The following is a 462,094-nucleotide window of genomic DNA, read 5'->3' as shown; positions in this document are numbered from 1 at the left end:
CATGATCCTTTGACCGAAGAATGATAGCTCGACATACACCCTTCCACTCAACGAGGCATCTGTGATAGCAAATCACCCTTTTCATTGGACAATCTACTGTAGTCTACCGGAGGTTGGGCAGGAGCATCTTAGATATAAAACACCGGAGTTCCTCTGTGCCTCGCCCTTCTTATCTTGAGCTCTACAGTTCAGAACTGATACATACACTCATATCAAGGGACTTTGTCCGTACAGGAGTCGAGTATCGAATCCCTATACATCTTAGTCAAGATGCCTTCAGTAATCTACAATACACCGACCTCCCTCCCAGTCCGCAAGCCAGCACCCTTCGTTATCGGCCCAACTAACAAAGCTCCCTTCCGACCTACCAACAAGATCCCGCAAGATGTCGTCGACACAGCTCAAGCCACACCCATTGAAGAGTTCAACGCCAAGAAGCACGTCAACTTCGAGTTCCCCAAGCGGACTTACACTATGAAGGAATGGGGATACGAAAACCAAGGCGTTTCTCCCATCGCTGCCTCCGACCCTTTCCCTCTATTCACTGAAGCTGCTGTCAAGCAAGTTCGTCGTGAACTTCTCAGTGAGGATGTTCTTGGGACGTGCCAGTATGCTTCAACTTTTACGAAGAACCAGATTCGAGGATATACTCAAAAGTACATCACCTCACACACAATGATAGGCCGTTCGACTGACATGTTATAGACAAGCACCCTTTGCTCACGCTCTTTGGAAGAGTCCCGAAGTTCAGCAAGCGGTTTCAAAAGTGGCTGGTATAGATCTAGTTCACGCATTTGAGTATGAGATCGGCCATTGCAACCTCCTCTTCAGCGATGGCGAAGATGAGAAGAAGGGCGCTAGCGACAACGTAGGCTTCTCTTGGCACTACGACAGTTTTCCGTTTGTCTGTGTTACAATGCTCTCAGACTGCTCGGATATGAGGGGCGGTGAGACTGCAGTCCTCAAAGGTGATGGTGAGGTCCTCAAAGTCCGCGGTCCAACCATGGTAAGTTGCACAAGTCACTTAACATAGACATATAAACTAATAATATTCTAGGGTACTGCAGTGATTCTTCAAGGCCGCTATGTCCAACACGCCGCACTTAAAGCCATCGGTAAAGAACGAATCTCCTTCATCACAGCATTCCGTCCCAAGTCTCCCTTTGTCAAGGACGAGATGGTCCTCACGGGTTCTCGACCCATAAGTAATCAGTCAGAACTTGTATATGACTACTGTACCTACCGAGCAGATGTTCTTGAGATACGGTTCCGGGAACACGCCAAGAAGCTTCGCGAGCAGCAAGCTGCGGGTATCAAGTTCAATCCAGATGCCGTGAGGGAGTTTCTTCAGGAGCAGAAGGAGATGTTGGAGGCAACACTTTTGGAGATGATTCCTATTTATGATGTTGTTGAAGTTGAGTAGGGTCTGTGTAACTATCGGCTAGCGAAGTATGGTTTCAATAAGCAATATCAGCAATGACCGATTGAATACGAATATATGGTTCACGTGACTTGACGGAAGAAAGTCCGGAAGTCTTGAATAGATTCCCCGAGCCTCGGCTCCGGGGTGGACTCCCCTCATGACTCCACTTTAGCCGGGGAAGCTTCTTACCCAACAGGGGCATACCCCAGATGAACTCCAAGCCTCGGCTTCATGATAAAGACATTAATAGCATCAAAACCCGCCTTTTTGTATTTTCAATCTACTTGACATAATACCACAGTTGCAAGTAGACACACTCACGTCATGTCTGACAAGGCTCAGAGTCGTATCAATGCCATTGGCAAACAGCTTCTTCCACCGATCAACAAGGTAGCTCCGGGATCAAGTAAGCTTCGCGCCGAAGGCAAAGTCGTCATCATAACAGGTACGTAAACACGAGGCCTCTTCCAAGCACAACATTGACTCGATATAGGTACAAACTCACCGCTGGGAATTGGTCGTGCTACAGCGCATCAATACGCTGAAAGCGGTGCACGAGCATTGTATCTCTGCGACTTTGACGATACGCACCTTGAGTCTCATAAGAAGGAGATCAACGCTGCGTATCCCAAGGTGGAAATTCACACGAGGCGTTTCGATGCAGCGGATGAGGACAAGGTCAAGGAGGTAGTCGATGACGCTATCCAACGCTACGGTCGCTTGGATGTCTTCTTTGCTAATGCTGGAGTCGTCGGCCGAACCACGTTGTTCTCTGACTTTAGCAAAGATGAGTTTATGTCGATACTCAACACCAACACGTCAAGGTATGCGAACCTCCCCACATTACATACTGGATCAGTATCATCTAAATTGCATATTGCAGTGTCTTTCTAGCTGCCAAATACGCGGCACCAGCAATGATGCAAACTTCTGCCGATAAGCCTCAAGCCAGCGGCAGTATCATCGGTACAGCGTCTGTCGCAGGAATTCGCTCCAACGCAGGTTCCACACCGTACTCAGCCTCCAAAGCAGCCGTGGTATCTCTCGCCCAGACGATATCATATCAGCTCGCAGGAACAGGTGTACGAATGAACGCCATCTGCCCAGGTCTCATTGAGACTGGCATGACAGCGCCTGTGTATGAAGCTGCGAGGGCTCGTGGAAGTGAGAAGAAGATTGGACAGTTGAATCCTATGAAGAGAGGCGGTCATGCTGATGAAATCGCTCGTGTTGCGCTCTTCTTGGGAAGTGATGAGAGCAGTTATGTTAACGGACAGGCATGGGCCGTTGATGGAGGGCTGAGTGCTGGCCACCCCTTTGTTCCTGGAAAACTGGGCTGATTGTCTGTCAAGGGGGAGTATAGTTCATCTCTGCTATACCGTCCAGGAAGCGGAGATAAAACACACTTTGGGATATTATCCACGACACTGATCCTCATGAGTAAGCGCTCGCATATCAGCATCTAACAGTGTTTCCGAATACACATATCATTTACGAGTTCTTGATCCCAGCATCAATCTTCCTTTTCTTGGAGTGTTTATGTGTGAATTCGATATTTCCTGTATTAAGCCCATGCCTAGGCATAAGACGCACTCCCTGTACCCATCAAACCCATCAAGTTGAACCGCTAAACGGCGACGTGTTTCTATTGAAACTCTTGTCGAGATGGTAACCCTTCGCGAATCCAGCTACTCGGATGTGACGAGGGTTCCGATGAAACTGAACTGTTTATCAATCGTATCATGACAGAGCGAGATGTGATGTTTGCTTGGCAACACGAGGCAAATATTGTTTCTATTTCTGCCTTTTTCGAAGATCACCACATGTTTTCTTCGTTTCTTTTGTCGCTATAATAGCCACTTTCAAATGCCTTTTTTCTCTCCATGTGCTACCTCGAGGTCATCAATTTGGTATGCTTACTGTTTACAACAACACTGTATGAACCACAGATCCATCAACAACGAGCCAACTGTTCTCAAGGCACAAGCTGATCATTGCCCTTAATCACATGCCGTTATTACTGCCGATAATTATATCCTTGATTCAAACAAAGATCACCAAATGACACCATCAGGAGAATTTAAACTTCTGGAATTCTCCGTCACACCATCACCAAAACGCAATAATCCACCAACGCCCATCTCTAAATTCCCCATTAACTCAAGGGATGGTATGATCTATATGTAGTTTCGTTTGACTTAAACATGTCCGTCGACTAAAAATATGGAGACCCAAGTTTCGGAGTACGACTCTAGTCGAAACCCGATCCTGACTCAAAATACCCCCTTAAAAGGTCCTGAAACACCCAGCGACGGAGAAACCCTTGAGCAACGGAGTTTCATTCCATGGAATAGCAAGGAAACATTCACCAAAAACGTGATTGATAAACGTGAGCCGCGTCATCTTCAAAATCGATTGCCAATAGGGCCAAGACTTAGACGCCCACATTGTCCCCGATATATCGAATATCGACAAGGTCTCTAAACACGAAACTTGAGCTTGTTAGCCTTATCCATCGGCCTTTTTTCCTGCAAACTAATAAACTCAATCCACCAGATCTTTCCACTAATGCAGTCAAAGGTTTACCCCTTGTCCCTTGCAGAGATCGCCAGGGGATCCAATCGTGGTTAATCAATTCCCTGCTTGTGTTTGTCAGAGCCTCTGGATCTTGAAACCATCAGCTTGCCATCGGAGCTGGGGTTCGCTGGCGTCAATATGGGGCGTCTACGCGAGTTCTGGGTTACGTTCGGTAATAGGAGTAGTTGACAGACGTTGACGTCCATCCCATGTTTTTGTTTCGAGGCACATTGTATATAAATGCCCGTTTCTCTGATGTTTCTGTTCAACTTCTGGTTCTCTCCATCGCCACTTTCACTCGCTCTTTTCTTTCATCACTAGACTTTCAGTTGCAGGCATCTGTGGTCAGTCTTTTTTTCACGATCTTTTCCCTCTTTTTTATTTCCTTCAAGTACATTATATTCCTCTTTCAAGATCAAAATGGCTGTCCTTAACCTTGTCACCTTGGCCTTGGCCCTTTCTTCTCCGGCCATGGCCCGTCCTCGCCCTCAGTTTGGCAACGGAGGCGATGCCCAAACACCCGGTGCTGGTCTCGGCGGTGCTCTCCCTACTACCCTTCCTAGTGGTGGTTCTGGTCTCATTCCTTCTGGTCTTCCAAACCTAGGAGGCGGTAATGGAGGTGCCATCCCAACCCCTGGCAGTGGCTTCAACTTGCCCGGCAGCGGCAGTGGTAACGATGCTCCTGCTACCACTCCAGGCACTGGCGGTGGCTTCTTTGGTGGCGGCCGTGGTGGTGGCATTCCCGGCCTTGGAAACCTCCCATTCTTTGGAGGAGGTAACGGAGGTAATGGAGGTGGCTTCTTCGGCGGTGGCGGCAACAACAATGATCCCCCCGCCGCAGCTCCAAGTGGCGGCCTGTCTGGAGGGAATGATGGCGACACCGGCGATGATGCTTCCGCCCCCGCTCCTATTCAAACCCCGGGCACCGGAGGTGGTGTGCAAGGTGCATCCAGTGGCTTCCGAGGCCGTGGTCGATCTCGCAACCAAGACTCCCCTCAGACCCCTGGAGGCAGTGGTAACTCTGATGGAGGAAACGGTGGCGGCCTCGGTGGAAGCCAGCCCGGCGGTGCCATCCCTACTTTCGTTGCTGGACCTGGCAACGGTTTCGGCGAGGGTGGCAATGGTGGAAACGGTGGAAATGGAGGAAACAACGATGCTACTGAGGCTCCTGTCGCTCCCACTCTTGTCCCCTCCCCAGGCAGTGGACTTGAGGGTCCTGGCACTGCTCCCAGCGGTGTCATCCCTACTTTCGTTGCTGGACCAGGAAACGGTTTCGGTGAGGGTAACAGCCCTGGCACCCCTAGCACTCCTATTCAGACTCCTGGCAGCGGAAACCAGCCTGGAGGTGGTCTAGGTGGAAGCCAACCCAGTGGTACCATCCCTACTTTTGTCGCTGGACCCGGCAATGGTTTCGGTGAGGGCGGCAACTCTGGCAGCCCTGACACTCCCGTCCAGACACCCGGCAGCGGAAACGGCAGCCTCCCTGGCGGTAACCAGCCTGGTGGAAGCCTTCCCGGTGGTGATCAGACTCAGCCCGGCGGTGTCATTCCCACCTTCGTCGCTGGACCCGGCAACGGTTTCGATGGTGGTAACGGTCCCGTCGCTACCCCTGCTCCCGGTGCTGGCCTTGGTGGCGGTAACAACAACACTCCCGATGTCCCTGAAGCTCCCGTCCAGACCCCGGGAGCCGGTAGCGGCAGCGGAACCCAGCCTGGCGGTGCTATCCCTACTTTCGTTGCTGGCCCCGGCCAGGGCTTCGGTGGTGGCAACGGCCAGGACGGAGGCTTTCAGAAGCGAGCTCGATCCTCCAAGTAAACGGATTCATGTTGAATAGACAATGATTTGATGGATCTTCTATGTTTAGGAAATGAAGAGGATAGTTCGTATTCCTATAATTCTCGGGTGAGAAGCAGGGCTTAGCACTTCACTATGTATCTACCTCCATGGCAGCACCTTGAGTTGTCGATAGAGCAATTTTGGCGAACATATCTTCCTTCCAGTGCATGTACTTTGTCCGTTTCGCATCGCTGAGAAAGTCGTACTTGTCTTGAAACATGGTGTCCGCCTTTTTTATTTGCATTTTTGGGATTGTCTCCTCATCCAGCATCTCGACGTCCTCGAGATGGCTTCTTTGAGTCAGCTTGACGACATCTGCGATTCCTTGATACCAGTCACCCGTGAGCCATGCTCGTTCGTTGACTTGAGCAACCGCATCGTCGAAATCCTTGGACTTGACGGTCGACCAACCTTCCCAAGCATCCTCCTCCGCCAGATCCTTAACTATAACTTCGTTTCGTGCTCTGGTGAGTAGAGCAAGAATCTCTTTTCGAAGAGGGACATACCCTTCCCTGTCAATACCTTCTCCAGAAGCAAGAGCTTTGACCCGCATAGTCACGAAAAAGTAGATAGCGGCAAACAAAGCCGTGAGATTCTGTAGAACCCACTCGTCATCCGTTCGTCGACCTGCAGGTGTTATGATGGTCTCCATACCAGCCAAAATCGTAGGAGCCAGTTTCTTGTGGTCAGTTTCTGCACATACCCATCTTGTGGTAGGTTGAATCCATGCATGAAGATTAACTCCGGCAAAAGCTTCCTTCTTGCGTGCAGATTTTGTCGGTGTACCAGTTGCCCCCTTTGTTGGTGTTCTGAACTGTGCTAGACTTTGTTCTTTTGTTGGTGTAGCTCTTGATGGCAGTGGTCGTGAGCCAGAGGCAGGTGAGTTATCGGCATCACGGAACCTTGAACCTGGCGTTCTTGTTCGTCCTGGAGTAGCTCTTGTGGGAGTTGAGTTGCCGCGCAGAATGTTATCAAGATGAGTGTAGAGACGCTTGTAGATACGGGGAGGAATTGGTGGTCTTGGTTCGATAGGTGGAAGATCAAGGGTGATTTTGAGACTGGTATCGTAAGCTTTGTATCCCGAATTAATCTCATACTTCATACCGATCACACGCAATGTTTGCGCAAGCGTATGTTCTAGCAATCTCTTCATCTGCCTTTAGGGTACTTGCTTGGTGCCGAGACTGGGCAAGCAAAGAACCTGCAAGTTCAACGAGAGCTGGAGGTAAGTCAGAGCCATAAGTTGGCATTAATGAGAGCAACGCTTGCTCAATTTGACGACTCATGTTGATGAGTTGGAATTCTTGTGGCCGCGAGGTTTGATGCAGCTTGAACAAGGAGTCAATATTTAGATGGAGAGCGCGGTTGGTATGGAGACGCGTTGGACAGAGGTTTATTTCTGACGCCAAATCACGGGATATGGACTGTGCTTAATTAGAATCCCCCCACCAGATGATGTTTGTAGATCTCTCGGTACAACAAGGAATGGAGATGAGTTTGTAGGGATCAATTTAGAGAAGTTCAATGAAGTCCAACCTAAAGTTCAGGTATGGCATTGATCTTACAGAAAGGTTGTTCCTGTTCTAGATCAGCCATAGAAAATATCAAAGTTAATTTACATACCTCCAAAGTTCAAAGAACGATCCAGCCCAAGTTCTTGATACTCAGCGTTGAGGCTGTCCAAGAGCCATACCGCTGTACCTGGAGTTAAGCTTTTAGTGGCTCAGCGGCTTGGGAACCCCTGGCAGCCCACCTCCAAATCCAGATCAATAGGGACCACGTTCGCTTGAGTCGTTGCTAGGTCCTTTCAGATTGGAACTTCACTCCTTTAAAGTCGACTTCTCCCAACGTCAATTGCCTTGTAATACCCGCATCGCGCAAGTCTATATTTTTTGCTCCTCTTCTGTGATTCTCGCGCCAGGTCTACAACACAATGCGCACCGGTGTCTTGCTCAGTGTCGCTTTTGCGACCACTGTCTTTGCTCATGGCGGCGCTCACTCGCAGAAGCCAGTTGTTGATGCCAATGCCGACTGGATGACCAAACATATGGCGGGTATGTTACTATGTTGTTCTCTTCAAAATGCGCTGTGACTATACTTACATGTTTCTTCCAGAGGAGCATCATGTTCAAGGCTGGGACGCCGACTCCTTCTTCACCCTCCACGATTACAACAGCGACGGCTGGTGGCAAGCTGCTGAGTTGATGCGAACGTACGGTCTCTTCGACGAATCAAACAAGGGCATGACCGAGAAGAAGAAGGACGAGGTTCGCGATGTTCTGCTGGGTCTTCTCGATAAGGACGGCGACTCCTCTGTCAGTCGCCAGGAGTGGATGGACTTTATCAAGTCTGGAAAGACACTCCCCGACCTAAACACTGGCCCTGGCCACCACGGCGACGATGAGTACGAGTATGAAATTCATCATTGGGAGAAGTACCACGACGACAACACCAAGCTCGAGGACCTGACACATCCCGAAGACATTGAGCATTTTAAGAAACATGACGAGATGGAGGACGCCCAGGAACGCCTCGAAGCAATGCAGAAGCTCTCCATCGTCGAGGCCAACATTCCTCAAAAGTTCCGACGACAATAGACGATAGAACGCGATACCGAACTGTATTTTACTTTACCTAGAATACCATGACTGGGGCAGGGACTCGGGGTGTGTGTGATAGGGGCGCATGACATCATGAGGGATGAAACTGAAATTCTATGTATTCGATATTATTGGGATAATAGGCATGATACGCGATATAGCTAGATCTTGTAAACATGAACGTCGAAGACGCAGTGCCAGACGCCTGGTGCGAATGTCTTGACAAGCTCGATATGCTCGGCCTTAGCTGCCCGATCTGTTCCTTGGCTCCAGTCGTCGAATTTGCACTGGATCTCCTGGCGTCTTGCTTCTGTGTCGTTTGCGCCAACGTTTTCGTGAAGATGCAGCCATGTCTCACTGGCTGGAGAAGAAATATCCCATGTGTCTCTCCAAGTTGGTTCGCTTGTGGGTAAGAAACCGCAGTTGATGTGCCGTACATCTTGTGCAATGCCATTGCCCTGTAGCGACTGTATCCTCTGTAGAGCTTTCTCATTGCTCTCCAAGAACACAATAATATGCTCTCCTCCGTTTAGGATCTCTTCATTTGGTAGGGCCAAGTCTGAGCCTTGGACAATTCGAACGCTCCATCGGTTTGCTTTGGCACCACGTCGTAGACCCTCGACACTCCATGGGTTGATCTCCCAGCATAAGACCCTCATGCCAAGTCGAGCATATGAAAAGACAAAGTATCCGATTCCAGCATAGAGATCAGCCGCCCATGAGCCCTGGAGTGTCTTGTTTCCCATGTCCAACAGTCTTGCTTTCTCTTTGACATTTCCCCGGCTGAACATTGTCCATCTGGGCGCCCATGTTTGTAATATTCCATTTTGCTTCGTCGAGACCCATAATGACTTTTCAAAATCTTCTTCAGAGGGTTCATCCGCTGAGGCATCTGAAGATCCAAAATCTCCGTAGAGAGTGCGAAGCCCACTTGGGCTTCTTCTCACATTCTCATCCGCCTCCTCACCTGCTTTATGTAGAGGAATGCCTTCATTCACGGCAAGATGAGTCAGTGGCTCCTTTGCTTGTGTCGATAGTTGTTCTAGGATCTTAGACCAGAGTTGTTGGCATGAATCTGGGCCCGCGTCTTGCAATGTGGTTGTCCAGGGTAGGGATGTGAAGCTTCCTGTGGGCAGCAAGACCATTGGTTCATAAATGGTAAAGCGCTTGGGTGCGCTGTTCAAGAGTCCGGCTTTCCATTCTTGATCTGTCTCGGTTTTGGAAATTAGCCCTGAGCCAATCCATTCGTTGATGGCATTTTGTATTGGATTGCTTTTGGGGGCCTTTGGTTTTGGCATGTTGGTGGGAGGTGGAGTTTTGTGAGTGATCCACCAAGAAGGGTTCAGATAACTTCTATCAAAACAGAGTTGACGATGTCATGTGGGAGGCCATTGAACAAAATAACCACTCTGCTCATTTAAAGAGCCAAGAAGCATCGGGAACTTCACAAATGTAATAAAATGAAGTGATCATACTTGCTCATAATTGAGGTCCCAACTCTACCCAACCCAAAACCATCCATTTCCATTCCCACTAAAATCACCGATGGACCATGGGTATTTTGACCCTATGCTATTCTACATGCAACATATGCCATTAAGTCCGTTATACGTACACCATCCTTCATCACAGGAAGTAATCACCAGGTCCCCTTCTGTTTGCCGGGACATGTCTCTGGTCGTCAGGAACGGCAGAGAAAATGCTAAACCTGGGGTTCAAGTCCTTATCCACAGCCATGATAGAAGCAACATTACCACAGCGGTAGCAGTAGTTGGGTGCCGACCAGACGGTCACTACTGAGTTCTCTGGGAAATGATACTGATGATCGTTAGTACAACCCTTGTCGTGATAGAAGGACGCTAAATACCTTGTAACCCTCGTTAACGAGCTGATGGGCTCGAGCAATCAATTTCAAACCGTTGACATGATTGAACTCAGTTGCAACTTTGTCTCCGAATAGCCATCCAGCGCCACGAGGGCTGATAGCCCACGTTTCGACATCTTCTGGATCTGACCACACCAAGTCACAGAACGCACCCTCGTGGGGAATCTCTTGCGCACGGGCAACAACTCGGATCTGATCAATCGTCCTAATCTCGGGACTCAAACCGCCGTGGACACAGAGAATCTCGCCGTCGATGATGGCGGCAAGGACGAGGAAATCGAACACATGACAGCATGCCTTCCAAACAGAGGCGTTGCCATACTTTTGCTGACACTCCTCGTAAAATCCATACACTTGGGTAATTTGCCGAGACTCGTGGTTACCACGAACAAGAACTATTCTGTCAGGGTATCTGTGGAATATGGTTAGCCAAGACACGCGACCAGCACCAAAGGCTGCTTACTTCGCCTTCAGGCACATTAGTAATGTGAAGGTCTCCAGACTGAAGTAACCTCGATCCACGAAATCTCCTAGGAAGATGTATCGAGTATCCGCACTCTGACTTGACTTGTTCACTGTGACACCAGACTCGGTTTGATCTGCCATTGTGGAATCAGGATCCTCCTCTGCCTCAACTGCCTCGGTCTCCTCCGCGCCGCTGGATGTTGCATTCTCGCCCGAAGACTTTATCTTCTTCCTCAACTTGGGGTTTGTAATCTCTGTTGGTGGCTCGATATCGTCAGAGGTAATGACTGTGGTAGCTGTCTTCGGCGCCTGCACGTTGGACTCGCCTGGCATACCGCCAGATACCCGGAAGAGCTCGAGAAGGTCGTAGAACTGGCCGTGAATGTCGCCGCACACAGTGACGGGGGTGCAAACTGGCTGAATGTTGGATTCTGAGATACCGAGTCAGCAGGTCAGCGGTGAATCTGAGTCTGACGGTCTTCACCTTCCATCAAAATCTCCTTGACCTTCTCGCACAGCTCCTTCATAGCGCGCTCAGGCAAATAATGACATTGTTTGGCCTCCTCTAGCCACTCATCGAGGCCGGCATTGGGCCCCAGATTCGCAGGGCCTGGTCGAGGTACGCCTGAAGCCATGATCTAGCATGCCCCTTCAATGGAAGATCTATATGGGAGGATGATGGCGGGGAGAGATATGCCAGCCCAGCGAAGCCTGTACTGCGATATGTGAGGTGTTGGTCGTAGTACTGGTACACATGCGGCGAATGGGGTGGGGCTTATGCTTAGGCCTGCTTGCCTTGCTATGGAGGGGTGCGATAGTGAAACGCCGGGAATTCTTCGGCCATCACCAGAGAGAGAAACTTTGACAGGATATTCACCTGCTATTTTGGTTAAGGTTATAAATAATTCTTACCCACTTCAAGATTCCTCTTTTACTAACTTACAGATTCCTTTTTATCCTTGAAAAGATCATACGCACCGATAATCGAGATCACACGTGAGGAATTCATCATTCGGTGGATAATCGCATATCTCTCCAATATCGCCCCACTGCCACTGGCGGGGCAGCAAGGCCGCGACTCATCGAGCCTTACAGCACTCACTTGAGCCTTTCGCTATATCGATCAACATAACGGTATTGTCAGTTACAACCTAAGGTATTTGCGGTATGCGAGATGTCAGCTCAAGCACCACAAGTCCTGTCTCGACGGGCAAACGGAGGTCTTCAGACATCATCAAATCAGACCTCAGAACCAACAAAGGTGATTAGTGACGTTCGGGACTAAGGGACATGGATATCTGACCTGTTTTAGGGAAAGGGGTCACACGAGAACAGTTCTCATGGAAAAGCTAGAGGGAGAGGCTCTAATGCAAGATCTACCGAGGCCAATAAGGTGATATTACAAGATTCGCGAGAAACGACGACACTCTGACTAACTATGATGAAAGCATGCGAATGAGAGCGAAACTCCAAAACCCACCAAAACCAAGGCTCATAACGAGGGTGAAAAGCTCGTGATACGTCGTCTGCCTCCTGGAATGACCCAGGCAGAATTTGTATCAATTCTTGGAAGTGAGTGGGAGTTGGGTAAGGGCAAGGTTGACTGGTTTTCCTTCGCTGGAGGAAAGATTTCTACTGAGTATGGCACTCAACGTTGCGACCGAGTTTTACATTACTGACTCCATTAAAAGCCCCTCGAAACCTTCTCGGCCTGGCCGCGCCTACGTTCATGTTATGAAAAAGGATGATATCTTGCCTATGAGCGATGCTGTGCGAACCGCTGTCTGGGAGGATGCGAAGGCATCTTTTAATAGCCCTTCTTTGATTGGTCCTCCTTCAGTTGAGTTTGCCATTTACAAGAAGGTCCCAAGCAATAAGAAGCGCACCGATGCTCGACAGGGAACAATCGATCAGGATCCTGAATTCATGGCTTTCCTGGAGGAACTAGCGAACCCAGCGCCGCCAAAAGAAACCGTCGAAGGAGAAGAGGGCGACGACCTTGGTAAGGCGGAGGCTAAAGTCACCACTACGCCGCTCATCGAGTACCTCAAGGAGAAGAAGGCAAACAAAGCAAAGGAGAGCTCATCCTCCAAAAATTCCAAACATGGGCAGGATTCTAGAAGCGGCAAGGGGAAGAACTCGTCTAAGGACGAAGACTCGGGTAAGAAGAAGGGCAAAGAGTCCAAGGCAGATAAAGTAGAAAAGACCCCCAAGGAGACGGTCAAAATCCTCACCAAGAAAGCAACTTCTGAGCCGAATGCGGAGACCTCGAAGACCAATACTAAAAGCCAGCCCAACGACTCAAGCGCCCAGGAAACTGCACCCAAGAGCCGACGTGCGGGAATTTTGGCTGCAGCAAGGATCCTTCAACGAGATCTTGGTCTCAGTCCCGGAAGTGCGCACAGAAAGGCGCGTCAAGACGCTGCCAAAGCAGATGCAGATGCAAAGACGCCAGAAAAGGAGAGCATATCTACTGCCGAAACAAAGGCTAGTGCTTCTGAAAGCCCATCTTCGCCTGTCAAACCAGCCGAGGCAGAAGCACCAGAACCGAAGGGACGAGGTGCTGGAAATGCCAACAAGCAGCAGCAGTCAAACCGCAGAACTCGAGGCGGAAAGAATGCTGAGAAGAGCAAGGAAAAGGAGAAGGGTAAGGAAAATAGTAAGGAGAAAGCTAAGGAGAGCACATCGGGTCAACCAGCTCCCACCCCTCCAATTGTGCTCCTCAAGAAGAAAGGTAATGATGCTGAATCTAACTCACCGACGAAGCCAGCGAATACCACAACGCAAGCGCAGGCCGCACAGGGAGGGAGATCGAAAACAGACAATGCAGCCGGTGGCTCTAAAGGCGGACCTAATAAGGGACCCAATGCCCAGAAGAAGCCCCCTACTGTTTCTCCTGATGCTACTCGTGGCTTTGTCAAGCATGCCAACCCCTCCCAAGGCGTTACTGAGGCGTTGCTCAAACAGACGCTCTCAAATTTTGGCACAATCACCTTTGTTGAGATTGACAAGCGAAAGGGGTTCGCTTATGTTGACTTTGCTGAACACGAGGGTCTTGTGAAGGCTGTTACAGCCAGTCCCATCACTGTTGCACAGGGTACTGTGCAAGTTTTGGAGCGCAAGGACAAGAAGCCTGCCAATACGAACGCAAACGCGGCCACGACAGCACCTGCACCAGCTGCTGGATCTGCTGCGTCGGAAAAGGCGTCTGGCCGTGGTCGACGTGGACGAGGTGGAGGCAATAAGGCAAAGGATTCTGGTCCTAACAATCAAGGGACTGCTGCTCCTCCTTCAGCTCCAGCCAACACTGGCGGCTGAGTGTAACGAGATGGTTTTCGGACTTTTCTCGAACATCTTACTCTTCTATCGAGCAGCACGATTTGCCCCGTTGTGCCGCTGTTTATGAGCCCAATGTGCAATCCAGTTGCTCAACAAGTCCAACTTATCTCAAAGCATGGACACTACGCAGCCAGGAGGCGGGTAGCAGAGCAGCTGAACCATTGCAGGCGGATAAGAGCACGACTCATTTCTAGTCTTTGTGCCTTTGCCTTGCGCGAACATGCTACGAATCCAATGCAGAGTCGATCTTTTGATAGACAATTACTCTAACGGAAAGTGGCGTTTGAGGAAGCGAGAGGTGGCACAGTGAGGAAGGGGGTGATTATGCTAGGTTCAGAGATCGAAGCAGCAATATGACTTTTGCGTCTACAGTTCGTATTGATAAGTGATTACATTGAGAATGTGGCTAGATGTGCGGCGTGGTCTTGGGATAAAACGTCAACTGGCACATACGGATGCTTCATGAGCTTTCCCAACCCCTCCCTCCCGAACAATGCAGATGGTAGGTCTTCCATGAAACAAGAAAAGGTCTCGATCATTATCACATTATTAAATAAATGCCGCAAGAACCTCTTTGGTGAATGCCGTCATCTGGGTGGTCATGGCGTACATAAGAGCATAACCCCTGAATCAAGTGCGGAGAGCCTATTATGACTCACGAGGCGTCAAGAAAGTGAGGGGGAATCAGACATTCAGATTCACAGAGGCAGAAGAGGAAACAAGTGTTTTAACAGAATATTCAAAAAAAGACTCTAGTGCTACTAATACTAATAAACTATCCTAACATGGGTGGTATCGTTCCTACACAGGCTGTTGGACCTGCATCCTGTAGCAAACGCGTTACAAATCTATCTGGTATGACAACAAGAAAAGCGAAAATGTGTATCTAGAAAAGAGAATAAGAACAACAAGAAAAAAATAAATAAAAGAAATCCAATCCCTTCGAGGGAACACCTTTTTAGAAAGCCAAACAACACTGTACTTTTTGGTATCCCAAAACCGAAAATTGCGCCGTTCCTATATCCATTCAAGCCTGAATCCTTGGCCATGACGCTGAAATCGCTCCAACTGAAACCATGACAACGTACAACAACAATGCGAGAACAAATCCAACTGCAATCGCTTCGCTTTGAGCAAAAACCTTCCTTGCATGCGCCTTTGCGTCCGTAAACCACAACGTCTCTCCCACGCTCCGACGAGCAGCTTTGAGTCCAGGCAAACCGTCCATGCTCAGCACGTTGGTTTCCTTATGATACTCCAACAACGTATTGTTTTCAACTCGCTTTGCCACCCACATATCCATTGTAGGCCTCTCCTCAAACACAGCCAGCTCATTCACTTTACCATCCACACCCTCGCGAAGGACTTGCTCGAGAGACAAGTTCTTCTCAGAGGTCTCATCAGGTGCATATATACCCCTCTTCACCCGGGGAACACCGAAGCCACAGCTTGTCTGGGCTTCAAACACATCAGCCAGAATGATGGCTCTGGCGCCATCAAATGTAGAACGCTTTCCCTTGGAGATTCGACGGACCAGATCTGGGAAGGCTGGGTCATCCCATTCGACAATCCTGGACCGGCAGAAGAAGCGGGCAATCCGAGGGGCGGGGCCGAAACTCATAAACATCAAACACAGGCGGCCATTATCGTATGAATGGGCAATAGTCTCACATCCGGAACCAGTGCGGTCGATGTAGGCACACTGGTTGGGTCCTAGGATAGCGAAGTGCGAGTCTGTAAGGCCTTTGGGAGAGACATTGATATGAGAGCCATGGGTAGGAGCAGAGCCTGTGAAGAAGACAGGTTGCTGCTGCACCCAGGCGGCGAGGTCCTCGGGAATGGAAGGGTAAAGCTTCATGGCGATGATGTAAAACGTATGTATGAAAAGCAGAGATCCCAATCAACTCGATTGGGGTCTGTGTATAGCTGCAAAAACCAACAGAAAAATAAATGTAAGTCTAAGTTGGGATGCTGCGAGTGAGATTGGATAATCCTGTGGGGGGCTTAAATATCTCGGCCGGCGTCGGTAACCATATTCCATGCGGGGGCAAGGCGACACATTAGTAGACTAGGCCTGGAACAACTCGCCATTGGAATTGAGTCATAATAGGAAGGTGACTGGCCAGAATCCGATCATAGGTAACAATTGGAAGAGATAAGAGGTGGAGCTTGGTGTAAAGCCCTACCTACTAGGATCTCACTCCTCGAGGGCGTCTCGAGGAGGGAGTATGCTCATGTGAATGATGACGATCCCCATGAGCATCCTGCTTTGACCTGTGGCCCATTCTATCTGGTGGCATCCAGTCAGAGACCAGGTAACCTTGAGAATGGCAGATCAAACAAGACAAAAGAATGATTAGTTAGGGATGGGGTAGGCATGGTAAGAACCATCCTCATACCGCTCATCATCGTATGCGCTGCTGTCGCTGCTGAAGTGACCATTGACAATGCTGGTCGTGCGAGGGACATTGGAATAAGCCCCGCTAGACACAACACTGGCGGCCTTGCGTCCTGTTGCCATATGGCCGTAAGCGTCAAAGTCGCTTGAGGGGGCATCATAACGAGGAGACCAACCTCCGGGACCCCATGGCTCGATGAAGCTGGTCTGACGAGGTGCCACGGCAGGGCGCTCATCAAACCGCTTCGACAAGCGTTCCTTGGCCTCGAATCTTTCCTTGTCCTTAGGCTTTTCGCTGCGCTGGGGGCGTCCTCGATCCTCCCGGTCGCGGTCGCGGCGCTCGCGATCCTCCCGGTGACGTCTCTCACGAGTGTGTTCCTCACGAGAGCTCTCCTCCCGTTCAGACTGGTGACGATCCTCCTGCTCACGGTGGCGATCCTCGCGAGGTTCTCGCTTGCTGGAAGACTTGGTAGAAACCTTGCTAGAGGCCTTGCTGGAGGCCTTGCTGGAAGGACGGGAGGGGTTCTTACGGCCCTCCTGTAGAGGGGCAGGAAGGGGACTGGGCATTGGGCTGGACATGGGGCTCGTCATGGCAGACGAGGGAGCTTGGCTGCTTACAGCATTGTGGCGCATGGTGAGGTTCTCATGCTTAGCCTGGAGACCGATGAAGCGCTGCTCAAGGTCATGGTGCTCGAACTTGACGCGCTCATTTTCCTCCTTGAGGGCCTCCTTTTCTTCTTTGAGTTCCTCGCACTCATTGTTCAGGCGGCGCTTATCGCCCTTGAGTTCCTCGAAGTCTGTGTTCAGGCGGCGGTTGTCCTCTCGTAGGACATCAGCCTCAGAGCGGACACCCTCAATCTGAGCCTTGAGCTCACGACATGAGATTGTAGACTCATTGAGCTTGCGGGTGGTTTCTTCGAGGGATGTCTTGGACTCGTTCAACTTGCGGGTGAGCTGCTCGATGGTGGCCTTGAGCTTGTCGTTCTGGGCGCTCAATTTGTCGTTCTCGGCATTGGCCTTGTTGAGTTCTGTGTTTGCCTTTTGAAGGTCGTCGCGCAGCTCGGATTCGATATCAAATTCATATTCGTAGTCATGGTCTTGTACTACAAAAGGAAAAGCGAGGTTAGTCAGCTGAGGCGGGGAACCCGAAAGGCGACCATTGAACATACCAGTCAATGCCCTTGATTTGGAGGAGGAAGAAGAGTTAGTGCTTCTGGCAGAGACAGTGCTCCTAACAGAGGAGCTGCTCCTCTTAGATGGGCTAGCAGAAGTCCGCTGGTGGAGAGGCATGGCGTCGGTTTGGACTGTTTACGATCGCCAACAATAAGAAAGAAGGAATAGAGAAGAGGCGAGAAGTGACGCCAAAGTCGTCTCGATAATTTGTGTTCGTGGTTATTTTGTGGTGTTAACTCTGTTCGCTGCGGTGCAGCTCTGCCCAACGACCAGCGGTGTAAATTGGTCTGGCAGGCGGGTAGAAGAGCGCGGGCGTTTTTGGCTGGAAGCTCTCTACTGGAGGGGTTGTAGCGGGAACGGGAGCGGGAGCGCGAGGGGCCACAAAGGCAAAAAAAAGTGACGTCGAGTTAAGAGAGATGAGTTGAGTGTTAAACTCAAGTTAGTTGTTAACTATTGCTTTACCAACAAGTAAAACAAAGACGATAGATAAATATCCTTTCTGCAACACAGTACAGAGTAGAATAGAATATTCGAGAGAAAAGGTCGGAATAAACCTGTGTGTGGTGAAAAGAGAAGTAAGTTCAGGTGCAGGCAGAAGAGGGAAAAAGTAGAATATTCGGGTTGATATGGGTTTTGTCAAACTCGGCTGTGGGAGAGAAAAAAAGAAAGGCGTACAGGCTACAGGTGTCTTAGTTGTCTGGAATGGGGGGTGGGCTATAGAAGGGGGGCGCAATAAAGGAAGGGCCAGGTCTAAGACAAAGCAAGGCAGGTAGGCAGACAGAGAGGCAGGGGATAGAGTATCAATATGGAAAGAAAGGAAATTGAAGTGAATGAGGTGCTCCTTCTAAGACATGGTTGTTGTTGTCTGTGCCTGCCTCAGAGTTCATGAAGTTACCTGCTTTTCATCTATCCTCTTACACACTTACACTCTTCTTTGATCTATGCTCAACATGGACAGATGACGACAAAACGCAGATGGGGAGACGATTATCTGCGGTCTGCTATGGTCTACCTTTACTCAACTGCACGTCTATGCAGAGTCGGTACATTACGGTGCACGCAAACGCGGAGAGAGACGGGAAAGGGACAGACAGACAGTATGCAGACTCCTCTGATCCTACGTACTCTGTAGTACTATACACACCCGCACCGCACATGCACCCGAGGGATAGGGAACAGGCATTTTCTTCCTCTCCATCCTCTTCGCTGCGTTACAAAATAGCATCAACCCCTGTCCAGACTGAGAGAATAAAGGGAGTTGAGGGTGTGAAAACCACCAAAGAGGGAGTGAAGGGGAACTCTTTTTCCAACCTCGTGATTGGAACATCAGAGACATGGTAAATGGAAACTGGGCCTGGCGCACACTCAGACTCGCATTTGCGCTTCAGACAAGCCATGGATCCTTTCTCAACACATTAAACCCGCCAGTGCGGTATACGCAAAGTCGATGAGTGAAAGCGTTGTGACGCCAACACCAGGGACCGCAACCAACGCTCAGTGCCCAAGGGGAGCCGACTAGAGCCCAATGCCCACTTCGCCCACACCTCCAAACGTTAAACCCCTGTCAAAGCCGGGGTCTTTTTCTGTTTCTCTGCCGGTTCGGCTTCTAAATTCTGGCCTTTCTGTGCTCTTATACCACCCCCGGCTCTTTGCTTGGACATTGATTCCTGAATCCCTCATATCGCCGAAAAAGGGGCATGATATGGGATATTATTATTGCTATTCCGCGGCCTGTGCTACGCCGTAACCTAGGCAAAGCAAAAGAAAACACCTGCAGCGGAAAAGCAACGAGAAAAGGCCTAGACAGAGGAAAGGGCTTAGAAAAGCGTTGCCGACATCGTCACCGTCTTTAAAAGCTACCCCCCAGTCATCAACCAGACACCCTGGATGACAGACAGGGGGGGTCGGAAACAGCCAGTTTGACTTCCGTTGATTGTCATGATATCCACGAACATTCTGCATTCCTCCCACTAACCACCCTCCAAAAAAAGATACGGAGGAAATTATGATTCACATTGTCGCAACGTTTGCAATACTGGTTCGCCAACCCCAACCTATTTTCGAAAAAAAAGTCGTGTTGTTGATTATCTGCTGGCCGACGACGACTCCGCTTCATGCCGCTTCGTGGCTAAGTACTGTCACCGGTGCGGACACCGCCATCTGAGCGAGCGACCAAGTCACTTTTTATGCCGCCCCTGGAGCGCCTCCGCCGCCCACAAAGCACCCAAAAGAGTCCGTTTTGGACGGAAGCTATAGGAGAGTGACTCATCGGGCTGGCGGAGGGAAGGATTCGCTTGACAAGCTAACATGGAAGTTTCGCCGTATCGTTGGTTGCGTTTCTGCGCCGTCACCCTTGTCGTCAATGCGAGTTATTCGGCACATGGAAAGAAAGCTTTACAACTATTTCGTGTGTGTGCAAACATCCATCCAATTTGAACTCCCGTGGTGCGTTACTCTGGACCAGGGCAGCCATTGATGTGATGTGTGTGAAACCCTCCTTATTCGTTTGTCTGTGGTTACCCAACCCTTTCAGCTCACTTTCTTGCATCCGCGAGCAGATGAGTGGCAGCATGGCTTCGGTTGGTAACCCATGATGTATTCTGCAGGACGTGCGATATCATGCGCATCATGAATGGAGGGAAACGATTTACACTACCTATGTAGGTACGATATCGTACTGCGATTCTAGTTGGTATTCCAACATAATCGTGGGGAGACATCGCTCATCAGGTCGGAATGGAAGAGCTTGTGTGTGGAGAGCAAAACCATTTCAAGTCAAGACCCATGCCCTAGTACTCGAGAAGCCGCCCGCCGCCCATCGCCGGTCGCCTGGGCCCGGACCCGGGGGACATCCGCCGGGAGGGCCTCCCGCTTCTGGGGGTTTAATAACCTAAACGCTCGAGCTTCTTTCCCTACCCGCTTGTCAGAACAAAATTGGGGCAGAAAGGAAATTTCTGACTCGGTGGGAATGGAGTGTTTGATATTGACTGGGGCTGGGTCATTAGACTCATAAGCGCCCCCCTTTGTTTTCGGCTCGTGAGGTGGCCTCGAGCTAGTTTGACTCTTGCTGGCATTCAATGCTTGATTATGAGCTTTTTTGTGGATTGAGTTGAGCGAGCTCCGTCATTATCGTGGGCTCTCCTTGCATTCCCGCATTCCGCCGCCAAGCTACCCCCCGTTACCACGTTTCCAGCCCTAGCTCCTTATGCTCTATTGCGTGCGTTTGAACTCCTACCCCCTGAATTTGGTTGTTTGTTGATCAATTTTAGATATGGAATTTTGTGTACCGACACGAGGTCTTCAGCCCCAAACCCAGTACGTACCCTGCCTTACCGACCCAGCGGGAGGAGGCTGCTCCCGTCCACCTCCACCCTCCAGGTTTCGTTTGCCTCTAAGGGTAACGGTCGCTAAATGGCTTGCGGTGCGGGTATATCACGGTTGACAGGCTTCGATGAGATTTCCGAACTCGGAAAGTAAACGTCAAACCTTTCACCGTGGCATCGCTAATTAAACTGCGGATCTACCCGCGCTTGCTGGCGACTCTCAACCAAAGACGTATCACATTGTCATATCGCTTTTTCAAGTCACGCACACTTGAGATCGAGGTGTGCCGTTTTTACAATGCAATTTGTTGATCAAATTGCCCGTCATTCCTAGACTCTAGACTATACACAGCCCCTGTTTTGATAAGCGCGACCAATTTATTCTGAGGCCCTCCATGTGAGTCAACTGGATAATGCTGTGAGGAAAGGTCATGTGAAAATACTGTACCCCAGCTACTTTACTTCACCCAGGCAACCCTGAGCCAGGCTTCGCAACCTCTTCGCACTGGTCACCCGCTTTCAGACTCACACCTCTTGGCGCCTTCATGTCCTCCACATCCGCCACGATACCATCACTACGGCTCCCTCCCGTCTACTCCACACCCATTCATTCACGGTCCCTCAAACCTCGATACTAGTTCGGTGTGCAGCCATTTTACCTTGTTACCACACCCTCATCAGACTGTTCTTTCGCGGATCAAGGCACTGCCATATGCACACATATTCTCAAACCGCTCCTCCACCAGTTCCACACATCAACATCCAATGTCTTGTCGGCCCCCAAAGGTTATCCTGGTCGCCTTTTTCCACTTAAACCAGGCGACCAATCCTTATGGTCCCAAAGTCCCCTTCTGCCTAGAATAGGACTTTTTCTTTCAACGTTTCCCGCCTGTTTTCTAACTTTGAGGCCGCCTCTATTGGTCATTACCCCTCTCTCCTTGGTTGCCTCGTCTGCCCCTCCATTCCACGTCGTCGTTGTCTTTGACATGCCCCACGAGTTTCGGGAAACGGTGCGCGATACCACGGAATATCGCGTTGCACCGCGTAAAGTACTCAGCTCATGTCAAAACAAAATGAATTTTAGTATGGTTCGCCAGGAGACAGCAAGGCATCAGTGTGCATATCGAGCTGTCGAGAACATCAGTCTTACAAAGCATGCGATTATTGCGGCTCAAATGCACTGCCATCATGCCACATTACGCCATGACAGTGTATAATGCTCAAATGATCAGAATCCAGCCTGTTCTTTTTGCTTCTAGTGAGCTGAGACGAAACTGTAAATCTCTAGTGACATTTTGGTGTTGCTAGTTTGCTTACCTGATGCTTAGTATCGTTGCAAAAGTGAAGTTTCTAAGACATTTTATGTCTGGATACTACCCTGAGTCGAGTCGAGTTCTCATGACCATTCCATCCTTTTTGTTTATGATGGGATTCGTACGTCACAAGATAGCATTCATGCAGTCTAACCTAGCCACGCGGTCACATAGAATCGTTATTTTTGTCAATTCATGAGGGGTGCAAGATGCTCTTAGTGGGAGACTATCATTCTCTCTACTCGACCACATAGGATATCTGTGTATGAACAAACTCCGTCCAACGTATTGCCATGCCTCCTCCTCTAGTAGAATGTAATCATTGCAAAAGATATAGGTTACGTTGAGTTTGTATGACCTGAAACCTAACTTTCATTCAGAAAGGGGTATATCCAACTGCGGAGTGTCAGTATATCAACAGATGAGATAGAGGTTTCTTTATACCTTAGTAACAAAGAAGAAGAAAAAAAGAAAGTCTCTGTGGAAGAAAAGAATAGCGCAAGGGAATAGTGCCAGATGATGGCGGTGTTAACAAAGGGGGGATCAAGGGCCCGTCTAGACCTTGACCATTGTTCTATTTGAATAATATCATGATGCTCATAACGAAACCATCTGAGGGTATAAAGAAGGACCAAATAAGAAATTAACAAACGCGCCGCCGCTTCAAAACATCATCGTAATACTCCGTCTTCTCAGTCTTGGACTCAACAATCGTAATCAGACCAAGATGTCGCTCCCGTAGTTCATCGTACTTCTTCTTCCAGAATCCAGATTGGTTTGTCCAGTACTCAATCTGCTTAGTCAAGTCTGCAACTCTGCGACTGAGACTCTGGTCAATCTGCTTAGATAGCTCGCGCACTCTAAAGCGAAGATCTCCATTATCATCTCGTAGAGTTTTGTTCTCCCTTTCAAGTCTGCATATCTTGGTGCGCAGCTTCTCTAGCTCGAAGTGATAAGTGTGAACTGGAGGATCGCAGGGTTTTTCGGCTGCACGACGAAGACACTCGTTCTCGCGGGAGAGTTTGGCGATTTGGTCGTTGAGAGAGGGGATGACGACGTGGCATAGTCGATGAGTCTCTGCTTCAGAGCTGTGGAGTCGAGATCGAAGGGTTTCGTTTTGGGAAGCGTATGCTTGGTTGGCCTCATCGAGAAGTTCGTTCTGTCGTACGAGAGTTCTCCATTCTTCACGGCTGACTTTGTAGTAGTCGCATGGATGGCGGTGGGAGTGGTGGTAAGATCGCGAGCGCTTGATGGTTACGAGCTGAGGACGTCCATCGGGGCTGGTCTCGACATAACAGCGTCGAGACATGTTGAGTCTATGTTTCGTTTCGCTAAGTTTCTTTCGTATTTGACAGTCGAGATAGTCCAGAGTTGCGTCAAGTTTAGAAGACAGAAGATCTGGGTTTAAGATAGTTGGGTAGGATGGAAGATATAAAGAAAGTGTCTCGATAACTTGAGACTTATGAAAAGGTCTTGAAGTGATATGAATGACCTATTGTTGTTTCAAAACAGCTCCCACGGATATAAAGAATGACAGTTGAAAGAGACAGTCGGGCCAATGCAGGTGATCAAAGAAGGTCAGAAGTGTTTGAACAAGGGAATTATGCCTACGAAGAGCATAGGCTTTTATAAGCAATCAGTTGGAATTAAACAATCATTAAGAACTCGCATTAAAGACACCATGACTTGGATGTTCCACTTTGAGAAGCACGCGGACGCGAAATTCTCAACATCGTGGCTTGTAGAAGCGTATGATGTGGTAAAGTGTAAGTGAGTGTCTGGTTGAGGGTTGAGCGTAGGACTCAAACTGTGGCAGAGCAATACATGGTATGGGCCTTTAACTTAGTATGGGTTGAAATAGAATAACCAACATGAGTAGTTTTAAGTCCTTGGAGTGGCGCGTGGCCATCTGCCGATTTTGTCTCATTGATGATGGTGGTCATTTTACTGAGCAGGCAGACAGACAGAGGAAGTCAGCAATACGCCCAGAGGACTTTACGAGATACAATAACTTAACGAGACAAGACTTATAATAGATAAAGCTATGTTTTTACATCGATCGGAGCTTACAAGTTCTTTGAGGTGATGAGTTGAGCTGATAGGCCAGTGTATTAATGATGTTGTCGAAGCGCGTCAAAGAGATCATCGAAATTAAAGCCCTGGCGGCTGCGACTAATGAATACTACTAAAGAAAGGCCACCTATAGAATATCAAAATCGCCATGTGTCGTGCATCTTTAGCTGAGTGACGTGCATGTGCAGGTGTTCGTCCCTGATGAGCGTGAGCGGGATATCGCGTGGTTGGGCTGATAGTCAAGAGACCCAGAGGGGACTGTGTATCTGACCTGTACACACTGTATTGAAGCCCAGTATTACTGTATTATGTACAGTGTGAAAGACAGAAATAACTGTACATATCCGCATGACAGGTACATCAGGCCTCCAGTCTCTCCTCTTCAACACCATCATCTTCAAAAAATAGGCATCGTCACCACGGGACCCCTTGCACTTCCGCTTGCCCTTGCAGAAAATAAAATGCAAGCACTTTATTCTCGGCTCGGCCCAGCCACGGTCGAGACCCTGCATCCACAATCGCATTGTCTTTGTGAATAGCCTCAATTTACATTCTACTCTATGTATCCCACCAAAGACCGCCCCCAACACTCAGTCCTCGTCAACTGGGGCTGAGTGCCTGGTTGAAATGAGTCACCCTTGGTAGCCTCACACTGCTCTACCCCATGCTGCGAATTGATTCCTCCTTGGTTCAGCCCAGCCAAACCGTCTTTGACGATACGGTAGTCCATCTTCATCATCTTCATGGTAATTTTGATTCCTAAAACCTCGAGGAACCCTTCCCATTCTGTCCCCATCACCATCCATCATCCTATTCCTATACATAGGCATACCGCCCTCATGAAACAAGCATCTATCCGAATCTTCATTAGCTTGCATAAGACAACCAGGGTGGCTGCAAGTATGTTGATCGCAAAACCGCGAGTCGCCATCTCTAATCCCGTGGAGTCGTGTACGCCTTGGGCGAGGACACCCTTCTATAGGGCACTCGTGATCAATGCAGAACTGAGATGATCGAGTCCTAGGGGCTGGGCAGTTGTGGACGTGACAGATGTGGTGTTGGCAGAATGGGCTGCCGTGTTCAGGCCTTCGGCCACATCCTCTTCTGTCGTGGATGCCTGGGCACATATCATAAGGATCTATCTCTTAGCATCTGAACCAGAAGTTGTGACAGAATGGATCAAGTGAACTCACCGTCGTCGTAGATGGGATATCCCATCCCTGGAGCCGGATATCTTCTCCCCCCAAATCCAGCCCCCATACGTCTCTTGTGACGGTCACAAAACCGCCCCTCCACCACTTCAGCGTTACAGCCATCATAGGCACACTCATGCTGCGGACAAAATTCCCTCCCAATCCTCCTCATCCGGCAGTTCCAATGCCTACACGTATGCTCCCTGCAATACTCACCAGGGTTCTGTCTGCCTCTTACACAGCCTGGCTCGACACACGTATGCGCATGGCAGAAAGCACCCCCGTCACGACCATCGTCACAATCATGTGCTTCGCAGTAATGCGCACCACAAAAAGGTGTGGGATGTCCGTTGTCGCGAGTATGACAGAGACGTGGACAGTGCGGTCTTAGACATTGACGATGACGTTCGCAGAACCGTTGAGGATCGTCTAGATCTGTGCCTGGAGCGAAGGCACCGCAGTAAGGCTCGCTGCAAGTATGAGATCGACAGAATACACCAGCACCACCGTCTCTAGGATTCCGGCAACTGTCGTACTGGCAGCGGTGGCCGTCGCAGAGTGGAAGGTATTGGTCACGGTGTCGTGATCTCAGATTCTGACAATCTAGGTACTCACAAAGATCTTTACTTATTAGCCCTGACATCAAAGAGAGTGAATGAGCTGTCTTACGAAGCTGTGGGCAGTATCTGTATGCTTCCATGTTCCCATTCTTGACCTCCAAAGCACATCTCGTTCCATTGTCTACTGCCTGACATCGAATGTCTGCACACTCATTAGTAATTTGATATCCGTCAAGAATTAGTAACAACCCACGCTGGGCGCAAACTGAAGCTCTGGGTAACTTTTGGATAGGACATGCTCGCCCACCCTCAGCTTGCATGCAGGCATGGAACTGGCAATACAGCGATGGAAGTATCTGCCCATCCACATGCAGGCTTGTTGGAGGGTTGTGACATATAGTCCCTGTCGCCGCGCAGGGCGCTTCATAGCCGCGCCTTTGTCGATATGGTATGTGATACATCTTGAAAAGGGCTAACGTATCTTGTCTCAATACCTCAAAATCAAAGCCCAACAATACGGGACCAAATGGTGGCAATTTATAATCTCATTTGTCGTGCTCATGCGGCTCTGCGCTTGAACTAAACGTTGACGGCACGTATCACAAGATAAACAGTCGAAGTCATGGGCTGCCACCAACGTGGATCTGTATCACCACTGGATGCAGGACACACGGCGAGCTGCATTATGAAACGAACCACTGGATGCTCTTGTAAGCTCCCGGCTGCAAGATCGCGAATAGGCGATTCGAGCGTCTTCAACCACGGTGGCAATCTCCAATCTTGACTCATCGTCAGTAGCACAACATATCACGGTATCAGAGTAAAATGTTTGTTGCGGGTTAAGGGTGATTCAATTGTCTATCTTCCGCTGTTTCCAGTCGTCATCTATCATTTCACCTCCTAATTCGTGGTATCATTCCAAGCCAGACCTCCACTTCACTGCGTTATCACTAGTCCTCTCTTCTCTCTTCTCTCTCCCCCCCTCCTTTCCTTTAATTCAGCCATCGAGGCTTTGGGATCTATAGAAGAATATACTTTTTTTACGTGGAAATGACTATAGCCAACTGCGCCTAGCACCCCCTGTGATGCGTCCCTAGTTGCCGTGGCTCGCTATAGAGCAACTGGTCCATCGTGAAATCAACATTTATAAACAGAAAAAGTAAACAGAAAGAACAAACAGAGTTTTGATCCTAACAAGGTTGCGCATAGAGATAGCCCACCCACTGTCTGTGGTATTTTCAAGCATGTTGCGCAACGTTGTGTTACAAAGACTCTGCCACCGCTGCCTGAAGCCCCTGCAACAGTGCCGCCTCCGCAGCATTGTCGTGCATGTGTTGATCCATATGTGTTTGCGTATCTGGAACTGGCACCTGACCATGTGCGTGCATATTAGGAGTGGCATTTGTGGGCGGAGGAGGAGAAGGGAATGTGAGCTGAGTATGTGGAGCAGGCGGGTAGTGAGGATGAGGATGGTGTTGAGTCGCGGGTTGAGGAGTCGGCGTATGTTTTGATGGCGGGGAGTGATGTAGCTGTCCGACGGGTGTCGACGTATGGGAACGAGCTTGAGCAGCAGCCTGGGCGTGGGTGGGAGAGTGCATGGCACTGTGGTGCTGCTGAGGTAGTTGCTGTTGCTGGGATCGCGGGGTCTGAGGAGACATAGACATTTGCGATTGAGGACGCGCTGCCTGATGGGGCGACTGTTGTGTTGTCGACATAACGCTTGGCCTTGACTGTGGCAAAGTTGATGGAGGATATCCCGATGAAGTGGCTGGGTTATACGAGTGGGCAGCTGCTTGATTGTGTGCCTGGCCTTGCTGGGACGACGCTGCCTGCGCAGCATTCTGAGCAGGCGTCATAACTCCCGAACCAACGGCTGACGCTGGCGTTCCTGCAGCTCTTCCTTGTCCCTGTGGAGAGTTCTGCAACCCTCCAGCCAGTGTCATGATTCCCTGAATCTTTGCCTGGTCCTCCTCCGAGTTCATCCTTGCACGTTCTTCAGCCTCCTTTCTCGCTGCCTGTGTGGGAGCTCGCGTCTTGAGCTCGCCAGTAACTGCCTGGAGATAATATGGCATCTCAGAGTTGGTCTTGAGGAAGAACAACTTGAGGTTGCGAGCCTTGTCCTTAAGTTGGACCTGTGTTCGATCTTTTAGTATATCTGATACTGTGCCCTGCGCTCCAAACAGGGTGAGTATTTGGCTCCAGTGGGGCCCCTTGACCAAGTCCAAGCCTGCCATGAGAGCCTTCTCTTCCTCCTGAGTCCACGGCCGACGTGTTGAGTGGATGCCTTCTCTTCTTGTATGAGATGCGTTTTTGGAAAGGGCGGCTTGACGAGCCTTATCGTACAACAATGCACTAGAGCAGGTTTGATGTGGCGGCAGCTGATGACCCGGTTCTTGAGGCGGTGGTTGTGGCTCAGGGATACTCTGTGTATATGTTGCATAGTACGGGTTTTGAGCCTGTTGTTGTTGGAGCTGGTTCAGATATGTTTGAGCTGCGTTCATATTAGCTAATGATTCTTGTCCTCTTCCGAGACCTAACTCACTCGTGCTTGTTGGAACTGTAGGTTGATAGGGTACCGGCGACAGTCCATGTAGTGTAGTCTTGACATAATGGTCTGTACTTTGGGCCACCAATGCCTCAAGCTCCTTGTAATCTTGTTGAGTGCATTCCACCTTGCCGTTCGTCTGAGGAGTCAAGGTGGGTTCCTTCTCGGGGCTCTTGGTAGGCTCAGCCGCTGGTGGCGGTTCGATTGTTTCGGTGACCGCGGGTGTTTGCTCGGGTTGGGGATTAGTGTTGGCCGGGGTGGCAGTAGTATCTTCAGTCAGTCCAGCCAAGGCATCTTGAACAAGCCCAGAAGCTGTCTTTTCAAAGAAAGATGAGAGATCGTCCAAGTCGAGGTTCGGATCGCCGGTCGTATCGCCCAGGAGGTCAACTGCAGTCTCTTCGCTAGATCGCATAGGATGGCCTAGTCTTGATCCAAGATCTGACATCAATGCAAGGCGTGTCTTTACACATGTTGAGACTTGTCGCAATAAATCATCGACCTTGTACTTTTCTCTCAAAACAGCTAGTACTGGTGAGTAAGAAGACCCCCCTCGTTTCGTACAAATCACTCACCAGATTCGGTAGAAGCTTCACCCTCGAGAGAAGTTTTCCTCGATCGGACGGAAGTGATAAACTCAGAATCGGCAGGCGTAAGATCGAACCCATTATGAAGCCCCCGTAGCTTTTCTTCCATCCCGTTGATTAGTGCCTCTTCCAAAACTTGCTCTTTAGATTGTTCCTGTGTTTTTGCAGCAAGCGCATCGATGGCGACCTGGGTTTTGAGGGAGAGGTATAGATCGAGCGCGTCGGAACCGAGGTCTGAGACTTGGCCTCTGAAAATCGCATGGAAGTGCTGATGAGCTTCGGAATAGGATGGCGTGGTTTGCAATAGCCAGATGCCGAATTGAGCCAGGTTCGCTAGATCGAGGATCGTACGGGATTCGTGGTCATGGAGGTCTGGGTCGTCTGCTGATAGAATGGGCCCCGAGGAATATATTTGCTTGATCTGCGCAAAAGAAGCTTGTAGGTCGCGAAATGACTTGGCGTGTTGTGAATCGGCATCTTGGATAGGTTTTATCGAGTCGTCGAATGATTGCGAGAATAAGAGGAGGACAGAAAGTGCCTATCCCAGCCATGTAAGCGCTGCGGTGTCTCTCAGGTCGCGCCACCTACCAAGTTGCCAAGCGCATGTCGACTGGCTTTGCGCAAATACTTTTGAGGATCGGAGAAGAATGAGACTGAAGGAGGTGAAGGAGGAGGGGGCGGCGGCGGTAGAGGGTGGTCGGTAATGCCATCAATCTCCATGGGATCGTTTGAGGTACTGAAGACGAAGTCGTTTACATTGCTGAGCGCATTCTGTACGAGAAGCGCAAGGCCATCTTCGAGTGATTCTTCGGCGCCTTGGTCGAGATCGAGCGTGTTCTGAGAGGGAGGTTCGGCTTCAGTCTTGACCCTCTTAGATGGGTCGTCGCTGTTGGACTCGTCTTCGAATGGTCGTTTAGTCGCAGCTTGCATGATGGAATCAAGGTCGAGGCCGAGGCCCTCGAGAATGTCAGCTTCATTAGTGGGCTCTTGCTTGATCCCTAGGGTCACTACAGTCAGCATTGAGCAAGGTTCGTCTATCGCGATCTGACGGAGAGCAGCGGGACATGTACGCACCCGTCGGGGACATTCCCGCGTTGAGCTCAGGCTGGCCAGGCTCAGCCATTATTTCGACTTCACTAAAGCATAAGCAGTGGGAGAAGTGTCCAAGGATAGCTCCAGGGTATTTCTAGGAGATGAGCTCGAGGCGTGGTGCTGTTCGGCGCGGCGGCGTAGTCGTCGATACGGCGGATGATGATTGTTGGAAGTTTTTGCCCTCCAAAACGGCCCTACGAAATCTACTATCGATACACAGAAGAAAACTGGGGCAGCAAAACTCGAAGAAGTCACCTCAAAACAGAAGAACCTCGGTGATATACGTATACAATGATGGGAAGATTCAAGTTGGCGTGTTGCTGAATCACTGAAGGTTTGTGAGTTTATCCAATTATACTCTTCTTGGATCAAAAAATTGTGTTTTTCTGGCAGGTCCATCAAAAGTTGGCCAGTACTTGCCTCGACTGAAGATTTTTTGACATGGGAAGGCGGGGATCGGCCATTACCAGCGCCGATTTAGATGGATGCAAACAATGGCTGGGGATTGGGATTCGAAGGTTTCATTGGTTACAAAAAGAACAAAGCTCTCTAGGGACAAGCTTTGTTAAAAAATTGCGTTCTTAAATTCAATAGAAGAGACGTGATTGGCCATTACTTGTCCGTGTAAGTGATGCCTGGCATATGATCTTTTATGTCCAATGGATTCAATGGACAATCATCGTCATACTTGTAGAGTTCTTCAGTTCCCCTCTCATTGGCAGTAGTAATATGCCACCGGAGGTCCTCTTACCAGTCTTAGCAACGGATGTGTTCACAAAGTTGACGGCTCAAGTTCCCCTCGTCGCCGGTCTGTTCAGTAAACTCTATGGGAAAAAAATGTTTGGGTTCACGATAAACAGCATGCAAAATCTAAAAATACAGTCAAATAAGATCCTTTTATTCCTAGTAGGATCATAAAAAATCCGTATCATCACAAAGTTGAGGGTAGTGTCTATGAAATTGTAATGGCCCCAGCATGAGATACCAGCAAAATAATCAAGACCTTTTCCGAACATCTTCTTCTAGATCCGTAATGATGGCCATGCCTCAATCCAAGCTGTTATAAGGCAAGATTGGAGGGAGAACGAGACTTACTTCATTCGTAGCGAAGTATTTCATACTTGTTAGGTAGAGGAGCTTTGTGAAAGATCCACTCCAGGTAAACACCGTCTATCTTAGCCTTTTTCTCCAGGGGTCAGTGTGTGTAGAAATGGGAGACTCGTAAAGAGTGGCCCTCCACTGTCTTGTTCATTGCAGGGGGCATCCAACGTGGTATATCCGGCTTATACCGATCCTTTCTAGCCTTGCACTTCCCCAGGCATCGTAAGCGGCAGAATAATATGTGTCTTCTTATGCTATCCAGAGTTTCCTTGATCGAACGGCTTATTGACTTGGATATAAACAAGAAGGTCGAAAAGCCGCCCTTCTTTAGTCGAGAGCCTGGGCCTAAAGAGAGGTAACTGTAGTTATGTTCAGGAGTAGTGAAATCTCCATGCCTCCAAATCTGAAGTTTTGAGCACTGAGAGACAGATGTGTCAGGATCTGTCTCGTGATCTCTCTCGCAGGTACTTCACTTCAAAAGAAGGGACAGAAGACGGCCCGAGAACTAGTGCTGATAGCCGTAGGCGTGGGTGTGGAAGTGAGGTGCAGATGGGCCAGTGTCTTTATAGTAGACGTCGAATAGAATAAAGTGACGTTATTTCAGACACCGAACTATCCTTTTGGTGCTGTTTTGTAGGTGATGGGTTTTATTATTGGTTGAGTCATCATTAATGGCGATGGCGAAGCAGTACCGATGCATCTTCTCTCATTCGTCCATAGCAATAATCTCAGGGGTTTCCCCATACCACCTGGGCTGGTGGTGGTAAGTGAGATACTTTGTATGTATATGCTATACGGTATAGGGCAGTAGTTACTGACAGGGAATTCAGCACACAATGTAATCTATAACAGTCCGGAGGTGATCGAGCAGTGTAGCCGGCTCTGAATCGTTGGGGTATAGGGAGAGTCGTTTATATAGTGTTTCTCGCAACCTCTGAGCTCTGCGGTCTCTTCCAATGCTAGCTTACCATTTCAGGCTGGGGAGTGAGAGTTATTGTCATATGAAGGAGAATCATAATATCCTGAAGTAGGCAACGACAGGTTGCTGGGAACAAGTAAAGAAATCATGGAGAGGTTTCACCTATCTTTGATAACGGAGTTTCCCTTCAGGGCAACTTAACTTCTTATTTATGTTCCCTTGTATTCTGCGTTGTTTCACTCTTCATCGCTGTGCTAAGCAATCATAAAACAACGAGTTGAAGCAGATTATATGAGGGATCACTTAGGCATCTTGATGTATGTGCTGTAATCAAAGATTGCGCCAAACAGAGACCTTTCTCGGGCATGAGACCACAACAGTCAAGGTTTTCCTGACTACCTTACCTATTGATAGTTCGTCTGAAGCTGCACCCCAAAGTGATGATTGCCTTGAGTAACTCCCAGGAATGGATATCTTATAGGGCGGTAATTGGATTGAACAATGCAACAGCAACTTATCATAGGTAGTGTCTTTAGAAATATGTCACTTGGTCAACACTTGGAAAGCCTTGTGATCAGAATGATTCCAGGAGCAAGAATTCTTACCATTTCGCAAACAGTTCCGTGGCTACCTACCTCATGCTACAAGAGAGTCAACTTGGTATGGAAGGTAGTCTAAACTCTGCACCTGCTTAAGGAAATCATATGATGTTCAGTGCTACCTACCCGGAGCTCAAGTTTGTTAGTGTTTTTTTGACTTGGAGGAAGAGATGGGCTTTTGTTTATTCACCTCAGCGAGAGGGAGCAATGGTTGACTTCGACAACTCCATCATCGCTTTCATTCATCCATCCGGACCTGAAACTCTACATTCAAAACTACTATATCTGCATACACACTCTGTATAACCTAACAACAATTCCATCAAGTCTATTCCACGTTCCTCGTCATGGGTGACTGCTCATCATCTATTGCACCACCACCACCACCACCACCAGTGTTCATACCACCAACAATCTCTGCGCCACCACCACGATGGAGATCCCGCAATCGATATTCACCCTGGGCTCCTCGAAACTACCAAGGAGGCTTACGTGGCCGACGAGTCAGCGGTACTGGCTGCACCATCATCTTGTCAATTTTCTTCGTGATCGTCGTCCTCGCAGTTGCAATTCCCTTCCTCACGAAGTTTTTAAAACTAAAAGATAGACCAAGCTTCGCAAAAACCTAACCAGTCCGTTTCACTTTCATCCTCAAACACAAGGGTAACTGACTAAACCGGTTAAGACCCATTCCTCTCCGCCACAAGGTGTCTTCCACCAAACATCAAACACAAACTACCGCGCCCTGACTGACAAATCTAACGAGGGCCCCGCGGAGTGCGTGATGAACACGAAGCAACGCGGGGATGAAGTTGCTGGTGGTGAGGGAACAACGTCTATGCCAAGAAAGATCTCCGCTTTGTTTTGGGGAGATGAGAATGAGGACAGTGTAACATGGCCCATCGAGGAAGAGGACTTGCTGAACAAGCTGAAATCGGGTGCGTGGCATGCTTTCCGACCAAGTTTGTTTATCATGCTTCTGCTTGTTTTCGTTGTCGCAGTCATTAATTAGACGAGCCTACATGTTTGCAGTGGACCAAGTCGAAGCTCAATATCTCTTATTGGATTAGACCTTAATGTTGAAGCTCTATCAAAAAGCCAAGAAATTGACTGCAACTCTGTGCTTGATTTCCTTCCATGTACATACTCTATCTGTATTCCTTGAAATATACCCAACCTAACCCTTGATGTAATGTACATCATATCCCAAACACGTCATTACGTAGCCATCATTAGTTATGAAACCATAATCGTTCATCCATCCATCCATTCAACCAACACTCTCTTCCGGATGCAGCACAGCTGCCCAGCTCCACCAAGGAATGTATCTCCAAACCATGAGCCAGCATCCACTCAGAGGAGCAGCACCGGAGTGGAAGAAATAACATAACAGGTTAATATTAAATGCAAAAAAGCCGACCCAGATAAAACGCCAAATCCGGTAGGGGTATCATAATATGCGCGCGAAAAAGTAAATGTTGTATCTCTCTGTATTTGTTTTTCACATCCACACAGCAAAGAAGAGCATGACGAGGACCAAGGCGATGCTAGTATAAGCAACGTGTTTCCGCCCTGAAGCTCCACTGCCTTCTTCGCTGGTAACAGATCGTGAAAATACAGAGTTCGTGCCGTTATTGATGTAATCGAGTACGTCGTTGGAAGAGGACGCCAGACCGAAGAGGAAGCTCATGCCACCATGCGCAAAGGCCTTGACATTGAGAGACGCGGTCTCGACGATGGATACTTTTGCGGTTGGGCCGATCATTTGCGATAAGGCGATTTGTCGCGCGCGGTCTTGGGCGTGAATGGCTCGGTCGCGGGAAGGTAATTGGGAAGTAACACCTTAACAATGTTAGTCTTTAAGCTTAAAGGACGAGATTAGAGTATCTCACCATGTGTCGCGAATTGAGACGTGGGAGCTCTGTTATTCGAGATGTGAACTTCAGCTGTAGCTGCTAAAGCCATAAATGCGCAGAGCAAGATGAGGAGCGAGATTGGTGACCGCATCGTTGACCGATATAACAATACCAGAAGATTTCCAGAAAAAAGATCGAACGGATAGGGCGTAGTATAAAGATAGTGATCCAAGACAAGCGAGGTTATTATGTCGCAAACGATCGATCGACAAGGTAATTAACCTTTTCTGTCTCCCCTCCTTCCAAGGTTTCTTGTCCCTGTCGACAAACCCCAAAAACTGTAACGAAGGTTGTTTGTAAAGAAAGGTGACGAGGCCCCGATTCAAAAGTCCTTCAAAGCGGGTGGATTTTCCTCCTGGCAGCCTCGCTTGTACACGCAGCCCGAGCTGAATAACCGTAAAACCGTAAAAGAAGTTGCAGAGAAAACGATTGGACGGGCCGGCCACGCGTACGACGGCTTAGAAAGAGGTGTGGTGAGCTGAGGAGTGTGTGTGTGGGCGTTCCGATCGTGGGGGGGTTTTGGTCCTGCTTAGAGGCTTTTTTCTTTATCGGGAGTGACCTGATTGGAGATGGCGAGAAGAGCTTCCTGATAAGCTTCGAGGAGAAGTCAATTTGTTGATGATGACGAAAAGGAGGATAATGCGAGGAACGAATAATCAATTAATTGACTGGGGGAGGGTAAGGGAGAGTAAGATATTAAAGTAGTTCAAGCTTTTTCGCTTACTCTCCTTGTTTTTAATAAAGAAGTGGATTAGGTAGATTTATGATCGTTGTTGGTTGACCCTTATCCTCATCTTCATTCATTCATTACTGTCAATCAATATTGGATCGACCCCCTGTGAGTCTCATTTTTATCCGCATCCCTTTTCCTGATTCGAGCTACGAAAGTTTGCATATGCAGCCTCTAAGCTAAAGCTCAAGTGGATCTTCCCATCACCCTTTTTAGCTTGGTATCCCGATAAAACAGTTTCAACCGATTGGACACTCTCGAATTTTCTTCTTTCTTTCTTGATTTTGTGCCAAGAAAAACCTTTAACGGCGCTAGAAGACGAGCAAGCCTTGTGCTAGTGTTTTCTTTTTAGTGGAACATGCTACTGAAGTTGAGTCAGATCCTTCTTTCGTTGGGCGGGCAGCCTTGCATGGGATTGAACAGAAGAAGTTCTACAGCTTGGAGAGCAGGGGATCGAGCAGGGCTGGGATTGTGGCAATGTAACGCTGAGTTGCATACTGACGACACATTCAACGTTCGGGCATTTCTTGATCAAGCAGAACAAGTCTCATTTCTGTGTTATCGTGGTCTACAGATTGTGGCCTCTGAAGGAAGTCCCTCGGGTAGGTAAATCCTCAGGAGGTTTAACGACTCATGGCAATACGCACAAAGCACTTGTTTGCCACAATGCCCCTGAACTACTGCTGCCTACTGGTCCAAAGCAGAGACGAGGCTGATCTCTAGCTGTCAACCGAAAACAAGAGGGAGCCATCAACAAACAAAACCCCTCATATGGACCCTCTTTTTAACTTTGTCTCCGTCTCTCTCTGTCCTATGACTGCGCGATAACCGCGTGTCCTCTCTCTCCTCTCTCTCAAGGTTTCTTCTCTTTCTTCTCTGCTCCTCTTCCATCCAGACCAGTCTAATCCCCCACATTCCCATAGCTCATGACGTACGCCTCGAAAAATTGCATCACGGTCCCACTATTGCGCCGATTGGATGCTCCGTAACTTACAGACCAGGGTATCCTGACTGAGTTTGTGTCTGATGAATAACGATCTGTCGGAGGACAAGCGTTTAATATTGTTGATCTTTATCTCCATCTGTATCATTAAAAACTGTCAAAGTCACAGCTTGCAGGATATTCTTGGCACATGTAAACACACGTCTTGTGTCAAGGCTTCATCTTATCTATCCATGTTTTGAAACGGTCTTGCATGATGCTTAACTCGGCAAGGCCCGAAAATTGTGAAGAACATCACAATTATGAAAATGTCATGCGTTGTTTCCTACTGCTACGTTGATGTTTTCTTATTAGTCAAGACATAGAAAGTCTCGAATCCTTCTTCGTGTTTCATTTTCACGCTTGTCTCAAACACACATGCAACCAACGTGAGGCAGACAGGACCCTTTGAGCTGAAGCGAAGCTGAACCCTGCATAAATACCGTGCATGCATACCAGTCAATCAATGTCAACGTAAGTTATGATGAAATTGAAATCGAAGTCTCATTCAATCGTAAGTCGTGCATAATTCCACATGACCAATCCTAATCCCATATCAATAGTCACCATCCAACCTCGTTTCACCGAAAGTTGATAATGATAATTTCTTTTTCCATTCCCACCTGCTCCGGCAAATAAATTCAAATGTTGGTATAAGTCAGCCTCATATGCCGTAAAATCAGCCCTGCCTCAAATAAATGAAGCATAAATTTGCTGACCGCATACGCGATGTAAACAGAAGGTAATAATCGCCATCTCGTTTCATCTCCTCAATCCTAATAAAAAGGATTCGGTCCCCACAAGCTCATCAAAATCATCATCCCGGGAGAACATCACATGTCTTCATGTAGTGTCCCATTGGCCCACAGGGTATTGCGCTACGCTCGTGTGCTGTGTATACGCGACATTGCGAGGCCATGAACCCTGAGTTCGTATCTGTTGGAGACCAACTGACCCTACGCTGTGTATAGCATCCATGTCGGTTTCGCTGCTTCCCGTCGTGCGGCTTACTTGTGAATATCCCCCACTGCTACCATTTCGGCTGTGTTCATACGTCCGCGGTGTACCATAGGTCGTGTTGGACCCCCCTGGCGGACTGACGCCCATCGTGTTATCACCAACAGTCTGAATCTGCAGCCCTCCAAACGAGGATTCGAGATCGTGCGCGTACTGGTGTACGCAGTGTGGCTCTGAGATACCGCAAACTTCGGTCAGAATCTGATAAATGCGTTGCTGCACTTCGATCGCTGGAGGTCGGTCGTATGGATTCATCGCCAGCATCCCCGTCACGACGTGGAGCATAGGGGTTACACCTTTGAGAATATTCGCGCCATCTTTGCTCGACGATGACTTTCTAGATGCATCTTTGGCAAGACCTGACATCCATGCTTCCACCTGTCCTAGGTTCTTGTGGAAAGAAGTATCCAACACCGCACCGCCTCGACCGGCCGTCTTGTGTTTCGCTGATCGAAAGGTCGCAAACTTGCTCGTCGTTCGTTTGACTAAAAATGATAAAAGTTCCAAGATGATACAGCCTACTGAGAAGATGTCGGCTTGCTGTCCGCTCAGCTGAGGGTTTGGTGCAATGAACATCGCCGTTGGTGAGCCGCTCGGATCGTACGTCTGCACCATTCCGAAATGTTCGTCAGATGGGAATCTATTCGTCGGACTCGTCGCCCCTGCGGGTCGAGACCACAGTTCTGGCGCAGCATAGTCGTACCGTTCGCGGTCAAACGACGATTTATCGGTGTGAAGAATCACGTTATCGGGCGTGAGTCGTGTTGAGTCGGAGTAAAAGACGTGATTTTGGTTTGTAAAGAAGATGGTCGAAGGCTTGATATATCCATGCGATTGATTCTTGCCGTGGAAGTCACAGAGTGTGTCGACAAGACACAAAATCCAGTTCATAACAAGCTCCCTCCGACGAGCTTTAGCAAGATGCTTGAACTGAGATGGTGTCGTCGCCAGGAATGACTTGAGAGTAAAGTCACCTGCTGGCGTAAACAAAACGTATCCATATCCATGCTGCGTATACGACGCCCAATATGAGATCATGTGCTCGTTCTGCAGAGCCTTGATCCCATGGACAGCATCGAGAAAGTCCTGCACAGGCATAGCTCCAGGACCATTACCCAGAACATATCGTCTTCGATAAAAGACTTCCCCTGGGATATTTGGAAGTCTGACCTTGTCGTTTCCGTGCGACTTGTGCGTTGGTAAGGAAGGCTTCTCGACCACGTCTAGGGGTACTACCTCGTTATCCTTATACGCCACGTGGTTCCCTCGCTGCAAGGGTTTAAGAAGGTAATGAAACTGGCGCTGGTAAAACTTCTTCTCGACTTTCTCATCACGAGTTGCTGTTAACAAGAGACGATCCACGTCTTCGAGGGCAATCGGTAGCTCAGCGTCATCCCAGCCATCGTCGACAACACCAAAGATCTGATCTGGCACACCGAGGTCGACGAGAATAAGGAATAAGCGAGGTGCATCATTTCGAATGCTCTCCCAGTATGTGCGCTCTGTCAAGTCCTCGCCACCAAAGGCAACGGGACGATCTAGGCGCTCAATCTCGTCCGGGAGGAGTTGGCTGGCGACATAGGACCGGGTAACGGTAGCTTCGATGCGAGAGTCAACCCACCACTGTCCCATTGTCGAATCGGCTCACTTGATGAGATGAAAGGTAGGAGAAGACCCCTTGCGGTGCGATGTTTGTGGTTTAGACCTGCATCTGTGGTTGTCGATAGAGAAGTTGGGGGCCGATTATATAGCAGTTGATTGAGTCTCTCATAAGGTGACACTAGGTGTATGTCTCGGCGACTAGGTTGATGTTGAGTTTAAGCAATATCAGTGTCTAATAGGTCAGAATACTCGGCGAGACGGTAGCAGTAGTAGTTGCAGTTGACAGGCAGTTGACAGGTTGGGAACAGGGGACATGAGTAGTTTCATATGAAAGTATGTATGATTCAGTTGAGTTGTGTATGTGATGTCCAGGGATAAGGGATAAGTATCAGGGTTCGCCTCATGGTTCAAGGCGTGACACGGACATACATGGACATGGCTAGGTCCAGAACAAAGTCCGTAGGATGAACTGAGTGACAGTGAGTTGCAATTGGATTCAAGCTGGAGCTGTATTTGCAATGAATGTAAGAAAAGGGCGTGGGAGAAAATGAAGGATGGATTGGACTGGCTTGGCTTATCTCTGCAGCCAAAGTGGGATTGCCCGCTCCGTGGCTGCGGGCAGGCCTGGGCTGGGCGCAGAATGTGATGGCGGCGTGATTGGATTGGTGGAGAAGGGTCAGATAAGGTAGGTCTAGCCTCTGAAGTGCAGCACCTTTAGTCTCTGAGACTTTGGTGACACTTGAAGATGGAGTTGAAATAGGGCAATCATCTTGTCAATTGCAGCAGCATTACAGAGTGTGTTGTGCTATGATGTAGTGGCTTGCTGTGTGACTACATGATTGTCTGATTTCAGATGATCATGAATATCCTTTCAAAGATTCTCGAACTCTGTGACTCCTGACTCTAGCTGTAGCGGGCGTTTTATGTCGCAAAGTAACGGAACCAGCGGGCGTATTACAGCACAACGGGTCGTCGGTCCCGATTCGATTTATAAGTAGTTTGTAGTTCGTAATTAATCTTGCAGCCAAGGGAAGCAGGGGCTTTGATCCAATGTTTAATTGTCGCGTGCTCATGTTCCAATATCGGATCCAACGTTGATAGTCTAATATTTCGACAATATCTACAATATCAGACATAACAATACTTGATCGATCCACATCTCGAGTGTATACTTGCTGAAAATACTTCAAAATCGATCCACCCCGTCAATGGATCAAGGTGCAGCTTCTGCGGGCGTAGACAAGGCTCAAGTGACATGACGTTTAGGTGTTTTTCCCCGCCAAGCAGGGTCTATATCCCCACCACCACTGACTGACAACCAACCTACGCCAGCCTCTTCTCACCACTTACAAAGACAGCACAGGCAGAAAGAGACTTTATTAGGCTTGCAAACTTTCCACACTCTCGGGACATTCCATGAAACCTCACCCAGCCTCGCTTCTTCCGTATTAACGGGCGCAATGTCATTTCCGTCACCGAAGGAGAACCAGGGCTGAAACATCCATTCCTGTACCATACTATAATAATGTACCGCCTACTCTCTTCTCAGCAACTCGTCAGACTCAACAACAAGTAGAAGCAACAGTCTCACCCCGTATCGAACATCAAGGGCCATTCCTAGCCTTTACCGGCATGTCCAAGCGACAAACCATACCATATGGCCAACGGCCGTACAACAACCTAAACAGCGCCCGCAGAGCTGCACAAGGCCTCTTCCATCTTTCCAGCTCATGATGTGGTGCGGTTCTCTATACCCGGCCGCTCAACCCGACCTGTCCAGAGCTGTCAACGGTATTAAACTGTCTAGAGCCCGGTTAGCCAGGGGTCAATCACTCGATCCCCTTTCTCGTCCTATAAGATGTCGTTCCCCCTCAAGGTGTATTGCATGTTTCATGCATTTGTAAGCTTAGAAGTTGTTTTCGCTTAGGTTGTCACGTAAGTGGTGGGCTACAACAGGCTCGAATATTCGAATGGTTTGCCTATAGGAGATATTATGGATCGGTGCTCTTCCGACAAACTTGACAAGAGTCAGGAAGCCTGTCAATTAGAATCGGCACATCTTCCATTGGCTATTCCCAGAACTCCATGAGCTGAATACCGTATTCTCATTCAGCCAAAAGGTTACTCAGGATCACTTCCTCAGGTTATACCCTCGTGCTGATTCTATATTAATGCTCCAATAAACAAGCTTCGTCTAATTTCACATTATTATTCTTGATCCTACTCAAACTTTACTCTTCCTATTCATCAAAACTGACGCCAGCGTCAAGTTCACTCAAGCTTTTGTCCCTCTCTCCCCACAAATGTCTTCATCCCACGATCCACTCCCGCTGCCCATCGTGCAATAGTTTGCACCCCCACAGGCAACACGTTAAGCCAGTCGACCCAACGGGCATACAATGGCATAGCAACTGTAGCACCCTTTCCACTATCTATAGCAGCAACAATCTCCTTGGCAACATCCACGGGCTCAACGACAGGTGCGAGGAAGGAGTTGGGTGTCTGGACCCCATAGAAGAGCGGCGTGCTCACTTGACCAGGTGTAACCAACACTGTTCGGATCTCAGGATGGCTCTCACGTAGTTCGGCTGTCAGAGAACGGTGCATGGCTGTGAGACCAGCCTTTGCAGCAGCGTAGTCGGTCAGCTGCGCGGCCCCAACCGTACCAATGACAGAGGAGACGTTGACGATGGTACCGCCTCTTCCACCGCGAATGATAGCAGGTAAGAAGGTTTTGAGGCAGTAGAATGGCCCGAGAAGGTTAGTTGTAAGACTCTTGTCAATCTCATCAAGCGACAGATCCAAGAGAGTCTTCCCAATAACAATAGCCGCATTGTTGATGAGCACAGTTGGTGTGCCGAGCTGGTCTTTCATTAGCAACGAATCTGATAGTCTCAAAAGCTCAAAACTTACATCCTTCTCAATCTCAAGCGCAACCTTTGTGACCTGATCCTTGTCGCCAACATCACACTTGTAGTACGTAACGCCTCTCGCCTCAGTATTCTCCATCTCATTCACATCTAGCACAGCCACCGTCGCGCCGCGCATGCCATAAACCTCAGCAACGAGCAGACCCATCCCACTCGCACCTCCAGTAATAACAATAACCTCCTCACTGAGATCAACCTCACGAGGGATCCCGTGAGCGATGCGCTGGTTAACCACGTTGGCCATCCAGAATAGCGTCACGACGGTAGCCCAAGCAATTGAGGCTACCATAGGCGGAGCCTCCCATTTTACTGTCTGCGCGCGGAAGCATAGCGGTATAATCCAGCAGACGAAGGGGTGAAGAAGAGTTGTGTTGAGGACCTTGAGGAAGAGGTCGATGGAGAGTGGCGCAAACCACGATTCTCGCTGCGGAGGCCGCGGGTACTGAGTAGGCATGATGTATGAGAAATGAGTGTGATACACAAGTAAGAATTAGGTGAGGTATTGTATATCTGTGAAGGGATTGGATGAGTGTAGAGTTCAAGATGAACCTTTTATGAGAGAAACGAAAAGGCCGAAAAGGCCAGAAAGTGGTGAAGTTAGCCAAGACTCGATAAACGTTAGCATGTGGCAGTGAAACTCATCTCTAACTTAAGCGCCCAGCTTGCTACAAAACACTTTACCCCTGTCGCCATGAGCCCACCTCGCAGAGGCTCTTAAACGAGAACCTCCATTGGCAAGGAGCAAATTCAACAAAATGTGATGAACCAATTCATTGGTAGAAACACTCCTGATACGTTGTTTATATGATCAGATTTTATACTGATTGTTTATACACCATTAATTTCTTCCGGGACCCTGTAAAACTGCATCATGATATACATTTCCAACATGCATAATTCATTTCAATAGTAGAGTAAGTTTACAACTATAGTACAATACACCAGCGCCGGTCTATATGCAAATCCCCATCATACCATCGTACATTCGCCATTTTCTAAGTTCTTCCTCGTCCATTTCGAGGAATTGATTGAGCAGTATGATCGTCGGATCGAGAAACTGACCGTGGAGGATACTCCCCAGATCGAGGAGTACGAGGCCTCGGACTATAACCTTCGGATCGAGGAGCTGACCGAGGCGTATAACCCTCAGATCGAGGAGTATAAGTACGAGAACGAGGGGTATAATCACCCCTGATCTCCATATCATCCCGCGCCTCTCTCTCACGGTTCCGCTCAACCGCCTCTTTCTTCCAATCGTGGTAGCTAGGATCTCGAGTGATACCCTCACGTCGCCACTTCTGCGGCGGCTTAATGCCCAGCGCAGCCTTCTGCTCCCAGACATCCTTTCCACGGCGTAACCATCGCGCATTCCGCTTCTCCTCCTCCTCGGGATTAGCCTGCCATTTGCTCCTCAGAATACGACGAATAGCCTCGGGTGATACTTCGAATTTGTTCGATAGCGCTTCGGTAGTGTAGACCTCGGGAAACTGGGCGTTGAGAGCGCGGATACCAGCCAGAGCATCGGGCGAAAGACGCTTTCGAGGACGCCAACCTTCTGGGAACTTCTCTTTCAGAGCCGCCTTTTGGATTTTCCAGTAATTCTCTTTTGGTTGTGGTTGTAACGAAGAGGGACCCTTCATTCGTTGGTTGGGATTGCCATTGAACTCGTTTGCCTCGTTATCGTCTTCTAGTTGCTGTCTCACGCTCTGGTTTCGGCGGTAATTCAAGGTCGTGAAATCTTCTGGCTTTTCTCTCCTCCTCCTCCGAGGCTTTTGAGCCTCATTATTGGTGCCTGGTTGTGCTTTCCAGGGTATCGACTCTGAATTGTCGTCTGTGGCGAAAGGGTCGTCGTTTTTCACAGAGCGATTTTCATCTTCCGATCGAATATGGGAGAAGGGGTCGTCATCTCTTGCGGCTGCTCCGGAAGCATCTTGTAGAGCCTTTGAAAAATGCAAAGATCGGGCCTGTCGCGCCAAGGTAAAATTATTCTGGTACAACGATGGTCGAGTGCGAATCGGAAGACGGAGAAGGGAAGGCGATGCGTCGACTTTGTGAACTTGAGATAGGCCTTGTACGAATATTTTCAGGGGCGTGGCTCGACATGTGCAGCTCATCATGATAAGTTGGATCGGCGAGTGCGATCCGAAGAGTGACGAGAAAAAGTGAACCAAATTTGGCCAACGCAAAGAGGCTTCATGATGGGAGCAAGGGTCCGGAAGTGGGGCCGAGGGTTACGGGCTTGACTCGATTTGGTGCGACGGATTTACATTGCCCCGTGACTCCAAACCTCCCTCTTGCAACATGATTGTTTCATGATTTCAGAATACGCCTACAATGTTGGCATTGAAGTTCGGAGATATCATCTAAAAACCCTTTTGACACCCACCTCACGATCACCAATGATTGAAAACAATGTAGTTCGATTCTTCTACACCCGCAAGAGAATGAAGTGTTCTACTAACACCACGCCAAGCTTCAATGCAATGCTGCATCAACTTTGTTTATAAGAGGCATCATATGAGTTTCTCAGCTTCTTTGTACTAAGAAGCGCATTAATCTTTTCTAGCAATAGGTTGGAATGACATACACCCTATTATCCCCTTTTTCCTGGCTGCTTGCTTGGTATCATGCTCAAGATTGCCTCCTCGTTACTTTCTCCTTCAGCTATAAGTCATATGATACGTTGCAGATCTTCCTTCGTTTCCTGCGAAATCCCATAGTTTTCACTATCGGGTTTATCAAAGAACCCGATGCTGTATCACATGCATGCTAACTATTCTGCAATACTACCCAAACCAACATTGAGATGTCGTTGTCATTGATCCCCCCTCACGACTCGAATTCCATTCCAGGGACGCTAAAAAGGAGCCCATCCTCCATTCGTTGTGTTGGTGTGTTGCATAAAGTCTCGCCACTTCATCTTCGGAGTCACTTCTCACTGTATGATGCGTTGTTGTATGCATCTTTCAAGTCGAGATACTTTCGTTTGCTCGTGTCGATACAAAGTCGGATAATGAATACCGTTGCTCGAGCCACGCTGTCAAACATGCCCCATCCATGCATTCAACCATTACACTTCCTCGAGTATATCAATGGCATCCGCCATTGGCTACACAAGAATCTGTCTAACTTGCTAAGTAACGGGATGACGAAGAGGCGAACCTCTAGTGTCTTTGATCGTGCATCGAACGCCCAGGAACTTAGCTTCAATATCAACTTCATTAGTCTCGTGCCCACTTCAGACTTGATGAAGCCTTGACTTTGCTGAAGTAGCTATGACTGTTAATATCGAGGCAATGCCATTACGATATATCGCTCATCATCAATAACGATGGAACATGATGGGGACCGGAGCTTCTTCCGGGTAAGGTGAAGCTAGCATGTGTCTTTGATCCGTTATAGACGCATCTCCGATAAGACATGTGTGTGTATGTGTTGTTCCCCGCTCCCATTTTACCCATTTTGCTTGTTTTTTGCATATCATTGGGCTTCTTTGTTCTCTCTAACGTGCCAACAACATGTCCGTTGAAGTAAAAGCCTAGCCGATCATCCTTAGCGCCGCTGTCGTTCAATATGAGATGGAGTGTAGGTTGATGTGGCAGAAACTATCTCTTGTCATGTGCTACTATTGGGTATATCGTCCTCGTCATGGAAGAACTCCAGTGGTATTTTAATGCTATATATCCGCAATGACAAAACCGGAGCTTGTGCAGGAGTACCGTAGAGGCCTTTCCAAAGTATCATGAGTCGTGGTCCGTCAAGTCAAAAGCTCAATTTCGTTCGGGACTGAGAGTCATTGCCATCTCCTACCTTGTGAGCTTGTGATTCAACTGAGTATATTCTTCACTCCTAGTTTATGATCCATGCCACATCTGACCATGGATTACTGCTACCCATCTTACTTCAACGACACCAGAATCATTGGTGGTCATAGATTCAACTGGACCTCGGGCCATAAGACCACTCAAGAACTTGACCACTACCTCTATTCATACGACAAGTTAGCCACAGATGCTCTCGATCGCTTAGACCTTATCTCTCCACCTACGACAAAGGAATGGAAGTGTCCTCATGGTTCTGGCCCGGGCCAGAAAGACATTTACGAACTACTTAAGAAACATGCCAACTCAGATGAAATATTGGGTCAGTTATGGGAAGAAGTCTCTACGGTCCCTGAATGGGTTGATTGGGAGCAGATTCAGCGTGGACAACGGGTCGTGTATCAGTTCAGTGGACAGATTCTCTTCGGCGTAAGTCACAAAACCTCTATGAAGAAGCAGATTTATTGACGGTCTACAAGCTCATGTATAAGTCATTATTGGGCGGAATGGGGGCGTATCGTATTGTTGAGACTCTTTCTCGAACCGGTGGTTTTGGCATCAATGTCACTAGGCGACGTCTTCTGGAAACACTCCAGCATTTTATGGAAGTCGTTGACGATCTCGATGCAATAAAACCTGGAGGAAAAGGCTACGTCTCTTCAGTACGAGTACGTCTCTTACACGCTTCAGTTCGAAGACGACTTATGCAACTGGAGCATCAAAACCCAGGATACTTCGATATGGAGAAATGGGGAGTTCCTATCAACGACTTACATACCATCGCCACTATCTCAGCGTACTCTGCTGCTATTGTCTATATGGCTCTTCCTCGTCAGGGTATCTACTTATCGGAGCAACAAACTGCAGACTATCTCGCTTTGTGGCGTTATGTTGGATATTTGCTTGGAACGCCTGTTGACTGGATGGCTACACCACAACAAGCCAAAGCCATGTTGGAGTCCATAGCAGTATCCGAAGTAGCTCCATCAGCGAGCTCTCAGATCCTCGCAAACAATATTCTCACAGCAGAAGCTCGAGCTCCACCACTAAACATGCCACGCGAGGTACTCGCTGCCCACGCATATAGGCTCAATGGCGATGAATTCGCCAGCGCACTCGGTATCGAAAAGCCAGACTTTCGATCCCGACTTGTCGTATGGATGCAGTGTACTATTCTCTTTTTCATAAGTTATAGTTACCCCTGGATGTCAGCCCACATGCAGAAGCGACAAGAACAAGTACGTATTCATTACTCCCCCCTATCTCCACGGTAATACGAACCCGAGAACCTTGTGGCTGACGCCGTGTAACAGAGATTCAAAAACTTTGCGTATTTCATGATCCACAATCATAAAGCGGGCGGTCTCGGTGAATCGAGCACTTTTGAGTTCCAGTATCTCCCGCGCCTCGGTATGCTCACTGAACTAGGCGTGCGCAAGGACCTTGAGGCAGAAAGGGCAACGTCAGCGGACTTCTCCAAGAGTATGACCATCTCGAGAAGGGCAGTGCTCTTAGTCGGCACGATTGTTGGAGCTATTACGGCGGTGAGCCTCGTCAGATTCGTGGGCGTATCGAATATACCGCGCCATTTACTCTCGGCTGTCTTGGCGCAGCAAAGCCTCGTCTGGGCTGATTAGTATTGTGTTTTGATCACTTGCTGGAAAAGGTTGTCAATAAATCAAATCATTTGGGCGAGGTTGGAAACAATATGTGTAGTATCATTCTGATTTCAGAACTGGTATTAAGCCACTAGCTATTTTATACAGTTGCGCCAGTAGGTAAAAGCCAACAATGTGTGGCACATTTACCGCCATTTCCGTGATAGTAACCCCAAAAGACATATTTTACCAACTCCTACAACACATGCTGAAGAGGATGTAATGCTCCATTGTAAACCTAGGTAGACAGACCGCTCGATCGTACCATCACCGATCCCCAGTTACCGTTATCAGTACCCTTAACGCCAGAGTAAATCACAATATAATTGAAGGTGTTCGACTGCGACTAGCTTAAGCATGGTGCATGAGCTCGACAGGAGGCCGGGCAGTGTGTGCCAAGATCGGCTTGGACTGCTCCACAGGGCTGACTTCCTCGGGCTCATCCGTCATGTCGTCGACGATGACAGCAGGCATGGTGCTTTTCGAATCCTCAGGCTTGTAGATGAGTGTAGAGGAGCGCGAGCGTGTTCGGCCAGGCAGTGCAGAGTCGGGAGGAGTGACAGGTGAGTCTTGGTCCTCATCCATAGGTCCAGGCCGGTGGTGCAGCTTAGCAAGCGCATCAGCGAGATCCTCAGCGTGGACCAGCTTGTTGGGCGCATCCTCGAGGCGCATCTCCCAGCCATGGGGAGGGCTAGGTGGCGGTGAGATGAAGAAGAGCTTGCCAGCATCAGGAAGCGCAAGGTGCTCATCGCGCTTATCAACAGGTGTAGGCATGCCAAAGTAGACACGGCATTGCTGACCCATGATAGCCTCGTTATCCCATACTTGGCGAACGGCAATAGCAGCCTGCTCGTCGAAGAAGGAGACGACAATACGGCGGAAGGATTTCAGCGGCGCGAAAGCGTGGATAGGTGCGGAATGGGTGATGAGGTCGCGGATGACTTGGAGGTTCTCGGGGAGGAAGATGGCCGGGTCGGTGAGGTTGGTGAAGAGGAGGGTGTTTGAAGGAGGCGTAGGCGGGGTCATGGGTGGGATATTAGAAAGGTCGAGAGTGAGGTTTGAGCGGCGCGAGGCGGAGGAGGAAGATCGCGAGTGTTGCGGTGAGGTCTCCATTTTGAATGTGGTTGTTGTGAATTTAGATGTAGAGGTGAGGTTGAAGAGCAGTTATGATAACTGGCTCTGGATGATGTTGGATAGAGATGGAGATGTAAATAGTGCAAGATCTGCCGGGTGTTCCTGTCGATCTGTTGATGTTTGAATCGAGTATTGGAATATCGTTTCTCTTGAATGTTTCTGAGTGTTTGAGTTGAGTTGAATGAATAAGACAAAAAGTGCGAAGGTCGGTGGCTATTATATTTCTATGGTTTTCCCACTTTCCAATGGAAGCGCCGCCTCCCGCCTCAGGAACACGACGACATGTCAACTAAGCCTCCCGGCGGCTGGGGAACTCGCTGCTCGCTCTTGTCCAGTGGCCAGGGCACGTACAGAACAGGGCTAGCGGACTCACAGGGGGTGTTGTTCATGGAGTTTGGGGGCTGTGCACTGCAAGGTCCCAGTATTTTGCCTCTTTTGGGCCAGTGAGGCCTTGACGGCTTTGGCGATGGCGATTCCACTTGGTCCGGGCCAGAACGTTAAGCTTTTTTTTTTCTCCTGCGATCAGTCAAAACGAGGAAGGCCCTTGTATCTTTTTTTCTGTTGAGGAGATCTGTGAGGGCTGTGTTAAGAAATGCCAATGCCATCTCGACTCATGTTTGTCTCCATAGAAAAAGTTACTGTCATGTCTTGCCCCGTCTCGACTAATGATAGTCCGTAGGACTAGAGACTCATGACTATCAAACAGAACCTGGTTGGCCAAGTTGGCTACTGTTCAAGGTATCTCAGATATGCTTTTAGAATAGGAAGTCTATAATTCCTCGAATTATACTTTGATCTTGGAAAAGATAAAAATAATGTTTTACTGAACTGATGAGTTGTCGTGTTAATCTATCACAGCCCTCGTACCAAAGGTTGACTTGTCTGATCTTATGTCTCGAAATGCCATCTTCAAACTCCATCCAAGCCATCTCATGTTTTACCGCTCATGAATCGATCCAACCATGAATTTGACACACCCACCCCCTGGAAACCTGCATGGCGCTACTGCAATGTGTTGCATTTTGACCCCGGACATTCAACCTCGATAGACTTTTGCCATAAACAGGTGTTACAAGAGATTGTACAACACAAGCTTAATATTTACTGTGAATAAGGTGTACTTCGAGAAGAATATGTCCATTCAAAGGCGTCTTTTCCTATTCGTAATGAGTTTGCAATACCCAAATGTTCTTAGATATCGACTGGACTGTTAACAAGGCTCCCTATCTAAACGCGAATCCCCCACGGCACATCAGGTGCAGCCAGTCACAGCTCTTAATCACCCAATGACACTTCTCAAAACATCAAAGGCCAAGGGGGCTGTGCAAGAGGAGAAACAACAATTAGAATCCCAATTTTCGGGCGAGCTCATTCCTCTTTCGTCCGAGACTCCCGAACACGATGAGATCCTCAAGTGTAATCCTAAGGCCATACAGCAAAGCCTAGAACATGTCCTAGGATCAATATTCTGTACTGCCTCCAGCTTTGGTCTTGTGGCTATATCTTTTGGCGAGATTGCGGTAAACCTCCGCCCTCTTGACTAGGCTGGGGTCGTCCCGAAACCGACGGCATTGTCTAACTTAACCCCATATTCAAGGCATGGCCTCGGGATATGGAGCTCTCTATGCCGAGCGGGGCTTCGTTTCGTGGGTGAGGCCTTGGCCAAGTCTTGCTGAGACTATCGTCAATGTCGTCACTTTTGCCAACTCTTGCAATGTCTACATTCCGATACGAGAGAAAGAGGCAGCTTGTCTCATGGTTCAGTCACGAGATCCGATTCAATGCTGCTCTCGATCACTGTCTCTGATCAACTAAACCCATGCGCCTCAAGCCAACATTAGTTCAGAATATGCCAGCATATTGATGTCTCTACACAAACAACTCCTCAATTTTGCCAAGCTTTACAATTGTCCCCTGCTTTACCCAGTGACATACAAATTCGAAATCCTTGCAGGGATATTCAAACGGGCAGTTATCTCAACACCAACTAGAGTGGAAAAGTCGTCCTATACCTTCCCGATCTGGAAGTCAAGACATTGGGACTGCAAAGGACTTTAGGCGAGGATTGAGGTGACTTTCAAAAGATCAATTGATCGACAATTCAAGTTGTTGCGATATTCTGCAATCAAGATAACGAGGCGGTTATGTGAGGATATCCATGGGATTTTGGGACCTCGATTTACGAACCAAGGTTGCTCATCTAAGGCTAGATGATCGAATCAGATATCTCGCGTGAATTAGACTTGACCAGAGTCCAAGTGAAAGCCTCGAGCTCGAATCTAGAATCAATACCAATACCTAGTGATACTTTCATCTATCCAACACCGAGGAATCCAATAACTCGTCGGCCTCCCAGCCAAATCTCTCCCTCCGAAACCAGCAACGCCACAACGCACAAGCCACCCGCCTCATCCCTGTTCTCGATACCGCCCCGCTGGGAGGCAGCTCAGTTCAGCTCATCTATGCAAGGAACCAAGAGCCCGGACCAGACGTGGCTCAGATCAACAATAACGTCACTCGAGCAAAGCCATTCATGAATCCTGCAATTTGCAATTACCACGCTTGATTCGTGGCTTGGCTTATGGAAATGAAGCCCGTGATTTTACTATGGCGCAGCAGCTGGGCTCGTGATAGTACGGTTTGATTACGTCAGAGGAGAGCTCAGCCCTTGAGCATTGGGCTTTTCATTGATTCATACAGAGGATACTATACAGATGCGACTAGTTTACAGATTATACAGTCTCACAACTAGCTCAAGGCAATCAAGGGTCCAAGCTGCCATGTCGAGCTGGGCCCATAAGCTCCAGCTTCTCCACACGTTTATTTCAGCTCAGCTACCCTAGCTCTAGCCCAGTCTATCGAAGCTCAACGCCCAGATCCTTAACCAAAGCTTTGCGCACATCCTCATGGAAAGCAATAGCCTCATCGTTAGTCAGAGTCCGCTCCAAGCTGCGGTAGACAATGCGATACGCCATGCTCTTGCGGCCCGTCTTGGGATGTGTGAACTCGTCGATCAGGCGCACATCCTCGACCACGTCACCCGCCACGTTACGGACAATCTCCATAACGTCGTTCTCGTGGAATGTGCCCTTGGTGTTGCCACCTGCTGCTGTCGTGGAGCTAAGCCAGAAGGACACGTCCTTGGGGCAGGGAGGATACTTGGAGAAGGGTACGAAGCGCTTGAGGCTGTCGAGATTATCGGTCACGCCTTCGAATTGAGATAGGAAGCGCTTGTCTTTTGACCAGAAGAGGCGAATGTCGGGGATCTTGAAGAGGAGCATAGCAATGCGGTCGATGCCAATGCCAAAAGCCCAACCCAGTTGGTTGGGTACACCAGCGTTGATGTAGATATCCTGCTTGACTACACCACAGCCCAGAACCTCGAGCCAGTCGCCGGCGTAGTAGACCTCCAGCTCCCATGAGGGGCTGGTGAAGGGGAAGTAAGCTTCTACCCATCGCATTTGCAAAGGCTCATCCACAAAGTTAGGGTCATCCTTAATCGCAGCAGCCTTGGCCCGGGAGAAGATATCGACAACCATGTTTTCTAATGACCTCTTGAGATGCGCACCGATGGCCTCGGCCTCAGCGGCTGTATGATGGGCATCTTGAAGAGGGTTTGTCTCAGGATGCATAGGAGGGTTCGGGTCATCGACCTTGACCCCGTGAACGGGTAGCTTCTCAAAGTCCTTCCATACCGCAGCAGCAACATCGCCATTGGGAACTTTAGTACGATCCCATGACATTGCACCCTCCATCTGATGGAATACAGGATAGTGGCTTCGGTCAATGGCATCTCGTCTGTATACATCCGCAGAAACTAGGTACCCCGCGCTCTGGTTAGCTCGGAAGGTGTCGGCCTGGTGAGCACTCGTATGTGTCCGCAGAAGTGTCTCGCTGTTCAGATAGTATGTGTCGGATAGTGCACGTCCAGGATGGTTCGCAGGAAATCCTAACGAATCGAAGTTCTGAGCTGTCGATACCACAGGGCTGAACTCATTGTGATACTTAAAGGTCGGCTCAGGAAAATTGGCCTGGATAATCTGGCGGGTGATAGACACAGGGTGGTCTTTCAATAGGTGAAGTTTCCTTGTAGTGGCATCGAGGACATTATCGGGTACATTGAACCATTGAGGATCGGTCTTGATGATCTGGTCGCGGATAGTCACGGAGCCTGGAGATCCCGTCGGGGGTGCTGCAACAAGGCCGAACCAGTCAGCGAGACGTCCATGCAAGGAATTGACTGGAACTAGACCGACCCGACGAGTAAGTCCTCACGGCGCAAGCTGTCCGTAGGAGAATAGAGCTCCGGGAAAGATGGGCAGCTCGCGGGGCAGAAGCCCTCAGGCATCGCATGCCCTGGACGTAGAGTCTCATTCTGAAGACTTGTGAAGCTCGACAATTACATTACAGGCCGAACGGGCCACGCAATAGACGCCAATGGCTGATTGATTTATCGTAAATTGAATATTCAAACGCCGAGGTGGTTCCACGATTGGTTGGTTGTATCACCAAAACTGCAGAAAAGTTCGGCGTTCGGCCTTACAGCTCCTCCGGATATAACCAATCCAATTCACTCACAATCAAACTTCAACTTCAGCTCTTCTCCAACGGCCTCGCATAGCATTAATCTAGCGCTATCCTTGCTTCGCTTCGGCGACTTGACAGCCGATCCCGCTCCGATTGTCCGGTTACAGTAGCTAAACACCGGGCCAATTGACAACTTTCCGTGATGTCGGTAGTAACAGCTGAGGCTCATGCACTTAAAAAAGCGAACCCTTGCTATCGTAGTAATCATAACTAACCGACCTTTTTCTTTTTTTTTTTTTTCCCTTCCCACATCATCCACTTCTTATCTCAACTTGACTTAACTTGCGAGACAAGTCAAGTTATGGACTCTTCAGTTGATCGACATTGAGCAGCTTAACTTTAGATAGTCTAAGCTAAACTCGTCTTTTTTCCCACTCTTGCTTTGGCTTGTGAAACTAAAAAACCAACGCACGTCATGGCCACCACTCAGGGAGCAATGAGCAAAACGACCGAGACGGCGCCTGTAAAGGCGGGAAAGGCGACGGCTGATGCGAAGAAGACGACGATAAGATATCCTTTTTGGTTTGGCGGAAGTGCCAGTAGCATGGCAGCTTGCGTTACACATCCTCTGGATCTTGGTATGTTTTGCGATCTCGAAACATGACGAAATCCAGCTAACATTGAACAGTCAAGGTAACTATTCACAACTTCTCGTAACAGTATAACAACTCTTACACTCTTCTAGGTTCGTCTTCAAATGCGCACAGGCAATGCGCCTAAGAACATGGTCGGCACATTCGTCCACATTCTTCGTCACGATGGTCCCCTCGGTCTTTACAGCGGTATATCCGCCTCCCTACTACGCCAGATGACATATTCAACTGTGCGATTCGGCGTCTACGAAGAGGTCAAGACACGTCTTACACGCCGTAACGAAGGTCGCGATCCATCCTTTGTAACACTCGTTGCTCTAGCCGCTGGATCTGGTTTCATAGGAGGTATTGCTGGAAACTTTGCAGATGTTCTCAACGTGCGTATGCAACATGATGCTGCGCTCCCTCCTGCTGAGCGTCGAAACTACCGCCATGCTTTTGACGGCATGGTTCGTATGGCGCGTGAGGAAGGGCCCAAGAGCATGTTCCGTGGTTGGTTGCCCAACAGCGGACGTGCCATGTTCATGACTGCTGGCCAGCTTGCCAGTTACGATGTCTCAAAGAGTCTGCTTCTTCAGTATACGCCCATGGAGGATAACCTCAAGACTCACTTTACTTCTTCGTTCATCGCTGGTTTGGTAGCTGCTACTGTAACAAGCCCCATCGACGTTATCAAGACTCGTGTTATGTCTTCCGCGTATGATCACAACATCCTGCATCTCATTCGCGACATTCACCGAACTGACGGTCTAATGTGGATGTTCAAGGGCTGGGTTCCCAGCTTCCTCCGACTCGGACCGTACGTACCTCCTTTCTCTACGTCAATTCCCAACTAACGCTTTCGCAGACAAACTATTTGTACATTTGTCTTCCTAGAGATGCACCGAAAGGCCTACCGCAAGGTAAAGGGCTTGGACACTAACCTGTAGACTTGACATGACATGATAGACCAGGAAGAAGGGCATGTTTTGGCGTTGTCGTTTTGTCGTTTCGTCACTCAAGAGCGGTGATCATTCTGTTGGCGTTACTGCTTTGTTATTCAAAATCTCTTATATGAGCTTCTTGTTTGGGAGAACCTGTTTTGTAAAACTTACTCAACATAGAGGAGGATAGGGGCGGGTATAGAAGTTAGCATTGTTGTTCAAAGCACTAAAATGTATACGTCGTACCATGATTTGTCTCCTGAAAAAAGATCCCATTCTAAGACCGTGCTATGCTGTTTTTTCGAGACTGTTACTAGTTTCCAGATCACCTCCTGTTTATACCTCCAAACCTTTCTTGATTACGAATTGCCTAACCCATCAAACGCCTCTGTCCCTTACTGCCAAGAAGATCCTCCGTACGGTGTTGTTCCGTAGGCTGTCATGCCGCCTCCGTACGCCGTCTGGCCGCCACCACCACCACCGTAAGGCGTAGTGTACCCTCCATCCTGCCAAGGTGTGGTACCGCCGTCCATGTTCATATCAGGACTTCGAGGACCATCGAAATCAGCTTCGTCACCGCCATACTTCCTAGGGTCCAGGCCCTTTAGAAGACCACCGATCTTTTGCTGCAATACTCTGATACCGTTTTGCACGATTTGATCAGGTTCCATGCTCCCTGATGTTTCAACCTCGAAGTAGAACCTGTTTGGAACTGCATCGTAGTCAAAGGGTTCGCCTTCTTGAGGAGGCTCTTCCCATTCAGCATATTTGCTCTTGGGCCTGAAGTACTACGTTAGCCATAGCCTCGAACCTTGTCCGTGAAACTCACCATTCAACAGCAGGGTCTGTGTCGTTCTCAAACCACCAGTCAATGTGGTGCAGCTTGTTATGAGGATCATACTCAAAGCCGACCGCAGATGTAGGCATCCACTTGGCGTGCTCCTTTGCGATTCCCTTCTTAGCAATGCAGCTAATCTTCAACTCTTGGCCCTTGCGCAGCTTCGCGATCAAGCAGCCGTAACCCTCTGGATCTGTGATCACAGGGCTTCCCACTCCATTCATATGACGTCCATCCACCACCAAATCCCGCGCATACACCTTCATAATCTCGTCCGACGTGCACTTCGCGTGCAGTGTCAGAGTGACACTGCATTGTTCGCAGTACTGCTCGCAGTCGCAGTCTCGTGAGTAGTTGAGCTCGTCAACTCCTTTTGAGTCGAGAGGAATAAGACCCAGGCGGTGGGCGATGAACTCGTCGGCCAGCACGGAGCTGTTGGTCTCGATCTCGACCAGGTCGATGGCGATTGTGGGCACTTCTGCCTGGATAATTCGCCGCACGGCATTGGCGAAGGCAAGATTCGTCTTCGATAGCTCGAAATCAACATGGGTATGATCGGCCTGAGTCGCATCAAATCACATCAGTTGAGTGTCCCCCGAAAGAAAAAAAAAAAAAGGTTCGGGAGCCTTCTCATACCGCAGAGATCTTCACTTGGGGCTGCTCTGGTTCCCCATCCATCACCATCGGGTCATAATCCATTCCGTCCATATTTGCAAGCGTCGCGCGCCTGAAAGAATCAACTAGCAAAGGAGGCGCAATATCGCGAATAGCAAAAACCGATATTGTAAGGTTGACGTGCGGGAAGGAAAAAGGATTCCAGACTGCGGGGATCAAAAGGTGAAGGTGTAAATGGAATAGAGAGTGTGAGTTTTCGCATCAATGCGAACTGAGGCCCTGACTTTAGACGTGCATATGCGATCTGCTGGTGTACCTGGCTCGGGCCCGGAACATAGTAATCCCGCCTTATCGCCCGTATTGACAAGGGTGCTTCAGCGATAACAGAAAAAAATATCCATTGATTCAGTCCCCGCCAAAGTTACCAGCCTCAAGAACAGCTACAGTCAATAAATTCAACTTTACAGGGCCATTCGATATGAAGATCAAGGCCCTCAGCCGCTCCGTATCGGCTCAACAAGCAGCCGGCTCAGATGTCACAAAGCAACCACGAAACCTCGATTCTGCCCTCCATCCTTTCGAGCGCGCACGCGAGTACCAGCGAGCCCTCAATGCCGTCAAGCTCGAGCGGATGCATGCGCAGCCTTTCGTAGGCCAGCTAGGACGAGGTCATGTTGACGGTGTCTACTCAATAGCCAAGGATCCCAACTCTCTTGAGCACTTTGCAAGTGGTAGTGGTGACGGTGTTGTCAAGGTTTGGGACCTAGCCGATAGGGATGAGATATGGCATGCGACAGCACATGAGAATATCGTCAAGGGTCTAGAATGGACTCGCGATCAGAAGCTCTTGACCTGTGCGGCCGATAGAACGATCAAGTTGTTTGACCCTTATAACACACCTAGCGATGCGGCTCCTATATCTTCGTGGCTCGGAAATGGTGCTTTTACCAGCTTGTCGCACCATCGCTCCAAGAACTCGTTTGCTGCTGCTTCAAGTGTGATCAACATCTACGACCTCGAGCGACACACCGCTGCACCTGAGATCCTCAAGTGGCCTACGTCTGTCGACACCATCACCGACGTTGCCTTCAACTACGTCGAGACTTCAATCTTGGGATCATGCTCCAACGACCGCTCCATCGTCATCTACGACCTCCGCACATCTACACCCGTCACAAAGACCGTCCTCAAGTTCGCCAGTAACCGCCTGTCTTGGTCCCCTATGGAAGCTTTCAACTTGGCTGCTGCTTCTGAAGATCATAACATCTACATCTTCGACATGCGCAAATTTGACCGTGCTCTCAACGTTCTCAAGGACCACGTCGCCGCCGTCATGGATGTCGAGTGGTCTCCTACTGGTGAAGAGCTTGTATCCGCATCTTGGGACCGAACTGTTCGTCTCTGGAACCGAGACCGCGGCCACTCACGAGATATCTACCACACCAAGCGCATGCAGCGTGTCACAGCAGCTCGCTGGACCCCTGACGCGCGCTACATTCTCTCTGGATCCGACGATGGTAACGTTCGACTCTGGCGCGCCAACGCCTCACGCCGTGAAGGTGTCAAGTCTGCTCGTCAACGACAGGCCCTGGAGTACAACGAAGCTCTTATCGAGCGTTACCAGCACATGCCTGAAGTTCGCCGCATTCACCGTCACCGTCATGTGCCCAAGGTCCTCAAGAAGGCCGGTGAGATTAAGGCTGAGGAGCTCAAGAGCATTAAGCGCCGTGAGGAGAATGAGCGTCGTCATACTAAGAAGCAATTCGAGAGACGCAGGGGAGAGAGAGAAAAGATGATTCTGGCGAGAGAGAAGTGAGGGAAGTGCAACAAGCCTCACAGTTGCAGCAATGAGAAAAGTTTAGTGGGATTACAAAGGCATGGAAGGGCATTGCAAGGCGTTCGGGTCGTCTATTTATGGGTAATCTAGATGACTTTCTTAAAGAATATACCATTCGTGATTCATAGACCAAACCTCAGTGCAAGATTACGGCCCTTCGGAACATGAGATATTAACTTGATTCAAGCAGGACATCAGATAGGCAACAGACTGAAGGAAGATATATATATAGAAACGTAAATTCTTATAACTATCAGATCTAGACAGTAAAAGATCCCTTTCGAACAAGCACTCAAAACTTCAAGTTTCCCATGAGCGGCATATCCGTCGGCGTGAGCGTCGTGCTGTGTATCTATCCATCACATTCCAAATCCCCATCTAATCTCTCTTCATTCCTTCATCGCCCGCGGCAAGGAGACAATAGGGATAAAACACAACACGTAACACCGTAGGTCGAGACCGACAACTTCCAAACATAAGCTGGTACATGACTCGACCAGAACCGCCCAAATCCATACAGTCTCAATCATTTAATATGAGAAGAATCCTAACCCCCTGAACGCCTAATTGAAATAACCGATGCAAATAATTGCGTCGCAACATCGGAGGTATCTCCCTTTATCAATCGAACGGAAAACGCCAGCCCTTCCTTTGTTGTTTTGTGTATGATGCCATTCCGTTCCATTGATAGTGTGGATAGTCCCTCTTTTGGCGCGTCATTCGTATAATATCATATCCCCGCTATAACGCCAAAAGAAAAAGATCCATGAAGGAAATGTCAAATCGTAGTAGTTAGAGTAAATATGTTGTACAAGCCGGTTGAAATCGGCAAACGGCCGGAAGCGATTAATGCTGTGGCTTGATGATGCTGTTACGAGCCGTCTTTGTAGGTTTGTAGTTGGGGAGCTCGTCAAACCAGCCCTGATCTTCATTGTATCGGTAAGCATGGAAGTCAAGGCCGTAAGGCTTGGGCTCAATAGAGTAGAGCATGCCAAGGGGAATGTCCATGTCTGTGATGTCCGCCAGGGATAAGTCCATGAAATAGGCCATCAGTACTCTACAAACAGAGCGATGTCCAATGATAAGAAGATGGTCTTCAATACGCTCAACCTCCCGAACCATGTCGCGCAGACGGCTCACGACCTGCAGATAGCCTTCACCGCCAACTCCAGGATAGATGTAGTTGAGCTTGTCGTGCGCTCGCTTGGAGAATTCCTCGGGCTCCTTCTGTGCGATTTCCGCATATGTCATACCCTCGAACTGGCCCGCGTTCATTTCGTTGAGCATTTCCCAGTTCTTGACATCGTAATCATCGTCGGCCTCGAAGTACTCAGCTGTGTCCACGCTACGATCGAGCATCGAAGTCCAGACACAAAAGTTCTTGTCCTCAATCTCCCGATACATTTCAGGGTAGGGAGGTGTGTTGTCACCGGGCACAGGAGGGAAAGTAGCCTGAGCTTTCTTGCTTTTCTGCTCAATAAGCCAGTGCTTGCGCTGGTATGTGATGAAGTTGTGAAGAGCTTGGCCGTAGCAATGGCCGCGCTCCGTAAGTGGTGAGTTTCCACCCAATCGTCCAAGCTCGTTGTCGACACTCTGGCCATGTCGGGTAATCCAGATCTGTCGAGGGGCAAGATTGAAGCTAGCGAGGTAAGTGCTAATACCACTGCTGAGGAAACCCTTGAGACGGTGCTGGATCAGTTTTCGGCCGACATCAATCATCTACACTTTGGTCAGCTACTGATGGTCAAAATCATTGCGAATTCCACAAACCTGGATGTATTGCAAGTCGTGCTTTTCCTCGTATTCACCAAGAGGAACGTACGCACTCTCGTATGCGGCGACTCGCTTCTTAAAATCTTCCAGTGACTTCTGAGGGTCCTTGTCACGATAGTCAGGACCAGACAGCTTCAGCCGCATGTTCGCCTCCAGAAGAGTAGGATCTTGACAGATACTCTCAATGAAAAGAATACCCAGCTTAGGCTCCCTCTGCTTGATGCGGTTGGTGATGTTCTTTCTTCGCTCGATAGTGCTGTTTGTGGCATCGAGAATGCCGACAGCGCCGCCTCCATCGAGAAGGTAGTCCAGCAGCTCGTCCAAAGTATCCATAGCACACTGCTCACGCATGGCCGCGGCAGTTTGGTTCTTGGGATCAAAGAACGTAGCGGACTGGTCCACCTCGGATTGAGCGGCATCGTTCAAATCAAGCTTCTCCGGCTCATCCTGCTCGGGACCAAAGGGTGCAGGGTTGCCATTTAGCAAAATGGAAGCCGCGTGCACAGGAGGATCCATGTGTTCCGGCTCAGGCTGCAACTTAGGGTGGACAGAAACCCTGCGTCCGGCAGCTACACGTCTTCGGTTTCCGACATTGAAGATGCGAGAATCATGCTGCTGCCAAGAAAGATATCTTTGAAGTTTCTTGGTGATGTAAGACTTTCCTCGGGCTGGCAAGCCAACCATGACAATAACAAGCTTTGCGGCAACATCACGAGAAGGAATTCTTCCATCGGGTGAGACTCTTGACCGGGTCATGCCCGGGATGTTGAGCGTTGTCGCATGTGGTCGGACTCGTGGTGTTTGATGACCAGAATTCTGTCGTAGCGGAGGACTATTTCCATACGTCAATTGAGGGGTTCTAAAAGCGGGATCGCCAGTACTAAAAGGGCCGAAGGTGGTGGGTATGTGGTTCGCGACCCCAACTGTGGAAAAAAAGAGAAAAAAATGACGGCACTTACATGCGTGGCGAGCTCGGCGCTGTTGAAGTGACGCTTCGCGCATATGTGGGGGTTTCGGTCAAATCGTTTAGCGATCGCAGCGCCACAGCCAACGAGGAAGGTGCATTTGCTGGAGGAGGAAGATGGTCATGGTCACCATCTGCTGGTGGAGGAAGAACCGCGTAGTTATTTGGGTTGTTTGGATTCGAGGAAGGATCTGAAGTTGGGTGTGAGGTAGGATTCGAGCTAGGATTCGATGTAGGTGGTAGAGAATCTGAGGATGTCTGTGGCGCTACAGACGAATGTTGCGCGGGTAGCGCTGGCGAAGGAGGTGATACACCAAGAAGGTTATGCATCACAGATTTTAACAGTCCGGACTGTTTTGATTGTCGGCGACCTGCGTCTAGATTTTAGATAAGTTTATGGTTGAGCGTTTGGTGTTTTGGAGTCCTAGATGCGATCGCGGAGGTATAAGGGGTTCAAGTTATGATAAACAGAATTGAAACAGTATGATTTGATCAAAGTAACAACAAGGTAGCAATGGATGTTGAAGATCTTTTGGAGATTCAAAGTTTGTATGAGGAGAAGAAGAACAACAAGAAAGATTGGATGTGTAGCAGCAGTTGAATGGCTAATAAAGTAAGAGAGAATGGCAGGGCAAATACGTAGTCATTGTTGGAAGGAGCTGTTAAGAAACAAGGCAAGGACAAGGAAACCACGACCATGTACGTACCTGCAGGGGCCACCGGAATCGCTGAAGGCATCTGAGTAACGAGGGAGACTAAACTCCAAATCGAGCAATTGGCGACAGGTTCTGAGTCTTCAAGAAACACGCCGACCAATAAACAATGAAAATCGCCCCAGTAAGGCCCGGCGTAGTGGTCCACAGGGGGCTCCTCAGTGGACTTTGGTGTGTGTTTCCTTTGAGGGAGGGGTCCCTTTTTCCTTTGCTGTACCTTTCAGTGGCGTCAATCTGTCGGGGTGCTCGGGGCATCCACTAGCTTCGCTTCCTTGACCTTTGACCGGAGGTGAGTCTGAGTCGAGTCGAGTCTTGGAGAGGTGAGATGAACTGAAAGGATGGACGGTAGAGTTGGAGGGCCTCCACCAGGTCGCAAGCAGCCCAGTCCCAGTGCAGTTGGAGGCTGACTTGGAGGTCTTGGGGGTGTCGTCGTTGGTGGGCTCGGTGGTGCCGTGCCGCGACTAGCAGTGGGGAAGAATGCAGGACCCTAAAAAGCTGCGGTAGTGGCGCTGGCTGTTGCTTGCTGGCTTCTTCACAAGCTTAGCCTAAGCTAATGTCGCCCAGGTTCAGGTAAGGTTGGCTTGGAGTGGGAATGGAGGGTCTAATCCCGCGGGAACTTGTTGAATCGATGGACGCTGGGTGGTTTGTTTTTGTAAAAGCCCAGGCCCTGAAGGGATAAAATGAAGTTGAGGTCTGGCTTGATAAAGATCTTTCCTTTTTTGGAGTTGTTGAGTTTGAGCCCTTGCCCTACTGTTTTTTCAGTCTCTTGGTGTTAAACAAAAACTCGGTGTCGATGAGTCGATAAACTCCGTGTGTCGTAACGTTCTGTGCTGTTATTGTGCTGTGCTGTATGCCTCGTCTTCCTATAATCTGAGCTAAGGCTTGTTGCTTCGTGTGCTTGGCGCAGTCGTTTTTTCCTGTATTTTTGCTGGTTGTGTCTGTTTGTTATACGTCACCCAGAATAGGCTGTGCCCATCAGAGGGTCTGCAGATCGAAACGCAGCAGGTTGCAATTATTATACTGGTAGCCTCGAAATGTGTTGCTTGGATATTTCAGTTGCCCTGACTAGGGTTGCTGGTACGCTTGAATGAATATCAGGAGAGCGACGAGGCAATGTGAGGTGATGTGAGCCCAGGTGGTTGAGGGCCCGTGTCGGTGGTTTTATTAACAGGCGAGAAGCTAGAGCCCGAGTAAATGGCCGCAGAGTCAAGTCAAACCCCCCCCCCCCCCCCAAAGCGCAGACAGGCACCTCAGGCTTTGGGCTAACTAAGTGTGCGGGAAAATCCATTTCTACTGTACCGCAATGTAAAGTTCAGGGCTAACTTGTAGGAATAGTCAATTGTCAAAAGCTGTATGTACCTATGGTGAAAGCCTGAAAGGTCAGAAGGAAAGCCAAGGTGTGTCTGCTGGCGTAGGGATAGTGGCTCGTGAGACTCGTCGCCCTTGGGTGGCGCTGCATTACATTGGATCGATCCCTCGGTCTTGTTTATACCGACTTACATCTTACATCATTGTACTTTTTTAAACCAACCTCAGCTGTGCATCCTACACACCAACTGGCATTCAGGTACAGGATGCCCTGCAACTTTGCATCAAGATCCCAAGTCACTTCCACCCCCTTTTGGGTTTTGTATACGAATGCACGTTCCACACAGACAACGAGCATAGGCTCATTCTCAACAATATGGTCTGGTTGAGGCACTGTATGTCCATCTTAAATGAAATAACATGTCCCGGGACCCGAGATCCTTGAGCATATGTACCGTCCAGCTGGGCCACCTTCACCTGCCAGCTCCTTCAATTAATCATGTACCGAGTATCCCGCCATATATAACAAAGTATGACATGTCAAGACCTTGCGTGTCCAGGACAAGGTTGTTCAAATCTACGGCATCTGGCGGTATCACAAATCCGAGATATGCTGCATGTATTTTTCAACGCACCTCTCGGATTTGTCCCTTTCAAGTAAATCTGGCGGCTGAGTTTCAAGGACTTCGGATTCACGACTCCGTGGCCATTTTTGGTTCTTTTTGTTAACTCTATCTACACAAGATTCCAGCGAGGATGCTTGTTACAAGCCCCCAAATTCCGCCAAGCTTTTTGGCTTTGAATGGTTCAATAGAGCCTTTGAGACACGGAACGGTGGCGCTTGGCCCTTGCTGGTACACTCGAACCAATGAATCTCTAACTCACCGAGCTTGATCTCTAGTTCGTTTGTGTCTTGTTGTGCTGGTGCTTGTCTCGCCTGAAGCGTTGAGGGCTGGAAGGGATAAAGCTTGTGAATTGGTCGTCATCAGTCTCCTTTGCATTACAAAACCTTTGCAGATGACATGCGCGTCAGTCGACAGCCCAGTCGTGGTAAGACATGTTCTGAAGTTGGATACCTATCACAATCTTCTTAAATAAATACTAAGCTTTTGTTTTTAAATGTTTATTGAACTGTAAATGCCATCCATTAAAGTGTCATCTTTTAACCAAAACCTTGCTTAGATTATACGACAAGTCTATTTCATATAAACTGTCGTCTCTGGTGATAGACTTCTGTCACAGAAAATCAGGGCTCTAGGTAGCTTGGGTCTATTCCATCCATGGATGCTTTTTTCCCTGCAAGCCACACAAACACATTCACTCAGTCTAGCCAGTCAACTCATCCTATGTCGTCTGAGTATCAAGATCATCACACTGAGAACGGAAGCAAATCTTTTAAGGCTTGTTACAATGAAATTGTGATTTTCAAGCTTAAATTTCTTGTCTCTCATCTCGAAAAATGTGCACTTAATCCGGCGGTACTTTAAACCCCCGAACCCTCTGTTCGCAGCTATGCATGGCACCCCTACCAAGCATAGACCGTCTTAGACCACAACGAGTCAAGCTCCAATAGTTCTTCTCCTCACCCAAAAAAACAGACGCCGCGCTACTGCAGTCCAAGACCTTCTTCTCCAGCGCTGGAAGCTCCTACAAGGTACAAGATCCCTGCCCCCTTTCACCTCAACCCAAAAGGAGTCATCTCTAGTGCAGCTTTCTCCGATCTCGCCGCGGGGGAAATTTCACAAGCCAAGCAAAGCGAAGCAAGCGATGAGCAAAAAACTAAACTCGCTTCTGCAGATGCATTGCATTGCATGAGGGGGACAGTCAACTTACCCCCACCGTTATCTTTGGTCTTCTTGTGGTTTCTGCAGTTGGTAGAGATACAGAATTACCCTCACAATATGCGTAAGACTTGGTCGTGTTGCAGAAGAGGAGGCGCCTCGTTTTCTCATGCGACATGTGAGATTCGATTCGCGGCTGAGCTGTTACCGTCACTGTCACTCTCACCCTGACCTTGCTTTACAGGTCAGTGCCTGGCTCCTTGCTCGTGTCCTTTCGTCTCATCGCCTGGTGAGATAGAGGTGAGACCAATAATGCGACAGTCATCTCGCATGACTGCCGTCCAATCTATCATTCCATTTCCCTTTCAACTCCTGATTCCCTACGAATCATGTTTACCCGTGGGCGCTTAGGCGTCATGAATTCGTCCGTGGGGTCCCAGTCACTTTTTGTCTCCCCGGCGCACTGGCCCTGAATATCATTCGAGCAAAGCCTTGGTTGGGTATCATAAACTATGAATGGAAAGCCTTGACCTTGCGTCGCTGTCCCTGTCTTTTCATGGCTTGCCACGAGTCTCAGTATGGCTCTTATCAATCATGCGAATATTACACGACCATGGCTCTGTTGGCTGCCTCTCTTATTCTGTCCGTATTTCATTCATGTCTATCGAACCATGCATCATGACACCTGAAGCAATGAGACCTCCTTGTTCTCGACTTTAATGATTGCCATTATTAGAGAGCACAGGCCAGTGCTATAACGCGGGGATGGTCCCGATAGGCCACTTCTCTTGCTCCTCAGCTTTTCTGGCCTTTTGTCTGATCGTACATGTACCGAGCGTGGCTGGTTTGTTTCTCGATGACCTATCGTCAGCAATGCATGGACACCGTTGCACAATGTCCCATAACATGTAAGCTCTTTATGCTCAACCCCAATGATCCTATTATTCTCCGACTCCTGAAACCATGTCTTGGTTCAGCGACTACGAGTACGATGCAATACTGTAGTATTCTTTTATTTGTTACAGTCGATCAAGCGCGGTCAATGCATGCTACCGCTAGTGACCTCTATTGCTTAATTATTCTGGGTGAGGCCGTGTAAGTGCCAAGGTGAGTTGGACTGCCGCCGGATATGTTCTATCCTGTAGTCCCGAAAACCGTTTCCAAAACTCCGAATTATGGCTTTGGTAAAATGCTCTCATCCTGGGATCCCGAAAGAGTATGCTTGGGGCGCACAGCATGTAACGTTTAGGGGACGTTCAGCCAGGCTGTGAGCTGTACGTTGAGCTGTACGTTGGGCATTGTAAGCAGCCCAAGCAACATGAGAGCTCACTTTGATTGACGGAGCACCAAACACTGCCTCTTTACAGTTTATGCAGGCAACCGTCTATCATATTCACTTCTATGTCTCAGTACTTGGAGGCCCATTCAGTACTTCACATGCCATGACTGCAACTGCAGTCTTGATCGGTTGACAGGTGCGTCGGCGCGTCGGCATCAGATGCTTTACATGGAGTGATTTCTCCGCATATTCAAAGTACGGGGGATGCAAGATCAAGTTGCCAAAAGAGGCAGCCTTAAAATCTATACCCCACGAAAGCGGTCATCCATCTCTTTATGGTGATATTCGGGGGGCACATCCGAACCAACGGAATGGCTCTTCTTCAACATGACATCTGGTGGGGAGACGCGGGGTTGATATGACATGTTTATCTCGCATGGTAGGTTGAAATGGATGATTATAGAGTTATAGTTGTATATGAACTTCATGTGATTGTTCTTTTGCACTTGGGGGATTGAATGTTAGAGCTCATGATCGTGTTATCATGATAAACCCTTGGTATGTTCTGTTGGATGACTGCCATGATGCCTTGCTGTAACCTGCCTCACGCGGACAAAACGACTGCCCGATATCCGTAGCCAGGACTTTAGGTACCAGTCAGCAAGCTCTGAAAGAACAGCATTGAATCACAAGAATTGCCTGGTGTGTTGTCTTACACAATGGTGGTGAAGCAAAGCCAGATTATATAGGGTAAGCTGGAAGAAGTGGCTTACGCCTCCCTAGCCACATATGCAGGTTCCTGCCACAATTGATCCACAGGGCAGAACTTATCGTCAACTTCAATGCCAACGAGTTGATGGGGATACAGGACTTTCTGAAAGCATAATCCAAGTGGACAATACAGAAAAGCACGATAACTCCCATACCGATGTTTCGTGTACTTACGAAGAGAATTTAGGCGTGGAAAGCTCGATCAAAGCTGCTTGCGATCGCAAAAGGGCTCTGTTTGTAGCAGGCCTTTTGAAGATCCTGCCAAGGCAGTGAAGAGTTGATTCACTTGGAAAGTGAAGGCGAAAAGCTCATTCATTCACAGTCTGGAATTAATAACAAACAACTGGTGATCTACGAAGTAGATATTGTCAAAGAAACCGCTAGTTACTGGGCGTTACTGCAGACATTTACTTGGCAGTTTCTTGCCAGGCGCTGCCACTGCAAGAGTCAAGTGCAGAAACCTCGAATAGCGAAAGACCCACAAGACTTATTCATTGGGCCTCTATTTGATTGCAAGATTCTTTCTCTTCTGCTTTCAAATACTTTCCCTATCTTTGATCTTTCATACCCAGAGACTTGTTTTCGAGGAACATAGTAAAGGGTAAGTGCCCACTGCAAATGGTTGCTATGAATCTGAGGTAGCTAGGGACAGTCACTAATAAAAATCAACAGGAGAAAGAACGAGAGACAGGAGAGTCGAGTCGGAAGTGAAGAGCGGTGCGCTCTTGCCTAAATTCGTCCCAACTTGCACCTTCTTTCGTCACGAGACCTCGCATCATAACAACATTCGTCGTCTCTTCATCATCTCCTCCAAGCTCAACTCTCCCAACTCCCTTTTCTCAACACGCAACTAATCTTGGAGACTTCGCCATCATCTACCATAGCACGGCATCAAACCAAAACGGCGCGCTTGATTCCATCCGAGTTCTTCACAGGCACGAAGACCACGTTTAGTATGCCGCGAACTCTGAATCTGTCTTGTTCCGTAGCTGACCACAGTTCATAGGCGAGACCAGTACTGCAGATGGATGCAACTCAAGACAACTCGGCCGCCGGGCCTTCTAGTGAGGTCTGCCAAACTCCTGAGCCTGTTGAGTCGTCTGCGCCCCCAAAGGCCGAACATCACGGCCCATCTGAGATTGTCTCAAACCCCTTGGTTGATGACTTGAAGGAAGGACATACCCGCCGCGGTGTCTTGATCCCCCTCAAAACAACCCAGGAAGTTCGGCAAGATCACACAATCACTCATGCGTACATCACACGGGCACCTACCAAACAAGCCAACGATGTCATCACGTACGCCATCCTCCAGACCCTGACTGTGCCAAATTAACATGATGGTTTTGATACTAACTACCGAAACCATATAGGGCCTTGCGTAACATGCGACCAGATGATAACAGCGCTAACCCCCTGCCTCATCTGCGCAGATGTTCCAAGCCCGGTGATCTTCCCGCCCACCTCAAAACTCAGTTTATGAATGACAGTGCGGTGGGACGTCAAATCCATACAGCTAAATCAACATGGATTTACATCATCATTGGGGAAGTCAAAGATTTTACCCGAGAGGAACTGGTAGAGGTTCTCTCGATTGTTGAGGGCGCCGAGAATGACCTCTTTATCGAGAAGATCCCAATTCCCCTGCTTGCACCAACATCTCAAGTACAAGCAGCTATGTGGTCTTCTCAATTTTGGCCAACTGTATATCGGAAGAACAACCCTTTGGGTCCACACCCTAGTATAGTAGCCCGGGGAACTGAAGATATCAAGGACGACGCCTCTGTATGGATGGCACTAGCCCATCGTGTTGCTTTACAAGCTAAAGAAACCGGGATCGGCGAAGCTGTCGGAGCTGTGATTGTCCAGAGGGAGGGAGGAAAAGTCGAACTAGTTGGGGTTGCTGGAGATGCTCGTTGGCACCAGGAGTGCGGCCTGCTGGAGGGTACCAGCAACCCCATGACGCACTGTGTTGTTCGTGCTATAAGCATGGTCGCCCAGAAACTTGTTCGACACGAGAGACGAGCCGCTGGTCTGCCTTTCAAGGCACCCAATCTCGAATACGACGCATTTCAAGACGGTCCCCTGCTTGAGATAGAGAAGCAATGCTTTGAACAAGAGCATCCGAACAAAGATGGATATCTCTGCCACGGGCTTGAGCTTTATGTCACCCATGAGCCTTGTGTGTCCTGCTCTATGGGCATCCTTCACTCTCGAATGGGAAAGGCTGTTTTCGCTACACACATGCCTCGCAGCGGAGGTTTGAGCTCAGACGATCGTCCGGATGGAGGTGGACGAGGACTGGGGCTCTTCTGGAGACGAGAGCTCAACTGGAGCTTGATGGCCTGGGAATGGGAACGTGATGGCGTACCCAACTTGCCTCCTCTTGACCCCATCACTCATGTTTAGGATTACCACCTCCGAGGTCGATATGAGACTCATCGGCTCCGTTGCTATATACGCGAAGCTAAAGTGACAGCAAAGCTCCCAAAGAGCAATGACAGAGTATTACATGCAGCACGATACTGCCTATGGACAACAATGATCCAGGCCGACAACATGATTACGATTATCTACCACTGCCTGGCAGGGTACGTTTTATGGACTTACTTGCAGCTGTAGCATTGGCTGGACAACACAAAAAGGGTTTAGATAGCTCTTTACATCCCAGGTGAGAAGTCAATTAACAAATATTGGCGTTGGTCTTGTAACAATAGCTTGGGCATGGAGGAGAAAGCATTGGAAGAAGTTGGACGTGGAACTTATTGTAGCATGCTAGCTTCATTTGCGCAACATGGTATGTATCAATTAACTTTTTGTTGTCTGGAATATGGTCTGCCCAGTCTGCTTTGCATTGATTCATGGCTGTATTGTATTTAGTAAAAGAGTGCCAGATGTGAATGGACCCTTGCTCCACGCGCTTCAGGACCTGCCCCTCTTTGTATATCCGTGCTGCACCCTACGCCTTTGACCTTTTAAACCAAACAACCCCTCTGCTTGCACTGTCAGACCCATAGCCTTTACAAAGAAGCTCGCCAGCTCCGTGGGTCTTTCAAGATTACCGATAAGCAGGGGGGAGTTTTGTTTGTTTATTGCTGCTTTGATCAGCAACATGCATCTTCTATGACTCGTTGGCCGCCGATTTCCCTCTTGTGCCGTCCTTCGTCGCGATAGTCCTGCCGTTGCAGTTAGCGCTGCATTCACAGCCATTTGTAGCTTCACGAGCGCCGTCAAAGAACCAGCAGACCATTGCGGCAGGCATATAAGCGCTTCGCGACGAGCTGCACCTGCACCTGCAGCGAGCAGAGGACCTGTAGACCTATCGGCTTTCAACTTTCTCCTCACTACACCAACGGTCAGGGCATTCGATCGAGACAGTTGCAGCACCGATTACGCCGATCCTCTAGACGAACACGACGCCGAAATGGTTAAGAAGCGCAGCGCCCCCAGTGGTGGGTTCGGGGCAGGTTCATCGTCCAAGATGAGGAAAACGGCAAACGCTTCAAAGTTTTATGCTGTCAGAAAGGGAAGGAAACCTGGCATCTATTTGAATTATGATGAATGCCAGGCACAAACGACCAAGTTCCCAGGTGCACAATGTGAGCAGCAATCCTACGGAAAAGCACAAAACCTAGCCGTTGCAAATATGTAAACTGACCATTGTCTCTAGTCAAGTCATTCAAAACAGAACAGGAAGCCCAGGACTATATCGATGGCAAGGAGAACCCATCGGCGGCTAAGGGCCCTCCGAAGTTCTATGCCGTGGCTGTAGGCCATGTTCCAGGCATCTATGCTACCTGGGATGAGGCCCAGCCACAAGTCATAGAGGTCGCTGGACCCAAGTACAAGAGGTTCACAACGCAAGAAGACGCGGAGCAGTTCATTAGAGAGAACGCCAGCTCGGAGACCTGCCGAGCTCTGGGTATATCACGTGGGCAAGACTCTTCGCAGGAGTACACTGGGGCCGCTTTTGAACCTGTAGAAACATCTACCAAGAGGGCCAAGGCTGAGCCTACCCCAGCACCAAAAGCAGCACCTCGCGCCGAGCCTAGCTGTGAAGAAAGTGGAAATTTACTCAAGATTTGGACCGACGGCAGCAGTCTTGCCAACGGTCAGGCTGACTCTCGTGCTGGTCTTGGAGTTTATTTTGGTCCCAATGACAAGCGTAATCTCGCGGAGCGTCTTCCTGGCGAGCCTCAGACTAACCAGCGTGCTGAACTGATGGCGATACTTCGGGCATTAGAGATTGCGCCTTCAACACAGGACGTTCAGATTGTGACTGACAGTCAGTACTCCATCAAGTGTGTGACACAATGGGCTCTCAGTTGGGAGAAGAAGGGATGGAAGACTGCGTCAGGAGTCGAAGTCAAGAACCAGGATATCATACGCGGTGTGTTAGCGAGGATAGAGGAGCGGGATGCAGCCAGGTCAAAAACCTCTTTCCAATGGGTGAAAGGACACGCCACTGATCAGGGCAATCACCAAGCAGATCGTCTGGCGAATCAAGGGGCCGGTTTGCGTTCAGTCGATTGATTTTCGGGAATTTCCCAAGAGAGATAGTCTGCTACGAGAATGTAGCTTATCTATCTCGGGAGAGGACTTTGCTCGAGGGTCTCTGGAGCTATTTTGCCAGGTCCATTCTGCTCGAGGCTGTAACAACGCCTGAGCTTAAAGGCAGAGAGCTATTGAGTCCTGTGGCCTGGGGCGGATATTTGGAGTCCGCTCGGTTCCCTTTATTATGATGGTGTTCTTTTGGTCTGTTCTCTTTTGTAATGATACCTGCCTGATATAGCTCATATCGGGCCACGAATAAATCAAACTCGTTCATATCCTTAACCCTGCTCACGATAGAGGGTACTTGATCACTTGTCTTGGTTGATGGTATTCACGATGATGTCGTCTTGAGCTCTCCATTTGTCCATAGGAGCCGCCCCAGTCCCGTGCTAAGTATTCGTTTCGTATACCTTCAACTAACACTCTCCTGTCAAGTCTGCTGTGCGATGTCCCTCATATAATAGAGAAACTGTTGATCCGGGCCGTTTCAGGACAAAATCAATGGGCCACCTCTGGACACAATAATCAAGAAGCTGGATTAAGCAACCCAAGCCTCTATAGATGATCAAATCAATGGCGAAACGAGTTACAGAGCTCTCTGCAACCATCACTTCTGATCACTTGTGTCCTGGTGCGCAGAGCTGGGAGCCAATAGCCTGACACGACTTATCCCTGAATATCTATCTATGAAGGCATATGCTCCCATAAACTTCCTATTCGACGTTCCCCAACCATGACTCTGGCCGCAACATATGCCTTCACGGCAAGCTTGCCTCCTCTGACCATGGCTGTACTATCTTCAAATATGCCCTAGGAACAATGAATATCAGACCTATTCGACTCTTCTCCTCGGCTCTATGTATATATTTACATTAATCCATCAATAACTAGCCTGGTATTGCTTGGTGCCATCCGGTGATGTCGAGTTGCTATCCAACGACAAGTTGAGCGATTGTCCAACTTTGATCACGATAGGACGATTTGATTCCTTCCGTTCGACAGGGGTTGAATACCACTTTCTCAGGCAGGGACAGGGTTGTCGTCGTAAAAGTCCTTGAGATTACTCTTTATGGAATAGCCAGGATATATGCTTTCATATTAAAGAGGCTCGTTGCCCTGTTCTCTTCTACAGAGTTTATACAATACGACACACTGAGTTTACATGACACGACAGCAATCAAATGGCACGGGGCTACCCGGATGTCGGTCCTCCAGTCTTGAGATCCCCTGGCCTCTATATAATGTATACAGCTCAAAAGAGGACATAATGCCGTGATCGCCTGCTCTCGTCTCGGCGGACAGGTTCTGCAAGACAACAGCTTAAGATGCGTCTTTTCAGCAGACTCGTAGCCACTGTTGTCTTGCTTCAGCAAGTCCACGGATTTAGTCCACGACAAGTCACGCACTTGGATACTTCACCCAAATCTCGACTACTCACCCGGGATGACGATACGACGGGCGTTGTTGGGGGTACATTCGACCAACTGATCGATCACGACAACCCTTCCCTCGGAACCTTCAAGCAGCGGTACTTGTATAGCCTTAATTATGCGAATGGCACCAACCCCCCTGTTGTGTTCATTTCTCCCCTCGATGCTGAAGCTGAACAAGTGAAATTCTGGTTGCACGATGACTATGTCATTGGTGGCATGATTGCACGACGCATCGGAGCTGTGATGCTGTTGCTTGAGAATCGGTATTTTGGCCAATCGTCGCCATATCAGCAACTCACGACTGAGCATATGAAGTACTACACCGAGGACCAAATAATGCGCGACAAGATATACTTTGCTGAAAACGTCAAACTACCATTTGCGAAGAATGGGAGTGCCAGGCCGGCCAAGGTGCCCTGGGTTCACACAGGATGCTCGGCGCAGGGAAATCGAGTCTTGTTCACGCAGAAACAGTATCCAGGTACATTCTGGGCAAGCTGGGCGTCGAGTTCACCACCGCAAGCGATCCCTGATTACTGGAGGTACTCTGACGCGGCTAAGGCGTATTTGCCCAAGAACTGTACAGCAGATGTCGAGAAGGTCATTGAGCATCTGGACAATGTCATGCTTCATGGTAAGATAGTGTTGGAATATTGAAAAAGTACCATGGTACTAATGCACTTGATAGGCTCGGCAGATGAAATCCAGCAAATTAAGGAAGACTTCGGGGCTCCTGACCTCAAGCACAACGATGATTTTATGAACCTGCTCAACCATGGACCCCAGTCTTATCAGACCGCTTCTCTGCGCATACACGATACGTGGGAATTCTGTGATTACGTCGAGAATGCCGTCAGTGTCACGGACAAGTCGAAGCTTCCAAGCTCAGGAGGCGTTGGTCTGGACAAGGCGCTGGCAGGATATGCCCGCTGGACCAAGGAGGTCTGGATCCCCGGAAAATGCGAGAATCGGGGTCCCTGGAAGGGGGTGAACAACACGGGCTGCTTCAACTTTGGTGACGCTGACAGCTTGGTCTACGCCAATAAGACATTGATCAGTCCAAGCATCGTCGAGACCCTGCAAATCCAATGGCTCTTCTGCAACGAACCTGAAGAGTACTGGCAGACGGGCTCGCCAGAGGGTACACCGACGCTGGTCTCACGCTTGGTGAACAAGGAGTACTTCAGGAAGACATGTGCGCGTTATTTCCCTCCCGGTCCTAATGGAGAGACCTACGGCCTGGCCAAGGGAGAGACGTCAGAATCATGGAACGCTCACTATGGAGGCTGGAGCGACCCTTCTCCCTACGTGAAGAGGACTGTCTTGGTTGATGGCCTGTATGATCCTTGGCGAACAGCAGGATTTGCTTCTTCACAGAGACCTGGCGGTGTACTCGGCAACAGCACCTACATCAAACACTTTTTGAACCCCTTGGGCAATCACTGTACAGATACGTTTCGCAATGCTGGTACTATTTGGCCAGAGGTCAAAGCGATTCAGGAGGCTGGCATTGATCAGATTGAGAAGTGGGTCGCAGAGTTTCCCAAGAACAAGTAAACTTTAGGGGAACGAAAGACGTGGATGTATGAATTGGCTCAGGGAGTTTGGTGGTGAGGCTAGATGGCGATGGGGAGGTTGCATCGCTGATCGACGCTGCTAGTGACTACGAGGACCTTTGATAGACGATCGTGTAAGTCGAAGCGTTTTATCTAAGACATGTCAATGAAGGGAGATAAAAAAAACTCTATTCCCGCGTCTAGAATCTAATCCTGGGCTTCACAATTCATCATTGTCTTGGACTTGCTTTTTATTTCTTCTTGTTCTGTATCTCTTAGACCGCCAGTTATACCACGTTGGTTGCTGCATCCCTTGCGTATAACCTCATTGGTTTCTCAATGATGAAAAGCTGCCTTAACTAGTCCTTTCAACTGGGAGTATCAGAAACATGCATAGATAGTTATTAAGAGCTGTCTCGAAATCCGTACTAGAACCAATCAAGCTGAGTCTAAATAGCCCGAGGATTTCTACCAGTTAATTCCTAACCTGCCATCCCGCAACATGCGGGCGTTGACTTGACGCAATTAGGCGCCCTTGCCTTGAACCGTTATGCAGAATGTCTGATAAACGCTAGTATCTCAACAAGTGTTTCTTATGTACTGACCCCTTGTATTACCAAGAGGAACCGTTATCTGGTGGCGTACAGCATACAATTCACTCTTGACCAATGCTACGCTGTAGAGGCCACCGAAATGTTTATGTTTGAAGTCAAAGCCACAAACACTCTTGTCTCTTGTTAATGTCTAGTCATTTCGAGGACACGCGGCAAATGCTTTATGAAACAGGGGTCGTTGGTATGGATTGTTGTTACACAGCATGCAACCGTTGACGCTCAGATAACGCACCTCGATCACATATTCCAAACCATTCCAGAGGCAATTTCCCCTTGAAGTGGTTACTAAAGAAAACTACTATACTTCTTTTTTAATCACTATCGTCCGGGATGTTTCCGTAACTTTTCGTTACTCGTTACAGATGCAAGATTGCGGCTGCATCTATACCAATTGGGTCAACTTTCAACCACGTCTCGCCAACCTTTTGAGGCACACTGAGAGATAATGCGGTACAACCACCAACCATATCAAAGCCAAATATGGGCTTTTGGTTACATTCTACACCAACGTTCGGCCGCGAGGATGCGACATCGGAAAGTTTTGATGTGGCTTTGCGGTTCTTTGACTATGATATGAGCGACTTTACCATCTTTGATATGTGCTGATAGACGATCCACCTCCGGCTACACTCCGAGTAGTTGGAGAGGGAAGAAAAACACCTCATTTGTCCTTCCTAATCTCTTTCTTTACTCAATTGAATCAACTCTGCAGCAAACGAGGCGTTTCTGAATAGTCATCCTGACATCACACTAATTACAAGTTGCAGACGGTAGGTTTAGTTTTATGATAGCAAGCAACTATGGTGCCATATACCCAGTACTAGTTTGTCACTGTTGCTGTAACTACTACCTTAGCTTTCTACCAGTTATGCCTCACCTGTCTCGGTATATGCAGACCGAGACTCGATGATTATGTTTGCCTAACTCACCGGGCCGATCTAAGTACTCGGGCCGCTTCTAGTTGGGTTTAGCAAGCTGGAGAATTCGACTACCAAGTAAGGAAACTTATATGTTTGATCTTATTCGATCGCCTGTGTTAGTTGATCTGCCGTGTATCGTAAGGCGAGAACTGAAAAAAATCTCTCATTGTCGTTCCGACTAAAATAAACTATGTGATGAACAAGCATCCAATCCATACTGAAAACACCATAATCAGAGTTTACTTCCCCCTCGCCCCTCCATAATCCATCCCCTCCTCCATGCAGCCTGCAGAGCTACGTTTTTCCCCGAACCCCAAGTTCAAGCCACTGGTACGATTCTCCGGGAATAGATGCAGTAGTAGTCACAAATCTGCAAAGGGATATTCCTCATTCCACCATGTTTCTGCTATGCTTTATCTGGTAGGGCCGTTTATGTGTCGTTGGCATATCTAGGACAGAATGGATGTTGCGGTTGACGTGATACTGGTTTTGATAACCCTAAGCACACTTCACTTACACTTGGCGTAACTCAAACTGCGCCAGCTTTTATACGATGGCCAAATAGAGAACTGACAAGTACAATAACACCCGGTCCGACGTTTTTCTTTTCTTTTCTACAGTGAGACCCTTTTGATAGATTCTGGGAACTAATAGGCCATTGCAAGTTAAATTTATGATTAAACCTGTTTCCCCCGCGTCAATCGTGTCATACGGATATCACGGTCAGGCCAAGCTGGCCAAGTCTGTATGTTATGTATGAGACAAACAGGGCAGTTGCAGTTTGTTGAGTTCATCAAGATAACAACTTACATATTTGTATTTCCCCTTTGGGACTGTTACGCAAAAGCTAGGGGAAAGCTGGGAGGTTTGCCCGCGGAGGCCGTAGCATCCACTGGGAGGACATTTAGGACAGTCATCGAAGCGAGCTTAGCATGTACGTACTGCGTGGGAGGGCAAAGCCTTATGGAAACTTGCAATTGAGGCTTGAATCATGGTGATTCGCTTATGCTTGGACGTGGGACTCCAGGGGAATGGGAAGGGGGAGTCTGAGAGCTGGGCTGGGCTGGGCTTGATCCATTCATTGGATCTACAGGGTTCTTTCTTCCAGTGGAGGATGTCTAGCCCACCTCCATCAATGTCTTGAACTCCACTTATAACGAGACAGTTTCTTGTGTTGGTTGTGTCTACGTAATGTAGGCGTTGCGGGAAGAGACAACATTGGGTTCTTCTTAATCAAGATCAAGATGTATGAGCACGAGGTGAAAGTATCTGGCGCATGGACACCCGGATGCCCCATGATAAAGCCCCGTGAGTCAATGAATGATTGATAGTCTAGAGGAGGGGAAAGACATGTCAGCGCGTCCACTAACAGGCCTAGGTCATCAGGTACCAACTATTTCTTACTGGAAGCTTGCTTTACCCTTGTATCATTGGGTCATCGTCCTGCTAAGTCTAAGGCATGGCACCCTCTAATAGTAATCAACAACCATCCTCATCCGACGGGACGATCGCCTTGTCCGAGTCCGTAGAATAGTTGAGATGAAGACAGGCTGTCCATTCTATAGCTTTCGAGTATCTGTTCATCTGTCGTTTTAAGAGTCACAGCTTGCGTAATACGCGAGAGGCCTCTGATGGTTTTTTGGTTTTTTGATGAGTTGCTCGATACAAGGATGTCGTCCATCGTCATTCCCCGCTTCCCGTTAATAAATGAATCTTGGGAGTGTGTATCAGCCGCCAATAACTCTTTCTAGATACCAATTTCATTCGTCATTGTTTACTGTGTCTTCCTGTCAATCAGTGCCGGTGTCTGCTGCCACCGGAGATCTGCTTGTCAAGCTTGGATCTACAAGGAGCTTGATACCGTACTGTGCGATTGTGACAGTCTGCAACTGCGAGGGAGATCCAGCGGAAGACCAGCCATGTAGCCCCGATAAGTGTGAGACCGGCGCTGATACTGTACGGATCGGATAAGGAGCAGGCAAAATACTCGTGTGAATATCTCCTCAACCGCACTGTCTTGCGCCGACAACGGGACCCACTCGGCGCTGTAGGTACATTTCGGATCAGATACCAGCCCCCGCCACTGACAATGAACTCGCAGACTCACCAAGTGAGTGAGCACACACCACTACCTACCAAAGTGTCTTTACCACGATTTGCCTGCAAGGTCAGACCCAGTCTCCACGTTTGCACACACTCTCACACACAATCTGACCAAAGTGTGGAAGAGGGGACTCGCTGGGCAAACGACCGACCCCGAGAGGCCCAGCTAAGGTACGGATACAACCAAGCCAAGGGAACAAGAACAACCCATTACCCACGAAGCTATTACATTAGCACAGTTCAAAGTCATCTCAGCCAGCAAATGCCTGCACTGTCGCTTGTTCTGTCCCTCTTTATTCATCTCCCATTCATCTCCACTCTCTTCTTTAGGGACACCAGCTAGTAACAGCCTCTACGGAGGTACTGCTAGCCCAGACCAGACAGGCCATCTGGAGACTCAGCGCATCAATCAATCAATCCCATCTAACTCTTTGCCTCGCTACCTACCTATTCTATTTCTCCTCATCCTCTTATCATCATCCCTTCCTTATCCCCCTCATACCTTACCTTTGACCTATACGAAAATTGTAATCTCTTTTCTTCTTCACTTGCCACACGCACACATACGCAGTACACACCTTTTAGCTGCGAACACGCACCTGGACCAGGGGTTATCTGACAACACAGGACCCTGACCGTCTCGCTCGTCCCGTCTCGTTTTTCCATTGACCGACCTGCCTGGCCTGCTTGGCTTGCCGACTGTGCCCGCTGTGTTCGCGTGCGTCTACTCCGTACCATCCAAAACCAAACCAAACCAAACCAACCCCAAATCACTAGGGGTTCGCCCATCCATCCATATTACGATCTTGCCCCAACAATCACGGATTACCGATTTCTCTGATTATCGATTCGACGCCCGAACTCGTAAGCAACACACTCTGTTCCTGAACAGAAAAACATCTTATTTTCGCCTACGACCAGCATCGACATTTTACTCGAGTTTGCAATTGAATTTACGTGTGTTAATGTCTTGAACGCTTTTCGCCGACTCCCCCGCGCGACGCCAACAGTAATCTGCGACGCCAATTTCAATTGAGCCTACCGATCACCACTTTTCCCGTCGTCCACCGGCGCCTACGGGTCGTTTCAGCCTCTCTTCGCTGGTCATGACGCCCGCTCCTACCGGCCCAGGTAGCCCTCTGATCGCAGGAGCTGCTATGTCGGGCGGCGATTTCAACGATTTTTCCGATGAAGAGCTTGCCGCTTCAAACCTCTTCGACTTTTCTAATAGCCCAGATACCCTCCAGTCATTCGAATCGCTCGGCGGAAACGACGCGAAAACATTTCTCACACCTCAAGAATTAACAGGGGCACCTCTTCCTGATTCTCCAAACGGTTCATACCAAGACTCATCATCTGAAACGGCCTCCTCTAAACGCACTGCAACCCCGACCTCTAAGACCGCTATGCACGCTGAAGCGATGTTGGAGGAAGACGAAATGAAGATGGAATGGGGAAACAGCCTTTTCAACGACGACGATCACTTTGTTTTTGGTCAAAACCACGACGATGCGTCAATGGAAATGTACCCTTTTGGCGAACCTGGAGATCCCATCCTCGAGCACCCTTACGATATGGACACCGCTTCTAGTAGCCCAGAAGGCCTCAATACCGAACAACCGGCTCTTTCATCTCAGATGCCCACAATCAGCTCAAAAGCCCCTATCAAAGATGCAACACCTAAGAGGAAGAAAGCACAGGGTCACCAGAAAGCCTCTTCAGTATGTTCATCGCACAATTTTTTCAACCAGACGAGCCCTTTGTTAACGAACTTGAAGCAATACTCGGTATCTTCAGCCATGAATGGATTAAAAACATCAGGATCACGAGAAGTTTCGCCAATGTCCAACATGGTGCTGAGCCATGGCAGTTCTCCAGCTCCTCTTTTCAATTCGCCCTCACCCAATACTCAATTAGATTTCTCCAGAGTTGTGAATGGAGGAGTGGGAGCACAGCATGTGTGGCCAAACAAAATCGACGTGGCAGCGCAAGCTGTACCCGACGGCTTGCCTATGCATTTTAGCGGTCAGATGAACCAGCCTATGCCTATACCGCAGCAGATGCCAATGCCCACACAATTCAGCTTCAATGGACGATGCCAATTGAAAATCATGCCTACGCCTCTCAAGTCGAGGGTCGAGACCCAGATTCCCATCAAGATGACCCTATGGCCATTGCCGCCCGGGGTCACCAAACTGCATCTGCCACCCCACACTATCTCAAAGCCTAAGTTGTTGTCAAAGCCAACGCCCGAGAAGTCCCCAGATATGCTCGAGCTGCATGTCTCATTAGTTTGCACGAGTGCTATGGATGAGCCTGGTGTCAAAGAAGCCGCGCTAAAACGGGCTGCATCCCACCCACAGGGCTATCTGCCTCCTCTGCCGGACAACAACAGTTCTCAACCAAAAGGCGGCGATGTGCGTATTTGCCAAGGCTGCATAACAAGAGAGCGAAAGCGCGCGGCTCGAAAAAAGATCAAGAAGCCAGAGGAAGAGAAGGTCTGGTTGGAAGATGAAGAGCGCCGTGTCATTGTCTTCAACACACAGGAAGTCAAGGATTGGCAACCTCCCAGCGGCGTCATGGAGTCAACAGTTCCTGAAGGTACCATGCAAGTTGATGCTGCGATGCGTATTGCTTGCTATTGTCGACACCACGGCGAAAAGATGGGATTCAATGTTATCTTCACGATTAAAGATTTCCAAGACAGAGTCGTCGCTCAAGCCATGTCAAACCCAATTATGATCACTGACGACCACAAGACTCACCCAATTGCCCAGGTTGCGACACAGCAGCCAGCTATCCCAGAACCCCCTATGCCATCTCTCCCCCAAGCAAGTATTGAGAACAACGTTCTTCTACCACCTACTGCCAATGGACCCTTCCGCATGTCGCCATCTAACGGCGATTTATCGAATATGCATCGAAACAGCCAGGCCTCGTACCAATCTAAGGCATCGTCAACAGGTACTCTTGGCAGGACACTCTCACGCCCGGCTTCGCCAACTCTTGGCGGCCCGATGGCAAAGAAGAGAAAGTCAAGCGCTTCGAGAGTTCCTAATGGACTTACCATGACCCGCCTGGATACCTCACCCTCTCCTGGTGCCGATGTCAACCAGCTATCTAATGCTACCTCTCCCTTTACCCCTAACCTTGGTGCCTTCTCTCAGGCCGATCCGATGTTTGGACAGCAAGCAATGGCCTTTACTACTGGACCTCCTACACCCAGCAACGAGCTTCCAGGATTCTACGCCAATCACCGCTCCGCGAGTATGGATAACATGGCCATGGCGCAGCTTTACTCAGCACCTGCTTCAGGCCACCCGAGCCGCGCTCCCAGCCCCAATGGCCTTCGAAACAGTATCGTTGGCAACCCGCAGAACCAATTTGCCCAGGCACTCGCCAGCACCTTTAGTGTACCCACGGGCATGACCCCGCTGCGAGCACCTCCGGTCATCCACAAGATCATTCCCAATGAAGGCCCTACAGTGGGAGGTATTGAGGTGACAGTTTTGGGTGCGGCGTTTTTCCAGGGACTTGAAATCTGGTTTGGCAACCACAAAGCAACGACTACTACATTCTGGGGTGAGTCATCAGTTGTCTGCTTGTTGCCGCCTGCACCTGGGCCTGGACCGGTGCCAGTCACTTTCAAGAACCAGAACCCACAGCCTAGTCAGGCTTTCCTGAACACAGCCAAACAGCCGCCTACTTTCAATTACTTGGATGACGGTGAGGACAAGTTGATCCGAGCTGCTCTATCTGTACTGGGGCATAAGATGTCGGGCCAAATGATTGATGCCATGGACGTCGCCCGAAGAATTTTGGATAACGGGAATGGAAGCCATTGGTCTGGTGGTTCTGATGGCACCCAGGGCGGTTCCTCATCAGGGGGAGCCATGTTCAGCCATGCCCCTTATGCTCATCTCGAGTCTCAACTTCTGAAGTGCCTGGATCTCATTGACCTCGATGACAGCATGCATAGAACCCGCCTGGATCTCAAGAGGCCCACCGGGCATACTATGCTTCACCTGTCTTGCTCTCTAGGCTACCATCGCTTAGTCGCCGCCTTGCTGGCCAGAGGTGCAAACCCTGACGCTAGGGACAGGGGTGGCTTCACACCTCTTCATATCGCATCGATCCACAACCACCCTGAGATCGTTCGAAGGCTGATGCTGAACGGTGCCGACCCCACCATCAGGAGCATATCTGGACTTTCCGCCTCCGATATTGCTCAATCGCGTGCTGTTATCCACGCCATCCGCCGTTCTCAGCGACATGCCCGATCCCGTAGCAGCGGCGGCTCCGGCTCTCTTCACAGCCGAGCCAGCAGTGCCACTTCCCTTCGATCGCTCTGGGAGCCTATGACCAAGATTCACAGCCATGAGGAACCAATCTCACCTGATTCCAGTGAGGAGAGTCCAGAGTACACATCGGGAGATTTCGAGGATGAGGATCCCGATGAGGATTCCTACTTGAGCATGAGAAGACCCAGCGGCTTCAGGCAAGATCGTGAGCGGCCCAATCTTCGTCGCCAGAAGACTAGTGAAATGGAGGAAGAACTTGCACCACCTGCTACAACAATGGCTGCTCTCAAGGAGCAGTTCCAGCAACAGGTCCACCAATTCCAGCAGTTCCAACAGTCGATTGCTATGCAGTTCCAGAATTTCCCACATTTCCCTCAGATGCCTCAAATGCTTGCATTGCCTAACATGCCTGATTACCAAGCACCCTTCATGCGACGAGTCCAGCAGTTGATGCCAGGTATGGCAGGTCCTCGTGCTGATGGCGAGCAGCCTCAGCGCTGGTGGGATTCGTCTTCCAAGGCAGCCGCGCCAGCACCTCCGGCTTATGAGGAGATCTTCCCCCAGGAAAGTCTCGACCAAAAGCATGAGTCAGCTGCCCGAGCTGCTGTGGAGGCTGAGGCTGATCAAAAATGCGCGGCCTTGTTCGACCAGACCACAACTACTGAAACCGAGTCGGCCGAAATCACTGAAGTCACCGAAGTGACTGAAATCAAGACTGAAGAGCCAGGAGTCCTCAAGATTGGCCGAAAGAACGCTATCACCAAGGAGCAGCAAGAGCAATTCCGCCGAGCACATGAAGTCAAGATGAAGAGGATTAGCAGTGACCACAATCTGTTCTTCATCTGGGTAAGTCACCTCGAAGTCTATCTCGAATGTACCTCAGAGCTAACCAAGATACAGATCCCCCTCCTCCTTGTAATGATTTGCGGCATGCTATATAGCTACTTCCCTTGGCTCTTCACCTTTGCCTGGGCTTTTGTTCGCTCACTATATCAGAACGGACTCACCAAGACACAGCAACTACTTCAACAAAACCTACCAGAGCGGGTTCTTGAAGGTATCGAAGTTTGATGATTTATGATGGTGTTCCTCATCACTTGTTCACAATCCCAAAGCGTATTTATTTCTTCTACGGATGGGCGTTTATTATTTGTTTTACCCTTTATGACCGATACAACCTGTTTCTCCTTATACTATTGTCACTCGTTCAGACCCTTTGGTCCCAGCGTACAAAGAACTATTATATCTCGCAGGGCTGCTACAATGTCCCAAGCGATCGACGTGGAATGGAACTGGAGGATTTCCATCAAGAATACGAAGCGCACAGCGGATCGACATGAACGGAGAACCTTTTTTTGAGCAGTATTTCCTGGGATGAACATGAACGGGCAATAGAGATGGTCTTTTTGAAATCGTGGTTTATCGACTGTTTTAACAAACAATTATTGGAAGTCTCCTGGGCAGATGGGTGATTAGGGAATACGAGGTGTTTATGTTTTCTGGTTATGGACCTCAGGTGAATGAAGTGGTTGAAGATCATGGTGGAATGTAAGGAGACTGTATGTATATAGGTATAACCGAAAAGACAGGAATGAACTGTCTTAATTGACTGCTATCCATCAATCGTCTGTCTCAGGTTTCATTGTGTATGATTCAACCGCGCCGGCCATTGACGCCTTTCTGATCCCAATAAACATGAAATAACTCATGCAGGTATAGCACTCTTGCAATGTTACTTATGCATTTCATTGAACTTCTTCGATATATCACACACACAGCAAATATCGTGTCATGGGAGATTCGTTAATTGATACACATATACCCCCAACGCCGTTACCCTTCCGTCGGCCTTGATCCCAAGCGCACTGCCTACTTATCAGACAAGGACCGTATTCCACCGCTATTTTCCCCCAATATCAAAACTTATACCCCCCTTCCCATCCGATATCCCAAGTGCAGAAAGCCTCCATATCCAACGGATGAGGAGACATCAGAAAGATCAGTCATGTCGCATGTCATCATGGATATCTCCCACGTGAATATACAAATAGTAATTCGTTCGTAAAAGTCCCAGAAACAAAAACAAGGTCGTGGCCGCGTCAAGAGTCGTTCGATCCGCCGCTGCAGAGCTTCTGAGCTCATGCTTCCATCTCACCACTGCCATTATCCGCTGTCAATAAGTGCCTCGCGTGCTGTTGTATGTTAACAATGATAGTGAAACGCCAAAGGTGCCACTCTCAGACTAATAACGATAGCGAATTGCTGGAACAATGTTTTCAGCGTCTTCATCGTAGGCGGCAAACTTTTCAGGAATATTAGGAACCTTTGGGATGCCCCTGTTAGCATTTGGTACAACACTGAGCCCTTCTGCGGCGCTCTTACGCGAACGCAGGATTCGAGTGTATTGAACCTCTTGCAGTGGCTGTCTAGACTCTTCAGTGCTCCTTCTAGAAGCAGAAGCAGGTCGGCGGTCAATGTCCAGGGAGCCTCGACCACCGCCTCCAGGAAGACGACCCAGGACACGGCGAGCGAGTGTGTTATACTCCTTGCTTGCTCCATGGGGCCCCGACACGCTACGTCGGGATGAGAGCATGTTGCGGCGAGAAGCGACATTTCGCAGTTTCGGCAGGGTGATATCTCGAGAAGCGGACTTACGCAGCTTCTTCTTTGGGGTTGGGGGGTCACGAGATGCACTCTCCTCTTCATCCTCGGAGTTAGAGTCAGCTGCAGCACGCTTGGTTCCTCGGGAGGAGGCACTGGCAGGTGATCGAATAGGAGAAGGTGCACGAGAAGTTGAGGGTGTTGCTGCTCGAGATCCTCTGGTTTGTCGAGGCGGCTGAAGATAGTCTCGCGACATACGACCGGTATAAACAGTTGGGGCTGGGGCAGCTCCAATGGGAGTTGGTGGTGGAGCACTGTCAGAGATCGGAGGTGTGAAGAACCCCGATGCAACGAGCTCTTCATAAGTAGCGGCTCCTGGACCATCAGGACGTAAGTGGTGTTTTTGCAAGTGCTTGGTCTTGGTAGGTGACTTAGGTGGTGAAGGTGCATTATAGTTTGGGGCGCGAGGGATACCGTCTTGAGGCGTGGTTGCTCGAGATAAGGCCTCTCTAAGAGATGTCGGATGAGGCGGAGCAGATAGGTGGTGTGAGGCCTGAACAGAACCGGGAGGTGGTTGTCGAGTAGACTGAATAGCATGAGACGAGAAAAAACCTGAAGCCATCAAATGGTGATAGTTGGCCAATATCTCTTCCCGACTCGGCATATATTCCCTAGGAGTCTCTTCAACAGTCTTCAACTCCACAGGCCCGTCTCTGGAACCATTCTCCCTCTCCCTTTGCCTACCCCGTTGCTCGGACTGATCTCGCTTACGGCTCCTCGACCTCTTTCTCGCCCCTCTTTCTTCTTCATTATCCCTCCTAAATCCCAATCTTCCTCTCACCTCATCCCAAACTTGGCCCAGAAGTCTTCCTCGCTTGACCTGCTTGTCGGAGAAGTCATCGCTCATCGGTCGCGAATTGTTGGATTTGATATTCGTCAGAGCAGGTCGCTCCAGAGCAGCGCGCTCTTCAGGACCCAGAAACTGCACTGGCGGCGCAGCAGAAGTCCTATCATTCATAGAGCCTTCCTGAAATCGACTCGCACTTAGTGCGCGACGACTTTTCGGCCGACCCATTGGGAAGGTTTTGTATGCGTATGGCGTATAAGTTGTGATACAGTCTTAACCACGATTACGTCGTTTTTTTCTGAACGATGGGGACGGGTAGGAAAAACGTTGAAGGTTTAAACTCAACACAACATGACGAGTTCAGAAGATGAGTAAAAAGGTGGCTGAACAAACAAGACGCATCTGTAAGACGTAGAGTTGGTTTGGTTTGCTAAGTAGCTTGGATAGAAAGCGGAGGATTTGTTGACATTGAAGCTTGGAGCACACGTGATTTCACCACGGCAACGAGCAACAAGGAGCGGGGATGCAACGTACCTGCAGCAGTAGCGAGAGCACTGACCTGGAATGGAAGGAGGTACAAGGGTACTTGAATCGTCGGGAAGCCAAAAGTGGAAATGCAACTCCAGGTGAATTACCGAAACGGAGATTCAATTTCCTTTGTTTTAGATGAACAAGGGGTCGAGTGACTCGAATCGTCGATTTCAGCTTTGGAAACGTGATCTTGGAACAAATATTATGACTTGGCATATTTCCACCGTTGAGCTAGAACAACTGTATTCATATCTTATTCCTGCCAAGCTGTCTATCCATTCCATCAGCCTGGCCTCAATTATCCAACATGGATTAAAATTCCCGAAGAATAAGCCTGTGGAGCATGCACAAGTTATGTCGATCCGACTATACAACCTAGACATGGATATCTGGTCGAGAATTCACTGCCCTTCTCCTCATCTTCCGTACCGATAGATTGGTATGCTTTATGACACTGGATCAATCATGGCGTGAATCAACGAATGATATGATTGTCTATAATAACTCGTGTTAAATACCGAAACCCTTCCCAAAACCTCAAACAATATCTTGCTTCCCCACCGAGAACTTGCGTGGATAAAATCTATCATGGTGTGCTACCAACCCCATCCATGAAGTCTTTGTTTCGAGTTTACCCCTGTATCCCAGCATTGTTGCACCAAGTCAGTCAAGTCACACTGTCCCAGACAAACGTCGCATATTGTGAAGTGAAATAGAATAACGAGAGAGTAAAGGAGATCAACGGAAGTAAGAGTCTCAGTAGCACCAGTGTTCAAAGTAGCCAAGGTAGGTCAATGTAAATAAGGATAAAGAAAAATAGCTGTCGTAGTATGTGATCGTTCGTGATCATAGAAAACAAAATCATCCTTATCCAATGGTGAATGATTTTGCAAAAGGAAATCTTTGCTGGATGAAACAATCCGGGTCCAATAAGTCTGCCGTTCCCAAGACTTCAAAGTTCCACAATTGCGCCTAAACTCCTTAACATTGCGGCTTCATGCGTCTTCCATCATTCCAAAATCGCCAGCAAGATAGAAATACATAACACTAGAACGCCAGAATCGATACTTTTCCAGTCAGGTCTTTAAGATGTAGATATCTACTCGTCATAGTACTGGTTGAACTGGACAGAGCTGATCTGACCATCGGCTCTCGAGTACCAGCCTTGGTCGTGCTCGGGGCTATAACCACGGTAAGATCGCCCGTAGTGAGGATCCATCTGTCGCTGACCATTGTGAAGTGGTCGGGTGCTCTGAGCGAACACGCTCTCATGCTTGCGCTTACCACCGACATTGATAGGAGGTAGTTCAGGAGCAGGACCAGTCTGTGGCTCAATAGGAGGCAGCGGCGAAACAGGAGATACGAGCTGGTCAATCTTGAGAGCTGGGAGGGAGGTCTGGCTATGCATAGGCCGAGGGCGAGGTGCAGCAACAGGCGTGGGCGGGTATGAGGGCCGCGAGTCTCGACGATGGTGGCCTTCCGTAGAGTAGACTGAGGGAGAAGGAGGAACGTAGGTGCTGGTAGATTGTCTGCGATCATACAATTCGTGCTTGACAGATGGAGCTGGCGAAGGGCACGAAGGAGGAATGTTACGGTTGACGTAGCCGTAAGGCGCATCGGTCTTGGAGTGTGGAGACTGAGCTGTAGGAGCATAGGAACCATTGGGCGGACCAGGCGTTATTTGCAGGCCAGGTTGGTGCGCATATTGTCGAGGTGTTGGGTACTGAGCAGCAGAGGAATCTCCGAAGTCGAGGTGGCGCGATGCAGAAGGGGCAGGCTCATAAGAGGGAGGAGGTGGTGGTGGAGGCGGATACGAGTCTACCATCGAAGGTCGGCGAGAAGCGTCGGCATAAGGAGTTCGATGTTCGCTCGAGTTGCTGTGAGATCGATTTCGGATGCTATGGGGGTCTTCTGATGCTGGAGTGATAGTCCTTCTGCGGCCAAAGTCCTCCTCCCGACGTTCGAAACTATTTCCACCACTGTTGCTGTTACCAGCACCGGGCTTGCTTTCACGCTTCCTCATACGAACATCTCGTCGAATTCGAACTCGGCAACCCTGGTCGGCAACAGTCTTGCTGAATTGGGTACTTTCCATCAATCCAGGAAACTTCTTAGCGCTGAAGACGCTGAATGGGGCAGTCTTAATTTCCATTCGATAGTCGACACCGGGTGGAAGATCGCCATCGGCGGGTTCCAGGTCGAAGTCTCTCTCCTCCTTAGTTGTCTCGAACAAGCTGAAGGTCAGTATGTAAAGGCCTTCGTGGCGGACAGAAAGGTCGGGGAAGATGAAATAACCGGCCTCGGTGGGACGGTCAAGATAGGCCATGCCAGAAGCGGGAACACCAGTCAGAATAGGTGGGTTGCCAGCGGCTGGAGTATTAACACGGCCGTGTGCAATTGGTCGGGCATGCTCGAGACTGGCGTAGAGAAAGAAGTTGGCGTTATAATCAAAAGTGATGTCCTTGCCCTCTTCAACACTAGGTCCCTCGATAATCCGAAGCTCGACAACGGGGGGAGGATCAACAGGTCGGCGGTCACTGTTGGCTATAAATGGTCAGCATGAAAGCACGTAGTGAGAATGAGAGGGAAGACGCCAATGTGCAGTCAAGACCCCTATTCCCATGTCAGTCAGCTTACCTTTTGAACCAGAACCGCAGGCTCGGGCACGCTCAGGTTGCTGTAGAACAGTCATCTGATACCAGAGGCTGCGGTTCCCTCTTGTAACTCTGTGAATCCTGTTGACAACATCGCGCTTGGGCTCGGCAGGAATCGAGGATGGTGTAGCCATATTCAATATTAGTGAAGCGCGTGAGAACGCGCTGACGAAGAGAACGATTGAGAATTGAAGTAGAGTAGAGTGAAGCCTATCAATCAGACGTTGTCAGTTTGAGACCCAAATCAACAACGGTGGACAGTTTAATCAGACGGGCCGAGCGGTCATGCAATCGAACAGAACCACTCGGTTGGTATTAAACAAGTTAATTGTTCAAACGGTTGAAAGAGGGTTTTGCACGTTGGAGGTAAGGAATGGTTGGTTGGCTTTTGGCAGGGAACTCACCCTCAATGTGAGACGCCCGTTAATGAAAAAAAATCGGGTCGGGTAGAGCAGAGTTCAATATGGAAATTGAGTGTGAGTGTATTGTAATTTGTCAATTCATTCACGGACGGAGGGCGACGACCGTGATTGAAGACGGTAAGAGTTTGTCGAGTTGAAGAGAAAGAGAGCGAAACCTCAACGCGACATACGAGAATTAGACCAGAGGGAGAAGGAGGAGTAAGGTAGGTACAAGTGTATGAACGAGTAGGGGGGAGTGAACAAGAAGAAGAAGGGGAAGCGAGGAAGCGAGAGGCCGGGGGCAGAGGCCGTTGAAGAGGCAGACCCAGGACCGAAGACAAGTAGCGTAGGGATAGCGTACGTTGCTAAAAAGCACTAACGAACAAGCCTGAGCAGGGGACTTTAAACTGGAAGGATGCGATGGAAGCAAGGCCCAGCCCAGCCAGCAGAGAACGTCCAAAGTTGGCTGAGTGGAGCTAAAGAGACAAGCTGAACAGGCCAGAACAGCAGCAAGCAGGCGAGATAAGGTACGTAGATACTGCACAAGCACTATTCCCGTCGGTCCAGTGCAGTCAGTGCATGCAGATTTGGACGAGAGAATGGATGGATTGGTAGATTTGGATGCAAGCGAGTACAGTGCGTGATCTTGTTATGCTAAAAGCCCGCGGCTCCGCGGGTAAATACGTCGTCGCTGATGAAAGTAAAACAAGATTCATCACTAGAGGCAGACAAGACCAGAAAATAGCGGAGTTGTTTCTAAATAGAGCAGAGTGATAGTTAAGGTTAGACTAAGCATTCGGGCACTTGACAGAACGCGAGAGAGCGAAAAGATGATGATGATGATGGGAGATCCATTCGAGGTGTGTGTGTGTGATGTCTGATGGAAGGGTCCCTTGAACCTCCGTGGGCACAGACAAGAACAGGGATAATCATGAATGGACTGGAAGTTTGAATAATGAGGATGGTGGCTTAATTCCTAGGCCCAGGAGCCTGGCTCAGGTGGCTACAGCTGACTCGAAACGCCCTGTAGGCCACTGAGACTGGCCAAGAGGAACAGGCTGGTCGCCTGGGATCTTTTGGTCTCGGGGTCTCATTGTTGGGGGGGTGTTCATCCATGGCCAAGGAGATGGGACTTGGGATCGACCCAATGAGAAGCCGTTGTTGGTTGAATGCAACCTTGGGGGGGGAAAAGGCAAGACGGGAGGCTTGAATGGAAGACCCAGGTTCCGAGATCCAGTCAAAAATTAACTTCAACATTCACGATTCGACTGTTTTTTCTGGAATTCTCAAACTGTTACTGGTGATCCCTTGTGTTTACGGATTCGTTAGAGTTCAAGGGCGCCAAGGCTTGTGGCTTTGTAGACTTTAGTACGGGCTCTACGGGCACCTTATCTTGGGTACAGTAGACTCAGCTGAGACGATCAATCCCATCAGTGGCGTCTGTACAGTGCCAGCCTTGAATTCCCTGGCAGGCACAGAATACGACAACAACGGTTACAGTTACAATTACTTGCGGCTTGGAATTGGAAAGGGGCATGATGTGATGTGATGTGATGTGAGATTTCGGGTCGGAGCATTTTGTTCTACTGCAAATCTCTTTTCACTTGCTTTGCCTGCTTCAGAGTTGGCAGAGCAAAAGTGCAACTGTAGCGTTGCAACCCGCGTTCGGCAACGGGAATACGTACCCGTAAAGGTGAAGTGCTCCGGGCGACAACAGCACATTCGTCTGGGATTGGTTTGATATCCTCGGCCTATCACAATTGCAGTTGCAGTTGCAGTTGCATTCGACGGTGCAAGCGAACCTAGCGAAGCACGCAGTGGCATCGCCAAGGATAGATGTGACTGGTTATCCCGCGTCCACCATCCCGCGTCCACCATCCCGCGCTAAAGGAGCCGGATCCCAGCCCAGCAAGCGGACGATTTCTAAAAGGGTACGATATTTGACGAGAAGCAAGATATTCGAATGACAGGAAAATAAAAATGAAATCCACGGCATAAAACCATGTTGCAAATCATTGTCAAGAGAGTAGCTGCATGTCTTGATCCCGATGCTGTATGTTACCGCACTATCCTTTATGCAAAGGAAGCTTGCTTCGGACAGACGGGAACCGAGATGTGAAAAGTGTCAATTTCAACGTGCGCCATGTCTCATTCATTATACGATGCGGCGGGCGCAATAGTTCAATATTTGATCTTCGAGACTTTCTTACACTTTCACAGCTGAATACTCTCTGTCACTCTGAAGAATATCATTTCTCTTTAATTATCGTCTCGCTTATTTGACATGTCACTGCCGTCGTTGTCAACCTCTACGTAAATTCGAGTTGTTCATCTTTATTCTCCATCTCCTCACGTCATCTCAAGGAAAAACACATCCACCAGCCTTGATCGACCTTGGCCTTTCTAGGCATAGCGCCTTGGCCTTCTCCGCTCTCTTGCTTTAGCGCCAGACTAAACATGCGGGATGCAGGACCCGGTGCGCGGGAACCCTCATGGATCTCATGACGCTAGACCATTTGCGTCTCAAGGCCACGGCCTGTCTCCTCTTTCCTCACTTGAATCTTGCCGTCCCGTACCGTATTGCGCATCTCCCTTTCATACTGTGCCGAGCACAAACAACGCCAGAGAATACCAATACATATTCACAAATACTGGTCTAAAGTAAAGACCGCCAGCCATCAACTTTATATCTCTGGCTGGTTTCAGATATAACTCTTTCGCAACGCAGGCAACTTGCGCTGGAAATGTTTGCTTGTGCAATGCATATGCACATATGCACATACGCTGATGCAACTGATGCAACAGCAACACACTAACGTGGGTTATGCCAGGGATACCCACGACTAACCTCCAGCCACGCATTCTCTGTCTTCCACTATCAGTGGCTAACTGTACGATGCGTATGCCCAACTCGACAATCCAATGCTTGGTCCAGCATCTCTGGAATACGACCTCATGCATCCATGTTTCAAGATTGGCTGCCAGTTGTAGCCCTTCAAATGCTGTGCACCACACCACTTCTACTTGTACCGAGCATCAACTGCCAGCGGCAATGGAATACGTACCAAAACACACGTTGTTAACCGCCAGCTAAGACTGGTTGTTTCAGTCGATTATTCCTCGGTTCACACAAATGCATCCATGTTCAGTTATGGATACTTGATCGTTTAAATACAACCTCGAGGGTCGCATTGCCCGGACAAGGGCTCCGGCAGAGTCATGTTGCCTACCATCCTTGACATTTCACAAGTCATGTCAACTCATCTCGGTACTTTATTCGAAACTGCCTAACTGTCAAAAACATCAGACATTCGCAGGTAGCCACAATGCGCTGACCAACTGGATCACGGCATTTGCCCCATCACGAAGTCTATCAGAACAAAGAAACCCAACTCCCTGGCCACGGCGCTGCGGGTACCATTTTCCTGCATTCCGGTCTCCTCCAGAAATTCACCGTGCGTAAAAAGGCTCTGTTGGGATTATATCTCTCGGGATAGGTTTCATCCGTATTAGACATACAAGGCCCAGACAAACCAGATCAGATCATGTCTTTCTGTGCCGTTAAATTGCCACGCTCTCGATTCCCTCCCTGCATTAACCAACACTAGATAACAGCTAACGTCTTGCAGAAGGGGGATCTCTTCTCGATTTACCTTGTCAGCGGGGAACGGGCCGGACGGGACGAATACAGCCTTGCAAGGTTGATTGTGATTAATTGCCCATCATCACCAACAACACCACATATTACTTACACTTCCATATGAAAGTGTTTATTCTCAACAAATAATGATGGATTACAGCCTTTCTTACTGTGTACTTACACTTACAACCATGTCTACAACGCCCGCAATGCTCAGCTCCTCACAGGACCCCCAAGTCTCATCCACTGAAATTGTTTGTCTTAATCTGTCGTACGCCACCAACACAGTCATCTACCCAGCCCTCTCAAATACCTGGACCACAGAATAAACGGAACGCCGCTTCAGGCTGGAAGCCCCGGGACGTCATTGTCTTTGCTTTTGAGTCACAAATCTCAAGTGATTTCCACGCGTTTACCCGCCAAGTGGACGCAAGCCTCCAGACCATTCCCGCATGACATTCCAATAATATTAGCTTTGAGACATCAACCCATTTTCCCCATCTCCCAGCCAAAAGGTCTGTATTTTCAAAAATAGGTTCTAAGGAAGATATGCTCCTGAGACAAGCCGTTTCAACTCAAATCCTCCCTTCAAGTCGGGACTGATCATATCACAACTCACACCGTTGACGATACCCGCACAAGGCTCATCTTTTGATGTCGAGGCTTAGCTACGTACTAGGCTTCAGTAGGCTATCCCTTCTCTCCCTGCACTGCCGATCTTGTTGGTCGTTGTCTCAACATGGCGCGGCACGACACGACGCGGGCTTACCTCTCGATCGGATACTTTCCCTTCTGTCTTCTTTGTCACTTGAGCCCAAAGCCAATGCTCAAGCACCAACTTGCAGATTCCAGACACGACCTTTGCTTTTTTGCTCGCTCTCGTCTATGGTTGCCCATTGCAAGCCATAATCCAGTTTCTGTCTCACAGCCTAGACTCTGATTACCCCTCTCCTTGGGAACACCAGCTTCTCGTATCACAGTAAACCTGTCTTGGTCTAATGTCTCTTATCGAGTTTCTTGTGTAAGGTAGCCAGAGGGAGAAGGCAGCATTTCCCCGCTGTTGGGCATCTGCAGCCGTTGGCATTACCAGCTCACAGGTTGGCCTTCTATGTGAGACGTTTTGGCTTCAATGATATTGGACGCCACTTGCAGTACACCGGACATATCCTCCGGTTTGCTTGACTGCCCTACGCATGCCACGAAGTTAATCGAGCCAGTGGCGCCTTTTTCTTCTTCGTTATTATTGATGAGTGAGTGGTTCTATCTATAAGCCCTTCAGTTATATCGATGTCTCGACAAGTGTCGAAGACGAGATACTGGTTTTGCTTATTATAGCCAAGCCAGTCTAACAAAGTCAACAACTTGGCTGAAACAGCCACAGAGTATCTCCTCACACTATTACATAATCCAATACACACATATCCGGAGTGCTATCCGCTGCATCTAGGTTTGATATGTTGAAGAAGCCTTCAGTTGTTAGACAAGGTCGTGTAGATCAGCAAACATGCAGCAACCCGCGAACAATCACGTCAACTCTGACACTATGCAGAGCCGTGTTTAGTCTGGCTGTTCCACGTCGGCAGGCTCTGGGGGACTCGTAGTTTGACAGGCATGGCATGTTGCACTGTGAGACGAAAGAATGGGCCGATGAGAGATGGCACAGTGAGTGAGTATCCGTCGAGTTGCTGGAGACGTCAGGCTTGACAAGCGATACTGAGGTATACATGGTAACTGTCACTTCCATGGCAATCAGCGAGTTTGTTATCCTTCTGTGAAAGACTCTAGTGTTCTTTAGCAGCTTCTTAGATACCAACCTCTTCTAATTCAAGGTAATGACGTCTAATTCTAAGTCCAAAGCCTTCGGGCTAACCCGTCTCTCTCAAATCTCACAGTAGTCACAACCTTAGTCTTCATCCCTGGCAATTAATCCTAGTACTCCCCTCCCACGTGGAGCTGACATACCAAGTTTCCTTTTTCTCGGGGCGTGTGTCTCAGAGCTGCGTGACTCTCATCCCTTGCGCAAGCCACAACATAAGAACGATGTAACGAAAACGCTAGGCATCAAAGCTTTTAAGGTTACTTGAACAATAGAAGTGCAGTAAATAAATGGCGTCTATTGTAGTTGCTGTCTAGGTTAGTGCCGGTTAGTTGATGTCCAGTATAGCAGTGGTTGAAGAAATAGTTGCTTGGCAACCGCGAGAGCGCGAAAGAGCGAAGTGGCTTGTCGTGGGGATAGAAGTGACGTTGATCCCGCTTCGCAGGGATATACTAGACTTGAGTTGTCTTGGTTTGATTGAAGGTGTAAGGGGAATATGTTTTGGCTGCATTGGAAGTTCCGGTGTGAGACATGTGTTCACCTCGTTGTGTTGGTTTGGTTGGTTTAGGGTAAATCCAAAGCCGAAGGATCACGATCGATGTAAGTCGTCGCTATTAATGAGAACTAGTACATGGAACTTCTTCTATGGTGATTACGATAACTTGAACTGTGATGGTAATGAATGTCTGTTGTTTGGCTACCTATTTCTATAATATAAACTCTATAATTGATCTTCACAGATAATGACTTGCAGTTGTCAATACGAGTATGAGAGAGTGACGATATTAATGATAATTAGTTATTAAGTTACATTCAACAACGTCAACAACCAAAGGGTATCCAACTCCCGTTCAATGAGGGTATCTCAAAAACAATATAGAAAGATATCTTCAACTTCCCCCACCAAGTCTGCACCATTATTTCCTCCCTATATTCTAAACGAGTGTCCTCATAGTCACGTTATTCATAAACGCACTCATCATTTTGCAGCCAAGCCAGATATGATTAACACATCTTAGACAGCAGCCGTAGCAGTAGCAGGAACAGGTTGTTCAGCAGCAGGAGCAACAGGAGCCCTCTTCTCAGGGAAGACGCCATTAGCAGCGTTGACGCGACCATACTGTGTAAAGTGCAAGTTGAGGGCACCATAGTCCCAGCGCTTGGACAAGAACAAGAAGGCAAAAGCGAGTCCGGGAATCAAAAGGACATCGAGGATACCAAAGAAGATGAAGCTTCCAGTGACACCAACCACGTTGCCGCCGTCAGAGATACCATAGGCGATGGGATACAGCAGCCAGAGGAGGTTCACCCAGCCTGCGAGCATGAGATAGTCTCGAGATAGGCCCAGACGAGCAGCGGATGTTCGGCCGGGATGGAGAGTCTGGAAGGCAAGCATGAGATAGGCGAATGTGCCGAAACCGAAGAATCCCCACTTGTACGAGGTTGTGGTGTATGCAGAGCAGAGGTACGAGATGATCCTGTTGTCGTTAGTATCAGTACAGTCATTGCAGTGAGAGATGACTTACCAGATCCAGGCGAGGAAGATGTTGAACAGAATAGTAGCCCAGCTCACGCCGCTCATGAGTCCCAAAGCCAGAATAATGATAGGGAATGCAACAACCCAGTTGATATACTTGGCATAGTAGATCTGATATGAAAGAGCACGACCGAGGTTACGCTGCGTGGGAATTACAGAGTATGCGATTCCAGAGGCGATGGAGAAGTAAGTGATTGCTCCGACGAAAAGGGCAATTGTAAAGAGGTAGTGGAAGATTCTCTCATTGTTGCGAGGCTTGAAGCTGAGGGCAAAGTAGGCGAGCTGTTGATGTGTCAGTGCTATGCAGTGATATAAGAATAGGGAAGACATACGAAGCTGACGATGTAGAGAGCTGTTACAGCCCAGAGCCAGTCTGAGCCAGCATCAGAGAGACGAGCGTCACCCGCTTGAGGATTGACGTCGAGAGCATCGTTTCGAGCAAAGATGATAGCAGGCATATTGAGTGTAACCAACAATGAAGCCTTATAACTTTTAGTGAACTCTTGTACAATTGATCGGTAACTTGTATGCTTTTTATCTCCAATGAAGAACGAAAAAAGAAATTCCAAAGCGAGAGGAGACACACTCTTATATAGAAGACACCCAATATCTAATCACCCAGTGAACATCATAGAATGCTCAACACATTTCACCCAATCTGAGGAATCATTAATTCCACCTGGTCAAGTTTACATCACCCGCTTAATCCAATTGGCTAGCGAGAAGAAGCAAAGAAACCCTCAGAGCGTTGCACTTCTTTTTTTTTTCTCTCTTGGGGAATGACGTGAAAGAGTCTCGTTGTGTATTGGGTACTTACATGTGCATGGCTGGACGAGGCTCTGCTGGGGTATGTAAACATCCTTGGCGATGCTCAATATGACACGGTCAAACTGTCAGCCAAGCTTGAATCTCTCGATGGGTCAACTTGGCGATTAATTCAATATTGAATCATGAATCTGATGACAAGAATTACTTCTCTCAGCCAGATCCTCAGTCAGATTCTCAGTATCATCCTCAGTGAATCATCGTCACCAAGAACGAGGTAACAGTAACAAACACCAAAAAAACATCATGTCATGCCACTATCGCATATCCATTACTCTAATTCCGTGGCTTCCGAGTTGTCATGTGTTTCCATAAACTAAACCCTACAGTCGATCCCTTTCCATGCCTAGCCTCGACCCTGCAGAAACCAAAAGAAGACTCCGGAGAGAGAGGTCCCACTTGAAGCCGGAGCATTTACACAGACAGGGCTGATTATTTGACGTCAAAGTGACTGCATGTCTATACAAGGGTTGTTTCAATATCTACCTTATTCTTACGACACATCACGCGCTCAATATCTACTACGTATTCGCATATCTAGACTCTTGTGTATCGAGATTCCTCCTTTTCAATGATGATATTTCTCTTAGGGTGATGATGTTACTGATACTCTTGATAAACCACCCGTCATTCTCCCTTCACCGTGTCATTCCACGTTTCATTGCATGGCAGCCCTCCATCATGAACTTGATCCAGCCCATTCATACACCCTTGTAACATATCAGTCACGAGCAATACACCCTTGCTCCTCTTAGCTTCTTAGCCCCGGCAGATATCCCGTCTGCCGTTAATTCCATGATATCACCCAAGGAAATGTGACTCTATGCGACGGAAATTGTGACTGCGGCTGCAAGCTTACCGCAATTCCCCCATCAAATATCATTATCCAACCACGCTATATCAAGAAGAAGCATAATATAGGTTACATCAATAACCTTTATGGTCTAGTATACAACACACCATTCCAATCAACGCCTTCCGACACCACCATGTTTTCTCCGCCATTACCTTACGACACACCTCAATATCCCGCCTGCTCTATCTGATACGCTGCTGTTTTCGCTCGCTCCCGCACATCCAAATCCCCATCTTGCTTTGTAAGAGCCTCCATCTTGGAGTAGAACCCGAGCTTTCGTAATTCATGTGCCCTGATAGCACAAGCTTGAGCCTCACCATCGTCGTCCTTAGAAGTCAGGTTGATGATGAAGTGACATAGCGCTACTCGAACTTCTCGATCCTTGCTGCTGGCCTGCTGCGCCAGAAGCTTCAAAAGATCTGTTTGCGCGACGATCATCTGTTGATGTCGTGAGATGCTCGCCGCTATATGCGCTAGGATGTATATAACGGCCACAATGATCTTGCTCTGTGGGTGGAACATCCTGGGCTCTCGGCCACTCGTAACTCGACGGGAGAAAGGTCGATGCACCTTGGGTCGCAATTTGGATGATAGTATCTCGAATAATCGTTCGCTTCCGAATTCATGCAGCAAAAAGTCGATCATCTCCGTTGTCTCATTCGTTGTCTCTGGTGACAGACCACTTCGAGGCCTTCCAATCAGGTTCCGAATCATGTCCAGCCCTTGTTCCTGGATCGCTACATCGTCGTTCCGTGCTCTCCGGACCGGGTTTAATTCGGATTCCCGCACCGCTGCGAGCTTGTCTTCAACTTGTCGCAGCCTTGAAGAGTCGGCAGCGTTGAGTTCTCGAAGCATTCCGTTTGATCCGTAAATCCACCGATGGGGCTCGTCTGATGGCTGCATATCCACATCGTCGTCCATATCCAATCCCGACGCTTCCCGTTCCTTCGCCAGCTGTAAGGCCAAGTCTTCTGTATCATCGCAAACCAACTGCTGTAGCCAGTGAGATCCAAGCTCTGCCAGGCATGCTTTTTTCAGATCGGGTCCAACGGCATCCACGAAGTGTTTGAGGGCCCATAAACCGTTCAAGCGAAGAGCCGGATTCTGTGAGTGGGCGTGCTCGCAAAGAACAGTCACAACACCATTCTCGGCAAGAAGCTGTGACGATTAGTTCCCGTACTCGCATCAAAATAGTTTCTCAAACTTACCTCTCGCACTGGGCTGACCTCCAGAACCAGGTTGCAGATAGCCGCAGTAGCAGCGATTTGAACATTGACGTCCGGATGTTTCATGAAGCGAAAGATGGGAAGAGCAACTCCGTGGTCGACCAACGATGTTCGCAGAATGCTGACTGACCTCGAAAGCATTCGAACAACATGGCATCCGGCAACAATCACAGAAGCAGGGTTGGCACCATATCCTGCCGTTTCCCCCTTTCTGGTAGACTCAGCGCTTGACTTTTCTGAGCCTCGCTCCTTTGCACTCTGCGGTTTTCTGGGGTACTCCGAAAGGGACTCGACAACGTAAGAAACCACATCTTCAGCCACAAATGCCTTTCTGTAGTCTTCCTTACCCCCTGCAAGAGCTGCGATGGCCTTCAATGTGCTTTCACGCACTTTGAGTCGGTGAACCAGAAGCTCATTCTGACCCTCCTGACCAAGTTGAGCCACTGGAGAGTTGTTCTCAACCTCCATATCGACATCTGCATGAGGTGACCAGTAATGCGGTCGCGTACCTTCCTTTACAGGAGTGTAGGCGTGCTTGAGAAGCCGACTTAACACAGGCACGGCTTCACATTCGTAGGCGGCCTTCTGGAGATACTCGCTGTCTGTAATCATGCGAGCCAAAACCACTGGCGCTCGCTCCAAAATAGTGCGTTTGACCGCATTGTCGATCTCATTCACATCTGAGACGTCTTTGTCGTTTTTGGCTATCATGCGAACGAGAAGGGGTACCACGAGAAGCCCCAGGCTCGTTTCTCTCAACCCTTTGCTAGCAACACCACCTTTGATAAGTGCAGCAAGAATAGAAGAGGCAAGGAGGCGCTCATATTCACCTGAGCGCCTTACTAGCCGGACCAGCCAGGGGATAAAGGGGCTCTCAATCTCCTCAGTATCTTCAGGACTCGAGCCCGTGGTTTGGAAACGAGGCGAATCCCATATAGCAGACGAGCTGAACTTGCTCAGAGAAGATCGGCTAGATGATTGCGAATCCGAAGATCCACCTGGCGGTAGGGAGCCGTAGGGGGATGTGGACTGGTTTCGGGGTAGGTTGATCGGAAGCATATACTCCATGGCAGTCACTGGATGCTGACGCATGCTGTTGAGGCCTGTTTGTTCAACGTCTGGGTTTCCTGCAGGCTCAAATTTGATCGGTGGGAAGACAGCAAGAATAGAAGGAGAGTTTGCCAGCCTATTTGCCCGATATTTTGAATCTCCCAGAATAGCACCGATAGCCTCAAGTATCGAATCCAATCTTAATGTCTGGGGTGCCGGGTCGGGGAAAGCTTCAAAAAGCCCATCGTTCTTTGCTGAAGCGTCAGCCCCTGGAACAACCTCTCCGCGAAGAACCGCCACGCTTGCTAGACGGGTCGCTAACGCATCCAATATTCCCGATGTTGCCAAAGCTTGTTGATGGCGCTCTTCACAGCAAAGCCGAGCTATCAAGCCTGCTGCGAGGGAGACTTGGGATTGTAGGAGCATATTCGTAGAAGTGATAGACAGCATTGCGCCAAACGAATCGAGATATTGGGTAGAGAATACGGTATCAGCTAGAGATTCGATATCGATGGGTGAAGATGGCGCCGCCAGGGTAGAAGCTTCGGCTATATCGGTCAATGCTTTGAGGGCCGCGACGACGAGTTGCGGTGCGTTGGTGAACGGCGATACGTTGGCCATGAGGGCAGGAATTGCGCGTGCCGCATGGAGGGGTGCAAGGAAAGCAGGACCTCCTAATCATGTCCATCAGTAACTATAACCAGGCGAAGTCGAGCAGTTCGTTGAGGGCATACCGTTCGCAAAGCTGGCCACCAGTTGAAGCGCCTGTAACCTTACATTCTCATCTTCCGATAACGGCCGCTGTGGTAAAGGAAATCGAGAGTCCTTCCCATTTGACTTCACAGGTGACCTGGCCGAGGCCAGTGTTCTGACAATTGGATCAAGAACACCCAAGCCAATCCATTGCTCTTTTCTTTGTACATGGCCGATAATTTCATTCTTGAGAGCTCGTAAAGCGTCAGTTTGCTCCGGCAATGTTCTGGCGTTTCGCAACTGAGTCAGAATCGGGTGGCTTTGCGCTCGAGCCATGATGATGGGTATTGTATTAAAATGAGATAGGTCGAGGAATTCGGAGTCGTGAAAGAATGGTGTCGAAAAGGGATTTTGTATGTAGCTGGATGGAATTACGTAGCTGTGGCTGCTATTCGACGGGGGAAACCTAGAAATCGAGGACACTGAATGATGTTGACGCCTTCACACCTAATCAAACCATGTGCGCTGATAACTCCTGGGACTTGTTTGAGAAGTGAAGAAGCGAAGACGAAGTGATTAAGATTGGTCGATGACGATAAGATAGTGAGGAAATTGGGTTTCGATGCTGCTGAAATTCAAATTATCAACCGTTTAGAAACATGCGAGTTGCTATCGAAGCCAGTCCGGGGAAACATGGCGTCGTAGATCATGTCAAGCAAGGCGGACTCCGAAAAGATGGCACGTGCTTCTATCTTATCGCAGTTATAAAGAAATTGATCGAATAGCACTGTGGCTTGAGCAGCCACAGGACTGGTCGTGAGCCACTGGTGTTGAGCCTGGTATAAGACATGATGTTGAAGCTATCATGAGTACTCTTTTAGCTTGTCTTGTTAAGATTTTCCCCTTCTTTAAACTAATAGGTTTCAGCCGAGTTTGTAAGGCTTTGTGTAACTGGCTTGCATTTGAAGAAACGTGGAGCTCAGTGTCTGTTCTATTGTACTGCTTGAGAAACGTGGGACATGGGAGCAGACATGATCGAGACTTGACCTAAGGGCTTGAGCAGCCAATTACTTTTACCACAATAATTTTTATGCAGTGATTTGCATCGTTGCCTTTAATTCAATCATAGTCCTAAAGAAAGCAAAGAATTTGAGCTCAAGTGCGATCGTTTCCTGACCATAAATAGTGTTGTTCTCGTCCATTCGTACCGCCATCAACCTACCACTTTGATACGATAGCCGTTGGTTTCACAACAACTGTTTAAACCGCAGAATAAATAGTATATGGTTATGGAAGTATCTGTGTTGAGAACTCTAGCATGGCCTTTCCTTGATGGATTTGAGAGATATCAATACTGGCGATGCACTATGAGGATCCATGATCGCCTGGAATCATAGTTTCACATACCATGAGTTTAATCTAACACTAAGTCGAGTTGAACAAGAAAAGAAATGGTATTTACGAGATGCCATGCGCGAATGTGGGTTTCTCTTTGATGTTGCCTCAACATAAAAGAAGTATCTCGACGGTCGACCCTGTTCGTAATTTTATGACAGGTATCAAACCCACAACGGAGGCGCCTCGGAGACGACACTATAAAACCTTCCTCTTTCATCTCAGCTAGCCGCGTTAACATCTAAGACCGACTGTTTCATAGCAACGATATCGCAATGTCTCCGCACACTCAATCTATCCTTCACCGAGCTCCAATTCTGGAATGATCCGCTCGCGGCATTTGAGCGATGATCTGGGCTGTGGTGATATGCTCTGACCTCTGGCGGCTTGTCGTTCCGTCCACGTTGTGGTTTGAGTGGCTCACGAACGTCGAAATACAGGGCCAGGCTGTACGAGGCTCTTTCTGGGGAATGAGGTGCATCTGGGGTAACGTAAACCTCCTTCGTCTAAGCAGGGACCTTTAATGTGTCTAACTAGTGGTCTAGTGCTTGAGCGGTATATCCTCATTATGTGCCGTGTCTTGTTATTGTGCTGATCATGCCATGGCCCAGTGCACAGTCTCGGAACTTGATATTGCTTTGAGAAGAGGTCAGTGATCAACCACAAGAGCACCTTGCCTACAGTCACCATACTTGCCTTTGGCTGGATTTGGTTTACTCAAACATACACTGACGCCATTCTTACACCACTAAGGATTCACCGTGGTCAAGAGATACATGCAAATTCTATACAAACCAAATCACCCAATTGGTGGCTGGCGTGGTTCAGGCCTCTTCTCTGGCTTTAAACCCCTGAAGAGGGGGAAACATCAAGCTTTGAGCCTGGACCTATTGAAAGATTTGCTGTTCAGTTTGCCATTCTACCCGAGTCATTCTGCCAAGGTCTGCCAAGGCCTCGTCCAGTGAGCAGATGAGCCTGCTAGGCCGTTGAACCAGTGACTAACAACCAGGCCTCCACTGGAGAGAAATTCTGCAGGGCAGCCGACCTAAGGGAGTGAGAGCGCGGTCCGGTCTCCATCCGGAGCAAAGTTGTACAGTTGCTTAGAAAAGTCTACGTGCTGTAACATCCGCTATCCATATCTTGACCTGTGGGCCCCCCGGCCCCGGGCTTGTCCGGTTGATTTATTACCCACTCACCTCACTTTCACCTACCAATGCTAGGCTTGCTAGCCCGCCTTCGTCATCCCAAACTCTTTGTGCGCGTGTCGTATCGAATCTGACAAACAGCAGCCACTTCCTCAATTACCAGACCACCCTCTAGTTACCGTGCCATACCATACCATCCATACCACCTTGAACAGCCCAGGCCACTTTAGGATCTCTGCTAACTCTCTAGCCTGGTATCCTTCGGTGAGCGTTCTTGTCCATAGCGCAGTTCCTCACACTGCAGATTGCGCCAGTGTCGCGCCCACATGGATGGAATCGATCAAACGCCATGATCTAATTCGCGATTCCACTAACCCCATACTTGACTTATCTACCGTATTGAGTTCAACCTCCAACTTCAACTCCTTCGCTGCCATTTTTCAATCTTGAAAGACCCTTGTCTTGCTTTACCGACATTCAACATCGCATCTTTTCAGCCCTACCAAAACGCAACGCAACCCAACCTAAGCCAATCGCACACTACTACTTCAACTGGTCCAAAACCCCTCGATCCTTCAACCGTCCCGACGAACCGACAGCTCGACGATGCGCCGCAAATCATGCTGAAGACGTCTCCAGCCTTGTCCGCCTCCGCCAATGCCTCGCCTACCGCTTTTCGATATGCGACGTCGTCTCCTCAGCACTCCTCAAAGCCTTCGCCAGCTCTCCGGCGACGGCCTTCTACCCGCTCCGACACTCCATCGTCCGCCGACGCTATGAAGTCTTCTCCAATACAGCGTCCGAGACAGTATGTCGCAAATGACTCTGGTATACATGGCTCACCCGAAGTCCAACGGCCGCCGTCGTCAATTTCTCAAAAAGCCTCTGCGCATCCTGCACAATCACCTGCCCCCTCACGCCCTTCTCAGGATCAGACTGTGCAGCAAGGCCAAGCACTAAGCGGGGTGTCACCAACTAAACGTCGAAGCTCTCCCGCTCCAACCAATCCAGATGCCGTTGCTGCTGCGAACTCTTCACCACAGACGAGCAAACGTGCAAAACCTGCTACGCCGCCACCAAAAGTCTTACCAGATCGTTATGAGCTCTGTGCTGTGGAGGACATGGTAGAGTTAGTTGCGCATATGTTGGCTGAGTTGATCGCTACAAATGACGCCATCCGAATTTCGAATGGCGGATTGACACGCTTTCACTCAAGGTAAATTGCGGCTCTGCTCGTCCAGATTTAACGGTTTTAGCTAACATGATACAGAACCGCACCTGGAATCTCGGTTCGAGATTACCTCCACCGTTTGGCTAGACATGCGACCTTGACACCGCCGCTCCTCCTGGCCATGGTCTACTACATTGATCGGCTATGCGCCATGTATCAAGAATTTACCATCAATACGTTGACTGTGCATCGATTTTTAATCACTGCAGCTACAGTCGCTGCCAAAGGGTTATCAGACTCTTTCTGGAACAACACCACTTATGCTAGGGTCGGTGGCGTTCGAGTAGCAGAACTCAAATTACTAGAGTTGGAATTTCTCTACCGAGTTGATTGGAAAATTGTTCCAAACCCTGAAGTCCTTGTGGCATATTACAAAGGTCTAGTGGAACGAACCCCTGGCTATGTTTTAGAATCGGATGGTTCAGACGACGACGACGAAGATGAGGATGACGACGCCGAAGACGGAGAGAATGAGCCTTTGGACAATTAGACTTGACACCAATTGGTTCTCTGTTTGGCACCGAGACAAACAATTCGTCCCATTTCTAGGATTATTCAACCAAGCTGGCTGTGCGGCCAGGAGACTTTTCATTAACGGAGCCATGAAGAGAGGAAAAGAGTTGATTCTGCATAGCACTGCATTTACAGGCGTTGGGGATAGGGGCGGTTTTATTCCGATTGATATTGAAACGGTACACGGATGGGAAGGGAATGCAAGGGTTGAATTGTGTAAACTTTTGTATGAGAGCGTTTAGACTCAACTGTGAGCATTCACAGCATCTTTTCTGCACTTCATGATTGTAAAAACTTTCTGGTTGAACCGATCAGAACTTCGCCTGATTTGCCTTACTGTCGATTGCCTCGTTGCAGATGCCGTTGTTCACTTATATCAATTAGCCGACAATCTACCGCCACATACCACATGTGTCGTTTCCAAGCTCCAGCGCTGCCATAATCCACCGTCCATCAACTACATCGTATCAATTAAAGGCGAACCATAACCCGCCGCTCACAATGAGGATCACAACCTTCCTCTCAACCATTTGTGCCGCCGCGCTTGTCGCAGCTGAGCAGCGCACAGCTCAAATTTACATCCAACCCATCCTATCCTCACCCTCAAAACCTCAACCCCTAGCTGAAGTCGCCTACGACGCCGCCTCACTCATCTCCACCGAGATCGTCTCCTACGAGGCCCCTGAGCTGCCCGAGACCGCATCCCTCATACGTGTTGGTATCTACGACCCCAAGTCTTCGCGCTGGATTGCCGGTACAACTGCTGCCTCAACGGAGAACTTTGACCGCGGTTACGCGCCTACGATATTGCTCTCCGTAGATGAGAGCGGTGATGTGCGCAGTGTGGCGCTTAAGGGTGTAAGGGTCGATGCTGGCCAGACAAGAGATTTTGGACCCAAGGCTGTTGTTATCGCGGAGAAGAAGGGGGCTCAGCCTGAGTTGAACAAGCCGATTGTGCTGTCACCAAATGGTAGAAAGGCAGCTGAGGAGGAGCCCAAGTCGTTGTTGCAGAAGTGAGTATTGTTGAATCGAAATGAGAGAGTGAAAAACTAACGTTTGAATAGGTATTGGTGGCTTATTGCCATCGTGGTTGTTATGTCGATGGCTGGTGGAAGCGAGAAATAGACTTACATATCCAAACAAACGACTCTAATCAACCATTTTATGCCAATCATATTCGTTCAAGTATCGTGACTTATACCATTGACGACTCAGGTATTTGGGTCTGTGGATTTCGCGTGTGCTTGTACCTACAGGAAAGTAATGATCTTAGCCAGGAGGTTGAGGATGATCCAGAAACGGGGTTCGTTTTTCTGTGCAAGTTTGAATGTCAAGCCCAACAATATCCATGGGTCTTCTCATTCCTTTACAACCAATGCTCATTTCACGATAGCATTTTAAAAGTGTCAGGTACGACAGACCAAGGTGCTACTCACCATGGCTCTTTCTTCCTCGCATGTGCCGCTACTTAGACCTTGATAAGTTGGGGGAAAAAGCGTAACGGAGGTACTCTGACTTATCATCATCATCGTCGTCGTCATTATCATCACCATCACCGCCCAGTATGCCTCCACCATGCTGGAGGACTTTACCACTTGAAATCCGGCACCAGATTCTTCGGCTTGCCGAATATCATAACCCTTTGGGCAAGGATGAGCTATTCATGATGTACAAAACGCATTGGAAGAGAGTCGCGTTAGACTCGAAATCCTTGGAAAAATTCGAAGAACTCGTGCGTGGACGTCACAAAGAAATGCTCAAACAGCTCTGGCTACACATTGGGCTTCCAGTGTATGGCTAGCAACTTGGCTTGGAAGACGAGCGATATGAAACCAAGAGGTTAAACCACACAGCTGTAAGGGAAAGCATTTCAAAGCTCTTCCGCATCCTGGGTAGCTTCAGCGAGGAGTATTCTTTTAACTTGGAATTCACTATGCAGTCTCGAAGCGACTCACATTATTGGTACTCGCACCTCCACTTTGGTGGGAATGAACACCCACGAATCCGTTATGTCAACTCGCTTCGGCCACGAGGGAAAGCGGAGTTGCGTAGCGACTTCAGCCCTGAGGAGCCCGAGTACTGGGGATATCTAGGAAGATTGTTTGCAATGCTGAACCCGACATTCCGGCAACTGGTAGTACCGGAGGTGCCTGCAGTCAAGAAATTCATCCTGCGCCGTCAGTCCCGCCGTCAGTCCCGCCGTCAGTCCCGCCGTCAATTTCGCCCCTGCACATTGAAGGTATTGCTGGCGAAGTTTCCTCGACTTAAGAGTTTCGTGTGGGAGCCATCACGTCTTCATTAGGGAAACTATCATCCCCTACCTCATGGTTTGCAGAGATGGAAAAAGACAAAAGGCTACGAAACTTACGGCGAAGGTAAGTTTATTATTCACTGATCAAGAGTGATGCAGTTGTCTTAGCGCCATTTGACTGACGTCTAATAGAGCTCGTATCTTTTTTCGATACTGGTTTGCCACCGAAGCTCAAGGATCTGCTAATTTTCGAAGATTTCAACCCAGCGTTTGCCTATGGCACTGGCCGGCCATATCCACCCGAGCATCTTCGTCTCATGGCAGATCCTGGAGTCGCCGCAGCACTCGCACGCGGAAGCGTTGGATTTACACGACTTCATATCTCATATATGATCGATGCCCGGGACTTCTTCATGGCCTACCGCAAAGGCTGGGAATGGCAGCACTTAGCCTCACTTCCGCCTTGCTCACTCCCTATTCAAGCAATGATAAGATCAGTGCGCTTCTATGTACAGCTAGCGAGGTTGCCCTTGGTATGCCGAAGCTGCAGTCATTTGCATTATAAAATGGACAAAAGGGTATCGCAGCAGGCTTCTTCTATCGCAAGAGAGACACGTCTATGATATGGCAGAGCGCTTGGAAAATGCACATCCAGCCTTGTGTTATAGAGGCCTGGGAACTAGCTCTTAAGGACACTCTCATTCCCCGAGAGGAGTTTTTGGAACCTAAATTGATCAGGTCTCATGGCGATGCCATCGCACAACTTGATCTGCCGGATGGTATCGTTGACCCAATATCTCTTGAGCAGATACGCGATGAGAATCAATAGGTAGCAGCAGCCAGCACGGCTTATCACGAGACAGAGAGTATGCATTCCATAAGAAAGAGTATTTGAGAAAAGACGACAATTGTACATAATGAAGTGAGCATCAACTTCGAAGCCAATATTGAGGCGTTCCCTAGGAGATCACGTGAGAGATGTTGAGTCTTGGCGAACAATTGGAGCTGCTAGTCCATATCGAGCTAGACTTATCAGCTCAACCTCCACTGGTTGCCATGGATATTAAGGGAACAAGATCTGGGTCGCACTTGCAGCTCAGCACCCGCATCTCGCGCCGCATTTCAACCTTTGCATACATCCACTTCGTTCACCTCTTTTTGCATTCACACCGCTGCCAAACAACATCGCGCTTTTCACTCCTTGACTTTTCGTAAAACCAATACCACCGCAACAATGGCCGACAACAGTGCTACTCTTCCCCAGGACCCCTCCCAGGCCCAGGGCGCTACCATTGCCGAGGAGAAGGGAAAGGGAAAGGCTCCCGCTGAGCAGATGACCGAGGACACTGCTATGGATGAGGATGACGACGATGATAGCGATGATGATGAGGAGGAGGTATGTGCTTTCACCTCCCGGTACTTGCCACAATTGCTAACAATGTTTTTATTAGGTCCCCGAAGCTGGTAATTACACGCACCTGCAGCACTTAGACCGTGAACCAAGCTAACCCACGTGTGCAGATGAGGAAGATGGCTTGGAGGAGATTGACCCCAGCAACATTGTCGAGGGTCGCCGTACTCGAGGTGCCCAGATCGACTTCGCCAAGGCCGCCGAGCAACACCCTGCCGACGACGAGGATGAGGAAGACGATGAGGACTTCCAGCCCCCCAACGAGGACACTAAGATGTCTGACTAAATGCACGTCATGACCTCCTCTGACGGACGTTTTACTGAGGGGACGGTACGATGTTATGAATTTTGGAACTGAGCAAAAAATAAAAAGGGCCCGGGCGTGGATGATTATACCGGTTTACCTAGGCTCTGGACTAGGGGATCTAGGCGGCACGGAGTCGTGGATAGCATCAGCCACCTTTAGCATTCAACTACTTTGCATATGTGCTGTACGCGTACAGTTACATGCATTTAAGAGCAATGCGAAGTGTCATTAATACAGTCAAAAACTCAGTGCAAGATCGATATTGTGATGCCTGTCACACGCTTATTTGAGGAGCTATAGCTGTGTTGAAGCTCTGCCTGCTCTCAGCTCATGTGCCATATTTGACTCACTTCTGCCAATCATCCAATGTGAAACCATCACACTCGTCATAATATACGTAATTAAGTGCCTATTTCAACAGCAAAATAATTTAATCATTACTTGTCCTCAAGTCGGAATTTAACATCGAGCTTCAGCAAGAAAGACCATGACACGGGATTGGACAGCCCCTCGGTACGTATTCTCCGTACTCCCCAATCCAATGAGCCAGACCGCTGTCATCAGCTAAGAGAACACCTAAGAAAAACAACCAGGGTATCGTAGGGGGGAGGACCCAAGATTCGCGAACCCCTCGATAATTTTTTAAATCTTCATCTCCTTAATACACAAACCCCTTCTTGGTTTTGTCTCCCCGGCTATCTGGTCTCGACTGAATAGTCATGGCGCAACGGTACGACACTCCTTAGCAGATAGATGGTGGCAAACCGAATCATCAAAATCCCAACAATCGATTCGAGACAAAATATTGACAGCGCATCATAGATTCGGTGCATCGTCGCTTCATCAGCGCGACTCTCGCAGCGCTCTCTTTGAGGGCTACACCGGTGACGCAGCATCTCGACGACCCGTCAGCGCAAGCCCAAATCGAGGATACGGCTACGGCGGATACGGAGCCCCCTCGCCCTCGCCCCTTGGACAGGGAGGTTTCGACGCTTCGAGGCCTGGTTCGTTCCGCTCTGCGACACCGAATAAGAGGGGCCAGTATAGCGATGCGGTACTCAATGAGCTTGAGAGCCAGAACGATGCGCAGGTGGAGGGTATTCTTGGCAAGGTCAAGGTGTTGAAGGATGTGAGTTTTACTCCTTTCCAAGGGTTGTTACTAGTGGAGGAGCTGACACTTGGGTGATAGATGACGGTTGCGATTGGAGACGAGATCCGCGAGTCCTCGGCGCTGGCGGAGAAGATGAATGATAGTTTCGACTCGACACGCCTGCGACTCCGGGGCACTATGAACCGCATGCTTGTTATGGCTCAGCGTACTGGTGTTGGCTGGAAGGTCTGGCTTATCTTCTTTGCCGCTGTGATCATGCTTTTCATCTACGTTTGGCTCTTTTGATGTCGAGCCCTACATACGATATGACCCAAATCATCGACTTGAGAGTACGCAGAGACATTGATTGACCGAGAAAAAGAAAAAGAGCTGTCCGATGTGCATTCTGGAATGGCGTTTGGATGGGCGTTTTGCAATTTACAATTATGCATGATAATCGAGGATCTCGGGCAGACACGGGAGAAGCATCACATCACGCAACGATCAAGTTGCCCTCTACAAAGGTTGTAATCACACTTCTGGGCAAGCCTGTGGCTAGCAACCTATCTTTCACTTACATATTGAAAGACGGGAAGCGCTCAATTTCAATTCTTCGATAATGAACAATGAATGGGTATATAACACTGCTGTCTGAACTTGTCTATTTGTTGATCGTGTCGCATTAGTCGTAAAGTGCTAGCCGTGACGGGCTCGTCGTCCAGCTGGACTGCTCTGCATGAAACTGCTGCCGTCTTGCGAGAGAAGATTACTTAGATCCATGCTGGCGCGTGGATGCGCCATGCTGGAACGGCCTTGGAAAGTAGGCGACATAGGACGAGGGAGGGTTGCAGAGCGAGGTGCGAAGCTAACGTCAACATCGTCTTCATCATCCTCATCGTCGTTGGATGACTCTTGTTCACTGCTAGAGATTTCGGCTTCAGAGTCGGTGTGCTCGTAGCCGCCGCTCTCAGCCTCGGGGATGTCTTCGTCAAGATCGGCGTTCATGTCCATGCCAAGGTCATCGTCTTGAGCGAAGTCTTCCTCGTCGAGAAGATGGCCGTTATCCTCTTCTTCTTCGAGTTCTTCGGTATCGCCATACATGTCATTAGCATCTGGCTCACCGCGGACGAGGGCCTCGCGAAAAGCATCGTCGCCCATTCTCATCCGTGCTTGCATGAGATCGTTCTGACGCTCTGCTCTTAGGGCTTCATCGTCTGTCTCCTCGCCATCTTCTTCGTCCTCTTCTTCTTCGTCCTCATCCCCGTCATCTTCATCCTCGTCATCGTCGTCGCCAAAAGCGTATCCTTCTTCATCAGCGTCAGGAATCTCATCGTCTAGATCTTGAGCTCCATCAAGCTGAACATCGTCCATTGTACCCTCTCCAGGCATACCCTCTGCTTCAGCTTCAGCTAGTTCTTGAGCTAACTGTTCTCGGCGCATTGCTTCTTGGTGCTCTTCTTGCTCCCGCTTCTCCTCACGCATCTGGTGCAATGTCTTAGGAACACCCGGGGGTTTCAGCCAGCCGCTGCCATAATTCTGAACGTTCAATCGTCGTCTCTGCATATACTGTTCATCTGCGGCAAGGCGAGCAAGAGCTGATCGCTCAATGAGCTTCGTCCGTTGTCGAGCTTGATTTGCACCATGTTGAATGCTAGGTGTATCACCGCCAAAGTCGTCGAGAGGTCCAGGTGGGGTGTAAGGGCGGCGAGAAGATCTATACCACAAAGAATGCGACTAAGTATGTCAGAATTTATAGTTAATCCCATCCGGAAGAGCCTTACGTCTCGCGGTGTAAAGTCTGGTAGTGTGGTGAACATGACAGCCAGGTCAAGACGCGGTCGCGTCAAGCTGTTAGGTGTAGCTGTTGATGTTGTATTGACTTCACATTTCCAGGACAACCTTAAGTTTCCTCTTACGAAATGGCGGGGCAGTTTACGCCATAAACGCGCCGAAGCGCTTAATAGCCGCCATTGGTGGGAACCGGTTGTCGAAACAATGCAACATTAAAAGCTTCACAAAATGTTAATGAGTTAGAAGGATTTGACAGGGTTCTTGATCAAAAAGTGATATATGAATTATGACACTTGAGTTTGACTGACTGTGAACATCTCCGGTCGACCAAACACTACTTCAAGTACGGCTGAATATTTTTCAGCGGCTAGGTCGGCTTGACATGAGCGGTTTATAGCAGAGGGCAACACCATGCTGGTTCTAGACTCATGTCTCTGATCTGGGAAATGAAACCCCCAAGGAGCGACTGCAACTCTGTCGATCTGAAATTGAACTGAACTCACCGCCTGGAGCCAAGCTTATGATTTCCTTTCGGAGACTTTCTGATACGATCAACAATGAGGCTGCAGGGAGAGTCGGTGGTTTATTCATTTTGTTTGGTAACCATATTATCGATTGCCGTGTGCTGTGCCCTGTTCTGCTCAAGCATTGGATGGATGGCATCTCGACAAACTCCTGCAACGTCGCTTGCATTACTGCCCTGTAACGCACAGCGCTAGACCCTTGCCTCATGCAAAGAATTCGTTCCATACCTTTGTAGGTAAAGTAGCTCGTAAATTACCTGTAGCGAAACTCGAGTTGGATATCGGAAGAAGTCGGAATCAGGAGTGGGAGGCTCCCTAGCAAGCAGAGAGTACAGCAAAGCATCCATAGCAACTCCGGAATTTGACCGCAAAGACCGTCGGCGTCTCTCCGTCGGCCTCGAATTGAATGAGGTTTTTTTGTTTTTGTTCTGGGTCTTCGGGGATCGGGAAGTTGGACTCTGGGCATCTCTGGTTCATAGGCTGAATGAGGCTATGTCTACGGATTGACGGCTCCGCAAGCCCGTAATGGAGATGCACTGCACTTGCTGCAGACAGCCCAGCCTAACAGCGTAGGCTACAGCATCTGGACAGCAGTAATAAGAGCAGCATAAGTTACATGAGATGCCGTTTAGCACCGCCGAACTCGCTGTGGTCCACAAGCAGTCTCCGCTCAAGGCAAACCAGCCAGCAACTCGCTTTTATTTATAATCTCTCAACTCTTGATTTGAGCTCCTTTCGGGATCCATTCGCCCGCCGCCGTTTTAGTATTATTTTATATGCGGTATCAACGCCGAGAGATAAGCAATTGTGGCACCCCACGCTAGGAAATACGGCGAACGCGAACGAGATCTGGTAGCATTGGACTGGATCCTCTTGAGTCTTGACTGTAATGCGACCGAGTCGAGTCGAGTGCGTACGTATTCGTGAAAGACATATGCTGTCATGTCTAACGGAGGACAAAGACCGTACTCATCATGCATCGGGGAGCCGTAACTTGAGATCCGTACAAAACTGGCCAGATATCGCCTGTCTTTCCCCAGACCACATGTTTATACAGCCCTGATGAAATCAAAGCACATCCCTTGCAACCATTGGCCTCTCAGTGTTGTACCGGTTCGAATTGCCCATCTCAGTGACGTCTTTCATGCAAGCCTACTGCCACTGCAACACCTCAGAGAACCTAACCTCGCAGGCAGGGTCCCCGCAGGGACTCCCGAAGCATGGTGAGACAGGTGCATCTGCGCGATGGCGTCGACTAAAGACGTCGCTAGACGATCTTCTACCCTTGGCACGCTTTGGCTGCCGTGTGTGGTGTGCACGGCACGAGCTTGTTCCGTTTTAGTGCACCTGGAGAGATAGTAAACGGTGATAGGCTCGAGATAAGAAACGACTTGACTCTCGAGCCTCTGATTGGTCGCCTCTCCCAATTTTATGTTGTCCATCTTTTGACTGTGAATCTGTGAGATAATGAGGTAACGGCGATGAACATCACACGTGTAAGTGCCTCCCATCAACGATCCAAGGCGCCGACTCTGACTCTGAGAACCAAAACGTTCAGGTTGGGGGTCCATGTCCTCGGCTGGCTCCCAGATGCGCTCGGCGACTCTCAGAAACATCCCGAGATCCCAGGGCATAATTTCAAAATCCAACTCCACTATGCAGTGTGGCCTGCTTCTCACGCGAGTCTAAGAAGGATTCCATAGCGGCAATGACCGTAGTTGAGGCAAATAAAAAGACAGGGAAACGGCTCTATTTCAAACGTCGTAATGTTTGTGTTGACGTGGCATACTGACAGGCAGAGACAAGCAAGACAAGGTGGAAGATCATAGCCAACCTAGAGCCAGGATGATAGTCACTTCACGTACCACACCAAATTACAACAAATAAGTATAACGTAGTAACAATCTGGCGTTTGCATGTACGCAGGGACATAAGGTAGTGGCACACGGACGGAATCACATCTCAAATCTCGCACAGCAGAATCCAGATGCAACATCAACATCCAGCTACTCGGACTGAAGTGTAGTGTAGGTAGTGCAGGATGGGGGTTGATAGACGAATCAGGCCCAGCTCAAGCTCCCCCGCGCAGCATCTGTACGTCAAAGGTCCCGCCCCAGGTTCACAAGCACGCTCACGCTCATGCTCATGGCTCATGGCTCCTCAGTGCTGCTCCAAGAGACGAGACAACGTGGGTGCGACATCGGACTAGCTGGGCTTTGAAAATGGCAAGCCATGATTGGTGTCGCAAATTGAGAAGTTGAGCTGATCCCTGCAGAGGAAGGTTTAACGTTCCAGCCGGCGTCGCACGGATTAACAGCATCTTCCAGCCATTCGGCGCCATCCATTCAGACCCTGGCACTTTAGCCATGAACTCGAGGCGCTGGTCGGGAGTCAGAGTGCGGTCGTAAGTGGTTGGCTCGTCGTTAGCGGCAAAGCAATCCATCCCTCGGCCGTATTTCTCTTACACGAAACCATGTTGCAAAGCTATTCACAGATTGACAGCTTGGCGGATAGATATGCGATAATAGGTAGCTGTAGCTGCCTATTAGCCTATGCTTGATTGGACGCAATAACGAGAACATGTCCTCTCCGCGTCGGTTAAACAGATCAGATTAGGCTCCATGAATGCGGAGAGCGGAGCATAGCGGAGAGGAGCTATTTCAACGGAAAATAGGAGCGGCGGAGGGTATTGCGGCTATGGTCCAGGGCGGGAACGTCGGAGAGGAAACAACAGCAAATGAGGCCATTCATGAATATTAATATGTATTAGAAACAAATTGACTGGCTGCAGGAGGCTGACCGAGCTATTGACCGCCAAACTACAATCTTACGGGGTTGCAGATGGAACGCACCTAGTTGTTAGGTCAGATCAATGGAGGAGGTTCAGAAGTCAGGCAACTATCACAGAGTGGGTTGATTCATAACGCGGGGAGTAAATACTATTATGAGGGGATCCATGGGGAATTACGGAGTACCCTGTTAATTAATCAGAATACCGTATGTATCGAAACAGATGCATCTTGCCACTATTCGATTGAGCGACGTGTATCCTTTCTTCGAAGACGTAGTTGTTGGCAGATCTCAACCCTCCAAGACTGCAGATCAGAAATGGAGGGCTGTAACAACACATTTCCCATTTTGACTCGTCTAATTTGCTGCGTTGTGCATCTCCTAGCACATTGATATTCAAAAAGATGTGCGTTTGCTTTCGCCTCCAAAGAGGAATCTGCCGAGGATGAAGGCCGATCTACGGAGGAGGGTGAGCGGAACACAGCGGACGGGCGCACCTCAAGACTTAAGTCGAGGGCTTCAAAACTGAGTTCGGAGGAATTTCCGAAGCGTGAGAACGGGAAGTCCGTAAGATGATTCTGAATAAAAAGTATGGAAAAATAAGGGATAATGGTATGGATAGTTGGGATTTGATACAAGGAATCAAAGCGTTGAGCGAATCGCAGAGTATGGAACGACATATACAATATGGTAAATTTGGAGAATAACACGATCCTTGAGTAATAGGCCATCCCTAGGCTTTAGCAACCCTTACAACTTGTGTAACAAGCATGTCAGCGGAAGAGATGCCGAGAGGAAGAGGTGAGATGAAAAGTCCCGAGCTTCCTAATGCTGATACATTTGAACGTGATGTTGCTCAAACAGTGGCATGTCAATGATAGGAGCGTCGTATAAATGCCTGTAACCTCATTTGCTTGCGGCTGTTTCCTGGCATGTGCGTTTTCCTCCTCCTCCTCTCCCCCAATTCCCGTCTACTCTACTGCATGGGGGAAACGGTAGGGAAATGGGGCCACGGTAGGGTCCATGCCGTGCGCCCACCTCGAGTTCGGAGCCAGCACGCCGAAGACAGACTCTTGAGAGAAATATAAGAGAATGATGGTTTGTGAGGACTGGTCTGGTTGTATTAGGAATAAGGCTGGAGAAAAGGCACAGCTAGACAAGACACAAAGAAATTATAGAAAGTCAGTTTTCATGTGAAATACCATTTCTTGACATCCAATCCAACATAACTTTTGTGTCTACAAACAGTGCTCTTCAAGCCATCAACATCATCAGCATCATCGGTCCCCCCCACTGCGCTATGCACAACCCCGGTGGTCTCGCTCTGACGCCGCATTCTCGACCTCGACCAAAGGCTCTCCTCAAGCCCTATTCAAGATACACACCCCTCCCGAACTAGCTTTCTCCTTATATACACCCCTCTCCCTGGCAGCCTTTCCAGGTTCCTCCCCCTCCACGCACGCCGTAGCCGCTCCATTGGATTTTTTTTGGTGTTCGCTTGTCCATTTTCCCTTTCGTGGGGCTTTTTTTTTGAGCTCCGTGGACCCAGTTGGATTGACTCGAGAGAAAGAGGCAGTGAACCATTGAGCTGTCACTGTTACTGCTAGAGTTACTCGAGCTGCTATTGGACTGGGTTTCTTTTGCTGGACGGCTTCGGACATCAATTCCCTTTCTCCCGTGCCCTCCACTCTCACTCTTACTCTCACTCCCACTCATCTCCCGCCCATTCATAAAAGCAGAGCTGTTGCCCTCCCCCTCCAACATTTTCTCTCCCCTTGATCTCTTCCTCCTACTGCCACTGCTCTGTCCTCTCGCGTTCGCCTCTCCTTAGAATCTAACGTGCCACATCCTGCCTGCTACTGCACTGCAAGCCAGTCGCCTTTTGATACCCTTTCGTTTTACGAATAACCTCTTTGGTGAAGAGGACCACCACTTGGTAAGTTTGTGATGAGCACTCCCTATCGAAAGCAACGATTTCCTGCCCGGAGCAGAACTGGATTCACTTTTGCATCTCCTACGACACTGGGTGCAGCTCCTCGACATAGAGCTACCTGGATAAACGACATTCGGGCCATCGCTACTCATTCTTACGACCTGAACTGGCGACACACCGAAATCACATGTCTCAGACAACAAGTGAAGACAACATTTCTGGCGGACTAGCTTAACAGACCTCTCTGATTGCGCCCCTCTGGCATTGGTGGCATTCGTTTCCATTTGCAACAGTTGGTGGCATCGCTGCAGTGACGTCCATCCCCAGGCGCCTCTTCGGCCCCCCCTTGTCTTAGCCGCATGGCTGCATGGTTAGGTTGTTAGCATTGCACAGTCCATCATTGGCCCTGTTGCTTTAAAACATCCCACTCTGATGCAGCCAGGACAAGGGCCCCGCCCGGCAGACCGCCGATAATTTGGTGGGTCGATGGCCCGAATAAGACAGCTCAGAAGCTTGGTCGAGAGCCTGCATTGTCTTGGAAGTGGATGCTATGAAATGGACACTGCCATATTGTCATGTCGCTGTTCGCTCGAGAGCGCTACGCAAAACCATTCAGCCAGAAACAGAGGCTGTAGTGAGAGCTGCGGGCGCAATTTGGCGGGGCATATTCTCTGGTGACTTTGAGTTTATCGTCAGATTTCCTTATCTCTACCCGATGCCGGAGCCACCAGCTTTTTTATTATTATTTGCGATCCCTCAATGAACAGCAAACCCCGGACTGCCTCGGCCAACCTTTCGGAACCTGTTTGAGCTCATCGGAACCGGTCCTACAGCCTATTACACGCAGCGCGTTTAATTGCCATATCTTCCTTTTATCCGTGCTAATTGATTTAATGCTAGATCTCCGTTAGAGTGGCTACAGCTGCTCTTACCAACGTGCCCCGCGATCCTACATCCCCCACCGAACTCCCCCACAACCCCACCCAAGTTCGATCGAATCCTTGCCTAGCATGGGCCTAAACGAGGACTTCGACGACCGACAGATTCAAACCGAAGCCGAGCAACAACCATACATACCTTATGAGTATCAGACTGAGAACAATGACTCGTGGGCTGGTGCCTTGCCGGTGAAGCAGGGTCTCTATGACCCTTCTTATGAGAAGGATGCTTGCGGTGTCGGCTTTGCTTGGTCAGTTACTTCTCAGATGATCATCATAGCCTCACTAACATGTTCTTAGCCACATCAAGGGCAAGCCTAGCCACAAGATTGTCAGTGATGCCCGTAACCTCCTCTGCAACATGACCCACCGTGGTGCCGTGGGATCTGATGCACGAGATGGTGATGGTGCTGGTGTCATGACATCCATCCCCCACCGGTTCTTCATCAAGAACTTTGAGAAGGAGGAGGACATTAAGCTGCCTCCCCTGGGCCAGTACGCCGTGGGAAACCTGTTTTTTAAGCCCGACGAGGAGACTCTTCAAGAGTCCAAGAGGCAGCTGGAAGATGTTGCCGAGTCGCTGGGCCTCCGAGTCCTGGGATGGCGAAGGCCTCCTGTCGACTCGACTCTTCTAGGACCTGCTGCCAAATCGCGTGAGCCCATCATCGCTCAGCCTTTTGTTGTCTTGGCCTCTGCTTACGGTACTGGAAATGCTCCTGAGATGACCGACCCCGAGAAGTTTGACGAACGCCTGTTCGAGAGACAGCTGTACATCCTTCGAAAGCGTGCCACTCAGAGCATTGGTCTTCACAACTGGTTCTATCTCTGCTCCCTTTCAAACAAGAACATCGTTTACAAGGGTCAGCTCGCTCCCGTCCAGGTTTACTCTTACTACCACGATCTTGTCAACGCTGATTACGAAGCTCACTTTGCTCTGGTGCACTCTCGTTTCTCTACAAACACATTTCCCTCATGGGACCGTGCTCAGCCTCTCCGATGGGCTGCCCACAACGGTGAAATCAACACACTACGAGGAAACAAGAACTGGATGCGCGCCCGTGAGGGCGTCATGCAGTCTGATATTTTCAAGGAGGAGCTCGAGCAGATGTACCCTGTTGTCGAGGATGGTGGTTCCGATTCTGCTGCTTTCGATAACGTTCTCGAGCTTCTGACCATCAATGGCGTTCTCTCTCTTCCCGAAGCTGTTATGCTCATGGTTCCTGAGGCCTGGCAAGGCAACCAGCACATGGACCCCAAGAAGGCTGCATTCTACGAGTGGGCTGCTTGCCAGATGGAGCCTTGGGATGGCCCTGCTCTGTTCACATTCGCCGATGGCCGATACTGTGGTGCCAACCTTGACCGAAACGGTCTCCGACCTTGCCGTTTCTACGTGATGGACGATGACCGTATTATCTGTGCTTCCGAGGTCGGAACCATCCCCGTCGAGCCTGAGACTGTCATCCAGAAGGGCCGTCTTCAGCCCGGTCGTATGTTGTTGGTTGACACACAGGCTGGTCGCATTATTGATGACAAGGAGTTGAAGGAGGCTGTTTCAAGTCGATACGACTTCCGAGCCTGGCTCGATAGTGAATTGATTACTCTGCCCAAGGTCGTTGAGATTATGGAGCAGGCCCTGGACCTTGCACCCAAGCTGGATGACAAGGCTATCCAGGCCGACCCCCTTCTCCTCTCTTACGGTTATACCCACGAGCAGGTTTCCCTATTGCTCGCTCCTATGGCCGCTGATGAGAAGGAAGCTCTGGGATCCATGGGTAACGATGCTCCCCTTGCTTGTCTGACCCAGGCTCCTCGTCTCCTCTATGATTACTTCCGACAGCTCTTCGCTCAGGTCACTAACCCTCCCATTGATCCTATTCGAGAGTCCATTGTCATGTCTCTTGAGTGTTATGTTGGTCCCCAGGGTAACCTGCTGGAGATGGACGCTTCCCAGTGCGGTCGTCTTCTGCTTCCCAGCCCCATCCTCTCCATCGAGGAGTTTAATGCCGTCAAGAACATGTCCAACAAGTACTCCGAGTGGACTGTCAAGACTATTGATCTGACTTTCCCCAAGAACCAAGGTGTTCAGGGTTATATCAAGCATCTCGATGAGATCTGTAACGAGGCCTCCGCCGCCATCGAGGCTCGCGACCGTGTTATTGTCCTTTCCGACCGCAACACCTCCGCCGACCGCGTGCCTGTTTCCGCTGTCCTCGCTTCTGCTATGGTTCACCACCACCTTGTCAGCAACAAGTGGCGATCCATGGTTGCTCTTGTTGTCGAGACTGCTGAGGCTCGTGAGGTTCACCACATGTGTGTCCTCCTCGGTTACGGTGCTGATGCCATTAACCCCTACCTTGCCATGGAGTGTATTCTCAAGTTGAACCGTGAGGGTCTCATCAAGAAGAAGACTACCAACGAGACTCTTATCCACAACTACAAGCATTCTTGTGACGGTGGTATCCTCAAGGTTATGAGTAAGATGGGTATTTCTACTCTAGCCTCTTACAAGGGTGCCCAGATTTTCGAAATTCTGGGTCTTGATGAGACCGTTGTTGAGCGATGTTTCAGGGGTACTGCTTCTCGTATCCAGGGTATGACTTTCGAGCTCATTGCTGAGGAGGCTTTCCGATTCCACGAGCGTGGTTTCCCCACCCGTGAGACTATTCTCCCCTCTGGTCTTCCTGAGTCTGGCGAGTACCACTGGCGTGATGGTGGTGAACCCCACGTCAACGACCCTACCTCGATTGCCAACATCCAGGATGCCGTTCGCACCAAGAACGACAAGTCCTACGAAGCTTACTCCCGCTCCGAGTATGAGCAAATCAAGAACTGTACCCTCCGTGGTCTCCTTGACTTCAAGTTTGAGGACTGCACTCCTGTCCCCATCGACCAGGTCGAGCCTTGGACTGATATCGTCCGCCGCTTCTGCACTGGTGCCATGTCTTACGGTTCCATCTCCATGGAGTCCCACTCTACTCTTGCCGTTGCCATGAACCGTCTTGGTGGCAAGTCCAACACTGGCGAGGGTGGTGAGGATCCCGAGCGATCTCAGCGTATGCCCAACGGTGACACCATGCGTTCTGCCATCAAGCAAGTCGCTTCTGGTCGTTTCGGTGTCACTTCTGCCTACCTGGCTGACTCCGACGAGCTTCAGATCAAGATGGCCCAGGGTGCCAAGCCTGGTGAGGGTGGTGAGCTTCCCGGTCACAAGGTGTCCAAGTCTATTGCTCGCACCCGTCACTCCACCCCTGGTGTCGGTCTCATCTCCCCTCCTCCTCACCACGACATTTACTCCATTGAGGATCTCAAGCAGCTGATCTACGATCTTAAGTGCTCCAGCCCTCGATCCCGAGTCTCCGTCAAGCTTGTGTCTGAGGTCGGTGTCGGTATCGTGGCCTCTGGTGTCGCCAAGGCCAAGGCCGACCACATCCTGATCTCTGGTCACGATGGTGGTACTGGTGCCTCTCGATGGACTGGTATCAAGTACGCTGGTCTTCCTTGGGAGTTGGGTCTGGCTGAGACTCACCAGACACTGGTTCTTAACGATCTTCGTGGCCGTGTTGTTGTCCAGACTGATGGTCAGCTCAAGACTGGTCGTGATGTTGCCCTTGCTTGTCTGCTTGGTGCTGAGGAATGGGGCTTTGCCACCGCTCCTCTTATCGCTATGGGCTGTGTCTTCATGCGCAAGTGCCATCTGAACACTTGCCCTGTTGGTATCGCTACCCAGGATCCTGAGCTTCGCAAGAAGTTCACCGGAACTCCCGAGCACGTCATCAACTTCTTCTATTATGTTGCCAACGAGCTCCGAGCCATCATGGCCCAGCTTGGTTTCCGAACCATCAACGAAATGGTCGGGCACGTCGAGGTTCTCAAGATGCGCGATGACCTTCGAACCAACAAGACAGCCAACATTGATCTGTCTCTCCTCCTGACACCTGCTCACAAGCTTCGACCTGGCGTTGCCACCTTCAACGTCCGAAAGCAGGACCACAAGCTCCACGTCCGACTCGACAACAAGCTTATCTCCGAGTCTGAGTTGACTCTCGACAAGGGCCTTCCCTCCAGAATTGAGTGTGACATTGTCAACACTGACCGAGCAATGGGTACCTCCCTTTCCTACCACATCTCCAAGCGATATGGTGAGGCTGGACTGCCCATGGACACTGTCCATGTTAATATCAAGGGCTCCGCTGGTCAGTCTTTCGGTGCTTTCCTCGCTCCTGGTGTCACTCTTGAGCTTGAGGGAGATGCCAATGATTATGTCGGCAAGGGCTTGTCTGGTGGCCGTTTGATCATTTACCCTCCCCGCTCCGCCGTCTTCAAATCCGAGGAGAACATCCTCATTGGTAACACTTGCTTGTACGGTGCTACTACTGGTACTTGCTTCTTCCGTGGTGTTGCCGCCGAACGATTCGCTGTCCGAAACTCCGGTGCTACAGCCGTTGTTGAAGGTGTTGGCGACCACGGTTGTGAGTACATGACTGGCGGTCGCGTTGTTGTTCTTGGATCTACCGGTCGTAACTTTGCGGCTGGTATGTCTGGTGGTATTGCCTACATCTTGGATGTTCATGGTGATTTCCACTCCAAGCTCAACGGCGAGATGGTTGAGGCCAGTGGTCTCGAGGACCCTGCTGAGATTGCTTTCGTTCGCGGTCTCATTGAGGATCACCATCACTACACTGGTTCTGAGCGTGCTGCTCGCATCCTTGTTGACTTCAACCGAGCCCTTCCTCGCTTCGTCAAGATTCTCCCTGTCGATTACAAGCGTGTCCTCGAGGAAGAGGCTGCCAAGGCTGCTGAGGCCAAGCGTGCTGAGTACAACCTGCCTGCTGTCTCTGGCGTCCAGCACAAGAAGTCTGAGAAGGTTGCTAAGCTCCAGGATCTTGAGGAGGCTGTTGGTGACAACGCTGCCGAGAAGAAGCGTGCCCTTGTTCTCGACAAGACTCGAGGCTTCAAGATGTACAAGCGCCGCCAGGAGAAGTACCGACCTGTCAACTCTCGTCTCAAGGATTGGGCTGAGCTGAGCTCTCGTCTTGACGAGGACGAGCTCAAGTACCAGTCTGCTCGTTGCATGGACTGTGGTGTACCTTTCTGTCAGTCCGAGACTGGTTGCCCTATCTCCAACATCATTCCCAAATGGAATGAACTCGTCTTTCAAAATCAATGGAAGGATGCTCTTAACCGCCTCCTCATGACCAACAACTTCCCCGAGTTCACTGGCCGTGTTTGCCCGGCTCCTTGTGAGGGTGCTTGTGTATTGGGTATCAACGAGGACCCCGTCGGTATCAAGTCTATTGAGTGCGCCATCATTGACCGTGGTTTCGAAATGGGATGGATGGTTCCTCAGCCTCCCAAGGTCCGCACTGGCAAGACTGTCGCCATCATTGGATCCGGTCCTGCTGGTCTGGCCGCTGCTGATCAGCTCAACCGTGCCGGTCACCTGGTTACTGTTTACGAGCGAGCTGACCGTCTTGGAGGTCTCCTTATGTACGGCATTCCCAACATGAAGCTTGACAAGCGTATTGTCAAGCGCCGTACCGACTTCATGGCCTCTGAGGGAGTCATCTTCAAGACTGGTGTTGCTGTTGGTGAGGAGGGCCACCCCTCTCTCAACGACCTCCGAGCCAGCAACAGTGCCGTTGTCATTGCAACTGGTGCTACTGTTGCTCGTGACCTTCCCATCAAGGGCCGTCAGCTCGAGGGTATTCACTACGCCATGGAGTTCCTCCACAAGAACACCAAGTCTCTCCTTGACTCCGAACTTGGTGACAACACCTACATCTCCGCCAAGGGCAAGGACGTTGTCGTCATTGGCGGTGGTGACACTGGTAACGATTGTATCGGTACCTCTCTCCGTCACGGTGCCAAGTCCGTTACCAACTTCGAGCTTCTGCCTCAGCCTCCTCCTGAGCGTGCCAACGACAACCCCTGGCCTCAGTGGCCTCGTATCTACCGTGTTGACTACGGACACACAGAGGTTCGCCAGCACACTGGCAAGGATCCCCGTGAGTACTGCATCATGTCTGAGGAATTCATGGATGATGGCTCTGGCAAGGTCAAGGGCATCAACACCATCCGTGTGGAGTGGACCAAGTCTCCTAGCGGTGGTTGGGACATGAAGAAGGTTGAGGGTTCTCAGCAGTTCTTCCCTGCTGACCTCGTCCTCCTTGCCATGGGTTTCCTTGGGCCTGAGGCTCGCGTTCTTGGTGACGAGATCGAGAAGGATGCTCGCAAGAACGTCAAGACTGCCCCTGGCAAGTACAGCACCAACCTTGAGGGCGTCTTCGCTGCTGGCGACGCTCGCCGTGGTCAATCCCTCATTGTCTGGTAAGTTTAACCATATATATTCACTTGAAGAAATATCACTAACAATGGTCTCAGGGGTATCAACGAAGGTCGCCAGGCTGCTCGCGAGATTGACCTCTATCTCGAGAAGTACACCAACCTGCCTGTCACTGGTGGTATCACCAAGCACACTGCGCAGGAGATTTTCAGCCAGATAAAGGTCGAGGCTTAAATGAAATTTGCATAGTTTCTTTATTTACTCTCTATTTGGGGCATAGGAGCAACGGATCGGATACAGGATGATACCATGACTATGGAATCGGATTTGATAAAGGTGTCTGTTAAGGAATGATGAATGTATTAGTTATACCAATTTGAAAGACTGTTGGCTACGACAGATTATTAGAATATTTGATTTGGCCATTCTCGGATCTGTGATGTTTTAGGGAGATTAGGAGAATGTTGGGAAAACCTTGGAAAGATAATCCTAAACTTAGGAAAGTTTATGTTTTCTTTAGTCCAAGACCCTAAGAAATGAAGTGTCGGAGCTAGCAACTTCGTGGCACTTCTCTACTTTGTGAGATGTTGTCTCGCTGAGGAAGCCCAGAGATGCAGTGTCGTTTTCTGTGTTTATGCGAGTATAGATAAACCGCTGCCATTGGCCAAATTCGCATCAAAGACAGGTCGCGTGCCCTCTTGTCAACTCGAGCTCAACTGGCATATTCACAAGAGACATTTAATTGGCAAACAAGTCAACCACGCAATCACCAAGAGAACAAGCATTGAGCCTGTTGGTGATATTGAGGCTGGAGGTTTGAGCAATGCAACGCAACTCACGTGCTATTGACGTTGCTAAGGAAATGATTTATTTGAATCTGGTTTAGCTGCAAACTCTAGTCAAAAGCCAATTTTTACCACAGAGACAGTGAAATGCCATGAAAGAGCCTGAATACGAAGAATCTTAAGGGGTTTTCATGACAGAAAATTCTTCAACTTTCTCCAACAAAAGTTATTTGATGCCATGAATTGAGACTATTCGGCCAATTCTCTTCACGTGCGTAGATGGAGACACATGAATGCACGCAGAAGCAGGGATTAGACAGACGGGAATGATATGCGCCTAGATTTTAGATGCATCCACGGCAACACGTGTGTAAGTGGTAAGTTCTGATAGGGCAATTGGAGACATATTCAACATGGGTTAGCAGAACCGAGGCGAAACGGGTATCAAGCTGCCAGGTCGTTTCCAGCGGGTTATGGGTCTGTTACGGTTCCATTTCCCACTGAGGGTTAGTTTCAGCAGCTGTTTTGGACACCGAAGAGCTGCTGAAGAGCTGTTTTTGTAGTGAGTGGATGCTGCCCATACTGTAGGTAGTCTAACGCTCACTGCCTTGCTTTCCGCTAGTGGGGTCCTGGCGTCAGGTCCAGGTCCAGGGCAGTCTGTTGATCCATTAGGCTGTTGCCCAGCCTTTTTCTCGTTCAACTTCTTGAAACTACAGCTGTAACTTATTTTGTGTTATCGTGCACCTTCATTTCGCACGTCACAACAACAAACTTCGATTGCCATCTCTAATATCGTCGTGTATCTTTTTTACCTCGAGCCTAGCATCTCTAGACATCATTATCTCGCTTCAGCCGTCTCGTCTCCATCGCCGCGTCTCGAAGCTCTAATCCGCTCTCGACGGAACTACATCATCATTGTGTCATGCGCTGCAATTGAACCTATTCCGAATTCCTCGACGCTTTACCCTTGTCTCAGGTACGATCTCTCGACGGTCTATCTCGCCCTACATATCGCCCTGTTGGTCGCCTGCTTGGAAATAATCGGTCTATCTCGCCGTGAAGCTCCAATTGCTATCCACCCACAATGCGCTTCGGTCGGACCCTCCGCGAGTCCATCTATCAGCCATGGAAGGATAAGTACATCGACTATGCGAAGCTCAAGAGCTTGTTGAGGGAGGATGTGGCCGATGACGATAACCAGCCGTGGACCGAGGAGGACGAGACTCGCTTCTGCGAAGAGATCTTCAACAACCAACTCGAGAAGGTCGCTCAGTTCCAAGAGCAACGCTTTAACGCTCTCAAGGAACGAGTTGATGCTGCCTTTGATAAGCTCAAGGAACTGGCTCCTGTCGAGTCCTCAGAAGACGATGGAGCTCCTCAAAAGGGCGAGATCTCGGCTTCCCGCTTGCGCACTCTGGAATCAGAGCTTGACGAGATCACTAATGAGGTCCGTGAGCTCAAGAAGTACAGCAGCATCAACTACACTGGCTTCCTCAAGATCATCAAGAAGCACGATCGCAAGCGAGGAGACCGTTACAAGGTCCGACCTATGATGCAGTTGAGCCTTTCTCAGCGACCCTTCAACTCTGAGACTGGTTACTCCCCGCTACTCAACAAGCTGTCCATTATGTACTTTGCCATTAGGCAACAACTCGAAGATGGCGGAGAGCAGCTGCCTCCCCTGAATCTCGAGTCTCAAGGCGAGACTCACAATGGCGAGCGCTACACAGCTCACAAGTGTAAGTCAAATTCAAGACATCCCCAGCTTTGTTGTACTATGCTAACTCAATTATAGTCTGGGTCCATCCTGATAACTTGCTCGAGGTCAAGACTGTCATCCTTCGGCATCTACCAGCTCTCGTTTACAGCGAGCAGTCCGCCAAGGAGCTTGATGGCAGCGACTCTCCATCTATCACTTCACTGTACTTCGATAATAAGCAATTCGAGCTTTATGGTGACAAGGTTAACCGCAAATCCGAAGCAACGTCCCTGCGACTTCGCTGGTATGGACAATTGGCTACTCGGCCCGAGATTTTCGTCGAGCAAAAGACTGTCGATGACAAGGGTGGCAGCCAGGACCTCAAGTTCACAATCAAGGACAAATATGTCAAGTCATTTGTGGATGGCGAATACAACCCGGAGAAGGCGATCCAGAAGATGAAGAGACAGAACTTTGCTCCTGAAAAGATTGAGCAATTCCAGGAGACTGTCAACAACATCCAAAAATACGTCAAGGAGAAGGGTCTCAGCCCTGTTCTGAGAGCCAACTACGTTCGAACCGCTTTCCAGAAGCCCGCTGACGATCGCATTCGTATTGCCATCGATACCGACGTGGCATTCATCCGTGAGGACACTCTTGATCCCAGCCGCCCTTGCCGTGATCCAAATGAGTGGCATCGTCTGGACATTGATGAAAGTGAGATGACTTATCCCTTCAAAAATATGAACCAGAGCGAGGTCAACCGTTTCCCTTATGCCCTTCTTGAGATCAAGTTGAAGGAGGATGGTCAACGAAAGCACCCGACATGGGTTGAGGATTTGATGTCCTCTCACTTGGTTCACCCTACCCCTCGCTTCTCCAAGTTTGTGCATGGTATTGCAGCTCTCTTCGAGGACTACGTCAACAACTTGCCTTTCTGGCTTAGTGATCTCGAGTCCGATATTCGAAAGGACCCTCAGAAGACATTTGAAGAGGAAGAGCAGCGACGTGCTCAACGGCATGAGGATGTTATGGCCGTGGGAAGTCTGATTGGAGCGGGTGCTAAGTCTGGATCCTATAAGCCGACCCAAAGCTCGCCAGTCAGTAAGTCCTATCTCGCGGAACGCATGTCGAAGGATTCGATTGCCCAAGCTCTTAACAGGCGGACGTCTACTCCAGCGAACGGAGAAGAAGCTGGCGAGAGCAGTACTCAGCAACAGTCAGAGCAGGAGAGGTCCTACGGAACGCTCTCGTCTGTTATCCCAGGATTCTCACTGTCCAAGTATTCAAGGGCGAAGCGGGCATCTCAACAGCCCTTGCCAGAGGGTGTAGTTGCGCCGACAGAATGGATCAAGAACATGGGCGAGCTTAAGGTTGAGCCCAAGGTTTGGCTTGCCAACGAGCGAACTTTCCTTAAGTGGCAGCATATCTGTATCCTTCAGGGCGGTCTGGCTGTTGGTCTTTACACAGCAGCTGGCGCGAACACAGTCGCTTCTGTCATTGGTCTCTTGTTTGTTCTCATTGCTATCTTTGCCGGCATCTGGGGTTATGCAATGCTGAGAATCAGACGAACCATGATTGTGGAGCGAAGCGGTAAGGACTTTGACAACATGCTCGGACCCATGATTATTAGTGGCTCACTGATGGTTGTGCTTATTCTCAACTTTTTCTTTGCGGTAAGTTGTGCTTTTCCTCTCGTGGCCGATTGAAACTAACGGTTGTTGCAGTATCGGGAGGCTTTTGGAAAATTCAAGGATGATAAGAATAGCCTAGGAGAACTTCTGTCTGAAGATCTCAAGTAATCCCAGAGTGGATGAACGAAAGAGATGGAGGGTGTATAGTATGGTCTAAGTTACACGGGCTTTGATAGGATGGGCGTTAGATGCTGCATACTCGTTGGTGTTTTGCATGATTAGTTAGAGAAAGGATTGGTTATTACTAGCAATAGATGCATTTAAGCAGTCTAGTTGTCTGTGTAAATGTTTCTATGCAAGTTTTGGATACCCCTGAGAAGCTGCATGCAGGTCTGGGGCTGGCCATGCATGTTTATACGAAGTGTGACACCTCGGCAGAAACTGGAGAGTTGGTTTGAGTTATTGATGAGACAAGGCAATCAACTGTAGATTGTCAAGGTCATTGTGTAATGTCTTGGCTCCAGTGCAGTTGCTCAGAGAGAATAATGAGGGTATCGCAGTGAGCAAACAATTGGATATCTTTGAATGGCTGCATGTTGACTGCGCGTCCGCTCGGCTGTGCATCAGACACTTTCTGTTAAAAGTATAACTTAACTGTTGGTAGTTTCTATAGCGACTTTGTTATTGGAGCGTCCCCTCTAACGTTTTGATTGACTTTCAACCTCCAACCACCTCTAAATTCAACTCCTGCTATATCCGATCCCTCTTATTATATATCTCGATACAACATCCTTGGTTGCCTCGAATCTCGACCGCCTCGGATTAACCATTTCATCGCAAATCTGCTGCAAGACGCGCCACTAAAAAAAGGGAACAGGCTGGCGTGGGGTCCCCCTGTTGCTTTGCTTGCGCATTGCCTCAACTTAACGCAGGGCGCTTCCATTCTCTTTCTTTTTTCTTCCACAGAGAAACAAACTTGAGAACTCTTCGTCTTTTTGTTGTGCTTCAAAGAAAAAGAGCCGGGGATAGCATCACATCGTCAATCATGTGCAACGTCAATTCTGCTTGCTAATGGGAACCCTTGTCGTCTATCATACTTTCCACGCTCATTCAATTCTCTGTGTCTTATCTCTCAGCGCGCCTTGGGCGTCGCGACCACGCCTTTGCGACTCTCGACTTTATGCGCCTCTTCTAAACTTTTTCAACTTCTTCTTTAATATCGATTGTCGCGTTGGAGTCGCGCTGCGCCTGATGACATCATGACGGATCAGGGCGAAAAGAAGGGTCTCTGGAGTATGCTCCGAAGGGCCAGCTCTAGAAGACATTCGACGAAACCTCCGGTAAGTAACAGCAACAACGTCCACAGTGGCGTTGATTTATGTTCTTGGAGCTCGATTTGGGGTTCTTCACATCGGAAACCTCGGTTCCCGAGCTCGAGCTCCAGCTGTAACACGTATGGAGCTATAGCTACAGCTCCGATCTCGCCGAGGCACAATGTTGACCATATCGCTAATACTGTCACTTATAGCCCAAAGACCTTGAGCCTAGAGAGTACCATCGTCCTCGTCGTGCTAGTAATGGCGACGTAGGCCATGCGCCATTTCGCCAAAGTATTGGTTCAGCTCCCGATCTTACCTACGATAATCAGCGCCCTCCGACTGCCGAAGACGAGTCCAATATGCGCCGCAGACCGAAAAGAGGACAACCCGAACCCGAGCCTGAACCCCGGTCTTCCCCAATACGGTCCAAGTCGTCCGGCTTTCTCAACAAGTCCCGCGCATCAAACGGATCTAGACCGTCGAATGGACGCCCGGTTCGCGCTCGAGATCCTCAATCAACATGGCCACCTTATGGCATTTCTATGAACGATGAACTACCTCATCAACATGCCCTGGAACTAGTTGCTCGCGGTGCTCCCTCGCATAGAGGCCACAAACGACCTATACCGCACCAACCTGAAGAATTCTACGCTCTTTATACGACGTCGAGTGGAAATCGAGGTGATGGCAAGACTTCTGACAATACCGATGTTTCTAACCTCCACGACTCCATGACACAGCTCATGACGTTACGCCTGATAGGCCATGGTTACGCAGAACGGCCATGGGAGACCCTCGAGCAACCAAGCTTCGCTTTCTTCTTTGGTCACCTACCTGGAACCATCACACTAAACGAATGGGCTTCAATGTCTAGTGTCCTTCCACCTTCAATTGCTCTCCGAGATGCGGGAGTCATGCCTCGCACCATGAGTCTTGAAAGTATATTCGATCGACTGCAGGAGTTACGGCATGGTATTGAGGACGATGATGAATCTTTGCTATACCGCGTTCTTTACAAGCGTATCTTGAGGGACCCCGAGAAGTTTCTCAACCCTCACAAGACCCTCGACAAGCAGATTACGGACCTTATCATGGTTCTTTCTCGCCCGGACTGGATCGATTTTAGTAACCCTCGGAATCAAGTTGCTACACGCTTTATCTTCGACAGAAGTCCAGGGAATGAGGAGCAGTTTCACAAGTTCTTTCACCAACTTCTGCTGAGTCTGGAGCTTGAGTTGCGCATTCAGTCAGATCAACACAGTGATTGGGCAAAGGAGAAGTTGACATCACAAATACCCCCGTCAATACAGTGGAATCTGGCCCTGGCTCGTCGTTGGCAGGATTTCGTGCGTGTTGATGATGTTGGCAAGACACCTGAAGAGAGTGAGTGACACCAAGATTCGATACCGACGAGAGTTTGCTGCTAACAAGCCCAGTTCTTCTCCGGTATAAGTTAAAGAAGCGCCAAATCAGGATGTTGAGGCGCTTTGCTCAGATGATGAGATGGCCCAACCTAGCCGATACCCTTGATAATATGAAACAGAAGGATTCGGAGTTGGCTTTGGATGAGGTCAGCTCTGATGCGTTTGCCTTCTTTAGTGGTCTTGTGCTGCCTGGTGTAAGTCCTCCTGCCTACTGATCGCCAAATGGTTCTTTCTGCCCATGAGTAGAGGCTGACTGAAAATAGCAAACGTTCCCCTTTTTAATAATGAACACTCTCCTGGATCTTGATCCGGACAGTGCAACTGATAATCTCGCGCTTCTTTCACACATGCACCCTCACTGCGGATTTCAGTACAAGAACAGCTACACATATTGGTCGGCCACTTCGATCGTGGGTAAAGTTTTAGCACCTACATGTCACGCTGTTGCTGGTTGGATCGGCCCTGCGCGCCCTACCAAAGATCTTGACCCGACCCAGATCGCACGAATTCGAAGCCGGAAACCGATACAGCGGATGAGCCCCCAGGATGTCGAATCGATGGGAGAGCGTTCTGATCCGCTTGGTCCTGCTGCTGATGCATACCCAGTAGAGGATTACCAGCCAGTGCGCCCGAAAGGCGGTCCTGAAGATGCTATTGACACGGTACGGATAGAGCTGTTAAGTCTCAAGCCAGCAGACGGACCTGGGGATGCCCCCACTGCGGCAGGGCTTTCGCGACTGTTTGACGCAACAGTGCAGTTTGCCATCGATGGCGTGTCATGGCCATTGAAACTCATGTACGATGTCTCATTCGTAGCTGCGTGGCCTTGCTCTGATGGGCCACATCCGCTCTTCTTTGACTACATCTACACGTCAATCCGTGTAGATTCTATCGTTGGAGTGCGAGACTGGGGAGGTTTGTATGGGGGTCCGCAATTGCATAGTGTGCGATCAAGCCCAGGGCCAGGCATGATGCGAGGTCCCTACCGGGACATGTTCAGTCAGAGCTTCAACCACAACCACGCACCATTAAACGGTTTCATGCAGACTGGTGCACTTGAGGAAGAAGATGAGAACGACGATGAAAAGGTTCTCGTGGTGGAAGCATTCGGAGTCCGCGATAATGAAGTCTTGGCACGAGCCTGGTGTTCACACTGGGGTCTCAGTGCCGTGGTGGCCGATATTCGGAGAACATGGTAAGTCTGATACGATGTGACAGAGGCGCATTGGACTGTTGCTAACGAGGATGCAGTATGGCATGTGCCATTCGTGAAGCGTACGCGGCAACGCTGACAGTGGTGATCCTGGTAGAAGGCCAGGAGTATCCCAATAATGAGTGACGAATTTATGAATTATGTATAGGTATTCGGTCTCACGCCTAGCAATGGGTTGTGATATGGACTGCCGGGAGTGATTTAGGCATGGTCAGGGGAGTTTGTGTTTCAGGAAGTAAGACCAGGGAGAGGCAGCAAAAACTCAAGACGGGGAATTGGATGAGAGCGGTGTGTTGCCTGTAATAGATGTTGAGGGCTGATCTGGCGTGATGGTTGAGGAAACAGTTCCTTCAAGCTGAGGAGATTGTCTCATGTGATAACCTTGACTGCATATGCATGGTAGTTGAAGGCTCATCAGCTCATGAGTTGTAAGATAACAGCGTTGGGAGAAGGGAAGATAGCATAGCATAGCATGATTGCATTTCGTTGACCATCGTGTGGTGTATTCTGTCTTGACCTATCCCACCCTATCAAGGTGACCAGATGCAAGGTGATACTCACCGCACAAGACACAGCCAAGCAAGTCACAAGATCTCGGTGAGCGAAGATCATCAAATGCCATTGGCCAATTGCTTCATGCATCACGGATGAACCGGATCTGGAATTCCGGACCTGATGGCTGGAACAGTTTCAGCATCCCGCTGTAATGTGCTGTAACGCTATAATAAGTGCGCTAAACCGACCCCTCGGGATGGACGATAGGAATTGCCGGATACAGTGGAGGCCAGATGATCCCTGTCCCAGGATCATTTGGAGGTCATCGGACACTATGAATTTTTTCTCTTGTCCTGTCTTGTTTCTCGTGTTTTCCACCCCGCTTCGGCCGAAAGAAGAGGATGGAAGTTAACGCCACATCATATCATCTTACTATGGATGATTATCAGAGGAGATATCAAAGTAGGCGGTGTGTTTTTGGTTAGTTGTAGTGGAGAGGTGTCGATCGTATCGTGAGAGTCGCTTAGACAATTGTTACTCTGAAGAGTACTGTATATCTAGAGTTTGGTGCCAACGGTTAGGTTTGGTTAGGCTAGGCAGTCGTTTAAGGGGTAATATCTTGTTGAGTTGGGCATCATCGTCAACAAATTTCTTGTGGTTTAAACCTAGATGGATATGGTGAATACCGATGTTTGTGATATGCGATTCGTAAGTCAATGGATGCTTAGACATCGGTCTCATGATTGGTGATCAACGAAGCAAGGAATAGTCCTCTTTGCTTTTTGTTTCTCTTGCCAAGTTGTGTTTTATATACACCCCATGTATTTGATGCTGTTATTGTTCATCATGAGTTCTCATAATGGTAATGGCAGATCATGAAATCTATCACTAGCCTGGAGATGGACTGATGGACCGTTCTGGGTGGCTTGGGAACCCCACCCAAGCTCAGGCAGCAACATTTGAACGGTTCAAGAGAAGAAAAGGGTAGAGAATCTATGAGAGTGATGCAGTTGAGGACGCCACTGAATAGTAGCACTGACGTTCAGCTGCAGAGCTTCTCCATCTTTGGGAGAACCTGCAGCAATTCTCAGCTTCTAGAGCTCTTGGTATCTCAACACACCCTCTGGCTTTGCCTCCCACGTCCTCCTCACTCTAGGCTCATGCATCCCGAGCATCCCCGCCCTGAAAATAGTGGGTTTTGGTGGGGGTTCCCCGGGCTCAGAACATGTCAAAGCTCCATCCATCATGGCAGACAATGGAGCTCTCCCCATCATGACTGGCCTCTCTTTTTTTTGTGGTGAATCGCGAGATGCTGAGAGAAGAAGAGAGAGTCCATAATAAAAAAGTGTCCACGAGCTTATTTTTGGGACGAGGTTCCACATCGTCTGATGATCGATTCAATTGTTTAGATCATAGATAGATATACATGAGGTCTCTTCTCTTGTCCTCCGAGAGCAACGTCATCTGTTTATTCATGTTTATGAATTGAGTTACCAAGCATTACAGACGAATTCAATCCAGCCCATCTCGAGCTAAGGCTGAGTGATCCATCACTGGCTACACACCCTCAGCTACTCAAAGTTCCAGACTTTTATTGCTTTTCGCGGGGTGACACCTCCGCCTCAGACGACGCCTCCTTTCTCGGCCTTCTGCTTCTGCTTCACACCTCTTCGAATCTTTCTTCCCCTCTCTCTCACTCATCGTCTTCCCCATTTGGGAATTTTGTTTTACCCAGCCCAAGCCCTGGAGCTTATTCATCGGACAAATAAACGTTGTCTCGCCGTGATCCAGAAATAAAACTATGTATAGCAACCATAAGCCCATCAAAGTCATGGAGTAGGTTTCTCTTCATCTCGTCGTTCTTTCACATTCCAAGCAACGCTGCTAATTCATCTTCTTCGCAATGGATAGACCTCCTCAAGTTTTGGTATGCGTTCATCGAAATACACCCTTCAACCGTTGGTGGCGGTAGTGGAAGGTTAACATCGTGCCATGGCTGACTTGTCTTGCGTAGGATCACTACATCGGTGTCGATGTCGGTACTGGCTCTGCTCGTGCTTGCATCATTGACGAAACTGGTGATATCAAAGCTCTAGCCTCAGAGAACATCAAGCTATGGCAGCCTGAGACTGGCTACTACGTAAGCTGTACTCGCAACCTCATGCCCATCGTAATCTGACGCCTCTAGGAACAATCCACCACAGATATCTGGCAATGCATCTGCGAATGTGTCCGCCGCGTTGTCAGCGAGTCCACAGTCAACCCCTCGAGCATCAAGGGCATTGGCTTTGACGCCACCTGCTCTCTCGCTGTCTTCGCCCACGACACCGACGAACCACTCCCCGTCACCGGCCCAGACTTCACAAACGATGGCAATGACCGGAACGTCATTCTCTGGCTCGATCACAGACCTGTTGAAGAGACCGAAAAGATCAACAACACCAAGCACAAGCTTCTCAAGTATGTTGGTGGAAAAATGAGCATTGAAATGGAGATGCCCAAGGTTCTCTGGCTCAAGAACCACATGCCGCCTGAGCTGTTCGCACGTGCCAAGTTCTATGATCTTGCCGATGCTCTTACACACTTGGCTACTGGCAACGAGACTCGTAGCTACTGCAGTGTTGTTTGCAAGCAGGGCTATGTCCCTGTGGGTGTCGACGGTAGCGTCAAGGGTTGGCAAGAGGACTTCTACCATGAGATTGGTCTTGACGACCTTACCAAGGACGACTTCAAGCAAATGGGTGGTGTCAACGGGGTGGTGAGCCTTTTCATATTTTCTCCCCTTGCTTTCTCTGCTTCCCCCTTCTTTTCATACACCAGAAGCTAACCATGAGGTTCACAGAATGGAACATATGTCAGCGCTGGCGAGCCTGTAGGCACTCTGAGTCGATTAGCTGCCAACCAACTCGGTCTTCCCATGGGCATCCCTGTGGGTAGCGGTGTCATCGACGCATATGCAGGTTGGATCGGAACTGTGGGCGCTAAGGTCGATCTTGGAGATGACGAGCTCAACGCTGCTGTACCCCACAATGATCTTGCCCAAGCCTTCACTCGTTTGGCTGCTGTTGCAGGAACCTCCACATGCCACTTGGCTCTGTCCAAGGAACCTGTGTTTGTACCTGGTGTCTGGGGTCCTTACCGTGATGTCCTCCTGCCCGAGTTTTGGATGGCTGAAGGTGGTCAGTCCGCGACTGGAGAGCTTCTGCGACATATGCTTGATATCCATCCCGCTTACAATGAGACATGCGCCCTTGCCAAGGCTGAGGACAAGCATATATATGATTTCCTCAACACTCACCTTGAGCTGATGGTTGAGAAGCACAGCGCTCCCTCAATTTCATACCTGGGCCGTCACCACTTCTTCTATGGTGACCTTTGGGGTAACCGCTCACCAATCGCTGATCCCAACATGAAGGGCAGTATGATTGGACTGGACAGTGACAAGAGCACCGACAACATGGCTCTCTGGTACTACGCCACCATGGAATTCATCGCATTGCAGACCCGCCAAATCATCGAGCAGATGAACAATGCCGGGCACGAGATCTCCTCCATCTTCATGTCTGGTTCCCAGTGCCAGAACCCTGTTCTCATGAACCTTCTAGCAACCGCCTGCGGCATGCCTGTCCTTATCCCACGTTACGTCAATGCTGCTGTCGTTCACGGCGCTGCCATGCTCGGTGCCAAGGCAGCAAGTCATGCCAAGGAGGGAAGTGAGCCTGAGTCTCTCTGGAGCATCATGGATCGCATGAGCAAGCGAGGTCGACTGGTCGATCCCAGCACTAACGAGGATGAGAAGGCTCTTCTTGATGCCAAGTATGAAATCTTCCTGGACATGTGCAAGGCACAGCAGGAATACCGCAACAAGATCGACAAGGTGGCTTCTAAGAGGGCACGTCTCAATGGTGCTCCTAATGGTGCTTAGTGGTTGAGCTTGTGTATTAGATGTGATATGAAGTTGATGAGCGCTGGGTTTATGCAATTGGCGTCGGAATTTGGTATAAAGGCCAGTAATTAATGATCTTACGTGCGTAGATACGACGGCGTATCCCTAAAAAGGGTGAAGGAAATAGAATAATTGATTTCTTTCTTTGTTAATTACAATGTATTATCTCGGTGTATCACAAACATTTCCAGCTTGAAATTTACTGGCTGAAAGCTGGAGCTCTAAGCATTGACTGCAGTTTGCCTAGCGTTGCCTAGGAGCAAACGATTTCTCTGATTGGACAAAGCTTCACCTCCAAGGATCTCATCCCAGCCTTGACCCACTCCTAAATTTCTAGATCCAAACGCGCCGCCTTTCTCTCTTTGTTGACCAGGCTTTTTTATATTTTCTCAACCACATATTCAGACATTTCGTCTGTCATCAACACTTCATCGTTTCGTATACAACCCGAGTAAATACGATCGCCTTCTTTCCGACAGTATTTATCGATAACGAAGCGCCATGTCACTCTTCGGACAGTCCACCAACACTGGTGGCAGTTCAGTGTTTGGAGGAGCCAACACGGGCGGCACAACAGGCGGAGGACTGTTTGGGTCAACAACACAGAATCAGCAGAGCGGAGCAACAGGTGGTGGTCTGTTTGGTCAAAATGCCCAGAATCAGCAGCAACAACAAAGCGGAACAACGGGAGGAGGCTTGTTTGGAGGACTGGGCGCAAACAAACCAGCTACCACAGGTACTAGCCTCTTCGGACAGCCGCAACAACAGCAGCAGCCGACCGGTAACACAGGCGGCAGCCTCTTCGGTCAGTCAACGACACAGCCAGCCAGCACGACCACGGGTACCGGAACTGGCACTGGACTGTTTGGACAAGCCGCGCAGACTCAGCAGAGTGGAGCTACAGGCGGTCTGTTTGGCGCTCAGCAGCAGCAACAGAAGCCATCGCTGTTTGGTTCTTCCCTAGCGCAACCTGCGGCAGCTGCAAAGCCCTCATTGTTCGGTCAACCGCAGCAGCAGCAGCAACCCCAACAGAACGCGCCTTCGATGCTTGGTGCAAGCACCCTTGGCGGAAGCACCCTGGGAGGAAGTCTTTTTGCCAGCCAGGCCCCCAATGGACAATCGCAATCACAGCCAGCGGGTGCATATTTCGACAGTCTCTTTGCCAAAAGCCAGAAAGCTGATGGTAAGGCCAACATGGAGGACCTCCCTAGTCTCGAGCTTGGTTTGGGCGATTTGCGACATCGATTGAAGAAGCTCCAATCAAAGCCTAGCGACAAACCTCTTGGTGGAAAGGCTCACTATCTCCTTGCAGCCTCTGGCGTTGATCCTGGTGTTGCTGCTAAGGATCTTGGCCTCCTTGATGTTCAGGCTGGTCGCACTGAGCGAACTACCCATGGATACGCCCCTAGCGAACTCGATGTCGAAACATACCTATCGAACCTCCAGACCAAGACGACTCTTAGCATGATTGCTGACGGAATCGATCGATCGGTTCGCGACTTTGATAACTTCCTCGAAGATAATGTTACAATGGAGTGGGAGGCGCAACGAAAGCGCATTTACCAACACTTTGGAATTTCGCCTCGCGAGGACGTTGCTACCTCTGGCCGTGAATCTCAGAGCGCTTTCGGTCGATCTAGGCGCAAGAGCCAGGCCCCTGCGGCAAAAACCGGCAGGGCCAGTGTTCTTGGCAGGTCGACACTTCAGAAATCTGTCATCGGAACACCTAGCCGAATTGGAGCGCATACAACTGATTTCTCAGATGTCGATCGCTCTTCTGAGTCTGGTGGTCTGGATGGTCGTGTTTCCTCTGACGATAGAGTGCTTCGCGAGAGGCAAGGGCGTTTGTCAGAGAAGATTCGCAACCTCAACACAGCTCGTCTTCTCAAGCGACCTTATCCCATTCTCTCTGAGCTCGCGGCTGTTGAGAAAAAGTCTCACGAACCCCATGCGCCACATCTTGTTGAGGCTTACCTTGCAGTCATGGAGATTGTAGGCGAGAACCCTGATGCCGAGACGACACTCAACAATGCCACGGCCCGGGAGCGCGAATTTGCGGATATGTATCTCAACGACAACCCCAACTCAGCCAAAGCTGTCGAGATGCGAAAGCGTATCCTCAGTGGCGCAAATGTCTTCCTCGAGAAGCAGTTCTTGCGCGAAGTTGAGTCCCTCATTGCTAAGCATCCTCACGAGGCGAAGCTCGGAGGTCTCCCCGATATTGTCAGCAAAGTCAAGGCGTACATCCGACTACGGTCTGCACGGAAGGATCTGGTTCCCGATAACACTGAACTTCAGCAGGTTCAGGGCGAATATGTTTGGGCTATTGTCTTCTATCTACTCCGTTCGGGACATGTCAGCGAGGCGGCTAAATATGTCAACGACAACACCAATCAGTTCCGAGGCATTGATAGAACCTTTGCTACGTACTTGAACAACTACGCTGCCAGTGAGGATCGTCGTATCACCAACAGAAAGCTTCTGGATCGTTGCACAAACGAGTACATCCAGCGATCGCGTAATGCCCCTGAGAACTCAATTGATCCTTTCCGCATGGCTTGTTACAAGGTTATCGGACGTATCGAGCTCGGTAACCGCAACCTAGACGGACTTAACACAGATATCAATGATTGGATTTGGCTTCAGTTCAACTTGGCGAGAGAAGGCGATAAGACGATCGAGATGGCTGGCGAGTCATATGGCTTGGCTGAGCTGCAGTCTAGCATCCGAGAAATCGGTCTGAAGCACTTCCCCAAGGCCAACTCCGAGGACAGCAATGGCAGCTTTGGCATGTTCTTCTACCTGCAGATTCTCTCAGGTATGTTTGAAGATGCCATTGCCTACCTGTATCCCTTCTCGTATGTCGATGCTGTGCACTTTGGTCTCGCACTCGAGTTGTACGGTCTGCTCCGACCAAGCGACGCTATGTCACCATCCAACGACTTGCGCAGCTACAGCACCAAGAACCTACCGCAGATCAACTTTGGTCGCATGATTGGTTACTACACTCGCGACTTTAGAGCCGCTGATGTCGTGTCTGCTGTGGACTATCTGACCCTCATCTGCTTGAACCAGGATCTTGGTGGTGAAGCTGGCCAGCGACACGGCAGCCTCTGCCACGAAGCTCTCCGCGAGTTGGTTCTCGAGACACGCGAGTTCAGCAAGTTGATTGGTGATATCCGACCAGATGGTCGACGAATCCGTGGTATCATCGAGGAGCGCGGTCCTCTCATTGGACTTGATGCTGAGGACGACTTTGTCAACACTGTCACACTTCAGGCCGCCAGTTTTGCGGATGAGAACGGCCGCACCACAGACTCTGTGTTACTGTACCATCTGGCTGGTGAGTATGATACTGTCGTTGCAATTGTCAGCCGTGCATTGAGTGAGGCTGTATCTTTGGAGATTGGCGAAGACCCCATGCGTCTCATGCCTGTCAAGCCCCGAGCTGGTGGACAAGACGCCGACGCCGGCAGCAGTCTCAGCTTGGCAGCAATTGATGATCCTGTCGAGTTGGCAAAGACCATGATGAGCATGTACGAGCGAGACGCCATGTTCTATAGAAGGATCCAGGACCAGAACAAGGTCGCTTGCCGGGTGCTACTCGAAATGAGCAGTATCAAGGGATTGGTGGAATCCGGACAGTGGGCTCAGTGCCTCGACGTGAGTTTACAAATCTCTCGTATAATGAATTATGCTAACGAATTGAACAGAGAATCCGAAGCCTCGAAATCCTCCCTCTGGACGCAGCAGGCGATGGCAGTACCATCCGAGCATACGCTTCAAAGTTTTCTGGACTCTCACAACCCGTGTCTATTAACGTGCCCAACCTATTAATGTGGACGATTATTTGCTGCGTTCGCCAGCGAGAGCAGCTCACAAGCGGCCAGTTCAGCGGCAACGAAGGAACACGACGATTGATGGTGGATCAACTGAAGCAGATGACGCTGGATTTGACGACTTACACCAGTCAGTTGCGATACAGATTCCCACCTCACCTGCACGAGGCTCTTGCAAGGGCATCGGCGGAGTAGACGTTGGACTTGGGAATACCACGTATTGGGTTTGTTGAATATAGGCAGTTGGTTGTATGGCTATAGCAGGGTGCTTAATGAGCTTGAAGACGAGACACACGCAAAAGGACAAGGCAAGGGATGGTAGAGATTTTGTGGGATAGGACCGCATGGATGTAAGAGGTTTGGAGAGAGGATATTCTTGTTTTGTTGGCGGCTTTATAGTAATTGTACCATCACAGTATTGATGCATGTGTTCTTTATGATGCAATGCCATACAACCTGGCGATGTGAAATAAGGAGTCCCCCAGGCAATAATTCCATGTCTCATTAACATTTCTTGATAGAACTCAGGATCACAGGGTAGACAACTTGAGATGAGGTCGAGATTGTCGCGGAACTACTACGCTAGTAGGTTAAAGAGACATGAATTACCTGCCAACGTTGATATATAATATTGGAAATTTTGGATCAACTCCACCTTCATCACGATGAAAACAATCAAGATCTCCTATAGAAAATGCATGCATGTCAGTGCGCTTATTCTCACGGTCATACTCGGTGCTATTATTCCCAGATGGTATCTTGTTGGGGGAGTTTTCGTTTAATTACCGAGTCACCTGATTCGACGGTGGCTCGTGGTCTGTGCGTTCATGGTTCACCCCTCAAGTCCAATCTTGTGAGTGTCCATGACTCGTTCTCAACCTGGAGCTGGCGGGCTTTATGAGTCAACAGTCCCCCCTCAGAAGCTGTGCCCTGTCTCTTTCCAGTTACAATTGTTTCCATGGACCCGGTCGGTCGTTAATCGATTGATTTGCTCTGGTTTGTTTGTGCCTGTGCAACCGACGCGAGTACTCGATCTAGCCCCTGGCCTGGCCTGGTCTCGCCTTTTCCTTTTTTTCTTGCTGCAGAGAAGAATCGAGTAGGGGAGTGACCCCACAGGTGAGAAGGGATTGGATACCTTCATCTTCATTACCGGACTATTTCCCCTAAAACTCCCCTTGCCGGGTCGTGTCGTGTCGTGTCGTACATTGCATTGCATTGCTTTGTCCTGACTCGTTAAGTCGAGCGAGCAAGTGAAGCAGACAGGAACGATTAGACGCGAGACGAGGCAGGACCCTCCTTGCCAGGTCGGAAGAGGTTTTCCTCTTGTCTGAAAGGCAAGGAACCTCGTTGAGGTAAGGTTGGCTCGCCGAGCGAGTGGATACACAACAACTCATCCCCACACTCTCAGACACAAACATCGGTTCCGTCTCAGTCAGCCTCTTTCCCTCTCGCCTCGGTCTTGTTCCGCTTCAACTGCCGAGGACAAACCCACTCCGAGACGGGGGCTTCTTCCCGCTTCCGCTCCGATGGCCTCCGGTCCCGACACCCCAGGCACCGTTCAGAGTCCCGCTGGCTTCGGCCCTGGCCCGGACGATGATTCGGCTTCCCTCAAACGCGACGCTGACGCGGTCAACCCTAGTTCACCCGCTGGTGGTGGTGATGATAGCGCAAAAAGGAGGAAGAAGGCAGGTCCCGGGAGTCGAGGTGTCGCCAATTTGACACCTGAGCAACTTGCTAAGAAGAGAGCGAATGGTGAGTGCAGTTTTTTCTTTCCTTTTTGGTGATATGACATATCAACCACCCTATCACCGTTCAGGCACTCATGCTGCTGACGAATAATGATCGTCTTTGTTCCTGTTGATCTTCTCATGTCTATCCCTTCCTGTCTCGAGACTTACCCCATTGGTCTCATCGTATTTGATAAGATATATTCAACACCGCTAACACCATTCTAGACCGTGAGGCTCAGCGGGCTATTCGTGAGCGGACCAAGAATCAGATCGAGGACCTTCAGCGCCAGATCCAGGAACTCACCAACCAGCAACCCTACCAAGAATTACAGAGCGTTCTTCGTGCCAAAGAAGCTGTTGAGCAAGAGAATGCCGACATCAAGCGTCGTTTAGCTGGCATAGTTGCCATGCTTCAGCCCATTATTGGTCAAGGCAAGCATCTCGTTTTCTTTCTCCCTTTATTCAGGACTAACACAGCGTGTAGCTGGCATCGAACAGGCATATGTATCACCAGCTCAGACGTATGCGCCCCCCGTACAGCATCCTATTACTCTGGCCGTCCACAACAATCACCACAACAATGCAAACGCTGCTTCAACACCCGGCAGTGTTGCGTCTCCTCCAAGTCATGACCCTCCACCAAGTCAAAGTCACTGGCATCACCAGCAGCACCATGCGCCTCCTCAACATCACCACTCTCCTCACCCGCCCACTGGACCACCAACCACTGGTGAAACTCAGGCTGCCAGCCAATTAACTCAACAGCGCCGCAATCTCCAACACGGACTCGATATGGGTCCTGAACGTCTTGGACTAGAATTCCTACTGGAACCATCTCAGCGGGTGAACCGTATACAGAATGGTGTTAATGGCGCCCAAGACACGCCGCAGTTCCGCCATATGCCTATGAAGCATGACTGGACAGGCGTGAATCAAGAGCGTGCGTTGCATAGTCGGTCGGCAAGCTGGGGCTCTCAAGGAAAGCCAGGCCAACCGTCACAGGAGCAACAGCAAGGCCAGCACCAACCCCCGTCCCATCATACACTGTCGGCTGCCCACACACCCGAAAGCTCGCACAGTCCTAGCTATAGTCCTGCTATGAGTACAGCTGGTGGACCTGTCCCTCGCAGTGAACCCGGCACTACCGACCATGCAACCCCTATCAAGAATTGCCCACCGACCTGTCCCCTTGACTCTTTACTACTCGATTTCCTCAGCGAACGTCGTCAACGTGCTGCGGATGGGCTGCCTGCTCAAGATGTTGTTGGCCCTCGTTATCCTTCTGTCTCATCACTTCTCAACCCTGCCAACAGCGCATACAGCCACCCTCTCTCCAAAGTCTTCACCGATATCCTCGCCACCTTTCCCGACATTTCGACTCTCCCTGAGCGCGTAGCCGTGCTTTACATCATGTTTCTTGTCATGCGCTGGCAAATAGAGCCTACTCAGGAGAATTATGATCGGCTCCCAAAATGGATGGCACCATGTCCTTCCCAGCTCACCATCCCACATGCTGCCTGGCTTGACCACATTCCCTTCCCTAAGATGCGAGATTATCTTGTTCGCGATCACAACCCGCTCTTACACCCCTTTGATAACTTCTTTGTCCCATTTACCACAACTCTTTCGTTGTCTTGGCCATACGAGGAAACCGACACGTTACTTCAGGACCCAGACAGTGATGAGCTCATGATCAATCCCGTCTTTGAGCGCCATCTACGGAACCTGGATAACTGGAAGTTGGGTGATGCTTTTGCCAAGGCCTTTCCTAAGCTAGTTGGAACATTCAACCTCAGCCAATCTACTTCGCCACGACCAACTTCGTCCAGCAGTCGATGACACAGGTGCTTTTCCAGCACTGCATCAAAAAACTACTCTGTACAACAATGTTTTTTTTTTCTCACACTCGGCGTCTTGTGTGTCTGTTCCTCCAAGACTTGGAGGTTTGACTTTGGCTTGTCTTTGTTCAAGGGAAATGGGATGCCGTATTGCGATGTGATTCCTGGACCATGGTTGTTGCCAGGCCAGAGTATACGGCATTTATCACACTTATGGGAGTTGTTTGTTTACAGAGCCACCAAAATACGTATGCATGCATGTTTGCACGCGCTATAAGGGTATAATTCCTAGGTTTAGGTAAATAAAGCAGCGGGTGACTTGGATGGTAGCCAACGAAAACCCCTTTGCTTTTTGAAAAGCTCGGGTTGCCCCAGGGGGATTTCATCCTAAAGTCTTCAAAAGCTGGCCTAAATCTAGTCTAAATTTATACAATCTCATCATAACGACCCTAAATCCTAGTCTAAGCTTATGGCTACCTGCCGATTGCCTTCTCATCCTCCGATCTGCGTTGTCTCCGCAACACCACCAAGCCATGCATACAAGATGCTTCCATCGCTTCCGAAGCTATTTGTCGTGAGGGTGTGAGCAGCGCAGATGTGATGTGTGTATGAGAGTGAGGACTAATAATAAGGGAAGCTACCGTCAGTCAGGCTTGAAGATGGAGTGGGTGCTGGATGCCTGAGGAACCCACGCAGCACTATCGTTCACCTTAAACAAAGTAATCCCGGATGAGGCGCTGGGCTTCCTTCTCGAATCTAGCAGGCCGCCATTCCTTACCACGGCTCTCAACCGGCTCACAAAAATCATCAAAGCCATTGCAAACCCGGAGGGTTTGTTGACAGTCGATTTCAGCTCGGTGGTTGAGCCCACACAAGTCGCTCCGTGGGAACATTACGGGGTATACGACCTCAAGACGTAAAGGGAAACACCCCTTAGGCACGTTGGCGCGGAAGAGAGGGATCAAAGGGAAACAATTTCTGTCTTTGGGCAAGATATTGTGGTATCCCCCCTTGGCCAAAAAGTTTCTGAGAAGCTGAAGGTCAGTGCATGATACATGCCAGGCCAGAAATATTGTCTCTGGTGCAATGCCGGATTCTTGTAACCTCTTCGCGACTTCGTGCACGTCCATCCGTGCCAATCCGCGGCTTCGAGCGTACACCTTTTTCCTGTGTAGATGACTGATAATATCGACCCGCTCTCCCTGTGTACGCCGGGTGGAAACAGTCGACTTTGTTTCTTCGGTATGAACGATCAGAGTGTTCAAGAGTGACTCGCCAGAAACCCGATCAATAATGGCTGTTTCATACAGCTCGTGCGTAATCGGGTTGAACTCGTTGTCAATGATGACAACTTTTCGGTGCGATTGTTCCCGAACTGGCTGCTGAACTCGCCGTTCGTAATCCTTGGTGCATGTCCAGGTTTTTGATATTGCGGTGGCAAACGTTTCGGTCAGGGCACCGAGACCACCTTTCGGGTCGAGCTTGGGAGAGTCGAATCGTTTGATCAACTGTCTAATCCTCATCTCTGAGTGGCAGCTCGCACACCGACTATCGAGCGACATGGTCGGGAGCCTTCTGCCCCGACTGCGTCTCATCAATGCTGTGTCGAAATCAATTATTGCGCCTACGGGGCAGCCCCCAACAATGAAATGCGTCGTTTCAAGGGCCGGTCCGGCGCATTTGTAACCCCTGGCATTGAAGGAAACGAGGTGATCTTTGTGCGACTCTATTTGGACGATTAGTTCTTCAATCTTCATCGAGGGCGATAACAAGTGCATACATACCCCACCAATCTTTGTTTTGCTCAAGGATATTGATATCCTTGTCGTCACTAATCAAGATCTCGTCTTCCTCTTCGTCCCCCCCCCTCATCTTCATCTGCGTCTTCTTCGGGCTCAGGCACAGCGTTGTCGAGTGAAGCAGACGCCAAGAGGATTGAGTGGTTGTTTGCCAGTATCGAACCAAGAATTGGAATGTCTCGGAAAGGCGGCTGTTTTGCATCTTTGAGGACCAACTCAAGCTCACCGGAAATGTGTTCCCGCTTGATGTGCATATTCCAATGCTTTACCAGAGAAGGCTTGTCTAGGACCTTGCCGATGATTGCGAGGCGACAATTCTTGATCGGGCATTCGTATAACTGTTGATCGCTGCGATGTTGGGGATCCTTCGCATGCTCCAAGGCTTCTTCAATGGAATTGAACCCTTGATAACAGCTGTTCCTTGGACAGGCGTGCTGTGTGTGTTTCTCCTCGTGTGCATTTTTGCTGGGAAGGAACTGAAACTTCTTACCACAGAAGCCGCAGCTGTACGGTAAGGGATCATCGACATGGACGCGCTTATAATGACTTGTGGCGTAATCCTCACGCTTGAATGTTTGCGTACAGCCGGTGGCTCGACACGGGAAGCGTGGCCAGTCCTCGTGAATAGCTTTGACGTGCTGTTTAACTCCGTCGGGAGTAGCAAAATCTACTTCACATTCGTCCTCTTCCTTGTAAGGGCAAGGGAGACGCACGCCTTCGTGCGTTGCCTTGACGTGTTTCGCCAAACTGTGACTGGGTATACTTTTTGGGACAGTCAGGACATTTGTAAGAGTTCCCTTCTTTTCCCTGGTGCTTCTTGGCTATGTGGTCATCCAGAGACCGCTTTTGTCTGAAGTCTTTGACCTTGCATCCCTCTTCTTCTTTGTATGGGCATGGGTAGACAGTATTCTCATGTTCGGCCTTGACGTGTGCATTCATCCCATTCCATTGAGTGTATTCTTTTCCGCATCCGTACGGGCATCGATGTCTCTTGTTCTTATGAGCGGTATTGACGTGCTCCCTCAGGCCTGACTGACTTCCATACGGCTTACTACACTCGGGACACTTGAAAGGCTAAACCCATAAGTCAGTTTCATGCATTATCAACTAATTCAAGCCTTGAGATTCCCAGTGAAGATGATAGTGTTTGGAGAGCTGCACAGAGTGAAGGGGCACGCTGTGGAAGCCTGAATGTAACAACTGACGCTGAAAAGGATATGCCACCATTCTTAAGCCTTTTCAGACCATGCCAGTCGATTCTCTGCAATATAAAAGCAGATTCATCCACCTACCTTTACCACTCCCATTGTGGAGTATCGACTAGCAGGCTCTCTGGGCTCGTTGGCAGTCGATTTCTGTGCAGAGGTGAGTGGAAAATATGTGATGGGAATTGATGGAAGGAATATGGCTCGAGAAAAGGAGAAAAATATACGATGAGAACTTATAGGAAGGATAGTTCAAAGCCAACGAGCAAACAGTCAAGTGAAGTTGGCAACAGTTGGCAACAGCTGGCAATCAATATCAACTTGGTTCCTTTTGTTCCTTGAAAGTGAAATCCTTTGTGGCATTCTATGTAACCGCACCTTTAATCCGTGTGACTACTTATGCAACCTACATTTCTGTTTGACTGTGTCCTTAATCCAGAAGGCGCAGCATTACCATAGTGACAGGTCAAGTTGTGCATAAGACCTACCAAGTTACAACAGGGCTTACAACAAAGGAATTGCAAACAGGACTGAGCGGTGAGCCAGAGCTAAAGCGAGCTTCCGTGTCATTTAGGCTTCAGTTATCTTAAGTTGATGTTAATATAGAAGATATAACCAATATTGGCGTTTTGCGAGGTTTGACTATGCACGGGCGAGCTGAGCTGTTGGATAGAGCCAAATGGGTGTCTTAAACCCTACCAGCTGCAGACTAGTGAGCTTGCCTTGTCTGATCAATACAGAGCGATCTTAGACGGCAAGGTCTTCATACATGGTCATGTGGTCAATCCATGCATCATTCGACAAGCCATCTATTCTCAAGACGCCTCGAGGCTGAAATTGATGGTCTGGTCAATTAAAGAATCTCACAAGTAATAGAGCTTTTCAATCCTGAAGACTTGCTATTGGTAAAGATTCGTCCTTGTTGGAGAGGAATTTGAACACGGGTCAACTATCAGCTTGCCAGATGTCACTCAATCGCCACGTCTTCTCTCATTTTATTTTAGCATCTCTCTCATATGCATCAGTATCTATGAAAATGGGCTGAAGGTACCCGCTTTTCCCGTTACCAGTCCATGTTGGGTGCCATATTGTGAGCAGTCATTCTCTATCAGGGGCTATTTTGATGGTTGTGGCGCTGCCAGCCATGACAGGGGAGTTGACACATCAGGCTTGAACAAGAGGAAGAAAATTCAGTCAATGACATTCCGGCGAAACAGATGATGGAAGAATGGTTTCTAATCCCTGGCGCCTCACCTAGTTCTCTTCGTATCTATATCGCCCAAGATTCAGTCTCAGGGCTATGTGACTGAGGAAGTGTCTCTACCGCGCTTTGATCCTGTTGCAAAGCTCACGATCTAAATAAAGTATTGCCACTAGCTCTATTCACATACCTCTTTTGTTTGGTGACTTTCTTTCACACTCTCATAAATAGTTGTTTGGGTTGATATGCTAGTTACGTAGCCCCTGGTAAGGGAATGAGAAGACTTGGAGTAATCCAGCATTGGAACACAGCTGGGCATACGCTGTTTGTTCATTGGGTTGATATCACTTTTCTTATGTCATTTTTCCTTTGGGTCGTGTTTGTTTTCCTTTACGGTCGGGTTATTATAAAGTTTAGTTTCCGTTAGATATTCCACCAAGACTTTCGTTTCCTCAAAGCCAAAACCTTACCTATGCCTTTGTCACGCAATTTCTGCAAAGAATTTTATCCTGGGACGAATTTCAGGCCTCATCATCCCTTTCCAATATTCCGAAGGAAAACTTCCTCAGTAAAGGCCCTTCCCCAATAAAAAGACTTGGCATCCTCTCTCTAGGCATCCTCTGGAACATCAGCGCCTTGACAGGCGTATCGACGTGAATAGTCTCGACAGCTGGGCAGCGTAGTTGACGGCCTGATCTTAGTGAAAAGAGCTTCATAGTCCCATTATCCTGTGCCGCAGCAACCACGTTCAGCTCCGGACTGACATCCCAACCAATGTGAAAGTGAGCCTCATTGCGATGTCCATGAAAATGCAACAGTGGCTTTGTTCCGCGTGGGTCACTTGAAAGATAGCGTACGTCGTAGAGAGCCATTGAGCTCTTCAATCCCGATGCCAGCACCTGATGGGGGTTTACACTCTTGATATGGGAGATGGAGCTTGCGTGATTCGCAAACGACCATTGTGGTTCAGGGGCGCGAAGATCTGTTATCCAAAGCCTAGGTTGCCTCCCACCAGTAAGCACAACGTTATGGTTGCCCTCCTGGAAATCTTGTGCAAATGTTTCTTGTGGGAGCTGTACACCGTTCTGGGCGACTCTGGGGGCAACCACCGAGACACTCCCATCGGAGTGCATTTTAAGGAGACCTCTGTTGGAGCTAGCAACACAAGTAAGGTCCGAAGATGGAGGGGCGGGTGTACTACTGTGAACCATCCATTCGCCACGTCCCTCGTGAGGGAAAGCGACTCTCTGGTAGAAAATTGCTGTTTACAAGTCAGCAGGGTTCAGTATATGGTCAAGCAGAAAGAATAGGTACATTCGCCAAGCAGCCATTGTGGGCAATTGCGGTCCCTATGATTTGACAGTCGTGGAGAAAAGAAGTATATTCCGCAGGTATTATCAGGTTCGCGCGAAGTCAAGAGTATTGTATGTGAAGGCTGGTGATACTTGATTGATGACATCTGTGGACATCGTACCGCCTCTGTACGGAATGATAGGGTCCTGCCAGAAGAGCTGGGTGCTTCTCGTGAGAAATGAATTCTGTACTATGTTAGTAGATTGAAGTATCTTCCGGCCTCGCAGACCAACTCGTCATTCTCATCTGTAGGAATATAGCTTCCCACCAAAGTCTCCTCATCCAAAGCTGGAAGGCAAGTCAGACATCATGTGTAAGTCATGCACTGCAGCAGCCCAATGACTTACTGGCATAAGAAGCCCCTAGGCCTGTCTTCTCATCTTCCCCAGAAACATAAAAGCATGGCATATTTGCATGTCGCTCTCTTGCAAAGCTTGGTGCAAAAGGGACGTTGCCTTTGGCTACTAAGCCTCTTGCCCACGCTGCAGCACCAAGGTCTTCATCCTCTACTCTACCACGGCCGCTCTCGGCGACATAGGGAAGACCGATCTCCCTCGTAAGGAGTGCAGAGGACACTGTATCTCTGGCGACGAAATGGCGCTTGATGTGTTTCTTTACTTGATGCGCTTGGCGTTCCGCAAGTTTTTGTGCATCGTGCTCGACTTTGCGCCTTTTCACGGCATCCGACGACCAAGCAGCCGACGAGGGCGCCGTATGCGTTTTTTCGATCTTGAAATACTTCTTTTTCTCATTATCTGCCAAAGTGTAAGTAAGTACGTAAACTTCAGTTGTTTGTCAGAAATTTGTACCGTAGTAATAGCCAGGGATTTCGCGATTCATAATCGTCCTTATGACACTTGACTGCTTCCACGCGTGCTTTTTGACAAGGACCGCGGAGTAATGAAGCTGTCAGGATTTGTGAAGCGGCAAATGTGAGCAGTTAAGACACGGAGGGGGCTTCAGGTTGCAAACTGATGTCACACTGAGTGGATGGTGCTTAGGCGAGGCTGAAGGAGAGGCCAATCAAGGATGGTGGGTCTGTACTGACCCAAATGGAAGGCCAACTTGTCGCAGGTGAGATAGCCAAGCATCAGGTGAGCACCGAGGGGGCAAAAGCAGACGACGAGCACAGATACGAATTAGATCATAGATGTTTCAGAGGACGAATTATTTATTTTACTTGTATTATTAGATGTCTAATAGACGTTCTCTAGGGGTATGAAAGTTTCCTCAACCACTCCAGGAGTCTTAATACTCGGGTGCGAGTAATACAGTTCAAATTTAGACAAAGCGAAAGTGAAAAGTCCGGTCGATGGTGGTCCGGGTATATACCATCTAGTTTACTGAGACTTCTCGTGCTGAGTCGAGACGCGCTGAAGAGAGACAACTGCAGTAGAGTTAGTGAACTGAATGTTACCGTCAAGTCAATGGTTGAAACTTACCGAAATCCTCAAGGGATCGCTGCTTCTGGTTCTGCTTGGGGGACTTGCCGTGCATCAGGTTGTCAAATCCAGTGCTGCCCTGCATGAAGTAGTAGAGACCACCCATGACACAGAAGACACCGAAAGAGAAAATCCAGATACGGACGACAGCGACGATGCTGGTCTGGCCGCCAACGAACCAACCGAAGATACAAAAGAGGGTGGCAAGAATATCGACGATCAGGATGGCACCAGACAGCTGCCAAGAGGGGATGGAAGACCAGAAGGGGCCGTTGGCACGGGTGATGAAGATGAGCCAGTTCTCAGTAAGAGAGATCTCAAGGAAGAGAACCTCGTCGATCTTACCGAAGTTCTGGACAATACCACCGTCCTCAGAGTTGGCATACATGGTGGTAAGAGCAATCCAAGTACCAACAGCAAGGACAACACCGAGGAGGACGGACATACCCCAAAGCTTGGGCAGGTTCCACTTGACGGGAGTCTGAGAGAAAGGAGCATTGTCGTAGGCAATGGCAAGGGTCGCAATATCGGCGAAGATGGCAATGAAAACGACAAGCTCAATGTTCAAGCTCCTGTTGAGGATGGCAATCCAAAGACCAAGGAAGATCTCCATGTGAAGAGAGAGAGCAATACGGTAGACGACGTATGCGTACATTCTATTGGAAGATTAGCAAGGCCCTGAAGTTGTAGGAAAAGGTTATACTTAGCTGTGGAAAATTTGACGGCTAGTCTTCAGAGCATCAATGATAGCACCAAGACCGGGGGCAAGGAAAACAATGTCGGAGGCGGAGCGGGCAGCGTCGGAAGCACCCTCAACAGCAATACCAGTATCAGCCTTCTTCAGAGAGGGAGCATCGTTGACACCATCACCAGTCATGGCAACAAGGTAACCACGCTGCTGGAGAATCTCGACGACGTTGTACTTGTGCTGGGGGAAAACCTCAGCGAAACCATCGGCAGCCTCAACGAAATCGTAGACCTCAGAACCAGGCATGTCACCACCACCACCGAGACCAAGACGCTCAGCGTTGTAAACGTTGGTACCAAGACCGAGCTGACGGGAAGTCTCACGGGCAATACCGACGGCATCACCAGTAAGCATCTTGATGGAGAGACCAAGGCGCTTGGCCTCGTTGATAGTGCGGGCAGTATCATGACGGGGAGGGTCAGAGCAAGGCATGATTCCGAGAATCTCCCAAGCACCCTCACCTCGCTTGCGGGCAACACCAAGGGATCGGAAACCACGAGTAGCGAACTCAGCGACAGTGTTCTTGTAGGCTGCATCAATTTCCTCAGGGATGGGGTGGTCCTCCTCGACAGTCTTGAGAACAAAAAGTGGGGCACCCTTGACACAGATGATTCGCTCGCCCTGAGGGGACTCAACAACGGCCTGGACCTTCTTCGAGACAGGGTCAAAGGGATGGAAATCGAGAACCTTGTACTTGGACAGAACGCTCTTGGCACGGGGGTAGTACTTGAGAGCCTTAAGGAAAGCCTTGTCAATGGCGTCAATACCCTTCTTCTTGCGGGAAGCGGCCAAACAAGCAGTAAGCATCAGATCATCGGGCTCAACGCCAGCAACACAGAAAGGCTCGGCAAGAGAAAGCTTGTTCTTGGTCAGAGTACCAGTCTTGTCAGAGCAGAGAATCTCGACACCAGCCAGAGACTCGATAGCTGAAAGCTTCTGAACAATGGCCTGCTTCTTGGCGAGGTAGGCAGCTCCGACAGCCATGGTGGTAGTGACGACAGCAGGGAGACCGACAGGCACACCAACGATGGTGATCGCTAGAGTGAACCGAAGGATGTCCACGATCCCATTGGACCTGTAAAAGGACGACACCCAAACGACAAGCAGAGTAGCGACGACCCTGAAGATGTTAGCTCAGTTTTGGAGTAGTTGGGGTTGGGCAAGTCATACAAAACCAGAAGGATTGTACCAATACCGTTGAGAACCTCTGTGAAGTGACCAGTGCCTCCAGCAGACTGAGAGACAAGGGCAGCAGCTCGACCGACGAAGGTGTTGTCACCAGTAGCAGTAACGATAACAAAGGCCTCACCTCGCTTGACAGCGGAGGAAGCATAGCAGTTGTCACCAGCGTGCTTGTCGACAGCCAGAGACTCGCCAGTGATGGCAGACTGATCGACCTGAACGAAGCAGCCCTCGGTAACGAAACGACCATCAGCAGGGATGATAGTTCCCTCTTCAACCTGGAGAATATCACCGGGAACGACCTCGGGGGCCTCGACTTCCTTGAGAGTACCGTCACGGAGGACAACAGCCTTGAGAGCCAAAGTTTTCCTAAACAGCGTTAGTTTTTACACTAGAGAACGTGAAACCGGCCTGGGAGAACGTCTAGAGGTCCCTCGGGGGTCTCTAGAAGAAAGGCTTGGGCAACTGACTTTAGTTCTTCAACAATACTGCCTGCTTGGAACTCTTGGATGAAACCAACACAAGCGTTGAGCAGGAGAAGCGCGCAGATGACGCCGAAGTCTATCCAGTCCTCAAGACCAGCAGCGAGGACAGCAGCAGCTTCCTACGAGTCGTTAGCTATAAAAATCACAAAAATTGGTGTAGAAATGGTCGAGTTAGACCATTTTTTGGTTCGTGAAAGTGGAATTTGCCTAAATAGGCAATGTGGGTCCATTTTCACCGCGCTAAAAACCTGGTCAACACAACACCATCTCTGGTATCGCGGCCAGCTTCGCCAAGAAACAAATTTTAGCAGAAACGACGTAGAAGGTGCTCCAAGCATCGTATTTTGCTGAAAGTTGGTTCAAAGTGAACAGAAAAACCAGGAGATTGCAATTGAGAAGAGAACAGGATACAAAAACGCCAAACGAGTGTCGGAGGGCCGGGAAAAAGACGAGCAAAGCATGAAAAATCAGGGTACGGTTTACGAACCATTACGAATTGAATTGGGCCCACGAAGAACATGAGGAACTTGAGGATCATGTTCTCTCTCTCTTCTTTCATCTGGTTGAGGCCCCATTTGCGTCGTCGGTTGATGACTTCGGCCTCGGTGAGACCCACTCGGGAGTCGGTTTGGAGCTGATCTTCGGGAACAACACGGCCACCTCCAGGCTGGGTCTCTTCTTCTTCGTCGAAGGCGTGGCCGTCCTCGGACTCGAGGTCCTCAATGAGGGCGTCCATGTCCTCGTCGGGCTCCTCATCCTCGGCGACGGGAGCCTTAGGGGCGTGGGTGGGGGGAGGAGCTTGTCCTCGCTTCTCATCGAAGCCGCCAGTCTCGATGTTGGTGTCCAGCGCAGGAGCGCCGGCCGCCTTCTCTTCAGCCATCGTTGGAGATGATGGAAAAGAGAATGTCGATTCTTAGGTTTTGTAGAGTGCGGCTATAGGTGGGCAGCAGATATTGGGAAATAATAGCTTAGGTTGGTACCGCTTCTGTTGTTGTGTGAGAGAAACAGAGGAACAAGGTAGAGTGGAGAGGAAAAAGGGAAGAAAGTGTCAAGCACCGCACGAAGTTAGGGTCGCTTATGAATGAAGCATTCGTGGGTGAAGAGGAAAGGAAAGAAGAGAAAGTTTGGGTTGGGCGAGAGCTTCTTTTTGAATTGCAAAGTGAGATGCGTGAGAAAGCTTGGGCTAGGTTCTTTCCCGGCGAGCTTGCCGGCCCACGCTCGTGCATGCGTTGCATGGCCCCTGCCAACAGACTTTCGGCCCTGATCAAAATGATGGAGACCCGGTCTTGAAGTGGGTACCACACCTCAATGCCTGCATATTTCTCCAAGACTGATTCTCCAAGACTGATTGTCTCTCACTTTGATGCACGTCGCCATCTTACTCGCTACTCACTGACTTTCTGTGGCCCCCCCATCACAAGTAGACAAGACAGAAAAGAAGAACACAGATGACCGGGGTCTCATCAAACGGGTCCTACGGCGACGCAGGGCTCCACAGCACAAAAGAATTATATGGGTCTTTTCCTCTTCCCAAGCCGGGACGGGTGGATTAGGATGGAGCCCATCAGTCACTTCCCACGAGTCTCGCGCAGGTTCCTGGCATGGTCTCTCGCGAATCCCAATATGCCCCAGATTATGAGCTCCATGCCGTCTCCAGGTACGACCGGAAGGTCCTCGAGGTACGAGCTAGCAACAAGGAGCCTCTCTTTCTTTCTTCTACTGTACGAATTGATCCGACCTCTCACGGCCCTGCCGACCCAGTCCAATCCATCCATTTCAATTGGATTGGCCATTCACTCATTCATTACACTCATCCATTGTTCTACTTCTGCCGCCATTATGCAGACCATAACCAGACTGTAGCCCAGTGCCATTTGCCATTCTTCCATATGCGCTCAATGTTCCCCCTTCTTTTTGGTTCTGCGTTGCCGACTAAAGCCCGCACGAGTCGGGATTAGCGAACGACATCTCAGTAGCTACTTAGAGATAATCACATCCAAGGTCACGGAGGGAAGAAACTTCATCACACCCTCTTGCGGTTTAGCTACACCCTCACCTACCCTAGCCTTCTCGTATCATTGGCCTGGGGAAAGTAAAGTGCGACGTGCTTGCTTTGAATTTGTACTTTAAAGCTTGATGATGTAGTGATTTTTTAGATTTTTATGCGCGTATTAACTGGAAAACTTATATCGTGCTGGCAGCGCATTAAACACTCGTTGAACAGAAAGTATGAGATGCTAGAAAGAAAGTCAATATCCAGATCAGGTAGCCGTAACAACCACCAAACACAACAATATCTGAGATCAACAAACCCCCATCTCAGTCAATACCATTCTAACGCAGTAAACAACGCAGTAGCATCAGCATCCACCTGGAAACTAGAGACAGAGAGTGTTAGCCAGCACGCCAGTGTAGGAGCTACCCTTGCCGTACCCGGTAGCGTCGGCTGGCTCAATTTTTTTTCACTGTTCTGCTAGGAGCTGGGTTCTCTCACGTCTCATCAAAATGTTTTTCTCTAGAGCTATGCCTGCAACTTTTTTCTCTACTGGGGAGTGTCAATTGAGCCAATCCAGCCCGTGCTAGGGTGTAACTCTATGAAACGTCGGTCGCTACATCTTGCAGACTTGCACGGTCCACTTTATGATGCCCCATCTAAATCGCCCTTGCCCTTGTCCACTCAAGGCAGCCTCTGCTCGTTAAACTGGTCCTCGGCCCAGCCCAGGTTCTTCCTTTCTATGCAGGTGCAGAGCACAGTGTGTGGCGCCCAGCGTGGGGAATGGAAACAAGACGGTAATCTCAACAGTGGGTGCAAAGGAGACGAGCATAGCAAATGCAGTGGGAAAAAAGAGATTGAGAGGGACCAGAGACCATTTTACATTTCATATGCAGCAAGACTAGACTCAGATAGAGACTCATGTTATGAGATTGCCCTGCCGATAGAGCACAAGGGGGGAAAGTGCTCAGCGTAAACAAGAGACAAAACAAAACTCAATTGAGAGCACGTAAACTGATAAGCGATAACTATTGGACGTGTCTCATCTATCTAACTGCCCGTGGCTGACAGCTGATTGATGGCTTACAATGACAATGACGACCTCAATATGATGACACTAACAATCAGTCATTCACCATCCATGTCACAATGAGAGCGATTCGCCTCGATCTTGACAAAGCGATGAGATGCGAGGAAATCAATACAAACAAATCAAAACAATAGCCTGCCTGCCTGTCTGGGTTGGGTTTATTTGACAGGGGTTGGGGGAATGTCCGCGGGATTGTACAAACTGTGATCGCGCGCAAGTACAGTTTTCACTGATTTAGCTTTACGAAAAACAAGACACCTGAAAAACCCACAGCTGAGCGAGTAATTTTACTTTCGTATCCAAACTTGCTTATCGCCCTGTTGCATCTGCCTACCTACTGTAATACTCTCCGAACTATCACCAAAGCATCTCCACGGCCATTTACAACACCCATGGACTTTTGGCATTAAAGTCAGTAAGACACTGTGCATCTCCCGGATCCCGTTGGCTTCCATCCTTAGAGCCCCGTTGTACATGTGGGATGGCTCAAAGCCCGGTCCTCGATTGTATCAACGTATTGCCTCACTAATGCTGGATTTTGCCTCAAGATAGCATCAAGCCATGTACAACTGTGAGTGTCTGCCTGCCATCGTCTGGACCTACTGAATACAAAGTCCTCTGGTGTCCTGTAGCGCGCTCTCCATACTGGGGCCCCGGTACCTCTGCTGTATGTCATTGCTGGCCGAGCTTGTACCTGGCGTCAAGCTCCCCGTTTCCGCTGAGGGATTTTCCTCCATGGGATGGCCCCCCTCCCCCATGCCCATGTGCTCTTTTTCGTTTTTCCCGCTGCGTATCGCTGCTTGTCGAGAATAATGACGACACTAACTTGCCCATCCCCGGCGGTCAGCGAAATCGCGACTCGCGACAACTGGAGAAGACAGAAGAAGTCATGATAGGCTCCGCTTCAGGATTGCCGTTTCTGTCAATCCATCAGCCAGCCTTGCCTTGCCTTGAGCTGCTGATTGAGACTCTTAATACAGTATCAATGCGAAATATCACCCTCATGGCCCCTGGAACGCAACGGGAGTCATTGTCCTGATGTGCAATGTTGTGCAATTACAATGACTCAGTGGCGATTTCACAATCGCACCGCAGCCATTGATACATCTCACCTGTATAATAGCATTGCATAGATCTTCATACCTTATCCCACCTTGTGCGCGGAATACACTTCCCTATGGCGAAGTTGCTATTTGCGCGCAAAGCATGTCGTTCAATTTCCCAATTTCCACCTTGAAGCTGGTAGTCGTAAATAACAAGTCGTGTTCAAGAGGTGACATTAAAAGCCATCCAGTTTACACAGCAAACGCACACTAAAGTGCATATATTTAACGATCCGCTGCCCCAATTGCAGCATATTTGAGACTCGCCCCACGCGATCTACCTCGGGACTGACCTGACTGGGAACTGGTCTGACAATCTCAGATGGGATAGCTTCATAGATCCCGTCCGATGACGACTACGCTGGTCTGTTACTCTGCATCTTCTCAATCCAGATTCCTTCTGCAAAATTCTTATTCGGCCGGCCTATCAGTTGTTGTCCCAAGTCTTGTTTGACCCGGACACGAGAAGGGCATGAGGTTAATTGAACGTAGGGGTCTCAGGCAGGACCGAAACGGGATCGCCGTGTTTCGATGAGTGGTCATGATAGTCGTCATTTTATGACAAGTAATCAGACGTATCGTGACAAGCTTTACTACGGTCTGCTTCGCCTTTGACTAAGTAGTCATGACTTTGAGAAGGGATGGCCTGTTATGACGGAACAGTTCCAGGTTCAACACAGAATAAGGACACACATGAGCATCCACTGCTCACCAGGCGCAAATTGTCACCGTTGAGTGGCTGCCATGTCCAATCGCCTTATCGGCAGCTGTTGAGCCTGTGCCAGCCTTGGCAGTTCGACAGTAGTGAATACGGTGCGAGATACGGTCTGGTTCACGAAACGACATGGGTGAGCTTCTGCAGGGCCTCGCCTGGGCTGGATCGGCTTGGCTGCCCTAGGCCTGTCTCTGGTCTTTTCCGTGTCCGTCTAAGAAGGACACCGAGGAGATTCACCTTGCACCTTCATCTTCCACGCATGAGATGAGGCGCCGCTATTAGCGTCTTCGATCTAACCTGCGGGTTAACGCGGGCGAGGGCTATTGGAGAAGAGTTGATTGAACCGCTGAACTTTCTTCATCAGCTACTGAATGGATCTCCATCCAAAACGGCAGGCTAGCATTTCACCAGCAGAGCAAGCCCTGTCCCAACGACGACGGGACCGAGCCTCGCTCAGTTTTAGCGTACAAAAAGAGCGCACATCAGAGATGCTTGACACAAATACCACGATGTTACCGAGCTCGGATAGTGCGGGGTTGAGCTCAATTGTTTCTGTCAACTTCCAGCATGTGAGGTATTATTTAGGATCACCACAGCTGTTGAAGCCGCTCATGCAGGTGTGCATAACTTATGGACCCAGCTGCACTAGCCAAAAGCCACGCATATTGGAATTTTTCTAGAAGCCGGCCTTTCCATGCTGACCTTCACCCGTTGATCCAATGCCCTTCCTCCCTATGGACTTGGCCACCGCTGTCAGTGATCACGAAGAACTCTTGTCGCCTCTCGCCAAGCAGCCAAGTCGATTCCAGGCCCGTGTTCTCCTTGTCTCTATTGCGCTTGCACAAACGAACCCCGTCAGCTTCAGGGCACCCCATGCCCTTACTCAAGACTCAAGCCTGTGAAGGTCAGTGCCCCAGAATCCCATCCATCACCAAAAGCAGTACCCTGACTCTCTACGTCATTGGAATGACTGAGTTCAAAAGAAGGTGAGACAGTCTACGACCAATGGCGGCGACTGTTTCTCCGATTTGCCTACCTAACCCAGCTCACTGTCCCGGTCCAGTCGGCCTCGCCCTTTCGCGCGGTTTTATTTCTCACCTTGCCATATCCACATCCACTTCGCATCGGATTTCATGTGGGGGGTACCTCCCATGTTTAAACTGGGGGACGTGGTCGCTTTCTTCCGCGGGCTTTTGGCTGGCTGTTCATAGGCAAAACAGAACAGGATTTGGTCGGCGCTTTTTTACCCGCGACCTCCGGTGAGTGGACTTCGGCGCCGATGCCTCGGTGTGTCAGTGGGCAACAGATAAGGACCCCACGGGCAATTCGCGGTGTACAAGATGTTTTCTTCTCGGTCAACCCTAAATGGGTCGTCGAGTGCCGAAGACGGGGCACGGCAAGTCCTTTTTGGTCACGAACTTCTGAAGCTGAGAATGAGAGTGCCTGAGTCGCTCGCTCGCTGGTAGCGGGTCTGACTCCGATCTTCAGCGAGTCGTTCACCGCACCGGTTTCCGCGCTCCGCTGTTGTTCCTGACTCTTGAAGATTCCATGTCTAGGTTCCATTCCGCGTCTTTTGCTGTTACAAGTTGCCTCATCCAGGGTCCAAGTTTTGTCTGCCGCGCCTATCGCTCTCATTACGTTACCGGGCGGTTGGCCTTACACACCAAACTGTATGCTTAAGCCCGCCTACGTAACTTCAACAAGCTTCATGTAACTTGCTGTTACGCTGTGTCCACGAGTATCTGGCCAATGCCTACCCTGTTGTTTCCGCGACGGGAGACATCCTTACACAATATCCGCCACCAACGACCCCTTGTGTTGTTTACTTGATACAGTAGCTATCCTACATCTTAATCCAACTTCGATATATCACAGGCGAGAGGCAATTGGTATTGCAAATGAGGAGATAAACAGCAGCACTAAACAGTTTGCAATCTTTGGAGTCCACTAAACCGCCGACAAGACCGGGTCCAAATTAACTACAGTGGGAGATTTGCATTATGCAGCTCTATCAGCGTGGAGCTACCGACTTACACGCACGAGCAAGTGCGTCTATTTTCTTCCAGAAAAACCCGGGGCGCATGAGTGATGTGTCCGCGTAAAGCGATGTCGAAAAACGATCAAGTCTCTCGTCTCACCATGTCACGCTCAATCGAACTCTACCCAATCCCCTTTCACGGTTGACGCCAAGTGAACGAGGCATTTCTTGACTGCATATTCGTGCATCTTCCCCATCTTTGCCCGGCTTTGGGCGGATCCGGGGTCGCCCGGGAGGCGCTCGAACTAGGAGGTTGGTGGACACGCACCCTGAAAATTGTCTAGGAAACAGAATCAATCAATTGGTCATAGTGATTGGTTGGTTCATCTGATGAGGGAATTCAAAGACCATGAAACGGTCCAAGCAAATAGACTCGACCTAGACTCCTTTGACTGGTAATATCGCTCACTCTGTTTGATACTCTTGCATAATAGTAAACGTGGACTCTGGTCATTGAATCATTCACCTAACCATTTTCGGGTAAAACCTCAGCATGGGCTTGTTAGACAGACAGTAGCTGGGACTAGGCAATGGCAATAGTGGCACGCTCGCTGCGTAGCATGCGGGATATTGATGAGCTTAATGTCAAATCTGGAAGGTCTCAAGACCAGTCATTGGCTGCACCTTCCACATCCTGAGATCTACCCCAACACAAACCACCTCCTTCCATCCCGCGGGAGATGATGGTGCCGGATACTTTTCTTCCTACAGCCTCACTTTTTCGCATCTCCCTCTTCATCTTCACTTACATACACACAACAGGCCAGCCCAGGCCAGACCGCACTATCAAGAACACCGCTTCACCCCAGTTTCCTTGGCGACAGCAACAGTGCACAATTGCGGAGAGCGAAGAGCGGCTTCCTTGAACAGCCAAGCCTTCACTCGATTCAAGGGACCTCACTGATGGAGTCGAGTGCTACCTTGACTGTCCCAGGCCCAGTCCCTGGATGTCGTTGTGTCTCCCAGCCTCCGCTCCGACTTTCTTATTCATGCACTCTCCGCCACAGTCCGGGGTAGGACTGTTCATCTGATAGGGGCTGTCGAGGCATGGACTTCACTTGATGGTCTTGTGCCTGTTTGCGCCCTGGGTGCTTGCGTCTTGTGTACCACAAAAGAAGATTCGTGAGGATCAGCATGACAAGCCAAAGTCGCATCATGTTGTTGTCGCCTCTGCTGACGTTACTTGCCAGAGGCTGAGGCGGTCTATCAACAAGTCATGGTTTATCCGAAAACGAAAAATGATACGTGAATCTGGCACGATGCGCGTACGTCACTCAAGATCCTGACCTCTATTTTCAAAGCGGAGAAATCTCGAAATCTCGCAGTGCTGTCACCGTCAAAACTCCGGTCTCATGATGATGGCACACTTGTCTGTATGTCTCACACATACAGCCGGCTTGATCTAGAGACGTCAAAACTAGAGTCTTCAGCCTGTTCTCCAAATCCAAACCCCAACGACCCCAAATAGCCACCGCAAATTGAAATGCAGGGATTTATAACTGCCCGCATGTGAGACCCGCTTGTACCGATCCACGCGATTTGGCTTGCACGCGACCTTCGGCAGTCAAGCTGTCGCACTTACTATTGGCTAGCCCTGAACAACATCCTACGCTGCGTTGTCCAGCTTTGATTGTCAATCACACTGTATTGTCAGGGCTCTATCGCAAGGCTCTGGATATCCCGGAAGCCGCGGTGTTTATAGCCTCTGGATCGCAGCCATGATCTGGCCTGCGATAATACAGACTGTTATCAAAGCCTCACCGGAGGCGGCGACGTGGCTAGGGCTTAGGACCGATAACTCTGGTTTGGAAAAAACTGACACGGTGCTCTAGCATTCTTGCTCCACCATGATGGATGGATGCTCGTTCCTGATATCCACTTCTTTTCCCTTCCACTAACTCAGCACGCCAACTTGCCGCCGCTGGCCGTACCATGTCTTCAAGGTACCGAGTACCAGCCGAGTCGAGCGCTCAGAAAGTCCAGGCCCTGTCAGTTGTCGGACATTACTTTCCCAAAGACAGACAGAAAGCACAGAGAAGCACTAAGCGCCCCAAGCTAAAGGCCCCAGACGCGGCTTTTTTTTTTTTCGGTTTTCTTTACGTGTCTGTTGTTGGTAGTCTTTGTGACAACCCACCTGCTATCACTTGTCCCTGCCAAAGTGCCTCGCCGTTGGCTGGCGCCAGTAAATGAGGCTCTTGCGCCCATTTCATTGCTCCAGCTCCCCATGACAGTCTCCACGACAGCCCCCGTATCTATCTGGCATCCTATCTATCCGTGCCGTCATTCCCGGAATTGCAAATTCATTTGTTCAATCGCGAATCGGATATGATGTCAATGCTATAGCTTGTCTGGAGAAATTGGACTGGAGAACCTGTTTAACCATTGAGTATTAAACTGTTACCTTAACCTATGCCTGAAACAATCCCGTCGGATATTCGACAACGGTATGTCCGCCTTTGGCACGATTGGGATTGGCGTTTATCAAGAGACAAGTCTCAATCTTGCTGGTCCTAGTTGATAACATCTATATCTTGTTTCCAATACAAGCTAGTGACCCTGTCGGTGCGATCGGCTTTTACAGTTCACGACAAGTCGCAGTGCAAAGATTGTAACGAGGCTCTGCCGCGACCTGGATAGTTGCGCGCCACGCTTTCACACCGTGTTGGGCCTGGTCATTCAAAGCATACGAGAAGAACCAGGATCAGTGATCGACGATGGACAACACCTTAGCGGTCAGCTTCCGATGGTGTCTTTGTTTGCGTCGCAATTGAAGAGTCTCCATCTTAAAAAGGAATTTCTCCAGGCTCCACGGGTCTCCAAACCTTGGTGTGGGATTTGATGGAGAAGAATCCTCTCTCACTGGCTAAACTCACATTTGGCTAGTCAATAACGAAAACTGGAGCATACGACTCGATAATGGATGGACGGACCTGAGGCTGCCGGAGGACCCTGCATCTCATCCTGACAACTAATTCACTCATACAATTTCGAGTGATTCATACGTGAGAATTGATACTGCGCGGGTACTCCATGGTGAAGCTGCGGAAGTCTGCATCATGGCCTATCCGTATTAATTCCGCCTCGAAACAGTCATGAAAGTTGTAATCGGGTACATGTTCCTAGACTGGGGATTAAGCGCGACTCGCGACTTGGGGAACATCACGGAGCCGAAGACGGACGTATGTCAAAAGCCAAGCAAACATGCTGACAACTCAACTATGGACCTCTTTGAGCCATCTCAATTGCTTATACGCAAAGGATGCCACACCCCGGATCTTGGCCGCAAGGCCACTTCATCTCAATGCTCGGCTTTGGCGGACATCAACTCGACTCAAAATCAGGTGTAGGTCTGTATTATCGTCAGCCATGTTCTCAGATGACACGAGACGCATGAGAGTATTTTGTCCATTGCCCACATTCATGCAGCTGCATTGAGGTCCAGAGCCAATCTTGACTTCCTTCTCTCCGGAGATGCCAAGAGTCTCGAAGCGAGGAACGACCGGTTGATGAAACAACTGGCCTCGGTCGTTGGACGAACAACTCAGTCGCTGACTGAAACGAGAGTGTTTCCTTTACACCAGAAACGTTGTGGCACGGCCAAGATGGATGTGCGTTGCGCAAAGTTGCGCGTTGCGACGAGCATATTCACCTCGACTTTCTTTTTAGGCCGCATGGTATTACGCGCCTAGTGCAGCCTCCCGTATGACGGGTGGATGGGCGGTTTTCACTTGCCCATGGGGTATACTGCCTGAAGAACATCTCCCCATGAGAGGCTGCAGATTGCTCAATCTGACAATGGCTCAATTTGCATGTATGCTTAATCAAGCCTCGTCTTACACTCATATTTATGACTTCCGAGCAGGCCGTTTTCCTCCTCATCAATAAGCCTTGCAGATGGGGAGCAGCCGCCGTAGGACATCACATATGTGTGTCCAGTAACACAGCTGCTGGTTTCGAGGAGGCCTCGTCATTTTTGTGTCGCCAGGAGTCGCAATTCCATTTACTTACCACGTGTGCGTCCATAAAATTCTACAAGCCTCGATGATTGACAACGCGTCCCGTCAATCTTGGAATTGGCCACGAACATAGTCTCAATGATTCTTGATTTCGGAATCCGATGTATGTCAGAGGACGTGCATTTCATCGTCCAGCCCTATTATGTTTCCAAGTCGATCATCCAAGATACCAAGACGGCGACTACCGATGCCAACACTTTTGATGCCACAGATATGAATCTTGGCTCTTGGCTGATGTTTTTCTTTTCCACACGCCCGCCCTTGGCCAGATGGACCAAGACTTGACAGCCAAGAGCCAAGATATGTGTTCTCGATGTTCGATTTCTGTTACCGCCACCAAACCATACGATAATTGTATGTCCCCATGTATTGTACCAAGACTTGGACTTGAGGCGCATGAGCTGGGCTATGTCGACAGGGTCTTCGTCTAGACTCACAGAGCAAGATGAGTATTTGTCCAGATCGCTAACATACATGCACATGTTTGCATGCTTAGCCTGGGCAGCAAAACCCATCATTGTCCAGGCCGTGTAAAACGACGTTATAGTCTAATTCCAGACTCTGTCAGTCCACTCTGAAGCTACATACGACGGGAATCCCCTTTCCGTTTTGACAACGATCAGGCAAAGTAGATGGATGATGTTTATAATTGAGCTATCTGTTATTCTGTCTTGGCCCGAGTCCGTCAGTCCCGTGGTGCTTCGGTTTCTCTGTGACCTTTGCTTTTTCTAGTCATGCAAGTGCGTGCTTGGTAGAAGGTTTCTGGATTGTCTTGGTATGGATGACATGCATGCACGATGAAGGGATGGATGGACCTAGAGTGGCTCCGTTAATTTCGGACTTGACAGGAAGCAGACGTTTGTTTTTCTGTCGTCGCGATTTGAGCGGCAAGTCAGTGGGTATGAAGTAAAATTACAGCGTACTTTGGGCGTGGATAGACGGCATAAGACTATGGTTTCAGTTCAGCGCGGAGTGTTTACTGTAATCGATTGATCGATTGATTGGTATGTAGTCGGATATTGCGCTGGAGCCAAACTGTGGATGAAGGGATCCATCCGCGTGACAATTAGTTGCATCTCAAAGGGTTTAGCACAAGGAATTTTTAATTTTGGGGCTTCGAGACAAGTGCGATATGTGTCTCTTGTTAAGTTGAGACCATGTTATTACGTAGCGGCAGATAATGATGGATATCCCTGCCTGAGCGTGTTGGTTGTTTATCTTTTCTGCATCACCTGAATGCGTAATTTCGAGGCTGAAGGGGTAGAGACGTCACAGCCAGTCAAGCTCTGAGTCAGTTTACGTACCTTGTCTCAAAAGATAATACTCAGAATACTAATATTTCCACATCAAATGACAACTATCATATCAAAGTCTGTATCTAAAAGGACCGTCGGTGATCAATCCAACCTAGTCAGGGGAAAATCTCGCACTATACCCCAATCGAGCCCCATGGGGGTTTTGGTGATAACCGAACCTTGTTTCTGACAACAAGGGAAAGGTAAAAGTAATCTATTGAAAACGATATTGATGAGTCGCTAGTCATGTGAATAGACAACATTAATGAGTTTATTGCTGCCTGATAGAATGGCGCTGTCGATCTGTCGACTTTATTTTAACTACCGACGGTGAAGGCTTCGATCGTCACGGTCTGTCTTGTCTTGGCGGTGCAAGTGCTGCTGGTGGATAGATTCAGGGATGAGACGATCGTGATCGCTTTGACGTGCTCGTGAGGAGATGCAGGGAGGGATGTAAGATTACTGCGACGATCGAAATGCTGGTGAGAGTGGAGTTTGGTGGTGATTTACCCTGTACCAGGCTGAGATAGAGCCACCAATGGCAAGGAGGGAGGATACTTGTTGCAACGCATTACTTTGGCTTTCTGTTGATAAATTATGTTATTGGAGATAAATTATACGCATGGGACGGTATGCTAAGATAAGGAGTTAAGGTTAAGTTTGGTTAAAGTGATATGTTGTGTTGTGTTAACGTGAAGAACTTAGTTCACATGACGAGGCTGACAGTCTTCTCGAGCTTCATGTATATCGTAGAATTTATCTAAATGGTGAATTATACTCGAATAAGAATGAGAGATGAGAGATCACGACTAAGTTTTCGTGTGAATTGCATTCATTTTGACGAAAGACCCTTCTAATTTCCCTTGTAGAACCAAGTTTACCAAGTTACAGAAGGACTATCCAGAAGTATATATCGCTCAAGATACTCAGTCTATCCAGGTACACGAAGAGGTCTCTATTAGAGAAGAAGTGTGTTGTTCTTGTTGTGTTATCCAGATCTCTATTGTCGAGATATCGATGGGATTTACACAACTTTAATAAGTTTAAAGTACATCCCCGTTTAACCATCAAACAAGACTCAGGAAGGAGCCATAAAGGCATTCATATATATGACTCACAAGCACGAAGATCTGAAGACGAAACCAAAGCAAACATTTATACAACAATGAATATTTTCTTTTTACCGTAACAAAAAAGCATAGAAGTGATTGAAAGCATGACAATGCCTCTAGAAACGAGTCTTCACTATTGAGACTTGGCATGGCTCTGTCGTGAGCGGTCGGGATATACCTGACGAGGGAAAGACACTCGATCATACAGAGCCACATGTTGCATATACAAACATAAATACCAAGTAAATCGAAGACTTTCACACAGAAGATCACGATTGTTAGCATTAAAAAGCAAATGGGATAAGTTTGTACAAACATGACAACGACCTTTGAGGAGGAGTGCTAAATTGACTACCCTGCAGACACCCCGGGATGCCGTCAGATCATGTAACTCGACGAGAACGAGACAGCACGACCCTCTTACAACATTTGAAGCATCCAGAGGAGGTTGATCAGTCTATCTAAGATCAACAAGCATAAAGACTTCGCTGCTGGGCACTGGTTTTATATCATGTAGACTAAGATAACGAGGGCTTTACTGCGAGGAGGCATGCTGCTATATAACAGGAAAAGGAGACCAAAAGCTTCAGAATATCTATTGGCCGCGTCGTTATGAAATGGTTGTGATGGAACATTCACCACGGAAGAATAATGGCAGCAAGCAACCACTGCAGAAGCAAGCGACACCTTGTGTCCAGACATAACCATATGTATACCACATTAAGAAAGGAAATAACTGTGAAAGGACATTATCAATATGGCAAGCCTCTAAAACACATGGCTGAAACTTGGGTGCACCGTGGGATCTCCCGGCGACTAAGATGACCTGATCGAATTCACGGGCATGACTTCACAAAGCACAAGTATTTAGTGGAACATCATAACTTTTCATTTGTAGCCAACATAGCTACGTGGCTTTAAGACCCTCATTAACAAACAAAAACACATCTGGTCGTCAATGCGCCTGCACGAAGCCGTCCATCACGACTGTTTGCCCGCCAACTCACGCAAGAAACCCGTCTTCCGAAGCCAAGCCCTTGTATAGACCTTGGAACCATGTTGCCAACAACGCCACCTTCTTCGCTGCTTAAAGCAACCAGGGAAATCAACAATAAAACAACAAATATACTCCCATTTCCATGCCTGGGTATCATCATATAAACTTGTGCGTCCTCCTGGAAAGAAATCCCTAGTTATTCGTTGGATCAGGGAATGTGAAGCCAGCGGGAAAGTTGGGCATGCCGTTGGGCAGTGTGCCAAGACCAAAGGGGAAGGAAGCAACCATGTTCTGTCCATCCTGAGGAAGGTCGCGGTGATCGTCCCGACGATGGTGGCCGTTGGAGCCGTTGTCTCGACTTCGGCGCCAACGGGAGAGGTCCTCATCCCGATTGCGAGTTGACTTGGGTCCGTTGCTACCGCCCTTGTCCGTTTGCATGCGTCGGCTGATGGCCTTGGATGAGACTCCAGCTCCGATCTCGATATCGGGCTCCTCCACTGACAGGCCAGTCTCGATGGGTTGTCCACCGCTGCCGCCATAGGGGGCGGTCAACATCCACTTGCGATCAGCTTCCGTCAACTTATGGATAGGAATAATGCTGACACCCGTTGAATAGTCGCTGCAGTCCCGAGGGCCGAAACCAACACCCCAACGAGTCTGACAAAGTTAGCTCGAGTCACAGTACCAAATGCAGACTACAGTTACTTACACGAAGCGGCACTTCTAGATTGCGGGAGTCCTCGGTACCTTGCTTGGCGTTGACAGCGTCCTGTCGGGTAAGCATCTTCACGAAAGCATGTCGCTTGTCCTTGTTAACAATGCATGTTTGCACTGTACCGAAGCGGCCAAAAATGCCGCGCAATTCACTCTCAGAGCAGCTGTTTCTTGGTTAGTTAATGAGATACGAATACAGATTAGGATACACCTACGTTACTCCACCAACAAACAATGTTCGGCTGAAGACCTTGATGTGTCCGGATGGAAGAGTTGGATCGTACTCGACCCATTTATCGGCTGGGCCTTGCTCATGAAGCGGGGTCTCACTTCGTCCACGGTGTCCATGAGGGCTACGCTGGCGATAATCACCTCCACGGCGGTCATCATGGCGGCCACGGTTAGGAGAGTCACGGGCATAGTCTAGGCGATCACGTCCATTTCGAGGAGAGCCACGACCACTCCAGCCACGATCAGGAGATCGCGAACGAGAACGTCCATGGAATCTAGGAGGAGATCTTGTATGGCCGTAGCCTGGCATACGTGAATCGTCTGGCTTGCCTGAAGGACCACCCCATGCAGGTTGACCGGGAATCTGAGAGTTCTGTGCATAAGGGGCAGGCTGCTGAGCTGGGGGAGCGCCAGCTGCAGCCGCGGCTCCTGCACCACCCATACTTTGAATGAGAGCAGGAATCTTATCAAATGGAATACCTTGGTCAGCGAGCGCCTTAATCAGCATGATTTGCTGCTGAGTGTTTGGATCAAGCCCAAGGCCAGGGGCTGCGGCACCAGGTGCTGCACCAGGCATGCCCCCGTTGATCGGGTTAGGTGGGTTACTTGGGTTGTTCAGAGGAGAGCCTGCATATCCATTCTGCGCCCCCATATGTGGGAGGCCGAAGGGAAGAGACGGCACATTTACAGGTTGCGACGCCGGAGGATACGATACAGGCGGCGTAGCAGATGATACTGATTGAGGTGGCGCGGCAGCAGGCAGGTTATACGGTGCTGTGGGAGCCAGTAAGGGGTTGGCAGGGGGAGCGGTCGTGTTTTGACGAGCGATGTTAGCCAAAGCCTCAAGAATAGATGTGCCGCTAGGAGCCGGAGGAGCTGAAGTCGTAGCGGGAGCTGAAGCGCTGCCTTGCTGCGAGCCTAGCACATTGGGAGGCGGGCTACCGGGAGGAGTTGTCGAATCGTCTGTAACATCACATGGGTTAGACTACAAGTTGATTCGAGGCAATAAAGCAGTACCGCTTAGGCATATGATGCCAGGCGTGATACTGCTTGCGTAATAAACGTACTCTGTGGTGGTGCGTTGAGCTTCTCTCTAAAAGACTCAAGCATTGGTGTAGGGAACGTCTGGCCCTTCTCCCAGATATCAAGGAGCTTCTTAATTTTTTCCTACACGGTGGACTATGTGTGAGTTACGATCCAATAAATAGTACGGAGGTCAAATATGTCAAGAAGTGAGAGGGTCGTCAACAGAGGCGCCTTGCAAGATGCTCCGGTATGCGCGGCACGTGGCAGTGACTGGTTGCCAGCTACATGAGGGTGATAGTCAGATAGTCAGATATGCGTACCTTTTGTTCTTCCGGGGCGGACTGCAGGATGTCATTCATCAAAACAGGCATGAGTTCTGTCACTCGGTTGACGCCAGCGGCATAGGTTCCATCCGGGGCAGAGCTGTTAATTGCCTGTGCCTGTGCCTTGGCTTGCTCGAGCCATTTCCGGGTTACAGAGTCTACGACGTAGAGTACCCCCAACTTGTGTGTGCCTGGTGTCTTTTTGAAGTGTGTGAAGATTTTCTGGATGAGGACGGATTCGGCCTGTTGAGGCAAAACAGTTAGCGATTGTTTGGCGTTGCAACAAATGGAGATGCTTGGTTGAACCTTACCTGAATGTTGGAAACGCAAAGAGAGGTCAAACTGGTGATGCGGGATCCGGATACACCTGGCGGCTTCAAGTTGAGCATAGCCTGGAGACCAGTCTCCAAATCCGCGACTGCGGACGCCATGATGACTTGATTTGATCTGAAGTGATTGTAATGTGTGTGGTGCTTGTCTGGTAGACTGGAGTAGTCGGCGAGCTACGCAAGATGCCTCAAAATGTGATGCACTCCAGATATGATCCGACAGCGATATAGCCAGAGGTGGGTGACGCCACTTGAAATAAAATGCCTGCAGCACGAGATAGAAGCGAAGCAAAGCGAAGAGATGCAGAAGAAGATATTTCTGTCTGAATCTAAATTTCTTTGTCGCGTTATTCAGGTACGAAAAAGCTTAAGCGGGTCCTTCCTTCCTTCCTTAGGTGGGCAGGTAGAGATTTTTTTTCTTTTACGCAGTCGCGACTGGCGAGATAAGTAGTAGTAAGTAATACGAGAGCAGTCCCAGTTAATGTAAGATAAGGTGATGTATCAGCTGGAAATATGCGGCGCAAATACAAAAAGAGAAGGCAGGCCTCAGGAGTACGGGTACGACTTGTGCGAGAGAAAGCTCTTCTACTGTTTGCGTCAGGAGCGCGACGAGTCACGAGATTGTGCAGCGGGCGATAAAGCCAACAGAAACCGTCAGGCGAGGAAAAAGCTGTCAGTACTAGAGACAAGGTCGGAAAATAACTGCACTGGCGTTGTTTGCGGGTTCGCCTCGATGGGCGTTGTCGTCAAGAGTGATGCTGCTCTTTTCTTGGTTCGTGAGGTGATGATGGATGAAGTAGGAGAAGAAAAGCTGAGGCGAATGAGCGTGACAGGTGGGGCAGCCTTTTTAAGTGTCGCAGTTTGGTTCCAGGTCACTCAAATCATTATTCCGGGCTTGGGTTTTGACAGTTTATCCGGTGCCAACCCAGAAGAGGAAAGCCTCTGAACCTCAACCAACATCACAGCCATTTAGTTGCTGCCTCGTCAGACTTGTGCTGCAATGTTCCAAGCATTCAATACATTAAATGGAATAAGGTAAGGTACCTAGTTCTCTTTTGTAACCGAATTCTGTTTCCCGAGTATGGCTATTTCATTGTTATTGAGATACTGCTCCACAGTACTTTATTGTATAAGGTACTCGATGGGACAAAGCAGTGGAATCGACCATACCCGAGCCATAACCATGTACCTTTGACTTATTCCTAGGTCATCCTCTTGGTTTCCGACACCTGATTTGGTTCTATGTTCCTCTTCTTCATACGGTAAGTTTTGCAGTGTGACGCCAGCCCAATTTTCCCCAGTAGACAAAGTTTTGACCATGAACATTTGCAAGAGGCGATCAACCTATCACAGGAACCCAGCACTCTGTCAGGGTATTAATTGAAAATTCCAATATATATAAATGTATCAACTGGCATTTCATTTTGTTGATGAAGCAGGTAGATACAAAAATGAATGCACATATATCTGCTACCCTGCTGGGTTACTGAATCCGAAGGGAGTCTGGCAAATCAAGTAGCGCCTGGTCTATAACAGAGTCAATTTTCCAAAAGAAGGTCATACAATGGAACCCAACATTGCGAAGTGATGTATTTGAAGCTAGAGAATCAGAAGCACTTTCGTGGTGTAGGTTGGCACTATATACATGATGGGTGTCCTTGTTTATGTGGAATTGCAATAGATTAGCAGTGTCAACTAATGCCTGCATCCTAATCTGGACTGGAATCAAGTGTAGTTACCTATTGGCAAATCTTAGATTTATATAGACATTTGCAATGGGTTTACACAGCCAGGTACTTATTGAACGATTTACATTTCCGTGTTGAATCCGTATGAAGCTTTTAGTGATAGTGGAGTGCATGATACCCTAGATAAGATCACAGACAATCTAAAAGGAAAGCAATTCCGTAAACGCGCGATTTCTTGTTGAGCTTATGTAGTCTGTACGTAAGACTCGATAAAAGGCATGCACTTTGGCCTAGACACTGCGGTAATGAGCAACGTATCTTAGTATCAAGGATGCTGCAGGCGCCTAGACCATGAAGCGGTACGTGAAACAGATGGTTAATAATTAATAATAGATTGTCGAGGGATCCACGATACACCGTGATTATTGAACAAAGGTATGACAAGAAACGCCAAGTTGCTGAAAGCCATTAGATGGTGCTGGGAGACAACATCACAAGACAGAATAGCCGATGTTGGTGGTTTTGAAACAACCGAGGCGGCCGGGTGATCGGAAATACCTTATCGAGTCGAGCGCTTGATTTAAACAGGTTTCGCGATCAGATGTGATTATCTCTTTGGAGAACGGCAACTATGAATTAGCTGTCCGGATGCTCCGTAGAGACCTTCTACTGGCCGGATAGAAGGGTAGGTCGGCAGTCCGAAGCCCTGAGGCGTTGGCTCGGAGGCCCGGCGATGGATCACGGTAGTTCCGGGTCGTCTTGTCCTCGTGTTTAATTCTAGGTCCGACGAACCCATCTTGGTTCTGACGTCAAATCACGGCTACGTCGATAATGGCCAGCATGACCGAGGTCCCACGAGCAATGAACCAAACAAACGTGTTGATTGTGATGGTATCTCCACTTGTTCTTTCACAGGGGCTCGTTTTGGTGGACCCAAGAGCATTTCCATCATGGAGACAATATTCGGAGGGTACACCAGTTCCGAAAGTTGTCATGATGAGAGAAAAATTCGACGTTGAAGGTAAACAACAGGGGTAGAGCCTGGCTGGGCAGATCTTGAATGCACCCCTATGGATTGCCTTTATTTCCACGCTCCCGCACATTGCCAAACATCAATCAACGCTGAGAAAACACACAGACAACATTGAATAAGTGTGTATCTGGTGCCGAGAAGCAGCCGCAAGCCCTCCCTGCCTCCCTCATCCTGTTTTGTTTGTCCTCACAAGCCAAGCCAACGCAACCCCCAGACCCAAGACACAAGCCTAGACTATCACTAGCTGTTGGGGTTCCATCCTGCCTCGGGGAGGCAAGAAAACTTAAGACTTCTATCCTGAGCGACAAAAAGACTTGGGTAAATTTCCTCTTGAAATAGTGGGACCTTGAGACTAGTTATTTTGGCATTTTGACTTAAGGTCCAAAGTTTTCTTGCTCCCTAAGGCCTGCATCTCGGCCATTTGGGGGAGGGCTTGGAGTGCGTCGAATTGGAGCTTGAGAAGGCGGGAGAGGGACAAGGATTAGGGCCAAAATTTTGGGGCTTGCAGATGCAGGTTGAGGGGGCCCGCGGTAAATGTTCCTCTAGAGTCGTAGCTCAGTCACTTTTTTTTCTGCCTGTGCAACCTCATCAAAATAAGAGGACAGCATGGCACTTGGATTATAGAGGGGACATGTAGTTCCGGTGAGGCACTATTATGGATAGTGATCGGTCAGCTGGCAGCGATACATACCTGCACTGTTTAAATAGAGCATAACCGAGGAATTAACAGATACCACCCAACTGGCAGTTGATGACGGAATACGGCTGGGTATGGTCAAAAAAGAGGGTGCTGTGCTGTGCTCTACTGTAGCGAGCTCTGATGTAATCGAGGATAGATTAGATTGAACTTGACGGGCTGAAGTCAATTCTCCAACACACAAAAATGACGATTTCAATGACAGCTATCAACCTAATGAAACGCTGAAGCTCTCCAACCCCGCAAAGATACCTATGCTCTACCTCTAACAGACAGATATCGACTTCATGATGCCCAGAACTGAAACCCCAGTAAGAAAAGCAAAACCAAAAAGCGTTGTCCCCAGAAACGTCACCCCTGGTAATCGGCGGAAAAAAAAAAAAAACTGGCTGAGGCTGTCCATCCAACCCCCCTGTAAAAGTCCATCCCGTAGAGCAAAACCGGGCTGTCTGCACTGTATCCTGCCCCATAAGTCCCGCTCCGCTCGATGCTTCATGCCCCCCGTACCCCCGGTCCCCGAGGTTCAGTACTCACAGCTACGGTAGAGCCAAGGTGAGAGGACAATGTCACAGAATGAGACGGGGTAGTCTACTTTTTTTTGTGCCTCCCTCTCAAGCTTGCGCCTTTTTTTTATCGACTTGACCTCTTGGCTTACTTGAACCTCTTCCTCCCCGTTACCTAACTTAACCTACTTTTTCCTCCCCTCCACTCTATCCTATCCCTCATATACCTCTCCTCTTCCCTCCGGCATCTCCGCCTCTTGTTCCTGTTCTTGCTTTTGCACTCGTATCTTCTTCGTCTGCATAACTATCTCTCACAATGGCTTCTGTCGCCCGTCTCAGCAACGCTGCCCTGCGGGCTTCCCTCCGCTCTTCTCCTATCAATGGCTCTGTCTTCAACGCCGTTCGATGCTATTCGGCTAAGACTCAGGTATGTTAACCTCGGATAAAGCACAAGTCCAAGCTTCATGGATCCAAAGACGTCATGAATGTTGCCCATTGATACTCATGATCGTCCACACAAACCACATAAAACCATATACTAACGATTATCCTCACAGACCCTGAAGGAGCGATTCGCCGAGTTGCTGCCTGAGAAGATTGAGCAGGTCAAGGCCCTCCGAAAGTCAGTCGCATTCTCTCCCCTCGGTTCATTGTTTGCCGAGCTAGGGCCCACGCCGAGCCTCAAGCTTGCAAACCACGGCAGAATCACCGGCAGTTGAACTTTCATAACTAACATTCACATAGGGAGCATGGTTCCAAGGTCGTCGACAAGGTCACTCTTGACCAGGTCTACGGTGGTGCCCGTGGCATCAAGGCCCTCGTCTGGGAGGGTTCCGTTCTCGACTCTGAGGAGGGTATCCGATTCCGTGGCAAGACCATCCCCGAGTGCCAGGAGCTTCTCCCCAAGGCTCCCGGTGGCAGGGAGCCTCTTCCCGAGGGTGAGTTGAGTCCAGTCGCATCAATGCGCACAAAACCTCACAATATCATGAATACTGACAAAACCGCGCAGGTCTCTTCTGGCTTCTCCTGACCGGCGAGGTCCCTACTGAGCAGCAGGTCCGCGACCTCTCCGCCGAGTGGGCTGCCCGCTCCGATCTCCCCAAGTTCGTCGAGGAGCTCATCGACCACTGCCCGACCGACCTTCACCCCATGGCTCAGTTCTCGCTGGCCGTCACCGCTCTCGAGCACACCTCCAGCTTCGCCAAGGCTTACGCCAAGGGTATCAACAAGAAGGAGTACTGGGGTTACACTTTCGAGGACTCCATGGACCTCATTGCTAAGCTCCCCAACATTGCTTCTCGCATCTACCAGAACGTCTTCAAGGGCGGAAAGGTCGCTCCCATCCAGAAGGACAAGGATTACTCCTTCAACTTCGCCAACCAGCTTGGCTTCGCCGACAACGCCGACTTCGTCGAGCTCATGCGTCTCTACCTCACCATCCACACCGATCACGAGGGTGGTAACGTCTCTGCCCACACCACTCACCTTGTCGGCAGTGCTCTCAGCTCTCCTTTCCTCTCTCTGGCCGCTGGTCTCAACGGTCTCGCCGGCCCCCTCCACGGTCTTGCTAACCAGGAGGTCCTGAACTGGCTCACCGAGTTCAAGAAGTCTGTCGGTGATGATCTCAGCGACAAGGCCATCACTGACTACCTCTGGTCCACCCTCAACGCCGGCCGTGTCGTCCCCGGTTACGGACACGCTGTCCTCCGAAAGACTGACCCTCGTTACATGGCTCAGCGCGCTTTCGCCCAGGAGAAGATGCCCAACGACCCCATGTTCAAGCTCGTCTCCCAGGTCTACAAGATCGCTCCTGGTGTCCTCACCGAGCACGGCAAGACCAAGAACCCCTACCCCAACGTTGACGCCCACTCCGGTGTCCTCCTCCAGTACTACGGTCTTACTGAGGCTAACTACTACACCGTCCTCTTCGGTGTCTCTCGCGCCATTGGTGTCCTTCCCCAGCTCATCATCGACCGCGCTCTCGGTGCCCCCATTGAGCGACCCAAGTCCTTCTCCACCGACAAGTGGGCCGAGCTTGTCTCCAAGCTGTAAGGAGTCTAAAAATGGAAGGGAAAAAGGAGATGGGAGGATAATGCTCAGAAGATGGGCAAAATGGATTGCCGAGTTAATGGCATTTGTACAACACAACGGGACTGTTTTAGTTTAGTAATGAGCAAGTCGTCGCGGCGCGCCGATTGAAATGAAATGATTCAACAGTTAATCTGCAACTTTCCTCGTGTCTACGAACTGATACCATGTCATGAATTACAATTGAGTCAATTGCGTGTTGCCAGACAACATATTCACTGACGCCGTGATAGCGTCGTTATTTCGAACTTTTTTTTTGGTGGAGAATGTTGACCCCATTGAAAGTTCCTTACATTAGCCAGCCTTGCAAGCCGGGACAACTCACCAGTAGAATGCCCATGTTTCTGGTTCAAACTTTCAGGGAGACTCAAGAACTGTTGAATTCTCTTTCCCGTCTGCAGAAAACCCCTGTATCGTAAATGTGACAAGCGAATAAGACGTACGTCACGTAGTCTCGGTGAGAGATTATACCGACAAAATCCTATGTGGGATCCATCCATTTCAGGGACCCGAGCTCTCAACAGTCTAGACATTCCCTCAATCGGTTGGGTGGAGGAGGGGCGTTGAGAGCTCCAGGTCCCTCTAATTCGGCGCCACATGGGGGCGAAAATAGAGGTGAGAGCTGTGATCTTCGGGGGGTTGGCTGAGGTTATTACCGAATGGGGAAGTAAGAGAGCTGCGAAGCTGTGGGATTGACTGTTGAAGATGCATGTTTCAAGGTGTAGTGAATTGTCTGTAGTTTGTGAGTGAGAATGAGATAGGTTAGTTGTTAGTTGTTGAGGTCTAGACTTGTGAGCTTATGATAACTGTGCTCAGCAGTTGTAAGCAGTCTGGAACCTTTGGTGTGAGTGAAGATACGGAGAGCTTCAGAAGTGGGTGGGCTTGGTCAGTCTTATGAATGAAGAAGATGAATGCACAGAAGGATCTGAAAAATCATTATCACAGGCAATTCTGCTCCCGCGGGATCTCTCTGTCGGCCATTGAACCCCAGGCCATCCACCCCCGGATTCCGATTTCACATGAGAGATCCAATCCAATCCACGGGAGCTGATCTGATCTCGGTGACTTGATCTCGGCGATCCGAGACTTTCGGAGCTGGAATCGAGTCGTACAAGGAAGAGAAGTCTCCGAAGAGGGTCGATTGATTATTCGGAGAAAGGTCAGCATCATGAAAAATTACAATAGATGATATTCGACTACATCTTCTTTCTCTTTCTCTCTGTTTTCTAAGAATAGTGTTGTGGCTCTCAGCTTGTTGAATAGCGTCGTCAGCCTTATAAACGTGCCAACATGAGCAAGTACAGTAGCTTCACCCAAAATAAACGAGACACACACCGAAACACATGCAAAACATGACTGATTAACTACTCTCTAAGCTCGGGTCTTCTCGCGCATGCCTATCTCCATTTACAACTTCAACCTCGGCGATTGACCTCCGCAACCGCAGGAAAACCCCATCCATTGTTGGTATTTCCCCTCCGATAAATCGGCTACTTCTCCGGGGGGCCCCCAAGCTTATTCTGCTTAGCCTCAGCTCAGCGCTTTTGCAGCCATCCATTCAACTGTTTTAATTGGATCTGACTCAGCATTTAGGTGTGCTTCAATACCGACCGGTACGTACCGACAGTCCATCAATCCCTAGCTCTCCCGGGTACTGCTCCTTCCCCCCACGTAAACCAGTCCTAGCACAGCACACGCCTCTAGCTCTCCCTTTTCCCTTTCTTTCCCGAATTCTTGTACACTTCTTTTTCTCCTCCTTCATCAACCTCTCTCAATACTTCAACGATCCCCCCAAATTTCCCCAGCGACGAAGCACCCTAATCCCTTGGTCAGGGCCCCTTATTCTACGACACTCCCAAAGTCATGGCTGCTACTATCCGTACCGATCTTCCAGGTCCCATTGGGGACAAGAAGCTGGAGAAGAAACCCATCAAGTTCTCCAACTTGCTTCTCGGCGCTGGTCTCAACCTCTTCGAAGTGACCACCCTCGGACAGCCCCTCGAGGTCGTCAAGACCACCATGGCTGCCAACCGAGGTGACAGCATGGCTGCGGCTTTGGGACGCGTCTGGGCCCGTGGTGGTCCTCTGGGCTGTAAGTTTATAACCACAAACTCCATGCACCCCTGACTATTTACTGACTCACATGCTACAGTCTACCAAGGTCTCATTCCCTGGGCCTGGATTGAAGCTTCCAGCAAGGGCGCCGTCCTTCTCTTCGTCGCTTCCGAGGCCGAGTACTACGCCCGTGTCGCCGGTGCCTCTGAGTTTGGCGGCGGTATCCTTGGTGGTGTCACCGGTGGTGTTGCCCAGGCTTACGCCACCATGGGTTTCTGCACCTGCATGAAGACAGTCGAGATCACCAAGCACAAGATGGCTGCCTCCGGTGTCAAGCCCCAGTCTACCTTCCAGACCTTTGGTGAGATCTACCGCAAGGAGGGTATCCGTGGCATCAACAAAGGTGTCAACGCTGTCGCTATCCGACAGATGACCAATTGGGGTAGCCGATTCGGTCTCAGCCGTCTCGCTGAGGGTTGGATCAAGTCTTTCACTGGCAAGAAGGAGGGCGAGAAGCTGTCCGCTGGTGAGAAGGTCATCGCTAGTGCTCTTGGTGGTGGTCTCAGCGCCTGGAACCAGCCCATTGAGGTCATCCGCGTTGAGATGCAGAGCAAGAAGGAGGATCCCAACCGTCCCAAGAAGATGACGGTCGGAAACACCTTCAAGTACATTTACGAGACCAACGGCGTCAGGGGTCTTTACCGTGGTATCGCTCCCCGTATTTCTCTTGGTATATGGCAGACTGTCTGCATGGTTGCTTTTGGCGATATGTAAGTTTCACCCGCCTTATTGAGATTCAACCGACACTAACCGCACCACTACAGGGCGAAGACTTATGTTGAGAAGCTGACCGGCGAGTCGGTCACCGCTAAGCATTAGAAGGCGTTTAGGAATCTGGTTTGAAAATATCGCTCATGGTGAGCTTGATGTATGGACTGTCTAATGTTTGGATTCGGATATCTCTGATGTAATGACACAAGCCTGTAAAAAGGTTGTGACAAAGGAGGTGCTCGCGCCTTGAAGATTATCTTTCTATGATATTTAGCTGTGCAAAGTCATGGACCCTGTGGGTTTGACTTGAATAGAGAAAACAAGTGCGCAATCTTTCATTCCTAATCACTAGTGATGACCTTTGTTTGGAGTATACGGTTCAAAAGACTGCAGATGACGCACACCATTTCAGTAAAGACACCTTACTTTTTACGAGTACTTTCGCAATTACCATGATATCTTTCTATCACGAAGCTGCCATGATATTGTTGAGCTTGAACCTATGAGCTCGGGTTGTTTCGGGTCTGAGCGTTGAGTAGTGGGGTCGTCCAGTTGAGAACGAAGCTTGCTTGTCTCACTTCTTGAACCTTACCTAAGGAAATAAAACATCTAAGTGCGGCTTGGGATTAAAATAGCCCCAAGTGTCCATATTCTTCCTAATTTCACCATCATAGGATTATAGGTCGGCATATAACGTTATTAAGGAAATTCAAAGTAGAATATGCTATTATTAGTTTATTTAAAGACTAACTACTGCATATAGGACTCTAAGATGCTGTTCTTCAATAGCTAGCACTTCCATCAAGCTTCTTCATCAGAGCTCATGGTTCTTCATATGTAAAGCCCCAATCCTCCTCAATACTTAGCAACGTAGCGACCTTGACAAGTTCTTTCACTTCACTATCTTCTAGCTGATTCACATCCAAGTCCTTGCTCGTATTTTGAGAATGGATGCTCTGAAGACCCTCATCCGGTGGTGAAGGGGTTCTAAGTCGACGCACTGAACGGCGTCTTCTGCCGAAACTAGCGGCTTCGCTATCTTTTTGTCGGCGCTCGAAATTAGCTAGGAGAGGTGCTGAGGGGTCTTCATCATAGTGGGCTTCTCGGCGGTAGAGGTTGGTGGATTGGTAGCAGGGACCTTGTACAACCCCTATAACTGGGTTTGATGTAAGCTTTAGACACTGGCTGTCTAAATATGTTCGTCTCGAATAATCAGCGATATCTGCGTCCGAAAGCTCATCATCGGTGAGCATCTCATCGTCGTCCTTCGCCGGGGTGGGTGGAGCCGGTTCCGGGTGTGGAATTAGGGGTATAGGCCGGCGCCGGCGCCGAGTGGTGCCCGGAAGTGTCATCATGTGCGATTCTGGGATATCCCGCTCATCAGTTGATAAGATGAAGCAACGGCCTGTGGCATCACCGATGGCAAGCTTGGAGTTGTCCGGTGAGAAACCACCCCAAGCGATCGGTCCAGGGGCTGTAAGAATATCACGGACAAAGGGGTTCTTGAGCTTGCGGACATTCCAGACCTTCACCACACCGTCACTCGATCCAGTGTAGAATCGATCAAGACTCGTATTCCACGCCGTGAACTTGACACCCGTGTCCTCCTTCTCGCGATCGCCGTAATACTCTTCGATAGGTTTTCCATGCCGCAACGTGTGGATGGGCTTGTCACCCTGTGCTGTATCCCATACGTAAACCTTACCATCAGTGCAAGCCGCAGTAACGTAGGCGTGTCCGGGTGAGTTAGGCACGATCGTCAGCTCGTTGATGTCAGAGGCATAGCAGTCAAGAGCCTGATGTTGACAAAATCCAATGCCATTCAAGCGATCCTTATCACGATGAAAGACGTGGACTTGTGTTCTGACATTGCGGGGAACGTTGTTCATCCCCGTAGGTGTTACCCCGACCAGGAAAAGTAGTAATATTGGATGCCAGGCGACTTCGAAGACGTTAGCCGTTGAAGCTGTCATCACAGGGATCCGAACACCCTGTTCCGCATCCCAGAGGATGATCTCTCCCGAGCTCCTCTTGTCCTCGGGAATGTCCAGATCGTCGCCTGTCAAGCTGCGAGGAGAATACCCAACAAGAAGCAAATGCTGACAGCCCTTAGCTCGTCCCCACTGCATTGTTGCTGGGAAGTATGCCCACTTGTCTGAGCCATCAGCATCGGCTCGCGAGCATGAGAACGTCTGGTAAGTACTATTCGACTTGTTTCCTTTTGTAATGGTGTAGATGCGCACGGCATCGGTTGGTGAATCTGCAGCCGTGGCCACGCGGCCAGATCCATCCTCTGCAGCAGCCACGAAGTTGACATTACCCGTGTGTTGCCATGTTGCAATGGCCTGCATGTGTTCCCCTTTCGGATCAACCTTCCATACTTTGACCGTCTTATCAAAGCTCGACGTATAAGCCAAGTCATCTTCAGCGCTGTAGTCGCATGACACGACTGATGAGTAAAGCCAGGGGTCCTGGCTCTGGCGCATGGCCTCTGTGGAATTCTCCCCCTTTTCGACCCGTGGACGAGGTATTCGGTGATCAGGGAAGGACCGCAGCGTACCCTTTCCAGTTGAACAAAGAAGCAAATTTCCAGGTCTGTTGTACTGTTGGTTATGTGTATCAGAGTGTGTAGTAGTGCCACATAGAAAGCTCTCTCTCGAGACCCATGCACCTGTGGTGATATCACCAGCGCAATTGGTGAACTCAGCTACAACCTGGAAATCGTCCTCGTGCAATCTCTTAAATTCGGTTTGGAAGTTCAGATATTCCCGTGTTCGTTGAAAGCCCTGGTTGCCTTCCATTTCTCGAGCCATCAATAAAGACGAAAGCCTGCTAGTCCTTCTCAATTGGCCTTGTCGTTTATTTGCTTCCTCCGTAACATGCTCTGCAGTAAACGAAAAGACTCGTGGTATCTCTGCGACCTTTCCTGCCCACAAGTCCGAGGCAAAAGCGCTCATATCTCGCATGGTTCGTCCGGGTATCGGTATCAGAGGGCGATTTCGTAGTCGGATCTGCTCTATCATAGATTCGCGGGTCGCCGGTATGCGCTTGTTCTCGTTTTGTGATATTTGGTCTGTAATCTCGGCGATCTCCTCAGGGCTGAAGTCCACATGGTAGACAATGGGTTGTCTGACAAGCTCATTGTTGACAGTCACCGTTCTCTTTGCTCCCTCCTCAATAGCCTTGCGATGCGCCACCGAAAGGTAGGGTCGCTCGGAAATCTGGTAATAGCGGTTATTGGGCCTCGGTTCCCTTCGCTCTCGACGTTTATAGGGCCTTCCTTCGACATTTCGAGGGAGTTCTGGTTCTTGTAGTGGCTGGGAGGTGGGCGCATCGTAAAATACGGGGTTGTCCGGGTCTTCGGACTCCCTCGTTGCTTCTGTATTTACGACCGTCGGTTGTGTTTGCACTTGCGGTCGAGGTCTCGGCGGTGACCTCGATGATGGTAGGAGCTGCGGTTCTGGTGTTTCTGAAGATAGTGGGGATATGCGAAACTCCTTGTAAATGTTAGCAAACAAGCTCCCGCTGCGGCTTCGTTACACCCACAGAACCCTCCGCAAGGCCCCTAACAACATCATGCGCCTGGATCGCAATCACGTCTAGGTCCTGCTGACTCAAGTAACCACCCGTCTCGTCCCATCTTCGCCTAAAGAACTTGTTGATACTGAGTTCCGTCACCGTCTAGACCCCTAGTTAGCCATGGAGCCTTCTATATACAGCTTTCTTTGTTACCTTGATCGCCAGGGCGTTAACATGGTAAACATCCCTCGGCAGATGTCCAACAGCCCTCTCGACAAGCGGCGTAACCTGGCTTAAGAGGCACTCCTTGACGCCTCGCTTTCTCTGTAAGCCTTTACTAACGCGTCTCCGTTTCGGAGGTGGTTCATCGCATGGGACCGGGAGGCTATTTAGTATAGGTAGAGGTGCATGTGGCACCTCGCCATGCTTGACGAGCGACCTTGTAATTGTTGTTGTTAGCCCTAAACCCATGAGGAAACGCGTCGAGGATATGAATAAAAAGGAAAAAGGGCCAAAAATATGACGTTAAACGCGTAAAGGACGTTAATCACTTACTTCATGGCCCCATTTGGCGTTGATGCGGCGATAAGGTGGGTTAGAAGCATTAGAAGGGTGCCTAGTAAGCTTAAAGAAGGGTAAACTGTTAATCCGGGCTATTATTTACAACTAGGGTTAAAATAGTTATTAAAATATTAAGTTATAAGTCTTTTAATATAAAAAGTAGCTAAATAGCTTATTTTTATTTATTTTAAGAGATTTTTTTACTTTTATTTTATTTTAAATTATAACTTTTAATAAGACTTTACTTATACTTATATTATAATATTAAAATTATAAAATAATACTCACTTAAGGCTTTATAAAGCTTTAAAGCTTAATATATAGATAAAATATTATAATAATGGAAACAGTTTTGATACAAATATTGATTTTAGACAAGATGTCTCTAGTTAAGAATAGCATAGTAGTCTAGCTATGGAGTACGCATAAAGGACGTAGGCTGTATAACACTTTCAAAAAGTCCAGTATTAGCCGGAAAACATATTCATGTAGTAACAAAGTATTAATCAATAAGTAGCTATGCATTGATAGTATACTATAATATTCATTTACAAGTTCAAGCCGCTCAACATCTCCAACATATATAGAAAATCTGGAATGCAGCTCTAACGCCAAAAATCACATCTTTGGGCTGATAATCACAACATATTTTACAGCTTGTTCTTTCCAACAGGCTCCTGGGCAGCAAGCTCCTCGTACATGCGGTCAATATGGTCCCTGTAGGCCTTGGCGGCCTGGGGGCGCTTAAGCTTAAGCCTAGTAACAACGTCAGCACATATACTCCAAAACGGACAAAATTGGGGGGAAAACTTACGTAGGGGTGAATAGACCGTTGTCGATGGTGAAAGGATCAATTTCAAGATGGGCATTGCGCACCTTCTCGAAGCTGTTGAACTTGTGCTTCTTGCCAATGCCGTCGAGGACCTTGAGGAACTTGGCTTTCACCTTGGGGTCATTAGCGGCGATGCGGAGATCAGCGACCTGGTGAGGTGCGATGGTCTCCTGGAGAATCTTGCTGGCGAAAGGAGCAAAGTTCTCAACATCGATACCAAAGATAGCGACCAATGAGGACTGAGTACCGTCGCCGTGAACATAGGCGGCGTTGATGAGGTTGGTGCTACCCATGTAAACGTTCTCAATGCGCTCAGGGGAGATGTACTCACCCTGAGCAAGCTTGAGAACGTTCTTCTTGCGATCAATGATCTTGAAGCGGCCCATCTTGTCGACCTCGCAGATGTCACCACTGTGGAACCAACCATCGGCGTCGAGGGTCTTCTCGGTCTCTTCGGCGTTCTTGTAGTACTCGCGGAAGATGACGGGACCGCGGAGGAGAAGCTCACCACGAGGGTTAGGCTTATCATTCACGGTGTAATCAAACTCGGGAACCGACTCGAGGCAGAGTTCCACACAGCACATGGGACCGCCGATGTTGCCGGTGGTGAAGTCACCGCGTGCCTGGATAGATCCGACGGCATACGTCTCGGTCATGCCAAAGCCCTGAGCGAAGTGGTTCGCGAAAGCGGCGCGCAGGAATTCCTGAACATCGGGATCAAGCTGGGCACTGCCGCTGACCATGCTGTGGACTCTGTCCATGCCCACAGCGGCCTTGACCTTGGGGGTCCAGATTCGGTCGTACAAGAAGTGGGTGTTGGAGGCCTTTCCGGGAGGGAGTCGCATGTTGGCCTTCTTGGTGTCAATGACGCGTCGTGAGAGAGCGCCTCGGACACCATCGGCTTCAATAGTAGCAGTGCGAATGGCAGAGTTGAAGCGGTTGAACAGTCGTGGAACTGAGATGAAACCAGTGGGCTTGAGGATCTTCATATCATCAACCAAGCCCAGAATGTCACCTCGGAAGAAACCAATGGCAGCGCCCTCAGCAACGGCGATCTGATCGATGAGTCGGCCGTAGATGTGGGCAAGAGGTAGATAGGACAAGTGAACGTCCTTGTTGCTCACATTGCCATTTGTTCGACCACCTGCGATGGCAGAAACGGCGTTTCCGTGGGTGATGAGAACACCCTTGGGGTTGCCAGTTGTACCGGAGGTGTAGTTGATGGTGCAGATGTCATTACGGCTGGGAGCACGAGGGGCACGTCCAGACTTGGCGCCAATCTCCTCAACCTGAGTCATGGAGTAGATCTGGATGCCATGGTGAGACGCAATCTCATTGAGGACGGAGGCCTTGGTGTGAGAAGCCAATTCACCCTGCTCAAGAGGATCGAGAGAGACAATGAGCTTCAAACCGGGTAGCCGGGGAGACATCTTAAGAAGAACAGGGATGTGGGGGAGGGAGCAGACAACACAGGCGACCTCGGCATGGTTGATGATGTATTCTGTTGTGTCGGGACCAAGAGTTTCGTAGAGAGATACCGAGTAAAGTGATTGAGAAGCAATACCGAAGTCTAGAAAAGAGTGTGTCAGCAACTACAACCACATGCTCATTGTCTCTTATGCAGGTTCACGGCACAAGAGGGGGCAACCTTACCAGCGATCTGCCACTCAGCCCTGTTCTGCGACCACAAACCGACACCGTACTTGTCAGGAGAATAGTTGATGGCCTTGTGAATCTCAACGAGACCAGCACCAAAATTCTTCCTTCGGACGTCGAAATCACCGTAGCTGATCCAGTCGTACTTGTCCTCCCACTGCTGAGTCGCCTGGTTCCAATGGCGGGTTCCGAGACATCTCGAGTTGGGCCACTTGCGCGCACTCCTCTCCAGGACGTCGTGTGTCGAATTGATACCAGGCTCTAGCGCTGTGACGAGGGGACCATCGCCAACTGCCCAGTGTCTGTAGGCGGCGGTGCGGTTAGGTCGTTCTGTACCGGGGACGGGAATGCCGTAGGGTTTTCCGGGGGGAGGAACTGTGGTGAGCTTCTTGTATAGGACGTCGTAGTCTTTTTGTGTCTGGAGAGCCATGGTGAAGGTCGGAGGCGAGGAGTTACGTTGTTGGAGGGGTTACAGTTTTGGCGAGGCGAGGCGAGGCGAGACAAGGACACAAAGACACGGAGCGAGTCGATTGCTGCGGGGAGAGAAGTATGCTTGGAGGTGTTCTGTTACCCAAACGAGAGAGTAAGTGGGAAAGGACAATGGGTTGGTTGAATGCAGGTATTCGGAGGAACACAAGCACAAGGAGCCAGTTGATCCCTTGCAGATAATTACTGGTAAGGTTTAACCACAGAATGAAAGCAAAAAAGGGAGGGAAGAGGTAGGAAAAAGAGAAACGAGATTAGGATTGGGTTTTTGAAGAAATTCAGTTCCAAGACTTTCTGGACAAGTTTCCAAGCCTGGCGAACGCCATCAAGTTAAGCGCAAAAGTGGAAGAGCGTAGACCGAGGCGCGTTGCAGTCTGGTACGCCATTACGCCCATGTGCCTCGGCAGCCCCAGATTTCGTGGAGTAGCACAGGTCTGTAGCTAGCAGAATATGGGATAGCGGCACTTGGAGAAGACCTGGGGGAGTTGATAAATTCCCCTGATTCATTCATTCCCCCGCGATACATCCATTGATACAATGTCTCTTGAATCCTTGAGGCGCGGGACGTGGCCGCTTTGAGTCAAGTGAACCGAGGATGTGATTATGGCATCCACAGTTGAAGCTGTGTATGGGGTTTATTGGAGAGAATGCGGGGGACCCTCTGAATACTCATTCAAACCCAATATTCAAAGCAATACTTTCAGCTTGTAAGCACTTGTGTCTCTGGCTTAAAGACACATCAGCAGCCAAGGACCAAAGCCAAGAACCAGAGGCAAAACAAGTATCACCAAACTACACATGTAGTGCCCGTAACACATCAAAATCCATCACTGGTTCTCGTCGTAAGCACCTTGTTGTACCCTCCGATCCAATTCAATGGAAGGCTCGGGCGTCCAACGGACACTAGCTCTCCCGAAGGCCTGGAGATCACTGTCGTAAGCTGCAGTTGGTCAGTTTTCCAGACCGGTACGTTCGGGTCTTTAACTTTTTTATGTTTTCGGTTACATGTGAATTTCCATCCACCGATGACAAAAATGTGGCTGAATATTGGATTGAATTGGTTCTTGGTGTTGCAGCCTGCTGATCTGCTGTTCCTCGTGATCCTTAACATAAGCAGTTTTTCATTGGATGTTGTTGATCCTTAACGATTGCTTTGTATCGTGCTACTGTTTTCAGTTCTTGGTGTTTTGTTATCCCAGGTAGACCTGAGCGCCTGCAACCGTAAGCGAAGTGTTTGACGTCTCGTTCTTCCCAACGTGCCTTTGAATTCTCTCTTCCTGATTTGACCAGTCTGAACAGTCATGAGTTTCGACTTTTCCAAACTTCAGCTCGCTAAGAATATCTTTCCTCTCCCATCATCTCTAACCGAGTCTCGAATTCTATGCTTAAAAATAACCTCGAAACAAAAATTGCTTCACTGCTAACAGTTACAGCCAACTGACACAGTGACATTCAATCCCCAAAACGACGTCATCACCATCAATTATGGATCACCTTACCTAACACCAACTCTTCGTTCACTGCCAAAGCGGCTCGCGTCAACACGTGCACTTCTTGATAGCACTCACGATATTGGATGAGTTGGCATAACCCGTGCCGATCACCATCACAAATTCGTCAGAAACATCGTATCTGGCGCCAAAAGCATACCATCCATCAATGCTCCGTATCACGGAGGTTGTATTCGGCGCTTGTTGTCTTGACGAAACACACCCGATAACGATGGATCGAGTGATCTTTCAGGTCAATTCAAGTTGAATGACCGCATTTGGACATGAAGCAACAGTATTGCTGCTGCAAAGACGTTTGGTCTGGTCAAAGTTACCACGTTCTTAAGCCTCCTTTTCAATGTCCCAGGGATTAACTGCCTAGGTATGCATAAATCCAAGATCTACCGAGATCTACAACAAGCCCGTCTCAAACACCGACACTCGCGGGGTTTCCCTTTTGGAAATTACAGTTGTTTTATCTACATGGAAGTGTTTGATAAGAGAAATATCCCTTTTATGCGGTGGACGGTGGCGGCCCCCTTACCACCATCAAAACGCTACGTTACACGGCATAAGATACAACGAAAAAATAAAAGAGGGACTGTTTCATATCGACCTCGTCCCTGTCCGTGTCTCAGGCCCCCTTCGTCAAAACACGACCTGATGCAGAGAACCGCCTTGACTCGACGAGATTGGACATGTAATCGTCAATGCCTTTAACCTAGAGTTTCGACGATGTCCTAAAAAAAGAAAAAGCTCACTCTCTTTTCGATTTTGTTCTGTTTTCTTATTAGTGGCCCCTTGACGGGTCCCACGGTCTCTCTCTCGGGCCATCTCCCTTGGATCGTCCACGCCCCCACATGGTCCCGAGAGAATGTCTCGTCAGCAGGTCTTTGGTTTTATATCTATCGATTCCCACGTTTTCGCCCATCGGGCCTATTTTCACGACGATTCCTGTCTTTTTTCTTTCTCTTATCTTATATTATCGTTGGGGTTGAACATCCTTGAGTCGTTATCAACTGTCGCATGAGCTGAACTTGTAATCTTCAACTTTTCCTCTCTCTGTCTGCGTTGTTTCTTGGACAACATAATATTGCCACTATGAGTCGGATCGCTTTTCTATCGCTGCGAGCTCTGCAGCTAGCTTTATCTATTGCTAGTATCGGTCTGAGCGCGTATGGTAAGTGAACGACAACCACGACAATCTTCTGTCGGGGAAGCAACTAACAGTCTCAGTTGTCAACGATTATAACCAGCGAAGCCGAAACTCAGCGCCATCGCCGTTTACCTATCTCATGGTCTCCTCCATATTCTCGATTCTATCCGTCGCCTATCTCTCACTCACTCCTCTATTCGTACCGCGCATCTACCACCAATATGCCGCCGTAGTCGTCGAATCCGTCAACGCCGCTCTGTACTTTGCAGGATTCATCGCTATCGCCGTGTTTATCGGATCGCTTATCATGTGTGAGGGGACTGTTTGCTCTTGCGCTCGTGCCGATGCCGTTATTGCTGCGGGTCAGTTCACGGCGTGGATTACAACAACTGCTTTCACTGCCAAGGACCTATTTAAAAAAGCTTTTCAAGAACCCAAGAAGGATGACGAGGGTCGAGAAATGGGGCAGGCATAAGAAATCGGGCAGACAGTACATGAACACCACATAACAAAAAGCCCGGGACTTGGTCCTCGAATGATGGAATTGAATCTGTATTGGAAAGGATAGACGGGCATTAATGACAGGCGTTTGGGCAATTTAGGAATGACAAAATGGAAGTGCTATATTGAGTGGCCTGGCTATGCTGTCAAAGGAGTATATCGGCATGGGAGATATCATACCCAACCTGAATTTCTGGGCTGGAATGGGAAACTCGGCGTTTTCTGCGTTATAGTTTCAGAGCCTGCTGTAGCAGAGGCTGATAGCGCGTTTGATATGAAAGTCAAAGAAGCTGTTGAGTTGGACTGGCTTCTAATTCATTCAACCAAAATCATTGAGGAATTCGTTCGGTCGTTTCGGTGTATGTGAAAGTCACGACATGTGTACGTACGTCAGTAGAGCCGAAGACCCCGAGACTCGGATCGAAAGAGGAAGACGTGAAGTCGTACGAGAAGTATATACTTATATAGGCTGAGGTAAGGTAGTCGGCGCCGGGTGAACGGGCCGGTCGGTGGCTTGAAGAGATATGTTTCTCGGTCAGTTTTTCGCTTGTGCAATGGTCCAAGAAGAGAATGGGAATGCAGTGCGTGGTAATTGCACCATTGGACCTGGACTTTGGGTCATGGTGGGGGACATGAAGAGCTGAGGATGCTATCGTCTGATGTTATATATTGCGTGGGAGGTGTAATATCACGTTCAGCTGATTGGGCTGTACACTTGTATCAAGATTATGTGACATTCTTTCTACTGCAAAGGTAAGAAGCTTATCTATTTCCTGGAAACCAATCGAGTTCTTTTCCTCGTATACACTGTATCATTCATCAACCCCGCATGTCACCATCATGACAAGCCCGACAATAATTATACAAAAATACGTAATTATTTCATCTCCAGCCGAGAAACCAAATCATAAACGGTTCTCGGCGGTTCTCGGTTATTGCACAATTCATACATTTGCAGCTGTCAAACGACGATCAAGCCATTAGCTTTCTCAAACAGTAAAGACAGCTCAGGCAAAAGCGTGGGGAGCTCGATGGCGTGCTACGCGGGGTCCTAATGAGCCATGCCCAAAGAGGCTTGGATACACTAGAATAAGAGCACTTGAAAGTGCATGTTGGATGAGCTGTGAGCGAGTATAAAGGGGAATGAGTTGATCTGTGACTTGTTGTTTTTATTTACCCTTTACTCTTCTGCTGTTCAGATAGATTAGATCTTTTGATACTGGAAACGTGATTCATCATGGCTGAGGAACTTAGCAAGAACTTTGAGACACTGCAGCTTCACGCGGGGTAGGTTTGTTCCCAATTAGCCTCGGCTCTGATGGTGGACTTTTCAACTGCTATACAGCTGCAGTTTATGGAGTGACACTATTTGGAAGAACTGAACTGACTGAATTTCTTTAGAGCTGTGGTCGATCCCACCACCAAATCACGAGCTGTGCCTATCTACGCTACAACCGTATGTTCTCACAAGCCACTTGCAGCTCGCACAGCCTCGCATCGTGAATTACTCACTAATACTGTATTTAGAGCTATGTCTTCGATGACTCTGCTCACGGAGCTAGGCTCTTTGGTCTTAAGGAATTCGGCAACATCTACAGCCGTCTCATGAACGTGAGTTCTCAACTCCCAACCCCGCTTAACTCACCACTTACACTATCAGCCAACTGTCGATGTATTCGAAAAGAGAATAGCAGCTCTCGAGGGCGGTGTTGCAGCCCTTGCCGCCTCATCAGGCCAGGCTGCTCAGTTCCTTGCCATCAGCACCCTCGCCCACGCCGGCGACAACATCGTCTCTACTTCCAACCTCTACGGCGGCACTTACAACCAATTCAAGGTCTTCTTCCCTCGTCTGGGCATCAAGACCAAGTTTGTCGATGGTGACAAGCCTGAGGACATTGCAGCTGCCATTGATGATAAGACAAAGGCTGTCTATGTTGAGAGTATTGGAAACCCCAAGTATAACATTCCTGACCTGGAGGCTATTTCTAAGGCTGCTCATGAGAAGGGCGTTCCTGTTATTGTAAGTCAAAAAACCTATGCTAGGCTACGCACTTCGTTAATTGTTATTTTAGGTCGACAACACCTTTGGTGCTGGTGGTTACTTCATCCGCCCTATCGACCACGGCGCTGATATCGTTGTTCATTCTGCTACAAAGTGGATTGGAGGCCATGGAACCACAATCGGCGGTGTCGTCGTTGACTCTGGAAAGTTCGACTGGGGCAAGAACGCTGCTCGATTCCCTCAATTCCACGAGCCTTCTGAGGGATACCACGGTCTCAAGTTCTACGAGACCTTCGGCAACATCACCTTCATCATCCGCGCCCGAGTCGAAATCCTCCGTGACCTCGGTTCAACTCTCAACCCCTTCGCTGCTCAACAGCTCCTCCTCGGTCTCGAGACTCTCAGTCTCCGTGCTGAACGTCATGCCCAGAACGCTCTCGCCCTTGCTCAATATCTTGAGAAGAGCCCGTATGTCAGCTGGGTTTCGTACCCTGGTCTCGAGAGCCACCCTTACCATGAGACGGCTAAGAAGTACCTCAAGAAGGGCTTCGGTGGTGTTTTGAGCTTTGGTGTCAAGGGTGGTGGTGCTGGAAGTGAGGTTGTTGATGGCTTCAAGCTTATTTCTAACTTGGCCAATGTTGGCGATGCCAAGACACTTGCTATTCACCCATGGAGCACCACTCACGAGCAGCTCTCCGATGAGGAGAAGCGCAGCTCTGGTGTCACTGAGGTATGTCTCTCCCCCAATATCGGATTGATGACCTATTACTAACAGACGGCAGGATCTGATCCGAATTTCAGTTGGTATCGAGCACATTGACGATATTATCGCCGACTTTGAGCAGTCTTTCAAGGCTTCTGCTGATGCTACCACCAAGGGCGAGAAGAAGGATATCCCTGTAGGTGACAAGGAGGCTGAGGCCCCTCTTGCCCCTTAGAGAGACGAGACTGAGTGTTTGAAAAGGGACTATGATTAGGAATGGCTTTATGAAATACCCACTAGGAGCTTGAAGAAATGAGAAAGCGATATTGTTTGATCTTGAAATTGTGCAATATTTTGTGGTGTGAGAATTCCCCAATAGTAAAGAAACAAGAACCATGAGCTATGAGATTCATTACTAAACTGGTTATTGCAAGATATTTGGATTCCACAGGAGCTTTCAACTTTATGTACTTAACCTGCGAGATACCCATTGGCTCATGAACTTGCTTAACAGTGACGAAAGAATATCCATTATTGCTAAATTGCCTCCTTGTTCATCATGTACACCCTGCGATGGTACTGTGTCCCTTCTCCTAAATGATCCTTAGTGTTTCCTTCTTAGAGGTTGTAACCGGGCTGCTTCAGTCCAAGCTTGCACCCCAACTTCACCAGCCATAGCACGCGCCTGATCAAGGGTAATGTTATCGTAGACACAACCCACCTCTTCATCAGGCTTCTCATTATCTAACCCCTCGACAGCTGTATCATGCTGATGAGCTCCCTCGCCCTTGGATTCATCGTCAGGAGAGACAGTCCGACCGACGATGTCAGTTGGCTCATCCCACAATCTCAAAGCAAGAACCATGTGAATACCAAGAGCATCCTTAACCTTTCCATTCATCTCAAACACCTTATCGGACTGGATCGAAAACCCATCCTGTTCATTTCCGAATATTCCAACCTGCGCGCACAAGATAGCTTCATCAAGTTTATCTTTAGACCTGATAACCCACTTGGGCATGGGTCTGAATGAATGGAAATATCTCTTCGGGACCATAGCATCTGGGCCATTCTTCTCTACAGCCTTCTTTTTCTTCCCGACTATTCGAACGGCTTCCCAGCTTTGATAGTGGACACTCCTGACTGTGCTCTTTATCTCTCTGATCACTGCTGCGGTGCGAAGCGACTCCTCTTGTTGGACGAGGGCGACCGACTTGTCGAGTTCTTCCAGTTCGATGGCGGTTTCGACGAGAGATGGAATGCCATCGCCGATTTCTGAACGGGCATTTTGAAAGTCTTGAATGAGTTTGCGAGCGTTTTCGATGAGCTCATCGTGGCTCTTTACTCTCCCAATGAAATGACCACTCTGCCATGACTGATGGATGAGTTAGTTTAACTTTTGTTAGGGAACTGTATCACGGTTTCATTTACATTTTTGCAATAATACTCCATTCTGTTATTTGAATATGAAATGAAGAATGCAGGATTCAAGATGAGAATTGCCACAGCCTCGTATGTTGGATGTTGATGCTGTGACTCACATTTACAATGATGAGATCTACAGTCCCGTGACCACTCCTTCAAAATCCTATCATTTCAGTCGTCATCCTGAGGCACTGAAACGTATTGAGCTGCCTGCAGGCGCTGTTAATAAGTGAGAGTCATTCCTTCGAACAAGGACATGGGAACCAAGCTACCCTGCATGTGCCAAGGTACAGCAATATGGTGGTGTCAAGATGACGCAGCAAACCAGAACCATCAACCACATGATGTTTTTCTTAGAGGTTATCAAACCGTTCGAAAGAGCAGTATTGTATTGTTTCTGCCAACTCATTTATAAGTAATCGTAAGTAGGGTGTGTCTGAGAATAAAAGAATGATAGCTTCTCAGTAGTCATCGGCAAAAGCAAGAGAAATTGATGAGACTGAAGACAACAAAGGTAAAAGACGAAATAATAACAGAAATAACAGTAGTACCCGGGTGTCTCAGGGCCTTGGTCACCGACAGCAAAACAATCATATCTGGTAGGTGGGCATGAGAATAACATAACTGGTTCATGCCAGGGTGATACCAAGGGTATAAATGACATTTTAGCAAATATAGCGAATGTAATTAGGCTGTTGGAGTAACGCAGAATTACAAAGAAATGAAATCAAAAGCTATGCATAAGAGTGAACACAATTATCTGTGTAATGAGCATGGCAAGTCAGGTGTGGAATATAGGTCAACTGATTAACAGAGAGGTAGCAAGGAGAAAACTTGAGCAAAGAAAGATGTAGCCAGAATTTTGAACTCAAATGAAACGTGAAAAAGAACATAAATTAGCCACTTGGCCATGCCCAAAGGTTTCAGTAGTTTCGAGCATCCATCATCCCAAGATACCCAGCAACACTGGGCAGACGAACAAGATACCTCCCTCGAGCCATACCATCACCGACCCTTTAAGGCTTCAAGTATAATCTGAAGGTTTTGCAGCAGTTTCACGCCCCATGGTCTGATTATGCGAGAACTGCTGCTTCTTCTGCTTGCCCCCACCCGCGAACCTGGAGAGAAGAAACCACAAAGTTCTCTCCATAAGGTATACAGAAGGTGAGGTTGTTACGTTGACCTTGGCCATGCTTAAGTAGCGACGACTTTTCAAGTAGAAAAGATTCAGAATATGGAAGAAAGAAGACGGGCGAGAGGCATGCATTTTGGGTGTTTATATAGACAGCTCAAAGTTTAGTAGATTCTTTCTTCAACGAATCACAGAAGTCAGTGGTGGTATAAGTATTTAGGTTCGATGTGACGTTCATTTATTGTGAGTCACTGCGCGAATATCTTGGCGAGTCAACAGGAAGCTTATCTGGAGCTCTCATGAAGAAGTGATGCTTACTTATAACCTGAGCACCCAGAGCACCTATATGGCGCTGGATTTAAGAAAATATAAACCCTATTCTATCGTTAGGAGGCTAAGAAAATCTTATGCCATGAAGCAGTCTGAAAGAATGTGATTAAGGCCCAGTCATGGATTACCCCGAGCTCGTTCCATGGAGGAGAAGCACACAGAGTTTGCAATTTCGGGCATATCTGAAAAGTCTAATGCGAGGACTAGACCAATTAGGGTCAAGAATTATATAAGAGCCGCAAATAGATTAGAGACAATGAATGATTATACGTCCGGTTAGGTTGAGAGCAGGTGGGTTGAGGGGGGGGGGCTTGTCAGTGGCTGGCCACTGTCTGGCACTTGTCGAGTATACTTCTTTTGGACCACTTGCAACCTTTTTGAAGCCAAGATATACTCATAGAGTTTCCTAGGTAACAGATGACTTGAATCCAGCCAATTCGAAGGGACCCTTGCCCATCTCGTGGTCTTTGAGCTTAAGGAACATGTGCACTCATCGTGGCCTTACCAACATGGATAGAAATAGAACAGGTAAGACTTTAGAGAAAACCATATATAGAAACCAGATTTTAGTGACTTGGTCGGCCATAATGACATGATGCAGTTGCCTGAGGGCTGCTGAACCTCCATAGGCGCAACCATATCAACGTCAGCATACTATTTTAATAAGTGCCAGTAAAGACATACCACTGATATACTATTGCGTTTTCTATGACATTGCATTAAATCACAGGAACAGAAGAAAGTTCAAATTCATCATTGCTTTGTTGATCTGATAAACGCGTACTTTTGGCCCCATGAGTCTGATATTGAATGACCATGCTAGGGGAGGCAAGAAAACTTAATACGTCTATTCTAATTGACAAAAAACGCTTAGGGAAGTTTAGTGTAGTTTAGTAGATGTTAGACTAGTTTGTTTTGTCATCTCACCTCAAGGTCAGAAGTTTTCTTGCTCCTTGAGGCCAGAATATAGAAACGCCAAGCGGCCTGCAGCTGGCTAGCCCTTGGATCCCTTGCTAAGCTATCGTAATTACTTATTAAGCTATCTCACCTTGGTTAGAGTACCTTCAGTGGTTAGTATTGAAGTTGATCACATATGCGGAATTCTGACGTCACAAAAGATCCAGATATGTTTTCCTCTTGAGATATGATATCTTCTGTACTAAAGCCACCCTGTGAATCTTGCGTCGAGATCTGAGATAATTTGACGTCATGGTAGGACCATTAAACAAGCTGTCAATGATCTTCAGGCCCCCACACGTAGGAGGGAGCTACCACTTAGATCTATCGCAACCCTGATAATAGATCAATACCGGACGTAAAACTCCGTCGAGTACTTAATAGAGGCGTATATCGGCCGTGGAGAGATAGTAAAAAGTAGCCAGACTTCGTGATAAATCACTTTCACGATGACAGTCACACATAAGGCGACAGATATAAAGTTACCTAAAGTGGTACTGGACACGACTCTCGATGACCTTTACCGAGCTGGATCTGAATACAGTAGCAAACGAATTGGCCAAGTGCTCGGTGGTTTCAGCGCTCTGGTACCACTGAGTTCCAAAATCCCTCCCAACCGCAAATACATCTACCAGGATGGCCCCTTTACAAGCAGCAATGGGCCACGTACAGAGAAGGAGGATTCAACAACCGCCATCAAGTACCTCTCGCTCGTGAACCAACGGGACGCCTTCATATGTGGCACAGCGCCAGTCATCTTCTTCCACATGGACGGAGACTCACAGAAGAGAGATCATGATCGGAAACAGGTCGTCAAGACATTGGCGACACTTCCCGATTATCAACGGCCACAACCAATCTTCTGTGAAGGACCTGATTCGATCCCTATCAAGGAGACAGGAATTGACTTACTCGCCTGTAAAGTCATCAATGACGATTTAGAGAGACACAATAACGTTGTTCCACTCGAGACACATTGGTTTCTCAACTCGAAGCGTGCCCTGGCAGACTCTGGTCTTCCTACACCAAAATGTGTCACCATAACAGTCAAAGATTTCCCTACAAATGCGCAGTCATGTTGCGCTATTTGTATAGGAAGTGGCCTTGACAGCTTCGTTATTTCAGACGACTGTACTGGTACCAGGGGAACATGGCTAAAAGAGCAGAGTCAGCGAATATACGGCGCACTCAAGTCTCACCCTCTTCCATTCGTGCTCAAGAATCAAGCAACCTTTGGTGGCGCAGGGACATTCATTGTAAAGACTGAGGAGCAACGCCAAAAGATTATTGATGACTTGGGAAAGGGGTTTCTCAGTCGGTTACTCTCCTCCGTCAACGCAGACAACTCACATCTCGAGCCTGCAACAATGCTTCTGTCCGACATGATACAAAATCCAATTGGTGACTATGGCATCACGTTTTTCGTCAACAAGAAGGGTCGAGAACCGGTATTTCTAGGAGTGTCCAAACAGATGATTCAAGATGGTACAGCTTGGGTTGGAAGTACAATCGACTACCGCCAACAGAACGAGTTGCGACTCAAATTCGAAACGCTCACAAACCAGATATCAGAGTGGCTTCAGTCATATGGGTATGTTGGTCCTGCAGGAGCAGATGTCCTTGAGGACGCAGACGGCTTTCACGTGGTTGATCTCAATGTTCGCACAACAGGCTCTTGCTGTCTGCCGTTACTACGAAAACATTTTACAAGCCGACAACTTTATGTTGCTTCAGCTTTCTCTATTGATATACAACAGCGTCGCGACGAGTTTCTGGGTATGTTCAAGTCTGAGTTCCAAGAGGGTCGTATGTGTGTCGTAAGCTGGTATGAAGACCAAGACACGGGGAGCAGTTTAGCAGAGCTTGTTATTGGAGGAGAAGATGATGATGAGTTGAGAGAACTCATGGATCGTGTTAATGAGACCTCGAAGAGTGTTACCTTTTAGCTTCAACTAATATGCTTCGATAATGTCGATGGATGATATGGGAATGTACTATCGCAATTTGGGAATGCCGTATTTTATCAGATGCAGATTCAGCTCGTATAGCAAATGCAGGGTCTCGACGGAGAATATGATCCGAATGTCATCGCAGGAGAGGTCAAGACTCAGTGGTTGGTGGAACATGACAGAGCGGGGGATCAACACCAGGCGGCCGACCCTTGGGTGTTAGTGGCATAAGACGGTCCAGAATAGCTTCAGCCACTTGAGCTCAGGAACAAATTGAAAGAATGTAACAATGATTACAAAGCCTCAATAGCCAAGAAATCAAGCATATTTCTAAGTCTATTTCCTAGTCTGAATACCACTCTTTTCGGCGTAAAGAATGATGTGTTTGGGTGGTGTAGCACTCAAGCTTTCAGCTTCAACCAACCTCCATAAAATAGCTGCATGCGCATGGCTTGGTAATAGTCCAGTCAGCTCTCCCTCATCAACTAGGCGCGGCTGAAACAAGGGTTAAAATCTCTATCCATATTAACAATCACACAAATAGAGCCTCCTCCTCATTCTTGTCTCTCGTCCATCTTTCAATTTCAGTTGAAGTAAGATGAACTGCAACGAGCTCCAAGAACACTCCAAAGCAGATTGCTTCCTGGTCAAAAAGCCAAGGGCACTGCAATGGTTCTACAAGGGACAGCTTATCAAGGAGAAAGAGGAAGAGCGCCAGGCTGGTCGCTTTGAGCTGTTCCTGGACCTTTTATGTAGGTATCTCCGTGCTATCATTCAGGCCTTGACTTACACTATACTCTGTAGATGTCGCGATTGTCGCCAACTTCAGCGATGAGCTTGCTGAGCATCCTGATGGCGCTCATCTGGCAAAATACATACTCATCTTTGCGCCAGCATGGCATATCTGGGCTGATCTTCGCGAGATCATGAACTCATATTATACCGATGATTTACTGCAGCGACTCGTGATTCTTTGGGTCATGGCGCTCCTGGTGCTGTATGCGAACAATGCCAACGATGCAGACGAGGACATTACAGCGATGCGAACTACTGTTGGAGCGTACCTCGTAGCCCGCTTCACTACCCTCAATGTATTCCTCATCACCTCGTTCGCAGCGTATCAGCACCGCACACAGGCTCGGATCATGGCTGGTTTCATGTTTGTCGGTCTCCTCATCACCATCCCGCTCTTCCTTGAGGACATAAGCATTCGCGCAAAAGCCGCTATCGTCGCCGTGGGCATCTTCTATCAGGAGGCGACATGGGCGCTTACTCTGAGTCCCTGGATCAAGGCCAAGCTGCATCTGACTTATAGTACTGCTGTTGACATTGCGCATGAGATTGACCGGATGGGTGCCTTCTTCATTATCATTCTCGGCGAGTTCGTGTACAGTATCATTGTTGGCAACAAGACAGGCATTGGTTTGACTTCGGGATACGCCAAGGCTGTCTGCACGCTGATTATTGCGTTCGTGCTGAACTGGGTTTATTCCAGCGGCGATGGCAGTATCCAAGCAACACATCCGATTCGACGATCTGCTTGGACAGCTTTTGGCTTCTTTCTCTTGCATCTACCGCTATCAGCATCGTTTCTCATCGGAGGCCACATAGCAGCTGCGAGCACAGCGATTGAAGAGTTTGAAGACGGACAACGCTGGCTACTCGGCGGAGGACTTGGAGTTGGTATGTTTTGCCTCTGGGTTTATGGCATGCTGTACCGGGTCGAAGGTGAGTGCACTCTATTCATGGGACAGACGACACGAATCAGTATGAGATTAGTCATTGCGATCATTCTCGTCGTCATCCCCGAGTCACATAATCATCTCAACGCAGAGAGCTTCATGTTCGTTATCATGGCTCTGTTTGCTTTTCTCTTGATATGGGAGACCATTGGAGGTTTATCCAGGACTTCCAAGTTCTTTGAGCCTTGGACGAATAGAAATCCACCGCCAGAGGAGGATGACAGAGAAGGGTTGGCGGGTGAGTAATGGAATTGTCAGGCATTTTTCGGAAAAGGAACTGGCATATTGGATCGTGTTCGGATCATGGAGAAGGATAGTGGAACCCTTCTCATGCAGGACATCGATTGACTTGAAGCTATGGTGCACCGCCACAGGGAGCGATCGCCACTGTCTGCGTCATACGTGGCGTATGCTATAATGAAGCTTTCTGGAAGCCGCGGGCTCAATTACGAAATGCGATTAAGACTTTTGGAAACTGGAGGAAAATGCCGTGAGGCAGCCTATGAATAGGTTGTCGTCCTTGCACAGCACTTGAGTGACATAACCCTGAATAACCGTTTAATATCCGAAAGAGCTAAGCTATTCCAGGGTCATCAATGCATGCGCAAGCAACTCCAAGACGTGACCTGCAGAACGCACTGTAATTGTAACTGCAGCTGTAATTTTAGGCCATCTTGGCGCATGCCGCCCATTTTACCTAGAGCATTTACTGCTATTTGGATGCTTCTAGAGTCAGTCACTAATGAAGAATTGGTCGGAGAACGGACGAGGAAGCCGCGGACAAGGTGGCTGTGCTTTCTACATGACAGCTCTTGCACCAATGGCGTCACTTGTGCTTCGCATGTTGGGGGAGGGGCAACCGGGGTTTCGGTGATTGCCCCTCCAGCTCAGATCCAAACTCATCATGTTCCTTCTTCTCCAAGTGGCGTTGACGCGAAACATTCAAGGTCACAAGTGGCAGGTGCCAGATTGCCAAGGGAAATAGGTAATGTGCTTAAATAGTCCCTCGTAGTCTTAGCCTTAGCCTTAACTTACCTTATCCTTGGCTCTCGTGTCTTGATCTCGATATTAAAACTTCCCCTCTTTACCTTGACCTCACTAATTTCTTGTACTACACTACCTACTTATACCCACCTGCTACATCATCGACTCTTGTGAATTCTTCAGACTTCGACCTACCACAAATTTCTCGCACGACATCGTTGTTGCACCCTATAACAACATCTTCATCGATCGCGTACTTTTCAAATCCTACTTCGATGGCCGACTTTGCTCCCCCATCTGGCCCGCCTCCTCCTAAGGCCCCCGAGGTTCCTGCCGGATGGGCCGTGCGATGGAACGACCAATACAAGGAATGGTGAGAACTTTACTATATCTACGCGCGCGCAGCGTCGCTAACATGCGCATTACAGGTTCTACGTCAACATCTACACAAAACAATCGCAATGGGAAAAACCCACTGCTCCCGTCTTCCCAGCTGATGATGCCGCGCCCGCCGGTCCTCCTCCCGGATACGACCAAGGCAATGCGCCTATCCCTACAGACACCAAGAAAAACCCCTACGAGGATCATCGCGACCAGTCAGCCGGTGGTCCTTCCGAAGATGAAGACGCCAAGCTAGCTGCGAAGCTACAGGCCGAGGAAGACGCCCGCGCTCGCAGTGGTCCTGGTGGTCCAGATGTTCCCGCGGGATATGGCGCATCAAATAGTCCATACCCTCAGAGCAACAGTCCCTACCCCCAGAACAACAGCCCGTACCCTCAACAACAAGGCGGCAGTTCTTATCCCACAGAACTTCCCCCTAGAGAACGGGGTGCTAAGAGTGGTGGAGGATTCCTAGGCAAGCTGCTCGGCAAGGGTAAGCAGATGGCTGGAAGCCACCAACAAGGCGGCGCTGGTGGTTACGGCGGCTCGCAGGGTGGCTACGGAGGTGGCTACCCTCAACAACAGTACTACGGGCAACAGCCTCAAGGCTATCCTGGACAAGGTCCTCCAATGGGCTACGGTGCCCAACCTCACTACGGCGGCGGTTATGGCGCGCCAGGAGGTTACGGTGGCTATGGTGGCGGTCCTGGTTACGGAGCTCCTCATGGCGGCGGCTTTGGAGGTGGTGGCCGTAAACCTGGCGGTGGTGGTATGGGCATGATGGGAGGTGCTGCTCTCGGTGCTGGTGCTGGTCTGCTTGGTGGTGCCATGATCGCAAATTCTTTTGATAACGATGAGCAAGACGCCTACCAGGATGGTTTCGGTAAGTTTCTATTTCCATTCTCCTTATATCTAACAGCGTGCTAACTATCGTCACAGAGGATGGTGCTGATTTCGGCGATGATGGAGGTGACTAAAGGCCGCCATACGTTCTGCATGGATTTGCTAAGGAGGGTTCTCAGTGTGATATCTCTGACTTAACTCAGATATGGTTTTGCTGTGATTTTTTGCAAACGGCAGGAATTGGGTATGGAACAAGGATACGATGACAACAGGCTGTGCGCAATTACGCTTTGGACTAGTAGTTAACCAAGGTTTATTGTACCTCTACAACGAAGAGATGAGGGAAGGTTCAGCGGAATAATGATCATTGCTAAATGCATACAATGCCATATCTCATAATCTACTTCTCTATCGCCCCGACAGTGCCCACAGGGCCGTGTATCCATCCAGCTATTATAGTCATGATATACCCAATAACTGCGCAAGATTTACCGTCTTACGCCCTGGTTCTTGGTGTTGCCACCGTTACCGCCATTGTTGGCTGGGCTGCTGCTCTCCTTAGGCTTGGAGCCGGCCAGGTACGCAGCCATGTCGAAGTTGGTAAGAGGGTTATCACCGGATGACTGCCCACTCATGGCGGCGTTCAGTGGGCTGTTCTTTCGCTGGGCTTCGAACTCGGCGCGCATTTCGGGGTCCACTGAGTCTCGTTATTATAAATTTGTTTGCAAGGGTGAGGGGGTACATACTGCTGTCCATGAGCTTGGGCATGCCGACCATGAGAACCAGACTGACGAGAGCCATAAGGATCATGGGGTTCTTGAGGATAGCAAAGACCGAGACTGTCATAGGTTAGCGTTGATCCCTTCTCGTAGTATCGTAGAGAGGAAGACTTACACTGCGGCCTCTCCATAAAGTAATTCTTTCCCCCAATAGCCCGCAGCTCAAAACCCCGTCCCTTGCTTCCCTCTTTAACCTGTACAACCTCCCCCTTATTTCCCCAATCATTACCCCGATACGTCTCCCACGCCCTCACAATTCCCTCCTCCCCATCCTCCGCAAGCTGCACATCAATCCTCAGCGGATGAAACGCGTCAGTTGGACAGTGAACATCGGCTAGGTACGAGCCAGGCGTGACGTTGTGAAAGACAAAAGTGTTGGCGGAGGACAGCGGCGCGGAGAAGTGGACGCCTGCGGAGGAGAGCGTGGCGTGCGTGTTGGCGGGGATGCTGAAGGGGTTGGGATTGGGGGGGAGATAGAGGGTTAAAGAGTCGGCGAGGGCGAGGGGGAGGAGCGCGAGAAGGGCGCTGGTTTCGAAGGTGAAGCGCATTTTGGGTGGTGGAGGGTTGTGAGAGGTGAGGTTGGAGGTTGATGTTGTGACGTTTTTGGTGTTGAAGGAGAGAACAAGTGGGCCAATCAGATGGGGGAGAGGTGCGGCTGTGGCTTGGGATGATGCAGCCACAGTTGAGGGCTTCTAAGCTTGATATCAAGACATGGTGAGATTAAATAGTCAATCGGCATTCGCGTCAAACAATTGTAACTACTTAGGATCTTATAATTGTCGTACTTAGCTGCTTTATAGATGCATTGTCTTCATTTTGTCATTCGCAACACATCCTGTTCCACTAACACAAGAACAAACTCCTCAATGTCTCACATATAAGCACGGGGAAAAAACCAAGTTGGCATGAAAAAGAGTGGCATAGACGCTCATCTAAATTACGCTCTTCTAAAAACTATTTATTGGGTATCGAGTTCATCAAAGACGCATAAGTCCACTCCTTCGTTTCCCGTGATATGAATCAGACATTTCAGTTCATCCGGCGTCACAGATCGTATAACAAACACTTTTTTGGTCTCATCAGCAGCATTATCCCTTCCCATTTGACAAAAAAATCCCTTTCACTTAAGCCTCAGATGTGCCGTTGGTCGTGGCGCTCTTCTCCTTGAGCTCCTTGACCTCGGCCTCGAGGGCCTTGACCTTCTCGAGAGCCTCGTCCTTCTCCTTGGTGGCGGCGGCAACGGCCTCCTTCTTCTCACCCTGGATGGTCTTGACCTTCTCGAGGGCGTTGCTGAAAGCGGACTGCGCTGTCTTTGTCTTCTCCTCGGCATCGGTCTTCTCCTTCTCCAGAGCAGCAGCCTTCTCCTCAGCGGCCTTCTTCTCGGCCTCAAGGGTCTTGGTCTTTTCATCTGCCTCCTTCTGCAGAGACTCAACCTTGGCGATGGCATCGGCCTTCTCCTTCTCAAGAGCTTCGACCTTCTTAGCAGCCTCCTCAGACTTGGCGAACTTCTCCTTGAGCTCCTTAAGTTCGTCCTCAAGGGACTTGGTCTTATCGGCGGAAGACTTCTTCTCAGATTCGGTAGCGGCCTGAGCCTCCTCGAGCTGCTTCTTGAGAGCAGACTCGGAGTCTTGAGCCTTCTTTGCGTCAGCCTCGAGGGCAGCCACCTTAGCCTCGGCCTCATCAGCCTTAGACTTCAATGAAGCTTCGGTCTCCTTGGCCTTAGCCTCAGCTTCCTCGACCTTGGTCTTCAACTGGGCCTTAGCGTCCTGAGCAGCCTTCTTAGCATCACCTTCAAGAACAGCAACCTTGGCCTCGGCCTCCTTGAGCTTGGCGTTCAAACCAGACTCAGACTCCTGGGAGTTCTTGGCGCTGGACTCAAGATCAGCGATCTTGGCCTCAAGCTCCTTCTTCTCCTATGCAAATGTTAGTGCCTTAATGGGTATGTATTCATGGTGAGTATTTACCGCTTGGGAAGCCTTCAGGTCCTCCTCGGCCTTGGCAGCCTGGGCCTTAGCCTCCTCGATTTGCTTCTCGAGCTCGGCAAGCTTTGATGTCTTCTCATTGAGCTGCTTCTCGACAGACTCGCGCTCCTCGGTGGCAGCCTTGAGCTTAGCCTCGGTCTCCTCCTGCTTCTTCTGGATGGCCTCGTGGTCGCTAGTGACAGTCTTGAGCTTCTCAGCTTGCTCGTCACGTTCCTTCTTGAGGGCCTCGTGCTCGTCGGTAGTAGACTTGAGCTTGGCCTCAAGGTCGGCAGCCTCCTTCTTGACCTTCTCCAATTCAGCAGATGAGTCACCCTGAGCCTTGGTCAAGGCAGCGGTGTGGTCCTCGGTAAGCTTCTTCTGGGCCTCCTCGGCAGCAGCAAGATCCTTCTTAGCAGTCTCAAGGTCCTTGGACAGACCATCGTGGGTAGACTGAAGAGAACCGTGCTTCTCCTTCCACTCAGCAGCAGCCTTTTGAGCAGCGACAAGCTCGGAAGAAGAGTTGCTCTTAAGAGACTCGTTGGTCTTCTCGAGGTCAGCAACCTTCTCCTTGAGCTCAGCAAGCTCCTTCTCAAGAGACTTGTTGGTCTCCTCGAGAGTAGCGTACTTTGTCTGGAGATCACCAAGCTCAGAGAGCTGCTTCTTGAGTTCAGACAACTCGTTCTCAGAGTCGGCCTTGTGCTTGTTGTGTGTTTCTTGAAGAGCATTTGTCTTCTCTTGAGCCTCGGCGAGGTCCTTCTTGGCAGTAGCGATCTGGGAGTCGGACTGCTCCTGGAGCTTGTCGAGTGTCTCTTGGAGAGCGGCGTACTTCTCCTCGGAACCGGCCAAGGCCTTCTTCTGCTCGTCGAGGGCAGTGACGGCGGCGGCCAGGTCGGTCTCGAGCTTGGCGTGGCTGGATTGTAGGGTGGTGAACTTGTCTTCGGAACCGGTCAGAGCCTGCTTTCCTTGCTCAGCGGCGCTGGAAGCGGCAGCAAGCTCTTCCTCAAGTGTGCTGTGGGCCTTGGTAAGAGTCTGGTGCTTCTCCTCGGCCTCGGAGATCTGGGTCTTGAGAGTGGCAATCTCCTTGGTGAGAGCAGCCTCGAGGGCCTCGCGGGCCTCCTTGGCCTCAGCAAGCTCTGCCTTGAGGCTGGCGAGCTCATCGGCAATGGATTGCCTCTCCTGCTCCAGACCCTTAAGCTTCTCTTCGGTAGCAGTCAGGCTGGTCTTAGCATCCTCGAGCTCCTTGGCGTTCTTCTCAGCAGACTCCTTGGTGGATCGGAGCTGCTCGGAGGAAGAGTCACCGCCCTTCTTCAACTCTTCCTGCAAGATAGCGATACGGGCGTGAGTCTCGTCAAGGGCAAGAGAAGACTGAGCCTCAAGCTCCTTGATCTTTTCCCTCAAATCCTCGGCATCCTTGGATACTGTTGTGCATTCCTTCTCCTTCTTTGAGAGGTCTTCCTCGAGGACGGCGATGGTTTCTTCCCTGTCGGCAAGTTGCTTCTCGAGAGCTTGTCGCGCTGCGACGGAGTCTTCACCGCTACTACTAGAGAATGCAGAGACAACGCCGCCCATATCGAATCAGTAATGGGGAATGTGGGGTGTTTAAAAAGTTTGAGGAGAGGAGGGGTCAGGAAGATGATCGGTAAGGTAAGAGAGGAGGAGAAGAGGGGAAGAAAGGAAACAGAATAGGGTCACTAGAAGATCGGGAATCTCTTAGAGTTTTTAGGTAAAAAAGAGACAAAGAGGTTGGCTCGGTTGGAGGTTGGAGATGCTGTTGTTGAAGTATGAGCTTGAGGTGGTGTTGCAGTAGCGGCAGCGGATTATGGAGACGTAAGTTATGGGGGACAAAAAAAAATCGTATCAGGCCAGGCCAGTCCGCCCCGGGCTCCAGTCCAGCTCCAGATTAGGTAGGCCACCAAACCATGCGCTAAACAGCTAACCACCAACACTTATCACCAGGCTGTGATAATTTTCTCAGGCGGTCACCTCGGTGATAAAATGAAATGGCTGGGCCGTGCCGTGATTTGCACTTCAGTTTACTGTTTCCTACTCCTACTTCGTTTACTTTGGGTAAGTAAAAGGTGCCAAAGGGTCAATTGACGGCCTTACCGCACTTTAGCATGGGATCTTTCGGGTCTGAATTTGCTACCCATCATCCAATATCCACGCAGCTTTTTTGTCCTCTGGTGGGGTCGTCAATGAACGACATGCCACCCTTGCAAGCTCCATCGCTCAGATTTTCAATCAACGTACATCCATATCCATATCCGTTCCCGTTTGTACCTAGGCAAGGCAAGGCAAGGCAAGGTATGCGGGTGGTCATCCATGATGTGGCATGCTTTACCGCCTATCATTTTATTCAAGAAATGTCGCATTGTTACGTTGGCAGTTGAACAACGAGCCCGAGAATTGTCAATCAGACTACCTCTACTCGACTCAGACTCAGTCAGAGCCCAATATTCACTCCCAATTCCTCACTCCCCTCCCCTCCTCTCCCCTGGCCTCCCAAGACAAGACCCAACCCCCCATGAACAACAAACTTTTTGTTTCGGTCCCGCCAAAGACTCCATGCTTTATCACCCGGCGACTCATGGGCCTCATGGGTCCCGGCCTCGCCATCATGCACCATTTTCTATTGTATCCGTGCATTGTTTGCTCTATGCTGGACATTTCGTCATTATCACTTGCATTGTTAGACCCTGGTGCTGCTCTTTCACATGCCTGTTATAGTCAAAGCTTTTATGTCGACATCCGTATGATATGCCTGACCCGAATGATTTACTGAGTGAAACAAATATTGAGACAAAGCTTCAACGGGTCTTGATGAAACATAACCTGCAGAATGCTACCTTTGCATATGCAGGTGCCTATATATAAACAAACATGTCTCATGCTCGCTCTTTCTGGCTCTCTGACTCACTTTTCTCTCGCCTTTTTTTGCCAAATTACTTTCCATATCAATCAATATCCTTCCAGGTAGATACCCAGCCGTAATTCCTCGGCTTGACCGTCAAGTAACCCCGGTTTATGCGATTCAAACTGGGGCCCCATTTGCTTTTTGCTCCGCCCAAGACTCCATGCGCTATCCTTCATGGACTCGTCATTACATGTTCCATTTCAAATCAAATTAGAGTAAAATCAATGCATTGCCAGCATGAGAGGGGAGTGATTCATGTGAGTGCGCCATGATAGGACTTCTGAGAACCCATCAGTGAGTAATGTCCGACCTTGGCGACCATGCCCAGCATCAAAGTTGAGGTCGTTTCCATTTTCAGGAAAATCTCAACAGACATCCTCTGTTTCAAGAGCAGTCTACCTCAATTCATAGAGGGGCTGGTGTGGTCAACTTCCAGGTTATGTCGTTGAACAAAAATCGAATATAGTATCAGAGTCCCAAGTTACTCATCTAAACGTAGCTCGAAACGGCCCTTCAACCTTGACATCCCTGATACCTTCCGGCATCAGTCGCAGCCATTCATTCCAGCTTTCGAGGTCGACGTTGTCATCGTCCAGTCGAATAGACAAGTGTAACTGAGGGCTGTTCTCGTACGAAGAGAAACTTCCTCGCGTGGGGCTGTTCTGGTACACAGGAGATAGAAAGATGGATGGAAGCCTTGAGTTGCCAGACATCATCATGTGGAGCGGCGAGGGGAAACTAGTCAATACTTCTTTCTCTGGATACTTGTCTTGGACCATCTTGGCGTAATGAGAGAACAAATTCGCGTGCAGCTCGGCAGCTGAAAGAGGACTCAATCGTGCTGCCCGGACTCGCAGTTGTTCAGCGAGGGCCCGAGTGAATGCACAGCGATCGAGATCGTAATAATGCTCTTCTGATACCGAAGCTGCAAGTAATTCTAGGACGCCCTGTTGTCGAACCATTCTGGACGATGGGTAGTACGCGGCATCCATAATAATCAACGTATCGGCACAAGCTTCTTCCAGAGTTTGCTGTATACCACCCCATCGGATTGTTGAGGCTTGTTCTGGACTTCGCGAGCTGTCAAGTCTTAGTCGGTATCAATGCAGAATTGGTGACAAATGACATACCTTGCCAGAACCATCTCACGATTGCCATCGAGGTATGTATGTCCTGCGTAATAGACTATCTTCAATACATCACGCTCATCGCGGTCCTCAACGAACTCGTTGAGTGCCCTTGATAGCCACCTCCATGAGCTCTTGCAGCCGTCAGAGGACGACGGGATAGCCTGAACTTGAAAGTTGTAGCGATAATACTTATCAAAGACCTCAGCGAGCTCCCGGACAGCGGTCTGAATTATAGGGACCTCCTCATCGTCTTGCCAAAACAGGAACAGAACCTGCACAGAACTGTATCGATCCCGACTGGGAGTGGAAAGCATACGCCCCACATTGGATTGGAGATCGTTCTTGAAGCTCTCGATGCCGGGTAAAGACAAGGACTTCTCGAGGCGAGGGCCCGATGGCAAAGGGGTACGGATTCGAGCGTCACTTAACGGAGGTCGGCCGGGCAGATTGGAGCCAGGAGTACTGGAATCGATATCCATCTCCTGGGTATCGTGGAACAAGGCCTGGACATTGGTGATCGCAGGGGCGGGGCTCAACGGTCGGCCGGCAGCGGCGAGAGAAGGTGCAATGTCCTGAATAGTCGGGCTATGCGAACGATGAAACTTGGTTACGACGTCTTCCCATGTCATATTATGATGACTGGGATGGCACTACAATAACGGAGACAAGTGTTGGCATATAAGTCCATATTAAACAGTTTGTATGATACATAGAATGGATATGACTTACAGCGACTCGTCGCCTCCTACAGTCGATGCATGCACCCAGCTTTCGAATGAGTGCAGCGCGTTCTCTGGACTGCTGAGAAAGGGGCCCGGTCCGTCTCCTGCTCGTGCGGCGGTTGTTAGAGACGTCGGAGCCATCCTTTATAGAAAAAATAGACTGGTGCAAGTTAGGAGAGGTGTCGGCACTGTACGATGTGTTATTGGTCTCTGTGGAGGCCAAGGTAGCGCTAGTGGCCTGAGTTGAGATGGAGGAGCATGTGTCCTTTCTCAGAGGCGGCGTAACGGGGTGGAGATTGTGGTGAGGATGATGGTGCTGCTGCTGCTGTTGGTGTTGTTCGAACGTATAATGCGCCGGCGAGGTCGGCGACGGTTGGCGGAGCGGGGGAAGCTCATCTGGATTTTGCGGGAGCGAGTGGGCGGAGACTGATGCGACAGCTGTTGCGGCGGCGAGAACAGCAGGCAGGGAGGAAGACTGAGCAGAGGGCGAGGAAATTGAGGGTAAGGACGGCGTCGGAGCGGTTTCGGATACAGAGGTCGGCTGCGATGGTGATGGAGATGGCGGAGGTTGTGGCTGTTGGTGTTGGTGTTGCATGGATGGAGCAGCAGGAGCTGGAGAAGCCTCGGCCATGCTGTGGGCGACAGAATTCATGCTGATAAGTAAAGAGATTATAGGAGCGCTAGAACTATTCAAACGCCCATTATCTCAAACTTGAGGGAGAAGAAGGGTTGAAGTAAGCAAAAACAGCTTGCAGATCAAGAAGCTTGCCAAGAAGCCAATTGCTTAGATATATAACTGTATTGCCAGTGGGTGTGTCAATTGTGTAGGTGCAGGCGCAAGCATACGGCACAGGCTGCACAAGCGATGGGCGCGTTGATATGTGTGCGCAGATGGTACCGTAAATAGAGAGATGTTCACCCCACCACCAGGTATTTTCAGCTTCAGCAAGTAGAAGCGCTAGTAATGTATAGATAACCGCAGCTTTGCAGGCGCACTGAACAACTTGTGGGTGATGGAGGAGGAAGATTCGCAGAAGCAACTGTGTGCCGAGATGGTGGTGAGCGGCGAGCTTCTGAAGGGCTTCTGAGTGGGGAGTCTTGAGTTGGTAAGGCAGAATAAAACACCCTGGGGCAAACTGAGAGATGCAGAGACAAATGGATAGAAGATCCTGAAATATTGGGCAATTCAATTGATCGCAGCGGAGTGCAGTGAGGCCCGGCGCAAGTAATGTATGGAGATTTGGAGTGGTAATAGCAGACCAGCGATGGTTAAGCCGACGAGGAGCTTCACAATTGGACCTTGAGCAAGACGAACAAGTGTATCAACGTCTAGCTGGGTGCGCGATGCAAGATAGCCAGTGGAGGATACCTCAATTCCTTGCGAGGCGCGCAGTTTCGGTTGCTAGCTTGTGGGATTGAAGGAAATGTTTGGTCGGATCAAGGCGACCTGTAGGCGAGATGGGAGTCGTATATACGAAAAGCCGGCCTATGATGTACTAAGACGGATTTCAAGATATCGTTCAGGTGAGCGGGAAGCGCAACGGTGAAGCAATGAAGCAGATCAAGGTCACTTGAACAAGACGGTGGGATGCTAAAAAGAAATAGTTAACAAGAGCAAGAAAAAGACAGCGCAAGTTCATGTCATGGAAAGAGACCGAGAGTGTTCCGTCGTCGCGAAGACTGACCTGAGATGAATGGAGTGGCGTGCAAAACGGTGAAAGCGGAGGGGAAGGGCGTGGGAGAGAAAGGTCCAGCTATGATGAGACCAATCAGAGAGTGGCTTGGAGAGTCTCACAAACGAAAGTGGGATGGGGAGGGGCGTGGGCGGGAGCAATTTAGGTACTAACTCACTCTGCACGGCGGAGAGGAGCGCTGCTGGTGACAATGCCCGCCAGAGGGGAAGTGGATTTCCCCGGGAAGCAGGAGACTAAAATGAGGTAGCTTTTCGCGGCAAATGCATGGACTAGGTACCTGAGGTGAGAGTAAGGGACCGGCCCGGGAATACATTGGCTTGTATTTTGGGGGACCTGAGACGGGGTAAAATGGAACGAGTTAATGAACAGAGTAGCCTTGACTTCGATGGTCACTGGATTCCTACAGTAAGGTGGGTTCAAGGTCAGTCGAGGTCAGAAGCCGAACATGGACAATCAATACCGAGTCGAAGTACCTGCCCATCCAAGCATTAACGAAGAGACATAAATTTGTTGGGGATTTCTCACGAGTAAGACTAAGATAACATGCATGTCTTGATCATCAGACAAAAAATCCAACATTTCTCAAAAGGCCAATAACAGACAAGTCGACCGTGGGATGAGGTTCATGAAGCAAGACAAGGTGAGACGATTTAGGCTAGACCCGGCTGTAAATCCCGGCCGAGGTGAGCGGTACATCTCGGTATAAAATAGAAAATGGCAGCACCTTCTGTTTGATATCACAACGGCTTAGGGAATCAACCTCGAGTCTCGAACGTCCCAGGAGTAAGGATCTTGACAACGGAACCGAATTGATCAAATCTGCATCCCACTAGACTGGTTAAGGTACAGTAGCGTTATGTGATGATACGCGGCTCTGGCGGCAAATGCTACCCTTGTTTTCTCGCTTGCTTGCTTTGCCCTGTCTGCGATGTACTGTACCTTCCCATATTAATATGCGCTTGTAACGTGACTGCGTGGGTTTCTGGTGTTCCTGCCAATCCAAACATCACATCAGCAAAGGACTTTCCTCGGAATTGCTTTCTTTTTCGGAGGCAGTACATCTTCATCTCCCCACTGAATTCCCCTCGAATGTGATCCATCTCTTCTTTGACCGTACCCAGCTATGTCGATTTCAACCGTATATCGTCTATTGGCACTTGACATGTCAAGACCAAGCAACATGTCAGACGAGGCGATATCGGCTCAGCTTCAATACAGGTACAGGATCTCAACAGGGCTCTAAATTACCCCGAGCATTAGGCCTTTGATCGAACGAAGCTGGTTGCGATCTTCAATACTCGAGTCCGTATTAATCCGGCCACATCAAGCTTCACCTGACGAGACTGAACAATTACGACGCACTACTCCATATGCACGCTAACATACCCCGGACATCTCAAAGAAGCAATCACCCACACTTTCTTCGAGGCAGAACTGGCAGATATCTATCAGCCAATATCAAGCAAGCAAAACAAGAACTCGATCAACATGTGTTGCGCTTGGATCAAGTTCAGAGATCCATCTGCTTCACTGAACCACCTCCCAGTTCAAGTTTAAGGCCAAACAGTCTGCGTGTAACCAGTACTACGGACTGACGGATGGCTAAACCCTGTTCGTCGCATGGCATGCTCCCTGTGAAGAGATCCGTGCAAGGACCCGTTGCCCAAAGCATCTGTTAGACCGGAGGTGCAACACCGAGCACAGACAGTACAACTCCCCTGGCTCTCAACGTCACAAGCTGGGACGCCGTTGTGTTCATCACGCCGTTGCCTTCGTCACTATCGCAAGCGAAGAGCTGCCCAGCATTCTCTTTTATGTCCTCCTTTGCAACCTCAAGGACATGCTCTCATGGCTTCTTAGGTTCCAAATTTGCTTCTACAACCATGAGTCCTGGCCCACTAAACGGTATGTCTCATGTCTGCATTCTACGTTTCCATCCCCATGAGGTGACCGGGTTCCGTCACCGGCGCGTGGGTGGTCTGCGGCCAGCCTCGTCGGCAGCTGCAACCTATATGCTAGTACATGGTATGCTTGCATGAGTGTTCTAACTCTACGTAGTTGAGAAGAACATCTATTGGCTTTCTCTACCGTCATCATCGTTCGTCTTGTTCTCATTTGGGCAGATACTTTGACTCCCAAAGCCGATTATTATCGACACCACCTACTCGCCATAGCATATTCTCGTTGGATTCATATCCTTTTCTTGATGACACAAGTCTGTTTGTACGTTGGAAACATTGTTGCCAACTTTCTCACTCGTAACATCAACCCTTTCAATACATCAAGCTCGACAGTGATGGTAAAATAGCGCTGTACTTGCGGCCTCGCTTCTCTCCTAATACAAGGACCAACCTTAAGATGACGTGCGGTATTGAACCGACTTCTCCCTTGACCATGCTTCTTCTCATGAGACAAGCCAAGTGTTCAATGCCATTGAGGCTCGATACTTTACCCGCGGTTAATCACTTACACCCAGACCAGCCCAACGCACCTACCACTCACACTACTGCGAGTTAGAGCTTAGCTTCCACAAATTGTCTCCATACACTCTAGGACTGCCTGGTTCCATAGGCGCGCCTCCATATTGCAGAAGCAGCTGTCGAGCCATCCAAAGAGAAAGAAACCACTCAGGCTAGCACCACACGGAGTGTTGTCATTCGCCGCCCGCCGAGCCCCGTCCCGGCTCGGTGAGAAGGACGTGTAGCCCCGTACCCACACTACAACGAAATGATTCGGCTGTGACCTCGGGAAGAAGCACCACAAACTCAATTTGTCAACCAGGCACGTTATTTGATGGCGGTTGTTAGTGAACAGTCAATTTTTCGCTGCAGAGCCCCAGGCACATGGCAAACCGTCCATCATCCATCATCCCGTCCCTCCAATTATTGTTAGTTATCGCCCGAAGTATTGACCACGCACCCTGTTTTATGTACAGCATACTGTTCCTTGGGGCATGCACGACAGAGCTGCCTCGCACTAAAATATGGAAGGCAGAAATGATGCGCAGAATTCTATTACGGCATTACAATTAACAAATCGACTCGATTAGATTGGACTGGCGGTGGCTGATTCCGCCCAACTTCGACATGAACAAGAATTTTTGTCCTTCAGGTGCTTGATCGGCTCACCTCACCCCAGAATTCGTGAAGAGAAATCATCGGCAGCTAGGGGACCTAGATGCCAAGGGCCCATTATCATTATCAGGGGTCCCTACTAGCCAATTCCAGCGTCAATTCTCCGCCCCCATGCTCACAAACCAAAGCAAGGGCCCAGTCTTTTCCTTCTTTTCTTCTTGCTGAAGCCAGTGGGCCCAACATACATCTGGGGCAGGTTCAAGCAGATTCACCGAGGTTAAGTCGAATGCTACCAAGCAAAGCCATTCACCTCGTACTATGGTAAGTGTACAGTAGATACAATGTCACTGCGGATGTTTTGAGAACAGTTGTGGATGTGCAGTTTTGTTACAAGATGCTAACTTAGACCTCCACATGGCCGCACACATTGTCAGTTGTCTGCCTGACTTCAAGTCGGTCATTCTCTCTTATGCTTGTGAGCATAGCAAGCCCATATATGATCCCATATTGATGTGCTTGAATCATTTCATGTCTCAGTATTCCTGCAATGTGGTGTATGTCAGCTCTTGGTACAAAGAGGGTGTTGTGACACACATCAAACTCTCTTTCACCCCAGTCGAACATGGCTCCGGGTCTTCACCGAGATCCCTTCGCGAGACATCATCAGATCTGGTCCACTTTTTAGTTCTCGTTGTTGGTCCAAGCTCAAGCAAGGACTCGTTGATTCATCAGCACCATGTTCCTTTTCGACGGATGGGCAGCCGACCCGACGTGACTCTCAGTCCTTTACAATCGGCCAATCGGTGTCGTGATCTCCACCGAGGACATCAGGTTCACCGATACAAGGCGTCTTCAACCGACGGAGAAACAATAAAATGCTCTTTACTTCACCAGTCCGATTCTGATTAATGGGTCGAAGCCGTTAGATCTACGAAAGCAACACATTTGAAAACAATGGCATCTGACGAAGCTCTTGCCTTCATTTCACGTCACATTAGAACGACGCTTGGCATGTGTCCAAATCACCGCACGCTGGGCTCGGATTCTGCTGTTACATACCTAATACATACCACACAGCTGTTGAAGGTCGGGCAGTGACTCCGGACTTGTCTCCGGTGCTGGTTCCCGAATATCGAAAGGCACTTGCCGTACTGGGCCCTGTACCCATGCGGGATTGGACAGAGCTTTCGTCTTATCGGTTTATCGTAGGCCGAGAAGACCGTCCCGGTGCCGCTTGGAAGCAGCCGCAGTTTGCGGAATGACCGCGGTGTAACTGCCGCCTGTTTCACGCCTTACTATGAACCCCAGCTGCCATCTGTATTGGAGTATGCACGAAGTCTACAGACTTTTCGATGTGCATCATGGGTGGGTGCTGCCTCCCACGCATCGAGACCTCCAATGGGACAAGCACTGGTCTTTTTCGAACTTACGGAGACTGCATGGCGACAATGTAAGTCGATCGGCATCCTTTTGGTATACCGCTCATGTGATCTTCGGTATTCTTGAATCAAGTTGTTAAGTGAGCTGTATACTTTGCAAGTTTGAGCAAGGTGGTTCGATTTAGCACAAATTTTCAGGGATCGAAATGTATACATTCATACTGGCATCCTGCTACATGACATAGCTACTCCAGCGGTGATTCTTCATAACCATGGAAACGAACAAATATACAAGAAACGCCAACAGAATATTAGCTCAAAATGAGATGGAGACACTCGCCACCAGTTAAATCATTATAATCACCATTTCTGATTCTTTGTCCATGGAGAATTCTTAAGCTCGCCCTTATCGTCCTTACTTGTCCCAATTTCATCACGTTTCTCATCAACTAACCTCCCCCATTCAAGCAGTAGTCTGAAGAGATAGACTTCTCTATCTTTTTCTCTCAGCGCTTGGTTTGCCCACTTGGCGCCCTGGTGTGCGATCCAGGCACCATCCTTAGCCAGCCCCTTCATGTCAGTATCGCGCCCGTTGAGGTACGCTTTCTTCTGTGTACCAGTAAAGTATGTCAGGGTGGTGTGCAAACCCTGATACCGTGTGTCGATGGGCACGAAATGCAGCCAGGGAATCAGGCGATCGCTATACCACGTACGGAAGATGGTGGAGATAAGAGGTACGCTCTTCGAGCGGAGCACGCGGAGAAGGTCGGGTGAAGGCCCGTTGTCCCTGTCCAAGAGGAGGATGTAGCGGTATTCGAGGGGTTCCTGATCCTGAGCTTCACTGACAATGGGATACGTCTGATGAAGAAGCTCACAATTGGGACCTATGCAGCCTGTGTAATTGTTCATGCCAACACTAGAGGGAAGGACAAGATTCGCTTCCGTGATTGGTACCTTTTCATGTTGATATACCGATGGGTCCTTCGCTGTTGGGAGAACCATTGAGACCTTGTCCTCGGGATTTTGGTTACCCAACATATGAAGGAGCCGGAATTTATGATTGCCACGCAAGGCCTGGTCTGAAATAACGCCATTGTCAGTTTGGCCACGCCAGAACATGGCATCGTAGCGACGGTCGAAGTTCCAGCCTATATCAGCTCTGTCGTCGTCTGCCTGTGGAAGAGGTATTAAGATATCAAGGAACGGCTCCGATTTGGAGAACCCAAACAACGGCAAAAGGTCTCTAATCGGTTCCGCGTGAGGACTTGAGAGAGACATGCCGTGGAGGTACTTAAGGTCAGGTTGGAAGCAGTACTGAAGTGATCGTTCCCAGTTGACCATGAACTGCGCTTTTGAGTGCCTTCGTACGCACTCGGCACAAAACTCTCCAATGTTCCAGTGTGGGTTGGTTCGAGTTCGTGAGCCAGGAGGGCATGCTTCAACCTGCATCTGGCGATAGTTGGCTGGGCTTATCAAGGAGGGCTGCTCAGTTTGAGGATAATCCGGCAGCGCTGGCAAAGGGGCGGGCACAGGAGTCTCTGCAGACCTGACTTCCTTAACTTCATCTGCGCCATCTTCTTTGACTGCCCTCTTCGATATCAGATTGACGATTGGGGTCAGGTCAGCTCTGCTGTGTCCATTCGCGGTCTCCCATGATGGAAGAATCCGTGGTGTGATTCCGAGGTTGACGGGGAAGAGCATGTCAGGTAGAAATTTGGCAAACTTGTTGATGGTTGCGACAAGGCCATCCAGCACCTCGGCATCATTACCAGTAACTTCAGGTAGCCTTGATGCATTACCGTCCTTAATACCGATTGTATGGATGCCAGGCATCTGAGACAATATGGAAGCTCGTTGTCGAAGCTTGTTGGGTGGAATGGCTCTGAAGGGGGCCAGGTCTTGGTCGATCTGATCAAATTTATCAATGATAACAGTATCTTTGGCCAATTCATACCAATCTGCAAAGGCCGGGGGAGGATCCCGTCCTTCATGTCGCTCCTTATAGATCTTGTGAGCGATGGGGAGACTCCTACTTGTGCTTGCTTCCTGCATCCAACGGTCTTGCCTGATATTGGCTCTGTAAATGAAATCATTGACAGGATGACGCTTGAAAGTCTGCGGATCTGATTTGGCAATGAACACAGTTGTGCCCACAACAAGACCAACGAGGAGAGCCATGAGGACGAATCTTCTAATGAAGATGACAGAGTGAATACCATGAGTGTAGGTGAAGATGATCATGCCGAAAGCAATGAAGTAAAGTGGCGTGATCTCATGAAGGCGTGTAGGGTGAAGGTAGTCTCCGTAGTTGAAGATGTTATGACAGGCCTTTGCTGTTCCTACTAGAAAGGTGATGATAGCGGATGGTGTAAGCGGTGATGTCTCACAGACCCAGAACGTAGCTGAGATCATAAGTGCTGCAAAGGCAACACTGTCGACGATGATATCAAATCCGTAGAGGAAGCCAAACCCAGCGTGAAGCACAGACGACCCCCTGAAAAGCCTGCTCCCCACCCACACAAGGCTCATCGATATCGAGGAAAGGGTCAAAACCGTACCCAAAGTCCGTAAACGAAGCTTGGCTGTGCGCGACCAGGCGAGCAAGCGCCAAAGAAGGATCACAATGATGGCATCAAGCATAAGTCCCATGCACTGCAAAGCAAGGGTTGACCGCTTGCTCTCGAGGAGTTCAAAGCAATAGTATGTGGAGCGCGTTATCCGGCTTGTGGCAAAGTACGTGCCTGTAGAAAACACCAAGAGACTAGACACCGCCATAGTAAGCATAACTCTTGGGCCGCTGAACCAGTCGACCAAGTCGTCAAAGCATGAGCGCCAGGGGTCATCGGGGTCTTCTGCTGGTGGAAAGCCCCATTTTCTTCGAGAAGTGAAGATCTCATATGCGAAGAAGAGGAGCGGCAGAAAAGACTGGGCGATTGTCAGCTTCCACACGATGCGTCTGTGATAAAGGGCATGGTCTCACCTCAAGGCCAGGAGTTGCGCATTGTTGCTGATAATTAACACGATGAAATATTTCCAGCCTTAATACAATGCATAATACAAGGACCGGAAGGGAAAGCCTTCTTGGCCTTCCGGGGAGATGTGTGTTCTGCCCCTTTTGAGCATCATGTGTGCCATCAAGTAAAGAGCCTTGACGACGATGTGTCGTGAAGCGTCCGTCTGCGCCAGGAAACCACTTGGTTATACAACTGACTCCATAACATACCAATCCAGAGAGAAGAAATACAAGAAATGATGATAATCTCGGACTCTCTGAGCGTCATCTCACGTTAGCTCTGGTTGCATATCTGGAATGAATGAGTTGGGACTAACCTGTTAGAGAATGGCGCTCAAGGGTTTGAGATATGTAAAAGAATGAAGAGGCAGCGCTATAAACAGTATCAGCTATTGTATCTTTTGAGACTTGATGAGAGGGGGAAATGTACCATAAGGCAAATAATTGAACTACCGCGTCTCCAGCCATGATGACTTTATCAGTGCCCTCAAGGCCAAGATAGAATGAAACAACAAATATCTAAGCTTGAAAACACCTCCAGACCACTCATGTCGTCGCAGTCCAGCGTTAGACTCTCAAGCAAAGCATAGAGATTGACTTCAAGTCAGTATTTTCATCAATTGCAGTTTCATATCGTCGTCATGATGTAGAAAACACAAGACAGCACCCCTGCTCAATTCTGGCTGATTATCAGGGGACTGCTGACGAACACCCCTGAAAATTACATAAGCGGCCTTTGATTCGCTGATTGTTCTAGATACAGCGGTTTGAAACAGAAACGGTCCACTAAATTTTAGGGGCATCATGGCTACCTGTCTACACCTATCTGATAACGACTGGCGTGGTGGAAGTTAAACCTTCATGTGATGTAACAGCTCAAGTTAAAGCTTCATCATGGCCGGCCTCAACGACGTGCCCTTCATCAAGGGTCTTGCCGTGCCCTCTGTATGCGCTCTGATCACATTCCTTGGCTATTTCTCGCAATTTCTCTTCCATTACTCGACGTCTCTCGAACCAGGTCCTCCCTCGCGCCGCGAAACCATCATCTTCAACACCCTCCTCTTCATACTATGGTTAACGTACTACCGAGCCGTAACCGTCGATCCGGGCCGCTATATATTCAAGGATCGTGTTATTGAGGCCGATGGGCAGCGATGGTGCAATAAATGTGCGGCGCCGAAACCACCTCGGGCGCATCATTGTCGCCATTGTGCGAGATGTGTTCCCAAGATGGATCATCATTGTCCTTGGACTAGGAACTGTGTATCAATGACTACGTTTCCCCACTTTCTACGCTTCTTGGTATACACGAACATATCACTTTGGATGCTTGGCTATTTTCTATGGCAACGCTTCTCTAAGATCTGGGAACATCGAAGACTGCCTGCATACCTAGGACCTAGTCTATCTGGACTAATCGGACTATCCCTGATAGCTATTGTCAACTTCTTTACCACTGTCGCCTTAGGTATCATGCTCATCAACACCATCAGGTCATGGACATTCAACCAGACTATGATAGAAGGGTGGGAGCAGGAGCGTCATGAAGCTCTCATGGATAAAGGACCTAAGGATTGGTGGGACGTTACAGGCCCCGACGGCGAGAAAGTCCGCTTCGAAAGACTCGAGTTCCCCTACGATATCGGTTTCTTTGGCAATATGGCTCAAGCAATGGGCACCCGCAACATCCTCATGTGGCTCTTCCCCCTTGGAGGAAATCCTACCATCGCTAAGGATGGCACTGGATCAGGCTGGGAATGGGAAGAGAACGGCTTCAACCGCGTCGAAGGACTTTGGCCTCCTCCAGATCCCGACAAAATTCGTCGAGCTGCACGGGGTTGGCCCGCTGCGAATCGCGACTACGCTGAGGAGCTTCGTCAAGCGAACATGAGCTCCAGCGAGTTCAAGGCTGAGTTTCTCAAGCGAAAGGCTGATGATGAGAAGCGCAAGAGACATCTCATGGCGGAGCTGGAAGAGGTTGATGACTATGATATGTATGATGATGAAGAGTATGACCGTGAATTTGATCAAGGTCTTGGATGGGTGAACTCAGACGGCGATAGACTGCGAGATTACGGTGTTGATGAGGAAGAGTCAGAAGCTGAGGCGGCAGACGAAGATGTGCCCCTTGCCGAGCTCATACGAAGACGAAAAGTGCTACAACGAGATATATCAGACGATTAGATGACACAACATGTATAATAGAGTATAAAAGTTTGAAGTCGAAATATTTAATCCTTCTAAAAATCTGTAATCTTCTTGCAATGAATATGAATATCTTCGTCCAACACTCCATCCCAGAACGACCCTCCCTACAAACGCTTGCCCAAAGCATCAAGAAAAGAAAACCAAAACCAAACTCGGCCGTGATTTATTTCTTAGCGGCTTTCTACACACCTCGGTTGCCCAGCACAGTCTTGTTCGCTTGTATACAACAGAAGAAAGCACACACTGTCATATATCATTCCTCCTCTTCTCTTGCACGCTGCGATATGTGTCATGTAATGCAGGTGCAAAAGTTTAACCCATCGAGATTTGTCTCATAATCAAAGTTCTTTTTTTCGACTCCTTAGTAACATCGTGAAGCATAAACTCGTTATGTCGACTACCAGTCATCGTCATCCTCCTTCTCCTTTTGCATAGCATTCTTCCTGGCCAGCAGAGCATCTGCCAGACTGCCACCCAAGCTGGGTGTAGGTGTGCTGCTGCGGCTATCTCCTCCGTTGGGCGTATTGAGGCTCATGCCAGAGTCACGCTGCTGAAGCTCGGCAGGCTTACGGTTAGCAGCAGGACGCTTGGCCGGGGGCGCAGGGGGTGTTGGCTTGGATCGCGGAGGAGCCGGAGGAGCTCGAGGAGCAGGTGGGGCTTGTTCCTCGACATATGCTGCAGGGACCCAAGCCTGTTGTGCAGTTTGAGGGTTCTTGGCTAACCACCAACCTGGATAAACATGTTAGTCATGTTCAAGTTTCTAATACTCAAGCAGTCAAACTTACCATTGGATTCCTTCTGCACAATCTCGACGATCTCACCAGCGGTGATGGTGAGCTCGTTCTCTCGTTGTCCAGCAAAGTCATACAAGACCTTGGCCATAACCTTAGGTGGACTTGGTGGACGTGCTGCTGCAGCAGGAGGAGGCGGTGGCGGAGGTGCACGTCCAGCGCCACTAGCATTGCGAGTATGGCTTGGGAGAGCATTGTGGGTGGCAGGAATTGGAGCAGCAGCGTTCGCAACAGGGCGAGGAGCGATACGAGGAGTGTTTTGAGTAGCAGCAGCGGGAACAGCGGCGATGTTGGAGACAGCAGTTGGTGGTTGAGGTACGGCTCGACCTGCTCCTGGTCTAGGCTTGGCGGTTCGATTGCCCTGGATGCGAGAAGGTCGACCGTTGGGACCACCAGGCTTAATCAGCTTACCTCGAGTGATGGGACGAGGAGGCACAGGCTTGCCCTTGGGTGTAGGTCTGGAGACTGAATTCGGTGGCTCACCGGGCTGTGTGTGAACAGCACCACTCTTATAGTAGTCGACTGGAAGTTGCGAATCCTTCAAGACCTTGACCTGCTGCATCTTGCCGGGCTTCTTGGCATACTCAATCGTCTCAGTGATCTTCAGGTTAAATCCACCAGGCATCACTCGCTGCATCTGGGTAAACATTTCTGTCTTGAGCATACAGTTCATCAGGGGATCAGGTTCTTGAGGGGAACCAATACCTAGTGAGAACCAATCATCGCGAGCTGATGAGGCACCGATGAACTTGATAGCTCCCAAGGGGACCGCTTTCTCAACTGAGATTTGTGGGTGGCCATTCACAAGCATTTGAGCAATGATATAGAACTTGTTGGTGGTGACGACGATGATTCGAGGGCTTGCTTTACTGGATCGACCAAACTTGGCCTCCAGAATCTCAGCACGGCATGAAAATACCGCCTTTTCGTTTGTGCCGATGTTGGCAGCGTTGCGAATCTGGGCTCCAGGGCCAGTGCTTGCGTTGACACCCAGGTAGTCGCCGAGGAATCGTCGGGAACCCAACAGACTCATACGGCGTCTCTCCTTGCGACCTCCAAGAACCTGGTGGCCATGGTCACGAAGCTGAAGGTATTCTGCTCCAGTTCGCTTCTTCCGCCAGAATCGCTGAATTCGGGTAGCCGACTCGGCTCGGTATGCGAGGTAAGCCCTCCACATGCGCTGGATTCGCGTAGCCATGTTGTGCCAGTATCTATCTCTCATATGCTCAAGGGCAAAGAGCGTCTCGGGGGCTTTGATAAAGGCCTTGGTAACACCCATTTGCCACTCTTCCTTAGGAATACTGGTATCCTTGAGGATCTGCTTTACAGCAGCCTCAGTTGTTCCCTCCCAAGTGAATTCACCAGCATATGAGGTAGCGGGAGACAGAAGGAAGAATCGATCAACGAACTTGTCGAAATCTTGACGGTAAGCAAAACCGGCACGACGAATGCGAACGTTTTCTTGAAGACCAAGATACTTGACCTGATGCAATACATTGGGGCTGTTATATTCTGTTGGCGACTTGTTCTCGTTGGGCTTGATGGTACGGATATATGAGGGCTGGCACTTCATCAACGTATCAACCAGGGCATTGGCGGAAGCTCGGATGCGATCTCCTGCAGAAGGAGGTTGCTTTCGGTTATCTTGATCGACGGGTCGAGGGAACAGGGTATGAACAAATTGGTTTCCACTGTGCTGGAAGAGGTTCAAAAGACCCTTTAGAAGTTGATCCTTGTTCTTATCCGTAATACCTTCGACAGTATATGTGACATCACCGGCATAATGCTTGATGATGAAGTTTCCTTGTCGAGGGGTAAGATGAGCGTGAGACATGCCGTTGATACTCTGCATGAATGTGCGATCGCAAGCAGCAGGGTCGGCGTGTGCAGTCTTGGTGGCATCCTTCATAGCAGAGAAGATACCAACTGGTCGAATCTGTTCGATAAGGTCGCACACAACCTTGTTATCAAAGTACTTAATAGGAGTCCATTGAATCTGTTCCCTGGCGTACTCCTCCTGCTCGGCCTTGAGAGTCAGTTGAATGAAGATCTGCTGTAGCTTCTCGTTGACGTAGTTGATGCATAGCTGCTCAAAAGTGTTCTTCTCGAAAATCTCGAATCCGTAGATATCCAGAATACCGATTGTGTTTGTTGTCGGTTGTCTCGCCTTGAGAGATTTGTTGATGCGCTCGACGATCCAGTCGAAAAGGTTGCTATAAATGGCCATTGCCAGAGCATCTCGGGTAGCCTGCGCTTGGGCAGGGTTGGCGGGCGATTCGATAACTTCGCCATTTCGAGGTGTCAGAATTCGGATTGTGATACCGCTGATGAGTTGGTCAGGGGTAACTTCTAATAGGTAGGCGGCAAAGTCAACCACTGATCGGTCAATAACCTCTGCATAGCCGCCCTGATCCTCTTGAAACTGGATGTTTCCAATCCATAGAATAGCCGCCAGCATTCGGAAAATCTCATCTTGCTCAGCCTGAGTAAGGCCAATAACCTTCATGGCATTGAGCGTGTCCTGAAATTCGGCGAGATCGTCGATACCGTCCACGTCCAAGCATTTTGACCGACTGGTATAGACGTAGGTCTCGGGTTTTTGAACACCGAATGTTTCTCGGTATTGTTGTGAGGCACCCTTTGCGAATTGGTAGAAAATATGGAAGTTTCGCTCGTTCGTGATCTGGCCCACCACTCGCGACTTTTCCAGGAGGTAGTTTGTGATGTCGGCACCCACGGGTTCGCCTTGGGTGTTGAAGTAGATTTGTAGATACTTGCCGAATCGCGAGGAGTTATTGTTTCGTAGGGTCTTTGCGTTTCCGAACGATTCGAGTAAGGGGTTGGTTGCCAGCACCATGTCCTTGATCTGCTTGATGTCTCCGGATTCTCCACCAGACACACTAGCAATGTACTGCATGATGCGCTTGGCCGCCTCGGTCTTTCCGGCTCCTGACTCTCCTGAAATAATGACACACTGGTTGTCGCTGTATGCCTTCATGTTGTAGTATGAGGCCTCGGCGATGGCGAAGACGTGTGGTGGCATCTCGAGTCGGTTCTTGCCCATGTAGCTCTCGAGGACCTGGTCGGTATAGATGCCCAGGTCCCTGAAGGGGTTAACGGAGACCAACACATGGCCAATGTAGGTATAAATTTCGTGGCCTTCGAATCGCTTCTTCAAGTTCTCGTTGATGGCTTCGTTGGAGACTTTGCTGAGCAGAGTCAGATCGGAAACACCAATCTCCTTCTTCTTGGTTGTCTCAAAGGTGGCCTTCTTGGGCTTCGCGCCTCCGCTTGCGCCGTCCGCGGCTGCACCGGCGCCCTTGTTCTTAGGGCGTCTTGATATTCCCTAAGTGAGGAAAAGTTGTCAGCGAAAAAACCGCTGATATGGAGGGTTGATACCGTACCATGATGTGCGACTTATGGGGGAGAGAGGGGGGGGGAGGGGGAAGTGAGAGATGGTTAGTATTTGATTTGTATCTATACGAGCATCAGAAGATTAATCCCGTGTTAAATAATTGAAGATCTCTGGTGTGAAAAGCCAGAGAAGAAAATGCGAAGTTTAATTCCAAAGGAGAGTCTAGAAGCTCAGGTAGGTTTGGTGTGGCTGGAGACGACTGGACTTGGGAGGTTGTGTTCAGTGATGATCTGGTGCCTGACGGGTGACGAAACGCCGACAATTTTCCGCCCAGCACAGCCCCCTGGATTACTGTGCAGCCTTACGCAATAAGTGGCGGTAGCAACTGTTAACGTCTGGCTATTGTATGAAAACGCGCGGCATTAAAAGTCTGCTCTAGGCAGCATAAATCACAAGAATTTGAGGTGAAATTGTTTATTCAGCTCTTTTGCGCTGTTCTAGGGATGATTCAAATAATATCCCGAGTCGGTAATCCCTGCGATAACGAATATTGCCTTGCTTTTTACTCGCTCATGTCCGATGTGTCGTCATTGTGCAGTGGGATAATTGGTCTTATCAGGGAATAAGATTCATCTTGACTCGCTGTCGAAGTCTTTAATACCTAACAGTGAGGAGTCGACTCATATTCTAGCTTTTCTGGACAAGGGAGTTGTTATCAATTGTCGGAGTGTATTTTGCAGGGATACTGAGGAACAGTGCTGGGGTTGGTTTGACAAAGATGACTTGATCAAACGGTTTCGTCAGCAGCAACTCGAGCTTACAGATAAGCAACTGTTAACTTGAGAACCAGACTTTCCTCTGTAAATCAAGCGTGATTCACTATAAGTTTGTTCAGATTTAACCACAGCGAATTGGTTTAGCTTTGTACACGTCTCAGTCCTTGAGATCTGATAAGGCCCTTCGTGGAGCTTGGACAGAAGATATCAAAGCATAAGTTGGATCAGAGTTTAGAATAGTAAACTCATGCAAATAGCATTTGATCTATGCAATCAATTACCAATAGAAAATTCAGGTGGCCCCTATCCACCAGATACTCCGTCCATCTCCAGCTTCAAGCGTCTTGGCCTGCATCTCGTCCCCGCCGAACAAGCTCCAGACCGATCTCATATCGATCGTGATGGTATCACCAACGGAAGAACAAAACATCCGTCCAGGAACAATTAACAATTCAATTCAATGCAGTTTAGCCAGCCACTGATCGTCCAGTCCCCTGTCCTCTGACGCGCAGCTTACAGTAGTGAGCTTCCCGGTTGCGGGGTAGCAACCACAAAAGGTGGCATGCTCACTAAACAGGTGAGCGGACCAAGCCAACCACGCCCGACGAAACATCCAATGCGCATAAACATGGCAATGCGCTGCCACATCAACGGCCCATTTCTGAGACCTTAGCTTGAGATCGTTGGAGTAGATAAACTTAAGACCGCCGCATCCGTTTCCTCTGAGACCTGTTTACCTTTTCCTTCTCCAAACTTTGCCGCAACCACTTACACCAATACTTACACTTACACATCACTCTGAACTTAATCACCCTGTTTACCAAGCTCAAACTTATACTATACCATCATGGCCGACACTGAGCAGCAGCCCAAGCTCGTTGACGAGTCTCCCATCTCTCCCGTAGAACGACGAAACTCCCTGGAAGCTCACCTCAAGCACCGCCCCGAACGCTCCGAGCTCGTAGAGAGTGAGCAGTCCCCCGCATTGCATCCTTGTGTGTACAATGCTTACATACCCTGAATAGAAAACATCCTTCCAGCCTCTACGGCAGCTCCAGGCCTCCAGGCGCATCAAAAAGAGGTGAGCCCACCATCAAACCATGAAGCCACAGTCGCTGACGCCCCCACAGCTTGAGAAGCACATGCTCGAGGATAAGCTTAACGACAAGATTTCACACCGTCCAGACCCAGAGGCTCTCATTAAGGAGGGTGTTTTGCACGACGACCCGCGTACTGTTGCCCAGGACGAAGCAGCGAAAAAGTACGAAGAGGCCATCGAAGACGAGTATGCCAAGCGTGAGGGTGGCGCTTGAGCATGATGTCATGCGAGGGGGGGTCATGAGCCTCAGTACTCATGATGCCAGAAATGGAAATCTCTTTTTGGTACCGAAATGACTTTTACTGTGAATGGATAGTTGTATATACAACAGACATGAAATGCATGGGCGCTATGAGGCCTTGGCTTGGGCCGTGGTAATTGCTATAGTATATTGACATTGTAAAATCCTGAACTGCCCAGACCCTTACACGACTGTGCACCAAGACGAAGCTTGGGGTGTGAGGATACAATTCTGACTACTGTCCATACACCAGTTGGGCAGAGACAAGGCCATTGATCCGCAGAAAGTGGGAATTCCATCTCATCTTTTTACAGTCTAAGCCATTTTAATGGAAAATTCCAACGTGGAGAAACTCTTCAAACATTTCCAAAGTGGAGGAGATATTACATATCAGAAGCTCTAAGAGACCCCTGCCACGGGTTGGGCTGCAGGTACCGAGCGGGAGGGAACCCAAGGGCCCCATCCACTCGCAGAGACCCAACCCAACCCGTCACACCATCAGTAAATTTTTGTGTCTTGGACCCTTTTTTTGAAATTTCCAAAAATCAAGGAAGAAGCACGGATGAAATTGGAAAGGAGCTGAAACAGCTGGAAGGTGTGTTGGAAATTTTCTTCCATGATCTCAAATTGGGTCGCTATTATCGGACCAGTCCGACAGGCCGTCTCATATCTCATCCAGCCGTCTCGGCTTGTAAGAGGTCAAGACGGGAGATTTGGCCCTTCTAAAAAGTTCAGCGCGGACCACAAAGTGCCCGACGCTGGAATAGTAAAAGTACAAAGAATAATACAGCCAGAAAGGAAAAAAGAAAAGCAGTATCGGCTCAATCCAGCCCGTCCCAGTGGCTATCAATCTTGGTCATCGTTGTACAATCCATGCTCTCTAATCCATGATACATCGCCATGCTGCGCTCAATCTTGCTTCATATTCCCAAATGTCAAAACGCCAGTCTATGTTGTGTATATCCCGTATCCGTTACATATCGCTGTTCGAAATCGATGAAACATAGGAAATCGAAAGTGCGGCCGTAGCCAAGTGTTGTTTAGATCCTCGTGTATGCGCCAGAATATTTTGGTGCTGGCGAGTCCTTCTCATAAGAGACTTTGTTGTGGTTGATGACCAAGTTTCGACCAGAGCTGGCAACTTGTGTAGTGTGCTTGTCTGCATCAAAGGTTAGAGTGGGGCCGAAGGAAGTGAGAGAGCCCGGAGACTCGGTGGTAGGTAACTTACCAGCACCGTACTCGCGGTAATCGCCAGGAGAAAGAGATCGAGGCGTTGTGCTGGTTGAAGAGCTGTACGAACCAGAAGAGTAGCTGTAAGAGCTGGAGATGGAAGGCTCCTTGGTGCTCTGGTGGATTTGGACAGTGTAAGGGGAGCTCATGGTTGCGGTTGGGTTATTTGTAAGGGGTAGTTGTTGTTTGTGAGAGTTGTGTTGTAGATGTTTGTTGAAAAGGTTGATGGTTGAAAAGACAGACTGGTCTGTTCTTTCAAGGCTTTATATTGTGAGTGTTTGGTGGGAATGAAAAAGGGAATGGCATAGATAGGAGGAAGGGGGTCTATATGTATTTGAAGCTTGATGATGAGAAACGATGGTACGTACTCAATCATTTGTAAGTGGATTTGACCCAAGACCTCACTGCCTGGAGGACAAGGGTTACCTGGCAAAGCGCAAGGCATCTCGCACGCTAGGTAGCCTTCGATATGGGGGGACCCAAGGAATTCCATCAAGTTCAGGGGAGTGAGTCAAAGGAGTCAGAGACCCGAGCAAGCACGTACTCCCGGGCCCGGCACGGCAAGCGGGCCATGCCATCTAAAGCACGACGGACGGGAGGGCTAGTAATGGACGGTGTGTGTAAATGGGAATGGACAATACGGGGTGCAGCATAATGGGGCGTATCAAATAATTGGGCATCGACTGGCTGTTCAGGGCAAGGGACCAGAGTCTAAAGAAAACATCCCGGCAAGACTCATTGCAATTGCAGAACATCCATCCCCATAGCAGAAACCTTGTGACAGCACTGCTCAGGCCCTCGGTGGCGAAATTCAGGTCAACAAGTGAAGGTTGGTGACGCTGGATAGGGCGGAGCCGTAGCGACGTAGGGCGAATGAGCAGCATTTGATGCAGGGCAGGGCAAAGGACCAAGCCCCACGGTGTGCGCGAGAGGGACCGACCAGGTCTGAGGGGATACAATTCGGGGAGAATGATTCAAAATAGACGAAAAGAGACAAGACGATAATATTTTGTCTGTTGTTGCCTGTAATTGGGGGCCACGAATCGCTTCTTCTGGTCTGTTGTGCATGCACTCGGTCTCTGGTAAATACCAACCCCCAGCACGACTTAGACTTAATTAGACCAGGGGCATTTTCACGATGCAACGGCCTTTGAGTGAATGCATGAAACACTCGCAGCGGCCGTCATGCTAGAGGTTGGAGTCCAGCCCAGACCAGGCACCACAGGCACCAGCGCCAGTAACACGTACCACAACCTTGGGATCGTGGAGTTAAGTTAGTGACCATGGACAGATAAAAATATCCATGGTGGTCGTCATGACTGGGGAAGAAAGGGAGTGAGGCTTCGCTTCGTGAATCTCACAATTCCACTCTTTGTCTCAGACAGCTCCCCATCCCACGCTCTGTTTCTTCTTCTTTGTTGACCCTTTTTTTTTTTCATTTCTTTGATGCAGGCCTCGACTCTCATGACTGGCATCGCCCTTGTACAACAGACACAACCAAATCCAGCTCATACCTATCGCTGCCCAAAACTTAAACACAAGTGTCTCTGAATTGTGCACCCGAGCCTATCGAAGCTCTATGCCGCCCACCGTAACGTAAAGGGGTTGAAAGGGGACTATCATGTCTCCCTGTCTCGATAAACAGCATCATGACAAGAGGCGAAATTCATCGTGAAGCGCATTAGCGTGTAAAGCGCTTGGCCCTGGGCTTCTCGGCGCTGGTGGATCTGACATCTGCAGGCTGGGATGTGCCCCCATCTGGGTTGCATCTCTGCTGCAGGAACTGATGCGCCTGCTCGAGTAGTACACTTGTCGATTGCTGAAGCTCTACACCATCTCGCCTTGATGCAGTCACGCGTAAGTACATCGGCGCCCTAGCCGCCGCAGCAGAAAATTCCTGATATCCTGAACACGGATGGATGGGCGGATGGGCCCGACACTGATTACTGGTCACATTAAAAACATGACCATCCAGTGACGTCGCTATGCTCTGTTTCGATAACAGCCTTGCTGTGATGAATCAGGGACTGCCAAGGGATGTTTCCTTTTTGCGCCTTGCTTGGCTGTACAGGACCCCGACTAATACAGTGAAGCGTCGTGTTATCGTCATGAGTCACATGGATGGTTTCGCCCTGCCAGACCGAAACAGAAACAGAAGATGTAAATGCAGATTTGTAATGCGTCAGATTTGCAACAGATATCCATATGTACGTAGTTGAAGGGCCAACGTGACTGCAAGTCCTCATGGATGGACCCTGTTGTTTCGATTCTGCTCATCCATATCTGGCATTGCAGCCTCCCCAGTTTCCAAATGGAGATGCGAGACGTGACAACCCAGAAACAGATCAAGGATGGGGTCATTCAGACGGGCCGGCCCCATTGACCAATAATAGGCTCCTTAGCTTGACCCTCCAAGCTATGACGCTGTTGTATCAGAAGCACGCGCTACAGTACAGAGCCTTTAGCCGCTAAACGGACACGTCGCAGCTTAACGTTAGAGAGGCCAACAACCCCAGGGCAGAGCTTCATCCATACAACGACAACCTCCCTCGCATCCCATTCACTCTGCCTCACACGACAAACCTACCACACCCGTCGACGTCACATCTCCGACGAATTCAGGCTTCTCAACGACTTCCACGCCGTTGTGACCTCCATTAACCTCACCAATTCCCCGCCCCGCATCAATCCCGACCGCCACCATGAAGGCCGCCCTCTTCCTCTCCGCCCTCGCCTCTGCCGCCGTTGGCGTTGTCGCCGAGGACCTCAAGATTGATGTTACTCTTCCCGTTGTCTGCGACCGCAAGACACAGAAGGGAGACAGGGTTCAGATGCACTACCGTGGCACCCTCAAGGACTCGGGGAAGCAATTCGATGCCAGTAAGTTCCTCCGCCTTGCATCTACATCAATGATCGTCACAAAACACATGCTAACTTGGACACAAGGCTACGACCGTGGTACTCCTCTTGATTTCGTTGTTGGCTCTGGTCAGGTCATCAGGGGGTATGCTTCATCACTGCGATGCATTCAAACTTGAGGCTAACGATTGTGTAGATGGGACGAGGGTCTTCTCGACATGTGTATTGGCGAGAAGCGGTACGTAAAGCATACAGCCACAGCCAGGACACCTCTTTACTGACCCTTGACTTAGACTTTTGACCATCCCTCCTGAGTACGGCTACGGCCAGCGAGCCATTGGCCCTATCCCCGCCGGCTCTACCCTGGGTTCGTTATTCCCACCAGTCCCTCCCGCTTCATATTCACCGCCTAACACTACAAATCTGCAGTTTTCGAGACAGAGCTCGTTGGAATTCAGGGCGTCCCCAAGCCCGAGAAGATCAAGACAAAGGTTGTCGAGGGTGCCGAGACTGCCGCCGAGGCTATCAGTGAGGCTGCTGAGTCTGCCGCATCTGCCACCAAAAATGTTGCTGGTAAGGTTGCTCAGGCTGTTGTCGATGCTGCTGATGCCGCCAAGACCATCATTGCAGACACTGATGACGCTCCTGAGCACGAGGAGCTGTAAAGATTTGATGTCTTCAATGGTCTACTTTGTGCACGACGTATCAACCCCCACCATACCATGTTCTATCTTAGACGCAGCCTTGAGAAGCTGGAAAACAAAACCCGGTCCTGTCAACGTTGTGTACTATCCGCTCGGGGCTAAGCCCCACGTTGGCCCTCTGTGACATGTTGGTTGCATGTGCATAATCGCGCTGTAGAGAGGGCCTACTGTCTATCTCGGGTAGTAGGATTTGTCTCGTAGATCTCGACGTCATTATACGATACCTTCATCTTGTTCTTGTGATGGCTTCGCTTCTGGCGGCTGGGTGTAGATGATGTCCTCTGATTTTCTGTTACATCAAAGGATGTTGATGATGGGCAGATATATGCAGGTATGACCGCCCGAGTCATGCGGATGCACTTGGTGATGTCTTCAGCATGTCTGATCTCTTACTACTGAGTTTGATATCTTGATGAACTACAGGCTTCAAGGGTGGTTTACTTCTTATGGGGTGATACGGGTCTGCCCCCGATCTTATTGCAACGGTTTCTGCTTTTGAGCCACTTGTAAAATGTTCGAGCTTATTATGGATGGATACTTTGTCCACTTGCAGGTGGGGTGTTAATAGCTCAGTCTCATCTCCAGCGGTGTAGGTCAATAACTACCCATACTGCGTCATTCCCTCTGTTCCATCATGATGATATTTGATCATGAGTAAATTATTGAAGATCGTATGTCATAGTTAGTGTAAGGTGCACAAGGATATCATGAACGACCATGAGTGCTAGAGCTAGGATTTTGTCGGGACTACGTGGACTGGAGATGGATGCCACTGATTTCAAATACTACCGAGTTGCTTTGGTATGCTTATGGGTTACTCAGACTGATCTGATCTGTCTAGAGTCCATTGCGACTGAGTTTTAGTGTCGAAGGCTAGTGAGCTTGATTTCGAAAGTGTAGGGTAGGTGAGACTCCAAAACGAAGTTTCATGACGAAGAGTATCATGAAACACCAGGAGCAAGGATTCGACACGAGTCCCCTAAAAAATCGATTATAGCTATATTCAGTCTTTACATCTCGTGATTTTACTTATTACATGTAATGTTTCTGAAACTTCAGCGCCGCGGTGCTGGCAAACCTCTGTTCACTTGTACTTTTCACTTCGAAACGGTGGTGATGCGCTGTACAGTTTTTGCAACAACGCATCAACTTACAGGCAAATGGGAACAGTGAACAACACTAAAACGGGGCTCTGTAGTTTCACTACATGTAGTAGACAATCCTTTCTTTCTCATGATAAAAATGGTAGTTGTACCACCAGCGAAGGACTGCTCCGATATCCCAGACACCAGTGACATTGCATTCTCACGTGGACTGACAAGATGAGACATTGATCGTGTGCTTATCGTAACTCAATTTGGGGCTTTTGTTTCCTCCCAAGAAGGTGTTACATATGGATGCAGGCTCAGCCACGAGCTGCAAGGGTCAATCCATGAAAGGGGAAGAACTGGATAAGGAGTGGAGGTTAAATTAAACATTATGATCACGTGAAGACCAATCTCAAGAAGGAATGAAAAATAGCAATGCTATATGACAAGTATCTAGTAATGAAGTTGATGCTAGCAGTACAAGTACATGTCTATCTGAGGGCAGAAAAGCAAGACTGACGTTGGCCGGCATTAAATCACGTATAAATGAAGCCGAAAGCATCAGCGTTCCATTACGATAAAACCAATGATATCGGCTGGCGGAACGGGCCCGTTAGCCCGTTTTAATGCCCCGGGAACTAAGGTAATTAAAGAGTTTCCGCTGCGAGGGAGTCGGGAGGGACGGGATGAATATGGAGATGACGGGCGGGAATGGCCAGAGACAAGCCCGAATCTAAACCTTAATAGAGCGTCAATTGTATCTCATCAAGTAATTGAGGCTTAGATAGAACTGTTTCTAGCCAGACTTGAGGATAGTGGATGGATATCAAAACATTGGCTCCCTCTTTGTCTGTAGCTTTGACCTTTCCATGATCCTCAACCTTGTAAACACAGTCTCTTTGTACGGAGTACCAGGGTCCAATTCAAACTCGCCTTGTGCTCACCGTTTCAATTGGGACGCGGTAAGCTTTTAGCGCCCGCTCAACCTTCGAATTTGGTGGTACCTTGCGCTTTCACTTGCACAGCATCCATTTGGATGGATCCAAGGGGCGCCGTAACTTGTCTCCCTTTTAGTTTTCGATTGATGCACTGCCAGTTGGCACCTTTCAAGCAGTTTCTTTGTTTCTTCTTCGGCATTGTCTCTCCTTCCTCGCGCCCGCGCCGTATAATCAGTCCTGTTTCTTCTCTTTCCTTGCATCTGCCGTCTTCCGTCTTAACCTTATCTGCTAGCGAAACTTATTTCTTTCTTTCACGTCTCTCTTTCACTCAACACTCATTCACTTGTGTACCCGGCATCACCGCGATTTCATCACACAATCATCTCCTCTAGCAATCGAAATGTCATATCTCTTCAAATAACGACGTCTGATTAAACAAACAAGCTTTTCTGAGGCCCCGCACCTATTGCTTATTGCTTGGGAGCCGACCCTTTCAGCTGGGGTACACAACTTGGCATCTCACACCCAACGCAACCACGACGATGCTCGACTCCATCAGATCTCGCTGGAAAGACCTTCGCGAGGAGCATCCGCGCCTTGATGCGGTCGCTACACAGGCTGGGAGGCTGGTACCGCCCATCAATTTCATCACCATTCACTACGCCTATTTCATCTTCGGATCCCTCTTCTTCTCACTTATCTTCTGGCTATCCAGCGAGCCAAGCCAGAGCATCCCCTATGTCGATTGTCTGTTCCTGGTTGTATCTTCTTTTTGCGATACAGGCCTCAATACCGTCAATCTTTCCGAAATCACGACATGGCAGCAGGTTCTGCTATATCTTCTATTTATTATCGGAAGCGCTCTATGGGTTTCGTTCTGGACGGTCATGGCACGAAAGCAGGCGTTTGAGAAGCGTTTTGAGGATACCGTTAGGACAGAACGAGAAGCGAGGAAACGACGGGCCGCATTGAGACGTGCCAAACCACTTGGGCGATTCCTCCCATTCGCTAAAGCGAGGACAACACCTGTATCAACTGAAACTTCTAATACCCTAACTGGTCTTGGAACAGTTCAGAGGACAGTAACTGAGAAACCTGATCCTAACGACTTGTTCAAGACAACTGCTCCCATGCGCCGCGCAGTTACTGCCCCAGCAGACTCTATCTCTGATTCAGACGACAACGATAGCAATACGACGCAGGTGGCAGTTCCTGCACGGAATGCTCCTATGACTCCAAACTCCGGCGATCATATCCAATTCGCAGATAACTTGTCGCCCCGAAGTGCCGGCAGAGACAGCGTGTCCATCTATCGACGAAACGAGAACGTGGAACCCAACCGACGACCTTCAACCTCAGACTCAGTTAACAGCGACGAATCAGAAGACTTTCTTCTTCACTGGAAGAAGATCCTCGGTAGTCACAACACGAGCAAGAGAGGCCAATTCTACGATCTATCATCCGATGAGCGGGAGGCTTTGGGTGGCTGTGAGTATCGCGCGCTGAAGATCTTGGCCGTCACTGTTCCCCTTTACGCCTTCATGTGGCAAGCTGTATGTGGAATTGCCCTGGGTGCTTGGATTAGCATCAACCGGCCGTCCGCGGCAACCGTAAATGCCATCAATCCCTGGTGGTGTGGAATCTTCTTATCGTCTTCGGCATTTAACAATGCCGGCATGTCGCTCAATGACGCAGGAATGGGTGCATTTCAGGATGCGTATTTTGTTCTCATCGTCGTTGGTATCCTTGTCCTTGCTGGGAATACGGGCTATCCGCTGCTCTTGAGATTCTTTCTTTGGTGTAGTCTCAGGGTGTTGCAACTGACGACCGAACCCAAGACTCTGGGACCATGGAAAGAGACGATCGAGTTCATTCTCAAGTATCCCCGTCGAGTGTACACGACACTTTTCCCGTCAGGTGCTACATGGTGGCTCTTCACTGTCATCGTTACCATTAACACGATTGACTGGGTTGCTTTCGAAGTTTTGAATATCGGGAATGATGTTGTAGAAGCTATGCCAGTGTCTGACCGTATCATTGCTGGATGGTTCCAAGCAATTGGTAAGTAAGAACCTTACCACTGTGTGATTACCTTACTAACACACCTCAAGCTGTTCGTGCTGCCGGTTTCGCGGTCGTTTCTATCTCAAGTCTCTACCCCGCCGTCCAATTGCTCTACATGATTATGATGTACATTTCCGTGTATCCTGTCTCAATTACGATGCGTCACTCCAACGTCTATGAGGAACGATCCCTCGGTATCTACGAGGACGACCCTCAAGTTTTGGAAGCAGAGAATGGAAACCACCTCTTGCCCACGATCTCTGAGGAACCAGAAAAACCTGCACTGCGACGAAGAGTCACAGCTGCAGCTCAAAAGACGGTTAAGAAATCTTTGACTTTCCATGGCGTCGGCGTGCGACCTCCGCCCAAAGGTCCAGACGACAACTCTCGCATCTCTTTCATTGGACAACAGATTCGTGGACAGCTTGCTCACGACATGTGGTGGCTCATCCTCCCGGTCATCATTATCATGATCATCGAGACCGACCATTTCCTTGAACAACCTCTTGCTTACAGTGTCTTTAATGTGTTGTTTGAGGTCGTTTCGGCTTATGGGTGCGTTGGTTTGTCCATGGGCTTACCAGGAAAAAGCTACAGCATGGCTGGAGGCATGCACCGAGGTAGCAAGTTTGTATTGTGCTTGGTGATCCTCAGAGGCCGACATCGAGGTCTCCCTGTTGCGCTTGACAAGGCTGTTAGATTGCCAGGAGAGAAGCTGGTACGTGAAGAGGAAGAAGACTCGAAGATCAGAAGGACGAAGACGATGAATAGGATAGCTAGTCGAGAGTCTAGAGTCATGTAAAGTTGCATATCGCATGTATACGAGCAAGGCGTTTACGGATGTGGAAACACGATTGATTTGGTTTGACCAACGGAAAAGTAAAACAAAGTTGGACGGGTATTTAGACAATGGTACATCATAGACCTGTCTGCATCATTCATTCATCAAATTCATTTCACCTATACTATCCAAAGAATAACTGTCTCTGTTTCGGATCAGGCACCTTCGGCCTCCCTCTCTTCTTCTCTGTCGTCCGTGGCTTCTTGATTTCGGGCGTCGGGTCACGTTTTGTTGACGGACCATCTGCTTGAACAGCTTCACGAATCGTCTGCCTTGATAGGCAAAGGTCTATATGTTCATTGAACTGCCGCTCATCGGCCGCTTGCGGTCTGCTGCAGATGGGACAGTCCCACCACTGCTCCTCTGCAGCGTTCTCTTTCGTGGGATTAGGGGCGATCTCCTTGCCGTGTCTTCGGCCTGGTGATTGATCTGGAGTGTCCTGGTTACTAGAAGAGCCCTCCACTAGACCATCCGGGTCATCAAGTTGAAGATCGGCTTCTGGCCACTGTTCCCATTCTCCGTCATCATCACTTGCTTTTCTTTTCAGGGTTCCGTCTTGCGGGCGGTCTTCTGAGTCTGACCTTCGTGGCCGAAAGCCGAAGAATGCCATGGTATCGGGCTTCTTGGTACTGACGAGATGTGTGCATCTCAGACCCATCAACCGAAGTTTCATGCCGGGCACTTCTTGTTCCAGCTTGGTGAGGATAGGCAGGGCGTAGTTATATAGGTCATCTGCGAGACATACAGCTCTTGGAAGGACGGCCTGCCGAGTGAAGACCTCGAATGTGTGAAGTTTAACTTTAAGACAGAGTGTACGGCCTTTACACTCAGCTCGCTTCATGTCCTGCTCCAACTCCTCCGCTGTTGCTCGTAACTTTTCTCTGAGCTGTGTAGGATCCGACATATCGCGGAATGTACTCTCAGTGCCAACGCTTTTGCGCTCGTACTCTTCTGCTGGCTGAATTTTGGTGCGACCAAGACCTAAGTAGCATGTGAACAGGAACTCTGAGGTTTTATCACCAAACAGTGGGTTGAGATATTGTCGGTGCTCGTAGAAATCACCACAAGTCTTGATACCAATCTCCAACAATTCTCTTTCGAGGACTCTCCCTATACCGTTGACTTTCCGGGTAGGTAGGTCGCGCATAAAGGCCATGATTGTTGGCCGATCGCTAGATAAAACGTATTGCCCATTGGGCTTGTTCATATTTGAACAGATCTTTGCGAGTTTTGCGTTGGCAGCAATGCCAGCAGAGACAGTGATATTTGTCTTCTCATGAACTTCTCGCCGCATCTGTTCAACGGCTTCCGCTGGGTCCATCTGGTGTTCCTGGCAGTATTCGGTGATGTTTAGGTATGCCTCATCGATACTAGCGCTCTCGAACCTTGGATCGTAGTTGACTAGAACTTCTCTCACTTCATGCGCTTTGGCATTGTATTTCTGAAAGTTTGGCTTTAGCAAGATCAAGTTTGGACATAATTTCTTGGCCACAAAGCCAGCCATGCCTGATCGACAGCCGAACTTGCGCGCAACATAATTGCAGGTGGTCAAAACGCCGCCACCAACTGCGAACGGGAGGTCTTTTATTTCCGGGCGATCGAGCTGTTCGACCGCTGCGTAGAATGCATCACAATCCACATGGACGATGTGCTGAGTGAGGTCGCGAGTGAGTTCAAGTTCGGCAATGAGACGGTCTGCGTTGCGCAAGTCCCGAGTCAGGTCCCTCTTCTCCAGTTGAGCCTTTCGTGCGATAATTTGTTCGATCTTTTGGGTAAGGACCTTGTCTCGTTCTTCTTCGCGATTGAAGAATTTGGATCCTTTGGAAGCGTTGTAGATGATTTCAGAAACCTTGTAAGTTGTCTTAGTGATAATTGGTTGCGCGGGCGGCAAGGATGTGTACCTTTGTTTGATCAACCTTATCTTGACCTGCTTTTAGTAGCGATGGCCCCAGAAGGGAATACTTGAGAGTTTTGAAAGCATCATCCTCTGCAGTCTCAGGGGTATCTCTGCTGACGCCTTTTGTTTCTTGTTCAGCCCCTGAAGTATCCTCTGTAGGTTGTAATGGAGGTTGCTCCTCCGGTAGATCAGTTGAGCTCATCTCAAGGGGCCAATAGCGGTGTCTTCATAGCATATACTGCAACTATTGAAGGCATCGTGAAGCTAGCCCGATGTCGTCGCGTCTCAGAGATGAATGCTGAAAGGTGACGTGACGGGAGCCCCCTCAAAATCCTGGACGCGTTCAGAAAACACACGAGGTCATGTGATTTTGTACCTTCGACTCTGTTTTAGGTGCTTTTAGTGCTGTCTTGGTTAGTGGGGGCCGCTATTTTGGTGGTGGGACGACTCTAACGACACCAAGGGTCCTCTGAACTCAATTGGCCAAAGAATGTGCTTCCCCTCCCCAAGAACAGGCGTTTAAGCGCCGACATGGACAACTTACATGCATTATGTCGTCTGTTGGAAACACAGAAGTTGATCAGTCGACGAGTCAAATGGCGCCCAGCTCTGAAATGAGGGTTGGACTCGGAAGGGGAGGGTATAAAAGCTGAATGAGGCCGCACATTTTCTTTCTGTCATGAGTCACTTGATTCTCCCCCTACAGGTCTTTGATCCTGTTCTGTAAGGTGAGCTCCCAGAGGAGAGAAACCTTTAATATGGCTGCGCGACCAGGAGAGGAAAATGTTGCGACACTGTGAGTTGCGACGGCTAAACTTGCTGAGGAGACGTCCCAATTTGCTGACAGACCCTCAATGAAGCTTCGCAGACATTCATTACTTCTATGGCCCCGATACTGTGAAGCCCAGACATCACAGGTTCGATAAGGGCTCGTACGTCTATCTTTTTGAGAACGCCAACGAGCGCCGATGTCGCATTGAAATTGCCAACCAGCCTGGTACTGAGGATCAGGATGCTTTCGAAGGATGTAAGACTCGAGATTTTGAGGTCGTGCATAGCTGAGAGTGACCATACTGATAAGCCGACCTGCAGACCTCGATCAGACACACGTCCGATACTCCTACAAGCAACAATGCAACGTCACTCTGACCGGACCTGAAGCTGTCGCGGACCAAAACGAATGGCACTTACCAACTTTTGATCCTCAGAATCAAAACAAATACCACTATAAGCTTCACTCACTTGACATCTACTTCTGGACCCAGACAGATGCGCTCCAGTTCGTTAATGGTGTTAGAAGAGTTGCTCCACCTTCACACGTTGAAGTCTTGGATGAGCCTGGCCCGCCTCCTCAACCTGCGCCCATGAGCTCTGTGGTTCAACAGTTGGAGAACGTTGCGATCTCAGATCCCCAATATGGTTCAGCCAGCGCTCCGAGCTTTGCGCCTCCTCCTAACGTCCCCGCCCCGCCTCCGGCTCCGCCCTCCGAGGCACCGGCCAACTTTGCTCCGATGGCTTACAACCCGGCCGCCCCAGCGGCTCCGGAGACGATTCAGCATCGAGAAAAGACACCGCCTCCAGATGAGGATCCACTCAACCCGCTTGCTGTTGCTGTTGCGTATGATTATCACAAGCAGCCTTTCACACCGGGTATGCCTCCGCCATCACAATTCCCTCCAGGAGGTGTGACAAGCCCTGGATTGCCTCCGCCTCAATTTGGTCAGCATCCTGGATTGCAAAGAGCTGCTACAATGCCTGCTCAAGCATTGGGAAGTCCATATGGCGCAACATTTCCAGGTTCACCTGGATTTGTATCTCCCCCGCCTCCTCCACAAACTCAACCTCCAGCCCAGACTCAACCCCACTCTCAACCAACACCCCCAGCTTCCAACCCAGGACTTCCTCCACCACCTCCAGGAGGCTTCACGCAGTACAATTATACCCACCAAGAGCAGCAGGCGCCAGCTCAGCCAGGTGCAGAATATTCAGTCCATCAGCAAGTTTACCGTCCGACGCAAACAGAATTGGCCAATTCCGAAATCTACTCGTTTACACCTAAGACGAAGGAGCCACGAGGCAAACTTGAGGAGAATGCGGGACGATTGGAACGTGGTGTAACGGGCATGTTGAAGAAGTTTGAGAAGAAGTTTGGATAAATGACATGTGATTTATGCGAACTTGGTTGGAGCGGGAGTTCAGGGTTGTTTTATTCCCACATGTTAATTTTGTATAGCATCACCATTCATTTTAATCTGCTTACAATAAGGATCAGCCTTTCAACTTTGAGCAACAGTGATATAAACAGTGGGGGCTTTATAACCGGCTGGTATCTCAGCGTCCAATATCACTGCCTTAATGACTGATATACCAGCCTCTCATAAAGGAGTCACTGTTTATATTACTGCTAGTTAAAGTTGAAACCTTGATAACCTCTTCAATGGTGAAAAGCAAAAATTGAAAAATGGTCATAATAAGGATCTCTCCTTTTTGTGAAGAAGGCCCAGCGAATGCTGTATAACGCTGTCCCTGAATCGACTGTGTAACACCAACAGCCCGGAGAAGATATTGAAGGCTTGTGTTTCAAGATCCCGTAGGTTAAACAAGAGTGAGCTATGAAAGGAGGCTTACTGTACGGCTGAATGTAATACGACAAAAGAAGAAGTAGTAGTATTAAAAAAGGCTGGTTATCACGGAAACCCCGACAATGTGCATTGCTTAACGGAAGACTGATGGCAACCCTTGCAAAGCCACAGGAGCAAACATTCCATAATAGTATAAGCAGGACACATTGCGACCAAAACTTTTAGAAAAGGCAAAAGTTAGTGACAATACTGTTGATGGCTCACCAATCGAACAAAGAGTTTCGTTAATCTGACCTCCTGGACGAAGATTAGACAAGGGCAACAAGTATTGCATCAGAAGAAAGATGCGGGGAGGCTGAGCTCTAGCGGGGGCCACCTCAGCCACGCCACATTCTTGGAAGGTCAGATTTAAGGGACAGGGCCTTTCAGTAGCGTATTTTGATGATCTTTAGCGGCTGGGGAAGCCGTTCTTTAGGTGGATCCTGAGAGAGAGCCTACGACGGCATGGAACGTAACAGAGAGCTCTGAGCTACCATGTGAAAACGTGTTGAAGAACTTATTGAACTCTCGTTACGATGAGGGGTCGCCGGGAAAAATGTATACCAAAACAAGGGAGCTGTCCCGCAGATCTGTGGTGATTGCGTAATGAACTGGGGGCCCCGTTGATGCTTATTCCTTGGGGATGAACTTGTCGCTCAAGGATCGGGTGCAACCCTTCGGTCAAGGAGTACAAGTTTTAGATATATGGCGGCAAGATAAGAGTTTGTGCCTAATGTACACCAGCCACAACGCCTTGCCATTCCATCTGATCATCTTTGACAGGTGATTCAATCAACACAACTGTCGATATGATATTCAGTGTCTAAGGCTCTAAGCCTCGAAGACACTATCATAGACCCTCGAGGGGAAGTAAGCAGAGGCCACAGCTTGGCCCTGTGCTAAGTTACGTAGCCGCTTACTGATGTCACCACCCTAACGGCCACTGACAAGTCATGATCGTCAAGGAGCAGATGATAGGTGATGAAAGTTACGTTAGCCAGTTCTTGATCTGACGGCAGAGCAGAGCAGAGCAAACCAAGACGAGACGGCTCATCCGCTTATTCTGGTCAATACCAACCTCAATTTCTCGTTTTTAACTTCTCGTTACACTCGTAATCATCTTATTTCCTCCCATTTTGTGCTTCCATCAGTGAAACACACAGCGAGTATAAAGGGTAAAAGGTCCCGAAATACCCCTGCTGAAAGTCCAGGCCCAGGTCCATTTTCACATCCAGTCCAGTCCAGCTCAGCCAAGCCAAGCCGACTGGACGGGAAAGCCAACCAACCAACCTCGCGCCTCGTGAGCGCCCGATAACTGCGGCTGTGCTGAGCTGTGCATTGCTTTGCCTGGAAGTTGGAGGCAATAGTATTCATCTTCCTCTGTTGTGGTTCTGTTCCTCTTAATCAATCTCCTGTCAATCAAACCTTCTTCCTCAGGAACAACGCTTTTTGCCGCAATCGTTGAATCTTATACGAAACTCTGTACTCCCACTTCGTATCGGCAATCATCGATCATCCAATCGGGCGCGCCTCTGTGTGGTCCTCTTCTACCCGCCGTCTCCGACGAATTGTCGCCAGCAATTCATACTCATTACCAGTACAATCAACTTCTGCTTCCGCTGAATGGTGCAGTTCAGTTTGAAATGCATCTGAACGTCCCAATACCGCGTGGCTGGGATGCCACCGAGAGCGCACTTCAACCTCGAGAAACGTCATCTAGCAACGGTAGCGGAGGGACCAATAATACAGTTGTCTTTATTGTAAGTTTATCTGAGGTGCAAGAATCGCCGAGATCTGCCATGGCGCTAACATTTATGTCCCAACGTGCAGGTCATCGGTAGTATTGCCGGTGTAGTGGTAGCAATTACTTTGGCTATTTGCATAACGAAGGCGCGACAAAAGAAGAAGCCGACAGAGAGTAAAAAGAAGGGAGGCTTTCTTGAACGAATTAGAGGTCGGTCGGGGCAGGGCAATTACGAGCAGACAGCGGGCGAAGATGGTGGGGAGAGTGGAAGACAATCGCATCAGCTCGATCCCACTTCTACTTCAACCAATAACCGACAAAATCGCAACAGTACCAATAACGGTACCAACGCTGGCGCAACCGTCGATCGAAATACTTCCGTCCGCTCTGTGCTTACATTGCCGGCGTATCGACAGAGCGCAAGCCATAATGAAAGGGTTCTGGGACGAGAAGGCGAGCGGGATGGCGTGGACGTGATCATTGACCTGCCGACCGCAGAGGCAGAGGAGGAAGCTCGAAATGAAGAGATGGAAACTCTCTACCAGATCAGACTGGCTCGACGACAGGCCCTCGCTGAGCGTGAAGAGCGTCGAGAGCGACGTCGCGAGGCACGGCTCAGAAGCGACTACCGCGAGCTCGAGACGATTAGAGCTGAGACTCGTGCTGCGAACGAGGACAACACTATTACCGAACTACGAACGACTGTGGACCAGATCAAGGACAACAGGCAGAGATCCGTGTCTAGTGTATCATATGCAGACGTAGGTGTTGCACGACATGACGGAACGAGAATCAGAGCAAATAGCAGTGAGAGTGAACGTGTTGGCCTACTCTCTGATGCCGCGAGCATGCAATCGGGACATCAACGAGGGCGCAGCTACAGTTCTGCTGCCAGTCATGATGATGACTTTGCAAGTCTTGCGCCTACACGTTCGCAAGGAGCTTCTATTCGATCAGGCAGCGCAGATGGCAGAGCTGGCTCGAGTCCTGAGTTGGTAGAGGCGGATCTTGGTGAAGAGGCGATGCCACCTCCCGAGTACGAAGATATACCGCTCACCGATGACCGATCCTCTAATCACGGACCTCCGCCCGAATATCCCGGCCCTGAGCGCTCCTCGTCGCAGAGAACGCAGCGAACTACAGAACGAGATCTCGGGTCAGATTGGCATGAGATGGATCCAGCTTCAGACGGACAAAGCAACAGCTCACCAAGCGGTCAAGCCAATGGTAGCGTGCCGCAACTACCAAGCTTAAGAATACCGCAACTCCCTGAGATCGTGATTGAACCTTCAAGCGCACATCCACGAGACGACGAACAACGATCACCACACCGATGATATATGAAGTCTTTCTTTTAGCTCCTTTTTTTTCTTCATTTTTTTTTATAGCTCATGTGGGATTGGTTTAGAGTATTGAACTCTCGATGTATCAAATCATCTAACGAAAGCATGGAGTTTGGCCTGGGCTTGAATCTTTTGAAAGGCACTTTGGCTTTTTGCTTAGGACGGGATTGAGCCTCAGAGGCAGCATACATATTGAGACTTTTGAGTACCTATCACGGTGTGGCGTTGATATTGGCGGATATTGAGTTTCGATGTGTGAGATAGCTGGTGTACAGAAAATGTCATACTTTACAGCCAAGAACACTTACCCAGCATGCAAGTCTGGTGATGCTATCATGTGACAATGTAGCTTGATAGTACGTTGGCACCGGCCTTTGTAAGTTGATCGTAAGCCTCAAGCCAACTTTGAGACTCTTACCGACTAAGAGGGGGTCCTGGCATGAGATTTATATGCAAAGTCGTTCCATTGATAAGGCGAGAGTGGATGCTCGAGGGCGGTTGGGAACGGGGCAATTGGTTCAGCGGAGCTTCAGCTGCAAGGGGCTAAGAATAACCACGACGGTTGTTGAGATCCACTGAAGACAAGCTATTGATGCATCAGCATGAGATTGAGGATGTCGGTGAGAAAGAAGATAAAAGAAGAAGAAAAAGAATCAAGAAGAAAGATGAGGTGAGATAGAATGTGGGTAACGGATATACAAGCATCGAAACAGGAAACCGGATAGAGCAAGTGCCGGAGTGAGAAGTCCTGTATAAAAATTGTAGAATGAAACATTCCGGCTTATCAAATGGTTGGACAAGATGGAGAGACAAGGTAGAAATCATAAGATTTGCAATAACCGCGCGCGGTCGGACAGAGACGTCCCCGCATTGAGTATGTTTTGTCAGGCTCGTGTAATAGAAGCTAAGCGTCTTCTGCTAAGCACACATCAGCCTTGACTCAGCAGAGATGCTTTTCTGGAGGGGGGTTAATTATGGGGCTTTCTCGATCGAGGTGGGGTCTTGTTGAAGATGATATTGTTTTGTTTTGAAGAGTATGACGAGACATGATATGGGTTTAAAGGAATTGAGTATCAGAAGTATTGTGCTCAGAGATATCTGCTAGGAGGGATGAGCTCTTGTTCATTGATTTCTAAATTTAAAAAGAAAGATCGAGTTACGGAAGCAGTTGTCTTGCATGTCACAGATGTCATGATTCTGGGACATCCCGAGCTTCACCTCCACTTTTTTTTCAGAGCTGTTCTCAAGGTGTTACCGGTTCAATCCCAATCCCACATCCACGCGTTCGTAGATTCCGGAACTGGCAGAGTTGCACCAATGATATCATGAACGCCCGGCTCATTTCTCTTTAGGTGCATGATACGTACCTTGTTGTGGATAACACCCCAGTTCCCAGATGTAGAAGCTTCCAAGAAGCTCTCCCTCAAGCTATAAGACGAACGCTCCCCTCTTCTGCTGTTTCGTTTCTCTCTGTCTTATCATCACTCAGCACTCATCGAACCCCTATACTCTGCATTTTTCTTAATTCTTTACTTGATACCCCCAAAAATCATTCACAATGGCTCCCAAGATCGCTATCGTCTACGTATGTTCTACCCCTCCATATCTTGTCATCCCCAGCCCCGCCATATCATCTCTTCATGATAACTATTGTTACCCATGTGAGATGCTTGAGTTTGCCATACCTTACAATGAGTCTAATTCAAGATTACATTGTTCAATGGCTTGTCTCTACCCTCATACAACACACTACTCATGACTATATCACCACAGTACACTAACAGCATATCTTCTAGTACTCCATGTACGGCCACATCAAGCAGCTGGCCGAGGCTGAGAAGGCCGGTATTGAGAAGGCTGGCGGCTCTGCCGACCTCTTCCAGGTCCCCGAGACCCTCCCCGAGGATGTCCTCGCCAAGATGCACGCTCCTCCCAAGCCCACCGATGTCCCTACCCTCGACGACCCCTCCGTCCTTGAGGGCTACGATGCCTTCCTCCTTGGTATCCCCACCCGTTACGGAAACTTCCCCGCCCAGTGGAAGGCTTTCTGGGACAAGACCGGCAAGCAGTGGGCTTCCGGTGGTTTCTGGGGCAAGATGGCCGGTATCTTCGTCTCTACCGCCTCCCAGGGTGGTGGTCAGGAGACCACCGCTCAGAACGCTATCTCCACCCTCACCCACCACGGCATCATCTATGTCCCCTTCGGTTACGCCAAGGCCTTCGGTGTCCTGACTGATCTCTCCGAGGTTCGCGGTGGCAGCGCCTGGGGTGCCGGTACCTTCGCTGGTGGTGACGGTTCTCGCCAGCCTTCTGCCAAGGAGCTCGAGCTTGCTCAGATCCAGGGAGAGAACTTCTACCAGACCGTCGCTAAGTTCACTGGTTGACTACATGGCAGCAGCCAAGCCAAGGCTGCGCCTGAGGTGGCATCGAACACCAACAAGCCTGCCGAGGCTGAAAAGGATACTACTGCTCCCAAACAGGAGAACAAGGGACCTCAAGAGCTCAAGGAGGTCAAGGAGGGACCTTGTGGACTGCCAGCCAAGTGCGTAGTCCAATAGACGAGTGAAACGATAATGGAACGCAATGCTTATAATCAATAACAAATACAAATATTCTTATAATCATTTCTTACAAACAACTCTCCATGTGATACCACTATATATGACTGTTACTTGAAAACTAAGTAAGGAACATGCCGAAACAGCAACGCGAAGGAGAAATAAAGAGTAATCTAATCACCTATTCAGAGATTATCTTCTGTGGCTGTTATTAGAATGCCTGGATCATATTTCATGATTATCACCACTACGTACAAGGTAACCAAGGAAGGTTAAAACTGGGTGCCTACCTACCTTATAGGTAGATGTCTGTTCCAATACGAGTAATTGAAGAGCCATGTTGAAATAGTAAAGGCAAGCGCAATGGGTCAATTTCGTTCTCTATAGCTGGCTTAGACACCTAAGCAGACAAGAAGCCGCGCCCAGCGCAAAGTGCTCCTTACGATCTGAAGGGTTGACTCAAAATTCTCTAAATATTCATTAAGGAAAGAAAGAACAAAGGGTATCTTTCGTGCAGCAAAGTCTATCCTTCATCACAGTCCCTACCTTCATTCATCCATATTATCAAATTCGTCGTTTCCTACCCAACCCAAGGCATGTTTCCTGACTTCATTTCTTACTTTTGAAAGAGATTTGTCCGCGACCCTTGTGGGTTATCCTGGAGTTCACCGTCGTATACTTTTGCTCGCTCGTCTCGAATAGGGCCTGGGACTTGGATCTCTCCTCGGTAGATCTCAATGACATTTACCAAGGGAAGGATAAGAAGCAGCATGGAAAGAAGCTGACCGAAGCTCCATACAGTCTCGCCATTGTCTTTGAGCTCAATCGATGGGTGGCCGAATGCTTGGGAAAGCAGAATGATCCGAATCGCAGCTCCAACTGCAATAGCTGTCATCAACACCAACCCAACAACCTGGATGATCTTATAGAATCTCTGCTGCTTGCTGTGAAGATACCACGTAGCCAGGCCAAAGATAATGCAGTTACCAGCAATAACGACGATTGTGCCGACATAAGAAAGACCAGCGTTTGAGGCAGCGCCTTTGCCCTCAACTTCCCACACACAGGATATGGGTAGAGTTTTGTCGTCAAGACCCTTTGAAACACCCTCGAGAACAAAGACGCCAGACACGCATGATAGCGCCAAGTTGACGAACATGAGAAACTGTCGCAACCATCGAATCACCCAATCGCGGCGGTAATCTTGTTTAAGAGCCAAAAGTGTCGTGTTATGAGTCGCCATGGAAAGGAGTGACAGCATCCAGATGAGAAAGAAGTGATAGGGTACCAAACTGTTCATCTTGGCCAGCCCAACACTCTGGATACCAATTCCCTGCATAATTTGAGAGTCGCTATAGCCGTTGAGCAGCTTTCGTCGGATGATCGAGTCTCTCCCTCGCATTTCGGCAAAAATAACGCTGCTTGATAATATGATGGCGAGCAGCGCCGTGATCATGAATGATAGTAAGATCTGTCGTGTGTTAGCACCCGGATTTATTCTCTTCCAATACATTCGAATTGAAGCTTACACCAGCGCCTGCGACGCCGGCATCGCTGGCTGTTGGAGCGGTCGCATTTCGATCGCAGTTGGCGGATTCAAATAGAGCCATGGTGGAACACAAATCAGTTAAGGAGCGTCTTGAGCACACAAAGAAAACATGGAAGGCATCGCCAAAAGACAGAAATTCAGGGTGCAAAGATGACTGGGCCCGAATCATTATTATGACGTTTAAGCGCGGACCCCTGGTCGCCCTGGCATCTGAAACAGGCCTTCTGGTCAGGATCTATGGCAACATTGCGGAGTCATAGGATGACACTTCAAGTTGGCATTGAGGCTGTGCTGAAGATGTTTGGGCCAAATCCTGCCAGCACACAATCAGAGGATTTCTTTGTGACTTGGGGGATGCTTGGTTGCCACAAAGAGGAGCCATCAGCCATCCCATGGAGGCTTTGACGCAGGCATATTTGCCTGCCGCGAACCCTCGCCATGCAGCCTTCAGCTTGATTGTCCTTGGTACTATTTGTGTCTCTAATACAGTAGCAACCAATTCAGGGCGGAGTATGAGACAATTCATGCAATGCTCAGACTTGTTTTCGAGATGCAATGCCGCAGTCAATTTCTTTTGCCCCGCAAATCGTATCTTGGTGTATTCCAAGGACACTAAGGTTAATGAAACATTTGATGATCGACGTCAATTTCTCCTCCAACAAACTAGGAAACAATTCACTACGAATGCCGTCATACTGCGAGCAAACAGATTTACCCGGTTCTGCCTGACAAGGATTACAGACAGCAGCGCATCGTACTTTTTGGTTCTCGCGCTTTCAGCTCTTGCTTCATTGTAAAAAGCACGCGAGATAGCCAAGGGATACCGTCGCAACCTTTCGTCTTCTCGCATGACGCAGAAGCCTTTACTTGGAAATCTTCATTACTATGAGGTCTCATCGTGGGAGCTTTGCCGACTACTGATCAGGTTAATAATGGACATGCTATGTTTCTACCACATCGACCAATTGTCGGGGTTTTGGGGGACATGACTGATCAGTCGCATCACCCCAGTTCTTTGATGCAGGCAGCTAGCAGATGCCCCCAATGCATGGGTTCCAAAAGCCTTTCGCCCGTCCACGATACCTGCGGTCTTTTACACTGTTTATTTGCTGTCAAGTGGGCGACTAAGGACAAGGTGTGAGTTATGCTCCTTCTTGGTCGGGAATGCCTCTGGAAGGACTCTTGCTTGGCTTAAACCCATCAAATCCTTGCGAACCAGGGGTCAACAATTTGTCGGCCTCTCGAAAACGTACCCGAAGAGTGAGGCACAGGACGAAGCGAGAAGAGGCGACAAACTTCCTAGGCGCCTGTGCCATGCGGGAAAACATGAAGATATGCCAGTCAACGTGCCTACTTCGTCGTTAAACCCACCGGAGGAAGCGAGACGCCTTGTTGGGCTGGTGCGATATTACCGGCAAGAGTACGACTTGTCGTATGCCAAGGCCATATTTTCCAGCAGTCTCAAAGTGCAGCTCGGGCCAAATTCTGACAGTGGCTGGCATGAAGTGATCTGTCAAGCAAACCGGCTCGATGCCTGATCCCAGTATGCAACTAAGATTCTTCCTTCAGGTAGAAGATGTGCGGAGCGCAGGTAACGAACTTCAGATCCTGGTTCAATCATAACGGTTGAAAATGACTCGAAGCGAGTGGAAGGATGCAAGCGAATTTCCCAAAATTGCGACTTGCATGAGGAGGGGTGGTTTTCTTGGTGTGTTGGACTCACCTGCAGATGAACCAGGCCTAGCTTGACCCGACAGTTTGGATATCACGGTGATAGTGCGACATACCCACATGAGCCTTCCATTCACATGATAAGAGGCGTCAGTCGGGGGACTGGTTCCGCTGCAACTATGTGGATAATAGTTGATGTTGGAAGCAGAAATGAGGACGCGGCCGGCCGCCCAGCCGTTTGTCGTTGTCTCTTGTCGTGTTAGGCTGGCCCGGGCCGGCCGTCATTCGTCTAATCGCTTCGCTTCGCCTGTCGTCTCTTCTCGTCTATGAAACTTGGACCAGGGTCAGCCGATCTCTAGAGCACAGATATAGGATTTCACCTTGCCATGAGAGTTCATGGGAAGGACACACGCTATACCATCTGTTGAGTGAAAGGCAGGCTTGGAAACAGTCTTGTATATGTTGGGTTAAGTGCATGATGCAGTCGGTCGCTGACCATTGAAGCAGAACACAGAGCAGCAAATGGCTTGATTCAGATGTGGAAATCAAAGCAAACACGGAGGCAGAAACTACATCCTAAACCAGGATATAGTTGGACCATTCAGATGTACCAATATCTACGTCCATCTTATGGCTAATTGCTGGTCAATTGCCCACCGTGAGTGTCAATCACAAATGATATTAGTGTTGGGCAAATATCAGGCGCAGAGGTGATACCTTCCAACTAACGAGCTGCCTGTCTCAGCCCCAATGCACAACCAACAGCTACAATGTTGAAGGATGTCGGGTAGAGAACGAACCACAGACACCCTTGCACCTCGACCCATATCCGACATGAAATCGTGGGTGCCGCAACTATTTGTTTGCTTGCCATCAGAGGCGTGCATAAGGTAGATTGGTATGGAAAATTGTTGGATGTCATACACTTCCCTGTTTGTCCTCTCCTTGGCTAGTCATTTATAGAAGCCGCATCTCTCCCACAGAAAGTTATCAAGATCACCCACACTTCTATCGACTTTCTCTCAATCAGCGATGCTTTTGATCCCACGACAACATGCTGGCCCCGTTGGCCGAACATTTGAACCTGAGCTCAATCGCCCTTCATATCCCCCCCAGAAGTACGCATCGAACTGTCCAACCTGGCTACCAAAAGTTCTTCAAACGACCAAGCCATCGCTATTAGAACGACTCCCCAACGACGTACAGAGACTGGTTTTTTCGAACCTGGATTATCAGTCCCTCATCTTCCTCTCCATGGTGAACCGACAATTTCACCGTACAGTAGACCCTCAACGCATGGCAACACCACGAGACAAGTTCGAGTTAGTTATGAGGGCAGCAAAAGACTTCCCACAACATTGGGCCAGCGAGAAAAAGAAAGACCACCGACCCGGAAACCTGGAGTGCTACTGGTGCTTCCGTGTGCGGACCCCGCAACACTTTGATGTGTTACAAGCCAACACGGCCTACTTTGACCTACAAGGCCGATTGGTATCGGAGCAGGAGGCGGGACCTCAAGACCGGCCTGTGCCCCTCCGCCGCTTCTGTATCGGATGTGGAGTAAAGACTGGACTTCACGCACCATCTGACTGCATCGTGACAAGAACAGGTCAGGATCTCTGGGTTTGCCGATGCCGGCGTGTGTGGCAGAAGCCTAACTGCCTGCAGTGCCCAGACTGCTCTTCAAGTTGTCCACTACGGCCCAAAAAGAGGTGGTGTGGCTGTGACTATTCGTCTACACGACCCAGTCAGTCCTGTGTGCTATTGCATTAGGAATCTGGATGACAAGCATCAGCAGAGGAAAGGCATGCATGTACTATGGAGACTGCCTAATAGAGGCCCGCAGATAGAAAAAGGCCACAGCTTAAGGTATATACAGAGCTGAGGTTAGTCAGATCGAGTCATGCATGGGTCGAATCTAAGGGACATTTTTCGAGAAACTGGGGCAAGAATACATCCGGGGTATGGAAAACTATCGATATCCATGCTAGCATAGACGAGCTTGATATTTTACTGGCAAAGCATTAGAATGATGTGTTTCTTTAAATTTGATTACTTCTTAAGGCTTGGAAACATAGCCAATGTAACCATTGGACTGAAATATCCAGAGATGGAAGACAAGAAAGATTGACATCCTTTTAAAAGCAACGTGGTATGCTACCCTTGCTCGCCAAATCAGCTATTGCAATGCACACTTACAGCTTAGGCAATCCAGAATCTAGCAAAACAATATTCATAATCAGCATCTTTTAGTCTCGCCTCACGTCTAGAATATGATGCCAAAAGCCGGTCACACCAGATATGCGAGCCGTGTGTTATCACCTGACCTCACGCGTTTCGGAGTGGTAATCGTGCAATAGAAGCCCAGTTCTCCTCCTTTGCGCTGAGTGCTTGGAGGAGATTGTTTTTCTAGTCACATGGTTGTGGTGAAATGGATAATGCTTCGTCGGTGAGGATGGTTAGAGTTGTAGGTTTGGTGGACTTTAGTAGGTGTTTGTCGTTATTTGCTGAGCAGTAGATATGTATTGAGGCAGCTTTTCAGGGGTTTCATATCGTGTTATTGACCTCTGGTAATCTTTTCAGTTATATAACATTCATTGTATTCTCTATCTGTCGCAACTATGAAACTAGCTTCGTTTTCACAACTCGACCGCTATTTGCGTCATTGTTGCCCACATCAACGCCCGAGGAGTCCCGCCGTGATTCACAACCACTCCTCAATATTATCTATATAAGCAATCAAACCTTCACCTAAGTCCTTCGAATTCTCTTCTTTCAGCCTTCTATTTGCTTCTATCCAGCCGCCTCGGCTCAAGTACCAGCCATTACTTCTCTTCTTTCTCATCGCTCACCGTGCCAGTCCATCATGGATGATAACAGGTCTCAGCCACCGGATGAGCCTGTCCTTATTCCCAGTCTGGCATCGCTGAGTATTGAAGACATTCCGACCCTCGATCTCCAGATTAAGCTGGAGCTGGATCAGGGCAGCGATGTCACCAAAGCATGCGACGACAAGGAAACAGAGGTGCAAACACTTTCAGGATTCACTACGTCCAGGATTAACACACTCTGCTAGATCACCGAAGTTCAGCCAAAGGAGGACATTCTCTCGGAATCCATTCCAGATGAAGTACATCTATCACGTGGCGACGAAACACTGCAGGACCATGGACGAGAACCATTTGATGACATCGCGACTGAGTATGGGGATACTTCAGGCTCCGAACCAGACTTTGCATCAAGTTCAGAATTTGATTTTGGGTCGGATGATGAAGATGGAGAAACAACAGACGAGTATGATACCTAGGGATTGTTGAGGAAGTCGTTTGTGCTGACACTGCTTCTTAGTTTGATCCGCTATGTCACGGCTCATCGAGACGAGCCGTTCGAATACGTCCATCGCTTTCCTCCTCTGGAGCCCCTGGAATCAATCGAAAACCCCGAACACACTACCATGGAACCTGCTGGCTTGCCTCTAACACCATCTCCCACTACAGATGTCCTCTTTCAAAATGACTATTTCATCGTCAAGCGATCCCTCATTGCGGGCTGGGGCGCCTTTGCAGCCAAAGACCTCAAATTCGAAGACAACATTCTCGTCGAGAGACCGCTGTTCACCGCCGACAATAACACACTGTACAAGGAATTCGACAAACTGGACCAGGCTTCGCAGGAAATTGCGCTGGGTCTTCACGCTAACAGCTATTGTAAGTTCCAGAACATCAAAGCTGTCTGGACTACAAACTGGTAAGTTGAGAGTTGAGGAACGAAGAGAAATGCTCTGATGGAACTTTTAGCTTTTCAACAGGTGTCTTGGATGAAGCGGGCCTTTTCCCTGTCGCGTCGCGATTCAATCATACATGTCATCCGGGACAGAACGTTGCGTACCACTACAACAAGGCCGAGAAGGTACTTGAGATGAAAGTCAAAGCGGATGTTATCAAAGAAGGTGAAGAACTGACCATCTCGTATGGTTTCAGACTGACTCCCGCCGATTTGTTCTATCGCTATGGGTTCAGATGTCGCTGTGGAGGATGCTCTGGATGGACAGAAGAGGATGAGAAGGGTATGTGGTGATCGAAAGGAGATATGGGTCGCGAGAGGCACATATCTTTGCTTGGGTTTGAAAGTCCAGAGATAGTTTGGTTCCAGCATTCGAGACAAGGGGCTATGATTGATGTTGGATTTGTATTGACCTGGATATAGGGTCATTCTTTGGTCCTTGGGAGATGGGACCGGCGTTGGGCAAAGAAAAGCATTCCAAAGCTCAATATAACATCGAAAGTTCGACTAGCGCGCCGTTTGTTCATTATTGGAGTCACCGGTTGCCTGCCTACACCAAGTCAAGCTGAGCCTCAACAAAGACACCGTATGAGTCAACCACCGACAAAGCGTAGTGACGACCTGTGTAACACAACATTTATATTCTGCCATTAGAAAAGAGGTAATCACTTCAACTAAGCTGCATCTTCATTTTGCAACGCTAAACATCTTCGCACTCCATCTCAATGCCTTTATCTTCCAAATACTATAAATCTTCAAACATCACCAACTATTTACACGTCCTCTGGCGAACAATTTTGAAAAAAGACAGCAATAATCCCAAATCATGGGCTCATACACGATCCTTGAAGGAAACACCCCTGGAAGTGTGATGGACTGGTCGAATCACCAGAATCATTCTGGCAATGATGTCTTCTACTTCAGTTTCACCGAACTCGCCATGCAACTTGTTCTCTCAGCGGATCATCAGACGATGATTTCCTGCCAAATCATTGATACATATCGTTCATTCTCGAGAAAGGCAATAGATCCTCTTCGCGAACATGTCCGCTGTATCGTGAGAACAGCACTTGGGGACGACTCTTATCATGCCAGGGAGTTTGATCTGCAAATCACCATTCTTCAAATGTTGGAAGCAATTCACGAATTCTTACTAGGCCAAAATACTTTCACACCAGAGAAATACGAAAAAGGATATGCAGCAGACAAGGTCTCAGACTGGAATGAAGTCATCAACAACCCCTTCGGTCTCGATATATCAACCATCCAAGACACAGCCTACTCAATCCTCCGCAAAACGCCTGAGGAACTGACAGCTGGTATCCCCAAACAATGGAGAGTCATTCACATGGAATCTGTTCTTCGCCATGATCTCGTCAAGCGATTCTGGAACTATCAGAAGTCACTGAAGACAGAGCTGCAATCGTGCGGGACGAGCTTACGAGACAGGATTCCGCCTCATTCGAAGCTGGAGGGCCAAGTTAGAGCCCAGCTTAGCAAAGAGAGTATTATCCAGGATATGACTTCTCCTCGAGTGACTTTCCACGGTACTACTCTTCAGTCAGTAAGTTCCATCGTTCGCCATGGCTTCAAGATGCCTGGGAATATAGTTGAAGGAAAAGTCATCGCCTCTCCCAGATCAGGAATAGCATTTGACCGAGGAATTTACTCATCCCAAGAGGCCTTCTATGCTATCTCTTATGCTCGTGGGCAGAGAGAGATGACTCCAATCGGCGTGCTGCCTAGTATGAGGTTATTTGTCTGCGCTACCATCATGGGTCGCACATATACCGGGAATGAGGGACGTCATGGGCCCTTGATTCAAGGATATGACTCGCATTTCGACGGTGGCTTTGAATACATTGTTCACGATGAGCGAGCCATTGTTCCCTGCTATGTCATCCACCTCGATCTCGGTTCAGAAGCAGCCAAGCAGGCCCTCAAAGACGTACAGGCCAGCCCTGAGGTGTTCTACAACCTGACCAAGACCAAGAAGCGCCGCGAAGCCAAGAGCACAGCGCCTGGAGATATTCAACGTGAGAAGGAAGCCAGGAAAGCGGCAGCTCTGAAGTGGTTCCCCTACGGTTTTGGTCCTGCTACGGGTACAAGATTTGTTATCGAGGAAGTGGGTGACATCTCGGACGATGAAGAGGAATATGGAGACTGGCAGGCTGATAAGCATGGCTATTCGAATTCTTACATGGAGAAGAACACTGGAGTATGGGGCGATGACGAGTGGGAGTACTATGATGAGAATGGGAACCTTGTGAAGGGCAAGAGGCGTTTGATGGATCAATATCAGCATGCCACGCGCGCACACAAGAAAGAATAAGGGGGACCTTGTCCTCAGGGAGCAAGAAAACCCTCGACCTTAAACCAGGGTGTCAAGATTAATTGGTCTAAATGCCTACTAGGATATACTAAACTTACCTACGTCTTTTTACCACTTATGACAAAGATCCTAAGTCTTTTTGTCACTTAGGATAAAGGTTCTAAGTTTTGTTGCCTCTCCTAGCTTGTTAAAAGAATTATCGAGTACCCATTGTAGGACATTGTATCTGTTTTCATCTAATCCCAAACGCCATGCCATGCAGTCCGCCCATCCATCCAATAATACATCCTCTAATCCCAATACCTAATCTCACCATCCAGACCCGCCGTAACCACCTTACTGGTCTCTTGAGGATGCCACTTGACAGTGGTGACAGCCTGATTACCAGCCTTGAACTTGTGATACATCTTACACGTCTTCCAGTCCCAGAAGCATACGTAACCACCAGAGTCACCCGAGGCAAGGAATTGTCCGTCAGGACTGCAGTCGAGATCAATGCCAAGACCAGCGTTGTTATGGCCGCGGTAGCTCTTCTTTCGGTTCTGTCGGAACTTGTCGTTTGCGCCGTAGACGAGAATCTGGTTATCGGAGCTCTGATATGCGACGTATTTGCCGCTGGGGTGGGGAGCTGCACGGGTCATGGGGTACATGTCTGGCTCAGCGATGTATTTGATAGGGACGGGAATGTTGTAGTCCCATGCTCGGAGGGACTTGTCGTCAGAAGTTGTCATAAAGCGTCGGTTCTCATCAACGAATGTGATGGTGTTGATAGCAGCCAAGTGATGATCATACTCCTGAACAACCTCGTTCGGTGTTCGAATATCGAACTGAACAATCTTCTTGTCCGACATACCAGCTAAGAACTCATTCGCATGCTCAGGGTCAGGGTTGAACTTGATGACATGAGGAGTCTTGCCAGTCGTGAACTTGCTAACACAAACACCCTTCTCAGTATCCCAGAGCTTGATCATGCGATCATAAGAAGAAGACAGGAACTGAGTGCCCGATGCGTTGAAGCAAATATCTGAAATGGCTTTTGAGTGTCCAGAGTATGTTCGTAGGAGCTCCCGCTCGTGGTACACGTCGAAGATCTTGACGGTAGTATCGGCGCTGGCTGATAGGAGCAAGTGTCCGGAAGAAGGGAAGAATCGTAGCGCAGTAACCGCCTTGGAATGGTTCTTCCAAGAGTGAATCTGCTTCTTGGGAATAAAGTTGGTGACGCTTCCCACTTCTTTTCGAAGGTCGATGTCCAAGTCTTGGGGAACGTGCATATAAGTCCTGCCCTGGTAATCGTATTCGGCGGATCCGTGAAACGTCGTCGTCTCGTCGCCCATCTCCTCGGCCTCCTTTCGTCGTTCTAAAGCCTTGGTCGGTGCCTTGACAATTGTTCCGCTCTCGACAACCTCTTCCTCCTCTTCAACAATCTCATATTCCTCATCGCTTGCCAATTCCTCGTCGTCTGCAACAATCTCGTATTCGGCCTTTTTGTATCGCGCCCAAGGTCCAACGTAAGATCCAGGCCCTTCCGCAATCGTCGCGCTGCCCTTGCTCTCACGCCCAGCTCGTATCTTAGCAGCCTCTGCCTTTTGCTCTGCATTCGTTTGGTACTCTCGTTCAGGGCCACCTCGTCGCTCGATAGCACGATGCTTGCTTCGGAATGTGTGTTCGCTCAGAAAAGTCTCCTCTGCGTGTCCAGTTGGGACGCTCTTGCGCTTCAAAACATTGCTCTCGTCCTTGAATGGGTTTAATGGTCCGGCCTTGGGACGCGATAGATCTTCTGCTGAATAAGGCACTACAGCATGGTCAGGTTCAGCTTGTTCTCGAACTATGAGCGCATCTTGCGGCGCCATATTTGGCGGATATTCCCCAAAGTCCGCCATGATGAAGGGAATGAATGTAGATGATTGATGATGTTGAACATCGCAAAGCACAGCCAAGCTTCAACAAGCGCGACAGTGCTGATCGCGAAAACTGAAGGTCACGTGACTATGATCGCATATCGCATATCGCAGGTTATAGGAGCAAGAAAGCTTCTGACCTTGAACTAAGGTGCTTAAATAATGAAGTCTTAAGGTCTGCTAAATCTACACTAAACCTTTCTAATTCTTTTTGTCGTTTAGAAAAGTGGACTTGAGTTTTCTTGCCTCTCCTAGCCAGGGTACTGTTTAGGCTTGAGTACTTTAATTGATACGAGAAATGTTTATCATGAGTTGTAAGTCATCTACTGTACATAAAGAAAGTATACATTTCATCCAAAGCATCAAAACTGGCCATTTTATTCGGTCATTAATCAATTATCACACCGGCCTCAAACGCTGGAGGATGACGGGACGAGGCCACCACCAAACCAAGTGCGATCAATGCCTCAGTCTCCAACAGAACATGCCACCTACCGCCTTCATGAAGTAATCAACCAGAGCGCCAGCTGGCATGATACCAGGATATATACGCCAAGCCCGCCTCTTAAAAAAAGAACCATCATCAGTCTATACTGTCTTCCACTCGTTATGTACTGCCGCAGCAGATTCATATCTTGTTCACTTGTTCTTGTCGTCGCGTGACCAGTCGACTCGGCTCTGGGTGTCAGCCGAGCTCAACCAGCTTGTTAAGATGTTGCGATCTGTTCTATTTGACGTAGCCAAGCATTGCCCGGCATCGGTCATAGTCGGATCACGGCTCATTCGAGAGGGGTAGCATTTTAGGAGGACTCGTCTCGGATAAGAGCGACAATCATGCTGTAGAGGTAGAAGAAGAACATGATCAGGTGGAAGCCAAGCTTGAAGAAAGATTCCTATTTTTTGTGTTAATGCTGCGCTTTACTACTAGCCAAGCTTTACCGCATACCTTCTTGTGGACATTGAGCTTGCGGAAGATTTCAGTCGCATCGAGGAGATGAGTGTTGTCAACAATCCTGGTCATGGTTAGTCTGTTGTCGCACATTCGGTGGGAAATCGACATACTTTTTGACGTTCCAGCCAAGGAGAGGCAAGTTGAGAATGAGAGGCACCCAGTAACCGTTGATGAGGAAGAGGAAGGTCAAGAAACCGTGCACAGCAGCCTCGGGGATGATATAGGTGTTGAGTCGGTTGCAGAGGTCAATGGGGTTAATGTAATCACTATTACCATATGCGATTAGCTTTCATCCCATCAAATATTTTAAATACGCGCATCTGGGGCGCAAAATTTGACACCCTAGACAACAGCATCGGGAAGAACCATGGGAAGCATACCATTCCAAATCGCTGTACATAATAGTGAAGAAAACCTGTAAAAAGAGGTTGACGGCGTTGATAAGCACCGACAACAAAAACAACCAGGCTTCTCCAGACATCATGTTGGGCTAAAGTGTAAATGTGACGTTGTGGATTGGTGATCGAGTTGGGATGACGATGTCGGTCGAGGACAGCTGTTTGACAAGCTGCAAATCGCGGTGCAAGGCGAGGGATGATAAGCGTCGGAGGCTACGGTTCGCGAAAAGCTCTGAGTAGCTGAATTATGCCAAAGTTGCCTTGCAGTGAAGAGTTCTTGGTTGCAGAGTGTGAGGGGAATAACAGAGTGGAAGAGGAGAAATCTTGGTGGCGGGCAATGGATGGTGTGGAAGTGGTAGCGGTGGTGAGTTCTGGTGGAGATATGGTGGAGGTGAACCTGGAGAGGTTAGGTTAAGTTAGGTTCCTGGGCTGGGCAGATAAAAACTAGCCGCGATGATGGAAGCGGCGACAGCTCAGGGCACACTCTCGAAGCTGACAGCAGGACATTGTGCTGAAACCCCCCCTGTAATCCCAGCGGCCTCTACCTTGATCCCCTGTCCTGAAAACGCCTTCCACGGCGGATGGCGTGGCCGAGTGACGCCTGCATGTGGCTGGAGGAATCGCTGAGCCTTCGAGAGGCAGGGTTTATTACTCTCCAACTTTGACAGCGAGAGCCATTTGCGTCACTCCACAGATAGATAAGCCTGCATCCGGGGATATATATGCACACGGACATTGACAATGATGTAACGATGTATGACCTGACTTGACCAAGCTAGCCAAGCAAGGCTGATCAATGTCGACATCCACATGAACATCATGGTTCACATGCTTCTGTAGTGAACAAGACTCTTTATCAATCACTCAAAACTTGAGCACAAATGTGTCAATATATCAATTTTGGTTTCATGCCTTAATGCTCGCCGTTATTGCACCACCCATCAGCCAACAACCCCTCATCCCCACCAACTCCAGAACATGATATCGCCAAAACATATGATTTCTTCATATAACAATCCTCATTACACTCTATGCCTGTGTCTCTCCGTTCTCAGTACCAGGCATCGGCAGGGCACCACCAGGAGAATCTGGCTGTCTCGCCGTCAAAATCTCGACACCATCTTCTGTAACAAGAAGGGTGTGCTCTGCAATTCATATTAGCCTATGTCACTACCACACTTCCAAAGTAGACTTACCAAACTGAGCTGTCAGCTTGCCATCGATAGTGGTGCTGGTCCAGTTATCAGGCCAAGTAATATCTCTGTACTTTCCCAGAGCAATCATGGGCTCAATAGTAAAGGTCATTCCGGGCTTGCACTCTCCAACAGTCTTGTTCTTGGCGTAGTGAGGGACGTTGGGAGGACAGTGGAAAAGCTTGCCGACTCCGTGGCCACAGTAGGTTCGGATAACGCTGCAGTTGTGCTTCTTGGCGTGCTTCTCAATAATGTTACCAAACTCTCGGATCAAAGTGCCAGGCTTAACGGCCTTGATAGACTCATCCAAGCATTGTCGTGCCGTCTCGACCACACGAACAGTGTCGGGGTCGGCCTTGGCCTTGTCTCCAATGTAGTATGTCTCGTTCAAATCGGCGTGGTACCCTTCGTGGTACAGGGAAACGTCGATGTTGAGAATATCACCGTCGAGCAGAACACGCTGGTCAGGAATACCATGGCAGATGACTTCGTTAACGGATGTGCAGCAAGACTTGGGGAAGTTGTTGTAGTTCAGAGGAGAGGGGTAGGACTAGGTCGAGTTAGCCATCACCAAGAGACTCTTGCGATTCGGAAATTCGTGAGTAATCCTCAATACATACGTTTCGCTCGATACAAGCCTTGTGAACGATCTCATCGATGTAGTCGGTCGTCACGCCAGGCTTAGCAGCAGCCGCAGCGATGTCGAGGACCTCTCGCGCAAGCTTGCAGCTCTTTCGCATGGCATCCTGGCCCTTCTTGTCGAGAATTTCGATCTTGTTACGGTTGGTTAGGGATCGGCTGTATCTGGGGTTGCCGTCTTGCCACCACACGGGGTGAGGAATCGACTGAGGAAGAGTTCGATGCGGCGACAGAGGATAGACGGGTCGCAGGGTTCCAGAGTACGGAAAGTTGGGAAACGGGTTATAGTAGCCGGTAGCTGGATCTGGTGAGATTGCTTTCGGAGCTTTCAGGTGGTGGAGGATATTACTTTGCGACTTGTGCATTGTCTTGTGGATGCCCTGCGACGGGGTTAGTATGTGTCGCTGTCGCAAAGTGGTAAATGCACGTACCCAGTTTCTCTTAAAGCACTCCTGAGAGCAGAAGAAGCTGTCCTTGACTCCCAGCTTCAGGCAAGTTGGGCATTGGAGGGATCCAGCTTCATTCTGGCAGTCGGCGCCCATGCACTCCTTCTTGGTGGGGGGATCAGCAGTCATTGTGTCGGTGTCGATGTCGATGTATGTACTTGATTAAACAGATTGTATCGTGCGAAAAAAGAGTGTATAAATCAAGAAATCTTAACCTGGAGTGAGAGTTTGTCGAACAATTACAATGCGATCACAAAGCGCCAAACAGTGTAGTTGTAGAGTCGTGTCTCTCGTGGTGCAACTTTCAGACGAGAGCAAAAGATCGACTCGGCCCCATTTGCTGCAAGTTGATAAGCCTCGATAAGGGTAGTCGCTAACAATGGCCAGTTACGTTTGGCGACGGACTGGAGCTTCTCTAACGGAGCCTGAGTTGGTGGGGCACTTGAAAATGTTTTATGCATTTTATGCATGTGCCACACTAACGGAAGCTGTTAGCACTCTGATTGTAAACGGTGCTGTTTTGGGTAAGTGGGGGTTTACGGCACAACGGAAACGTGGTTAGTAACGGTGGTCCATGCGAGAGTGTTAGTGCATTAGTGAACACCAAGCATGTGAAGGGCAAGGAACTCAAACTGATCTCTACAAGAGAATTTCTGAAACTTGTCTCCAACTAAACATTTGAATTTCTACTCATTTGAGCTGAGAAGAATTCTATGACATCAGTGTTAGGTTTGAGTAAAGCATGCCATTTCTGAGCAGACAATTGTGAGATCTGGGGGTTGAAGCTGGTTAAATACAGAGTTACTCTCACGAGAATGGCAAAAGAGCTGGGAAAAACGCTTTGAAGGGAGTGCTGGGCCACCGAGAACAAAATGTGCAATACTGGTACTTGCACCGGCTTCGCTCTATGTTAACACCACAATGGCCCTGGGTGGGAGCAGTCAGAAGACACTTACTGGGTTACAGCTAGCGGCCTCTTTATTGGCCCATAGTCTCAATCTAAGGTAGTCTGACTACTAGACCGTTCCTTTCAACCTTCAGTGGCAATTACTTACTGCAACACCGAATGCCGGGGTTGGTAAGTGGTCTTGTGGTGACTGTAAGGTTGTTCTTGGCTCTTCTGTAGTGAACAAAGTGGGCCCCCGCTTCCGGCCGGCCGCTATCGCTTTGATGCAACAGTAGCAGCCGGCCCTATCGGGGCTTGAATCGGTCCTCGATTTATTAGTATGACGGCCTTAATATCTCGCCATCTCTGGACATTTCTTGTCTCCGTTTGTCCTTGACAAACCTCACGAGCAAGATGGTGAAGCCTCAGAAGATCGTTGTTGTAGGTGCTGGGCCTGTTGGTTCTCTGGCGGCTTTGTATGCTGCTCAGAGGGGACATGAAGTTGAAGTTTATGAGTTGCGACCTGGTAAGTGACCTTTTTTTAACATGTTTCCCATTGGCGCATCACGAAAGACTCAAATCAGTTCCGGAACCCCGAGGAAACTCCTTTGAGGCTTTCGCGACTTGCGAAAAGTTGTGTATAAGGTTTTTCATGAGGTCTTTTATGAGAATTCTTCTCAACCGTTCGAGAGGTGCATTCACTGACTGGTCTAGACCTCCGGGATCCCAGTACTATCCCACTCAACTTTACAAAATCTATCAACCTCGCAATTTCAGAGCGTGGAATCAATGCTATGCGCCATGCTGGTCAACCAGGCCTCCTTGACCATGTCATGTCGACAACAATTCCCATGAGAGGCCGCATGATTCATGGTAGAGGTCCAACTGGAGCTCTCTTTGAGCAGTCGCAAGACTACGATGTCAAGGGACGAGTATGCATAATTGCCTCAACTCCTGTGTAGCATGTGACGCTGACGATTCGCAACAGGCAATCCACGCCATTGACCGGGCAGGCCTGAACAAGCGATTGCTCGATATCCTGGACAATATGCCTAATGTCAAATTATTCTTTAACCACAAGCTCACAGGCGCAGACTATCGCGAATGCAAAGCTTGGTTTGAAGTGGCCGATGCAAAGTCGTCCGAAGAGTCTCGTCCAAAGGAAATCGATATTTCCTTCGATCTTATGATTGGAGCTGACGGTGCCCATTCTGCTGTTCGCTACCATCTTATGAAGTTTACCCGGATGGACTACCAGCAGGAGTACATTGATACTCTATGGTGTGAGTTCCAGCTCAAGCCAGTCAAAACTGATAAAACAGCCGATCCAATGGCCAAGTTCCGAATATCGCCTAATCACTTGCATATTTGGCCCGGCAAGGATTTCATGTTCATTGCTATTCCTAGCGATGTATGTTCTTATTCGTTTCTATTGGTTCCCCACAATTTATTGACTCTTTTGTTTAGGACGGCTCATTCACATGCACACTCTTTATGCCTAGCAAGGATTTCTCGGAACTTGAGAATAACCCAGCCAGCGTTCCAGCCTTTTTCGACAGCCATTTCCCGGGCGTTACCGACTTGATACCAGGCGATGAGTTGATTGAATCTTTCAATACAAATCCTCACCTCCCACTTATCAGTCTCAAGTGCAAGCCGTATCATTATGGCGCTTCTTGTGTTATTGTTGGTGATGCCGCTCACGCCATGGTGCCTTTCTATGGCCAAGGCATGAATGCGGGAATGGAGGATGTACGGATTCTCTTTTCAATATTGGACAAACATGCTCATATTGACGAGTCCAATGACCCTGCCAGCGAGTCATCTGAGTCCGGGCCAGCTTTCCAGCGATCACTTGCGTTGGCGGAGTACTCAGCGGTCCGGCCAGCCGACGCCCATGCAATCAACGATCTTGCCCTGCAAAACTATGTTGAGATGCGATCTTCAGTCTTGTCAAAACGTTACAGGTTGAGAAAGTATCTCGAAGAGATGATGAGCGTGTACTTCCCTCGCCTTGGCTGGCAGACGAAGTACTCTCGAGTCAGCTTCGGCAACGAGGGCTACCTAGACGTCATCAACAAGAGTGATACCCAAGGCAAGATCTTGGTGCGAAGTTTCTTGACTCTGGTTGCCAGTCCTTTCTTGGTTTCAGCTGCGGTATTTGCTTACAGGTACCGACGGTCATTCTCTGCTATGATCAAGGCTGTTCGACAGCTTCCCTCGTGAGGGAAACCCGCCGTCGTATTGGTACGATGTACTAGTGAAAATCTTCGCTTATTTATTAGAAATCATGTGTCACTGCTCAGTTGCAGGAAAAGTTGGCTATAATTAAAGGTCAAATTGTAATATAGAATTAAAACCAACATGACTAGGACTAAGCTTGGAAGTAACAAAAGAAGGTCAACCTTCGATTCTAAGAAAAGAACTTCCAACTATCTATGAATCTACTGAATTAGTCGCATGCGCCTCAAATGTATCGTTGATCTCTAGAGTTCAGATTAGTCTACGGGTTTATCGAGAGCGTTGGCGATTTGCAGCACCACCACTCTTGCTAAAGAGTAAATTCGAATTCTTGGTAATTCATCAACGTCAGATACTCACACTTATATCAAATTGCTAGCTTTATTTCTGGCACTATAAAAACGAAGCACACATTCATCGTCAGGTTATTCTTATGCACTAATGCAATGATATGCGCTTAGCCAGTATTCGGCTTAGTCATTCTTTGAACTTCTGAATTTTTGGCCCGGATCTACAACGCTCTACGGAGAGTCTCGTTGAGATCGAGATATTGGGCGGCATTTCTCGCTCTAAACCTACGACAATTAACGGTGGGAGATTATATCTCGGTCAATCGGTGTCTTGATTTTGAAGACCCTGGTCTCGCTTTCTTCCAGAGGTGAGTTCGACAATTCCACATCCAAACTGCGCGATAGGAGCCGCAAGGAAACAAATGTTAACAAAGCGTCAACGTAGTGAAGACCGATTCCAACGAGACGACCGAACTCTTGCTTACTCACGTCGATACCGTCCATTCTCTAAACCGCCCATCATGCCCTCAGTCACCAACATTGCGAACATGTGTTCGCATCTCCAAAACGCCTCTAAAGCCCGCCTGGGTATAACATCCGTCAAGAATTGCAAATACAACCTTCAACTCGCCCTCGCTCTTCACCGATCAGGTTTCTTCTCGGCAGTCTACCGCTCCGGTCCCCATCCCCCAACGCTCGAACAGATGGTCTCTCAGCCTCCAGAGCCTGTGACAAACGCCAACGTAGCCAAGATGCGCCTGTGGCTCGGTCTTAAGTACTGGGACGGTAAGCCCGTTCTCGGAAAGGCCAATGCTATTAGCACGCCGAAACGTCTTATGACGGCCGACATTGCGGAGCTGGCTAGATTGGCGAGAGGGTTTCCTACGAAGGTGGATGGTGGTGTTGTGCCGGGCTTAAATCTTGGCGAGTGTATGTTTGTATCAACGTCGAAGGGTATGCTGGAAGTGAGGGAGGCACTCGCGAGAAAACAGGGTGGTCTGTTAGTATGCCGGGTTTCATGAGCATGAATATCTAGAGGGGTTTTGCTTGGGTGGTGGGAGGAGCCTATGTGCTTTCACGATACGATAAATAGGGAAGCTTGTATTGTACAACTAGATTAAGTCCTATAAGGACGGTTTGTGTATCAAAAATCAATCTCAGCATGAGAAACTGCCTTTCGCATTACAAATATTTTTGTTATCTCGCAATCTCGTTTTCAGATGCTCTTTTCTTTTACAATAAGTTTGCGATTAAATCACCATTCGCCTTCGCTTAAAACAGGTATCTATACAACAGCACAAAAAGTACATCCCCTCCTCAATGGTTAAATCAAACAATCTTGTGTCTCCCGCAATCTATCCCAAATTTATTCCGTCTTGGTAACGCGTTCCTCGTCTTCCTTCTGCTCTTTGTCAATCCTCTCTCCAGTGGTATCCTTATCTTCAACAGCCTCAGCGGTCTTCTCGTCTTCCTTGGTATCATTCTTGTTTGTAGTGTCAGTCTCATTGTCCTTCTTCTCAGCAGTCTCCGTCTCGGTGGACTCGGCATCCTTCTCCAACAAGGGGATCGCCTTGTCCGTGGTCTCTGGCTCAGGAACGGTGGTTGATGCCTCCTTTGTCTCCTCGACAACAACAGGAGGTTGAGTAGAGCCCTCCTCTACTAGAGGAACGATAACGTCGTTCTCAATTGGCTTCTGAGATTCAGCCGTGAGCTCCTGCTCCCTGGACTCCTCGATCTCATCAGCAGGGGTCTTCTTGGGAGAGGCGATGAGCTCCTCAGTAGCGGTGGTTTCGGGAACATCGACAGGTTCTTCCTCTTTAGGCGTCTCGGGGGTGATAGGGTGAACCTCTTCCTTCTTCTCCTGCTCCTCCTTGCTCGATTCCTTGGGATCATCCTGGGCCTGGGTTTCCTCTTGAATAGGCTCCTCAACTTCAATGGGAGCGTTCTCCACAACGGGCTCTGGTTCGGGCTTCTTCAAGTCGTGAGGAGCATCGTTGGTCTGGGGTACCTCGGTTTTAATTTGGGGCACCTCAGGACTTTCTGACTTGACAGGCTCATGTGACTTCTCTTCGACCACGGGTTCAACCTTGGAGGCCTCGTCTGAGGCGACTGAGCCGGTTACAGACTTCGGTCCAGCTGGCTTTCTGGCAGGTTTCTTGGCACTTCCCGGAGTTTTCATGCTACTCTCGCGGCGTGTAGCATCGGCTCCTGAAGATGTTGGTCGTTTGGCTGTCTTCTTGGGCGGCGTGGTAGGCACTTTCTCGGAAGTCTTTTGAGCTGAAGCTTGTGTTGGCCGCATCATGCGGGCCAAAAAGCTCTCATCGACTGGTGCTTCCTTCTTGGGATGAGCGGGATCGGAGGCCTTCTTGGGAGGAGGGCCAAGGCTTGGCCGTGAGCGGCCGACATTCGAAGGTTGACGCTTGACGGTTTTGCCAGTACTAGCGCCAGCTCCTGTCGCACTCGCCCGGCTAGCTGGGCGAGCAGGTACGCTGAGATTCTGTGAGCTGGCCGAAGGTTGAACCTGACGACCTGTCTTGGCACCGGAGGATGCAGTTGGGGCCATGAGAGAAGCAGGGAGGTGCACAGGCTTCGTAGGAGACTTGGGCTTTGGTTTTACAAAAGGAGTATCGCTAGGGGTGGGCTTCAATGGTTGAGGCTTCTTGGTTGCGCTAGCCGCTGAAGGTCGTGTAGCTGTGGGCGTAGTCCTTGGTGCCGGTTTTGTCTCCTTCTTTGGTGCTGAAGCAGCCTTAGGAGCTGGTTTGGGCTCATGCTTGTGTGTGGTGCTTGGTGTCGGCCGCGTCGCGGAAGGGGACTTTGCCGGAGGCTTGGTGTTCGGGGCTTTCGTGGAGATGGAGATGGTGCTGGGTCGAGTAGTGGTTGTTTTCTTGGGAGCGCTAGCCTTTGCAATTGCTATGGGAGCTGTCTGCTTTGGCTCTTTTGGTTCTTTTGTATCCTCGATCTTAGCTTGACCATTGAGACCTGCAGGAGCTGCTGGAGGCTTGTTTTCCTTCTTTGGCGAAGCTGCAGCAGGCTCTACTGCGACAGGCTCTGCTGGTAGCAATGAAGGTGATGGTTCCTCCGCGTCTTCCTTCTTGTCGGGGTTGACACTGGGCTCATCGGTGACAGCTCCCATTTGCTCTGTGGGTGTCTTTGGGGGATCAATTGGGTGACGCGGCGACTCCGGGATTGCCTCTTGGAAGAAAGGCTTGCTTGCGCGTGGCGCATCTTCAAGAGACGCGGATGGCTTGTCTGGGATAGTGGAAACAGATTCTGCGTCGGTGTCCATGCTTAATCGACGGCGTGACACACTGGATTCGTGGCTGGGATCTCTCCTAAGACCTATCCTTCCGTCTTTCTCAATGGCAACAAAGCTTGTTCTGACTTTTGACAATGGCCGGACAGGTGATTCGGTTCCGCTGTTGCCTGTGCCTGAGCCTGTGGAGAAAGAAAACAGGTTTTGATCAGCAAGGGGTTAAAGGGAGAGAAAGATTGACGGGAAGGACACGGTAGGTATGAAAGAATGACGCTGAGAGCTAGTGTGGGCAATTCCAGAGCAGGTGCAATTAGAGTAAGCTTTTTAACGGCTTTCCTAACTTAAAAGTTGCATCTCGCAACAGCTCTAAAAGTGTATCCCACCAGCCAGGAAATGCGCGCTCATTCTTGATATCATATCGCGGAAGTATCGATCGTACCTTGGACGGGAGTAGAGGCGCCAGATGATCGGCCTCTGTCGGGCGGGCTCGTGTCGCCCTTGTTCTCGAACATGGCGCGGAGGTTCTTAACCTGACTCATTGTTGCTGAGGGTTCTCAGAGACGAGACGAGACGAGCTGAACAAGATGCAAGTTCGGTCGGGCGACCTTGTGGTCTTTTGGGGGTATTCGTTATGTACAGTTCAGCAGGTTCTAGAGTTGAGCGCGTGTTGTGAATGGATAAGGATCAGGATAAGGACAAGATGGGATGAGGTGTTGTCTGGCTGGTTATGAGCGGCGTCCAGTCGCAAAGGAGGCAGGGTACCTGTACGTGTACCTTGCTACTTGAGGTACATCAGACAGATACGACGGGGCTCCTCAGGTCAGGCACAGGTCGTTAGTGGATTGAGGGGCGAGCCGTCAAACAAGGGGTACCTGCTGTAGCTGGCCTAGTGAGGTATTCCAGGAGGCGTTTCAGCACTGCTTGAATACTTTCCTGTGGATGTATCTCATGGGGCTAAATTGCTTCGGTAGGTGGAGGCGGATGGTGGAGGGACTGGCAACCCGCAGAGAATCGCTTCTGGTACGTTGGGCTGTTGCAGAATAATAGGGGCTAAGATCACAGGATGGTACAAGAGTTGGACAGACCACAAGGTAATTCTTCAACATCGCTCATGTACTACAATATCGAGATGGTGTCTAGACAACTCCTGAAGCTCGGCAACCAACCAAATCATTCCACATGAAACGCCGACCATCACTCGCACAGCAACTAGACGTTATCTTGAGTCATCATGAAGCTCTGCCTCTCGAATTTTCAGGTCTAAAATCTCAAGTTACTCTGGTAGCAAGTCAGTTGCTCGGTGACATTGGCTAACGAGGCAATAGACTGGATTGGATGGAGCCAGGTATGTGCGGTGCTCAGACAAGGATCCAGTCGAAATGAGGCACTGAATGGATCTCGTTCACATCAGGCTTAGCCAGGGACAAAGTAAATTACAATCATGATGAGAGTTCACCGTGATTGCCGGCACAGCGACTGTAATTAATCTCATCCAACTGTCGAGTCAACAAGTGTCCTCAATACTCGACCTGGCAAAGGCGCCTGAGAACTTGAAACAATAAGGAGCTATTATGGTAGCTAAGGTAGCTAAGGTAGCTAGCTATTCCTAGACTGACACGTTTGGTGAAGGATTGTTATGCAGCATTGACAGCCATACTTATACCAGCCAATACTCCGTCGAGGAGGTGTAGAAGAGAAATCGAATACAATGATGGATGAATGGCTTAAATCAGTCGAAATGAACACAAGATCAACCTCGACATGGGACGGACCGACCGCAGGCTAAAGTTAGCAGTTCTGACTACGAATACGTACCACATCATTCATTCATTCATTCGTTCATTCGTTCATTCATTAATTCATATAATTACCCCTATTTTATTTTATTTTATTTTATTTTATTTTATTTCATCCCATTCCATGCCTCCGCTTCTTCCACGTTGTCTCGGCTCTGAAGTTATTCCTTCGGCTGCCCCGCGGCTATCCTCCTGTATCATCCAGTAACATTTTCCCGTACAACTTAATCTTTGCAATGGACTCTTTGGAAGCTTTGATGCTGATATTGGAACGCATGAGCTTCCGTGTGGGGTCGGCTGTGTCTCATATGCTCTCCCCACATCCCCCGATCGAAGCCCTCGTTCCAGGTAAATCATGTCCAATGGATCATTGACGTCCAAGGACTCTTTCGTTGGATCATTGATTATGCGCTCACGTCGTATGAGAACTGAGATTAGGTCCATCTCTTTGTTGGCGTGACTCTTTGTCGATATCAGATGTGAGCCGAGTATCGGCCAACAATAAATGCTCCCAGACGAGACTAACATAAACAGATATTTGTTCAGACATATTGATACACTTATGCAGATGTTGTTGAGAGATAGAATATATAAAAACATCTCAAATAAATATAGTAGAATGTGCAGTCAACATAAACTTTGTATAACGTTACTTGGCGCCATCGGCCTGACCACTTTTTACCCGATAACTACCAAAAATCCATACCACATTTCTTACCCGTTCCGATCATCGGACAAAAGAACTTGAACTTCTTCTCAACTCCAATTGTGCCCATCATGTCCTTCCGCACCCTCAGAATCGGTACGGCACGCCATCGCCAACTCGATACAATATCTAACTAATATGTTAACTTATAGGCCTCATCCCCGGTGATGGCATCGGCAAGGAGGTCATCCCCGCCGGCCGCCGCATTCTCGAAGCTCTTCCCTCCTCTCTCGGCCTCAAGTTCGACTTTGTCGACCTCAAGGCTGGCTTCGAGACCTTTGAGCAGACCGGCGCTGCGCTCCCCGACAAGACTGTCGACGTTCTCAAGAACGAGTGCGATGGTGCGCTTTTTGGAGCCGTGAGCTCGCCTACACAGGCTGTCAAGGGTTACTCATCGCCCATTGTCGCTCTGCGAAAGAAGCTCGACCTCTACGCCAACGTCCGTCCCGTCAAGACTGTCATGACCGCTGCTAAGCCTATTGACATGGTCATTGTCCGCGAGAACACTGAGGATCTGTACGTCAAGCAGGAGCAGACCCATGAGACTCCCGAGGGCAAGGTTGCCGAGGCTATTAAGCGCATTTCCGAGAAGGCTTCGTTCCGCATTGCTACCATGGCTGGTGACATTGCTCTGCGTCGCCAAAAGATTCGTGATGCTGGTGCCTCTAGCATTCACAAGTCTCCTCTCGTCACCATCACCCACAAGTCCAACGTCCTGTCCCAGACCGACGGTCTCTTCCGCGCTACCTCCAAGAAGGCCCTTGCCGATCCCAAGTTCTCATCTGTTGCTGTTGAGGAGCAGATTGTCGACTCTATGGTTTACAAGCTCTTCCGTCAGCCCGAGGACTACGACGTCATTGTCGCTCCTAACCTGTACGGTGACATTCTCTCCGACGGTGCTGCTGCTCTTGTCGGCAGCTTGGGTCTCGTCCCCAGTGCCAACGTTGGTGAGGGTTTCGCTATTGGTGAGCCTTGCCATGGCAGTGCTCCCGATATTCAGGGCCAGAACATCGCCAACCCCATTGCTACTCTCCGATCCACTGCTCTGATGCTCGAGTTCCTCAACGAGGAGGAGGCTGCTGCTAAGATCTACGCTGCTGTTGACGGCAACCTTGAGGAGGGCAAGCTCTTGAGCCCCGACCTGGGCGGTAAGGCCACTACCGAGGAGGTTGTCGCTGACATTCTCCGACGCCTGTAAAGTATATAAAACATCAAAAGTTGGTAGCTAGATCAGATATCTCATGCTGTATGAACATGTAACAATACAGCTAGTGTTTGGATGTGGCTTGAAGATCTAGAGAGGATTGTATATTGTATACGTTTTCTTTATCCATATTTTCTAAATACCTCCGTCAAAAGAAGTGCCCCCTATCCAGCTTCTACAATTCATTTGTGTATCGTTGACGTCTAAGCCCTACCAAGGAGCCATTTTCGTATGACATTATATTACAAGATCGTGCACCCATTCATGTGTGTTATACAATAGTACAGACAACATTGTCTGCGCTTAGGCCGTTACATCACTGATGTCCTAGGCCATGATACATCTTCAACTCCAACGACTAGCTTATTTGGTTCGCTTAGCCTCAAGCTCAGCCTGATACTTGGCGACCAGTTCCTTTCTTTAGAGTTGTTAGTACTTTATTTTTTCGCAATGATGAAGAGATACATACTGAAGATGAGGAGGAGCAGGGGCGTAGTGGCTGAACTCCATGCTGAACTCGCCCTTGCCCTGAGTGGCAGCACGAAGCTGAGAGCTGAAGCCAAACATGGCGTTCAGACTGCAGTCGCAGATAAGTGTGAAATCCTCGCTACCAATATCGGTATCGTGAATGGTGGCGTTACGCTTGTTCATAAGCATAAGAATGTTACCCTGGAACTCGTTGGGGGCAGTGATAGTGGTCTTCATGAGAGGCTCAAGCACCTGGCCACCAGCATCGGAGAAAGCCTTCTTGAAAGCCATCTGGGTGGCCAAGTTGAAAGCATAATCGGAAGAATCGGTAACGTGAGTAGCACCATCGTTGACAACCATCTTAGCACCGATAACCTTGTGGCCCAGGAGAGGACCCTTCTCACAGACAACGTCGAAACCCTTAGCACAGGCAGAGAGGAACTTGTCGGGAATGTGACCACCAACGACCTGACTCTCATAATGGTTCTCATCAGGCTTGTCGTTGGGCTCAATCCATCCAGCAACACGGGCGAAGTCACCAGGACCACCACTCTGTCGCTTCAGGAGGTAGTCGTAGTCGGCTCGTCGGGCAATTGTCTCTCGGTAGGCAACACGGGGCTGGCCAGTGACACACTCGGTCTTGTACTCACGTCGGAGACGCTCGACATAGACCTCAAGATGCAATTCACCCATACCAGAAATGATAGTCTCCTCACTCTCGGCGTCAACGTGGACACGGAAAGTAGGATCCTCACGCTGGAATCGGTTCATAGCCTTACTGAAGTTGTCGGCATCACCGGTTCGCTTGGGCTTGATGGAAAGAGACATGACAGCATCAGGAACGAACATGGAAGACATAGTGTAGGGAAGACCACCATCAGTGAAGGTGTCGCCGGAGGCACAGTCGACACCAAAAACAGCGCAAATCTCACCGGCACCAACCTCAGAGACATCCTCCATCTCGTTGGAGTGCATGCGGACGATGCGGGGAATTCGGACCTTCTTGTCAGTTCGAGAGTTGAACAGGTAGGTGCCCTTGCTCAGCTTGCCCTGGTAGACGCGGATGTAGGTGAGTTGACCATAGTTGTTCTCCTCGAGCTTGAAGGCAAGACCGACAAATGGAAGAGAGTCGTAGGGAACCAGCTTAACCGTCTTCTCGCCCTGGGACTTGTCCAGACCAGTGTTCTCAATCTCAGAGGGGTTGGGCAGGTAGTCGCAGACAGCGTCGAGCATAGGCTGAACACCCTTATCGGCAAGAGCAGAACCCATCATGACAGGAGTGAAAGTTCGGGCGATAGTAGCACGTCGGATAGCGGCCTTGATCTGAAGGTTGGTAGGTTCCTGCTCCTCAAGGTACAGTTCGGCAATTTCGTCGTCGACATCGGCAAGCTTCTCAACCAGAGCCTGGCGCTTCTCCTTGGCGAGTTCCTGGAGAGGACCGGGAATCTGATCGGTAACGCGAACCTTGGTACCTCGAGGACCCTCGAAGTACATAGCCTGCATGTTGATGAGATCGACAACGCCCAAGAACTCGTCTTCGGCACCAATAGGAATCTGAATAGCGGCGGCGGGAATCTTGAGCTTCGTGTTGATCTGTTCGACTGCCTTCCAGGGGTTGGCACCCATGCGATCCATCTTGTTAACGAAAGAGATTCGGGGGACATTGTAACGTTTCATTTGACGGTCGACGGTGATAGTCTGAGACTGAACGCCAGAAACAGCGCACAGAATCATGACAGCACCGTCAAGGACTCTCAGAGCTCGCTCGACTTCGATGGTGAAATCAATATGACCAGGTGTATCAATCAGGTTGAAGTGGTAGGTTTCCTCTTTGCCGTTTTCCATTTTCTTCCAGTCGGCGAAAGTAGCCGCAGACTGGATAGTGATGCCTTTTTCCCTTTCGAGTTCCATAGAGTCCATCTTAGCGCCGACAGAATCCTTTCCTCGAACCTCATGGATCGAATTGATTCGGCCGGTGTAGAACAGGACTCGTTCACTAACTGTTGTCTTTCCACTGTCGATATGGGCCTGTGAAGTCCTTGTTAGCAGAAGAGGGTGGCATGGCGACGGTGTCATGATCATACAGCAATACCGATGTTGCGCACACGAGACAGGCGCTTGGCCTCCTCAGCGGACATGTTGGCGGCTACATACTCGGGTGTCAAGCTAGCAGCATCTTCCTGAGCTTTCTTGAGACTATTTATGATATGAGCATTGTGTTCAGCAAGTAAAAGGGGGGCAATCGACTACTCACGCTTCTTGCGCCGCACTGCAAGTACGCTTGGTCTGGCTGAAGGCTCGTCGACTCTCCCGGGCGGGAGCAGCAGCTGGTATGGTAAAAGAATGGCTACCACAGCTTGGCTGCTGGGTGCCGAGTAGCAGACGGCAATTGAGCCATCTGGCAGCCCATGTTGCCCTCATCTTGCAATCTTGGACTTCAGCGAAGAAGTTGAGGAGAGGGTTGCCAATGATCGACGCTCCATTGGAAACTTTTTTCTTTGGTGTCGGGATTAGCAGGATGGAGGCGTCGCGCCACATGCATACGCAGTTCTGATTCGCTCAGCGCTTAATTCCCGCCATTAACGGCCCCTATACTTGAGTGTTGGAGGGTGTACGCCTCAACCGAACGCCTCTATGCCCCGAAAGGAATGGAACATAGACAAAATTCGAATGTTTTCGTAAAGGACTACAACCATACGCTTGAATGCAATGTATTCTCTAGCATTGAAGATGTATTTTGAGATGTTGAGAATATAATATGTGTCTCATGTGAGAGGTGCAAAACTGCCAGTCTGCTTAGATTGAGTCCTCGGGGACTTTCTCGACTCGAGATATTGAACACATGTACGCATCATTAACATTTGCATTTATAAGTATTCTTTTAGGCTTGTTTATGCCATTCTTTTACTGGTATCATTTCTGTAGTCTCATCACCCGTTGCGCCTTTTTGTATCCTCATTACCGATGGCTCCGTCCGGCCGTTAAACGCCAAAATCAGCCCATGTCAATATGACCCTTGTTCAACGCCAGTATCATGAGCCTGTTAGCCTCTGAAGCAGATGACTATGCAATACAGCCAAAACTCCTTAAGACGCCATCAAAAAATGTTCGAGAAAATCCCTCCGCCTACGAGCATAAAGCTCATAGTGGTAACGACCAGCGCCAAGGGTATTGCAGGGCGGTTAAGCAATGATCCCGCGTTGTCCTCGTCATCATTTCTATTTGAATTCGATTCTTGAAATCCTTCAGCAGCAGTGAAGTTATGACCTGGGACTGTTGGTTTCTCGGTTGCTTTGTGCTGATTGCTTGCTGCCGTTGCGGATGGGATGGTTGCTCCATAGCTCTTAAATGGGACTCGTTTGCTTTTCGTCGAATTGAAATCAGTAGCAGCAATTCCAACTTCGTTATTTACCAGATCGTAAACGACATAGGCGGATCGAAGAAAGGTGTTGCCGAGGAGGTACAGATCGTTGGTGTCGTTTTGGATACCGAAGGTACATATGTTCTCGCCCTTATACGCGCCTGATTCAAAGGCTGGCATATTGGCCGCGTCGCTGGTCATGGAAAGAACGAGCTCATCCATCCCTACACTGATGCTAGGACCGTCAGGGCCTGCGAATCCAAATGTGAAATTCCCCTGGTTCCTGCCATACGCGCATGGTAGAACAGCTACTCCGTAGGATGGCGACCAGACAGCACCAACTTCTTCCCAGATCTCGTGGGCCAAATCTTGGGGAAGGTAGCTCAGCGTGGTTCCAGAATCGAGAACCGCCTGAATAGGGAAACTATCTGAGGTAAGGGTGTCGCTGCCGCTGGAGCTAGTGGCGACCAGCGAGGTCAAGGCCACGACGAAGTGGTAGTAATGGCCGTCCAGCTTTTGAATGTCGATCCGGTGCATATCGCCCACGTACTTTGCTGTGTCAACCCCTCCGAACAAAATACTACCGGCTTTGGCGTCCAGGTCGTTGAGCCATACACTGTAGGCAATGGTGTTGATGTACCCTGCTTGGTACATCGCAACAGGAAGGTTCGGGTAAATAACATCCGTGGTGCTGCCCGATGCCTCGTTCTTGGCGTAACCAACGCCAATCAACCCATATGAGATGTTAGTCTTAATAGCCAGTCCCATGGTCAGATTGTTGATGATAGCGCCGTCCAGCTCAAAGTGATCCTCAAAATAATCGCCCTTGACATAGCTGTCATCAACAAAGGTGATGCCGAACATTCCGGGCGCAACATGTTTGAATGTCTTGGACTTATCGGGGTCGACTGTTGAAATTGTCAGTAATAAAGCATGACAACTATTCAGGGTGCCATCTTACAGCTTCCAAGAGGGCAACCACTTTTCCCATTGTTGTCGTCTTCGCAGATATCTGCACAGTTCCAGGGAACCCATACATCACTACTCCCGGTATCGAGCTGAAGGGTAATGTTCTGAGGTGGATTGCCGATCGTGACCTCTGTAAAATAACCTCCCTCGGATCTGTCATTACTTATGACCTCTTCATAAGTCGTTTTGGCGCGACGGGCCAAATGTGGTTGAGGATGGCGGCCCTCGATGTTCCACTGGATAGTTTGGGCTTGCACAAGGCCCAATGTCGAAACCAGCGAAGCACCCACGAGGGACGACTTCATTGCAGCCACGAGGAAGAGGCAGGCAAGGGCCAGAAAGAGATGAGTTCAAGAATGGCGTTGAACGGAGTAACGCCACCCTCCTCCATAAGGTGAATAGGCGCGGAGCCAACCAACCGATATATAAGAATACTGTAAAATGGCGAGTGCCTTTTGTGTATGGATAAATAGGTGAGAGAGTAAGAATTGAGAGGTGAGTTGAGTTGATAGGTATTAGTTTGTTTGAAGGGCGAGGTATTGTAGAGAAGCGCTTAACAGCTAGGTCGGTTGCACTAGTAGGATATAGGACACAGCAGGATGTCGCAAGAAACGCCAGGTAGAGAAACACAGGGTAGAAGACCCAAAGATAGCAGATGTGGTGGAGCATGGGACAGCTGCAACTGTAAATGCAATTGATGAAAGAGGGGAATTCTGGAGAATATAAAAAGAACAAGGGTAGAAAGGAAAACGAAGTAACGAATCAGGGTTAACAATGAGTGAAAGATTGTCGATTGACAGGAGAAACGATTGATGAAGTGGAAGAAACGGCACGGGGGGCCACGCAAGCTTGGTAACGAACGACGGCCACACCAGACCAGAATCGGGACTTTCCCACTTGGATCACTAGTAAACTATTACCAACTCGGGAACTTGCCTCTTGACTTGAGTGCGTGCACGCTGTAGCGCCAAGATGTCTCGTTGACCCTTGCGCTAAAAAGGGTGAGTCGTCAGCATCTCTTTGGACTGGGATGATGGGGAGAAATAAAACATAAGACGCAATGGGCATGTGGTAGTGGCCGTTTCTGTCTCGCGCTTTCTGTCACCCCTCAGCTGCAAATCCATGGACCCCGTGGGATGATGCACTAGGTGGGCGGGTACTAGTTAGTTGTTTGAGGCTTACGAAGCCCGGTGCTAATTAATTATTTTGTCAGTTCAAGTTCCATACACGATCGGAAGCTGACAACATCCGTCAGTGTCAAATTTCTCCTGCCCTATCTCACTTGCCAAAGTTACCATGGATCAAATTGACTTTACACCTTGCTTCTTGTAGAAAGGCACGGTTATCACGGTGTATTGTAATTACCGATTTGAAAATTACCAAAACATCAAAACTCTTTGGAACTCTTGGTATCTCAGGACAATACGAGATTTGTACATGCTCACAAACCAAGAAGAGCTGCCAAGAAGTGATCATCGTCGCTATCGAATTAGAGTGTAGACCTGGAGACTGTACCTGGCAGATCAATTAACATTCTGAAAACAAAATGGACGATCTGTCAGTCCAAATCGTTGGATTTGACCCCTTGTCTCCTGTCGTGTAGCAATCAACACTTGCATTCTCCCACTTTCCGTGTTGCCGTGCGTCGTGCGAGCATTTGCACAACCCGTTGAATATTACCAGCTGACGACGCCGCCTTGGCCAAGTTGAGTTGTAAATGCCGCTGATCTGTGCAGCTCGGGGTCACTCTATCTAATGCAGTTCGATATGACCAATGCAAGATTCAGTGCGAGTAATTGTGTTACCTCTAGACTGCCTATAGTAAGTTTGCCTCGATGTAAGCACCCAATCGCTTCAATCCCTCGACTAGAACATGTGTCTCACAGACATACCCCATTCTTATATATCCCTTGAAGTCCTCGTCGTTCCCAAAGCATTTCGAGCCTGCCACAAACAAGACATTGTTCTTCCTCAACAGGTCTAAGCAGAAATCAACATCGTCTATGGGTTGGCCATCCTTGCTGAAACGAACAAATGCTGTCGTGCCAGCCGTGGGCTCTACCCAAGAACAGACGGCCTTATAGCGTCCGGTGAACTCTTTGACCAGTTTCACATTGGTTCTCGCCAGAGTCAAGTTGCGATCAACCAAAGAAGGGAGAACTGCTGGTGACAAGGCGTATCTCGCGACCTGGTCATCGATCTGGGAAACGCTGATTGTGGTGTAGTCTCGCGCTGCCATGACGGCTGAAATGATGGACTTGTCCTTGCTTGCAATCCAGCCAACCCGAATCCCAGCCAAAGCATATCCTTTGGACATTGATCCCGTAGTGATCGTTTTTTCATAACCCAATGTCGTAGCAGGCTTCGGTATGTCGATTTGACCAGAGGCCCCGCCATGGAAGAGTGGGCGATAGACCTCGTCCGAGAAGAGGATGATGCCTTTCTCCTTTGCTATTTGTGCAATGCGCTTCAGTACACTGTTGTGGATAGGAGCGCCGGTGGGATTATTGGGATTGTTTATGATGATCATCTGTGACAACCGTCAGTAACCTTTTTTTTTTTTTAACCGCCTGAAATCCTCACCTTTGTGTTCTTTCGGAAGAGGTTGATCAACTCATCCACGTTGGGAACGAAGCTCTCTTCTTCTTTCAGCTTCCATAATGAGACTTCAGCGCCAATACTTCGCGGGACCTCATATAGCTGCTGGTATGTCGGATAGACGCAAATAACATGATCATCGGGTCCAACGAGGCTATACAGGGCTAGGAAGTTGGCACCGATCGCACCTTGGGTAACAACAATATCCTCTGCGACAAGTTTTGTGTCTTCAGTGCTGCAATGGGCAGCAATTCTCTCTCTCAATGCGTTAGAACCGGGAATAGGGCCGTATGTAAGTTTGAGGCTTGTATCAATGGGACCTCGTGCTTTGGGGTCTTTACACATGCTGACCAAGTCGTCAATGGATACGGACGCAGCACACGTCTCAGCGACGTTCAGGACCCCAGGAGTCGTCTCATACTCGTCCATCCATTGTTCAACTGCGAACGGTGCAATTCGGACCATGTTGAGGAAGCCTTGGGCATGGTCAGATCCTTGTAAATGGCTGTGTTCTGATTTTTGCAATACTTGTTGACTGCGGTGTCGGGCTTTAAATACCTACTTCATTTGGATTGATTCAAAGTTGAGTTGAATGTTGGTGGACCTGATAAGCTCCACCTTCACACGCCCTTCTGTCTCCAAGCGCCTTTCAACGTCATAAACGCCTTTTACTCTGTCAAGTTAGGCAATTAACTATGGGTTCACTGATCGATTGGGGCAATTGGCCATGAATCACTGTCACAGGGGCCCGCGAATACCTCGCCGCGTCTATCGGGGGCAATCATGAGGTGGTGGCATTGGTTGCTGGTCATGATGATAAGCTGCTTGAGAGCTTCCCCACAAAGCTTGATCAAGAGCGACAGGGGTAAAATCTGGGGACAACACCGCTAATAAAAGCCTGAAAGTAGCTTTCACCATATCACAGGTATCATTCACATATGAATACCAATTCAAGTATCGTTAATAAGTCATTCTATTACTCTCGTATGATATCTCTATGTCTCTCGACCCAAGTTGGTTAGGAGGGTTGTGTAGCTCATGGGTAGCTTATTCAAGCTCCCAGCACCCGTAGGTCATGGTTTATTATAAGGCATCATGAGACAGTTCGATCTTCGCTACAACATTTCATGTTTCAACTCAACTACCAGAGTCTTTTTATAAATAGTCAAGTCGATCTAGCATTGCACGTTACATGTGGTCGTATTTATGTAACAATGTCAGCATCAATGTTGCATGATATGTGGCTAATTCCGTCCAAGACGGAAGAGCAGTTTGGCAACCTGGCGTAGTATTGGTACGACTGTATGCATAATGACTGTGATCCGAGATCTGCAATACGAATATTCATTGTTTTGCTGTTATACGGAGTTTAGTCCACAGAACAGAATAAGTTAGAGTTATCGTCAGTTCGGTTTAGTGACGTCAGACCTCTATCTGAAACGGTAATGCGTGTCAGCGCATGGAATACCCTCATGACAACTGTATTTTCGTCCTATGCATGCATGAGAGGCTTATCATCAGAAATATTCGATCCATGGGCAAGACAATTAACTCCATTGGCCGATTCTGGCTCAAGAAGTTAAGTTGTCATGCCCCTTCATACGCTGGTTTCGACATCCTGATAGCTCTATCGAGTCATGAGACCCATATTTAGCGGCTATGCCAGCCACTTATAATTTACCCTTCGGCCAGCTGCACGTCTCCAGTACCTGCCTAAATGGAACGCGGGGCGCCACTCCTCGGTGAAACAGCTTATCCCGGTCGCGCTCATAAGCGTTGGTTGTTCAACAAACCAGCCTCCAACATCAACATTGTTCCATCACCAGACTGCATCGTATTCCCATCGCTGCAGTTATGGCTCCTTCTACTCTGAGGAGCCTCCTGCTGGGAGCTGTGGCTCTTTGGCCTGGTTTGGCCATGGCTTCCCAGAACTCAACTTACTCTCAGGCCGATCAACTACGGGCACAGCTAGCTCTCATGGGTGATCGCCCAGATGGGTGTCCTCCCTGGTGCGTCAATGCGATTCCGAATCCCACGAACTTGAATTGCCCATACTGATATCTATATAGCTTTAACTGTCTCCTTCCTGCACACACATGTGCTCAATACGCTGGTTGTAACGAGTACAACGGAAAATGCGCCTGTCCTGAGGGATTTGGCGGTGATGACTGCCTCGAGCCACGTGCGACCTCCTCTCGTTAATATCAGATGAAACTCGACTGACTATCCTCTTAGTGTGCGGCTCACTTCCCAAGGGAAAGGACCGCCCAATGCGATCTGGTGCATCATGCAATTGCGACGAGGGCTGGACTGGCATCAATTGCAACGTCTGTACCGACAATAAAGCCTGCAACGCACTCATGGAAACCGGCGACGGCGGTGTCTGTTACCAGAATGGCGAGGTTGTGAACCACAACTATCAGATCTGCGATGTCACCAACGAGAAGATCACGTCTTTACTCGGCAAGCAGCGCCCAGAAGTCACATTCACCTGTAAACAAGAGGATCAGACTTGCGATTTCCAATGTTTGTTCAACCCATCCTTATTTGCGCATGTTGCTAACCTTGATGCGAAGTTTGGGTAGATGCTATCGAATCCTTCTACTGCCATCTCTCCGAATGCGATTCGAGCGCCGATTGGGAGGAAGAGAAGAACACCACTTCCTACAAATGCAACAAGATTAGCTGTAGCTGTATTCCTGATCGAATGCTTTGCGGAAAAGATGGATCCATCGATCTCACAGATTTCCTTGACCAATCTATTCAAGGTCCAGGACGATTCGAATGTACTCAGAAGCATGGCGGTACTCACGACTGCGCTTTCAGAGAACCCGAGATGGACGCCTTGATTCTAGCCCTGATTGGCGATTCCAGCATTCTTCTAAGCTGCCACGCTGGCGAATGTCTCTACGAGACAGAGGTTCCAGGATATAAGCGACCCGTAAAGAAGATCAACACGCCTCTTATTGCCGGTGTGATTGCAGGCTGCTCTCTCTTCTTGGTTGCTGTTATTATCTTGACATGGTATCTGTCAAGGCGCAAGTTGAGCTATGGGGCTATCCGTTTGGAGGACTCAGATGACGAGAGCACGAAACTGATGACTGACCACAAACCCGCCTCACTCTACTTTGATGATGTTGCGTACACTTTGAATGGTAAACAGATTCTTACTGGAATCCGTGGTATCTGCAAACCTGGAGAGGTCACTGCAATCATGGGTGCGTCCGGAGCAGGAAAGACAACATTCCTCGATATTCTTGCACGAAAGAACAAGCGCGGACAAGTTCATGGCAACTTTTATGTCAACGGCGAGAAGGTCAACGATAATGATTACAAGAATGTTGTTGGATTTGTTGATCAAGAGGACACCATGCTCCCTACCCTTACCGTTCACGAGACCATTCTCAACAGTGCTCTACTTCGACTTCCTCGCGACATGGGCCGTGCTGCCAAAGAACAGCGTGTGGTTGAGGTTGAAAAGGAACTCGGCATTCATCACATTCGCGACTCTCTGATCGGTTCTGAAGAGGGCAAGGGGCGTGGTATTTCGGGCGGCGAGAAGCGACGCGTAGGAATTGCTTGCGAACTGGTCACCAGCCCTTCGATTCTGTTCCTTGATGAACCGACCAGTGGCCTCGATGCCTACAATGCGTACAACGTGATTGAGTGCCTCGTCACTCTGGCTAAGACATACAAACGAACTGTCATTTTCACAATTCACCAACCCCGATCCAACATTGTGGCACTCTTTGACAGACTCGTGCTGTTGGCACAGGGTCGTACCGTTTACTCTGGTCCTTTCAATCAATGTCAGAGTTATTTCGACGGAATCGGCTATGAATGCCCCCCTGGTTTCAATATTGCTGATTATCTTGTCGACCTTACCATGCATGCCGGTAGCACTCAATCCATTGATAATGGTACTGTTGGCCTTGACAATAACAGTGTTGGTCCCAGCAGCACCCGTGCTATCAAGTCTGTGGCGAGCATATCAGGTACTACTTCGGGAGACGACGACGCCAGCTCCAGCCGGCCTCAGAATCGTCGTAGAGACTCGGTCAAGGTTCGCCAGGATCGCGAGCTCTTCACCCGCAGAAAGACGGTCGACACTGCAGCCTCCTCAGATGCTGGAGGTGAAGACAACGGTGCCTACCGCCTTCATCAGAACCCCGTCGACTCTACTACCGCAACCCTCTTCGAAGACCCTCACGACTTGCCTCCAGCAGCAGCCACGGGTACAGACCTCGACATTATGACACGTGCATTCATACACTCGGAAATAGCTTGCTCAACACAAGATGAGATCCAGCGAGCCATTTACATTGCGCAAGATGCCAATGGCTCCAACGCAAACGGCTACACTGCCGAGGGACCGAATGTTCATGTCAGTGCTGTTGGAAAGGGTTATGCTCGTGTTGGCTACTTGCGTCAGTTCATCATTCTGTCTGAGAGGACTTGGAAGAACCTGTATAGAAACCCGATGTTGATGCTTACCCATTTCGCGATCGCCATCGTGCTCGCCGTTTTTTCAGGATATCTCTTCTATGGTCTCACCGACGACATCCCTGGCTTCCAGAACCGACTTGGCCTGTTCTTCTTCCTGCTTGCCTTGTTCGGTTTCAGCACACTCACAAGTCTTAACGTATTCGCCACTGAACGACTTCTTTTTGTTCGCGAACGTGCCAACGGTTACTATGCGCCAGCCACTTATTTTGCGGCCAAGGTACTGTTCGACATAATCCCTCTTCGAATCGTTCCCCCTATTCTCATGGGTTCCATAATCTATCCTATGACCGGCTTGGTGGCTGATTCAACGCATTTCTTCAACTTTATCTTGGTCCTGGTGCTCTTCAACATGGCTGCTGCGGCTGTTTGTCTCTTTATTGGAATTGTCTGCAAAGATGGCGGTGTTGCGAACTTGATTGGCAGCTTGGTCATGCTTTTCAGTCTGCTTTTCGCTGGCTTCCTCCTAAACCACGATGCTACTCCAAAGGGTGCTCTTTGGCTCCAGACGCTGTCGATTTTCCACTACGGATTTGAGTCGCTTATTGTCAACGAGGTTCTTCAACTTACCCTCGTCGACAGCAAGTACGGTCTGGATATCACAGTGCCTGGCGCAGCCATCCTCAGCTCCTTTGGATTCAACAATAATGCCATGTGGCCCGACATTAGGAACTTGGGTATTTTTGCTGCCGTCTTTATCATCTTGTCTTACGCCGCTATGCATTTCTTGCTCGTCGAAAGACGATAAATCAGCATAGAGAGATTGGCCATCGTGTATGGCTTCAGAGTTAAGAGGAACGATGCAGGTGTCATTGCTTGCAGTGATAATATACATAAGAAGTATGTCAGGCATACGTGTGTCATACTGGGCGTTTGGATGGGGGCACGTTCTCGTTCTTTCATAGGTTATTGTATCAAGTCTCACAATATATATGTAGAATAGCATTTTTAAGAACACTTTGAACTCATACATGAGTCCATGGCAGACCGCTTGAAGACGTGATATTTGTCATAGGTAGTTACAGTAATACATGAATACAAGTTGTTTTTACAAGCCAAAGGGCATGATCTACTCCATTTTTCCACCAGTGAACTCCTCGGCAATTCTCTTCTGTCGCTTGACGGAGCGGTCGTACTCCGTTTCGTAAAAGTCCATAATCTTGGTGGATACCCCTGTTGTGGTTTCCAACATGTTGCCGATTGATGTTGGCTTGCCCCAGACGTCCCATGTGTTCTGGGCGGAACCGTATCGACCGATATCGAATCCTTGCTTGTGGAAGAAGTCCTCGGCAAATATGGTCTCAATCTCCTCCTTGAGCTCACTCTCAGTGACAATGAAGTTGGAGGCATTGATGTAGAGCTCCATCAACGCATCACGGCGAGCCTCGCGCTTAGCTCCCTCCATGGCCTTGACCTTGATGCGGCTCCTATCGGCACGAATGTAGCGTTGAGGGTCAGGATATGTCTTGGTGTCCAAGATTGCGTCCAACACTGTGCTGCGGGTGAGGCGATCGTCCTCTCGCTCGGGGGCCTTGACAGCCCGGTGGTTCTCAAGAAACTTGTGGCTCACACGCTCGTTCTGAACAGCATCACGACGGTTCCTTCGTACCCAAAGTTCCTTCAAACCAGTTTCCAGGTTCTGTCGACGGGAGTTGGCCATTGTTTGCTTCCATTCCTGTGTCTCGTTCTTGGGTTTTTGCTTGTGGGCCGGCTTAGGAACGGTTTGCTTGATATAATCGGCTCGAATCTTGCGGTCACCCTCCACACGAGGGAAAATCTCTCGAGGTACGGGGAGGTGACCTCTGACTCGGGGAAGTTTCTTCTCTTCGGACTGGGGTGGTGTAGGCAAGCGGATATATGAGGGGGACTCGGGAGGGACTTGTTCGAGAGCAGGAGCCGAAGTGGAAAAGGCTCTTGAGGCCACGAGGAACTGACGAGCAGCCGCCCTCGGGCACGAAGTTGTGAGGCTGAAAGACATTTTGAGAAGAGCCTCGGCCAGATTGAGCACTGCGGGGCTCAAGTTGGATCGCAATTGACGTCGTATCCCGTCGTCAAATCGGCTTCTGGAGAGTCAATCGCCAGACTGAGAAAATCGACGTCGGATCAAATTTGCGGATTATCTGGTTCCGCGTGCAAGACCCCTGGCATTTTACGCCCCGCCACCAACCACCGCGGGAAGTTAGTGGGGCTCTTCTCCTACTAAGAAAAAAAAGTTCTGGAGGAATAAATTTCTGGATTGTTCATCTTCTTCTTCTCTCTTTGTCTTCCTTTGTCGCCAGTATCCTCGACCAACTTCCGCCAAATTTTTCGCCATGGGTACTGGAAAGAAGGAGGCCACCCGGCGTGAGCGCCAGGGTAAAGGTGGTGATGGTCTCAACAATGTCAGAACCAAAGGAGAGAACTTCTATCGCGATGCGAAGAAGGTCAAGCACCTTAACATGTACAAGGAGGGCAAGGCGCAGAGAAACGCCGAGGGGAAAATCGTCAAGGCTGCCTCTTTTCAGTCGCGCGACATTCCTAATGCCCGAATCGAGCCGAATCGCAAGTGGTTTACCAACACTCGAGTCGTCTCCCAAGACACCCTCAACGCCTTCCGCGAGGCTATGGATGAGAAGGCCCGGGATCCCTACCAAGTTCTTCTCAAGTCAAACAAGCTGCCCATGAGCCTTATCAGAGATGGAAAGGATACCGAGAATGGTATCAAGCAGCACAAGGCCAAGATGACCGTTGAGACCTCTCCCTTCGCTGAGGTCTTCGGTCCTAAGGCGCAACGCAAGCGAGTCAAGCTTGGTGTTAGCAGCCTGGATGACCTTGCTGGTGACACCGAGAAGAGTATGGATACCTACCGTGAGCGGCTGGAACAACAGAAGCTTCTCAGTGGCACATCTGGTGATCCCGAGACTCTTGGAGACTCTGACAAGCCTCTCACCATGTCGATTGAGCCTGTTTTCGACAAGGGTCAGAGCAAACGTATCTGGAACGAGCTTTACAAGGTCATCGATTCTTCAGATGTGGTTATCCATGTTCTCGATGCTCGCGATCCCGTCGGAACAAGATGTCTCAGCGTTGAGAAGTATCTCAAGGAAGAAGCCCCTCACAAGCACTTGATCTTTGTTCTGAACAAGTGCGACTTGGTCCCTACCAGTGTAGCTGTAAGTTTTTCCTTTCTTCTCCATATCTTCATCTCCCTCCTCCTACACCCCAATGTTCTTTGTCAGGATTTGTCCCTTTATATACCATGGGACCTGTCTGTTATAACATTGGGAGAATAACCGCCAGTCTCGACTGTCGTCAACGTCTTGTTGTTCGGCTGATGTGTGCCGTTTTGGTTACCATCATGAGACAGGCCAGGTGTCCGATTGAGTTGAAGTCTGCCTATGCCATTAACCAATTACGGGGCATTGATTGCATACTTCTTAGTGATGACACAAACATCTCCCCGCCTGCAATATTTGTTCTGTATATGTTTACTCGAATGCTAATTCGATACAGGCCGGATGGGTTCGAAGTCTCTCTAAAGAGTACCCTACTCTTGCTTTCCACGCTAGCATCACAAACTCTTTCGGAAAGGGTTCCCTCATTCAATTACTTCGACAATTTTCATCCCTCCACTCTGATCGGAAACAAATCTCCGTTGGACTGATCGGTGGACCCAACACTGGAAAGTCCTCCATCATCAACACTCTACTCAAGAAGAAGGTCTGCACTGTCGCTCCTATTCCAGGAGAGACCAAGGTCTGGCAATATGTCAGTCTGATGAAGCGCATCTACTTGATCGACTGCCCTGGTATTGTTCCTCCCTCAAGCACCGATTCCCCCACCGACTTGGTCCTTCGAGGTGTCGTGCGTGTGGAGAAGGTTGAGCACCCAGAACAGTATATTCAGCCTTTGCTGAACCGGGTCAAGCAGCATCACATGGAGAAGACATACGAGCTTAAGGGATGGACAAACTCTACAGAGTTTCTTGAGCTCCTGGCCCGCAAGGCTGGTCGTCTTCTCCGTGGAGGTGAGCCTGACTTGGATGGTGTTGCAAAGATGATTCTCAATGATTTCATGCGAGGCAAGATTCCTTGGTTCACTCCTGCGCCGAAGACCGAGGGTGACGCGGACGGTAAAGTTGGAAACCGTGAAGGTAGACTCGGAGAGATGCCTCGAAAGCGAAAGCAGGAAGAGGCAGCCGAAGATGAAGATGCTTCCGCCGAGGCCCAGCTTCAACGAGAGGCTGAAGCCGCTGAGAAGGCCGAGCAGGAGAGTCCTGATGGTTCCGATGAAGAGTCAGAGTTCGAGGGCTTCGGCAGTGACACTGAGGAAGCACGGTCAAGAAAGCCTTCGTTTGGTGCTACTGTGGATGGTGAAGATAGTGATGATGAGAGCGCCGACGATGATGTGATATCTATAGGTGGCTCTGAAGTCGAGGATGAAGAAAAAGAGGAAGAGGCGCCTGCACCTGCACCTCCAGCTAAGAAGAGTAAAGGAAAGAAGACAAAAGGCGGTCCTCCAAACAAGAAAAGGAGGACATGATCGACCTGGAGTCGATTAAGTTATAATAGTCTTTATCTTCATTCGAGGTACCTGCTTGCGCATCCTCAACCAAAACCTTAATGATACCCACGTTAATACTTGCATACCTTGAATTTTCCTCTTCAAGTGCCATGACACATCTTTCTCAATTCAGATAAGCGGAATGGCTGTTGACTTTGTCTCTTAATGCGGGTGAGTGATGTCTTCTGTCTCTAGCTTAGGGTAACTTTAAGTGATTGCCATGAATTGATTATAATACCACCCATTGAAATGAGAACAAGTTAAGCAGTAGACCAATGCCAGTTACATAACTTATGACCAAGACTATTAGTGTAGTTTTTATTTTATTTATATCTGCCACCTATTTAAACACTTCGCCATACAATAACAGACACCAGTATTGGATAATTAAAAAATCAGTAAGCAAGATGGAATAGAGTGAGAAGACAAAAAGAATGCCTCCACACAGGATTGAACTATGGACCTTTGCATTACAAGTGCAACGCTCTACCACTGAGCTATAAAGGCGTCTTGATAACTAAACATCTGTAATTGGACTACAAGACGCTGGCATGCAAGGAGAGTTTAATACTGGCAAAAGGGCAAAAGAATTGCCCCCGCACAGGATTGAACTATGGACCTTTGCATTACAAGTGCAACGCTCTACCACTGAGCTACAAGGGCACTTAGTAATCAAATTGCTTAAATTAGAATCTATTCACAGATCTCCTATGGTTCCAGATTTCTATACACACCTCCTTGTTTCTGGTTTGCGTCTCCTATAACAACTACAAAGTAATTATGTTAATAAGTATATCTTATTTTTATATTACATAAATAATAAGACAAGATATAATATACCCAAGAAATGAATTTTATAAATTAGTCAATCTTGTAATAAGTATCAGCATATAGACTCTGTTGCTTTTCCGCCGTGAAAAGAGGAACTAATATTGTAAGTCCGAAATATGACATTGGAGATCTCTCATAGATGCTGCTTTCTCAGCCCTGTAGTGCTGATCAGTGTTGATGATGTTGTATGTAGATACTTATAGGCCTATCCTTCAGACTCCAGATATATACCGATAAATAGTATAAAGACAATACTCCCTTTTGTGGGACAGAAACATGGCAACGATGAACACTGTACCGTGTACTCCGCTTCATTCTGACTCGGCGTTCAGAAATATTTTCAACAGTGGAACAGACTTCTAAAAACCAGAAAGCCTACTGAAGGTATGGCATAAAGGTGTTGGTTCAAGCTTGGTTCGGTATGTGGACCTGACCAAAGGCAATTCTTTATAGCTCTGGTATGTTTGTATTCATTCAACTTCACTTGACCTACGCGTATTCATTGCATTATCGCACCTTCTGCCCGAGAACATCGCCAAGTATACTCCATGCTTCCTCGACATCCTGTGGTATATCGACATGTACGATAGAGCCTTTGCCTCGTGGCCCGTATCCGTTCTCATCGTCTCTCATTCGTGGAATTTCGCCAATAAGAAGAGACAGGAGTCTTTTCATACTCCAAAGACCATCGATCTGGCTGTTGTCCCACTCTGCAATGTCATACCGCAAGTAAGAAGTGAGGCCGCCCGCTTGATGTTGAGTTATAGAGTCTTGAGCCGCCACCCTGGGCACGAAAGTTGGCCAGCCCGTAAGTGTAGGAGTGTCGTCCACCTTATCAGAGTAAACTTGCTCAAAGGCAGCAACTGTACGTCGACACATGGTGGGATCTTGAGCGACGACAATAGAATATGGTGATGTATATCCATGCTGGTCTAATACCTTCCTTGTGCATACTGCATTTAGTGCACAATTTGTTGAGGCATCTTCAATCAAGATAGTGAGTTTCTGAGTTGGGTTCTTTCCGGCGGTTATTTGGTTACCCTTTTCAACCTCAAGGTGGAAGAATTGCTCTACAATGGTCTGGAAGACCCGAGCCTCCGGTTGTCCCTGAACTTGGCCAGCAATGCTATTGTACTTCGGATGTCGAGCTACAGCATCATACAGCAATTGGGTCGAGTGCCCGATGCCACCGCAAATGACTAGAACGACTGATTTATCTCCTACGGCAGAATTAGTCATTCAGTCGATTAACAAGGTTCATCGGCTCTGCCGCCGCCATGCAAGCCTACCGGCTGTCTCTGCCAATTTCACCACCGTTGATACGACAGTCTCTACAATGGAAAGAATTGCAGAGCCGCACAAGACAACCACAGCCACAGAACTTGGGCTTGTCTCGATGTTCAGCTGCTTTTTAGCCGCCGACGAGTCGAAGAGGGCGCGGTGTAGATCTGACAGAGTGCAGACTTGCTCGCGAGCAACAAATTCCGAGATGATATTGGCAGCGTCAGCCGCTTTAGAGAAATTGAATGGGGAGATGGCCATTGTGTTTAATCGAGGATTTATTGTTCAGAGTCACACGAGACAGGTGGCTATCGCAGTAAATAATTACTGGGAGGTTTGAAGGACTTCAGCGTGGGCCAATTGATGCAGCGGAGTATCCGGAAACGGAATATCCGGTTGGGAATGGTGACGATTCGCAGCATGAATTCTCCTTACGTTCTGTCATTGAGGAAGGCTTTGATTTGTTATTCAATTTAACAATAGTCTCGTGAATGGGTTTTGTTTCGTCAATGCTCGACTTGTCGGGCATATCGTACGTGTATGAATCCCAAATTCAAGTCCGCACAAGCACACGATGTCCATTCTGAGCCCAGCCAAAAGGGGTTTTTAGAATAAGGAAGGCTTAAGAAATAGTATTAGTATTTTTAACTTTGCCTCGGGTGTTTATTTGTGTACCAGAATCGTGTTCGTAGAATAACTTGAGAGTTACTGCCTTATTTGCCTGTGTTCAGGTCACCAAGAACAATCGCTTATACCATCACATGGGAATCTTGTTTGTGGATATCGGTAATGAAAGAACTAAGAAACTATCTCTCAGGTTTTGTTTGATGAAAATATAGTGGCGAAAGAGACAGGATGCGGATTGATTCTTCGCGAAGGGACTTGAGACTGATCATTGTCTTTTCTGCTACAGAACAAGTATTGATGAAAGTTCCTTGAGCCAGGAAGTCGTTCGATTGTTCGGGTAGTCTCTCATTACAGAACGTGGTTGGCAGACATCAGCATTGTTCAGTCGATTGTAAAACTTTGAAGAAGCCTGGCTAGCCATTTAGAAACAGGAAAAAAGTTAAAGGATTCAAACAGTATTTCAGTTTTATGAATCAAAAAGGGATAGACTCCTATCATCAGTGTCGAAATACCTTAAGCACAATACCCTAATATCGACTACCTGCCCAACTGTTTAACGAACATTATTTAACTTAGGAAAGAACGGCCTACAGGAGCAACCCCGTAGTTATAATCATGGCCAAGGTAGGTATCTTACCTTACAACCTCTTTTCAACATCAGTATCTGAAACGTTTGGTTGTATCATTTGGCACAAGATACGCCCGAAAGAACAAGGTGCGCCAGAAATCACCTTTCTCTTGTGCGAAGCATACGAAGGACTGACTGAGATGAAGTCCAGTTGCGAGGCTGCTGGGCATGGATGGATGCCAGACATACAGTGGCATCCATCTATGCCTCGCAGTGGCAGCTGAAACGGCTGCCACTGCGAGGCAAGGATCTCTGCTAGTAACATCTGTCACTCAATGCATCTCCTTATAATGGAATAGCAGAATAAGGTAGGTAAACAACAATATTTCCCCACTGCGGACACATAAACCTCATCGCCCCTCTCCTGCACTCCTCTTCGTTTGTTCACCTTTCATCCTCTTGTTCTGGTTGTGGGTATCGTGTCAAGAACATCAACATCAACTTTATTTTTCTTCACCTATCACCTATCACCTATCAGCCACCACATCCCTAAAGCAGCCTCCCTCACACAAGGCAGAAGAACTCAAAATGAACGATACCTCCGCACCTGGAGAGCCGCAGGTGGTGCGCAACGGTCTGCAATCACCTCCTACCAACGCCTTGAAAGACATGGCAAGCCGCCTCGCAACCAAACCTCACGATGCCCAACCCAACTATGACATGATGTCAACTGGATCGAACCTGGTATGTATTGTACAGCGATAATTACGCCTGCGAGGAATGACACTTACGATACCTCTAGAAGACGAGGGAAAACCTGACCGATACAACTGAGGATTTGACCATCAACGGAGACAGCAATGCTTCCTAGGGTTCGTTTACCTCCATGCCTATGACTCTACCTTGCGCCGAAATTCAACGCTAACAAGTACTTACAGTAGGAGCATACAGCCCGTCCTCACAAGGTACTATTCAAGACTGCATCACTGTGGCTCCTCGTCACCCTAAGGCGCATATGGCGCGAGGGAGCTCTTCCGCTGCTCTTCGGCCAGGTGAGGACGGTCCGAAATACGATCTCACAACACTTGCGAATCCCATCCGACCAACTAGCAGACCTCATGCCCCGATGTTTAATCTAGAACAGGTTTACGACGTCTTCAACGACACCCCTTGGGGAAATCAACAAAGCGACACAGTGGGGGAGCAGAATCCCACCGAACGTCGCCGAAACAACAACAAAACTGCTCAGTCTAGAGTCTCGAAGCAGACAAAGAGAAAACCCCTTGGACCTCGAGCTGGCTCGGGAGTCTCCAAGCCCCCCCATCTGCCCAAGCAGCCCGTCACGCAACCCAAGCGATCTAAGAGTCCTCAGGGGAAGAGCCCAATCGATGTCGTTGCCAGAGGGGCCACCTCAACCCCAAGCAACCCAAGCGACCCTGCCCCTTACTATGAAGTTGCTCGCGCCCCTAATCTCAGCAGACCAATTCCCGACTTTGATCCGGCTTTGATATCTGCTTGTCCCAAGCCACTATCGCCTTCAGAGATGTTGGATGCAGACAAGTACTTCCTCTATCAGATGGCCACAGCTCGTCACCTGGCCTTCAACGGTGTTTCGGGCCCATACCAGGTTGGTCACTGCTTGTGTGACGTCCATAAGGCAACCGGGAATCTCATCAAATTTGCACGAGCCTGCACCGCTCCAAATGGCGAAAAATATTGGCGCCATCTCATGACAAATGCGTCTATTAAGGCTCAAGATGGGTCTACCCTGACAGGCAAGCCAGCAGCACTCTCAAATGGAGCCCTGATTTGGATGGCAGATGAGGAAGGGAAGGCTATAGCTCCTGAATGGACGTTCAAAGAGCCCCAATTCTTGCCTCAATCCTCGGAGGGCCAGGAAATGGGACAGCATCCAAAGCAAGCTCAGCAGGATATCAACCCAATCCATCCTGGACTCAAGACTACTAGCAAAGATCCTTTTTGGTGGTGAACGACACAAGATCGTTGCCAAGTTGCATGGATGGAGCATTGAGCGTCCCGAGAGAATGTTTGAGTGAACATCCCTGGAAATAGCCACACCCTGGTTTGGCCATGTGCGAGTCTCTTCAGTCCTTCTGGTTCATATGACGAATCACATATGGAGTACGGAGTAAAGAACTGTGTTTGGATCGGGTTGACCCGGAGGGTCTTGGTTTATACATTGACGTATGGTCGGAAACTTGTTGTTAGCTGGTCTCTGGAGTTTGATATACTCGATTTTGAGTTTTGATGAAATTCTATCTGGACAGGTTTAGTTTAGCGATTCCTAGAATTGGAAACAGAAATGTGTTTCTACCGCTACTAGGTAATAATAATGCTAATTGCCGATGAATGAGTGGTAGTTGTCGAATCAAGTGGCCATGATTGATGATTACGGAAGAATTGCGCACCGACCTCGACAGCATCATCGAAAAAAGGCCCTTCCTTACCTTAACCGACGCCACTTTTGCTCTATACTCCCCCGCCAACGCGCAATCTTTGTGTACTATCAGCTCTCTTCCTTCTCATTCTTGTTTCCATATATCAATTGCCAGATAAGATGGGTTCTTCGTCTTCAAAAGTCGCCAAAGGCGCAGCGCGAAAGTATCCCGCTCGAGCTCCTGGAGCTGCAGTCCCACAAGCAGTAGCACGTCAACCAAGGGCAGAGGCACCAAAACCAAAGTCAAAAACCCTGGGAAACAGCGCAAAAGACGAAGGTAGATGAATTGGAACTTCTTATGTCTATTGCAACCTCTAACTCATATCTGTAGCTGTTCGCGCCGATGCTATGGACCCCGATTTCCCAACCGGCGACTTCTCACGCCGTCTACACCAGATGGGAATCGCTGACTCGAACCCTACATATTCTCCCTCGTCTACAGCCGCGACCCCCCTCGGACCTTCAGCCCCCCCGGGACCTAGTTTTGCACCGAGTCGAAGCAACCCAACCCTCGTAGCGCTCTCAGCTCGAGATCGACTACAAGACGAAGCGGAGGAAGATTTCGCGAGCATGGGACGTGAGGGCCGACGATTCCTCGATATGAGGACGTTGGTGGATGCTATGAAGTTCCGCGATCGAGGTATACCAGAGAAGGAGATCGAGTCGAGATTAAGGATACAACCTGGGCTCTTGAGCAAACTTGGACAGGAGAAGACCTTTTCGCATGTGACGAGTCCGAACTGAGGACAAGACATGAATGAATAGATGGAAAGTCATCGCGATATCCGCAAGGAATGATGTGACAAGTGTATTACGATTGTACAATATCATGTTTCTTCTCGCTCAAGAAATAGCAATAAACGATACCCAAGAACATATCACCAAAGGTCTAGGTTGCCGCGACTTGTTTGCTTTTACCCAAAACCTACCTTGCATAACATGGCTCTCCCAAAGCTCTACCACGCAGCATGGCCACCATCCATGCGAAGGTCAGCACCCGTCATGAAGCTACTTGCATCGCTCAAAAGAAAGACAGCAGCACCACGATACTCTTCTGGAGTGCTTAGACGACCGAGCATATTCTCTTTGGGCCACTTCTCGCGACGATCAGGATAGTCGTTGAAGAGATTTTGAAGCATCTGGGTTAGAATGTAGCCGGGAGAGAGGGTATTGACACGGATACCGTATTCTCCCCATTCCATGGCAAGATTACGGGCGAGCTGGACAACAGCAGCTTTGGAGGGGTTATACACGCTGATAAAATGTTAGTAGCCGAACATCACGACCTGAAGTGGTACTTACGGTGCTAGCATGCCTTTGTTGGCGATAGTTGCACTCATACTGGCAATCATGAGAATACTTCCAGGCTGTTTAAGACGAATCATCTGACGAGCAGCTGCTTGGGCAGTCATGAAAGCCCCAGTAAAGTTGATGCTCATCATTCGTTCGGTCTCCTCCATCGAGTAGTCAATTGCTGGCGTTTCGTGGTTGATACCCGCAGCAGCGATGAGACCATCCAGGCGACCTGCGCCATTGGCGATATCTTCAAAAATGCGATTGAGATCTGGAACGTCTCTTACATCGACTCGATGGTAGTGAAGTGAGGTACCGAGTTCACGGGCTCGGTTAGAGACTTGCGAGAAGTTGGACTTGGGATCTTCAGCTGGTGAGGGCAATCTATCAACGGCATGGACTGTTGTAGTTAGAGTTTAGCAATTGATATAATCTCAATGGTCCTTCTCACCGGTAGCTCCGGCTTCAAGAAGAGCTTCAATCTGAACAAGACCTAAACCTCTTGCGCCTCCCGAGACGACAATGACTTTGTCTTTGAGGCTGAACTCTGGTAGAAGATGAGGCTGGCCGAGCGCCGCATTGCGCTGAGAAGGAGTGTTGTGAAATGTTCGAATAGCTACTGGGACATATCGCGTTGTTTGGTGAGGAAAAGCTTGTCTGGGGAGAGGCTGACGAGCCAGTGCTTGACGAATGGGAGAGAACTTGTTCATTGTGGAAGCTTATGAGGCTGGCGATACCACGGATGCTTACAGCTAATCTAAGATATACTACGTTCAACGGCAGCTTTGGGTGCTTTTGTACCAAAGTCAATAGCAGCCATTACATGCCATGGTCATGGCCATGAGGGGAATGCTCAGCATGGATAGATTCGAGATGTATCAGTGGCGGTTCTTGGTCACCTTTACCACACCCCGAAGAAGATGTCACGAGGGATCTTCATGGCCCAGAATGGACATCATCATCAATTCAGACATTGTTGAGGGTGTGTATGAAGAGAATGTGCCCCAGTCGACAGGCCAAGCTTTCCAATCCCCCGAGCCACTAGGACGTTATTGATGATCCCGGTGAGGCTCGGGTTTCCTTGCAGAGTTAAATCAGGTCCTGGCCGAGCGAGGATCGCCGTCAGCCATTTGACTCCCCAAGTCACCTCCTTGGCTTACACTGATCTCCAGCTGTAGGTTAAGCTCGGGGTGTAAGTTTGATGAGTATTTACTGTGGCATGGATATTGGCTGTCCTATGGCTCCAAAATAAAGTCAGAGAGATATCAACGCCGAGGATGCAAGTTACAGCATTTTAGGTGATGGTTGCGTTACGTGGGGAATCGGGCGGAGTCACCTCCGGATCTACACCCCGCCCCCAGCTTTTGAGCTTCTCCCTGAGAGCTCCAGCTGCATCTCAGCTCTCGAACTCAATTCGTCCTCCCGCAGTAGCTTTGGATCTGCCGTGAATTGGAATGTCAATTTTGATGATGGTGGTGGTGCGTTGGTTTGCTACGGCGGAGATGATCTTTTGTTGGTATTCTACTGTTGATGCATGGCCTTTCAGCTCTAGTTGTTGAATAAAGGAGAGTCAATCCGAGGCCTTGTACCGTCCAAATCGCCTGACTATGCGCTGGTTCTACGGCCAGCCTCTATATGGATACCAGTACTACACCACGTCACGCGGTATCGATGAAAAGAGAAATCCCGTAGAACGAGGCCCTCTTCGTTTCGCTTCCTCGGTGTGGATTACGCCGAGACAGCTATCACTAATATGATTTGCTTTGCTCAAAAATAGACTTACACAAGGTTCATCAGTTTGTGACGAATATCTTGGCTATTCCATCATCGATGATACATAACGTGGATACATATAGAAACACAACTGACTTATCATTATTATCTCTGATCAACAGCTGCAAATCCAATTGAGATCTCGGTCCCGGTGCACGCTCAGTTGAATTCTTAAACATGCTGGAACCGACATGGGCAGTATTGAGGATCAGTGGTTGGGGATGTGATGAGTTTGACAAGGGCCTTGCAACTAATTGGAGTCATTTCCCCATGTTTCTGTCGAAATCTATCACAGATACTCTTGCTTGTCCAAGATAGCGTCAACGTTTCTTGCGTGGACCAATATTTACATGCCATAAAGCTGGACTTTGGAGGAGTATATGATGGAAAGCGAGTGGGATAGAACGCTCTCGCATGCTGATTCTATCAATCAATACAAATTCTGTTACTATAACTACCGAAAAGAGCTTCTTACATTGGAAACAAGGCGTTGTGGACAATGCTCGGAACACCAGACTGCATTACTGCTTTATTGCCTAATATGGTAATCCGGAATCTTCACGATGCGATTACAAACATGAGACCCCGACTTGGATCACAAGTCCCCAATATTATACAAAGAGTCTAGAAGCATCTGACTGCTTGAATTTGAAGTGGCCGTCATGCATAAAGGTTACCCTACACTGAATTTGTCGTACACGTAAGCCACAGAATCCTGCAATGGCCCATCATGACTCCCAAGCGCAGTATCCTAGAGCTCTAAAGCCAGTTGACCTGCATCTAGATGTATTCCTGAGGAAGTCCAAATTGATTCTGATATTGGGTTTTCACTAGACTTTGCATCAGGGTAACTCACCTGTGAACGACCGCCTGTTCTGGTAGAGACCCCAATATTCTACCTACCAATGCGCACCCTGATAGATGGCTGGAGAACGAGGGCTATCTGTGAATTAATGCACTTTGTATTATTAAGAAGTGAGAACACTCGAGGCCTAGGTACGGTAAGCTTTTAAAGTAGTACATGGATCGTCAACGAAGCAAAGGAGTGACCGGTATCTAAATTATCATGAGAACTGCCAACAATCTGTGTTAAATCGAAAAATCAAGAGGATGCATTAACGCCTTTTTCCAAACCTCCAAACATGGCAGTATGCCGCTTTCGTTTCGCTTCGGTTCGCGTGTCCTCTGTGACGACCTCCAATGAGGCCTTCGTCAGCCGTCAACAAAAAGCTCAAAAACAGAAACACATGAACGAGATACGCTCTAACCACATGTATGACTCCCGAGCCCTTTAGCCTTTTGAAGTTGCCTTGTACCAGTCTTATGCCTTGTTTCATTTCCACCGCAGATGTGTTTGTGGTCTTCTAAGCACTGTCGATCCACTGGTAAACAGTAACCAACGTGGTATAGACCATGGCGATGAAGCCAACTACCATGACAACAATGTCGATAACCTTGGCCCTGGTTGTCTGAGCAGCTCCCTTGTAGTGCAAGTAGGCTGGGTAGATGTAGACTAAGGGAACACAGGCAAAGCTGCCAATCAATGCCACAAACTTATCCAAGTCACTGGCACCGATAATGCTGATACCCACACATACGCCAACAAGAAGGGTTCTGAGAGCATTCTTCTTCCACTTGATCGCGGCACTCTTCTTGCCAGTTGCACGCTCACCAAAAACCGAGGTCTCGATAATACGAGCAGCTGGGAAAAGCTGGACAGGGTCTCCGGCGAGAACGGCAATCGAATACAAGAACTGGACTGCGTTGACAAGAGGAGAATCCTGGGGAAAGTTGGATATGACCTGAATCTTGGTATCCTCACCAAAAGTCGCATAGCAGAGTGCTCCCACGGAGGTGAAGATGATCGTGATGATAAACATGACCAAGTAGAGGAGGTTAGGGAAGTGTTCGGGTCGCTTCATGCTTGACTGGATGGGCAAAATAAGTCCAATTCCTTCAAAAGTGAAGATACCTGAGCCAATGGTCAAAGTGAAATCCCTTGGGTTGAACAGCTTCACAGTTGAGTCCATGCCGCGCTGAGAAAGGGCCGCTATGTCGTAGTACCAGATGTAAACAATTCCAATCAAGATAAAGACATCAGCAAGAAGGGCGGCGGGTCCAAGTTTTGAGATGTTTCGGATCAGCGCAAGAGGAACAAGGGCGACCAACTGCAAAGCAATCAGACTGGGCACGTTGAACATGAACTCGCGGTGGTTGGCGGTCACGGCATCAAGAAATGCATAGAGGTTCTCAGCTGTAAAGATGAGACCAGCGCAGACAAATCCAAGCTGAGAAATAGCAATCGAAGCGAGGACCAGACTTCTAAACCGAGGGCCAACAATGGCTTCACCCAGTTCTCCATAACCGCCTCCGTAAATCTGACGACAGTCAAGAAGAAGACGGAAACATCCGCAGTTGACAAGAGACAGTACAATGAGGGTGATTGACGAGAAGAGGATGCCACCATTGCGGAACGCCTTAGGCAAGAACATAATTCCAGTTCCGATGAAAGCCTTGATGAGTGTGAAGAATGTCTTTGTGGTTGTAGCGTCGCCCGTCTTGCGCATTCGTTTAGAACTTCGTCTTCTGCCAAGGAGAGGTCGAAGCTCAGGCGGCTGTTCCACATCGCCGTCTTCTCGATCGTCAATGGCAGACTCGTCTTCGCTGTCGGCATCTTCAAGATCTTCGCCGGCAAAGCTTCCATATAGGTCGAGGAAATCGACAAAGTTCTTGGCAACAATGGTGTAGCCGCTCATGCGTCTCTGTCGGGCACGTCGCTGGAGGTGATACCGTCGAAAGCCGCCGGGCTCCCGCTGTTCGGAGTGGCTCAATTCGTCTTCGGCAGCGAGGGGAGGAGGTGTATGATGGGAGAAGGTGGCAGCGCGGCGGAGGGAATTGGCTCGAGCCTTGATCTTGAACATGTCGCGATGCATGTCGCCACCTTGTAAAAGGAGCGAAGATTCGACAGGATCTCCTGAGGCGTCATTGTTGTCATTGCTGGCAGAGCCCGAAGCGGAAGGGTTGGCTGGACCAAAGGCAACGTCGGGCTCGGCCGAGTAGCCATCTGGGAGATGTCTGTCGAGGATGGCAGCTTTTCGCTTGCCCGTCTCGCTGCCCAAGCTACTGGGTGTTCCGTCGAAATTGGCGAACTCGGCCATAATCGTGGGTTATCAAGACGAGTTTTACAGTCGTGACGTAGTTCCTGCAGTGCTTTACGGTGGTGCTGCAGAATAGAAAGGAAAACAGTAGATGGCAGGAGACGGAGTCTTAAAACGATCAATCACGAGTAGTCTTCAGCTGTGTTAGCCGTCACTGCAAGCGTCAACAGACATCCGCTGGCGATGAGAAAGGAAATTGTATAATTGCAGGGAAAACATTGAAGACTGCGAACGATGCATCGCCTCTGGGTTGGGTCGTTCGGTTGTTGTATGACAATCGGGGTCGGTGAATGTCTCTCCCGGTGGGCCTAGCTCCTTGAGGCTTGGGTCAGTGGGGTCCACGATCCACGTGTATCGAGAACACGCAAGTACTCGATACATTTTCAGCCCCATCTCACAACGACGAAATGCCGTGGTGTTCTATGAGACAAAGTAAAAGCTACCTGCGTGGAACGCTTTTGGGGGTACCTTGATGCAACCAACTGAACACCATGCTCGGCATTCATCCTTCCTGATTTGACATCACCGAAACTTCTAGAGAATACCAAGACTGAAGCCTCCAATTTCTTCGTCACCAGAGAATGACAATGTGCAAAATTGACGCCAAGAACTGTACCAGTGAAGCATTGCAGCGTCCCAAGGTTACACCGAGAATACACGTATGTGTTCACCTTGGTAACATGTTTTCTTATTGTTGTCCAGTTTGAGTTAATAAAGTGATGGTTGTGTCACTCAATTCATCAAGCAACAGAAGTTTATGGATATTGCCGACCTGAAAGGTTTGACATCGATGAGGACCGGATGCCCTGAATAGCTTGAGGCAAAGCACAGTCTTTGAAGAATTAGACAGTCATGCGGTTCTAATGTTCTACCCTGATCAAAGCTTGCAAGCTGTGAGGGCGAATCGGACAGCTAAGGCCAGCGCCTACGGGTTAACCGAAGAAAAGCCGGCTCAGTATGGCAAATTTTCTCCTCAGGCACGCAGTGCTAAACCCAATACGCTTGACGCGCCTGTCCTTTCGCAGCCACTAGAAAGCTCACTCATCAACGTCAAATTCGACCCTCAAACTCATCACAACCGCCCAAGATGAGCTTCGTCCACCTTAACCCTCGCCCCATGCTCGAGAAGCTTGTCGGAAACCCAGTTCTTGTCCGCCTAAAATGGGGTGAGGTCGAGTACAAGGGAACACTGGTTTCCATCGACAGCTACATGAACATTCAGCTTTCCGGCACCGAAGAGTACATCGAGGACAAGCCTACTGGATCACTGGGTCAAGTATTGATCAGGTATGACTTTTTGCTCATCCTCCCTTGTCAGAAACGCGATGCTAACCACGAATTACAGGTGCAATAACGTGTTGTGGGTGCGCGGCGCAGATGCAGGAAGCGACGCTGATGCCGCCATGACTGGTTAATCTACGCCAGCGGTGAAGGAATTGTGAGAAGGAGAGGAATGAGATACAATATTCTTGAAGTTAGGAAAGCTTTGTCTGATACGACTCTTATTCCCGGGGATCGACGCGACACCGCCTTTTCAACCATCATCAAGCCTACGTCCCAGGCTGAAATCATGTATTCACAGACGGCTCGCCGCGAGGCAGCACTTGTCGACTTGTTTTCAAAACTTAGATCTAAACTTCAGGCGGACGGCCCATGACGGCCCACAGTTTGGCAATGTTTGCTATAATTATAATCTAATTACAAACTGTGGAGATTACCTTGGTGTACCAAGAAACCGGTCTTTGAGTATGTTGGCCAGCGTTTAGCTTGGCCCTCTTCTGGAAGCAATCCGATGCCCTCCTAGTACTTCCAAACAATGCCCACACCAATGCCAGCAAAGATTCAGAACCCTTCTTGTTTAGGACCAAGAGTTATGATAGCACTTTTTTTGCGGTAAGCGCCTCCCGTCGTCGCCGACATGGGTGCGTTGATATGCCGAACTGTCGTACCTCGTAGGGATGAAAGCCAATGAGACCAGTTGCGTGGAGCTCTTCTTCTCAAGACTAGTAAGTCAAACCACCATCGAGCGTCGGGATGTTGACAGTTTTCAGGCAATTTGAGAAAGCTAGAAGAATTGGTTAGCAAGGACACAGAACCAATTGAGCTGAATGATGGACATCTCAACTTACTCGATGAAGCCTGCGACATCGTCTGTTCCTCGTGGAAAATCCTCCTTACTACCCGTCCAGAAATCACCTCCGTCAGGCAGGCGTAAATCAATAGAGCTCTTTAGGAGCCACAGTGCGTCGTTCTTCTCAGGTTCTTGAATAGTTTCAAGCCGCCTGTTTGGAGGCTTCGCCCCCATCTCCCCGGTAGACGAGACACACAACTCCGGAGGATAGTCTGCATCTTCATCAGAAGACTTCAAGAGACTCGATACACTATCTGCAGGCTGAGCCTCACCCCGAACTGCTTTCCAAAGGCTGATAAAGTCGGTACCGTTTTGGTGGCTCTTCATGGCTGACAGGGGCAAAATACATGTTGAATTGTTTATGGGAACTTTGATTGTCAATCCTGTTGCGGTTCTGATATCGATCCCTAAGTCCGTGAAATGTATCGTACGCTTATCGTCTTTCTCAAGCGGAGCAATGAGCGGGCCCAGCTTGATGTCCGTCGTGACCGTCAAGTCATTTTTCAACTTGAATCTGAGTTGAACTTTTCCGCGCTGTGACACCTTGACCTGGTGACCTTCGGCTTCATTCAGATTAAGATACGGGGAGTCAGCTACTTTCCCCCTCGTAATCTTGCCGAGCCATAGCATTTGTTGTACCATGAACTGTTGCGATGCCCTCTGGAGTTTTATCCCTCCAGCTTCATCGTTGCTAGACTCACCAGCATCACCTTTGTCCCCGAAAGTCTCGATGAATCTGTCCCGCTCCGGCTGTATCATTTCATCGCCTCTTGCAGTCTCCAGTGAGGCGGCAATCCAAACACCTTCGTCAAGTTCCTGCAGAAACTCCACCCAAGCAACCTTACCCAATAACCAGCCACATAGTTTGGGTACCGTGTCTTCAAATAGTAGTTCGGCCTGTTGGCGTCTGATTATCGATAACGGTGGGCCTTCGGTCTTTCCACATCGTTCAAGGGCCAGTTTGAAACGATATGGGGGATGCACAGCAAGTGGTTTGGTCTCGAATAAGGATGAGGGCATGGGCGAGTATGGCTGGTTCCCTGCGATTGCAGAATTGCTTTCATCTAGGGCAAACTCTGGCAGTACAGAGGAGGAGTTGGAACCAGTCCAGATCCGCTCGAGCAGAAACTTCGGCAAGTTTTTGATGTAGCTGTTGATGACAGCATTCTGGAATGAATGAACACATTTGAGAAACTCCTCGTTGAAACTTCTCACGTCACCCTTCCATTCAGGGGGGTGTGCAGCGTCTAGAGGATTTGGCCCAACAACCAAACCGCCATGGCACCGATGAACGCTGGCCGCAACGGAGAAGAACGCCATGTATTGAGTGACCTTGTTCCTAAGCCTGCGAGCAAAATCGAACGACTCACCTTTCCGGATAAAGTCGTAAACCTTCCTCCATCTTTCCATCGTCTTGTCCGAGGGCCCCCAGTTCGTTGACGTTAAGTTTGCCCTTGGGTCGTCGTCAAACCGTTCGTTTTCTTCGAACATGTCTCGAGGTCTTTTCTTTGAGCCATCGTCTATTGATTCAAGCATCGGTTGAGATATGCCCTGGTCGGAGAGAGCACTGTACGAGAGATGCTGATCTAGCACAGCTCTTCTGTCTACTGAGATAGTGAATGAAGGGAGTGCATACCCTTCTGTTCCGGCTGACCGAGTTTCTGACGATACACTCTTGCAATTCATTGTCTCAGAGGTATTTATCTTCGTTGTGTAAGCAAATTCTGCTTTTGCAACCTGTAGACTCTCGAAGTATCCTGCTTTTTTCAAAGTTGCCTCTGCTTGGGTGTGGAGTTCGACACACAAAGCCTGGCGTGGTGTAGATGAAATGTCATGGCTCGAAAGTAGACGAATTGCAGTGTCCATGTAGACCCATGTGGCAACCCATGGGTACCAGAAGACCTGGCCTTGACTCGATATGCTTGGATTTCTCGCAAAACTACCAGAATGAAGATGTGGAATTATGATGGCGTCGTAGCTGCTGTTTGGAATTTGTACCAAACGAGGGATGCCCACTTCGTTCAAAAGACTACAAAGATTAGTAATTTGATTTTAAGGAGTCTCATAAACATACGATTTAGGTGGAGTTTGCCGCCGAGATGGTTGGCAGACCCAAGCGTAAACATGCTGTCCAAGACTAGCCACAATCAACGGTTGAATTGTTTCCAGCCAACTATCAAACAGCTCCTAGAGTTGCGTCAGCAATACAGTGACCATAGTTTCAGAAATTCGTACTCTTGATCGTTGCTTGTGCTTGGGAGCCAGTAGTGGCCAGTTGAAGAGTTGATTAAAGCTGAAGAGATTCGCCAGAGACGTGATAGAGGCATCGCACACACCCGTTTCCATTGCAACCATTAAAGTCAGCACACTTCTAACCAAGCTGCTGGTAGCCCGGATGCCACTCAGTATATCGGTGCCATCGTTGATGCTGCTAATAGGTGGCTCTTGTCCGCATAGAGCGAGTACTGAATAGCCATTGAGCCAGGACTTCGCAACAGCCTGAGTGGAGGCCCCAGCAATATATGTCTCGCGGCTCGCCTCCTTCAGCTTGTCTTCCTCACTCCAAACCTCTGTGCGGGTGTAATCCTACCACCTAGCGAAAAGAAGATTGATATGGGAATTGACGTCGGATGGTGGCGTGGTAAAGCAGCCGTTGGCTTTGGTCCAGAGGTTCGTTTTGCATCGCAAGAAGACACGTTCTTCCTCGTAATCGACGCTTATGACTCCATGTTTCCCCCCACGTTGGCGATTAAGGAGGGTGCGAAACCCGAAAAAAGCAATAAGGCAGCGCTCGGTTTGATCAGTGACGGAATTGTGAAACCGCTGGGACAAAATGTTCTGTTGGCCGCTCAACTTGCTGAAATCTGGCACAAAACTTCCGTGGATTGTGAAAACCTTGTGAAGAGTAGCAATCTCAGGATATCGCTTATGCAGTATATAGAGAAACATTCCAAGGAGTGACTGTGGCCGTCCTGCATTCTTCTGCACCCGTTTGAATGGGTTTCTTGGCGCGGATGTTGACCCAACGTAGCGGACAGTTATCCGGGTGGTGGGATCACTGCATTTGAGGAAAAATATCCAGTCTTGTACGCTGTTCTCGTACCCGTGTAGTCGAAGCTCCTCAATTATTTGGTGAAACTGCCTGGCTTCCATCGGCCAAGATCAGAAATACGCAACGGAGCCTGCTTCAAGCCTTGGGGACAATTTTGTGCATTGTTCGATTTTGATGATCTTTGCTAGCTGATCGTCACTTGTTAGCATTGGATGATTGAGCCAGTCGCGCATGGCGGTTCCGACTCCGTCATCTTCTCCACATGAAAGGATTCTATGGGCAATTAGTTCATCAATATCTGTTGCCAAGCGGAGTTGGGTTCGTAGAAGCTGCTGAGGAACACGCCCATCTCCCAGAGAAGACACGGAGTAGCTTCTGCATCGGGCAATTATCTTCATCCGCTGTCGTACTGCGCCTCCAGAAAAGCTGGCGGACCTTCTCTTCGACGAGAAACTGGCCATGATGGTTAATGACGTTGGCGCTGACTTGATGCTGCTACGCCATTTGCAAAGAAATTAAAGCAGGCCCTGGCGACTTGCAATCGCGGTGCAAGTGTGCAGTTACGAGATAAGTAGACAAGGGGAAGAGGTGATTGACTTTGATGAGGTGAAGAGTTAGATGAGGCTTGAATTTATATTTGTATTCTTTATGGAAAAAAAAAAACAAAGGCAAAAAAAAAAGTGGTGGTAAGCTTGGAGGCTACCGATATATACATTCAACGTCAAGAATTTCATAACAAAAGTCAAGGTGGCCGAGTGGTCTAAGGCGCTGCATTCAAGACACGGTCTTACCCAGCTAACTGGGGCATTCTGCAGTATCGAAAGATTCTTGGGTTCGAATCCCAACCTTGACAACATTTATATTTTTGCCTGAAGTGTGGCATTGTATAATATCACTCATATATACTACGTGCTGTAGCATTTCTGTAGAACAGGTCAAGATGGCCGAGTGGTCTAAGGCGCTGCATTCAAGACACGGTCTTACCTAGTTAACTAGGGAGTTCTGCAGTATCGAAAGATTCTTGGGTTCGAATCCCAATCTTGACAAAGAATTACTTTTTAATATTTCTTTTATTTCTTTTACTGTTAAGTGGTATTTATAAATAACATTAGTTCCTTTATAACTACGTTGCTGCACATGGCAAGACGTCAGATTTATAGTTAGGTTGTTTCCTAATACAAACAAGCTGCATTTAGTACTACAAAATTCCCCAAGACCAAAGTCATAGTAGAAAACCTTCGTTACATCTCATAATGACTATCTTTTATAAACTGTATGTAATTATAGTCCTATAATCGAATTGTCATTGTGCGATCACATAGACAATGAAATGTAAAATACCTCGACTTTTCCTCCATGCTCTTGACTGACTTATGTCAATAGCTGGAGGCCACGAAAGCTGTCATGTCTGGCTCCTTGCTGTTGCTCTAGCTGCGGCATTATGACCGAACACACAGAACAAAGTCATTATACTGGTGTCTAAGTAAATGAAAGTATCGGGCGACAAAAACCAAGTCCACTAAAGAGACAACAAGAGAACATATCAAAGAGGTATTCAGCAGCCAAGTTCACAGGAGGCTGCTCGTGGTGTGCAATATGATGCCTGAATTTGAGACTTCAGGCGGTCATCCTCTGAAAACTCCTGTAAACCACCCTCTTTCTCGGGGCATTTATAGGTGGCAAATGGTTCCGCGAGCAATGTTGACTGGCTCCGAGGAATCCCAACAGTGGGTCTCTGAAAGCGGGGGTGAGGACTGGGGCCGCCGTTCCTAAGTGCCGCGAATCTGGGGAAGCGGGTCTTTAGCGGACTTAATGGAGACGCTTCAGGGGGCTCGAGGACCCTCCCTCTCCATGCTAGCGCCAGTGATTAATGGACGGCACGCGACTTGTAAAAGTGCAATGAATCGCTGTAAGTTGTAGGGGGGAGAGAGGGTTTGAAATACACGACGGAAGTACTTGGGAGGAATGTCACTGACAAGTCATCCTGCATGGAGGAGCGCAAGTAGCGGGCGGCCAGACGCACCGTTTCCCTGTCTGGCTCCTGCATCTGCCCTCCGTTCCAAGTAACTGTGCCGCACATCGTTGTTTTTGGAGCATTAGGTACCTGGGGTGCTGTTAAGATTATTGAAATTGGCACGACGGAGATGCGTATCGTTGCGCACTCAACGACTGTAATGCACTGAACATGAGATTCTTATCCCTCTTGATCAATTGTCTCTGAATACTGGGCTGACACTTGCATTTTACGCAACACACGAAACGAAATAGGGTCGCATTCGTTGATTTTACTGCGTAGAAAACATGCCACTTCCTGCTTGCGTCTACCGGCGGGGTATGGAGTTTCAGTCACCCAGTGTCGGCTCCAATTTCTTTGATTTAATCTCATTTGATTTGCCTCCCTGCACACCTCGTAGTCACATTTCCCTGTATTCTACTCCGTACTGCTACGCAACGTGACCACTTTGCTGAACCAAGAAGTGCAATCTTCTTCACAGCGAGGTACTGTTTTTAAATCAAGTTTGAAGTCTGATTGACAGCCGAAACTTCTGGATCAGCTGTGAGAGATTGCTTCGTTGCCATTTCTCTCAATCCGGCATGACACTGCACATCTTACTACCCAAGACAACCAAACCGACAAGCCACCATCTCGCTTGGAGCAGCTGAATCTCGACTTGAAGCGACCCTCCCGCAGCAGAACCTGAATCTCCTGGATCGCCCCCTGCTCTCCCCCGCGTCAAACGACAATGACCTCTGAGGCGTTCGATGGCGTGGCAACCTTCACATGGGAGTTTCCCCCTCGTCGCATGTATCTCTCCGCCTAAGCTGCCCTGCCCTGCGCCTCTCAATAGGTACTTGACTGTTTTCAGAACCGCCTCGACCAACCGTGAGCAGCGAGCTATCAAGTCACGAGGGTCGAGGCTCGAAGTAATGGAGGGCATTGACCTAAGGAGCAGCGAATCATCATCTGTCTCGGCCTGCGGGAGAGTTTGAGGTTGGGGGGAGATTGCAAGCCATCCGCATTCAAGTGTAACCTTGTCGGTCAGCACAGTATTTGTCTTACTATGTACTGCCATTTGCAGCGATCCATACTCACATGGACAAGTATCGCCCCGTCAGTTCTCACACCTTCGCCTTGACCATTTGCTTGTCTCCTCGCCTCGATGTCGCAGTCTCCCTACCGTGCAGGTTGATCATCCAAGCGCTGTTACCCCGCTCGATCTTGAACAAGCATTCAATCAATCATGGCTGCACGTATATAATAGAGTGAGTAGCCATTTCCGACTCAATTCTGTTTTCTGACTCTTTCATCCCAATCAAATCAATCCTCCAAACACTCATCAACTTAAACTTTCTTGAGACTGCCTATCCTCCTGACAACTACAACGCTTTTTGACACCTCTCATACGCAACCATCAGATTCGGTCGAACACGTCGATTGGATCAATAAACAGTGAGTAAAATCCCCCAAAAGTACAACCAAGCTATACCTGACACTCATTGTAAGACTTTTAAACATCCCCCCCACAAATACACAACATGCCTGTCCGCGTTCCCAAGCTTCCCGCTGCCAAGCCCTCAGAGATCTTCTGCATGGGTGCGGCCGGTGTTGGCGTCTTGACACCTCTCTACCTCGTCATGCCTGGCGCCGAGGAGCGTCTCTCCAACCAGACCAACAAGTGGGCTCCACGATGGGAGAGGAACGTCAGCTACTTCATTCCTCCCATGGAGAAGGGCGTCCAGCGCATCGAGCCTCCCGTGTCCAGAATGGTTCAACGTGTCGAGGACCGTCTTCCTCTTGAGAAGATGGCCAAGTCAGTCGACAAGGGCATTCGAAGTGGTATCGCTCGATTCAATGGCGAGAATAAGCCCTAAGAACATATTTTATCTGTTTACGGCCTTGACCTGAGACTTTGCCAGGCGGGTGTCTTTCCTTTGTACATTATCATTAGCATACCCCGGGTAGATGACACATCGTTCACGAAAGCCCATACATGAATTGAATGATCTTATCTTCACATGCACTCTTCTTTACTTCGTGGTGACTTGTGCCTCGGTGATACCTCTCGTTGTTCATTGTCTGTGAGGGTCATTTAGGTCTTGATCACACCATCGTGTTTCCCTGTCTTGTCATTCTGTTACTTCAGCCTGTTCATCCCATCGATTTTGATCTCAACCTGTCGATTGCCCCAAAGAGTATTTCGTCTTTTACGATGTCGGGATTTAATCCTGCACCTCGTTGAGCGCCCTGATCTTTTTCATGGTTAATTAATCTCTCTGTCGTCATCCGCCCGGTCTACGTTATGTGTACGTAGACCCAGCTGACACTCTACAGATTCTGCGATACGATGTCCATCGACTACTCATGCCGTTTCTACTTCACATATCGCAATACTTAAATATAAAGACGAGGCCCGCGAGCGACCACAACCCGTATCCATTGCGGTGACGCGACACTATAGTGCCTGGCCATATCGTGTCAATTGTGCTAATGATGATAAGAATTCGGTTTACGATGTCGATATCCCTCAAACCCTTGCGCCATACCCATTACCTATCATTATCCAAACCCTATATCTACCGTTGAAAGCATGTCTGTCTTGAGAGATACCACCCGGCCTATATGTGATGTTATGAGGCTCAATGCATGTCGTGATGAGTGGAACCTCGGTGTGACGCATCCTGGCCCGATAGCTTCAATCTAACGACCGACCCCAGTTGAGTCTTTGTGGATACACTAGTACACGAACAGTGTTCATAGAAGTGCAATGGGCCGACACCTTTTCCGAGATATCGTGGCCGTAGCGCTAAAAGACCAAGTCAAGTGGTGAGATAAGGCTCTTCTGCGATCTCTTTTCTTTACAGTCGCGCCGCCTTAAGCGAGTCAGGATACTTGGAATCAACACCACGCCTCCTCCATCAGAATGACCATCTTACTTCGTGGATCCGCCTTCATCACAGGCGCAGCCTCCGGTACGTTCCCGCTATTTGCCCATTACCATCGCCCCGCATTTCACTATACGCCATCGCGTGCCATGGCCGAGACGGACTTGGAGCTACTCATTTAGTGGGTTGTTAGAGTCTCCATTGCTGATATGATCCTCATTAGGTATTGGACAGCAGACTGCCACTGCCTTCGCACAGCATGGAGTCACAAAGCTAGCATTGGCCGACATCAACCAAGAAGCACTATCTATATCCGTCGGATCGTTGAAGAAACAGTTCCCCAATGTCCAAGTTCTAGCGGTGCATCTCGATGTTCGTGACTCTACGCAGGTCAAGGAAGGCATTGTCAAGATAATCGGCGAGTTTGGTCGTCTGGACATTGCTGTGAACAATGCCGGTATCAGTGGCAGTGGTCGAAAGACACATGAGTTGGAAGACGACGAGTGGCTTAGAATTCTCGATGTGAATTTGCAGGGTGTATATCGATGTCAGAAAGAAGAACTTGATGTCATGGTAAATCAAGAGTACGTCTACCAAAATATCTTGAATCCAAATGGTGGAAGAGCTAAACCCTCTCAGAGATTTGGGACCTCGGATTGGCCGTGGAAGGATCATCAATGTGGGAAGTATGTTTGCTGTTGTTGCACCAAACAACCAAGACCATACTGCCTATACAACTGCCAAACATGGTATGCTGTGCAATACCTCTGCGGACCGCAGTTCGTCCAAGCACTGACAGACTGCTAGGGATCATTGGCTTGACCAAGGCTGACGCAAACTCTTACGGGCCTTTGGGCATCCGTATTAATGCCATATGTCCAGGCTACGTCGAGACGCCTCTACTCACGAATATCATGAGCCGCGATCCGGACTCACCACTCGCAGTGGACTTGGCAAGAACCCCTTTAAAGCGGCTCGCCACTATGGAGGAGGTGGCCGATGCTATAGTCCTGTTGGCTTCTCCCATGAATAGCTATATGCAAGGCGCCAGTATGATCTGTGACGGAGGGTTTACCAGTAACTAGACACTCGTATCGCCGGACCAAGATCTATAACATATCTCCCCGATCTAGGATGGCATCACCTGAATCATGCATGCATCTAAAATGCAGGACCTGAACTACTATCGTTCAAGTCATGATTAGCCATTTTTACCCTACCGGTGGTGTGTCGTTTAGCCCCTTTGGTTTTGAAGCACCATGCCTTCCCTTTCATCCATAAGACTCTCTTGAGTGATCTACCTTGCGTCTTTATATCGTGCTTCGACTGAGCTAAACAAACCGATACAAGTGAGGGTATTGCGAAATTGCTTTGTTGGTTTGGCAAAAGCCCATACCACAGCGGTTTGATTTAGGCATATGCAGATAGTATCCTCAAGACACCTAGTTTTAATATACAATTTCGTATAGATACAGACTTATTCATATCCCGCAGACATAAATAGCAAAATCAACTCTGCAAATCCAAAGTAAAACAACAGAACATACCAAGCGTGAACGTCCTTGAACACCTTGCAGAAGAGACAGTAACCCGACAATAGCACCTAACCAAAATTAAAAAAGTCAAGAGAGTAGTTTCTCTGTTCGTCGTTGCTCCCGTCATTCAGACGTGTTGTTTTGCCCACATTCGGGCCATATTCGTCCATCCTTCCTGAACCAACGGTCCCAACGTTGGTACTCGTCCAGTTTGTTCCGATATGAGGGAGCTTGCTGGATGAAGGCTGATGCATACCACCCTCGCTGCTCCCAAACTTTGGGGGTTCCTTGGCTGAGCTGAAAGCAGCCATTCCTGACATGATACCAGTTGACATCGCGGCACTCTGATTCAACACTGAACTGGCACTGAGACCAGCAGTTCCGGCAGACCAGTCTATGGCACCATGAAATTGACCTTGTGGAAAAGAAGGCTGCATGTTAGGCAGGCCCCAACTGTCAGGTAACGGGTGACCGAGGTTCGCGGCATTGAGTGTACCGACCATGTGGCCTGGAGCAAGGTCGGGATGATGCATATTGACCGCGTTCGCCCCCACCAACGTGAGGCCAAGTTGTTCCGGCTGGCTGTGCATATTCATAGGAAACATGGTTGGATCAAGCGGCGGTTGGCTTTGTTGACCGTACGGCAGGGATAGAGGTGGTGCCGGTTGCGATGTCATACCGAGATATGACGGCTTCGATGAGGCATAGTCTGAGGTCTGTCGGTGAACAGAAGGCCGTCTCTTCTTAGGAGGCTGATTGAAGTCGGTATCGGCTTCACGCCTGACAGGGACAATAGGAACCGATGTATTGCTGTCATAAGAGACGCCGCTTCTCGCACTACTGGCGCCAATACTAATGGTCTGCTGGCCTGCGCTGCCGCTGCGCGACCGTGAAACGTCAGTCATACTGCTCCGGATCTGCTCAAGTACAGCCTTGAGCAAGTCATCCATCCTGCTAGCCGGATGATATGTAGCGCTCATATCGCCAACAGCATCAGATAGAATCTCAAGATAGCCGATATACGTCTGGCGATTTGGCTCATCGCGCTGGTAGGCGAGTGCAGCAATCAACGCGATTGATGCAGTACCCGCATGCTGGATTCCCGTGATGAAAATCTTTCGTCCGTCGAATCTTTGACGATGCTGCCAGAAAATCCGGGCCACGCGTATCGCTTGCTGGGTACATATGCTGCGGGCCAACGATGTGCGGCTCCCATGGACGACGCGTTGACGGTCATCGGTAGGCATCGGCGAACCCTCAGCAGTGAAATGATGCCTGGGGCTCTCGGATTCTGCTTTTCTGTCGCTTTCAGGACTTGGATGCGATCCAGTACTCGAACTGTCGCCCGAGATTGAGCCATATTTGGCCCATGGTCGATGTAGTAAAATCATAGTTACGTGATATTGTTGATGTAATAAGAAGAAACTGTAAGGAGCTGTCTTGACATTGCTCGGCTTCCATGCCATGCGGTCGGGCAATCGCCTATACCAATTTTGAAGTTGCCTGTCGAGATTGATGACCTGCAGATATCTGTTTTCTTCGGCTTCATTAGTCGCAAATGCGCCGGTCTGTTCCGCCGCCTTGTTGGAGTTGCTCAGATCACGTATTTCGACGATTCGTCCGGCCAATTCCATCAACTCAATGAGCTGCTCATAAATTTCGGTTGTCAACTCTACCTTGGGAGCATCGAAGCCGAAAGAAGCGAGCTGGGAAAACCGGTTTGATAAGAGATCAACGTCTTGGCTTTTGATAGCCAATGGCCTGCCCAGAAATAGTCCCCAATATCTGTCATAGATCACACATGCCTGCATGACCATGTTTCGAATTTTTGTGTCTTGTTCAGACATGTTGCTGGTGCAATCTAAATGGAGGCCAATATCGAAAGCAAGGCGATTTGCCATTCCTAGACACAGTTAGCGGGAAGAAAATTCAAAAAACATGGACAATAATCAAGACTCACCAGAGTACATCCAGCCGGTGTTATCTCTACCGACACCGCATTCAAGATCTCCAAGCAACAGTAAGGCCTGAACACTAGGAATCCCACCAGGACGCTCGAGCTCGATATCAAGCATGTGCTTGGCCTCTCTATGGAGAGAACTTTCTCGTGGACTCAGCGTTATCTTACGCATATCATCTCGGTCCATATCGGCCACACGATACCCCATGGCCAACACTGCGATGTGAAGAAAATGAGAGTAAAACTTTGAAGACTTTGATATTCGGTCAGCCTCGAAAGAATCTCGATCGATGATTTGAATAACAGAATTATAGTAGTGGAAGAATCCATCAACAAGATAGTCGTGTGTCTCCGAGCTCAGCGATTGGATGATCTTCTCTGCTCTGCGGATTTGTTCAGGCGGCTCACGCGTATATGATAGGCTTGTTGATTCGGCATAAACATGGCTGTTGGCTGTGGGCCCAAAGAAACGCAGTCGTCCGGAGATTTGGTCAAATGAGAGGTTGCCTTTGGTCGACAGAAGTCGATGGATGATGTCCTCTTGCTTAGGATCCAGAATGCGAAATGGTGAATCATCATTGCAACGTGAGTACCCTGGCTGTTTTTCACGCGAATTTGTCGACGTAAGTTCGCTCTCACGTGTCGCGAGATCGTCGTCTGGATAGTCCGGCGGAGAGTGGTCTTCGCTCGCTGGGGACTTGGAATCAGGTTGCGGGGATGGGTCAGTATTCCCCGTCGCAGTGGCTATGGTATCTTGCACATCGTGCCTTGTTTTTGGAGGATGAGTCGCTGGAGGCGGCACCACACCCTTTTCCAAGAGCAAGCCTTCAAGCATCGAGATTCTGTCCGATAATGAGGACATAAATGCCTTGGATATAGGACTTCAAAATTTCATTAGCCTTGGCTCATGATGGGGCTGAAACACATGAGCTCATACCGTCTTCGCTCATCGTCATTTTTGATGATGCACTCTGCACCTGACTTTGCGCAGGCGGTGCATTCGGTCTGATTCTTAGGTACAACGCAGCGTATCCTTCTGTCGCGGCATGACGCACAGGCGACAGATGCGCGATGTCGTACTTGTTGCTTGCTTGTGTTACGCACGGAGTTGCTTTTGGGGGAGATATTCTGGCTGCTCGCATCGAGATTAGGGGCATCTTTTGCACTGGCAGAAAGAGCCATGGTGACCTGCGCGCAGCTGAATACAGCTAGTCCCAGAGCGGACTCACTGTTTGTGAGCCTGACGGATCTCGGTTACCGAAATTGGATTGGAAAACGTCTGGGCAAGTGTTGATAAGGAGAAGATTTTGGTTAGGAAGCGGAGTTGCAAAATGGGAGCTGGAACCCGGGCCTTAGCCTGGTGCTGGAGCTTGGACCTTTCCCCACGCTGCGATGTGGAGCTAAGGATGGTCCTTAACGGTACAGTGGGCGTGCGAAAGTTCCGACACATGACCAAAATTAGCCCTTTTTCTTTATTTCTTAATATATAGTTATTAAAATTTAGTATAATATTAAGAGTTTCATTATTTAAGAACTAATTAATTTAACTATTACTTAAACTCTAAAAATATATAATATATATTTTTAAAGTATTTTATTTTTAAGTTTTAAAAAAAGTAAATATAAAAATTAATTACTAGTTTTTTAAAGCCTAGTTATTAGCTTATTAAGCTTATAAATAAAATATTATATTTATATTAAATTAAAACTATTATTAGGCTATTTAAAAATATAATAATAATATAAATTTATATTTTAATTAATTTAATATAAGACTTTTAAAAAGCTAAATAAAAAGAAATTTCTTAAAGAATTATTAAAATTAAGCTTATTATTATATCTTTTTTTTTTTCCCTTACCTTTAGCCTTATATAAGGCTATTAAGCTTTTTAGCCTGTTTATTAATAATTTAAATAATAAAACCCTTATAATATATTATTTCTTAATTTAAATTATTACTTTTTTATTAATTTTACTTTATTTATCTTTATATATAAAGCTAATTAATTATATACCTTATTATATATATTTAATTAATTAAAGTTAATTTAACTTTTATTAAATAACTTATATAAAGTAAACTTAATATAATTCCTTTAATATATTTTAACTTTAATAGAATTTTTATAACACCCTGCCTTTATATTATATTTATCTTAAACCTTTATATATAAACTCTCTATCCTTATACTCTTATAATTTAAGATTATAGCTAGGCTATTATTAATTTAAAAGTAACTTTTTTATAATATTAATTACTTTTATAAATATATTAAAAAGCTATTTTTTATATATAAATAAGTTACTTATAAAAGTGATAAAAAAAGCTATTTTATTTAATTAAAAATAATAACCTTTTTTTAAGGCTATTTTTAAATTTATAAAACTTTATAATTTATTATTAAATTAAATTAAAATTATAACTAGTTATATAATAAATATAATTATATAATTATAAGCTATTTTATAAAAGTATTAAAATAATATAATTATTATATTATTAATAAAAAGAATTAAAAAAAAGAAAATTATATTAAATAATATACTTTAATATAATAAATAAATTTAATATATTATATTATAAAGGTTAATTAAGAAGTAATTCTTTAAATAAGTTAAAAAAAGAAAGTTAATTTAATTATTAAGATATAATTAATATTAATATTACTTAATTAAGGTAATAATTATATTATTAAGGCAGATAAATCTTATTTAATTTTAACTTTTATAATATAATATATTTAATTTATTTATTATAAAGTATATTATTTAACTTAATTTATTTTAACGTTTCTTATTAATAATAAAATAGCTATATTACCTTAATATTATAAAATAGCTTATAGTAATATATTTATATTTATTATTTCTTTTTTTCTTTTTTTCTTCTCCCTTACCTTTAGCCTTATATAAGGCTATTAAGGTTTTTATCTTTTCTATTAATAGTTTAAATAATAAGATTCCTATAATATACTATTATTATAAAATTTAAAAATAAATTAAGTTTATTTACCTTAATAATATAATTACTACCTTAACTAAGTAATACTAATATTAATTATATCTTAATAGCTAAAGTAACCTTCTTCCTTTAACCTATCTAAATAAATACTATATTTAATTTATTTATTATATTTAAATATATTATCTAACTTAACTTTCCCTTTTAACCCTTCTTATTAATAATATAATAGCTATATTGCCTTAATATTTATATATAATAACTTATAGCTATATAATTATATTTATTATATAACTAATTATAATTTTAATCTAGCTATTAGGCCTATTATAAAGGTAATTAATAAAAAAGAACTTTATATAATATATATAATAGTTATTATTATTATAAAGAACTTCTTATTAATAAGTAATTTTAATTTCATTAAGATAATTATTATTAATTATAATAAAATTTAATTAATTAAAAATATTAAAGAAGAAATATTATATTAATATATTAAATTTTAATATAATTAATAATAAGTTATTAAGTTTTAAAATTTAAGAAATTACCTTAAAAGAAGATTATTTTTTTAAATTAAATAAACTGGTTTTTCTTATTACCTTTATAAGCCTAAATATAGTTATATATAAAAAGTAGCTTTTTAATATATTTATAAAAGTAGCTAATAGTAAATAGCTGCTTTTAACTTAATAATAGCCTAGTTATAGTCTTAGATTATAAGAGTATACCTAAAGGTTTTAGGATAAATGCAGGGTAAAAGCAGGGTTTTATAAAGTAAGTATATAAAGGTTTATATAAGTTATTTAGTAAAAGTTATATCTATTTTAATTAATTAATTATATATAATAAGGCATATAATTAATTAGCCTTTTATATATAAATAAATAAAGTAAAATTAATAAAAAGCAGTAATTTAAATTAAGGAGATCTCTTCTTAGATATTAAATCTAAAGAGGAAGATATTTATTTATATAAGTTAGTTAATAAAAGTTAAATTTACTTAAAGTTATAATATAATTAATTAAATAATATATACAATAAGTATATAATATAAATAAGTATATAATATAAAAATCTTAAGCTTTTTAAAATAAATTAAAGTAAAAATATAATAAATTATTTAATTAAATAAAATTAACTACTATATTTATCTCTAAAGGTCTTAATACCTTCTTAATAAGTTTTTATATTATACTTAATCTTATTATGTATTTTATAATAGTAAACCCTTAATTATATTAAACTTCCTTAATTACTATTTCTTAATAATTTAGCTAATACTAATATATTTATATATATTAATTAAGTAAATCTTAATTAACTTATATAATTATATTCCTTTTATTTTATAAATATATCTTTTTACCTTATATTATTAGCTAAGTATATTATTTACTTATTAAAGCTTTTAATTCTTAACCCTTAATAAGGCAGTTTTATATATATTTCTCTTTATTATTTTATTAAAGATTAAAAAGGTTTAAGAATTAACTTTCAAAAGCTATTATAATTTCTTCTAATTTATTTTTAAAGATATATAAAGTATAATTTAACCTTAAGGATTATTTATAAGATTCTTAAAAGTATAAGATTTAATTTATTCAATTACCTTTTTAATAAGTATTAGAATTTATACTTATATATTAAGCTTTAATATTATAATTTTTAAATTAAAGAAAATAAAATTAACTTTTTAAAAACCTCTTTTAATATTTAACCTAATTATAAATAATTAAAAAATAATATAAAAGGCTTAAAAAAACTTAATTTTAAAAATATAAATTATAAACCTTTTAATTAATTACTTTATTTCTTAATTATATACCTTTTTTAATAGCTTAAAATACTTAATATTAAGAGGCTAAAAAAATATATATATAAAATATAATAATCCCTATATTAAACTACTATTTTCTTATTAATTTTATTATATTTATTTTTATATATAAGGTTAATTAATTATATACCTTATTACAATTATATGCCAAAAGTCTAACAACACTAACATATCTACCTTACTTTAGTTAGTATTATTAGATAACCTTAATTACTTTAATAATAAGACTTATATACTTAATAACTTCTAAATAATAATATAATTTTAGTACTAAAATAAGCAGAAATTGCTAAAAAAACTATAAATTTACTCTTAAGTAAAGAGTAGCTATAGTTATAAAGGTATATATTAGTAAATTAATAAGATAAGTTATAGCCTCTTATTTAATAGATTTTAAGATTATTTCCTAGATAGTTAAATACTAGAAAGAGAATTATAATAATATCTTAAAATTATATTTTAAGTATTTTTAAAAACTTAGTATTTAAGAGATTATATTTATTTATTTATTTATTAAAAGAAATTACTTAATTATATAAAATAAGGCATTATTAGAGCTTATTATTAAAGTATTAACTTAAATAATATATTATTAATTATAAAGATATTAGTAATATAAATAAAGGTTAAAAAAGAGGATTAAATTAATAAAAAATACTATAAAAGTAAGGCTATAATATACTTATTTTAAATTTATTATATTAATAAATATATCTTTATAATTAGCCTTAAAATAATACCTTTTTTAATACTAACTTTCTTATAAATCTACTTTATTAATAAGGTTATAGTTTTAAATACCTTAAATAACCTTAATAGCTAGGTCTTTTACTAACTTAAAAAGAAGTATTATATAAACTTAGTTAATATCTAGTAATATATTAAACTAACTATTTCCCTTATATTTTAAGGAAGAATTACTTAGGATAAATAATTATATCTTATACTAATAATAAGGGATAAGATAGGGAAAAAAGGAGGTTATTTTAGCTAGTTTTATTATAAAGCCCTTATAAAAGGTCTCTTTCCTTTTCTTAATAAATTTAACCTATTTTCATAAGATAATGCCTGGATTTATATAGCTTAATTATTAATAGATTAGCTACTTCTTTATAAGATAAAACCTATTAATTAGCTATCTTATTCTCTTAATTTAAACCCTATAAAATATATATAAAAAGCTCTAAAAGCCAAGTTTTAATAAATATATCCTAAATTTATTAGATTTAAAAAATAATAAGTCTAATAAAGCTTAATTAATTAGATAGTTATAAGAGATATAAGTAGCCTTATTAAGCTATTTAATTTTAAAGCTAATAACTTCTATAAAAAACCGCCTTTATATTATTATTTATATATATAGATAATATATAAAATATTAACGTACTAATTTAAGGGAATTAATTAATATACTTTTTATTAAATTTAATTAACTATTTATAATAATATTACTAAGTATTTAATTAGTATTATAATTAAGGAGGTTAGATATAGGGTTGGTGTTATTAGACTTTTATTATATTATTATATATATAATTAATTAATTAAGCTAGTTATAACTTTAAGTTTATTTAACTTTTACTAACTTATATAAAGTAAAGTTAATATAATTCTTTTAAATTTTTAAACCCTGCCTTTACCCTGGTTTATCTAACTCTATATATAAACTCTCCCTATACTCTTATAATCTAAGACTATAATTAGGATGTAATTAATTTAGGAGCAGCTCCCCCTTAACAGTGATAACCCTTTTGGATATATTAAAGAGCTATTCTTTATATATAATTAAGTTTAAGCTTATAAAGGAATTAAGGAAAGCTATCTTATTTAACTAAAGAAAATAACCTTTCCTTAAGGCCCTTTTTAAGCCTTTTAGACCTAATAGTTAGATTAAAGTTATAGTTAGTTATATAATAAATATAATTATATAACTATAGGCTATTTTATATAGGCATTAAGGTAATATAGCTATAATATTATTAGCAAGAAGGGTCAGAAGTAGAGGGAAAGTCAGGTTAGGTAATATACTTTATAATAGATAGATTAGGCGGGTTATTCCTTTAGGTAGGTTAAAGAAAGAAGGTTAACCCTGCTGCTGAGAGACCTGTAGCTAGTATTAGTGCTGCTTAGTTAAAGCAGTAACTATGTTATTAAGGCAGATAAACCTTATTTAATTTTAACTTTTATAATAATAGCCTGCTATAGGGGTTTTATTATTTACAGTATTAATAAAAAAGTTAAAAAGCTTAATAGCTTTATACATAGCTAAAAGTATAGAAATGTATATATATAATAATATTATTTTCCTTATAATATATTTAAAAGTTAATTAAATATTAATATTTATAATTATTAAAGACTAAAAAATAATAAATATTAATTAATTAATTAAATATATATTAATTAAAGTATTTTAGTTATTTAAGGTTTATTTTATTACTTATTTAGTTATTTTAAATTATAATAATAGCCTAAATAGCTAAGAGGTTACTTTCTTAGTCTTAATCAATAAGGTAATATTAGCTTATAATTATAATAAATAGATTTATTATTTAGCCTTTTTTATTAATTATATAAATTATTATAACTTATTTTTAGTTCTTAAGTAAAATTAATTTTAAATTTCTATACCTTTTTAAGCTAATAATTACTATATTATTTAATATTATATTTATTATAAAGCTTATTTTATTTAAGTTCTAAATATTATTTAATTAGATATTATATTTTATAATTATATTTTATATAAACTAAAACTAATTATAAATAGTAATATTATCTTTATACTTAGCCTTTTAATAATTATATTTCTTTTAAAAATATACTTTAAGCTTTAATTATTACTTAATTAAATTAATAGCTTAAGAATTCCTAATTATAATTAATAAATAGTTAATTTATTATTTCTTTTAATATTATAATTTTAAAAAGAAAATCCTTAGAAATCTAAGTTAAGGGTATATTAAATTATAAGCTATTCCTTTAAGTTTTATAGTTTTTAATAGCTTAAGATATAATAAATAGAAGCCTACTTGCCTTAAGATTAGTATTAGAGTCTATAAAAGTAAATATTATAAATCCTTATAGCTTATTATAGATTTAATTTTAAGTCTGCCTAATAGGCCTAGAGTATATAAATAATATAAGCCTTAGTAATTAATTATAATATAGTATTTAATTAAGAATTAATTAATTAGATAATTAAGATATAAAGTAAGTACTTTTATACTATGTATTTATTTATGCTATATGCTTATTATATATATTATATAAAGTAAGATATATAATTAATTAACTATATATATAAGAATATGTAAAAGAAAATTAGTAAAAAAGTAATAGTTTAAATTAGGGGTATTTTTAATTATAGCCTAATTAAGTTAATTAGTTATATAAATCTAAGTTATTTAAGAGATATAATATTTCTAGCTTAAGTTAATTAAGAATATGTTAAAATAAAAAAGTTAAAAAAAGCCTTAAGATATAACTAGCCTTTAATAATAAAAAAGATAGCTTTTTTATTACCTATATAAGTACCTTAGCCTAATATAAAAAGTAGCCTATAAATATAATTATATAGTTAAAAGAAGTACTTTTTATCCTTTTTATTGTATATAAATAAGGGGAATTTATATATAATATTTTAAGATAAATATAAGATAAAGGCAGAGTTTTATAAAGGATTTATATTAAGTATATTTATATAAGTTAATTAGCAAAAACTAAATTAACCTAGAGTTATAACTTAATTATTATAATATATAAAATATAATATATATATTATCTACCTCTTATATATAAAATAAATAATATAAAATTAGTAAAAAAGTAATAATTTATACTAAGAAGTATCTTTAACTATATCCTAATTTAATAAAATATTATATAAATGTAAGTTACTTAAGAGATATAATATATTAAGCTAAAATTAACTAGGAATTATTTAATTTGAAAACCTAAATAAGGCCTTAATATATAACTAGCCTTTAATACTAAGAAAGGTAACTACTTTTAGTATTTATATAAATAGTATAAATTAGTATATATATTTATTCTTTTTAATAACTTGTAGCTTACTTAAGGCTATTATATAGCTAATTATAATTTTATTAATATAAATAAATTACCCTTATAGTAAATTATAAGTAAAGATATATATATATTATATATATTAATTATAGTTATTAAAATAAGTTACTTATTTAAAGAAAGTCTAGCTTAATTAAAATTACTATTTTTAATTATAACTTAATTAAATAAATTAGTTATATAAATTGAAATTCCTTAGTTAACTTTACTGCTTTTTTATTAACTTTACTTTATTTATGTTTATATATATAGTTATTTAGTTATATATCTTATTATATATATTTAATTAATTAAGCTAGTTATACTTTAAGGCTTTTTCTAACTTTTTTAATTTAAATAGCTCTTAATTAAGCTAAATTAAAAATATTACATTTCCTAAATAACCTAGATTTATATAACTAATTTACTTAATTAGGCTATAAGCTATAAATAGCAGGTATTATAATAATAAGTTTAATTAATATTAATAAGTATAATTAATAAGAAAATTCAGGTTTGGTAATTTACTTATAAGTTTACTAGTTAATTTTCTACTAAGTTAGTCTCTAATTAACCTTTAAGTAAAAGTATTATAAATAAATTAGGCATAGTATTTATTTAAGTAAGTTAAAGGAAGGGAGTTAATCTAGCTATTAAGAGGTAATTAGTATTTAAATTACTTAGTTAAGATAGTAATTATATTATTAAGGCAAATAAACTAGATTTAATATTAATATTTATTATAATAGCTTATTATAATGGTTTTTTTTATATATTAAATAAATAAAAAAGCTAAAAAGTTATATAGCCTTTTATAATATTAAATATAAAAAAAATGGAAAAGAAAATATAATTTGAAATATTTAAAAAATATAATATTTCTAGTTTAAATTAATTAAAAGCTAGAAAAAGCCTTAAGATATAATTTTCCTTTTAAATTAAAAAAGGTAGCTTTGCTTATTACCTTTATAAGTAACTTAGCCTAGTATAAAAAGTAGCTTATTAATAGAATTATAGAGGCAAAATAGGTACTTTATATTCTCCGTATTATATACAAATAAGAGAAGAATATATATAAGATTCTAGGATAACTGTATAATAAAAGAATGGTTTAGAAAATTAAAAGAAATATATTAAGTTTACTTTATATAAGTTAGTTAGTAAAAGTTAAATTAACTTAAAGTTATAACTTAATTAATAAAATATATATAATAAGGTATATTACTAAGTAACTCTATATATTTTTAAATTATATAAAATTTACTTATAAGTATTATATAAGTTATATAGATATTTTAATTTATAACTTTAAGGATATAATTATAAAATAATTAAGATATTTACTTTATATAATATATAAAGTAGCTATATAAAGGTTATATATCTTTTATAAGATTATAAAGTTAAATTTCTAAAATATAGCTTTTATAGTAGTTTATATAATAAGTAACTTATTTATAAAAATATATACTTTTTAAAAATACTTTATAAGGTAGCTTATTTTATATTTTTAAGATATTTTTATTTAATAAAACTATTTTAAAGGCTCTTACTTAAATAAAACGGTAAGAAATTATCTATATATAAAAAACTTTAAAGCTTATAATATTTAATTGTTATTATTAATAAAGATTTTATATAGGGTTTATATAGCTTTTATAATTAAATAATATAAATTTCAAAAGTCTAAAAAGCTTTAAGTAAAGATTTTAATTACTATTATTCTTAAAAGCTATATATAAATTTTAGTAACGTAATTAAAAGTATATATAAAATAGTTTATAATATAGTATGTAAAATAATATACTTTAAGTACTATCTTATATATAAATACCATTATATAACCTTATATATTAGATTTTAAAGTATTTTACTATAATATATAATAAGTAAAAAAACTAGAAAGTGAAATATAAATATTATAGAGGTAAATTATTAGTAAATAAGATATATATCATACAGTGTTGGCAATTAGTTATAAAATTGTGCTCCAAAAGTCTCTAGACACCCCACAGTGCTATATATAAAATACACTAACTATATTATATAATATACTAATAAAGCTATTAAAATAGAAATAAATAAAAAAATACTATTATATTATTTAGCCTTTATATAAATACATTTATATATAAATAATTTTTATTTATTAAGTAAATAATAAAATATTTAGCTTTAAAAAAGTAATATTAATAGTTAGTGCGAATTTAAGGGTATATTTTTTAATTTATATTGTATTTCTAATTACTATTAGCCTATAATTAATATTTAAAATATGCCTATTCTTTAAACCCTTATAACGTTTTTAATAATTAGTAAAAAACGTTTTACTTTTTATAAATAATATATTAATAGCTTATTTATAAGAAGGTCTTCTTTTTATTCTTATAACTATTTTATTTAATTTATTATAATAGTTTAAAGAAAAAGTAAAAGTAAGGTTTTATAGTATATACTGTATACTTATCTAGAGACTTTTACAGCATAATTTTAGTATAATAACTATAGTTAAATTAGTAATTAAACTATAGTTAAACTAGTTATTAAGGGTAAAAATATATAAAAAGCTAAGTAAAAGCTAAAATTACCTAAATAAGAAGGTAAAAAATTATATCTATATAGTATATTTTAAACTATATATTATAGTACTCCTCTTATTATTTTAGCTATTTTATAGCCTTCATAATTAAATAAGATAAGATAGAAATCTTTAAGACCTTTAATTAAAGAGATTAGGAATCCTTAGTTTTAAAACCTATATATTAATTTAGGCTCTTTAGTAAAATTTATATAAGAATATATACTTAATTAAGTTTATAAAAAAGAAAATTATAATAATTATTATACTTCATAATATAACTTAATAGCTTATTTATTTTCTTTTTACCTTATTTTATCTTTATAATAAAAATATTATATAATATAAAAAGCAATATATATAAAGAAATAAAGTTTATTATTAAGTAAAAAAGGTATTTATAATTACTATATTATATATTTAAATATATATATCTTAATATTAAAATTTTATTATATAGCTTAATTTAATTTATAGCCTTTAAATTTAAGGTTTTTTAAAGTATTTAATTAAAGTATTTAAAGATTTTTAAAGATTTTTATTTTATTATAAATATTATATAATTACTAAAATAATAAGAAAAATATATCTTATATAATTTATAAATTTTTAATTTTAATTTTATTTTTCCTTTACTTTTAGCCTTATATAAGGCTATTAAGCTTTTTAACTTTTTTTATTAATAATTTAAATAATAAGACCTTTATAATAAGCTATTATTATAAAAGTTAGAATTAAATACAGTTTATTTACCTTAATAATATAATTACTGCTTTAATTAAGTAATACTAATATTAGTAATATCTTAATAGCTAAATTAACCTTCTTCCTTTAACCTATTTAAAAGAACCTTAATTTACCTTTATAATATATTATATTTAAGTTATTTAATATACTTCTAAAATATATTATCTAACCTAACTTTCCCTTCTAACCTTTCTTACTAATAGTATAATAGCTATATTACCTTAATTTATATTATATAAAATAGCCTATAGCTATATAATTATACCTATTATATATAATTAATATTAGTAAATATAACTATTAGTTAGGTTAAGTAACCTACTTTAGAAGTGCAATAGATAAATCAGGCGTAGTATATTATAGAGGTTAATTAAGGAGTAGTCCTTTATATAGGTTAAAGGAAGAAGGTTAATTTAGTTACTAAGAGACCTATAGCTAGTATTTATACTGCTTAGTTAAGGCAGTAATTGCATTATTAAGGCAGATAAACCTTATTTAATATTAACTCTTATTATAATGGCCTGCTATGGAGGTCTCTTTATTTATAATATTAATAAAAAAGCTAAAAAGCTAGATAGCCTTTTAAAATATTAAAAGTAATAAAAAAGAAAATATAATTATACTTATTATATAATAAATTATAATCTTAATCTAGCTATTAGCCTTATTTTAAAAGTAATTACTAAAAAAGAACTTTATATAATATATATAATAATTATTATTATTATAAAAACTTCTTTTTAAAAGGTAGATTTAATCTTATTAAAATAGCTATTTTAAATTATAACTTAATTTAATTAATTAAATATTTAAAAGAAAGATATTATATTAATTTAATTAATCTAAACTAGGTTAATAATAAGCTATTAAGTCTTTAAGACTTAAAAATGGCCTTAAAAGAAGGTTATCTTTTTTAATTAAATATAGTAGGTTTCCTTACTGCCTTTATATGCTTAGGTATATATAAAGAGTAGCTCCTTAATATATTTATAAAGATAGCTAATATTACTAAAGAGCTACTTTTAAATTAATAAAGACTAGCCTGGCTATAGTCTTGGATTATAATAACATCGCTAAGAGTTTTAACATAAATAAATATAGGATAAAAGCAGGGTTTTGTCGAAATTCTGTTAAAGTTAAAATTAAAGGAATTATATTAAGTTTATTACTTTATAAAAATTAGTTAGCAAAAGTGAAATTAACCTTAATTACTTAAATATATATAGTAAGGTATATAATTAATTAACCTTAGATATAAAAATAAATAAAGTAAAATTAATAAAAAAGCAGTACTTTAAATTAGGGTTAATTTTACTTTAATTCCTTTTAAAATACCTTTTTTAATAATTTTAGATTTTTAAATAGCTAATAAATATAAAAAAGATTTAAAAATAATAAAAATATAAACCTCCTTTTATAATTTAATTATAGCCTTTATAAATAAGGAAAAAATACTACTTAAGTAAATAAAAACTTCTTAATTTAAATTAGTTAGTTATATGTATTAAATTTCTAAACTAGATAAATTTATTATAATATATTTAATATGCTTTTATAGAGTTAAAGCTATCTTAATAATATTATAAGTCAAATTCTACCTTATAGTATAATCTATTAACTTATATTACTTAAATATTAGTATTAAATATAAATATAAATAAGCAAGTAAATATAAATATATATATATAAGGTATAACATACTAAGGGTAGTAATAGTCTTATTAAAAGTAAGAGGTATAATACCTTCTTTTTTATAGGTTTAAATTCTCTCCTTAAAGAAAATCTAAATTTTATAAGAATATTTAATTAAGGTTATAATTTATTAGAAATGCCTAATAATACCTATATATATTAGTAAAAAGTATATATAATATAAAATATATATATATAATAATATAATAAAATAAACATATTATATAATCTTTTTTATTCCTTTTATTTTAAATTTTCTTTATTATTAATAGAATTAATATAAATAAATAAAAAGACTTTAGATTTTTTAAAGGCTAAATAGTCTTTAAGAATATCCTATATAATAAGATTTAAAATATAACTAATATACCTAATATTATTATTAAAGTCTTTATTAGTATAACTATTATATATAACTAAATAAGACTTTTAAAAATTAAGTATTTTTAAATACATTATCTTACGCAAAGCTATTTTAATATTAGTATTTCTTTTTATAATTTAATAAATATATATAATAAAGATATATAATATAATAAAAAACTTACTTAAAGATATATTAAAATTTAACCTTATAATAAGGTTATAAAGAGTAAAATAATTACTATTAAAAATAATAGCTAGTATAAGCTTTAGTAACTTATTATAAAGCTATACTAAATTAATACTAAAATTAAATATATAAATATATAAATTAAAAAAACCCTTATTAATAAGTTAATAAATAGGCTTAAAATCAGGTATTAAATAGGAATTTATAGCCCTTAAATAGGAGTTATTTGCTACAGAAGTCTAGATATTAAAGGTTAAAGAAAATATCCTAAAGGTTAAAATATACTCTTTAAAATTATTATTAAGGATAATAAGGTATTAATTAAAGTATTTACTAAGGTATATATATAAGTTTTTCTTAACCTATAATAAGTAGAATTTTATATAAGTTAATTAGTTAATAAAAAGTATTATAAAATATAAATTACTTATAGGTAAAAATAGGCTAATAACTCCTTAGAGGAATTACTCCTTATAGAGTTAAAAGATAAGTTATTTTAAAAAGTAAAATATAATATTTTTTTTAAAAAGCCCCTTTAGTTATAAAGCTTAAACGAGGTTTAGCTTTTTTTAAATATAAATTTATAAGTAAATTAAAAACTATTTTAATAATATATATTTTCTCTTGCCTTTAGCCTTATATAAGGCTATTAAGCTTTTTAGCTTTTTTATTAATAATTTAAATAGTAAGACTATTATAATAAGCTATTATTATAAAAGTCAGAATTAAATAAGGTTTATTTATATTAATAATAGAATTATTACCTTAACTAAGTAATACTAATACTAGTTATATCTTAGCAGCTAGATTAACCTTTTATTTTAACCTATTTAAAGGACTATACCTTAATTAACCTTTATAATATATTATACCTAATTTATTAATTATAAAGTATATTATCTAACTTAACTTTCCCTTTTAACCCTTTTTACTAATAGTATAATAGCTATACTGCCTTAATACCTATATAAAATAGCCTATAGCTATATAATTATACCTATTATATAACTAGTTATCTTAAGTGTTATTTTACTATATTTATTATTATTACTTTATTTTATAACCTAATCTAATTTATTACTAACTAGCTAAGCTAGTCTTAATCTACTAACCTTTATAATTTTTTTTCTAAATACTAAAACCTTTATTTCTTAATTTAACTTCTTCCCCCTCTTTTCTCTCTTACTTCTCCTCCTTTACTTTATAATTACCTTTATTTCTTATAATAAAATATTTATACTTTTAATTTAACTAACTAGACCTTACTTTTTAACTTTTTAAACTATATTAAGTATATAGTATTACTACTAGCTAATATAATACTATTAATAAAGGCCTATTACTATAATAATATATTTATACCTTTTTTTAACTAATTAGCTAGGCCTTTTAATACCTTCTTTTAATATTTAATAAATTTAATAAAGTAATTATTTTATAAAATACCTTTAATTAATACTTAATAACTAAAGATAATAAGATTAACTTATTATATTAATTATAATTTATTAATATAAGGTAAGTATTTACTTATAATTTTATAATAATAAAGATTAAAATATAAGCTTTAAATCCTTATAATATAGATATTATTAATATTAATTAATTAAGTAATTATATATTTATTAATTACCTTAATTAAATAATTATAACTAGGTTAATTATTATTAATAATAATTATATAATAATATATCTTAAATAATAGGAATTATAGTTTTAGGCTTATTTTTTTATAAAGCTTTATAGTTATTATAATAATAATAATTATATTAAGAGGTTAATAATAAAAAGATAATTTAGTTTATTATTAATAAGGGAAATATCTTTTTTATATTTATAACTTAAAGCTACTTATTTAGTTAGATCTTAAGGTTTAAGGTAATAGCTATATAATCTATTAACTTAATATTAAGATTATTATGTTTTTTTTTTTTTTAATATAGTATATAATGCCTTATATTATATTTATATTAAAAAAGAAAAACACTATTATTATATTACTTTATATATAGCTATGGTATTACTTCTCTTTTAATAACTAGTTATAATCTTAATCTAGCTATTAAGCCTCCCTTAAAAGCAGCTAATAAAAAAAAACTTTATATAATATATATAATAATAATTATTATTATAAAAAACTACATATTAAGATATAAATCTAACCTTATTAAAGTAATTATTTTTAAATATAGCTTAATTTAATTAATTAGTTATATAAAATAAAGATATTATATTAATTTAATTAATTCAAATTAAGTTAATAATAAGCTATTAAGTCTTAAAGACTTAAAAATAGCCTTAAGAGAAAGTTATTTTATTTAATTAAATAAGGCAGCTTTCCTTATTACCTTTATAAGTTACTTAATTATATATAAAGAGTGGCTTCTTAATATATTTATAAGGGCAGCTAATATTACTAGAGAGCTGCTTTTAAATTAATAAGGATAAATGCAGGTTAAAGGCAGGGTTTAGAGATTTTATTAAAGTTAAAATTAAAAGAATTATATTAAGTCTATTACTTTATAAAAATTAGTTAAGAAACGTTAAATTAACCTTAATTAATTAAATATATATAGTAAGGTATATAACTAATTAACCTTATATATAAGAATAAATAAAGTAAAATTAGTAAAAAAGCAGTAGTTTAAACTAGGTTATTAATATATATATTAGTAAATATATAATATTATAATATAAACAAAAATAAAAATAATAAAAATATTTACCTTTTTTATTTTTCCTTTATTAATATATTCTTTTAAATATTTATTTTTTAAATATTATATTAAATCAAAGGTTTAAAACCCCTATAATAATCTTTTATTATTATATTTATATATTATAATTAATTATTAGTTATATATATAAATTAGAAATTCTTATTTAAGCTATTACTCTTTTATTAATTTTATTTTATTTATTTTTTTATATAAAGTTAATTAGTTAATTACCTTATTATATATATTTAAGCAATATGGTTAATTTAACTTTTGCTAACTAATTTTTATAAAGTAAACTTAATATAATTCTTTTTATTTTAATTTTAATAGACTTTTTAAACCCTGCCTTTATTTTATATTTATTTTACTTTTTAATATTTTAAAAGTAGCTCTTAAATAGTATTAGCTACTTTTATAAATATATTAAGGAACTACTTTTTATATATAATTAAGTTACTTATAAAAGTAATAAAAAAAGCTATTTTATTTAATAAAAAAAATAAGTTTCTTTTAAAGCTATTTTTAAATCTTTAAAACTTAATACCTTATTCTTAACTTAATTTAAATTAATTAAATTAATATAATAGTTCTTTTTATATAATTAATTAATTAAATTAGGCTATAATTAAAAATAGTTACTTTAATAAAGTTAAATTTATCTTTTAATAAGAAGGTTTTTATAATAATAATAACTATTATATATATTATATAGAGTTTTTCTTTATTAATTGCTTTTAAGGTAGGCCTAATAGCTAGATTAAGATTATAATTAGTTATATAATAGGTATAATTATATAATAATAGGCTATTTTATAGCATAAAGGCAGTATAGCTATTATACTATTAGCAAGAAGCGTTAGAAGAGGGAAAGTTATATTAAATAATATATTTATAAGTTTATAGCTTAATTTCTTACTTAGTTAGTTTTTAACTAACCTTTAAGTAGAAGTATAGTAGATAAATTAGGTATAGTATATTATAAAGGTTAACTAAGGTATAAGTATTATACTTCCTCTCTTTTATTATTATATTAAAAGCTAACCTGCAGTATTTTAGTCCTTTAAATAAGTTAAAAGAAAAAGGTTAATTTAATTACTAATATATAACTAGTATTAATACTACTTAATTAAGGCCGGAATTATATTATTAAGGTAAATAAACCTTATTTAATTCTAACTTCTATAATAATTGCCTATTATAAGGGTCTTATTACTTAAATTATTAATTAAGAAGCTAAAAAGCTTGATAGCCTTATATAAGGCTAAAGGTATTAAGGAAAAAAATTTTTAAAGTAAAAAATATAAAAAGAAATTACTTATAAAGTATAAGTAATATAATATATATAATAAGTAAGTGGCATAAATAAGCAAGTAGTATAAAAATCTTAACCTTTATAAGATAAATTATAATAAAAATATAATAAATTCTTTAATTAATTAAAATTAATTACTATATTTATTACTAAATGCCTCTAAAACTACCTAATAAGTCCTTATATTATGCCTAGTCTTACTATATATATTATATTACTAAATACCTAGCCTAACTAACCTTCCTTAACTACTACTTCTTAATAATTTAGGTAATACCTATATACTTATATCTATCTAATTAATTAAATCTTAACCTTCTTATATAGTTAAGCTCTTTCTATTTTATAGGTATATCCTTTTTACCTTATACTGCTAGCTAAGTATATTATTTGCCTTATAAAGCTTTTAGTTTTTAGCCTTTAATAAGGCAATCTTTTATATATTCTTTATAATTGCCTTTATAAGAGATTAAAGAGCTTTAAGGATTAACTTTAAGGAGCTATTATAATATCTTCTAATTTAATTTTAAAGGTATTTAGATTATACTCTAGCCTTAAGGACTATTATTAAGGTCCTTAAAGTCTAAGTTTAAGCTTATTAGGCTACCTCTTTAATAAGTATTAGAGTTTATAGCTATATATTAAGCTTTAAGATTATAACTTTAAGCTTAAAAGGAATAAATCTAGCTCCTTTAAAACCCTCTTTAATATTTAACTTAATTATAGTTAATTAAAAAGCAGTATGAAAGGCTAGGAAGAACTTAATCTTAGAAATATAAGTTATAAATTATTTAATTAATTACTTTATTTCTTACTTATAGGCCTTTTTTAATAGCTTAAAGTACCTAATATTAAGTAGCTATAGTAAGTATAAAGAATAAAAAGGCATATAAAATATAATCATATTATTAACCTTATAATATAGCTAGAAATTAAATAAATTAATAACTTTTATAGCTATTAAGGATTAAAAGATAATAGGCATTAACTAATTAGTTAGCTATATATTAATTAAAATACTTTAGCTAGTTAAGGCCTATCTTATTATTTATCTAGCTATTTAATATTATAATAATAGCCTAAATACCTAAGATATTACTCTCTTAGTATTAATTAATAAGGTAATATTAGCCTATAACTACTAGATATAAATTAATTACTTAGCCTTCTATATTAATTACTTAAATTATAATAACTTATTCTTAATTTTTAAGCTAAACTAATTTTAGGTTTTTATACCTTCTTAAGCTAATAACTACTCTATTATATTACTTACTATTATACCTATTATAAAGCTAGTCTTATTAAAGTTTTAAATATTATTTAATTTAATACTATATTTTATAATTATATTCTCTATAAGTCTAAACTAATTATAAATACTAATTAGATCTTTATATTAAGCTTTCTAATAGTTATATTTATAAAAAGAATATATCTTAAGCTATAATTACTACCTAATAAAATTAAGAGCCTAATACTTACTAAATAGTAATATATTATATTTAATAAGTAATTAATTTACTATTTCTTCAATATTATAATATTAAGAAGGAAATCCTTATAAATCTAAATTAAGAATATACTTAATTATAACCTATTCCTTCTAATTACTTAGTTTTTAAGTATTTAAAATATAATTAATATAAGCCGGTATACCTTAAGATTAATAATAGAGGTTATAGAAGTTAATATTATATATAAAAGCAGCTTATTATAGATTTAATTTTAGGTCTGCCTAATAGGCCTAAAGTATAAGATTTATATAAGCCTTAGTAGTAAATTATAATATATTATTTAATTAAAAATTAATTAATTAGATAGTATTAATATAAGGTAAGGGATTTTTATACTACTTACTTATCTATATTACTTACTTATTGTATATGTTATTCTTTTTACTTTATAATAGGATTAATAAGTAGTAATTCTTTTTAAAAATATTAATTTCCAAATCTAAAAAAGCTTGTTTTTTAGACTTAAGAAGTTAAGATATAAGCCTATTATAAATAAAGTTTATAATACCTTATAACATAGTACTTTTATTGGTAAAAGACTAATTAATAGTATTATTTTTAGTAATATAAGACTTTAATTTATTATAAGTTAAAGAGGCTATTTTAAAAATAAAATAGAAAAGAATCTTTAAAAAGGTAATTAATAATTATAAAGATATACTAACTTAGTTAATATAAAGCTAGATTATAAGTAATAAAAAAGAAATATTTTTTTAAGGAATATACTTTTTTATTTAATAAAAAAGAGATATCTTATTAGTTTTTTTTAAAACAATTTTTCTTAATTTCTATTATAAAGTCTAAATTATAATTACTAAAAGCTTATTTAATTAAATTAAAATATTATTAATAAACTGTATATTTATTAATAAATAATATTTAAAATAAATAGAGTATTTAGTTAAATTTGACTTTTTAAATATAAATATAAATATTTATTAGTATATTAATATTAAAGGGTAAAGAAGAGTAAAAAGAGGTAAAAGGCAGTAAAAGAAATATACTTAAAATAGATAATACAATTTATTTAGTATATAAAAATAATCATAAGTCTCTTAATATAAAGATTATTAATATATAATTTATATATATATATATTAAATATAAATTTAAAAGTAAGTTTCTTTTAGAATTTATTTTATTTAAAGTAAAATCTTTAAAGCTTTATTTTATAAATTTATAATATTTTAATAATAATATATAAAATTATAATTATATTATATTTTACTTATCTTCTTAAATATTATTTTTATTATTCTTTTAGCTCTTATATAACTCTTATCTCTAGTTTAAATTACTAGTTTCTTATTAATTTTACTTTATTTATTCTTATATATAAAGTAAATTAATTCTATACCTTATTATATATATTTAATTAAATAAGGTTAATGTAACTTTTACTAACTAATGTATATAAAACTTAATATAATTCCTTTAAACCCTGCCTATACCTTATATTTATCTAACTTATTACTAATTTAAAATCAGTCTTTTAGTAATATAACATATCTTTATAAATATATTAAAAAGCTACTTTTTATATATAATTAATTTATTTATAAAATTAGTAAGAAAAGCTATTTTATTTAATTAAAAAAGAAAACCTGTTTTTTATATTATTTTTAAGTTTATAAGACTAAATAGCTTAATATTAACCTAATTTAAATTAATTAATTTAATATAATACTTTTTCTATATAGTTAATTACTTAAATTAAGTTATAATTAGAAATAGCTATTTTAATAAACTATAATCTGCCTTTTAAAAGAAGTTCTTTATAATAGTAAAAATTATTATATATATTATATTAAGTTCTTTTTTATTAATTACCTTTAAGGTAGGTATAATAACTAAAGTAAGATTATAATTAGTTATATAATAGGTATAATTATATAATTATAGGCTATTTTATAATACTAAGGTATATAATAATTATATTATAAATAAGAAGGGTTAAAAGGTATTTAGGTTAAATAATATACTTTATAAAAAATATATTAGGTATAATATATTCTAAAGGTTAATAAAGGTAGAGTCTTTTAGATAGTTTAAAGGAAGAAGGTTAATCTAGCAATTAATAATAGACTTATAACTAGTATTAATACTACTTAGTTAAGTTAGTAATTATATTATTAAGGTAAATAAACCTTCTTTAATTTTAACTTTTATATTAATAGCTTATTATAAGGGTTTTATTATTTAAATTATTAATAAAATAGCTAAAAAGCATAATAGCCTTATATAAGGCTAAAGCTAAGGAGGAAAAAAATAACTTTTATAATTAAATAAGAAAAATTAAAAATCCTAATATACTTTATTTAAAAACTATAAAAATCCTATTAGAAAACCTTTTTATAAACTAAAGTTATATAATTTAAATCTTAAATAAATATATATATTATTAAATTTAAAATTATAAACTATATAAACTTTTTTACTTAATAATATAGCTTAATAATTTAAGCTTTTTAAGATTTCTAACTTATTTTTATTAATTATAAATACTATATCTCGTATTTATATTAATAATATATTAATATTATAACTAATTTACTTATTTAATTATATAGCCTATTTTATAACTTATTTAATCCTATTTTTATTATTAATATTAAATTTATAACTTAAATTTATATAAAACTTAATATATTTATCCTTTAAGCCTTATAATTATATTACTTCTATCTTAAATATTATATTATAATATCCTCCTATTTTATAAGTTCTTAGTCTTTTCTAATACCTCTTTAGCTTCTTATTAAATATCCTTAAGCTACTTATTTTATAAGCTACCTAAATTAAGGGCCTTAAAGAAACCCCTTTTCCTCTTATTTAGCTATATTTCTATATATAATTTCCTTTTTAAATTATTAAGTTTTTATTTTTTATATTTAAAGAAATCTTTATTAATTAGAAACTTCTTATAAATAAAATATATAAATATTAAAATCTTAAACTTAAAAATTATTATTTTAATATAGCTAATATTATCTTTATTAACTTTAGCCTTTTTAATATTTATAATTATTATATATAATATATTATCTTTATTTATTTTTATTTAAAAGCTTTTTTAATTTTAAAAATTATATTCTAGCCTATAGTTAAATAAGGCGTATTTAGCCTAAATATTTATAGGCTTTTTTAAATAGTAAGTATTATAATAAAGTAGTTATAATACTATTAATAGTTATAGCTAGAAGATATATATATTAGCCTGTTATTATAATAAAGCTAAGCTAATATTATAAAGGGAAAGTTAAGTTAGATAACTTATTATATAATAGATAATTAAAGTATAATATCCTTTAAAATAAGTTAAAGGTAGAAGGTTAAGGCAAAATAATAGGCAGGGCTTTTTAGCTAGTATATATATTACTTAGTTTAAGCTATAATTAAGGCAGCTAATTATAATAATTTATCTTAATAAAACTTTACTAGCTATAAAGGTAATAAATATTTAAACTATATTAGATTATATATATACTTAAATATACCTTTTAAGGCTAACTTATAAACTTAAAAAAAATTAAAAAATTAAAAAATATTATATAATAGGGTTAATAATTAGTTAAATTACATTAAATTAAATTATAATTTAATTTAACTAGGTATATACCTTTAATTTAACTAATTAGTTAAATTAAAAACAAAAGTAACTAAAGTTAAATTAAAAACAAAAGTAACTAAAGTTAAATTAAATAACTAATTTAATTTAATTAATTAGTTATTAGTTATTTTTAAAGTAATTTTAATTAAATTAGTTAATAAGGATAAAAATACCAAAAATACTAATTATATCCTAAAATTACTAAAATAAGAAGGTAAAGAATTATAAATATATAATATTTTTTAAACCTTATAATATAGTAGTTTTTCTATTACTTAAGCTTTTATATAGTATTTATAATTAAATACATAAATTAAAAATCTTAAAACGCTTTAATTTAATATTTTAAAAAACCTTAAATTTAAAATCTATATATAAATTTAAGCTATATAAGAAAAACTAAATAAAAACTACTATTTCATATAACCTTTAAAGTATTATATAATATATATTTTATTACTTATTAATATAAATAAATAGCCTTTTAATTCCTTTATTTAAGTATTTTTCCTTTATAAATAATATATAATAAGTTATAAAAATTAAGGTATTTAAGTAATATAATTAAATTACTAAAAAGAAAATACTTCTATCTTACTATTTTTTATAATAAGTAATATATATATTTCTTTTTTATTTTATTTATATAGCCTATATTAATATAAAGCTTTTAAAAATATAATTTTATAAAGTTTTTAATAAAAGCTTTTTAAATATTATATTTTATATTATTAAACTATAAACGCTATATAAAAGCTAAAATAATATATAAAATAATATATTATAAGAAATAATATATATTATATAAATATAAATATCGTTTTCTATTTATACTATTCTTTATTATAATTAGGATTTTAAATATTTTTATATAATATATATATCTAAAAATTAAAAAAGAAATACTTTTTAAATTTTATTTTAATATAATATACTTTTTTATATAATTAACTTAGTATAAAAAATAAATTAAAAGCTTTTTTTAAGATAGTTAAACTTATAACTTTTAGAAATATAAAAATCTAGCCTATACTTAAAGGGGATTCCTTTAAGTAAGAGCTAGATATTATAAGAGGTACTTTATTAACCTATATACCTTTAGTATTTTATTATATATATATATATAATTGTTTTTCTAGCTTTATAAAAACTAATACTTACTTATTTATTAAATAAGAAAAATATATATTATATTATAAGTAATTTTAAATCTTAATTATAATTAATAATTTAATTTATAAAAAAGATAATATATTTATTACTTTAATTAGTAATTTTTATATATAAAACTATACTTATATTTACATAAATATTAAAACCTCTTTATTTATAAAATAAAAATATATATATTATACTATTTAATATATATAATCTTATTTATATTTCTTTTTTCTTTTTAGTTTTAACCTTAATTAAGAACTTAATACATAAAAAAAGTAATATATTAATAACTTTAATTAGTATTTTTTAAATATAATAATATACTTATTATTTTAATTAAATACTTTTATATATAAAACTATACTTTAAGTTTTATAAATAATAATAAAATAGCTATAATAAAAAGAAATATAAACTATATTAATTTTAGTAATTAATAAGAATATAAGACTTACTTTTTATTATATTTACCTTAAAAGACTTTAAGTTTTACTTTAAATTAACCTTCTTTATTAACTATTACCTTTCTTTATTTCTTATTATAATATACTAGTAATTAGAAATATTTATAATAAAAAAGTTAATTTTAAGTAAATTATTTAAAATGCTTTTTTCTTATTAATTATATAAAATAAGGCTTATTAATAATATTATAAATTAATTAAATAAGGTTTTTATAATTATAAATTATACTTTTTATTAAAAATTAAATAACTTAATTCTAAATTTATAGAATTTTATAATATCTTTATATTTATATTAAATAAGAAAATAAATTCCTTAAACTTCTTTTTCTATAATAATCTAGATTTATTTTAACTTATTTAACTGATTTTTATTATTATTATTTACCTATTTTAGGATTTCTTTTTATTTTATTATTAAAATAGCCTCTTTAACTTATAATAAATTTGAGTCTTATATTATTAAAAATAGTATTATTAAGTACTTTTCTATTAATAAAAGTATTATTCCTTAGGCTATAAACTTTATTTATAATAGGCCTAATTATTAATTACCTTAATTATAAGATAAGATATCTTAGGTTTTTAAAAGTAGTATTATTATTAAAGAATTATTACCTATAAATCCTATTAAAGAAAGAAAAATATAATTTTCTTATATACTATAAGTAGTTTTTTTATATTTTTTATTATATATTTATATTAATAACTATTAATAATATATAAGTATTAAAATAAAAAAAATATAGCTTAAGTTAAGGGGTTTTAGACCTGTAATTCTTTATAAAATTTAAAAATAGCTTATTAAGAGGAATTTAAAAATAAGGGAAAAAATAAATAAAGTAAGTTATTTTAAATAATATTTTTTTACTTATATTATATTTTTATATTATATTTCTTTATATATACTAATTTTACTACTAATTAAATAGCCTTTAATTTCCCTTTAATTAATATATAAAAAAAAAATTTAATTTTAACTTTATAATTAATAAGGCTATTAAAAAAATACTATACTTTCTTATTAAAAATAAATTATCTTTTTATTTATTAAAAAGTAATTCCATTAAGGACTTATTATCTTATTTTTATTTATAAATCTTTTTTTATTATATATTTATAAGCTAATTATTTTAAATAGAAATCCCCTTATTATAAATTAAAAAAACCTAAAAATATATTTAATTAAATATTTTAACTAATACCTTATTATCCTTAATACTACCCTTAAAAAGTATATTTTAATATTTAGGATTTTTCCCTTAACCTTTAATATTTAAACTTCTTTAAGAAAATATTTTTATGTAAAGGCTATAGCTTCTTATATAACCTTTAATTCTAAACCTATTTATTAACTTATTAATAAGTAATTTTATATTTTTTTCTATATTCTTTTTAATTAATTTATTATATAATAAGTAACTTATAGGCTTTAAAAAGCTTATTAAAGCCTATATTAAATATTATTAAGAGAGAAGTAATACCATAGCTATATATAAAGTAACACAATAATAATATTTTTCTTTTTTAATATAAACATAATATAAGGCATTATATACTATATTAAAAAAAAAAAACATAATAACCTTAATATTAAGTTAATAGATTATATAGCTACTACCTTAAACCTTAAGATCTAACTAAATAAGTAGCCTTAATCTATAAATATAAAGAAGATATTTTCCTTATTAATAATAAATTAAATTCTCTTTTTATTATTAACCTCTTAATATAATTATTACTATTATAATAATTATAAAGCTTTATAAGAAAATAAGCCTAAAATTATAATTCCTATTATTTAAAATATATTATTATATAATTATTATTAATAATAATTAACCTAATTATAATTATCTAATTAAGATAATTAATAAATATATAACTACTTAATTAATTAATATTAATAATATCTATATTATAAAGATTTAAAGCTTATATTCTAACCTTTATTATTATAAAATTATAAGTAAATACTTACTTTATATTAATAAATTATAATTAATATAATAAGTTAATCTTATTATCTTTAGTTATTAAGTATTAATTAAAAGTATTATATAAGATAATTACTTATTAAATTTAATAAATATTAAAAGAAGGTATTAAAAGGCCTAGCTAATTAATTAAAGAAAGATATAGATATATTATTATAGTAATAGGCCTTTATTAATAGTATTATATTATTAGTAATAATACTATATACTTAATATAGTTTAAAGAGTTAAAAAGTAAGGTTTAGTTAATTAAATTAAAAATATAAATATTCTATTATAAGAAATAAAGGTAATTATAAAGTAAAGAAAGAAAGTAAAGGGAAAAGAAAGGGAAGAAATTAAATTAAGAAATAAAGGTTTTAGTATTTAAAAAAAAAACTATAAAGGTTAGTAGATCGAAACTAGCTTAGCCAGTTAGTAATAAATTAGATTAGGTTATAAGATAAAGCAGTAATAATAAATATAGTAAAATAACACTTAAGATTAAATATTATATTTAAAAGACTCTTTTTAAGTATTTTAAGTATTATTAATTTTTTTTTCTCCCCTACTTTTAACCTTATAAGAGGCTATCTAGCTTTTTATTTATTTATTAATAATATAAATAAAAAGACCTCTATAATAAGCCATTATAATAGAAGTTAATATTAAATAAAGTTTATTTGCCTTAATAATGCAACTGCTGCCTTAACTAAGCAATATAAATACCAGTTACCTCTTAATAGCTAGATTAACCTTCTTCCTTTAACCTACCTAAAGGAATACTATGCCTAATTTATCTATTATACTTCTAATATATATTACCTAACCTAACTTTTCCTATACCTATTAGTTATACTTACTAACATAAATTATAGCCACTATTATAATGCCTATTTATAATAACCTATAGCCTAATTAAGGCTATTATATAACTAATTATAATCTTATTAATATAATTAAATTAGCCTAAAAGTAAGCTATAAGAAGAGATTATTATATTATATATAATAACTATAGCTATTAAGAAGAACTTCTTATTAAGAGGGAAATCTAGCTTAATTAAGATTATTAATTTTAATTATAGCCTAATTAAGTTAATTAGTTATATAAATCTAAATTACTTAAGAAATATAATATCTTTAGCCTAAATTAATTAAGAGCTATTTAAGTTAAAAAAGCTAGGAAAAGCCTTAAGGTATAAGTAGCCTTTAAAAATAAAAGAAATAGCTTTCCTTATTACCTTTATAGGCTTAAATTTAGCCTAATATAAAAAAATAGCTAATTAATATAATTATAAAGGCAGAATAAGTACTTTATATCTTCCTTATTATATATAAATTTATAAATTAAGCTAGTTATAGTCTTAGACTTTAAGAAAATAGCTAGGATAGGAAGTTTATATATAGAGTTAAATAAGTATAAGATAAAGGCAGGGTTTTATAGAAATTTTATTAAAGTTAAATTTAAAGGAATTATATTAAGTTTTATATAAGTTAGTTAGTAAAAGTTAAATTAACTTTAAGTTATAACTAGCTTAATTAATTAAATATATATAATAAGGCATATAATTAATTAACCTTATATATAAGAACAAATAAGGTAAAATTAGTAAAAAAAACAGTAGTTTAAACTAGAGTTAGGTATTATTATAGCCTTAATTTTAATTTTATTTTTAAGTAAATTTTATATTTATTTTTTATTTTTTCCTATATATAAAAAACTAAAAAAGATTATAATTTTACTTAAAATAATATAATTAAAAATACTTCTTTTTTAAAGTCCTATTTAATTTCTTATAAAAAATAAACTAAAAAGGACTTTAATAATAATATTAAGTATATTAATTATATTTTAAACCTTATTGTATAAGATATTTTTAAAGACTATTTAGCCTTTAAAATAACTAATTTCTTTTTATTTAATTATATAAATTCTTTAAATAACTATAAATATCTAACAAAAGAAATAATAAAAAAAGAGTTTTTTAATTAGTATTTTTTTAATTATATTTATTAGGTTTCTTTTATGTTATAAGTATTTTATTAATTTATTTAGGTATTATTAAGTATTTATAATAAATTATAACTTTAATAAAATATACTTATAAAGTTAAGGATTTTTATATAAAGTAAATTTATGCCTATAAAAGGGAGGGTATTTTACTTTCTAATTTTAATAAATTAATTATTCTCTTTAATAAGTTATTTATTTTTATATTTTTCTACTTATATATATTATTTCTTTTTTTTTCTTTTATTAATTACTTTAATAAATAATTCTATATAGTAGAATATAACTTATAATATAATAAATATAATAATTTTTAATTACATTATAAGAAATTCCTTTAGTTTAGAAATTTAGTAAATTAAGCTAACTAGTCTTAATTAAGAACCTTTAACTTACTTAAAAAGTATTCTTTCTTTTTCTTTAATTATAAAAATAATAACTAAATTATAAAGAGAGTTTATATTACTATTTCTTTAAGGCTTTTTTATATTTATTAGCTATTTAAAACGCTAATTTTATTAAAAAGGGACTTTTTATAAGGAAAAAATTAAAATAAAGTAAGTTATTTTATTTTTAAATTTTTATATTAATAACTAATTTTTATAAATTTATATAAAAGCTATTAAAAAAGGCTAAAAAAACTAGCTAAGCATTTTCTTATTAAGTTATTTTATTAATCTTTAAGGTATTATTTATAAGTATTTATTTTTTATATTATTATATATAAAAAAGGCTATATAATATAAATAAGAGGTTTATTTTATTTATAATTTTAAATCTTAGGTTTAAATTATAGTATTTTAAATAAGGAGGTCTATTATATTAGTAACTTACTATAGGAAGATATTAACGATATATTTATAAAGGAATTTAAAAAGTAACTTTTTTTTTTTTTAGTTTTTATTTAATTTTATTATTTTTTTACTATTTAAGCTATATATTAATATTTAAATAGCTTAAAATTTAAATATAAGAGTTAAATTTAAGTTTTAAAGGCTTTTTAAAAAAAACTTTAGGATTTTAATTATAATAAAAATATAAAAAGAATTAATTTAAATTAGGATTTATATCTTAGTTTAATTTCTAAAGTAAAAAAATATAAGTTATATTTAAAAGAGTAAAACTATTACCTAAAAGTAAGTTTTTTATTATAATCTTTTTTATATATTAATATACTTATATTAATTAATTAAATAGAAAAGACCCTATATTTAGTAAAAAGAAAATTACTATTAATTTTTTATTTTAGCTATTTTAGCTAGATATTATTTAACTATTTTAACTACCTTTGCCTCTATTAAGAGGATATTTTCCCTATATAGTAATATTATTATAAAAAAAGAATTAAAATTAAATTAGAAATAGTTAAATTGCTTATTTTACTTAAAACTTAAGAAATTTAAGACTTAAATTCCTTAAATAAGGAATTAAACGATTTATTTAATAATAAGGAAAAAGAAACAAATTTACATAATTAAAAAGGTAAAAAAAATAAATTAAAAAAGAAAAAGAAAAAGGATTAAAATTAAACTTAATAAGGATTTAAAGTCTTCTTTTTAATTATTAGTATTTTTTCTTCTTAATATATTATTTTTATTTATTTTATATTATAAAAAGTTATATTATAATTTAAAGTTAAGTATTAAAATTAAATAAGTATATAAATAAAAATAAATATATTAAATAATATATTCTTTACTTTTTTTTATATTTTATAAGCGTATATAGCTTTTGAAATATATTAAAGATAATAAAATACTTAAATAATATATATTAAAATATATAATAAATTAAAAATAATTTCTTATATTTAGATTTAAAAACCTTAATAATTAAATATTTATATTAATAATACTAAAAGAAAAAGATAAAAGAATATAATTTTTATATAATATATTAATAATATATAAGTTATAAAAATAAAAGTCTTATTAACCTAAGTAATATAGTAATATAGTAGTTTACCTTTACCTCTTACCTTAGTAAGAGATAGAGGTAGATTTTATCTTTTTTAAAGGTTATAGGTTTAAATTTAAATTATATTTTCTTTTTAATATATATATTATATATTAAAAATACTATATTATAATAGCTATTCTTTAAATTTTTATTCTTTATATAGGTATTTTAATTAAATAGAAGAAATTTTAAAAATTTAAAAAGCTTTAAATAAAGACTTTAAAGAACCTTAATTTTTAACTTTATATATTAATTTAAGCTATATAGTTAAAATTATAAACAACTATATATATTATTAATTATATAAATTAGTAAATTATAATTCTTTTTTAGTTTTATAATATAGCTTACTAACTTATTAATTTTACCTTTTTATTATTTTATCTTTATAATAAAGAAGATAAAAAGTATAAAAACTAAAATATTCAAGGTATTAAGGTATATTACTACGTAAATACTATTTTATTAATAGCTATATTAAATAACTAATTCTATTTATATTATTTTATAGTTTTAATAATATAGCATAAATTAATATAAAGGTTTTAAAATTACGGTTTTTTAAAGTCTTTAATTAAAGCTCTTTAATTAAATCAATTTATCTTATTTAATTATATAAGCTATGTAGGAGATAAAATCCTAAAAAGAAGACTATATTATAGGGTTTAAAAAATACTATATAGATGCTTTTTTTACCTTCTTATTTAGGTAATTTTAGCTAATATTTAGCTTTTTTAGGTTTTTATACCCTTAGTAATTATAGTTAAATTAAAAGACCTGCTTAGTTAAATTAAATCATGATTTAACTAGTTAGTTAAGTTAAAGTAACTAATTAGTTAGTAACTAATTGCCAACCCTGTTATATAATAGCTAAATTAATAAGAAAAATATTATATTTTAAAGACTAAAAATATTATATAATACAATTATTTATCTTTTTATTTTAATAATATTAGCTTATAATTAGCTTTTACAAAATTTTATTTTCAGTAATTAGTTTATTTATAATAAAATTACTAATAAAACTAATTATAATCTAACTACTTAGTTAAGTTATTTTAACTAATTAGTTTCTAACTAAGTATTAATATTAATATAATATAGTAATATTATAGTTTTAAATTATATATATTCTTTTAGTATATTAAAAATATATAGCCTAATTTAATATAAAGCTTTTTTAATTATAAGTATTTAAAGTTTCTAATTAATACTTATTAAATCTAAAAAATCTACTTTATTAAATTTTAAATAGTATATAAAGCCTAAAGTAATATAAACATGTAATTATATAAAAACTTTAAGTATTAATTAATATATACTTTCTATAAATTTTAGTTAGGTATTATAATATTTTAAACTATTATTTAAGTGTTTTTACTTTAAGTAATTAGTATAAGTATAGTTAAGTTAATAACTTAGTAAATTAATTAAATTAAAATTATTTTCCCTTTTTACTTAAGTTATATAAAAGACTGACTTAATTAAGATAAAATATAACTTAACTACCTAGTTAAGCTAACTTAACTAATTAGTTAGTAGCTTAAGAGTAATACTAATAAGTACTTTATATCCTCCTTATAATATATATATAAGGGTAGTATATATAATATTAAATAAATATAAGGTAAAGGCAAGGTTTTATAAAGGAAATATATTAAGTTTTATATAAGTTAATTGATAAAAGTTAACTTGATATTAATTAACTAAATATAATTAATAAGACATATTAATAATTAACTATATATAAAAGAATATAAAAAGTAAAATTAGTAAAAACGTTATAGTTTAAATTAGAGAGATTAGTTTAATAATAAGCTATTAAGTCTTAAAGACCTAGAAATAGCCTTAAGGAAATATTATTTACTTTATTTAAATAAGGTAACTTTTCTTATTACCTTTATAAGCTCTACTATATATATAGAGTAACTTTTTAATATCTTTATAAAGGCAGCTAATATTACTAGAATGTTATTTTTAAAGTAGTAAAAGGCTCTTAGATAAATATAAAGTAAAAGTAAGGTTTAAGAAGTCTATTAAAGTTAAAATTATAGAAATTATATTAAGTCTATTTTTATTAGTAAGTTAATAAAAGTTATATTAATATAAACTTATTACTTAATTAAGTAATTATATATAGTGAGGTATATAAATAATTAACCTTATATATATAAATAAATTACATAATAGTAATGAAAAAGTAGTAATTTAAACTAAATAAAAACTAATAAATAAGATAAAAATATATTTATATATAAGCTTACCTAGATTATAATATTAAAATTAAGACTATTAATAAAAGTATTATTAATTATTAAGGGTTTTAATAGTTAAGTAAATAAATAGTTTTCTTAAAAAGATTAATAATACCTAATTACAGACTATAAGATACTAAGCCTTAGTATTTTATTTATTATTTTATATAAGTTTAATTAGTAATATACCTTAATACATATATTTAACTAATTAAGCTATAACTTTAAGTTAATTAAAATTACATTATCTAACTTATATAAGGTAAACTTACTATAACTTCTTTAATATATTCTAATCTTTATAGTATTTCTTAACCCTGCCTTTATTATATATTTATTAAACTTTATATATAACCTCCTTTAGGTATACTAATATAATTTAAGACTATAAGTCGCCAAATTTATATATTATTTATATATAATATAGAGGATATTAAGTACTTATTTTATTTTTATTATTATCTTAATAGTATATTATAATAATAATAATGATAATACTAATAAATAAGTATACTTAATAAAGGAAATATTACTTTAAGTAATATATTTTATAATAAATTAGTTAGGTATAGTATATTGTAGATATTAATTAAAAATTAATCCTTTAGGTAAGTTAAAGAAAGATAGTTAATTTAGTTATTAAGAGCTAATATTTATATTACTTAGTTAAGGTAGTATTTATATTATTAAAGTAAATAACCTTATTTATTATTAAGTTTTATTTTAATAACCTATTATAGAAGTCTTTATATTAATAATAGTATTAAAAAAGCAAAAATGCCAAACAGGCTCTTAAAAGGTTAAAGGTAAGGGGAAGATATTAATACTAACAAATTACTAAAATACTTACTTTAAAGTAATCCTTTTACTTTTTAAATATAACTTATATTCTTTAATTTAGGAATTAAAGCTAGGTTATAAATCTGAAATTAAATTAATTACTATAAATTCTCTTTTAATATTTTAATTAAAAGTTAAGGCGTAATACTTACTAAATAAGCCTTTAGAGATAAAAATTATATTTTTATATATTAATATAATAATATTTTAATATTAATTTATATTTTAAAATATACTTATTAAGAGAGAAGTAATGCTATAGATATATATAAAGTAATATAATAATAATATTTTTCTTTTTTAATATAAATATAATATAAGGCATTATATACTATATTAAAAATAAATAAATATAATAACCTTAATATTAAGTTAATAGATTATATAGCTATTACCTTAAACCTTAAGATTTAATTAAATAAGTAGCCTTAATTTATAAGTATAAAGAAAATATTTCCCTTATTAATAATAAACTAAATTCTCTTTTTATATTAACCTCTTAATATAATTATTATTATATTTATAATTATAAAGCTTTATAAGAAAATAAGCCTAAAATTATAACTCTTATTATTTAAGATATATAACTATATAATTATTATTAATAATAATTAACCTAGCTATAATTATCTAATTAAAGTAATTAATAAATATATAATTACTTAATTAATTAATATTAATAATATTTATATTATAAAGATCTATAGCTTATAATTTAACCTTTATTATTATAAAATTATAAATAATTACCTGCCTTATATTAATAAATTATAATTAATATAATAAGTTAATTTTACTATCTTTAATTACTAAATATTAATTAAAGGTATTATATAAGATAATTACCTTATTAAATTTATTAAATACTAAAAGAAAGTATTAAAAGGCCTAGGTAATTAATTAATAAAAGATATAAATATATTATTATAATAATAGGCCTTTATTAATAGTATTATATTAGTTAGTAATACTAATATATATTTAATATAGTTTAAAGAGTTAAAAAGTAAGGTTTAGTTAATTAAATTAAGAATATAAATATTCTATTATAAGAAATAAAGGTAATTATAAGGTAAAGGAAGAGAAATGAGGAAAAGAAGGGGAAAAAGTAAAATTAAGAAATACCCGTTGGCTCGAGCCGCGGGGGGGGGGGGGGGGGGGCCAACTAAGCAAGCTTAGTTGGGCACAAAACCGTAAGACATGCACAAAAGGGTAAGACAGACAGATCATACTAAACTTTAGGTAGAAAAGTTATATAAGACGGAAAATTCTTCTTATTATAGCTATTATATAAGATCTAGCTTAATTAGTAATTAATATAAATATTTTACATATTCTTTATAAAAAAACTATTTAAGGATTTATTTTTTAAGTTAATAAGATTTTTCTATAATTAATTATTTTAATTTATAATATTTTCCTTAGGAATTTAATTTTATATATTATATATATTTACTAAGTAATATACCTTAAGTTTAAAGCTTATATATAGCTTATAGAATTTATATATACTTTTATATATTATATTTATATCTTAAATACTTTAAATATAATTATTAAAAAATTATAGTTAATTTATTTATTAAAAAAAGCTTTTTTAAATTAATATTTTAAAATATTTAAAGCTTAATTATATAATATATATTAGCTTTAAATATATATTTTAAGCCTTATTTATAACTTATTAATATATTTATAATATATTAAAATTCTTTAAAAATTCTAATTAACTTATAAATATATTAAATATTATTTATTATTTTTTATTAAACTTTTATTTTTAAAAAAATATAAAATTATCTTTAAAGATATTATTTAAATTTTAAATATAATTAAGTAAATATATATATAATAATATAATATTAAATTTATAAGATATTTCTTTAATTATTAAAGAATTATTAAAAAATTACTTTTTTAATATTTAAAACTAATATTTAATAGCCTATATAAGCTAATAAGATTCTAAATTAAAAATCTAAATTTTTATAAGCTTTATATTATATTATATAATTTTTAAATATTTTTTAGGTATTTTATTTCCTCTTTTATAATATTTTTTAAGTTTATTATCTCTTATCTTTTAGCTTCTCCTATCTCACCCTTTTGTGCATATCTCACGGTTTTGTGCCCAACTAAGCTTGCTTAGTTGGCCCCCCCCCGGCTCGAGCCACTAGGTAAAGGTTTTAGTATTTAGGAAAAAAACTATAAAGGTAAGTAGACCGATACTGGCTTACTTAGTTAGTAATAAATTAAATTAGGTTATAAGATAAAGCAGTAATAATAAATATAATAAAATAATACTTAAGAAAATATACTTATATATAATTAAAATATATTAAATTAAATAATATATTTTATATACTTTTTATTAAATAAATCCTTAGTTTTATTATTAATAAAAGTATAATTATATAATAAACCTATTTATTTAAAATAAATTAATTTAAATTAAAGATTTAATTAATATAATTAAAATTAAATTCTCAATATATGTCAGTACTTTATCTATATAAATATAATTAAAATATATATATAAACTTTCCTAGTTTTCTTTTACTTCTTTTAGAAATATTTTTTTAATAATTTTAAATTTTAAATAGCTTATAAATATAAGTAAATCTAAAAGAAAATTAATATATACTTATTTTTATAATTTAATTATAACCTTTATAAATAATAAATAAGTACTACTTAAGTAAGTTAAAGCTTTTTAATTAAAATTAATTAATTCTTATTTTTTTATTTTTTTATTTTTTCCCCCTTTACTTTTAGCCTTATTTAAGCCTATTAAGCTTTTTAACCTTTTTATTAATAGTTTAAATAGTAAGACCTTAATAATAGGCTATTATTATAAAAGTTAGAATTAAATATAGTTTATTTACCTTAATAATATAATAATTACCTTAATTAAGTAATATTAATATTAGATATATCTTAATAGCTAGATTAACCTTCTTCCTTTAACCTATTTAAAGATATACTATACTAATTTAACTATTATAAAGTATATTATCTAACCTAACTTTCCCTTTTAACCCTTTTTATTAATAATATAATAGCTATATTACCTTAATACTTATTATATAAAATAGCTTATAGCTATATAATTATACTTATTATATAACTAGCTATAATCTTAATTTAGCTATTAGGTTAACTTTAAAAGTAATTAATAAAAAAGAAGTTAATATAATATATATAATAATTAATAGTATTATAAAGAACTTCTTATTAAGAGGTAGATTTAACTTTATAAAGATAATTATTTTTAATTATAACTTAATTTAATTAATTAATTATATAAAAGAGAAATATTATATTAATTTAATTAATTTAAACTAGGTTAATATTAAGTTATTAGGTTTTAAAGATTTAAAAATAGCCTTAAAAGAATATTATTTTCTTTAATTAAATAAAATAGCTTTCCTTATTATCTTAATAAGTTTAACTATCTCTTTAAGCAGGACAAGACTGCAGCAAGGTTACAACAGGGGTATAGGATCTATTAAAATAAGCATTACTTAAAATACATTTACATATTCTTAAATTTATATATAATAAAAGTACTAGCAGTTAGCCAAGTTATAAATAGCTACCTTATATACTTTATAGCTATATTAGGTCTATATCCTTTATTTATTTCCTAATATTAGCTATAAATAACTTCCTTTTTTAAAGGGTTAAGGCTGCCCTTATTAATAATAATAATAATAAATAATATAATTATTAAAATCTTAAAACCTAACATAGCCTAATTAATAATCTTAAGTTAATTTATTATATTTTATTTATTATATAAAGCTTTATAGGCTTAGATAAAGTGTAAAAAAGGATATAATTTAATACTTAATTAACTTAATAATAATAAAATAATAAAGAATTATATATTAATAAGAAGAAATACTAATAATTAAAAATAAAAAATAAGATTTTATATTATTACTAATAGCTATTTTAACCCTTTCTTTCCCTATAGCTTCTATTTCTTCCTTTAATTTATTATTTTTAATAATATTTTCTATTTAACATTTAAATTAAGTATCTTTTTTAGCCTTTTTAATATTAAGATCCTTTTTATTATCTTTATTATTAAATTCATTATTTAAATGCTTATTTCATATCTTGAAGTCTTAAATCTCCTAAATCTTAAATATATTAATTATTATTTATACTTCTAATTTAATTTTAATTCTTTTTTTTATAATAATAATACTATATAAGGAAGTTTTCTTTATAATAGAGGCAATAGTAGCTAAAATAGGAAATTAATAATAGTTATCTTTTTATTAAAGATAAAGTTTTTTTTTAATTAATTAATAAAAACTATAAAAATAAAAATAATAATACTTATTTTTAGGTAATAATTTTACTTTTTTAAATAGAGTTTATATTTTTAACTTAGAAAATAATCCTAAGATATAAATCCTAATTTAAATTTAAATTTAAATCTTTTTCTTTAGTATTTAACCTACAAGTAAGGCCTTAAAGTTTATTTAGTAAGCTATTAAGAAAATATATTATATTCTTAACTTTTAATTTTAACTTATTTTTTTATTAATATATATTTTAATAAATAAGCAAATAATTATAATAAAATAAAATATATAACTTACTTTTAAATTCTCTAATAAATTTATCTTTTATATTATTTATAAGAAAAAACTTAAATAAAGCTTTTCCCTTAAATTTAACCTTATAAAAGGCTATTTAGCTTTTTAGCTTTTTTATTAATAATATAAATAAAGAGACCTCTATAATAGGCTATTATAATAGAAGTTAATATAAATAAAGTTTATCTGCGTTTATAATATAATTAATACCTTAACTAAGTAATATAAATACTAGTTATAAGTCTCTTTGTAGCTGGATTAATTTTCTTCTTTTAACCTACCTAAAAGACTACTTCTACTTTAACCTCTATAATATATTATACCTAATTTATCTATTATACTTCTAAAGTATATTACTTAACCTAACTTTTCCTTTATTAATTATACTTAATAATTATATTTATTAATATTAATTATAACTATTATTATAATACTTTATAATAACCTATAGCCTATTTAAGGCTATTATATAATTAATTATTATCTTATATATATAATTAAATTAGCCTTAAAGTAAGCTATAAAAAGAAATTACTATATATTATATTTAATAACTATAGCTATTAAAAAGAACTTCTTATTAAAAAGAAAATCTAGCTTAATTAAGATAATTATTTTTATTTATAGCCTAATTAACCCTAATTTAAACTGCTGCTTTTTTATTAATTTTACTTTAGTTATTTTTATATATAAGGTTAATTAATTTTATGCCTTACGATATATATTAAATTAATTAAAATTAATTTAACTTTTACTAACTAACTTATATAAAGTAATAAACTTAATATAATTCCTTTAAATTTCTAAACCTTACTTTTACCTTATATTTATCCTAAAACTCTTTAATATATAATAAAAAGGATATAAAGTACCTATTTTGCCTTTATAATTATATTAATAAGTTACTCTTTATATTAGGCTAAGTTTAGGCCTATAAAGGTAATAAGGAAAGCTGCCTCTTTTACTATTTAAGGCTAGTTATACTTTAAGGCTTTTTTTTTAGCTTCTTTAATCTAAATAGCTCTTAATTAATCTAGGCTAAAGGTATTATATTTCTTAAATAACCTAGATTTATATAATTAATTAACTTAATTAAGTTATAATTAAAAATAGCTATTTTAATTAAGTTAAATTTTCTCTTTAACATAAAGTTCTTTTTAATAATTATAATTATTACATATAATATATAATAATCTCTTTTTATAACTTACTTTAAGGATAATCTAATTATATTAATAAAATTGTAATTAATTATATAATAGCTTTAATTAGGCTATAATCTATTATAAAATATAATAATAATAGCTATAATTAATATTAGTAAGTATAACTAATAGGTATTTAGGTCGGGCAACGTACTTATAAGTTAGCTGGTTAATCTTCTACTAGGTTAGGCTCTGACTAACCTTTGAGTGAAAGTGCGATAGATAAATCAGGCGTGTCCTTTAGGTAGGTTAAAGGAAGAAGGTTGATCTAGCTGCTAAGAGACCTGCAGCTGGTATTTATACTGCTAAGTTAAGGCATTAACAGCATTATTAAGGCAGATAAACCTTATTTAATATTAATTTCTATTATAATAGCCTGCTATAAAGGTCTTTTTATTTATATTATTAATAAAAAGCTAAAAACCTAAATTGCCTTTTATAGGGTTAAAAGTAAGGCAAAAAAAAAAAAAAAACCTAATTTAATTAAGTAAATTAGTTAGATAAATTTAAGATATTTAAGAAATATAATATCTTTAACTTAAATTAACTAAGAGTTATTTAAATTAAAAATATTAAATAAAGCCTTAAGGTATAACTAGCCTTTAATAATAAAAATAGTATTTTTTCTTATTAAGTTTATAATTAACTTAGTTTAATATAAAGATTAGCATATTAATATAACTATAAAGGTAAAATAAGTACTTTATATCCTCCTTATTATATATAAATAAAAAGTTTTAAGATATATATAAAGTAAAGGCAGGATTTAGAAATTCTATTAAAGTTAGAATTAAAAGAATTATATTAAGTTTTATATAAGTTAGTTAGTAAAATTTAAATTAACCTTAATTAATTAAATATATATAGTAAGGCATATAGCTAATTAACCTTATATATAAAAATAGATAAAGTAAAATTAGTAAAAAAGTAGTAATTTAAATAGGGGACTATTTATTATATAATAAGTTATTTAACCTTACTTTTAATTATAATTACTAATAGTATTATAGCTATATTATTATACTACTTTAAAAAAGGCTATAATTACTTAATAAGGCATTTTATATTAAAATATCTAATTTAATCTTATATTTTATAATAAGTTCTAAAAATTATAAATATAAAAATATACTTTATATTATAGTATTAAAAATTAAAAAAAACTTAAAATAATAAAAGATATTAATACTTTTATTAAATAAGTATTTTTAAATTATAAAATATTCTTATTTATATATTATTATTATAAAAAATTAATAACTTTTAAAAGGTATTTTAAATAAATTTAAATTATTATAAAATTAAAGTAATATTTTATAATTAAAAGATATTTAATAATAAACAATAAAGGACATATTAAAGATTTTAAATTATAGATTTTAATTATAAACCTATATAAATAATAACTTAATAATATAAATAAATAATTAATAAAACTAATAAAGGCTATAATATTAATTAATAGCTAGTAGGAATTAAGCTAGTAATAGTCTTAAATTATAAGAGTGTAAAAGGGGGATAGTATACTGTAATATAAATAGAAGTAGGGTAATTATAAGGTTTTATAAAAGAAATATATTAAGTTTTATATAAGTTTAATTACCTAAAGTTAAAGATATATAGTAGTAGTAATAAAAAGAGGATTAAATAAGTAATAAAATAGATTATATAGCTAAATAAGTAAATTAGCTATAATATTAGTTTATTATTAATATAAATAAGGGATTATAGTTATTATAAACTTTTTAATATACTATATATTATATTATATTATATTTATTTTAGAAAAAATAATATTATTTTATTACTTTATATATAACTATAGCGTTAATTATTTCTTAATAATTAATACTATTTAGTGTAACTAATAGGTATTTAAGTTTAGTAATATACTTAAGTATAATAAATATATTAGGTATAATATATTATAGAGGTTATTTAAGAAGTAGTCCTTTAGGTTGGTTTGAGGAAGAAGGCTAATGTAGCTCTTAAGAGAGTTATAATTAGTATTTATATTGCTTATTTAAGGCAGTAATTATATTACTTTAGGCAGATAACTATATTTAATATCAATTTTAAATATAATAGCCTGCTATAGAGGTCTGTTTATTGAAGTTATTAATAAAAAAGATAAATAGCCTCTTATAGGGTTAAAATTAAAGGAAAATATATATATATATAGATTAAGAAAATAATTATTAAAAAGATAATAAATAAGCTTAAAATTAGTTATTAAAGAAAAATTATTAATTAATTAATTTATTATAACTCTACAGGAGCTTATTAAAGCTTATATTAATTATTATATTAAATTATATCTTTTTTCACTTTTATAGCCTTATTATAGGCTTAATTACTAATGTATTTTTAAGTTAGTTCTCTATTTAATTTAATTTAATATTAATTCTATTTCTTTCCTAACTTTTAACCTGCTATAGGGGTCTTATTATTAAAATTTTTAATAGAAAAGCTAAAAATCTTAATAGCCTTATATAAGGCTAAAGGTAAGGGGGAAAAAAAATAACTAATAACTAATTATAATATATATATATAATAATAAAAGAATTATAAAACTAAAAGGGTCTTAAACCTTTAATCTTATATAATATTTAAAAAGTAAATATTTAAATAAATATATTAATAAAAGAAAAAAAAAAAAAAAGTAAGTATATTTATTTTTTTAATTCTATTTATATTAATATATATATATTAAGCAATCCAGAGAGACATGTAAATCAGATACTCTAGTTTTTACTTTAAAAGCAGTTTTTAAAATAATTTGTAAAATTTTAAATTAAACTTAAAATAGCTAATATCTTAGTAATATATATATTAATCCTAAGGTGAGCTATATTAATTTCCTTAGATTTTAAAAAGAACTATATATAGCTATAAACTTTAAAGTTTATTTATATTATAAAATATTCTATACTTTAAAGTATTTTATATAAATTAAAATATTTAAAAATCTTTAAAAAAATACTCTATTATATAATAAGCTATATTATTCTACGAAATATTTTTATTAGAATTGTACCTATTTTATTTAAGTATTAAAAGTTTATATAGTAAGCTACTTTTTGCTGCACAGTATACTGTCTGGTTCGCGTATTGTCCATGCTATAATATTATATATTTACTAATATATATATTAAAGTAGCTACTAACTTGCTTATAAATTAATATTTAAAAAAAGCTAAATTTAATTTAAGCTTTATAACTAATGAGGCTTCTAAAAAAAAAATACTATACTTCTATATTTAAAATAACCTATCTTTTAACTTTTTAAAAAGTAGTTCTTTTAAGGAGTTATTAGTCTGTTTTTATTTATAAGTAATTTTTATCTTATATTATACTTTTATTAACTAATTAACTTGTATAAACATCTACTAATTATAAATTTAAAAAAAAAACCATAAATATACCCTAATAATTACTTTAATTAATACCTTATTATTCTTAATAATAGTTTTATAAAGTATATTTTAACCTTTAAGACTTTTTCTTTAACCTTTAGTAAGAAATTCCAATTTAGGGGCTATAATTTCCTATTTTACTACTAATTTTAAGCTTATTTATTTAATCTATTAATAAGTATTTTTTGTTACATATATATTTATTTATATAATTATTTTATTATAGCTTTATAATAGCTTACTAAAGCTTATACTAGCTATTATATTTAGTAGTAATTATTCTACTCTTTATAGCCTTATTATAAGGTTAAGTTTTATTATCTCTTTAGGTAAGGATTTTATTTTATTATATATATTTATGATAAATATTTAGTATATATATTCAATATATATATTTATTAAATTATAAAAAGAAATATTAATAATAATATAGCTTTATATAAGATAATATACCTAAAAAGACATAATATTTAAAGTCTTATTTAATTATATTTAAAAATTAAATTAATAAAGAGTTTAATAATAATATTAAATATAATAGTTATATTTTAAATCTTATTATATAAGATATTCTTAAAGATTATTTAGCCTTTAAAAAATTAAAAGCTTTATAACTTTATTATATTAATTTAATTAGTAATATGGAAAATTTAAAAGAAAAGGAAATAAATAAAAGCCCTTTTAAAAAGTTCTTTTTATTATTTATTATATATAAGTATTATTAAGTATTTATAGCAAATAATTACTTTAATTAAATATTTTTATAAAATTTAAACTTTCTTAAGGAAGAGAATTTAAATCTATATATAAAAGGGTATTATACCTCTTAAATTTAATAAGACTATTATTCCTCTAACTATATTATATTTTATATATTTTATATATTTTATATATATATATTTCTTTTTTTTCACCTTAGCTTAAGCCTTATATAAGGCTATTAAGCTTTTTATCTTTTTTATTAATAGTTTAAATAATAAAATCCTTATAGCAGGCTATTATTATAAAAGTTAAAGTTAAATATAATTTATTTGCCTTAATAATATAATTACTGCCTTAATTAAGTAATATTAATACTAATTATATCTTAATAATTAAATTAACTTTCTTCCTTTAACTTATTTAAAGAAATATTATATTTTATTTATTTAATATAAAGTATTTTATTTAACCTAACTTTCCTTTTTAACCCTTCTTATTAATAATATAATAGCAATACTACCTTAATACTTATTATATAAAATAGCCTATAATTATATAATTATACCTATTATATAATTAGATATAATTTTAATTTAGCTATTAGGCTTATATTAAAGGTAATTAATAAAAAGAACTTTATATAATATATATAATAGTTATTAATATTATAAAGAACTTTATATTAAGAAATAAATCTAACTTTATTTAAGTAATTATTTTTAATTATAGCCTAATTTAATTAATTAATTATATAAAAAAAAGATAATATATTAATTTAATTCCTATATTTATATTAATAATATATTAATATTATAGCTAATTTACTATTTAGTTATATAGCCTATATTATAGTGTATTTAATCCTCTTTTTATTATTAATACTAAATTTAATTATAACTTTAGGTCTTTAACTTTCAGTAATTAACCTTATATAAAACTTAATATATTTCTTCTAAACCCTGCAATTACCTTGCTTTTATCCTCGCGCTCTTAAAGTCTAAGACTATAACTAGCCTAGTTTTTATAAGTTCTTAGTCTTCTTTAATACCTTCTTAGCCTATTATTAGATATCCTTAAGCTACTTATTATATAAGCTTTCTAAATTAAAGGCCTTAAAGAACCCCCTTTTCCTTTTACTTAGCTCTATTCTTTTATATAGCTTCTTTTTTAAATTCTTAAGCTTTTACTTTTTATATTTAAAATTTTCTTTATTAATTAAAAGGGTTTTATAAATAGATTATATAAATAAGAAGATCTTATAATTAAAGATTATTATTTTAATATAATTAATATTATCTTTATTAAATTAGGCCTTTTTAATATTTATAATTATTATATATATTATATTATTTTTATTTTTATTTTATTTAAAAGCTTTTTTAATTTTAAAGATTATATTATAGCCTTTAATTAAATAAGGCTTATTAAGCCTAAGTGCTTATAGGCTTTTTTAAATAGTAAATATTATAATAAGGTAATTATAATACTATTAGTAGTTATAACTAGAAGTTAAATTAGATAACTTATTTTAAAAGTATAATAAATAATTAAAGTATAATATCCTTTAAAGTAGGTTAAAGGAAGAAGGTTAGGACTAGCTAATAGGCAAGTAAGGCCTTTTAGCTAATATATATATAGCTAGGTTTAGGCTATAATTAAAGTAGTTAATTATAATAATTTAACTTAATAAAGCTTTATTAGCTATAAAGGTAATAAATATTTAAATTATATTATATTTTAGAAATACTTAAATATACCTTTTAAGGCTAACTTATAAACTTAAAAAAAAAAAAAAAGTTATTAATTTAGTTTAATTAAAGTAAATTAAATTAAATTAATAATAAACTATTAGACTTTAAAAACTTAAAAATAGCCTTAAAAAAACCCTTTTTTTTTAATTAAATAAGTTAGCTTTCTATACTGCCTTTATAAGTAACTTAGTTATATATAAAAGTAGCTTTTTAGTATACTTATAAAGGTAGCTAATAATACTAAAGAGCTGCTTTTAAATTAGTAACGATAAGGACCTTATATATAGAGTTTTAAGATAAATATAAGGTAAAGGCAGGGTTTAGAAATTCTATTAAAGTTAAAATATATTAAAGGAATTATATTAAGTTTTATATAAGTTAGTTAGCCAAAGTTAAATCAACCTTAATTAATTAAATAGATATAATAAGGCATATAACTAATTAACTTTATATTTAAAAATAAATAAAGTAAAATTAGTAAAAAAGCAGTAGTTTAAACTAGTGCTAATTTATTTATATTTATGTTTATATATATATTTAATAACCCTTATTTATATTAATAATATATTAATAACATAGCTAATTTGCTTCTTTAGTTATATAATCTATTTTATAATTTATTTAATCCTTTTTTTATAACTAATATTAAATATATAAATTTAAGTCTTTAATTTTAAGTATTTAAACTTATATAAAACTTAATATCTTTTTCTAATATAACTATATAATTACCCTAGTTATATCTTAATTAATACAATATACTAATCCCCTCTTACGCTCTTATAATTTAAGATTATAACCAGCCTAACTTGTATATTACTAGCTATTAATTAGCTTTATAGCCTTTATTAGCTTTATTAATTACTCCTTTATATTATTAAGTTCCTATTTATATAAACTCTTCATTTTAATTCTTAATTTAAGGTCTTTAATAAATCCCTTATTATTTACCTTTATAAGCTTTTATATTTTAAAAACTTCCTTTAGCCTTTATAATAACTTAATTTCTTTTTTAAAATAACCTTTAGAGATTATTAGCATTTTATAATAATACTATATAAATATTAAGATTTTATAGCTTAAAATAGCTTATTTAATAAGTTTAATATTATTTTCTTATTTTAAATCTCTATTTATTTTTAATATTATAATATAAAACTTATTTTTATATTTATAAATTAAGGCTACTTACCTAATTAAATCTTAAGATTTAAGGTAATAGTTATATAGTTTATAAGCTTAAGATTAAGGCTATTATAATTATTTAATATATTATATAATACCTTGTATTATATATATATATATATAAATACTATTATTATATTATATTATGTCCCTAGTTTAAATTACTACTTTTTTACTAATTTTACTTTATATATTTTTATATATAAGTTTAACTATTTTTATACCTTATTATATATATTTAATTAATTATAGTTAATTCAACCTTTACTAACTAACTTATATAAGACTTAATATAATTTTATTATATTTCTTAACCCTACTTTTATCTTATAGTTATTTTAAAACTCTTTTATATAAAATAAGAAAGATATTAAGTACTTATTCTATCTTTATAATTATATTAATAAGCTATTCTTTATATTAGACTAAGTTTAGGCCTATAAAGGTAATAAGGAAAGCTATCTCTTTTATTATTAAAGGCTAGTTATATCTTAAGGCTTTTTTTAACTTTTTTAATTTAAATAGCTTTTAATTTATTTAAATTAAAAATATTATATTTCTTAAGTAACTTAAATATATATAATTTATTAATTTAATTAAATTATAATTAAAAATAATTAATTTAATTAAGCTAGAGTTTCTTTATAATATAAAGGTAGTTTTAATAATTATAAATATTATATATAATATATAATAATCTCTTCTTATAGCTTATTTTAAGGCTAATTTAATTATATTAATAAGGTTATAATTAGTTATATAATAGCCTTAATTAAGCTATATGCTATTATAAATAGCAGGTATTATAATAGGAATTAAAATTAATATTAGTAAGTTTAACTAATAGAGGAAAAGTTAGGTTATAAAATATACTTTAGAAATATAATAAATAAATTAGATATAGTTATAGAGGTTAATTAATAAGTAGGCCTTTAGGCAGGTTAAAGGAAGAAGGTTAATCTAGCTATTATGATTTAGTATTTATATTACTTAGTTAAGGCAGTAATTATATTATTAAGGCAGATACACTTTATCTAATATTAACTTTTATTATAATAGGTTATTATAAAAGTTTTTTTTTATTTATACTATTAATAAAACGGCTAAAAGGCTATATAGCCTCTTATAAGATAAAAAGTAAAGGAAATAAATAAATTAAAAAAAAGTATTATATTATATATATGTATAGTATTACTTTTGTTTTAATAAAATAAATACTTTAAATCCTTTATATTATATATAAATAAAATATAAATTAAGCTAGTTATAATTTTGAATTATAAATATATAATTAAAATAAGGACTTTATTTATAAAGTTTTAAAATAAATATTAAATATAGATAAGGTTTTATAAAGGAATTATACTAAATTTAATTTATATAGATTTATTAATAAAAGTTAAGTTAGTTTAAAGTTATAGCTAGCTTAAATAAATAAATATATATAATAAATTATATAATTAATTAATTAAGGTTATATGTATAAATAAATAAAATAAAATATATTAAAAAGTAATAATTTAAATTAAAATAATTAATTATATATTAGTCTTAATTAGGCTATAAGCTATTATAAATAGGTATTATAATAATAATTATACTTAATATTAATAAGTAGAATTAATATTAATAAGTATACTTAATAGGTATAGGAAAAGTTAGGTTAGGTAATATACTTTATAATAGATAAATTAGATATGTTTTTTAAGAATATTAAAGAAAGAAGGTTAATTTAGATATTAAGAGCTAATATTTATACTATTTAGTTAAGGGAGTAATTATATTATTAAGGTAAATAACCTTATTAAATATTAACTTCTATTATAATAGCTTATTATAGAGGTTATTTTATTTAAGTTATTAATAAAAAAAGCTAAAAAGCTAAATTGCCTTTTATAAGGTTAAAAGTAAAAAAAAAGAACTATTATATTAATAGACTACGTATTATATTAAGCTATATAACTTTTAAAAGTAATATAAATAGCTACTTTTTTATTAATAAAGGCTAAATATATTTAAAGACCTTTTTTAGCTTATTTATTTTACATAAACTTTAATTAATTTAAGTTAAAAGTATTATATATTTTAAATAACTTAACTTTATAAAACTAATTAATTATACCAGGCTATAATTAATAACAGCTATTTTAAATAAATATAATTTCCTTATTTATAAAAAGTTCTTTTTAATAGCTGTAGTTATTATATATAATATATAATAATTATTATTTATAATATACTTTAAGGCTAATTTAATTATAATAATAAGATTATAAATACTTATATAATAGCCTTAAATACGGTACAGGCTATTATAATTAAATAGTATAATAATAATTATATTTAATATTAATAAGTATAATTAATAAAAATAGTTAAGGTAAGTAATATATTTAAATATAATAAATATAATAGGTATAATATATTATAAAAATTACTTAAAAAAAAGTTTTTTAAATAAATTAAATAAAAATAAATAATTTAACTATTAAGAGGTAATTAGTATTTATAGTACTTAATTAAGGTAATAATTATATTATTAAGGCAAATAAATATTATATATTATTTACTTTTATTTATTTATTTATTTTACTTTTAGCCTTATATAAGGCTATTAAGCTTTCTAGCATTTTTATTAATAGCTTAAATAATAAGACTATTATAATAAGCTATTATTATAAAAGTTTAAATTAAATATTATTTATTTAGTTTAATAATATAATTACTACCTTAATTAAGTAATATTTATACTAGTTATTAATAGCTAAGTTAACTTTCTTTTTTAACCTTTTTAAAAAAATATTATACCTTATTTATTCCTAGTTTAAACTACTGCTTTTTTACTAATTTCACTTTATCTATTCTTATATATAAGGTTAATTAGTTATATGCCTTACTATATATATTTAATTAATTAAGTTATAACTTTAAGTTAATTTAACTTTTACTAACTAACTTATATAAATAGTCTTAATATAATTCCTTTAATATATTTTAACTTTAATAGAATTTCTAAACCTTACCTTTACCTTATATTTATCTTAGAACTCTATATATAGACTTCCTATCCTAGCTCTATTCTTATAATTTAAGACTATAACTAGGCTAATTTATATAGTACTTTATTATAAAGTTATCTTTATATATTTATAGGATTTATTTTAATTTTAAATTTTTTTTAATTATTAATTTAAAAGTAGCTCTTTAATAATATTAATTACCTTTATAAATATATTAAAGAGTTACTTTTTATATATAATTAAGCTTATAAAGGTAATAAAAAAGCTATTTTATTTAATTAAAAAAAATAACCTTCTTTTAAGGCTATTTTTAAATCTTTAAGAATTAATAACTTATTATTAACTTAATTTAAACTAATTAAATTAATATAATATCTTTTTTTTATATAATTAATTATTTAAATTAGGTTATAATTAAAAATAATTATTTTAATAAGGTTAAATTTGCCTTTTAATAAGAAGTTCTTTATAATAATAATAACTATTATATATATTATATAAAGGTTTTCTTTATTAGCTACCTTTAAGGCAGGCCTAATAGCTAGATTAAGTTTATAATTAGTTATTTAATAAGTATAATTATATAGCTATAGGCTATTTTATATAATAGATATTAAAGTAATATAGCTATTATATTATTAGTAAAAAGGGTTAAAAGATATAAAAAGTTAGGTTTAATAATATACTAAAGTATAATAAATAAATTAAATATAATATTCCTTTAAATAAGTTAAAGGAAGAAAGTTAATTTAATTATTAAGATATAATTAGTATTAGTATTACTTAGTTAAAGTAGTAATTATATTATTAAGGCAAATAAACCTTATTTAATTTTAACCTTTATTATAATAGCCTATTATAAGGGTCTTATTATTTAAATTATTAATAAAAAAGCTAAAAAGCTTAATAGCCTTATATAAGGCTAAAAGTAAGGGGAAAGAAAACACCTTATTTATTAATTATAAAATATATTTCTTTACTTAATTATTAATTATATTCATTAAAATTAATTATAAATATTATTATTATTAAACTCTTTTTCTAAATTTATAAATTAGTATTAAAAGGTATATTTAAGTATTCTTTAAATTTAATATAAGTTAAATATTTATTACCCTTATAACTAATAAAGCTTTATAAAGTTAAATTATTATAATTAACTACCTTAATTATAGCCTAAACCTAGTTATATATATATTAGCTAAAAAGCCTTACTTACTTATTAGCTAGCCCTAACTTTCTTCTTATAACTTATTTAAAAGGTCTTTTATTAACCTCTATTATATATTATATTTTAATTATTTATTATATAATAAGTTATTTAACCTAACTTCTAATTATAAGTATTAATAGTATTATAGCTATATTATTATAATACTTTAAAAAAGCCCATAATTACTTAATAAGGCCTTTTATATTAAAATACCTAATTTAATTCTTTATTTTGTAATAACTTCTAAATATTATAAATATAAAAATAAGCTTTATAATATAATAATAAAAATTAAAATAATTTAAAATAATAAAAGTAATATTATTTTTATTAAATAAATTAATATAAATTATAAAATCTTCTTATTTAAATATTATTATTATAAAAAGTTAATAATCTTTAAATTTTATTTTAATAAAGAAATTAAATTATTATTAAAACTAAAGTAATTTTTTATAATAAAAAGGCTTATATTAATAAATAATAAGGGATTTATTAAAGATTTTAAATTAAATATTTTAATTAAAATTTTATATAAATAATAGCTTAATAATATAAAGAAATAATTAATAAAGCTAATAAAGGCTATAAAGCTAATTAATAGCTAGTAAAGATAAGGGGGATAATATATTATAATACTTATTTATAATAGCTTATAGCTAAATTAAAGCTATTATATAATTAATTTTCTTTTTCCCTTACTTTTAACCTTTATAATATATTATATTTAATTTATTTATTTTAAAGTATATTATCTAACTTAATATTCCCTTTTAATTCTTTTTATTAATAATATAATAATTATATTACTTTAATATTTATATAAAATAGCTTATAATTATATTAATTATACTTATTATATAATTAGCTATAATATTAATTTAATTATTAAGCCTACCTTAAAGGTAATTAATAAAGAAAAACTTTATATTATATATATAATAGTTATTATTATTATAAAGAACTTCTTATTAAAAGATAAACTTAATTTTATTAAAATAATTATTTTTAATTATAATTTAATTTAATTAATTAATTATATAAAAAAAATATTATATTAATTTAATTAATTTAAATTAAATTAATATTAAGTTATTAAGTTTTACAGATATAAAAATTACTTTAAAAAAAGGATATTTTTTTTAATTAAATAAAATAGTATTTTTTATTATATTTATAAGTAACTTAGTTATATATAAAAAATAGCTCTTTAATATATTTATAAAAATAGTTAATATTACTAAAAAGATATTTTTAAATTAATAAAAGGAGTTTATATATAAAGTTAAATAAATATATAGTAAAGGCAGGGTTTTATAAAAATTTAAAAGAATTATATTAAGTTTTATATAAGTTAGTTAGTAAAAGTTAAATTAACTTAAAGTTATAACTAAATTAATTAAATATATATAATAAGGTATATAATTAATTAACCTTATATATAAAAATAAATAAAGTAAAATTAATAAAAAAGTAATAGTTTAAATTAAGGAATTAATTATATATATAAAATTAAATAAAGTAAAATTAATAAAAAGGATTAATTTAAACTAGGGATTTAAGGTTATATAAAGATAATAAAGCCTTATTATTTAATAAAGTTATTATTATAATATTATTATTATAATATTTTTATTATTTTTATTAATTAAAATAATTTTTAATTTATAACTTATAAATATAATATAATATAATATATTTAAATAAAATTTTTATATTAATAAATAAAATATATTAAGTTTTAATTTATTTTTATAAATCAAGCTTATACTCTTTTATGTATTCTTTTTCCTTCTTACTTAAGCGCCTCCCTTACTTCCCAGTTTTCAATTATCTAGACAGATCAAGGCCGCCAATCCATTTAGTCAATCAGCACCTCAGCATAATGTCTATCCCGAACGAAGCACTGCAGAAGGTATGGCCGCTCTCCGAATAGAAATCCCTCCATTGTCCTTGGGGGAAACAGCATTTTACTACGTCTCAGCCCTACTGACTTCCGACGTGTAGCTGGTGCGAGAGATCGAAAGCCAGGCGCTGGTAGCCCAGCAGCAGATAGGCCTTGCCCGGACTCAAATGACATCGAAACAACGAGAGCAACGCCTCGTCAAGCTCACACTCAGCGAAATGGCCAGTCTGCCCCAAGACGCTGTCGTGTACGAAGGTGTCGGCAAAATGTGAGTGCCTCTCCTTTCGAAGCTGAGCCATCCCCTCCTCTTTTTCAGAAGAACCCCGCAGCTCCTTGACCCAAGCTTGGTCACTAACGGCTGGCCGTTTTGGCGCCTCTTTATAGGTTCGTCTCGCTTCCTGTGGATTCACTTCGCCAAAAGCTTGAGGGCCAGACACAGACTTTGGAGGGAGAGGTGGACAAACTGAGCCAGCGATTGCTTTATTTGGAAACAACACACAAGAATAGCCGCGAGCATATTGAGCAGATGCTCCGCACCAAGTAAACTAAGCGCTGAGTGTTACGCACGATCAATTAACGTCTCTCTATTTCTGAGGGTTACTCTTTAAACGCTGCGAAGTCGTCATTCTCGTTCAAACGTGCTCCAGAAATGTTTCAACAGGCGCCAGGCCTCTTTCTTCCCAGCCCTACAGCTGCGCCGCGCATTTAACCCACCATGTGCACACCAACACAGAAGCCGATGTGACCCCCGAGACTCTGCTTACGGTGGGTTTACCTTTGGTTTGGGTCGAGATCGTCTCTGTGGCCGTAAGACGCGAAGCATGGCGCCAGTCCCGATCAGGAGGGTCGCTTTGGCAGCTGAACCAAGCGACGAATCTGCTGGCTTCAACTTGAGATGTTACCGATAACCAAGGTACCGATCATCATGATAGCTCAGTGTATTCCAAAGCATGAAGGGGCATTCCTTTCGGTCTCTTTGTCTTCCAAGAGTCTCACCGCCGGTTGCCTGCTGTAACCCACCTCAAGCTGACAGCATCGTGCGACCCTGATTCCTCACCATCATCACCGATTTGTGAGCAAACACCGACCGACAGACAAGGGACCATGTTCAATTTAGACAGGAATTAGTTTAGCCCCCACCAAGTTTCAGTTCAGCCCCCCGCCCCCTCCCAGAGTCCAGCCCTACAGCCAACATGGAGTGTTAAGGTCGGCACGGAACCGCGGTCCCCTCCGACGGACGGATGGTCTAAATGTCTGTGGGTTATTTATTCATCGACGCTGTCGCTCCTCTTTGTCCCCTCTCTCGTCTGACTCTTCCCTCCGTTTTCAAGCGGTAACTATTCTGACCTGGTGTCTTCCAGCAGCACACCTGCCTGTACGATCACGTTCGATATTGTCATCTTTGTCTCACTCAAATCGCTATTCTTTGCTCATTTGGTTCTGACTATCCGCAAAGATGAGCCGAAGTAGCTATAGTTACGACGATGAGGATGACTACGACATCCGCTACCAAAAGCGAGGACCATCGCCTGGCATCCGATATGTTGCGAACCCGCAACGTACTCAAAACTATTACGACGCACCTCCTGGGCCCAGTTACATTGGAGCAGACCGCCTGAATATTACAACCATGCATCGTTCTCGCTCCCGTTCTCGTACTGGTGAGCTTTCTCGAACTCGAGAGCGCCGCGCCAGCAGTCCTCCGGCCCCTGTTCCGGTAATTATCAACAACAAAATATACAATGATCTCTCCTCCGATGATGAGGATACTCGTCGCAAACAAGTTGCGCGCTCTTCGCGACGGCGTCGCTCTCGCTCTCGCTCCCGGTCGTCCTCATCCCGATCTCGATCATCTTCTTATATGACTCGAGAAGAATGGGAGGCTGAGAAAACCCGCAAGGAGCTTGAAGATCTACGCCTTACCACGGCGCGTGAGAAGGAGGAGCGAAGACTTGTCAAGCAATACCGTGACGAGTGGGAGGCTGAGCAAGCACGCAAAGATCTTGAGAAGAATCGACTCGCTAGCTCACGCGAGAGAGACGAGCGGCAACGCGAGAAGGATGAGCGACAGCTTGTCAAGGGATATCGCGAGGAATGGGAGGCGGAACAGTCACGTAAGGAGCTCGAGAAGATGCACCTTGCTCATGCGCGTGATGAGGAAGAGCGTCGTCGTTTGAGGGAATTTAAAGAGGAAGAAGAGCTCAAACAAGCCAAGCGCGAGCTTGAGAAGATCAAGGGCCGTAAAGCTCGCGCTGATGAGGAGGAACGCATCAAGAAGGAGATTGAGTTGAGGCGCCTGAAAGAAGAAGACGCCGCCACAGAAGAGAGACAGCGCCGCGAGAAAGAGGCAAATTCTGCTGTTGAGGATTACAAGAGGAGGGAGCTTGAGCGCGCTGCCAAAGAGAAGAAGCTCAAAGACCAGAAGGAGAAAGAAGCAGCTGAAGCTGTTGAGCGTTACAAGCAAGCAGAGAAGGATCGCATAGCAAAGGAAAAGGCCGACAGAGAAGCCAAAGACCGGGAGTATCAGGACCGCCTGAAACAAGACCTCGCCAAGTCAGGACTCGATGATAAGACCATCGAGGCCATCTTGAAGAAGGAAAAGATCAAGAAGGCACAGCCTCAACATCCACAGCCTCTACCGCATCACGCAATGGCTGGTCCAGGTCACCATTATGCCCCGATGCCTGTCCCAGTCAACCAAATCGCCACAATTCCTCCTCCACCCCCTGCCGGCCAAGTTGCTCGACCAACTTATACGCGCATGTCCCGTCGGCATCTGTCAATCGAATCGTTGCGTGAGTTCGGTGTCGAATTTGACTTCGATACGGTATGTAGTAATCTTATTGCCACTTCTATTTGGTGCGTGGTACGGAGCTAACTCTTTCGGCAGGACCCTGACTATCTACTCATTCGACGCTGGGTTCCCGAGTGGGAACAAGACCGACTGTGGAAGCATACCAAGTTGATCCGCGAGAAGCGCACCAAGATGCTTATGGTTGAGGAAAAGCGACACGGCAGAGAAGAGCCAGACTTTGAATGGGTGCGCAAGAAGGATAAGGATAAGCATAGCCGCCGCAGGAGTAAGTCACCAGGATTGTTGATGTACTTGGCTGGTGCGCGGCCGGCATAGACTCGATGGACGATGAAATGTAAATTGCGAGCGACTTGTTCTACATTAAACCAGCCAAGAAGTGGCTCTCTACTTTTTGTCTTTTGAGGCGAGTTGTTGGTACAGTTGTTATACACAATTTACAGTTACTTTGCTCCAGCTCGGCGAATCAACTCCTCGTACACCGTCCAAGCCAGTGCCGAACTCATGGCCTTACGACTCATCCGTAACGCTAAGCCATCCCATAGTGACCGAATACCCTCATGTGTTACCATCTTATACCAAGCGTGCCATATATTCCTGTATTCCAGTGGTTGTAATTGAATTCGTGTTTTGACTGCATCGAACGGGTTCGAAACAATGGAGCATGCTGCACCGGCAAGCATGGCGGAAGTGAAGTTGACAGAGCTAGCCAGAGTTGCTTGCATTCTGCTCGGGCCTTCGCCTGACACAACCGGCTTGGATGCCAGTGACCCAAGGCGCGATTTCAGCATCTCGTAGAATAACACGTACATGCCAGCATATGGTGCATCCCGAAACGCCGTGGCACCGAATCCAGAGAAGAAACCACGCCAGCCGTGAGTCCGGCGTATGTCATTGGCAGCCGACATGATGGAGGGATAAGAGTATAGACTGGACTCAAAGCGAACCTTGATCACAGTGAGAGGCATGAGGATAAAGCCAGCAAATGTTCTTGCAACTGCGCCCGAGATGAGGTTGCCCGAATTTGTTAATGAAGGGAGGACTGATGAGCGGCCCTGGGTCTGTAGACGGCGACCCAGGATACCTGTCTGGTGTGCATGCTGGCGAATGGCATTGAGTGATGTGAAGTAAAGAGCTGAGCCGAAGCCCGTACGTAGCGCAGAAGGAACGGTACCTCGCCACAATGACTTTACAAGGCTTGAAGATTGTCTCAGATCACGTATGGTAGCGCTTAATGACGAACTACCAGACTGCTGTACTCGCGTTTTGAGAAGATCCAGAGGTTGCAGGAGAACGGCTGAAGTAACGCCGGAACCAAGGCCAGATATAAAATGCCGGGCTATTCAGTTGTGTCAGACGGTGAATATTGAATGAAGCCCGCAGAGGCCGAACCACACCGAGACTTCGGTATATGGAATTGACCAAGAATAAGGCATACCTGAATTGGCCGATCGAGAGGCTCGGGGCTCGGTCATTGGTAAGGGCACAGCAGCACCATTGTGTTGAGTTGGGGAGCCAGCAATTGAGATACCCATGGCTAGTCACAGACTCGAGCCACCGGGCATGTCGGGGAGATTGAATGAGTGACGTGACGAGATAAAATCGCACCGAAAGCCTGGACCCCACTGCGTGAATCGGCCCCGCTTTAATGCATCTTGCACGTGTTGGTAGAGTGCGAGCAACGGGAGACATGGATCAGTTCGCGCCAACGCCACTGGCATGGTTACCCCGATAGTCGCCGATTACAGACTCAAGACGTCCAGCCAGAAGACGATGCCGTTTGACAAGCTCAACCCATTCATTTACACCAATCGAAGCCAGAAGCATGCCAAAATCAGCCCCCAGCCTCCCCAGACTGCCCGCACAGTAAAGCACCTGCGTCAAAATGCTTTCCCTCGATGTCTGGTCTTTGACGGTTGGCAGATAGATACGCAGCGTTTCGACAAGCATCTCTACCATATGTAAAGGAAAATTAGCCATTGGGGAAGGCAGGACTCTCAAAGGGTCAGTTTCGTCGTTCCCGTGCGATGCGAAGCTCGAATTTATGCTCTTAAACACAGAGACAATGCTAAAGCTCTGTTCGCGAAAGATCTCGATAAACCGTTTCAGGTAACGCTCTGTCTGTTGGCCGCCTGACCACGTGCTAGTAGCTTTGTCCTTTCGAAGTCGTTCCTCATCTGCTAGGTCTCTTAGTGGTTCCAATGCTTCTAACGTTGTCAAAAGCGTGGACAAGCGGCACACCAGGAAGACGGCCGGGAGTGCATCTTCAGTTGACGCGTCAGTCACCAGATCCGGGACGATCCGTTTGAGCCAGCCTATCGTTCGAACGGCAGCGGCAAGCTTGAGATTGGGTGCTTTGAGCGTTCCAATGAGATCTGCAGCCATCTGTCGAATGGCAGCGTCCGCCTCCTCTAGGACCGAAGTGACAAGCGGTGAGTCTGGGTATAGGGAAGCAAGGCGTCGGACATGTGCGTAAAGCTCGAGCGTAGAGGAATGATTGACCGGGGCTGTCGAGACAGCGGACGAAAGAAGGAGAGGCATTTCCATAACATCAACAAGACGTTCCGAGTTTCGAAGTAGCAGAAGAGCCTGCTTTCTCCGCGCAAGTAATTTACTCTCGCTGGCCTTGCCAAAAGCCGACGAGAAGTGTTCCGCTTGCGCATCTAGTCGGGGTACTGCCTGGACAAGGTCTGAGGCTCGCTGGGCCAGGATCGGTAGGGAGGTTCGTAACGAAGCATGGCTCGCGGCTGAATCGACGACGGGTTTGTGTGACCTCTTCGAAAGCGCTTGTACGGCAAGCAGTAGGGAGTGGGAGGTTTGAGATAAGACTTGAGGCTCGGATGCTTGAAGGAAGCTGGACTCTTGTTCGGCAAGATAGGTCAGGTACTCCAAGGCAGATGGGTCATTCGCCAGATCGGGTGCCAGCAGATCTCTTAGAGCTTCCGCCATGGTGGTCTGGAGAGTCGTGTACGGATGATGCGGGATGATGCGACGCGAAACAATGCACTTGAGGTGTCAAATCGTCTAGCTTCAGTTGATTAGAAAAGGGGGTATATTAGGACAGTAACGATTGAAAAGTCTGATCACGAGAGTGAAGAAATGAGATCTTGGAACGAACTATGGGTCTGGCAAGCTCCCAAACAGATACGTCTGTGACTGCTCGCTCGTTGACGATCTGGTGTTCTAAATGAGTGAGGTGGCAGCTGGCCTGTCTGCCTGTAAACCAGCTAGGCTACAGAGATCTGGTGGGGTGGCAGAATGATGGCAGCACACTGCCAACATCAGACACTGTACATACTCCGCACCCCTGTCAGATCGGATTACCTAAGGTCTCAACGTCCAGAAATAAACTGACTTGAGCCTATCAGAAAGCCAGAATTGTGCTGGCACGGTACGAATAACGGAATAAGCTCCTAAGACAGATCAAAATGCGACCATCCGGACCCTTACCCGTGCTGTTCCCACGTGAGCTTCCCCAACAGACGTGACCAGGCGAATGAATATCAAGCTTCCGACTCGAGGTATCCTTTAATTGCGCGCCGCCTTGCCTCGGTTCATTTAAAGTCTCTGTTCCTCCACATTCTTTGTTCCTGGTCCTCTTTCTTGATCTTTTCGCTGAGTTCTCGCGATCACAAACCTCAACCGTTTTGCACCTCCAATTCATTCCGACAGCATGAAAGATCCATTTCCTTGGCAGCCTTTGCCCTGGCTATCAGAAAAGACACAGCCCTGGGCCGACTATTTCGACCTGCCAACTCTCCCGCTGCACATACACGAAGTTCTAGCCGCAGCGTTATTATACTCGGTCATCTTCTGGCCGATATCGCCATGGATCTCAAACCTTCTGGCCCCGGAGCACTACTCCAAGCTTCCTCGCAAGCGACGGCTTAACTGGGACGCACACGTTGTTTCCATGGTTCAGAGCTGCCTAATCAATACTCTGGCTATATGGGTAATGTTCGTCGATACTGAGATGAGTAATATGGAATGGGAGGAGCGTATTTGGGGTTATACTGGTGGTGCTGGCTTCATCCAAGCGCTTGCAGCTGGGTACTTCCTTTGGGATTTAGTGGTCACCAGCATTAACCTCGATGTCTTTGGCTTGGGAACCTTGGCGCACGCCGTCGCTGCATTACTTGTCTACTCGCTCGGTTTCGTAAGTTAAACATGATAGTATGTTCCTTTGTCTCTACTAATCAGCTTTCATTAGCGTCCGTTTCTCAATCACTACGCCTGTGTTTTCATCCTCTGGGAGTTATCCACACCTTTCCTCAACGTCCACTGGTTTATGGACAAACTTAACATGACTGGTACACGCGCGCAACTATACAACGGCATCATGCTTCTTTTCACCTTCTTCTCCTGTCGGCTTATTTACGGAAGTTATTCGTCCTTCCGTGTTTACCGTGACGTGTGGTCCGCCATTAACGTCAACCCCGACATGAAGGCACTCAATTTGCCAACTATGTCATTTGCGCACCCAGACTCCACGGTACCCATGTGGATTGGCGTCGCCTATTTGGCAAGCAACATTACCCTGAACAGTCTTAACTTTTACTGGTTCTTCATGATGATTCGAGCCGTACGTAAGCGGTTTGTGCCTGCGGCTGAATCGGAGGAAAAGGTTCAAGAGAGCCCAGTGACTGAGGCTGAAATTGACCTGTCTTCCGTAGCAACAGGGTTATCAAAGCCCAGTGGCGGTCGTCGCCGCAAGGCTTGATCGAGTCAGGAAAACCAGCGCGTCTAGTTGCCTTGTATTCTCAGACGTTTTGGGAATGCCCTTTCCGTTGGTCGAATTTGTTGTCGGGTGGTAGCTCGCCTTGGAAGAATATTCAGACTGCTCCTATGACATTTCTGCTTGCCGAGCCAGTATGCTCAAGTTTCAATAACTTCAGACCATAAATACAACTCTATGGTACGGAAGAATTCACTCGGTCTTGTTATTTTGTTTGATCATTTCATCCCTGTGGCCCCTTTTTTGATTCGGTGGCCTTTTGTGTATTACCACATCGCCACTTACCAGGAAACCTCGCGTGGTCAATGTTTTACGTTCTTTCACGACTTTGTATAGACTTATAGATGAGAATATTAGAAAAGACTGACCCGGCTTGTCCAGGAACAGCCATAAATATACTATTATTATTCCACACCTGACTCCCAGGTTGGTTCACCCGACAAAGTCTACATATACATACAAGATGTGAAGAAATGTGTCCAGAGTATTTGCAAACATGACGAAAAGACGTGCGATGACGACCAGTTTTCACAAGCTTTTCAAGAATTAAAAACCAAAGGGGTTCTGGGGGGCTATAGAGAACATTAGCATTACACATATACAGGTGAAATCATTTCAACGTACTCGCTTGCGCCAAGTTAGCCCTACGCCCTGTTGCTTGAGGCGCTAGTTTCTTGGTCTCATTTGTCACGCCAAATCGCACGGGAGGGGGTGGGCCAGACTGTTGTGGTTGCAGAGGCTGAGGGACTTGTGCGTTATTCATACCACCAATACCACCCATGTTCGTCATGCCAGTAGCTTGGGGCTGCAAGCCTGGCATACCTGTTCGCTGGGGTTCGAGAGCTGGAGGCAGGTAGCTGTTGATACCTCCTGTAGGTGCTCCATACATCGACTGCGTGGCGGGAAAGGATGGTTGAAAACCTGTGGGTTGAGCTTGCATTAGGGCAAACTGATTCGGTCCCTGCATTCCTGTCATCATGGGCTGCATGAACTGTCCGGCACCGGTAGGGAAAGACATTAAGCCAGGGCCTTGTTGTCCTGGAAATCCAGTCATATTGGGCTGCATTTGCTGAGGGGCTTGCTGTTGCTGCATCTGAGCCGTGTATTGCTGCTGCAGGCGGGCTTGTGTGATCTCGCTCAGGCTCTGGCCGGGAGGAGCAACTTGGCCTTGCAGAGCACCCGTCATCTGAGGCATCATGGGAGGAGGGGCAAAACCGCTGGGCTGAGCTGATTGCGGAGCTGAAAGAGGTCGCTGAGGTGGTGGAGGAACAAGAGAGCCCTGGTTCGCAGTACCTTGTGGCGGAGTAGGACGTTGTCGAGCCTGAGCAACAGATGTAAAGAATGAGGGGGTAGCGCCGCCCAACGGTTGCGACACGGGTGTCGAGGTTGGCTGAGCAGCGATGACAGGCGCCTGGGCCGGGGCGGGTGCTGGCTCAGCCCTGGTGGGTTCGAGAGGCGTTGAGAGAAGCGATAACTCTTGCATGGAGCCAGTCAAGGCCGGAGGAGGGGGTGAAACGGGGGCAGGCTCAGGAGCAGGCTTCTGAGTAGACTCAACAGGCGGCTGAGCTTTAGGCGGCGATTGCTGCTTGCTTGGCTTCACGTCCCAAGCATCGTCGTCGAATCCTGAGCTCGCTGCTTGACGAGTTTCGGGGCTCTTGTTCGCAGGGCTTGTGGGCGGGGGTGACTTGCTGTCATTACCACCAGTCTTGGAGGAATCGCCTCGCGAAAAGGCACTGGCATCAACAACATCACTTGTTTGGATTGCTGGTGCGGGTCGGCCCTTGCGGGTGTTGTTTCGTAGCGCACCGCCAGGTCCAGAGAATAAACCCCCTTCACCATCAACTCCATCGGCACCTCCTTTCTTCCCACCGCGACTGCGGCCGTATTTGGCATCCAAGGTGCGCATGACCTTAATGATATCACCTTCACGAATTCCAAGGGCTCTCAAAGTGGTGGCGTCAACATCAGGAAGCACGCTCTCGTCCATCGAATCCTTGATAAAGGCTTGTGCATAGCGCTCACACAAGCCCACTGCAACCTCGCAAGACAAGAAGAACTGAAACCAGTCGTAGTCAGACTTGGGATCCTTGTCAATCGTTGCGCCTGCCGAAGGGCTGCGTTCGGGGGATTTCTTTTCAGCAGACCTGGCTCGCTTGACGTCTGCCAACGGCTTGTCGTCTTCCAGGGATATACCTGTGAAGTTTTCAACATACTCGAGGTCCTCGCGCGACATTTTTGTGATAGGAACTGCAATCTTGACACCATTCATCTTATGTAAGTGGATCTTCCCGTCCTTCAGACCAAGGAATTGGGCTTCCACACTGAAAGACCGGGATCGGTCTGTCCAGGTGCGCACCTTGGACGCGTCAGGCTCTATCAAAGTCATGTCAGTAGATGCACTAAGCCCCAAGACTCACATCTGGGTCAAGAAATCTATCAAATGCTGACTTACTAGACTTCGATCGGCTTTGACTGCCGCCATCACTTCGTCCATTTTCTCGACGGCTCCGCTGTTGTCCTGAATTACTACCAGTTTCTCGTGCCATGAGGCTACTGCCTCGTTCGGGAAGAGGCATTCCAGGTCCTACCTGCTGAGGTTCTTTGCCAGCCTTCATGGCTTCCTTGGTCAATCGGATTTCCTCGAGGCGATTTTGTTCGACGAGAGATTTGGCTGAGTTTATGCCGCTAGATGAGGGCAGTGGGATAGAGCCGGTAATCTCAATATAGCTGCTAGGGACGACTCCTTCTTTACCATTCTTGAGCCGGCGAACTTGCCACCACTCTTCGCTCTTCGTATCGTCGATAACAAGCACCTCATCTCCCACAGCAACAGTTACCTCATCGTCACCTTGGGCCATGAAGTCATACAGCACCTGACCTTTCTTCTGGCCACCGCCACTGCTACCTTGTGTCCCAGCCATGATCACCTCACGGAGTCCTTCGGCACGTACAGCACCAGCCAATTCGCCCAACATACTGACAATCTCCTCGGCTGTGTCCTTTGCTCCGGCGTGGAAGTCGACGCTCTTGCTTGGGCGCACAAGCTCCATAAAAACGTGCTTTCCCTCCCGCGAGTAATGCGTCATGCGGTCAGCAGTCCATTCCTGTGAAGGTCCATCAGAAGCATGCTCTGGAGCAACCAGTATGATACCTGTTAAAAGATTGATTCCTAATGTTGTGGGCATCTTCTTCTTCTTGCCCATGATAGAAATCATTTCGTTGATGTTATACATATGAAAGCCGCCAGGAGTACGCTCAACATCTTGGCGACGATCTGGGTCCCTATGGTCTTGGAAACTGCGGGTGTGTATAGGGGAGGCGGGTTCGTCATAAGTTGGAGATGGTGGCGCTGGTACCCGTGGTCGGGCTGGCAGGGTCGGTGATCGGACGGGCTCGTCCTCAACTTCGGGGGGTTCGCTAAACGTGACGGACGCACGAGGGGGTTGTCGTGGAGCGGCAGGTTGCTGAGATTGTTGGGAAACTGAGCGACCATGCATGACGCCTGCGATAGCAGCAGCAGGGTTGGGAGGAGTATCATTCGGTAGATCCGGAGATGCCGCCTCTGGCTCGGGGGAGGAGATCGAGGGAGCCTGTGGTGGTCTTGAAGGTAGCGCTGGCGGCGGAGACGGCAACGGCGGCTGAGCAGACTCAGCAGGTGCGCCCATTTCGATGTAGTTGGAGGGGACAAAGCCATAATCGCCATCGAGGCCAGTCAGGATCCAGTCGGGGTCCGACGTGTCGTAGACAGCAAGCGTAGCATCCTCATGAAACGACAATTCTTCATCTGTCTGGCGCGTGTAGTCGAATAGAGCTCTAGCATGGTCTACTGGCTGGGCCTTTGAAATTAAAGAAGGATATTTTAGTACCAGTGCTGTGATGGTGCTGTGGTTGCTCAAGGCCAACTTACCTCCTCGATATAATTACCAGGAATAAGGCCGGTTGGCTCTTCCTCGTCGTCAGCTCCAGCCTTCTTCTTTGCCTTCCACCAGCCGTCGTCGCCATTCTTGTCCAGGATAAAGAGCAAGTCTCCATCGTTTATTGCGAGCTCGCCCTCAGCTTGGGGCACGTAGTCGTAGAGAGCCCGGTACACTCCCAGGAACCCCATATCGAAGGTCTTGATTCGGCTCGATCGGTTGCAGCGCGGGAGTAGGTCCCTTCAGCGGGAGCCCCTTTAAATTAAGTATAGGAAAAGGATAAAAAAAAGGAATTGAAGGGGTTGGCTGGAAGTAAGACGCTACGATGCGATGCGATGCGATGCGAAGTGACGCAGTGCGTCGTTTGTCTGAGGAGCAAACGACGGGCTACCTTGGTCAGGCAGGTATGGACCGATCCGACGTACCGTACCTTCCCCCTACCAACTTCATTAACCAGAATCTCTGATTGCGGTATAATGGGGGTGTAAAGGGAGATCCACTGCGTGCTAATCCGTCTGTGAGCGGATTGGCTCGCCAAAAGCGGAGCATTACATGTGCATATTGTGCGTCACCCCTTTATCTGGCGCAGGTTGGGCCTTAAAGTAACGTCAGCTTAGAACCAAGCACCACTAGATAAAGGCTACCCTACATCTTGCACACGAGTCAGAACATGCGAGCTTCATCTAACCCCCCAGATGCCAGATGATAGAGGATTATAGGTGTGAATAAGCCATCAGTGGTAATGATTGATATGTTCTTTGGGGCTTTCTGCCATAGGTTATAGTTTAATAATTATGCCAATACATAAAAATGTAACAGACTGGACAAAAGCTGGTAGGTAATATCCACAGAGCATATGTACTTAAACAATACACATAACGGTATTGCCATTTGTTTGTATACATTATTTATCTTGTCATCATATAACTTTCCCTAACCAAACGCCGAAACGAGAGCAAATGCCTGATTACTCAATCCACGTGCGCCGTTGTCTATCCACGCCTGTCGAGTGTCCAATTGTTCATCCATTCCAATTCCTAAAGCAATTCTATTCACAGTATTCAAACAATTGCACATCTAAATACACGGCTGTGACTAGTGAAGGTCAAGTTTCAGGACCGAAAATATCGTCTTCAGTGTCACGGTCGTCACTGACTTGGGCAAGATTTCGATGGCTACCTGTGCGGTGTCCACGAGTAAAAATGCCTGGGAACATTTTCGGGTCGGTTCCAGAAAGATGATGGTCTGACATAGGATCACTGGGCCATGTTTGATCTCGGCCAGCCGACAGACCAACCTGGGATGCGACCTTTGCAATGTGATGGCCAACCGGTGAAGACGTCTCGACGTTGGCAGTCTCATTACCTGTTGCGCCCCCCAAGCCGGTGGTTTGGCCAATCAGGGACGCCGCTGACTCTGACATCTTGCTTTCATTGCCAGCAGCTTGCGCGGGAGGCTCACTCGCAGCATTGTAAGTGACATATTTCGACAGCCTGGGAATAGTCGTGTTAGCATGAAAGTGATCGATCATACAGAAAGGGCCAGCCACTTACACGTCTCTCTCCTGCATCAATGTGAAGTAACGGAATTCTTCTCTTCGATCAGGAACATTTGTCTTAACCATGGCGTTTCCTTCCTTTCCTGGCTTGCTGCAGCCACGCCCTAACCAGTGCTCCTTGATGGCCAACTCGTAACCGCTCTGCTTGACAGAGTTCTTGGCTAGCTCACACATGTCGACCGAGTTCAGCTTGTAAATTTGTGCTGCAACTGCGTACTCCTCGATCAATGGCTCTTTGGTGAAAGCAAACTGTAGAGGATCGTCTGTAGATAGCGAGACATTGAGACCTCTCTTGAAGTACTGGTGGAAAGGATTCCGCTCATAGGCAAGGAACAGAGCGTTGTTACTCAGCGGTGACATGGCGATGCCGATTTGGTCCAGATAGAAGATGTACTGAAGAAGGGGGACTTTGCGTAGGAGCAGTCCGTGACTGATGCTATGGCAGCACAAGGCGGCAACAGCCAAGTGCTCGCTGTCACCGGCTTCTCCACAATGGGGTCGCAGGACCAGCGTGTTGAAACCACGCTTTTTGCGCCAGTAATTCAAGGACACCAGGTTAGAGTAGAGGTAGTAAATCCAGTAACTGTATGGCGGGTTCTGTTTGGTATCCCATACTTTTGGCACAGGGAACTTCTTGAACAGCCGACGCTCGACTTTACTCTCGTCGTCAACACTGTCAAAACCAATCACTCGCTGAAGGAAAATATGCAGCTTCGGATGGCTCGACGGGTCCTTGGTAACTTCAAAGAGTGGCTGAAAGACATTCTTGACCACCTGTTCAAACGTTTCCATGAGACCACTTGCTTTGTAGACGTCGTAAAGGCGAGGGATCTGGATGAGCCAGCGGACATTGTGCGAAAATAGCTTGTTATCAACCACCCAAGCGGCGAGCTTGTCCCACTCATCAATCGATTTTCCATAAATGGAGATGCGCCACTCAACCATTTGATACTTGCTTGACTCAAGATCAGATATGACTTCTTTGGTGATTTCGGCAAGGTAACGGCCATGGATAAAGTTATCTGTCTTAAGGAAGATAGTTCGAAGACGGGACTCTCCAACTGGATTATACTTGAGGTTGAACTTGTCAAAGCGATGGAACGAATCCGTATGAGCCTACAGTAGTTAGTGTCACAGTTCTCCAAATCCAATCTCAAGTTTAGGGAGCAAGCCTTACATGCATGTCCAAGGTATCAATGCTCAGGTCATATGCTGTCAGATTAATACTAGCAAAGACCTCGGCTAGGGTGAGATGTCTTCCATCGCGGAACAGGACCACTTCGTTGGGAAATTTCTTCATCTTACTCTTGATGAAGCGCAGCAGATGTTTCTGGTTCATGCATGCAGAATGATGGACGTGAGTATCCACCTTTCGAACATTGTAAAAGTCTCGATGGGGAACCTTTTTGCTGTCGGCTGTTTCTTGATACTCATTTAAGAGTACATACAGGTTAAATTTACCCTCGAGATATTGGAGACGTCGAAATGCAAAACTCTTACTGGGTCCGTCAGATGAGACGTCCAGAATGTCGTCTAGGTCCATATAGAATTCTCTGATTGTAGGAACCTTGATCGCAGGCGTCTGAGCGTCGTGGCGTTCGAACACCTGATAGACTCCGCTATCATCCAACTTGTATGAACGTCCATCATCGCCCGGCAGAGGCAAAATGTCAGCCATGTCAAAATCCTCTCCAATATCTTGACCTGGCTTTCGCCTTCTTGTGGAGCGTCTACCCTCATGGTGCTCCTGAGGCAACTCTCTTGGTAAGGATCCAGTAGCATCCTTACTGCCGTTCAATCCAGTATTCTCTTGACCTGGTACATGCTCTGCAGTACTTGCTCTTTGCCTCGACGATTGCTGCCATGCCGGCTCTGGCGGAGGGGGGTAAATTTCCCAACCCGGACCGTCTCTTGGGTTATCATCAGGCCCCTGATTTGAGAGGGCGATATATTTGCGCCTAGTGTCGAGGATTCTCTGAATGTTTTTCGAGATGGCACTCAATTCCGAAGTAATATGAGGCTCAGTGTCGAAGAGCCCGCCAGAGGGTAGGCCATTGCTGGAGCCATCAGGTAGCCGTGGGTCCTGAGCAACCTGACCAGCATGAGGAAGAGCAGAAGGATGACTAGGCGGGAATGGGGCAGGTTGCGCATCGAGTTTTGTAGGCGATTGAGTAAACCCCGAGTCAACGGCAGGGTTTGGCATCTCCAAGCCAGGAGGGAAAGAATCGGCTCGACGACCACTCGAGTCTAGCACGAGAGAATCGGCTCCATATTCAGTTGCAGGGCGAGACCCAGAAGCAAGAAAAGGGCTTTGGGGTATAGATTGGTAGCCAGCCCCACCACCGCTTCGTCCATCGGCCTTGTTTCGGTGGTAGAAGTATTTTGCGTCCGTCTGGCTCATTTGACGCTCGGCGACAGGATCGTAAAAAGTCGTTCTCTTAGGCAAGTCGCGGAGAAGCATCCCATCTTCCAGCTCCTCAGCTTCGTTGCCGGTGTGGGAGCCAGCGTCAGAGGGGGTATTGTGCGAGGCGCCATGTCCGGTTGCACCAGAATCTCTAGTCTCGTCTATCTCCTCATCTGACTCTCGTGCCCGCACATCAAGCGCGCTTGATTCGCTTTCCTCGAAGATAGGGCCGCCTGTGGCATATTCTCGGTCAGAAAAGTTTCCAATTGCTGTCGTTATCGTCGAGAAGCAAAGCAGGGTTCGTGATATTGGGTCTGGCGTGGCGGAGGAGGGGCAGGGCGAGCTGTAGAATACGTACCAGCCATGGCGATGCCTTGATCTGAATACGATTTAGCTGGCAGATCAAGTTCCCGCTATTGTGTAACTCCTCTCTCGGATGATGACTTTGAGGAATTGTGGTTAATTCGATATTGATTATCAAGAGGACGATTGAAGCAGAAGAGGAGAAGGCTAGGAAGTGTGCCCGCAGTAAGAGAGGCAAAGACAGAGCCCTTGAAAGGAAGGTATGACGGTGTGACACACCAGGGTTTATAGCGGGTCATAGCGGGACAATGCGTTCGGTGCAATGCACGCCGTAGGCAAGGTGGGGGGTAGAGGTCTCATCTTAACTCTTTGAGGCATCTGCTCGGTATTGAGTTGAAGCTCCACATGATAGTTGCCTCCTGGAACCTCTCTATACTCAAGCCTTACCGGATGAAGGAGGTGTTGTGCGCCTATTTCGAGATAGTAGTAGTTTTTCTCCATGTCCGATATGCATACAAATCTCCTCAAAGCAGCATATTCTTCGAGATAGGACTCCGCAGAAGCGGCACCCGCCGTTCTCCTACAAGACAGGGGTCCTAACTTAGAACACCAACCTTGGCTCGATATCCAACCAGGGAGGCTTATGAAGCCTCACTTTCGGTAGAGCTACAGTCACCCGATCTCAATGTTAAATCCTCGCCGATAAGATCTGCAGGTCACGATTGTTTCTATTAACTGTAAAGTAACAAGATGCAGACAGGACTTGGCATATTGCAAAGAATAAAGATATATTGAAGCATCATCCTCATAGAATCGAATACCATCATGTTGATGGACAACGTACATAGTTTCACAGTCTCTCAGAGCACTGTAAGACACTGAATTCCAAATCATGAGCTTAATCACGGCTCATTTGCCGAGTCTCGCGAATCCCCTAAAGAATCACCCTACCTCTAACATGGCATATACAGTCTCTCAGGAGAATATGAGTAACGAATCACGGTCAGCTCCACTAAACTCGGAACATGGGATACTCTACCGCGTTACATGGTCCATTGCCGCAACCGTAGTATCGGGTCAAGTCCCTGGTCTTCATAGAGGGGACCTTGGACAAGGAGATTCTGAGGCTGTAACGATAAAGGGAGTGATAGGGTAGGTGCTTTGAATAGTGGGTTTAGACATAACAATATGGTTTCGAAGGTGGCATTATTTCCCACTCCTGTTCTTGAGAATTTTCAAGTTTGATACGGGAGTATAAGTGAATCACTATAAATACATATATATTGTGGACCTAATCATACCAAGAGGCAACTTTTTAAGGCAAAAGGTGGATGCTTTTCAAAACGCTATATTTTTCTTGGAAGTCAATGTTATGTATGTATTGAGTGTTATCTCGCGACACACTTGAATGGGCAATGATATGGCTCTGCATTGGTCACAAGTAATTGGTCATGCTCTGTATGAAGATGAAACGAAAGAAACTAGATGATCCTCTTCTCTCAAGTCATGCTTACATACTAGGTAGGCCTTCAAGATTCAAAGTCATGGTCTCAGGAAAAAGAACCCCTGGCTCGGTGCCACCGTTGGATAAACCGACCCTCATCTGACCATCTCCTCCCCTGTTGGCTCTGAAATAGTATGGAACAAAAACTAAGTTTACAGACTCAGCAGTCTCTAGCGATAGCGATCCCAATGCCGAAGGTGGCTGCTTCCACCCTTTAGCTTGCATCACGACATACTCTTCGCCGGACGCTTCATGAACCACTCTTTCTTCAGTAACTGATGAGTCCGTTCGAATGAATACATCCTTGAAATGATTCGACTCCGAGGCGTTATCGACATCTTCGACGCAATAGACAATTGGCCCTCGTGCGAGGGATAAGGTGCGTTGATTTGAATAGGGGTGAGGTGATATAAATCTTGGTTCGAAACCGTGAATCTCGAGCGAGAACCGAGGATTTACGGAAAGATAGGTAGGCTCTAGAGAGATATAACCTTTCTCAACCTTTGAGGCGGTCACATTCGCTGGTGGGTTTAATGTAAATCTTCCTTTGGACCAAGCTGGCAAACGAAGCCGGATGGTCGTTCGCAACAAAGATGGAGACGACAACTCAAAGTCAACCTTGCCCTCCCACGGCCAGTTGGTCTTTTGCTGGAGCGTGACAGTCGATTCGCCTGCCTTAAACTGTAACTCTGCACCAGTGTATAAGTGAACATTCACAAAGACACCATTGCCCTCGGTGCCATAGTCCCAAAGATAACCGCCCAAAGAGCCGAACAGCCTGGTCAAGTTTGGAGGACAACAAGCGCACCAGAACCACTCCTTGCGCATGCTTTTGTCAGCTTCGGAGCTGGCAAGTTGGTTAATGTAAGTGAAGGATTTCCCATCTAAACTCATGGCCGTCATGATGTTGTTGTAAAGACATAGCTCAATAACGTCGGCGTATTGAGAATCGAGATTGAGGTGCAATATTCGTTCCGCGAGCATGACGAAAGCAATAGAAGCGCATGTCTCAGCATAGCAGCCTCCTTCATCCGTCCCCTGGGGAAGGAAGTAGTCAATTCCAAAGCCCTCCCATTGAGCCATAGCACCAATGCCTCCAGTCAAGTACATCTTCTTATCAACCATGTTGTCCCACAATCTATGCAGTGCCTGTGACCATGCTTCTGCATCAGGTAAAGTCTTTCCATTCTTTGCAGAAAGATGCAGCATGTCAGCAACAGCAGTAAGAAGGTATCCAGCTCTGACAGCATGCCCTTCAATTGTGTTTTGTGCTGTGATTGGAACATGAGCTTGACAATACCAGTAAGCTCTCGATTGAGGATAGGAGTTCGACCGCAGCCACGGGCTCTCGCCTCTCTTTTCTCTTTCCCAGTCGTAGAAATGTTTCCCATTATGTCCATCACTATTTCCTCGTTCAGCCAGAAAATACTGTGCCAGGTCGAATGCTTCGGTGTTGCCTGTAGCAGCGTACAGTCGAAAAAGCGATAGCTCAATTTCAGGGTGGCCAGGATAACCTTTTAACTGGCCTTCTCCGAGGCCAAAATGTTTCTTGATGAGAGAGACATACTTCTCAATAGGTTCGAGAAGACGGTCATTCTTGTAGTATTCCTTGTGAGCAATTGCAGCCTCTATGAGATGGCCAGCATTGTACCTACGTCACCAAGTCAGCTTCCTGTAAGTAACCAGATTTGTTTGACAATCTACAGTTCATGCATGTCCCGGATGTTGGTCCATCTCTTTCCCGGTTCAACCACAGTATAATGGACGTTCAGGTAACCATCTTCCTGCTGGGCTGACCTGATCATGTCCACAAGCTCACGGACTGTCTGATCAATCTCCTCGTCGTACTCATCTGGATCAGCTAGAAAGTAACAAGCCCCCTCAATCCATTTAGCAATGTCACTATCCCAGAATAAGTGATATGGAACGGGCCACATGGACTTGTCGTCGTAGATAGGGTGCCATTTGAGCCTGAAGCAATCATACCGCCCGGTTGATCGCAGTTGATCGAGTTGGGCACGAACTGTAGTGCGCGAAACAGTCTTTCGTCGTCTGGACAGAGTAGATTCTCCTTTGAAAGTTGTCTGTGTGAAATCTGTTTGTGGATGCGACATGTTGGGCACATAAAACTGATGGATGATAGCATATGAGTCTTGGACATAGGTTCCCGTTGATGTCGAAAATTGTGGCCATGAGCTTAGAAGTGTGAGTGATATAGAACCTATCGAGCGGAGCTGACTGCAGGACGCATCTGGATGTCGTTCCCCGCGTTGGTGTTGGAGATTAGAATGATAAGCGCTCGAATGACATCCTTGAAGCTGCGTCGGAAGGTTTGTATATCTGCATCCTTCCCGCCTCGGACCCAACCGACATATCATTCCGTGAAAGTTGCTCTTCAGGGTCCTTTTCAATGGATGTCACTGGCGTCTTGTATGATGTGTAGGCTCCTCCTCACGAGCACTGTGGGCTCCTTGATATGAACACAAGTACAGTAAATATCCACGGTCTATTCGAAATGACATTTTCGGTTGTCTAGTCTATATAAGCTCTTTGAGTTTTGTTATTCGTTAGTATATAAGATTCACCATAACGCCTACGTGGTAGCATTGGCCATGACGTCCATCATCAGTGCTACACTCAGTTCATCTGTCATGATATGCAAGATCTCCCCAAGCCATAAACGCCGTCTATAATTCGTTGAGCTTTGTGACGAACCCTTCATACCGAAAACATGCCACAACCTCCTCAGCTTGCTTTGTTGTCCCTGGCAGAAACTCCCTTCTCCGCGGGTGTTTTCTTTCTTGAGCCTACTGAGTATAGCCCGCCGGCGCTGAAAACAATAATGGCACCGAGGAGTGTACCGGGAGCTAGCTGGTTGCCAAATAGCCAAATGCTCAGAAGTAGACTGACGAGCTTTCGAATGTTGAGGACGATGGTGACGGTGAGAGCCGTTGACGCAGCGGCCAGAAGATTGACTCCCCGGATGCAAGCATATTGGGTAAGAACATTGGTAATAAGAAATAGAATCTGACTGGGAATCTGGAACTTGGTGGTCGCGGAGCCGAAAATGCCCGGTAGTTGTAACGGGGTGCTCGTCATCAGATGAGCAAAAGTACGTGCCATTGACGGAGCGAAAGGCAGGAACAGAGGCAGGGAGAGGGCATGCGAGTAGAAAAGGTTCTCCTTCCACTGAGGGCCGTATTTGGCGTATGTTGCCTCCGTGTAAAGCCCCATGATGGCCGAAAGAAGCTGAGCCACGAAGAGGATCACCAGCCCAGTACTGAAGGCTGGACGACCACTGCTTTCACTTGTACCCTATAGTCGAGAGTTATTAGCATATGCTTGGGAAATTAGAGAAGGAATGTTTACCTTGGCTTGAGCATCCGACCACGCAGCTAAGATGACACCGAGGGTCAAGAGGACGACGGCAACAACCTGCGTTTGAGAATACCTCTTGCCATAAAGATAGCCGGCTGCCATGGTCGTGATACTTCCACCAGATCGAAGGATGATATGAACTGGAACGGAAATATCATAACTGAAGGCGTGATTGTTGAGGACATTGATGGTGAAGAAGAGAACAATGTTGAATACCCAACGACTGATGGGAACCTTGTTAGGTGTAAGGAAGAAGCGACTGTTCTTATCAAATTGAGCGATGAATCCCGTCACAGCGACGAAGAGAAATTGAACAAAGGTCAAGAGAGTTCCTTTGATAAAAAAATGCGTTAGTTGAATGCCACGGCGTCGCGGACGATTTCATACCACTTGATGGTTCAAAGCTATACAAATAACTTATTAGTCTCATAGCACAGTATGGATTATTGTATACATTGGAAACTCACTTGACGATAGCTTCAAGAGCATAAACCTATAACCAGGGTGGTTTGAGTCAGTCCATATGGTCATGTAAGACAATTGGTAGGTGGGGGCTGGAAGTGACAACGTACATTTGAACAGCATCCTCCAAAAATCAAGCTTAACATGACACCAACCGTCAACAATGAAGGTCCGACCTCGTGAGCCACCAGATTGGCAATATTCTGCGCTACAGAGGACCTCGATCCTCGCTCCAAGTCATTAACAGGAGCCTCGTAGGAGGCGCTGTCACGACGAACCGAGATCTCGAGGACCGTCATGTCGGCGGCTGCTGTCCTCTTGCGGAGGATGTTGGAAGGTATTTCGGTCGCCATTTCTGTGGGATGGGAGGTGTAAATAGTAAAATAAAAAAAAGGAGTGACGAGTGGTATCCCTCAACAAAGAGTTCTGCTGACAAAAAGCGGCTGTGCCGAGTTGGTGTTATTGGTGTTGCCCTTGTGTCTTGCTTGTCCTTGCCAGGTAATGTAGAAGAGCCAAGATGAGATGGGGGCCGAGGGACGCTCAGACACCTCGATAAGGCTGGGCGTTGACCCGCATCAAGTCAATGGTACCGCTGTACCTGCATACCCACCAAGACTTCATTGGGCCAAACCGTACTGAGTACACGTATTGAGTTAGTGCTGGTTGCACAGCCCTATCTCATTCCAAGTACCTTAATTCAACCAGAGACAGTCCATCGCAGGGAGGTACTGCATAATGGAACATTGCTGCATCAGAGGTCGTGGCAGCTTGAGACCCTCAGAGATTGGCTGTCAAGCTTACATAGGCCTGCATCACGATACAAACGGCAGATTGGTCAAGAAATGACTGTACAAGCTACTGCTTGTATTCATCTTAGTGGTGTTGAATGCGACCCCTGCATCTAACCTTACCATTATCCATCACCAGTCTCCCTTGAAACTCCATGGTCGCGAATAGCGGCGAATAGCCGTCCCTCATTTCAACTTGGCTTCTTCTCAGGCATGAGTGGCATTTCTTTGATTCTCAATAGTCTCTTTGTGGTTTCTGCTACACGTGGCGACCAAACGCCGGCCCATGTATCCGTTCACCTCCATCCCATGTGGCTCTTCCCACTCGTTCATTCGCTTGCTTCATAGATAGATAGCCAGTAGCTTTCTATCGTTAGTCTTCTTCAACGGCCACATCCAAAGGGCCTCTTCCAGCTTTCTTCCTTCTCTCCGCGTAGCATTCGTTCCAAGCACTATCGATGATACGTGCTATCGCTTCTAAGTATAGTAGGCCGTGTTGTTCCGTATTATCATTTCCTGCACCATCGAGATATCACGTCATGCCTAAGAACTAGGCAGATCCCATCATGACGGAGGCTGAAGTACTCATACTCTTGCTGTTGCGACTTCCACTTCCAGCCAGGGACTAGCTCGCTGAACTGCCCTACGAGATGAACGCCGTTACCATGGTCTAGAGTGCCGAGAAGACAAAGAGCTGTATCGGCGGGTTAGTCACAGGTTGACATACAAAGGTGTGCCTCAGTTTCACTTACATTGTTCGTAGCTGCAATCGCAATACTGTCCTCAAACGGATGCCAGCTCATGTGCAGGATCTTCTTGTTGAAATCGATCTGGTCCGCGTCTGTCTCCTTACGCATCCGCTGGCCCTGACCACCTGGACTACCAGCTCTAGATCCGCCCTTCTTGCCATTGGTGGCAGTTGGGCTTGTCGAAGAGTTGATTGGCGTGGGCACACCAACCTTCTTAGCCTTGAAAGCCGACTTGTCCGCCTGAAGGACCACCTCGACCTCCTTGTCAGGGTCTGAAGGATAGATCATGAAATTGTTGTTATAACTGCCCGTCATAACATTCTTCGCATCGCCAGAGAAAACAACTTCAAACTTGTCGAATATACTATCGTTCTCGTATGTGTCACACAATCGTGGCCGGAGATGCTCGTGAATTGGTATCGTCTTCACAGGCTGTCGCTCCATGTTGATATCCCAAATCTTTACGGTGAGGTAATCGCGAGATAAGATGTATCGACCGTCATGCGAGAATCGGACATCGGAGATAGAGGAGATGATTTCGGAAAAGAAGGATCGCGAAGAGGGGTCTTCTTCCTGTTCGAATACTACGAGTAGTCAGTAAGCTTCCAATTATACAAGTTGTCGCGATTTGGGAGCACAAACGTTTCGCGTGCTGGTCGCATAGAGCACTCTCCCGCATATCGGCAAGCTTGATGGTACCCTTAGAACTGGCATACATGAACCAGTTGCAGCTCATGGGATGAAATTCGGCTGCTGTGATCACTTCAGTGAGTTCCTCCATATTGGCAGGCTTGATATCAACAATGTTGAAGCTCTGGTCCTGGATATTGAGGTTCCAGAGGTTAATCCGCAAGTCATCACTGCTGATGAAGGTCTCTCCGTCGCTGTTCACCGAGATGCTGTTGATGTGATAGGCATGTGCGTTGGCGTATGTCCGGCGCGGCACGGCGGCCACCACTGTGTCATGATGTGTGAGCCGAGGCAGCTTTAGGTCGGCGGCGTTCTTAAACTGATGAGACGGTAAAGGCTTGGGAGCACCGCCACCACCTGCAATGCTCCCAGGAGTTACATCGTGAGAGAGGTTGTTCTCCGCCACAACCTTGAGCGACTTCTCGAACACCTTCCATAGCTTGATTGTCTTGTCGTTGGTGGACAACAGATAGTGCGAGGCGTTTTGTCGCCTACACCACTTTATCTTGTTGATCTTTTCCTCGATTTCAAGGGACTTTAAATAGTCGAATTCGGGCTCATGAGACTGAAACTCGGTGTGAAATTTGTACTCGCAGGTTTTTTTCTGCATCAATGGTCAGCGTCAACAGTAGGGAGTGCAGCACCAAAGATAAGCGGCACACAAAGACGTTCGGGAATGGTGACGTACCGTCTCGTTACGTTCGAAGAGCACTACTCTACCTCCCTTGTCGCCAGTAGCGAGATAGTTTCCGGTATGGTCGAACTCAACCGTCGAGATGATATCAGCTGTATCAGTGCGTGGCGGTTAGTAACCATGACGGAGAACTGGCTCTGAAGTAGGTAGAGGGTGGTGACATACCTTCGGTGATGTCCTCAACATCGCCCTTGTCACCAAAGCACCTGCACACGACAGCTCAGCTTCACCTTCAAAAACACGAAAGGAACACAATAATGGATTGAGAAAGCTAACGTACTGCGTGAACTTCCACGTGGGCGAATTCGTCTCGCTATCGACCATCTTGGTGAGCAGCGAGGGCGGGGGTTAGGAGGGGTTGTGGTTGTTGATCGAGGGAGGCAAAGGTCAGAATCGATAGCTGTGGATTCGAATGGCGGGGCCAAGGCGGAGGTGAGGATTAATCGGAGCCGATAACTTGGAAACAGCGAAAGTAGTTGATATTGGCGAGTCGAGGCGACGCGAAGGGAGATGGGTGGATGATGGAAGCTACAACGGCACACGTCTGGTCTGCTGTTGCAGTGGGTGTTAGATGGCGTAAGGTAAGGTATGGCAAGGTAAGGTGGTGGTGAGTGGATGGGCGGTGGTGTCGTTTCTGGATATCGTCTTTTGTCGGCGCCGCAGTGGGGTCTACCAAGATATGCCACCGTAATCTATAGACGTCGTCCAAAATTATTTCCTGTCGGGCCGCAGGGAGGGATATCGGAGGCAGGACGGCGGAGGGTTGTATGATGTTGAGAGGTGGGCAGGCGTCCAAGGCTGAAGAACAATGGTCGGGTGGTAATGGTGGTTGTGGTGGAGGTAGGCTGTTCTGCTTTGGTTTGGACGTAAATGTGGATGTGGATGTGGATGCGGGCGAGGAGCAGAAGCAACGGAGGGCGGGCCAAAGAGATGAGGGAGGAGACAGTGAGTGGAGGGAGAGCGCTCTGGAGTCTGTGCTGAGCTGCGCTGTGCTTAGTTGGTGAGCTGCACTGCACTGCACTGCATTGCGCTGGCGGCACAAGACTTGGCTACTGTAGGCAGGGTAAGGTAAGGACAGCTAAGGTAGGTTTGAAGCTACCTATGTTTAATTAGATGCAGTATGTATTATTATGTCCGAAATCGATCGAGTTTCGTGTTGTTTACGTACGGAAAGGTTTCGCTGCAGACAAGACAAGTTCTTTGTGACGAGAACATATCAAGAACAAGATGAGATGGGCAGTGACGCGGAAGAAACAAAAGTCAAGCTGCTTTGATCTGATCCAGTTCGATTTCGGGTTGGCCTGGCCGGGCCTGGTTTGGGCTTGGCTGGATGTTTGATGGGATAGGACGGTTTATGGTGGATCCCTCAGGTTTGGGTTTATTCTCATGTCAGGTTCCCCTACGCAGGTGATGTTGCAAGAGAACTGGACTTCCAGTAAGAGTCGAGCAACAGCTCAGAGCTGAGTTGGCACTTAGGTACAGAAGCCACAGGAGAGCTCCAGTGCTTCGTTGCCTGTAATATTGGCTTTGCTCCAAGGCTAGACGCCACCAGCATACTAAAATCGATGACGGGACTTAACGTGCCCGGATGGGCTGCTTCTGTTTGTGAGGGGTTACCTACTGACCCCAACAGCTCAACCCATGGAAGCCCAAGTTTATCTTAATGAATTTCTGCACAGGTCAGAGACGAAGCTCTAAGCTCTGCTAGCGACATAAGCTTGAGCTAAGCACGTCAGTTCTTCAAGGTGAGGCTGCATAAGAGATCAAGCTGATTGATAGGCCACTACGCTGAGCGTTTTACGCAAGTTACGTCTACCTAACTCCATATATCAAATCAAGCTTGATGTAACAGCGGGGTATCCCTGGATGATTTGACTTAGGTATCCAGATAATCAGCATAACCAGCACTGGTGGTGGAGTATAGAGCGCGTTCCCTTCTGATCTCATCTGGAACATCACATCATTTCTCATTCAAGGTATAACCTAGGCAAGCTTCTTAGCTCGATTACATTTGCAAGAGCCGTTTCAGTGTCGGCTCATGAGGGGCATCGGGCGTTAACCCTTCTCGGAAATCCGGTGCCAAGCTCCAGGCCGATCGGCACCCGCTCATCCGCCCGGGGCCGTTTTGACATGTGCCCCCGGTTCAACTTCATCGTGGCTATTTTATAGTTTAATCATATCCTAGACGTCTTCAGCGAATGAACCGAATTGTTCATCGACAGTCTTCCACAACTTTTCTACCAAGCTTTATTCCTTCAACTTATCTGGCGAGGCACTCAACTCGTAGCCTCTGCTGCTGGAGCAATAGCTACTGATGCTGCTCGGCTAAATATTAACAGCCATGGACAACGGCAACAGACAACCACCGGGAGCACATCAAGAAAACGATACATCTGCAAAATCGAAAGGAAAGGCCATAGATAATGGTGCTGGAAACTCTGACTCTATCACCAGCCGACTTCAGGCTTCTGGCAGGCTTGCTCTCAATGCTTTCGGAACGGGTCCAGATATAAGTGGCCAGCGGCCAGGCGAAAAAGCTAGCTCCAGTGGCGGCAGCAGCAACATTGGGAGAAACTCATCTAGTACGGGAGAAGCATCATCGCACAGGTTGCGCTCAACAACTCAGGGTGAATCGCTACGCTCACAGACAAACTTGGATTCTGGAGCATCATCACAAGCATTTAACGCCTTCATCAGTGCCGACTCTACGTTGGAGGTTGAGGATGCCAGTCAATATGGAAAACTCCCAAACCAAAGTCACAATATACCATCTACGCCAAGCGCTGTTCTGGAACAAGAGAAGATGGATGGCGCTGCTGTAGTCAACCTACTCGATGGTCCATCCGGGGAACTTGACGGTGTTTTGTTTGGAGCTCATGGTCCAGATGCCGAGGATGAAGGCCTTACACCAGAAGCGGCAGCCAAGCTGAGAGAAGCCCTATTCCCTGCAGATCTGGTTCCCTCTGGCTTTCGCTGGGATGATTTACTCAACTTCAACCCCGAGTTTCTTGATCAGTCGGGTCCTGAAGCAGATTTCGAACGGCAGCTTCACTTTGGCACAACGAGTGCCGACGAAGCGAGAAATAGTTACCTGGATCAATGGGACAAGGTGCTAAATGGGTATACAGAGTATGTATGGGGGGATATAGAACCTCTCATAGCTGAAGCTCGAAGAGAAGTTGAAGAATCCAAAACTCGAGGTCCTGATGCCATGCCTCAGACAAAGGCGCTGGATCGGCTACGACAGATTCTTGGCCACGTCCGAGGGTTTTGAAAGACTTGAGTTACAGGTAGATTTCAATTTGCTTTGCTCGAGGTAATAAACATAATTGGGGCATGATAAATTTATAGGAACATTAAATTCGAAACAATGGCTTTTGTGAGGTTAATTGATCGAGTCAATTCTTAGCCTGGTGCAACTTAAGGGGTTGCTCAGTCAACAGAACCCCATGACATCATCCCACGCTGAGTTGAGTGTCAGTCATGTTGTTGCCCAAGGAAACAAGCTGAAGGTGGTCTGCTCACTGCACAACCTTGCACTTGCGACGGTATGGGTTAAGCCTTTTGGTTAACGACCCCACTGGAATCGTCTTAGGTCCCTGACTTGGAGGCTGGACCTGGAAGCTGACAAGGAAGAATAGACGAGGGCCGGGGAAAGGATAATAAAAAATAAAAAAGAGAGAGAGAGAACACGAGACGACGATCTTATTGGGGCTTTCCTTTGCGAATCAACCAACACTCGCTGTTCCTCGCATGCTTAACCGACCTGCAGTAGAACATCTCAACGCCTCAGCCTCGTTCTCGCAGCTGAAGCAAACCATCTTTAGTTCGCTTGCTCTCAACAACCACCATGCTCAGCTATAGTTGTATCTGGCTCGGCCTCGTTGCAGTCTCTACATCTGCTCAGAACATTCCTCAAGTAGAGGCAATAGCAACGGCAGTCTACGCCCCGGCCTACATTCCACCTGCGTCGGTTATCTTTAGGCGGGACGACTCATGCCCAGCGAACACATTCCGATGCTCTGAGGAGCTTGGCGAGAGATTTCGCGACATATGCTGTCAAAATGGCCAAACGTGTGCCGTAGACGCCGACGATGAACCGGCTTGCTGTCCGTCTGGGTGAGTGCCATTCGAAACTCCTCTTCCTTTTCCGAAGAACGAATTGACCGCTAACGATACCAAGCGCTGTCTGTACAGGTACAGCTCCAGCCTCGGCTACTGGCGAACCAACCGCTGAAGCGTCTTACGTCCCGAACTCATACTTCGCCTTCCCCTATGCCGCGACGACCTTCTCAAACGAAGCTGCATGCACCTCAGCTGTTGATGCCTGCGAAGAAAACTACGATCAATGTGTTAATTTCCTTGGAGATGGAGGCCAATACGGTGTCACTATCGTCGTACCTGGTGGCGGAGGTACAACAGTTCAGGGCGGAGGACAGGCTCTGGGCTCGTCATCGGCAACCGCAGTCTGCTCCAGTCTGAGCTCTCGTGCTTGTAGAAACGTTTCCAGTGATGACTGCTCGGATTACGGGAACGATGCTTCATCTTCCAACAGACTAGTCATGTGGTTTATGGGTTTCGGGGCATGTATCGCCATACTCAACGCCCTGATTTAGGTGCCGAACAAGCTGGTTCACGACTCGATACGACGATCGCGGGCCTTGAGAAGCACGAACGCTGGTGCTACTGTATCAGAATTTAATTTAACACCCTGTTGCTGCTGAGGAAGACACATGCTTGCCTCGATGCTCAAAAGGATATTTGCGCTCACCAGAGCGAATGACTGCAGTTACGACGCATTTTATGAATGCCCCAAGTTGATAGGGCTTGGGATTATGAAGCGTGCTTATCACATTATATATAAGATCTGAAATCGGCTTATGCTGAATGACTGACTGGCGCTTGATATTGGATGTATGCATGTTTATGGTTTTGTATATAGAAGAATACTGCAACAAGCATCCACCTGGCTGGCCATTCGGTCTTGCGTTGGGTTTAACCACTATTATTCTTTCGCCATGTATTGCCTATCCTCTTTCCAATCTTGGCTTTGAGATTGTTCATTGAATGAGCAACCGAGTTGTTTGCTTCACTATTTAAACATTCTCAAAACTCATTGCAAACGCAACATAGCCCTCAGGAGCTTCATAGTGGAAAAAGGTACGGCCTCAAATATTCCCATGAAACTGGCACCTCAAGCTTCCGTCCATATAATAAGTAGAGGCTCGACAGGCTCTGCCTAAAGTTCATGACATTGCAGAAGCCGACCGAAGCAACCATTTCAAACACAATGGTCTTCAATCTTCGGGTAGTCAAGTTCAATTAGGTCCTAGAAGCAATATTAGGCTTTACTAACGAGTTTAAATGAATATATTATTTACTTTGCGTCAAAGACCTTGATGGAATCATAACGAGAAATAAAGAAAAGTGATCAACCATAGCCCTCTCATAGCACCCGCGAAGTCGTCCCCTCATAGTTCGATCTCATATCGACTCAGCAACAGCAGGCTCAGATATTAGGCGATAGTATATCCTCCAATATCTCGATTATAGAACCCCTCGTATGTTCTTCCTCGCTCGAGTCAGCCTCATCTTGGTCGCCGAATGTCTCGCTTAGAAATAGCCGCGCAGTCATCTCTGCCTTCCCAAGCTGTTCTTCCTCTTCTCGAGAAAGGCGGGCACAAACCGCACTCAAGTCTTCGTTTCGGGCCAGCAACTTGGAAATGTTTTCGGCACGTTCGACGACTGCGCTTGGCACCCCATTCAAAGCTGCACACCTACCTCCAAAACTCGATGTGCTATGGCCATACTCAAGGTTGAAAAGAAAGGTCACTTGATCATCAACAAGTGATGCATCCCAATCCATTCTTACATTCATGTGCGCAATGCGTAACCCATTGTGATTTTCTAAATATCCACACTCGAAAACTTCATGAAAGTGAGTGGTAGCAAGTAGACGAGGGCACTTAGGTCCGAGAGATAGGTAGTAGTCCAGTAACGCGGCCAACAGTCCGGCACCATCGTCGCCATTGGTCCCTTTCCCGAATTCATCTATCAGGACGAGGCTTCTGGGAGTTGAGGATTTCGTTGATAGAGCAGCTTGTTTCATGTCTCTTGCAAAAGCGCTCTCGCCTCCAGACATGCTTTCCCGGGGAGACATACAGGTCAAGATACTTTCTGTAAGACCAACAGTCGCCTGAACTGCCGGTACAAAACTGCCAATGTGTGCAAGATACACAATTATGGCTGTTTGTTTCAGATAGACGCTCTTCCCAGAATGATTTGGCCCAGTCAGCACCAGAGCCTGAGGAGAGCCATCTTGGGCCGCCCTTATGTCTGATGTCCCCGTAAAGAGATGGCAGGGGTTTGGGATAAAGGCTGGCACAACAAGTTCCTGCAAAGGATGGCGGCCTTCTTCAATGTGAATAATGCTTGCTTCCACCATTTGTGGTACATGCCAATCGTACTTTTTGGCACCAAGGGCAAGGGCATGTATTGCATCAAACTCACCACACATGTCCGATGCTAGCAGCAGAGGCTCCTCATGCTCCAGAACTTTACCTGCAAGACCATGTATGATCTCTACCTCCCGATCTGCCATGCGTGAGTTGAAGTCTTCAAAGCGCTCCTGGCAGCAAACTTACCTCCAATCTGGCAATACATGTCTCCATACTCCTCGTCTAACTCTCTCATGTAGCTGTTTTTGTAACACACTGCACCATCCGTAGTAAACAATTTTTCCCAGGCCCCAACAGCTGTCCCCTCTCCTTCATATTGTCCGTTACCTGTCAGAGGATTTGATTCCACCACAGTGAGAAAACCTATTTGTGGCAGAAAAATGCATGATCGAACATACTTGCGTGCCCATTGTGGTAACTCCCGATTGACTTGGTTAACAACTTCTGTCAGGAAGCTGTCCATCCCGTCATATCGTCTTTTGAGTTCGTCAAGTTGAGGATCAATCCCGGTTCTGACGGAGGATCGGCGGCGTGCTTTGGACTGTTCAAAATCGATTGTTTTGTTGATCATGTCCCCAACAACTACCAAACTGGCTGGTTCAAGAGTATGAATGAGCTTGGTCAACATTATTAACTTAGATCGGTAGATCGATTATTGTATAAGCCACTTACTTTCTGGAAGATCACTATATCAGAGCCTCCATTAAGCAATGCAATCATTTCTCTAAGCGTCAGAGCTTGGGCGGTAAACTTCTGGATTGTTGCCCATACGCCCCTGTCAAAAGATTGACCAGAAGAGGGAAACTCAATACCTTTTCGTAGCTGCGCTAACGTGTTGCGCATGTTTCGAATTTTGCGTAGGGTCGAAGTCAACTGTGCAAGTTTGTCGGCGTTGTCTGGTTGAAGCAATACTGCGATGGTCCTCTGCCTCTCCGAAATGATGTTGAGGTCCAATAGGGGTCGGAGGAAGATTTGACGGAGTTGTGCACGACCTTGAGGGGTACAAGCCAGGTGATGGAATAGTCCGTATACTGAAAGACTTTCTTTCGAATTGCCCTTGTTCGCATCTGGTCCCCACGCTTGGCTATTGGGGTGCAATTCAGTCTGCAGAATTTGTAGTGACAAGAGAGCGTCAGCACTTACATACATGTAAGTCTTAAGGGAAAACATGCGGATGCCAGCAACACGAAAGAGAACTCCGGCAACTTGTCCATCAGGGAGAAAACCAGCGGAGCGTCGACGAAGAATATCGCCAAGTAGGGCACCCGCACATCCCACCTGAAAGGCATTAGCATTTCAGTAACAATCCGAGAAGTTTACACTTACTGATACCTGGCTATTCATGTTTATACATCCTCCATAGCGAAGTTGACGAAATGCATGTGATTCAGGCTGGGAAAGACCTGGTATGGATTCTCCGCTCCCATCATCTTCAATACCTGTGGAGAATACAATACCAGTAGCAGACAAGGCTTGAGAATCCAGGCTAACAAGTCGTTCTTGTGCCATTTCGGTCGAAAACTCTGACGACTGCAAGCCACGGAAAATGACCCCCCCTGAGGCATCTGTGCATGGCTCTTGTCAGTTGCTCGGCCTACAAACTGAAAGATGAATCTATTTCCGCTGACCTGTCGACGCAGTAATCTTCTCCAGATGGTCCCGGAAACTGGCAGATGCTCTTGCAGATACAAGAAGGCTGGTCGGTTGAATGTGGATAAGGAACTGCTCCATAATGTCTAGTGAAGCCGTAGCAATATCTTCAGATACATGGAGAATCCCGTCAGTAGTTGAGAAGTATGCGCACCCGATGGTGGAATTCTGTTTGAGGTCAATGGCCATGACAACTTCATGTTGAATGGGCTCGCTGCTGCTTCGAGCATGAGCGTTGGCATTGGGCGTCTGCGGTTCTCGTGGGTCTGAGTATTGTTGTTGATTCTGGGAAGCAGGACTGAAGCGGATTGATGACGAAGGATTGGGAGAGGATCCATTTCCGTAACGATCTGGAACTGTAGTTCTTGATCGAGCTTGCGGCCGTGTTGAGCCACCTCTGGAGGACGAACCAGCATTGTTTCCGTGATTATAAGTGCGGCCCCTCCAGCCTCTACCTCCTCGCCCTCGACCACGGCGAATCAAGCTAGAAGAACTAGAGCCTGGTGTCCTAGGCATATTGGCCGAGTGGGTTTAATCGGCTCGTTTCTGGAAGATCAGAGGAACCTGCGTGCATTGTAAAGAGAAGGATGGGTCTGCCGCACCGTGCGGTTAGCAGGCATGGCAATCGAGGAAAGATAAGTAGTGACCTTCCGTACTTAAGGTACCTCAGGTAGGTACCTTACCTTTTATTACTTCAGTTATTTCCCAATGCGTTGGAAGTTTCGTGGCAGCCCTTTCCTCTTTGCCTTTGTCATCATGGGAAGGAGCGATACACATGTGGCAGGAACTCGATCGCATATTGAAGCGCAGAGAGATCCATGGACGAACGAGTATTTGCGACACGTGCCAAGGCATACTTTTGAATATTGTTCTTATCGGTGCAAATGGCTAATACAGTATTGACTGCGGTCATACAGGTAAATGAATAGACTTTGTCTGGCTCTGCAGGCTGATCGCTCGTCATCTTTATTGAGAGTCGTACAAACTTCTGAACACTTCAGGAGTATACCGTCAACAGCGCTTCAGTTTCCCAAGATCGAATCCCATCATATCGATACGGGTGTGATGTCGTCCATCGTAGGTGTCCGAGCTTTTGTCATCACTTCTCGTCAGCCTTGACCCAGCTCGTAAATTCACGTCGCTGCTTGCGAATGTCGATGAAACCAGGTCTCGTCTCAAGCACATTGAAAGGGTTTCCGCGGTAGTCCTTTTCCACCTCGCCACTTCCTGTTTGGAAACCAGCCTCTCCTTCGCGCTCAATCTTGCCAGCCCATTCGTGCCACTTAATTGGTCGAAGCTTCGGAGTTCCCAGAACCAAGCCCAGAACGATGGTCAAGGTCGCTACCAGTGCTTCGATCGATATGTCAATTGGGAGTGAGTGTGTTGCAAGCGGCTGCGGCTGGCCATGATGCACCGCCGTTGACGAGATGACGGAGTGCTCTTGCGCGGAGTAGCATCTGGGATGATTGTCAGTTTCCTGCGAAAGTACCAAGAATTGCCGAGCTTACGCATGTGCTAAGAGGACTAGACCAGTAACGGTCACTGTTTTAGAGATCCAGGTCATCCTGCGTTGGAATCAGAAAGCTTGGTCACAGTTGCGATGAAGTTGGACGTCGTTTTGGGGACAAGTCGCGGCTCCCAGGTGTAGACACGGGTACTAGCATCTAATGACTAAGCCTACGCCATTCTCCACCCATGCACACGACAACATCAGCAGCTTTCACATCCAAATGATCGAATTACAAGTTCAGATTGGAAAATACTAGTTATGGTGCTTGCCAAAAACTTACAGTTCCTTTCTAAGATACCCATAAAGAAAACCAAGTCTAAGCCAAATCGCTCGATCCAATGTATGATACATAGTAAAACACATGAGGAAAATTGCTACAATTACATGGCGATATCATGTTGCCGTTGATCACTGGAGTCCCTGCTCGGTCTGTGCATACCAATCCTCGAAGTGACCAGGTTCGTCCATGATTTCGACTTTCCAGTCATCTTTGTTTCCCTTCAGGTACGCGTCTTGTGCTGTAGTATCTTCATAACCACCCATGATTGGCAACAAGTCTTGACCACTTTCCATGTGAGAAACCCAGCCCTCTTGGCCAAAAGGGACGCTGGCGGGAATCCCATCATAAATATCGTACTGGGCAGGTCCGAAGAAATGGGGAGCGGCATTGTCAAAGCTTGACCCAGGTGGTCCGTAGTAGTTGGCGAATCCATCAAGCCCGTGTACAGGGTAGTCGATGGCACCAGGAGAAGGGGTTCTACTGATTACTTTGTTGTTGATGTCAAGACCGCTGTATTGATGAATGCCCATGTCATAGGGACTGGGCGTGATATCATCGTACGACAGTGAGTGAGGCCGATCCGGAGCCGGGTAAGCATACATGTCATGGTAAGATGGCATGGCTGGCTCTCCGATCGCAATACCCGCAACATCGTAGGCGACTGGTGTCTCGCTCAGTCGTGTAGCATGGCGGAATCTGGACTTTCGAGCTGCACTTGAAAGACCACGTCCGCCGTTCCATTCTGAGTCGTTGTCTGAATAGTCGTCATCGCCATCCCCATCGCGTTTGGCCTTTCGTGGCTTGGAGGGTGTGAACTTATACCCTGGATGTGCTCGCTGATGGTTCACACGCTCTATTCTGGCCCATTGATCATAATTCTCCTTGATGTGTGTTGGCTCCAAAACCCATGCAGCACCGCAAACTTTTGAGACATGCTGGTGGTTGTTCTGAGAACATTGCGTCTTAGCGACTTCCTGATATGCCTTTCGGTATAGCATAAAGGCATTCATGGGACGTTTTATCTGACCAGCCTTTTTGTTACGCGAAGTTTCAGACAGTCTCTCTTCAGTTGACCGATTGACAAAGGCCTCGATGTCAGCGACGTGTATATCGGGAAAGTCTCTGGCAGCTTCGGAAAGCGGCTTTGAAAGTATGTTGGAAGCATTCTTGGCTTTCTCTGCACGGCTTCTCTTCTGAACTCGACCAGTTTTAACTGCTGGTGATCGTGCGGTGAGCGATTTCTTAGCGATATTCAGACCACTGCGAGTGGTGATTGCATCACTAGATGGACAAGGTGCTGAAGGTGATGATTCCGGTGTGTATGGGAGATGATTCTGCTTCGCCAGTTCAGCTATTGGCCCTTCCTGTGCTCTAGTGCAACCTACATTGTAGCCGATCTTATCAGGTAAAGGACCATAAGGATTACTGGTGATACCTAGACCCCCAGAAAAACCTTGCTATTGTCGGAGGTTAGCTATGATGGCAGCCAGCCTGGGCCTGTTGCACTTACAAAGGAAACATCGCTTCTTTGTGAATAGACAGTTGATGGCTCATACACAGACGAGTCGTCGTCACGGACAGGAGTAGAGTATCGAGTCGAGTAAGAGTAGCCTGCAAAGCTTTGTTCTGGGCTCATAGAGCCTTGAGGGTGCGAAGTGTGTGACTCCATCATGGCCACTGGTTGTTGAGAGAAGCCGTCAGAAGAAGATGGCGGAGTTGGAAGGATCTGTTGCAGCATGTCGCGAGTCTTCCGCCGCTCTTAGGTATTGACTTTGGCCAGAAACGGGACGGGAGGATAGAGAAGAGTCCTGTATTGTTGTTGTTGTTGTTGTTGATGGGGTTAACGAAACGACACAGGTACGATAGCGAACAACGGCAAGTGGACTTTGTAAAAAGCACAATGTAGATGAAGAGATAAAGTCTGATCTTTTGACAGTAGCTATGTTGGTCTTAAGCGACCTGAAGATAGAATGCTCAGCAAGGTCGTCTTTGTCGGGTTTCTTTGAGCTGCCACATGTGGTTTTGTATGTGCTTGGGGCATTCTGATATCCTAGATATGTCTACAACGCCAGGACCATGCCCACAAATAGACAAGCAACGACCTGATGCTCCTAAGTTCAAAGAGACCGAGGAGACGACTGTCCTGCTGGGAAACAGACCGCAATGCGGACCGTTACCAGAGTGGTAGTCCTCTCCAAGCTGCATTTACATGTGTCGTTGGCCGGCATCCTCCACTCTCTGCCACCCACCACACAGCGCCCGGGCCAACATGGAGAAGCACAGATAGAACAGAAGCCCTATGAGCTTAAGAGATGGGGCCGCTTGGCGTCCAGCCGCAATCCATTCAATAGAAACAGAATGTCATATTTTTGATTGTGCTTCCCCGCGCCGCCTTATTCGCATGCCGCTAGTTCAGCCACGGCGCATTCCTTTGATGTGTGCATCCGGTCTGGCTGTCATCAATTATCCCAACTTGAGACGTTATTGACTTCCAGCTGTTTGGTGAATTGATCTCGATCTATTATCCGTCATGTTTTTTACTTATAACCAAAGGCGCCTTGCCATTCTGATACTCTAACAGCTCCTGTCCACCGCTGTTATGCTTTGTTTCCATTAGTTGTCCTGGCCTGCCATGCTCTGCCAGGCTTGTTGTGTGGAGGGCTGCAGCATGTTTGCTTCAAGTGCCGGATAACTGGGACCATGCGGCCACTCGCAGTCGTGCTGGCAGCGTCTGTTTGACGTGTCGCGGTAGCCGAACAACTAACCAACCAAATAATCCATAGTTGCCCAGCCTGATTTAACCCTGTACCAGCCTGGTCTGTTGGTTTGTTTAGGCAGATCATCTCTGCCGTTAAGACTATTCTGTCCTGGCGTCAAAAAAAGAAACATGCCTTTATTCGAAGCTTTGGCCATTTGTTCCTGACCACCACTTTCATCAGGCCCAGCGATGTTAATAGACACCCTATTTTCGGCATAGGTTCGGTCATTCGCGTCTCGCGTTGCTGCAGTGCTCCCGATCACAAATCCTGTTGGTCGCTCACTTGCCTAGTTTGATCTGGAGACGATTATAGAGTCCTTACAGATGAAGGAAAGTCTGATTCGACGTGCCTGGTCCATCCTCTCATTTGAGTCCCCATGACAGGCAATTGTTTTGAATAGCTTTATTCCTCTCCAATGAGAGAAAAAGGTCCAGCTTCTTCTCGTTAACACTAATATGGTATTGGTTGTACTTGTGTCGCTGTTCGAGATGGCTTAAGAGTAAGTCCCATGTCATTTCCAAACATGTTAGAGAACTTCCTAACACAGTCATGGCGTTGACCAGGGCCCATGCCTTATTAAATCCCCGTGTTCATCGGTTTTCAAACGGTCTTGGTGGCTCCGATGGTTTGATTGGCGGAGTCAGAATCTGATGTTGAGGAGATGGTGACAGTGCTACTGGAGGAAGTATTGGAGTAGCAGCCTTAAATCTGTTCGAGCTGGCCGAATCGAAGGGCCGGGGCGGTGAATGCTTGGTTGGGGAAAGCCCAGCGATTGAAGGTATAGTTCCGTTCTGCTCATGAGCTGCTCGATATATCTCGCGGCTGATCTGAGGTGTGCTCAACGCCGACTCAGCTGTTTTATCCCCCTGGAAGCTGTCGATACCTTTCGAAGGACTAGGTGTCCGGAAAGACGTCATCGGAGTGGTCATAGGCGTACTGCCTGATGGGCTGCCCTGAATGCTAGCATCCAGCTTGACAGGTGCCGGGATCACCGGTGTCCCTTTGGGTGTGCCAAGCACCTCCTTACTCACCTCTGAACGGGCGTCCAGCATACTAATTGGGAAGCCAACGCCATTGACATTAGTACCAGGGGTGGAAGCAAATGGAGCCAAGCCATGTTCAACGCTGCCGTTAGATGCACCGTGGTCTCCATCCCCTGTCCCGTTGACCTTCTGAGCCTCCCCACTGAGAGACAATCCTAAGTGACTCGAAGAGCGAGATGGATCTGGCTGGGCGCCGGAGCTAGCTGGACGATTGAGCTTCAGCTTGATAGTTGGTCTGGGGCGTTTAGCTTCTTGTTCACGCCGAATACAAGAAGTACAGATATAGTGGAATTCCGGCTGGTCAGCAGCTGCTTCGCTCAGTCCAACACATTGACTATGCTGCCAGACATTGCATCTCTCGCAAGCTACGCTGTGAGCTCCATCGTCCACCTGGCCATAGAGACCACAAGTGCAGTCGAAAATCCAGTCCTCTTCCTCGTCCTCAAGCTCCTTCAGAGCTTGTTTGTTTCTCTCAATTTCAACTTGGAGACGTCGTTCAGAAACTCGTCCGCTGCTACTTGATAGGTTCTTGCTGTCTTCGGAGAGCTGCGCAAGTTCTTCCTCATGCTGGATGCGTCGTGCCTCGCGTTCTCGTAACCGTTGTTCACGAGACACTAGTCTTTTGTCGCGCTCCTCTTCCATTTTCATTTGCGCCAATTCTTCTCGTCGTTTGCTTGCTTCTTCTTCCCTTCGGTGTCGTTCTTCCTCCCGAATCTGTTCCTCCTGCCTCTGTTGTTCAACTTTCCCAGCGATTCGACTCGATCGTTTTGCATTCGCCATTTTGGCGGCGTTTGCTAGCTCTCGCTCTCGCTGTAACTCCCTGCGTTGCCGAGACTGTTCTTGATTTTCAAGGATAGGAACAAGATGTTTTTCTAGTTGGTCTCGTAGGACTTTCTCGTTCTCGTCACGCGTCTTCCGAAAACCATCCACAACAGATCGTACATCATCCAGGGTTACGGCAAGACATTCCCATCTCATTCCACCCAGGCTATCATCTTCGGCAGGCGTATCTTCCTTCATTTCTTGATCCGTGTCAGCCACTTCTTCTTCTTCTTCTTCTGCATTTATGGTCGTGCGTCGTCTTTTGCTCGAGCGCCGACTTCCATACAATGCTCTGGACTTCTTCGGTTTGGTGGGTTTCGTAATCATCGGAGGTTCTGTAAGCCGATACACTCGGTTATCATCCAGCACGAAGTAGGTTCTGTCATCTGCATCCCAACCATATGGTTCTATTCGCTGGAGGTCTGTTAGTAGATACCCTTTCCCCCCCTTTCTTCTGTTTTTCTTTCGAGATGTGTACTTACCCAACTCGTTTGCTCGCTATCTTTTTGCTCTTCCATCTTATCCCGAATGCGCTCAGGATGGATCATGGCCCATTGAGTCAGTTGTTGCATGACCTTGATCTATTCGGACAGTGTATGTTAGCTTGGGAGTACTGGCCGGGTCGCGCGTGTCCCTCATAACCCACCTTGGTAAAGATGTCGAAATCGTTGAATTTGAGGGGTGTTTCAGCAGAACCGAAGGGATTGAAGTTTGGCGATCTGTTCGAAAATTGTTTTCGTGCTTGGTCATCAAAAATTTCATGCCTTCGAATTACCATTAGCAAAAAAGACTATCTCCCAGTTCCTGGAAACGTACGTTAAACCACGATGCGACGAAACTAGTTTGAGGAGGGCGAGGGCGATGTCTGCCAAGATGCTCGAGTTCGGCTTAAGGCATTCCGTCTCAATTTCCTATCAAATGTGTTAGTCTGTGTGCGTATCGCATTATTGCAGTGCTGGGCTGCTCTGTGGCCATACCTCGACATCAATAGCTTCGTCGATTTTCGCAGCCTTGCCGAATATGTATATCCACTGGCAAAGGTTCGCAAACTGCCACATATTACGGATGCGATGCTGTAGCGAGTGTTCTTTCTCACCATCGTCGCCATCGATGGCCGCAAGCGAGCGCTTGCGTGACGGCATGGTAGAAAAAAAGTTGATGATGTCGATGTCAGGATGCTAGCCAGTCGCGTCACAATTGTCAGAAGCGTGTTTAGGCGTTTCGGGGTCGCGAGAAGCTGGGATCAGCTGTGGCGTAGTCAGCCACAAGCACATGCCACGAGCTTACGACCTCCGTTTTCCAGGGGATGAAACTCTCCACACTGTAGCAGAAACTTGTTCTATAAAAAGCACACGGCAATTCATTGCACTCTGCCCAAGAAGCCGTTGTGTGTACAGTGCGTAATTGGGAGCTTACTGTCACATCCAGCCGTCCTACGGTATCTTAGGACTCCTGATTAGGATGCAACTAACTGGCTACCTCTTCGCTTCTACGAATACCTTGTTCACGCCCCTCTGTCTTTTTACATGAAGCGTTAACGATGCTTCATTTTGGGAGTAGTACCAATAATCACCATTTTCCATGACATTGGACCGCATTGGCGGCCATTAGTCCTGTCGTTGGTCTATGTCTTCACACTCTTGGGATCAAGACGGGCGCCCTGCGCGGCGCCTGTCTATCCCGCTCCAGAATTTAGATGGATCGCATCTTGATAATCAACAGACGCAAGCTGGTCTTTCACGGCAGCAACCGAGCTCTGTTTCTCCGCCCGATGTTCCTCAAATGTCTGCCAATCTTCCAGGTATCTCAACATATTGGGACCAACCCTACGATCGTTTCGACGACGATGTTAGCCCAGGGTCACCTATAGATCCAATGGCTCTACAGGCTGCGCTCCCTCCGGGTATGGATCACCATCAGCCAAGTCCTCCAATGCCTTCTACACCGGTCCGTACCTACGACCCGCCTGCTCCCTATGTCGAAGATGCGCCGAGTACCGATTACGCCGAGTCCGATCGAGTTCCGTTGACAGCTGGAGTCGAGCCTATCTCTGGTTCTTTATCTGCCAGCAATCTGGACGACCGAAATCGAGACAGCTTTCAAACCATTTCAAGCCTGGAAAACAGCCCGTCGCGCGGTCGCAATACAAGAAGCCTCGGTGAAGATTTGAGAGCAAGCTATGGATCAACTCGAAATCGTAACTTTGGCGCTTCTCTTAACCCCAATGAATATAGAAGGTCAAGGTCACCCTCTACGTCGGGTGCTTTGTCCCGCGCTGGTTCGATTGTACGGGCAATGTCACAGAGAGTTGTCAACATTAGCGGAGAAACAGAAGTCATTGATCATCGCGCATCAAGGCATCGCTCCCGTTCGCCTAGTAGACACGATCAAGAAAGGAATCGGGATACGATGAATTCGATGTTTGCCGATACTTCGTACCAACCACAGCTCGTTCGGTCGTCAAGCGAAAAGTCCACAGAACCACGTTTCAATGTGACCGAAGCTGAGCCAGATCTACCGAGGCCTCCTTTACCAAATCCTCTCAAAGGAAAGTCCCTGGGAATCTTCTCGCCGGACAACCCTTTGAGATTACGACTCTGCAACCTCTTGGTCAACCCATATACGGAGCCATTCTTGCTCCTATTGATAGTGTTGCAGGCCATTCTTCTCGCAGTTGAGGCTGCTCCGAATGTATTTGAGAATGGACGCCCAGAAAGATGGGGGCAACATCCTATTGATTGGGCTATGCTTGCCCTTTTCATTATTTTCACTCTGGAAATCATCTCGCGTATTATCGTGTCCGGCTTCGTGTTAAACGCAGCAGAGTACAGTACGATTGACCGTAAACGAGGAATCCGAGCCGCAATAGCAGACCAGTATCGTGCTGTGTTCCAGCCCGAGCGGATAAAATCCGTAAAGAAGAAGTCGCAATATCGACCGGAACCGTCAGCAATCTCCAGATCTTTTACAACATTTATACAAGGCCAGCAAGCATTGCCAAGAACTCTGGAAGAGCACCAAAGGTTTCAGCTTGCTCGGCGAGCATTTCTACGCCATTCCTTTAATCGTTTCGATTTTGTTGCCGTTGTCTCGTTTTGGATCACTTTCTGCTTGAGCATTTCTGGCCTCGAAACTAAACATGATCTTTATGCATTTCGAATGCTGAGTTGTTTACGAATTTTGAGATTACTTGCTCTAACGAACGGTACTGCGGTAGGTTTATCATGGTGCTTGATTATATCAACAATCACGCTTACAAATTCTTAGATTATTCTCAGGAGTTTGAAGAAAGCAACGCCTTTACTTGTTCGCGTTGCATTTCTCCTCACATTCTTCTGGCTTCTGTTTGCCATTATAGGAGTCCAGAGTTTCAAAGCCAGTTTGAGTCGGCAGTGCGTGTGGCTCGACCCCCTTGATCCTACGGATCTTGATGCTTCCTACACAAACGAGGAAGCTTTTTGTGGCGGCTACTTGAACAACGAGACGGGCGAAACCATGCCGTGGCTCAAGTTCAACAATTCAGAGTCCTTGACGGACCTTATGAATGGAACCAACGAAGGAAAGGGGTTTTTGTGTCCTCGAGGTTCCATTTGTCTTCAGCAATCGAACCCGCACAATGGTACGGTCAATTTTGACAATATTTTCAACTCCCTGGAGCTTGTGTTTGTCATCATGAGCGCAAATACCTTTTCCGATCTTATGTATATGACCATGAGCTCGGATTATGTCCAGGCCGCCCTCTTTTTTGGCGCAGGCATCATGATCATGATGCTCTGGTTGACGAACTTGTTGATTGCTGTCATTACCTCATCCTTCCAGGTCATTCGTGAAGAGAGCAAAGCCAGTGCATTCACTGTCAGCCAGGAATCACCGGTGCAAGCTCGATCTGACGAGAGAATTCGCCGAACATCGTCTTTGCAACGCATGTTCCATAAAACCCGTGCAGTGTGGATTCTGCTCATTACTTTTGGGTTGATATGCCAGGCCTGCCGCAGCGCAACCATGTCAGCAAGAAGAGAGCGCATCATCAATACTGCAGAGATCATCGTTACCATTCTTCTTGATATCGAGATGATCTTTCGAATTGCGACTGATTGGAATTACTTCCACAAAAGTTGGCGTAATCTCTTCGACCTCGGCCTTGCAATCATCACTTCCATCATATTAATCCCCCCTATTCGCTATACAAGAGCCTATTGGTGGTTGACGGTGTTCCAAATCCTGAGAGTTTATCGTATTGTGTTAGCAATACCAGTGACAAGGGAGCTTATTCTTCTCGTTTTGGGTAATGCTGCTGGTATCGGAAACCTGATGTTCTTTGTGTTTCTGATGACATTTTTGGTAGCAATTTTTGCTGCGCAGTTATTCAGAGGCGAGATTCCCGTGTATGAAGATGGCGAGCTCAATCGTATCTCGTTCTATACTATTTACAACTCCTTCTTGGGCATGTACCAAGTTCTGACAAGTGAGAATTGGACAGATATTCTTTATACTGTCACTTCCTACACCAGACACAAGAATACCTCATGGATAGGAGCCATTCTTCTCATCGGCTGGTTCATTGTGGCTTTCTTCATTCTCATTAACATGTTCATTGCTGTCATTCAGGAGAACTTTGATGTGTCCGAAGACGAGAAACGGCTCCAACAAGTGAAGGCGTTTCTTCAAAGGCGAGACCTTGGAGCTTCATCTAGCAACCTGGCCCTCTCTACAATCTTCGGCCTGTCCAAACACCGCAAAAATAAAGACCCTCTCGACTACGGACCAGCAACAGTTGAGATGCTTCTCAAAGACGCAGTGGTCCGCGAGTTTCTGGATGATCAAATGAATCCTAAACCTGAGGAGGACCGGTTGCATCATGCCCCTATTAGAAGCGCAACTACGCTGTTAGGTGGTGAAATCAAGCCTGGCCGTATCTCTGCCATGTGGGGAAGGGTGAAAGGGTGGTTTAGCAACAAAGAGCCCAACCCCTTTTATTCAAGCTTGCGGTTCGACGGCGCCAACGATACCTCAGATCCTCGACAAATGGCTGAACAGGCCATGTCTGCCACCATGACTCGAAAGAGGGCTCAGCGAGAGTATCTTGCAAAATATCCGAACTACAATACCTCCCTGTACATCTTTTCACCCAACAACAGCCTGCGCCGACTTTGTCAGCGGGTCGTTGGTCCTTCTCGTGGCATAGAGCGCATTGATGGTGTAGTTCCCGATACCATCCTTTGGTATTCTTTCACGATATTTATTTATGCCGCAATTGTGGCCATGGTCGTCCTCGCATGTGTTACCACTCCTCTTTATCAGAAGGAGTATCAAGAACAACATCAGTTCAGTATTAGGAATTGGTACATCTGGACAGACATGGCTTTTGCGATTGTGTTTACTGTTGAAGCTGCCATCAAGATCATTGCAGACGGACTCCTGTGGACCCCAAATGCATACTTGCGTAGTTCATGGGGATTCATGGACTCAGTTGTTTTGATCACTCTCTGGATCAATGTTGTTACGCTCCTCATCAATGACGGCGCTATTTCCAGAGCAATCGGCGCATTTAAGGCACTTCGTGCACTTCGGCTGCTGAATGTTAGCAACAGCGCTAGAAACACTTTTCATGATCTCATTATTGTTGGTTGGTGGAAAATCCTAGGCGTGAGTTGCCATCTCCTTACCTGTAGCCGTGTTCTTCGCTAATTGCTCCCTTAGGCCGCGTTTGTCTCTATGTCTCTGCTCATCCCGTTTGCCATTTATGGTCTCAACCTATTCAATGGCTTACTTTTGTCTTGTAACGATGGTGGCGACGGAATTAATACCATGGATAATTGCTATGGCGAGTTTGAGAGTACCCCATTTAGCGACGACTGGCCAATGCTTGCTCCGCGTGTTGCAGCGAATCCCTTCTTCAACTTCGACGATTTTGGCGCATCTTTGTTCATTCTCTTCCAAATCGTTAGTCAAGAGGGATGGACAGACGTCTCTTTTACTGTTCAAGCCATTACCGGTCGCATGAAGCAGCCCCAAGACCTAGCGTCAGAGGGCAATGCCATCTTCCTTGTTGTATTCAATCTGTTGGCCACCGTCTTCGTCCTTACGCTCTTTATCTCTGTATTCATGCGGAATTATACGGAACAGACAGGTGTCGCTTATTTGACTGCGGAACAACGGTCATGGCTCGAATTGCGAAAGATCCTCAGACAAATTTCACCTTCGAAGAGTTCTTATGATGACTCTGAGAAGAGCTGGAAGAAATGGTGCCACAAGAGAGCCATCGAGAAGAAGGGTAAGTGGTACCAGACAATTACCGTTGTTCTAGTACTGCACTTGATCGTGCTTGTCTCGGAATTCGCCAGTGAGCCATGGTGGTGGACGCGATATCGCGACTTCGTTTTCTTTGCTTTCATCGTGGCATACATGGCCAACATCGCAATTCGTATCATTGGCTTGGGCTGGGTGCGTTTCCGACGAAGCTCATGGGATCTTTACTCTCTGTTCATTGTCTTCGGTGCATTTGTTTCGACTCTCGCGCTACTGATTTCGGACACTGAGATTGAAACCTATGTCCAGCTACATAAGGTGTTCTTGGTCGCCATTGTACTCCTCCTTATCCCTCGCAACGATGCACTGGATCAGTTGTTCAAGACGGCTGCTGCTAGTCTGACAGTTATCAGTAACTTGCTTGCCACCTGGCTGGTATTCTTCCTGGTCTTCGCTATTGCTATGACTCAAGCTTTTAGCTTGACACGATTTGGCGAAGAGACTGCGGAAAACATAAATTTCCGAACCGTACCCAAAGCCCTGATTCTGTTATTCAGGATGAGTCTGGGTGAAGGATGGAATGCTGTCATGGAAGATTATGCCAGCATAGAGCCGCCACTTTGCGTTGACGAGCCTAGATTCTTCGACAGTGACTGTGGTAGCCAATCGTGGGCCAGAATCCTGTTCATCGCATGGAACATCGTAAGCATGTATATCTTTGTGAACCTGTTTGTGTCACTCATCTACGAGAGCTTCAGCTATGTCTTTCAACGCTCGAGTGGCATGGCTGTTGTTGATCGCGATGAGATCCGACGGTTCAAAGAAGCTTGGCGAAGTGTGGACCCAGCAGGTACTGGGTATATCACGAAGGCAGCCTTTCCCCGTCTTCTCGGCGAGCTTTCAGGCGTCTTCCAGATGCGTATTTATGATCCAGAGGACAGTGTTCACTCTATTTTGGAAGATATAAGGGACGATGTGAAACTCACACATCACTCGTCCATCGCAACAACCAGCGGATTCAGTGGCATCGACCTGAACAAACTCAATGCACGGCTGAGGAGGATTGACACGGAAAAGGTGCGCCACCAGCGTCGGCGTTTCAACATCTTTTACGAGGAGGTCTTGGTGTCCGCAGACCCTGACAGAGGCATCTCTTTCACGAGTGTCTTGATGATTCTTGCCCACTATAACATTATCAGTGACAACAAGAGCCTGAAGTAAGTTATCCGACCCGCTGCATGTCTGTACACCAAGGCTAACATAAAACCGCAAAGACTCGAGGAGTTCCTAAGGCGTCGAGCTCGTCTCCAGCGAGTAGACGACCAAGTCCGACGTGGCGTGGTATTGGGCTTCTTCGACACATTGTAAGCTACCTATAGCCATCCCTAGGAAAGATTATTGCTCACCACCGACACAGATACTATTCAAGACAATTCAAGAAACACATGCTACGCAAGCACTCGGCCCGCATGACGGCAGTTCCACAGCTGAACATTCCGGAGATTCTTGTTGAGAACGATCTGAGCGACGATGAAACAGGTGGAGCAGGGCCGAGATCTCCCCTCTCACCAGCCTCGCGTCCCTCGAGTGTTGACGCAGGCGAGCCACGCAACTGGCTGGGATCTGTGGATCTATCGTTGCACGACACATCTTGGAGCCATCCTCTCAGCTTCCCCAGGGCTGCGCCTCCATCACCAACAACACCTGCGCAACCTTCGGCCTTTAGTTTTGAGATCGAGGAGGATGATCCCCATGAGCAACAACAACAACAACAACAACAACAACCGACGACGCAAGCAAGATCGTCAGCGCCCTCAGGTCGTGAGAGTAATCATTTGGACCCTATCAGCCCTGTGCAAGTTCGTGGAATGCTTGACGACTCGGTTTGGGGTGAGAGTATTCGCCGGAACGCCACAGTTCGACAAACACAGAACAGGGGCTCGCAAGGGTATGATGGTTTCCACTGAGGAAGCGATGGAAGAGTTAGAGTTCCGGTTAACATGCAACTTGTGAGGGGGAGAGGAGTCCTTTTTGGTGGTGAAACAATGCGATCATGCATGAATGGAAGTTACATTCAGGAAAGCGAACTCATGGCATAATTCAAAACTGAGCACGGCGTTCCAGGGCAATCAATCAATCAATACATGAGCACAAGGGGGGGGGGGACAAGGTGACCCCTGGTATTTAGTTTCGGACGATCAAGATTCAAAATAGACATACATTTTCATGCACAGGACGTTCAGGTACCTAGACGGCATCTGTGTAGGCCCAGTGTGGTGATACGCAAGAGCAAGGTGTGAGACTGGAGACCTGACGCTTGTCTGATCAACGTATGCCTGCGACAAAATACCCTTGCTTCGCAATCCTGCTGACGTTCCAACTCTAAGTAAATTGATGGACTATGCGACTGTTTCAGCCGCTAGTTGCGACGTTGAAACAATCCGTGCGCCCACATTCCGAGCCCCTGACATATCCTGATGCAAGGACAGTGGTTCTCTTTTCTTCACTGCCACTTTTTTTCTGGGTCTTGTATTCGATGTCGAAAGTGAGCTGACAGTTAAAGGCAAAGGTGCTGCCTCTGGCTTTTTTTTACTCTCGCTTGCTTTGTCTATCTTTGTGTTCCCCAAAGAACCATCACTCGTTCGTTACTTGTTGACAAGACAAGACCAAGAGTCCGATAGAAACATTCGATAGGCTGTGCCTCTCTTTTCTATCCTTTAAACTCGTTCACTCGTTGACGAATCTGGTTTATCATACGACAACTGCTGGACAAGTTGCTCGTTAGCTTTTTCATCTTAACGACCATCACGATCATTATCACCAACGCCTCATACGCCAATACCAGATTTCACTTTTACGCGACAACGTATTTACTCTCAACTCATCTTGAAACCCTCTCACAATGGCTCACAGCTCCCGCTTCGAAACCATGACTTCTCGCTTCTCACCCTCTCGTCTGCGCAACTCTCTGCGTCGCAGTTCATCAGCCTCCACCTCCACCCAGGCTTCCTACTCATCGGTCAGCACGACGAGCTCGTCCCCTGTCGTTGCCATCAACAGCATCATCTCGCGCCAGCCTTCCCTTTTGCATCTAGAGGCTGAACGCAGGAGCTTCGGCAGTGAGCTGAGCCTACTTGAGCCCAGGCCCATTGTCTACTGGGGCAGTGTGGAGGAGCGCATGGGTTAATGTCTTGATACTCGTACTTTGGCATGAGGTCTTGTTTTATGGTTTGCACGTTGAAGATTACAATTTCTGGGGGTTTATAATGTGGTGTTAGGCTTGCCTTTTGGGTCTCTGGCAGGTCAAACTAGGGAATATTCAAGACACGGCGTTTGTGACTTGCATGGTTATTCTTCAATTCTTTGACCGGGTGACTATTCGGTATGGCATCAAGATGAACAATCTTGCCAAATTTCATATTCAAATTCACACACAATCAAACTTTTGGTCCTTCATTGCTGTCTGAGACCTAAAAATATCCAGTATCATAATCATTACAGTTCATACAGTGTCATGTATGTCCTCGGATACGATATCAAGCAGGGGTTCGAAACGCCTGTCACGACCCACAAACAACCCTGAAATACGTGTGTCGGGTTTAACACCGACAATAATGCCACTTTTGATCGACACTTGAAGGCCAATGCATCATTAGGTCATGCCTGGAGACCCGGGAGATCGATCCTGAAGACGATGGTACAAATGTTGCTCTTAATGTGAGACAACAATGATCGTCGATGAAATCATCAAGGGAGATTGCCTCTTTGCTCGAGAGGGAAAAAGAACTCAGATCGATAGAAATGCATGTTGGTTGGACGGAAAATTGTACGGTGACGGTTGTAAGGTCCTTGTCTGGAGTCAACGGCTGATACCACCCCGCGAAACAGAGAGGGTCCCTAGTTCCTGGCGGAGCTTCAAACATCATCCGTCTTCTCTCCACCCTGTCATGTTTACGGACCCGTAGGCGGGATCGTTTGATTCGCGGTATGAGGCTCGACAAGAGAAGCGACACCGTAATATAGACGACTCGTGAAGAACCAGACAGCACTCGTAGCCAGAGCCAATGCCACAGCCATGAACACAAGCATGGTAGACCGCATCTGAAACGCTTCTTCTGCTTCCATCTTCATGAGCTTCTTCTGCTTGCTGTGATAGTGCCAACGACCGTGGGCATCATGATCGCTATGGCCGATGTGTTGGTATGGCTGGAGGAGCCATCGGGGCACCCATTTGGCTTGTCGGTTACCAGTACCGTAGAAGTTGTTGCGGCCAGCAGTATAACGGAAGTCAACCAGGAGGAGTGAGAAGAGGAAGACGGTTATGTTGACAGGCGTCATGATGAACTAAGAGACCTGTGTCAGTGTTATTGTGACCAGCAGCGAAAACCACATGAATTTGAAGCAAAGAGAAGACAAGACGGTTCTGTTTTCTCTTGGCAACAACCACAGACAATGCCTGAACAGGGAGAGACCTACAGAGTAGAGAGTTGAGGGCTGGTTATTACCAGTATTCTCGGGTTGAGGACCAAGTTTGGCCATGATGGGAGAATGAATATGGGAGTGTATTATAACGAGTGTCGAGAAGATTTTGACCGCGGATGTGAGTTCAAGTCCATGACAAACAGAGATTCCAAACACTTTGTTTCTGGGTCGCTGCTGGTATTTTATTCAAGAGCCCACCTCGATAAGTGAATCAGACAAAGAGCTTATGAATTGGTTGTGGCTCACTTACGTAGCCACCCTAGTGAGGTCATCGCGTGGAGGTTGCTAACCAATGGATGCCAGGATTCCCGAAGCTCCCGATCACCAACATCATCCTTGTTAGTATTCCTGGAATTGTTCTAGAGAAGCTTTGCACTGTATTGAGAGGAAGACTTTTCGTAAGTCTAAAACCCGACAAATGAGCTTTTCGTCGGCTTCACAAATATTATCTCAGCCATGTTGTCCAGCCTCTAGCAGAATCTTCCTCAATCGTTCTGCCAAGCCACCATCTCAAATCATTCAGCCTCATCGTGATACGACACATGCAGCGTCGATCATTCCTGTCCAAGCTCCAAGTCCAGGCACAGACTGGATCCGGCCAGGCACAATTTTCCGATCTTCACTCATGGAGAGGGGAATGGTCATTGAAGTTTCAATCGGGATATCTCATTATAACAGAGGTGATACGGCGCTTACATGCAGCCATACATTACAATCCCCCTCTTTTAGCCTGATACCCAGCCAGCCATTGATTTTCCAGAGCGCCGTTTGCCCACGAATCCCATGCCTACCGGTGCCTATGCATATCAACGCCTTCTTGCTTAACCCATCAGATATGCTCCTTTATCGCGCATTGTGAATGTCGAGCACAAGGATGTCCTGAGCGCCAATTCGGGTCAAATCGTCCATAACCAGAGCAATCTTCTTCTTCTCGACCATAGAGCTGACAGCAACCCAGCCCTCCTCGTCAAGAGTGGTAACTGTCGCTGAGCGCTTCCCAGGAGTAACCTTGGTCGCCTCAGCCAGGCGGCTTCGCTCGACATTGTATTGGCACAGAACGTAGCTCTTAGCGGTAATAACACCTCGGATACGCGAGGTGATGAGGTCGATGAGTTCAGGGTTGGAAGGCGATTTTGACTTGATGAGCACGGCGGTAGAGTCGACAACAGTGTCAATGGCCTTGAGGCCAGCAGCTCGCATGGTCTCTCCAGATTCTAGACGTTCATTGTTAGTCATGGTCTGCCACAGTTGGTGAAATAAGCTTCAATATCCACATACCAACAAGATCGACAATGCCCTCAGCAACACCGAGAGCACATGCAGCCTCCACACTTCCGCTCAGCTCCACAATCTTGGTGCGCATCTTGCGAGGCGAAAGCTCTCCCTGTGTATTTTCGCCTTGCTCAAGCTTCAGGAAATAGTCGGCAGCGAGGTTGACGAAGCTCGTCCCAATTGTCTTCCCAATGAGATCTTCGGGAGTCTTATACTGGCCCTTCTCGGGGACCTGGACTTGCAGCTTGCAGCTGCCAAAGCCCAATTCCATAACCATGTCAGAGCCAGCGACCTTATCGTCGGTTGAAGACATATCAACAGAGCTACGCCGCAGGTGGTTGTAGGCACGGACTGAGGCATCGTGCTCCTGGACTTGGTCCCATCCGGTAATACCGAGGTCGCAACGGCCCTCACCAACGAAGGTTGGAATGTCGGCGGCGGGGAGGAAGATCAGTGCGATAGGGAGATTCTTGACGAGAGCAATATCGAGACGGTTCTCACGACGGAATTGGACGTCGGCGCCCTCGAGGAGGTTAAGTGTGGCAGCATTGAGACGACCCTCTATGGTGAATGAGCATAAGAACGACGATTGGAAGAATATGATACGACTCACTCTTTGGTACGGCAAAAAGAAGACGGCCTTCGAGACTGGAGAGGATTTTGCATCAGTGACCGCATAGTGAAGGTGGGATGTCCAGGGAAGATTTTGAGGTTGCGAAGCTCTACAACGGGGCGGACCAACCTGTTGACGAGATCCATGGCTGGCTACAGAAGTGCTACAATGCAATGCTTCTTCCCTTGGACTATAGGTAGTTTGAATTAGGTAAATCACACTGCAAGGTAAGGCAGTCGGGGAATTTATTATTGTCTGTTGTGGTGACTGCTAATGACTCCGACTGCGGGGCTTCAAGACGATGGCGGGGGCTCTGTGTATTTGCTGTGGCACCAGCATGCATCATTTCATACGCTGGGGCAACGTGATTGGGGCTCTGATCAGGTACCACATAACCAAAGCACCACTGACACAGACCGACCATCGGGGGCGAAGATGTCGAAGACCCACCAATTGGAAGACACACAGATAACACGGTGCTGAAGATAGAGTCATTCATGGATGTTTTCTGAAGTTGATATATTAAATGACTTAAGTTGTTGAGGCCTGTGTTTGAGAATATGCTGAAATAACGTGTACTCTTCAACTGACTTTATCGGTCAGAATTTTCTATGGCAATAACTGCAATATCTTTCTGCAGTCACTCCCAATTGGGTTCCGTAACGTCTTGTCGTTACAATTGCCCAACCAACAAAACACCTTGTGCTGGACTTGCATCATGTATCATGCGGTTGAGATTCCATCCGAAGTTACACCGGATTGACAACAGCCCGACGAACAATAGGCAGTCGAGCCGTTCTCAGGCTGAGACACAATGGTAAAGACGCTGAACAAAGTCTTTGATTAAGACATTGCGGGTTCGAGGGCATGGAAGCGAACAACGTCGTTTCTTGATTATGAAAACAAACCTAAACAACGTCAACACTACCCAGCTATCATATGGGGATGCAGTAATGCCATTCAGCGAGCAGTGTGGCTGGCTGTGGTATTGACCGAAACACCGTTCTCTAGCAACTGGAATAGAAGATGGTGTGCGCTCAGCATGTGTTACTTGTTGTCTGTGAGTGTGGTATCATATCATGTGGCTTGCGTTCGTTCATATGCACCTTTCTTTTCCTTACCTTTACGGATGTTTGCCCGTCCGTACGCCTTGTGCTACACTCTCTTGGAGGTGTGCTACCTAGGTTCTTTTTGCTGTCTTCTTTCTTTTTTTCGTCCTTTTTCTGACGCCTACTTGATAAACCCCGATGACCCAGTCCTTGTCGGGTCTCAGTCAAGGTCTCAGTCAAGGTCTCAACCGCAACAAAGTCTTTGTTCAGAACAGCTCACTCAGCCCAGCCCAGAGCTGAAGTGTCACCAGTTTAGGTCGGCTTCTCTCGCTCGCTAAGCTGCCTCAGCTACCGGTTGGTTCGGTCCAAGCCCTCTATGGCATTTCTGTCTAATTCTCGGGGACGCCTATATATGCTATACCATACCTTAACCACTGCGTCGGGATAAAACTGAAATCATCGTGGAGATCAGAGTTCACGAGCTTGAGACCATTACGGCAATAATTCCTGGGATAACAGAACCGAGCAAGGAAATCGAAACCTTTTTAGCGCTCCCGGCCCGCGCCACTTGGGGAGCTAAACCTCCAGCTCCACCTCAAACTTTCCATCAATTTACACTTTACCTTCAGCCGGGCTTCTGGGTTCCCCACCTGCCGCCGCCCGCGCGACATCAACGACATAGTGCCTCCAGCGCCTAACTTGACCTAACTGACTTTACTTTGCTTCACTTACATTCTGCTTTGTATCGTCGGCCTCTCCTTTTGGTGGCTTCGCCTCTTGGCGCTTTCTTCTCTCCTCAAGACTGACATCTTGTCTTGTCTTGTCTTGTTTCGCTTCTCTTCGCTCTTTGGCTTGGGACGAACTCCAAGGGGATTTCAACGCAACGCAACAATTGTCGGAGCATATGCTCTTATAGCTCGCCTTGTCCGCACAGCTTCTCCTCTTCGCTTCGTCCTCCACAGATCATCCATCCTCTACGGATACCTACCTCCCTAACCTTTTTATTCATATTCATATTATATTATACTTGAACGCAAACTTACACTCGGCACCAATCCTCGACAACCTTATCATCGATTGCAATTCGCAATGAATTCTTCCTATCACCTGCCCGACATGTCGCAGCGAATCCCTGGCCCTGCGTATTCCTCCGCCGCACCACCACCACCAATTCACGCCTACCAACAACATCAGCATCCTCCTCCGCCTCTACCGCCTCCGAATCAACACCACCACTCGTCTCATCCTCCTCTACCTCCTCCGTCGTCAGCTCCACATCCTCACCACCAACATCCGCCGCCGCCGCCCCCTTCCCACTCGCTATCTTCGCATCAACATCGTAGCCAACCACCCCACCACCAGTCTCAACTCCCACCATATGCCCCAGCTCCATATCAACAGCCTCATCCGAGTCAATACCCACGGCCCCATGCCCACCAGCAACACCCCCCTCCTCCTTCGCAGCATGATGAACCTCCTCCTCCCCCGCCTTCCTCGGGACCATCCCCCACCGACCATCAGAAAGATTCCGAATACGTTCCCCCATCTTATTCCAAGATTGAAGAAGGGTCAGGCTGGAAGTACAGGTATGTGGCCAAGAAGGGTCCTTCAAACTTTCCTCGCAACCCCGCTGAAACGATTTCATAGTCTCGATGTGAAGCAACAACCCGTGCGTGCGCGCATGTGTGGATTTGGCGACAAGGTCTGTTTTTTCCTTGCCATTGAGCTCTAATCATCTGTCTCACCGTTCCCAATTTAGGATCGTCGTCCAATCACGCCGCCGCCGTGTGTTCGTCTTGTCATAATAAACACCGAGACGGGCAAAGAGGTTGACTACAAGTACGTTGGCCCTGTCGCGGACAAGAGAGCACGTCGGTTTGTGCTAACACACAATGTGCAGTAGTTTAGATCACGCCATGTTTGTGTTGTCGGTCGATCTGTGGAACCATGATGGTACCAAAGAAGTGAATTTGGTGCGGTCTTCGACTGGGACCGGCGCTATGGCATCTTCAAGTACCTATACTTATTCGTCCCTGGAGCCAGGCACTCCTTCGTATCAGCAACAATCTCTGCCTCCGAGCCGTGAGTCTGGATATGGGCAATCCCAAGGCATGAACTATGGGCAGGATTACCCCCCACCGGTGCAGCAAAGCTACGGGCAAGGTTGGTCGAAACAAGAGGAACAACAAACGCAAACAAATCCGTGTCTGACACAAGAGTAGCACCGTCGTACCCGCCGAGCAGTTCCTACGGTCCACCCCAACAATACTACCCGCGACATAGCGGTTACAGTGCCGAACCTACCGCTCCTCCGCCCGGCGCCCCTTTCCGCAATGGATACGGACAAGATCAAAATGCGCTTACTAGGATGGCAGTGGTGGGAGGTCAGCCCCAAGGGATGTTTACGAGGAACTTGATTGGCAGTCTAGCCGCAAGCGCATTCCGTCTCGAGGACACTGAAGGGCAATCAGGTATCTGGTTTGTCCTCCAAGACCTCAGCGTTCGTACAGAAGGAACCTTTCGGTAAGAGCAACTGAATTCTGTCTGTGCCGTGGCTTGTGATTGCTGACGCTGAAGTTGCAGATTAAGGTTCTCCTTCGTTAACGTTGGGCGCCCCGGGGGGCCTGGCGGGCAGGGGGCCAACGTGAACCAAGGCCGGGCGCCAATTTTGTCGTCGTGCTACAGCGAGAGTTTCCACGTGTACTCGGCCAAGAAGTTCCCCGGCGTGTGTGAAAGTACACCATTGAGCAAGAAATTTGCAAACCAAGGCATCAAGATCCCGATTCGTAAGGACACCAACATCAAGGGCGAAGGCGACGAGGAGATGTACGATCAGAATTGAAGAATCTGTGTGGACTATCTCGTCGAGGAAATATTCATAAGTACTTTACGATCAGAGATGAGCTTTGAGAACTTGGCTGTTCAGATGCTTGAAACACGCAAGAGAAGGAATAGCTGGCGCATACAAAGGGCAATCGGCATTGGATAACAGGCCGAATCATGGCTTTCCGTTGTACAGGGTTCGAAGATGCGTCGCCAAAATGTATAGAGGTACTGCCCTTGTCAGACAAGGTGCGATGTCATTGACTACTGAGCATAGATGCCGGCGTTGGTGTTTAGAATTGAGTCGATTTCTCATACTTTTGTCCTAGCTTGAAGTGCAGTGTGTTGGTGATGTTGCAGTTCAACACATCTAAGAGCCAACAAAGAGATTTGAAGCCAAGTATGGGATCGACAGGGCAAAGGGTTCTCTAGCCCGAGGTAGCAAAACATGACTGTATCATGACCAAACCAGGGGTTCAAGGAGTCAACGTCATCGTACTTAGACAAGCTTAGCCGCCATTTTCAGGGTCTTAGGTGTGATCAGCATGGAGCAGCCCTGCTGGAATCTAGCAAGCAACAAGCTACAAGCCACAAGTAGCGGCATCCCTTGCACTTTTTCAGACTTTGAGGTCATGAGGCTTGTGATTGAATAACCTACGAGCAGGTTCTTCTCAGCTTCCACAGCTGTGAGCCACCAAACCAACCCAATCCGCTGTGTCGGGGCACGCCAGTACGGAAACGGCTACAAATAAGCGCTGGTACGGCACGCAAGAATATGAGAGTTTACGCCTTAGGCGGGAGCGAGCGCCGCTGGGAACTCGGAGTCCGGCGAGAGCGAAGATGATCCACGGATCTCTATGTAGATTCTCTTGGCGGCGAGAGGCCATTCGGCCAACCTACTTTCTAATTGACCGAACAGGGAGACCTTGGAAAAGAAGGATCTCATGAAGACTTGTATTGTCATGACAGCGATGAGTCTCATACCTGACGTGGTTGGCGCATAACTCGCGGAGAATTTTAATGCTCTATGAAGACCTACTACCAATAACTAACCTGTCAGTACTAACCTATGCGCTTTTGCAATTATTGGTTCGATATACAAGCTTTCCCCTTTCTGTCCCTGAGGGAGCGAGTGCAGTAGCCTCATAATTCGCTTTCAATACATGAGTGACCAATGGCCTCAAGTTACTGGCATCAAGTGACCTCCAGCTGCATCTTAACATTGAACCCCTCATGGCCTCAAAAAAGCTTGTATTGACTTCGTATATCGGAAGTACCCTGCCAAGATCTGGGGCAGCACGAGGCCATCAAAATTCATTACGCAACCAATTTCTATGACTGGACATGGCTTCTTAGTGCCATGACCAAGTGGAACTGGCGCACGGGTACTTGCGTCTACTTATCCTGGACTTGGGTGAGCTTTAACTGAGCCTCATTCTTCAACTGGACAAGGGTTGAGAGGGGAAAGTGCTTTTTCAACTAGAGTCTGAAGGGGAGAATTCCATCATTTGACTCACGAACAGACTCCAAGATAGTGCAGAAGAAGCACAGTTGCAACGCCCAGCTGAAGAGATCTCGCCCTGCAGCTCACAACCCAGCAGCCCAGGTTCGGGGCAGCCTAGTGAGCACAAGGCCAGTCTAGGCCATACACTCTATGGCTGGGCGCAGTGGTTCGGTGGGTGTGGGAAAAAAAAGGCCGCAGTACCTAGGAACCTATCGAATTTTTTTCTCTTTCCCCTGTTTAGTTGATCATGGGAACACTTCCAGGGCAGGGGAAAATTTGGTAGCAAGTTACAACATCAATCACGAGGACTTGGCATTGAGTTAAAAACTGTCACCGCCGCCGCCAACTAAATCTCCTTCACTCAATTAGACTTTGCTCTTTATCATTACAATTCCTTAGGGACATAATCCTGATCGTTTGGCTTGACAACCCCTCAGTCTACTCAACAACTCCTGGACAGCCACTAGTTTAGCTATTACTCACTCAAGAACACGACAACTACACCACGACTGCCCCTCAACCAAACAACAACACTTTTTCCTCCAAACTCACACAACCTTCACAATGCTCTCCTCTCACGGTCGAGGCGGTGCTGGCAACATGGCCGACTCAACTCACACTGAGAAGACAGACCCCAGCAAGCTCCAGACTCCCGTTCTCAAGGGCTCTGTTGTCACCACCGGCCGTGGTGGTACAGGCAACATGGCCAAGAATGATGACCCCCGCGAAACTCGCAAGCGTCAGGACGTTGAAGCGTAAGTTTTTCATTCCTCCTGTATCTCAGTCTCAGTGGTCGTTCTCACTAGAATCGTTGCTGACTTGAGACAAAAGTATCCCTCGACGCCCCTCATCTGGTGCCCAGCACGCTGGCCGTGGTGGCGCAGGCAACGTCTTCAAGGACAAGGAGACAGAGTTGACCCGCAAGCCCAGCAACGATGAAGCTATCACCGACGAGGAGGAGCCCAAGTCTGCCAACTCACCCACTGTTGCTGGCGAGTCGTTGGCTCAGAAGGGCAAGAACTGGCTCTTTGGCAAGAAGGCTTAGGACTCGAGAGACCTTCAAGTGTTTCGGCATACTCGCTTTTAGAGATGAGAGTTTCGTGTTCTACTGCTATTGGGTCTGGTCATTTTACATTACAGCTCGGTGTTTTGGCGCCTTTGATATTGAATCCGAAGGAGGGAGGGTTCTGGCTAGACAAATTATGAAGAACGGGTCAACGGAGGATGGACATAGGACAAGGGATACGTGAAAAGGAGGAAAAGCAAAAGTAAAGATACCACCACCCCATGAAGTAAATGATTTACAAACGAAGAATTATTTTTCTCAGCATCTTGGCCATGCTATTTTACTATGTTACATTTTTGTGTCTACCGGTATTCTCCTTCACAGTGCTTTTTCTGATGCGCTCCCTTATTTACTTTGTTATTCAACCCAGCATAGACATATGGTATCTCAAAATACGCCTTCAACACAGCACGCACTGATATTTGGCCGTTAGTTCTTCTTGGTCAAGCGGTGAATCTCCTCGAAGTAGTGCTTGAGATGATCGGGGTTTACGCCAGGTGTAATTCCTGCCTTTGGTCAGCCCCTCGTCCAGCTCAGTATCATGTCACAGAGAACTTACCGTGGCCAAGGTTGGCAATCCAGCCCTTGTTTCCGACCCAGAAGCCTTCGACCATCTCCTCCACGGCCTTTGTGATAGCCTCCTTAGTGCCATACAGTACGCCTGGGTCAGCATTGCCCTGGAACACAATGTTGCGGTCGCCTCGAATCTTGACGGCCTCCTTGGGATCATGCAGCCAGTCCATGCCAACCACGTTATAACCCAGGTTGCAGGCAGAGTCGAGTGCGTACCAAGCACCCTTGGGAAACACAGTCATGGGAACCTTATCCAAACCGAGGCTCTGGAGCTTGGCGGGAAGCTTCTCGGCGATTTGCTTCAGGTAGGGCTCGGAGAATTGACGGTAGGAAGAAGGACCGAGCTCTCCTGCCCAGGAGTCAAATACCATCACTAGCTATAAAGTTTGTAAGTTAGTCATATATGGTGCAGTTCTCAAGGAGAGCATTCTATACCTGGGCACCAGCCTTGACTTGAAGTGCCAGATGATCCACGCAGATATCGGCAATCTTGGCCAAAAGCTTCTTCGACTCCTCAGGATACTTGTAGATCCATGTCTTGACCTGCGCAAACAGCTTGGTGCCACCACCCTCAACCATGTAGCAGAACAGTGTCCAGGGAGCGCCGCAGAATCCAATCAGGGGCACCTGTCCTTCAAGCTTCTGGCGTGTTAGTGTGATAGCGTCGTACACATAGCCAAGTTCAGTAGCAACATCGACGTTTTTAGCGAGCACCTGGCTGTACTGTCCGTCGTCGGGGTTCTGGAGCGGGTTCGGGAAGTGAGGGCCCTTCTTCTCAACCATCTCAACAGTCATACCCATTGCCTGAGGGATGACAAGAATGTCGGAGAAGATAATAGCGGCATCGATGAGACCTGCAAATCGGCGGACAGGCTGGAGGGTGATTTCGGTTGCGACTTCGGGGTCGCGGCAGCATTCGAAGAAGTCTCGGTTACCCTTGGCTTCGTGATACTCGGGGAGGTAGCGACCAGCTATCAATTGACCAGGTCAGTCTTGCGTGCTCTTAACCTTATGTTGGGTATCTTCTCACCTTGTCGCATCACCCACATAGGCGGACGTTCAACGGTCTGGCCTAAGTTGCAACACAGCAAGTCTCAGCACAGTTCTCCCTCAAGATTCTCACAACTGAGGCGCGGACAACCCACCCCATGCTGCGCGAAGCAACAGGTCGTTCTTGAGAGGCGCGAAATCTTGCGACATTGTATATGTTGTTCAAATGATAGTCAATTGGAATTGGTACAGCAGCTCAGGAATAACTGCAAGTTACAGATTGTGACTTTTAAAGGATCTCCCAGTTAAACTACAGATGCCCCGCCCAGGACTGCCCATGTGGAATCATAGTGGAGGGGTCCTTCCGTTACAGTTGCGGCCGAGCTACCGTACAAGGTTGATTCCAAATTGGACCAGGCCCACTTCCAATAAAGAAAGAAAGTATCGGTCCTCGGAACTTTGGACGGACCGACACGCTGTCATTACAACACACCTAGGTACTCCAGCGCGTAGATAGCTTCATTCGAGATCCATACGAAGGAAGCTATACTCACGACCTCGATCTTCCATATCGTCTCCCCAAAAGCGCTCTCACTTGTACTAAGCTGAATAGAGTGCTCCATCTTCATCCGCGACAATGCCTTCCGAACGCGAGCTTCAGATCAACTCCATCGTTCCCGAGTCTGTGGTCCATAACACAAAGGTTCGCTCCCTCGCCCTTGATATTGCTATCACTAGCGACCCATTACCCATGCTCAAGGTTCTCGCGAGCTGACCACCTATATAGGCTCTCTCCAACCTCCACAGCCTTACTGCGTCGCTTTTTGGTGTCAGCGCCGGTGTCCTCGGTCTCGAATCTTACTACGGTTTCCTTGTCTACATCATCTTCTCTTTCATCACTGCTCTCCTCTTTTACGCCCTCAAGGTTGCTCCGGAATCACTCCCCAAGGGCCATGCCCTTCTTGATCCCTCTCGTTATTACCGTGGCTTGTTCGAATTCTGGGTTGGTGGCATATTCAATGGCATCTCGGGTTTTGTCTTGACTTGGACATTATTTTATGGCTTGGTTCGGGCCTAGATATAAAGCATCACATATCAGCATACGAATGGCGTTTTTTTTTTTTTTTTTTTGGAGTTATGATACAGATATTCAGGGAGACATTGTGACTTCAACAAAGCAACTAGTATTTCAAAAGGATCATACCAAACAGTAAAACTAAAGGTGTCGCTAATATACACCTACAACCTGCAACCAATCTCAAGGGTTCAATCTACAATTTCAACAACCTTTCCAACAAACCCTTCTAGTCCAGATTTATCCTGACTTCCGCCTTCTAATAGTATGACTCGTGACCCCATCTCAATCCATTCGCGGTGATGGAGAAGCTCCAAGCCCATCTCCACTCCGCCGCTCATCGCATTGGTCTCCTTCTCATTATTCGTTTCGAGGTCATCGTTGAGGTCAAAGATCTCTTCAATCTCGTCTGCTTCTCCTGTCCCTACTTCCCATCCTGTATCTTGACGCGATATCTGACGTATGCGCGCCACCGTCCGAATACTGGCGATGTAGATATTCACGAAAGAGCCGATTACAAGAGTCTGGACATCCGCGTCATCAAAAACCGCCGTAAAGCCGCTTGCAGCCTGTAATTTTAACCCTGTGTCTGCCATATGTTTTGACGGTATCGCCAAGATCATGCCACGGCGAATACGGGGGGGCTCAACGGGGACATTGGAATCCGAATTACCGTTCTGAGAACGGTGCGAGAGTGATTGGATGACGAGGCCAATCGATCCGGCTTGTCCAGCTTCAAGAGTCAAAACAGGGAGTCTCAGGTTACGTATGCTCACAACCTGAGCGTCATGCCACTCTCCTGGAGTCGCTGACGCGGAGACGGCATTTTTCATGGCGATGCGAGCCAATTCTGCCGAGGAAGGGTGCGAAATCGAGAGTCCGTAACTACCAGGAGATTGCCTATCTTCCGGAGTTGACTCACGAGCTTCGTCATCATTTGGTGGGAAAGGCCCAATAACAATCTTGTCCCCAACAGAAAGTCGTCCGAACCTGAGATAGCCTGACACGACAATACCCGGGTCGGCTTGTTTTCCCGAAGCACCTGTCAGGTTGCTGTACGATGTTGGCAGAGAGAATGTGTCGTCGATATGGAAGAGGCATTTCGGCTGCTCTGGATTCAACGCCATTCCAACATAGTCACGAGCGGTCGGTGTTGGCGGCAATGGCAGATTTTCCAAAAGTGCATGCAGGAGGCCAATTCCACTTCCTTTCACTGCACTTGTGAATGCTATTGGAACAACCTCAGTAAAGTTTCCACACTCTGAGATCCCCTTTAGTAAGTCTTTAACTTTAGCCGAGTCATCGTCAGGTACTCGGTCTAAATCCTTCCATACCTTCTGGTCAGGCCGAAGGATTTTGGGCATACGTCCAGCTTCTTTGACAGCTGACAAGATCTTGTTCGTGGTTCTATGCGCGCTCGTCTTAGAAGCGAGATCCATTTTGGTGATGACAACTGCCAAAGGGATATCCAATTTGAGTGATAATGTAAGATGGGCTTTGACGAGATCAACTCCAACTGCTGTGACTCCCAAAACATCCTGCGTTGATGATGTTACCCCGTGTCCTTTGATGGCTGTATCACCATCATCTACAGCCAAACACAAAATGATCCAATGAGGTGCCCAGTTCATCAGCCCACGAAGAACTGTCCGGCGATATCTTGGATGACCAGCCGAGTCAGAAACAAAGACTAAGCGACCACCCTCGGAACAGTCGTGTATATCGACCCAAGACTCGATGTTCCCGTGACTGTAGTTGAGAATTGACTGGTCTTTGTATCCGATGAGTTCCTGGGCTATTGAACTGGTAACCCCTGTAACCATTTCGTGTCGGTGCTTGAGCAAGCTAAGTCGACTATTGCCACGGCCGTTGTCCAGTGTTCCAGTTGATAGAGTCCCTAAGAGACTTGATTTACCCGATGTGGTAGGACCAGTGAAAGTGACTCTTAACTGCGGTGTTGTTGAACTACCACGGCTGGGTACGGCAGCGCTCTCCGCAATGGCCTGCTCATTGTTGCGAGAACCGTTAGTTCCATTCTCCTCATCTATGAAACCAAAGTTGGGTTTGACAAGTGCTTCGGCAACCCAGAGTTTGCCGTTTCTGGTAATTTGATGCGGTGAGGTAACAAAACTGTCGACCAACTCGGTCGACTCGACCCACTCGCAGTCGCCAACAATGACTCTCCGGTGGACGTCGACTGAACAACCTAAGCTTGCGGCCATTACTCTTAAAGTTGTGAGACTCTCTTCCATCTCATCTTTGGTGAGGCCAACAAGAGTGCCATCATCAGCGACGCCAATCTCATACAAAGCTCCTCTAGATTCCTCCAGTCCGGGGACAAGTTTACTCAGCTTCACAGGAGCAGAAAGATCAACGCTGTCATCAGGTAATCTTGGGATTGCTAGCTCCTTAGAACTAGATGCGTGGTATGGAGAGGATTGCTGCAATCTCCACAGGAGCTGAGTAGTCAAGTGCTGGAGCCTTTGTTGGCGGGTTTGTTCACGAGCCTGGCTAGAAGGCGTGAGAGAAGAGGTTGAGGGCATGTTTAATCGAGCGTGGCGCGACGTTCCGGCAGTGCTCATGCTCTTAAATACCCTCCTAGGTCGGAGGAGTAGGTGCAGCTTGTATTCAGTAGGGCCTTCTTGTGGCTCGGCCTGTAGCTTGGTGACCCCATACTCGGATAACAACCCTGGCTGAGGTTCTTGTGCTGATCGGCGAAGCTCTGGGCCTAAAGCACCCTCGTCCTTTCCTGACTCGCTGAGCGTAGTCCAAGGCGAAGAGACCCTTGGGGGATCAGGGTCATAGGTGAATACAGATGCCATGATTGCGTTGTAGTGGGCGTAGGGTTTTAGATAAGGTTTAAAGTGAAATCCGATAATCGAGTGATACTGAGCAAGAATTCTCAAGATATTGATGACAGCATGTGTCGATATAAGAGCGATAAGAGGGCGTAATATCGAGTACGAAGAAAAGGGAAAGCGGAGTGTATCCGGACTATCATCTTGTTGATTACTTGAAGAAGTATTGTGAGTTGATGCAAGTGCAGTGATCACGTCTCTGGAAGGCTGTGTTAGGGCGGTCAGTTGCCAGCTCAGGAAATTAAAGGCATGATGTTGAGAGAAAAAGGGAGGCTTTGGTAAGTTTATATAAATTCGGTCGAGTACGGCTTATTGGATGAGATAATTGACTGGAAGGCGCAGGCATCCGCGCTCTCTAGCTTTAGAAAATTGAAGATAGAATGTAAGGCAGGTTGAATAAAGCCTACCAGTCTGCGAGTCAGAGGTGACGCATCGGCCAAATGACCAATCAAAAGAGTCCTATGGGAACCTGGGATGCCGTGATCGCTTTAATGGTCCTTTCCGTCAGTTCATATCACTGAACGGCCGGAATACAGATTTTAGTCGAAATGACGATCTTCTACTATTCCATCCTAAGTCCAAATTCTTACTCCTAAGTTTTATAACATCTTGTAGTAAGCTTTTGATACTTGATTTCAGATAGTAATTTATTGAATAGGCCCATAATAGAATTGTAATAGGTATCTGTAGATGTCTTAGTGCCTTTCTTGTTGCCTCTGTGGGGTCTTGAGCACGTACGGCCAGCGGATCAATGGAGCCGTTCACTAAGGTAGTCGGTTGTGGGGCACTACCCCAGTTGGTCTTCAATAGAAGAAAGGAAAGAGAACAGATTAGAATGAGTTAAAATCGATGAGGATGGTTGTTTCCTCGGCCGAATAAGACCTAACGCATCTCACCACCACCCCGCCCACCCCCCCACACCGCCACTTCGCGATAGCTTTATTTCAATTGCATTAAATTATAAATTTAATTTATTTCTTAATAAATATAGCTTTAAATTTAATTCTTTTTTAGATACTATTTAAAAAATACCTGCTTAATAATTTATATTTTTTTTTACTTTTTTAGATATATTTTTATAGCTAGTTTATTATTTAACTTCTTAGTATTTCTTTTAGCCTAATTATAGGCTAAGATTAATTATAATATATTAAGAAAAGCCTAATTAGGGTTAAAATTAACCTATAAGTAGCTAGATAGCCTTTAAGTAGCTTCTTAAGCCCTTATAATTGCAATTGCCTTATCTTTAATATAGTTTTTAGCTATCTTTTAATTAAAGGATTTACCTGCCTTTTTAAAGATTAATTTAATATCCCTTTATGAATTTTCTAGTACCTAATTTACCTTTAAAAGTAGTTTTTTAATATTATAATTAGATAAAGGTATTATAAAGATATTATTACCTTATAAAGCCTAAATTAATAATATTATAAGGGGGTTTAAAATTATAAATTAATACTTCTTAGGCTTTAACTTTAATACTACCTTCTTAATATTAATAAGATAAATTTTAAATACTTTAAATATATTTTAGATACTATCTTAATTAAATACTTTATTAAAAGCTATTTTATATATACTTATAAAGATTTATTTCTACTAAAAGAATATTACCTTATATATATATATCCTAGCTATCTTAGCTTAATAATACCTCTTTAAAGCTATAAAAATGCCTATATTAAGAGGTTAAGTAATATAAAAAGAATATAAAGGTAACTATTTAAGCTAGACCTTATTTATATATGCCTTTTTTATAAATTCTATAAAGATATAAGTCTTATATTAATTTAAGATAAGAAGTCTTTATTATAATAAGTCTTTTAGTATTATTTTAAGGGAAAAAATATTATAAAATTACTATAATAAAATCTTTATATTACTTTAGCCCTTCTTACTATATATATATTTCTAATTAAGAATAAAATTATTAAAGTTTTAGCCTTATAATGTTTTTTATATATATATAATATAAGAGGTTAATTACTAACTTATAGTAAATATAATCTTAAGGATTAAGATTTAAGCTAAGGTATTAAATTATATCTTCTTTAATAAAGTTATTAAGACTATTTTAGTAATAACCTTAGCTAAAGACTTCTTTTTTTAGACTTTAGTTTTATTAAAATTATATATATAATTTAAGCCTATAGATAACTCTTTATAAATAGCTAGAAGATTATAATAATACTTTTTAAGTCCTTTTTTTATAACTATCTTCCTTTTTATAATAAAAATAAGTTATAATAACTTTAAAATAATACTTATATAATATCTAAAGAAATAATTAACCTAGTTCTTATTAAGGTATAGTTTAAGATTATTAAGTTTAATAAGATATTATATATATAAGTATATTTTTAATTTTAAAAAAGGCTAAAATGCCTTTTTATATAATATAATAAGGTTAATAAGTTCCTTTTCTTATATAAGAGTTAAAAAGAGGAACTTTTTATATATTATTTATATTAGTTAAGCCTTATTAATTTAATCCCTTAATATTAAATAAGGAATAATCTTTAGCTTTAATATAATATAAGTATTTATCTTAAGGGCATTAAAAATAGCTAAAAAAAATTCTTATTTTATAATTAGGTATATTTAAAGTTATTTTAAAAATTTAAAATTAATTAAATAATAATTATAACTATAAGATATCTGCATTATAGATACTATCGGTTAGTATTAAGACTATTACTAATCGGGCGGTATAGGGGGGTAGGCGGGGTGGTGGTGAGATACGATAGTTCGAAAGATGATCTTGGTTATTGGTTACATCTGCACTAAATGATTTCATGGCGAAATACACTGAGATAGGTAGTCTTATCTGGGGTTTCAATTTGTTTAAGGATACTTTCAGTATACTACTGCAAGCACTCAACTTTGAACTTAGTCTGACCACGTGGTGTTCTTGAAGTGATCCTTTCAATAGGTACGTGAATAGCAACAGTGTCAGCAACGCCGGCATCTCCTGTCGATAATGAGCATCAAGTTGAGTTCCAGATTCAGATTGCATGCTCACAAAGTCCAGTTACCTAGCAGTGAGTCACCCCCTGGTGCATCAGCCAAAGATCCCAAATTAATAGGTGCAGCTTTAGCATCAAAGACAGTAAGCTGATCAGAGAGTCATAGTCAGCCTCATCTCCTTCTACTGCCTCGGAATGATTCTCAAGACCTTGAAACAATTGTGAGGTGCTCATTCCAGAGCCTTTCTAGAACATGGAATATGGAATGAAACCCTTCAGTCATAGACTAGGCCCCACAGGTGAAACTATATTGATACAGGAGTCTAACTTTCATGAATGCTCTTCAAACAAAGGTCAGGCTCGCTTTGGCTTCCCCATGAACACCTCCAAAGCTTCATATCTCGCTTCGGCTCAAACACAATCAGCCTCCATGCTATACACCTTGAAACGCGTATTTAAAAAAATTTACGACCTGGTTAGATTCATGGATGTCTAGGCTGAGCGAAGTCGAACACGCAGGCGGCGCCATGGCTGACGCATTGAAATGGCTGAGCCACTCTCTCGGGATGGACGGCGATGATGCCCAGTGCCACATTTACTGGCGACGATGAAGTCTCTTGACGCTATTGCATGGACAATCCACTCGGCGCATCGATGTTGCTGCAAGACTGGAATGACAACCCAATAGCTACCGTAGAGCATATGATTAAGGATTCAGGGACTTGCATGGAGAGGGTCCAAATTGCAGCTGCAACACCAGGGGCCTGGGATTAAAGGGTCTAGTGTAATCCTTTGGATCGGATGGATTGGATCTCGGGCGCTTGTTGGGCGCCTATTGCATAACGAGATCATAAATGCCTTGTAAATCGAAACCTTCTGTCAGTCTAGGCCTGAGAGGCGCCTGCTCCATCCCCGAAACGATGGGAGAATTAATGGATAGGCACGCCACTGCAAGCGTGACAAAGTATACTCAGACACATGGAGGTGAGTTTCGACGTTCAAGTGGAGGGGTCAGGGACACCGCCCAGGCTAAGCCCAGGGTCCGTTCTCCCCACCGGTACCTAAAGTTAGTACTGCAGGAAACCACTATCGGTCCTCTCATAAGGCAGCACTACCATCCTCTTCTCCTTTCAACTCTTACTTTCGTAATTCTCTCTTTTTTTCTTCTTTTTTTTTTCTATCACAATTTACCGTGATAGCCCGATAACATCTCAATTCCGTTCCATATTCGACAGATCTTGCCATGAAGAAGTTTGGCTTTGGAAAGAAAGGCGATGATGGCGACGACGCCAACCGCCACGCCCTCTTTGGTCGCAAGAAGTCGTCTCAGTCCAGTTCCTCTGAGAATCCCTACGCTAAACAAGGCGGAAAAGACCCCTATGCCGACGATGCAAAGTATGCCAACGTAACTCCTTATCAGCAAGCCCGCGCTGGTCTCAACAACGGCCCTGGCGCTCCTGGCGCCCAGGCTCCGAACTCCTATGGTGCTCCCGCTCCTGCGCAAGGAGGCCTCAACTCTCAGCCCCAACCTCCGAGCGGATACGGTGCTGATCGATACGGATCCGGTGGCGGCTATGGTGGAAATCGATATGGCGACTCTGCTCCTCAGAATCGATACAATAGCCCCGGCCCAGCTGCTGGTGCAAGAGGCCCCGGTGGCTATGGTGGTTTTGGACCCAGTGAGCCTGACACCAACAGAGACAACTTGTTCGCTGGTGCTCAGGAACGCCAGGCCCAGAAGCAACAACCTGCTAATAACGGTCCACAATCAGGAGCCGATGGCGGTTCGTACGGCGGTTATGGTGAGGAGCGCGAGTTGACCGCTGAGGAGCAAGAAGAAGCCGAATATCAATCTATTCTGGCGGAGAAGCGACAGCTTCAGCAGGACAGTGCATCTTCAGTCAACCGCTCGGTACAAATGGCTCGACAAGCCAACGAAGTCGGTCGCGCCACTCTGGCTCGCCTGGGAGCCCAGGGGGAGCGATTGAACAACACAGAAAAGCACCTTGATCTAGCTGCCAACCAGAACAAGATTGCTCAAGACCGGGCTGCTGAACTCAAGACACTCAACGGCAGCATGTTTGCCGTGCATGTCAGCAACCCTTTTACCTCCAAGCAACGCAAGCAAAGGGCAGACGAGGAGGTCATGGCACGCCATCGATCCGAGCGAGAACAACGAGAAGCCACCCGCCGTGATGGTTTCCAAGCCAACCAGCGCATGGAAGGCAACTTCCGAGATATGAACACCGTGGGCCGGCCACGACAGCAGCCTCGTAAGAAGGATTACGGCAAATTTAACCTTGACGATGAGGAGGGGGCGGATGAGCTTGAGGATCAGATCGATGATGGTATCACCGAACTTGAGGGCCAAGTGTCCATGATGAACATGGTCGGCAGAGCTATTGGCAAGGAGGTTGACTCACAGAACAAGCAGATCGATCGTATTATGAACAAGGCAAGTGGTTTTCTCAAGTTTCAACCAACGATCATATTACTAACTTGACACAGAGCGATGCTGTTGACGATGCCACGAGAATGAACCGAGAACGATTGGCCCGTATCAAGTAAAGGGCAATTGATAGAACGATGATATATAGCAACTGTGTTGGGATAGGGGAGGGTTAGCACGTCAGGATTTAATATGTCTATTTAGACGTTTCCATTACAGGACTGCAGGTTTAGTACTGTCTTGGTCGTGATCAATTGTATAAACCAACTCAAAAGAATCCGGGCTTTGGAGCATTCTAAGGGACATGTATACATCAGAACTGAATCACCGTTTAATCGTCTAATAGGAGACAGATATTGATACTTCCGGATGTAAAGCCCTGCCTTCGGCGTTTAAGGTATCCTACATCGCCTCCGAATCTTGGCTTCTTCGACGAGAGCTCTACGCATTCATTGATGAGGCGTATTTGACCAGACGACCCAGGATGGCTTCATATTTTTTAGTGACAAAACACGTAAAAGTTTGATTGCCTGTGAAAGAAGAGAGGTTGAGTAAACTCTTAAGGATTTAGTGTTTTTGTTCTTTTATGTTTGAGATTTAACTTCAGATTCCGGCGCACCAAGCCTTCAGATTCCGTCATGCACAACCATACACTGGGCAGCGGGTTTCTGGCATCTTGCGAATCAGTTTCCCTAAACTGAAGATGGGGAAGTCAGAGACATATCAAGTCAGGATGTCTAATCTTCAAGGGATATTTAGTGAAGATTAACGGTGTTTGGATTTGATTGTGTCCTACGAAAGCAAAGTGTACTTGATGAGAACTATAAAGTTATTTAGACCTCTCTGAATTTATTTTATTCGCAATCAAAGCATCAGTTCTTTTTTCAATACTACGAGCTCTTTGATCGTAGAAGTACAGCGTGAGCCATGGTTTAGAACCCACGATAACTGTAGTTGGCGGCCTGGGTGGGGACAATCAGGAGGCCTGAGCAAAATAAGTGGAATGCATGTAGTGCTAGACAGATGCCCTTCTGTCGGATTTATTTTGTCGGGATGCTTTTAGTCTCTGGTCAGGTATAATTCTGATCCTGCCGATTGCCTAGTTACCAGCTTATCAACATCCCAGTGAAAATTTCCACCGTCGCCAACTTTTCACCCAGCACGATGGCAACTGACAATTCTGGCCTTCCCCCGGCGAAAAAGAGGAAAACAAAAAACAAGGCTGACCCAAATGCTATTACTATAGGGGGGAAAACAATTTCCCTCGAAGGGTATCTCACAGCGCCCTCAAAGGCTGTACCTGCAACCGCAACACCAGCATCAGACAGCCCAACAGCCCCTACAACCACCCCATCAGCTACCCCTACCACCACCACAGAGGCAAAGAAGGAAAGGCCAGAGCACAAGAAACCTCCCAGAGGGCGTGATAGTAGTGATAGGTCTCGGACACGAGATGATCCAAAATTGCTCAAGACACGCAAAGAGCTTCCAATATGGCAGTATCGCGAGGACATTCAGAAAGCGCTGCGAAAGTCCGGCAGCGACGTGCTCGTGCTAGTGGGTGAGACAGGTTCCGGAAAAAGTACTCAGGTTCCTCAATTTCTCTATCAGGAGCCCTGGTGTAGACGTCAAAAGATCAAGATCGCCGCTTCAGACGATGAGATCTCAGTGGGTGGCGTGGTCGCAATCACGCAGCCTCGACGAGTCGCCGCGACAACTTTGGCCCATCGTGTATCTCAAGAAGCTGGGACTCCTCTAGGAAAAGGACGACGAGATGGTTTGGTCGGTTACTCGGTTCGATTTGACCACCAGGTCCCAAAGGGATCAAGGATCAAATTCTTGACTGAGGGTATGTTGCTTCAGGAACTTCTGCGGGATCCCAATCTTAGGAGCTACAGCGCTATCGTGGTCGACGAAATTCATGAACGCAGTCTTGATGTTGATCTACTAGTTGGTTTCCTGAAGCAGATTCTTGCAAGCGACTTGTCTGGCCGCGGGGGCATCCCGCTCAAAGTGGTCATCATGAGTGCGACAGCAGACGTGGAGGGCATTCAAGAATTCTTCAAGGACGTGAGACCAAAGAACGAGGGCGAAAACACACTACAGGTTCTTAAGATCAAGGGACGGCAGTACCCCGTCACAGTTCACCATGAACCGCGACCTGTACCCGACATCCAGGACGCCCTTCTGAAGACGATATACAAGATACACTTGCAAGAGCAGCTTCCGGGAGATATTCTTGCTTTCTTGACCGGCCAGGAAGAGATTGAAGCTGCCCAAAAGCTGATTGAGGAATATGCAGAAACTCTTGCCTCTAATGTCCCCAAGATCAAGGTGTTCCCCTTGTATGGCCAGCTCTCGATGGACGCGCAGCGCGAGGCCTTCTTACCTGTCAAGACTCCTTTCACACGTAAGATTGTGCTGGCGACAAATATTGCCGAGACATCAGTCACTGTTCCCGGAGTCAGATATGTGGTGGATTGCGGTAAAGCCAAAGTGAAGCAATACCGAGCACGCCTGGGCATGGAATCTCTTCTTGCGAAACCCATCTCAAAATCATCTGCTGTGCAGCGAACTGGTCGAGCCGGCCGTGAGGGTCCAGGAAAATGCTTCAGATTATACCCAGAATCAGCTTTCAAGACACTGCAAGATTCCGATCTTCCCGAGATTCTTCGCAACGACGTCTTGGGAGCAGTTCTGACCATGAAGGCACGGGGAATCCAGGATGTCCTTGCTTTCCCTCTTATGGATCCCCCAGAGACAGAAGCAATCGAGAAAGCTCTGGTTCACTTGCATTTCCTTGGTGCTCTCAATGATGATGGTACTATCACGAGGACTGGCGAAACGATGGCCCGCTTTCCTATTTCTGCGCCGTTGGGAGCTGTGTTGCTTGCTGCTGCGGATCCCGAGTTTGATTGTGTGGTTGAGGCGATCGACATAATTTCTTGTATTACATCTGGAGAGGATATCTTCTTGAGTATCCAGTCTGAACAGGCCCAAGAAGAGGTGGAAAACTTCAGAAAGGAGCTCCAACGCCGCGAGGGAGACATCATCACATATCTTACCACCATCCAACAATACACCGCGGAGAACGCAGACAGAGTAAATTGGTGCAAGCAACGGAAAATCAACATGAGAAACATGAAACAGGCTCTGAACATTCGAAGGCAGCTTCGGGGTATGTGTCTTAAGGAGAAGCTCCTGGGTGAGGCTCCACCGGCTGATCCTCAACCATTTGTTCCTATTTCCCCGGAACGCGCTGAGCAAGTCCTCAAGTGCTTCCTGAGAGGCTTCGCTCTGAAAACCGCCATGCTGGCTCCTGACGGCAGCTTTGTCACGGTCCAAGGCAAACACGTCGTTGCCATCCATCCTGCCAGCGTACTGCATGGGCAGAAGAAAGAAGCTATCATGTTCCTCGAACACGTCTATACAAATAAGAACTACGCCAAGAAGGTCAGCGCCATCCAAGCTACATGGATTGTTGAAGCAATGGGGGGCAAATAGACATGACATTCAATAGTGCTGTACAGTAAAGGCATACCTGTAGTTAATACATGGGAAAGGGTCTACTTTATATAGTGTACAAGATTTTGGAGAAATACATAACCAAGTCAATAAACTTAGCAAAACGCTGGGTTATACCTTAGTCTTCGCTATATGACCATAAATTCTTCAATCATGGACTTTCTCTTCTCCATGAGACTATATCTATGACTCCTGCTCGCCACCCTCTTTGCTCCGGTTTTGAATGGCCTGCATCAACTCGTATAGTTGGTGTATCTGTTCATCTGCTATATGTTAAATTAAATCATTCATGCACTATTCAATTTCACTTACCACTCATCTTTGAGAGCTTCTGCTCGTCCAGCTTGTCACCCACCCACTGATCACCTTCAATTTTTTGCGCATACATTTGCCACTCTGTCAGGAAGCCAATCTTAGAACTAGTTAGCATAGTGTTCGTGCTGTATCTTTTGCAAGAAACATACCAGATGAGCCGGATTATCCACCTTTCTGTGTGCTCTAAATTCAGCCTTGATGTACTCATCTCCAAGAACTCTCATCTCAGCTGGTAAATGCTTGCGATGGGCACGGAGGAGTCGGCGGTATAAAGGAATAGGAGGAAGAAGGGCAGTAGGGTTGGGCTTAAGGCCTCGTTGTGTGTTTGCGGCTGATGCCAGTCTTAACAGAGATGGACGCATATTGTATGTACCCCAAGTGCTTATAAGTTAGTCTGTACTATTGACATGTAGAAACAAGAATTCACTGGCTGTGTTGTTGACTGCTAAAGACGAGTCGTTGAGAAGATATCGGACAGAATTGCGGAAGTCGAGATTCTCAAGCACAGTGTCCGGCACATTACCACTATCTGCCTCTACTGCCCCACTACACAGTGCACACACTCACAACTTTTTATCTGTACCTATCAAAGTCTTGAAAGCTTCTTAAGTGGTGAACAAAACTTCCCTTCACCATGTCGTTTTCATTTAGTTTCGCTGGTGACGATATCTCCGACAATGAGCAGACTCCCTCTGTCGTCAAGCCCACATCAGCTGCCGCAGCCACCACCAGCGCATTTCCTGTCCCAGGAAAGCCTCAGCTCCCACCAACTGTCCATCAACTGTCTGATCTGCTTGCTCAGCTACCGTCAAAGGTCGCCTATAGCCTTTTAGATGTGGCCCTTGATGATGGGACTACTATTCAGCTACCGCGAAGAGAGTTATGGGACGTGAGGGTGCAGCTGATGGCCGAGGAGGAAGACGTTGCGGGTGCTCAGTCTGAAGGGTTGGGAAGTCATGATGTGAAAACGGGTGTTTATGAGGGCGGCTTCAAGAGCTGGGAGAGCAGTGTCGATTTAGTTAAGGTACTGGCTGCGAATAAGGTCATCTCAGCACTGGAACAGAAGGCTTTTCGAGTTATGGAGGTATGTGGAATAAATTATACTTGTAACGTGATATATCTAACCCTAGACCAACAGCTTGGATGTGGTACAGCTCTACCATCTTTGGCAGTCTTCCAATGGGCCATGACCTCAACATCGGAAAAGAAGTATTTGTCACTTATCATGGCGGACTATAACCCTTCAGTTCTCCAGCTCGTTACTTTGCCCAACTTCATCCTTTCATGGGCTCTCAACAACCCTCAGATACCTGCTCTTCAGGAAGCTTTCTCAATTGAGGGTGAGGTTGAGCTAGGCCCTGACGTTCTCGCCGCCTTCGAACAATCACTAAAAGAAGCAAATGTCACTCTCTCCTTTGTGTCTGGTGCTTGGTCGCAGGAATTCGTCCACCTCATATACGCTCTGCCTTCAGGCCATGACCAGGAAAGGAGCACGCTGCTTCTCGGTGCAGAAACAATCTACTCCCCGTTTGCCCTCCAGGCCTTCCTTGAAACCCTCTTCTTAATACTGGAAAAAGAGCAGAAGACTGAGGGCAATGAAGCAGCTGCGCTTGTAGGAGCGAAACGCCTATACTTTGGGGTCGGTGGTTCACTGGATGACTTTATCGACAAAGCGCGTCAGAAAGGAGCCCGAGTGGAACAGCTTAGGGAAGAGGTAGAGGGGGTCCGAAGGGGTGTCGTTCAGTGTGTTCTTGGACCTACATAGACATATCGAATCCAAAGTAAATCGTTAAGCCTCGAAGGGTTTTAAAGTAATGCGTGAATTTCCAGCTTCTGCGCTCGGAGACCAGAAACTATAATGTTCAAAGCAACCTGGGTATATATGCCTTTCCTAAACGCCACTTTTAAACCCAACCGCATTTATCTACAAGTACTGAGCACCTCAATTGTGATATGATACGTAAAGCTCGGCAGTTTCCGGGCCATCCTACTTGCCCTTCTTTTGTAGCTTTTCTCTACACTTAGGGCAGTACCATGTCCCGTTGGGCTCGCTCTTGAGATCGACACATGACCAGTGAAACCACTCATAGGGACAATTATCGTTGTCGCACGCGACCATGTCCCCGTAGCTCACATTATGGCAAAGGCAATACTTCTTGTCGTCGCCACCCTCTTCGTCGTCGTCGTCAGCATCTCCTATAATATCATCTCCGTCAACATCCTTACCATCGGCCACGGGTGTACCTCTTGACCGACCATCGGCACCATCTTCATCCTCTCCACTGCCACTGTCGACATCCGAAAGTTCACTATCATTCGTTGGCGCAGGCGAGTTTCGATTTGAGGCTTTCTTAACCCGTGAAAGATTCGACTTATTGGTAGGCTTCTTCCGGATTCCACCAGTAGGCGTGCCTCGACGGCCGCTCATTGTTCCTGTTGACTTCACAGACCCGGTTCTTGGGCCTGCACTACCTGCCCTCGCAAGACCAGACCCTCCGACGGCACCGCCCTTAGGGGTGCCGGGTCCAAGTGATGAGTGTCTTGCCAAACCGCTCGATGTATTTGGTACAGTCCCCAAAGCAGGGTTCACCCGAGCGACACGCTTTGTCGCAGGCCCTGCAGAACCTTCTCTTTGTCGATTCAGAATCATACTGGCTGCGGGTGTTGCAGGAGCAGATGCTGAGTGCTGCTGAGCCTGTGCATGGCGAACATTGGGGTGGTTGGGAAGTCGAGCAAGTGCGGGATTAGAGGATGTTTGCGCAGCGGCAAGAGGAGTCGAGGGACCAGCTGCGGTCGTCATATGACTTGCTGGGTTTATGGCCCGGATCGAAGGGGCTGTATGATTTGCAGCGCTCGGTCGAAGTAATGAGGGGACTTCATCAGGATCGGTAAAGCCAGGTTCGGCCCGGTCGTAAAGCAACTTGATTTGATTGTCCAAGTTTTTGAGATGCTTGTCTACTATGATCTGCATCTTCTGGCACAGTGCGATCTTTTCTTTCGATAGTTGGTCGGCTTGCGCAAAACTGTCGCGGACTTGTTTTCGAAGAAGCTCCTCCTTAGGATTTGGCTCATGGCTTCCATTTGTCTTGATCCATTTCTGTATCTTCCCGTCACGGTCCTCGATCGTACGTAAGCACTCGTGGTATTGACGATCTTTATCGGCAACCTCTTCTTGTATGAAGCGGATCTCTTCGGGGAGGTTCTGGACGCGGTTAATCCAGTCGTCGAGGATCAAGCCAGGGTCGAGGGCTTCGGCTTGAGGCATCCTCTTGACGAAGTCGATAGACAAGTCGTCTCTAGGCATGATTGTTAACGATAAGAAGGTCGAGCGATACTAGCTAAGAGAAAAACGCGATCACGTCTAAGCCTGATGCTCAAGATCCGTGCGACGGTGTAAACGAATACGCAGCGATATGTGGCAAGACCAGCATAGATGTAGATGGAAAGAAAGAAAAGAATGATGACAAGGCAGATGAAAAGTATCGATCTGATGGCTGGTTGGCTTGATGTAGACAAGACAGGACAAGGGCAAGGAGGGTCTAGAAAATCAAAGTGGTCCCATAGCCTGACGGATACGGGTCCCGAAGCCAAATGGTAGAGGAAAGAGCAGGGCAGGAAATGGCTGTTACGAGCAACCTGCAAGGCAAAGCGAAGCGAAGGTAAGGGCAATGCTTTGGGTCAAAATCAGGCAAGTCCAAAGAAGAACGCGGAGAGCAACTCGACATGAATGACTCGGGCTCGGCTCACCTCGATACCCACTTGCTCGCTTGTCCTTTCTTTTGACTTGAGAGTAGTGGAAGTCGCGGTGCTCTGCTCTGCTCTGCTGTAATCAAAAGCAGCAGCCGCGAATGTGTTCTCTTGGGGGTGCTCTATTTGAAAAGGATGGGTAGGAAGAGTTGGGATGTTTGAAGGGAAAAGGTGGAGGCGTTTCTGGTGTAAGTTTTGAGAGTTGGAGAATCTAGGCAGCCTGTTCCACGAGCAGCCACTTAGGTATTGAAGCCACAGTTCAAATTCGCACTATGACCGTTCTGGTGTAGGTCAAGATGCACTAAGAGATAGAAGATGCAGGTTGGTTCCTGACGATTTTCCCTAAACCAAAGTACTTTTAAGTCTCTTACGCCTTTTAACTCATACGGAGCCTCGGTAGTTGTACTTAAAGGGACCTGGCTATACTTCCTCCAACCTTAAGAGACCAACCACAACCTGAGGTAACAGTGGAGCCTCCCGCGCAATTGCCAACCGCTTGCATTTGTGCATTTTCGACTCTTGAGATCTGGAGCCATCCATTTCACCTACTACATTAACTATACCACGCATCTCAACCACCCGAACTTTGGTCAAAGATCATCGCTTGAAGAGCATTACAGCTGTCTCATACTATCTATAGTTTTATCGATATCTTGCAACCACACTATTATCATTATTTGGCATCAGATACGCGGCAACGACTTATTCAAGTCACTATTCGTCTGGACTACTCGATACATCTCACATCCATATCAAGGCATCACCTTTCTTGTACTCCAACTATGAACATAGACTCCTATAGGTACCGGGTGCCTAAACCCAACTACCTTCCCCATATTGCAGACGAGGATCGTGATAACTCGGTCGTTGAAGAGTTCACCAATCAACCGCTGGGGCTGGCTAGTGAGATGGATAATGCTAAATTCTACAACAAATGCAAGCGTCTCGCCGAAGAGTCTGGTATCACAAAACCCAAAGGTTACAATGTTTCGTTTCACTGCAATCCGGAAATTGAGAAGCATCATTTTGGAGTCACTCATCCTATGAAACCGTGGCGATTAACTCTTTCCAAGAGTCTCATCTACTCTTACGGAATGTCATTCGCAATGGATAACTACATCTCCAGAGCCGCCACATATGAGGAGCTTGCTGAATTTCATTCTTCTGACTATCTGGATTTCCTTGGTACTGTACTACCTGAGCCAGTGCCTCGGGATCTCGAGAACCAAGGGGTTGACCTCAAGTTCAATCTTGGTGGTTCCGATTGCCCCCTCTTTGATGGCCTCTTCAACTACTGTTCGTTATCAGCCGGTGGATCTCTTGATGCGGCCAGGAAGATTTGCTCTAAGCAGTCTGATATCGCTATTTCTTGGGGTGGTGGTCTTCATCATGCCAAGAGGTCTGAAGCGTCCGGATTTTGCTATATCAACGACATCGTGATCGCCATCCTTGAACTCCTTCGATACTACCCGCGAGTATTATACATCGACATCGATGTGCACCATGGCGACGGCGTGGAAGAGGCATTTTTCTCAACGGACAGAGTCATGACAGTCTCTTTTCACAAATATGACCCGAATAACTTCTTCCCGGGCACTGGCGCTCTCGATGACAACGGCCCTAAGAGCGAGCATAATCCGGGCGCTCATCATGCTTTCAACGTACCATTGAACGACGGTATCACTGATGAGCAATACGACCATTTATTCAACACTGTAATTGGTAAGATTGTGGAGAAATTTCGACCGGGTGCGATCGCTTTGCAATGTGGTGCGGATTCTTTAGCCGGTGATCGTCTGGGCCGCTTCAATCTCCAAGTTCAAGGTCACGGTGCCTGTGTCAAGTTCTGCAAAGAAATGGGCATCCCCATGATCCTCTTTGGAGGCGGCGGCTACACTCCGCGGAACGTGGCGAGAGCATGGACTTATGAGACAAGTATTGCTATCAATGCCCAAGACAAGATCAACCCCATTCTTCCAGAGCATGCCCCATGGCGTGATCACTTCCGGCAGGATACCCTCTTCCCTACTCTGGAACAAATCTTGGGCGAACCACGAGTGAATCGAAATCCCCCGAAGCGACTACAGGAGATTGTACAACATGTTACGGAACAACTTCGGTTTGTGGAAGCAGCACCAAGCGTTCAGTTCCAGACAATACCGCCTGATCTTGGTGCTATTAGAGACGATGTTGAGGAACGACTTAAGGAGGAAAACGAAGAGAGACGCGACGAGGTTCGGAAAGCACGAGAGGCTGCGATTGGAACCTCCATGCAGCTTTGAGAGTCATGAAGTACTTCTCAACATAACAATGTCAAAAATGCAAGCATGTATTGTCATAGTGGTTCGAGAGCCACTCCCATTTCTCCGATAAAGGTCGAGCCAAGTTCGGAATATAAAATCAACTCCGGAGTAAGCTTATTTGGGGCCCGTCAAAGCTGAGCTGTAAATATCACCTGAAGGCCATGTCTGTTAAAGATCATCACAACAAGGGCATTTCAAACAAGGATGTAATTAATCTCCTGTTGGAGAGGGTTTCGCTCTCGACCCACTATCTCACCTGTGGCCTTACCATATTTAGCAGTTTGGAACTTTCGTCCCTTGTTATTTATGACTACTGAATAAGCCATTGGAAAATCATGCCCAGAAGACGGCTGTGTCAGTGCATGATGGTTGTCTTTTTTTTGTTGCACCATGTTCCACAGAATCCTTCTGTACTCATCTCACCCAGCAGGCATCCTGAAGCGACGGGCTCATCCTTTGAGCATGAGATAAGGTGCCAAGGTATGATCTGATACTGATGACAGCGAGTGGAATAGCAGTTGAGCCAGGTTAGGATATAATATACAGCTTGATTGTTTTGCAACATTTTACTTTACAGTTGTAAGATCATCCTCATTCCATAGGAGGACTTGTTCGACTCATCTATATCCACATGCATTTTCTAATTTAAGAACTCGTCTTCAACTGCTCATTCAAATATCCCCTTGGGACCTGTATAGCAATAACTTCTCTGTTTCAACACTTGGTTTCTCTTCTTAAGATTTTGAGATTGGCAACCATGGTTTTCTTCAATCAAATTGCCCTTACTGTTCTGGCTATTGGCGGCTCTGTAAGCGCTCGTCGTAAAGACGAATGCCGGGTTGCTAACCATGTCAAGGCCGTAGAGGCAAAGCCTGCTGCCACGGCTTCTTCAGCCTCTTTTGAGCTCTCCGATTTTAAGCCCGGTGTGGAATGGGAAATTGTCCTACACCAGCCTATTAAGCACGACACCGTTGCCGATTTGATCCCGTCCAAGGCCAAAGTCTGGGACATCGATATGGGGCATGGCCGTGATTATCCAGAGATGATTCCCCTGCTCAAGGTAATACGCAATTATTACAGGTTTAAAGAACATGATAATATACTAATGCTTCATATAGGGCGCTGGAAAATTCGTGATCTGCTACTTCAACGCCGGAGCACTTCAGTCATGGGATAAGGATATCAAACAATTTCCCAAGGCCGCTATTGGTCATTCCTTGGCCTATCCTTATGACAGTGAGGAGTGGTACCTCGACATCCGCGACTCAACTGTGCTCAAGCTTCAGAAAGCACGCCTTGACGTTGCTGCAAAGATTGGATGCGATGCAGTGGACCCTGATAATGTCGACGCCTGGCAGCAGGATGACGAAGATCCTACAGGCTTCAAGCTGAAACCATCCGACTACACCAAATACCTCAAGAGACTCGCAGAGTACGCCCACTCAATCAAGACCAAAGATGGTAACTCTCTTCTCGTAGGCCAGAAGAATGCACCTGAAATCGCTGAGGACCTTGTCTCAACCCTTGACTTCGCTGTTCTCGAGTCCTGCCGCGGCACTACGGATCCTAATGAGGAGAACTGGCCGTTCTGTGAGGACTTCCAAGCATACATCGACGCTGGCAAGCCTGTACTCCAGATCGAGTATCCTCCTTCTGTCGAGAAAACTGGTAAGCTCAGTTCGTCCGACAATGCCTACTACTGCACCCCCAAGGACGAGGACGAGGGTTTCAGCAAGATCATGAAGTGGGCTTCTGCTCAACTTGACGGTTGGGGCCAGTTCTGTGGCGAGGATCCTTTCCGCACTCCTGTTATCAATGAGTAGAGTTACTCATGGAAAAGAAGGGTTTCTTGTATATACATATTAGACTGTTGATCTGTGTATACTTAGGGCGGTGCAACAGTACTAGAGGAAACCCACCACTGTTATTACCCTGACCCTCCCAGACGCCAAATTCTAAGCTTCTATCGCAATCGCAATATACCGTGTTTGTTTATTAAATCTTGTTTTGGCCGGTTCTAATGGCTTTCTTCAAGTTCTCAAGCACTCAATTCAGAGTCCTCTTACACTGTTTGCGTGCTTCTAGCCTTGAGGCGTCAAGCTTCGCCCACCGGCATTTCCATATTTTCACGTATTTCTTCCTCTAAAAGGCCAGCTATAAACCTTGGGCTTCCCTTATAATATAGTTTCGTTTAACATAATACTGGCTATTATGTATGCCGAGGAAGAGAAGTTAGACAACCTGATGAAAGTTCCTGATGAATCAACAGAGGCTGTGTAGCTATGTTCAGTCAGGAGTCAACGCGTAAGTAATAATTTAGTCCATGTCAGCTTTTGCAAAAGGATAGTACCACGGCTAACCTCGATGCGCATCCTGAGCATGACGTCTATCCAGATTGGCCCCTTGGTGCAATCAACTACCCGGGATACAGTTTACTAAATGCGATTTTCTACCCAATATGCTTTCATAAGTATATCGTACTAAAAGCATGGATCTTGTTGCCCCGTGTGAAGACTAAAGGCACTACATACACGTCTCCTACTAGAAATACGCACTTCAGAGTTCAGGGGCCTTTGCACCGTTCACTTCGCATATCTACTTTTTGTCTTGTGCATATCCTCTACTTGGACTGGCGACTTCTTTGGATCGGCAATCAGACAGCATACAAAGACCTATCTCAGACAATAGAGAAATGATCCTATAGCCTCCTAGATTTGGGCTATATATAATGCTTACTGAAAACGTCGCTGCCAAATGCTTTGTTATAACCACTTATTGGTTGATGCCTTGTCAAGTCTTAGCTAAACATGATGATTATGGTCGGTGTGTCTAGATACACTGTTCGAAGATAGTGGTCCTCAAATAGAAGGTTGGAACTTACTAGGTCCCATGTTTCCCACTACCCTTGGTCGTTCGTGGTAGGTCCCTAGTGATTTCGTCTGGATCCAGGTGCTGGATCTGTTATCACTGATTTTCGGTACACGAGAACGCTTTCCTGAAATCAAAGATATGCAATAGTAGTTAATCATTAACCAATACTCAACATAGTGAAAAGAAAGTTGAGTATAGTCATCGAATCGTTACCACATCACTGGGCAATACCAGCTCTGGCTTTCTGGTGCATCTTTCGAAGCTGAGCTGCCACAAACACCACCAGCGCAACACCAATGACAAGACCTATGACAAGAAGCATAATATCAACGGGCACTGGGTTACCATTGAAGGTCTCGTGGAACAAAACATCCAGGCCAGATTGTGAGAAGTTTAACAAGCCGGAGAGACAGATAATGAGACCATACACAGTTCCAAAGGTTCGAAAACCAAATACCTTTGCACTGTAGTCGGACACAGCGGTGTAATAAAATGGGCGGTACAAAACGAAGAGGACAATTCCAGTGTATGCTGCCCACTCAAAGGATAGGACACCCAAGATACCAATGAGCGTGCCACATGCAACGAGTGTTGATAGCACAAGAACAGTGCTGACATGGTCAAGCGCTGTACCAATGAAGGGAATCGCAAATATTCCACCTGCTGGCAAGGCTACATCGAAGAAAGTATTGATCCTTACAGCACGCTCGTGGTCGCCGAAGATGGCTTCATACTGCGGTCGTATGGTCGCGACGAAGAAGTTGATGCGTGTCATTTGAACAACAGTGAAAAGGCAGATGAGGATGAACCAAGGAGAGCGGATCTGATCGAGCACAGTGCGGTCATGGAGGATTCCCCAGACACCTGATGCAACATGCTGTCTCTCCTTGGCCTCGACTTGATCATCACCCTTGGATGAACCCAATAGGTTCTCAATATCGTGTACAACAGCTTCGCGCCTTTCCCTCTCTTCCCGACGCTCATCGCGGAGAAGAGCTGTATGCTCATCAATCTCCTGCTGCGTGCTTGATGTCGAATGTACAACAATGCTGTCATCCGCTTCAGCAGCCTGATCGACAAGTTCGCCGACAGTCTTGTAAGACTGTCCAGGCATGAGAACAATCTGGCTGACGAATATCGCGGAAGGGACAATCAAGTAAACGAGGAAAAATTTGCGCAAAGTGAAGCTACCCTCTGTGGCATTGTAGATCAGACGATAAACGAGGAACAATGCACTCGAAGAGTCGAAAGCGCCGGTCAAGAGCGCGAGAATGAGACCTGAGTGTCGTGGGAAGGCATTGGAGAGCTGGAATGACGAGATGTATGTGAATGGACCACCGAGAGCGAGGAACAAGTATCCGGGTAGAAGGCCGTCAAAAGGTAGAGATCCAGCATATGCCATAAGTAGTGTGCCTATCGTTAGGAAGAGACATCCAAACAAGCCACATACACGAGGACCAAAATGGTCGAGAATTGCGCCAACAGGAAGAGCTGCAACGTTTGTTCCAACAGCAGCGACTGTGAACATCAGGTTGAGCCTGATTTCAACGCATGTGTCGTGAGGATCATCGGAGATAGCGTTTGTATCGCTAGCTGGGCTTTGATAGTGGCTGAGCTTGCATACATCAGAATATGCGCCTTCAAGCTTTAGGACTGGCTTGATAGCAGCATAGCCAAACACTAAACAGTATTAGCAACTTATCATGATAAAGGTCTGATAAGAGACTTGCCTATGCCCGCAGCGAAGAGACATTGTACAACTGCGGCACCAATCTGGACTAGATTCACATGTTAGTATATGCTTCTTATCTACACATGATGAGTGAAAACTCGCGCAATCGCTTCCACTGGGGAACCTCGAATGCCCCAACAGTTTCAGCATGTTGCTCATCTGGTCTCAGCGAAGCCGTTTCGAAGTCCTGAGGAACAGGATTGAACGTCAATCGTCGGACGCGCAAACTCGCATCACTTCCTCTCCTCTCAATCGAAGCGCCATGATGACCCGGCGGAGCCGTCAGCGTCTCGATACTTTGGACACGGTTCAGCGACATGCTCGGTATGTCGAAGGAGGTGAGGTGAGAGAATCTGTCTGCTATCACTTACAATGAGCAGGCTATCTAATATATTTAAATGGGCTCCGGGTAAAACATATATTGTGGAGTCGATGACGATGAAAACATGGGATCGTGATGCGCCACCGGACGGCAACCTGCAGTAATGCGCCTTTAGCGGCAATATTTATTATCTGTGTTTTTATCTTTATCAATGTCGAGTATCAAAATATGACTGGTTTTGTCACTAAACAGATACAACGCTGGGCTGCAGCCAAGCCAACATCCTCATATCAACCTCCATCGTTACTGTTGTCGTTTCGCCGTTGTGCCCCGCGTCTTATACTCTCAACGGTATTCTGTGAGTGTATCACGGCAACACCAGTTCACCAATAATGACAGCTTACTGTTGAGTATTAGAGGCCTGTCAAGATGTATTCCTACCCTCCTTGATCTAAGATGACGCACGTAGCGGCACACGAGTAGACGCATCCACAACCAGGATTGGCTCCAATCAAGGGTCACATGCAGCAACAGTGCTGCAACATGCTAGATTGTGGTTGGTAGAGGTTCGAAAAAGGTGGTGGACGGATGTGGCGTCTGGGGAATAAGACGCTCCATATCTTACACCATCACGGAACGGGACTATTCTATCCCGTCCGACGACCATTCTCATTCATCAACCATGTCGATGGAAGACCAGCCCATCTCACGATTTCATGAAAGGCAACCATAGGTTTTAATTATCATAGTTAAAAGACACTATACACTATCCAAATCACAGACATTACATAGACAAGCTAAGCTCAAAGAGGGGCATTTCTATTCAAGGACCCAACGACGTTGACCACTTGATCTCATTGCTGCCTCGAGAGATTCTTCCATCGCCATCTCTTCGGTCAGGGGTATCAAACACCTTGAGGGCTCCTCCCAATGCAAAATTGACAATCGCTGGCTGCATTCGTCTGTCGCCGAACAATGGCTCAAGGCATGATGGTTCGGTGAGAAGTCCAATGTATGAAGAAACAGGCCAAAATGCAATATATGGAGTACTTGCTGACATAAGAAAATAAAGTAAAACAAATACTGTTAGAAAAGGACGCTGAGAACAAGACAAGCACGTAGATCGGCCGTCGAAACGTTCTTAGGTCCTTAGTCATCCAGCGTATCCAAGAGATTCAACCCGGCTCAAGAAATGGGAGGAAGCCTGCTCATGCCAGCTGTGGGGCACCTCATCGATATGATCAACTCAGGCCCAACAGCTTGCGCTCGTCCGTGGCCCGCGGCCGAAAGGTCCCAAGCTCTGTCACCCAGAATATTGACAAGAAGTTCCAAAAACGCACATCCTACTTGACTTTGTCAAGTAACATTCTTTTAAAAGTATCGGACGACAATCTTCTGGCCCTCGGCAGCAGCAGTCTACAGAAAATGTTAGCAAGTCGTCGATATCGCCGGATGAGAAGGATAACTTACGGTGCAGCCAGTTCCCTCGCTCCACTGGCCGTTAACATAGGAGCACTTCTTGTTGCCACCCTTGATCTCAATGTTAAAGTCAAGGAGAGCAGTGCTGGTTGGCGAGTTCTGGAAAATAGAGACAAAGGTCATGCCGTTCTTCATGCCAACGCCGAGAACAACGGGTGCCCAGTTACCGGCATCCTTGCCCGTGGAGCTGTCCCAAACACAAGCCTGCTCGACAGTATAGCCCTTCTTGTTGACGTAGTACTGGGCTGAGGTGCCTACACCGTCCCAGACATAGTACTTATCCTGGTTGGGGTTGCAGACAGCGACGTTGCTGCCGGGCTCAGCGACAGCAGGGACGACCATGTTCTCAGTTCCCGGGTAGTCAGTTCGGCAAGTCACAACCTGCTCGTCGAGGTCGTTTTGAATAGTGACACCACCCACACCAGACTCGCAGAGAGTGTCGTAGCCGTCACGGGTCAGTTCGAGCTTGCCGTCCTTGTTGCAGTAAAGTCCACCAATAGACTCACGCTCGGAACCTTGAGCAGCGGGCCACTGGGTCTTCTGGTAGCCAACGGGGCAAGCGTAGGAGCACATAGCACCTGGCTTGCAGCCATCGCCAGAGATGGCAGTGTCGATCTGGTAGATCAGCTTGGACGCGAAGCTGAAGTCGGGGCAGTACTGGATACCAGACCAGCCACCAAGGTTAAGCCAGTCGAGGGCAACAGCACCATATGCTGATGGGAACTCGCTGCAGTCGATAGTACCGCTCTCAAACTTCTTGTCAACACCGGTAGCGCCACTGGAGCCACTGTAGCTGGAGCCGGAGCCGGAGCCACTGGTCTTGGGCTTGGAAGACTTGGGCTTGGAGGCCTTGGGTTGGGTGGCAGCTGGTGCCGAGTAGACGGGCTTGGGCACTACGGTGGAGGCTGCGGCAGTCTTGGACTCGTAGAATTGAGCGCCCACCTCCTTCTTGGGCTGAGCAGCACTGGTCTCGGGAGCTGAGGGGGCATCGTAGGTAGGGTTAGACTCGCCAACAATAACGAGGCTGCCTCCATCGAGACCAGCCTTGGCGGCGTGAATGTCGATCTCCTCTCCGCCGAGCTCATAGACGGTCTCGGTGGCGGCGACAACGTACTCGGTGATAACGTCAGGATCACGCTTCTCGACCTTGGAGCCAGCATGACGGCGAGCGTGCATGTGCTGGTGTTGGTGATGCTGGGCGGTAGCACCGGCGGCGAGCGTGGCCGCAAGGGTATAAGTGATGAGGTTCTTCATGGTAACGGCGCAACCTATATATCTAGTTCAACTTTGTGATTAGCCTTCAACCTTTCAACTGTTACTATAGGAGACGATTCCACCGAGTATGCCCATGGATATATGCAGGAGAGCCGATGAGACATGAGAGTGCCGTGTGTCATTGAAAGTGTGTAGACGTGCAAAGCGTCCTGTCGTTGACTTTGCTGTCACTTCAGTCCATCAGGGCTGAGGTAGTTCGTCGGTCCTGGCTAATGTTGCTGCTTTCCCTTCCCAGCATAATTCCTCTTGCGACTTCATGATCGCACATGGCCTGTTTCTGCCAACAATTTCCCTCAGTTTACCCTTCGTCCTTTTTCGAGTTCGGGGTGCGATTGTCGTTGTGTTCGTGAATGTTGTTGTCGCTTTTGAATTTGACATGACTCGACTCTCCTCTCTGCCACATCGGTCTCGTCTCCAATCACTGCCATTCCTCATCCTCGCGCATCGACTAACCTTTTATTGTCTTTAAAGAATGATGTGTTTTTGAAAGTATAATCCAATCCCCTCGACTAAGTGAGCGACTGCTGTAAAAGCGAACGTGGTGAGGCAAGAAGCCGGGAAAAACAAAAACAGTTGATAAATGAGTGTGGGAGAGAGTAAGTAAAGATGAAACTCTCAGTTGGCAAGGAAGGAGCACACGAGGAAAGCAAGAGGAACAAAGCGCCTGGGGTTGACGGAGACGAAAGGGGATAAGAATGAAGAGGTCCAGCGTCTTAGCCAGGATTGGGGAGGGACCAGGGACTGGGGGAGTTAGGGGAGGCCTAGAAGGGGGGCGGACTAAGGTAAGGAGCATGAGCAGGGGGTGTTGATTAAGTCCAAGAAAAAGACCGCCCAGAAACCAGGATCGGACGGGCTTCAGCAAGAGATTGGTATCCGAAAAAGCTGGCCCCCGTTGATGAATGCGCACCCGGCGAAAATGAGGTCTGGGACGCAAACAGGCCCTAGAACGTATCATCAAATGAGACATGACACTAAGAAAAAAATACCAGAAGCAATTATTTCTACCTCAATCAGCCTAGTATCAGTTCCAGAGTCAATACGCATATGCTGGATCATGACATCTTGGTCTGGTCAAGGGATTTCCCATTTAGTGAAGTATTCAAGGGGTGGCCGACTTCCAAGTCCAGGGGAGGCCGGGAGATTCGCATCAGGAGGGGAAGACGCATAGGAGGCCAACAAACAGTCCAGGGGATGCTAGTGGGAAATCGTCTGGAAACCAACACAGGAAGTTAGTCATTACTAACTACCTTAAGCTGAACGAATTCATGACAGGTCATCGGCCGCCAACTGTTGTTAATTCCTGCTAAGTGTTGACTGCCAGGAACGGGGGAAATTACACCTTTTTGGTTTGGTGGGTTCAACCGTCGCTGACCCATCTCCGTGCCTCTGGTTGGCTAGCATCGTCCCCTGTTCTGTCCCATCGCATGTCCCTCCCCTGTTCCTGTTGGACAATGCTCCTTAGGAACCAGGCACAGGTACAGAGCTGGCGCAGCATCTGAAAAGGAAAAAAAAACACCTGCCAAAAGAAATCGCATTTCCGTCCTCATTACTAAAATAGAGCTCGCCTGACAATGGATAAAGAAAACGAATCAATGCGCGCATGGTTGGCTCTCAACCAATAGGATCTTTGTGTCAGTGCTTCGGAACATCTCTCATATTGAATGCGATCGACATATTCCCCCTTTCCTCTGTTCTCTTATGCATGAGAACGGTGTCAACGACCATCAATCAATTCTCTCTTCTTGGTCCCTTGGCCCGTTGCTGGTAGCATGCGCCTTACGTACCACTCCAAGAAACTGCGGACATATGCATTGTCATCTACGCCAATGCAATTTACCTTCCCGCTGTTGTCGTCGTCATGGCATAAATTGCGATGAGCAGATCCCCGTGTCCTCGGTTGTTGGATCAGCAGGTAGCTGGCTGCCATCATAGAGAACAGGGGAATCATACCGCTACTCCCACAGCAACCGACCTGTTCAGTAGAGAGCCGCTATACGGTACTTCGTACAATAGCGCGCCTACGTACCACTGAACCCGGCACAAGACCCCATTTTCGCTGTCTGATCATATCTAAACAACTGCTTAGCTTCGGGTCGGCCTTGGCCTGGCGTGTCTTGGCCTTTGGTTAGCTATGGCTCAGTGTTCATCCGTGTGTTCGATACATCCCACACGGATCAGATCTGACCTCTGGATCTTTTGGATAGGTCTGTGAAGATCGCAAGGCTACGAAACAAGCCTCGTATTGACTGAGCATTTCTTCCGTCTCAAAACTGGATATTTGCTACTTACACAGCCAGTCAGACCATTTCTTGCTAGGAAACGAGCCCAGGCATGGGCGTCTGTGGAGCTACGTTTCGTAGTAGCAGTATACACAGTGCATGTGCTGGTGTGTTAGCCTAAAGCCTCAGCTGCACTTCACTGTCGGGTACCTGGCACTAATCTTCTAAATGTTACTCTCGGGCTCTAGATCAGGGAGACCCTTCAAAACTCTGTTGTTGGTAACCGTTAGCCGTTTCACAATGAGGCCAGACGGTAAAGCCAATCATGACGGCGAATTTTACGAGCAAACTCTCATCTCGATTGATAGCCGCCAACAACAAGCATGATCTCCGGTTAGTAGGATCGAGCTCTTGTCAGTTTAATTCCAATATTGCTCAACATGCATCTGGTTGGTTGCTGGTTTTAATGAGGTCCAAGGCAACTTGCAAATCAACAGCCAAGTTCGTTCAAAGACATCCAATGTCATGATGCTCTGCTCGTAATTGAATGCGTCTTTTCTGGTTTTGATCCCCCGAGCATCAGAATTAGATCGGCATTGCCGCGTCTTGTTAATTCCCTGACTGCCTCAATGATTCCTTATCCCTGGTATTCGCCAAGCGAAGTCTGGCTGGATGCGAAAATACCAGTTGCTGGTGTCCAATCGACAACGTCTCGGCAAATACTTAATCTTGCTTCCTTGCTCGAGTCATCACTGCCTCTCCTGACGCTTCCTAGAGCGGATCGTCGCCAGATTTACAGCCCCCCCCCCCCACTTTATTGGGTCTACAGTACGAAGGTTATCTTTCTTTATCCTTTCTTCTTTGTCTTCTTGGTGTTTCTAAAACGGTGAAGCCCCCTTTTGGGCAAGCCAGCCCAAGCCTTGGCATTCTTGTCTCTCTTCTTCTCTAGTTTTGCAAACGCAACCAGGTTGTTTAAAGCTTAGACTAACGTTCTCCTTTTCTATTCTCTCCACTTTTTGTCTGCTTCCCCTTACATTGGCTTTCGGGTCGTTCATCGGCTGGATATTGTCGGTTCGGCGGCACACGTCAGCACCTAATTTCGTCCTCTCCCAAAGACATTGTTAACTCGCTGACCGCCGCCACATGGTTTCGCCTTGTTACAGTGGCTGGATTTGTCTGTGCAGAGAAGGATGGCCATGACCTTGCGGTCAGTAACAGTTTATCCGATATCAAAATAAGCATGAGCTGCGTTACCCCTGCTGGTACAAGGTCAAAGAATTGGAACCACCTTTCAATAGGCTTTCATTGACACGATTGCCTAGGTATTTTCAGTTCTGTAATCAGGACCGCCTGAAGCGCCTTTAACCTTTAACGCTGCTCTTCGATAACTACCACCCTTGGCGTTGTGGCCTAACTAACAAGAGCTAGAGGGATTTTGTGCTGTCGTGTCCTTTGGACATGTTTCACAACATTGACATTGTCAAGATATCAGGGCTTCTTTCACTTACGAGTCTTCTCAGTCCTCCCAGTTCACCGACATGTCTATTTTTGTCTTACCACTTTGTTCGGTGACCATGAATATCGTACCTTGTTGAGCTGTGTCTGTACTGCAGACGTTTCAACCAAAGTAGCACATATCGAATACGAATGATCTTGCATGAAGTTGATATCTGTTGTGATCTGTGTGAGGGTGTGTCCGCTTTCATGGTTATTCTGGAAACAATTTAATCGGCAACCTTACATTAGTATCTTATCAGAGCTAAGACATTCGTGTTTCTTAATGCCTTCCATTCCACTTTTGCTCTATATACTTGTTGCTGTTCTTCAACTTGGCCCCCACAAGACTTTAGAAGTATAATGTTTGCCTTCTTGGTTAGGTGACACGGTTCACATGACGTGGAGTTGCATTCCACCGTGGTAAGTAGTCTCAGGTAACTTGAGACCAGTTGCCATGCGTTGATGTTCAAGGTGCAGTTCGAGATTGCCATGTTAAGCCACCACGAAAATCCGACACACAATTGTCGCACATATCTTGTTATTGACTAATGATTGCTACTTGTCTACATCTCCAGTTGCACCGAGTCTAAAGCGTGTATGGTATGCACGTTACCATAATTTTCCCTTTCCACGAATGAACCCTTCGGATTTCATCAGTCTTGCGGATTCAACCAGATGTGGTCTGCTTGAAGGATGGTTTGGGCGTGATGCAAGTCTGGCCCCAAGACTTCATTCCATCCAATACGAATCTGAGTCACTGACTCACTGCGAGCCATCGCCATGATGAACCAGTGGTAACAATGAACATTCCAGATATCCTCTTTTCGTCGTTAGGTCATCGTGTCACGAGTGCCTGCCCTTCATTGTCTCGTTCATATGCAGGGCCGTTGTCCTAGGCTCCTGGATGTCACAAGTTGTCTCAGGTGAGGTTTTTTTTATCTTTCCCATGACGAGTACCATCGGGCAACTTAACACCTGGATCGCATCCGCATTCCTGTAGCTGACTCGTAGTTTAATTAGATGTCTGACTGAGATATTGCATTGTTAGTTGGCTCTGATGGTTCGTCGATTGTGTTCTGTCCCTTGATGCTAGTGATATTGCAACACTGCCGGCACCCAGTTTGTATTCCGGTAGTTCTGAGTTTTCTGAGACACATGACAGACAGGCATATGGAGTACAAGACTACGTAGACACAGACTGCGAAAATCTAACAGTAGATGACGAGTGTTAAACCAGATATGATGTTATCGAGGTTTAGGGTAAGTGATATACTAAATAATACAGAGAAATCATAATCGAATTCGTGACTGAGCATTCTTTGCAGTATCTTGAATTCTTCGTACGTGGATAGAAGTTTGCCCACATTGTCTTTAAGGCAATAGACTATACTGCATGATGTATGCTGCATTTGTTTGATTTCAACTCTTACGTTCAATGACATTGGTCCCAGCTCATACCACTTCTCGAGCCTTTGTCTCTAGGACGGCAGTTACAATTGCATGGTGCCAAATGCAATGATGTACTATCTTGAGGTTTCAATGAAGGATTGCCAATATCTAACTAGTAACCCCTAAACCAGGAAAAGCATTACACAGCTGGGTAAACCTCGACTGAAGGCCACTGTGCACACATGCTGGGCATCGGTCGAGGCGGCTGTTGGCTAATGCGCTGGTCGATATAACAATACACAGGTTTAGCATATTCGGCCATACACAAAAGATCTGATGGAACAGGGTCGAATAGGGTAGCCAGAAATAACAATCGCAGGTCCCAATTACGTTCTTGTTGGAGTAGCAAAGGCCACGCGCATGCTCCGCAACTATCACAAGAGACGTCTGCAGTACGCTAGCAGAACGTGATAGGTTGTTGTCTGGTTACTTACCAGCTGAAGGGAAGGAGGTAGTGTCCAATCGGCTCAACTGCATTGTATTCTCACCAAGTCGATGGGGCCGGGGCGTTTACACCGGGTATAATAAGGCATTTCTTGGGGGAAACGTCTTGACATGGGAGTGTGGAAAGCTTCAGGAAAGTGATGGAGCCCCAGATGGCATCGGGAGATCAGTTTACTCTGATATGAATCTGTGGGTGCCCTGGCCAAAGAGCCGCGACTGTATACCGAAGCTGCAACACGAACTTGAAATCTGGCAGAACTAACCTGAGAGCGCAACATGACTTGCTCTTTAGCATGTACTGCGGTAAACGTCCTTAAGATGAAATTATGGATATCGCTCAATATTGGTTCAACAACAAACCGAGAATCGCTGAATAGAGAATAGCCTTGCAAGCGCTGAACAAGTTCAGTTGTTTCCGGTGAAGCGAACCTGATTGTCTCACAGCCACAGCAGCAAGTGGGCGGTTTAATGTGATCACTGTGACGTTGACGGTGAATCAAGCCGCTAGAGCCTCGAGAATTGGGGAAACACTGGTGAGATCAGCGCATACTCTCTAGCCTTCCGAGTCACGTTGATGTCGTGCTAAACCACATTGAACTTGGCCACTGACTTGCTGCTTGATATTGAATGAAACGTGATCTGAATATGAACTGGGTAAGCTACTAAGGAGGATAATCATTGCGATAGGCATAACTTGCAAGCATCATGATATCCTGCTCTATAATGTCAAATTGCAGGGCTTTTGCTGACAAGATTAATCTACACAAGGGTGGCGTATACTGTGACATATTGTTGGAAGGTAAATTGACAAAGCCCTCAACAAGTCTTCCATCTCATCAGTGTCTCCAACGAGCTGGAAGTCTGGGGAGCACAGGAAAAGAAACAGTGACGACAGGCGTGGCGGAGTAAGAGGCTGGATGTGAGAGTTGCCAGGATCAGCCACACCACTATAAAACCATGCACCAGCGAGTGGCAGGGCTCTCTCACACACACCAGCGCCGAGCATCAAACGGGTGCCACAGTTGCACTTTGAACATGGTTCATGGATGTGAGGTCCATTCTCGAGGCGTTTGATCGCACCGCCACCATTTGGTTCACCTGAGGGAAGTTAAGTTGAGCAAGGATTGGTTCAGCTTCGTTAACCCCCGGTCCCTGAACCAATGCTACCTGGGTACCGTGGCTCAGGGAACAAAAGAGAGGTTGAAGACAAGCCTTCAGCTGGGGCGTTTCGATAGATTGAGACGGTGAGTTTATTTGGCGTTTGTCTCAAAAATAGGAGCAACACATAGAGGGTACTACAAACCAACTGAGCCAGTGAGTGTGATTTATTTGCCCTCGTCTCGATTCGCCGCGGATGATCGAATGTTGTAGTAAGCACATACAGAGTGGGCGGCAACAGGTCTTTATCACTGTTCCTATGTTCCCTGTTTCTTGTTCTTTTTCGCCTTCTAGTTCACTCGATCCGCCTCTCAACCTACGATAGAGCAGTGACATGCCGCCTAGCTTGTGGAACCTGTTTGCCTTGTCGACTTGGAGAACCCGAAGGTAATCAGTGGGCCGCCTCAAGGCTAGATACCGATACTCTCGAGGCAAGTACCAGCAAGCCATTAGTATCCAAAGTGTCAAGAAGAACGATGGGAGAAGTAATTGCCGTCATCTCCCGCTCTGCATGGAGGGTGAGCGTCCTCCCGTCTCCCGTCCGTCTTGCGGGGCCATGTTATTGATTGTAGTGATAGGGTATATATGCATGCGCATCAGACGGCCCCGTCAGAGGCTGAGATATCAACACACAGTTTTCCAAAGCCAGGGTTGTGCTGAGGTGTAGGGTCAAAAGAGGAGAGAAGAGTGTCGAAGAGGCGGGTTGCCAATAAAACAGCAAATCACTGTCGATGATGACTCCATTGGGATCGCGATTGCAAGATGCAGGCAAATCATCCACTCCAGTTGGACGGTGGTGAGTGTCTTGGCTGGCTGACCAAATGATGGATGTTTCCTCAGCAGGGATAGCGGTACCTGACGTCAAAGTACCTTGAAACGAAAATCAGTCACTTTCAGTTAGGCCTTTCCCCAGCGCGTTTCTAGTCCGCCGCTTCATACCAGAAACGTGTTCGCATCACCCACTTCTGTCCGTTTTGGCGCTCTCGGGACTTTCACTTTGGGCTGTGGTCATCTTCCGCTCCGGGGCGTTCCCAAGCCAGGCGCGCGTTTCCCCTTTCCCTCTGTTTCCACTGGTCTTCGCGTCGCTGGCGTGTTTTGTTGGCTTCCCTAGGCGAGACACCGTCACCAATATATCTCGTTATCTTTGTGAATGATCGTTGCGTGAATAGTTGTGTTTCAGGTACCTAATCAGCTTGTTTTAATGCAAGCCTTGCGGCTAATGCTAGGTCGAAGGCGCATCGTGCTTTCTAAAACAATAAAAGGAACATTTCATGACGGGTTAAGTTAAGGTAGGGAAGGTGACAGGGTACATCGAACCCAAGGTACCTACCAGGTTTCTGGCACGATCCCACCTGAGAGACAGGACAGGCCTTTTTGGAAGGAACCAGCCCGGCAGCTGTCAACAATCCACTG

The 462,094-nt window shown here is 45.2% G+C and overlaps 134 protein-coding genes and 4 non-coding genes across 138 annotated transcripts; 69 read left to right on the top strand and 69 right to left on the bottom strand.

Moving 5' to 3' along the window:
• Positions 1 to 270: 270 nt before the first annotated feature.
• On the top strand, positions 271 to 1,442 carry BKA55DRAFT_603319 (uncharacterized protein; the record flags this gene model as incomplete). The annotated part of the gene is made up of 3 exons (XM_046196567.1): positions 271 to 656; positions 706 to 1,006; positions 1,058 to 1,442. The coding sequence occupies 3 exons, from the start codon at positions 271 to 273 to the stop codon at positions 1,421 to 1,423; spliced, it is 1,053 nt and encodes a 350-aa protein (XP_046057363.1). The 3' UTR covers positions 1,424 to 1,442.
• A 305-nt stretch (positions 1,443 to 1,747) lies between these two features.
• BKA55DRAFT_496617 (uncharacterized protein) lies at positions 1,748 to 2,763 on the top strand (the record flags this gene model as incomplete). Its single annotated transcript, XM_046186390.1, has 3 exons — positions 1,748 to 1,868; positions 1,917 to 2,247; positions 2,307 to 2,763. The coding sequence occupies 3 exons, from the start codon at positions 1,748 to 1,750 to the stop codon at positions 2,761 to 2,763; spliced, it is 909 nt and encodes a 302-aa protein (XP_046057362.1).
• Positions 2,764 to 4,313: 1,550 nt separating this feature from the next.
• BKA55DRAFT_54851 (uncharacterized protein) lies at positions 4,314 to 6,045 on the top strand. The gene has a single exon (XM_046191124.1). The coding sequence runs from the start codon at positions 4,421 to 4,423 to the stop codon at positions 5,813 to 5,815; it is 1,395 nt and encodes a 464-aa protein (XP_046057361.1). The 5' UTR covers positions 4,314 to 4,420; the 3' UTR covers positions 5,816 to 6,045.
• Positions 5,928 to 7,122, bottom strand: BKA55DRAFT_498242 (origin recognition complex, subunit 6; the record flags this gene model as incomplete). The annotated part of the gene is made up of 2 exons (XM_046186531.1): positions 5,928 to 6,894; positions 6,941 to 7,122. The coding sequence occupies 2 exons, from the start codon at positions 7,120 to 7,122 to the stop codon at positions 5,928 to 5,930; spliced, it is 1,149 nt and encodes a 382-aa protein (XP_046057360.1).
• Positions 7,123 to 7,769: 647 nt separating this feature from the next.
• BKA55DRAFT_533183 (uncharacterized protein) lies at positions 7,770 to 8,433 on the top strand (the record flags this gene model as incomplete). Its single annotated transcript, XM_046189432.1, has 2 exons — positions 7,770 to 7,890; positions 7,952 to 8,433. 2 exons carry the CDS (start codon positions 7,770 to 7,772, stop codon positions 8,431 to 8,433), a joined length of 603 nt encoding a protein of 200 aa, XP_046057359.1.
• A 164-nt stretch (positions 8,434 to 8,597) lies between these two features.
• Positions 8,598 to 9,734, bottom strand: BKA55DRAFT_496033 (S-adenosyl-L-methionine-dependent methyltransferase; the record flags this gene model as incomplete). The annotated part of the gene is made up of 1 exon (XM_046186338.1): positions 8,598 to 9,734. One exon carries the CDS (start codon positions 9,732 to 9,734, stop codon positions 8,598 to 8,600), a length of 1,137 nt encoding a protein of 378 aa, XP_046057358.1.
• A 328-nt stretch (positions 9,735 to 10,062) lies between these two features.
• Positions 10,063 to 11,421, bottom strand: BKA55DRAFT_533181 (Metallo-dependent phosphatase-like protein; the record flags this gene model as incomplete). The annotated part of the gene is made up of 4 exons (XM_046189431.1): positions 10,063 to 10,254; positions 10,304 to 10,733; positions 10,785 to 11,217; positions 11,271 to 11,421. 4 exons carry the CDS (start codon positions 11,419 to 11,421, stop codon positions 10,063 to 10,065), a joined length of 1,206 nt encoding a protein of 401 aa, XP_046057357.1.
• Positions 11,422 to 11,960: 539 nt separating this feature from the next.
• Positions 11,961 to 14,104, top strand: BKA55DRAFT_683645 (Smg-4/UPF3 family-domain-containing protein; the record flags this gene model as incomplete). The annotated part of the gene is made up of 4 exons (XM_046198537.1): positions 11,961 to 12,047; positions 12,099 to 12,179; positions 12,235 to 12,425; positions 12,478 to 14,104. The coding sequence occupies 4 exons, from the start codon at positions 11,961 to 11,963 to the stop codon at positions 14,102 to 14,104; spliced, it is 1,986 nt and encodes a 661-aa protein (XP_046057356.1).
• A 1,048-nt stretch (positions 14,105 to 15,152) lies between these two features.
• On the bottom strand, positions 15,153 to 15,983 carry BKA55DRAFT_533179 (uncharacterized protein; the record flags this gene model as incomplete). Its single annotated transcript, XM_046189430.1, has 1 exon — positions 15,153 to 15,983. One exon carries the CDS (start codon positions 15,981 to 15,983, stop codon positions 15,153 to 15,155), a length of 831 nt encoding a protein of 276 aa, XP_046057355.1.
• Positions 15,984 to 16,481: 498 nt separating this feature from the next.
• Positions 16,482 to 17,813, bottom strand: BKA55DRAFT_683643 (uncharacterized protein; the record flags this gene model as incomplete). Its single annotated transcript, XM_046198536.1, has 2 exons — positions 16,482 to 17,626; positions 17,693 to 17,813. 2 exons carry the CDS (start codon positions 17,811 to 17,813, stop codon positions 16,482 to 16,484), a joined length of 1,266 nt encoding a protein of 421 aa, XP_046057354.1.
• Positions 17,814 to 22,581: 4,768 nt separating this feature from the next.
• Positions 22,582 to 23,765, bottom strand: BKA55DRAFT_54639 (uncharacterized protein). The gene is made up of 2 exons (XM_046190911.1): positions 22,777 to 23,765; positions 22,582 to 22,728 (listed from the first exon to the last, which is right to left on the bottom strand). Exon 1 carries the CDS (start codon positions 23,639 to 23,641, stop codon positions 22,976 to 22,978), a length of 666 nt encoding a protein of 221 aa, XP_046057353.1. The 5' UTR covers positions 23,642 to 23,765; the 3' UTR covers positions 22,582 to 22,728; positions 22,777 to 22,975.
• A 1,616-nt stretch (positions 23,766 to 25,381) lies between these two features.
• Positions 25,382 to 26,619, bottom strand: BKA55DRAFT_588991 (uncharacterized protein; the record flags this gene model as incomplete). Its single annotated transcript, XM_046194865.1, has 4 exons — positions 25,382 to 25,509; positions 25,599 to 26,219; positions 26,268 to 26,346; positions 26,527 to 26,619. The coding sequence occupies 4 exons, from the start codon at positions 26,617 to 26,619 to the stop codon at positions 25,382 to 25,384; spliced, it is 921 nt and encodes a 306-aa protein (XP_046057352.1).
• Positions 26,620 to 27,420: 801 nt separating this feature from the next.
• BKA55DRAFT_533175 (telomere repeat binding factor-domain-containing protein) lies at positions 27,421 to 30,410 on the bottom strand (the record flags this gene model as incomplete). The annotated part of the gene is made up of 5 exons (XM_046189429.1): positions 27,421 to 28,649; positions 28,701 to 29,225; positions 29,276 to 29,825; positions 29,876 to 30,285; positions 30,362 to 30,410. The coding sequence occupies 5 exons, from the start codon at positions 30,408 to 30,410 to the stop codon at positions 27,421 to 27,423; spliced, it is 2,763 nt and encodes a 920-aa protein (XP_046057351.1).
• Positions 30,411 to 33,345: 2,935 nt separating this feature from the next.
• BKA55DRAFT_683640 (uncharacterized protein) lies at positions 33,346 to 34,010 on the top strand (the record flags this gene model as incomplete). The annotated part of the gene is made up of 2 exons (XM_046198535.1): positions 33,346 to 33,561; positions 33,684 to 34,010. 2 exons carry the CDS (start codon positions 33,346 to 33,348, stop codon positions 34,008 to 34,010), a joined length of 543 nt encoding a protein of 180 aa, XP_046057350.1.
• A 489-nt stretch (positions 34,011 to 34,499) lies between these two features.
• On the bottom strand, positions 34,500 to 35,005 carry BKA55DRAFT_683639 (uncharacterized protein; the record flags this gene model as incomplete). Its single annotated transcript, XM_046198534.1, has 2 exons — positions 34,500 to 34,840; positions 34,891 to 35,005. 2 exons carry the CDS (start codon positions 35,003 to 35,005, stop codon positions 34,500 to 34,502), a joined length of 456 nt encoding a protein of 151 aa, XP_046057349.1.
• Positions 35,006 to 37,469: 2,464 nt separating this feature from the next.
• On the bottom strand, positions 37,470 to 39,275 carry BKA55DRAFT_498822 (uncharacterized protein; the record flags this gene model as incomplete). Its single annotated transcript, XM_046186588.1, has 1 exon — positions 37,470 to 39,275. The coding sequence occupies one exon, from the start codon at positions 39,273 to 39,275 to the stop codon at positions 37,470 to 37,472; it is 1,806 nt and encodes a 601-aa protein (XP_046057348.1).
• Positions 39,276 to 41,453: 2,178 nt separating this feature from the next.
• Positions 41,454 to 42,798, bottom strand: BKA55DRAFT_552126 (uncharacterized protein). Its single transcript, XM_046191413.1, has 2 exons — positions 42,159 to 42,798; positions 41,454 to 42,107 (listed from the first exon to the last, which is right to left on the bottom strand). The coding sequence occupies exons 1-2, from the start codon at positions 42,627 to 42,629 to the stop codon at positions 41,517 to 41,519; spliced, it is 1,062 nt and encodes a 353-aa protein (XP_046057347.1). The 5' UTR covers positions 42,630 to 42,798; the 3' UTR covers positions 41,454 to 41,516.
• A 213-nt stretch (positions 42,799 to 43,011) lies between these two features.
• Positions 43,012 to 44,402, bottom strand: BKA55DRAFT_552125 (uncharacterized protein). The gene has a single exon (XM_046191412.1). The coding sequence runs from the start codon at positions 44,290 to 44,292 to the stop codon at positions 43,171 to 43,173; it is 1,122 nt and encodes a 373-aa protein (XP_046057346.1). The 5' UTR covers positions 44,293 to 44,402; the 3' UTR covers positions 43,012 to 43,170.
• Positions 44,403 to 46,053: 1,651 nt separating this feature from the next.
• BKA55DRAFT_533169 (uncharacterized protein) lies at positions 46,054 to 47,633 on the top strand (the record flags this gene model as incomplete). The annotated part of the gene is made up of 3 exons (XM_046189428.1): positions 46,054 to 46,425; positions 46,476 to 47,234; positions 47,310 to 47,633. The coding sequence occupies 3 exons, from the start codon at positions 46,054 to 46,056 to the stop codon at positions 47,631 to 47,633; spliced, it is 1,455 nt and encodes a 484-aa protein (XP_046057345.1).
• A 372-nt stretch (positions 47,634 to 48,005) lies between these two features.
• On the bottom strand, positions 48,006 to 48,767 carry BKA55DRAFT_683634 (Calcipressin-domain-containing protein; the record flags this gene model as incomplete). Its single annotated transcript, XM_046198533.1, has 1 exon — positions 48,006 to 48,767. The coding sequence occupies one exon, from the start codon at positions 48,765 to 48,767 to the stop codon at positions 48,006 to 48,008; it is 762 nt and encodes a 253-aa protein (XP_046057344.1).
• Positions 48,768 to 51,643: 2,876 nt separating this feature from the next.
• BKA55DRAFT_588984 (uncharacterized protein) lies at positions 51,644 to 53,792 on the bottom strand (the record flags this gene model as incomplete). Its single annotated transcript, XM_046194864.1, has 3 exons — positions 51,644 to 52,980; positions 53,045 to 53,157; positions 53,788 to 53,792. The coding sequence occupies 3 exons, from the start codon at positions 53,790 to 53,792 to the stop codon at positions 51,644 to 51,646; spliced, it is 1,455 nt and encodes a 484-aa protein (XP_046057343.1).
• On the top strand, positions 53,605 to 55,136 carry BKA55DRAFT_552111 (mitochondrial carrier domain-containing protein). Its single transcript, XM_046191411.1, has 4 exons — positions 53,605 to 53,953; positions 54,004 to 54,008; positions 54,061 to 54,767; positions 54,816 to 55,136. Exons 1-4 carry the CDS (start codon positions 53,791 to 53,793, stop codon positions 54,895 to 54,897), a joined length of 957 nt encoding a protein of 318 aa, XP_046057342.1. The 5' UTR covers positions 53,605 to 53,790; the 3' UTR covers positions 54,898 to 55,136.
• On the bottom strand, positions 55,137 to 56,616 carry BKA55DRAFT_552107 (DNA-directed RNA polymerase). The gene is made up of 3 exons (XM_046191410.1): positions 56,366 to 56,616; positions 55,721 to 56,289; positions 55,137 to 55,671 (listed from the first exon to the last, which is right to left on the bottom strand). The coding sequence occupies exons 1-3, from the start codon at positions 56,435 to 56,437 to the stop codon at positions 55,287 to 55,289; spliced, it is 1,026 nt and encodes a 341-aa protein (XP_046057341.1). The 5' UTR covers positions 56,438 to 56,616; the 3' UTR covers positions 55,137 to 55,286.
• Positions 56,617 to 56,822: 206 nt separating this feature from the next.
• BKA55DRAFT_497320 (WD40-repeat-containing domain protein) lies at positions 56,823 to 58,160 on the top strand (the record flags this gene model as incomplete). The annotated part of the gene is made up of 1 exon (XM_046186460.1): positions 56,823 to 58,160. The coding sequence occupies one exon, from the start codon at positions 56,823 to 56,825 to the stop codon at positions 58,158 to 58,160; it is 1,338 nt and encodes a 445-aa protein (XP_046057340.1).
• A 433-nt stretch (positions 58,161 to 58,593) lies between these two features.
• BKA55DRAFT_54053 (6-phosphofructo-2-kinase-domain-containing protein) lies at positions 58,594 to 62,151 on the bottom strand. The gene is made up of 4 exons (XM_046190277.1): positions 61,626 to 62,151; positions 60,914 to 61,289; positions 59,952 to 60,786; positions 58,594 to 59,900 (listed from the first exon to the last, which is right to left on the bottom strand). The coding sequence occupies exons 1-4, from the start codon at positions 61,654 to 61,656 to the stop codon at positions 59,028 to 59,030; spliced, it is 2,115 nt and encodes a 704-aa protein (XP_046057339.1). The 5' UTR covers positions 61,657 to 62,151; the 3' UTR covers positions 58,594 to 59,027.
• Positions 62,152 to 67,367: 5,216 nt separating this feature from the next.
• Positions 67,368 to 69,334, top strand: BKA55DRAFT_54032 (cytidine deaminase-like protein). The gene is made up of 4 exons (XM_046190247.1): positions 67,368 to 67,391; positions 67,443 to 67,723; positions 67,777 to 68,066; positions 68,141 to 69,334. Exons 3-4 carry the CDS (start codon positions 67,795 to 67,797, stop codon positions 69,174 to 69,176), a joined length of 1,308 nt encoding a protein of 435 aa, XP_046057338.1. The 5' UTR covers positions 67,368 to 67,391; positions 67,443 to 67,723; positions 67,777 to 67,794; the 3' UTR covers positions 69,177 to 69,334.
• A 1,186-nt stretch (positions 69,335 to 70,520) lies between these two features.
• Positions 70,521 to 71,300, top strand: BKA55DRAFT_496000 (ribonuclease H-like domain-containing protein; the record flags this gene model as incomplete). Its single annotated transcript, XM_046186334.1, has 1 exon — positions 70,521 to 71,300. A coding segment is annotated over one exon (780 nt), but the record flags the coding sequence as incomplete, so codon positions are not given.
• Positions 71,301 to 72,407: 1,107 nt separating this feature from the next.
• BKA55DRAFT_552094 (serine carboxypeptidase S28-domain-containing protein) lies at positions 72,408 to 74,488 on the top strand. Its single transcript, XM_046191409.1, has 2 exons — positions 72,408 to 73,388; positions 73,443 to 74,488. The coding sequence occupies exons 1-2, from the start codon at positions 72,647 to 72,649 to the stop codon at positions 74,309 to 74,311; spliced, it is 1,611 nt and encodes a 536-aa protein (XP_046057336.1). The 5' UTR covers positions 72,408 to 72,646; the 3' UTR covers positions 74,312 to 74,488.
• Positions 74,489 to 78,349: 3,861 nt separating this feature from the next.
• Positions 78,350 to 78,894, bottom strand: BKA55DRAFT_53863 (uncharacterized protein). The gene has a single exon (XM_046190051.1). It carries the CDS (start codon positions 78,734 to 78,736, stop codon positions 78,410 to 78,412), a length of 327 nt encoding a protein of 108 aa, XP_046057335.1. The 5' UTR covers positions 78,737 to 78,894; the 3' UTR covers positions 78,350 to 78,409.
• A 159-nt stretch (positions 78,895 to 79,053) lies between these two features.
• On the top strand, positions 79,054 to 83,588 carry BKA55DRAFT_496783 (uncharacterized protein; the record flags this gene model as incomplete). Its single annotated transcript, XM_046186397.1, has 4 exons — positions 79,054 to 79,668; positions 79,726 to 83,094; positions 83,149 to 83,295; positions 83,502 to 83,588. 4 exons carry the CDS (start codon positions 79,054 to 79,056, stop codon positions 83,586 to 83,588), a joined length of 4,218 nt encoding a protein of 1,405 aa, XP_046057334.1.
• Positions 83,589 to 84,004: 416 nt separating this feature from the next.
• BKA55DRAFT_552084 (uncharacterized protein) lies at positions 84,005 to 86,230 on the bottom strand. Its single transcript, XM_046191408.1, has one exon. It carries the CDS (start codon positions 85,922 to 85,924, stop codon positions 84,491 to 84,493), a length of 1,434 nt encoding a protein of 477 aa, XP_046057333.1. The 5' UTR covers positions 85,925 to 86,230; the 3' UTR covers positions 84,005 to 84,490.
• Positions 86,231 to 87,326: 1,096 nt separating this feature from the next.
• Positions 87,327 to 89,015, bottom strand: BKA55DRAFT_533157 (velvet 1; the record flags this gene model as incomplete). Its single annotated transcript, XM_046189427.1, has 2 exons — positions 87,327 to 88,771; positions 88,865 to 89,015. 2 exons carry the CDS (start codon positions 89,013 to 89,015, stop codon positions 87,327 to 87,329), a joined length of 1,596 nt encoding a protein of 531 aa, XP_046057332.1.
• Positions 89,016 to 95,753: 6,738 nt separating this feature from the next.
• BKA55DRAFT_533156 (uncharacterized protein) lies at positions 95,754 to 96,733 on the bottom strand (the record flags this gene model as incomplete). Its single annotated transcript, XM_046189426.1, has 3 exons — positions 95,754 to 96,216; positions 96,265 to 96,557; positions 96,608 to 96,733. 3 exons carry the CDS (start codon positions 96,731 to 96,733, stop codon positions 95,754 to 95,756), a joined length of 882 nt encoding a protein of 293 aa, XP_046057331.1.
• A 1,388-nt stretch (positions 96,734 to 98,121) lies between these two features.
• Positions 98,122 to 101,261, bottom strand: BKA55DRAFT_498503 (armadillo-type protein; the record flags this gene model as incomplete). The annotated part of the gene is made up of 3 exons (XM_046186558.1): positions 98,122 to 99,114; positions 99,165 to 100,906; positions 100,967 to 101,261. The coding sequence occupies 3 exons, from the start codon at positions 101,259 to 101,261 to the stop codon at positions 98,122 to 98,124; spliced, it is 3,030 nt and encodes a 1,009-aa protein (XP_046057330.1).
• A 2,824-nt stretch (positions 101,262 to 104,085) lies between these two features.
• BKA55DRAFT_495910 (cyclin-domain-containing protein) lies at positions 104,086 to 105,186 on the top strand (the record flags this gene model as incomplete). Its single annotated transcript, XM_046186321.1, has 2 exons — positions 104,086 to 104,681; positions 104,736 to 105,186. The coding sequence occupies 2 exons, from the start codon at positions 104,086 to 104,088 to the stop codon at positions 105,184 to 105,186; spliced, it is 1,047 nt and encodes a 348-aa protein (XP_046057329.1).
• A 473-nt stretch (positions 105,187 to 105,659) lies between these two features.
• On the top strand, positions 105,660 to 106,448 carry BKA55DRAFT_552061 (uncharacterized protein). Its single transcript, XM_046191407.1, has 2 exons — positions 105,660 to 106,222; positions 106,274 to 106,448. The coding sequence occupies exons 1-2, from the start codon at positions 105,711 to 105,713 to the stop codon at positions 106,332 to 106,334; spliced, it is 573 nt and encodes a 190-aa protein (XP_046057328.1). The 5' UTR covers positions 105,660 to 105,710; the 3' UTR covers positions 106,335 to 106,448.
• Positions 106,449 to 107,028: 580 nt separating this feature from the next.
• On the top strand, positions 107,029 to 107,593 carry BKA55DRAFT_53708 (uncharacterized protein). Its single transcript, XM_046189880.1, has one exon. It carries the CDS (start codon positions 107,143 to 107,145, stop codon positions 107,509 to 107,511), a length of 369 nt encoding a protein of 122 aa, XP_046057327.1. The 5' UTR covers positions 107,029 to 107,142; the 3' UTR covers positions 107,512 to 107,593.
• Positions 107,594 to 107,598: 5 nt separating this feature from the next.
• Positions 107,599 to 108,361, top strand: BKA55DRAFT_552058 (uncharacterized protein). The gene has a single exon (XM_046191406.1). The coding sequence runs from the start codon at positions 107,778 to 107,780 to the stop codon at positions 108,081 to 108,083; it is 306 nt and encodes a 101-aa protein (XP_046057326.1). The 5' UTR covers positions 107,599 to 107,777; the 3' UTR covers positions 108,084 to 108,361.
• Positions 108,362 to 108,396: 35 nt separating this feature from the next.
• Positions 108,397 to 109,461, top strand: BKA55DRAFT_732673 (histone chaperone domain CHZ-domain-containing protein). The gene is made up of 3 exons (XM_046201224.1): positions 108,397 to 108,856; positions 108,912 to 108,924; positions 108,982 to 109,461. Exons 1-3 carry the CDS (start codon positions 108,695 to 108,697, stop codon positions 109,155 to 109,157), a joined length of 351 nt encoding a protein of 116 aa, XP_046057325.1. The 5' UTR covers positions 108,397 to 108,694; the 3' UTR covers positions 109,158 to 109,461.
• An 85-nt stretch (positions 109,462 to 109,546) lies between these two features.
• BKA55DRAFT_552054 (uncharacterized protein) lies at positions 109,547 to 110,911 on the top strand. Its single transcript, XM_046191405.1, has 3 exons — positions 109,547 to 109,908; positions 110,001 to 110,307; positions 110,368 to 110,911. The coding sequence occupies exons 1-3, from the start codon at positions 109,898 to 109,900 to the stop codon at positions 110,572 to 110,574; spliced, it is 525 nt and encodes a 174-aa protein (XP_046057324.1). The 5' UTR covers positions 109,547 to 109,897; the 3' UTR covers positions 110,575 to 110,911.
• A 53-nt stretch (positions 110,912 to 110,964) lies between these two features.
• Positions 110,965 to 112,650, bottom strand: BKA55DRAFT_498393 (Apc15p protein-domain-containing protein; the record flags this gene model as incomplete). The annotated part of the gene is made up of 3 exons (XM_046186544.1): positions 110,965 to 112,002; positions 112,050 to 112,129; positions 112,563 to 112,650. 3 exons carry the CDS (start codon positions 112,648 to 112,650, stop codon positions 110,965 to 110,967), a joined length of 1,206 nt encoding a protein of 401 aa, XP_046057323.1.
• An 879-nt stretch (positions 112,651 to 113,529) lies between these two features.
• On the bottom strand, positions 113,530 to 114,217 carry BKA55DRAFT_533148 (uncharacterized protein; the record flags this gene model as incomplete). Its single annotated transcript, XM_046189425.1, has 2 exons — positions 113,530 to 113,642; positions 113,740 to 114,217. 2 exons carry the CDS (start codon positions 114,215 to 114,217, stop codon positions 113,530 to 113,532), a joined length of 591 nt encoding a protein of 196 aa, XP_046057322.1.
• Positions 114,218 to 118,316: 4,099 nt separating this feature from the next.
• On the top strand, positions 118,317 to 124,761 carry BKA55DRAFT_495866 (uncharacterized protein; the record flags this gene model as incomplete). Its single annotated transcript, XM_046186315.1, has 3 exons — positions 118,317 to 118,495; positions 118,545 to 124,571; positions 124,626 to 124,761. 3 exons carry the CDS (start codon positions 118,317 to 118,319, stop codon positions 124,759 to 124,761), a joined length of 6,342 nt encoding a protein of 2,113 aa, XP_046057321.1.
• A 1,191-nt stretch (positions 124,762 to 125,952) lies between these two features.
• On the top strand, positions 125,953 to 129,255 carry BKA55DRAFT_53416 (VTC domain-containing protein). The gene is made up of 3 exons (XM_046189564.1): positions 125,953 to 127,051; positions 127,108 to 128,687; positions 128,739 to 129,255. The coding sequence occupies exons 1-3, from the start codon at positions 126,397 to 126,399 to the stop codon at positions 128,811 to 128,813; spliced, it is 2,310 nt and encodes a 769-aa protein (XP_046057320.1). The 5' UTR covers positions 125,953 to 126,396; the 3' UTR covers positions 128,814 to 129,255.
• A 649-nt stretch (positions 129,256 to 129,904) lies between these two features.
• BKA55DRAFT_497891 (uncharacterized protein) lies at positions 129,905 to 132,801 on the top strand (the record flags this gene model as incomplete). Its single annotated transcript, XM_046186503.1, has 5 exons — positions 129,905 to 129,985; positions 130,174 to 131,347; positions 131,401 to 131,582; positions 131,652 to 132,583; positions 132,750 to 132,801. The coding sequence occupies 5 exons, from the start codon at positions 129,905 to 129,907 to the stop codon at positions 132,799 to 132,801; spliced, it is 2,421 nt and encodes an 806-aa protein (XP_046057319.1).
• A 2,198-nt stretch (positions 132,802 to 134,999) lies between these two features.
• Positions 135,000 to 137,021, top strand: BKA55DRAFT_495942 (uncharacterized protein; the record flags this gene model as incomplete). The annotated part of the gene is made up of 4 exons (XM_046186327.1): positions 135,000 to 135,023; positions 135,111 to 135,236; positions 135,285 to 135,854; positions 135,939 to 137,021. 4 exons carry the CDS (start codon positions 135,000 to 135,002, stop codon positions 137,019 to 137,021), a joined length of 1,803 nt encoding a protein of 600 aa, XP_046057318.1.
• A 372-nt stretch (positions 137,022 to 137,393) lies between these two features.
• BKA55DRAFT_552033 (Nup93/Nic96-domain-containing protein) lies at positions 137,394 to 141,306 on the top strand. The gene is made up of 2 exons (XM_046191404.1): positions 137,394 to 140,705; positions 140,756 to 141,306. Exons 1-2 carry the CDS (start codon positions 137,544 to 137,546, stop codon positions 141,074 to 141,076), a joined length of 3,483 nt encoding a protein of 1,160 aa, XP_046057317.1. The 5' UTR covers positions 137,394 to 137,543; the 3' UTR covers positions 141,077 to 141,306.
• A 1,101-nt stretch (positions 141,307 to 142,407) lies between these two features.
• BKA55DRAFT_588963 (uncharacterized protein) lies at positions 142,408 to 144,450 on the top strand (the record flags this gene model as incomplete). Its single annotated transcript, XM_046194863.1, has 3 exons — positions 142,408 to 142,633; positions 142,837 to 143,043; positions 143,096 to 144,450. The coding sequence occupies 3 exons, from the start codon at positions 142,408 to 142,410 to the stop codon at positions 144,448 to 144,450; spliced, it is 1,788 nt and encodes a 595-aa protein (XP_046057316.1).
• A 709-nt stretch (positions 144,451 to 145,159) lies between these two features.
• On the bottom strand, positions 145,160 to 147,555 carry BKA55DRAFT_588962 (uncharacterized protein; the record flags this gene model as incomplete). The annotated part of the gene is made up of 5 exons (XM_046194862.1): positions 145,160 to 146,175; positions 146,234 to 146,321; positions 146,353 to 146,915; positions 146,962 to 147,322; positions 147,541 to 147,555. 5 exons carry the CDS (start codon positions 147,553 to 147,555, stop codon positions 145,160 to 145,162), a joined length of 2,043 nt encoding a protein of 680 aa, XP_046057315.1.
• Positions 147,556 to 148,891: 1,336 nt separating this feature from the next.
• On the bottom strand, positions 148,892 to 151,049 carry BKA55DRAFT_552023 (uncharacterized protein). The gene is made up of 5 exons (XM_046191403.1): positions 150,817 to 151,049; positions 150,355 to 150,762; positions 150,241 to 150,295; positions 149,969 to 150,192; positions 148,892 to 149,915 (listed from the first exon to the last, which is right to left on the bottom strand). The coding sequence occupies exons 1-5, from the start codon at positions 150,845 to 150,847 to the stop codon at positions 149,176 to 149,178; spliced, it is 1,458 nt and encodes a 485-aa protein (XP_046057314.1). The 5' UTR covers positions 150,848 to 151,049; the 3' UTR covers positions 148,892 to 149,175.
• Positions 151,050 to 151,160: 111 nt separating this feature from the next.
• On the bottom strand, positions 151,161 to 155,036 carry BKA55DRAFT_552016 (plasma membrane ATPase). The gene is made up of 6 exons (XM_046191402.1): positions 154,352 to 155,036; positions 153,850 to 153,983; positions 153,368 to 153,748; positions 152,157 to 153,317; positions 151,450 to 152,105; positions 151,161 to 151,394 (listed from the first exon to the last, which is right to left on the bottom strand). Exons 1-6 carry the CDS (start codon positions 154,742 to 154,744, stop codon positions 151,348 to 151,350), a joined length of 2,772 nt encoding a protein of 923 aa, XP_046057313.1. The 5' UTR covers positions 154,745 to 155,036; the 3' UTR covers positions 151,161 to 151,347.
• A 13,379-nt stretch (positions 155,037 to 168,415) lies between these two features.
• Positions 168,416 to 170,948, bottom strand: BKA55DRAFT_588960 (uncharacterized protein; the record flags this gene model as incomplete). The annotated part of the gene is made up of 6 exons (XM_046194861.1): positions 168,416 to 168,880; positions 168,933 to 169,101; positions 169,153 to 170,131; positions 170,236 to 170,335; positions 170,515 to 170,760; positions 170,829 to 170,948. The coding sequence occupies 6 exons, from the start codon at positions 170,946 to 170,948 to the stop codon at positions 168,416 to 168,418; spliced, it is 2,079 nt and encodes a 692-aa protein (XP_046057312.1).
• Positions 170,949 to 171,342: 394 nt separating this feature from the next.
• On the top strand, positions 171,343 to 171,792 carry BKA55DRAFT_533136 (uncharacterized protein; the record flags this gene model as incomplete). Its single annotated transcript, XM_046189424.1, has 1 exon — positions 171,343 to 171,792. The coding sequence occupies one exon, from the start codon at positions 171,343 to 171,345 to the stop codon at positions 171,790 to 171,792; it is 450 nt and encodes a 149-aa protein (XP_046057311.1).
• Positions 171,793 to 175,083: 3,291 nt separating this feature from the next.
• Positions 175,084 to 177,033, top strand: BKA55DRAFT_701072 (citrate synthase-like protein; the record flags this gene model as incomplete). The annotated part of the gene is made up of 4 exons (XM_046200587.1): positions 175,084 to 175,194; positions 175,325 to 175,389; positions 175,512 to 175,705; positions 175,777 to 177,033. 4 exons carry the CDS (start codon positions 175,084 to 175,086, stop codon positions 176,817 to 176,819), a joined length of 1,413 nt encoding a protein of 470 aa, XP_046057310.1. The 3' UTR covers positions 176,820 to 177,033.
• A 1,685-nt stretch (positions 177,034 to 178,718) lies between these two features.
• Positions 178,719 to 179,789, top strand: BKA55DRAFT_496179 (putative mitochondrial carrier protein; the record flags this gene model as incomplete). The annotated part of the gene is made up of 3 exons (XM_046186351.1): positions 178,719 to 178,947; positions 179,008 to 179,680; positions 179,735 to 179,789. 3 exons carry the CDS (start codon positions 178,719 to 178,721, stop codon positions 179,787 to 179,789), a joined length of 957 nt encoding a protein of 318 aa, XP_046057309.1.
• Positions 179,790 to 180,336: 547 nt separating this feature from the next.
• BKA55DRAFT_551991 (uncharacterized protein) lies at positions 180,337 to 183,777 on the bottom strand. Its single transcript, XM_046191401.1, has 4 exons — positions 183,756 to 183,777; positions 183,414 to 183,639; positions 183,228 to 183,362; positions 180,337 to 183,178 (listed from the first exon to the last, which is right to left on the bottom strand). The coding sequence occupies exons 1-4, from the start codon at positions 183,758 to 183,760 to the stop codon at positions 180,503 to 180,505; spliced, it is 3,042 nt and encodes a 1,013-aa protein (XP_046057308.1). The 5' UTR covers positions 183,761 to 183,777; the 3' UTR covers positions 180,337 to 180,502.
• A 634-nt stretch (positions 183,778 to 184,411) lies between these two features.
• Positions 184,412 to 186,679, bottom strand: BKA55DRAFT_495798 (uncharacterized protein; the record flags this gene model as incomplete). The annotated part of the gene is made up of 3 exons (XM_046186312.1): positions 184,412 to 184,517; positions 184,576 to 186,163; positions 186,247 to 186,679. The coding sequence occupies 3 exons, from the start codon at positions 186,677 to 186,679 to the stop codon at positions 184,412 to 184,414; spliced, it is 2,127 nt and encodes a 708-aa protein (XP_046057307.1).
• A 2,647-nt stretch (positions 186,680 to 189,326) lies between these two features.
• BKA55DRAFT_533131 (uncharacterized protein) lies at positions 189,327 to 189,856 on the top strand (the record flags this gene model as incomplete). The annotated part of the gene is made up of 2 exons (XM_046189423.1): positions 189,327 to 189,405; positions 189,462 to 189,856. The coding sequence occupies 2 exons, from the start codon at positions 189,327 to 189,329 to the stop codon at positions 189,854 to 189,856; spliced, it is 474 nt and encodes a 157-aa protein (XP_046057306.1).
• A 1,263-nt stretch (positions 189,857 to 191,119) lies between these two features.
• On the top strand, positions 191,120 to 192,822 carry BKA55DRAFT_533130 (Cys/Met metabolism PLP-dependent enzyme-domain-containing protein; the record flags this gene model as incomplete). The annotated part of the gene is made up of 6 exons (XM_046189422.1): positions 191,120 to 191,169; positions 191,284 to 191,338; positions 191,410 to 191,493; positions 191,543 to 191,902; positions 191,955 to 192,614; positions 192,667 to 192,822. 6 exons carry the CDS (start codon positions 191,120 to 191,122, stop codon positions 192,820 to 192,822), a joined length of 1,365 nt encoding a protein of 454 aa, XP_046057305.1.
• Positions 192,823 to 193,191: 369 nt separating this feature from the next.
• Positions 193,192 to 194,039, bottom strand: BKA55DRAFT_683595 (uncharacterized protein; the record flags this gene model as incomplete). Its single annotated transcript, XM_046198532.1, has 2 exons — positions 193,192 to 193,962; positions 194,019 to 194,039. 2 exons carry the CDS (start codon positions 194,037 to 194,039, stop codon positions 193,192 to 193,194), a joined length of 792 nt encoding a protein of 263 aa, XP_046057304.1.
• Positions 194,040 to 197,061: 3,022 nt separating this feature from the next.
• BKA55DRAFT_551978 (uncharacterized protein) lies at positions 197,062 to 198,462 on the top strand. The gene has a single exon (XM_046191400.1). The coding sequence runs from the start codon at positions 197,199 to 197,201 to the stop codon at positions 198,375 to 198,377; it is 1,179 nt and encodes a 392-aa protein (XP_046057303.1). The 5' UTR covers positions 197,062 to 197,198; the 3' UTR covers positions 198,378 to 198,462.
• Positions 198,463 to 198,978: 516 nt separating this feature from the next.
• BKA55DRAFT_683593 (bacterial low temperature requirement A protein-domain-containing protein) lies at positions 198,979 to 200,368 on the top strand (the record flags this gene model as incomplete). Its single annotated transcript, XM_046198531.1, has 2 exons — positions 198,979 to 199,132; positions 199,185 to 200,368. 2 exons carry the CDS (start codon positions 198,979 to 198,981, stop codon positions 200,366 to 200,368), a joined length of 1,338 nt encoding a protein of 445 aa, XP_046057302.1.
• A 1,013-nt stretch (positions 200,369 to 201,381) lies between these two features.
• Positions 201,382 to 202,464, top strand: BKA55DRAFT_683592 (uncharacterized protein; the record flags this gene model as incomplete). Its single annotated transcript, XM_046198530.1, has 3 exons — positions 201,382 to 201,479; positions 201,535 to 202,370; positions 202,427 to 202,464. The coding sequence occupies 3 exons, from the start codon at positions 201,382 to 201,384 to the stop codon at positions 202,462 to 202,464; spliced, it is 972 nt and encodes a 323-aa protein (XP_046057301.1).
• Positions 202,465 to 202,712: 248 nt separating this feature from the next.
• BKA55DRAFT_551974 (uncharacterized protein) lies at positions 202,713 to 203,701 on the bottom strand. Its single transcript, XM_046191399.1, has 3 exons — positions 203,225 to 203,701; positions 203,077 to 203,169; positions 202,713 to 203,027 (listed from the first exon to the last, which is right to left on the bottom strand). The coding sequence occupies exons 1-3, from the start codon at positions 203,655 to 203,657 to the stop codon at positions 202,819 to 202,821; spliced, it is 735 nt and encodes a 244-aa protein (XP_046057300.1). The 5' UTR covers positions 203,658 to 203,701; the 3' UTR covers positions 202,713 to 202,818.
• Positions 203,702 to 204,233: 532 nt separating this feature from the next.
• BKA55DRAFT_498302 (uncharacterized protein) lies at positions 204,234 to 206,639 on the bottom strand (the record flags this gene model as incomplete). The annotated part of the gene is made up of 4 exons (XM_046186537.1): positions 204,234 to 204,320; positions 204,351 to 204,509; positions 204,585 to 205,022; positions 205,074 to 206,639. The coding sequence occupies 4 exons, from the start codon at positions 206,637 to 206,639 to the stop codon at positions 204,234 to 204,236; spliced, it is 2,250 nt and encodes a 749-aa protein (XP_046057299.1).
• Positions 206,640 to 208,469: 1,830 nt separating this feature from the next.
• BKA55DRAFT_495447 (uncharacterized protein) lies at positions 208,470 to 210,431 on the bottom strand (the record flags this gene model as incomplete). Its single annotated transcript, XM_046186284.1, has 3 exons — positions 208,470 to 209,064; positions 209,115 to 209,764; positions 209,844 to 210,431. The coding sequence occupies 3 exons, from the start codon at positions 210,429 to 210,431 to the stop codon at positions 208,470 to 208,472; spliced, it is 1,833 nt and encodes a 610-aa protein (XP_046057298.1).
• A 5,912-nt stretch (positions 210,432 to 216,343) lies between these two features.
• On the bottom strand, positions 216,344 to 219,464 carry BKA55DRAFT_496827 (uncharacterized protein; the record flags this gene model as incomplete). The annotated part of the gene is made up of 4 exons (XM_046186400.1): positions 216,344 to 218,908; positions 218,964 to 219,253; positions 219,314 to 219,369; positions 219,427 to 219,464. The coding sequence occupies 4 exons, from the start codon at positions 219,462 to 219,464 to the stop codon at positions 216,344 to 216,346; spliced, it is 2,949 nt and encodes a 982-aa protein (XP_046057297.1).
• A 343-nt stretch (positions 219,465 to 219,807) lies between these two features.
• BKA55DRAFT_551963 (DHHC palmitoyltransferase-domain-containing protein) lies at positions 219,808 to 221,219 on the top strand. The gene has a single exon (XM_046191398.1). The coding sequence runs from the start codon at positions 219,891 to 219,893 to the stop codon at positions 221,178 to 221,180; it is 1,290 nt and encodes a 429-aa protein (XP_046057296.1). The 5' UTR covers positions 219,808 to 219,890; the 3' UTR covers positions 221,181 to 221,219.
• BKA55DRAFT_603201 (P-loop containing nucleoside triphosphate hydrolase protein) lies at positions 221,220 to 225,751 on the bottom strand. The gene is made up of 3 exons (XM_046196566.1): positions 225,400 to 225,751; positions 221,990 to 225,341; positions 221,220 to 221,933 (listed from the first exon to the last, which is right to left on the bottom strand). Exons 1-3 carry the CDS (start codon positions 225,400 to 225,402, stop codon positions 221,602 to 221,604), a joined length of 3,687 nt encoding a protein of 1,228 aa, XP_046057295.1. The 5' UTR covers positions 225,403 to 225,751; the 3' UTR covers positions 221,220 to 221,601.
• A 1,222-nt stretch (positions 225,752 to 226,973) lies between these two features.
• On the top strand, positions 226,974 to 227,439 carry BKA55DRAFT_683585 (uncharacterized protein; the record flags this gene model as incomplete). The annotated part of the gene is made up of 3 exons (XM_046198529.1): positions 226,974 to 227,094; positions 227,152 to 227,207; positions 227,257 to 227,439. 3 exons carry the CDS (start codon positions 226,974 to 226,976, stop codon positions 227,437 to 227,439), a joined length of 360 nt encoding a protein of 119 aa, XP_046057294.1.
• Positions 227,440 to 228,506: 1,067 nt separating this feature from the next.
• On the bottom strand, positions 228,507 to 228,845 carry BKA55DRAFT_683584 (uncharacterized protein; the record flags this gene model as incomplete). The annotated part of the gene is made up of 2 exons (XM_046198528.1): positions 228,507 to 228,625; positions 228,695 to 228,845. The coding sequence occupies 2 exons, from the start codon at positions 228,843 to 228,845 to the stop codon at positions 228,507 to 228,509; spliced, it is 270 nt and encodes an 89-aa protein (XP_046057293.1).
• Positions 228,846 to 231,398: 2,553 nt separating this feature from the next.
• On the top strand, positions 231,399 to 232,220 carry BKA55DRAFT_533119 (uncharacterized protein; the record flags this gene model as incomplete). Its single annotated transcript, XM_046189421.1, has 5 exons — positions 231,399 to 231,576; positions 231,643 to 231,700; positions 231,752 to 231,793; positions 231,849 to 231,922; positions 231,985 to 232,220. 5 exons carry the CDS (start codon positions 231,399 to 231,401, stop codon positions 232,218 to 232,220), a joined length of 588 nt encoding a protein of 195 aa, XP_046057292.1.
• A 2,149-nt stretch (positions 232,221 to 234,369) lies between these two features.
• On the top strand, positions 234,370 to 237,292 carry BKA55DRAFT_603198 (cation transport protein-domain-containing protein). The gene is made up of 2 exons (XM_046196565.1): positions 234,370 to 236,346; positions 236,397 to 237,292. Exons 1-2 carry the CDS (start codon positions 234,828 to 234,830, stop codon positions 237,149 to 237,151), a joined length of 2,274 nt encoding a protein of 757 aa, XP_046057291.1. The 5' UTR covers positions 234,370 to 234,827; the 3' UTR covers positions 237,152 to 237,292.
• Positions 237,293 to 237,314: 22 nt separating this feature from the next.
• BKA55DRAFT_498524 (uncharacterized protein) lies at positions 237,315 to 239,289 on the bottom strand (the record flags this gene model as incomplete). Its single annotated transcript, XM_046186564.1, has 2 exons — positions 237,315 to 239,039; positions 239,092 to 239,289. The coding sequence occupies 2 exons, from the start codon at positions 239,287 to 239,289 to the stop codon at positions 237,315 to 237,317; spliced, it is 1,923 nt and encodes a 640-aa protein (XP_046057290.1).
• Positions 239,290 to 239,845: 556 nt separating this feature from the next.
• BKA55DRAFT_497305 (uncharacterized protein) lies at positions 239,846 to 241,243 on the top strand (the record flags this gene model as incomplete). Its single annotated transcript, XM_046186457.1, has 3 exons — positions 239,846 to 239,883; positions 239,948 to 240,114; positions 240,180 to 241,243. The coding sequence occupies 3 exons, from the start codon at positions 239,846 to 239,848 to the stop codon at positions 241,241 to 241,243; spliced, it is 1,269 nt and encodes a 422-aa protein (XP_046057289.1).
• A 2,108-nt stretch (positions 241,244 to 243,351) lies between these two features.
• On the top strand, positions 243,352 to 244,789 carry BKA55DRAFT_496995 (uncharacterized protein; the record flags this gene model as incomplete). Its single annotated transcript, XM_046186420.1, has 2 exons — positions 243,352 to 243,468; positions 243,539 to 244,789. 2 exons carry the CDS (start codon positions 243,352 to 243,354, stop codon positions 244,787 to 244,789), a joined length of 1,368 nt encoding a protein of 455 aa, XP_046057288.1.
• A 1,241-nt stretch (positions 244,790 to 246,030) lies between these two features.
• BKA55DRAFT_551948 (flavoprotein-like protein) lies at positions 246,031 to 247,416 on the top strand. The gene is made up of 2 exons (XM_046191397.1): positions 246,031 to 246,380; positions 246,592 to 247,416. The coding sequence occupies exons 1-2, from the start codon at positions 246,354 to 246,356 to the stop codon at positions 247,177 to 247,179; spliced, it is 615 nt and encodes a 204-aa protein (XP_046057287.1). The 5' UTR covers positions 246,031 to 246,353; the 3' UTR covers positions 247,180 to 247,416.
• A 553-nt stretch (positions 247,417 to 247,969) lies between these two features.
• Positions 247,970 to 248,963, bottom strand: BKA55DRAFT_497896 (uncharacterized protein; the record flags this gene model as incomplete). The annotated part of the gene is made up of 2 exons (XM_046186504.1): positions 247,970 to 248,824; positions 248,883 to 248,963. The coding sequence occupies 2 exons, from the start codon at positions 248,961 to 248,963 to the stop codon at positions 247,970 to 247,972; spliced, it is 936 nt and encodes a 311-aa protein (XP_046057286.1).
• A 2,642-nt stretch (positions 248,964 to 251,605) lies between these two features.
• BKA55DRAFT_533112 (uncharacterized protein) lies at positions 251,606 to 252,704 on the top strand (the record flags this gene model as incomplete). Its single annotated transcript, XM_046189420.1, has 3 exons — positions 251,606 to 252,196; positions 252,249 to 252,442; positions 252,638 to 252,704. The coding sequence occupies 3 exons, from the start codon at positions 251,606 to 251,608 to the stop codon at positions 252,702 to 252,704; spliced, it is 852 nt and encodes a 283-aa protein (XP_046057285.1).
• A 551-nt stretch (positions 252,705 to 253,255) lies between these two features.
• On the top strand, positions 253,256 to 254,820 carry BKA55DRAFT_551943 (uncharacterized protein). The gene is made up of 4 exons (XM_046191396.1): positions 253,256 to 253,598; positions 253,650 to 253,867; positions 253,922 to 254,320; positions 254,371 to 254,820. The coding sequence occupies exons 1-4, from the start codon at positions 253,440 to 253,442 to the stop codon at positions 254,648 to 254,650; spliced, it is 1,056 nt and encodes a 351-aa protein (XP_046057284.1). The 5' UTR covers positions 253,256 to 253,439; the 3' UTR covers positions 254,651 to 254,820.
• Positions 254,821 to 255,182: 362 nt separating this feature from the next.
• Positions 255,183 to 256,688, top strand: BKA55DRAFT_497144 (uncharacterized protein; the record flags this gene model as incomplete). Its single annotated transcript, XM_046186439.1, has 1 exon — positions 255,183 to 256,688. The coding sequence occupies one exon, from the start codon at positions 255,183 to 255,185 to the stop codon at positions 256,686 to 256,688; it is 1,506 nt and encodes a 501-aa protein (XP_046057283.1).
• Positions 256,689 to 256,755: 67 nt separating this feature from the next.
• On the bottom strand, positions 256,756 to 258,747 carry BKA55DRAFT_551940 (WD40-repeat-containing domain protein). The gene has a single exon (XM_046191395.1). The coding sequence runs from the start codon at positions 258,566 to 258,568 to the stop codon at positions 256,979 to 256,981; it is 1,590 nt and encodes a 529-aa protein (XP_046057282.1). The 5' UTR covers positions 258,569 to 258,747; the 3' UTR covers positions 256,756 to 256,978.
• Positions 258,748 to 259,241: 494 nt separating this feature from the next.
• On the bottom strand, positions 259,242 to 260,249 carry BKA55DRAFT_51152 (cornichon). Its single transcript, XM_046187717.1, has 4 exons — positions 259,919 to 260,249; positions 259,649 to 259,804; positions 259,533 to 259,599; positions 259,242 to 259,479 (listed from the first exon to the last, which is right to left on the bottom strand). Exons 1-4 carry the CDS (start codon positions 260,020 to 260,022, stop codon positions 259,387 to 259,389), a joined length of 420 nt encoding a protein of 139 aa, XP_046057281.1. The 5' UTR covers positions 260,023 to 260,249; the 3' UTR covers positions 259,242 to 259,386.
• Positions 260,250 to 260,965: 716 nt separating this feature from the next.
• On the bottom strand, positions 260,966 to 262,343 carry BKA55DRAFT_683572 (peptidase M24, structural domain-containing protein; the record flags this gene model as incomplete). Its single annotated transcript, XM_046198527.1, has 4 exons — positions 260,966 to 261,081; positions 261,133 to 261,679; positions 261,750 to 262,148; positions 262,200 to 262,343. 4 exons carry the CDS (start codon positions 262,341 to 262,343, stop codon positions 260,966 to 260,968), a joined length of 1,206 nt encoding a protein of 401 aa, XP_046057280.1.
• A 1,260-nt stretch (positions 262,344 to 263,603) lies between these two features.
• Positions 263,604 to 265,798, top strand: BKA55DRAFT_551931 (uncharacterized protein). The gene is made up of 3 exons (XM_046191394.1): positions 263,604 to 264,032; positions 264,089 to 264,511; positions 264,568 to 265,798. Exons 1-3 carry the CDS (start codon positions 263,895 to 263,897, stop codon positions 265,324 to 265,326), a joined length of 1,320 nt encoding a protein of 439 aa, XP_046057279.1. The 5' UTR covers positions 263,604 to 263,894; the 3' UTR covers positions 265,327 to 265,798.
• A 67-nt stretch (positions 265,799 to 265,865) lies between these two features.
• Positions 265,866 to 266,808, top strand: BKA55DRAFT_632111 (ribosomal protein S8). The gene is made up of 2 exons (XM_046196960.1): positions 265,866 to 265,999; positions 266,077 to 266,808. The coding sequence occupies exon 2, from the start codon at positions 266,153 to 266,155 to the stop codon at positions 266,651 to 266,653; it is 501 nt and encodes a 166-aa protein (XP_046057278.1). The 5' UTR covers positions 265,866 to 265,999; positions 266,077 to 266,152; the 3' UTR covers positions 266,654 to 266,808.
• Positions 266,809 to 266,997: 189 nt separating this feature from the next.
• On the bottom strand, positions 266,998 to 269,423 carry BKA55DRAFT_533104 (uncharacterized protein; the record flags this gene model as incomplete). Its single annotated transcript, XM_046189419.1, has 2 exons — positions 266,998 to 269,066; positions 269,324 to 269,423. The coding sequence occupies 2 exons, from the start codon at positions 269,421 to 269,423 to the stop codon at positions 266,998 to 267,000; spliced, it is 2,169 nt and encodes a 722-aa protein (XP_046057277.1).
• A 2,034-nt stretch (positions 269,424 to 271,457) lies between these two features.
• On the top strand, positions 271,458 to 272,584 carry BKA55DRAFT_533103 (uncharacterized protein; the record flags this gene model as incomplete). Its single annotated transcript, XM_046189418.1, has 2 exons — positions 271,458 to 271,482; positions 271,539 to 272,584. The coding sequence occupies 2 exons, from the start codon at positions 271,458 to 271,460 to the stop codon at positions 272,582 to 272,584; spliced, it is 1,071 nt and encodes a 356-aa protein (XP_046057276.1).
• A 106-nt stretch (positions 272,585 to 272,690) lies between these two features.
• Positions 272,691 to 275,551, bottom strand: BKA55DRAFT_551923 (P-loop containing nucleoside triphosphate hydrolase protein). Its single transcript, XM_046191393.1, has 4 exons — positions 275,313 to 275,551; positions 275,143 to 275,254; positions 273,060 to 275,086; positions 272,691 to 273,008 (listed from the first exon to the last, which is right to left on the bottom strand). The coding sequence occupies exons 1-4, from the start codon at positions 275,477 to 275,479 to the stop codon at positions 272,954 to 272,956; spliced, it is 2,361 nt and encodes a 786-aa protein (XP_046057275.1). The 5' UTR covers positions 275,480 to 275,551; the 3' UTR covers positions 272,691 to 272,953.
• Positions 275,552 to 276,155: 604 nt separating this feature from the next.
• BKA55DRAFT_588928 (aspartic peptidase domain-containing protein) lies at positions 276,156 to 277,693 on the bottom strand (the record flags this gene model as incomplete). The annotated part of the gene is made up of 2 exons (XM_046194860.1): positions 276,156 to 277,327; positions 277,381 to 277,693. 2 exons carry the CDS (start codon positions 277,691 to 277,693, stop codon positions 276,156 to 276,158), a joined length of 1,485 nt encoding a protein of 494 aa, XP_046057274.1.
• Positions 277,694 to 279,204: 1,511 nt separating this feature from the next.
• BKA55DRAFT_496934 (pyridoxal phosphate-dependent transferase) lies at positions 279,205 to 280,451 on the bottom strand (the record flags this gene model as incomplete). Its single annotated transcript, XM_046186410.1, has 2 exons — positions 279,205 to 279,918; positions 279,972 to 280,451. 2 exons carry the CDS (start codon positions 280,449 to 280,451, stop codon positions 279,205 to 279,207), a joined length of 1,194 nt encoding a protein of 397 aa, XP_046057273.1.
• A 1,389-nt stretch (positions 280,452 to 281,840) lies between these two features.
• Positions 281,841 to 285,237, top strand: BKA55DRAFT_497154 (uncharacterized protein; the record flags this gene model as incomplete). The annotated part of the gene is made up of 4 exons (XM_046186440.1): positions 281,841 to 281,995; positions 282,056 to 282,168; positions 282,222 to 282,512; positions 282,563 to 285,237. The coding sequence occupies 4 exons, from the start codon at positions 281,841 to 281,843 to the stop codon at positions 285,235 to 285,237; spliced, it is 3,234 nt and encodes a 1,077-aa protein (XP_046057272.1).
• Positions 285,238 to 285,466: 229 nt separating this feature from the next.
• On the bottom strand, positions 285,467 to 286,587 carry BKA55DRAFT_551915 (uncharacterized protein). Its single transcript, XM_046191392.1, has one exon. It carries the CDS (start codon positions 286,465 to 286,467, stop codon positions 285,559 to 285,561), a length of 909 nt encoding a protein of 302 aa, XP_046057271.1. The 5' UTR covers positions 286,468 to 286,587; the 3' UTR covers positions 285,467 to 285,558.
• Positions 286,588 to 286,682: 95 nt separating this feature from the next.
• On the top strand, positions 286,683 to 289,303 carry BKA55DRAFT_51059 (uncharacterized protein). The gene is made up of 3 exons (XM_046187622.1): positions 286,683 to 287,166; positions 287,290 to 287,641; positions 287,982 to 289,303. The coding sequence occupies exons 1-3, from the start codon at positions 286,802 to 286,804 to the stop codon at positions 289,008 to 289,010; spliced, it is 1,746 nt and encodes a 581-aa protein (XP_046057270.1). The 5' UTR covers positions 286,683 to 286,801; the 3' UTR covers positions 289,011 to 289,303.
• Positions 289,304 to 289,466: 163 nt separating this feature from the next.
• BKA55DRAFT_t16 lies at positions 289,467 to 289,538 on the bottom strand. The gene has a single exon. It is a non-coding gene; the product is annotated as a tRNA-Thr (tRNA).
• Positions 289,539 to 289,622: 84 nt separating this feature from the next.
• On the bottom strand, positions 289,623 to 289,694 carry BKA55DRAFT_t15. Its single transcript has one exon. It is a non-coding gene; the product is annotated as a tRNA-Thr (tRNA).
• A 357-nt stretch (positions 289,695 to 290,051) lies between these two features.
• On the bottom strand, positions 290,052 to 291,661 carry BKA55DRAFT_551911 (uncharacterized protein). Its single transcript, XM_046191391.1, has 2 exons — positions 291,152 to 291,661; positions 290,052 to 291,082 (listed from the first exon to the last, which is right to left on the bottom strand). Exons 1-2 carry the CDS (start codon positions 291,402 to 291,404, stop codon positions 290,370 to 290,372), a joined length of 966 nt encoding a protein of 321 aa, XP_046057269.1. The 5' UTR covers positions 291,405 to 291,661; the 3' UTR covers positions 290,052 to 290,369.
• A 1,196-nt stretch (positions 291,662 to 292,857) lies between these two features.
• BKA55DRAFT_551910 (uncharacterized protein) lies at positions 292,858 to 293,236 on the top strand. The gene has a single exon (XM_046191390.1). It carries the CDS (start codon positions 292,927 to 292,929, stop codon positions 293,101 to 293,103), a length of 177 nt encoding a protein of 58 aa, XP_046057268.1. The 5' UTR covers positions 292,858 to 292,926; the 3' UTR covers positions 293,104 to 293,236.
• On the top strand, positions 293,211 to 294,758 carry BKA55DRAFT_551909 (uncharacterized protein). The gene is made up of 2 exons (XM_046191389.1): positions 293,211 to 294,618; positions 294,674 to 294,758. The coding sequence occupies exon 1, from the start codon at positions 293,354 to 293,356 to the stop codon at positions 294,326 to 294,328; it is 975 nt and encodes a 324-aa protein (XP_046057267.1). The 5' UTR covers positions 293,211 to 293,353; the 3' UTR covers positions 294,329 to 294,618; positions 294,674 to 294,758.
• Positions 294,759 to 294,916: 158 nt separating this feature from the next.
• On the top strand, positions 294,917 to 295,540 carry BKA55DRAFT_533094 (uncharacterized protein; the record flags this gene model as incomplete). Its single annotated transcript, XM_046189417.1, has 2 exons — positions 294,917 to 295,073; positions 295,128 to 295,540. The coding sequence occupies 2 exons, from the start codon at positions 294,917 to 294,919 to the stop codon at positions 295,538 to 295,540; spliced, it is 570 nt and encodes a 189-aa protein (XP_046057266.1).
• A 212-nt stretch (positions 295,541 to 295,752) lies between these two features.
• BKA55DRAFT_588921 (uncharacterized protein) lies at positions 295,753 to 296,799 on the bottom strand (the record flags this gene model as incomplete). The annotated part of the gene is made up of 3 exons (XM_046194859.1): positions 295,753 to 296,050; positions 296,099 to 296,489; positions 296,541 to 296,799. The coding sequence occupies 3 exons, from the start codon at positions 296,797 to 296,799 to the stop codon at positions 295,753 to 295,755; spliced, it is 948 nt and encodes a 315-aa protein (XP_046057265.1).
• A 2,427-nt stretch (positions 296,800 to 299,226) lies between these two features.
• On the bottom strand, positions 299,227 to 301,020 carry BKA55DRAFT_497251 (transmembrane amino acid transporter protein-domain-containing protein; the record flags this gene model as incomplete). The annotated part of the gene is made up of 1 exon (XM_046186450.1): positions 299,227 to 301,020. The coding sequence occupies one exon, from the start codon at positions 301,018 to 301,020 to the stop codon at positions 299,227 to 299,229; it is 1,794 nt and encodes a 597-aa protein (XP_046057264.1).
• A 1,087-nt stretch (positions 301,021 to 302,107) lies between these two features.
• BKA55DRAFT_683556 (uncharacterized protein) lies at positions 302,108 to 302,435 on the top strand (the record flags this gene model as incomplete). The annotated part of the gene is made up of 2 exons (XM_046198526.1): positions 302,108 to 302,307; positions 302,366 to 302,435. The coding sequence occupies 2 exons, from the start codon at positions 302,108 to 302,110 to the stop codon at positions 302,433 to 302,435; spliced, it is 270 nt and encodes an 89-aa protein (XP_046057263.1).
• A 710-nt stretch (positions 302,436 to 303,145) lies between these two features.
• On the bottom strand, positions 303,146 to 306,664 carry BKA55DRAFT_588919 (uncharacterized protein; the record flags this gene model as incomplete). Its single annotated transcript, XM_046194858.1, has 6 exons — positions 303,146 to 304,279; positions 304,484 to 305,180; positions 305,226 to 305,338; positions 305,387 to 305,737; positions 305,777 to 306,293; positions 306,324 to 306,664. The coding sequence occupies 6 exons, from the start codon at positions 306,662 to 306,664 to the stop codon at positions 303,146 to 303,148; spliced, it is 3,153 nt and encodes a 1,050-aa protein (XP_046057262.1).
• Positions 306,665 to 306,944: 280 nt separating this feature from the next.
• On the top strand, positions 306,945 to 307,056 carry BKA55DRAFT_t27. Its single transcript has one exon. It is a non-coding gene; the product is annotated as a tRNA-Leu (tRNA).
• An 81-nt stretch (positions 307,057 to 307,137) lies between these two features.
• BKA55DRAFT_t28 lies at positions 307,138 to 307,249 on the top strand. The gene has a single exon. It is a non-coding gene; the product is annotated as a tRNA-Leu (tRNA).
• Positions 307,250 to 309,740: 2,491 nt separating this feature from the next.
• BKA55DRAFT_533090 (uncharacterized protein) lies at positions 309,741 to 310,076 on the top strand (the record flags this gene model as incomplete). The annotated part of the gene is made up of 1 exon (XM_046189416.1): positions 309,741 to 310,076. The coding sequence occupies one exon, from the start codon at positions 309,741 to 309,743 to the stop codon at positions 310,074 to 310,076; it is 336 nt and encodes a 111-aa protein (XP_046057261.1).
• Positions 310,077 to 311,125: 1,049 nt separating this feature from the next.
• On the top strand, positions 311,126 to 312,172 carry BKA55DRAFT_588918 (uncharacterized protein; the record flags this gene model as incomplete). The annotated part of the gene is made up of 4 exons (XM_046194857.1): positions 311,126 to 311,174; positions 311,311 to 311,671; positions 311,727 to 311,836; positions 311,868 to 312,172. 4 exons carry the CDS (start codon positions 311,126 to 311,128, stop codon positions 312,170 to 312,172), a joined length of 825 nt encoding a protein of 274 aa, XP_046057260.1.
• Positions 312,173 to 312,528: 356 nt separating this feature from the next.
• BKA55DRAFT_603134 (fungal-specific transcription factor domain-containing protein) lies at positions 312,529 to 315,942 on the bottom strand. The gene is made up of 3 exons (XM_046196564.1): positions 315,520 to 315,942; positions 314,583 to 315,463; positions 312,529 to 314,525 (listed from the first exon to the last, which is right to left on the bottom strand). The coding sequence occupies exons 1-3, from the start codon at positions 315,762 to 315,764 to the stop codon at positions 312,691 to 312,693; spliced, it is 2,961 nt and encodes a 986-aa protein (XP_046057259.1). The 5' UTR covers positions 315,765 to 315,942; the 3' UTR covers positions 312,529 to 312,690.
• Positions 315,943 to 367,842: 51,900 nt separating this feature from the next.
• On the top strand, positions 367,843 to 368,407 carry BKA55DRAFT_533087 (Prefoldin; the record flags this gene model as incomplete). Its single annotated transcript, XM_046189415.1, has 3 exons — positions 367,843 to 367,872; positions 367,965 to 368,131; positions 368,248 to 368,407. 3 exons carry the CDS (start codon positions 367,843 to 367,845, stop codon positions 368,405 to 368,407), a joined length of 357 nt encoding a protein of 118 aa, XP_046057258.1.
• A 912-nt stretch (positions 368,408 to 369,319) lies between these two features.
• On the top strand, positions 369,320 to 371,016 carry BKA55DRAFT_533086 (uncharacterized protein; the record flags this gene model as incomplete). The annotated part of the gene is made up of 3 exons (XM_046189414.1): positions 369,320 to 370,690; positions 370,754 to 370,943; positions 370,994 to 371,016. 3 exons carry the CDS (start codon positions 369,320 to 369,322, stop codon positions 371,014 to 371,016), a joined length of 1,584 nt encoding a protein of 527 aa, XP_046057257.1.
• A 102-nt stretch (positions 371,017 to 371,118) lies between these two features.
• Positions 371,119 to 373,624, bottom strand: BKA55DRAFT_588915 (mitochondrial carrier domain-containing protein; the record flags this gene model as incomplete). The annotated part of the gene is made up of 3 exons (XM_046194856.1): positions 371,119 to 372,014; positions 372,114 to 372,212; positions 372,403 to 373,624. 3 exons carry the CDS (start codon positions 373,622 to 373,624, stop codon positions 371,119 to 371,121), a joined length of 2,217 nt encoding a protein of 738 aa, XP_046057256.1.
• Positions 373,625 to 374,054: 430 nt separating this feature from the next.
• On the top strand, positions 374,055 to 375,803 carry BKA55DRAFT_551877 (TLC domain-containing protein). The gene is made up of 2 exons (XM_046191388.1): positions 374,055 to 374,831; positions 374,886 to 375,803. The coding sequence occupies exons 1-2, from the start codon at positions 374,349 to 374,351 to the stop codon at positions 375,393 to 375,395; spliced, it is 993 nt and encodes a 330-aa protein (XP_046057255.1). The 5' UTR covers positions 374,055 to 374,348; the 3' UTR covers positions 375,396 to 375,803.
• BKA55DRAFT_551875 (uncharacterized protein) lies at positions 375,804 to 379,869 on the bottom strand. Its single transcript, XM_046191387.1, has 4 exons — positions 379,318 to 379,869; positions 377,863 to 379,246; positions 376,035 to 377,783; positions 375,804 to 375,982 (listed from the first exon to the last, which is right to left on the bottom strand). Exons 1-4 carry the CDS (start codon positions 379,513 to 379,515, stop codon positions 375,957 to 375,959), a joined length of 3,357 nt encoding a protein of 1,118 aa, XP_046057254.1. The 5' UTR covers positions 379,516 to 379,869; the 3' UTR covers positions 375,804 to 375,956.
• Positions 379,870 to 380,429: 560 nt separating this feature from the next.
• Positions 380,430 to 383,651, bottom strand: BKA55DRAFT_588912 (uncharacterized protein; the record flags this gene model as incomplete). The annotated part of the gene is made up of 4 exons (XM_046194855.1): positions 380,430 to 380,817; positions 380,878 to 381,998; positions 382,060 to 383,555; positions 383,645 to 383,651. The coding sequence occupies 4 exons, from the start codon at positions 383,649 to 383,651 to the stop codon at positions 380,430 to 380,432; spliced, it is 3,012 nt and encodes a 1,003-aa protein (XP_046057253.1).
• Positions 383,652 to 385,099: 1,448 nt separating this feature from the next.
• On the bottom strand, positions 385,100 to 387,207 carry BKA55DRAFT_588911 (uncharacterized protein; the record flags this gene model as incomplete). The annotated part of the gene is made up of 2 exons (XM_046194854.1): positions 385,100 to 386,744; positions 386,798 to 387,207. The coding sequence occupies 2 exons, from the start codon at positions 387,205 to 387,207 to the stop codon at positions 385,100 to 385,102; spliced, it is 2,055 nt and encodes a 684-aa protein (XP_046057252.1).
• Positions 387,208 to 387,838: 631 nt separating this feature from the next.
• BKA55DRAFT_588910 (UAA transporter family-domain-containing protein) lies at positions 387,839 to 392,178 on the bottom strand (the record flags this gene model as incomplete). The annotated part of the gene is made up of 12 exons (XM_046194853.1): positions 387,839 to 388,408; positions 388,463 to 388,803; positions 388,859 to 388,875; positions 388,939 to 388,964; positions 389,044 to 389,288; positions 389,540 to 389,568; positions 389,636 to 389,721; positions 390,474 to 391,054; positions 391,086 to 391,764; positions 391,849 to 391,946; positions 392,020 to 392,060; positions 392,135 to 392,178. 12 exons carry the CDS (start codon positions 392,176 to 392,178, stop codon positions 387,839 to 387,841), a joined length of 2,757 nt encoding a protein of 918 aa, XP_046057251.1.
• A 2,017-nt stretch (positions 392,179 to 394,195) lies between these two features.
• Positions 394,196 to 395,128, top strand: BKA55DRAFT_683540 (uncharacterized protein; the record flags this gene model as incomplete). The annotated part of the gene is made up of 1 exon (XM_046198525.1): positions 394,196 to 395,128. One exon carries the CDS (start codon positions 394,196 to 394,198, stop codon positions 395,126 to 395,128), a length of 933 nt encoding a protein of 310 aa, XP_046057250.1.
• Positions 395,129 to 395,704: 576 nt separating this feature from the next.
• Positions 395,705 to 396,470, top strand: BKA55DRAFT_683539 (uncharacterized protein; the record flags this gene model as incomplete). Its single annotated transcript, XM_046198524.1, has 2 exons — positions 395,705 to 395,973; positions 396,038 to 396,470. The coding sequence occupies 2 exons, from the start codon at positions 395,705 to 395,707 to the stop codon at positions 396,468 to 396,470; spliced, it is 702 nt and encodes a 233-aa protein (XP_046057249.1).
• An 893-nt stretch (positions 396,471 to 397,363) lies between these two features.
• Positions 397,364 to 400,478, bottom strand: BKA55DRAFT_588908 (muts domain V-domain-containing protein; the record flags this gene model as incomplete). The annotated part of the gene is made up of 5 exons (XM_046194852.1): positions 397,364 to 398,415; positions 398,499 to 398,853; positions 398,985 to 399,590; positions 399,639 to 399,877; positions 399,941 to 400,478. 5 exons carry the CDS (start codon positions 400,476 to 400,478, stop codon positions 397,364 to 397,366), a joined length of 2,790 nt encoding a protein of 929 aa, XP_046057248.1.
• A 583-nt stretch (positions 400,479 to 401,061) lies between these two features.
• Positions 401,062 to 403,490, bottom strand: BKA55DRAFT_683537 (membrane magnesium transporter-domain-containing protein; the record flags this gene model as incomplete). Its single annotated transcript, XM_046198523.1, has 5 exons — positions 401,062 to 401,419; positions 401,471 to 401,527; positions 401,912 to 403,086; positions 403,138 to 403,209; positions 403,263 to 403,490. 5 exons carry the CDS (start codon positions 403,488 to 403,490, stop codon positions 401,062 to 401,064), a joined length of 1,890 nt encoding a protein of 629 aa, XP_046057247.1.
• Positions 403,491 to 404,822: 1,332 nt separating this feature from the next.
• On the bottom strand, positions 404,823 to 407,567 carry BKA55DRAFT_50368 (uncharacterized protein). Its single transcript, XM_046187029.1, has 6 exons — positions 407,354 to 407,567; positions 407,193 to 407,287; positions 407,023 to 407,140; positions 406,859 to 406,957; positions 405,063 to 406,790; positions 404,823 to 405,010 (listed from the first exon to the last, which is right to left on the bottom strand). The coding sequence occupies exons 1-5, from the start codon at positions 407,516 to 407,518 to the stop codon at positions 405,102 to 405,104; spliced, it is 2,166 nt and encodes a 721-aa protein (XP_046057246.1). The 5' UTR covers positions 407,519 to 407,567; the 3' UTR covers positions 404,823 to 405,010; positions 405,063 to 405,101.
• A 435-nt stretch (positions 407,568 to 408,002) lies between these two features.
• On the top strand, positions 408,003 to 414,592 carry BKA55DRAFT_496613 (Ion transport protein-domain-containing protein; the record flags this gene model as incomplete). The annotated part of the gene is made up of 5 exons (XM_046186388.1): positions 408,003 to 409,589; positions 409,644 to 412,022; positions 412,077 to 413,842; positions 413,900 to 413,989; positions 414,043 to 414,592. 5 exons carry the CDS (start codon positions 408,003 to 408,005, stop codon positions 414,590 to 414,592), a joined length of 6,372 nt encoding a protein of 2,123 aa, XP_046057245.1.
• A 1,984-nt stretch (positions 414,593 to 416,576) lies between these two features.
• On the bottom strand, positions 416,577 to 417,164 carry BKA55DRAFT_683534 (uncharacterized protein; the record flags this gene model as incomplete). The annotated part of the gene is made up of 2 exons (XM_046198522.1): positions 416,577 to 416,969; positions 417,102 to 417,164. 2 exons carry the CDS (start codon positions 417,162 to 417,164, stop codon positions 416,577 to 416,579), a joined length of 456 nt encoding a protein of 151 aa, XP_046057244.1.
• A 393-nt stretch (positions 417,165 to 417,557) lies between these two features.
• Positions 417,558 to 419,370, bottom strand: BKA55DRAFT_49743 (uncharacterized protein). Its single transcript, XM_046186468.1, has 4 exons — positions 419,122 to 419,370; positions 418,993 to 419,027; positions 418,386 to 418,940; positions 417,558 to 418,321 (listed from the first exon to the last, which is right to left on the bottom strand). The coding sequence occupies exons 1-4, from the start codon at positions 419,136 to 419,138 to the stop codon at positions 417,951 to 417,953; spliced, it is 978 nt and encodes a 325-aa protein (XP_046057243.1). The 5' UTR covers positions 419,139 to 419,370; the 3' UTR covers positions 417,558 to 417,950.
• A 1,760-nt stretch (positions 419,371 to 421,130) lies between these two features.
• On the top strand, positions 421,131 to 422,883 carry BKA55DRAFT_498893 (velvet factor-domain-containing protein; the record flags this gene model as incomplete). Its single annotated transcript, XM_046186594.1, has 6 exons — positions 421,131 to 421,627; positions 421,689 to 421,743; positions 421,801 to 421,880; positions 421,942 to 422,204; positions 422,264 to 422,564; positions 422,625 to 422,883. 6 exons carry the CDS (start codon positions 421,131 to 421,133, stop codon positions 422,881 to 422,883), a joined length of 1,455 nt encoding a protein of 484 aa, XP_046057242.1.
• A 1,929-nt stretch (positions 422,884 to 424,812) lies between these two features.
• BKA55DRAFT_49842 (uncharacterized protein) lies at positions 424,813 to 425,668 on the top strand. Its single transcript, XM_046186545.1, has 2 exons — positions 424,813 to 425,123; positions 425,200 to 425,668. The coding sequence occupies exons 1-2, from the start codon at positions 424,933 to 424,935 to the stop codon at positions 425,411 to 425,413; spliced, it is 405 nt and encodes a 134-aa protein (XP_046057241.1). The 5' UTR covers positions 424,813 to 424,932; the 3' UTR covers positions 425,414 to 425,668.
• A 195-nt stretch (positions 425,669 to 425,863) lies between these two features.
• BKA55DRAFT_496008 (Uroporphyrinogen decarboxylase) lies at positions 425,864 to 427,207 on the bottom strand (the record flags this gene model as incomplete). The annotated part of the gene is made up of 5 exons (XM_046186336.1): positions 425,864 to 425,940; positions 425,994 to 426,384; positions 426,443 to 426,978; positions 427,038 to 427,079; positions 427,153 to 427,207. 5 exons carry the CDS (start codon positions 427,205 to 427,207, stop codon positions 425,864 to 425,866), a joined length of 1,101 nt encoding a protein of 366 aa, XP_046057240.1.
• A 242-nt stretch (positions 427,208 to 427,449) lies between these two features.
• Positions 427,450 to 428,130, top strand: BKA55DRAFT_551819 (Rab5-interacting protein-domain-containing protein). Its single transcript, XM_046191386.1, has 2 exons — positions 427,450 to 427,700; positions 427,785 to 428,130. The coding sequence occupies exons 1-2, from the start codon at positions 427,635 to 427,637 to the stop codon at positions 428,073 to 428,075; spliced, it is 357 nt and encodes a 118-aa protein (XP_046057239.1). The 5' UTR covers positions 427,450 to 427,634; the 3' UTR covers positions 428,076 to 428,130.
• Positions 428,131 to 428,263: 133 nt separating this feature from the next.
• Positions 428,264 to 430,894, bottom strand: BKA55DRAFT_495515 (uncharacterized protein; the record flags this gene model as incomplete). Its single annotated transcript, XM_046186289.1, has 1 exon — positions 428,264 to 430,894. One exon carries the CDS (start codon positions 430,892 to 430,894, stop codon positions 428,264 to 428,266), a length of 2,631 nt encoding a protein of 876 aa, XP_046057238.1.
• A 3,856-nt stretch (positions 430,895 to 434,750) lies between these two features.
• Positions 434,751 to 436,399, top strand: BKA55DRAFT_588900 (uncharacterized protein; the record flags this gene model as incomplete). Its single annotated transcript, XM_046194851.1, has 2 exons — positions 434,751 to 434,880; positions 435,132 to 436,399. 2 exons carry the CDS (start codon positions 434,751 to 434,753, stop codon positions 436,397 to 436,399), a joined length of 1,398 nt encoding a protein of 465 aa, XP_046057237.1.
• Positions 436,400 to 439,951: 3,552 nt separating this feature from the next.
• Positions 439,952 to 440,704, bottom strand: BKA55DRAFT_49611 (uncharacterized protein). The gene is made up of 3 exons (XM_046186342.1): positions 440,335 to 440,704; positions 440,183 to 440,282; positions 439,952 to 440,133 (listed from the first exon to the last, which is right to left on the bottom strand). The coding sequence occupies exons 1-3, from the start codon at positions 440,545 to 440,547 to the stop codon at positions 440,054 to 440,056; spliced, it is 393 nt and encodes a 130-aa protein (XP_046057236.1). The 5' UTR covers positions 440,548 to 440,704; the 3' UTR covers positions 439,952 to 440,053.
• Position 440,705: 1 nt separating this feature from the next.
• Positions 440,706 to 442,166, top strand: BKA55DRAFT_49636 (uncharacterized protein). The gene has a single exon (XM_046186363.1). It carries the CDS (start codon positions 440,820 to 440,822, stop codon positions 441,948 to 441,950), a length of 1,131 nt encoding a protein of 376 aa, XP_046057235.1. The 5' UTR covers positions 440,706 to 440,819; the 3' UTR covers positions 441,951 to 442,166.
• A 6-nt stretch (positions 442,167 to 442,172) lies between these two features.
• BKA55DRAFT_588897 (inhibitor of growth proteins N-terminal histone-binding-domain-containing protein) lies at positions 442,173 to 443,489 on the bottom strand (the record flags this gene model as incomplete). The annotated part of the gene is made up of 1 exon (XM_046194850.1): positions 442,173 to 443,489. One exon carries the CDS (start codon positions 443,487 to 443,489, stop codon positions 442,173 to 442,175), a length of 1,317 nt encoding a protein of 438 aa, XP_046057234.1.
• Positions 443,490 to 444,477: 988 nt separating this feature from the next.
• On the top strand, positions 444,478 to 446,402 carry BKA55DRAFT_49579 (uncharacterized protein). The gene has a single exon (XM_046186310.1). It carries the CDS (start codon positions 444,715 to 444,717, stop codon positions 446,212 to 446,214), a length of 1,500 nt encoding a protein of 499 aa, XP_046057233.1. The 5' UTR covers positions 444,478 to 444,714; the 3' UTR covers positions 446,215 to 446,402.
• Positions 446,403 to 446,992: 590 nt separating this feature from the next.
• BKA55DRAFT_496200 (glycoside hydrolase superfamily) lies at positions 446,993 to 448,058 on the top strand (the record flags this gene model as incomplete). The annotated part of the gene is made up of 3 exons (XM_046186353.1): positions 446,993 to 447,043; positions 447,092 to 447,295; positions 447,354 to 448,058. 3 exons carry the CDS (start codon positions 446,993 to 446,995, stop codon positions 448,056 to 448,058), a joined length of 960 nt encoding a protein of 319 aa, XP_046057232.1.
• Positions 448,059 to 449,323: 1,265 nt separating this feature from the next.
• On the bottom strand, positions 449,324 to 451,157 carry BKA55DRAFT_497408 (major facilitator superfamily domain-containing protein; the record flags this gene model as incomplete). The annotated part of the gene is made up of 2 exons (XM_046186465.1): positions 449,324 to 450,786; positions 450,920 to 451,157. The coding sequence occupies 2 exons, from the start codon at positions 451,155 to 451,157 to the stop codon at positions 449,324 to 449,326; spliced, it is 1,701 nt and encodes a 566-aa protein (XP_046057231.1).
• A 1,374-nt stretch (positions 451,158 to 452,531) lies between these two features.
• BKA55DRAFT_683519 (uncharacterized protein) lies at positions 452,532 to 453,893 on the bottom strand (the record flags this gene model as incomplete). Its single annotated transcript, XM_046198521.1, has 2 exons — positions 452,532 to 452,576; positions 452,631 to 453,893. The coding sequence occupies 2 exons, from the start codon at positions 453,891 to 453,893 to the stop codon at positions 452,532 to 452,534; spliced, it is 1,308 nt and encodes a 435-aa protein (XP_046057230.1).
• Positions 453,894 to 462,094: the final 8,201 nt, after the last annotated feature.

The sequence above is a fragment of the Fusarium redolens genome, assembly GCF_020744475.1.
Source record: "Fusarium redolens strain MPI-CAGE-AT-0023 chromosome Unknown BKA55scaffold_1, whole genome shotgun sequence".
Classification (NCBI taxonomy): Eukaryota; Fungi; Ascomycota; class Sordariomycetes; order Hypocreales; family Nectriaceae; genus Fusarium; species Fusarium redolens.
This window is presented reverse-complemented; position numbering and strand designations above follow the sequence as displayed.

Excerpts from the sequence above, each read along its gene's own strand:
- BKA55DRAFT_54851 (XM_046191124.1), top strand. The coding sequence starts at position 4,421 with ATGGCTGTCCTTAACCTTGTCACCTTGGCCTTGGCCCTTTCTTCTCCG.
- BKA55DRAFT_54639 (XM_046190911.1), bottom strand. The coding sequence starts at position 23,641 with ATGTCTCGACGCTGTTATGTCGAGACCAGCCCCGATGGACGTCCTCAG.
- BKA55DRAFT_552126 (XM_046191413.1), bottom strand. The coding sequence starts at position 42,629 with ATGCCTACTCAGTACCCGCGGCCTCCGCAGCGAGAATCGTGGTTTGCG. Across the intron at positions 42,108-42,158 it reads CGCTTGAGATTGAGAAGGAT|CTCGGCACACCAACTGTGCT; the intron begins GTAAGTTTTGAG and ends ATGAAAGACCAG.
- BKA55DRAFT_552125 (XM_046191412.1), bottom strand. The coding sequence starts at position 44,292 with ATGATGAGCTGCACATGTCGAGCCACGCCCCTGAAAATATTCGTACAA.
- BKA55DRAFT_552111 (XM_046191411.1), top strand. The coding sequence starts at position 53,791 with ATGGCCACCACTCAGGGAGCAATGAGCAAAACGACCGAGACGGCGCCT. Across the intron at positions 54,768-54,815 it reads AGCTTCCTCCGACTCGGACC|ACAAACTATTTGTACATTTG; the intron begins GTACGTACCTCC and ends ACGCTTTCGCAG.
- BKA55DRAFT_552107 (XM_046191410.1), bottom strand. The coding sequence starts at position 56,437 with ATGGACGGAATGGATTATGACCCGATGGTGATGGATGGGGAACCAGAG. Across the intron at positions 56,290-56,365 it reads CCCAAGTGAAGATCTCTGCG|GCCGATCATACCCATGTTGA; the intron begins GTATGAGAAGGC and ends GATGCGACTCAG. Across the intron at positions 55,672-55,720 it reads ACAGACCCTGCTGTTGAATG|GCCCAAGAGCAAATATGCTG; the intron begins GTGAGTTTCACG and ends GTAGTACTTCAG.
- BKA55DRAFT_54053 (XM_046190277.1), bottom strand. The coding sequence starts at position 61,656 with ATGCCTTCAGCGATTCCGGTGGCCCCTGCAG. Across the intron at positions 61,290-61,625 it reads GATTCCGGTGGCCCCTGCAG|GTCGCCGACAATCAAAACAG; the intron begins GTACGTACATGG and ends ATCTAGACGCAG. Across the intron at positions 59,901-59,951 it reads ACGACTTGCAATACATCCAG|ATGATTGATGTCGGCCGAAA; the intron begins GTTTGTGGAATT and ends ACCAAAGTGTAG.
- BKA55DRAFT_54032 (XM_046190247.1), top strand. The coding sequence starts at position 67,795 with ATGGATGCAACTCAAGACAACTCGGCCGCCGGGCCTTCTAGTGAGGTC. Across the intron at positions 68,067-68,140 it reads CAAGCCAACGATGTCATCAC|GGCCTTGCGTAACATGCGAC; the intron begins GTACGCCATCCT and ends GAAACCATATAG.
- BKA55DRAFT_552094 (XM_046191409.1), top strand. The coding sequence starts at position 72,647 with ATGCGTCTTTTCAGCAGACTCGTAGCCACTGTTGTCTTGCTTCAGCAA. Across the intron at positions 73,389-73,442 it reads GGACAATGTCATGCTTCATG|GCTCGGCAGATGAAATCCAG; the intron begins GTAAGATAGTGT and ends TGCACTTGATAG.
- BKA55DRAFT_53863 (XM_046190051.1), bottom strand. The coding sequence starts at position 78,736 with ATGGGCGAACCCCTAGTGATTTGGGGTTGGTTTGGTTTGGTTTGGTTT.
- BKA55DRAFT_552084 (XM_046191408.1), bottom strand. The coding sequence starts at position 85,924 with ATGGGTCGGCCGAAAAGTCGTCGCGCACTAAGTGCGAGTCGATTTCAG.
- BKA55DRAFT_552061 (XM_046191407.1), top strand. The coding sequence starts at position 105,711 with ATGAGGATCACAACCTTCCTCTCAACCATTTGTGCCGCCGCGCTTGTC. Across the intron at positions 106,223-106,273 it reads CCCAAGTCGTTGTTGCAGAA|GTATTGGTGGCTTATTGCCA; the intron begins GTGAGTATTGTT and ends ACGTTTGAATAG.
- BKA55DRAFT_53708 (XM_046189880.1), top strand. The coding sequence starts at position 107,143 with ATGCAGTCTCGAAGCGACTCACATTATTGGTACTCGCACCTCCACTTT.
- BKA55DRAFT_552058 (XM_046191406.1), top strand. The coding sequence starts at position 107,778 with ATGGCAGATCCTGGAGTCGCCGCAGCACTCGCACGCGGAAGCGTTGGA.
- BKA55DRAFT_732673 (XM_046201224.1), top strand. The coding sequence starts at position 108,695 with ATGGCCGACAACAGTGCTACTCTTCCCCAGGACCCCTCCCAGGCCCAG.
- BKA55DRAFT_552054 (XM_046191405.1), top strand. Across the intron at positions 110,308-110,367 it reads AGGTCAAGGTGTTGAAGGAT|ATGACGGTTGCGATTGGAGA; the intron begins GTGAGTTTTACT and ends CTTGGGTGATAG.
- BKA55DRAFT_53416 (XM_046189564.1), top strand. The coding sequence starts at position 126,397 with ATGCGCTTCGGTCGGACCCTCCGCGAGTCCATCTATCAGCCATGGAAG. Across the intron at positions 127,052-127,107 it reads GCGCTACACAGCTCACAAGT|TCTGGGTCCATCCTGATAAC; the intron begins GTAAGTCAAATT and ends ACTCAATTATAG. Across the intron at positions 128,688-128,738 it reads TTCTCAACTTTTTCTTTGCG|TATCGGGAGGCTTTTGGAAA; the intron begins GTAAGTTGTGCT and ends CGGTTGTTGCAG.
- BKA55DRAFT_552033 (XM_046191404.1), top strand. The coding sequence starts at position 137,544 with ATGTCACTCTTCGGACAGTCCACCAACACTGGTGGCAGTTCAGTGTTT. Across the intron at positions 140,706-140,755 it reads AGTGGGCTCAGTGCCTCGAC|AGAATCCGAAGCCTCGAAAT; the intron begins GTGAGTTTACAA and ends CGAATTGAACAG.
- BKA55DRAFT_552023 (XM_046191403.1), bottom strand. The coding sequence starts at position 150,847 with ATGAATCGCGAAATCCCTGGCTATTACTACG. Across the intron at positions 150,763-150,816 it reads AATCCCTGGCTATTACTACG|ATAATGAGAAAAAGAAGTAT; the intron begins GTACAAATTTCT and ends ACACTTTGGCAG. Across the intron at positions 150,296-150,354 it reads CCTAGGGGCTTCTTATGCCA|CTTTGGATGAGGAGACTTTG; the intron begins GTAAGTCATTGG and ends CTTGCCTTCCAG.
- BKA55DRAFT_552016 (XM_046191402.1), bottom strand. The coding sequence starts at position 154,744 with ATGGCTGAAGAGAAGGCGGCCGGCGCTCCTGCGCTGGACACCAACATC. Across the intron at positions 153,749-153,849 it reads AGTATTGTTGAAGAACTAAA|GAAAACTTTGGCTCTCAAGG; the intron begins GTCAGTTGCCCA and ends AACGCTGTTTAG. Across the intron at positions 152,106-152,156 it reads AGCCGTCAAATTTTCCACAG|AATGTACGCATACGTCGTCT; the intron begins CTAAGTATAACC and ends ATCTTCCAATAG.
- BKA55DRAFT_551991 (XM_046191401.1), bottom strand. Across the intron at positions 183,363-183,413 it reads TTAACGCCCTGGCGATCAAG|ACGGTGACGGAACTCAGTAT; the intron begins GTAACAAAGAAA and ends CTAGGGGTCTAG. Across the intron at positions 183,179-183,227 it reads GGGGCCTTGCGGAGGGTTCT|GAGTTTCGCATATCCCCACT; the intron begins GTGGGTGTAACG and ends AACATTTACAAG.
- BKA55DRAFT_551978 (XM_046191400.1), top strand. The coding sequence starts at position 197,199 with ATGGACGGAGACTCACAGAAGAGAGATCATGATCGGAAACAGGTCGTC.
- BKA55DRAFT_551974 (XM_046191399.1), bottom strand. The coding sequence starts at position 203,657 with ATGCGCTTCACCTTCGAAACCAGCGCCCTTCTCGCGCTCCTCCCCCTC. Across the intron at positions 203,170-203,224 it reads CTTTATGGAGAGGCCGCAGT|TCTCGGTCTTTGCTATCCTC; the intron begins GTAAGTCTTCCT and ends AACCTATGACAG. Across the intron at positions 203,028-203,076 it reads GCCCAAGCTCATGGACAGCA|TGGACCCCGAAATGCGCGCC; the intron begins GTATGTACCCCC and ends AACGAGACTCAG.
- BKA55DRAFT_551963 (XM_046191398.1), top strand. The coding sequence starts at position 219,891 with ATGGCCGGCCTCAACGACGTGCCCTTCATCAAGGGTCTTGCCGTGCCC.
- BKA55DRAFT_603201 (XM_046196566.1), bottom strand. Across the intron at positions 221,934-221,989 it reads TGTGCAGAAGGAATCCAATG|GTTGGTGGTTAGCCAAGAAC; the intron begins GTAAGTTTGACT and ends ATGTTTATCCAG.
- BKA55DRAFT_603198 (XM_046196565.1), top strand. The coding sequence starts at position 234,828 with ATGCTCGACTCCATCAGATCTCGCTGGAAAGACCTTCGCGAGGAGCAT. Across the intron at positions 236,347-236,396 it reads TGGATGGTTCCAAGCAATTG|CTGTTCGTGCTGCCGGTTTC; the intron begins GTAAGTAAGAAC and ends ACACACCTCAAG.
- BKA55DRAFT_551948 (XM_046191397.1), top strand. The coding sequence starts at position 246,354 with ATGGCTCCCAAGATCGCTATCGTCTAC. Across the intron at positions 246,381-246,591 it reads CCAAGATCGCTATCGTCTAC|TACTCCATGTACGGCCACAT; the intron begins GTATGTTCTACC and ends CATATCTTCTAG.
- BKA55DRAFT_551943 (XM_046191396.1), top strand. The coding sequence starts at position 253,440 with ATGGATGATAACAGGTCTCAGCCACCGGATGAGCCTGTCCTTATTCCC. Across the intron at positions 253,599-253,649 it reads GCGACGACAAGGAAACAGAG|ATCACCGAAGTTCAGCCAAA; the intron begins GTGCAAACACTT and ends ACACTCTGCTAG. Across the intron at positions 254,321-254,370 it reads GCTGTCTGGACTACAAACTG|CTTTTCAACAGGTGTCTTGG; the intron begins GTAAGTTGAGAG and ends TGGAACTTTTAG.
- BKA55DRAFT_551940 (XM_046191395.1), bottom strand. The coding sequence starts at position 258,568 with ATGGCGGACTTTGGGGAATATCCGCCAAATATGGCGCCGCAAGATGCG.
- BKA55DRAFT_51152 (XM_046187717.1), bottom strand. The coding sequence starts at position 260,022 with ATGATGTCTGGAGAAGCCTGGTTGTTTTTGTTGTCGGTGCTTATCAAC. Across the intron at positions 259,805-259,918 it reads ATGTACAGCGATTTGGAATG|TGATTACATTAACCCCATTG; the intron begins GTATGCTTCCCA and ends ATATGGTAATAG. Across the intron at positions 259,480-259,532 it reads AGCTCAATGTCCACAAGAAG|GAATCTTTCTTCAAGCTTGG; the intron begins GTATGCGGTAAA and ends CACAAAAAATAG.
- BKA55DRAFT_551931 (XM_046191394.1), top strand. The coding sequence starts at position 263,895 with ATGCGCCATGCTGGTCAACCAGGCCTCCTTGACCATGTCATGTCGACA. Across the intron at positions 264,033-264,088 it reads ACTACGATGTCAAGGGACGA|GCAATCCACGCCATTGACCG; the intron begins GTATGCATAATT and ends GATTCGCAACAG. Across the intron at positions 264,512-264,567 it reads TCATTGCTATTCCTAGCGAT|GACGGCTCATTCACATGCAC; the intron begins GTATGTTCTTAT and ends TCTTTTGTTTAG.
- BKA55DRAFT_632111 (XM_046196960.1), top strand. The coding sequence starts at position 266,153 with ATGCCCTCAGTCACCAACATTGCGAACATGTGTTCGCATCTCCAAAAC.
- BKA55DRAFT_551923 (XM_046191393.1), bottom strand. The coding sequence starts at position 275,479 with ATGAGGGCAACATGGGCTGCCAGATGGCTCAATTGCCGTCTGCTACTC. Across the intron at positions 275,087-275,142 it reads TGCGCAACATCGGTATTGCT|GCCCATATCGACAGTGGAAA; the intron begins GTATGATCATGA and ends AGGACTTCACAG. Across the intron at positions 273,009-273,059 it reads CCTGCTCCTCCTCATCTTCA|AAAGGAACTGGTCGCCAAGT; the intron begins GTATGTATCTCT and ends ACAACTCTAAAG.
- BKA55DRAFT_551915 (XM_046191392.1), bottom strand. The coding sequence starts at position 286,467 with ATGTCTTTCAGCCTCACAACTTCGTGCCCGAGGGCGGCTGCTCGTCAG.
- BKA55DRAFT_51059 (XM_046187622.1), top strand. The coding sequence starts at position 286,802 with ATGGGTACTGGAAAGAAGGAGGCCACCCGGCGTGAGCGCCAGGGTAAA. Across the intron at positions 287,167-287,289 it reads CCCATGAGCCTTATCAGAGA|CCTGGATGACCTTGCTGGTG; the intron begins TGGAAAGGATAC and ends TGGTGTTAGCAG. Across the intron at positions 287,642-287,981 it reads TGGTCCCTACCAGTGTAGCT|GCCGGATGGGTTCGAAGTCT; the intron begins GTAAGTTTTTCC and ends AATTCGATACAG.
- BKA55DRAFT_551911 (XM_046191391.1), bottom strand. The coding sequence starts at position 291,404 with ATGGCCATCTCCCCATTCAATTTCTCTAAAGCGGCTGACGCTGCCAAT. Across the intron at positions 291,083-291,151 it reads GAAATTGGCAGAGACAGCCG|GAGATAAATCAGTCGTTCTA; the intron begins GTAGGCTTGCAT and ends ATTCTGCCGTAG.
- BKA55DRAFT_551910 (XM_046191390.1), top strand. The coding sequence starts at position 292,927 with ATGAACGATACCTCCGCACCTGGAGAGCCGCAGGTGGTGCGCAACGGT.
- BKA55DRAFT_551909 (XM_046191389.1), top strand. The coding sequence starts at position 293,354 with ATGGCGCGAGGGAGCTCTTCCGCTGCTCTTCGGCCAGGTGAGGACGGT.
- BKA55DRAFT_603134 (XM_046196564.1), bottom strand. The coding sequence starts at position 315,764 with ATGGCTCTTTCTGCCAGTGCAAAAGATGCCCCTAATCTCGATGCGAGC. Across the intron at positions 315,464-315,519 it reads AATGACGATGAGCGAAGACG|TCCTATATCCAAGGCATTTA; the intron begins GTATGAGCTCAT and ends GAAATTTTGAAG. Across the intron at positions 314,526-314,582 it reads CACCGGCTGGATGTACTCTG|GAATGGCAAATCGCCTTGCT; the intron begins GTGAGTCTTGAT and ends AACTGTGTCTAG.
- BKA55DRAFT_551877 (XM_046191388.1), top strand. The coding sequence starts at position 374,349 with ATGAAAGATCCATTTCCTTGGCAGCCTTTGCCCTGGCTATCAGAAAAG. Across the intron at positions 374,832-374,885 it reads TTGTCTACTCGCTCGGTTTC|CGTCCGTTTCTCAATCACTA; the intron begins GTAAGTTAAACA and ends AGCTTTCATTAG.
- BKA55DRAFT_551875 (XM_046191387.1), bottom strand. The coding sequence starts at position 379,515 with ATGGGGTTCCTGGGAGTGTACCGGGCTCTCTACGACTACGTGCCCCAA. Across the intron at positions 377,784-377,862 it reads TCAAAGCCGATCGAAGTCTA|AGCCTGACGCGTCCAAGGTG; the intron begins GTAAGTCAGCAT and ends TGACTTTGATAG. Across the intron at positions 375,983-376,034 it reads GGCTAACTTGGCGCAAGCGA|CCCCCCAGAACCCCTTTGGT; the intron begins GTACGTTGAAAT and ends TGTTCTCTATAG.
- BKA55DRAFT_50368 (XM_046187029.1), bottom strand. The coding sequence starts at position 407,518 with ATGCCGTCACGCAAGCGCTCGCTTGCGGCCATCGATGGCGACGATGGT. Across the intron at positions 407,288-407,353 it reads ACGAAGCTATTGATGTCGAG|GAAATTGAGACGGAATGCCT; the intron begins GTATGGCCACAG and ends CACATTTGATAG. Across the intron at positions 407,141-407,192 it reads TCGTCGCATCGTGGTTTAAC|GCATGAAATTTTTGATGACC; the intron begins GTACGTTTCCAG and ends GGTAATTCGAAG.
- BKA55DRAFT_49743 (XM_046186468.1), bottom strand. Across the intron at positions 418,941-418,992 it reads TCTTTTTGCCGTACCAAAGA|AGGGTCGTCTCAATGCTGCC; the intron begins GTGAGTCGTATC and ends CATTCACCATAG. Across the intron at positions 418,322-418,385 it reads GGGCATTGTCGATCTTGTTG|AATCTGGAGAGACCATGCGA; the intron begins GTATGTGGATAT and ends ATGAACGTCTAG.
- BKA55DRAFT_49842 (XM_046186545.1), top strand. The coding sequence starts at position 424,933 with ATGCTCTCCTCTCACGGTCGAGGCGGTGCTGGCAACATGGCCGACTCA. Across the intron at positions 425,124-425,199 it reads AAGCGTCAGGACGTTGAAGC|TATCCCTCGACGCCCCTCAT; the intron begins GTAAGTTTTTCA and ends TTGAGACAAAAG.
- BKA55DRAFT_551819 (XM_046191386.1), top strand. The coding sequence starts at position 427,635 with ATGCCTTCCGAACGCGAGCTTCAGATCAACTCCATCGTTCCCGAGTCT. Across the intron at positions 427,701-427,784 it reads CTGTGGTCCATAACACAAAG|GCTCTCTCCAACCTCCACAG; the intron begins GTTCGCTCCCTC and ends CCACCTATATAG.
- BKA55DRAFT_49611 (XM_046186342.1), bottom strand. The coding sequence starts at position 440,547 with ATGCGTCCATCTCTGTTAAGACTGGCATCAGCCGCAAACACACAACGA. Across the intron at positions 440,283-440,334 it reads TGGATAATCCGGCTCATCTG|ATTGGCTTCCTGACAGAGTG; the intron begins GTATGTTTCTTG and ends ACTAGTTCTAAG. Across the intron at positions 440,134-440,182 it reads GAAGCTCTCAAAGATGAGTG|ATGAACAGATACACCAACTA; the intron begins GTAAGTGAAATT and ends AACATATAGCAG.
- BKA55DRAFT_49636 (XM_046186363.1), top strand. The coding sequence starts at position 440,820 with ATGTCGTTTTCATTTAGTTTCGCTGGTGACGATATCTCCGACAATGAG.
- BKA55DRAFT_49579 (XM_046186310.1), top strand. The coding sequence starts at position 444,715 with ATGAACATAGACTCCTATAGGTACCGGGTGCCTAAACCCAACTACCTT.